We start from the raw sequence: 467,247 nt of genomic DNA, 5'->3' as shown, positions 1-467,247 counted from the left end.
TGTGTCAGCTCTGTGGAACAGCAGCCCCACGCTCTGAGGTGGGAGTGGACTGCCCAGCTCAGTGTGGCTGGCCAAGGACGCACCAGCATCGGAGAACTCTTCAGCAGAAACTTAACCAAACTACTAGTTGGTCCATGTGTTGCAAGTCCGTGGGCACACTCCGACGACCAGCTTCATCATTATAGTACTGGGCAATTACTAGGACATGACGAATGGGTTGCAAGAGAAGACTCACAGTTCGGTGTCTAACTGGTGGGCCTCTAATGCAGGCGATGGGCACTGCGCAGTGCCAAAACAAAACACACATGACTATAAAAACACATCCGTCTGGTCCTTGCTTTTATATCCGGGACTAAACAAACGCATGTTCTGTATGTATATCATTGTGCATTAACTGTTTGGAAGTTATTCTAAGTATCGAAAAATTAGACTACCATGTTTGGCAAAGCGACAACGTATTTAATTCTTTAGACAGGTATTCTTCCTAGAGTTGTTTTTCTTAGACTGAATGATTAATAAACTCCACGAAAGGTACCTAATGCGAAACCGAATTAAATTTTATTTTAAGCTTTAGTCGCCTTTATCACTAGATGAGAATCAAACCAAGGATGGAAATCTGTCACACCAATAATTATTTTAATAAGGTTTTATTTATGATTTTCGAATTTTTCCGAATTTATAGGCCACTAAATACAAATTTTTGAGACAGAGGCCATATCGGCTTACTGGAAGCTGGTATGAGGAACTTAAACTTCTTTTAGGACTTTCCACAATATTTTGTTAATGAGTTTTTTTACCTCAAGTTATTATTATTATTTTTGCATTAACCAAAGATCCCAGCAAGGACAGGAATCCATCGATTCAATCGGTAAGTTAATGATTGAATTTTGATGAATTTAGAAATTTTCCCGAATATCTAGGTTAATTATTACGAATTTCCTAGATTGTGGTCTTATTTGCTTACATGAGACTGGTACTATATGAGAAACTTAAGCTGCTTTTAGGACTTTCCATCATATATATTGAAATTGTTATTTTTTATATAAAATATATTTTGCATCAAGTATCGAACAAAAGACAGGAATCGATCAAATAAATAATTTTATTAATTGCATTTATTTAATGAATTTTGGAATTTTCCTCGAATTTCTATATAAATAATAACGAAATTCCAAGCTGGCATCCAAATTTCAAGATGGCGGGGGCCATAGTTATAATAAAAAATTACTTCACTCTAGCAAGTAAAAATAAAACTAACATGGTGGCAGAACACTCTTGCAGATGAAAACAAGATGGTGTCCTCCTGAGGACAAAAACAAGATGGCGGACATGACGACATACTAGCTGGTGATGTACCTATATACCCTGGCATTAGTGGCGGGAGGTCAGTGTGTCGGCGGCTTCAGTAGAAGAAGGATCCATCGCCATTTTAATTTTAATTTTTGCCCTCAGTGGGTTTGAACCAAGAACATAAGTATGTTTGTAAATAGTATTTTATTAAAAATTGATCAATATTTTTTTTAATTAAAAATTTTTCCCCAATTTCTAGCATAATAATTATGGATTTTCAAAATGGCATTCGTAACGAAACTTGCAAATATCTAGAACACAATATGGCGGTCGTAACGAAATGCTCAATGATGACATCATATAAATCCAAGATGGCAGGTGTAACAAAACATTCAACATTTGTAGAATCCAAGATGGTGACCATAACGATATGTGCAAAGATTTTTTTAAAATAATAATTTATTAAAATTTAATTAATTTTTTATATATATTTTTTTTAAAAAATCCAAAATTTTTGGATAATAATTATGGAATTACAAAATGGCGGCCGCAACGTTTTTTAAGTTATAATTTTTAAATTTTAATTAATTAGTTATTTATACATTTTTTCCCTGATATTACAGTATAAAAATTACAGATTTTCAAGATGGTGGTCGTTAAGAAAATTATAACATTCGGGAATTGGGTGTTGGATGATGGAAAGGCAAAATTTAAAACAGCAGAAACTTCTAGAAGACAAGATGGCGGATCCAATATGGCTGCTGAGGTCAAGGTCAAACGTCAAGGTCAAAGTTATCCAAGATGGCCACCGTGACAACACAATCCAAGAATGCGGTCTTCACCTCAGCCTGGCTCCTGTCTCGTCAGCCTGACGTCTGGCGCAGGAGCCCCTTTTCTATACTACTGCCCGGACCTCAGTTTCCCCTGGTGAACTGACAGCTCTCTCAGGATTGCTCAGTCCCGTCAGCTGTCACTGATGCCACGCCGCCAACAACAGAGAGAACTGTCAACAGGGCCGGCGCGTCCATATAGGCGAACTAGGCAACCGCCTAGGGCGCCAAGTAGCTGGGGGCGGCGCAGCACGACACATAACAGCTGATATAGCATGTTTAACGATTATTGTAACTAGATGAAAATGGATTTTTGTAACAGTTTGGAATGTTTATATTGATATAAGTAATTATTTAAAGTCCACGGTGACCTGTTTATGATTTGTAATAAGTAAAAAAGTAAAGAAAAACACAAGCCTGCTTACATTTGATTGTTGACAAAATCTTAGGCTTACGTGATGTATTTTGAGGCAAGGAATTTTTTTTTGGGGTGTCCGGCCGTGAGGGGGGGGGGGGAATTAATGTTTTTCGCCTAGGGCGCCAATTTACCTTGCACCGGCCCTGACTGTCACAACTGATGGAAGAACTGGAGCAGTGACGTAGCCAGCGGACCCTTCTAGGATGTAATGGAAAAAAAAAAAAAAAAAGGAGGAACACAGAATACGAAAATTACAGCAATTTAGCTACACGAGTTTACAGAAGGATTATTCTGTGACTATATTGTTCTCATTAGTGGGCTACTAGTACTAGTACTAAGCAATATTAGGAAATGACGAATGGGTTGCAAGAGAAGACTCACAGTTCGGTGTCTAACTGGCGGGCCTCTAATGCAGGAGAGGGCCACTGCGCAGTGCCACAACAAAACACACATGACTATAAAAACACATGCGCCTGGTCCTTGCTTTTAGATCCGGGACTAAACAAACGCTTGGTCGAAATGTATATCATTGTACACGAACTATTTGGAAGGTACGTATTCTAAGTGTCGAAAAATTATACTACCATGTCAGACAAAGCGACAACGTATTTAATTCGTTGGACAGGTATCCTTATAGTACTAGGCAATTACTAGGACATGACGAATGGGTTGCAATTATAAACAGATATGACACATACACAGAAGCCACACGAATTGTGTACCCGCGTAGTCTATATTTAATGCCGGTTTGCATAGGTGTTAACGTAAGCATGTTTTTCATACATACCAGATATGAGTTGTTTTTTTATGTATTTAATAACAATAAAATACGTATTTAATATTTGTATTAGCAAAATCATCAAATATGTGTTTAAGAACACTTTTAAAAAATAAGTAAATAAAAAACCCAAATATAAAAAGTTCAGTATTATTTTTTTCGAGCAAATTAATAAATAAATTTATATGTGTAAACGTTGGAGTGTTAAAAGTATATTTTTTCCTTTAATTTTAGTTTGATGATAAACGTTCTTTAAAATTCAATTTCAAATAACACTGAAATCATTAAAAAAAAAAAAAAAAAAAAAAAAAAAATGACGGAGCCACTCCTTCAGAAATCCTGGCTCCAACACCGACTGGAGAAACTAGACGAAAAACTAAGCTGTGGCTACAAACGTTTAGCTCTATTGTTCGTTTATGTTTGTTCCTCTGAGCTGGACTCAGAACTGACAGATAAACTTAGCGGGTATAAACAGAGGCGTAACAACTAAATTTCCAAAAGGGGGTGGCGGGGGGGGGGGGCAATATACCTTTTTATAAAGAATCATCGATCCCCCCTATTGACGCGGGGGGTCCGAAAATTTGTATTTCAAGGTGGAAAATGGTGCTATTTAAGCAGTTTTATTATCTAAAAATTGATTGCACTGCACTTTCTTTGCCCCCGTTTGCCCCCACTTCAAGGTTTCAGAGGGGGGGGGGGGGGCAAAATACCCTTGCCCCCCCCCTCCCCTTTGGTGTTGCGCCCCTGGGTATAAAGACCTTAAAATGTGATCGCTCAGAATTTGGCTCCTGCTTACGTGTCTCACGTAGTCGACAGCTCACGTCTAGGGTTCGTGCACCGTCATGTCGAGGCGTGGAGGGGGAAGAGCACTAGTAGTTACGTAAAGGCGAGAGGCGCTGTCGGTCAGAGGCGCGGTGACGGTGAAGGACAGACGCGGTTAGCGCTGACGGCTTCCTCCTCTACTCTGGCCTTGTGGTCCCGGCTCCACTTGCAGCAGGTGAGTGCTGATGCTGGCGGTGTCTTCTATTCTAGTCTTGTGGTCGCGGTCCGACGGGCAGCAGGTGGCCAGAGGTAGCCACAGGTGGCCATAGGTAGTCAACTGTTGGCTACAGGTAGCCAACAGGCGGCCAAAGGTAGCCAACAGGTAGCCATAGTTAGCCAACTATTGGCCAAAGGCTGCCAACTAGTGGCCAGAGGTAGTCCACTGGTGGCCATAAGTGGTCATCTAGTGGCCAGATGTGGCCAACTAGTAGCCAGAGGTAGGCAAGTGGTGGCAATAAGCATGTACATTAGGTTCACACCTCAAAATTTGCATCAATACTCCCCCAGGCAGGTAATCCCGTTAGAACATAATCCTGGTTAGGAGAAAGATGGGTATTTTACATGCCAGAGCCTAACATGGGTTCCTAGAACCGGGAAATAGATTCGCCATTTCAAATCGCGGCATGTTACTGGAGAGCGCCCGGCTAGGTCGAGAGGTTGAGGAGACCCATCCCAACTTCAGCTCCACCGTAAACCCCCAGACCACCTGCAGAGCTAGCCCCCTCTAAGGGATCTGAGTAGCAACGACACGGAACCATACCTCTCACATCCCTGGTCAATTGGTGGCCAAAGGTAGGCAACTGGAGGCCAGTGGTAGCCAATTGGTGGTCAGAGGTGGTCAACATTTTGGCCAGAGGTAGCCAACTGGTGGGTAGAGGTATCCCAATGTTGGCTAGAGGTTGACGACTGATGGCCAAAGGTTTCCAACCGTTGGCCAGAGGTAGCCATCTGGTGGGCAGAGGTAGCCATCTGGTGGTCATAAGTAGCTTACTGTTGGCCAGATGTGACCAACTGTTGACCATAGGTAGCTACTGTTGGCCAGATGTGGCCATTTGGCCACCTCAGGACCACGACGACGTTAATTACGGTACAAACAAAGGAATATTATTAAACTACTCTGTCGTGCATTCGTCGCACACATGTAGAATACCTTGTGAGCGGACGGTGTTTGCACGCCACACTGTTCTAATATAAAAGCATAGAAAATATGCTTATTAAATTATCTATATCTATTTTTTGTATCATGACTCATTCTTACATTTCGTGGTTTTATATTTATTGAAAATACAATATAATATTTTTTAAGATTATTACTCTTTGCTTCATTTTCCTATGTACTTACTGGGTTTTGTTCAGAACAATAGTTAAAAGCTATGTAATAAAACATTCGCACATGGCAGACCCTCAGATTAATTTCGAAAATAATATCTTGTCCTCGAAAACAGCAAGGCTCTGACATTAGCTTTCATGTGTTTACTTCCCTAATGAACTACGTACCAGTCTAGTAAGGGAAAAAAATAATTACTTACGTTTACTGCAACTATTTGATGAAACTCGTTTAAATGTTCTTCAATACTTCTTAAATACAATACAGAAAAAAAAATCATTACCAAATTGATACTGAAGATATGTTACGATTTTTTCATCCGTAATCTCTCATTTTCATTGCAGTTTTTTTGCTGTATTTAGTTTTAATTTTGATTTTTAAAAGGTTTCCGAGTATTCTGTATACTGAAATTAAGTTAGATAATTGAATTTGGGAATTTTTTTCTCATATTTCTTGAAATAAACGTAACTGTAAAAATTAATTTGCCAGGGGGCTCAGAATTATTGCTTAATGAAATGAAACAACCCCATGCGGTCATTTCTGACTGTCTAACATGGATATCATAATCGCCATGGCGGACTTAACGAGCCGATTACCCAAACTTGGCATCGAACCACTATGCCAGCGAGGAGTCCCAGGTCGATTAATGCGACCCCTAACCTCCTGGTTGGTTCCTATAAAATAGTGTTTTGGCGTTTTTGTAAATGAACAGACGTTGAAAAATTTTGCTGCGAAACACCGATGATTGAAAATGGTCGATTAAATTAAATTAAATTTCGTAATTAATCGGCCAAATGCGATGTCACTTAAATAACAAAATCCACACTGTCACCGACAGGTACGACAATAAGCCAGTATATAAAAATATGAGCATAAAGAAATTTTGCCTCAATATATAATTGTTGGCATTGCTGATTTTTAGTTATTGCTCTGTATTACCAAAATGAATATAGAAAAGATTATGAAATCAAGTTGCCAAAATAGTGTACGTAGAATGTAAAGATAATTTGTAAGTGCTTCCGTTGCAAACAGGGGCGCAACAAATAAATTTCCAAGGGGGGGGGGGGGGCGATATAACTTTTTATAAAGAATCATCGATCCCCCCTATTGAAGTGGGGGGTCCGGGGGTACTCCCCCGGGAAAATTTGTATTTGAAAGTGAAAAATGGTGCTATTTAAGCAGTTTTATTATCTAAAAATTGATTACACAGCGCTTTCTTTGCCCCCGTTTGCCCCCACTTCAAGGTTTCAGAAGGGGGAGGGGGGAAATATACCCTTGCCCCCCCCCCTTGTTGTTGCGCCCTAGAACGTGATTATAAGTGATTTTAAAGGAAACATTATCAAAACAATTTAACTTATTTAAATGAACATTTGTAAATCGGCTATTTTCATGGTAGGAACAAAGGATTACACACAAAATTACTATTGACAAAATACGTAACTTTTAAAAACACCCAAATAAAACTGTACAAAATATGTAAAGCAAACAAGAATTCATTGTCACAAATATTTATAATGACTTCAAGTATAGATTCTACTAAATTCTCCTTGGGCTGTTTATATTTTACCGATAGAGCAAAAATCACATTATTTGATACAACACATGGTGATCGCATTTAAATCATACAACGTGAAATTCTAAACATAGCTGTTAAAATTTTATTACTCCGTTGATCATTCTCAAGAATAATTAATCACAAGTTATCTTCAGTTAAATGACAAATTATTTCATGTTTGTCTTTGTGTGCAAGAAACTTTAAAAGAGGCCACGACAGTTGTTTGGAAACTGGAAAAAATTTAATTTTTAAAACAAAAATATAGGTATTTTGGGTTAAAAAATTCCAAGGGAAAAGGAACAAACGTAATCTTAAGTATTGTTTTCAAACGAATTATGAAGAGTAAATTGGGAAATTAATAAAAAAAACAATAAGCTCAATTGACATATATTTAACAATACATTCTCAAATACAGTTGATTATCTTTTATCTTTCACAACCTCAGACAACAAGTTAAGGAATAAAAAATTACGTAGATTAACACTCTCGCTTTACACGCAATCCATATCAAAACCAAATTTAAGTACAACAAAAATTTAACTATAAAATTTGCAATATAAAATTAACATTAACATAAAAATGTTAAACACAACAGGCGAATTTAATGAAAGTTCTTCAAGTTTCACGGTAAATTAGTCATCGTGGCAATTTCAGGCGGTGGGCTGGCATTCCTGTTGCACAGGTGTTAATTGCGTGTCCCCGTTACTACTAGTGTTGCCACTGTTCCAGAGCAAAAGATGTATGTGGTGTTTGCACCAGCAGAAGGGACCAGAAGCCAGACTCTTGCTACCTCCGAGGTGTCAGAGTCTCACCGCGGTGCTATGAGTACTGTCACTGTTGCAGAGTGGAAGACGTGTGTGGTTGACTCTGTTGATCGCCACAGCAGGGTCAGCCTACTTCTCAGGTTCCAGAGCGCTTCCACAGTGTCACAAGCAGGGACGTTGGAACAGGGGGGGGGGGGGGCAACAGGGGCGAGTCGCCCCCGTGCTGTTATGCATGGGGAGGGGGGGGGGGGGGCGAGAGTATCATCTCGCCCCCCTCCTTTTCCCAGAATAAATGTTTGGTCCTAGTAGTATTTTTATCAACCAGTAGTTACAAACGTTGCATTGGTGATCACACTGATTAGAAAATCAAATTTATGATTGTCAATACATTGTAAAATGATTGCAAATTCCTGGATGGTGTTTTATTTAAATTGTACTACATCTACTGTCTAGAGTAGTATTTAATACATACTACGTTCATCAAATTCTTGGAATGGTGTATTTAATATTTTGGTTCGGAAACTCATGAAATAGCACAATTTTGCATCTAAAATTCCAAATTTTACCGGGGGAGGGACCCCGCACCCCCCGCTCTGGGACTGAGGTAAGTGTGATACATCTTTTCGCCCCCCTTCCCCCCTCTATCATGAAAACGTTCCGACGTCCCTGGTCACAAGCGCTGTTCACTGTTCCAGGAGGGAAGATGTGCTTGCTGCTTGTGTGTCTGGTGGCTGCCACAGCAGCGGGGGCCAGCGCCCAGACTTTCCTCCCTCACAGGTGTCAGAGCGCTACCCCCGTGCAAGGCTTCGACGTGGCCAAGGTAACTTGCACGGAGTTCCACCTAGGAGTTCTTTAACTTCCAACCTTTACTGAGCAAAATTATGAGAGGACAGCTAACAGAGAAAATGTTATTAAAATATTAATTATTTAAAAGCTGCCCAATGGTACTACATTACCAGGGGCACAACAACTAAATTTCCAAAGGAAGGGGGGCCATATACATTTTTATAAAGAATCATCGATCCCCCCTATTGAAGCGGGGGGTCCGGAGGTCCTCTCCCGGGAAAATTTGTATTTCAAGGTGGAAAATTGTGCTATTTAAAGCAGTTTTATTATCTAAAAATTGATTACACAGCACTTTCTTTGCCCCCGTTTGCCCCCACTTCAAGGTTTCAGAAGGGGGGGGGGGGCAAAATACCATTTCCCCTCCCTGTTGTTGCGCCCCTGAACATGACCATACATGTTAATTTAAAGCAAAAGTTATAACATTTCCATGTTGTAGCATTTTATGAATGTTTCATGTTACCAGTCAAGATAGGTAGGTTTTTTGATACTGTTATTTCGGTTTTAACAATTATCATTTTCAATGTATGGCTCGTCGATAAAGATGTCTTAATAGAATATATCTATAATGAGATAATTTTGGTTTGTTGGAAAAGGAATTGGTTGGGTTCTATCGTAAGGAACCATTCCAGAATTTTCCTAGAGTGATTCATGGAAAATGTAAACCCGAAATGAAAATGGCTGATTGTGACTAGAACACCACGTAATTTGATTAATGCTGTGCCACCTCTGTTCATTAATCGCCAATTATTTCTGTAAGGGAAGAGGACGATAATGAATGTTTTATATAAATTTTCCTGGTTTATAGCCTACTCTTTTCATAATAATGTGTTACTTTTTGACGTGACAACGTCTCATAAATCGATGAACACCGGCTGCACGCACGAAAAAGCATGACTCATTGTCACGTTCCGCCTGAGCCGAGCGTGCAAGAACCGGCCAACCACCGTGCGAGAAAATCTTCTATAATATCGAACAGGTTAAGGCGGGCTTTTTAAAGGCAGCAATTTAAACCATTTGATTTATTTGTCCAATTTCGTCATTTCAAATAAACAATTTATTGACATTGATTTGATTTCAGTCTAATTCTATAAGTAATTGTTCGTGATTATATTTAAACAAATTATTTAAATTAAATTAGCAAAAACTGTAAATAATATTTGAAAATTAAAAAGTATGCAATTTTTTATCAATGTTTTCATATGACATTATCACGTAAAACTATCGTCCGTAAACCGACTTTACAGACTTTTGTATTGCTGGTGTTAATATGTACTCGGACTTATATCAGACACAGTAATAGTAAGGTTTAAAAAAAAATTGGTTGTCTGTAAAGTCGGTTTACGGACGATAGTTTAACGTGACAACGTCATAGCAAAACATTGATGAAATTATTGCATACTTTTATAAATAAAATTGAATCATTTTTATTGAATTATCACTATTTTGTATGTATACAAAGAAGGAGTGAATCTACAATTTAATTGATAAATTTACTTTTATATGCACTCATTAATTCAAATATGTTTATTACTTTAACGAAGAGATTATTTTAACCATAACTTTTATACATGTTTGCTATTTAACTTCTTCCAATCTGTGTTACCATTCTGTTAAGGATAGGACGATGATAGGAAAAGTAGGAAACGAACGGGAGTTTTTGCAATTTTAATGTGCCTCGAAAAAGTCAAATCGATGGTTGTTCCGATCGAGTGGAAGAGAGATAGATGCGGTAGCAAGCGTACAATGAGCGTAACGGGACAATGTACGTAACGGGAAACTTTTTCGTGCGTGCAGCCGGCGTTCGTCGATTTATTAGACGTTGTCACGTCAAAAAAATACTGTACTTGTTGATTGTTGTCAGCAGCCTCGCGAGATCACGCGATGCTCGTGCTGCTCTGTTGCAGTACATGGGCTTGTGGTACGAGTACGAGAAGGTAGCCGCGGTGTTCGAGGCGGGGGGAGTGTGTGTGACGGCCAACTACTCACTCCAGAGCGACGGCACGGTGAAGGTGCGCAACAGGCAGGTGGACTCGAGGTGGGTCACACTGATTGCCGTAGACTGAACGGTGTCCCGTTGAGGTTTCCTCCAAGGCCCAGGATTCTGATTGGTTTTGGACTCTTACTTCCGTGTAGTGGTGCTCCGATCGCTTGGAGCAGACTCCAAGGGTTCCCTAGCCCTGTGCGAAGTCAACGTGGTGAGCGACGGCACAGCTCTGGTACTAGTCTGGACAGCCAGGCCTCCACCGGACCACGGGTTCACTGGGTGTTTTGAGAGGTCCCAGTGTGATGTGGGAGATCGGGGAAGGCGCCAGCAGTACTGATAACGTCTAAGGGCCAAGGACACAGCCAACTGTCTGGTCAGCTTGGTGAGGCAGGGGGCCGAGGTGGTGACTATGCTGGGTTGGTGGCCCTAGCCTCTGGTCATAGCTGAAGCTCTAACACCATCCTGATCAAAGGGGGGGGAGTAATCCTTTGACATCTTTGTCTGAATATTACTTGCTCTGGAATGTTTCAAAAATTGATCTGTAAGCCGACTCCCAACCTAACCTTACGGATGCATATTCGGGAGGACAGATGGAAGGGGCCGACCATAGGTTGGAGCACAGCTGCCATAGAGACAGCCCCTTGGGAGGGAAGGAATGTACACCCCCAGGGTTCGTTAGAACTGCCATATGGGGAATTAATATGCACAATAAATAATAATGTTGCGAAATTACAGGTGATCAGTTACATATGTCACGTGCCCCTTTTGCAGGAATTGTGGTTGGTACGTTTCTGGAGGCTAAACCACTGCCTGGTGTCCTTTTGGACCATTTGAGTAACGAATGATTAAAATCTTGTTGACTTACTTTCAGTCGTAAGAACTTCTGGTAACTGACGATAAGCCGTTAACTCTGGCCTCACCAATCGTTGTGGTTGACTTCGTATGTGGTTTCAACTTCGGGCTTAAGGTGAGCTCAGGGTGTCTTTGAACTTGCGAAGGGACCGTGGTGTGTTTAACAGAAAAAATGATCTACTTCTAGGTTTTGAAAACAAACATCTTTGCCTGAGATCAAGATGGGCTCTCAGGCGAAATCGAATGATTGCGATGGTCCAGGGCTTTCAGCTTGTATTGGATGTAATATTAAGTACTTCAGAGGTTTTTTTTTTAGGGAACTGTACGATGGGCATGTCTAATTTGAGAAGCTGGCAGAGTCTTACTTGACCTTGAAAATATGATTCCAGTGCTAAGTTCCGAAATCGCATGAACTATCCCTCTCTCTATCTCTCTCTCTCTCTCTCTCTCTGAAATGCCTTAAGAACTGATAAGTGCAGGAATTGAAGGGGTATACTATTCGGGGTCAGATACCAGGATGGAATAATCTGGATACAAATGCATTACAAGGCTAGAGCACAAAATAGACAAAGAAGAATCGCAACCAGATTTCATTGATGATATTCTTCTGTAATATTCACACCTTTTGGGTCAGTGGCTAGAGAGTGGGGCTGATGAGCCAAAGCTACTTGGTTCGATTCAAGGTCAGGTCACTGATGTTCCCATGGGAAAAATCTTTCCCGGACTCTAGGCTCGGTGTTGTGTGGTCCTTACACCTTCTTAATATTGAAGGCAAATAGTGAACCACCGAAGAATCACATCACATTGTCTGCACTGGCCATGTTGTATTCATCTCTCTGCAGTGATGGTTGGCAATCCAGGTTCGATTTCCAAAGGGGTAAAACCCAAAATTTTGACAAACCAATGGGAAATGTGGTGCACGTTGCCATGTGCTTTTTGTCTTTTCCCTGAGTGCCTCATGTTTTCCCTGCCAAACTATCCTGTCGCTGCCTCATTCACATCACTTCATCACCCATCATCACATTACCCATCATCTCTAAAGACATCGGTGTCAACGAATCGTTAAGGGCTCCGCCTACCCGGGCACACATACGGTGCGCAGAGCTTCAGGAAAAACAACGCGATTTCAAACATTCTCGAGATGTCCGACTGGGGTCTGCTTACGAAAAGCATTTAAGATTTCGCTGAGGGCCAAAAAGTACTTTTGATTTCGGATTAAGTTTTTAAACCGTTTTTTTAGAAGAGTTAAAGTGGCTAAAACGCATGTTTTCACAGTAATTTTTAGGCGTAAAACAACCGGCACAGATTCTTGAAAGCACTTAAGGAACTTGCATTACATCTTTATCTTCTTTACTCGGCCATATAATATTACGGTCACCACTCAAATTTCACAGTTGTCCTGCGCCGACTAGAAGACTGCGCGCCAGTCCAGAGGAGACACCGCGCTAGAAGCAACAGCGAGCGTCGCGCTTATCATCCTGCCTCACTCACACACACACACACACACACACCTGACGATGCGGGGCCCTTAACTCAATTGGCATGTATGTTGCAGCACCGGAAAGCCAAAGGAGATCCTCGGATCAGCCTTCTTGGACAACAAGCTGGGAGAGGCCAAGCTCAAGGTCATCTTCCCAACTGAAGGTAAGAAGCATCAGTTCTGAGATAGCAAGGGAAGTAAAGTGAAACATTTGCTCATCTACGATCAGTGTATAACCCGTCAACAAATCAAAAATAATTGGCAAGATGGCTGATGGTGTGAACTGCCATTAACTTATTTTTTTCTCACAATTAGTAGTAAAATTCTCATTTTATTTCATGTTCTTTACTTACCCTGAAAATAATAATATGCAAGGGATTTGTAATTGATTATTTTAAAACACTGTCGGTGGTTATTTTCATCTAAGGTTAAAATTATTCGAAGACAAATTTCTGTATCTTCATCTGCAATTTCTCAAAATACATAATAAGGGAAATTAAGTTTAACTTTATGTACCGACATGTCATGGAAATTTAGTGCAGTGTTCAGAATTTAAAATGTAATAATGCTTAAATACTTATGGAATCTTTTAAAATCAACGGTTCCTTCGCCAGTTGAGCAGTGACGTATTAGAAAACAAAATTTTATTTTCCTTTATGAATTTACAGCCTTATACTATGCTTTGACTCTGTTGAAGCTAAATTTGCATTTTACAAAAGAAACACTTACATTTGCCTACACTGAACCATTTTGATTATATTTGAAAATATTTAGTTATATTAATAAAATCTGTAAGTGGCCTTACAATGCATTGAAGCCAAATAACGTCCGAATCGGACGTTTATGCATATCTGAATTACATATGCCCCTATTACTTTGTAAAACATTTTTATCCTTTACATTTGTCAGACGTCTCCATTTGGATTGAGGGTTGTGTTAAATCTATGTATGCTGTGTGATTATAAATGTTTTTGTAATTTTTTTTAAATCTAACTTTCCATAGTTATGTTGAAGAACTAAGAGAGCAATTTTTTAAAGTAACTTAATATAAAAAAATTAATCATTTTGGAATGGAACCTATGACAAACCAGTCATTTGTCAGAATATTGACTGCTTTACTAAATTGGGCAGTTGTTTATATTATAACTTTGTTTATATGTTTGGGAGGAAATTTTTCCAGTTATAAAAATACAACTGCAATTGAATTACCAAGTCCCATTGTAATCTAAGCAATAGGCAAGAGCTAATAAATCCATGGAAATTGCACTGTTATGAGTAGGGAGAGCGTGCCGACTCTGGAACATAGGCGAGGGGGGAGCGGGGTAATCCGGGGATTATCCCATTTTTTATGGTTTTTTACGCATTTTTTATGGTTTTTTATGTGCAAATCCAGTTTTTTATGCGCTAATCCAGTGGCTAATCCGCTAATCCAGTGGCTAATCCGCAAATCCGCAAATTCGCAAATCCGCAAATCCGCAAATTCGTAAATTCGCAAATCTGCTAATCCGGAGATCCAAAAATCCGCAAATTCACAAATCCGCAAATCCGCAAATCGCAAATCCGCAAATCCGCCATTTTATATTTCTAGAAATTTCCACCAACTTCGAATCGTGACGTCATGATTTTGTGTCGTCTGCTGGAGGCCGTTATCTTGATTTTTCCTGGTCGCCATCTTGTTTCGTCTGCTGGAGGCTGCCACCTTGATTTCTTCTGGCCGCCATCTTGTTTCGTCTGCTGGAGGCCGCCATCTTGATTTTTCCTGGTCGCCATCTTGTTTCGGCTGCTGGAGGCCGCCATCTTGTGTGACGTCATATAGTTCTGTTGGTCGCCACCAGGTAGCAGCAGGTATTATTTTATTTTAACTAAAATATTTTCAGTGCCGAGGCTGGCAGTGGCTAATCCGCTAATCCGCAAATCCGCAAATCTGCAAATCTCAAATTCGCAAATCCGCAAATCCGCAAATCTCAAATTTGCAAATCCGCAAATCCGCAAATCGCAAATACGCAAATCCGCCATTTTGTATTTCTAGAAATTTCCACCAACTTCGAATCGTGACGTCATGATTCTGTGTCGTCTGCTGGAGGCCGCCATCTTGATTTCTTCTGGCCGCCATCTTGTTTCGTCTGCTGGAGGCCGCCATCTTGATTTTTCCTGGTCGCCATCTTGTTTCGTCTGCTGGAGGCCGCCATCTTGATTTTTCCTGGTCGCCATCTTGTTTCGGCTGCTGGAGGCCGCCATCTTGTGTGACGTCATATAGTTCTGTTGGTCGCCACCAGGTAGCAGCAGGTATTATTTTATTTTAACTAAAATATTTTCAGTGCCGAGGCTGGGATTCGATCCATGGGACGTGAAAACGTCCAGGATGTCGTGGTTACGAGGCGGACGCCTTGACCACTAGACCACGAGACCAATTGGAATATGGTGGAATAAATAATCTATATATGCTACGTACTGACGGCAAGTTTATGATAAATGGGGGAGGGTGTTTTTGCCTTCCTTAATGCATACCTAAGGCGCCACATTTGAAATTAAAATTATTATACAGCCGCCATCTTTAATTCCAGCACAGACTACCAGATGGCGCCAAATTCAAAAATTAGTTGCCAGAGGCGCCGCCATCTTGGTTCTCAAGTTGGCTGGTAGATGTCGCTAGTATCGCGCGCCAAATTCAAAAATTAGTTGTCAGAGGCGCCGCCATCTTGGTTCTCAAGTTGGCTGGTAGATGTCGCTAGTATCGCGCGGCAAATTCAAAAATTAGTTGTCAGAGGCGCCGCCATCTTGGTTCTCAAGTTGGCTGGTAGATGTCGCTAGTATCGCGCGCCAAATTCAAAAATTAGTTGTCAGAGGCGCCGCCATCTTGGTTCTCTGGTCGCCATCTTGTTTCGGCTGCTGGAGGCCGCCATCTTGTGTGACGTCATATAGTTCTGTTGGTCGCCACCAGGTAGCAGCAGGTATTATTTTATTTTAACTAAAATATTTTCAGTGCCGAGGCTGGGATTCGATCCATGGGACGTGAAAACGTCCAGGATGTCGTGGTTACGAGGCGGACGCCTTGACCACTAGACCACGAGACCAATTGGAATATGGTGGAATAAATAATCTATATATGCTATGTACTGACGGCAAGTTTATGATAAATGGGGGGAGGGTGTTTTTGCCTTCCTTAATGCATACCTGCGCCACATTTGAAATTAAAAATTATTATACAGCCGCCATCTTTAATTCCAGCACAGACTACCAGATGGCGCTAAATTCAAAAAATTAGTTGTCAGAGGCGCCGCCATCTTGGTTCTCAAGTTGGCTGGTAGATGTCGCTAGTATCGCGCGGCAAATTCAAAAATTAGTTGCCAGAGGCGCCGCCATCTTGATTCTCAAGTTGGCTACCAGAGTGTGCCACCGTCGCCATCTTTATTTCATATTTCAGCTGCCAGGGCACAGCACCATTCGATAGTTCGAATGCTAATCGATATATTTACTTTTATTTCATATTTCAGCTGCCAGGGCGCAGCACCATTCGATAGGTCGAATGCTAATCGATATATTTACTTTTATTTCATATTTCAGCTGCCAGGGCGCAGCACCATTCGATAGGTCGAATGCTAATCGATATATTTACTTTTATTTCATATTTCAGCTGCCATGGTGCAGCGCCATTCGATAGGTCGAATGCTAATCGATATATTTACTTTTATTTCATATTTTAGCTGCCAGGGCGCAGCACCATTCGATAGGTCGAATGCTAATCGATATATTTAGTAACAAGTGTTGCTACCAGAGGGCGCGATATTTAAATTTAAAAAATATTACAACCTTTAAACAATTCTCCGCCATCTTGGATTCAACAGCCCCACCATCTTGGAAGCACATGATACACCCAAGGACTCGTTCCAATACATGCACAGAGTGCACCGAAAAGATTGTTCCCTTACATGCACAGAGTGCACCATATTGAATGATCATGATATGTGTTCCTTTATATGCATCAGAAGCAGGCATAAGAAATTTTTTCTTATAGGCATACTTTAGTGTTAGCTTTCCTGTAATGCATTTAATAATAGTGTAAGCTCATTATTATTATTTAGTGATAGTGAATTTATAACTATGATGTGTAGTCTCATTCTCTTCATCTCGACGTGGCGGAAGATTCTCTGGAGTGTAAGCTGAAAAAAAAAATAAATAAATAAAAACTTGTGTTTGAATTTATAGTGGTATGCTGCTTTCCACATCACCTTAGAGACTATGTCTCAGGAGGTACAGCATTAGATGCGTTAACTCCTTTTTTTTATACATGGCGAGTTTCCCCGAGAGGCCTATTTTCCATGTTTAACAAGGGCGCAAGCATTATGCTTCACCGTCACTCTCTCCCAAGCCGCTGTCCACTCCATCATCTGGCTCCACTTGCTCTTGAGCCTCCATTACAGCTTCAAAGCATGCTATAATACCGTTGTAAAGGTATGTTAGAAACTCGTATTCCTCTGGAAATGCAGCGAACAAATTGATCGCGGAGACCTCTAGATGGTGTACTATCGCATCTATATTCATGCCGATGCAAGCATGAAGCGCATATTCAATGCAATCGCGCATTTCCTCAAAAGCAGCCATGTTCATTATGGAATTGTCAGAGACAGAATGAAGACTATAGTTGACCTGGTCTTGACGGAAAGATGACATGCAACCCCGATGTCGCGCTACACATTCCAATGAGGCGCCCAGCGCGGGCTGACGTCACAGCTTGTTGATCCCAAGCTGCAGAGTGCTGGGTCGTGTTCAGGAAGTAGTCCACACATTATAAATACATTGCAGGAATAGAATCTCAACAACAGCCCACACAAACGATTCCATAGAATATGCTTCGATTGAGAACAAGCAATAAGGTAAAATAAAATGTGTATATGTAATCTTAAACTCCCATATCCTTTCTCTTTACCCATGTCCTCACGGTATCGGGAAACCCCTTCCAAGACACCTGGAATCTTTCACCACACTTTCGATGAATTTTATTTACCAAGTATGTATCGGGGTATTTTGTAATTTGAATTTCTGAAGCATAAAAAACACCTTGTATTTCATTTCCATCCATATCACTCAAGTTATACACACGCGGAAAGCTGGACCTCATAGCTGTTACTTTAAACACTTCGTGAGACCAATTCGGTGTAAACCCCTTTTCAAAAACTTTCTTGTTTCGTGACACGCGTACATGATCCCCCACACGAGCCTTAGGTTTTCTAGGGTCAATTGTCTTTACATATTTGTAAACACTTTGTAGCAAAGAGTCATCCTTCACTTGATTCGGAGCCATGCCAATGGTGCGGTGGAATCTGTTATTGTAGACACGTAGAACTTGTGGTAAAATTTTAAGCCACTTATAATTTCCTTGAGCTGAAAACTCGCGAAAAAGCAGCGATTTTAGAGATCTATTAAACCGCTCTACCACACTTGCTTTAATCTCACTGTGAGTGGAATAATGATTAATATTTTTTCTTTTCATAAGAGCTCTGAAAGTTGAGTTATAAAATTCTGTTCCCGCATCACTTTGAAAACTTTTAAAACTTCCTGCTTCTTTCAAAATACTTCTCATGGCAGCAGTAACCATCACACCTGTCTTTTGTTTAACTGGAACTGCATAAGCACGTTTGCTGTACACATCTATGGCAGTCAGGATGTACTTGTAACCACTGTTCACTTTACTGTATGGTATCATTTCTACCAAATCAATCTGTAGTAAATCATGGAGTCCATATGTTAAAACCCTTCTGCGAGGAAATATAATACGTTTGCCTCGGTGAAGCTCGTATGCAATCCCACGCTGTGCGTCGCTCATTTTGCAATGTATCCTGATTCTTGTAACTCTTCAAGTATCGAAAGGATTTCGTTATTGTGTCCGGTGTGGCCAGAAGCCTGCGAGGCCATTAACAACCTGAGTCGATCTACTATCTCATTCGGATCATTCCAATAAATGAACTCTCGTTTACGACCTAAATCCAATGTTTTATGTAACAATCCACTTCCTCGTTGCTGCGAACCAATATGTGGAAACAGTTGCTTAATGATATCAAATTTCGCATGTGACGTGCTTTTATAGAGATTTGTTGCAGGATCATTCTTTTTAAAATAAGCATTTGTAAGCTCTAGTAGATTACCATATTGTTTAAGGGCCGATTCCGAGTACGTATGCGGCTCTCTGCGAAATAAAAGTTCAAATAAACCAGGAGCAGGTTGTATTAGTTCATCTTTAACGCGAATCATATTGTTATCGTGAAAAAATACTTCCGTGTCCCCTAAAAACCAGCGGTTATGTCGTTTAGATACACCATAGGTTCCATCACCAGAGCGAAGGTTGTAGCTCTGCAAATAAGACTGCACTCCACCTAAAGAATCATCATATGGAACACCGTGATGTTTTAAAGGAATAGCATTCGAGTCATCACTGTCGCTTGATTCTAAATATTGTTTCACAGTAGCTTCTTCCGCAGAATCCTGCTTCACAGTATCGATAGACTGTGCGAGCGATGTAGTAGGTCCAAGTTTATCCAAACGCGAATTAACAGACTTGAATATTTCTTCATTAATTGCATCCCTCTCCAAACGAGCTCGTTTGGCAAGTAGATACTTTGCACGAACATTTTCTATGACGCGCTCCAACTTACTAGCCTCAAGAGACATGACTGCAGAGTTAGCGATAGCATATCACCCTTTTATATACAACTAGCATCAATACGTGAGTGATCTAGGCATGTCTAGAGCTTGATGGTTTTGGAGGTGCTGGTTTTGGAGGTGCTGGTTTTGGAGGTGCTGGTTTTGGAGGTGTTGGTTTTGGAGGTGCTGGTTTTGAAGATGCTGTTTTTTGCAGGTGCTGGTTTTGGAGGTGAAGGTTTCTTAGACAACACACCGCGAGAATATTCATCAGGAGTAATCGTCAAAACACCAACAGTGCGATTCATTTGTGAAAGCTGTTGTACAATTCCAGCATTAATTTTCAATACCATCTCAACCATGTTAGCATTTAGTGCATCATTTAGTTCCTCTATAAATGTTTGTGCGAATAAATCTAACCTGCTCTCCAACGAGGTGCACATATCACCCAACTTTGTCGACACAGCTGAAAGACTTTCATTTAATTGAGCAATTAAATGCTGTTCTTTAGCCTCCATATTGCGCAAGAACTCCATAATCCCCACTTGCACATCTCTTGTTACAGTAAGTGATCTGTTGATATCTGTAACTTGTCGTGTCATACCATCAGTCATCGAATGCAAAGCATGTGTAAAAGCCCCGCTTACTGCGTCAACATACTTCTTATTAGCAGCATCACCATCTTGTTTAGGATCACCAACTCTCTTCAAATGTTTCCAGCTTAAGTCGCAGTCCCCTTCACGAGTAAACGTCATGCATGAGTCGTGCGATCGTTTAAGTCCACCACCACCGAACTTTGACATCATGATTCATGAACCTATCACAATAAACTGATCAAAACCACATCTGTAACGCCCTTTATGTAGAGGAAAATCTTTAGCTATCACAATGAAACCATGCTCATTAGGACTGTTCCAACAGTGACCGCAAAGAGTTTTAAATCTCTCAAAGCTCATATCTGTACCGACATGGTCGGAAAACACATGTTTTAGATTAAGATCGTCCATTTTAAACAAAATTATTAGATTACAATTATCTCGCACTAATTGCTTTCGGGTTTGGGTATAAGTTTGTACCAAGTAGAAACAGTCGATCTTGTGGTGTCGCCCCATAGAATAATACTTTTGAACAATGCTTTGTTTATCACAAGCAACATCATCGAAGATTAGCACAGAGTTGGGGAGGGCTTGACTGGGGTCTAAAACATCAGCATTTTCTCGAAATTTAAAAAATTTCACTCCCCCGACATTTTCCAGCACATGGGCTAAACGTTGATATTTTGGTTGTTCTAGGGACTTGCTATATAAATACACATTCTCAAAACGTATCCCATTGGGGTGTTCTAGAAGTGAAAGAATAAGACAAGTTTTGCCAGAATTCGAAGGACCTGACACTATACACCGTATGGTATTTGGTAACAGAGATCCATGACGTTCTTCAGTTTTACTAAACACATCATCATCAATTAGTGAAATTGGTAAAGCGAGCTGTTGTTGAACAACCTCCATTCTTAATACTAAACCTAAACACTATAAAACAGTCATCCTTATAGTGAAACCACTCAGTGTCTTGATATGTCTTGTATGAGATGGAAGAGAGGTTCAGGCTTAGTTAATTCTGTTATAAATAAGCTACCATTCGAGGCACATCTTCCGGGCTACAATTTCTGTGGACCTGGCACGAGACTAGCCGAGAGACTAGCAAGAGGTGATCGTGGTGTGAATGCACTAGACGAGGCGTGTCGTCTTCACGATATTGCGTATGCGAATAGTAATAACTTGGCTGAAAGACATAAAGCGGATAAAATATTAGCTGACACGGCCGAGAAGATTAGAAAGTCTCCCGAAACTAAATTTGGACAGAGAGTATCCGCGTGGACCGTTAACAAGATTATGAGAGTGAAACGTAAGCTTGGTGCAGGTTTAAGATTTTCATCATCAAAGAAGAGAAACCGTAAATCTGTCAGGAAAGCCCTGGGGAAGAAGGGTGGTCTATTACCATTTATATTTCCAGCACTCGCTGCATTAGGCAGCTTAATTGGTGGAGCTGCGGGTGTTGCTAAAACTGTTTCCGATGTCCGGAGTCAGGCACGTATGCAAGCGATAGCACGTGCAGCAAAAAACGGTTCAGGACTTTATCTACGCCCCTATCCACAGTCGGGTGGTGGGGGAAAGCGAAGAGGAAGAAGAAGAAAGAAAAATCGCGGGAGCAGGAATCGATAATCAAAAACTTACCAAAGCGAGCTCTTACAAACCTCGAGTTAATGAAGGCGATAAAAGAATTGAAAATACCATACTTTAGACAAATATACATGCGCGATTCGCTACCTAAGAAACCATTGCGTAATGAAAGTGCTATTTTGAATCTAGACTCATCCAAAGGACCGGGAACGCATTGGACTGCTTATGTCAAGACCGGTCCTAACGTTGAATATTACGATAGCTTCGGAGACTTGCCTCCACCAGTGGAACTGATACGATATTTAAACAAGTGCAACATAACCTATAATTATGACAGGCAACAAAAGTTGCATTCATGGAATTGCGGTCACTTATGCTTAAGATTTTTAGTATCAATATATAAGAAGCATTAGTGTTATCATAAGCCACATATGCGACAGAGTGTTTATAGAGAGACCACACACAACGCGAGACGCAGTGTAAACTAGACAAAATGTCAATAACATTAATTTTAACTGGGAAGAGCTCGATTATGAGAACCTACTACTTCCCTCCCTTGCAATTGGATGGAGAGTGGACAATGGCATTGATCGATCTGACAATATATAACTCGATACCGAACATTGATGAAAATAATCAAGTTTTTCGATACATCGCAAACAATGAACATCATGAAATGAAATTACCAACAGGTGCATATGAAATAAGTGACATGGAAGCTTACATAAAACAGAACCTACCTGCAGATTCAACATTTCTATTACGAGGCAACCCCAACACCTTACAGTGCATAATGTTCAGCAACAATATACATGTGGATTTTAGTGGAAAAAATACATTAGGTGAAATGCTTGGATTTTCTTCTCAAGTATACAAAGCAGGTGAGCTGCATGAATCGACAAATCCTGTAAATATATTCCCCGTGAATGTTATACGAATTACAAGCAATGCTGTGGGACACACATACTTGAATGGTAAATTAAACAATACTATTCATGAATTTTCCCCCATAGTACCTCCGGGATATAAGATAAATGAACGACCTACCACGCTCATTTATGTCCCAGTTACCGTTCAATCGATATCGGAGCTCGACATTCAAATAGTCGATCAGGAAGGACGCTTAGTTAACCTAAGAAAGGAAGAAATAACTCTAAGACTGCATTTGAAAAAACAATGGGAGTGAAATATTTTTCTAAGCATAAATGGAGCGGTTCAGGTGTGTCCTTATCCAGTAGACGACGAGACATCAAGCGGCTAACATCTGTTAACGTGAGATTCCTTAAAAAACTTGGATTTAGAGTTTATCCTCATGGAGAACACCGTTCTTGAAGTCGAGCAAGCACCACAATTTGAGGATTCTATTTCAAAAACTGAACTGCATATTTACAAACCATACTTAAATGGACCCTATGCCCCCAACTCTGAAATCCGTATAGTGATTCAAAATCATGATGCATACACAAACATCTCAAAATCCTTTTTGCGTATACGTGGAAAACTCGTAAAGGCAGACGGACGGAAACCGGACCATGCAAAGATTATAAACAATGGTGTATTACATATGATCAATCGGATAGGATTTGAACTGAACGGCGTTCTTATAGATCAGACCAGATCACTAGGAGTGGTATCTACAGTGAAGAATTATCTTTCACGAACTCGTGATGAATACGCCATCAGCAAAATGGAGGGATGGTGTCTCGAGGAAAAATATAGCTTGCCTCTAACAGCCGATGGTGTTTTCGAAATCTGTGTTCCGCTAAGCCATCTCCTCGGCTTTGCTGAGGATTATCACCGTATACTTCTAAACTCCAAACAAGAGTTAATTATAGTTTTAGAAAATACGTACATTAACTCGATCGTAGATGCGAGTGCGCAGCCTCAAGCAGTTAATTTAACCATAAACTCTATCGATTGGGCCGTACCACACATCCAAGTGTCTCCAGCGGAACGCACGCGACTGCTTAAGCTTGTGGAGAAAGGCAGAAATATAGATATAGCATTTAGATCTTGGTCTGTTGAAACATATCCCAGCATGCCACAAGCACAAAATGTCAGCTGGTCAGTAAAGACAAGCTTCTCGATGGAAAAACCACGATACATAATAGTCGGCTTTCAATCGGCTAAACATAATGTAATGGCTGCCGATAAATCGAGGTTTGACCACTGCAACATAAAGAATATAAAACTATTCTTGAATTCAGAAAGTTATCCATACACGGATTTGGACATAAACTTCGACAATGGATTTTACTTAATCGCATATGATATGTATTCAAATTTTCAAGAGTCTTACTATGGAAAGCAGAATGCACCTTTGCTTGACCCTCATCAGTTTAAGGAACTGGCTACGTTATTCATGTTTGATGTAAGCCATACTGAGAGAAAAATCCTTGCAGATTAACATACTTCATGGTGGCTGAGACACGACTGAGCCTCTACTATGCTTAACCCAGTATTTTAACAGCTTTGTCTCGTGGATTATAGGAGACAAGTCTGTCGTGCAATATTATTGCAAATGCTTGTGTTAAGATCGGTAGGTTGTCTGAGCTTGTGATCTCCAACTTGCAATCTATGATATTCGAAGGTATTTTCTCAGCTTGACGGCTTACATCAAACATGAATAACGTAGCCAGTTCCTTAAACTGATGAGGGTCAAGCAAAGGTGCATTCTGCTTTCCATAGTAAGACTCTTGAAAATTTGAATACATATCATATGCGATTAAGTAAAATCCATTGTCGAAGTTTATGTCCAAATCCGTGTATGGATAACTTTCTGAATTCAAGAATAGTTTTATATTCTTTATGTTGCAGTGGTCAAACCTCGATTTATCGGCAGCCATTACATTATGTTTAGCCGATTGAAAGCCGACTATTATGTATCGTGGTTTTTCCATCGAGAAGCTTGTCTTTACTGACCAGCTGACATTTTGTGCTTGTGGCATGCTGGGATATGTTTCAACAGACCAAGATCTAAATGCTATATCTATATTTCTGCCTTTCTCCACAAGCTTAAGCAGTCGCGTGCGTTCCGCTGGAGACACTTGGATGTGTGGTACGGCCCAATCGATAGAGTTTATGGTTAAATTAACTGCTTGAGGCTGCGCACTCGCATCTACGATCGAGTTAATGTACGTATTTTCTAAAACTATAATTAACTCTTGTTTGGAGTTTAGAAGTATACGGTGATAATCCTCAGCAAAGCCGAGGAGATGGCTTAGCGGAACACAGATTTCGAAAACACCATCGGCTGTTAGAGGCAAGCTATAGTTTTCCTCGAGACACCATCCCTCCATTTTGCTGATGGCGTATTCATCACGAGTTCGTGAAAGATAATTCTTCACTGTAGATACCACTCCTAGTGATCTGGTCTGATCTATAAGAACGCCGTTCAGTTCAAATCCTATCCGATTGATCATATGTAATACACCATTGTTTATAATCTTTGCATGGTCCGGTTTCCGTCCGTCTGCCTTTACGAGTTTTCCACGTATACGCAAAAAGGATTTTGAGATGTTTGTGTATGCATCATGATTTTGAATCACTATACGGATTTCAGAGTTGGGGGCATAGGGTCCATTTAAGTATGGTTTGTAAATATGCAGTTCAGTTTTTGAAATAGAATCCTCAAATTGTGGTGCTTGCTCGACTTCAAGAACGGTGTTCTCCATGAGGATAAACTCTAAATCCAAGTTTTTTAAGGAATCTCACGTTAACAGATGTTAGCCGCTTGATGTCTCGTCGTCTACTGGATAAGGACACACCTGAACCGCTCCATTTATGCTTAGAAAAATATTTCACTCCCATTGTTTTTTCAAATGCAGTCTTAGAGTTATTTCTTCCTTTCTTAGGTTAACTAAGCGTCCTTCCTGATCGACTATTTGAATGTCGAGCTCCGATATCGATTGAACGGTAACTGGGACATAAATGAGCGTGGTAGGTCGTTCATTTATCTTATATCCCGGAGGTACTATGGGGGAAAATTCATGAATAGTATTGTTTAATTTACCATTCAAGTATGTGTGTCCCACAGCATTGCTTGTAATTCGTATAACATTCACGGGGAATATATTTACAGGATTTGTCGATTCATGCAGCTCACCTGCTTTGTATACTTGAGAAGAAAATCCAAGCATTTCACCTAATGTATTTTTTCCACTAAAATCCACATGTATATTGTTGCTGAACATTATGCACTGTAAGGTGTTGGGGTTGCCTCGTAATAGAAATGTTGAATCTGCAGGTAGGTTCTGTTTTATGTAAGCTTCCATGTCACTTATTTCATATGCACCTGTTGGTAATTTCATTTCATGATGTTCATTGTTTGCGATGTATCGAAAAACTTGATTATTTTCATCAATGTTCGGTATCGAGTTATATATTGTCAGATCGATCAATGCCATTGTCCACTCTCCATCCAATTGCAAGGGAGGGAAGTAGTAGGTTCTCATAATCGAGCTCTTCCCAGTTAAAATTAATGTTATTGACATTTTGTCTAGTTTACACTGCGTCTCGCGTTGTGTGTGGTCTCTCTATAAACACTCTGTCGCATATGTGGCTTATGATAACACTAATGCTTCTTATATATTGATACTAAAAATCTTAAGCATAAGTGACCGCAATTCCATGAATGCAACTTTTGTTGCCTGTCATAATTATAGGTTATGTTGCACTTGTTTAAATATCGTATCAGTTCCACTGGTGGAGGCAAGTCTCCGAAGCTATCGTAATATTCAACGTTAGGACCGGTCTTGACATAAGCAGTCCAATGCGTTCCCGGTCCTTTGGATGAGTCTAGATTCAAAATAGCACTTTCATTACGCAATGGTTTCTTAGGTAGCGAATCGCGCATGTATATTTGTCTAAAGTATGGTATTTTCAATTCTTTTATCGCCTTCATTAACTCGAGGTTTGTAAGAGCTCGCTTTGGTAAGTTTTTGATTATCGATTCCTGCTCCCGCGATTTTTCTTTCTTCTTCTTCCTCTTCGCTTTCCCCCACCACCCGACTGTGGATAGGGGCGTAGATAAAGTCCTGAACCGTTTTTTGCTGCACGTGCTATCGCTTGCATACGTGCCTGACTCCGGACATCGGAAACAGTTTTAGCAACACCCGCAGCTCCACCAATTAAGCTGCCTAATGCAGCGAGTGCTGGAAATATAAATGGTAATAGACCACCCTTCTTCCCCAGGGCTTTCCTGACAGATTTACGGTTTCTCTTCTTTGATGATGAAAATCTTAAACCTGCACCAAGCTTACGTTTCACTCTCATAATCTTGTTAACGGTCCACGCGGATACTCTCTGTCCAAATTTAGTTTCGGGAGACTTTCTAATCTTCTCGGCCGTGTCAGCTAATATTTTATCCGCTTTATGTCTTTCAGCCAAGTTATTACTATTCGCATACGCAATATCGTGAAGACGACACGCCTCGTCTAGTGCATTCACACCACGATCACCTCTTGCTAGTCTCTCGGCTAGTCTCGTGCCAGGTCCACAGAAATTGTAGCCCGGAAGATGTGCCTCGAATGGTAGCTTATTTATAACAGAATTAACTAAGCCTGAACCTCTCTTCCATCTCATACAAGACATATCAAGACACTGAGTGGTTTCACTATAAGGATGACTGTTTTATAGTGTTTAGGTTTAGTATTAAGAATGGAGGTTGTTCAACAACAGCTCGCTTTACCAATTTCACTAATTGATGATGATGTGTTTAGTAAAACTGAAGAACGTCATGGATCTCTGTTACCAAATACCATACGGTGTATAGTGTCAGGTCCTTCGAATTCTGGCAAAACTTGTCTTATTCTTTCACTTCTAGAACACCCCAATGGGATACGTTTTGAGAATGTGTATTTATATAGCAAGTCCCTAGAACAACCAAAATATCAACGTTTAGCCCATGTGCTGGAAAATGTCGGGGGAGTGAAATTTTTTAAATTTCGAGAAAATGCTGATGTTTTAGACCCCAGTCAAGCCCTCCCCAACTCTGTGCTAATCTTCGATGATGTTGCTTGTGATAAACAAAGCATTGTTCAAAAGTATTATTCTATGGGGCGACACCACAAGATCGACTGTTTCTACTTGGTACAAACTTATACCCAAACCCGAAAGCAATTAGTGCGAGATAATTGTAATCTAATAATTTTGTTTAAAATGGACGATCTTAATCTAAAACATGTGTTTTCCGACCATGTCGGTACAGATATGAGCTTTGAGAGATTTAAAACTCTTTGCGGTCACTGTTGGAACAGTCCTAATGAGCATGGTTTCATTGTGATAGCTAAAGATTTTCCTCTACATAAAGGGCGTTACAGATGTGGTTTTGATCAGTTTATTGTGATAGGTTCATGAATCATGATGTCAAAGTTCGGTGGTGGTGGACTTAAACGATCGCACGACTCATGCATGACGTTTACTCGTGAAGGGGACTGCGACTTAAGCTGGAAACATTTGAAGAGAGTTGGTGATCCTAAACAAGATGGTGATGCTGCTAATAAGAAGTATGTTGACGCAGTAAGCGGGGCTTTTACACATGCTTTGCATTCGATGACTGATGGTATGACACGACAAGTTACAGATATCAACAGATCACTTACTGTAACAAGAGATGTGCAAGTGGGGATTATGGAGTTCTTGCGCAATATGGAGGCTAAAGAACAGCATTTAATTGCTCAATTAAATGAAAGTCTTTCAGCTGTGTCGACAAAGTTGGGTGATATGTGCACCTCGTTGGAGAGCAGGTTAGATTTATTCGCACAAACATTTATAGAGGAACTAAATGATGCACTAAATGCTAACATGGTTGAGATGGTATTGAAAATTAATGCTGGAATTGTACAACAGCTTTCACAAATGAATCGCACTGTTGGTGTTTTGACGATTACTCCTGATGAATATTCTCGCGGTGTGTTGTCTAAGAAACCTTCACCTCCAAAACCAGCACCTGCAAAAAACAGCATCTTCAAAACCAGCACCTCCAAAACCAACACCTCCAAAACCAGCACCTCCAAAACCAGCACCTCCAAAACCAGCACCTCCAAAACCATCAAGCTCTAGACATGCCTAGATCACTCACGTATTGATGCTAGTTGTATATAAAAGGGTGATATGCTATCGCTAACTCTGCAGTCATGTCTCTTGAGGCTAGTAAGTTGGAGCGCGTCATAGAAAATGTTCGTGCAAAGTATCTACTTGCCAAACGAGCTCGTTTGGAGAGGGATGCAATTAATGAAGAAATATTCAAGTCTGTTAATTCGCGTTTGGATAAACTTGGACCTACTACATCGCTCGCACAGTCTATCGATACTGTGAAGCAGGATTCTGCGGAAGAAGCTACTGTGAAACAATATTTAGAATCAAGCGACAGTGATGACTCGAATGCTATTCCTTTAAAACATCACGGTGTTCCATATGATGATTCTTTAGGTGGAGTGCAGTCTTATTTGCAGAGCTACAACCTTCGCTCTGGTGATGGAACCTATGGTGTATCTAAACGACATAACCGCTGGTTTTTAGGGGACACGGAAGTATTTTTTCACGATAACAATATGATTCGCGTTAAAGATGAACTAATACAACCTGCTCCTGGTTTATTTGAACTTTTATTTCGCAGAGAGCCGCATACGTACTCGGAATCGGCCCTTAAACAATATGGTAATCTACTAGAGCTTACAAATGCTTATTTTAAAAAGAATGATCCTGCAACAAATCTCTATAAAAGCACGTCACATGCGAAATTTGATATCATTAAGCAACTGTTTCCACATATTGGTTCGCAGCAACGAGGAAGTGGATTGTTACATAAAACATTGGATTTAGGTCGTAAACGAGAGTTCATTTATTGGAATGATCCGAATGAGATAGTAGATCGACTCAGGTTGTTAATGGCCTCGCAGGCTTCTGGCCACACCGGACACAATAACGAAATCCTTTCGATACTTGAAGAGTTACAAGAATCAGGATACATTGCAAAATGAGCGACGCACAGCGTGGGATTGCATACGAGCTTCACCGAGGCAAACGTATTATATTTCCTCGCAGAAGGGTTTTAACATATGGACTCCATGATTTACTACAGATTGATTTGGTAGAAATGATACCATACAGTAAAGTGAACAGTGGTTACAAGTACATCCTGACTGCCATAGATGTGTACAGCAAACGTGCTTATGCAGTTCCAGTTAAACAAAAGACAGGTGTGATGGTTACTGCTGCCATGAGAAGTATTTTGAAAGAAGCAGGAAGTTTTAAAAGTTTTCAAAGTGATGCGGGAACAGAATTTTATAACTCAACTTTCAGAGCTCTTATGAAAAGAAAAAATATTAATCATTATTCCACTCACAGTGAGATTAAAGCAAGTGTGGTAGAGCGGTTTAATAGATCTCTAAAATCGCTGCTTTTTCGCGAGTTTTCAGCTCAAGGAAATTATAAGTGGCTTAAAATTTTACCACAAGTTCTACGTGTCTACAATAACAGATTCCACCGCACCATTGGCATGGCTCCGAATCAAGTGAAGGATGACTCTTTGCTACAAAGTGTTTACAAATATGTAAAGACAATTGACCCTAGAAAACCTAAGGCTCGTGTGGGGGATCATGTACGCGTGTCACGAAACAAGAAAGTTTTTGAAAAGGGGTTTACACCGAATTGGTCTCACGAAGTGTTTAAAGTAACAGCTATGAGGTCCAGCTTTCCGCGTGTGTATAACTTGAGTGATATGGATGGAAATGAAATACAAGGTGTTTTTTATGCTTCAGAAATTCAAATTACAAAATACCCCGATACATACTTGGTAAATAAAATTCATCGAAAGTGTGGTGAAAGATTCCAGGTGTCTTGGAAGGGGTTTCCCGATACCGTGAGGACATGGGTAAAGAGAAAGGATATGGGAGTTTAAGATTACATATACACATTTTATTTTACCTTATTGCTTGTTCTCAATCGAAGCATATTCTATGGAATCGTTTGTGTGGGCTGTTGTTGAGATTCTATTCCTGCAATGTATTTATAATGTGTGGACTACTTCCTGAACACGACCCAGCACTCTGCAGCTTGGGATCAACAAGCTGTGACGTCAGCCCGCGCTGGGCGCCTCATTGGAATGTGTAGCGCGACATCGGGGTTGCATGTCATCTTTCCGTCAAGACCAGGTCAACTATAGTCTTCATTCTGTCTCTGACAATTCCATAATGAACATGGCTGCTTTTGAGGAAATGCGCGATTGCATTGAATATGCGCTTCATGCTTGCATCGGCATGAATATAGATGCGATAGTACACCATCTAGAGGTCTCCGCGATCAATTTGTTCGCTGCATTTCCAGAGGAATACGAGTTTCTAACATACCTTTACAACGGTATTATAGCATGCTTTGAAGCTGTAATGGAGGCTCAAGAGCAAGTGGAGCCAGATGATGGAGTGGACAGCGGCTTGGGAGAGAGTGACGGTGAAGCATAATGCTTGCGCCCTTGTTAAACATGGAAAATAGGCCTCTCGGGGAAACTCGCCATGTATAAAAAAAAGGAGTTAACGCATCTAATGCTGTACCTCCTGAGACATAGTCTCTAAGGTGATGTGGAAAGCAGCATACCACTATAAATTCAAACACAAGTTTTTATTTATTTATTTTTTTTTCAGCTTACACTCCAGAGAATCTTCCGCCACGTCGAGATGAAGAGAATGAGACTACACATCATAGTTATAAATTCACTATCACTAAATAATAATAATGAGCTTACACTATTATTAAATGCATTACAGGAAAGCTAACACTAAAGTATGCCTATAAGAAAAAATTTCTTATGCCTGCTTCTGATGCATATAAAGGAACACATATCATGATCATTCAATATGGTGCACTCTGTGCATGTAAGGGAACAATCTTTTCGGTGCACTCTGTGCATGTATTGGAACGAGTCCTTGGGTGTATCATGTGCTTCCAAGATGGTGGGGCTGTTGAATCCAAGATGGCGGAGAATTGTTTAAAGGTTGTAATATTTTTTAAATTTAAATATCGCGCCCTCTGGTAGCAACACTTGTTACTAAATATATCGATTAGCATTCGACCTATCGAATGGTGCTGCGCCCTGGCAGCTAAAATATGAAATAAAAGTAAATATATCGATTAGCATTCGACCTATCGAATGGCGCTGCACCATGGCAGCTGAAATATGAAATAAAAGTAAATATATCGATTAGCATTCGACCTATCGAATGGTGCTGCGCCCTGGCAGCTGAAATATGAAATAAAAGTAAATATATCGATTAGCATTCGACCTATCGAATGGTGCTGCGCCCTGGCAGCTGAAATATGAAATAAAAGTAAATATATCGATTAGCATTCGAACTATCGAATGGTGCTGTGCCCTGGCAGCTGAAATATGAAATAAAGATGGCGACGGTGGCACACTCTGGTAGCCAACTTGAGAATCAAGATGGCGGCGCCTCTGGCAACTAATTTTTGAATTTGCCGCGCGATACTAGCGACATCTACCAGCCAACTTGAGAACCAAGATGGCGGCGCCTCTGACAACTAATTTTTTGAATTTAGCGCCATCTGGTAGTCTGTGCTGGAATTAAAGATGGCGGCTGTATAATAATTTTTAATTTCAAATGTGGCGCAGGTATGCATTAAGGAAGGCAAAAACACCCTCCCCCCATTTATCATAAACTTGCCGTCAGTACATAGCATATATAGATTATTTATTCCACCATATTCCAATTGGTCTCGTGGTCTAGTGGTCAAGGCGTCCGCCTCGTAACCACGACATCCTGGACGTTTTCACGTCCCATGGATCGAATCCCAGCCTCGGCACTGAAAATATTTTAGTTAAAATAAAATAATACCTGCTGCTACCTGGTGGCGACCAACAGAACTATATGACGTCACACAAGATGGCGGCCTCCAGCAGCCGAAACAAGATGGCGACCAGAGAACCAAGATGGCGGCGCCTCTGACAACTAATTTTTGAATTTGGCGCGCGATACTAGCGACATCTACCAGCCAACTTGAGAACCAAGATGGCGGCGCCTCTGACAACTAATTTTTGAATTTGCCGCGCGATACTAGCGACATCTACCAGCCAACTTGAGAACCAAGATGGCGGCGCCTCTGACAACTAATTTTTGAATTTGGCGCGCGATACTAGCGACATCTACCAGCCAACTTGAGAACCAAGATGGCGGCGCCTCTGGCAACTAATTTTTGAATTTGGCGCCATCTGGTAGTCTGTGCTGGAATTAAAGATGGCGGCTGTATAATAATTTTAATTTCAAATGTGGCGCCTTAGGTATGCATTAAGGAAGGCAAAAACACCCTCCCCCATTTATCATAAACTTGCCGTCAGTACGTAGCATATATAGATTATTTATTCCACCATATTCCAATTGGTCTCGTGGTCTAGTGGTCAAGGCGTCCGCCTCGTAACCACGACATCCTGGACGTTTTCACGTCCCATGGATCGAATCCCAGCCTCGGCACTGAAAATATTTTAGTTAAAATAAAATAATACCTGCTGCTACCTGGTGGCGACCAACAGAACTATATGACGTCACACAAGATGGCGGCCTCCAGCAGCCGAAACAAGATGGCGACCAGGAAAAATCAAGATGGCGGCCTCCAGCAGACGAAACAAGATGGCGACCAGGAAAAATCAAGATGGCGGCCTCCAGCAGACGAAACAAGATGGCGGCCAGAAGAAATCAAGATGGCGGCCTCCAGCAGACGACACAGAATCATGACGTCACGATTCGAAGTTGGTGGAAATTTCTAGAAATACAAAATGGCGGATTTGCGTATTTGCGATTTGCGGATTTGCGGATTTGCAAATTTGAGATTTGCGGATTTGCGGATTTGCGAATTTGAGATTTGCAGATTTGCGGATTTGCGGATTAGCGGATTAGCCACTGCCAGCCTCGGCACTGAAAATATTTTAGTTAAAATAAAATAATACCTGCTGCTACCTGGTGGCGACCAACAGAACTATATGACGTCACACAAGATGGCGGCCTCCAGCAGCCGAAACAAGATGGCGACCAGGAAAAATCAAGATGGCGGCCTCCAGCAGACGAAACAAGATGGCGGCCAGAAGAAATCAAGGTGGCAGCCTCCAGCAGACGAAACAAGATGGCGACCAGGAAAAATCAAGATAACGGCCTCCAGCAGACGACACAAAATCATGACGTCACGATTCGAAGTTGGTGGAAATTTCTAGAAATATAAAATGGCGGATTTGCGGATTTGCGATTTGCGGATTTGCGGATTTGTGAATTTGCGGATTTGCGGATCTCCGGATTAGCAGATTTGCGAATTTACGAATTTGCGGATTTGCGGATTTGCGAATTTGCGGATTTGCGGATTAGCCACTGGATTAGCGGATTAGCCACTGGATTAGCGCATAAAAAACTGGATTTGCACATAAAAAACCATAAAAAATGCGTAAAAAACCATAAAAAATGGGATAATCCCCGGATTACCCCGCTCCCCCCTCGCCTATGTTCCAGAGTCGGCACGCTCTCCCTACTGTTATGGTATGGAAGTCATGATCATTGGTCGATTGCTAACCCACAACTATACTTTGAAAGACGAAAGAGGGGTGAAACGAAAATGAGCCTTATATATTAAAAATTTATACAAACAATAAATTAGACAGTAGAAAAGGTAATCTACAACAACGTAAACGAGCGGCTCCATGCAGGTTCCCGTGCATTTCACTCCTCTATAGCATAGGACAGGCCTGCACAAACTAAACATATGATTAAGCAAACAAATAAAAACAGAAATGGCTGAACCAGCATACTCTGACCGACAGCTGATGACATTCAATTCGGTCATCTATTAGGTGACAAGACCAACTCGAAACTCGTCACAACTGGTCTGAAATAAACTTACCCAATTTTCATGAATAGCCTCAACAAATACCAACGCACATATTAATGCCCTTATCCATTTGAACGAAAATCCTTGAGGTGACACAACATAATACTTAACTACTACTACTAACACATCTCACGCTTAACTATAATATTTAAACGCGTTCCTTAGAGACACAAGTCTCCAGAAACTACCTAATACGCCACAGATGAGTCATATTCTAGTTAAATTTCGAAAGTCCTCCCTGAACTAGCTGTTACTCGCCTTGTTCCTCGATTTCTGGCGACCTGGAGTCCTCGGGCGCAAGTGAGACAACCGGGGTGATGGTGTTCCAACTCCGACGCACCGAGTACGGAAGAGTTCTTGTCATTTTTCCTAGAATACTTCCGTTATTACTAAAGTTTTGACATCCAAATTATTCTTAGTTATATGTATATGAGACTGAGTTAGTTTTTGACGTGACGTCTAATAAATCGATGAACGCCGGCTGCACGCACGAAAAAGTGTCTCGTTACGCACATTGTTCCATTACGCTGTGTCCCGTTACGCTCATTGTACGCTTGCGCCGCATCTATCTCTCTTCCACTATATTGGCCTATGCGTCCGAGGAGAAGAAAGACAGCGGCAGCACACAACTTACATCCACACGTGAACTGTTTCGTCGACTGTTTATAAAGTGAAGTGAGGTTTTCATTGCTTATTACAACAACAATTTTCGGCAATAAAGGTTAATTATTCTTGCATTTTAAAAATCTGATTACTAGTATAATTTCAAGTATTTATTCTTTTATTATTGAAATAAAAATTATTCAATTTTATTCATAAAGTATGCAATCATTTCATCAATGTTTTGTTATGACGTTGTCACGTTAAACTACTGTCCGTAAACCGACTTTACAGACAAACAATTTTTTTTATAAATTATCTTCGGTTAAAAGTCAAATAATTAGTTAGTTAACTCATATTAATGTTATTATTTCATTGCTTTCTTTAATTATATCACAATTTATTGGTCCCATATTCCCAAAAAGGTATTCGAAAATTCTCTGGGTCCGTTTGAAATTGTAAATTTGAAGAATGTTGGAAGAGTACGAGGAAGTGTAGTGTGTCTGCAAGAGTCTCTGAAAGTGTTCAACTGTAACGCAAGTGCAGCTGCAGCCAACTCGCTTGTTGCAGGAGTCTTCAAGGTGCTGCTGCTCGCACTGCAGTCCGCAGCCTCCGTGGTCCGGCCCATCCCTGTGAACGGTGAGCCTTGCACGAGACCTGAATCGCCTTTCGGTTTGCCAACAGACAGAATAAGCTGATGCACAGAAAGCCATAATGTGCGTTTGTAGACAAATTTATTACTATTCTTCAACCGAAATATTTTTCTTATTTTCCAATGGCCTGGTAGCAGGATTTTCGTGTGACTTCGGGTTAGTTCGGGCGCATTTGCGCCGTTTGGTGCCTATGACCCGGAGCTCGCCAAACATGGTGGGTCTCCTACGGTTTTGACTCCAAATACTAATCCTGCCTTATAGTTATAGGTATACTTGTTGTGTGCCACATAGCATTGCTGCAGGTTGTAAATAGTACATGTGTATCACAGAACCTGGAATTCTCGTAAGTAATGGACTTTGCCATTGGCTGGTGCATTTTCTTGGAGTACGTTATCTCCCCCCAAAAAATAATTTATTTATTGATCCCTCTCATAGTTTCACCCTCAAAATCGACTAAATGTAAAAACCTAATAATAAGTTCATTATTTTATAAGCTTAGAATATTCTACAGTATATTGATTTAGAAACCTTAGCAAAGCTAGTATGAGTGAAATATTCCTTTTTTGTTCACAGGTAACATAGCAGCGCCTTACTGGGTACTTTCCACGGACTACAGGAGCTACTCAGTTGTGTGGTCATGCGTCAATCTGGGTGCTTCGAGCATTCGTAAGTAGGGTACATCTCTGCTTTGCGGCCAGGCGTTAGTGATGGATCCTCCTTGCTTGACTCCGAGTGCGATGACTCCCCCAAACAGCCATATCACTCCTGAGGTTTTCATATCAGTTAGATTCTGCTGTGGCTTACCATTGCCTACAGCCTTTACCAATTCAATGGAAAACACAACACCCGGTCCTGAAACCACGAAAGGCAATGCTCTTAAAGTGGAATATATGCAACTTGGCCAAGAATCGAACCCAGGAAGTCCCGAATACCAGCCCAACTGTCTGATGTCCAGACATTACGGAAAACTTTCAAGATCAATCACTTAAAATGTTCCCTGCTTGCAGCTGCAAGCGATGTCCTCACATCCTACTACAACTGCATTGTTCCTCTCTGGAATAAATGAATGAATTAGAGCTTGAAACTTAATCGATTTTGGATTATTTAAAAATGTTGAGGTTAGTTGTTTTGAGGATGGAGTATTGACATCATGAGTGGGGGTATGGGAGTATTCCGAGTACACCTGTTGTTCACAGCAAAGTTAGTCACGTCTCCCAGTTGCAAAAAAAAAATTATTCTGGGTCTGACCTCGCCAAAAAAAAAAACCGGAATTGCCTTGGTAAGAGACGAGTGATCAATACATTCGACAACTGCAGTCCCTTCAACACTTGCAATCGCCAGTAACCACCGGATATTCAATATTTATTATAGTTCATAAAGGTGTTTGTTTTGGTTCAGAGCAATTTAAAATGGATGAACAATTCAAACACATAAACAAAAAATTGTTTTGTTTCTCAAACATTCTTTAGGATCATTTACCGGTAATGTACACGTTGCAGTGCAGGAGACAAGAATAAGTCTGTATAATTATCGGGCATTGGGATATTGAACTCGTGGGCTCTGACCTAGCATCTGGGAACCTTCACCACCTAACATTCCTGCTCGGGTCAGGTCTACCAGGTGGTTTATTGTTGCAGAATCCAGGCGGGAGCTGACCAAAGACTAGTCTCCAGGCAGCCAACACTGCGATTTGTCAATAAGGTTAAAAATGAGAAATAATGGGCTCTGACACAGCAGCCGGGCACATGGACGACCTAACATGCCTTCTCGGGCAAGGCCTGCTAAGTAGTTGACTGTTACAGGAATTACGCAAAATCTGATTAGGTACCAGTCAACCAACAGTCAATTCTGCGGTCCATCAAACAGGTATAAATATAACACTCTGATATCTGATCCAGCAGCTAGGCAATTGAACCACCTAATACGCGTTCTTGAGCAAGGCCTACAGAGTGGTTGACTGTTGCAGAATTTTGGAGGGAGCTGACCAGAGACCAGTATCCTTGCAGTATACACTACGATGGTTATAGACGATAACCGTTGGGTATGACCCAGCATCTGGGCACCTGGACCACCTAACATTCCTGTTTTGCAAGGCATACTATGGGATTGACAGTTTCAGAGTTTGCATGTGTGCTGACCAGAGACCAGTCTCCTTGCAGTATACACTACGATGGTTATAGACGATAACCGTTGGGTATGACCCAGCATCTGGGCACCTGGACCACCTAACATTCCTTCTTGGCAAGGCCTTCTATGTGGTTGACTGTTGCAGAGTTTGCGTGGGTGCTGACCAGAGACCAGTATCCTTGCAGTATACACTACGATGGTTATAGACGATAACCGTTGGGTATGACCCAGTATCTGGGCATCTGTACCACCTAACATTCCTTCTTGGCAAGGCCTTCTATGTGGTTGACTGTTGCAGAATTTTGGAGGGAGCTGACCAGAGACCAGTCTCCTTGCAGTAGACACTACGATGGTTATAGACGATAACCGTTGGGTATGATCCAGCATCTGGGCACCTGGACCACCTAACATTCCTGCTTGGCAAAGCTTACTATGTGGTTGACTGTTGCAGAGTTTGCGTGGGTGCTGACCAGAGACCAGTCTCCTTGCAGTAGACACTACGATGGTTATAGACGATAACCGTTGGGTATGACCCAGTATCTGGGCATCTGGACCACCTAACATTCCTGCTTGGCAAGGCCTACTATGTGGTTGACTGTTGCAGAGTTTGCGTGGGTGCTGACCAGAGACCAGTATCCTTGCAGTAGACACTACGATGGTTATAGACGATAACCGTTGGGTATGACCCAGTATCTGGGCACCTGGACCACCTAACATTCCTGCTTGGCAAGGCCTACTATGTGGTTGACTGTTGCAGAGTTTGCGTGGGTGCTGACCAGAGACCAGTCTCCTTGCAGTAGACACTACGATGGTTATAGACGATAACCGTTGGGTATGACCCAGTATCTGGGCACCTGGACCACCTAACATTCCTTCTTGGCAAGGCCTTCTATGTGGTTGACTGTTGCAGAGTTTGCGTGGGTGCTGACCAGAGACCAGTATCCTTGCAGTATACACTACGATGGTTATAGACGATAACCGTTGGGTATGACCCAGTATCTGGGCATCTGGACCACCTAACATTCCTGCTTGGCAAGGCCTACTATGTGGTTGACTGTTGCAGAGTTTGCGTGGGTGCTGACCAGAGACCAGTATCCTTGCAGTAGACACTACGATGGTTATAGACGATAACCGTTGGGTATGACCCAGTATCTGGGCACCTGGACCACCTAACATTCCTTCTTGGCAAGGCCTTCTATGTGGTTGACTGTTGCAGAGTTTGCGTGGGTGCTGACCAGAGACCAGTATCCTTGCAGTATACACTACGATGGTTATAGACGATAACCGTTGGGTATGACCCAGTATCTGGGCATCTGGACCACCTAACATTCCTGCTTGGCAAGGCCTACTATGTGGTTGACTGTTGCAGAGTTTGCGTGGGTGCTGACCAGAGACCAGTATCCTTGCAGTAGACACTACGATGGTTATAGACGATAACCGTTGGGTATGACCCAGTATCTGGGCACCTGGACCACCTAACATTCCTTCTTGGCAAGGCCTTCTATGTGGTTGACTGTTGCAGAGTTTGCGTGGGTGCTGACCAGAGACCAGTATCCTTGCAGTATACACTACGATGGTTATAGACGATAACCGTTGGGTATGACCCAGTATCTGGGCATCTGGACCACCTAACATTCCTGCTTGGCAAGGCCTACTATGTGGTTGACTGTTGCAGAGTTTGCGTGGGTGCTGACCAGAGACCCGTCCCCTGGTGAGTCAGTGCTGCAGACCATCAACCAGGTTTTAAAGGAGAACGGCCTTCAAGATTTGCCACTGAAGCTCACTCCTCAGACCTGCAGTTAGTCAGCAAGTTGTGATAAAAATAACCTATTCTCGCTGCATACATAAAGCACTGATTTGCTTGGAGCAGTAATGATGTTGGATGGTTAACAAGAATGATAATGAAAATTTTTGTCCTGTACAAGTGTGTTTTAAAGAAATAATTTAAAAGAATTTCTGAACCAATATCGTATATCTTATCTAATTCCATGAGAAATGTTTGCAATCATATTTTTTGTGCCAAGTTCTTGGATATAATTATCAGGAAACTTTTAATGCTAGAGTTTGCAGTTATTTGCGCATTAACAAAAAACGATAAAGATAAACCAGGTTTTGGAATAAAAGCATACATTCGGGAAACTAAGTAGAATGACGTTAAAATTTTTATGGAAATTATTATTTTATAATTCAAGTTTATTTAGCAATAACAAATAAATTGATAAAAGTAAAAGACAGTAGTGTAAAATGTTAATTTATACTGAATTGTGATCATAAGCCGATAAAAATAAATTGCTTATTCAATGCCTCGTGCATATTTCTCTACTTAGTGTGTACCAATGAGTGTTGTTCATTTACGTCACACACAATTAATAGATCTATGAGAACAAAGATCAACAGGTAACATTGTCTAAATTTGGCACTTGTGTGTGCTTAGAATGAATTGCACATAAAATTGAGTCTTCATGAGATGAATGTTTCACAATTCGAAATTTTTGTAATGACTAATACACGTGTTTTTTTTGTAAGTTTTTTGATTGGTTTGTAATCCATCAGCGATTTTCAAGTTATGCCTGATTCAATATCATGGAATATTATAATATGTAATTGTTTACATTTATAACACGAATTTTGCAGGTCCCTAATAATTACTAAATATTTACTTATACTTTCTCTGCACTAACTAAATTAAGACAATATTTTATTACAGTGTTGAAGTACCACAATCATAAGATATTTTATGCACAAATGTACACTGTTAAACTATGTTTCAAACCTAAATAAGGTACAACAGTTCTTTGAATAATTCTTGCAATGGAGTAGATTGAATTAAAATATTTTTAGGGACATATTATTTGCTGATTTACAACATATGTCATGGAGAACACTTAAGAATGGAATACAAAGATAAAAACATAAAACACACGGAGTGCAAGCCACAATTAGCTAATTTCCAATGCTAAAAACCCTGACTCAGCACAGATAATTCCGTGCAAGTAATACATTCCAAAAAAAAAATATATATATATTTCATCACAGACGAGCATGGTAGGCTCACAAGACTGTTGCAACGGAAACAGTAAATGCAGGCAAACAACAACAACAACAACAACAACAACAACAACAACAACAACTTTAGACAACACAGCGACAAACAGACAAATCCATCGATGATGCTAATGGATAGTTTGTCCAAAAGAACGACGATATCACAGACAAATATAGTAGTCTTCATAAGACAAAGTAGTTGCCAAATAGATCGGGAAGTGTCTGGCTAGAATTATGGTGCCCATATTCTTGATTGCGGTTTCGATGGTTCCTTGAAATCAATCCAAGCAAATACTGGGATAGTTTTGCATATTAGGCATTTTTATGAGTCCACTGCTCTTTTCCTTATAAATAAAATCACCGCAGCAAAACCGAAGCGATATTTATGTAATGCCACAAACCTTCGTTGAGAATGAAGCAAGACTACGGGTAGTGAGTTAAAGCAGGAAGAAAAGGCTAAAGAGTTTAGGGCCAGCTTGTGTGGCTGGAAAGATAATGACATGCACCAGCTCACAGCCAAGCATGGGAGCAAGTACGGTCGGGAGTGGAACGACCCATGTGGCTAAGAACTCTTGCATGTGTCAGACTTACTTGAATGGGCAAGAGTCCAGATAAAGGCCACTGGAAAGCCTCAACATCGAGAACACTGGATAAACCTGATGGTGTGTCACCAGGCAGGCCTTCAAGTAAATCACGACACTGAAGAGGTGAGGTCGTTTATTGACGAGAAGTAATCGTTAAAGTGGCTGCGTCGCGGGTTGAAATTTTCCATGGTTCTTGAAATCAAGTTTTGGGGCCTTTACTGATGGGACTCTGGGCTGGCTGCTCTGTTCACTCGCCGCGTGGGTGACATGACCGGGTAATTGGGGCTCAGGTCTGCTGGCTTGCAGTTTGCACAAATTATTTTGTAGTTTGTTTGATCAGTCATGTGCCTTATGCAGTCTCTGGCCGCGGTTACTGAAGTGCGCTGGCTTAAGAGGCCGCACGGTGTTGCCTCACGTGCGGGTGGAGGGCGTAGCCTGCTCAGCTGTCCTGATTAGTTGTTTGTAAACTTGGTTCTAACAAGAATAGATTGTTCTGTAAGACGCAGTGGTGCGCAGATGATGTTTTAGGCGACCACAAGTGGGTAATCGGGGCTCACTCAGGTTAAGGCTATACCCTCAGTGGCAACGAGTTGGTAAAAATAGGCTCACACTAGGGATGCTGCCTGTCCTGGTACTGAGTCGGCAGAGTAAGAGATTGAAAATGTGAAATTACAGGGCAGGCTCCAAAGGTTCTCTAGCCCGATGCGGAGTCGACATTGTGAGCGACGTCACAGCTCCGATACAAGCCTGGAAAGCTAGGAGAGGTTTGGACAGAACCTCCACCGGACCACGGGTTGACTGGGTGATTGAGGGGTCCCAGTGTGATGTGGGAGAACGGGGTAGGCACCAGCAACGCCGATAACGTCTAAGAGCTTAGGACCCAGCCAATTGTCCGGTTAGCTGAGCGAGGCAGGGGGTGAAGGTGGTGTCTATGATGAGATGGGTAGCCTCAGCCTCTGGGCATAGCTGGATCTCTAAAACCTCTGCCATTTCACGTGTACGGCGTATCCGTATCCATGCCCGTGGGGGCCCCATGCCAGTAGGGCTTATGCTAAGAGGGCTGGGTTACAAAACCAAAAGGAGGAGCAATCCGTTATGCAGTTTACTTTACAACAGGCCACGTGGTGTGGCCGTGCGAGTGTGTGGAGGGGGTAGCCTGCTCAGCTGTCCTGGTTAGTTGTTTGTAAACTTGGTTCTAACAAACATGGATTGTTCTGTTAAGTGCATTGGTGCAAGGATGATGTTTTAATCGACCGCGAGTGGTTAATCAGGGCTCACTCAGGGTAAGGCTATGCTCTCAGTGGCAACGAGTTGGTAAAAATAGGCTCATGCTAGGGATGCTGCCATGTTACAATATTAATACCCTAGAATAATTGGCCCGATGAAAGAAAGCTCTGTTAGTCTTGAGTGACCCCAACACTGCAGTGACCATCTACAGGTATCCGATGTCCCACGTAACAACAAACCCCTGTGACAGCAACGTCTGGCAAAGACTTTGCCAGGGAGTCAGCTTTATGGTAACAGACTCACACTCGGGGATAATGAGCTCCAACAAATCATGGCCGATACCCAAAGGAACATTATGGAAGTGAATGGTACAGTGTAGTGATTTTAGCATTTTCCTGGAGAGCTTTCCGGAAAATATGGAAAATCAAAATCCGGATGGCTGGCCTGAATCAGGATAACTAATGCTATTTTAATGTTTTATCCATCTCACTGAATTCCTTTTAACTTTCAACTAAGCAAAAGGAAATGCAGAGTCTTTTTTACAAGAGGTGTCACATTTTTAAGTAAAACTTCTTTGCTGAAGGGGCAAAAATTTTCGAGCGTTAAAAAAATCCTGATCGTACGAGGGAAACCGTTGGTACGTGGTGGGGGAACCGGTAGATTGGAGAAGCAACCCATTGTTCTAAAATGAATCACTTGGCATTTCGTCTGCAAACTAAAGGAAATAATTATTAAAATTATTATTTATTAATAATATTTAATTTTCTAAATTTTAAAATGCTAAATGACTAGAAATAGAAAATGTTATGAAACAGAATAATTTTGTTGGTAGGTACTTCCATTGTTATTACCAATTTAAATGTAATACAATTTTTTTTTAAAAAGTAATTTTATCTATTTCAGTTTAACAGGTTCTAGACACATATTTATGTATCCTCATATATATCTCCGATATAAGGTGCGAATATAGGTAAACAGTGGGGGATACCGGAATTGTTTTTGGTGGAGGGAAGGAGAGAAACTAAAAAAATTGAAACAAATTATAATGCATATTAAAAAAACACCTAATTGTTTTAGACACTAACACACTGAAATTGGGACCTAAAATATTAACCGTATGTGACGTGGTTTCTTACACAGTTACATACTATCTTCACTGATATTTTGAAAAAATTTTATAACTTCAAGGGATGTATCCCTCCTATCCACCCACTATGCCCCCACTGTAGGTAAAGGGTATTGCAACAGTTAGATTATGAAGAAGTAAAAATAGGTGTAACCAAATCATGAAAGTAACTAAACTCATCCTAAGCAAGATAATGCTATAGTCTTTCCAAAAATCAAATGATAGTTCTGGTATATTTCAGTCGTAAAGGCGCACATCTTTGGACTGTTAAAAATATCAGGAAAATAAAACATACCACATATTTCATAAACAATAATCATTTCTTAAAATTTATTTCACAGAAATGCAAACTGGAACGTTAAGTATATTATTTCTCTTTTCTGTTTTATTTACAATGTCACATATGCAAATAGCCTATACTTCACAAAAATACAACCAACTGGCACAAACACTTCTAGAATCATAACTGCAATATAACAAACCTTCATTCACACATCTTTCAAAACATGCATCTGTTTGGAATTATCACATAGAGAGGACTCATTGTCATTAAATATAAATATGATTCATGTCAGTATGAAAGATCACATTTAATAAACACGAAAATATCTGCACATATCTGAATGCTAATCACAAATTCTATAATAAATTATTGTACTGAGTGTAGAATGCGACATTCTGTGGTCCTTCCCATACAGCACACAGTGTCTCCGCCACATGTCTGAAAGCTACTGGACAGTGCAGTGTCGCTGCGACACCTCAGCCACGTGCAAGGAGACTGCTGGGGGATCTCCCGTCACATGTCTGAAAGCTACTGGACAGTGCAGTGTCGCTGCGACACCTCAGCCACGTGCAAGGAGACTGCTGGGGGATCTCCCGTCACATGTCTGAAAGCTACTGGACAGTGCAGTGTCGCTGCGACACCTCAGCCACGTGCAAGGAGACTGCTGGGGGATCTCCCGTCACATGTCTGAAAGCTACTGGACAGTGCAGTGTCGCTGCGACACCTCAGCCACGTGCAAGGAGACTGCTGGGGGATCTCCCGCCACATGTCTGAAAGCTACTGGACAGTGCAGTGTCGCTGCGACACCTCAGCCACGTGCAAGGAGACTGCTGGGGGATCTCCCGCCACATGTCTGAAAGCTACTGGACAGTGCAGTGTCGCTGCGACACCTCAGCCACGTGCAAGGAGACTGCTGGGGGATCTCCCGCCACATGTCTGAAAGCTACTGGACAGTGCAGTGTCGCTGCGACACCTCAGCCACGTGCAAGGAGACTGCTGGGGGATCTCCCGTCACATGTCTGAAAGCTACTGGACAGTGCAGTGTCGCTGCGACACCTCAGCCACGTGCAAGGAGACTGCTGGGGGATCTCCCGTCACATGTCTGAAAGCTACTGGACAGTGCAGTGTCGCTGCGACACCTCAGCCACGTGCAAGGAGACTGCTGGGGGATCTCCCGTCACATGTCTGAAAGCTACTGGACAGTGCAGTGTCGCTGCGACACCTCAGCCACGTGCAAGGAGACTGCTGGGGGATCTCCCGTCACATGTCTGAAAGCTACTGGACAGTGCAGTGTCGCTGCTACACCTCAGCCACGTGCAAGGAGACTGCTGGGGGATCTCCCGCCACATGTCTGAAAGCTACTGGACAGTGCAGTGTCGCTGCGACACCTCAGCCACGTGCAAGGAGACTGCTGGGGGATCTCCCGCCACATGTCTGAAAGCTACTGGACAGTGCAGTGTCGCTGCGACACCTCAGCCACGTGCAAGGAGACTGCTGGGGGATCTCCCGCCACATGTCTGAAAGCTACTGGACAGTGCAGTGTCGCTGCGACACCTCAGCCACGTGCAAGGAGACTGCTGGGGGATCTCCCGCCACATGTCTGAAAGCTACTGGACAGTGCAGTGTCGCTGCGACACCTCAGCCACGTGCAAGGAGACTGCTGGGGGATCTCCCGTCACATGTCTGAAAGCTACTGGACAGTGCAGTGTCGCTGCGACACCTCAGCCACGTGCAAGGAGACTGCTGGGGGATCTCCCGTCACATGTCTGAAAGCTACTGGACAGTGCAGTGTCGCTGCGACACCTCAGCCACGTGCAAGGAGACTGCTGGGGGATCTCCCGCCACATGTCTGAAAGCTACTGGACAGTGCAGTGTCGCTGCGACACCTCAGCCACGTGCAAGGAGACTGCTGGGGGATCTCCCGCCACATGTCTGAAAGCTACTGGACAGTGCAGTGTCGCTGCGACACCTCAGCCATGTGCAAGGAGACTGCTGGGGGATCTCCCGCCACATGTCTGAAAGCTACTGGACAGAGCAGTGTCGCTGCGACACCTCAGCCACGTGTAAGGAGACTGCTGGGGGATCTCCCGTCACATGTCTGAAAGCTACTGGACAGAGCAGTGTCGCTGCGACACCTCAGCCACGTGCAAGGAGACTGCTGGGGGATCTCCCGCCACATGTCTGAAAGCTACTGGACAGTGCAGTGTCGCTGCGACACCTCAGCCACGTGCAAGGAGACTGCTGGGGGATCTCCCGTCACATGTCTGAAAGCTACTGGACAGTGCAGTGTCGCTGCGACACCTCAGCCACGTGCAAGGAGACTGCTGGGGGATCTCCCGCCACATGTCTGAAAGCTACTGGACAGTGCAGTGTCGCTGCGACACCTCAGCCACGTGCAAGGAGACTGCTGGGGGATCTCCCGCCACATGTCTGAAAGCTACTGGACAGAGCAGTGTCGCTGCGACACCTCAGCCACGTGCAAGGAGACTGCTGGGGGATCTCCCGCCACATGTCTGAAAGCTACTGGACAGTGCAGTGTCGCTGCGACACCTCAGCCACGTGCAAGGAGACTGCTGGGGGATCTCCCGCCACATGTCTGAAAGCTACTGGACAGTGCAGTGTCGCTGCGACACCTCAGCCACGTGCAAGGAGACTGCTGGGGGATCTCCCGCCACATGTCTGAAAGCTACTGGACAGAGCAGTGTCGCTGCGACACCTCAGCCACGTGCAAGGAGACTGCTGGGGGATCTCCCGCCACATGTCTGAAAGCTACTGGACAGTGCAGTGTCGCTGCGACACCTCAGCCACGTGCAAGGAGACTGCTGGGGGATCTCCCGTCACATGTCTGAAAGCTACTGGACAGTGCAGTGTCGCTGCGACACCTCAGCCACGTGCAAGGAGACTGCTGGGGGATCTCCCGCCACATGTCTGAAAGCTACTGGACAGTGCAGTGTCGCGGCGACACCTCAGCCACGTGCAAGGAGACTGCTGGGGGATCTCCCGCCAAATGTCTGAAAGCTACTGGACAGTGCAGTGTCGCTGCGACACCTCAGCCATGTGCAAGGAGACTGCTGGGGGATCTCCCGCCACATGTCTGAAAGCTACTGGACAGTGCAGTGTCGCTGCGACACCTCAGCCACGTGCAAGGAGACTGCTGGGGGATCTCCCGTCACATGTCTGAAAGCTACTGGACAGTGCAGTGTCGCTGCGACACCTCAGCCACGTGCAAGGAGACTGCTGGGGGATCTCCCGCCACATGTCTGAAAGCTACTGGACAGTGCAGTGTCGCTGCGACACCTCAGCCACGTGCAAGGAGACTGCTGGGGGATCTCCCGCCACATGTCTGAAAGCTACTGGACAGTGCAGTGTCGCTGCGACACCTCAGCCACGTGCAAGGAGACTGCTGGGGGATCTCCCGCCACATGTCTGAAAGCTACTGGACAGTGCAGTGTCGCTGCGACACCTCAGCCACGTGCAAGGAGACTGCTGGGGGATCTCCCGCCACATGTCTGAAAGCTACTGGACAGTGCAGTGTCGCTGCGACACCTCAGCCACGTGCAAGGAGACTGCTGGGGGATCTCCCGCCACATGTCTGAAAGCTACTGGACAGTGCAGTGTCGCTGCGACACCTCAGCCACGTGCAAGGAGACTGCTGGGGGATCTCCCGCCACATGTCTGAAAGCTACTGGACAGAGCAGTGTCGCTGCGACACCTCAGCCACGTGCAAGGAGACTGCTGGGGGATCTCCCGCCACATGTCTGAAAGCTACTGGACAGTGCAGTGTCGCTGCGACACCTCAGCCACGTGCAAGGAGACTGCTGGGGGATCTCCCGTCACATGTCTGAAAGCTACTGGACAGTGCAGTGTCGCTGCGACACCTCAGCCACGTGCAAGGAGACTGCTGGGGGATCTCCCGCCACATGTCTGAAAGCTACTGGACAGTGCAGTGTCGCGGCGACACCTCAGCCACGTGCAAGGAGACTGCTGGGGGATCTCCCGCCAAATGTCTGAAAGCTACTGGACAGTGCAGTGTCGCTGCGACACCTCAGCCATGTGCAAGGAGACTGCTGGGGGATCTCCCGCCACATGTCTGAAAGCTACTGGACAGTGCAGTGTCGCTGCGACACCTCAGCCACGTGCAAGGAGACTGCTGGGGGATCTCCCGTCACATGTCTGAAAGCTACTGGACAGTGCAGTGTCGCTGCGACACCTCAGCCACGTGCAAGGAGACTGCTGGGGGATCTCCCGCCACATGTCTGAAAGCTACTGGACAGTGCAGTGTCGCTGCGACACCTCAGCCACGTGCAAGGAGACTGCTGGGGGATCTCCCGCCACATGTCTGAAAGCTACTGGACAGTGCAGTGTCGCTGCGACACCTCAGCCACGTGCAAGGAGACTGCTGGGGGATCTCCCGCCACATGTCTGAAAGCTACTGGACAGTGCAGTGTCGCTGCGACACCTCAGCCACGTGCAAGGAGACTGCTGGGGGATCTCCCGCCACATGTCTGAAAGCTACTGGACAGTGCAGTGTCGCTGCGACACCTCAGCCACGTGCAAGGAGACTGCTGGGGGATCTCCCGCCACATGTCTGAAAGCTACTGGACAGTGCAGTGTCGCTGCGACACCTCAGCCACGTGCAAGGAGACTGCTGGGGGATCTCCCGCCACATGTCTGAAAGCTACTGGACAGTGCAGTGTCGCTGCGACACCTCAGCCATGTGCAAGGAGACTGCTGGGGGATCTCCCGTCACATGTCTGAAAGCTACTGGACAGTGCAGTGTCGCTGCGACACCTCAGCCACGTGCAAGGAGACTGCTGGGGGATCTCCCGCCACATGTCTGAAAGCTACTGGACAGTGCAGTGTCGCTGCGACACCTCAGCCACGTGTAAGGAGACTGCTGGGGGATCTCCCGTCACATGTCTGAAAGCTACTGGACAGTGCAGTGTCGCTGCGACACCTCAGCCACCGGCACGGGGACTCCCGGGAGCGCTGGACCCACGCGCCTCGGGCGGACGGCCGCGGAGAACGGCTGGCGGGCAGCCGGAGGAACTGGTAACCGCGAGGGGCCGAGAGGCTCGCTCATGTGTTGTCCGGGTCGTGCTGGCCAGCCGAGGCCTCGTGGTGCAACACCACGGCGCCGTCGCGCAGCGGGCTGGCGTGCAGCACGGCCGTGTGCGAGCCGGCCTCCTCGTCCAGCTGCACGCTCGTCTCCGCCGCGGACGGGATGGTGGTGAGGAACCTGACGGTGAGGCGCGACGGGGACCCGGGGGGGTCCGGGGCGTCGTCCTGGATGGCCGCCTGGCGTATGAGGCGCGGCTTGGCGCGCGCCCGGGGCAGCGTCTCCGCGGCGCCGACGGCGACCCCGCTGGACGCGCTCGACCGCGACATCCTCCACGTGCCCGTGCTCGCCGTCGTCGCCGACCCAGAGGAGTCGTTCCTCGAGCTGGACAGGTTCGAGTCCTGCGACGTCTTGCGGGCCACCAGCCACGAGGAGGCGCGCCGCTTGGGCTCGAGCAGGCGCAGCGGGATGCCGCAGCGGTGGTGGTGGCCCTGGCGCCACGAGTCGGAGCGCGACGAGCTGAAGTTCTCGCTCGACGACACGGACGAGGCCCTCTTGTGCTGCTTCTGCTGGATCTCGGCGATCTGGTAGGCGTACTGGTCGGAGCGGCCCCGGTGGCGCGGCTCGCGGGCGCCGTCGCGGCAGGGCAGCAGGAGCCGGCGCGCCTTGGCCGCGAGCCAGCGGCGCGGGTCGGTCCTCGCCCGGGGCTCCGCCATGGGCCCGTCTCCCGGCAGCAGCTTGGCCCCGCACGCGCACTGCGCCTGGTTCTCGCGCGAGGACCGGTCCACCAGGCTGTTGGTGTTGGCCGGGGTCTGGCGGTTGCTGAAGTTTGAGCTGTGCCGGCAGCGGCCGATGCCTCTGGTCACCCGCGACTCCTCGATGGCCTTGCAGATCAGCACGCAGTCCTTCTTGAACTGCTTCGTGAGGATGGCGTAGAGGAAGGGGTTGCAGCACGAGTTGAGCGGCAGCACGAACACCGTGAACACCTTGGCCTGCTCCAGGGACACCAGCTGCAGGCCGAACGCCGCCGTCAGCGAGAAGAAGGCGATGGGCGACCAGCAGATGAAGTCGGTGAACACGAGCAGGGCCATCCTCTTGGCGATGCGCGAGTCGTTGGAGTTCCAGGCCTGCGAGCCTCGGATGGCGCAGTACATCTTGAGGTAGCAGCCCATGAGGATGAGGAAGGCCACGCCATTGACGAACATGAGGAAGACGACATAGGCGAGGCTGGCGGGGCCCGTGGTCGTCTCGAAGGGCAGGCACACCGCGAACTTGCGGTACTCGCTGACCCCCAGGAGCGGCAGCACGGCCATCACGACGGAGAACCCCCAGCCGCACGCCATGATGTAGCCGGCGTGCTTCAGCGACAGCCTCTTGTTGAGGTGCATGGCGTGCGTGATGGCGTAGTTGCGCTCCAGCGTGATCACGGCGAGCGTGTACACGGACAGCTCGGAGCTGAGCACGCCCAGGAAGCCAGCCAGCTGGCAGCCGGCCGACATCTGCCACGGGATGGCGTACATGCGGAACTCTCCCAGCGTCGAGGCGTCCACCACGGCCAGAAACCCTGCGCACAGGAGTTGTTTCGTCTTCCTTCCCCCACAGCACACTCCGTGGCCCCCACAAGGGTGGGGCTGGGTGGACCCCTGGATCCAGGGCCTAGCCCCCGTTTAGTTTTAAATGTTTAACTATTATAATTTTTGTACCGCAGCTGTTGGTAGAAGAAGCCCACAAAGACACAAAAATTAACTCAGTAGTCGTTCAGGAGGGATTTGAAATTGAGCTGTGAGCGACAGCGGTAACTGTCTTCGTACATCGCAACTGTTTTTTTTCTCTCCATTTTCAGATACATCGAACTAATATGTTTCAAGCAGCGAATATTCACTCTATGTTTTTCGTGAGGAAGAGTCTGGAACTGTCTCTCGGCAATGTGCATTCTATTCGAAGAATAATAAAACTACACATTTCATTTCCAAACTCTGTTATCTATTAAAAAATTAATTTTCAAATCAAATTAAAAATATCTACGTTAAAATTTCAGCGCCTTCCCAGAATTTCCAAGTTTTCATTTGCGGGCAAAAGTATTGGATTGTTGTCTCAGCCAAGCACGGTCTGTACTTACAGTGTTACAAGTACTAAATTACGACTCTACCAGAGAGTTCAGAAACTTACTATAAGAATTAAATTAAACTTCTTATGTGTCAAAATACTAAGCAACTGGTGAAAACAAAAGCTATGAATTGTAGGTATTTTAAGCTGATCACTGCCACCATTAAACAAGATTAAATTTTGGTTGTAAATTTAGGCCTTGATAAAAAATAACACATAGAGCCTTTATATTTATTATAATTTTTAATGTGCTACAAATATACTTTTTATAATTACAATTTCTTTTTATTTTAAATATTTAATGTTTCTTATTTAAAGAGATAAATACTGAATCATATATTATTTTATATAATATGTTAGCGATATTTATTGCTCTTGATAGTTAAACAGTGACTTTTCAGTAGGTTCTGGTTCAATTTATTTGTCATACAATTATCAGGAATTCAGACTCCGCAAGATTTAGTTTAAAAATTGTCCTTTTTTAGCCAACATGTTTAATTTTATCTTGACAACAGAGCTTTTCGCCTTCTTCAAAATGTATCTCAAGACTATAAAAACATTTGGAGGGATTTTTACGCCAGAGATATTTTACTAAACGAAGAAATAATAAATGGCATAACTGATGACATTACGTACCAAATTGTTATCATGACTCGGAAAAAAAAACTAACTAAATCATGAAATGAGTGCGTTCTTACAGGCAGAGTATGATTTGTAAAGTGAATTAATCATTTAATTAAATACTTTTAAAATCACTATCATACTGTACATCTTTGGGCCTGAATTGAGAATTACAAAACAATAAAAAGCCATTATTTCAAAAAAAAATCTTATGGTTTAAGTCTTATTTATTAAAGACTTCGAAAATTAAATTATAATTTTAATTTTTTTTAATAATACTATCATTAAACTATAATTTTTCTAGCGAAAATCAGATAGTAACCTGCAAAAAAAAAAAAAAAATCCAAACTCAACAAAAAAAAAAAGGTATTGATTTCTAAATGAAAAGGTTTTAAAAACTTTTTAATTTGACTGATTAATATAATAATAATATTTCAGGTAACATTTTCCAATAGGTTCACATAAATAAAATTAATGGTTTGAGATAACATATATAAAAATTGGCTTTGTCGCTACATTACGTCAACATGCAAAGATAAAGAATTCATTATTAATATTCTCATTTAAGAAAACCATAAACAGTAAAGTTCAAAATGAACATAAAAGATGGTCGAAAGGTCATGGCTCACCCAAGTAGACGCCCATGAAGAAGTCGGCGGCGGCGAGGTTGCAGACGAGGAAACGAGGCACGTCCATCTTACTGCGCGAGAAGATCAGCACAAAGACCACCGTGCCATTTCCCAGCATGGCGAGCAGGAACACTATCCACACTCCACAGCGCAGAGTCCACCAGTCGAACAGGTCCTGGCAGGGCAGGAACGGTCCTGGAACACCACAGTGTTGCTGGTCATAACTGTGCCATTGCCCAGCATGGCTAGCAGGAACACTATCCACACTCCACAGCGCAGAGTCCACCAGTCGAACAGGTCCTGGCAGGGCAGGAACGGTCCTGGAACACCACAGTGTTGCTGGTCACTGTGCCATTGCCCAGCATGGCGAGCAGGAACACTATCCACACTCCACAGCGCAGAGTCCACCAGTCGAACAGGTCCTGGCAGGGCAGGAACGGTCCTGGAACACCACAGTGTTGCTGGTCATAACTGTGCCATTGCCCAGCATGGCTAGCAGGAACACTATCCACACGCCGCAGCGCAGAGTCCACCAGTCGAACAGGTCCTGGCAGGGCAGGAACGGTCCTGGAACACCACAGTGTTGCTGGTCATAACTGTGCCATTGCCCAGCATGGCAAGAAGGAACACTATCCACACTCCACAGCGCAGAGTCCACCAGTCGAACAGGTCCTGGCAGGGCAGGAACGGTCCTGGAACACCACAGTGTTGCTGGTCATAACTGTGCCATTGCCCAGCATGGCTAGCAGGAACACTATCCACACTCCACAGCGCAGAGTCCACCAGTCGAACAGGTCCTGGCAGGGCAGGAACGGTCCTGGAACACCACAGTGTTGCTGGTCATAACTGTGCCATTGCCCAGCATGGCAAGAAGGAACACTATCCACACTCCACAGCGCAGAGTCCACCAGTCGAACAGGTCCTGGCAGGGCAGGAACGGTCCTGGAACACCACAGTGTTGCTGGTCACTGTGCCATTGCCCAGCATGGCGAGCAGGAACACTATCCACACTCCACAGCGCAGAGTCCACCAGTCGAACAGGTCCTGGCAGGGCAGGAACGGTCCTGGAACACCACAGTGTTGCTGGTCACTGTGCCATTGCCCAGCATGGCGAGCAGGAACACTATCCACACTCCACAGCGCAGAGTCCACCAGTCGAACAGGTCCTGGCAGGGCAGGAACGGTCCTGGAACACCACAGTGTTGCTGGTCATAACTGTGCCATTGCCCAGCATGGCTAGCAGGAACACTATCCACACTCCACAGCGCAGAGTCCACCAGTCGAACAGGTCCTGGCAGGGCAGGAACGGTCCTGGAACACCACAGTGTTGCTGGTCATAACTGTGTCATTGCCCAGCATGGCAAGAAGGAACACTATCCACACTCCACAGCGCAGAGTCCACCAGTCGAACAGGTCCTGGCAGGGCAGGAACGGTCCTGGAACACCACAGTGTTGCTGGTCATAACTGTGCCATTGCCCAGCATGGCTAGCAGGAACACTATCCACACTCCACAGCGCAGAGTCCACCAGTCGAACAGGTCCTGGCAGGGCAGGAACGGTCCTGGAACACCACAGTGTTGCTGGTCATAACTGTGCCATTGCCCAGCATGGCAAGAAGGAACACTATCCACACTCCACAGCGCAGAGTCCACCAGTCGAACAGGTCCTGGCAGGGCAGGAACGGTCCTGGAACACCACAGTGTTGCTGGTCACTGTGCCATTGCCCAGCATGGCGAGCAGGAACACTATCCACACTCCACAGCGCAGAGTCCACCAGTCGAACAGGTCCTGGCAGGGCAGGAACGGTCCTGGAACACCACAGTGTTGCTGGTCATAACTGTGCCATTGCCCAGCATGGCAAGAAGGAACACTATCCACACGCCACAGCGCAGAGTCCACCAGTCGAACAGGTCCTGGCAGGGCAGGAACGGTCCTGGAACACCACAGTGTTGCTGGTCATAACTGTGCCATTGCCCAGCATGGCGAGCAGGAACACTATCCAGACGCCGCAGCGCAGAGTCCACCAGTCGAACAGGTCCTGGCACGGCAGGAATGGTCCTGGAACACCACAGTGTTGCTGGTCATAACTGTGCCGTTGCCCAGCATGGCGAGCAGGAACACTATCCACACTCCGCAGCGCAGAGTCCACCAGTCGAACAGGTCCTGGCACGGCAGGAACGGTCCTGAAACACCAGTGTTGCTGGTCATAACTGTGCCGTTGCCCAGCATGGCGAGCAGGAACACTATCCACACTCCGCAGCGCAGAGTCCACCAGTCGAACAGGTCCTGGCACGGTAGGAACGGTCCTGAAACACCAGTGTTGCTGGTCATAACTGTGCCGTTGCCCAGCATGGCGAGCAGGAACACTATCCACACGCCACAGCGCAGAGTCCACCAGTCGAACAGGTCCTGGCACGGCAGGAACGGTCCTGAAACACCACAGTGTTGCTGGTCATAACTGTGCCATTGCCCAGCATGACAAGAAGGAACATACACAATATCCTGCAGTTCAATGTCCACTAGTTAAAAAGGCCCTGGTACAGCAGGAATGGACCTGTAACACCACATGGCTTTTGAACATTAACGGTCCATTGACCGTAATGAAAAGTAGAAACCTTTCTCCACACCCCATAGTGCACGATCAACCAGTCAAATTGGTAGGTACTGGCACGGCAGCAATGACTCTGCAAAAGACACAATTCTGCTAACGGTAACTGTGCCAATGAACAGTGACAAGTTTAATGCTATCCACTCTCTGCAGCTCAGTCCAACAAGTCCTGGCACGGCAGGAAATGTGTTAAAACACTACAGGTCTGCTGTCCATAATTGTGCTAATGCCCAGTAGAGCATGCAGGAAAACTAATTACATCCTTAACTAAGCGTCCAACAGTTTAACAGGTCCTGGAACAAATGAAACAGTTCTGAAATATCAACAGTGTAGCTGGGTATGCCACTGCACCACAGTTTGTGAGACATGCCAGCACTACTGGTTGTAATACAAGCAACTATATATATATATATATATATATATATATATATATATATATATATATATATATATATAATTACGGAAAGAACTCAATATGAGAAAAGATATTATTTTGTGCAATTAAAAAAAAACTATTAATTTTCAACAGAGATATTGTCTAAGATAACATAAAGAAACATGTTAGTTTTTATTGCCCATTTGAAGGTATAAAGCTTTTAAGAACCGGACTAAGGATAAACCATGAAAAATAATTAATCTTTCAATGATTATTGAACATTTAATAAATTAGTTCGAAAGAACTTCCCGTGAATTAGATTATGCATTTTAAATATAAAGCATTAAAACATAGTAGTACATACGTATATTTTGGTTCATTTATATAATATTGCAGGACTATTACACTGTTCCAGCTTGACAATGTAATTTTTTTGAAATGTTTCAGGCATATATTGCTTTATTTGACATCATAATTTACACTACAATTTTTGAAGAACACATCTGCAATGTTGCAGAATGTTACACTGTTTCAATAAGTTAATCTTATATGTTTGAACTGTATTCGTCACATATTGTTTTCTCTGGCAGCAATATACAACCTATATAATTGAAGAATCATGCAAGAAATCTTGCAAAAACTTAACAATACTACAATGTGATAATGTTACATTTCTGAAATGTTAAAAAAGGTCGCAGGCTTTCGTGGCAATGGGCTGGAGTTGGTTCGCTTCAATGTTGTAGCCGCATCAAAGGCAATGATATCACCGACGTTTCAGTCGAAGTTGCATTCGCCATCATCAGGGAGAAGTGAAAGTACTTCTGCCTTTTAATACTCTCGCCTGAGAGGGGAGTTTTCCCGAATGTGTGCAGCTGTGGGCCAATCAGAGCCTTCCTTTCCTCTGGTTGGCCTGTTGATTTGGCCAATTGAAGCTGGGTTTATGTGATTGGGTGGGAGTACTGGCCAATCAGTAGCCTCTTCACATCTGGTTGGCTCGGCTGTCTGTTTTTGGATGCACAACTAGGTTATGAGGATTTCCACAGAGCAGGTTCCATATTCTGCTTAATTTATATACATCCTCTCTATTTATGTTCGATGGGTGTTTTAATATTGCTACTGATTCTAGAATGTATCTATTATTGTACTGTGGCATTTTGGCAATGGCGTGAAACTGGTCGAATTCATTGGTGTGCCTGGTTTCCAAAGAATTTTCAGCTGTGGCTGATGGTAGGTTTTCAAGTTTATAGTTGCTGCTATGTTCCTCAATCCTTGTGATAATTCGTTATTATTATTACTGTCAGTTTGATGAAAGTATACTTAGCCACATCAAAACGGAACCTTGTACACACCAGATGGATTTTTTTGCAAACAGACCAGTCAACCAGAAGAGAAGTCAGCCAATCACAGAAGCCCAGATCCGATTGGCCAAACCAACCCCGAGGGAAAGAAGGCACCGATTGGACCCACAGCTTTAGCCAATCGGAAAGCAAATCCAATGTCAGGCGAGAGTATTGAAAGGCAGGAGAACTTGATGAAGGCAACTGCAACGCTGACCCAGGGCCGGTGCAAGGTAAATTGGCGCCCTAGACGAAAAACCTTAATGCCCCCCCCCCCCCCCCCCCCTCCGCCGCCACCACGGCCGGACACCCCAAAAAATATTTTCCTTGCCTCAAAATACAACACGTAAGCCTAAGATTTTGTCAACAATCAAATGTAAACACGCTTGTGTTTTTTTTTAACTTTTTTTACTTATTACAAATAATAAACAGGTCACCGTGGACTTTAAATAATTACTTATATCAATATAAACATTCCAAACTGTTACAAAAATCCATTTACATCTAGTTTCAATAATCGTTAAACATGTTATATCAGCTGTTGTGTGTCGTGCTGCGCCACCCCCAGCTACTTGGCACCCTGGGCGGTCGCCTAGTTCGCCTGTATGGACGCGCCGGCCCTGCGCTGACCTAGACCTTTGAATATAAATACTGTATAGAAGTCGCGAGTGGATAGGATTCACTCTACGTTTTTTCAGAAGCATATGAAGAGCAGCTTGGGAACTTCACTGCTGCAGTGCGCTGCCGTAACGCCCTGTATCGTCTTAGTTGTTATTTACACGTTAGAGCGCAGCCCTGTCGCCCGCTGTCATTCCCCGCACCCCCCATCTATCATTCACAGCAGCTCAAGTTCGTTCAAGGGGAGGGGGAAGGGGTGTTTGAAGAGTTAGACACTTGTCCGCTAGGGACCACCACAAGTCGATGCCCTAGAGATGGTGGCGTGCGGCGGTGAATTAACCAACTACCTCAAAACCGTATTAGAAATTTTTTAACCTGGGCTGGCGACTTCTATACAGTATATATATTCAAAGCCTGGACGTGTATGCGGTGTGTTCGCCTTCGACGCGGGCAGAAACGCGAAGTGAAGCGACGTGCGAGGCGGCCACCCACCGGGCAGCGGCAGACACTTGATCCTGGAGGGCGGCAGGTCGCTGGCCAGCGAGCGGCTGCTGTCCTGCTCCTCGAAGTACTCCTCCACGTAGGACGGCATGTTGCCCGGGTACGTGAAGTCCGAGCCGAAGTTGTCCCACAGCTCGTTGATCTGCGTGCCGAACTTGCTGCTCAGGTTCTCTGCACCACCACCACCAGCGACACTGGGCTCAGTCACCCACACAGCCTCAGTCAGCCCACACATGCAGCACAGAGCCTGGTTCGTGGGACTGGGCTCAGCCCCCACTCAGCCGTAGCGAGCCCACACGAGCGGCACAGAGCCTGGTTCGTGGCGTAAGGCCTGGCTCCTTTTTATGAATGTCGGTCATACTTGTTTGAGCATGGATAATAGAACAAAAATTAAGTTTTTTTAAAATTTTTTATCCAAAATATTATTATTTATTTCCAGTCAACAAACATAACACCAAAATGATTATTTGCTTTTACTTCTTCTTAGGCCGGTGTAGCACAAACCTATATGTATATTATATATATAAAAGTAGTGTACAAATATCGGTCTAGCGGGTAAAAATTAAACTATTATGGCGGTAATGCACTTTAGCAGACAACATGTGCGACACAAACGCTCCTAGTAACAAGTATTGAAAACAAGATGCCGGCAGCACTCTCTAGCAGACGCCATGTGTACTATGTGACACTATCCTGGTAGCGAGAACTGAAATTAAGAAAGTGGTTCTGTCTAGAATAGACGTTGCTATTATTCCTTCAAATTAAAAAAAAATCAAGTCCGAATATGTGTGTTATTATTTATATATCTTATTTAATTCTCAATCTGGTAAATGTCTTGATGGCCAAGTGGTAAAAGGCATATGTTTTCCAAACCAGAGGTCAGAGCTGTGTTGGTTCAAATCACAATGCTTCCAATGTATTTTTCTAAAAGAATTTAAATTTATATGTTGATAAGGACCATAACAGCTCTGGTAGGTAATAGAATATCAACCTTATGTGATGAGACACAGTGATGCTGGCACTCTCTATGAGTAAACAGCAGAAACAAAGATGTCGGTATCAAAGATGGCGGCCTCCAGCAAAACAGCGTATCACAATATGGCAGCAATGACATCATTCAATTTGGCAGCCTACAGCAGACAAAAACAAAATGGCGGTATGAAGTCAGTATCGAAAAATGTGGCTGTGACATCAGATCCAAGATGGTGGACATGTTATTAGAATTCAAGATGGTGGCCGTAACGAAAATTTAAAAGTTCTATAATCCAAGATGGCGGCCATAAAGAAACGTGCAACGATGACATCATACATATCCAATATGGTGTGCATAAAGAAAATGGAGCAGGGCTCTCATTTTCAAGATGGCGGATCAAAGATGGCGGCCGGGGTCAAGGTAAAAGGTCAAGGTCATCCAAGATGGGCACCGAGACGTCATAATAAAAGATGGCGGTTGGCACCAGGCACAACACTCTTGAATCCAGGGCTCGGACCACAGTTGTACACTACTTATATATATTAATAACAAAATATCGAAATGTCGCAATACGAGAAAATTCATATTCCTAAATGCTGTATGCCCGAGAAATGTTTCTGTTAAGGAAAAAACACATATAAAACTTTGATTAACAAGGTTTTTTTTTGTACAGCCAATACCAGCTAAACAAAATTTAGTTTTTAACTTAAAACCATACGAGTAAAACAAAAAGAAAATTATTCTTAAATTTTTAATTTGAAGGGTCGGTTTCTCCCTCCTATCTGACTGATCCTCAAACATCACACACCATAACTGAGAATTATGGAAATTGCCACCCTCGCACCAAGTTACTTTTCAGCACCGAAATTGTGTCAATGCTATAAGGAAACAATAAAAAAAAATTTGGAGTACTTCTCTAAATCTTTCAAGTTTATCGAAGGAGAATTATTTACCTTAAACCACGTCACCCCAACTTTATTTGAACCAGTCCTTCGAACAAACCATCCAACTGGGGAGAATGAGTCGAAACATGGAATTATTAAAATTTATATGAGCGCAACTAAATATTGAAAGAAGGAAAAAAAAACTGTGTCAACTGCCTATGTTTTAACATTAAATTGGATTACTGGTTTTTAATGCCAGTCACTTACTTGGCTATTTAAATTCCAAGGAAAGTACACCCAGTGCTAGCCCAAAACAGATGACCGGAAAAATTTGCGAATTCATTTCGCGATAGGTTAAAATACAAATAGTTATTCCTCAGTGCTGTCTCTGCTATTGGCTCACAACTCACCTGGATGACTCTGGGCCAATGAGAAACGCCCAACCAAAGCTTTATCGAATCACAGGCTGCTACGTTGGGACGTCTCACAAGACAGCAGCCAATGAGTTGGTGACATTTGACCGAGTGTACGTGGAACTATGAAGTTCATCCTGGAGGATATTAAATCCGCGAATTTTTCCGCTCCCTACTCATAACGTTGCCAAATAACGCAACTTTTGTACAGTCATGCCAACAGAAATTAAATTTTCCTGCAGCACAAATAAAATTATAAAATAGTAGATTTTAACAAAACTATCGAAACAATTTCAAATGTCAGTTGGGCCCACATCAGAATATTTTTGTTATCTCTCGAGTTGTGTTGGTTGTGCAGGTATACCAACCCACCACGCCGCCTCCACGCAAGGAAGGATTCTGCCAGGCATGAGGGCGGAAGGCAGAATCACGTGGTGGTGGAAGCAGCGACAAACACAAGAAAATCGCAGGGCCAAGTCACCGCGACTTATTCGCTTACAGCGACATAGTAATCTCGAAACTTCTCAACTGGCATATTATGGAGGGACATCAAAACAGAACCTTGTTTTTAACGTAAGTTTTGTGAGAGATTTTAAAAACAAATGGAGGAACTAAAGTATTTAAATAAATAAAAAGTGTTATAATGTATATTTTATATTGCTATTCAAGTATTATTAGTTTTTAATGTGTTTCTTTAATTAATATTTTTTTTTTTAAATTTAAATAACGTATGCTCATAGACACCAAATTTAACTAATAAATATTTGCAAAGATTCAGTATACAGTCATCTAAATATGAAATGTGTCTTCTGTAATATTTCAGTAATTTATAAAAATTAAATATTTATCATAGATTTTTTAAAAATATATTCTATTAATTACTATAATAATGTTGAAAACACAGAAACTGGCCTTACTTCAGTAAAATAACATAGTGGCTTCTTTTTTGAATTGAAACTTCTTTGCTGAGGAGCTTTAATTTCCGGTCCTTAAGAAAATTCCGATCACGTGAAGGGAACAGCTAGGCACGTGGTGGGGGAACCGGTAGAGGAAGAGAGTGCGTCATCGGCGATGCCACCCTAACGCATGCGCTAGCGGTCGAATGGGGGATAGGTACGTAGCGGAGCATGCTGAATGCTGGTTGTAACGGCCGGAAGGGGAGACGGCAGGGGAGAGGTAGAACTGACGCAGCAGTGATGCTCGAGGAGAGGGCTACAACTGCAGCGCCGGGCGTGTCGTGTGTCGCCGCTCGAGCAGACGGCGACCTGCCACGTCACCGGAGGCGACACGCGACTCCAGGAGAGGGCTACAACTGCAGCGCCGGGCGAGTCGCGTGTCGCCGCTCGAGCAGACGGCGACCTGCCACGTCACCGGAGGCGACACGCGACTCCAGGAGAGGGCTACAACTGCAGCGCCGGGCGTGTCGTGTGTCGCCGCTCGAGCAGACGGCGACCTGCCACGTCACCGGAGGCGACACGCGACTCCAGGAGAGGGCTACAACTGCAGCGCCGGGCGAGTCGCGTGTCGCCGCTCGAGCAGACGGCGACCTGCCACGTCACCGGAGGCGACACGGGACTCCAGGAGAGGGCTACAACTGCAGCGCCGGGCGAGTCGCGTGTCGCCGCTCGAGCAGACGGCGACCTGCCACGTCACCGGCGGCGACACGCGACTCGAGGAGAGGGAGGGCGACAACTGCAGTGCCGGGCGAGTCGCGTGTCGCCGCTCGAGCAGACGGCGACCTGCCACGTCACCGGCGGCGACACGCGACTCCAGGAGAGGGCTACAACTGCACCGCCGGGCGAGTCGCGTGTCGCCGCTCGAGCAGACGGCGACCTGCCACGTCACCGGCGGCGACACGCGACTCCAGGAGAGGGCTACAACTGCAGCGCCGGGCGAGTCGCGTGTCGCCGCTCGAGCAGACGGCGACCTGCCACGTCACCGGCGGCGACACGCGACTCGAGGAGAGGGAGGGCGACAACTGCAGTGCCGGGCGAGTCGCGTGTCGCCGCTCGAGCAGACGGCGACCTGCCACGTCACCGGAGGCGACACGCGACTCCAGGAGAGGGCTACAACTGCAGCGCCGGGCGAGTCGCGTGTCGCCGCTCGAGCAGACGGCGACCTGCCACGTCACCGGCGGCGACACGCGACTCCAGGAGAGGGCTACAACTGCAGCGCCGGGCGAGTCGCGTGTCGCCGCTCGAGCAGACGGCGACCTGCCACGTCACCGGCGGCGACACGCGACTCGAGGAGAGGGAGGGCGACAACTGCAGTGCCGGGCGAGTCGCGTGTCGCCGCTCGAGCAGACGGCGACCTGCCACGTCACCGGCGGCGACACGCGACTCCAGGAGAGGGCTACAACTGCAGCGCCGGGCGAGTCGCGTGTCGCCGCTCGAGCAGACGGCGACCTGCCACGTCACCGGCGGCGACACGCGACTCGAGGAGAGGGCTACAACTGCAGCGCCGGGCGTGTCGCGTGTCGCCGCTCGAGCAGACGGCGACCTGCCACGTCACCGGCGGCGACACGCGACTCGAGGAGAGGGCTACACGCTACGCGCGACACGGGCTGTCGCCGGTACGGGGCCCCCAAGACTCACGCAGCTGCGGCCAGATGTCGGCGAGGCCGCTGGAGTTCCACAGGCTGAGGTCGAACTCGTTGTCGGTGGGGAAGAAGACGGTCTCGTGCAGCGCCTGGCGCGGCGGCGGCTCGGCCGGGATGAGCGGCAGGAAGGCGCAGCAGTGGTAGGCGTAGGACAGCACCAGGCTCTGGATGCGCGGGAAGCTCTCGGGCGGCGGGAACTCGCGCAGGTTCGGGTTGTTGAAGGTCTTCACGTGCAGCAGGCGGTCCAGCCCGGCCGGCGGCAGCGACGGGAACAGGTTGTTGCCCAGGTTCCTGCGCGCAGACAACAACAACACGGTCCCCCGTCACTGGGGACACCACTTGTACCTTCATCGTCTCTCACATACGGGAAGCCTTCTTTTCACAGACGAGGGAGTCAAACACTCAATCGTGCATCTTCGGGTTTTTGTTTGTTCATTGTAAAAGGTTAGTTTAGCTACATTATAAATACTTTAAAACATTGTGGACGGTTGATTTGAGTTAGGATAGCTGCATTAAAGACACCGTGAAATCATGTAAACGTTTTCCTAGCGCTGGATAGCTTCACATTAAAAAGTTATTTGCTACGGAACCATAAAATTATTTTTACAGTATTTTTAATGTGGCTATACTTACCTAATATAACCAACCATCCACAATGTTTTAAATTATTTATAATGTAGCTAACCTATCCTAATCAACAGCAAAATTTAATGTCACACCGGTTTATACAATGAGATAGAACGGAAAAAAAAAGCGAGCATGAACTTCGGCGAACTTTGGGTGTGTCTCTCTCGTCTGTGAAATGATGGCTTCCCCACACATACCTACACAAACAACACATCCTCCTACACCTCCATGGACTGTTGCACACACAAAGAGCACACTATCCTCCACATATATGGTCTGACGCACACACAAACACAACAAACACACACAAATTCTTCACTCTAACAGCTTGAATCATACTCAAACAACACATCCTCCTGCACTTCCATGGACTGATGCACACTCAAACAAACAACACATCCTTCTGCAATTCCACGGACTGTTGCACACACAAACAACACATTCTTCTGCACTTTTTATGACCGATGCACACACGAAGAACACACTATCCTCCACATCTATGGTCTGACGCACACACGAACACAACAAACAAACACAAATTCTTCACACTTACAGCTTGAATTATACACAAACAACACATCCTCCTGCAAATTCCATGGCCTGATGCACACTCAAACAAACAACACATCCTCCTGCACTTCCATGGACTGATGCACGCACAAACAACACATTCTTCTGAACTTTTGTGTCTGATGCACACATGAAGAACACACTATCCTCCACATCTATGGCCTGATGCACACTCAAACAAACAACACATCCTTCTGCACTTTCATGGACTGTTGCACACACAAACAACACATTCTTCTGCACTTTTATGTCTGATGCACACACGAAGAACACGCTATCCTCCACATCCATGGTCTGACGCACACACAAACATGAACTCCTCACTCTTAAAAGTTTGAACCACGCACAAACAAAACACATATTCTAATGCATTCAATAAGTTCTGCAGCAACTTAGAAAAACATTTTTTTCTTGAACTTCCTCAATTCAGTGTTTTGAATTAAATCGATTAGATATGACAGCCTTTTAAAACGAAAGTATCATTTATCCTTATTCTTTGCCTATGTGCAGTTATGATATATATATATATATATATATATATATATATATATATATATATTTGGTAATTAAAATTTTTTAAGATTATACAACAGTCGGGTTTGGGGATCTAGTAAAGATCACTTACCTACAGCATTCAACCAAAAAGAAACATCGAATGCTGTCTTCAATATTTATGCACCTATCTAAGATTGTTACACTGGACTAGTGCTCAGATCAACTGCTTAACGAAGCGACCCCAAGCAGCCACTGCCTACTGACCAACAGGGATACCATCATCGCCAGTAGCGGGCCCAGGGGCGGAGCACCCAGACTTGGGCCCGCGAGGAGTCCCAGGTCGCTGAATGCGGCCCCTAACCTCCTGATTGGTTCCTATAAAATATTGTTTTGGCATTTTTGTAAATGAACAGACTTTGAAAAATTTTGCTGCCAAGCAGTGATGACTGCAAATGGCCAATTGAATTAAATTTAATTTCGTGGGAGGTGAGTTTATTTTGATGTTAATCTCGTGTGCTGTCCAGCCCTTCATTTAATTGAAGAAGAAAAAAGGGGGGTTGTCTGCAAAGTCGGTTTACGGACGATAATTTTACGTGATAACGTCATAAGAAAAACATTGATGAAAAATTGAATACTTTTTAATTTTCAAATTTATATTTACAGTTTTTTGCAAATTTAATTTAAATAAATTTGTTTAAATATAATCACGAACAATTAGTTTAAAAGCCCGCCTCAACCTGTTTGATATCATAGAAGATTTTTCCCGCACGGTGGTTGTTCCGGTCCTTGCACGCTCGGCTCAGGCGCGGAACGTGACAATTTTTCGTGCCGTGCAGCCGGCGATCATCGATTTATGAGACGTTATCACGTGAAAACAGGGGGAGGGGGGGGGGGTGACGTTGGAACTCACAGGTCTTCGAGCTGGGCGAAGGGCAGGAACACCTCCGGATGAACCACCTGGATGGCGTTCGCCTCCAGATCCCTGCGCACACGAGCACAGACTCACCACCTGCCCTGCACACACGCCCACAGAGCCAGTGGCGGATCCAGAGGTTCACCTCGGAGGGGACACTCTAGGATTTCAGAACAGCCGGAGAAAAAAAAAGTCTTAAAATTACTAAATTTGTATTTAATCTACTCACACTACACATAACATCCAACCACCAGATTTTATGATTCTAAAATAAATTCATTAAAATATTTTATTGGTTTCAGAAACAATCATTTTTGTCGGCAATATTAATGTAGCAGACAACTGGTTTTTCGGGAGGGGGGGGGAAGGGCACATGCCCCTGGTGCCCCCTCCCCTTGGATCCGCCACTGGCACAGACTCACCACCTGCTCTGCAGGTACACTGCAGGCACACTTGGTAAGATCCTCACTCATTGGCGGGTTTGGCTCAGCGACGTACACACAGTCCTCTTCATTTTGTACGATTATTTAGTTAATTGTTGGATTGAAGGGGCAGTGGCTGCGCTTTCATTTTCCCATTTCGAAACAGCGGCCTTGTTCCCTTATTTTTCTCAACGCTGTGATTATTTTGTTGCGCTTTTTCGCACTGCGTAACTTTGATGAATTTCAAGACTGCGCCCCTGCCTGTCGCCTGGATACCAACCGCAGCACAGGGGCGCGCACTGTTCGAATTCTGCGCGCCTGACAGCAAGCCATCGGGCCCGCTCGGGTCTTTTCGACTCAGATCGGCTTCGCGGGCTTGTCGCCGGAACTAACGACGAGCCGAACTTCCGACGCGGGCTTCCAGACTGTTCTTCGGTGTGATCTGTCGGGGCCCATATATTAAATATAAGTTAATGTTCTACGATGGATGTCCGTACAGTAAGTACCGTTTGGTCATTAAAAAAAATAAACTCGTTAGATAAAGTTTTTATCGACAGTTTTTAGCTTGCTACATATTATCTACTTCACATTTTCACATATTCACCAATTAGTTCCAAGCACTTTTCGTAACGCTGCACCAGTTTCTCTAAGCCCTCCGCATGGCCACGTTCTTTAAATGATTCGTGCAATGGGGAATTTTGATTTAATGCAGAATTTTTGGACATGCGCCGATAGTGCAATGGCGTATATCCGAAATTAAACCAATTATTATGACCAAACGGTACTTATGTACGCACATCCATCGTAGAACATTAAGTTATATTTAATATATATTTTTAATACTAAAATAATTACAGCCTTGAGAAAATAAGTGAACGACGCCGCTGTTTGGAAATGGGAAAACGTAAGCGCTGCCACCGCCCTTTCGAACTACCACACAAATGTTTCTGTATCCTCGAATGCCTTGAGGGCTAAATATATTTAAACTAAGGAGATTTTGGTGATTTTTTGGTGTAATGGTTATTTCCAAGACAGTTCTTGTTGTATAAAAATATTTTTATAATAAAAATTCTACAAATAATTCATACTCAAAAATTACTCAAACGTGCAAAACATTTAATATATTGTAGCATGGTTACTAGGATTTAAAAACATTTTACACACTCAATTATAGTTAGTACAAATGTTTATTCACATAAAAAATTACATGATTTATTAGAATAACACGCATTTAATTTAAGGATATATGGGGTAGATTGAAATTAATTTAGGTTTTTAAATTTAAAATAATTATGTTTAAATTACGAAAAAAAAACTTGCGTTGTATAGAAAATTTATGAAATTTTAAACTTTATCCTTGTATATTTTCTTGGCAGCATGCCAATGAAAACCAATGCAAAAATGGCGTAAAATCTCTGCTCATAGAAAACTCATCTGTTTTACGTATTATCCTAAAAAAATAATGTTCTTGAAAGGGCATAAATACATATAAAAAGCCATAAATGATACTATGTTGGAATAATAATGAGGGCAGTGAAATATTGCCTTGTTTGAAGGAAATATGTGTTACTTAGAATGTGAGTGATAACTCGCAGTCAACGCCAGCTGGAATTTTCCGTTTTAAAACGAGTCATTAATCAATTATTTGACCAAACATTAAGAGTCTGTAGCGATACGTGAATAGACAAAGTGTGAAATTATATTTGGAAACAATTTCCTGATGAATAGAGCCAGGCGAGGTCTGAGGTACTCACAGGACCTGGAGCCGCTGCAGGCCGCGGAAGGCATCTCCCGGGAGCTCCGTGATGGCGTTGTGCGCCAGTAGCAGGTCGTGCAGCAGCGCCAGGCTGTGGAAGGGCTGTCCGTGCAGGTCCGAGATGTGGTTGCTGGTCAGGTCCCTGTGAACAACAACACGACCACAGCTCTCTGGTCAGGTCTCTACGGACAACAAAATGACCACGTCTCTCTGGTCAGATTTCTTTGTTCAACAACACGACCACAGCTCTTTGGTCAAGTCCCTATGGACAACCTAATGACCACGGCTCTCTAGTCAGGTTTCCGTGTACAACAGCACGACCACTGCTCTAGCATTTCAATGGTTCTAGCAGTTCCCACTATCCTTGGTGGAGGGCTTAAAGTCTTGACTACATTGGGCTCATCTCTCGGTGTGAAGTTTACTGCATTTGACTATGTTATTGTGTGCGTGCCATTTGGAGATTGTTTTTAGCTTCTCTTTATTTGGTTTTCCTGCATATTCTCCCATCAGTTTTTTTTATAAATGTATAAAATTGGTAACGGCTGTATTCTTGGAGAACTTGAGTGGTTGGGATGTCAGAATGGAGGGTCATCAGAATTTATAGATGATAAGGGATGACAAATACATCCACCAGGTTTTTTACTTGCCAAAAACCTAGATTTTACCTAGCATGGAATTGAATATGGATCGCAAACTAATTTCACAACTCTATTAATGTTGCCTTCTGATAAAAAAGACTGTCAGAACATCTATCAGAGTGGAGCATTATTGACCGCACGGACAATGTCCGAAGTATTGCAACCACAATATAATTTCAGCACGATTGTACTGCAGCCTTTCACGATGATTAGTGAACGTTTTCAGTTTAGAGTATCTCCATGGAATGCAACAATCGATTGGGTTGGCTTTTCCAAGAGAATTGTACCCTTCGAAATGCATTCTAAAGGCAGGGAAACATGCAATAATTTCTCCAACCAGCATGTCGGGGTTCTGCAATCTTTCAGCAAACCGCGAACTAACTACCTTCCAGATGTTCCCAATTAAATTTCATACTTTATTGCATACTGATTTGCAATGTTTCTAACAGAAAATAAAATAATTAAATAGCAAATAATCAATAGGTTGTACCTATTATTCGAATAAACACATTTCGACACGGGCCAGTGCTCACAAGAGCGCCCGCGTTGTGGTCTGAGCAGCACAAGGCCTACTACCTCATGCTTCTCTGGAGCTTAGGGCTTTAAGGACGTTGCCTAATGGCCTTTAAGGACTTCAAGGGCGCTGAATAATGACCTTTAAGGACTTTAAGGGCACTGCCAAATGACCTTTAAGAACTTGTAGGGTGCTGCCTAATGACCTTTAAGGACTTTAAGGGCACTGCCTAATGACATTGAAGAACTTTAAGGACTTTAAGGGCACTGCCTAATGGCCTTTAAGGACTTCAAGGGCGCTGTCTAATGACATTTAAGGACTTTAAGGGCACTGCCTAATGAACTTTAAGGAATTTAAGGGCACTGCCTCTTGACCTAAGAACTTTAAGGACATTGCCTAATGGCCTTTAAGGACTTAAAGGGCGCTGTCTAATGACCTTTAAGGACTTTAAGGATACTGCCTAATGACCTTTAAGGACTTTAAGGGCACTGCCTAATGACCTTTAAGAACTTGTAGGGTGCTGCCTAATGACCTTTAAGGACTTTAAGGGCACTGCCTAATGACCTTTAAGAACTTGTAGGGTGCTGCCTAATGACCTTTAAGGACTTTAAGGGCACTGCCTAATGACCTTTAAGAACTTGTAGGGCGCTGCCTAATGACCTTTAAGGACTTTAAGGGCAAAGCCTAATAGCCTTTAAGGACTTCAAGGGCGCTGCCTAATGACCTTTTAGGACTTTAAGGGCACTGCCTAATGTCTTTAGGGACTTAAAGGGCACTGCCTAATTGCTTTAAGGACTTCAAGGGCCCTGCCTAATGGCCTTTAAGGACTTAGAGGGCGCTGCCTAATGGCCTTTAAAGACTTCAAGGGCGCTGCCTAATGGCTTTTAAGGACTTCAAGGGCGCTGCCTAATGACCTTTAAGGACTTCAAGGGCGCTGCCTAATGACCTTAAGGACATTAAGGACAATGCCTTTGGGCGTAGAAGAGACGTCTGCAAAGTGCGGTGTCACGCAAATCGCTCTGTCCGCAGTACTACTTCTCATCTCGTATACAATTAACAATTCATGTCCTCATAAATACTAAAAATAGTTCATATACGTAATTAATATTTCATATATGTAATTTTTACAAATTTCATTTAAATGCCCGTTTCAAAATATATGACCTCAAAAAAAACATGTGTTTGTAGTTGTGGCTATAGGTTTTTTTTTGGTTGTTGTTGTTTTTTAATTATTCTGTCGTGATTAAGTCCTACGACCGTGTGTGCTTGCACGGATAAAAATAAAAGTTGAAGCATATGGTTTGCGTAAAAATCTGAGTTTAGCAAATAAACACTGCCGTTTGGTTTGCTTTTAACATTCGTGAAAGTGTTAGCAGTCACGCTACTGGGCGAGGACATCCAACAGTGGTACTTACAGGACTCTCAGCTCCTTGCAGCTCGTCAGGTCCGGGATGTGGGTCAGTTTGTTCAGCTTCAGGTCCCTGAAATGTAAAAAAAAAATAAATTGGTTGTCTGTAAAGTCGGTTTACGGACAATATTTTAACATGACGTCCTAACAAAACATTGATGAAGTGATTGCATAATTTTATGAATAAAATGGAATCATTTTTATTGCATTATCACTATTTTGTATGGATACAAAGAAGGAGTGAAATTATTATCTACAATTTAATTGATAAATTTACTTTTATTTGCACTTATTAATTCAAATATGTTTATTACTTTAACGAACAGATTATTTTAACTATAACTTTTATACATGTTTGCTATTTAACTTCTTCCAGTCTGTGTTATTCTGTTAAGGATAGGACGATGATAGGAAAAGTAGGAAACGAATGGGAGTGTTTCAACTTTAATGTGCCTCGAAAAAGTCAAATCGATGGTTGTTCCAATCGAGTGGAAGAGATATAGATGCAGCGCAAGCATACAATGAGTGTAACAGGATACAGCGTAATGGGATAATGTGCATAACGGGACACTTTTTTGTGCGTGCAGCCAGCGTTCATCGATTTATTAGACGTTGTCACGTCAAAAAAGTACTTTCAGCACCTCACATAGTGCAGATACTCTCACGACAGCTTGGAAAATTTACCGTGAATTACAGTACATAGCCACAGTATCGTTAAATCCATGTTAATATATATTTTGACGACTAACACTGGTATTCTTGGATCACTGCCTTTGCTCTTTCGTGACCAGTTGAAATGTATGTATAATCTGGTAAGGGATTCTGGAAATGTAGCATTTAGTGTTGTATTGTTTACGGACAGATACCTATATAAAATATCACACGGACTTAAATGGAGTAGTTTAGCGACGTGAAATCAGAGTAGCCAGCAGGGTGGGGGCTACCTAATCGGAAGAAAATTTGAAATCAGCCGAAGGAGAGTCCTAGTCGGACTTTGTTGAAGACGAGGCACGGTTTGAAGACATTATGGACGGAATAATTTAGTTTGAAGCCGGTTGGGAAGCTGTTTTGGTTGGAATCATTCTAGATGTAGCGGGAACATAATAAAATTTTATGTCAGAGGTGAATCCGAAAGTTATTTCGAAAGAAAAATAAGAATTATTGAACCTTTATTTTTGTGAGTGTTCATAGAGTCACGGTACAATTTTAGTGTTTCCAAAGTCCGATTCATATAAAACATTTAAAATATATAATCGGGCTTGGCTGACTACTAATTCAAATTTTAGGATGCCCTTACTCTAAGCACAGTATTTAATTAATAAAAAAATTAATAATCAAAAATTAAAACAAAACTAAAAAAACATCACAATTCAGATATTATTCTTTATTGAATTACACAACCATGAACTTTTTTTCCCTCATTTCCACACATATATCATAAATGAAAGTTGCAGCTAAAGATTCGGGCCCATGTAAATCAAACATGAGTGGAAATATCATCAGAATATTCTGATCTGAAGTGCAGTAAAATCTCGTTTATCCGGCCTTAGTTCATCCTGATCCCCGGGTAGTCCGGATCAGATTTCTAGACATTTTACTTAATATTCCCATTAAATTGACAATAATTGTATTCTTCACGTATGAAAAACAAAGACGGTCAGCAGACGATAATGTTTCCAACCGTGCTCCATTCAAAACGCAATACACGCTTGAAAGAGAAAAAGAAATTGACGAAATATTCGCGAAGAAATTAAAGTAAAAGAAATACTTATATACATATATAATGACGTGGAGAAATGATGTGAAAAGTAATATATATAATGACGTGGAGAAATTATGTGAAAAGTAATGTATATAATGACATGGAGAAATGATGTGAAAAGTAATATATATATAATGGCATGGAGAAATGATGTGAAAACTAATATACATATATAATGACATGGAGAAATGATGGGAAAAGTAATAAATATATAATGACATGGAGAAATGATGTGAAAAGTAATACATATATGACGTGGAGAAATGATGTGAAAATTAATGTTTTTATATATATATAAAAAGATGTGGAGAAATGATGTGAAAAGTAATATACATATATAATGACGTGGAGAAATGATGTGAAAAGTAATATATATAATGATGTGGAAAAATAATGTGAAAAGTAAAATATTTTATTTTGAATGACGTGTAAAGAATTCAGGGCGTGGGGGTGAACACGGCAGCAGACGGCAGGTCTGCTACTGGCGGCAGGCACTCACAGGGTCTTGAGGCGCGGGCAGGAGCGACACAGCGAGGCCGGCACGTGCGAGATGCTGGAGCGGTCCAGGCGCAGCAGCTCCAGTGAGTACGTGCCGTTCAGGTTCGGGAAGTCCTCCAGCTCGCGCGCGTCCGACAGGATCCTGCGAGCCACAGCCACGCGCCATGGAGCAGCCACACGCCACAGAGCAGCCACACGCCATAGAGCAACAAAGCGCCATAGAGCAGCCACACGCCATAGGGCAGCCACACTTCTCACACTATCTCTCTACCATCTAGCAGCTATGCCTTAAATATAAAATTTTGAACTACTTCAAATTGTCCTTATTTACAACGACATGTATTAAGTATGATAGAATAAAATATATGCATTAAATGTTAGGTAAAATAAAACCTATAAACAGTCCAATGACAAACATGATTTGTTTTAAATATCATTATAGTATTTGAAAACTTTTTTATTGTATAGCTTAATTTAAAAAAAAATAATATTATTTTTATGTTCATAGTCTAATCCCACTTACTATTCTGCTAATAATAAATTTGTTTGGCATGAGATGTTTCAAATAGCGTGTTGTAGACGCGTCCAAGGTGAGTATGTAACCAGCCTTTCAGTCGAAATTGCAATCGCCATCGTCAGGATAGAGCAACCTACTGAGGTTATTACAAGTTATTCTCCCTTCAGTACTCTCCCGTGAGAGAGTGTCTCCCGATTGGTTGCAGCCGTGGTAAAGATAAGCTGCAAGACTACCTGACACACCTGAACAGCATCCACCCGAACATAAAATTCACCACGAAGGTGTACGTCGCAGGAAAATTGCCTTTTCTGGATGTCCTGGTAGCAAGAGGAGAGGATAACCACATCGGCCGCAGTGTTCACAGAAAGCCAAACCACACAGACAGGTATCTTCATGGCGAGTTGGTGGCAGGAATAATCAGGTAGGAAAGTGGGCATCTTCCAGTTGGTGCTGGCTAGAAGGTAGTCGGAATGTGATCATCTTCTGCTTGGTGTTGGAAAGTATCAGGTAGGAAAGTGGGGGTCTCCTGGTTGATGTTGGCTAGAAGGTAGTCGGAATGTGATCATCTTCTGCTTGGAGTTGGAAAGTATCAGGTAGGAAAGTGGGGGTCTCCTGGTTGATGTTGGCTAGAAGGTAGTCGGAATGTGATCATCTTCTGCTTGGAGTTGGAAAGTATCAGGTAGGAAAGTGGGGGTCTCCTGGTTGATGTTGGCTAGAAGGTAGTCGGAATGTGATCATCTTCTGCTTGGTGTTGGAAAGTATCAGGTAGAAAAGTGGGCGTCTTCTGGTTGATGTTGGCTAGAAGGTAGTCGGAATGTGATCATCTTCTGCTTGGTGTTGGGAAGTATCAGGTAGGAAAGTGGGGGTCTCCTGGTTGATGTTGGCTAGAAGGTAGTCGGAATGTGATCATCTTCTGCTTGGTGTTGGGAAGTATCAGGTAGAAAAGTGGGCGTCTTCTGGTTGATGTTGGCTAGAAGGTAGTCGGAATGTGATCATCTTCTGCTTGGTGTTGAGAAGTATCAGGTAGGAAAGTGGGGGTCTCCTGGTTGATGTTGGCTAGAAGGTAGTCGGAATGTGATCATCTTCTGCTTGGAGTTGGAAAGTATCAGGTAGAAAAGTGGGCGTCTTCTGGTTGATGTTGGCTAGAAGGTAGTCGGAATGTGATCATCTTCTGCTTGGTGTTGGGAAGTATCAGGTAGGAAAGTGGGGGTCTCCTGGTTGATGTTGGCTAGAAGGTAGTCGGAATTTGATCATCTTCTGCTTGGTGTTGGGAAGTATCAGGTAGGAAAGTGGGGGTCTCCTGGTTGATGTTGGCTAGAAGGTAGTCGGAATGTGATCATCTTCTGCTTGGTGTTGGGAAGTATCAGGTAGGAAAGTGGGGGTCTCCTGGTTGATGTTGGCTAGAAGGTAGTCGGAATGTGAGCATCTTCTGCTTGGAGTTGGAAAGTATCAGGTAGGAAAGTGGGGGTCTCCTGGTTGATGTTGGCTAGAAGGTAGTCGGAATGTGATCATCTTCTGCTTGGAGTTGGAAAGTATCAGGTAGGAAAGTGGGGGTCTCCTGGTTGATGTTGGCTAGAAGGTAGTCGGAATGTGATCATCTTCTGCTTGGAGTTGGAAAGTATCAGGTAGGAAAGTGGGGGTCTCCTGGTTGATGTTGGCTAGAAGGTAGTCGGAATGTGATCATCTTCTGCTTGGAGTTGGAAAGTATCAGGTAGAAAAGTGGGCGTCTTCTGGTTGATGTTGGCTAGAAGGTAGTCGGAATGTGATCATCTTCTGCTTGGAGTTGGAAAGTATCAGGTAGGAAAGTGGGGGGTCTCCAGGTTGGTGCTGGCTAGAAGGTAGTCGGAATGTGATCATCTTCTGCTTGGTGTTGGAAACTATCAGGTAGGAAAGTGGGCGACTTCCAGTTGGTGTTGGCTAGAAGGTAGTCGGAATGTGATCATCTTCTGCTTGGTGTTAGAAAGTATCAGGTAGGAAAGTGGGTGTGTCTTGGTTGGTAGGAGGCACAATGAGGTAGGAGAGTGTGTATCTCCTGGTTGGTGGGAGGTACAATGAGGTAGGAGAGTGTGTGTCTCCTGGTTGGTGCAGGGAGGAGCACTCACAGCTTCTTGAGGCGCGGCAGGCCGGCGAAGGCGCGCGGCTCCACGGCCGCCAGGGGGTTGCCCCTCAGCTCCAGCAGCACGAGGCCCGGGAAGCGCTGCAGCACTCCGGCCGGGATGCTGCGGATCCTGTTGCCCGAGACCGACCTGCACTCACACACACACACACACACTCCCTCACAGGAGCAGCCGGGGAGACACAGCATCGCCTGCCCATCCCGTCCGCACTAGTAGTAATGTGTCAGTGTCGTGTGGATTCGTCCCATCATCACATGTTCTTAGGGGCAGGGGCGTAACCATGGGGGGGGGGTTAGGGGTTCAATCCACCCCCTTAGCAACAAATCTTTAATTAATTTCTTATTCATCACTCAAACAAATTTCATATTAAAAATAATAAAAATTTTACCATTACAATATTTAAATTTAAGTACCGGAAACTGCTAAAATAGCAGTATCATACACCTTAAAATCCAAATTTTCCCTGGGGGAGGACCCCCGGACCCCCGCTTTAATACGGGGGGGGGGGCATGCTTCTTAACACCCCCCATACACAAATTCTGGCTACGCCACTGCCTAGGGGCATGCATGTTTCGCGAAAAGATTCAGAGACTAGCTGAAAAGTTAAAACACTGTAGCATCGTCTGTGTTTCGTGACTGGGTGAATTTCTTTCAGGTCCACGTCGAATTTTACATCACCAAACACAGTTATTAGGTGCGGAAGTAAATACGTCCTGAGTGGCCCAGACAAATAAGGCAACGACTTCTCTCACAGACTGCCTCCAATCACAAAGAAGGAACCACTGGTGCGAGTATACCTTGTTGCAGTCTAATAAGCGTTCAGATCCTTTCGCGAAAAAATGCCTGCCCCTACTTTTTCTTAATTAACTCTCGCAAGAATCAAAGTAAAGTAATTTCCTTCTGATACAGCCCACAAAAGAATGTGCACCGTGAAACATGTGTGTGTTTGGCCCTTTTAAGGGCTCCGTGAGTAACGAACACCCTTAATTCTCTGTGCGGCGGCCTTGGGCATGTTTTCATTCAAAGTGCAGACTGATTTTATTTACTACTCTTTCTAGAAATACTCTAATAGCTACACGTGCGTTTGCATTTGTATTTACAATATTTTTAATGCAAACGTATTCTATCATACTCTGCATGGGAATTTTTACACGTGTGTACATTATATTATTTTCAATCAACATTGCTTGAACTTGCAGTTTTTCCTTGATAGATTTTTTAAAATAGGCTCTGAGATCGGAATTATTATTATTATTATTATTTATAAACCCTTTACCAGTACAATGACTACGGTTTTTCACGGTTTACAACACAATTATTTGAACACGGTAGCGGTTTAATTTCACAACATGGCCGATACCTCCATGAAAAGTCTTTATTTGGGCGGTGTGTTTCCTCAGCTACAGCTGGACTCGCTATGATCCGTCACTTGTCCGCCCGTCAAACACTTCTCCAGTCCGATGCTGCCAACAGACTAGAAAGATTAAATGCAGGCCAAAATTTACCTTTTACAAGTATATTATATTGACGTTCATAAAGTTAAGCACTTAATAAACCATTAAAATCAATTAATTTTTTTTCGCTCCGATATTTTAACTTGTTAAGAATGTGTCCAAACGTAAGTAAAAAATAAAATTTAATGAAAGCAGTCGAACAAATGAACGCACTTAAAAAGTTTTAAATACAGTAAAGGTTGCCAACAATGGGTGTGTTGCCAAGGGGACGCACCACAACGCCGAACGTACAATAACGCCGAAAACCATAACGCCGAATGCCAAATTGACTACAACGCCGACAGCTAGAAAACTGCTGTGTACCACAACGCCGAATTACCACAACGCCGAAATACATTACGCCGAAAAATGTCATTGCAGGACTGTCACAAAGGTTAGGTTAGGTAAGGTTAGCACACAAATTCATTCAGTTGTTTTTCATTTTGCTCCTGTGGCCCCCCCCTCCCCGCAGCAACATTTTTCGGCGTTACTATATTTCGGCGTTGTGGTACACAGCAGTTTTCTAGCTGTCGGCGTTGCGGTCAATTTGGCATTCGGCGTTACGGCATTCGGCGTTATTGTACGTTCGGCGTTGTGGTATTTCGGCGTCGTGGTAACGACCCTGTTGCCAACAATCTGGAGGTTACTTCATCCGTGCGTCGGTCCGTCGCAAGTTAGAGCTTGGGCAAGGTTTGGACGGACGGACGGACGGACGGAATGTCCAGGGCCATCTGATTGGCCGATGGTGAGTCCAGCTGAAGCGACGCGCGGCTAGGGTTACCAGACATCCGGCAAAAGGAGGACATGTCCTCCTTTTTATGTAATTTTTTTGCGTCCGGCCGGATTTTCCTTAATGCTCCAAAATGTCCGGCTTTTTTTATAAAGTGATCTAATTCCTGCAGTTATACTCTGAGTAAAGCGCGCGCTGTCCGCAGAGTCACCCCACTAGTAAGTAGTTCTGTGACATCTTGACAGGTAGCAGCACATGCAGAAGCACGTGTTATTAATATGCTGTATATGCGTAGTTTGTTTGATTCTTTATACTGAAACTGTATTAAATGCCAAAACATTGTAAAATATCGTACTCCATGTTAATTAATTCATGTTTTTTTTTTTTTTTTTAAATATATATTGTCCTCCTTTTTAGTGAAATGTCCTCCTTTTGCGAGGTGAATGTCCTCCTTTTCTGTTATCAGTGTCTGGTAACCCTACGCGCGGCTGAGAAGACGCGGCGCACTCACAGCTCCTTGAGCGCGGTGAGGCTGGTCAGCGCCGCGGGCAGACTCGTCAGCAGGTTCATATCCAGCTCCCTGCAACAGCGACACATGCGCCGTCTGTCGGCGACCCCTCGTACCAGCTGCACAGTCTCTCCCCCCCACGTACCTGGTGATTGGCAAGCCTTCTTTCAACAGACGAGACAGCCAGACGCCCGATCGTGCATCTTCGGGTTTTTTTTCTTCCTGTTCATTGTAACTCATGATAACTAATGGTTAGAGACATGCAAAATTCGCGGATTCATTGACCTCTAGGATAGACTCATCAGTCCTTTAAATACTCGCGGAAATGACACCTGTCCATTGGCTACTGACGCGTGAGACGTCTCAGCTAGGCTGTCCGTAATTCGGCACTTTCTTGGTTTAGTGTTTCCCATTGGCTCACAGTTCCCCGGATAAAATGTGGGCCAATCGCAGAAGCGGTACGAAGGTATAGTTGTTTTGATGCTAGCCTATCGCGAAATGAATCCGCGAAGTTTGCATGTCTCTACTAATGGTCAATTAGGTTAGGTTAGCTACATTATAAATACTTTAAAACATCGTGGACGGTTGATTTGGTTAGGATAGCTGCATTAAAGATACTGTGAAATCATGTATGTAAACGGTTTCCTGGCGCTGGATAGCTACATATTAAAAAAGTTATTTGCTAAGTAACCATTAAATGATTTTTACAGTATTTTTTAATGTAGCTGTACTTACCTAATATAACCAACCATCCGCAATGTTTTAAAGTATTTATAATGTAGCTAACCTATCCTAATCGACCGCAAAATTTAATGCCACACCGGTTTATACAATGAGATAGAACGGAAAAAAAAAGTGAGCATGAACTTCGGGGAACTTCGGGTGTGGCTCTCTCGTCTGTGAAATGAAGGCTTCCCCCGGTGATTACCACTGAAGTTTAGTCACACAGCAAGAACAGTACATACGTGAAATGGAACCAAATGAAATGACTTAATACCTAATGTATTAATCATAATTAATTGAAACCAAATAAATGTAACAAAACAGTTACAAAATATATTCAAATAAATGAAATGAAGTGAAAAAAAAATTGCAACAGAATCAAAATAAACGAATGGTAAAGAAATTAAACTATTTGAATTGAAACGAAAATAAACGAATTGAATGATCTGAATTAAAACGAATAGAATCAAAAGTAAATAATTGAAATGGGTTCGCAACAATGTCTCACAAAGACGTTGCATTAAAATTCGGCCTTGAAACTTTACTCCCATCGCGCCAAAAAAAGTTTTGAATTAAAAAAGATGCAGTTTTAGAGTTTTATTCACAGATAAACAATTTGTAATTTATTCTTAGTATAAGTAATGTTATAAAAAATTTACAGAAAGTTTATATTTTCAACTGTACTAAGTTACAATTGGGAAAATGAAAAACAATATATTTCATCGTTATTTTAATATGAAATATACTTCACCAATAAGATAAAAAGTGGCATTACGTAGGTTTAAAAAGTACAAAATAATGAATTGATTATGTAAAATAAAACACTGCTCCTCTGGTAATATACCTATGATATACAATGTAACCAGCAATAGCGTATGTCCAAAAAAAACCTTTTTAAATAAGTATAACCTTTTCTGTACATATGTTCATTGAACTAAATATTGGTCACTACAGCTTTTGTTTCATGACAGGAAGTGCTTGACACTGTACAGAATTGTGGACAGTCAGAGAGTGTATAAATGAGTGAAGCGAACTCACAATGCACGAAGTGAAGTCAGGTTGGCGAAAGCTTCGTCATCGATGCTGGCTATGGAGTTACCCTTGAGCAATCTGAAAAAAAAAAAAAAAAACATATTTATATATTGTACGTCGATCGTTACATATTTGTACAGATACACATCATATTTTTGTACTGATCCCCCTACTCCACAAAATGCGGGCTACTGCCTTGCTTAAGTACACTGCCTTGTAAAGTACCAGCTAATGTGACTGATAATAATGGGACAATTCTTTCGAACTATATATATTTTTAAATTAAGCAAAACCCACAAGTGGATCTTGCCAGTAGTCATATGCTTGTCTCAAAAATTACGCCATGCTCGTGTCTTAGCACGCGCCTTGGAACTTGGCACACATACACTATCGGGTATCGGATATAAGAAAATAGCTAATCCTGTGATAACGTGTTATAAATCGATGACCGCCGGCTGCACGCACGAAAAAGCATGACTCGTTGTCACGTTCCGCCTGAGCCGAGCGTGCACGAACCGGAACAACCACCGTGCGAGAAAATCTTCTATCATATCAAACAGGTTAAGGCGGGCTTTTAAACTAATTGTTTGTGATTATCTTTAAACAAATTGTTTAAATTAAATTTGCAAAAACTGTAAATAATATTTGGAAAATTAAAAAAGTATGCAATTTTTCATCAATGTTATCTTATGACGTTATCACGAAAAATTATCGTCCGTAAACCGACTTTACAGACAACACCCCCCCCCCCCCTTTTTTTTAAATGTCTGAATGTTTTTTGTCATTAAATTTATTTTTTAAAAACTCTTGGGGTGTAAAATATATATTTAAAAATAATAAACAGCTTGGCTCGGAATAAGGTGAAGTATATATTTTTTTATCCCCCAGTTGGCCAGTGCTTCAGTACGAACATTGAATATATATATATAATACTAGCTGCCCGACCCGGCTTCACACGGATGTATTAATGGGGGAAAAAATGAGACCAAATCTCTTATTTACAGTTATAATAAATGGAATAAAATGAAAATTAATTAATTTTGACAAAAAAAACTTAATACAATGCTTTGTAATGTACCGAAGAAAAAACGAATAGCACCGATGGTTTCTCGACTCTCGAGCACGCAACGTTGTCATGGAGACGAAGTACCCACTGTTTCCCGGGCTTAAACACCAATCAACATTGATAATCAGTTTATTATTAATTATTAAGACCATTAAACGAAATAAAAAAAAAAACTATCCTATCTCTCGAGTTGGAAAAAAATGCCACATAAATGCCAATTTTCATCGAAATCGGTTGACTTGGTGAAGAGTTCACTGGAAACAAACATCAGGACACTGGATTTATATATATATATATTAAGATATATTATATAAGATATATTATATAATATATATCATATATTATATAATATATATTAAATAATATATATCATATAATATATATATACATAATACATTAAATATACAAAATATATTACATTATTTAGTACATAATATATACAATATATAATGATATATATTCGATGGATCGAATGAGAAAGGAAAGCAGGAACAAAGCGAGCGAGGAACTACAGGCTGTTACCAGCCTGGGAGCCCGGCTGCCCACAGCTACACCGCTACACAGCTACACAGCAGCTTGATAAGAGGAAGGAGAAGGGATTTACGATTCGCTGATAAGGGCCGGGCGTGCGAGTGGTCCACCCCCCCCCCCCCAAGGACATGACCCCTTGAGTCGTGGACCAGACCAGCGGCACGCACGTGACAAGCCTGGTTCACTCAGGGTGTCCACAGTTAGTACTTTCCTACTAGATCTAGTACTTGTAGTGGTCAAGTACATTCACGCTCAGGTCTAGTACTTTTTTTCTTTAATATAACCATATTACAGTAACTCCAATATGTTGCATTATTACAGTAGCGGATCCAGAGGGGGGGCTAAGGGGCTCAAGCCCCCTCCAAAAGCATCTGGGTCCACTATTGTTTTAGTGTTTGCCTTGATAAAGCCTAGCCTCAGCTGGGTCAAGCCCCTCCCAAACCAAAATCCTAGATCCGCCACTGCATTATTAAGCGTAATTATTTTTAAAAACTATGGAATGTATGTGTGTGTGTGTGGTATGATATTAACGTTAGAGCATTTCAATGTCATAATAACTTTCTAAATTGTTAAAGCCATTACAAATTATAATTTAGTACTTTTTTTTTCTTTTCAAATCTAGTACTTTTTTCTCACCTACGTTGGTACGAAATCTTTTTTCCTTGTGGATACCCTGGGTTCACTCGTTCGCCGAGCTCACCGCACGGCCCGTTGCACATCGGCGCGGAAAACGTAAACGGAAAACGGAAAGACGTAAACGGAGACGGATCTCACGGAACGCTTCACCGTCGCGTCTGCGCGGAACCGCAACAGACGGCAAACCAATCAGACCGCATCTCAAGGTTACGAAATATTAGTTTCATTCAAAATATATATATATAATATGCTTGCGTATTTTATCCCGTTCAGGATTTACACACGCTATAAAAATTAACAACTAATTAAATTTCTTGTAATTGAAAAAAAATTGGTTGTCTGTAAAGTCGTTTTACGGACGATAGTTTAACGTGACAACGTCATAACAAAACAATGATGAAATTATTGCATACTTTTATGGATATAATTGAATCATTTTTATTGACTTAGGTATCACTATTTTGTATGGATACGAAGGAGTGAAATGAAATCTACAATTTAATTGATAAATTTACTTTTATTTGCACACATTAATTCATATATGTTTATTACTTTAACGAAGAGATTATTTTAACTATAACTTTTATACGTGTTTGCTATTTAACTTCTTCCAATCTGTGTTATTCTGTTAAGGATAGGGTGATGATAGTAAAAGTAGGAAACGAATGGGAGTGTTTGAAGTTTAATGTGCCTCGAAAAAAAGTCAAATCGACGGTTGTTCCAATCGAGTGGAAGAGAGATAGATGCGGCGCAAGCGTACAATGAGCGTAACGGGACAATGTGCGTAACGGGACACTTTATCGTGCGTGCATCGGTTTATTAAAAGTTGTCACGTCAATATGCTAATAATTTATCTCTGTCTGTACCCGGCGAGAGAGAAGTATTCACTTCCGTCGCTCTTCGAAATCCACGCACGTGTTTTATATTTCCTTCCCCTTCAGATCGTAACCCCGCCTCGAGCGAGCCTTATCGCGCGACCGCCCGCTCGTGAATATTCACGGGCGAGTCTCGCATGTCGCGAGCCCACGAGCCCACGAGCCCGGTACGAGCTTCAGGACACGCACCCGAGCCGGGGTCGCTGAACCTGCCCAGTCACACGGGACATATATAGCAGGACCAGCATTAAGTGATTGACAGGAACTGGAAAAATTCGCGCTTTCGATGACCTCTAGTATAGACTCCACAACCCTCTACATACTCAGGCAAATGCCACTTGCTCATTGGCTATTTGACTCGTGACACTTGTCAACTGGGACGCTTGCGATTCGATGCTTTTTTGGTTGAAGGTTTCCCATTGGCTGAAAGTCCTTAAGATAAACTGTAAGCCAATCACAGAAGCAATATAAATGAACAGTTGTTTGGATTCTAGCATATCGTGAAATGAATCCGCGAATTTTTCCGGTCTCTAGTGATTGATAGGGACCGGAAAAATTCGCGGGTTCAATGACCTGTAGGATGAACTCCATAGTTCTACGTACACTCGGTCAAATACCACCCACTCATTGGCTGCTGTCTTGTGAGACGTTCCAGCGTAGCAGTCTGTGATTCGACAAAGCTTTGGTTGGGTGTTTCTCATTGGCCCAGAGCAATCCAGGTGAGTTGTGAACCAATAACAGAGGCAGCACTGAGGTATAACGATATGTATTTTAGCCTATCGCGAAATGAATTCGCGAATTTTTCCGGTCTCTAGTGATTGATAACTAGAGACCGGAAAAATTCGCGGATTCATTTCGTGATAGGCTAGAATCCCAAAAACGTTTGCCTTTTTACTGCATCATTGATTGGGCCACAGTTTATCTGAATGATACTCGGCCAATGAAGAACCTTTAACAAAATAAGTATCGAATCACTAGCGTCCCAGTTAACAGGTGACACGAGTCAGTAGCCAATGAGCAGCTGCAATTTTCCCGCGTGCATAGAGGATCATGGAGTATATCCTACAGGTCATTGAAATCGCGAATTCTTCCGGTCTCTATCGATAGCATGTCAAGGGAAGGTCCCAACACATTGTTCGATAGTCTGAGACTGCTGATGGCATCGATCAGTGGAGGAACAACTCGTACCTCGAGATGTAGCCTTCATACTTGAAGAACTCAGGGAAGCTGGATACATAAAATAACGACTTGATTTAATTGTATGCGTACAAAAATATAAAAAATTAATAATGATTAGAATTTCAAGAGTGATAATTTTTTGATTTCTCGAAATCTTATTTCTAACTTACACTGACCAGGGAAGTTACATTAAGACACCCTGAAGGTCTTCAACTGTAAATAAGTTCAACCAAACAAGTTTGCATATATTTAAAATTGTCCAGGCCGCGTAAGCATTTCTTTAATAAACTGTTTTATTCCCCTGGAAAATATTTATAATTCTAAAAAAGCAAAAGATAAGCCGTTAAATTATATATATGTTTCAAAAGTGGTTTCAAACATTAAGAAAGGGGAAAAAAAAAAGCTGTCATCGGGACTGTCGACAGAAGTGGAAAACTTAATAATGTGTTTTTAAATGTGTAATATGACATCATTTCTACGTCAAATGTACGTAAGAAAATAACTAGCATGTCGGTGACGCGAGCCCATGAGTTTTGTCCCTCCCAAAAGTCTCTCTACGCGGCTAAAAAAGTTTTAACTTCAATAAATTTTCGTAATCTTCTATTAAATTAATTTGTAGGATGCGTGTTTACATATTTGTGTTAAAATATTGTCTTTCAAAATTATTAGTTCGTAACGAATGCACAAAATTTATTTTTTCTACCAAATAATTTATAAAGAAAATATAGCAGAGAGAAAAACTAAGCTAGATATTATCCTGTCTAAAGATTATTTTAAATGGTTCAGGAATGAAATAATTGAAGTAAATGTACACCCTGTAATTTTTTAAGTAATAATTAATAAGCATCCAGTATGATGATGAGCAAGAATTAAAAAATATATATATTTAGGTGTTGCGGTGAAAACCTCATTTAACAAAATACGCTCCTTAAACGCATGTAAAATACGTAAAGAAAAAAACTTAAAAGTGATTGGCATTGCAATGTCACATTACTTTCGAACTTGGATATATAAATGGCTTGTCTTCAGAGTGACTCTCAAATCTTCTTTGAACGCAGAAGAGCGAGGATGGACTCTTCTAGCAGTTATTCTACGTAGTTATACCTTTAACAGTCTTTATAGCTACATTATGGAGGGAGAAAGAGATAGGTGGGATAGGCAAATCATGTTTCGTTGCGAATGAAAACAGTGCCAAGTCGGTGCTTCACTTGCAGCAAATCACGGAGTGTACCCCGGCTGCAGCTTCAAGCCGCTGCTCCACTTGAAAAAAGTCACGGAGTGTATTTCGGCCACAGTTTCAGTCGGTGCTCCATTTGCAACAAGCCCCGGAGTGTATCCCAGCCACAGTTTCAAGCCGGTGCTCCACTTGCAACAAGTCACGGAGTGTATTTCGGCCACAGTTTCAGTCGGTGCTCCACTTGCAACAAGCCCCGGAGCGTACCCCGGCCGCAGCTTCAAGCCGGTGCTCCACTTGAAACAAGCCACGGAGCGTACCCCGGCCGCAGCTTCAAGCCGGTGCTCCACTTGCAACAAGCCCCGAAGCGTACCCCGGCCGCAGCTTCAAGCCGGTGCTCCACTTGCAACAAGCCACGGAGCGTACCCCGGCCGCAGCTTCAAGCCGGTGCTCCACTTGCAACAAGCCCCGGAGCGTACCCAGGCCGCAGCTTCAAGCCGGTGCTCCACTTGCAACAAGCCACGGAGCGTACCCCGGCCGCAGCTTCAAGCCGGTGCTCCACTTGCAACAAGCCACGGAGCGTACCCCGGCCGCAGCTTCAAGCCGGTGCTCCACTTGCAACAAGCCCCGAAGCGTACCCCGGCCGCAGCTTCAAGCCGGTGCTCCACTTGCAACAAGCCACGGAGCGTACCCCGGCCGCAGCTTCAAGCCGGTGCTCCACTTGCAACAAGCCACGGAGCGTACCCCGGCCGCAGCTTCAAGCCGGTGCTCCACTTGCAACAAGCCCCGGAGCGTACCCCGGCCGCAGCTTCAAGCCGGTGCTCCACTTGCAACAAGCCACGGAGCGTACCCCGGCCGCAGCTTCAAGCCGGTGCTCCACTTGCAACAAGCCACGGAGCGTACCCCGGCCGCAGCTTCAAGCCGGTGCTCCACTTGCAACAAGCCCCGGAGCGTACCCCGGCCGCAGTTTCAAGCCGGTGCTCCACTTGCAACAAGCCCCGGAGAGTACCCAGGCCGCAGCTTCAAGCCGGTGCTCCACTTGCAACAAGCCACGGAGCGTACCCCGGCCACAGCTTCAAGCCGGTGCTCCACTTGCAACAAGCCCCGGAGCTTACCCCGGCCGCAGCTTCAAGCCGGTGTTCCACTTGCAACAAGCCCCGGAGCGTACCCAGGCCGCAGCTTCAAGCCGGTGCTCCACTTGCAACAAGCCACGGAGCGTACGCCGGCCGCAGCTTCAAGCCGGTGCTCCACTTGCAACAAGCCACGGAGCGTACCCCGGCCGCAGCTTCAAGCCGGTGCTTCACTTGCAACAAGCCCCGGAGCGTACCCCGGCCGCAGCTTCAAGCCGGTGCTCCACTTGCAACAAGCCACGGAGCGTACCCCGGCCGCAGCTTCAAGCCGGTGCTCCACTTGCAACAAGCCACGGAGCGTACCCCGGCCGCAGCTTCAAGCCGGTGCTCCACTTGCAACAAGCCACGGAGCGTACCCCGGCCGCAGCTTCAAGCCGGTGCTCCACTTGCAACAAGCCACGGAGCGTACCCCGGCCGCAGCTTCAAGCCGGTGCTCCACTTGCAACAAGCCCCGGAGCGTACCCCGGCCGCAGCTTCAAGCCGGTGCTCCACTTGCAACAAGCCACGGAGCGTACCCCGGCCGCAGCTTCAAGCCGGTGCTCCACTTGCAAAAAGCCCCGGAGCGTACACCGGCCGCAGCTTCAAGCCGGTGCTCCACTTGCAACAAGCCACGGAGCGTACCCCGGCCGCAGCTTCAAGCCGGTGCTCCACTTGCAACAAGCCCCGGAGCGTACCCCGGCCGCAGCTTCAAGCCGGTGCTCCACTTGCAACAAGCCCCGGAGCGTACCCCGGCCGCAGCTTCAAGCCGGTGCTCCACTTGCAACAAGCCACGGAGCGTACCCCGGCCGCAGCTTCAAGCCGGTGCTCCACTTGCAACAAGCCCCGGAGCGTACCCCGGCCGCAGCTTCAAGCCGGTGCTCCACTTGCAACAAGCCCCGGAGCGTACCCCGGCCGCAGCTTCAAGCCGGTGCTCCACTTGCAACAAGCCCCGGAGCGTACCCCGGCCGCAGCTTCAAGCCGGTGCTCCACTTGCAACAAGCCCCGGAGCGTACCCCGGCCGCAGCTTCAAGCCGGTGCTCCACTTGCAACAAGCCCCGGAGCGTACCCCGGCCGCAGTTTCAAGCCGGTGCTCCACTTGCAACAAGCCCCGGAGCGTACCCCGGCCGCAGTTTCAAGCCGGTGCTCCACTTGCAACAAGCCCCGGAGCGTACCCCGGCCGCAGCTTCAAGCCGGTGCTCCACTTGCAACAAGCCACGGAGCGTACCCCGGCCGCAGCTTCAAGCCGGTGCTTCACTTGCAACAAGCCACGGAGCGTACCCCGGCCGCAGCTTCAAGCCGGTGTTCCACTTGTAACAAGCCACGGAGCGTACCCCGGCCACAGCTTCAAGCCGGTGCTCCACTTGCAACAAGCCCCGGAGCGTACCCCGGCTGCAGCTTCAAGCCGGTGTTCCACTTGCAACAAGCCACGGAGCGTACCCCGGCCGCAGCTTCAAGCCGGTGCTCCACTTGCAACAAGCCACGGAGCGTACCCCGGCCACAGCTTCAAGCCGGTGCTCCACTTGCAACAAGCCCCGGAGTGTACCCCGGCCGCAGCTTCAAGCCGGTGTTCCACTTGCAACAAGCCACGGAGTGTACCCCGGCCGCTGCTTCAAGCCGGTGCTCCACTTGCAGCAAATCCCGGAGTTTACGCTGGCAAGGCGCAGGGTAAATAAATCAGCGGCGGCGTGTAAGCGACGCTGTATTCTAAATGGCCCTCTCTGCTGGAGTAAAGGACGAGGCAGGGGCGGCTGGTGTGTCTCCGGGCTGCGTTTAGAGAGTGCTTACCTTTTTAAACTGCGAGCTTTATCAACCTGAATACCGAGAATAATTCACAACTTCTTGCAGTGATAATAATCACCCATATCTAGAGACCTGCAAAATTCGCGGATTCATTCGGTGATAGGCTAGAATTCAAACACATATACCTCTTAGCTAATTTTGCTATTGGCTTACTGTTCATCTGGACGAATCTCAACCAGTTATATACCCTCAACCAAAGAAGGATCGAATCACAGACAAACCAGCTGAGACGACTTACAAGTCGGCAGCCAATGAACTTGCGTTATTTGCCCGAGTGTACAGGGGTAGGTGCAGTCTATCCTGAAGGCCATCGAAACCGCGAATTTTGCAGGTCCCTACCCATATCTTACAATCCCGCGACGTAATTAAAAAAAATCCCTTTTGTTGCTGTACATTTATAAAAAGAACTTAAATATAAAGTTAATACGAAATGAATATTTGTACCTTAAATTAAACCTTGGCAGCTTTGCGTCTCTTCATTTACACAATTAATTTAAAGATCGCCAATTTACATAAAACATATATTAGACCTAATTTACAAAAAATATACTATTTTTTTCCCTTAAATACTAAATTTATAGTATGATTATTGATAAAAATATGTAGCATGATGTGTTCCTAAATCTGGTGGTGATAGATACAACTAATTGAGTTATTCTTTACGCCTATGGAAAATACATCTTGCCAATGAATCGAAAATAAGAGAAAATATGATTACCTTGTCAGTGTTTTCTAAGTTATTAAATCCTTAAAATTACAAAAAAGTAATTCTTGACAGCCAGCACGTAACTAACTGCTATGGCAGCCATACCTTGCGCCCAGGAAGATAGCCGCTTTACTTAATCATTTATGTGGAACAAGTTCTAAAGCCTTTTCAAAAATACAAAGTCACACGTCTGACTATGGTTTCATTGCAAAATTACTGTAAAAAATCTAGATGCGGTCATCACAATTTGCTACGGAAACTCAACTGTCATGTTCACTGACAAAACATGCAGGTTACAAAGTTTATCCAACCCATCGTTTATGAATATAGCGTTTATTATTTAAGTTACACTAAGTCACTGGGACCGTAATGAATAAAGAAGGTAACATAAGACAATGAAATTGCTAACAACACATCTTGCGACGACCTGAACGTATTATTAAGGTAGCCATTAAAACTTTTAATCTATTCGCCAAGAGCTCAAACTTTTAACATGCCTCGAAGGAATCACATTAATAAAGTTAAATGAAGAGACGAATTATGTGTAGCTCTCTTTTATATCATGTAAACTGCACGTATAGGTATGTAATGGTAAAAAAATATATAAACAATACTTTACAATAAAATTAATAACAGTTTATTTAGTCATTTTGTGATATTAAGGTGGCCCCTACTGTGCGGGCAAGCTCCGAATGTGCAAGGTTGGTAAGGGCGACATTGGCTCTTGCATTACACGCCTTATAGCCTTTACGCGCTAGGAACCGTACTGGCGTGCAGTATTCGCGTCAATTTTTCGCCTCAATCGGACTTTAAAAAAAAACCCTACAGTTTTATGCTAAGCACCAAAGATAAGGGCTACCTGCAATCACCTTTATTATTTAAAATACGGCATGTGTAATTTTTCATGCTTAAAATGTCTGTAAAAACACCTTTTTTCAGCGTTTTCCACTGTGCAAAAAAGTAAAAGTTTTATGCGAATCAATGGAGTTAGAATTACATCAACAAGCAAAGGCTCTTTAAAGCTTTTCGTAATCAGACACTTTTAATAAAATATTAGCGGTTTATAATTGGTCTGTCAACACCCGTAGCTTCAAGGTTGACAGCAAAGCAGGCGGCCATCTTTATCTGGCGAGATGGAAGGCCACAAAGTTAAATCCTTCCTGAATTTGTTGGGTGACTTTCAATGTAAGCAAACAAGTACACTCTAAACCTCGATCCTTGGCAAAAAAAAGTATGGAAACGACCGTAACTGAAAATTCTTCTAACATGTTGTAAATGAGTAAGTGTTTAATATGGTGTAATTCACCGCGAAATTATTGAAAAAATTATATAACGTAGTAGTTTAACTACTACGTCTTACTGCAGGAATAAACAAAGAACAATGGACTAACAGAACGAAAAAAAAAAAACCACAAATGATGACAGTACAAAAATATGAATAATGTGAAAATATGAATAATATGAATAATGTGAATATTGTGTGGCGTTAAATCCTGACAACAGCAATTTTTGCTTAATTTGTGTTTTTTGTCATTTGTGTTTTTTTGTAGTTTTCTTCTGCAGACATACATGTGTGCTAAGCAATGGCGTATGTCCAAAAGCCTACATCAAGTCATGCACTCCCATTGCACAAATCTTTCAAAGATAATATGTAGGAATAAAATTTTTCGCAATCACACTCAAAATATCTCTATACTCGAGCTGTTTCTATTGTTACAGAATAATACTATTGCTTATATATTTTCAGCAAAAATATAAATTTTATATACTTACAATATTACAAGATTCGGCATTTCCGGAAACGCTCCAACGGGAATCGATGTTAGTTGATTGTTTCCTAGATTCCTAAAAACAAAATAATAACAATATGAGCATGAACTAAAATTTATTCTATGACAGTACTGAAAACAAATGTAATATTATTGAAACCTTTGCATCCTTTGCTGATAAATTTTCAAAAACTATTTATTCAGTTGGTAAGAATTTTATGATGGATATATTATCTTAATATTGTCTTTAAAGGAATAGCCCACAGGTTTAATATTATTTATTACAGGCAGCAGTGTCTTGAAATGAGGCTCTACAAACCACACTTCATGGCAAACAAGCTTGAATAGTTTTATTACCAATGTTTATCACACAACAGACGTCAATGCTATAAATATTAGTTTTACAGACAGAGTAAACAAATAGTATATAAATATGTTTTTTTTGTTGTCAGAACATTTTTGTTTTTGATAAAACTGCTACCGTACTGATTTTTTAAGAAAATCTGGAAAAGCACAGCATGAATAAGGGTGTTTTATCCCTTTCAATTAAGTTTGGATTTTATGTCATCTTTATGTAGTAAGAAAGCCAGCATAATGCTAAATCATACATCGCATTAGAAACAACTGGCTTACCGTCAGCTTATTTGATACCAAGAAACATCACGATTCCTTGCTAACTTTGTTTTTATTATATATATATATATATATATATATATATATATATATATATATCACACGTAATTAAAAACCATCACGATGAGGATACATTTAAGACTTAGGATACATTACCTGATATAAATTTATTCATATATAAACACCAAATGTAATATATTTTTAAAATTTTTTGCAATTACATTTTACGTTTATTAAAGATAATCCACATGCTATAATTGTGCGGAATTTCTAAGAGCAAGAAATAACGAAATAAATTTAATTTCTTTAAAATCCATTATAAAATTTATAATTTTTTATAACGCACTGAAGAAATATTCAAACACTAAAGTCATAACGTATTTAACTGTAGTTTTATAGCAAAATTGAATATGGGTGAAAGATAATATATATATATTATATATATAATATATATATTTCATTTGATCCATAAGAACCTAAACCCTCCCATGGGTGGTTGTAATAAAGGTAAGAAGACGCTTCATGTGATCACATTAAAGATATGCAACTTGCGGTACAAACATGTACTTGCAGCTGCGTAATCCTTGCGTCGCTGTTCCCAACTATATCTTTAATAATATAGTAGAAGTACTTGCAAGATATAAGTAATGTGGCCTCTTCTGTTTATTTAAGCCAACAATAGAAGTGGTGTGAGGTTTAAAGACATTTCCTTTACGATCTTTATAATCCTGCCTAAACTTACAACAATACAAACCATCATGAAATTGCTTAAAAAAAAAGGGTGGTTGTCTGTAAAGTCGGTTTAAGGACGATAATTTTACGTCTTAACGTCATAAGAAAACATTTATGAAAAATTGCATACTTTTAAATTTTCAAATATTATTTACAGTTTTTGCAAATTCAATTTAAATAATTTGTTTAAATATAATCACGAATAATTAGTTTAAAAGCCCGCCTTAACCTGTTTGATATTATAGAAGATTTTCTCGCACGGTGGTTGGCCGGTTCTTGCACGCTCGGCTCAGGCGGAACGTGAGAATTTTTCGTGCGTGCAGCCGGCGTTCATCGATTTATAAGACGTTATCACGTCAAAAAAATCTTATTGCAAAAATAAAGTCCTTTCTGTTTACTATTTTCCACCGTTCAAGGGCCTTGAACTTGAAACGTTACTTAACACAGTATTTTTTTAATATTACGCTATTAATGTGGCGATGCACAGCTAGCTAGCAACTGAATGTAAAACTTTGCGGTGTTTCGTCATCTTTGCCTGCTCCACTCGACGATGTAATACGAAGCGCATTGCCGTATCTACTCGGTTATCTTAGACGCGGCCACTCCAAAGAGCTACGTTGTTGTTCGATTATCATTCGTTGCGCTCCTTTCTAGACCACCTTCCTTCGGACGGCGTATTTCTTTGCGAACACAGTTTCGGTTCGACTCCTGTTTGGATAAACGACGACCTATGCGTCATCATTACTACCGTTTGTTTGTCCAGACGACGCTGGTTCGACGACCGCACCACGGTGACAGTTGGAAGAAGTGATGTGGTTGCGGACATGCCAGTTATCTGGCGTTGCAGCTTCGAATCCCGATGCGGTCAAACAGATTCAGTTTTTTTTTTGACGTGATAACGTCTTAAAAATCTATGAACGCCGGCTGCACGCATGTAAAAGTGTCCCGTTACGCACATTGTCCCGTTACTCTGTGTCCCGTTACGCTCACTGTAGGCTTGCGCCGCATCTATCTCTCTTCCACTCGATCGGAACAACCATCGATTTGACTTTTTCGAGGCACATTAAAATTGCAAAAACTCCCGTTCGTTTCCTACTTTTCCTATCATCGTCCTATCCTTAACAGAATGGTAACACAGATTGGAAGAAGTTAAATAGCAAACATGTATAAAAGTTATGGTTAAAATAATCTCTTCGTTAAAGTAATAAACATATTTGAATTAATGAGTGCAAATAAAAGTAAATTTATCAATTAAATTGTAGATTTCATTTCACTCCTTTACTGTATCCATACAAAATAGTGATAATTCAATAAAAATGATTCAATTTTATTCATAAAAATATGCAATCATTTCATCAATGTTTTATTATGACGTTGTCACGTTAAACTATCGTCCGTAAACCGACTTTACAGACAACCAATTTTTTTGATATTTCCCGAAATCACTTCAGGAAAATTTCGGGTAATGATCTATTACTTTAAATCCACCACTGAGGCTACCGTCTTTAATATCACTGATACGAAAAATGTTTTATTAACAATTCGTGATGTCCACCATGACGTCATACTGGTTGACGTAATATCTGCCTTGGCATTAGTTGTAGGTGGTCAGTCTGGCGGTGGCTTCCGTGGAGGAAGGACCAGTAGCAATTTTTTAATCGAACGACTCACCGAGTTCGGACCTAGTACTTTTTTTATTAAATATATTATCAGAATTTTATTAAATAAATCTTTCTATAATTTTCTAAGCATTTTTTTCTCTGAATTTATAAATTAAAAAACGCGGATATTTAATTCGGCAGACATATTTTAAAATGACTGAATTTTTTAAAAATAAAATTTTATTTATTATTTTTTTATCGATTTTTTAAATCTTTTCCGGATTTATAGCTTAATATTCACGGAATTTTAAGATGTTGTGCAACAGTGACATAGTTTCAAGATAGAGACCATAGCCAAATTTGCAAAGTTTTGTGATTGGGGCGCTCTATTACAAGATGGTGGCCGAGGTCTAGATCATCCAATACGACCGCCGTCAAATCTTCATTAAATATGGCGACCGTAACGAAAAGTGCAACGCGGACGTCATCGTTCATGTTGGCCGCCGTTACGTCACAATCCAAGATTGTGGTCGGCATCTCGACTCAACCCTGCCGTCTCACGAGAAACCCTGTACCCGGAGAGACCAATGTATACTACTCGGTTGTTTTCTGATCTCCGTTCTGTTCTGCTTCACGGACGTACTTGAGTCACGGTGCAAGCGAGTGTTGCAACGTGTTCACAGAAGTGTTGGAAACGGAACATTTAACACCTTGGATCCTGGAGGGAAGCCTTATTTTCACAGACGAGAGAGCCAAACGCCCGATCGTGCATCTTCGGTTTTTTTTTGTTCCATTGTAAATAAATATGGCGGTGTTGATAAAAGGAAAGACCATAAACAAGGCAACGGTATTTATTTGTAATTGTTTTTAGAGGAAAATACCTAATTGAAGAAACGTACTTCGTGGATTTGTATATCTTTCATACCGTAAAAAATCTAGGAAGTCTTTGTCTTCCACAAATATTCTCGGGACGCCCCATATTCCGTGAATGTTTATTTTGGACAACTCATGATAACTAATTGTCAATTAGGTTAGGTTAGCTACATTATAAATACTTTAAAACATTGTGAACGGTTGATTTGGTTATGATAGCTACATTAAAGATAACTGTGAAATCATGTATACGGTTTCCTAGCCCTGGATAGCTACATATTAAAAAGTTATTTGCTAAGAACCATAAAATGATTTTACAGTATTTTTTTTAATGTAGCTACACTAACCTAATATAACCAACCATCCACGATGTTTTAAAGTATTTATAATGTAGCTAACATATCCTAATCGACAGCAAAATTTAATGTCACACCGGTTTATACAATGAGATAGAACGGAATAAAAAGCGAGCATGAACTTCGGGGAACTTCGGGTGTGGCTCTCTCGTCTGTGAAATGAATGCTTCCCGCTCCTGGAAGCCACACGTGCGGGAGGAAACAGTGGGGCCAACTAACGTCGTTCCGCCCTGTTTCTCGCCTCAGGCCTGCCAACTGAGTTAGTTACACACACACACACACACACTGCGGCAGGCCTGGCCCTGCCTTGCTCGTTCAGCCGCTAAAGTGCTCCAGTGTGTCTCGGCTGAACAACAAAACATTTTGAAGTAGCTTGGCTTCTGGTTTGTAGCCGTGTCCTTGGCAAAGGATCCACCTCAGTAGGTAACTGCTCCCTGATGATGGCGACTGCAATGTAGACCGAAACGTTGGTGAATTATTTGCCAAGGACGCGCGGCTACAACCCAGAAGCCGAGCTACTTCAGACAATGGCCGCGAAAGCCTGCGAACATTATTAATAAAACATTTTCCTCGCCAGCTTTGCGAAGTGGAGACCAGCTGTTTTTTTCAATCACTGTTAACGTCCTAGTCATATAAAGATATGGAAGTTTGGATGTTTGTATATAAATCACGTATTTAACATTAAACCGATTTAAATAGGATTTTAAAACAGAGGTACGTTAGACAGCAATACCCAATAGTATTAAAAATTTTAAAATATTTGCTTCCCAAGAGAGTGTAGAGATGGCGAGTGCGATATGATTAAGTTTTAAAATATCTTATAATACATTCAAAACGGAAAAGAGTAACTGGCACGCGTAATTTACATCGATAATATTTTCATATTATTGGGAGTTACAGCGATTTTTCCGTTTTTCAAAAATCCTTCCCCATTTCTACTTCTCTGGTCAGTCAGATATTATTGTCCATTAACGAACTCGACCGAGATTTTTCACTACTATATTAATTTAATCTATCAGTTTGGAAGTGATTTGTATTAAATTGCGACAGTTATCGTGTCCACAAAATTGTTTTATATATAAATTTATATACACTTTTGAGTTGACGATTGTTTTAGTGTTTATAGACCATGAAACGAAAAACTATATTAAAATTTTCTGAAAGTCGCACAATGGTAACGGCTACAATAGGTAGTATTTATTTGAAATATAGCTAAAAAAAAGAAGGGAAAACGAATGATTGAACTATTCACAAAATTTAATCTTCAAACTTTATTGCCCCCGTAGTCAATTATTTTCTTGCTGACTTACTTTATTTATAAAACGATGTAAAATAAAACACTAAACTTTATAAAATAGGATATTGGTATATATGTATTTATGTATGACGTTGATAAACTCAAACACCGTTTGATCGATCTCCATGTCGTCATGGAGGATTTTAGGCTATCAAGTTTTTTGTTAACTCGCCGCTAAATGGCGCTGCAGCACATCAACTTCTAAACCGTTCAACCAATTTTAACCGTGAAATGTTTCAGCCGTTTGGAGTAGTGACTGTTGGATTACTGGCTGGGTCGAATGTTTGACATGTGACATTTATTTGAAGAATTGAGTGTTGTGTTGTCAATTTGCCTCAATGCCGCGGCGAGCTATGTCCGAGATCCGCAAATCACTTCACCCGCCTGTTATGGTCAACACGGTGGTCGCCTTGACGATGGTAGGTGTTACAAGTGTTCTGGCCCATCTAACTTTCATTATTATTATCATGATAATAATCAATCATTTATCATATATCCAATGCCACCATCAGCAAAATCGTCATTGTAATATTAATATTCACCATCGTCACGGTTGCCACACTAAATTTTGTCAAAAATATTCATTACTTTCGCCATCGTCCCTACTATCATCGCTGTGTTCATCTAGAAGACTAGAATTAATATAATCAGCATCATCATAATCTTAATATACACAATGATTATCAATATCAATACCACCACCAACATCATGACATTTTAAATAAAATATTCTACCGCAGGCATAATTATCACAATTTCCAGCTTTACGACTATCACCACAATCCTTTGGTGTAATATCATCATCACCAACATAAACATAAATACTGTCACCACTCATGCACACCATAACCACTGTCATGAGTACCACCATCAAGAGCGACCACAGGCGATGCAACAGAAACGCTAGGAGAGTGTGGCGCCAGGAGAGGGTAAAGGTGTGAGAGTGTGGCGCCAGGAGAGGGTACAGGTGTGAGAGTGTGGCGCCAGGAGAGGGTAAAGGTGTGAGAGAGGGTAAAGGTGTGAGAGTGTGGCGCCAGGAGAGGGTAAAGGTGTGAGAGTGTGGCGCCAGGAGAGGGTAAAGGTGTGAGAGTGTGGCGCCAGGAGAGGGTAAAGGTGTGAGAGAGGGTAAAGGTGTGAGAGTGTGGCGCCAGGAGAGGGTACAGGTGTGAGAGTGCGGCGCCAGGAGAGGGTAAAGGTGTGAGAGTGCGGCGCCAGGAAAAGGTAAAGGTGTGAGAGTGTAGCGCCAGGAGAGGGTAAAGGTGTGGGAGTGTGGCGCCAGGAGAGGGTAAAGGTGTGAGAGAGGGTAAAGGTGTGAGAGTGTGGCGCCAGGAGAGGGTACAGGTGTGAGAGAGGGTAAAGGTGTGAGAGTGTGGCGCCAGGAAAGGTAAAGGTGTGAGAGAGGGTAAAGGTGTGAGAGTGTGGCGCCAGGTGAGGGTAAAGATGTTGGAGTGTGGCGCCAGGAGAGGGTAAAGGTGTGAGAGAGGGTAAAGGTATGAGAGTGTGGCGCCAGGAGAGGGTACAGGTGTGAGAAAGGGTAAAGGTGTGAGAGTGTGGCGCAAGGAGAGGGTAAAGGTGTGAGAGAGGGTAAAGGTGTGAGAGTGTGGCGCCAGGAGAGGGTACAGGTGTGAGAGTGTGGCGCCAGGAGAGGGTAAAGGTGTGAGAGAGGGTAAAGGTGTGAGAGTGTGGCGCCAGGAGAGGGTAAAGGTGTGAGAGTGTGGCGCCAGGAGAGGGTAAAGGTGTGAGAGTGTGGCGCCAGGAGAGGGTAAAGGTGTGAGAGAGGGTAAAGGTGTGAGAGTGTGGCGCCAGGAGAGGGTACAGGTGTGAGAGTGCGGCGCCAGGAGAGGGTAAAGGTGTGAGAGTGCGGCGCCAGGAAAGGGTAAAGGTGTGAGAGTGTGGCGCCAGAAGAGGGTAAAGGTGTGAGAGTGTAGCGCCAGGAGAGGGTAAAGGTGTGGGAGTGTGGCGCCAGGAGAGGGTAAAGGTGTGAGAGAGGGTAAAGGTGTGAGAGTGTGGCGACAGGAGAGGGTACAGGTGTGAGAGAGGGTAAAGGTGTGAGAGTGTGGCGCCAGGAGAGGGTAAAGGTGTGAGAGAGGGTAAAGGTGTGAGAGTGTGGCGCCAGGTGAGGGTAAAGATGTTGGAGTGTGACGCCAGGAGAGGGTAAAGGTGTGAGAGAGGGTAAAGATATGAGAGTGTGGCGCCAGGAGAGGGTACAGGTGTGAGAAAGGGTAAAGGTGTGAGAGTGTGGCGCAAGGAGAGGGTAAAGGTGTGAGAGAGGGTAAAGGTGCGAGAGTGTGGCGCCAGGAGAGGGTACAGGTGTGAGAGTGCGGCGCCAGGAGAGGGTAAAGGTGTGAGAGTGTGGCGCCAGGAGAGGGTAAAGGTGTGAGAGTGCGGCGCCAGGAGAGGGTAAAGGTGTGAGAGTGGCGTCAGGATAGGGTAAAGGTGTGAGAGTGTGGCGCCATGAGAGGGTAAATGTGTGAGAGTGTGGCGCCAGGAAAGGGTAAAGTTGTGAGTGTTGCCAGGAGAGGGTACAGGTGTGAGAGTGCCGCGCCAGGAAAGGGTAAAGGTGTGAGAGTGGCGCCAGGAGAGGGTAAAGGTGTAAGAGAGGGTAAAGGTGTGAGAGTGTGGCGCCAGGAGAGGGTAAAGGTGTAAGAGTGGCGCCAGGAGAGGGTAAAGGTGTGAGAGTGAGGCGCCAGGAGAGGGTAAAGGTGTGAGAGAGGGTAAAGGTGTGGGAGTGTGGCGCCAGGAGAGGGTACAGGTGTGAGAGTGTGGCGCCAGGAGAGGGTAAAGGTGTGAGTGTTGCCAGGAGAGGGTAAAGGTGTGAGAGTGCAGCGCCAGGAGAGGGTAAAGGTGTGAGAGTGTGGCGCCAGGAGAGGGTAAAGGTGTGAGAGTGTGGCGCCAGGAGAGGGTACAGGTGTGAGAGTGCGGCGCCAGGAGAGGGTAAAGGTGTGAGAGTGTGGCGCCAGGATAGGGAAAAGGTGTGAGAGAGGGTAAAGGTGTGAGAGTGCGGCGCCAGGAGAGGGTACAAGTGTGAGAGTGCGGCGCCAGGAGAGGGTAAAAGTGTGAGAGTGGCGCCAGGAGAGGGTAAAGGTGTGAGAGATGGTAAAGGTGTAAGAGTGTGGCGCCAGGAGAGGGTAAAGATGTGGGAGTGTGGCGCCAGGAGAGGGTAAAGGTGTGAGAGAGGGTAAAGGTGTGAGAGTGCGGCGCCAGGAGAGGGTAAAGGTGTGAGAGTGGCGCCAGGAGAGGGTAAAGGTGTGAGAGTGAGGCGCCAGGAGAGGGTAAAGGTGTGAGAGAGGGTAAAGGTGTGGGAGTGTGGCGCCAGGAGAGGGTACAGGTGTGAGAGTGTGGCGCCAGGAGAGGGCAAAGGTGTGAGTGTTGCCAGGAGAGGGTAAAGGTGTGAGAGTGTGGCGCCAGGACTGGGTAAAGGTGTGAGAGAGGGTAAAGGTGTGAGAGTGTGGCGCCAGGAGAGGGTACAGGTGTGAGAGAGGGTAAAGGTGTGAGAGTGTGGCGCCAGGAGAGGGAAAAGGTGTGAGAGAGGGTAAAGGTGTGAGAGTGTGGCGCCAGGAGAGGGTACAGGTGTGAGAGTGCGGCGCCAGGAGAGGGTAAAGGTGTGAGAGTGTGGCGCCAGGATAGGGAAAAGGTGTGAGAAAGGGTAAAGGTGTAAGAGTGCGGTGCCAGGAGAGGGTAAAGGTGTGAGAGTGCGGCGCCAGGAGAGGGTAAAGGTGTGAGAGTGTGGCGCCAGGAGAGGGTAAAGGTGTGAGAGTGTAGCGCCAGGAGAGGGTAAAGGTGTGGGAGTGTGGCGCCAGGACTGGGTAAAGGTGTGAGAGAGGGTAAAGGTGTGAGAGTGTGGCGCCAGGAGAGGGTACAGGTGTGAGAGAGGGTAAAGGTGTGAGAGTGTGGCGCCAGGAGAGGGTAAAGGTGTGAGAGAGGGTAAAGGTGTGAGAGTGTGGCGCCAGGAGAGGGTAAAGATGTTGGAGTGTGGCGCCAGAAGAGGGTAAAGGTGTGAGAGAGGGTAAAGGTGTGAGAGTGTGGCGCCAGGAGAGGGTACAGGTGTAAGAGTGTGGCGCCAGGAGAGGGTAAAGGTGTGAGAGAGGGTAAAGGTGTGAGAGTGTGGCGCCAGGAGAGGGTACAGGTGTGAGAGTGCGGCGCCAGGAGAGGGTAAAGGTGTGAGAGTGTGGCGCCAGGAGAGGGTAAAGGTGTGAATGTGCGGCGCCAGGAGAGGGTAAAGGTGTGAGAGAGGCGTCAGGAGAGGGTAAAGGTGTGAGAGTGTGGCGCCAGGAGAGGGCAAATGTGTGAGAGTGTGGCGCCAGGAGAGGGTAAAGGTGTGAGTGTTGCCAGGAGAGGGTACAGGTGTGAGAGTGCGGCGCCAGGAGAGGGTAAAGGTGTGAGAGTGCGGCGCCAGGAGAGGGTAAAGGTGTGAGAGTGTGGCGCCAGGTGAGGGTAAAGGTGTGAGAGAGGGTAAAGGTGTGAGAGTGTGGCGCCAGGAGAGGGTACAGGTGTGAGAGTGCGGCGTTAGGAGAGGGTAAAGGTGTGAGAGTGGCGCCAGGAGAGGGTAAAGGTGTGAGAGAGGGTAAAGGTGTGAGAGTGTGGCGCCAGGAGAGGGTAAAGATGTGGGAGTGTGGCGCCATGAGAGGGTAAAGGTGTGAGATAGGGTAAAGGTGTGAGAGTGCGGCGCCAGGAGAGGGTAAAGGTGTGAGAGTTGCGCCAGGAGAGGGTAAAGGTGTGAGAGTGAGGCGCCAGGAGAGGGTAAAGGTGTGAGTGTTGCCAGGAGAGGGTAAAGGTGTGAGAGTGCAGCGCCAGGAGAGGGTAAAGGTGTGTGAGAGGGTAAAGGTGTGAGAGTGTGGCGCCAGGAGAGGGTACAGGTGTGAGAGTGCGGCGCCAGGAGAGGGTAAAGGTGTGAGAGTGTGGCGCCAGGAGAGGGTAAAGGTGTGAGAGTGTGGCGCCAGGAGAAGGTAAAGGTGTGAGAGTGCGGCGCCAGGAGAGGGTAAAGGTGTGAGAGTGGCGCCAGGAGAGGGTAAAGGTGTGAGAGAGGGTAAAGGTGTGACAGAGTGGCGCCAGGAGAGGGTAAAGGGATGAGAGTGTGGCGCCAGGAGAGGGTACAGGTGTGAGAGTGTGGCGCCAGGAGAGGGTAAAGGTGTGAGTGTTGCCAGGAGAGGGTAAAGGTGTGAGAGTGCAGCGCCAGGAGAGGGTAAAGGTGTGTGAGAGGGTAAAGGTGTGAGAGTGTGGCGCCAGGAGAGGGTACAGGTGTGAGAGTGCGGCGCCAGGAGAGGGTAAAAGTGTGAGAGTGTGGCGCCAGGAGAGGGTAAAGGTGTAAGAGTGTGGCGCCAGGAGAAGGTAAAGGTGTGAGAGTGCGGCGCCAGGAGAGGGTAAAGGTGTGAGAGTGGCGCCAGGAGAGGGTAAAGGTGTGAGAGAGGGTAAAGGTGTGACAGAGTGGCGCCAGGAGAGGGTAAAGGGATGAGAGTGTGGCGCCAGGAGAGGGTACAGGTGTGAGAGTGTGGCGCCAGGAGAGGGTACAGGTGTGAGTGAGGCGCCAGGAGAGGGTAAAGGTGTGAGAGTGCGGCGCCAGGAGAGGGTAAAGGTGTAAGAGTGCGGCGCCAGGAGAGTGTAAAAGTGTGAGAGCGCGGCGCCAGGAGAGGGTAAAGGTGTGAGAGTGGCGCCAGGGGAGGGTAAAGGTGTGAGAGTGTGGCACCAGGAGAGGATAAAGGTGTAAGAGTGTGGCGCCAGGAGAGGGTAAAGGTGTGAGTGTTGCCAGGAGAGGGTACAGGTGTGAGAGTGCGGCGCCAGGAGAGGGTAAAGGTGTGAGAGTGCGGCGCCAGGAGAGGGTAAAGGTGTGAGAGTGTGGCGCCAGGAGAGGGTACAGGTGTGAGAGTGCGGCGCCAGGAGAGGGTAAAGGTGTGAGAGTGGCGCCAGGAGAGGGTAAAGGTGTGAGAGAGGGTAAAGGTGTGAGAGTGTGGCGCCAGGAGAGGGTAAAGATGTGGGAGTGTGGCGCCAGGAGAGGGTAAAGGTGTGAGAGTGTGGCGCCAGAAGAGGGTACAGGTGTGAGAGTGCGGCGCCAGGAGAGGGTAAAGGTGTGAGAGTGTGGCGCCAGGAGATGGTAAAGGTGTGAGAGTGTGGCGCCAGGAGAGGGTAAAGGTGTGAGAGTGTGGCGCCAGGAGAGGGTACAGGTGTGAGAGTGTGGCGCCAGGAGAAGGTAAAGGAGTGAGAGAGTGTCGCCAGGAGAGGGTACAGGTGTGAGAGTGTGGCGCCAGGAGAGGGTACAGGTGTGAGAGTGCGGCGCCAGGAGAGGGTACAGGTGTGTGAGTGTGGCGCCAGGAGAGGGTACAGGTGTGAGAGTGTGGCGCCAGGAGAGGGTACAGTTGTGAGTAAGCGGCGCCAGGAGAGGGTAAAGGTGTGAGAGTGTGGCGCCAGGAGAGGGTAAAGGTGTGAGAGTGCGGCGCCAGGAGAGGGTAAAGGTGTGAGAGTGTGGCGCCAGAAGAGGGTAAAGGTGTGAGAGTGTGGCGCCAGGAGAGGGTACAGGTGTGAGAGCATGGCGCCAGGAGAGGGTACAGGTGTGAGAGTGCGGCACCAGGAAAGGGTACAGGTGTGAGAGTGCGGCGCCAGGAGAGCGTACAGGTGTGAGAGTGTGGCGCCAGGAGAGGGTACAGGTGTGAGAGTGCGGCGCCAGGAGAGGGTACAGGTGTGAGAGTGCGGCACCAGGAAAGTGTACAGGTGTGAGAGTGCGGCGCCAGGAGAGGGTACAGGTGTGAGAGAGGGTACAGGTGTGAGAGAGGGTACAGGTGTGAGAGTGTGGCGCCAGGAGAGGGTACAGGTGTGAGAGTGCGGCGACAGGAGAGGGTACAGGTGTGAGAGTGCGGCGCCAGGAGAGGGTACGGGTGTGAGAGTGCGGCACCAGGAAAGGGTACAAGTGTGAGAGTGCGGCGCCAGGAGAGGGTACAGGTGTGAGAGTGTGGCGCCAGGAGAGGGTACAGGTGTGAGAGTGCGGCGCCAGAAGAGGGTACAGGTGTGAGAGTGCGGCGCCAGGAGAGGGTACAGGTGTGAGAGTGCGGCGCCAGGAGAGGGTACAGGTGTGAGAGTGCGGCACCAGGAAAGGGTACAGGTGTGAGAGTGCGGCGCCAGGAGAGGGTACAGGTGTGAGAGAGGGTACAGGTGTGAGAGAGGGTACAGGTGTGAGAGTGTGGCGCCAGGAGAGGGTACAGGTGTGAGAGTGCGGCGCCAGGAGAGGGTACAGGTGTGAGAGTGCGGCGCCAGGAGAGGGTACAGGTGTGAGAGTGCGGCGCCAGGAGAGGGTACAGGTGTGAGAGTGCGGCGCCAGGAGAGGGTAAAGGTGTGAGAGTGCGGCACCAGGAAATGGTACAGGTGTGAGAGTGCGGCGCCAGGAGAGGGTACAGGTGTGAGAGAGGGTACAGGTGTGAGAGAGGGTACAGGTGTGAGAGTGCGGCGCCAGGAGAGGGTACGGGTGTGAGAGTGCGGCACCAGGAAAGGGTACAGGTGTGAGAGTGCGGCGCCAGGAGAGGGTACAGGTGTGAGAGTGCGGCGCCAGGAGAGGGTACGGGTGTGAGAGTGCGGCACCAGGAAAGGGTACAGGTGTGAGAGTGCGGCGCCAGGAGAGGGTACAGGTGTGAGAGTGTGGCGCCAGGAGAGGGTACAGGTGTGAGAGTGCGGCGCCAGGAGAGGGTACAGGTGTGAGAGTGCGGCACCAGGAAAGGGTACAGGTGTGAGAGTGCGGCGCCAGGAGAGGGTACAGGTGTGAGAGAGGGTACAGGTGTGAGAGAGGGTACAGGTGTGAGAGTGTGGCGCCAGGAGAGGGTACAGGTGTGAGAGAGGGTACAGGTGTGAGAGAGGGTACAGGTGTAAGAGTGCGGCGCCAGGAGAGGGTACGGGTGTGAGAGTGCGGCACCAGGAAAGGGTACAGGTGTGAGAGTGCGGCGCCAGGAGAGGGTACAGGTGTGAGAGAGGGTACAGGTGTGAGAGAGGGTACAGGTGTGAGAGTGTGGCGCCAGGAGAGGGTACAGGTGTGAGAGTGCGGCGCCAGGAGAGGGTACAGGTGTGAGAGTGCGGCGCCAGGAGAGGGTACAGGTGTGAGAGTGCGGCGCCAGGAGAGGGTACAGGTGTGAGAGTGTGGCGCCAGGAGAGGGTACAGGTGTGAGTGTGTGGCGCCAGGAGAGGGTAAAGGTGTGAGAGTGCGGCGCCAGGAGAGGGTACAGGTGTGAGAGTGCGGCGCCAGGAGAGGGTACAGGTGTGAGAGTGCGGCGCCAGGAGAGGGTACAGGCGTGAGAGTGTGGCGCCAGGAGAGGGTACAGGTGTGAGAGTGCGGCGCCAGGAGAGGGTACAGGTGTGAGAGTGCGGCGCCAGGAGAGGGTACAGGTGTGAGAGTGCGGCGCCAGGAGAGGGTACGGGTGTGAGAGTGCGGCACCAGGAAAGGGTACAGGTGTGAGAGTGCGGCACCAGGAAAGGGTACAGGTGTGAGAGTGCGGCGCCAGGAGAGGGTACAGGTGTGAGATTGCGGCGCCAGGAAAGGGTACAGGTGTGAGAGTGCGGCGCCAGGAGAGGGTACAGGTGTGAGAGTGCGGCACCAGGAAAGGGTACAGGTGTGAGAGTGCGGCGCCAGGAGAGGGTACAGGTGTGAGAGTGCGGCACCAGGAAAGGGTACAGGTGTGAGAGTGCGGCGCCAGGAGAGGGTACAGGTGTGAGAGTGCGGCACCAGGAAAGGGTACAGGTGTGAGAGTGCGGCGCCAGGAGAGGGTACAGGTGTGAGAGTGCGGCGCCAGGAGAGGGTACAGGTGTGAGAGAGGGTAAAGGTGTGAGAGGGTAGTACTCACAGGGCCTCGAGCGCGCCGAGCGGCCGGAGCGCCTCAGAGGGCACTGCGGTCAGCTGGTTGCCGTCCAGCCGCAGGTTGCGCAGCCTCGCCACGTGGCTGAACGCCTCGGCCGGCAGTGTCTGGATCTCATTCTGGTCCAACTGTCTGGAACAAGCAGCGCACGTGGCAGTCCAACACCACTTCACTTCACCCATCTCTACCGTTCATCCTGCTTTTTACTATATAATTGTAAATAAAAATTAAATATACGAGAACGGTTTTTTTATAACTTTCGATTGCCTGTAAAAAAATAGTCAAATTTACATAACATGATAGTTTGATCACCAAACGTACAGCAGGGTCATACTTATTTTTCTACTATATCGCCAAAATGATAAAGGTATTAACCATATTGTAACACGAGGTTCTCTATGTCTTCTTCGAAGAACTTAGACGCAAGTGTTTAGAGGTACAGGTGTAGCGCCTGGACTACCTCTCTCCCTCACGACACTGCTGTGAGGCGGGTGGACTAATCTCGCGGCGCAACTCTTGCGGAAGTCTCGACGCGGGAGCCAGTGCTCCGCGCTATTAGTCAACCCGCCACACAGCCGCGTCGTGAACGAGAGGGAGTCCAGGCGCTGGATCTGTATCTCTCTTCACTGGCGGCTGACTTCTTGGGAAGAAGGCATCGAGAAGCTTATGTTATGCTTTGCTAGTGTTTGTGATTATGTAAAATAAATATGTAAGACGCTGCTGAACTAGTGGTGATAAAATTATTGTTATTAAATCGGAGTTCGAAAAAAAGTAGCCCTCATATATTAAACAATTTGATAATATTGAAAAGTATCTGACAGTTACATGTGGTTTGAACAATGACTGGCTTGGATACATATTTACTCAATGGAATGAGTTATTAAAATAGTAGGAATGATGAAATTCCCTCAGAAATTTTTTGGAAAAATAAATTGCTTTTTAAGTCGTATGTATACCTTTACAGATTTTAAAAAAAAACTATTTATAAACAATACAGTAATTTATTATGACATTAAGATATCATCGGAACGTTTTCTGCAAATCCATGTGCACATTATTGTATAAATATCATTTAAATAATAATTGCTACACAGCCAATAAAACTAAATTTAGACACATCTTTTAGTTGTATATATTTTTTTAACACATCAAGAATTTCAATGAGTGTCACCAAAGATACATGATCAGGGTGTAAATGCGGTAAAGCTATCTTGTTTAATTTCTCTCCAGTCACTGTGATTCTTATGTAAGTTCTACGGCAAATTTGTAGTATGAAAAAGCATTTTAGTGCACTGTGTATGTGTATTTTCACATTCAATCAATCTGCTGCCAGTTTGAATGATTGGGCATGATGTTTTAGCATATCGTCGGTCTCGGATGACCATAAGTGTTTACAAAAATACAGCAGAATATCAATGTTTGATCATCCCGGTATAGCACATCTCCACGCAAAACCGAATCTTCGAAGCTGTGTCCAAAACCTAGTGACATAATTTCATGGAACTTATGTGTGTGTGAGTGATATGTATCGGTTCCACCGGGAACTGGACGCCGGCGCCGGCGGCCATCTTGAATTATTACGTCCCGGTCGCCATCTTGGATTGCGACGTCGCGACCGCCATATTGGATTGTGACGGCACGGCTACCATCTTGGAATTCGAATGCTCGTAACCCGAACGTAGCTATTTTCACAGTGGTGACATAGCCATCGAAGCGCCCCCCTCCCGAACGCTGCTTTTTTTCCGTTGCAGTTTGATCACGACCTTTTGTTATATTTATCGGATATATATATATATATATATATATATATATATACACTCAGTATAGGTTAAGTGCTAAATAAATATTAAAGATGAAATCCTCCACGTAGAAGTCCCGGTAATTTTTGACGACAGCATTACGAAAAAAATTGGTTGTCTGTAAAGTCGGTTTACGGACGATAGTTTAACGTGACAACGTCATAACAAAACATTGATGAAATTATTGCATACATAATGAATAAAATTGAATAATTTTTATTTTAATAATAAAAGAATTTAATACTTTAAATTATACTAGTAATCAGATTTTTAAAATGCAAGAATTATTAACCTTTATTGACGAAATTGTTGTTGTAATAAGCAATGAAAACCAAATTTACTTTTCACTTCACTTTATAAACAGTCGACGAAACAGTTCACGTGAAGATGACTTGTAATTCATTTTAAATACTGGCGTTCAGCTATAAAGTTTAAATATAATCATGAACAAGTTTTCACATGAATAAACTTTAATCAAATATCTATCATCAATTATAAGAATCACCATAATTTTTTTTTAGTCAATTGTAACATAACCTATTATTACTGCACTCGCCGACGGCGTAACGGAACAATGAGCGTAACGGAGCAATGTGCGTAACGGGACACTTTTTCCGTGCGTGCAGCCGGCGTTCATCGATTTATTAGACGTTGTCACGTAAAAAAAAAAAAATCAATGTCGATATTCAAGAAGGAGGAGAGTAGAGGGATTGGGTTCGGAGGAAACCACGGCGCCTGAGCGAGCGGCAGCACGCAGCCCGCAGCGCACCGACGCGCCGCGGGAAAAGCAGTCAGGGGGGAAATGGGGCTGCGCCTGAGAGTGCGGCCACCCGGCCGGCGGCAGCCGAGGCGCCGCACGCATCCCGCCACACACGAGGGATCGATGCGGCGGCGACGACTCCTCGCAGCGGCCCTGCGGGATGCTGGCCCAGTTATCGGCGGGATGCTGGCCTAGTTATCGGCGGGATGCTGGCCTAGTTATCGGCGGGATGACTGACATGCTCGGCGCGGCAGGTGAGGACCCCGGCTCCACACGTGGACCGGAAACTGGGTCAGCCTTCCTCTCCCCTCCCCCATCCCCCTACAAAGCGAAGACTTCTCAACAACACTCCTGACAGCTCCATTTTCTCCCATCTCCTGGCGCTTTATCTACCAAGGACGTGTTTTCCGAACAAACTCCACCGCGGAGCTCTTCGCTGTGCTTCAGAGAAGCTACTTTTAGGGGTTCTTTTTTGTTTAAGGAAATACTTTGTTTAAATTGTTTTATATTCTTTTACCACCATTATTATAATCTATTGCGTGTGAATGATTTTATCTCTTTTCTATAAAAAAAATCAAATGGTTTCAGTTGCATAGTTAGATAATTAACTTTTTAATAAATATATTTCAATAACATGTGTTTTAATAACAGTATTAAAGAGTGAGATAGGATTTATGTTTAATACATTTTTTGCGAAATATTTAGTTTTAAAACTTTGTGTTTGAATTTTTAATTTTTTCTATATTGGATGGGGAAAAAAACCAATTAATTTAAGTTACAAATTAACAATCATATACAAAAAATAAAGCTCTTTGGTACTTTCAATTATGTAGGAGAAAACATAGCAATTCTCTACAACTCGTGACAACACTGCAAAATGAAAAAAATTGGTTGTCTGTAAAGTCGGTTTACGGACGATAGTTCAACGTGACGTCATAACAAAACATTGATGAAATGATTGCATACTTTTATGAATAAAATTGAATCATTTTTATTTTAATACTAAAAGAATAAATACTTGAAATTATACTAGTAATCAGATTTTTAAAATGCAAGAATAATTAACCTGTATTGCCGAAATTGTTGTAATAAGCAATGAAAACCACATTAACTTTTCACTTCACTATATTAAACAGTCGACGAAACAGTTCACGTGTAGATGTAAGTTGTGTGCTGCCGCTGTCTTTCTTCTCCCCGGACGCATAGGCCAATCGAGTGGAAGAGAGATAGATGCGGCGCAAGCGTACAATGTGCGTAACGGAAAAATGTGCGTAACGGAACAATGTGCGTTATGGGACACTTTTTCGTGCGTGCAGTCGGCGTTCATCGATTAATTAGACGTTGTCACGTCAAAAAATATTCTATGCTTTTTGCACGAAAAAAGTACCGTATAAAGGGGTAAGAAAATAAAATATTCTTCGAAAATCTTTATCTGAGCTATGCTATGATTAAAATTTGTAAATTTATTAAATTATAATTTTGTACCTACATAATTAATATAAATACAAAAATTTTTTGACGTGACAACGTATAATAAATCTATGAACGCCGGCTGCACGCACGAAAAAGTGTCCCGTCACGCACATTGTTCCGTTACGCGGTGTCCCGTCACGCACATTGTTCCGTTACGCTCATTGTACGCTTGCGCCGCATCTATCTCTCTTCCGCTCGGACGGCCGCCAATCACAAGGAAACAATCGCTAGAGCGGGGAAACCTTACTGCATTCTACCGAGAGATCCGATTATTTCGTGAAAAAAAAAAAAAAAAAAAAAAAACATGACTCTACGTACAAGTGATTTAGGTAAGACATTTAAAGTTTTACAAGCAGTATAATAAGGTAATGAATTCACCATACTCAGAAATGCTTGATTCGGGGTTACCACGGTTTTTGTTGGCCGGAAACCACACGATAACGCCTCGTCGAGTTCAAGGTCATTGAAAAACAAGCGACGAGTAGCATGTGCGTGGTGGAGCAAGGAATAAATTTTGTTAGGGAAACGGAAATACCCGGAGAAAACCCACCCGACTTATGACGCAAGACCGTAGAAACACCGCGTTTGGCCTTGCAAGGAGTTAAAACCTTGTTAGCACTCAACTTCCTTAAATTCCCCCACCCCCCTTTTCCAATACACACACACACATATATATATAATCCCACACATACACACACATTCACATACATACACACACATTCACATACATACACACACATTCACATACTTACACACACATTCACATAAATACACACACATTCACATACACACACTAGCAGACCAGAATGTTCTAGACGCAAAACACATGAGGTCACCAAATCTATGACAGGCTGCCATGCCTTCATGTGGTTTGAGGTAAGGTCGATTTAATGACACCAATCATAATAAAAGGAGGACACGCAATACCTTAACGACCTGGAGCAATAAGTAAATGGGATTCTACTGTCTCTCCAGGCGCACAATAAGGAAAATTTGCGAATGATTTATTCAGTTCCCGCTGAAATAACGCCCAACCGCTTACAGGCCAAGAAAATACAAGGCGAAGGCATGCACGTTCTATACAGCTACAATTACTCTTCCCAGGAATTCATTTATAATATTGAAACTAATGTTACCTCGTTCATCAACAAAAAAATCACTTTTGTTCGTTAAGTTCTTCGGTTCATAACGGAATATAATATAAAAGAAAATGAAGTACGTACCGCATTTGCAAAAGCGATTAAAGAAAATACAGCCCCCGTTATTATTCGTAGCAGTCAAAATAGACACACAGACTCTTTATGTCCTTATAACGTTGTCAAACACGTCGGTGTACGTAAAATATTATGAATTATTAAATCGCATTCAGTTATATATATTGGGTTTTAACAACTTGGTTTCCCTTTGTTGAATCTGCATTAAGTTTTGTATAAATACATATCGTACAGGCGTTTAATTTCTCCTTCGCTTCTGAGAAATAAATTTCTGTACAAATAAATATTTTTATACAGCATCTCTCAGTTTTTTATGGCGAAACTTTTGAAATCAATTCTACATTGTACTAGCAACCAAAATGATCTAAAATCCTTCGTTCAGGAGATATTTCACATTCTGTTTTCCCAACCTTTCAATACCGTATCATAAAAAACGCTAATATTTTCAGATATACTATGGATACAACAAATTCAATGAAATCACTTTAAATTTTGTAAGATTGACTATCAGAAGATGTTATCGTTTATTTTATTAGTCACTTAAAGGTTGGCCAATATCAGTTCAAAAATTGGAAGATTTCAAACACAAAAAGTGTGAATTATCTTGTACCATTATTGAACTATTAAAAAAACACATGTTTCGTAAATTTCACAAAAAAAAATTCTTCATCTCATGGACGTTAGCTTGGTATATCCAGATATTAAAATAGCGTTGTAGTAGGGTAATAAATTAATGATTGAAAGTTAGAAAACATAATTCAGAATGAAATTGTTTGGAATGGAAGGAAATGAAAAACCACTCAGTAGTCGAAATTAACTTTTCTTTCACTTGAAAATCCTAGCCCACTTACGAGATAGAGGACAACGATAAAGCCACTACACTAAGGGAGTGTGTGCTGCATGATGTAACAAATTTTCCTTGTCTTGAACGTGATTATGTTCATAGCTCTCCTGATCTCTAAAAAAACACTTAAATTGAAGGATACTGACAGTTTAAAGAAGACTGAAACAAATCATCACCGTGAAAAGTGAAAATACATTCAAGCCCATATCAAGTAGATCCTCCATACTTAGGAAAAATGAATGATGGACACTTAAAAAGAAAGCTTGTAGACGATGAAGAAGATCCGACATCAACAATTTCGAATTCTTACAGTACGCTGACTTCTACGATGATGACGACAGTGACTCTGAAGCTGGTGACAAGGACAATTACTGTGATGAAACATCTAAAGCTGACAATATCGAAAACTGTGCAGAAGCTCCGAGACCAAAACAATGGAAATGTCGTGATAAAAATATTTTTTTCTAATAAAGCTTACAGTGATCGGTGGGTCAATGACGAAAGTGACCCTGAGGCTGGTGTTGTAACGGAAGACTCCAAATATATTATTAATATTTATTATAAACTTGCAAAGAAGATGATAGGAGAAGAGAATGATTACGCATCATGGGAGGATCCTAACATAGTGTCTGACAGGTTAACACTTTTCTACATGTTTCGATTTGTGCAGGAAAATATTCGACAATCAAAGAAATAGCTTCCGTACTCAAAGAACTGAGGGAAGCTGGCTACATACAATAATGGCTTATATTACTTGCATGTGCATAAAATTGAATTTTGAATTTTTTTAAAATTATTGTTTTATTTCTCGAAATCTGATTACTGATTTCTTGCGACTACGTGTTCAATATGTGAATTGCTTGCTCATTGCATGTTCGGTGTGTTCATTGCATGCTTTTCATGTGTTCGGTTTGTGTATTGCGTGTCCATTGCATGTCCAGTGTGTTTACTGTGTGTCCACTACGTGTACAATGTGTAATGTGTGTCTATTGTGATACCAGTGTGTGTGTACTGTGTGTCCATTGTGTGTAGTGTGTGTTATTTTCGTTTGTTTAATGTGTGTCATTTCGTTAAATGTGTGTAGTCATATCTGTAGTGGATCTGAATATTTACTGGTTCAAAAACTCTTGGTCTTGATAAAACATTTTTTCAGGGATTCATGGTCCTTTATTAAGCGTAATTTATGTTATGTTGGTATAATTGTTTGTAACTGATTTTATCGATAATTTAGGTATAAAATAGTTCATTAAAGTTAAAGGTCAAGATCAAAGTCATCCAAGATGGCCGCCGTGACGTCACAATCCAAGATGGCTGACATCGGCTCCGGCTCTACACCCAGAACCCAGGCGCCGGACATACTTTTACATACTACTAACACATTTTCCGTTTCAGAATCGTTGTAATAATTATTATCTGTGTGAGATCAATTATTTTAATAACGAAGGTTTTTTTTTGACGTGATAACGTCTTATAAATCGATGAACGCCGGCTGCACGCACGAAAAAGCATGACTCATTGTCACGTTCCGCCTGAGCGAGCGTGCAAGAACCGGCCAACCACCGTGCGAGAAAATCTTCTATAATATCAAAAAGGTTAATGCGGGCTTTTTAAAAGCAGCAATTTAAAAAAAATTACTTATTTGTCCAATTTCGTCATTTCAAATAAACTATTTATTGATATTGATTTGATTTCAGTTTATTTATATAACTAATTGTTCGTGATTATATTGAAACAAATTATTTAAATTAAATTTTACAAAAAACTGTAAATAATATTTGAAAATTAAAAAGTATGCAAATTTTTCATCAACGTTTTCTTATGACGTTATCACGTAAAATTATCGTCCGTAAACCAGACTTTACAGACAACTACCCCCCCCCCCCCAATTTTTTTTTAAAATCTTTCCAAGTTTTATCTCATTAGGTAGGTGTTGTAAGAGGAATGGATTTGAAATAAAAAAAAAACAGCTGCAGTTTGATTCGGTAACGTGTGCGTGCTCGTGTAAGTCACACAGCTTCCTGAGCTACATCTGCCCCCGTGGTGGGGTGGAAGGGGTGGGGGGGGGGAACATGCGCTCAGGGCGAGGAAATGCTTCTAGAAGTGCTTTCCAATGTTCTGCGCTTAATGTCTCGGAAAGCTCTCAGCGCACGCTTAACCGCTTGACGTATCCACCGCGGAGGTCGCTGTTCTCATAACCGCTCCGCCGCGACTCTGCTCCGAAATATAATATCAGTCGATTGCAAACTAATTCATATACAATCTTTGCTACTTAAAAATTTAGTCGATTATTGTAGTTAACATATTCTTGGAAAGATTTAGAGGATCATTTTTTTTGGACGTGACAACGTCTAATAAATCGATCAACGCCGGCTGCACGCACGAAAAAGTGTCCCGTTACGCTGTGTCCCGTTACGCTCATTGTACGCTTGCGCCGCATCTATCTCTCTTCCACTCGATTGGCCTATGCGTCCGAGGAGAAGAAAGACAGCGGCAGCACACAACTTACATCTACACGTGAACTGTTTCGTCGACTGTTTAATATAGTGAAGTGAAAAGTTAATGTAGTTTTCATTGCTTATTACAACAACAATTTCGGCAATACAGGTTAATTATTCTGCATTTTAAAAATCTGATTACTAGTATAATTTCAAGTATTTATTCTTTTATTATTAAAATAGAAATGATTCAATTTTATTCATAAAAGTATGAAATCATTTCATCAATGTTTTGTTATGACGTAGTCACGTTAAACTATCAACCGTAAACCGACTTTACAGACAACCAATTTTTTTGAAGTGAAAACTTCTATGGGAAGGTTCGGATAGGGAGTAAATTCATGTAAGTCGTCATCGACATGGTCACGTGACGTGTTAACGGTAACACTATATCTGTTCCTATTAGTGTTCAAATTGTGTTTAAGTTCAATTTTAATTTTAAATCTTTAGTATACGATTACTGTGCAGTAAAAAAGTGAGTATAAAATATATTAATATTCTCATATAGATATATAGTTTGAATAACGAAGAAAATGGAGTCTTTGTACCAATATAACCTAAAAATTAATAACATCATTATTTATTTTTTAAATACCTACAATTACTATGAAATGCGTATTTTATAGTAATTTAGGAGTTATTTTACTAGCGTGATAAAACAAATTTGTTGTGTGATAATATTTTTTCGTAAAAATTGCGAAAAAGTCTCTGATTTTTATCAAAAAATATTTTCTTATGTTACATAATTATATTTTACAAAGATAGTATTTCTTATTTCAAATTATATGTATTTTCTTAATTCTATTTATTATTAATATTAATAATAGTTACTTTGATTTACAAGTTTTATTTTAAGATCAAACAATTAATTTGTATATCCAAAAATAACAACTGTTTGTTTATAGTTTTAAGTTGTTACTTCTGTCAGCAGTCCTCATGACTGCTTTGAATTTTTTTTAAAACTAACAATGCATATGACTTGTAAGAACATATAACTTCCGGAAAATCAATTTATCGTTACGTCATTATGAGGATGTTTTAACAAATAGCTTGACTACTAACAAATTTTTCACAATATGTTACACAATAGGTTTAAATAAAAAAAATCGTGAAGGCAAAAATATTTAGAAAAAAAATCAAAATTATATGCTTTCTTTAACGAAAGATTCGTTTTATATTCTTCCGAGTCCCGTCTAGTCATTGTTCAACCATCACTTAACCATTATAAGTGTTAAACTTTTTTTCAGCGTCGTTTGGTGAGCGTTTGATTATGGTTTATGCGTAGAAGTAAATATATCTATTCCAATAGAAATTTCGTGTTAATTTAGGTGTTTAAATACCCTCAACGAATATACTTAAAGTGGGTTTGGAATCATGCAAGCCATCAGTACGTCTTATGTTCAGGAAACCCTGAATTATTTTCCAAGCAAACTACTTTTTGATTAGCTGTCGGAGTGGCGTTTTATATGTAATAAATCTTGTAACGTAACGAGGAGTAGTAACTCTTAGGAGTGAGACAGACATTGGTTCTATAGTTGGTGGGAAGCATGGTGAATTATCTTATTGCTGGGAAATGTAGCGTAGACTGCTAGTGATTCGCTGCAAGAATGTGTCAGTTCGCAACCATACTAAGCTCTACACAGAGGATCTTTTTGTCGTAGAAACTGATGAAGATTTTTTTTGTAATTAGAAGAGAGAAAAGCTCGAGCGAGAACGAGAGAGAGAGAGAGTAGTATAGGATAGCCGGAACTGGCACTGGCGCTGGCGCGTGGAGCCTGAGCCGGTGTCCGCCATATTGGATTGTGACGTCACGGCGGCCATCTTGGATGGTTGTGACCTTGACCTTTGACCTTGACCTTGAATTTGATCCTCAAAATGTGTCAAAATCCGCCAAAATTGGGCCAAATTTGCCCAAAATTCCTCAAAATTTCCATTTCTGTGGAAAAACATTCCGCCAAAAAATCTCAAAAAATTCCACAATTCAAAAATTCCCGTTTTCGAGAGAAAAATTCCCGTTTCGAGGGAAAATTTCCCGTTTTTAGTCCTTAAAAATCCCAGCGGCTAGAAATGTCCATATGTAGGCTTAAGCATCCATGTCTACAGCCTACGATAAGCCTCTGACGTCATCATGGATTATGACGTCACCGTTGCAATTTCCGTTACGGCCGCCATCTTTAACTTTTTTATTTATTATCCGATTTTAATGAAATTTTTTTTAAAAATTAATAAAAAATTTACTTAATAAAATTTTAATAAAATACTTATAAAAAACAAACATATACGACACGGAGTTCGAAGTCCTCGGTTCGAACCCGACGAGTGCAAAAAAATTAAAAATGGCGACCGATCCTTCCCCCGTGGTGGGTGCTAGCAGACTGACTCCCACCACTTTTTTTCAAAGCATATATATCGTCACCTAGTATGACGTCATGTCCGCCATCTTGTCTTCGATGCTGGAAGCCATCATCAATGTATCGTCGGCTAGAGTGCGCCGATAACATGTTAGTTTAATTCGTATCCGCTAGAGTGCAGTAATCATTTATTACTGTGACACCCGCCATCTTGTCATTTGGCCGCCATCTAGAAAATCCGTAATTATTTAGCTAGAAATTCGGGAAAAGTTTCAAAATTCATTAAATAAATCACTCATTAATTTACATATTGATTCGATCGATTCCTGTCCTCGGTTCGATACCCGATCGATGCAAATAATCTTAATTTTTATGTAAAAATACCTAAAAAATGACAGGTTCGAAAATAAAAACACTGCAAGTTCTTTTACAAACATAATATTTATTACATAATTTCTATTTTACTACAGGATCACCTGCGAAGGTTAGCAATCTTACAAACATTTAGGTCCGCATAGTCGTGAAATGACTAATTCTTAGCTCCAATCGGTTTATACAAGACAGAGTCCAGCCAGATCCTTTACAGACATAGTCCTCCTCTTCTTGACAGAGTTTCTGGATACCTTGTTTAACAGTTTGCTCGATATCGTTAGAACTGTAAATTACTGCAGCCGATGTCTTGAATGCACACTTCTTCACTTTGTCATCGAACGGATAAGGCTTTCCATATATACAGTCCAACCACAAGTTATATTTCAAAGGTCCGTTTGTTGCTACGTCATCAGTAAGCTGATTGATTATGTCCTGTCTGATATCATCAAGAAAATTACAAATGTCCTTTGACTCACTTAACGTACTTGGATAATAGTAGTCTTTCAATGTTCCACGAAATGCAGACTGCGCCAAGTAGAAGCCATTATCGTTCACTTGTAATGCTCCGATCACAGTCTTATGTTTATTTTCATGTTCAGATGCCACAGCAATCGGTTGCTGCACATCAGTTTTTTTACTTGTACGCTCACGAGTCACCAATCTAAACTCAGGAGTCGTAATTGCTGCAGGTAGTTCAGCAGTAGGCGCACGGACTTCACCTTTACAGTTTATCGAATGTTGGCGCAAATTATCAATTCGAGTAAACCATTTATGACACTCGTCACAGCGAAACTTCATGCGAGAAGGACTCTTCGTACATTTACTCCTCTCATGTCTCCGTACATCATGTGCAAATGCAAACGTCATGTCGCAGTAGCCACAAGGATGCCTAGTTGAAGACAAACCCGAACCAGATGTCGCTGTTACTGCAACTGAATCATTTCCAGGCATACTCTTATGCACATCAATGCATCGTTGTTGTATAGAAACCTTTACTTTCTGCCGCACTGCAGGTCCTTTACATGTCTCCAAGTGATGCTTCAAATTAGCATTTCTTGTAAATTGCTTGCGACACTTAATACAACCAAACATTTTACGATAAGGGTTCTTGGCACATTCTCTCTTCTCGTGACGACGAGCATTGCTGATGTTTGAGAAAATCTTGTCACAGTAACGACATCGATGTTCGTTAGTTGACGATTCGCCATCCATTGAAGTCTCCATCGAGGGCGAAACAGCGTTCGTCGAGGTTTCCTGTACAGTCAGCACTACCGGCATTAAAGTCTCTTCTGCTGGTGGTATCACATCTGTTGAAATCCCCTCCAATGTTGACGTCATCGTTACCAACGGGATCTGCTCCTTCTCCGTCGTAGCTGTCGATAAGGTTCCCGTAGTCGATGGTACAACCTCCGAGTTCAACGTTAAAGACGGTAAAGATGCCATCGAGTTCGCAAGAACAGGTAATTACGCGATTTATGCACCAGATTAAACAATCTAGGTGATCCTTACACCGCCGTCGTCAGAAACAAACTGAGCGTCCTGCTGTCTAGGACTCGCTTATATACATGCACCGGATGGAATAATACGCTAGTCAAATCAAGAACAATTTATTATAATACTAGAGTCAAAACAACATTAAAAAAATAGAAGCACCATCAAAAAAATAAAGGAAGCACACTTGGAAGCACCGACAACGAAAAGGCAGCACATTTGGAAGCACCGACAACGAAAAAGGCAGCACCATCATCGAAAAGACCGCACATTTGTCATTGGCTCCAATATTCATTGGTTCCATCAGTCTATTGATTCTATCAGTCTAGTGACTCCAACAGTCATTGACACCAACGGCCTTTTTCTTCATCAGCTCCAATGATATTTGGCTAGAATGCTACGAGTCTAAGAGACCATGAGGCTACAATTCTACGAGTGTACAAGACTCCTCCAACTACCTTCAAGTGTATAAAGCTCCAAATGCTCCAACAGCTCCAACACGCAATGTACGCGCAATACATGTAATTTACACACAATAAATGTAATGATTACACAGTACACACACACAGGAAACGGAACGTACACACAGTACACACAGGAAACGGAACGTACACACAGTACACACAGGAAACGGAACGTACACACAGTACACACAGGAAACGGAACGTACACACAGTACACACAGGAAACGGAACGTACACACAGTACACACAGGGAACGGAACGTACACACAGTACACACAGGAAACGGAACGTACACACAGTACACACAGGGAACGGAACGTACACACAGTACACACAGGAAACGGAACGTACACACAGTACACACAGGAAACGGAACGTACACACAGTACACACAGGAAACGGAACGAACACGTAATATTCACGCAATTGACACACAGTACACGCAGAGTACACGCAATTTACGCAAAGTACACCCAATGTACGCAATGTACGCAATATATATATGTAATGTACACACAATGACTACGCTTCGTTCGCGCAGGACAAACATTTAATGAAAACGAAGCACGTTTGGACGGAAATTCTATAAAACGAAAGCTCATTTAACGAAAAGGAGGCGCATTCTCTCGTTCATTCAACTTGGTAGGATACGATCTTCAATGATAAGTTAGGATATAATCTCTCCATCAGTCTATGAATCAAACAGTTTATATTTCCATTAGCCATCGACTCCAACAGTCATTGACTCCAACAGTCATTGGCTCCAACAGTCATTGCCTCCAACAGTCATTGTCTCCAACGTCCTTTTGGTTCATCAGCTCCAATGATATTTGGTTAGAATGCTACGACTCTAAGAGACTATGAGACTACAATTCTACGAGGGTACAAGACTCCTCCAACTACCTTCAAGCGTACAAAGCTCCAACTACTTCAGCAGCATTATGTTATAATAGTACAAGGCTACTTGACTACGAAGCTACAAGTCTACATGGCTCCAATTGCGGCATCTGTCTTCGTCTGAATTTTCTCTTTGACTCCAACTCCGCCCGCCAGCATCTCTTCGATCTGCACCTCGATTATGTTATAATAGTACAAGGCTACTTGACTACGAAGCTACAAGTCTACATGGCTCCAATTACGGCATCTGTCTTCGGCTGAATTTTCTCTTTGGCTCCAACTGCTACAGCAGCATTATGTTATAATAGTACAAGGCTACTTGACTACGAAGCTACACATCTACAAGGCTCCAATTATCACATCTGTCTTCGTCAGCATTTTCTCTTTTGCTCCCACTGTGAAGTGGTCGGTGCGCGTCACTTGAACTTCGCGCCGCGCGGCGGGCTTCGGCGCTCCTACCCTTCCTACCTTCCCCCCCCCCCCCCTCTCTGCGTCCAGTGCTGTGTTTGTCTTCCCCTCGTGAGGTGTCCGCGCATGCGCGTGGCGCCCTCTTGCTTAATTAAAACTAGGTGTAATGCCTTGAAGGCTCTTCTTGTTCGTTAGCAGTCAGTCGGTGCTGGTCGTGAATTAAGCATGTAGTCTGATACTTGCTTTAGAGAGAGTGTGTGACAGCGGGGAGAATGCACGTAAGTGTTGTAAGGTGGTGACCCTTACAGTAATGTAAACGGTACTTGGTAATAGCTGTATTATAAATTCCATTTCGGCCGTCACCGTCTAAATTCAATTTGGCATTTATTGTTTTCCTTGATCGTTTTTGTATTAATACCATGCATAGTTTGTTTGACGTCTCTCCCCGTCTGGTCTACAGTCTTCGTTAGGACTTGTTTTTTCGTAATGAATTTAATGTATTAATTTGTAAATTTTCCTTTTATATCATGCCTTATCATGCTTTACAGTAAGCTTATACCGCCTAGTGTAGGTTAGGCCGCGGTCGCCTGCATGTTCATTTGACGTTTTTGTATTCTCTAATGAGGCATGTTAGTGTTCATTATCCTTGTGTGTAAGCGTTAATACTTAATTGTAAAATTTCTTTCAAGTATTTATCAAGTTAATATTATGTATTCAATCAAGCATTTAATCCTAAAGAAAACATGGATATGTGTTCACGTATTTTGCCGTAGCATTTGTACCGCTAATTTTTCTTGCTATCAGTATTATTAAAAACCCAGTATTACTCTTGTATGTGAAAGAATGTTTTACGTGAGGCTTTTGCCCAGGATTAAACGACATGTATGTAAATTCATTCTTACTAATTCAACCTTTGCATCCATCCTTGGCTATAATTGTTAGATTACCTCTTTGAAAACCTTTTATTCAGCATAATTTATTCAGTATTTTTAGGATAGTGTTACACGCAGTTGAAGGTTCACGTGAATGTACTTCACCTGTTTACACTGTCCCATGAAGCTCATGGAAGCCTTCAACTGCGCAACTCTGCTTTGTTATGCTGACTATTAAAGTTTTTGTTTGTCTCTTTTGTCTTGCATGCACCATGGGGTCACCGGTCACGGGATGGGTGTATCGTCTACGCCGTGACGAGCTGGTTCAAATCCTCTCCGAGGAGGGCGTTTCCTTCGAGGAGGGCGCTACTGTTGCTGTTTTGAGGAGCCTACTCGTCCAGCATGTTCGTAACTCCTGGGAATCAGCTGATGAGGTACCGTCTCGGCAGTTCCCACCCCCTTCTGGCCCCGCCTTGAACTCAAAATTTAATACAAAAATATTTTTTTCTAACCTTAAGCTTCTTCCTCGGCTTGATAGCTGCGAGCCACGAGCTGTTTTGGATTTTTTAAGTGCGGCATCACGTCTTGAAGGGCTGAAATTAGTTAGTGAGGCAGAATTGTTAAAGGCCCTGCTGAGTCTCTGTGGAGCCGCATCTTTGCAATTGCTTACTGATGCAATTACTCAGAATCTTTCTTTTGCTCAGTTCAAAAGCTCAGTTTTGCAATTTGCCTGTCCTCCACGTGTGCTTGAGAGCTGTAAACGGGACTTAGTATTTAGGTTTCAATTGCCTAACGAGCCCACTCTTCAGTTCATTAATTCCGTGGCCAATTATGCGGCCGTTCTTAATTTAAACCTCACAGAAACGGAGTTAGTACAAACTATATTAGGGAATGTCTCTCCGCTTGTGCTTCAACATAGCGCCATGCTTAGTCCTCCCACAACTTTGAATGCTTTACGCAAGTGGAGCTCTGAAGTGGAGAATCGCTTGCTCGCTGTTAGAAAATATAAGGAGGAATTCCCCATTGCATCTACATCGCGGTTTTATAAGCCCAAAAACTTAGAATTTCAGCCTGCTGTGAATGTTTATTCTCAGTCTGCTCGTGCTACGCGCGCGCCGCAGCTCGTTGATTGTGCGGCTAGTGTAACCGAGCCCCTTGTCGGCTCCGGCCGCGCTACCGACAGGCGCCCCCCTCCCACTAATGCGCCCGGCCTTAAGGCCAGCCGGTCTAGGTGTGCCAACTGCGGAAAGTTAGGTCACGCGGTGTCTGAGTGCACGCAGCCCGCTGTGAGCCGTGATTTACGCAAATGCTTTAGGTGCAACCGCGCAGGGCACTATAGGGACCAGTGTCCGGGAAACGGGCCCCGATCAGGGCGTATGAGCGGTCGCCGCGATCGTCGTCAGAGAAAAGCCGCCTTTCATAAATTTCACAATTTTGTTCATGTTAATTTGTTTAGTGATATTGTTCCGGCTCTAGTGGATTCCGGAGCCACTCGTTCTTTGTTGAGTGCTGATTTTTTTGATTCCTTATGTAATAAATTTCCTGCATTGCAGAGCCGTGTGACTACGTGCCCTGACGTCATTATTTGTGTAGCTAACGGAGAAGTAGTACGCGCTAACAGAACAGTTGAGCTTCACATTAAAATTGCCGGATTTTCCTGGAACTGGCATTTTTACATTATTCCTGGTTTGTGTCATTCACTTATCCTTGGTCTGGATTTTCTGGGGAAAACTCGTTGTTTGATTGACGTGGCTAATCAGCATCTTGTTTTTGGCTTTCGCCCTTCATTAAAAATTAAATTAATTCCGCAGAATGCCGCCCCTGAAGTCATGTCTTGTCCTGACATGAGTGACATGACCTTCAGAGACTCTCTGATTTCGGACGTTTTCAGTCGTTATCCTGACGTAATAAACAGTCGTATAGGTAGGTGTGATGTATTGCCCTACAAGTTTTATTTAAAGGATCGCACGCCTGTTAAGGCCAAAGGCCACAGAGTATCACCCCCTAAACTACAAAAAATGAAGATTATTGTCGATCGCCTCATGGAAGCTGGGGTCATTGCCCCATCTATTTCTGATTTTAGCTCGCCTACTTTTCTAGTTCCTAAAAAGGAGGCTGGAGAATTTCGCTTGGTTCACAACTTCAAATCTCTAAATGATAAGGTCATTCAGGACTCTTACGAATTACCGACGGTAGAGAGCGCTCTACAACACCTAGGAGAGGCAGCCATTTTTTCCGTCATCGATTTGAACGCCAGTTTCCATCAAATCCTCTTGCATCCTGATTGCCGTAAATACACCGCATTTTCTACCCCTTGGGGACAATTTCAGTTCAATAGGGTGCCCATGGGCGTTTCATTTGGTAGTCAGGCCATGAGTCACGTGCTGGACCATATTCTTTTTGATTTAAAGTATAAATTTGTCTTTAACTATATTGATGATATTATTGTTTATAGCGCTAGCTTAGAAGAGCACAAACAACATCTAACTCAGGTGTTTGACCGTCTTCGAGCGGCTGGGTTAACTGTTAATCCTGACAAACTTCGTTTGGCCCAGGACCATGTTAAGTTCCTTGGTTACATTATTTCCAAGGGAAAGCTCATTATGGACCCTGACAAGGTTTTACCCATAGTTAATTTTCCGCCCCCTAAAAACGTCAAGGGAATTCAGAGATTCCTAGGCATGACAGGTTACTATGCACGCTTTATACCGGACTATGCTGCGGTTTGTGGTCCGTTGAATAAGCTGCGCAAGAAAAACACAGCCTTTGAATGGGGTGACGCGCAACAGAAAGCCTTTGATAATCTTAAGGCCCTTGTGTCTTCTCCTCCCGTTTTGATCCTTCCGGATTTTCAGCGTAGGTTCGCACTTCAGGTCGATGCGTCTAGTATTGCTCTAGGAGCCGTCTTAGGTCACCTCGAAAATGATAGATTACGCCCCATAGCTTATGCTAGCCGATCGTTGACAGACGGAGAAAGGCGTCTCGGCGTGTATGAGAAGGAGGCGCTTGCATGCTTGTTCGGCGTTGAGAAGTTCGCCTCGTACCTGGACTGTCAGGAATTTGACCTGTACACTGACAATCAGGCACTTAGCTGGTTATTTAACCACCCTAACCAGCTAGGGAAATTAGGGCGCTGGGTGTTATGGCTGTCCCGTTTTAACTTTAAGCTTCACCATCTTAAGGGTAGTGACAATGTGGTCGCTGACACGTTGTCACGGATGTTTACCCCTGAGGAGTTTGACACCAGTGCCTTGCCAGTATCTTGTTCTGAGTGTGCAAGGTCTTCCCAGAGTCTTTTCTTAGTATCCGTGATTGTCAGAAGGATGACCCGCTGTGCGTTCGCATACGCAGGGATTTGCATCATGGCACTGTTACGCCCTACGTAGAGGAACAAGGTGTAATTTATTACACAGGGAAGTCTGGCAAGCAGAGGAAGGCAGTGGTTCCTGCCTCCCTTCGTCCGATGGTTCTTAAGTACTTTCATGACTCATTGTTGGGTGCTCACTTGGGTATCAAAAAAACATTCCGCCGCATCAGCGCGCATCTGGCATGGCCCGAACTACGTGCAGACGTGCGTCATCACGTGAGGTCCTGTGTTGACTGCCAGGTTTCTAAACCCCCGCAATGTGCCAAGGTTGGCCTGTATTGTGCGGATCCCCCGGTTGCTCCATGGCACGTTCTGCATATGGATATTTTTGGCCCCCTTACACGCTCCAAAAAGGGAAATATTTGCATTCTAGTGGTTCTGGACATCTTTTCCAAATTTGTGTTACTACTCCCCTTAAAAAATATGAAGGCCACTAGTATTGTTAAAGCCTTAAGAGAGCAAGTGTGGAAATTTTTTGGTGCTCCTGCTATGATAACCTGTGATAATGCCCGTTACTTCCGGTCTGTATTATTTAAGGATATGTGTTTTGAATGGGCTATTAAACCCATTTACAGTAGTCCCTATTGCCCCCAGGTTAATCAGTCTGAACGTGTAAACAAGGTGCTTAAAGCCACTCTAACTGCTTATTACAGGGATGACCAGTCATTGTGGGACAGTGACCTTGAATTCATCAACGTGGCGTTTAATTCTGCTGTCCATATGGCGACAGGGTTTCCCTCTTCCATCCCCTTCATGGGCCGTGAGTTGACCCATCCCTTGCTTAACTCCTGGGGACTGCCGCCTCTGGAACTCGCCTCTGACAGTGATTCCCTGGAGGCCATGCTTGACGATGTGAGTTGTAATCTTAAGAAGGCCCGCGAGGCTGTAGCCGCCTCTTATAATGCTACGCGGAGACCACATGGTTTTGCTGTTAATGACTTGGTACTCTTAAAGAATTTTAAATTGCCAAAACTGGCTGATAATGTTAATTCAAAATTGATTTCTGCTTTTGTTGGGCCATTTGTGATTGATAAATTTTTGGGAGACAACACGGTCCTATTGCGTAACCCTTCTGGTTCTAGAAAATATAAAAAGGCCCATGTGGGTCAATTAAAGAAATTTCATCAATAATTTTTTTTTCCTTTTTTTGGACTTAGTTTTTTTTGTTGTTGTTTGGGTGTTCGTGTTTCCTTCTCTTTTTTTTTTCCTTTCCTCCCACCGATGCTCCCGCCACGCCCAGAAGAGGACTTCACGCCGCAGCGCACCCGACGCTCCTCGCCCTGCCCGAGATAGCGTGACCGCAGCCGCCCGCCGGGTTCGTCGTGTCTGCAAGGTCACTTGCTTGCTGGGACGTTGGTCGCCGTCACGTCGCCGATGAGGAGCGGTGGCATGGAGTCGCCGCCGTCTCCTGCCCGTGTGGGGCCGTGACGCGTGCGGAGACTGACTCTCCTGCAGCGGCCGCTTCGGATGGCCCTGCCTGCCAGGCGCCGAGCGTGGGCAGGCGGTGGGGACGCCCGCCGTTCTCGCCCTGGTGTCGCGCTGGGTGAAGGCTTGCTGTTCCTGCTACTCTGGGATGAAGAAGATGTTGTCCGATATTGAATTTATTAGGGACGTCCCGTACTCTAAACTTTCTCTTCAGCGCTGAAGAGTCTTTATTTCAGTGGAAACGCTGAAGAGTTTTTATTTCAGTGGAAACGCTGAAGACTCTTTATTTCTGTGGATACACTGAGAATCCTTACTAGGTGTCCTACATGGAAAATTATGCCAGTCATGAACTCACTTCAAGAAATTGTTATTTAGAAACATTGTTTGTATTTGTATACACATAGAAATGTGTTGAACTCACTTCAAGAAATTGTTATTTAGAAACATTGGTTGTATTTGTATACACATAGACATGTGTTGAACCCACTTCAAGAAATTGTTATTTAGAAACATTGGTTGTATTTGTATACACATAGACATGTGTTGAACTCACTTCAAGAAATTGTTATTTAGAAACATTGTTTGTTTGTATTTGTACACACATAGAATTGTGTTGACTTGACATTTGAGTTACTTCAAGAGTTGTGACCGGACCTGCAGTTCCTCGTGTCCTTGTGACTTGGTTGGCGAGGCTCGCGGTTGCGTTCGTCAAGGGTGGGGGAGTTGAAGTGGTCGGTGCGCGTCACTTGAACTTCGCGCCGCGCGGCGGGCTTCGGCGCTCCTACCCTTCCTACCTTCCCCCCCCCCCCCTCTCTGCGTCCAGTGCTGTGTTTGTCTTCCCCTCGTGAGGTGTCCGCGCATGCGCGTGGCGCCCTCTTGCTTAATTAAAACTAGGTGTAATGCCTTGAAGGCTCTTCTTGTTCGTTAGCAGTCAGTCGGTGCTGGTCGTGAATTAAGCATGTAGTCTGATACTTGCTTTAGAGAGAGTGTGTGACAGCGGGGAGAATGCACGTAAGTGTTGTAAGGTGGTGACCCTTACAGTAATGTAAACGGTACTTGGTAATAGCTGTATTATAAATTCCATTTCGGCCGTCACCGTCTAAATTCAATTTGGCATTTATTGTTTTCCTTGATCGTTTTTGTATTAATACCATGCATAGTTTGTTTGACGTCTCTCCCCGTCTGGTCTACAGTCTTCGTTAGGACTTGTTTTTTCGTAATGAATTTAATGTATTAATTTGTAAATTTTCCTTTTATATCATGCCTTATCATGCTTTACAGTAAGCTTATACCGCCTAGTGTAGGTTAGGCCGCGGTCGCCTGCATGTTCATTTGACGTTTTTGTATTCTCTAATGAGGCATGTTAGTGTTCATTATCCTTGTGTGTAAGCGTTAATACTTAATTGTAAAATTTCTTTCAAGTATTTATCAAGTTAATATTATGTATTCAATCAAGCATTTAATCCTAAAGAAAACATGGATATGTGTTCACGTATTTTGCCGTAGCATTTGTACCGCTAATTTTTCTTGCTATCAGTATTATTAAAAACCCAGTATTACTCTTGTATGTGAAAGAATGTTTTACGTGAGGCTTTTGCCCAGGATTAAACGACATGTATGTAAATTCATTCTTACTAATTCAACCTTTGCATCCATCCTTGGCTATAATTGTAAGATTACCTCTTTGAAAACCTTTTATTCAGCATAATTTATTCAGTATTTTTAGGATAGTGTTACACGCAGTTGAAGGTTCACGTGAATGTACTTCACCTGTTTACACTGTCCCATGAAGCTCATGGAAGCCTTCAACTGCTCCAACAGCATTATGTTATATGATTCCATGGATACTTTGTTACGTAGCTACAGGTCTACGAGGTTCCAATGCATCATGTTTACGAAGCTTCCAGAACACAGGGTTACGAGACTGCGAGGCTACAGGACTACGAAGCTTCCAGGACACGAGGCTACATGGCTACGAGACTACATGACTCTAACTGATTACAATAGCACCACTCAGTGGTGAGAGTTAGGTTATCTAATGCAAAAGTACTTTATGCATGTAGTTCTGCTTTTCAACAACAGATGTCGCCACATGTTGCTTGCAGGTAAATAATATTTAGTTCTTTTATGCGGGATGCGGGATGCTCACTAACGATCGCAAAAGAAGGATGGCTTCGCTAGACTCCAAGGAAAAGGAAGTTCGTCTTGCATGTTGGTGCTCCACAGATGTCTCATGGCGTAATATTAATTTGACTGAGTAATGATATTTGTCAATTCCACCTGATAAAAATATTGCAAGTTTTGATTTAGTAGCAGAAATTATCGAATTAAATGTAACTCCAATTAAAATGACATGTCTCAATAGACAAAAAAAAATCCATGCAGAGAGTGGTTCCTCAGAATAGTCAGAAACACTTGAAGAAACCACAGGAATGATTGCAAGAACACGGGAAAAACCATCAAATTATTGACATTAATAATCAGGAGCACACGGAGAAAACCATCATAATATTGGCAAGAATAATGAGGAGCACACGGAGAAAACCATCATAATATTGACCAGATTAATCAGAAGTACTCGGAGAAAACCACCACATGTTTTCCTTGATATAAAATTACAGGAAAAAAATATTTAAAAACAAAAATAAATTAATAAAAAAATAAAAAAATAAAAAAATTGCATAAACAGTTTCTTTGCTCAACAATGATAAGTTTAAAAGCTAGCAGAAACTGTTTATGCAATTTTTTTATTTTTTTATTTTTTTATTAATTTATTTTTGTTTTTAAATATTTTTTTCCTGTAATTTTATGATATCAAGGAAAACATGTGGTGGTTTTCTCCGAGTACTTCTGATTAATCTGGTCAATATTATGATGGTTTTCTCCGTGTGCTCCTGATTATTCTTGCCAATATTATGATGGTTTTCTCCGTGTGCTCCTGATTATTAATGTCAATAATTTGATGGTTTTTCCCGTGTTCTTGCAATCATTCCTGTGGTTTCTTCAAGTGTTTCTGACTATTCTGAGGAACCACTCTCTGCATGGATTTTTTTTTTGTCTATTGAGACATGTCATTTTAATTGGAGTTACATTTAATTCGATAATTTCTGCTACTAAATCAAAACTTGCAATATTTTTATCAGGTGGAATTGACAAATATCATTACTCAGTCAAATTAATATTACGCCATGAGACATCTGTGGAGCACCAACATGCAAGACGAACTTCCTTTTCCTTGGAGTCTAGCGAAGCCATCCTTCTTTTGCGATCGTTAGTGAGCATCCCGCATCCCGCATAAAAGAACTAAATATTATTTACCTGCAAGCAACATGTGGCGACATCTGTTGTTGAAAAGCAGAACTACATGCATAAAGTACTTTTGCATTAGATAACCTAACTCTCACCACTGAGTGGTGCTATTGTAATCAGTTAGAGTCATGTAGTCTCGTAGCCATGTAGCCTCGTGTCCTGGAAGCTTCGTAGTCCTGTAGCCTCGCAGTCACGTAACCCTGTGTTCTGGAAGCTTCGTAAACATGATGCATTGGAACCTCGTAGACCTGTAGCTACGTAACAAAGTATCCATGGAATCATATAACATAATGCTGTTGGAGCAGTGGGAGCAAAAGAGAAAATGCTGACGAAGACAGATGTAATAATTGGAGCCTTGTAGATGTGTAGCTTCGTAGTCAAGTAGCTTTGTACTATTATAACATAATGCTGCTGTAGCAGTTGGAGCCAAAGAGAAAATTCAGCCGAAGACAGATGCCGTAATTGGAGCCATGTAGACTTGTAGCTTCGTAGTCAAGTAGCCTTGTACTATTAAAAACATAATCGAGGTGCAGATCGAAGAGATGCTGGCGGGCGGAGTTGGAGTCAAAGAGAAAATTCAGACGAAGACAGATGCCGCAATTGGAGCCATGTAGACTTGTAGCTTCGTAGTCAAGTAGCCTTGTACTATTATAACATAATGCTGCTGAAGTTGTTGGAGCTTTGTACGCTTGAAGGTAGTTGGAGGAGTCTTGTACACTCGTAGAATTGTAGTCTCATAGTCTCTTAGAGTCGTAGCATTCTAACCAAATATCATTGGAGCTGATGAACCAAAAGGACGTTGGAGACAATGACTGTTGGAGGCAATGACTGTTGGAGTCGATGGCTAATGGAAATATAAACTGTTGGATTCATAGACTGATGGAGAGATTATATCCTAACTTATCATTGAAGATCGTATCCTACCAAGTTGAATGAACGAGAGAATGCGCCTCCTTTTCGTTAAATGAGCTTTCGTTTTATAGAATTTCCGTCCAAACGTGCTTCGTTTTCATTAAATGTTTGTCCTGCGCGAACGAAGCGTAGTCATTGTGTGTACATTACATATATATATTGCGTACATTGCGTACATTGGGTGTACTTTGCGTAAATTGCGTGTACTCTGCGTGTACTGTGTGTCAATTGCGTGAATATTACGTGTTCGTTCCGTTTCCTGTGTGTACTGTGTGTACGTTCCGTTTCCTGTGTGTACTGTGTGTACGTTCCGTTTCCTGTGTGTACTGTGTGTACGTTCCGTTTCCTGTGTGTACTGTGTGTACGTTCCGTTTCCTGTGTGTACTGTGTGTACGTTCCGTTTCCTGTGTGTACTGTGTGTACGTTCCGTTTCCTGTGTGTACTGTGTGTACGTTCCGTTCCCTGTGTGTACGTTCCGTTTCCTGTGTGTACTGTGTGTACGTTCCGTTTCCTGTGTGTACTGTGTGTACGTTCCGTTTCCTGTGTGTACTGTGTGTACGTTCCGTTTCCTGTGTGTACTGTGTGTACGTTCCGTTTCCTGTGTGTGTGTACTGTGTAATCATTACATTTATTGTGTGTAAATTACATGTATTGCGCGTACATTGCGTGTTGGAGCTGTTGGAGCATTTGGAGCTTTATACACTTGAAGGTAGTTGGAGGAGTCTTGTACACTCGTAGAATTGTAGCCTCATGGTCTCTTAGACTCGTAGCATTCTAGCCAAATATCATTGGAGCTGATGAAGAAAAAGGCCGTTGGTGTCAATGACTGTTGGAGTCACTAGACTGATAGAATCAATAGACTGATGGAACCAATGAATATTGGAGCCAATGACAAATGTGCGGTCTTTTCGATGATGGTGCTGCCTTTTTCGTTGTCGGTGCTTCCAAATGTGCTGCCTTTTCGTTGTCGGTGCTTCCAAGTGTGCTTCCTTTATTTTTTTGATGGTGCTTCTATTTTTTTAATGTTGTTTTGACTCTAGTATTATAATAAATTGTTCTTGATTTGACTAGCGTATTATTCCATCCGGTGCATGTATATAAGCGAGTCCTAGACAGCAGGACGCTCAGTTTGTTTCTGACGACGGCGGTGTAAGGATCACCTAGATTGTTTAATCTGGTGCATAAATCGCGTAATTACCTGTTCTTGCGAACTCGATGGCATCTTTACCGTCTTTAACGTTGAACTCGGAGGTTGTACCATCGACTACGGGAACCTTATCGACAGCTACGACGGAGAAGGAGCAGATCCCGTTGGTAACGATGACGTCAACATTGGAGGGGATTTCAACAGATGTGATACCACCAGCAGAAGAGACTTTAATGCCGGTAGTGCTGACTGTACAGGAAACCTCGACGAACGCTGTTTGGCCCTCGATGGTGACTTCAATGGATGGCGAATCGTCAACTAACGAACATCGATGTCGTTACTGTGACAAGATTTTCTCAAACATCAGCAATGCTCGTCGTCACGAGAAGAGAGAATGTGCCAAGAACCCTTATCGTAAAATGTTTGGTTGTATTAAGTGTCGCAAGCAATTTACAAGAAATGCTAATTTGAAGCATCACTTGGAGACATGTAAAGGACCTGCAGTGCGGCAGAAAGTAAAGGTTTCTATACAACAACGATGCATTGATGTGCATAAGAGTATGCCTGGAAATGATTCAGTTGCAGTAACAGCGACATCTGGTTCGGGTTTGTCTTCAACTAGGCATCCTTGTGGCTACTGCGACATGACGTTTGCATTTGCACATGATGTACGGAGACATGAGAGGAGTAAATGTACGAAGAGTCCTTCTCGCATGAAGTTTCGCTGTGACGAGTGTCATAAATGGTTTACTCGAATTGATAATTTGCGCCAACATTCGATAAACTGTAAAGGTGAAGTCCGTGCGCCTACTGCTGAACTACCTGCAGCAATTACGACTCCTGAGTTTAGATTGGTGACTCGTGAGCGTACAAGTAAAAAAACTGATGTGCAGCAACCGATTGCTGTGGCATCTGAACATGAAAATAAACATAAGACTGTGATCGGAGCATTACAAGTGAACGATAATGGCTTCTACTTGGCGCAGTCTGCATTTCGTGGAACATTGAAAGACTACTATTATCCAAGTACGTTAAGTGAGTCAAAGGACATTTGTAATTTTCTTGATGATATCAGACAGGACATAATCAATCAGCTTACTGATGACGTAGCAACAAACGGACCTTTGAAATATAACTTGTGGTTGGACTGTATATATGGAAAGCCTTATCCGTTCGATGACAAAGTGAAGAAGTGTGCATTCAAGACATCGGCTGCAGTAATTTACAGTTCTAACGATATCGAGCAAACTGTTAAACAAGGTATCCAGAAACTCTGTCAAGAAGAGGAGGACTATGTCTGTAAAGGATCTGGCTGGACTCTGTCTTGTATAAACCGATTGGAGCTAAGAATTAGTCATTTCACGACTATGCGGACCTAAATGTTTGTAAGATTGCTAACCTTCGCAGGTGATCCTGTAGTAAAATAGAAATTATGTAATAAATATTATGTTTGTAAAAGAACTTGCAGTGTTTTTATTTTCGAACCTGTCATTTTTTAGGTATTTTTACATAAAAATTAAGATTATTTGCATCGATCGGGTATCGAACCGAGGACAGGAATCGATCGAATCAATATGTAAATTAATGAGTGATTTATTTAATGAATTTTGAAACTTTTCCCGAATTTCTAGCTAAATAATTACGGATTTTCAAGATGGCGGCCAAATGACAAGATGGCGGGTGTCACAGTAATAAATGATTACTGCACTCTAGCGGATACGAATTAAACTAACATGTTATCGGCGCACTCTAGCCGACGATACATTGATGATGGCTTCCAGCATCGAAGACAAGATGGCGGACATGACGTCATACTAGGTGACGATATATATGCTTTGAAAAAAAGTGGTGGGAGTCAGTCTGCTAGCACCCACCACGGGGGAAGGATCGGTCGCCATTTTTAATTTTTTTTGCACTCGTCGGGTTCGAACCGAGGACTTCGAACTCCGTGTCGTAAATGTTTGTTTTTTATAAGTATTTTATTAAAATTTTATTAAGTAAATTTTTTATTAATTTTTAAAAAAAAAATTCATTAAAATCGGATAATAAATAAAAAAGTTAAAGATGGCGGCCGTAACGGAAATTGCAACGGTGACGTCATAATCCATGATGACGTCAGAGGCTTATCGTAGGCTGTAGACATGGATGCTTAAGCCTACATATGGACATTTCTAGCCGCTGGGATTTTTAAGGACTAAAAACGGGAAATTTTCCCTCGAAACGGGAATTTTTCTCTCGAAAACGGGAATTTTTGAATTGTGGAATTTTTTGAGATTTTTTGGCGGAATGTTTTTCCACAGAAATGGAAATTTTGAGGAATTTTGGGCAAATTTGGCCCAATTTTGGCGGATTTTGACACATTTTGAGGATCAAATTCAAGGTCAAGGTCAAAGGTCAAGGTCACAACCATCCAAGATGGCCGCCGTGACGTCACAATCCAATATGGCGGACACCGGCTCAGGCTCCACGCGCCAGCGCCAGTGCCAGTTCCGGCTATCCTATACTACTAGAGAGAGAGAGAGAGGAGAAATGGAAAAAAATTCTAATAATGTTTAAAACAGTATTGTAACTTTATTTATTTTAAATTAATTTTTGATTACTTCTCTCTCGGATTGCAATTTGGATTGTTTTCATTTGGTTTTAAACACTGGATTGAAGAAGATAAAGAAAATGTTTTGTTAGAGATGCTATTTATCTGTGGTTTGGCCGGGTGCCAGATAGTCAGAAGTAGCAGTGGTGGTGGCAGTAGAGTGCATTGCGAACTGCAAACAATTATCTGTTTAAGTGATAATTAACTAGAAGTCAATATTTTCCGCTCAACTGAGCTGAACTTGGGTGTTGACCCGTACCCAAGTGTTGTGAACTCCTGCGCACCGTATCTTTGGAAAATATATTAGTTTAGCTATCAATAAAATTAGAACATATCGTGGTGTTACTAAAAAAACGTAAGAAACAAAAACAAGTACGATTTATTTACTATCAATAACATTAAAAAAATGACCAAATATGTTTAGGTCTGGAACAGCCATAAAATATATTTGTGATCAGCACAAATATTCTTTTTCTTAGATATGATAACACACCAATTTTAAGGAAAATTATCTTAACCATCGTAATAGAGTGTTCGTTTTGTGCATCACAATATTCGCGGAAGTTGATAAGTAAGTAAAACATGAACTTTACCAAAGTAGATCTGAGGTAAAACAAAAATTTACCAAGGAACCTGGCATTGTTCAAATATTTGTATTGTCTGGAGTACAATAGAATTCGCAAAGGGTAGTTCGTTCAATTGACGAAAAACGCATTTAAAGAAATCTAACAAAAATATGTAAGACTCTGTTATTCTGAAACTTACAAATGGTACCCTTTCAAGCCATTTAAGTTTATAATTCTTTAACAAAATAGTTAGGATTTAAAATATGATGTTTTACATTTATTTATAGTATTTATTTTTTAACTTTATCAAGGACTAGCTGCCCGACCCGGCTTCGCACGGCTATACTAATGGAAAAAAATTAAGCCACATCTCCCATTTACAGTAATGGTAAATAAAAAAAAATTCAGTGAAAATGTATTACAATGCTGTATAATGTACCGGAGAGAAAATGAATAGCACCGATGGTTTCCCGACTCGTGCACGCAACGTACAACTGATGTACTCGTACTTCGCTACGGCAGTCTACAGGCAGATCACTCTTGCGCCGCTCATTATACATGCCCCTCCTTGTGGGTACGCCACTGCCGCGCGATGGCCTTTGCCATGGAGACGCAGAAGGCATGAACAATGCAAAATCCTGTTCTCATGCAGACAACGTACCCACTGTTGCCTGGTTTTAACCACCCATTGGAACTAATTTTCGGAAAATGTCATCCTGCGTAACATAAGGAACATTACTGTGAAGTTTCAAGTCTGTAAAATATATATACCTACTTGAAAAAAAGGGCAATTTTTGATATTTAAAGTACCCGCAAAATTTCCACGGTGATGAGGACTGTACTAACAATGAAATAGTCGTTGCCATAGAGACGAATGAAGCATCAACAAAGCAACAGCTGTTGCTATGGTGATTTCCTACCAAAAACTGGAAATTTTGATATATTACGCCCCGGAAACTCCCCTTGGGATCGGATTTCCGCAGAATCCGTTCTTAGCGGATGCCTACGTCATAACATCTACCTGCATGCCAAATTTCAGCCCGATCCGTCCAGTGGTTTGGGCTGTGCGTTGATAGATCACTATGTCAGTCAGTCACCTTTGAGTTATATATATTTAGATTCCAACACACTGAGCCAATGTAAGTGATATTTGTAGATATTTTTATCCCGTTACATTCTGTCTCTACTTTTTACGATACCCACAACAAATTTGGAATAATTTATTAAATATTTTGCTAAACCGCAACGGCTTAGCTAATAAAATTTTTAGAATATTGCTGAAATTGTAAAAAAAAATTGATCGATTTTACGCATAGTTAACAATTACAGATATGCAGAAAAATGCATTATAATTTATAAACCAACCGGGATTTAAATTTGGAAAGTGATTTTTCGTAAGACGCGTTAATTTTACTATGAATTACGTGTAATGACTTCATATCTTCGGTTTTAGTGGATTTGAAGATATATTAAAAATTGATCGAGTCACACATAATTAACTCCTCAATTACACCATTAGGAAGAAAATTTTAAAATAATTGTAAAACATGTGTCTATTTTATTATAGATTATGCCAACTATCACATTACCTCTTTAATTATACATGACTGTATTCGGAAGAACGATAATTATAATTACCTTACTTGGAAAACATTTGTTTTAAAATTAATTTTGAAACGATTACATAAAATACTTGCACTGTAGAATACAGTTTTAAATTTATTCTTTTAAGTATTATTCGACTGGTATTAAAAAACCGTACAAATAATTTTGACGTATTCTTGTTATAAATAACAGTAAGACAGACAAAAACTTAAAAAAAAAAAAAAAAAATTGTTTGGTTTTTGTTTAGTTTACTGTCACCAAAAATGCTACTGTTTAAAACATATGTTTAGTTTACAGACACAAGTGAATTTCAGACGTATATGTATAAAAAAAACTTTATTTTTCCAACCAACGAATGGGTTCTGGATGCGAAATATTGTCACGTGGTGGTGCGAGGCTGCAACTAACACTGTCAGGGAAGAGCAGGAGAGAGAGAGAGAAATAGAGAGGGAAAGAGAGAAAGAGAAAGTGAGAGAAAGTGTGAGAAAGAGAGAAAGAGAGAAAGAAAGAGAAAGAGAAAGCGAGAGAAAAGAGAGAAAGAGAGAAAGGAAGAAAGAAAGAGATAAAGGAGAGAGAGAAAAGAGAGAGAAAGAGAAAGAGAGAAAAATAGAAAGCGAGAGAAAGAGAGAGAAAGCCAGAGAAAGAGAGAAAGAGAGGAGAGAGAGAAAATAGAGAGAGAGAGAACGAGAGAGGGAGAGAGAAAGAGAGAAAGCCAGAGAAAGAGAGGAGAGAGGGAAAATAGAGAGAAAGAGAGAGAACGAGAGACGGAGAGAGAAAGAGAAAGCGAGATAAAGTGAGAGAAAGAGATAAAGAGAGAAGGAAGAGAGAGAAAAGAGAGAAAAGAGAGAAAAGAGAGAGAAAGAGAGAGAGGGAGAGAGAGAGCCTAAATCAACACCGCAGACATAATCCGGAAGAGCTGGGATGTCACAATCATGCAGCTTCACGTGTTGAAAGCCTCCACAGACACACGCCTGAGAACACTTCTGTTTACTTAGCTGATGGAAGCTCCTGTACTAAAACGCAGGCCTAAAGCTCCGATATCATGCCGCAGAATATAATCACGTAGTTTGCATTTTGATTCGGGAAGTGGACTCGGGTTGACACCACTATGACATGGCGTCTCTCGGGCAGCTTCAAACAAAATTAAAGCTTCGCACAGCTTTTGAAGCAGTTCATGCTTTACCCTCCGGACATGCCCAGTTCCGTTTGGCTGGAAATAATTCTAACTCACAACTGATAAAATAAATTCGCGTTTCAAACGCGCTTTAAAAGATAATATTGATAATGACAATACAGTACCAATTTTGTGACATTGTAAACAACAATTCAACAAAGTAATGTTATTGTAAATGTTTTAATTAAGATCATATAAACAAATAGAAATACTTACAGAATAGTCAGGGTTCGAATCCCGGGCAATACATGGATGTAATTTGTGTTGTTCTTATAGTCTCTATGGCGCTTACATATACACAAACAACTTGAACAACCACAGTTACACAAAGACTCGGGATTGCCTAAATAAATACAACATTAACAAGGGGGGTGGTGAATGTCAAACTTGCCTGTGAATCACTCAAATATAATAATAGCTGGTCATAGTGCACGGTTAATAAGCTACAGTAACGTGGTTCAAAAAAATTACTTTTTTACTTTTTTAATTTACAGATTACTGTATTTTAAAATTTTTCTTTAAGTCATTATGTATGAATACATTTTATTTGTTTATAGTATTTATATAATATTATTTAAAACATAGCTCAGTCCATTATATTGATTATTTACTTTTTGGTATTTTTACTTAAAAAGAAATTTAAATTGATTGCGTTAGCAAATGAATTTTCATATGAATTCGTATAAGTATTAAAAATTAAATAGTACAACTACTTAATAATTAAAAGTACTTAATAATTAAAAGCCATCTAATGTGTGCAAAAACTATATAGCATAAACTGTTTAATGAATTTCAAAAATGTTTGCTGTAATATAATAAAATTCCCTGTCAAAAATCAGGTCCAAGTCGTAGTTAAGTATAGTTTTATAGTCTTTTTAGTTTTTATCGGAGAAGTTCCATTACATAGTTTAACCTTTCGCTCAGAAAATCAAATGATTCGATAGTCCAGGTAGCTTCCCCGGTAGCGAAATCCAGCGCCGGATGCGAAACTACGTGAGAGTCAGAAATTCAGTGCCTGACATTAAATATTGGAGCATACAACTAAAAAAAAAGTGCATATAAGTGATAAAAATTGTGTTGATAAATTTTATCAGTGAGGTTATTTTCCCGATTGTATGATTAGAAATGATTACATTAATGTCTGTTAAATTAACTAAAATTAAATAAAAATTGATTTTATACACATTATTGAATATTAATTTTTATATACGATAGATTTCAAAAATCAAGTATAACAACGCGCGTGCACAAGGCCCCACACCTCTCCTGCCGAGCAGCAGTTGTCGCAGAATGAGGGACTGGAGGAGTAACAGGCGATTTGCCTAAAGACGTTTTGCCTAAAGGCGATTTTCCTAACGGCGTTTTCCCTAACTCCGATTTGCCAAACGGCGTTTTGCCAAACGACGTTTTGCCTAACGGCGATTTTCCTAACAGCGTTTTGCCTAACGGCGTTTTCCCTAACGGAGTTCTGCCTGACGGCGATTTTCCTAACGGCGTTTTGCCTAACTCCGAATTGCCAAACGGCGTTTTGCCTAATGGTGATTTTCCTAACGGCGATTTTCCTAACGGCGTTTTACCTAACGGCGTTTTCCCTAACGGAGTTCTGCCTGACGGCGATTTGCCTAACAGCGTTTTCCCTAACTCCGATTTGCCAAACGGCGTTTTGCCTAACGGCGATTTTCCTAACAGCGTTTTGCCTAACGGCGTTTTCCCTAACGGAGTTCTGCCTGACGGCGATTTTCCTAACGGCGTTTTGCCTAACTCCGATTTGCCGAACGGCGTTTTGCCTAACGGTGATTTTCCTAACGGCGTTTTGCCTAAAGGCGTTTTGCCTAAAATTAGGCAGAACACCACATGCCCGACCGGAGTGCTGACCGTGGCCGGGACTAAAGGCGGGCGCGGCGGGCGATAGCTCTGCAGATAAGCCCGCCGTGTGTCGCCGCCGCTAATGACCTCGGCGAGGAACGGGACTGTCGCATGATGGATGTCGGCGGCACACCGCGGCGACGGGGCCAGGCGGCCGGACTCCGGCGATATCCGCCCAGGAGCATAACGAGGCCGCGCGGCGCCGTCGGGGCGGGTGATGGATGAGGACCTGTCCCGCGGCCTGTCCCGGGTGCAGCCCGTCCCTGGACCTCGCCCCCTTCCACCCGGGTCCAGCTGAGACTACCAGCTTGCAGCTACGAGGCGCGCCTCTTCCTAAGACTGCGCGGTGCGTCAGTATGTAGTGAAGTCTCGAACATCCAGCTCAGTGAATGTTACAGTCACATTATTTACTTAAGAATAGAATGCCCTGCATATTAATATTTCGGGCATATATATATATATATATATATATATATATATATATATATATATCTGTTACAAATATGCATAAGCATAATTATGTACACAGCTATGTTAGCTAACGTGAGCAGGGCCGCGGCGCGCGCAGGTTCGGAGCTGGCTGGCGGCCCAGCACGGCCACTGTCACGTGGCCGCCGCAACGTGAGACGTGCAGCGTGCGCCTGGTGGATTACAAGGGTCGTCACTTACCCCCCCCCCTCTCCACTTCTGTCTCGGCGCCGTTATCTGACACCCGGCAGCTGGGGAGTTCCGCGGGTCACCACGCGAGCCGCCGACGCCCGTCTCGATACTTCTGGCGTCGGGTCGGCGCGGAATGACGCGACTGGCCCCATCCGCGCTCGTGAATTCTAGAAGTGGCGCCTGGGCCAATATAAGCCCAGGACACCGGCCTCCGAGAGTTGAGTTGAGTTCAGTTCCGGGACGATAGTCTTGGTGATAGTGCCACGGGTGCGGCGGAGTTCCTCGGCGAGAGAGTTCAGTTCCGGGGCGATAGTCCGGACGATAGTGCCACGAATACGGCGGAGTTCCGGTGCGATAGTCCGGGTGATAGTGCCAGGGATACGGCGGAGTTCCGGTGCGAAAGTCCGGGCGATAAAGCCACGAATACGGCGGAGTTCCGGTGCGATAGTCCGGGCGATAGTGTCGCGGGTGCGGCGGAGTTCCTGAGCGAAGAGTTCCTCGGCGAGCGAGTTTCCCGGCGATAGTTGGTGGCGAGAGTGCCGCGGGTGCGGTGAGAGTTCCGAGCGAAGTTCCGAGCGAGGCGTCGAGAGGATCCTCGGCGAAGGGAAGTGCGACGGCGGCGACGGAGTCCTGCGACGGAGGTCCACGAGGGGTGCTGTGGCGAGAGGTGCGGCCCAGCGAGGTGTGTGGATTGTAAGAAACGAGTGACTGGGGAATAAACATTTTTAAGTGTAATTGATTATTAGGCATTTTTAGAAGATTATTTGTTAGTGATGTAAATATTGGCAATGAATAAAATTGTGGAGTAAGATCTTTAATTGGGCTTTATATTTACGAAACCAGTAGTTTTCCCACGACGATTATTTATTGTGTTTAATAATCCATAACAATATACATAAATGTATTCACCATGTGCTGCTGAATATTCCTGTAAATATTTTATTGGTTTTTCTAAGTGTGTTTCTGGTTATTTCTGAGAAAACAATCCCTGCATTATATTTTTTTTTCGTAATGAGACAAGCAATGTAATTCAGAGTTTCGCTTATTTGGCGAATTCCTGTTACCAAATAAGCACTTACAATATGTATATATTTATTATGTGGAATTCAAACAAAAGAGATTCATTTTTGAGCCGAGTACTATGTCTTGAGATGCCTGAAAAATACTATATTATGCAATACGAACGTCCTTCTCTTTGATGTCTAGTGAGGCCCTTCTCCTCTTGCGACCGTGAGAGAGCATCCCGCATCCCACATACAAAATAAATAATATTTACCTCAAAACACCACGTGGCGCCATCTGTTGGCAAGGAATAGAAACTACATGGCCATGAGTTTTTCATAATTTTAAATTAACTCTAGCTTTTGAAATCTTAAAAATTATATTTAAGTAAATGTTCCAATTAAAAATTCTCAATTTGCATCTGGTGTTAGTCGCAGAAGCTAACATGGATCACATGTTCATTGCCTGTAGCTGTATCAATAGTACACCGCTGTAGATACTGCAGCAAGGAGTTTACCTTGAGAAAACATGCTATATGTCATGAGAGAAGTGAGTGTAATTTGGGTCCTTGCCAAAAACCATTAAGTTGCAGTCGGTATCAGATATCCTTTGGTCGAAGATATTTCTTGAATAAACATTGCAAAACCTGTACAACTAATCTGACTAAAGATAACAAGGACTGGTATACAACACCGAGGAAGTGGAACGAAGGCAAAATCTTAGACGACTATAATGATTATAAAGAATGTAAGAATGCTAATACTAAAAATACTATCCCTGATCTTGCCAATAATTTAAAATTGAAAACTTACGAAGTAATTGTAGCATCTTCATGGGAACTCAAAATATATTTACACCAAATTCTAGTCGGCTCCACGAATCTTTGAACAACAGAGAACGACCTGAAAACATAAAGATCGAAGTCTAGATTGAAACATCGTGATAAAATTAATTATTCTGATAAAGCTTACGATTATCACTGGGACGGTTGTAATATTAAAAATATTTATAACAAACATACAAGGAAGATTACAGCAGCAGTAGAGATTGATTACGCATCATTGGCACGACAATAATAATTTATATTATAAATAAACAAAATACAAATTTTTTGAAGAAAAAAAAACGGTTAACTTGCGTTGTATTTGGGTTGAAAACTTAATATTTATTATAGATAAAGTATAACACTAACAGTTGAATGGTATGAGTAATCATATTATTTCTCGATTGCATGAGCATGATCAAAAAAAAAAACACTCGCATACACACATTATTTAACACTTCATTGCATGAATACATAAATATATTTCTTTAATAATACCAATCAATAAATATATTTTAAGACAATAGACGTCTCAAACGCACATACATCCTCAAATAAGTGTTATTACTGTACTAGCGTTGCTTGCAAGAGTCAGACACAACTCCTACCGATGTTTATGAATTTGTTATGTATGAGTATTCACAATAAAGGTCTCAGGCATAACATTAATTAAAATTCTCCGGCTGGTATCAGTGGTATAGCAAAGAAGAAAATGTCACTCTGGACCGCTGAACTTATGATACTAAGCTTCACTGATTTCAATAAAGTCAATATTATCAAAAATACTAATCAAATCGTAATGTAAATCACGGAAAACAATTTTTAACGAGATAACGTCTTATAAATCGATGAACGCGGGCTGCACGCACGAAAAACTGTCACGTTCTGCCTGAGCGAAGTGTGCAAGAACCGGCCAACCTGCGAGAAAATCTTCTATAATATCAAACAGGTTAAGGCGGGCTTTTTAACTAGTTGTTCGTGATTATATTTAAACAAATTAATTTAAATTAAATTTGCAAGAACTGTAAATAATATTTGAAAATTAAAAAGTGTGCAATTTTTCATCAACGTTTTCTTATGACGTTATCACGTAAAATTATCGTCCGTAAACCGACTTTACAGACAACCCCCCCCCCCCCTTTTTTTTTGTAGTATTTACTTGTCAATTGAATGATTCACAAAATAACTGAGGTGTTTCTGATACCAAATGACTTTTGGCGACAGTCGGAATTTTAGAGTCCTACTGACCTAGTAGCTACTATAGCACAAGATGGCTTAAGTTTTGCGCAGCAAAGCAAACAATCACAAAAATACGGATGATTAATATATTCATGTTGTGATCTACTCACAAACACTTCCAGTGAATTGTATAACCATCTGCAACAGATCTGCTGTACTCATTAGCAGATACACAGTACACCATTCAGGCCTTACACAGTAAAACGATGCTAAAAGTCGGTAATTTTTACACCACTGTTTACACTGCCAAACAGCCGAGCTTTCGAAGAATGCTTGGTTCAAACTCACGCCTGATAGAACAAGCCAATCAACACACTGCATCCTCACGCTAACAGTAACAGCTCTAAAATATTATTTACAAAAAATTCTTGAAATTGATTGTACCAGTAAACATGAATTTATAATAATCAAACTTAGTTATAATATAAACATTGATATTAACAAATTTAGTTTAAATTTAAAATTCAAGTAAACAAACAATAAATATGTCAGCAGTAAATACCAAATAAACCAAATTCTAACGTTCACAGATAAATAATGTAAGATCAAATAATTATGTATGCTGACACATAAGTACATGTATACATATTATAGATTTTTTTTGCGGGGATTTGAAGTGGTCGCACGAAGGCAAAGTGAAAGAAATTCACACCTGTCAGCTAACGACTGGTAAGAGAGACGCACTGTCGGAAAGGCGTGTCAACTGCCAACGAGGTGAAAGCCGTATTTTATTTTAATTAAGCACTCACTAGTGTCGCCGCACAAAGCAATTAAGGCTGTGGAAGGTTGAGAGGTAATCAACAGCTGGCTCAGGTGTTGTCTGAGGGGGGGAAGCATTCGTCCGACGCGCCAGATGGCGCAACACGCGAAAGATTGATGAGGCGGTTTCGGTCGCACAGTTCAGCGGTCATCCAATACGCTTCGGTTATCAAGAGGAGCGACCACTGAGACATGTGGTGGATACTCACACACCGGTTTACAACGGGCGAGTCCTCTTGGCAGCTTCCTGTTTAACTTTTCGACTTCCTTCGCATTATTCAATTAGCCGTGAATACAACCACGCCAGCTTACACGGGATTAATTCCATAACTATATCTGATCGGGCTCAATGAAATATTACTGGCAGTGTCAGGCGGAACAGAGAAAAAAAAAATTGAATTTTAAATAACAATTCAATCTGTTGATGTCCATTGGGTTCAAGATGATATCATTCTCCATTTAAAAAAAGAAACGCTGAAAGCACGCAATCTGTGTTGAACGGAATCTGTGATTGTCACTGGAATGCTTGCACAGAAACAAAAAAGTTTATTTCATGACTATGTATGAAGTTATTAAATGTTGTAGGCTCAAAATGATAACTATGACATCGAAGATGTTGTTGGTTAGTTTGTGGCAGGGTTCTTTTAAAATCGTACAAATAAATTTTATATTAAAATTGTAGGTGTACTGATGAACACTGAAAAAAATTGCTAAAACTGTCTTTCAACAAGTGAACATCTGGAGATCAGAAAGTAGGTTTACGACAATGACCCAACAAATAATGCTCGATTTTTTACTATGGTGGACATCACATAATGCGAGGTAAAAATGTTGCGAAGTCAAGACAATGCTGTGTGAGTTATTTTCACAATAATGTTCTAGTTATATGTTCAATCCTCCGGCCCAGAAAATAACGAATGATTAACACCATAAAAAATGATATTTTGATAATGTTAGTACAGTTGTAGATATGCATTCTTAAAAAATAAAATATCAATTTAAAAAAAAAACAACTAATTATTTACAGGAGAAACTATTATTGGCGTTCGGTCACTATAGGATGTACACGTTATATCTCTGCCTTGACGAATTTCTGCCTTGATGAAGGCCAATTTTATGTATTAAACGCTAAATATTGTCATAAAAATGGTTGACACCAATATGGTTTCTTACAGTTCCTGTCTCTCACTCTTAAGGAATTCTGAGAGGTAACATGATAACCGTCAGCCGACTCACTGTATTGCATTCCGTGTTTTACAGTTATCTTTCTAAATTTATTTATATCAACAACTGCATGTATTTATACAGGAAAATGTCTTGCATTAGAACCACAACAAAGACAAAATATAAGGAAATATTGTTCTATGCTTTAGTGCTTGTTTATTTAAAAGAAACTCTTTGCAAAATACTAGAGTGTGCATTTTATCTGGAACGCGCTGTATTATAAGTATTCAAGCTCATTATAGCACATGTTAATTTCAAAAATGTAATATATATTTATGTAACCTAAATCCATGCGTTCCTGGCAAAACGTTTTATACAATAGAAATAAATAACTGTTTTTTGTACACCGCAGAATATATTCTGTATTTATTTCCGTTGCCAAATATTTGGAGGAGTAGTAAAAAATATTAAAATGGCGCAAAAAATTAGGTATTTGGAGAAAAAAAATAGCGTGTTGGTTTGAAATATTTTTTTTTGTCACAGCAAAATATTAAATATACTTAAAAAATTGTATTGACAAATGATTGTCTTTATTGTTTCTTTTTACAATGAGTTGTGTTAGAAGTCAGTTAAAAAGAGTTGTTAAATATTTAAACTTAACGATAAAAATTTATTTTTTCGTTACATTAAGGATATTTTGTTTTATAAATTACTGTTATGGCCAATAATGAAACAGGGGACATGAGAACCATCAGCCAAGCTCCTACTAAAGAATTACAGAAAAATATTTTTGATTTGTTTTGATAACAAAGGTTATATCAACAGCCAATATACGCAGTTTTTAATAAAATAAATAATTTTAAGTTATATCTTAATATCTTCCTTCCTTAATAAGTATTTTTACAGTACAGAAAAGTCAGATTTTTTCCTTATATGCAAATGTTTTGAAAATAAAGACGCTAGATACATATATAGCATTTATTATTTCGGATAATTACATTAAAACTTTGTTTTAAATGTGTTCTTCATCACATCTGACATTCGAAAGTCTATGTTTATAAAAGAAGACAAAAACCGCACAATCACAATTATAAATACAGCAGCAATTAGCCAAGTTCTAAGTGGTATTTTTTTTTTCTGTATGCAAAAGGCCGTTCGTCAAGATTTATTGAGAGCTAATAACTTTCAACGAACAATATTCGTGGCGAAGCTGAAATATCGGTAATTAAAGTTCTTTCTGGTTCCTGATTTATGGCCTATCAGAACGGCTCGCTTTCCGACGACAGTCATAAATAGGTAGCGGCGAAAGTTACTCCAATCGTCATCCAGAAAATCGCCTTAAAGAAGTCGGTAGTTAAGTGGAAAACCAAGAAAACAGACTGTGCGACGGATTAGTTGTTTGAATCCCGGGTCTGGTTTCATAAACCCGGAATAACTTAAAGTCGTTTGTTTGTATTCAGTTAGACTCTAACTATATATTCAATACTTCACTCCAAAACAATTTTCTGGGCTTTAAGATCGGGAATCAAAACTTGTACAATTAAATTATTTCAATTTACACTAAAAAAAACTAGTCACCACATGCAATAAATAAAAATTGTTAAGATAATTCTTTTTTTTAAACTTTAATGTTACTCATATTTTATTTTTAAAAACATGCGATTTTAATAAAATCTTTAGTAATGTTTTTTTAAAGCTGGTTTTAAAGTTGGTTTTAAAGTATCCCTAAAATCTTAAAATATCATTCGAAAGTGTAAATTGATATTTGTTCCGGAATATGACTTGCACAGGTTAAACATTCAAGACAATCAAACAAACGTCCTGAAGTACCTATGTTTTAGTTTTTACATTTTGTCTTTAAAAGCACGTGCAAATGACTTCTCACTAAACTTCCAATATAGGTTCTAATTCCACGAATCTACTTTGTATCGTTTTATATAAAAAAAATATGTGTAATCACTAAGTGGTATAGCAAATGGGATACTGGGACTAGAGACCAAGTGTGCCGATATCCGCCATCTTGGATTGTGACGTCAAGGTGGACATCTTAGATGAACTTGACCTTCAAAATTCCTAAAAAATTCTTACAATTTTCTAAAAATTTCCTTATTTCGAGGGAAAAATTCCCGTTTTTAGGGAAAATAATCCTAAAATTAAAAAAATAAATTGTAGGGTAAATGCGGGATAGACGCCACAGCGGGAGTGATGCCACACTCAACGTAGCTCTCAGTTCACTTACTAGATGGTGCGGTCATTGCTTCCATAGTATCCCGACAGATGACACAGTAATCCTCTAGCAGTCAGAGGCGCTTCTGTGAACGAGTAAGAACTACGCTGGCGTTTATTGACTCGTAAGTATTGTTTCTAGCTTTGAAATATTTTATATCTGTTCGTTATTTTTCGTTTATTAAACAAAAATTAAAATATATCTCAATATTATAATTGTAAGTGTTTGTTCCGTTGTTGGAACATACTATGGTAGTATATTTTGATATATCATCACTGTTAACACACTTTGGTGTAGTATGGCGTCTTTCCTTAGATTTCGGGAGAGATGCCACAGCTTGTTATGGGGAGAGATGCCACATCGGCTATATAAAATCACGCCTAGGGAGGGATGCCACATTTTTTATATGACTTAATATTCTATGGAAATAAGTCATGGTGGGTCAAAATTTGATGAATAAGCCTCAAAATATTTTCAACGTGGATGAAAGTGGTATCCACTTGACAAACAAACAAGGGAAGGTTTTGACAATGAAAGGTACCAAGGATGTCCACATTTTGACTCCTGGTGAGAGAGGCGAAAACATAACTGTAATTGCATGTTGCAATGCAGAAGGAGTATTTCTACCACCAGTTCTTTTGATGAAAAAAGTGAATAAGAAAAAATAATTAGTAGATGGACTCCCTCATGGATCAGATGTTTACATGAACCCAAAGTTGTCGTTCATAACCACAGAATTGTTTTTCAAATGGTTTGAGGAGCATTTCGTACCCCGGAAACCTCCTGGTAAGACTGTTTTGATTTTGGATGGCCATGCATCACATTACAACGCATTCGACATGTTGAGTCTGGCTGACAAGAATGATGTGATCATAGTATGTTTTCCTAGTCACACAACACAGGCTCTACAGCCACTGGATCGTTCATTTTTTGGTCCGCTTAAGGTCTATTACAACAACGAGGCCAAAGTGTGGATGCAACATCATAAGGACAGAAATATCACTAGATATCAGGCTGGATATCTCATTGGCAAAGCCTGGGAGAAGGCAGCATCAGTTGGTAATGCAGTTGCGGGGTTCAAAGCAACAGGAATATATCCCCTTAATCCCGACATTGTAGCAGAGCACTTTCATGCAATATCTGATGCATCTGTTTCCACATTGACAACTATCAACACGCCACTTACTTCTAGCAGCCCAATTTCATCAGCTTTCACAACTCATTCTACAGCACTTTCAGCTGCCATTCCATCAACATTTCGAGCCTCAAATCCAACCCCATCGGGATCTTCCACATTTGTTTCGACAACTTCAACCCCTGAAAGTGAATCTATCCATACACCAACGAAATATCTTCAAGAGGTTAGTCCCGCGCCAACTGCTCCAGTTTCTCTCAGCAAGAAAATAAAACAATCTTCAGCAGTTTTGACATCGCCAGAAAACATTCAGAAATGCAAAGATTCCAAAGAGAAGCAAAATAAATTAGAAAGACAGCTCAATACCAATAAATGTAAGAAGAAGGTACCAAAGAAGAAAAGTAAACATGCGAAGGTCGAAGAAGCAAGTGATGTTTACAAATTTGTTATCAACGAGACACTTGCTACAAGTGAAGATGATGTGAGTACCAACAATTGTGTAGAATGCTGGGAAAATTATTACACCACCAAAGAGAAGGCAGACTGCATTCGGTGCGAGGTGTGCCACAAGTGACTCCACGAGTCATATACGATGTATGGGCCCATGTGCAACACTAGCGGAAGAGAAGTGAAGAGACAGGACATGAATAAAGTAAAAAAAATCACGTGAGGCATCTCTCCCGATTTCCGTGGCATCTCTACCTTAGCCTGTGGGAGAGATGCCCAAACATAACTTTAATTGTTTTTTTTTTTTTGGGGGGTTTTTAAATTATGTTATTATCTTTTAAATTTTTACCACAGTGAGTACACTTCTCTGACATTATTTAAGAATTTTTTTAATGTATTCAAAATTATTTTATAGAATTTGTAATTTTTTTTCAAAATGTGTGGCATCTCTCCCGGAATTACCCTAAATACGGAATGTGAAGATAGCACTCGTACGCCTGTCCAAGACTTCACCGAACTGAGGGATACGTCAATGTCTCGTTTCCATTTCAATCCTTTACACTTTTTTTAATTTTTTAAAATGTTTTAAAGGCTTGGTTGGCTGGTGGTATTCATCACCAACCAGCCAAGCATCCCCCCTTTATTTACTTATTGTTACTTATAGTTCGACAGTTTTGTGCAAACGTTTTATTGACTTTGACAAATCGATGACGAGTTTTCAAATGTACGCCCATGTGTTACCCGGGAATCGAACCCAGAACCCCTCGCACCGCATGCCAATGTGCACCCGACTACGCTACGGAGGTCGGCCGCTGAGAGCTATTCGCTGACACGGACGTTTCACGCTGTACCAACAACCTTGTGTCCTGACACAGCCCCACCTCATTTGTTTTCTAAACGTGCCTGCCCCTAATTGGATGGTGTCATGCACAAATGAGTTAACCAACAAAAGGAAAAAAAAAGTTATTGAAATAATTGTGTAGGTAAAATGACACTTTTAATTGAGCTAAGTTTTTTTTTAACCTACATTACTTGCTTCTATGCCACATCTTGCGAACATTCAACACACTGCCACAATACCGGTTATTGTGCGATCAACTTTGAGCTCAATTTACTCAGTTGAAAATGTTTGTGGGTTGAACCATTTTTACATAACACCGTCCAATTATTATTTTTGACGTTACAAGGTCTAATAAATCGATGAACGCCAGCTGCATGCACTAAAAAATGTCCAGTTACGCACATTGTCCCGTTACGCACATTGTCCCGTTACGCACATTTTAAGCTTGCGCCGCATCTATCTCTCTTCCACTCGATTGGAACAACCATCGATTTGACTTTTTCAAGGCACATTAAACTTGAAACACTCCCATTCGTTTCCTACTTTTCCTATCATCGTCCTGTCCTTCAGATTGGAAGAAGTTAAGTAGCAAACATGTATAAAAGTTATAGTTAAAATAATCTCTTCGTTAAAGTAATAAACATATTTGAATTAATGAGTGCAAATAAAAGTAAATTTATCAATTAAATTGTATATTTAATTTCACTTCTTTGTATCCATACAAAAGAGTGATAATTCAATAATATGATTCAATTTTATTCATAAAATTATGCAATAATTTCATCAATGTTTTGTTATGACGTTGTCACGTTAAACTATCGTCCGTAAACCGACTTTACAGACAACCAATTTTTTTCCTTTGGGACTTTATAAAAGATCGTGTCTACGTTCCGCCGCTACCTAATAATTTTCCAGATTTGAGGCACACAATTGAAGAGGCTATTGCTTCTATTACTCCGGACGTGTTAACCAAAGTGTCGTAAGAAGGTTTAAGGCTTAAGGTTGGATGCGTGCCGTGTTAACTGAAGGTGTATACATTAAATATTTGTAAAAAAAAAAAAAAAAACTAGGCTAGTTTACTTTTAGTTGTAAGTAGTCTAAATTTAACTGTTATAACATAAAACAATTGAAACTGGGACATTATATTATGAACATCAGCACTGGCCCAAACGATTCTGAATAAATTATTTATTTTAAAAATACCTATGGTTATTAAGAGCAATCTATTGCTAAAAATCAGCTCTCTCTTTAATGGATTGCGTCGAAGTGATTGAATTCATTCCGAATATTTTTGTGTGTTTGGTGCTTTTGTATTTCTCCTGTTCAAAAAAAAAGAGACCAGTAAAAAATATTTTACTTCATAAACTGAAAAAAAAAAATAATATGTGCCGAATTTATAAATGGAACGTGTTCAAGATGAGGTGATGGGTTACTTGGCTAAAATGGGCTATTTCTGTTGGTGGAGCAGACTGTGAAATATTTTTGTGGTCTTTGAGGTGAACAACAGGCTGACCTCGTTAGAACGGATGCTGGTGACAGTTTCGTTCAAACTATATCTAATAAACCAACATGCCTCTCGCACCTGATTGGCCACTACACACTAGGAGATGCAAGGCGGCGCGCGACGCAAGAAGCTTATGGTTAGTGCGGTCGTGTCTAGTTAGTGCTCAGCCAAAACCACACATCTGCGTCTGTGGCAGGGTTTGCGCGTGGACCATCAAAACAAGCAGTTGTCAGCAGCTCGGTAAGTGTCAACTTGGTGAATCTAAGGCGGGAAGATCAAGCCAGCTAGGCCATCCCAGAAACCTTTAAGGGTGTAATTGGCAAATAACTACTCAACAGCGTGGCATACACAGGTAAGCAACAGGTGTGAATAACAGTACCACAGTACCACATATCTCTTATCGATCTATGCCGTACAAGATGAATATAGATACATGAATTTATCTAAATCTAAATTTTAGCAAAAAAAAATGAAAAGCACGTTATGTTACCATTTTCATGTTGGGTCCGAAATATTGGTTAGAAATCCATGACAGAGAGCGGTTACAACGCATGGACAGTCACGTGACGAGTATTGTTTGGATGACTGCAGCGGTTACTGTCTCTCAGGTTTCCCTCAGACATTCACACGTGACTAAGAGTCACCGTGAAACGCTGTTAGAAATAAAATAAAATTGTTTACAAATATGATTACAGTAATGGCGATGCTTTTTTTTTACGGAAACAAGTATAGTTTACTTTGAAATCCATACGTTAACATGTCACAAAAATTTTCAGCTACAGTACATTACATACGTACTGAATATGAGTGTTAAAATTTTTGAAGACATGTACAGCAGTATCCAAAAAAAGAGTAATATTTATGGTTTACTCATCTTTAAAAATCTTTATAGAGCATGTGCTTGAATAAAAAAAAAGTTTGTTTCCTTATATTTCAAGCTGATTAATAACCCATATATTTTATTTATATGGATACACGAAATAATATAACATACCTAGTATTAAATCCTTTAGTCATAATTCTAAAAGCCCGACTGCTTGACTTCAAAATAATTGAAGTAATTCCAAAGAAAAAAAATAAACTTTTTAATTTGAGTGATTGTTATCGATGAATGATATTTTTGAACTAAGTCATGATCAAAAATTGTGCCAGTGAACAGAAAGTAAACATCCGGCTTTATATTTTGTAAGCAACTTACAATAAGTAAATATTAATTTATGTGTAGGTTATACAACCCGTTAAGTTTCAGAAGTCTCAGAACTTTGCTTTCCGCTGAACTAAGCTATCAGAGGTGCATAATTTGACTAGGAAACCCATAAATGTTTTGCTGTTGTATAATGATAAATATAAATGCGGAAAAAAATCTGAAGAAGATAGAGAAAAAGTTAAACAATAGTTGCTAGTAAAATAAACATTTTACTACCAACAAACCCAAAATATATTCCAAAATTTATTTTACCACACAGTTAGAAAGAAGTTAAAGTTTTTCAAACTGTTATCTTACAAATGGGAGTCAACAAATTTGGCGGACCACATGTGAAATAACAAGTCATTACGTAACCCATTTCTGGGAAACATTCCCCATTATCGCCTTAGCTAAAAGTTGGCCATAAACATTGTTTTTACACTTGCTTGTTCGTGTTAAGAATTAACTTCGTATAGTCCTCTGTACCGCATAAAAATGTTGGAAAAGATTTATGCTTCGGTTTTTGTAACGGTATAATCGACCAGTTTACAGTTTATATTACTATATTCGCGCGGAAAATTTTATAGCTTGGGTGAGCAAATTTTAATCGGAAATGCTTGTACGCTTGAGTTCAAGAGGGCCCAAATACAAAATCTAAGTAACTTCAAACCTTCAGGTGCTACTATGCCAAGCCTACACGCTCAGTTGCCAAGCTTACAAGCTGTGTTGCCAAGCTGTAATGAGCTACTTGCCAAGCTGAGGCCGTGTTGCCAAGAGCACAGTCTGTGTTTTCAAGCATACACGCTGTGTTGCCAAGTTGTACCGCGCTTTTGCCAAGCCGAGGCTGTGTTGCCAAGTGTACCAGCTGTGTTGCAAAGCTGTAACGCGCTATTCCCAAGCTGTAGCTGTGTTGCCAAGTGTAAAGGCTTTTTTGCCAAGCTTACACACTATTTTTCCAAGCCTACACGCTTTGTTGCCAAGCTTACACGCTGTGTACCTAGCTGTAGCACGCTAGTGCCAAGCTGAGGCCGTGTTGCCAAGTGTACAGGCGGTGTTGCCAATCTGTAGCGCGCTAATGCCAAGCTGAGGCTATGTTGCCAAGTTAACAGTCTATGTTGCCAAGCTTACACGCTGCGTTGCCAAACTTACACGCTGTGTACCAAGCTGTAATGAGCTACTGCCAAGCTGCATCGCATTATTGCCAAGCTGAGGTTGTGTTGCCAAATGCACAGGCCGTGTTGCCAAGTGTACAAGCCGTGTTGCCAAGCCTACACGCTCTGTTGCCAAGCTTACACGCTGTGTACCTAGCTGTAGCACGCTATTACCACCTGAGGCCGTGTTGCCAAGTGTACAGGCGGTGTTGCCAAGTGTACAGGCGGTGTGGCCAAGCTGCAGCGCGCTGTTGCCAAGTGTACAGGCGGTGTTGCCGAGCATGCGAGCGCTAAGCCGAGCCCGAGATGCGGCGAGGTGGGGCGCATGCGAGGCTACTTACAGAGACGTGAGCTGCGCGAGCGACTGCAGCGCGCCCCACGGCAGGTCGCGCAGACCGCAGTTCTGCAGGGACCTGCGGGCAAGGGCAACAGTCAGCCCGGCAGGCCTGCACTCCCCTCTCTGCACCCTTGTGCCTTGTTCGTCTGCGGTCATCGCACAGGCAAGTGCTGGTTGAAACCCTTACAAACAACACGATTCTTCCTATCGTAGGTATTTGTAAAAACATTTACATCAAATGTAAGAATTTATGGGCAATCCTATCCATAGAAAACAAAAAAAGGGGGGGGGGTTGTCTGCAAAGTCAGTTTACGGACGATAATTTTACGTGATAACATCATAAGAAAACATTGATGAAAAATTGCATACTTTTTAATTTTCAAATATTACAGTTTTTGCAAATTAAATTTAAATATTTTTTTTAAAAATATAATCACGAACGATTAGTTATAGAAATAAACTGAAATCAAATGTATGTCAATAAATTGTTAATTTGAAATGACGAAATTGGACAAATAAATCTAATATTTTTTTTTTAAATTGCTGCTTTTAAAAAGCCCGCCTTAAACTGTTTGATATTACAGAATATTTTCTCGCACGGTGGTTGGCCGGTTCTTGCACGCTCGGCTCAGGCGGAACGTGACAATGAGTCATGCGTTTTCGTGCGTGCAGCCGGCGTTCATCGATTTATAAGACGTTATCACGTCAAAAACCTTTCGTAAATATCATCAAATGGTTGATAACGACACCAACAGAGTATGTTTCAACTCTGCGCATTAAGTATCGAAGTGTAATGATTTTTGTTTGACACCAGATTTAACTTTCGTTCTCCTAGCAATCCTCTATAGTTAACACCTCCCTGAGAAGTTTTTGCTTTTACTTTTCTGATGATTTTCATGAGGACGACATGCAACGGATAGTTGACATTCTCGAATATAAAAATTGTATGAAAATCATTAGACTGTAAGCTCAATAGCAATATAATCTTCATGGTATGAATCAAGAAGATACTTGAATTAGTTTAATTTATTTGAAAGAAGAAAACTTAAATGTTTAAAATTGAAGACAGTGTGATTCTCAAAAGAGGCCCTTTTCACTGAGGATTAAACGTGTAAAGTGTATGCACTCCATTTAACTAGTTCTTCGCCAAGCAAGATAAGTAAACGTAATCTTTAAACTTAAGGCTGGGTCTCACATGAACTAATGTGTTTTTCTTTTCCTTGGAATTACTTTTATGTAATGGCTATTATTTTAAAAAATATCTCATTAACTCTTTTGAAATTTACGTGATGTTCCAGACTTAGCCACTAAATATTCACTCAGTTTTAACCAAAAGTGATACAACGTTAATAAATTCTCATTTTTCATGAGCAGCATATATTATTTTATAATTTTTATGGTTAAATATTTGTAGTTATTTTACAACTTATTTTTGGTTAAACATAAGTAAAAATTTTATTCAAACTTAAACTGTTAGGTTTACAAGCACAATGTTTTCAGATCATACAATAATGAAATTTACATTAATTTGTAAACAAATTTGTCGTTCAATGAACTGTTAACAATTAAAAATTTGCCCAATTAAAGGTAAAAAAAATCTCAGTTGATACTGCATGTTGTTTTATAATACAAGCAGGTTATGTATTATGCGATGCATGAAGATGGTCCCTACACTGAGGTTGTCCAAGTCTAACTTTCTCTATTATCCCGCAGTGACGGCTTGTCTGGTGCGCGGGAAACCTCCAGAGAGGTTCTTGATTTCTTGGGATAAAAAACACGAAGATTAAATCTCAGCAACTTGGCACATTCCTTTACCACTAATGGATGGAACGCAGTGAGAATAATTATTTTCCAATATCAACAATGATAACTTTGAGAGTTTGATTAATGTCCCCATTGGGTAACCGGTTCGCTGTGTGGATGTGAGTGTCCTTTCTCTCTACGTCTATAGTTATTTTATTTAAAAATATAAATTATGATATATTATCTTTGAACGATTTGTGCAATGGGAGTGCATGCCTTGATGTAGGCTTTTGGACATACGCCATTGCTAAGCACAGGTATGTCTGTTTTTTTTTTTTTTAACTATTGTGTTTGTTTTCGTCTTTTCGTTTTGCTGTGTTTTTGTCTCGTTTCAACTGTCGTGCTGAATTTTTTGGGTTCGGTATTTTTGTGCTGTCATCATTTGTGGTTTTTTTTTCGTTCTATTAGTCCATTTTTCTTTGTTTTTTTTCTTTGTTTGTTGACCATATTTCTGTTGTGGAGTATTGTGTGGTGTTTATATCCTGACAACAGCAATTTTTTGCTTAATTTGTGTTTTTGTCATTTGTGTTTTTTTGTAGTTTTCTTCTACAGACATACCTGTGCTTAGCAATGGCATATGTCCAAAAGCCTACATCAAGTCAAATTATGATATAATTGATGCTGGGTCTCAAACAACGTGTTGGTAATTTATTTTACTGTAATTTTATGAATAATGGATACTGTTGTAATTTATTCCTACAGATTTCTTACATTTTTTCTGTTAAACAGCTATTTTTCTCACCAGAAAACAAAATATAGCATTTGATATGTTTAAAGTCACCCAAGCAAAACAAGAGCATGAACTTTATTGAACTAATTATTTACCTTTAATTGATAAAATTTAAAAAAATATATGTTGAGAAATTTTGAGATGAAAAATGCAAGAGCGTTGACGTAGTAAATACAACAGGAAATAGCTCTCATATTATAGTAACGACAATAAAATCAAACGACCAAAATTGCATTTCAGTATGAGCCTTAAGTAATTTGGTAGACAGTGATCTACTTACACTGGTAGCAATACTTAGTTAAGAAATTGCCCATGTGTACAAGATTGGCCAAGAATCTTGCGTGACTGTCAATTGTCAAGATACAAAAAAAAACTTACATACAGTCAATCATAAACTTAGGTTACTTGAATTCTGGCTGAACACTGTGCAGTGTTCAATTATCCTGTTCATGTTAAAGTGAAGTTGTGGAAGGGGGAGAGAACGCTATCCGCAAGCAAGCGTGAACTATTGTTTCTCATGTCGTTACCAGTGCGTTTGAACGTCCTCCGCGCACACGCAGGACTTACCGCAATGGAATGAAGAGCACAGAAAGTGACTGGCCACTCCACGCACTCCGCGTCTGGCCGAACATGTGTATCGTCCTCAAGTGATCTGAACCAACCCATGACGTAATGACGTCGGAGAGCTAAAAATCAGTCAGTCAAGCGTATTTCCAAACAAGAGTAAGAGTGAAGCCAGCTTATACGGAAAAGAAAGTGTACTTTTAGATCCATCCTAATATAAATTGGTTGTCTGTAAAGTCGGTTTACGGACGATAGTTTAACGTGACGTCATAACAAAACATTGATGAAATGATTGCATACTTTTATGAATAAAATTGAATCATTTTTATTGGATTATCACTATTTTGTATGGATACAAAGAAGGAGTGAAATGAAATGTACAATTTAATTGATAAATTTACTTTTATTTGCACTCATTAATTCAAATATGTTTATTACTTAACGAAGAGATTATGTTAACTATAACTTTTATACATGTTTGCTATTTAACTTCTTCCAATCTGTGTTATTCTGTTAAGGATAGGACGATGATAGGAAAAGTAGGAAACGAATGGGAGTGTTTCAAGTTTAATGTGCCTCGAAAAAGTCAAATCGATGGTTGTTCCAATCGAGTGGAAGAGAGATAAATGCGGCGCAAGCGTACAATGAGCGTAACGGGACAAAGCGTAACGGGACACTTTTTCGTGCGTGCAGCCGGCGTTCATCGATTTATTAGACGTCACGTAAAAAAATTTCACGTGAAGCTGGGGCAATCCAATGGAAGAGATGATGGACGTTGACAAATAGTAACTTAAAAACTGTAGAGATAATAACATTTAATCTGCTCCGTGGGTTTCACGAAATTTTTTAGACTTTTCGGAAATGCGTGAAAAAATCATTCAAAAGAGATGTTATTTTTCGAAATTGTTGACTGCCCGGTTTAACTGGTAGATGTAACGTTCCATCCAAAACCAACTGGTCAATCGCCTTCCACTTAATTAGAAACAAGGTTTTCCCCTGCACCATAGCGTGGAAACTGCACACACAGCTAAGAGCTTGCAAGAGTGTGCAACTTTCATTTGGATAACAACACAACGTATAAACGAGCCTTTTGAAATCAAACGCAACATATTTTTTGCCGAGGGGGGGGGGGGGGAGAGGGGTAAGTCGAGGGCTCGTTTGCGCTTTAAAGCAAATAACGGACGCTATCTTTAGCAGTATGACAGTGAACGAAGTTCAATGTTATTTAAAATGAACTAAATTCTGTATGAAAATGTAAAACGATAATTTTATGTATATTAATAAAATTAATAGACTGTAATTACGTTTTGACGCGAATTTTCATTCACCTGAAAAAATAATTGAAACCAACAAGAAAACACGTTAAATAACCGCTCGAGATGACATAGCGAGAGTTATTTAATAAGTAGAAACATGATTATTTTACTCTTTTATTGGGTAGCAAAGTAGACTGAATGCACACAGGAATCTGCTTCACGTTGGTGATTGGACTGCAGTGCTATTGACACGCCCCTTGACGACCCTTAGTGAGTTGTAAACCAGAAGAAGGAGTGGTTACCTAACAAAGTATAACTCGCTCTAGAATTTAAACTTGTCATCAGCCAAAGAGTGCTCTTAAAAGACTTTACTATTTGCAGGCGAGTTGAATCCAGCCTAGAGTTAAGTGAATCCGCACTATATCCGTGGCTCTTTATTTTTTTTGTGCCTGAAGTAGATCTTCTTTTTGGACCTTGGGAACTCAAAGGCTAGCAAGACTTCAAGTGTGAGCTAGAAAGGTCTACTCGTTTACCTTCTACTTAGGCACTGCAGGCTGGTAAGGCCAAATGCTTACGAGTCCTGAGTTACTTTACATCAGCAGATAAATAACATGTTTTAGCGTGTAGTGGATTTACATAAGCTGGGCCGCGTCAAGTGAAGCGGAGTGATACATCGCGTGTGTGGATTATCGCGACGTTATAATCGCGAGGATGGAAGAATACGAGAGCTCGCTAGCAGGTTTAACAATCTGGTTTCGACTTCTGCTTTTTTTTTTTAGGATTGGGTGCGGATGAGTTCTGTATGCGTCGCTAACTGCCTACATTACAGACATCGTATCTTCGACAGACATACAGAGCTCTGTCTCCCAGATGAATTTTTTTTTCTCCTTCCATCTTAAAACCCATAAATCATAAATGTTTGAAGAAATCACACGGAAACATAACACAAAGTGGTCTCATAATCTGTTTCAGTTAAATATCTAAAATTACTGTTTTAATATTAGTAAGTTACCATATAATTACTCTTGCATTTTAACCTGATTTAAAGTTTACAATTTAAAATAAATGTGGCCATTTTTATTGCAAACACTACGGTTGTGTCACTGGGTCATTAAGACTGGAGGAATTGGAGATTTAATAACCAGTAGAATGGACTTAACAATTCTCATAGTTCTCGGGAAAATTCCACCTGTTCATTGGCTACTGAATTGTGAGGCCTGTTATCTGGGTTGCTTGTGAATAAAAACTTATTTTTTTTTAGGGATTTTCACTGGCTTAGAAGCATTTTAATAATCCGTGATAACTACACAGGACCAGCAAAATTGTATACATGTTTTTATTCTAGTCTATTATGAAATGAAACCGTGTATTTTTGGGTCTCTAAGGATTATTGCTAAAATAAATATTGCTATACATCTACTCCCTTAACCACGCGTGACTTTCAGTCCAAAAGTTGACATTTTTTATTATGTTAACTGGTCCATTTGTATGGAACACACCAGTTACCAATAAGACTAATGGCGAAACACTTCTGAAGCCAAAACCTATATCATCCATGCCTGAAGTTTATAACCTTTCAGACCCTATAGCCACCAATTACATACTTTTATACGTCTCCTTACATTACTGGGAAGATCACAAGAATTATGCAGAGCTCCCCAGACGGCAGTAAATGTTCATCCGTGTTCAGCTGTCTTACGTGACAACCTGTCCCTTTCCCAGCGACGAGCTAGTCGGGTGGTTTCCGAAACAGCTCACTCAATCACTCACATTTTCTGATGGACGTATTACAATATTCTGTGGCAAAATTTTCACTTGTGTCAAACGTACACTAGAAGTTGTAACCATACGATTATTACATCCGTACTACGCCAAATAAACGATTTATCAGCAATATACCAAGCAATTTTTTATATCAGTATAGTACAACCTTCATTATTTTTATATAATTTGTAGCAATTATAGTTACACATAGCATTTTAAAGTATAAGAAAAAAATTAAATAACTGATTTAAATTACATAACATAAAAATTATTAGTAAACATAATGAGGAAATTTTTATAATTGGTTGTTTGTGTTTCCACTGCTTTGAATGCAGTGCAGATAAAATTATTTTTTGTATACTTCACTAAAGGATAATGTAGACAATGATATGTTGACGTTTCTTCCAGAATTATAGAAATGCTAGCAGAAAATTACGGACCATTTTCGAAAAGCGATACTTGCACGAAACTTAACGAAACTTAACGAAACTTGCACAAACTTGACGTTTGTTCCAGAATTATAGGAATGCTAGCAAGAAAATTGCGGACCATTTTCGAAAAGCGATACTTGCACTAAACTTATATTTTACAAGAACTGTTCTCATCCTATTTCAGCAGCCCTGCAAAGTAACAACTTACAACTCTATTAATTTCAGTGAAACATGTTAAACAGGCCAATATACTTAAGGTGCATGAAATTCATAAGTAAAATGCCAAAACTCATTAGAGGAATTATAGTTTCAAACGATTTTCAACAACTACTGTTAGAGTCTATATCCATATAATGACGTTTCTCGTTTGAAATAGTTACATTATTACTGCATTTTTCGATATCTGATAGCTTTACCGCGTTATATCTGACTTAGGAAAAAAAGTTGTTTAGGGACGTCATTTGGAACAGGTTTTAGGATAAGAAAATATATTTAAGTGTCAATTTTGGAGGATTTGTCATGGTACACTGGATTTTTAATTAGGTATTTTAGAATACACACAAAATACGTAACCGAACATGTGATATTTTCGAGTAGTAATTAACTACTTTATCTTTAACCGTTACGAATTTATATTGCTGTAATGGAATCGTTTTATACTGAGAGAAAACAAAGATACCGGCATTTATTCACTATTTAATATCTTTCAACCATCTAACACTATCAAGAAAGAAGCACTAAAAGTATTATTTTATTTTATGCAAAACGTTTTACATTATAAAAAAGCACACGAATGAAATGATTTGACACATTTAAAAATTACTTTTTATTTTTATTCTACCCGAACTGTTGAAAATTCCTCAACTGTTCCAAAGTTAGTTCTTTTTAAAACCCATTTATTGAAAACACTAGCGTTTGTCTTATGAAATTTAAAGAAAAAGAAAATAATAACTATGAAAAACCGTTTTCTGGCCAAAAAAAATATTTATACTCTGTCCAAGAAAATATTTAAATAAAGTAATTATTTAATTTTGTTTATGTTTTGATTTGTTTTTTTTTTGTTAACACCATAAATATCACAAGCTATTATATGAATTTCTGAGAAACGAAATAAGTACTAACCGGCACTTCGAAGAAAAAGATTTGTTTTTTTTTTTCTAAATAAATCTTTTCACTTCTGCTTTAACGGATTTTCAACGCTCTGACGTTCTCCGCTTCCCTGCTTCGGGAAACACGTCGCTTCACGTCTCGGCTGAGACATGGCCGAGAGTCGAGAGTCGAGAGTCGAGAGTCGAGAGTCGAGAGTCGAGAGTCGAGAGTCGAGAGTCGAGAGTCGAGAGTCGAGAGTCGAGAGTCGAGAGTCGAGAGTCGAGAGTCGAGAGTCGAGAGTCGAGAGTCGAGAGTCGAGAGTCGAGAGTCGAGAGTCGAGAGTCGAGAGTCGAGAGTCGAGAGTCGAGAGTCGAGAGTCGAGAGTCGAGAGTCGAGAGTCGAGAGTCGAGAGTCGAGAGTCGAGAGTCGAGAGTCGAGAGTCGAGAGTCGAGAGTCGAGAGTCGAGAGTCGAGAGTCGAGAGTCGAGAGTCGAGAGTCGAGAGTCGAGAGTCGAGAGTCGAGAGTCGAGAGTCGAGAGTCGAGAGTCGAGAGTCGAGAGTCGAGAGTCGAGAGTCGAGAGTCGAGAGTCGAGAGTCGAGAGTCGAGAGTCGAGAGTCGAGAGTCGAGAGTCGAGAGTCGAGAGTCGAGAGTCGAGAGTCGAGAGTCGAGAGTCGAGAGTCGAGAGTCGAGAGTCGAGAGTCGAGAGTCGAGAGTCGAGAGTCGAGAGTCGAGAGTCGAGAGTCGAGAGTCGAGAGTCGAGAGTCGAGAGTCGAGAGTCGAGAGTCGAGAGTCGAGAGTCGAGAGTCGAGAGTCGAGAGTCGAGAGTCGAGAAAGACACAGCGTGACTCTCGACTCGCGAGCAGGAGTCACAGAGAATAAGAATGCGCCTCTCTTCGCGGACGAGTCAGAGAACACTCGAACCAAACTAGAGCAATAAAACACACACGACAGCGGGGTTCGCACAGACCGTCGCGGCATTTGGGCGCGCCCCCTTTCGCCCGCGAGAATAAACGGAGAAATCATCTTTTACAACCTCGCACTTGCGAATGTTGACGGTGACAAATAACTACTGTCCAGAGCAGGTCAGGATGAACTTATATTCTCTCGCCGAGCGATTTATCTTTGCTTCAACGTCGTAAATGCTCCGTAAAGAATAAGTAACGTTTGAAAATAAATAAACTTTTTTATGAATGTCATAAAAAAGATTGTAACATGAATTTTTTTTTGTAGCACAGTGATACGGGCCCAGGAACATTATAAATAGTACATAATTTAATACATAATATGCAATTTAAAATAGTTTTTACAAACATATCTCGAAGTATCAATTTTTTTTAAATGTTAAGGGAAAAGCAAAATGCATATTAGTAATACAGGAAATATGTACATTTTTAGGGCATGAATGACTTCACTTAATTATAAATACTTAAGGTATAAAAACAGATTTTCAAAGAAAATAACTTATCGACAGCTGCTGGCGCGTTTGATGCTGTAGCTTCCTTTGAGCTGTGCACGCGGGAAGTGCAGTAGGAGGAAATATTGGATGTCGGGGAATAACTAGGCAGATCTGTGTTAAGGCCTCCGCCCACCCGGGCACACACACGGTTTGCAGAGCTTCAGGTAAAACAACCACGCGATTTCAAAACTACTCAAGATATCCGAGTGGGGTCTGCTTACGAAAAGAATTTAAGAGTTCGCTGAGGGCCGAAATGTATACAATATAAGAATATAATAAAAAGAATATACGCCATCTAGTGTCCAAAGGCGTATTAGTTGAATAAGGAAGCGGTCAATATTTAACGCCCCACAAAGAACTATAATGAAAAAAAGGCAAAATACGATTTTGGAAAAGGTCTCTTCTATAATTAAAATTTAAACTAAATTAAAATTTTCACCGACAATGAGAGAGCAGTTATCACACATACGGAACAAACTAGAAACAGTTTAGTCATACATGATAACATCATATAATCTCATTATTAAAAAAATAATTTAAACCTTCTGATTTGTTTATGTATAAACATACTTAAAATTATTTACAAACGTTGAGGTTTAAACATTCAAGATAGTGGCTAAACACTTTAATCTGTGTTTTTTTATTAATAACTAGCAAACGCCTGGCATGCGTTGCGATGCCTCAATATTTTTTTTTTTTTTGTAATTGGTTTGTAGTAAGTACACATATACAAAGCATCGTGTATCTCTCTCTCTAATTCTCTATCTCTCTCTAATTCTCTATCTCTCTCTAATTCTCTATCTCTCGATGTAAATTACTTTTATCAGTGAAATTAAGCTCATGGATTGATGTTTAAATAAGCTACAACAACGTTTATAAGCTAATGAGTGGTGCACTGATATTGTCAACGCAACGTTAACAAAACAAAGTACAAATACCTTTGGAATAAATCATAATGTGTCATGAAATTAAACTAATAAATTTATATTATACTTTTTACTTTTCACGAGTCAGTAGCGCAACAAGAAAGTTTTGGAGGAAAATGTGATAAGAGCACGAATGATAAACCTAGATATTTTTTAGTAAATAAATAATTATCATTTCAAATTAATTACAAATTACAACTAAATTGTTTAATATAACGACTTTTACCAAATTTTAAGTTTGCTCCTGCAATCCAAGAGTTATTCTGATTCCCGTTGCTAGTTTAAAAAAAAAAAAAAACTTAAAAATCAACAAGTCGGTCTATAGGCTAAACTAAATAAAACAACTATAAATAAATAAATAAATATATTTTCAATAAAGATTTTGATTAGATAAAAATTATTTTTTAGTAAATGTATAATTGTATTTTGTTATTTATAGCGGTGGCGTTATGGTGAGATGAATCAAATTCCACCAAAGTAGCAAGGGCTTAAATCCTTGCGACTTAAAAACATGTTTTCTTGAAACTGACATAAAGTAGTGGACATTTTCATGAACCAGTGGATTTTCTCGGGGTAGTACTTTTTTTCTTTTCATTCAGGCGTTTTGCGATTGCTCCATGCGATTGCTCCATTTTATGCCTTTACATATAAATTCTCTTAAATGTCTTCGATGTCAAGGAATCTTTTAACACAGCTTTATTCAGTAATCTGGTATTTTATTCCCTACGGCAAATTTGTGGCCTTTCAAATCCCTAACGTTCGAAGAAATTGCGGTAATTTATTAAGTAGAGACAGAAATCCTAAAATGTATTAAATAAGTAAATAGTTTACTAGCCCGTTAGCATTTAGCCTTATATGTACTAAGTACGCGTTGGTGCCTGCTAGAGTTGTATATGATTAATACGGTAATCGAAGAGCTAAACGTTTAACACTGGCTTGAGTCAAACTGTGGCCGTCAAAACCTTGACGGACCAAAGGTGACTGGTTTGAAATGCAGCTTGAAGGTACTTTTTTTTATGACAACCCATAGCCATAACATTTCGTTGAAAACTAAAGATAAAAGACTCTCATATGGGGCGTTTTGCAGGAACCATCCAGCATTTGCTGCAGTGTTTGGGGAAACCATTGAGAGCTGAAATGAGGATACTCCGGCATGTAAGTGCAGTGTGTTACCACTGCTTTACCTGCAGTCTCGAACATAACACGAACTGAGGGCAAAAATTTAACTGCCCGCGAGACCTGCGAAGAATATCACTTTCAGTCCAACACTGAACTTCAGTTTCCCAAAAGAACGACAAAATTACGTACCTTTGGTGGTACACACACGCTCATTCTGAATTAAAGTGATAAATTTCCGCTGAAGTTACATAACGAATACATTGAAAACCTAGAGTTCGGCTTCTGGTCTAAAGTGTTTCAATGGATCTCACATGTCCTTTAAGTTGCAGTTGAATAACTCGTTTATTACAAATAATTTAACAAGTATTTTAAGTGTAGCACTAAGCTTCTAGAAAATTAAAAATTAAAATTAAAATTGATCACTTTTTTATTATTACCATGAAACGTACTGTTTTCGTAAAACGACTATAAGAAGTCTTGGAAAAAAAATGAAATGCCTAAAAAATGACACAAGCTTCACGCCCAGTATGCCTGCGCTGCTACAAATCAGACGAACTGATTGTTAAATGAGGTACAAACCCATCAAATAATTTTTCAAAATAACATTTCATCCATAACAAATAATGGTAATTTAAGCGAGTCGATTAAAATTACGGGTTTAAAAATCACACATTTCAAGGTCACATATTACAAAAAAAAACGTATTTCACAAAGGCGACAAGTTAATGTAAAACTTGAAAACATTTTTTAACTAAACAGTTATTGAGCCATAGGCCGGTCAGCACAGTCGCGACTTGAGGCATGGTGGAGTATTTCTCCATTTGATTAATCTGCAAGTTTTTGTTTAGATTTTACATCCGAATATTCACCTTCGGCGAACCTCGGGTTTATTTATACATATTTATATTTCTCTGTTTATTTTAATGTAGCTATACTAACCTAAGTAACAGTCCGTAGTGTTTTAAAGTCTTTTAATGTAGCTAACCTAACTGACCACTTTTAATATTGGAATTAATTTTTCCTGCGCAAAAAAAAAACGAATCCCGAAGAATTGGCCGAAGGTGAATTGTTCGGGTGTAATCGGGAATGGCAGAAATGTATGTGCATCTTGGGTCTCGCCGTTATCTACAAAAGGGGGGGGGGGGGTCAATAGACGGGAGGGGGGCGTGGTTATGCACTTACAGCCTCTTCAGCAGGCGGTTGCGGGCGAACGCCTCGGGGTGAACAGCGACCAGTCTGTTCTTGGCCAGGATCCTGCAAGCAGAACAACCCCCCACCCCCTGTTAGTCCGGCCAACGAACCCCCTTCACTGCATGGGAGAGCTGAATTGTTGCCCCTTGGAAGGGCAGCCCTTCAGGATTTTTCTGACAGTGGTTAGGTTAAGTTAGGTTTGGTTAGGTTAGGTTAGGTTAGGTTAGGTCACTTTACAAACTAACCACTGTCAGAAAAATCCTGAAGGGCTGCCCTTCCAAGGGGCAGCATTCCAGTCGCCCCCACTGCACAACTGCCCTCTGCTGCTCCTTCATCGGCCACGTCCTCCGACAGAACACAGACAGTGACTCGTCCGTGAACATCACCCATACCAGACCCATAAAGTTTAACAAATGGGCCGGAAAAAAAAAAGAAATCAAGTTGATTTTACTGTCAACACTGAAATTTAATTTTTTTTTTGACGTGACAACGTCTGATAAATCGATGAACGCCGGCTGCACGCACGAAAAAAGTGTCCCGTTACGCATGTTGTCCCGTTACGCCGTGTCCCGTTACGCTCATTGTACGCTTGCGCCGCATCTACCTCTCTTCCACTCGATTGGAACAACCATCGATTTGAATTTTTCGAGGCACGTTAAACTTGAAACACTCCCTTTCGTTTCTTACTTTTCCTATCATCGTCCTATCCTTAACAGAGTAACACAGATTGGAAGAAGTTAAATAGCAAACATGTATAAAAGTTATAGTTGAAATGTTCTCTTCGTTAAAGTAATAAACATATTTGAATTAATAAGTGCAAATAAAAGTAAATTTATCAATTAAAATTGTATATTTCATTTCACTCCTTTTTGTATCCATACAAAATAGTGATAATTCAATAAAAATGATTCAATTTCATTCATAAAAGTATGCAATCATTTCGTCAATATTTTGTTATGACGTTGTCACGTTAAACTATTGTCCGTAAACTGACTTTACAGACAACCAATTTTTTTCTTCACAACTTCACGTATACAGAACTAAATTTATTTGACACAACACCCGCGTGGACTTAAAATAAGCGAGTCAAGCGTTGTGTACTAGCAATTGAAAAAAAAATTATTTTCGCTGTAATCTAACCAGCGTACACACAACTTTTTAATGATATATATATAATTTTTTTTCCTCCACTGCAACAAACTGGCCATAATGCATTATCCTGAAACGAGTCCGCTATTTTTACAAAGTTTTATTTGTGATGTCGTGTCTTTGGCATTGCTATTGCGAAGTCGTTTTACGTCGTTTAAATAATTTTGGCGTCCAGATCCCTAAAAATGTGTCATGTTAAATTACTGATATTAGACAATAGCAAGGTGAGTAATCAGTGATTTTTAAAAATGAAATGAAATTATATAAAAAATAAAAATATTTTGTATATTATACAAACAAAAATTTAAACTGAACTACAGTGAAATAAATACAATTTATTATTATTAGAGACCGGAAAAATTCGCGGATTCGTTTCGCGCTATGCTAGGATCCAAACAGCTGTACCTTCATATTACTTCTGTGATTGGCTCACAGTTTATGTTAAGGACTTTGAGCCAGTTAAAAACCTTCAACCAAAGAAGTATCGAATCGGAAGCATTCTCTTTGACAGGTCTCAGAAGTTAATTAGCCAATGCGCATGTGGCATTTGCCCGAATACGTAGGGAATCGTGGAGTCTATCCAAGAGGTCATTGAACTCGCGAATTTTTCCAGTCCCTAATTAAAATTAATATAAAAATTGAAACTATGTTTTAAAAAGTAATGTTATAGGTTACGTTTCAAATAGTGCATGGAAAAATTAAAATGTGCATGATGTAAAGAAGTTATATGATTGCAACATTTAATGCTTTTAAAAAATATATACATATATGTACAAATATATGTTTTAAAAAGCATTTTTGTAAATATTTAAATCGTAAATTTCTACAGTAGGTGCTCTTATAAAAATATGATAAAAAATTATGAAAATAAATTTTTTTGAGTTCCTCTCATTCTATTTGATTACTGATAAACAGCATCGCGATATTTCAAGTAGTTCACCATGCACTATTTGAAACGTAACCTATAACATTAATTATATATTACTTTTTTTAAACATAGTTTCCAATTTTTTGACGTGATAACGTCTTATAAATCGATGAACGTCGGCTGCACGCACGAAAAATTGTCACATTCCGCCTGAGCCGAGAGTGCAAGAACCGGCCAACCACCGTGCGAGGAAATCTTCTATAATATTAAACAGGTTAAGGCACGCTTTTTAACTAATTGTTCATGATTATATTTTAAAAAAATATTTCAATTAAATTTGAAAAAAACTGTAAATAATATTTGAAAATTTAAAAAGTATGGAATTTATTCATCAATGTTTTCTTATGACGTTATCACGTAAAATTATCGTCTGTAAACCGACTTTACAGACAACCCCCCCTTTTTTAAACATAGTTTCTAATTTTTTTAATATAAATATATTGCAAAATTCTGAAGGTTAGATTGCCAAGATAGGCCTACGTAGAGACCTGCAAAATTCGTGGTATCGATTGCCTTCAGGATAGACTGCACATACCCCTGTACACTCGGGAAAATAACGCAAGTTCATTGGCTGCCGACTTGTAAGTCGTCTCAGCTGGTTTGTCTGTGATTCGATCCTTCTTTGGTTGTGGGCTTATAACTGGTTGAGATTCGTCCAGATGAACAGTAAGCCAATAGCAAAATTATCTAAGAGGTATATGTGTTTGAATTCTAGCCTATCTCCGAATGAATCCGCGAAAATTGCAGGTCTCTAACTATAAGTAATGCACTGATGCAGTAATACGTCCCGTGAGCGGACTCGCTATACACTGCGGCGAGAGGCGGTGTTGATGGCAACTCGACTGCACGCGCCTGCACGTGCCTGCACGTGCCTGCACGTGCCGCAGTTAGCAGTCTGCTGGAGTCACGTGCGGGCAGAGAGCCGGAGCTGCTACGAGCTCGGCATTAACGAAGGTCTGCCCCAAGGCGCACGCAGGCAGGGGAGTTGGGGAAAGTCATCTTTCCACAGACGAGAGAGCCAAAACCCGAAGTTCCCCGATGTTCATGTTTTTTTTTCCGTATCTTTAATGTAGCTATCCTAACCAAATCAACCGTCAACAATGTTTTAAAGTATTTATAATGTAGCTAACCTAACCTAATTAACCATTAGTATCCTTTTATCAACACCGCCATATTTATTTACAATGAACCAAAAAAAAAAAACCGAAGATGCACGATCGGGCGTTTGGCTCTCTCGTCTGTGAAAAGAAGGCTGCCCGGTGAGTTGCGCAGCCTGCGTCCCCGTGTGTTCCAGAACTACCAACACCTGCAGACTACCCCTGGCCAGGTTACTGAGCCAACACCACACAGCTAGCCTCCAAGGAATAGAGAGCTCCGTTCTTTAAACGATTCACGTAAATGGGGAATTGTGATTTTAATAAAATTTCTTGGACATACGCCATTGCAGTTTTGCACTGTTCATCATGGGGAAAAAAAAAATCCACGAGCGCAAAATAAGAATCAAAAGAAGAAGCCCAAATCAGCTTATGTCAAACAGTTAAGCCCAACGATGAAACCTCAACTGATATTTTTGGAGAACACAACGACGATAACACATAGAAACACATTCAAACTTTAAGTACCACAAAGCACAAGAATTCCGTGACAATTTTAGTCATGAAAAAAAATTAATAACAGCACTGACGAACAAAATGTGCTAACAAGGACGAAACAGTTTCAACAAAAACAGTAAATGAAGACAAACAACAATCATTTAGTGCCTGATGACGGGAACAAAATAATAATATTATTAAATATATAAAAATATATTAAAAAATAACAATATATTAAAGATTCCTATACAAATTTAATCCTAAACTGCCGGCAGTTAAACATTCTTAAACTACGAGCTCGCATTAATAAAACTTTACACTTAAAGAATTACTCAGAAAAACATTATGCAATTCAGTTAATAATTTAAATAAAGCTAATGTTAAAAAAAAGTCCTTCGCAAATTTGAGGAGTGCGCGAACCGATTAGAAAAACGTATTTTTAAAGTCCAGTTTTAATCTTGGGTATGTTCCACAACCAATTCACTTTATGCCACGAGCCAAAACAATTCACACACCTATCATTTAGGTGTAAAATAAATAATAGTTTAAAGAAAACTAAAAAACACGCTTTTATAGAAAATTGAACAAAAAAATAGAAAATAAATTTTAATAAATTTGTAAAATAATAATTTTAATAAGTGTAAAATTAAAAATAAAATATTTTATTTAAAAAAAGCTTGGGGTGCATGGTGTCAATAGTTATAATTATTTTATTGACAGATATGAGTAGAAGGATTATCATTTTGATAATATCTTAAAAAGCACCCCACGCTTTTTTTAAATAAAATTCCTTTTTTTTACACTTATTAAAATTACTATTTTACACATTTAATAAAATTTATTTTCTATTTTTTTTTTCAATTTTCTATAAAAGCGTATTTTTTAGTTTTTTTAAACTATTATTTATTTTCTACTTTTTAGTTTGGTTTATTTATAATTTAAAGTGATACTTCTTTATCGACGTATGAAAGAAATTTTATAACAATGTAAAAAAACTTGATAGTTATTACATCAATTTACTATTAAAGTAGATTTTGAATAGATATTGGCTGCAGTTAAAATAAAATCGGTAAATATTTTTTATCTCAGAAGTGTCTCTAGATGTAGCTCAATTTTTTATTTATTACATGACTTTACTATTAAAGTGAATTTGAGTAGATATTGGCTGCTTCTAAAATATATATCCAATATAGCGTGTTGAAGAACTATAGTACTCAATAATTACAATATCATGCTATGAAAATCAATCTATTCGGGAAGTCATTGATGTTTATTCTAAGTCAGCATATCTGATGGGTTACCATCCTTTGTTTGCAAATGTCTCACAAAAAATTTTCTCCCATTTGTTTCAGTCCGATTCCACTGTCAGTTTCATTTGCATGCAGTTGTACCAAACTACACTGGAGTATTCTAAGAAATGTTTTAAAATTTCCAGTTTTTTTGTCTTCTTTGATTAGGAAACGTTCACATTCTTTTTTGAAATCTTTAATCCACTGGTAAGCATTTGAGTTTCTGCCCGTGAATTTCTCAATCATGAAATCTTTTGCAATTTTCCCTAAATTTTGAGTTTCAGATATAGTTTTTTTTTTTTTTCAAGAAAATGTTCTAACAGTTTTGCCAATTTTTTATTTGATCCACCAGGTTTGAGTTTCAGACATAGATTTTTTTTCTTCAAGAAATTTTTCTAACAGTGTTTTCAATTTTTATTTGATCCACTAGGTATAGATTCAGCACTTTTTGTTTTTTCCTCAATTTCTTCCAGGTAAAAATCCTTAAACTGTAAGTTTTGCTCTCTATCCAAATATGTTTTTGATATATCATCTGTCAAACATATCCATATTTTCCGTGTTTGATGTCTTTTATTTTATTTTATTTTATTTAATGATTTACTGACCTTGGCATAGTTTGGAGTAATTGTAACTGCTTGGTGTAGATTTGCAGGTTGGTGTTTGAGTAAAATTTAAAAAATCTGCCCATCAGGTGTAGCTATTGAGGTATATTATGGTGCTTGATTTCCCATCTGCTGTTCGTTTCACAGAAAAATCAAACCTCAATTTTTCCATGTTTCGTGAAATATATGCAGAAAATGTTGTTTTATAATAATGTTTCACTCTAGGTTAATTGATAAAATGAAACAAAGACGTAATTGTGATTCTCTATTTAACGAAAGAAACAACATTTAAAGCCCTTATTTCAGGTTTTTTTTTCATATTTTTACAAATATAGATAATATTCTCAAGAAAGTATATTGTTTACAATAATCATAACCCACTCTCACTTTTCATTTAATTAAATGTCACAATATTTAGTAGGCTTTGTTTATATCGTGCCAAAGACAAACTGAAAGAATAGAGTTCGCACATGAGCGAAATGGTTTTCTTTACAATGTGCGAACTCTTTTCTTTCAGTTTGTCTTTGGCGCGATATAAACAAAGCCTACTAAATATAGTGAAATTATATAAATTGACAAAAATCTTATTTTGCAAATTGACTAATGGAATAATCTTATCAAATTAGTGTATTGTCATCGGTCCTCGATAAATCTACAAAGTTTGAATGAAATCTGGCTGTTTAAAGTGGGTCAAAATCGCACCCAAAGGAGTCGGTTACAAACATACAAACAAACATACAAACATACAGGTGAAGCTAATATAAAGCGTGCAAAAATAGGTAACCACGTGTTCCAAGGTATTGAAGTACACGTGAATGGCTTCTAAAATTAATCCCCACAACCAGTCTATTATGATTGCAAACCAAGAAGAAAAAAAAGGACTCGTAAAATTTGCCCAACTTTAATTCTTCCAAAATGCAAGAGCATCCAGCAGCCCTTATACTTGCAAAAGGCGTAATTAAAAGCAACACTCCTTTCAGGATGTAAAAGAAGTTTACACCAGATCACGAGTACTTACAGTTCTCGTCGATGTCGTACGAATCACTCGTTAGCTATAGCAAAAAAGCATTGAAAATTAAAAAAAAATGGTTGTCTGTAAAGTCGGTTTACGGACGATAGTTTAACGTGACGTCATACCAAAAATTTTGAAATGATTGCATACTTTTATGAATAAAATTGAATCATTTTTATTGAATTATTACTATTTTGTATGGATACAAAGGAGGAGTGAAATGAAATCTACAATTTAATTGATCGATTTACTTTTATTTGCACTCATTCATTCAAATATGTTTATTTCTTTAACGAGGAGATTATTTTAACTATAACTTTTATACATGTTTGCTATTTAACTTCTTCCAATCTGTGTTATTCTGTTAAGGATAGGACGATGATAAGAAAAGTAGGAAACGAATGGGAGTGTTTCAAGTTTAATGTGCCTCGAAAAAGTCAAATCGATGGTTGTTCCAATCGAGTGGAAGAGAGATAGATGCGGCGCAAGGGTACAATGAGCGTAACGGAACACAGCGTAAAGGGACAATGTGCGTTACGGGACACTTTTTCGTGCGTGCAGCCGGCGTTCATCGATTTATTAGACATTCTCACGTCCAAAGGAATACACAGCAACCAAGCGAATAGCAAAATATAAATAACGAATACAAAAATAATGTCTGTAACGCAAGAGTGGAGACCGCAACGCGCGCCAGGTGCACCGAGAGAAAGGTTTGTTTTGCATCAACAAAATATTTGTTTGTATTTGGCGAAATAAATATATTTTGTTCATTCAAACAAATATTTTGTAGTAGGAAATAAACTGTTGACCCCAAAAAAAATTATTTTGTCAACTCAAATGTATATTTGGTTAGGTGTAACAAATTATTTTTGTTAGGTAGGTACTTACCGAGTTTGGTTAAACTAAAAAAAAAAAAAAAAAAAAAAAAAAAATTGGTTGTCTGTAAAGTTGGTTTACGGACGAGATAGATGAGGCGCAAGCGTACAAAAAGCGTAACGGGACACAGCGTAAAGGGACAATGTGCGTTACGGGACACTTTTTCGTGCGTGCAGCCGGCGTTCATCGATTTATTAGACGTTGTCACGTCAAAAAAATATTTTGTTCCACTAGGTAAATATTTGTTTCGCCATATATAAACAAATATGTTTGATTCAAACAAACCTTTTTCCCCTCTGTGTGTCTGGCCTGACGGCCCTGCGCGGTATCTGACGTCACGCAGTAGTTGGCGTGGCTCGTCCTCTTCCTCTTACCCTCGCGCTGTTATCTATCCCTTAGTGACTTGGGAGTTCTGCGGGCTTCCCGAGGCCGCCCCGTGGAGTGGCGGGAATGAACGCCGCATTTCTGGGTGTTTCGGACGTCGGGTCGGCCCGGGATGGCGCGACACTTCACAGCCGGCCTCCGCGGGTGTTCCGAGAGTTGAGTGTGAGATCGGCCAACAGGGTGAGAGACGTCCTCGAGAGTGGCACGACGCGGAGTGCGACTGAGTGGCACGAGACTGAATGTAAATTAATAATTTCGACATAAACTGACGTACAAAACTAAGATTGTTTCTCAATGTTCACTTATAATTACTCGTACGTGTTCTACAGGTGATCTAGTTAATAATGTAGAGTATACTTTTAAAGAACGAAATCGAGGAATTATTGGTGTATGTTGTATGGTAATGTAATATGTAGTATGTGCTATCTCTGCTCTCGTGACAAAACGTCCAAAACGAATGTCCGTTAACTGTTCCCACATCCACGGCCCGGTGTGACAGGAGTGTTGTTCGAAGCAGACGAGTCCGAGTTGCAAACTCCACACTGCCGTCCCGACTTCACACAAGAGCTGTACGCATGGCAAAAATAGCAGGCAGCGCGAGATCAATAACGCGGTAGCGACAAATACGAGGAAGTGAAACATCTGAACTGGAGTAGGACGGACGTGTAGAGAAAAAAGTTTCAAATATTCACAAAGTTGTTGCTTCCGAAGTTAGTTACCAGGAAACACGACAAGAACCAGAAGAAACACAGCTGCCAGACGGAACAGGGTCCAAAAAAAAAAAAAGGAGGAAACCATAATTTAGTTAGTTCCAAAGTCTTTTGAGTAGTTATAGAAAAAATACGTAAATAAAACCTGCCGCATATGTTTTATTTGAAAAACGTCTGAAAACTACAAACATATATCCACATTATAAAATTTTATCATTTTTTAAAGATTTATTCAAAGTCCTTAAACATATCAATATACTAAGCATTTTCATTTTTTTTTAAACAGAATGATAGTTCACGCACTGCAACTTTGCTTCCTGTAATCCTAATTCAAATAGTTAAAAATAAAATTTACATTATTTAGCAATGACATACCTATGTTTTTTTTTTGCTTCCAGTGTAGAGTTTTGGAAAACTTTCATGAGCATCTTGTTCTTATGTTTTAAATAATTTACATAATGACATTATCGTTGCCGTAATAACATGTGTAAAAAATATCCATAACGGTCACTTTAACACAGCCCCTCTGAGTTCTTCGATTCTTGGTTTGTCACGCAAATGTGTCTTCTAAGTGGTGTATGGTTCCAGAAAAGCCCCAATTACCCTCCATTAATATATTTCTTACTATCTGGAAGAAAGTGTTTTAAAACCCACTATAAACTTCCACTGGTATTTTTTTTGTGCAAAACCTTGTAAAATGAAATTTATAAATTCTTATATGGTCATAAAAATAGCTGAGAGTAAGATTATTTAGAAATATTTTATATTAAAATAGTTTGAAATATGTTAGTCAGCTTGTCTTAATGCGATAAAACTATATATACCTACACAAGCCGTCTAAGTCACTGCACGCCAGACAGTTTAGTTTTCACGGGAAAAACCAAAACTGTTAGTTAAAAAACAATGTAGGAATAAAATGCTAGGACGTTTTCATAAAATTTATAGAGCTATGAAAATTACTACTAACACAGCCAACATTAATTTCGAAAGGAAAGCATGTCTTGCAAAAATAATTTAACAACGTTAAAAAAAATTCTGTAAATATTTTACTACGGAAACATCCAGTTAATTCAGTTTTTAGAATACACTTGTATAGCTGGTTGTTCTAAAAGACTCAAAAACTCTTGGCTGCAAACGGTAGCCTCAAAAAAATTACATTTTTGATCATGTTTCCACTGACAAAATTAAAATTATAAAAAAATATTCCTGCATGCAAAGTGAACACGGAACACGTAGCAAAACCAATAAAAATTAAGGATTCAACGAATTTGAAAAAAAAAAAAAAATTATTTAATGGTGTAATGTGATAAAATCTACGTGTCATTTCAACACGTATAAATAAAAGTTAAGGTATAGATAAATATTATTATAAGATCGGAAAAAAGTGGTTGTAATTACTAGATTCATAAAAATGTAATACATTTAACATTACCCGAAAAGAATTGTGATTATCATCTTGGCGCCACGGAGTTTCAAAGCATGCGACTCGAATAAGTTTGACAACGGTCTGATGGCTAAACTGGACAATATTTCGAACATTAGCAGCCCCATTCGTCAAGCAGACACGTCGAGCGCAGATCGGGACAAGCCCACAGAGATCTCGCAGCCGCGTGTAGGCTCTCTGCTGTGACCCCCGCCTCCAGATGTCTGTTCCTGCGCCGTCTCTGCTGCTGTCTTGCCTGTGCTGTTGGGACGTGGTCGGTCACATCTGTCTGTTCCCGTCACCTTATCCGTCCGAGCTGTCGTCACTGTGTCGCCGGCAGCTTGTTTCTCCACTTGTTTCACTTCTTGTAGCCCGTCCGTCCCGAGACAGCTTCCGTGTCTTTTTAGCCTTTCAGCCTCTTTCCTCAGCGGCCGGGACAGGTTTACCCGACTTCTTCCACCTGCAGCGTTTGGCGAAGAGATTTTGGAAAAAAAAACTAATTTTTGACGTGATAACGTCTTAGAAATAGAGACCGGACAAATACGCGGTTTCATTTCGCGATATGCTAGAATCCAAATGTGTTTGACCTTTTGCTGCTTCAGTGATTGGACCACAGGTTGTCTGAAGGACTCTGAGCCAATGAATAGTCCTCAACGAAAGAAGTATCGAATCAAAAAAGCGTTCTAGTTATCGGTGTCACGAGTCAGTAGCCAATGAGCAGATGTAATTTGTCCGAGTGCATAGAGGATCTTGGAGTCTATCCTGTAGGTAATTAAATTCGCGAATTTTTCCTGTCCCTACTTATAAATCTATGAACGCCGGTTGCACGCACGAAAAAGCATGACTCATTGTCACGTTCCGCCTGAGCCGAGCGTGCAAGAACCGGCACAACCACCGTGCGAGAAAATCTTCTATAATATCAAACAGGTTAAGGCGGGCTTTTTAAGCAGCAATTTAAAAAAAAAATTGATATGACGTTATCACGTAAAATTATCGTCCGTAAACCAACTTTACAGACAAACCCCCCTTTTCTTTTAAGTGAAAACTTCTATAGGAAGGTTTGGATAGGGAGTAAATTCATGTAAGTCGTCATCGACATGGTCACGTGACGTGTTAATTTTTTTTATATTTCAAGGATAAAACTTAATTTATTCTACTTTTAAAGATACAAATTTTTAATTTTATCTTTATTTTCCGAGGCAATTTTAAGGTTATTGTGTGGTACAAGTTGCGAGTATTGGCAAATTTTTCAGTAGGTAGTTAAGTTGAGGTTATGTTTTTTCTTTTGTTTATTTATTTACGATGTGAATTTCTTCAAATGTCAGGTTATTGATTTATTAGAGATAATGTTGATTATTTGTATATTTTAGTTAATAATTTTTTTTAATTTTTTTAATGAAAAAATTTCATTTCTTCTAGTTGTAAAGTTATTGGTAGGGGCAAAACTTATGAGTCGCGTCACCGACATGCTATTCATATAATACCAAAATCATTTTCTTGCGTACATTTGACGTAGAAATGATTTCATATTACACATTTAAAAACAAAATTTTAAGTTTTCACTTCTGTCGACAGTCCCCATGACTGACTTTTAGTTTTTTTTTATAATAAATAAACCACGAAAAAAAAATCACAGGAAAAATTGTTCCGAAAATCACTTGCCATAAATATTTCTTGGTGTTTTGTAAAATATTTGCAACGCACGGTTAGCGCTTTTGTATTTAATTCACTGGAAAATATTTACCCTAAATATTCCACTGCGCGCTGTGTAACAAACCGCTCGAAAGTATGTTTTGGGAGAGAAACACTTCTGAAGTTTTCAAAAGTTGGAATATTCTGTCGCTAAGATGGCAAACAATTAATGAACTAACTTGGATACAAATAATGATTTTGCCGAAAGGACCTTCCCGAAATTTGTCGCGAGCTCTCCTACTTGGAGGTTTTTATGGCTGCAAGCAAAAAAGTACTAAGTGACGCCTTGTAACGCAAACGCCGTGATTCAGTGGAGGTGTTGCGGGCGCATTTTTAATCATTTAGTTTCTTACAATGTTAAAATGGTTGTAAAAAAAATTGGTTGTCTGTAAAGTCGGTTTACGGACGATAGTTTAACTTGACAGCGTCATAACAAAACATTGATGAAATGATTGCATACTTTTATGAATAAAATTGAACCATTTTATTTTAATATTAAAAGAATAAATACTTGAAATTATACTAGTAATCAGATTTTTAAAATGCAAGAATAATTAACATTTATTGCCGAAATTGTTGTTGTAATAAGCAATGAAAACCACATTAACTTTTCACTTCACTTTATAAACAGTCAAGTGGAAGAGAGATAGATGCGGCGCAAGCGTACATGAGCGTAACGGGACACAGCGTAACGGAAATATTTGCGTAACGGGACACTTTTTCGTGCGTGCAGCCGACGTTCATCGATTTATTAGACGTCACGTCAAAAAAATCGGGTTTAAAGTAGAAAGATTGATCACGGGGAAAACTAGGACAAGCACATAAAATTGATTCTCTGAAATTTAAGATCAACACTTTATTTATCAAAATCACCATTCGCACGGAGTTCCATACGTACTTATTTGCCCGCGTGAATATCATCCAACCATATAAGGGTGCGATTTTCGTTGCTTTTATATTTAGTGCAGGATGAAAATGCTGGAATACGGTGTGAGTTTGAACAGGCGAGGACTGCAAAGTTGACCTTAAAATTTTCATTGACCGTGTATTCGTCTTTATAACATGGGTGTTGAGGCCTTTTACATCTGTATGACTTTTAAGTGAAAGAACTGTGGCTGTGAAAGGATTTCAAGAGTTTATATTTTCAAAAACCTAACATTAAAAAAAATTATTTGTTTGCGCTCGTTCAGTTACTTTCAGTACTTTTGACTCCGATGTAAAAATAAACTCACGGCGATTACTTTATAAAATGGGGTACATCAGTACTAGTTTGGAAATAAATCGTTTGGTTTGAGTGAACATCCATTACATTGTTTTTTTTTAGCACACCAATGAAAGGAAAGTATTAATAAATTTGTCTTTCTTGTAACTGTGACGACACCATTTGCAAGGAGGGCGTTCTTGTTTATCTGACACCACCAGGGTTTCCTCTGGAAGATAAAGGGATAGGGGTGGTGTTGGGATTTGGTAGGGGAGGGGTTTTGGTGTTGGATTGAGCTGTTGTATCCGTGATTATCGCACTCGCCACTGAATCAATGCAGGTTATTCTCTGTGCAGGGGCGGGTTGCTGGGTGCTCCTGCTCCAGCAGAGACTCGAACACAGGACCGCGGCTGGTCTCCTGGCGACAGAGCGTAGCTACTAGCTACTGGCCACAGAACAAGGGGGGAGATAAAGAAGTGCGACTCTTACAGTGGAAACTGAAACCATGTGTCGCTATCTGTTTGGCGGGCCCGTAACTACCAGCAAATAAAATAATGGGAATAGAGGTTCTCATAAAAGGTTTTTTTAGTTAATACGTTTTTTTGTTTATATTAAGTTATCTCCTTGGCGGCGCAAAACTAATTTAATCGATGCGAAAATACTTAATGCTGTTTTTTTATAAATAAAGGAGTAGGAGGTGCAAAAACTCATTGTATTACACACCACAAAATTAGTGGCTACCTAAATAGAGTGAATTTCCACTGGTTTGTTTGCCTAATAATAGCTTGTACATTACTTCTCCTAATAAATTAATGTAGTTGTGTCAGCAATGTGTTATGGAAACTACTATCTAGCGGACGGGCCCATAACTACTTCAAAAAACTAGGTCTCAGTCTCGGTGATTAGAGTTCCTCCCCCGTGCTACTGGCCTAGCATGGGCCAGGACACTGGAGCTCGCTAGTCCCACTGTGAACTCAAATGAAACTGTGGCACCACAACTATAGCAGCTCGACGCAGAAGCGAGGCGTGTGGCGTGAGACGGGAAGCCTTCTTTTCACAGACGAGAGAGCCAAACGTCCGATCGTGCATCTTCGGTTTTTTTATTTTATTCATTGTAAATAAATATGGCGGTGTTGATAAAAGGAAAGACCATAAACAAGACAACAGTATTTATTTGCACGCCGCCATATTTTTCGCGTTTGCCGTGTGTCCGTGAATGTTTATTTTTGGACAACTCGTGATAACTAATGGTCGATTAGGTTAGGTTAGCTACATTATAAATACTTAAAATATTGTAGACGGTTGATTTGTTTAGGATGGCTACATTAAAGATACTGTGAAATCATGTAAACGGTTTCCTAGCGCTGGACGGCTACATATTAAGAAGTCATTTGCTAAGCAACAATAAAATGATATCACAGTATTTTTTAATGTAGCTATACTTACCTAATATAATCAACCATCCACAATGTTTTAAAAGTATTTATAATGTAGCTAACCTACCCTAATCGACCGCAAAAATTAATGCCACGCCGGTTGTTTATACAATGAGATAGAACGGCGTATGACGTATGAGTAAGCTACATCCCAAATAAATACATCTGTTGTGGTACGGGAAAAAAAGCGAGCATGAACTTCGGGGAACTTCGGGTGTGGCTCTCTCGTCTGTGGTTCACTGTGGCGCTTCCTTGGCCGGGTGTGAAGGGGGCGGGGGGAGGGGGGGGAAGTGCAATGACCTGGGTGCTGCGTCGACCATCACACACACTCCCGCGCCTCCACGGGGTTGCTGCTAGACGAACCATCCCTTCCTAGGCGCTCTTACGAAACCATTGAGAATACTACAGCAAGCGATGCAACGGACCACATGAACACTTTGGAATGCGAGAAGATACAGCCAAATACTTTTTTTTTTTGACGTGACAACGTCTAATAAATCGATGAACGCCGGCTGCACGCACGAAAAAGTGTCCCGTTACGCACATTGTCCCGTTACGCTCATTGTACGCTTGCGCCGCATCTATCTCTCTTACACTCTATTGGAACAACCATCGATTTGACTTTTTCGAGGCACATTAAACTTGAAACACTCCCATTCGTTTCCTACTTTTCCTATCATCGTCCCCTCCTTAACAGAATAACACAGATTGGAAGAAGTTAAATAGCAAACATGTATAAAAGTTATAATTAAAATAATCTCTTCGTTAAAGTAATAAACATATTTGAATTAATGAGTGCAAATAAAAGTAAATTTGTCAATTAAATTGTAGATTTCATTTCACTCCTTCTTTGTATCCATACAAATAGTGATGATTCAATAAAAAATATTCAATTTTATTCATAAAAGTATGCAATAATTTCATCAATGTTTTGTTATGACGTCACGTTAAACTATCGTCCGTAAACCGACTTTACAGACAACAAATTTTTTTTTACGTTATTTGACGTTTCCATAATATATGATCGATAAATAAAGATACCTTGAAAATTTAAAATTTCTCTATGTGATACATTTATTTAATTACTATTAAAAATAAAGAGATCTTTTTTTTTTTGTGAATCCCGCAAGGAAGATATGACTTTCATCCGATTCAATAAATAAAAAAAAGTTTAAAAATATATATTTAATATTTTTAAAATCTCTTTTAGAAGAATAAAATTAAGTATAAGGAAAAAAAGACAATAAAATATCAATCAGTTTTTATACTTGCATCAAATATGTCCACAAAACATCAAAAATCAATATCTTTTATTTCTTGTACATAATTTTATGTTTGACCCTTAATACCTAGATTCAGATTCATCAGGTACATTAGAGGTAATCGTTGTGATTCAAATTTTGAGATTCGGATCCCAGAATCAACTTAATTAACTTAACAGCAATCTTCAAACCGCCAGCCCTCCAGTTTTAAAACCTTTTTTCGGACTAGCATCCAACGACGTTTCTCAGATCAGACAGCCAGAAGTTTCCTACGACTCTTTAACATGTTTATTGTCAGAAACTTTATTTAAATTGTATAAATTATCTATATAATTGTCTAATAAGGGCCGGCCCATTCTTTTAATAATGCGATCTTAAATCCATGTTGTATATGTTTTTTTCTTAATCAACTTATATTATATAGGTAATCATTACCTATCATTAGTCACTAATGGAAAGTCATCAAAAGTAAAAAAGAATTGGTTCTCTGTAAAGTCGGTTTACGGACGATAGTTTAACATGACAACGTCGTAACAAAACATTGATTGAAATGATTGCATACTTTTATGAATAAAATTGAATCATTTTTATTGAATTATCACTGTTTGTATGGATACAAAGAAGGAGTAAAATGAAATCTACAATTTAATTGATAAATTTACTTTTATTTGCAATCATTAATTCCAATATGTTTATTACTTTACCGAAGAGATTATTTTAACTATAACTTTTATACATGTTTGCTATTTAACTTCTTCCAATCTGTGTTATTCTGTTAAGGATAGGACGATGATAGGAAAAGTAGGAAACTAATGGGAGTGTTTCAAGTTTAATGTGCCTCGAAAAAGTCAAATCGATGGTTGTTCCAATCGAGTGGAAGAGAGATAGTTGCGGCGCAAGCGTACAATGAGCGTAACGGGACACAGCGTAACGGGACAATGTGCGTAACGGGACACTTTTTTCGTGCGTGCAGCCGGCGTTCATCGATTTATTAGACGTTGTCACGTCAAAAACAGAGGTACTAAGATCTAGACGAAATCATTATTTTGCGATCTGAAGCCGAAAGATCCACTAGTTACCCCTCAGTCATGAGGAGAGTGAATTGTAACAAAGTTGTCACATAACTTGGGTTTACTCTGTTATGACTGAGGAGTATGACAGTTTGAGGAAGGGTTAATCCGCGTGCTGGCTTCAGGCGATGCAACGACCGTGTGACAGGGTCGCCGACTGCGCGCGAGTGCAGCACCGCCCACAGCTCGGCGCTGTTATGGGATAATGCACGCACGGGCGCACATTATTCCCGCGCCAGCGCAGTCACGGGGGCTAATGCGCCGCAAGCGCCGCCCTCACGGTGCATTAGCCCCAGCTGCGCCCGCAGTCTCTGCTGGTCTCTGCTGGTCCCTGCTGGTCTCTGCTGGTCTCTGCTGGTCTCTGCTAGTCACTGCTAGTCTCTGCTAGTCTCTGCTGGTCTCTGCTGGTCTGTGGTCTGTACTAGTCTCTGCTAGTCTCTGCTGGTCCCTGCTGGTCCCTGCTAGTCTCTGCTTGTCTCTGCTTGTCTCTGCTAGTCTCTGCTAGTCTCTGCTAGTCTCTGCTAGTCTCAGCTAGTCTCTGCTGGTCCCTGCTGGTCTCTGCTGGTCTCTGCTTGTCTCTGCTAGTCTCTGCTAGTCTCAGCTAGTCTCTGCTTGTCTCTGCTAGTCTCTGCTAGTCTCAGCTAGTCTCTGCTAGTCTCAGCTAGTCTCTGCTTGTCTCTGCTAGTCTCTGCTTGTCTCTGCTAGTCTCTGCTAGTCTCTGCTAGTATCTGCTAGTCTCTGCTAGTCTCAGCTAGTCTCTGCTGGTCTCTGCTGGTCTCTGCTTGTCTCTGCTAGTCTCTGCTAGTCTCTGCTAGTCTCAGCTAGTCTCTGCTTGTCTCTGCTAGTCTCTGCTAGTCTCTGCTAGTCTCTGCTAGTCTCAGCTAGTCTCTGCTTGTCTCTGCTAGTCTCTGCTAGTCTCAGCTAGTCTCTGCTAGTCTCAGCTAGTCTCTGCTAGTCTCTGCTAGTCTCTGATGTCTCTGCTAGTCTCTGCTAGTCTCTGCTAGTCTCTGCTAGTCTCGCCCAAGTTCGTGTGGGCCGGCAGACTTCCTCCCAGACTGGCAGTTAGTCACCTCGGCCCTGTCTGCTCACCGCGGTAATGAGCGAGTGGATCTGTAACTGTGGAACTGGCGGGTCCTGGCGAGGATGTGCCCTAAGCGATCAGGAACTCATTGTGAAGATATTGATCACCATAGAGAGATCGCCACATAAAAAAAAAGTAATGAAAAACCAGCGACAAGATTCTTTTTTTTTGACGTGATAACGTCTAATAAATCGATGAACGCCGGCTGCACGCACGAAAAATTGTCACGTTCCGACTGAGCCGAGAGTGCAAGAACCGGCCAACCACCGTGCGAGAAAATCTTCTATAATACCAAACAGGTTAGGGCGGGCTTTTTAACTAATTGTTCGTGATTATATTTAAACAAATTATTTAACTTAAATATGCAAAAAAACTGTAAATAATATTTGAAAATGAAAAAGTATGCAATTTTTGATCATGACACTTTTCACGTAAAATTATCGTCCGTAAGCCGAATTTACAGACAACCCCCATTTTTTTGAAGATAAAATATCGGGGAAAAAAAATCAAAACGCGAGAATAAAACTTAATGAACATCTATTTGAAAGTATTCTGTACAAACATTACATAGAGATCAATATTTGTATCTGACATGTAACTCCCAAGGTTGATGTGTATTAGATCAAAGAACCTCTCAATTATTCTGTATTGTGTTGGTGAGACTCACTGAGAAATGAGTGCAAATGTTTGATGATTCATTAAAAATTCATAACCAATGCATAAAACGAACGATATGTACCAAGCAAAGCAAAATAATTTAGTCATAATTTTACGTATAATTTACTGAAACCCAACCGTTTCATTAATTTTAAGTTCAGGGTGCACATAGCTCATAGCTCGATTAAGCTTATCAAGAGAAAGTAAATCACGAGTGTCTGTCTGCCTTTTAAAAGAGATGCCTGAGTATCCACCATGTCTGGCGGTGTTGGAAAATCGGACCACAAGACGTGGGGTACCGAAGCACTGCAAGCAAAAAAGAAAATGGGATAGCTCCGAGAAAATCCCCCAGCTGGCCACCGCATAGGCATCATTATCTGGAATCGCGTGATACCAACAAAGCTGTAAGAAATACGTTAAGTATTTTTCCTGTGTGCTGAAGGCAGGCCAAGTGTTGTGATTTCTAAGACGTCGTCAAGGTGATTGAAGTTATATCATACTCTTCAGTAATGAAGAACGTGTGGGATGGAAGCAGCTTGGCTTCTGGGTTGTAGTCGCGTGTCCTTAGCGAATAATTCTCCGACGTTTCGGTCGACATTGCAGTCGCCCTTCATCAGGGAGCAGTTACCTACTGTAGGTGATTCTAACCTGATGATGGCGACTGCAATATCGACCGAAACGTCGGTGGATTATTCGCCAAGGACACGCGGCTACAACCCAGAAGCCAAGCTACTTCAACATTATTAGTGAATTATGGAAGTTACTAACCAACCCGGAGGTTGTCTCGAGTCGTTTCGGAGGTAAAAAAGGTTCGTGCTGACTCATGACTAGAGACCCGGAAAATTCGCGGGTTCAATGTCCTCCAGGATAGACTCCAATGTCCTCTACACACTCGGGCAAATGCCAACTGTTCATTGGCTGCTGACTTGTGAATCGTCTCGACTGGGTGGCCTGTGATTCGACACTTCTATGAGTGAGGGTCTCTAATTGGCCCTCAGTCCTCCAGATTAACAGTGAACCAATGACAGAAGCAGCACTAAGGTATAATTATTTGAATTTTAGCATAACACGAAATGAACCCGCGAATTTTCCGGGTCTCTACTCATGACACAAGAGTAGCGCACAAGAGCCTAAACACCGACGGACCTCCGAGTTGGCGGTTGGCTCGCGGCTGCTCGGGTACTGTGACTCGAGTACTGTGACTCGGGTACTGTGACTCGGGTACTGTGACTCGGGTACTGAGACTCGGGTACTGAGACTCGGGTACTGAGACTCGGGTACTGTGACTCGGGTACTGTGACTCGGGTACTGTGACTCGGGTACTGTGACTCGGGTACTGTGACTCGGGTACTGTGACTCGGGTACTGTGACTCGGGTACTGTGACTCGGGTACTGTGACTCGGGTACTGTGACTCGGGTACTGAGACTCGGGTACTGTGACTCGGGTACTGTGACTCGGGTACTGTGACTCGGGTACTGTGACTCGGGTACTGAGACTCGGGTACTGTGACTCGGGTACTGTGACTCGGGTACTGTGACTCGGGTACTGTGACTCGGGTACTGTGACTCGGGTACTGTGACTCGGGTACTGTGACTCGGGTACTGAGACTCGGGTACTGTGACTCGGGTACTGTGACTCGGGTACTGTGACTCGGGTACTGTGACTCGGGTACTGTGACTCGGGTACTGTGACTCGGGTACTGTGACTCGGGTACTGTGACTCGGGTACTGTGACTCGGGTACTGTGACTCGGGTACTGTGACTCGGGTACTGTGACTCGGGTACTGTGACTCGGGTACTGTGACTCGGGTACTGTGACTCGGGTACTGTGACTCGGGTACTGTGACTCGGGTACTATGACTCGGGTACTGTGACTCGGGTACTGTGACTCGGGAGTGGGAGTTGGTCAGCGAACCGAACAACCAGACACTCTCGACTCGTGAGCTCCGGGAAGCCTTCATTTCACAGACGAGAGAGCCACACCCGAAGTTCCCCGAGTTCATGCTCGCTTTTTTTTTCCGAACCAAAACAGGTGTATTTATTTGGGATGTAGCTTACTCATACGTCATACGCCGTTATATCTCATTGTACAAACCGGCGTGGCATTAAATTTTGCGGTCGATTAGTATAGGTTAGCTACATTATAAATACTTTAAAACATTGTGGATGGTTGGTTATATTAGGTAAGTATAGCTAAATTAAAATACTGTAAAATCATTTTATGGTTGCTTAGCAAATAACTTTTTAATATGTAGCTATCCAGGGCTAGGAAACTGTTTAGGCCCTACATTATTTCACAGTATCTTTAATGTAGCTATTCTAACCAAATCAACCGTCCACAATGTTTTAAAGTATTTATAATGAAGCTAACCTAACCTAATTGACCATTCGTTATCATGAGTTGTCCAAAATAAAACATTCACGGACACACGGCAAACGAAAAAATATGTCGGCGTACAAATAAATACCGTTGCCTTGTTTATGGTCTTTCCTTTTATCAACAACTCCATATTTATTTAGAATGAACAAAAAAAAAAAACCGAAGATGCACGATCGGGCGTTTGGCTCTCTCGTCTGTGAAAAGGAGTCTTCCCCTTGAGCTGCAGCGAGCTCGTACACGGTTGACGATACAATTGTATCCCCTCGGAAAGGGCACCTTTCATACTTTTGGTGGCGGTAGTGTAGCTGGGTAGACACTGGAAAAGGTACCCTTTCCGATTTCTTAAAATGTTTCGGTTTTAATGCAAATATGCACTCGAAAAGTGGGTATCACATGATTACATAGTATTTTTAATGTAGCTACACTAACCCAACTAACCGTACACAATATTCTAAAGTATTTTTTTATGACGTGATAACGTATTATAAATCGATGAACGCCGGCTGCACGCACGAAAAAATTGTCACGTTCCGCCTGAGTCGAGCTTGCAAGAACCGGCCAACCACCGTGCGAGAAAATCTTTTATAATATCAAACAGTTTAGGGCGGGCGTTTTAACTAAGTGTTCGTGATTATATTTAAACAAATTATTTAAATTAAATTTGCAATAACTGAAAATAATATTTGAAAATTAAAAATTATGCGATTTTTCATCAATGTTTTCTTATGAAGTTATCACGTAAAATTATCGTCCGTAAACCGACTTTACAGACAACCCCTTATTGCTTATGATCTTAACCTATGAATCGTTACTTACGACATGATTCAAAACTACTTCAAATGAAATGCAAAAGAAAAAAAAATTGGTTGTCTGTAAAGTCGGTTTACGGACGACAGTTTAACGTGACAACGTCATAACAAAATATTGATGAAATGATTGCATACTTTATGAATAAAATTGAATCATTTTTATTTTAATATTAAAAGAAAGAAAATACTTAAAATTATACTAGTAATCTGATTTTTAAAATGCAAGAATAATTAACCTTTATTGCCGAAATTGGTGTTGTAATAAGCAATGAAAACCATATTAACTTTTCACTTCACTTTATAAACAGTCGAGTGAACGAGAGATAGATGCGTCGCAAGCGAACAATGTGCGTAACGGTACAGCAGCCGGCGTTCATCGATTTATTAGACGTTGTCACGTCAAAAAAACAAAGTCATGATTATGAAGTTTGTAAATGCTATAGACTGTTATCAAGAAGTTACAAAAAAATATCGTTTTAATTTAAGCTAACAGCTAATATGAACAATTTCAAGGTGTCGCATGTGCAAAATGGTTAAATCAAACCATGTTGGATTTAATGTCAATATGTCTCATCTGACAGCTTAGGTCATCTCAAAATGTAGAATAAACATTACTTGATATATTTTTTTCATCGCAACACAGTTCAGAAGATGAGACATGACTGTACAGTACTTGTCCGAATTTTTCAAAATATTTCAATCGGTCTAAGAATTACACGCAACTTACTTTTATTAATGCTATAACTTAGCACTATGAACACGTAAAGAAATATATAAGACTAAATTAGCTTGTCTTAAATAGTTGAGAAACTTTTCGTAGAAATATTTCAGGTTATAGCATGAACAGAAAATAAAAACATTATATTACACAAACATCAATTTAATACCATTTTGTATACGTTTTAATTAAAAACTTTATATTATAGTTGTTTACGAAACATTGCTATGTATAAAGATATATTATTTTTTTGCTTCCTGTACTCTCAAACTGAAAACGAGAAAAGATCACTAATATTAGCATTAAAAGTATTAGCACAACACCAGAATAGCTTTGTGGAGACATCTCAAAGCTAGTATATGAGAAAGTATTGCGTTAAAGAAAGAAATATGATTGGTTTAATAACAGCAACATGCTAGGACTAAATAAGATTATCAATTGTTAACTTCTTACGATACTAATATGTAGTTCAGGAATCATTCCCTTACATAAACACAAAAAAGTTAACTTAATAATTATTAAAAATAGGCACTGTGTTTATGTTATGACATTTTGACTAAGCGTTCGATACTTTTTTATTTCGTGAAAATATCATACCTCAAATTATCTGACAAGGAACCTTTCCTTTTCTGCTAGCTTCAATGAGGTAGTAAATAGACTAACACATAATATAGTGCTTATTTTAGTAAAATTAATGCAATAGTTTGATAAAATAGTTTTGCTAGCATGATATACAGGTTATTATAAATTGCATTCAATAAATTTAGTTTAGTTGAAAACATTCATTCTTCAATTATTTGAAGGTTCTTAAAATGTTTAATCGAACACTCTATAACAACGTATGTGACTTACTTCCTCTTAATAATGTACCGAACTTTGTCGGGTTCATTCGAAAAGATTTTGTAAATAAACTCAAAACATATTTTACTTCTATGGCTTCCCTAACGGTGAAACCGAATTTAAATCGTTTGAATAAAATTATTTCCTAGTAAATGCTACAATACATGATTCAGAGTACATGAAAGTATATTCGTGTACAGAATATGTCAAAGTGCGGGGGAGCTGAATTTTTGCCCCTTGGAAGAGCAGCCCTTCAGGAGTTTTCTTACTGTGGTTAGTTGTAAAGCTTAGGTTATGTTAGGGTAGGAGAGGTTAGGTTAGGTTAGGTTAGGTTAGGTAAGGGGCAACAATTCAGGATTATAAAATTACGAAATTAGACGCATTTTAAGATACTGGAAGGGCTGCCCTTCCAGTCACTTTACAAACTAACCACTGTCAGAAAAATCCTGAAGGACTGCCCATCCAAGGGGCAACAATTCAGACAACCTTTCAAAAACACTACTGTTCAGAAAAATCCTGAAGGGCTGCCCTTCCAAGGGGCAGAATTTCAGTCGCCCCTCAAGAGCTAGTAACTTCTAAGGAACTGCACTGGACGCTTAGGTAAATTTAAGAACACCTAAAGCGTGTGTGTATATATGTATGCGAGGAAGCTCCAATGCTGAGGAATGTACAGATGTGAGTTACCTCGCGACAGGGCCAGAGGGTGCTGGACTACGCCAGAGGGGTTTAAAGAGGGCGAATGCAGCTGCTAATTAAAATGTAAATGTTGTACGCACTCGAGTGTGTTTTGCCTGCCCCCTGAGGTCCCGGTCCTACACACTTCACGGCGGGGAAGACGTAGGGCGCCGTATCTCTCCCGCTAATTACTACATGCGTAGCAGCCACGTGCAGAAGCAAGCATACCCTCGCAGATTACACAGTGGGAAAAACAGGCACAACACAGAGGACAAGGTTTTGTTCGATAACACAAATTATTGTTTGTACAATGGTATTGAAAACATTTGTAACAAAGTGCTCTTAAAACTAGGTTTCAGATACCATGTTGATTTTCTTTTAAATTTCTCATCATTAATATTGGTTAAGGGTTATTTCTGTTAATTTAACACTATATACCTCTCTTGCATTTGTGTTCTGACACAAATAATTTTAACAGATATTCACTAACAAGGGAAAGCTATGAAGTTCGGATCACGGATTTTATTCAAAGTTTGTACACTTTTAGTAGTCCATTAGACAATATAATGTGCAAGTAGTAAGGCCACTACTACGGCATATTCGAGAAAATTGCAAGACAAGTTTTACGTGTCAAATATGTGCCGGTGCTTGGAAACCATGAGCGCGAGATGGCGGTGGTAAAGTTCTTTTACGTACTGTACCATAATATTACGTTTTGCCTGACTAAATTTCACGTGAAATAAAAATTATCTTGAAAACCTAGCAAAATGTACAGTTGAGCTGAAGAAACCATATTGTTGGTTCTACAAAAACTTTCCTACTACAAAACTGTAGATATTTGTTACGCCATAAACATGCAAAGAAACTGTTCAAGCAAGCAAACTTTACTCTCGCTCGTCACACTACGTTTTTACCATTAGTAATCGGAACAATTTTTTTTTTAAAAGCACGTTCAACTGTTTTTTGATCGTGGCGTGAATGCTGCCAACTTACAGTTCTTCCAGCAGAGGCAGATCTCGAAAGGAGTCTTCGTTGATTTCCGTTATGTTGTTGTTCGCCAGGTCTCTGAAACAAAGGACAGAGTCGGGATCACTCTTGAGAACACAGTCACTCGAAAACCTCTCAATTCCATGAACTTATCCTGAAATATCCACGATCCTCTTATTCCATGAACTTATCCTGAAATTAAATAATTCATTGGAGATGCATTGTCACAAACAAACAAGAGCGAATATTGTCTTAGTCTTCCTTTGATCACTGCTGTCATTTTCGATTAGATACAAAAATTAAAAAAAAACATATATTATTATTAAAATATTTGTTGTGATCGCTATGATAATTATTATAAGTTCAAGAAAATATTTCACTTTTACAAAAATAATAAAAATTGGAAAAAAGAGATTAATTATTTTTTTATTTTGAAAAAAAAAAGCTGTAGATGGAAATAAAAAAAAACGAATGGCAGAAAAATAAACTTCCTGCCGAAGACTTAGCTTCCCCGACATTACACATTCATAAGCGGCGACGCCACTCCAACGCATGCGCTAGCGGTCGAATGGGGGGATAGGCACGTAGCGGAGCATGCTGTATGCCAGTTGTAGTAACGGCCGGAAGGGGAGACGGCAGGGGAGAGGTGGAACTGACGCAGCAGAGATGCTACGGAATATTCCTAACGCTGCTTGTGTTTGTCTACTCCTCAGTTTTCGTAACGGGGTAACGATTGACACTACCACATTTCTTTTATTTCATTTAAAGTATTCGGGTGAAAAAGATTTATTCATTTTTACAATTAACATTAATTTTTATGTGACTAGTGTGATTTAATATATATATATATATATATATATATATATATATATATATATATATATATATATATATACCTAATAAGTAGAGACCGGAAAAATTCACGAATTCATTTCACGATAGGCTAAAATACAAATCGTTGTACCTCAGTGCTGCCTCTGTTTATTGGTTCACAACTCACCTGGATGACTCTGGGCCAATGAGAAACACCCAACCAAAGCTGTATCGAATCACAGGTTGCTACGCTGGAAAGTCTCACAAGACAGCAGCCAATGAGTGGGTGACATTTAACCGAGTTTACGTAGAACTATTGAGTTCATCCTGCAGGTCATTGAACCCGCGAATTTTTCCGGTCCCTACTAATAAGGAATAAGTTGCACTTCTGACACGCGTGGACTCCATGTACAAGCTTTTTCTGACGTGACAACGTCTAATAAATCGATGAACGCCAGCTGCACGCACGAAGAAGTGTCCCGTTACGCTGTGTCCCGTTATGCTCACTGTACGCTTGCGCCGCATCTATCTCTCTTCCACTCGACTGTTTATAAGTGAAGTTAAAAGTTAATGTGGTTTTCATTGCTTATTACAGCAACAATTTCGGCAATAAAGGTTCATTATTCTTGCATTTTAAAATCTGATTACTAGTATAATTCCAAGTATTTATTTTTTGACGTGACAATGTCTAATAAATCGATGAACGCCGGCTGCATGCACGAAAAAGTGTCACACTACGGATATCCCACAACGGATGTGACGTGTTTGCTCATTGTACGCATGCGTGGCATCTCTCTTCCACTCGATTGGAATAACCATCGATTTGACTTTTCAATCATATTTTCGTCGTTTGAATTATTAACATTATGTAATTTAACGATCGTCCACCGATTTTCAGCACAATCGGTAGGGTTATTTAAAAGTAATGTTGAAAATTCAAATACGTTTTGAACCAACAATGGTGTTTTACAGTTACACATAATAATTCAAATTACACCCAGGATCTTTTGCACAACGTTTTAAAAAATATTGTAACACATTATAAATAAGTTTGGTGTATTTGGGATGCGTATTTGTTATCAAATCGTGTTATAAAAACGAAATAATATAATTACCCTATCATGAACAAAATTTTTATAAATATATATAAGTGTATGTCATTTGAAGCTACACATTATCATTTATGGCCTAGTGGTCTTGCGGTCAGCGTCGCAAGCTGTTAATCCAAAGGATGTCGGTTCAAATCCTGGCAATTGTAAAACATTTTTTTGTACTTCTAAAAATAAATACGGCGCACGCAACATTTCAATAGTAATAAATATATTTGAATTAATGAATGAATGCAACTAAAAGTAAATTTATTAATTAAATTGTACATTTCATTTCACTCCTTTGTATCCATACAAAATAGTGATAATTCAATAAAAATGATTCAAATTAAAAAAAAAATATTCCTCAAAGAATATAATATTTTTAATGCCTAAATGGTTTGGTTGCAAAAACCTATTACGGCTCAGTCTCAGGCCGAATATGGTATTTCCTTTTCTTCTGGATCAATCATTTCATCAATGTTTTGTTATGACGTCACGTTAAACTATCGTCCGTAAACCGACTTTACAGACAACCAATGTTTATTATTGAAATAAAAAATGATTCAATTTTATTCATAAAAGTATGCAATCATTTCATCAATGGTTTGTTATGACGTTGTCACGTTAAACTATCGTCCGTAAACCGACTTTACAGACAACCAATTTTTTTCTTTTCATTTTTTGGACAGAAGAATTAAAAATTTTATTTTTCCCCACTATTGATGGATTGGTAATTTAGGCTAGGGTGGTGATTAAAAACCACTGATTATTGGAGTCGCTGCGAACTCCGAACGCCGGCGAAAGGCGACGGCTAGTCCGAGCGACTGACTGCGTGACAAACGCGAGCGACGTGACTTGACTGCAGACGCGTGACTGCTCGTCCCAGCGGTGCGTGACTCCGATAGCAGGGCAGTGGTGGGGGGGGGGGGGGCACAGCTGCGCCGCTGTATTGAAACTAACCTCGTCCCAAAATATAACATGTAGTGGATGTCGAGACGGCCGTATTGGGAAGAGGAAACGTCTGGTCGTTGTTTCTGGTTTGCTTGGTTTCGCTTTTGCTAGACCGTGCAACGTTGGACTACTAAACAAAAAAAAAACCACGGGGACTGTCAACAGAAGTGAAAACTTAAAACTTTGTTTTTAAACAACGTATTGGCAACAGTTTTTATGTAATGTTTATTAGTTCAAGCGATTTCGTTGCGGGTAGCCACGGTCACTCCAAAATAGGGTAGCTGCGGACACACCATTTGATTGATATGTAAAACATAAAATATTCTTTGTTTAGCAGGTTACTTATTTTTATTAATATATTGGGGTCGTGTGTTACAGTTGGTTGACGCAACAATCATGCCGAAATTCAAAGTAAGAACTACCAATAGCGGATCGTGGAGTGAAGTTACAATGAAAATTGCTGTAGAACATGCGTAGAGTGGTAAAATGAGTGTACGAGATGCAGCAACACATTTTAATGTAATATGACATCATTTATAGGTCAAATGTACGTAAGGAAATGATTTTGGTATTATATCATTACGATGTCAGCATGATATCATTTCCCCTTGCATCATTTTTTAACCACAACAGATGTCAGTGGTACGTAAAATAACGTGAAAATTTATTACCTAGCTATGACTTACCAGTGATGTCAGACCTTAGGTCATGTATTCACGTGGTCAAATTAACTTCACTTACTGCTGCTACAGCATGTCGGTGATGCGAAAAAAGAGTCCAACACGTACATGATACAGTCGAGTATATGCAATGTATTAGTGTATATATGCGTATACATGTGCACAGGCCGCTGCGATTCGCCAGTCTGGCGCAACACGTCACTAGCATGTCGGTGACGCGAACCCATAAGTTTTGCCCCTACCAAAAATCGCTCCACGCGGCTAAAGAAGTTTTCACTTCAAAAATTTGATTGCAACAAGCTGACCTATGGAGCAGTGGTATGTTATGAAATAATATTTTCGCTACAAATAATAATTTTTATTTGGGAAATCCGCCATTTAGATGGTAGCGGGAAACATGGTCTGTTTTCTGAACGAACAGGGCCCGCATATCTTGTGTCAGTGAGGCGTGATGTTTGCCATTTTGAAAAACTTTAATTTTTATTCGATTTTTACGGGGAACATTTAAAAAATAAAAACTTAATTAATAAAATTTTAATAAAAAGAACTTCTGCCATTTTGAAATTTGTCCGCCATCTTGAAAATACGTAAGTTATTTTATTGATAGAAATTCAAGCATAATTTTAAAAATCATAAATAATTTAACCAATATATAGTTTAATCATAAACCTCCACCATTTTGAAAACTGTCCGCCATATTTAAAATACATAGTTACTATCCGATTTTAAAATAAAAAATTACTAAATAAAATATTAATATAAAAACTTCAGCCATTTTCCAAACTAACCACCATCTATTGTCGAAGTTCTAAATTAAACTATTATAAGCGCCTTTAGTTCCTTAGCAGCCGCGGACTTCAATAAGCTGACGTATTTCACTAAGTAGACTAGACCTTACTATATGACCGTGTGGTGGTCATGAGATAAATGACACAAACTCACTGTTTGTTCGTCTATGACCTACCTCCTATGATTTTCTTTAATAGAACTGAATTTGCCCCCTTTTTCACCCCATTTATGGCTGGAATTTCATAAGTATATATAGTCTATGTCACTCTCCAGCCAATAACCTATTTTTATGCAAAAAAATCAGGTCGATCCGTTGCTCCTTTGTTGAGTGAAAGAAGGACAGACAAACACTCTTTCACATTTATAATTTTAGTAGCGATACTATCGTGTACCAGCTAACTTTGCTTGTTTTTAAACTGAATTATTTGTCAGCAGACAATTTTATCACAGAAATACGGAAAAATATAATTTCTAACTCGGTATTATATATATATTTTATGGTATTTCTTCTTGAACTTAATTTTTTTTTTATCAAGTATCATTTTTAAGAAGATTATTTTCCGTTTCTTCATAACATGCCACATATCGTACTTATTGTTAATGCTACAGAATAATACGACAGTTAACATATTTTGTAATTTATTCCCGGTTACTCGGGTTAGTTTCAAATGTGATACTTGGCTGTCGGACTGAGTGACGCAGGCCACCACTGATGTAAATGACGGACTGTGGTTATGAATGTCGGTGTGTCCAAGATGGCGACCGGAAGCCCGCAGGAGGGGCGCACCACGCCCTGTGCCGCGAGAACAAGTCCTCGGCGCCCTGATTAATGAGAGCAGCGAGGAGACAGGAGACAGGAGATACGAGATTCGAGATAGGAGATAGAGGATAGCCGTGCCCTGGGATTGGTCCGCGCTGACAGTTCTGTGTCCGGCCCACGCGGCCGTACACCGCCACCACCAAGCGCAATTTGTGTCGTACACCACCACTAACAAGCGCACTCCGTGTCGTACACTGCCACCACCAAGCGCAATTGTACACACACTCGTCAAAAAGGTTACACATTTTGAAGCACACTCAAAGAAGGAAGCACACTGGTAGCACATTTACGCAAAGGAAGCACATTTGTAAGAACATTCAACTCGGTGGGATACATTCTCATCAGAGTAATACGATCCCAACAGTATGATACGATACTACAGTCTTATTTGCACACATTAAACGAGAAGGGCGTACCATTACAGGAACATTCATCTCAGTAGGATACGATTTCACCAGTTGGATACGATCGCCAATTTATGGTAGGTCTCAACTGGTCCAATTGACTTTGGCTCCATCTGCCTATGGCTCCAACTGTCTTTGGCTCCAACTTGTCCTAAATCATTTGGCTACATGGCTGCAAGGCTACTTGGCTACAAAGCTACAAGTCTATGAGGCTACAAGTCTACATGGCTATGAGGCAACATGGCTATGAAGTTACAAGACTGCAAGGCTGCAAGGCTACACGATTATATTGCTATAAGACCACGAGGTTAAAAACCACAAATATACAAGGATATGAGCTTACAAGTCTTCAACTGGCTACAATGGTACTGGCTACATGGCCACGAGGATACAAGGGTACGAGACTACATTACTACAAGGCTAAAAGACTACGATGCTACGAGGCAACATGACGAGACTACGAGTCTATGAGACTATGAGGCTACGAGGCAACATGACTAAGAGACTACGAGGCTAAGAAACTACAACGCTACATGGCTACGAGGCCGTAGCCAAATGACAATGAAGTAGTTGGAGCCAAAGATAGGTGGAGCTTAAGACAGTTGGAGAAGTTGAGGCCTACCTTTAATTGGAGATCCTATTCTACTGATGAAATCGTATTCTACTGAATAAATGTTCGTGTAAAAGTAGGCCCTTTTCGTAAAATTCTCGTAAACAAGACTGTAGTAAAGTATTCTCCTGATGGGATTGTATTACTCTGATGAGATCGTATCTTTCTGATGATATCAGCTCTAGAAAAAAACTCGGGAAACATAGAGTACTTTGGAATTTTTGCTTAAGTATAACAATGTATATTTCGTCAAAGAATTTAAATGGAAAGGTTAAAAAAAATATACCGAACCGAATCTTGGATCCATTTAATGTGTCGTGCATTTTGTGTTCTCTTTTGGCTATGTTGTTTCTGCTGCAATTCTGTTGTTCCAAGTTTTTTTAGAGCATATTTGTTGTTTTTAGCGCACGAAGCTGAAGTCCATCTGTGATGTGTCACGCCAGACATTGAGTAAACTGTAAATGCGGTAATGACGCTATGCCAATGTTAGGAAGAAGTGCAATAAATTCACATATTCCTGTCAGTAAAAAAATTTTAAAATTCCAATAAATCTGGAATTCCGTTTGAATGTTTTTACCGGTTACCTCGAAATTCAAAAACGTGCTGTTAAACTAAAGTATTTTTACCACGTTGCTATTGACTCTGTTTCTTGTCAGCTTGTTGTTCTGTAAAAATTTTGCCATCGATTTTAGACTAACTAACCGTTGAGCTAGAGAATTCAAAATCTGAACATAGCTCAGAACTGAATGACTAGCTTTTTTTGTCTGTTTGTCTGATTAGTAATTTTTTCTTTTTTGTTTGGTTCAACAATGCCCCCGGGTTCGTGGCGCTAGGCTATGAGCCAAACAGCACAGTGTTGCGGGTTGCATAACACAGCCTGGAGCAGGCGGTTCTTGCGTTAAAGACTCCTGTCTGCTCGGGCACACTTGGTGACTTGGGGATACAAATTTTTAAGTGCGGGTAATTAGTGATTACGTATATTTAAGTAAGATTATTTATTATTGATGTAAATATTATTAATCAATACAACTGTAATAAAACTTAATTGAGCTATCCCTTACGAACCCAGTTATCTCCCCACATTATTATAAAATCGTAACAATATCTTTGTTTTCTGGTGGAGATGCTACACCTTGGCGTTGTCTGTAGCCAGACTACCTATCTTTCGGAGGTGATAGTTTGGAAAGGACAGCTCTGTATTGAATACCAATATATTTTTATAGTCAAATGATTGAAATAGTCATAAAAATATATACTTAGCTAAAAGTTAAACAAAATCCAGCTCGGCGGGTAAAATAATATTAAGATCTACTTTCATTAACGAGGCTGAATATCTGTTCACGCGTAACTGATTAGAAAACTATTATTTAACGTATTTTTATTTTATCTAGTAAGTTTAATTGTTTTGTGAGATTTAATCATAAGGATTACTTCGATACGCCCCACACAAAACCCATAAAACGAAAAAAATATTATTTTTGGTGACTTTTTACGTAACGGTACTTGATTGAAACATTGAAGTCTTTTCTCTTCACTGTAAATTAATAAACATTCATTTCTCAGGTTCAATGTATTTTGTACTTAATAAAATTTTACTTATGACTCAATATCAGAACCAAATGGATCTATGTCACAATTTGGCAATTGTAAATGGGACTAAAAAAACCTCCTTTAATGATACGTGTATTTCGTGCGACACAAATGCAACTTAAGTGGTGACATTAAAGCAATGCTGGTGAGTGTGGGTGCTATGATCGATGCAAGGCCCTCCAATTAGCTAACAGAAAGATGACGCCAATTATTTGGTCCTTCTATTGGTTCAGAGTGATATTTTATGCCTTACACCTCCGCTAATTATTTCATTGATGTTTATTTATAATAATTTGAGACATAAAAGAGTGAATATGTCCTGTTTGGCTACACGTTTTCTAATAGTTTAATTTTGTGAGTCTAACTAGTTAAAAATTATAATTGCAATACAAAAATTGCCAACAAATTAAGCTCGACAAAAACAAAACTTTGCAAGCAGTCATGTCTGCAGTAATGGTCTGGAATGGAGGTGAAATAAAATCAATGAAAAATTAATTGCTGGTTTTACCGAACATACATATTATTGTTTTTAATTTAGCTTTAACAAATGATTTTAAGTTAATAGTTTTTTTTCTTTTTAATAAACGGATATTGTAAAACAAATATTCAGAAAACAACAAAGTTCATATCAAATGTATAATTTTTTTCACAACCTCATGTTTGGCAGATAAAATTGTCACAAAATATAGTATTTCATCCAAATAACTACAAAATTAGTGTTCTTGTTGGCCTGATGCTAGGCGGTTATGTATGTAATTATTATTTCATACAACTTTCTTACATATTAATTTATACAATTATAGCTAACCTTTCAATCGCAGGGTTAGAATTACAATAACCAATTGCAGTTTTCCAAGAATTTAAAAGGTTTTATGAACTACTGGGTAAAGTAAAACATATTTTAAGTAATAAAAATTTCACGTCATTCGTGGTTTGAATTAAAATTTAGTTTAAGGCATACTTATGCACTTATCCACTTGTACAATCTTCTTGAATTATATACTATAGCTAGTTAAAAATGTAATAAATAAAAATAAAATATTTTTTATAACAACGGTAAGCTTTAGAATTTGAAAAACCGGAAAAATTTATTAATTAAAAATTTTCACTCGAGTGAAAACATTCATTGATTAAAACCTGACTCGGCTGTCTTTTTTTTATGAGGCATATTAACAAATCAGAATAACAAGTAAAGAAATCACATTATTTGCATTAAAAAGGGCGAAGTTCGGAAGAGCGGCTTTCTGAATGAAACAGCTATATTTTCGTTCAAAATGCAAGTTTCCCGAGGTCTGAATGCAGTCACAGATAGACGAGAAGCAATTCAGAGGAGTTTGAAAGTGCTGACGACGAGTGAACTCGGGTTGGAAGTTGGCAGCTACGTATTCAGAAAGCGCGTGGCTGTCGGAAGAAATGAGATGTTCCAAAATGTTCCTGCAGAAGCGAAAGTTCTACCCGAATGTTTAGAAAAATTAAACAAATAATGAAGGTAGGTAATTAATTCAGTCACAGACAGCTTCGCTGCTTATGTAATGTTAGATGCAAATTTAAATCCACAGGTTACCCCTTTTTTGTTACCTTTTTGTTGGGGGTTACACAAATTAACACTAAATACACAAAACGCCGGCCAACCATTACAATTACGTTTAATATTTTTAAAATATATATAAATTGGTTACTTCTATTTGAATTATAATTTCTTCCCGCAAGCGTTATCTAGCCTTTACGAATGCAAAAAGTGAATACCTCCATAAAACACTCAGGTTGTAACTTTTGATTTTAAAATGATCGTATAGCAAATAAAAAATTTAATATGACATTTGTGGTAAAAACATAAATTGTTTAAAAGTTCGTTTGAAACTGAGAAAGTAACTACGTCACAAACTTTTGAAATGTTGGTAAAAAAAACGGGTGCGTGTACTTATGTACGCGCGTGAGAAATCATACTTCTTTGGCATCATTAAAAAATAGTTTTTAATTGCATGCAAATTATTAATTACAATAAAATAATAAAAGAGCTTGAAAAAGATAGTCAACACAGTCAATAAAGTTCAGTTTAAATTTGAAAAATAAAATAAATAAAATTTAGAGAATAATAAATATATGACATAATTTGTACTAAATATTATAAGATTCTTAATTTTAAATATTTATTATCGATTCTATATTTTAAAAGAAAAAAATTAATAATAAATTTTAAAAATTTAATTTAAGTTAATTCATTTTTAATATTAATTATTTTCTTAATTTAATAGTCACTTTTCATTTTAATCAAAAAGTTTTCATTAATTTTGTTTATTTTTTTATAAATATTTATTATTTAATCAATTTATAATAAATATTAAAAATTAATATTTTAATTTGATTTTAGATTTTAATTTTTATCACAACTTTTTTTAAAAATATTTATTAAATTTATTTATTTATTTTGTAAATATTAAATAACCAATAATAAATATTTAACATTAATAATTTAATGTTATTTAGTATTAATTATATTAAACAATATTTTAATTTATATCAATCAATAATACATACGGATAATTAACCTCAATTATATTGGAGCACTTGAAAAAGTATAAAGGCACAATTTTTTTTACTAATATTTACGAATTGTAAATAATATTATCAAAATATTCAATTTAAATCACTCCTGAATATAATCTATTAGAACATATATAATTCGCACTTGTATGAAACTAAAACACGTGTTGTGAATGTAGAAACTAGAAACATGTGGATAAATAGTATAAATATGAAAACAGAGATCAGAGGCGACGAGCGTGCCAACATGCGCGACTAATTGTTGGTAGCTTTTTTTCGAGACTTAATGAGCGGTTTAGCGAGCATCTTCAACCTGTTAATTTTGTGTTACAGTGATGCGCGCGCATCTTAAAATTTCACTCTCATAATTTTTTTCATAACGCGCCTATAGAAGTATAAATTCGAAAAATACTTCATATTGCCTGATTTAAATATGAATCGGATGAATTCGTATTATTAGTTTTAAAAAAACCTCTTGAATACACTTTAAATCAAAGAAGGTTTACCGATTTATATAATTGTCTTTTAAAGTTAATTTTATTGGCAACCTGCTATTAAATAAATGGATTAGTGTTTAACATATTTTTAAATATTATAAACAGGTCTTTACATTTTTATATAAAGTTGAAAAACTCTATTTAATTTCTTAAATGCTTAATGGATACCAAGTTACAAACGCTTCAAATAATTTTTTTGAATAATAAAGGAGGTTAAAATAAAAATTTAGAAATTTAAATGATTACGTTACTTAGATATATGCTTAAATTTTTTCCTCATTCAATCTGAATCAACTGTATAGACGTTCTTACAACAATTCAAACTATAAAAAATAAAGATTACGATCTATGTTTCGAATGAAAGCAATCACATTCGGATACACTCATACAAACCTTCACAACAGAGAATCAGGCACGTATAAAAAAATAAATAAATAAATAAATAAAAAACAGGAATATCTTTTGGAAGTTTCCGAACACACACGAGTATGTGTGCCGCTGAAAGTTATAAGATTGAAATGCCGACGATTTCGAAATTTGCGAGTTGCTGTGCTGTGGTGAATGTAACGACAATACCCACCCACGCCCACGTGATTTTGTATGCGCACGCCGACCGAGAGGGAAATGAAATTTTTTTCACGGGCCGCATCGACAGATCTCGTTCCCAAAGGGCCGAGCTGCGGAATTTAACGTCCCTCCTTCCCTCTCACACACTCTCTCTCTCTCTCTCTCTCTCTCTCTCTCTCTGTTTTGGTGGCGAGAGGAAGTCAGAGGGAAGAGATCAGAGCTCCCGTGTCCCTGCGGGCCGCTCAGCCCCTGCGAGGCGGGCAACCCGCCGTGCGTAGCGGCGCGCCGGGTTGTCGGACAGATTATCTTGTAGCTTTATAGAAAATAATCATATTATAGATTATGTATGTTTACTTAAAGACTACTCTGGATATAATCCTTTTTATAAGGTTTGCAAGAGTAGTTTATTTATATTTATTGCACACATGATTATATTTTTAACACACATATATATATATATTATATAATATAATACAGTTTATATTATATAATAATTCATATCCTTTTAGCTTGCTTATACAGGTTTCCAGGGCGTTATTCTGTCATAATTCTTATTCTTATTTTCAAAGAGAGATCTGGTGTATATTTTTAATTCTCTTATTCTTAATTAATTCTTTTCAGTTCATTTATCTAATTTGATATAATATTCCGGCTGTTCGATTACACTATACACAAGAAGAACAGCCAAAGAAACTTGTGTAGGAGATTCAAAGAGTTATTTTATTTTTCTGTAGTAAGTTATTCCGTATCGGAAAGCAGATCTTCCATCAGAGATTGTTCGTGCATCCAACTATCGAAACGCTCCAGTCTCTTGGATACTTCAAAGGTGTAATTTCTCCATATGTCATAAGTCTTCTTATCTCTCACAATTTGATTAATATCCTTAATATCAACATCCTCCATAGCCATCTTCCTTGTGTACTTGTTTCGTATGTCTTCTATTTTAACGCAATCATTTAGAACATGCTCTACTGTGTCTTCTTCCATGCACACAGGGCACATAGGGCTTTCCACTAAGTTAAAAGAGTTTAATTTGTGTTTAAAATTCCCGTGACCTGTTAGGAATTGTGAAGTGTAGTGGTCAGTACTTATCCATGAAAATTTCATCCGTTCTTCTATTGAAGGGAATATATTGTGTGTATGCCTTCCCTTGTCAGAGTTTCGCCACCTTTCTTGCCAGATTTCAATATTTTCTATGTGAATTCTGCGATATTTTGAAGCAGTGTATTCCTTGTTCATCTTTAATATCACAACTTTTGCTCTTTCTTGTATTAGTAGGTCTATAGGTAAGGCTCCAGCGATAACCTGCAGTGCTTCTAAAGACGTAGTTCTGTAGCTTTTTGTTACAGCAATTAGAGCTGTTCGTTGGGATGAGTTTAACCTTCTTCTTACATGTGAATTGCGTAGTAGTTCATACCAGACTGAGCAAGCATAGGTAAGTATGCCCAGGTATACTCCATTGTACAGTGTTGTCATAGTATTAGTGCTCAATCCTACATTTGTAGGTTTATGACTCCTTATTTTTTGCATTAACAGTAGGGCCTTTTGTGATGCTTCTTGTATGTGTTCTTGGTATCCTGTTCCCGTTGTGATTTGTACCCCTAGATACTTAACTTTTTGTTTTATCTTCACTATTCGTTCTTGAAATCTTATTAAAGGTGGTCTGTCTTTATGTAATTTTCCCTTTAGTAATACGCCTTCAGTTTTTTCAGATGATATAAGAAGTCGGACACTGCTTGCCCAGGTGTTGATAGAGCGTAGAATAATTTCTGCTGTCTGCTCTAATTCGTAGCGTGAAGTAGCGGGTATAATGAGCAAGCCATCATCTGCATAGCCATATATAATGTTATTTACTGGTAACTCAATTTTCAGAAGCTCATCAAATATTATATTCCATAGTAGCGGACCAAGGACTGAACCCTGAGGACAGCCCATGGAGAGCTTCTTTTCCACAACTATGTGGCCCAATCGACATTCACACTTTCTATCTTGCAGAAAGCCCCTTATGGCGGCATACAGGTTCTTAGGTGTGTTAAGATTCTTTAAGCGCCATAATACTTGAGGCCACCAAGCGTGGTCGAATGCTCCTGCTATATCTATCGTCACTCCAAGCACATATTTTTCTTGTAGGTTTTTAATATATTGATTTACATCGTATAGCGCTTTTTCTGTACTATACCCTCTTCTGAAGCCATACTGCTGTTTATCTATTCCCTGTATTACTTCCAAATAAGCTGTTAGTCTTGCATTAATGAGCCGCTCATAAATTTTTCCCATGTTAGGCAGCATAGTTAAAGGCCGGTATGACTTAGTTAATTTCGGGTCCTTAGCATTTCCCTTGTATATGATTTTGAGAACTCCTTCCTTCCATATTTTTGGAAATGTTCCTGAAGATAAGCATAAATTATACAGATGTAACAGTACTTCCTTAATTCGAGGGTAAGCTCGCCAAATTAACTCAGTTGTTATATTATCTTTACCTGGTGCTTTTCGTGGTTTTAACTCTTTAATGATCTTGTCAAGCTCTTGGATGGTGAAAGAAACTGTGTCTTCTGTATCAGGCAGTTCTTTCATCGCTTCTCTCTTCATCTTTTGAATATTCGTATCTTCATCTGGGTTGTCATTAGGTAGTAAATCATGTAGAATAGTTTCCAAATTTTCTGTAATGTCAGTAATTTGTCTATTTGCCATCATCATCCCAGGGATTTCAAAAGAACTTCGTACTTTGCCAGCCATCACCTTGTACACATATCCCCAAGGGTCCATATTCCCCTTGTTAAGGACAAGTTTTTCCCAGTATACCTTCTTCTTTAATAAAATATCTTTCTTATATTTCTTTCTCCTTATTCTGTACTGTTGTAAAATTAAAAGTTTATAAAATCCATTTGCCGCTCTCTTCATGATTCTTCTTAGTCTTTCCAGATCTCTTCTAGTTTCTTCTAATTCAACATCCCACCAGGGATTTCCAGGAATAATTTTCGTTTGTTTCCTAAAGCATTTCTCACAGATATTCTGTAATATAATTGTTAATCTCATGGCGAGTGCTTCTGCGGAGTTATATACATCTTCTTCATGTGATAATTCATTTATTTTGCTTGTTATTAATTCATCAAACTTCTTCCAATCCGCGTTCTTATGTATGTACCGTGGACTTATTATTATGGGAGGCATCTCAGTTCTTTGCAATTGGATTTCATAAGTCATCAATCTGTGGTCACTTGAACTGTCCAGATGAATCTTCCATTCATTGACTCTTTCTTTCATGTTGTTATCAGTCAATGTCACATCAATGAAAGTCTCAGTATTAGTTGCTGGTGATAGATATGTTCCTGTTAATGGATCATCATTAATAACATATAGATCTCTTTCCATGATAAAATCGTTCATGATCTCACCTTTTTCGTCATTCACTGGTGAATTCCAAAAAGAAGATTTTGCATTTGTGTCTGCACCAATTATTATATTTTCATGTCCAATTGTATCCAATATTGAATTAAGCTTATCAATATGTACTTCAATAGGATCTGAGAATTGAAAATAGGATGAGATAACGTATATTTTCATCATCCTCATCTGCATGATCATGCAAACATGATGTTCATTAGAAATGCCGGAGAGTAACATCGTAGTTAGAGTTTCATTTCTAATCCAAATTGCCGATTTCGGATTATCTCCTATTGCATATATTAAACCATGGATTCCTGCAACTTGCCCACGTAATACATAGGGTTCTTGTAATAAGATCACATCAAGCTTCATTTTTTCTGCAATCTTATTTAATTCAGCACTGACAACAGCTGAACGTTGTGCGTTTAGTTGCCCTATTTTTATGTTATTTTCATATTTCACCATAATTAGTTCTTTCTATTTCTCTTTCGTAAGCTCTCTTATAGGCAGGGCAATCAGTGCTATCTACCCTATGCTCGTGTGGTTTATTCTCTCGTCTGCAATTTGCACACTTATTTCCTTCATTTTTCTTACTACATTCTGTATACTTATGCCCATCAAGTCCACATATAGAGCAGATAGTTTTGCTTTTACATTTATGTGCGGGGTGTCCGTAATTCTGACAGTTGAAACATCTAGTTATTGACACAAAATCCCTAATTTTACATGCAGAAAAACCAATATACATATGTGTTCTGCTTAGCAAGATATTCCTTATTTTAGGTGTGCATTCAATGACAAGGTGCACTGTTTCTTTATTATCCTTTCTGCCGCGTCTTGTTCGCACCATGAAACCAGCTCTGAACTCCTCCAGTGAGACTTCATCTGCGCTCAGATTCTGAGCAAATATTGTGCCAGCTATATCAGGGTTATCGAACTCCCTAGGCACGTCGTACATAATAACTTTCGGGCCCTGCTTTGTAGGGCGCTCAGTACGTAGTCCTAGTTTAGATATTTTCTCATCTTTTTGCAGTTTTTCAATCGTGCTGGAGCCTTGTGCTTCGATTATAATTCCTCCTTTCGAAATTTTCCTTATTCCTTTGAATTTCAGCCCATTCTTAATTGGATCAATGTTCTTTAAGATCTCTCTTTTGGTGGTTGTCGGACAATCAGGCGCCAGGCGACGGGGCGCTTCAAAGCGATCTCGTGCTCGAGTTAGCAACGCAAGACGCCCCAGACACCAATAACGCGCCGCTGCTCTTCTGTACTCGGATCGACACAATACACGCCACGCGCGTTCAAAGCGAAACTTCACATATAAGGATATCAAATATATTTACGGTATTATTACTTTCGAAACACGAGTAATCACGTTTTTTTTCTCAAAACAAATCTTTATTTACTAGCGTCTTTCTATGTCTCCGATGGTGGTGTTCATGATAGTTCACATGTGGTACAAAACACAATTGGAAATTTCTAAAATAATTACGGTTCCAACACCGAATGCAACCTCAGATTTGAGTGTTTAAATTATGCAGAATTTCGAGATGCGAAAAAAAGTAAGCAAACGTATGCCAAAAAATAAACGTTTACAGAAGTATTAGGAACTCTACGAAATCATGCCCTGCTGCTGCCATCTGTAACAGGCTGTCAATAGGTTTGAATTTTACAATTAACAAAAACCCTGTGCTATTGAGCGATATTTGTTTCACACGTTACACGTTAATTCCGTTTCCTAATGTCTTCCCTTACTCTGTGATTTTGATATTACACCATTTTCATAAACATTTCTATAAACAATTTTAAAAAAAATACTTGATGCTGCTAAACTTTTATAATATTTTCGTAAGACCACAATAATTGGTTGTTCTAATATTAAATTTTTTGTGAATTTCACACAAATATATCAGCTGATTTGGATTGTTTACGTGTAAATTCGCAAGGAAATATATATCTTTTTTTTTTGTAAAATTATAATATTTTTACTGTGCAAGCACGCCAATTAATGCCACACTGTAAGTGCCCCATCAACTCTCAAAGCCGAACAGTGAACTGAAGTGCAGCCTCTCTTAGACCCGCGAGACACTACGGGGATACAAGCAAAAAGCATTAAAGTTTATAGCACGTGACAAACGATGGAGGCTTGTTAATAATCCTTTTAAACTGCCACTCAAACCGTTTAACGTTCGCATAAACACTCTTTGGTTTGTGGCGGAGAGACGAACACAACATGTTTTTAAGTGTGCGTAAAGTTTCTGAAATGCTGATGTTGAGGTAGTTTCCCTTGAACGGCTGACAACTCAAACTCTGTTCCTCAGTGAAGCCTTTTAAAAAAACGCTCAACACTGTCAGGAGATATCAATATACTAGAAGAATTTTAGAAATATGCGCGTTGGTATGTTTATTTGTGGCATCTGTGTATTATTTTGTGTGTAATTTACCTTGAAATCGTGAACACGTTCATTTGTAACTTACGACTTAAAAACATCAGTTGCTTTTTAAGGTGGTTTAGATTACTAGATGAAAAAATGGAACTAGATGTTATTTTGCATATTGTTTTTTTGTCAAAATCTTATATTTTTTTTCTGTTTAAAAAAATATGAAAAAGTAAAATTTTACTTAGTCTTTTTAAAAATTTATATGTACGTAAATTTATCTCGCGTACCACATCATCATGAAGCAAACATGTTATTTCTCAATTGATTTTAGAGTTCCAAATTTAAAAAAAAAAAAACTTTTAAAAGAATATTCTGCGAGATAGTTCAAAGCATCAGGCGTAGAGGCTACAAGTGTTTCAGTCTGTGATATAGTTTCACCCTTACTGTTTCCGCACGGGATATTTTACTCTTCATTGATGATGATGAGTCGTTTTGCGTATCACCGTGTGCGGTGACGTCAGCCGTCAAGCCCTACCCTTGTCAGGGCAGGACGATTACGCGATGGTTTTGCACTGCCTTCCTACGCTTCATTAGGAATGCCAAATAATATTATTTGACTTATTTACCATTAAATAACATACCACCAAATTAGGCGTGCGGTTAAGACGACAGACAGTAAACTAATTTCACTGTCTTGCGTGAAAAGACACTACGGCATCTAATGCGTGAGCTTATGCCATCTTGCACTAAAAAAAAAAAAATCCTTGGCCCGCAGCAAAATATTTTGTGAAACCTGTGTGAAAAGGTTAAAGTTAAAAAAAAAAAACAGTGCAATTCTCAATAAGGAACTTGCATATGCAATCCTTATTTTGCTGGCATTAAGAAATGTTTATCTTGTCAGGATGACAACTTTCTATAATTCCGTTGAACACAAATTAAGCCTTTTCCTTTACGAAAGTTAAGGGGGGTATGGAGAGAGATACATAACCTCTTGGCTTGCTCTGTGGACGCTATATCTCAGAACGGTCCTGATGAATGCTAAAATAATAATGAGGTGAAGAATCTTAGGATTTATAGACCAGTTACGCAACAAAGTTACTTAAAGACAGTCGCAGATTCTTTATTTAAAAACTGGCAGAGGGCTTGCAACTTCGAAGTTTCCTCTGCGGAACCAACTGCAAGAACCCGACAGTGTAGAGCTTCGTGACTTTTGTGTGATAAGTCTCCTCGCGTGTTCGGCGAAACTTGAAGGGCGTTGGATCGGGTGATACGGGCCCGTTCTACCGCACACGAGCCGCTGACGTCACAGATCTCGATCTACAAGGCACACGGACCTTCGTACATGAGCAAGCGCGTTGTGGGTCGAAGGAAACAGTTTTTTGACGTTACATCTAATAAATCGATGAACGCCGGCTGCACGCACGAAAAAGGATGACTCATTGTCCCGTTACGCACATTTTCCCGTTACGTTTTGTCCCGTTACGCTCATTGTACGCTTGCGCCGCATCTATCTCTCTTCCACTCGATTGCAACAACCATCGATTTGACTTTTTCGAGGCACATTAAACTTCAAACACTCCCATTCGTTTCCTACCATCGTCCCATCATTAACAGAATAACACAGATTGGAAGAAGTTAAATAAAAGTATAAAAGTTCTAGTTAAAACAATCTCTTCGTTAAAGTAATAAACATATTTGAATTAATGAGTGCAAATAAAAGTAAATTTATCAATTAAATTGTAGATTTCATTTCACTCCTTCTTTGTATCCCTACAACATAGTGATAATTCAATAAAAATGATTTAATTTTATTCATAAAAGTATGCAATCATTTCATCAATGTTTTGATATGACGTCACGTTAAACTATCGTCCGTAAACCGAATTTACAGACAACCAATTTTTTTGTTTTCGTTCGTGTGCTTCTCGTGAAAAAAAAAGGTTTTAACGATAGTATAAATTATTGAAATGAAGACAATTCAACGAAATAACATTGTGCTTTTTTTAACCCCTATATGAAATAGCATTTACGAAAAATACATTCAATAAATTTTTAAATTATTATTATATCTAGTGATTGCAAAAAAAAAGTTTACGTTCATGTTTGAAGAAATTATTTTAAAGATTCGAACAACCTAGGAATGAAACTTTCTCTTGCAAACATCTAACTCATTCACCTTATTCGAAGCTTGTATTTGGACTCTACCGCCGTTGGGAGAGATTTCGTTAAAGGTAAGCGCATGCCACAGGCGCCATCCAGGTCGAGTGAAGAGAAACCATATTCTTTAAGTGGCAGTGGAGACTGGCATTGTATAGCTTAGGCAGTCATCAGACCACCACTTCTAGACTGCTGAATACATTCAAATCTAACCACATTCAACTTTATCGCAAAATTTGAGTTTAAAATTGATAAAAACCGTAAGAATGTTCTTTTTTAATATTCCTAAACGTGTATGTGATACTTTAACATCTAAAACTAAACGGAAAATTTACCATACTAATAAGTTAAATTTATTGTGCACTCGACATTTTACCAAACAAGTTAAGGAATAACAAATTGGATGCGTGGAAAAGTTTTCCCTACAATTGCATATCATAGCTCGTATAATGAGGTTTGTAAACGATATAAAATGTAATTTACTTCACAACTGATAGGAAAATATTATTATATTTGCTCAAATTTGTCGTACTATAGTTATATAATAAACCAAAATCAGGGAAAAGAGGAGACGGAAAGGAAGAATGTGCCAGTTACCTACACACTGGCCTGATAATATATTAAAAATCTGGAAACGGTATCTATATTGTTACGAAGGCAGACAGGACAGCGACGCGCGCCAGGTTCGGAGCTGGCTGGAGGCCCTACACGGCCACTGACGTCTCGCACCGTCCACTGACGTAAGACATGCCACGCATGCCTGGCCGGATTACAAGGGTCCTCGCTACCCCCTTCCCCCCGCTCCCCGCGCACCGGCAGCTTCAGGCCATTGCCAACAACCCTTTCAGCCGAGGCCGCCGCGCGGAGTGGCGAGAATAAACGCCGCCTTTCTGGACTTTTCGGGCCGTCGGGTCGGCCCAAGGTGACGCGACACTTCCAACTCTCCCAGTAGGTTCCAGAAGGTCTGCCGAGAGTATAAAAGCAGTTCCGAGCGAAGAGCGGAGCAGCGGAAAGAGTCTCCCCCTCGGGGAGTGATACTGGCGACACCCGTGCGACCAGCGAGAGGTGAGGAGGGCAAGTGGTCCTTGCTGAGCGAACCAAGTCTATCGGGAGGCGGTACCTCCGAGTGAAGGCCTGGCGAGCGATAGTAGGGAACTGCACTGTTGCATGGTGTGGGTGAGTGAGCGAAGGAAGCGGACAGAGGCGGACAGAGGCGGACAGAAGAGCGAACCACTGTCGAGGCAAGCTCTAGAGGAAACTGTTGATGTTTCAATTACCAGTGAAAGACTAATTGTTGTGGACATGGATATTAAGTAAAGTTATCAAATTTTTGGAGTAGACATTAGTAATAATAAAACTGAAAAAAATAATTGGGCTATCCCTTACGCACCCAGTTTTGTCCCCACTGTTACACTAGTAACAATATATGTATTTATTTCAAAAGTTTGGCCAACCCCATGGTCCATGGTGGGTTGTAGGTATTTCAAACCCGTATCATCCCGAACACGAACTGAAGCTTAAAAAGCGGTGTCTCAGTAGTTGGTAGTCGTCGACGTGGAATCACTTGCGGTCGCGCGTGAAAGGATTCCTCCCTCGGGCAGGGTAGCTTGGAAGTCGATGGATCGAAGCAGTCTTCGCTTCGACCCTGGATACCCGGCCCTCAACCCCCCGGAGAGCACGGGCGAAGCGGCGCATGATTAATCGAGTATCGATACCTCGCGGCGCCGAGGATGAGAAATGCTTCGCTCCGTCAGGTGCAGGGCCAGTCTCGCCCGAAAGGAAATCCATAAGCCGAGGCGTGGCTCTCGGACCGCCGCGTATCGTCGCCGGATGCCGTGGATGCTATGGATGCGGGACAGCGGGACAGAAGGACGTGGCGACCATCCATCACAGCCGCCAGCCGCCGATACAGCACAATGCGCGCGCGTCAGCGCTGACTTCCGCGCCGACGCCCCGAGGGAAAATACAACAGCTAACATCCTTCAGTAGTTTCACAACGAAGGACCTGGCACACTTCAGCGCTGGCAAGAAAATTATGTGTTGAGGAAAATACAACAGCACGCATCCTTAGTAGTTTCACAGCGAAGGACCTGGACCACTTCAGCGCTGGCAAGAAAATTATGTGTTGAGGAAAATACAACAGCACGCATCCTTAGTAGTTTCACAGCGAAGGACCTGGCACACTTCAGCGCTGGCAAGAAAATTATGTGTTGAGGAAAATACAACAGCACCTATCCTTGGTAGTTTCACAGCGAAGGACCTGGCACACTTCAGCGCTGGCAAGAAAATTATGTGTTGAGGAAAATACAACAGCACGCATCCTTTAGTAGTTTCACAGCGAAGGACCTGGCACACTTCAGCGCTGGCAAGAAAATTATGTGTTGAGGAAAATACAACAGCACGCATCCTTAGTAGTTTCACAGCGAAGGACCTGGCACACTTCAGCGCTGGAAAGAAAATTATGTGTTGAAGAAAATACAACAGCACGCATCCTTAGTAGTTTCACAGCGAAGGACCTGGCACACTTCAGCGCTGGCAAGAAAATTATGTGTTGAGGAAAATACAACAGCACGCATCCTTAGTAGTTTCACAGCGAAGGACCTGGCACACTTCAGCGCTGGCAAGAAAATTATGTGTTGAGGAAAATACAACAGCACGCATCCTTTAGTAGTTTCACAGCGAAGGACCTGGCACACTTCAGCGCTGGCAAGAAAATTATGTGTTGAGGAAAATACAACAGTACGCATCCTTAGTAGTTTCACAACGAAGGACCTGGCACACTTCAGCGCCGGCAAGAAAATTATGTGTTGAGGAAAATACAACAGCACGCATCCTTTAGTAGTTTCACAGCGAAGGACCTGACACACTTCAGCGCTGGCAAGAAAATTATGTGTTGAGGAAAATACAACAGCACGCATCCTTAGTAGTTTCACAACGAAGGACCTGGCACACTTCAGCGCTGGCAAGAAAATTATGTGTTGAGGAAAATACAACAGCACGCATCCTTTAGTAGTTTCACAACGAAGGACCTGGCACACTTCAGCGCTGGCAAGAAAATTATGTGTTGAGGAAAATACAACAGCACGCATCCTTTAGTAGTTTCACAGCGAAGGACCTGGCACACTTCAGAACCGGCCAGAAAATTATGTGTTGAGGAAAATAAAACAGCACGCATCCTTTAGTAGTTTCACAGCGAAGGACCTGGCACACTTCAGCGCTGGCAAGAAAATTATGTGTTGAGGAAAATACAACAGCACGCATCCTTTAGTAGTTTCACAGCGAAGGACCTGGCACACTTCAGCGCTGGCAAGAAAATTATGTGTTGAGGAAAATACAACAGTACGCATCCTTAGTAGTTTCACAACGAAGGACCTGGCACACTTCAGCGCCGGCAAGAAAATTATGTGTTGAGGAAAATACAACAGCACGCATCCTTTAGTAGTTTCACAGCGAAGGACCTGGCACACTTCAGCGCCGGCAAGAAAATTATGTGTTGAGGAAAATACAACAGCACGCATCCTTTAGTAGTTTCACAACGAAGGACCTGGCACACTTCAGCGCTGGCAAGAAAATTATGTGTTGAGGAAAATACAACAGCACGCATCCTTTAGTAGTTTCACAGCGAAGGACCTGGCACACTTCAGCGCTGGCAAGAAAATTATGTGTTGAGGAAAATACAACAGCACGCATCCTTTAGTAGTTTCACAGCGAAGGACCTGGCACACTTCAGCGCTGGCAAGAAAATTATGTGTTGAGGAAAATACAACAGCACGCATCCTTTAGTAGGTTCACAAAGAAGGACCTGGCACTCTTCAGCGCTGGCAAAAAAGTTATGTGTTGCAGAGGCACGTACATCTAATTACAATAGTGTAGCCACTTAACTAAGAAAATACGGCAGGAAGGGTTTATTTAGTATAAAGACATAATTCACACATTATTATTATTATGAATGAACGCGCCGAATCTGTTCTCTCGCGGAAAAATGACGCCGACTCACTTTTTTTGTAGCTATACCGAGCTGTAAACTTCACCCTGCATTGTAGGGAGCGCAAAAAATAAACTCCACAAGATACTAAGATTCTTTATCTCAGGGTATATTGCCCGCAGGAGAAATAACAAAATTAAACCAGGCAAGGAATAAAGTAGCTTTGGCGAAAAAAAATAGGCTTACAATTAATTGTTTTTGATAGCTATACAATAAAACCTTAGAAAAAATCACGGACATTATAAATATATATATATACTTTTTATTTTAAATATAAAATTTTTGTATTGCCGTTGTATGTATTCATATGTTTTTCCATCGAAATATCAACACTGTTACAAATAATGCCTTTAAAGTAAGTCATTATTTAATTTCCGTAAAATAAATTATAATTAAATTTCATTCCATGACCGTAAAATGGCCGATATGGGAATTTCAGGCGAGTGATAGTCTAAATCACGTATACAGGAGAGTTCTAGCCTTACTTACGTACGTATACAGGCGAAGTTAGCCTCACACACGTATTAAGACGAATGCTAGCCTTTCTTACGTACGTATACAGGCGAGGGCAGCCTAACACACGTGGTAAGACGAAGGCTATTAAACAAAGATATTTTTTCGATTACTTTTTTAAACCAAAGGTTTGGTTTTAAGTGGAGCCTATTTACAGCTGGTAGAGTGACTCATCATACCGTAATTAAAAATGGAAAGTTCAGCATTCAGGAGTGGGGCGCTAGACGGATAATGAGGATGACGAATTACGAATAATGCAGAGAGTCAGAAAACTGTAAGACTCTCTTTTTTTATGTTTGTTAAAATTATAAAAAGCTAGGTAGTGTGAATCCCGAAATTTAATTTTAATGAAAGGCGAATACGGTGTGTCTTGTTTTAGCTTTCGAAAAAGTCACTGAAAACGAGACGGCATGAGCATAGCTCGATGGCGTGATTGCTTTATTGCACTCTTGCATACTCGGACATTTTTCTTCATGGCGCACGCATATGCTTGTGCAAATGCTGAGTTACTCTTTAATTGTGATTTTAAAGCAACACTCTACAACGCTTACAGTTGACTATTCAATTTCATAACCGGAAAATTATTTAAGGACATAATTAAATATGTCAGTCATGTACGTGTTAATTTAAGTTAAAAGTCCATTAAATTTTATTTAGAAAAAAAAAACTAATTTAATTCCAAATAAAATAACCTTAATTTTTAAATATTTTTTTATCTGTAATAATAACATAAAATCGTGGTTGATTTTTAAAATAATTTTCCAATTATTTGTAATATCCTACCATTTAGTTGAATAGTTTTCAAACGAACGCCTAAGAATTTTTACTTATTTTGTGAGTAAATATTATGTTTTTTTTAATCAATGATTTCATTTACACTTGTGTTTCATTAATTCCCAAACATTTCAGGCCGAGTCTATCGTAAAGCTGTCTTCTCGTCTACCGAACCGGACACGAATGCTCGATATCTCATGGCCAGTGAACGCGCACTCTTGCTTGTCTTTAACTGTTAAGCCCTGTATCCAAACTGGAATAAAATTTTTTCGAAGTTATCGTGTCTTGCACGCTGGGGTGGTTTCTGTCCAGCCTGATGAAGCCTTAATATTATTCATATCATGCTGATTCCTCAGTTTGTATTCACAGCTGCCAGGCAATTTTACATACATCTGCATCGTGAATTGAAGCGTGTTTTTGCCGTGAAATTACAGAGGAAGATTCTAATTAAAAAGCACTTGGATGATTAGTTATTCGTTACAGCGGTTCAGCCTTCAGCAAGGCGGTCATTAAAGTACTGGTTCCCTAAAACATTTTTTTTTTGTATATTTGACTGCTCCTATTTTTTTGCAATGATCGTAAATAAATTCTTTAAGGCTAAAAGCTGAAATAAATTTGTTCAAAATCGTGTGACTAATGTTCAGTATTCTAAACGTCCAGCAATGCATGACTGCAATTCGGTGTGAGTAAACAGCAAAAAAAAAAAAAAAAAAAAATGAACAAATTTAAATAATAATCTGCAATTTCATTCAATTCAGGTATCATTTAATTGCGTTTTAATATTATTTATTATTTTTGCTTTTTATTGTGTGTCTTTACACTTAAAACAGTGCTCTGATAGAAAGCATGGTACTGAATACATTACGTGAAACAAGAAAAACGAAAATGTATAAGTAATTTTTAGTTAAAAAATTATTATTTTTAATTTTATAATAAGGATAAAAATGGTTTCTAATTTTCTTGAAAGAAAACAAATACGAAATATTAAAATAAAAAAATGTGCGACACCCATTCAGTAAATACCTATGACAATAAATAACTAGTTGTTGTAAGGCTACAAACACTAACAAAATTATTTTGCCAAGAAAGAGTTTGTTTTAAATAGAGTTTATGAAACAAAAAAACTGTACTTTTCAACAAACTATATTTTGCACCTGCAGTGAATTGTAATACTTTTAACTAAGCTACAGTTTTATGATTTCAATAGCGTAATTCTTGGTTTTTGTCACAAAAAACAATTCGTTGTTGTAAATGTTAAAGTCTTAATCACTAAATACAAAGTAATGATAGCAGCAGATGTCAGTCACGCAAGATTCAAGGAAATAATTGATATTAAGGCAATTTAAAAAAGAGAATAAATTATCATTTTAAAATGATTTTCTATTGTCCGTTTGTGCCTAATGACAGGGGCAAATGTACGTTACCGAAACATCGAAGCTGTTTGGTATTAGGAACTCTGTCCTGTCCATATGTGCTGTCTTCATGTTGTACAGAATATATATTTATGTGTCATCCTTGGTTTGGTTTGTTTCTCGCTGTGTGGTTCGAGGTGGTATTTGTCTGTATTTACTGTTCTTGTTGCAAATGACTTATCGTTACCAGCCCAGTGACTTCATCTGTTCTACGATAATTTTCTGCCTAATTTTTTAACGGAATTCTCTGTGCCGTTCAGACATTAAAATGTTATAATAGATTATTTTGCCTCATTCTCCGCGTGCTTAATTAATCAGTAGGGACAGGAAAAATTCGCGTGTTCAATGACCTCTAGGATGAACTCCATAGTTCTACGTACACTCGGTCAAATGCCACCCACTCATTGGCTGCTGTCTTGTGAGACGTCCCAACGTAGCAGCCTGTGATTCGATAATGCTTTGGTCGGGTGTTTCTCATTGGCCCAGAGTCATCCAGGTGAGTTGTGAGCCAATGGCAGAGGCAGCACTGAGGTATAACTATATGTATTTTAGCCTATCGCGAAATGAATTCGCGAATTTTTCCGGTCTCTATTAATAATATTTACGTTCCGTTCTTGAGGTTTTTCTGTGTCATGCAGCAATAGCGTTTGTCCATAAAAATGTTTTAAGCCATTACACAAATCGTGTGATCTTATCTTAGAGCCCAATCAGGAGGTAAAGCGTGGCAGCAGTCAAATAATAATAATAAAACACTAATTTTCCTATGTTTAATAGTGATTGGTTCAGTATTGAGATGTTCAGTTGTGGTGTGTTTAGTTGTGAGATGTTCAGTTGTGATGTGTTCAGTTGTGAGATGTTCAGTTGTGAAATGTCCCACTGAAATGTTTTCAAATATGACGTGTTCATTGTGATATGTTCAATTGAGAGATGTTCAATTGTAAAGGTGTTTAACTGGGTGTTCAAATGTGATGTGTTCAATTGAGAGGTGTTCAATTGTGATATATTCAAATGTGATATGTTCAATAGTGATGTGTCCAATAGTGATGTGTTAAATTGTGATGTGTTAAATTGTGAGTTGTCCAAGTGTTTGACCAAGGAGTTGGAGGGGAAGTATTTGACTATAGATTTGGGGGGAAGTATTGAACAGAAAATTGTTTCTAATTTTCTGTATCAAATATATTGACATACAAATTCGATTTTTTTAAAATTATGTTTCACTATCAAAGTTTTTTCTGAGCTATCTTAAACGTTTCAATATTTTTTTCTCGATTTTGAAAATACGTAATGGACCACAGTGCTTGCCGGAATTTTTTTTAACTTGTTTTAATAAGGTTTTAGTATTAAAAAATTTCAAATTGAATAAATTTAAATTTCAATAATATGCGTTATAAAATAAAATAAATTTTCCGAGTTTTTAAAAGCTATACAAACATAATTTCATTTTTATACATTAAATTTTTTCGCATACGACATTAATATTAACATTTACTTTTTTTTTATAAACTTTCTTTAACCTCTTTAATCGTACATCTTAAAGAACCGCTGAGACGGAATCGGATGTCATTTTCCGTTTTCGCGAGGCACGATTTTTGATTGGCCTACCGCCAACTTTGATTGGCCAACTTATTTGAGAACCCGTCCTATAAATAATGCAAAATATTTTTTATGTGAAACTCAAGTCATCCAACTTATCAAACAAACATGGCTGCACTTGTGAGGTTTGCGTTGACGTCATAACATTCCGACTCTAATTGACACAACATATTGAAAGGTGTTGACAGTCTGACAAAGCGTTTAGCTTTAGTAGCGCTGAGGAGTTTGGCTATGGCCAGAGGTTCCTGGTAGGAACACACTGCGCCCATCACACCAGGCCATCCAGGAACTAACCTGGTTGCGTCTGCTGCGGGTAATGCTACAAGAAGTGGTACGGTGAGTGGTTCAGGAAGTTTGTGTGCTGAGCACAGCGGAGCCGCAACTGTACAAGTGGATTATAGCCGCTAAGAAAACCTGCGCGGTTGAGAAATGCCAACATCAAAAAGTAAGTTTTAAATGTATAAAAAATTACATACAAAATTTCCTAAACATAATTATTTAAAAAAAAATTGGTTGTCTGTAAAGTTTGTTTACGGACGATAGTTTAACGTGACAACGTCATAACAAAACATTGATGAAATGATTGCGTACTTTTATGAATAAAATTGAATAATTGTTATTGAATTATCACTATTTTGTATGGATAAAAAGGAGTGAAATGAAATCTACAATTTAATCCATAAATTTACTTTTATTTGCACTCATTAATTCAAAAATGTTTATTACTTTAACGAACAGATTATTTTAACTATAACTTTTATACATGTTCGCTATTTAACTTCTTCCAATCTGTGTTATTCTGTGAAGGATAGGACGAAAAGTAGGAAAAGTAGGAAACGAATGGGAGTGTTTCAAGTTTAATGTGCCTCGAAAAAGTCAAATCGATGGTTACAATCGAGTGGAAGAGAAATAGATGCGGCGCAAGCGTACAATGAGCGTAACGGGACAATGTGCGTAACGGGACACTTTTTTGTGCGTGCAGCCGGCGTTCATCGATTTATTAGACGTTGTCACGTCAAAAAACGTAAATTTACAAACATTCTGAGTTCAGAATTTATAAAACGTTGCGTTAACGGAGTGGCGTGTTGAGTATAATTGCAAAATACTTAACTTTGGAAATATTTTTGGCAATGTTAGGTTATCTCGGTAGCAATTAAATACGCATGGCTGCCACATTAATATGTGTAATTTTTTTTTCAATTTGAAACTAAAGTTATGATTTTCAACACTCGTTCTTTGCGGCTATGCATTTTTTTTTATTTGAAATAAAAAGATAAAGCACTTTAAAGTAATGTTTCGGTTGTTCCGTATTGGGAAACAGATGTTCTGAATATTGCAAGCAACGACAAAAAATAACTAAAAAATAAATGGGTTGTCTGAAGTCGGTTTACGGACGATAATTTTACGTGATAAAGTCATAATAAAACATTGATGAAAAACTGCATACTTTTTAATTTTTAAATATTATTTACAGTTTTTGCACATTTAATTTAAATAATTTGTTTAAATACAATCATGAACAATTAGTTAAAAAGCCCGCCTTAACCTGTTTGATATTACAGAAGATTTTCTCGCACGGTTGTTGGCCGGTTCTTGCACGCTCGGCTCAGGCGGAACGTGACAATTTTTCGTGCGTGCAGCCGGCGTTCATCGATTTATAAGACGTCATCACGTCAAAAAAATAATAATAAATAAAAATAAAGGTAGCCAACATTTTCTTCCGAAAAGTTAACGTTAGGTTGCCGATAAATACCGCACAGTTCTCGGATTTCAAAATAATGATATTATTAGAGACCGGAAAAATTCGCGGTTACTATGACCTTCAGGATAGACTGCAAATTCCCCTGTACACTCGGGAAAATAACGCAAGTTCACTGGCTGCAGACTTGTGAGTCGTCTCGGCTGGTTCGTCTGTGATTCGATCCTTCTTTGGTTGAGGGTTTATAATTGGTTGAGATGCGTCCAGATGAACATTAAGCCAATATAAAAATCATCTAAGAGGCATATGTATTTGAATTCTAGCCTATCGCCTAATGAATCCGCGAATTTTTCGGTCTCTACATATTATTATTAATGATGATGATAGGAGCGTCAGTTCCAGCATTGAGTCGCGACCCGGTGTTTGCGGTGCAGCGACCAGCCACGGGCCGTAGGAGCGCCTCGCCGACCTCAGAGGCCAAGGACACGACCCCCACTGCTGCGCTGGCCGCCTGCCACCACTCCTCAGGTGCTCGCTCGCGCGTAGTCACACGGCACAGCCACACGGCACAGCCACACGGCACAGCCACACGGCACAGACACTTAGCACAGCCACATAGCACAGCAGTACTCGCGCACAGTCACACACGGCACAGTCACTTAGCACAGCCACATAGCACAGCAGTACTCGCGCACAGTCACACACGGCACAGTCACTTAGCACAGCCACATAGCACAGCAGTACTCGCGCACAGTCACACACGGCACAGTCACTTAGCACAGCCACATAGCACAGCAGTACTCGCGCACAGTCACACACGGCACAGTCACTTAGCACAGCCACATAGCACAGCAGTACTCGCGCACAGTCACACACGGCACAGTCACTTAGCACAGCCACATAGCACAGCAGTACTCGCGCACAGTCACACACGGCACAGTCACTTAGCACAGCCACATAGCACAGCAGTATTCGCGCACAGACCCACAGCACAGCACCACAGCACAGCCACATAGCACAGCAGTACTCGCGCACAGTCACACACGGCACAGTCACTTAGCACAGCCACATAGCACAGCAGTACTCGCGCACGCACTTATCTAAAACATTTCGAGTTACTCTTTAAATTTTGACCTCGAACCAAAACTCTACAATGTTTACAGTTGATAGTATTAAAATTTACAACTGGGGCATTATTTTTATGGACATACAGCACATTAACGTTGTTTTAACAAGTTTCTTACTGTTAATGGTCGAACCAATAATTTTTTTTTGACGTGATAAAGTCTTATAAATCGATGAACGCCGGCTGCACGCACGAAAAATTGTCACGTTCCGACCTGAGCCGAGCGTGCAAGAACCGGCCAACCACCGTGCGAGAAAAAACCTTCTATAGTATCAAACAGGTTAAGGCGGTTTTTTTTTAAACTAATTGTTCGTGATTAAATTTAAACAAATTATATAAATTAAATTTTCAAAAAAAAAACTGTAAATAATATTTGAAAATTAAAAAGTATGAAATTTTTCATCAATGTTTTATTATGACGTTATCACGTAAAATTATAGTCCATTAACCGACTTTACAGACAACCCCCCCCCCCCCTTTTTTTTTGTTTTTGGGCTTATTTCCACGATTTGAAACAGAATTTATATTTTGTTAAAAATTTTATTTCCCATTTTAAAATCATTCACTGAATACTGGAAGACGTTTCATCGTCAAGAGGGTGCAAATGACAGCAGATTGTGTTATCCGAGCAGATTCCGCCCGCGGAACTGTGTCGTGTGTTTGTCGACCAGAAGCAGGACTGGCATTCCGCCGCGCACTGCGTCACCACGCATAGCTGTGCGCTCCGCGGGCGACGAGGCAATAACAACGGTCCGGCGTCCCTCCCGCCGTTAAGGCTGTGCGCCACCCGCAGCTCTGCCTTATGAGGCGGCCAAGTCCTCTTAAGGCCCTCGCCCACCCGGGCACACACGCGGTGCGCACAGCTTCAGCGAAAACAACAGCGATTTCAAAACTACTCGAGATATCCGAGTGGGTTCTGCTTGCGAAAAGCGTTTAAGAGTTCGCTGAGGCCCGAAAAGTACTTTTGATTTCGTATCAAGTTTTTAAACTGTATTTTTAGAAGATTTAAAATGGCTAAAACGCATGCTTTCAGAGTAATTTTTAGGCGTGAAACAACCGGTACAGATTCTTGAAAGCATTTAAGGGACTTGCATTACTCCTTTATCTTCATTTCCCCGCCGTGTAATGTCACGGTCGCCGCTCATATGCACTGGGAGAAGACTGCGCGCCAGTCCAGAGGAGACACCGCGCTAGAAGCACCAGCATCCCGCCTCGCCGACACAGATACGCCCCTGACGAGGCGGGGCCTTGAGGCTCAGTCAAACAACAAGCTTCCCCTTTAATAAAACATTTCTGTACTTTTTCAAAAGGTTCATTTGGAAACCAGTTACCAAGAAACAGTTTGTAATACTACAATAAATATATTATAAATTTGTGCATTTATTGAATAAGTTTTTCGAGATACCTAATACTGAATATTTCTTACGAAAATTGGCACATAATTTTTTATATTTTAATTTATGTATCACTCACGCATACATTTTTTAAAACCATATAAAAATTAATGATATATTCATAAATTTTTTTGTTTTGTTGCATCGTGCTTATAATGCGCGCAGTTAATACTGGAAGCTATTCAGGGAACGGATTACAAATAAACTAAACCATTTGAGGTGCTGGACCCAAACAAAACATTAATGCCCGGGTGAAAATCCGAACCCAGTATCACTGAGAATTTTATTTTGTAGTTTTACAGACTTTTTTTTTTTAGTGTAAATGTACAAATTTACGAATATTTGCAATATCGTGTGAATATTTCTGTTCCATTTACAAAAGAATTCACAGTGTGGTTACTTCATTATTTGACATAAATATTATTTAAGGTGAATTATCGTAATTCTCGTAAGAGCGCGGGACAAGCGACAAAGAGGCACGATAGGCCTAAGCGTTCGGCTTGCGCTATTTAAATTAAATTTGCAAAAACTGTAAATGATATTTGAAAATTTAAAAAGTATGCAATTTTTCATTAATGTTTTCTTATGACGTTATCACATAAAATTAGCGTCCGTAAACCGGCTTTACAGACAAACCCCCCCCCCTTTTTTTTTTAACAAAAATGTTCCGAACGACTAGTTTTCAAATTACTATTTTTTCCCCGTAAGAACGTGTTTGCGAGGTTACAAACACAGAGAGAACGCAGGGACAGACTATTGACTAGAGACCGGAAAAATTCGCGGGTTCAATGACCTCCAGGATAGACTCCACTATCCTCTACAAACTCGGGCAAATGCCAACTGTTCATTGGCTGTTGACTTGTGAGTCGTCTCGAATGGGTAGCCTGTGATTCGACACTTCTACGAGGGAGGGTCTTCCAATTGGCCCTCATAACTCCAGATTAAAAAAGAACCAATGGCAGAAGCAGCACCAAGGTATAGTTGTTTCAATTGCAGCATTTCACGAAACGAATCCGCGAATTTTTCATGTCTCTTAACTATGACACAGTGTGTGACCGGTCTGGCTGCTGTGAAGAATGTGGAGAAAATGCGCGCGGACCTCCATATGGCGACGTGCTCCTAACGGCCAATCCCCTCGCAGCGTCCCGAGCATAGCAGCAGGGGGGTGGGGGGTGGGGACACTTCGTCCTCGGGTTTAATCTCGCCGCTTCTGCTTAACGCGTCTGGCGCCAAGTACCGGGAGACACCCGGCTGACGAGGAGTCATCCAGTTGGAGAGGGGGGGGGGGTTAGGGGAACAAGAATAAGGAAACAGAGGAGACAGGAAGCTCAGAGAAACATAACTGAGAGGAAGACATTTGAACAGAGCGGTACATACGATAGAGAAACGAAACAAAACAAAACAAAAAAAAAAAGGACAAGAAGGACACACCGATGTAGTAGAAGGAAGTGGAGATGAAGGGAATTGCGCGAAGTGGAGGACGAAAATATTATATATGGAAACGAAGAGATGTGTGAAGATAATGAAGTGTGCAAGGAAAAAAGAAAAACAAACCAAGCGGAAAGGGCGCTATTTGAACCGAAAGTATGTGAGCGAGTCCTTCAGTAGTCGTCAGAGATGCGACAACATCTAACCTCGGTAACGAGCGAAGTCGCATTCGCGAAGTCACTTCTACCAAATACCGTCTACCGACAGCAAGGATGTTACACATCAAAAAAGGGAAGGAGGGTAAGGAAGCAAAAGGACAAAAAGGATAACAATCTGTATAAGGAAGGAGAATGAACAAACAAATGGACAAAAAGGAATCTATATATTTAGGAGGAAGAAGGATGTGAGTGCTGAAACGACAGCTAATTCAATTAGCGTGTTCAAAAGAACTTTATAGATCTCCTGACACAAATTTAATTAATTACAATATTATATTTCAGTTAAACGGGGAATAATAATTTCAAAAAATTAAAAAAAAAAAATTAATTTTGTGATTTTATATTTTAATGAATAAAATATACGTCTTTATTTTATATACCAACAAGTTGTTATTAATTTCTTTTTCCTTCTAAGAAAAATTTAAACCACCCGTAAAACAATCAATAATCTTTTGGAGACAATGACTTTTGGAGCCAATGAATGTTGGACTTAATGACATTTGGAGCCAAAGGATTGCTGGAGCCAAAGCCTGTTGGATGCATTATATATTATTCGTAAAATTAACGATCGCATCCTACTGAGTTGAATGCTCGTGAAAATGTACGAGTCAAGCCTGTATAATCGTATCTCACAGATGAGAACGTATCACACAAAGTTGGATTTTTCGTCCATGTGTGCTTCCTTTTAGTCAAATTTGTGTTCTGTGTGTTTGTGTATGTGTATGTTGTGTTATTCTTTGCGTGTACTGTGTTTATTGCGTGTCCTTTGCATGCCCATTGCGTGTACTATGTGTGTATTACATGTTCATTGCGTGTATTGTGTGTACTTTGCATGTCCTGTGTGTAATTTATAGAAGTTCCCAAAATATTTATAAACTAAATTGATAGTTTAAAATCTACCAATGCATGTAGGCTGTGCCGAAAGGGATTTTTGTTTTATTTTATAATGCTTATTAATTTACACATTTAATAATTGAAAACTATTCAGGTACTGTTTACAAATAAACTTTAACTAATGAAGCTACTGGGACAACACAAAGAATTGTTTTATGTTAATAAACAAATTTGCATATATCTGTAATTTTAAATGATAGTTTGCGTTCCACTTATAAAATATTTTTACAGCGTAATATACAAAACTCGTTTAGTGTTCAAGTGAATAGCTTGATATTTTTTGAAGCTTTTAGTTTTTGTTATGGTATTTTATTAGTGACTTACAAATTACTCTTTTTATTGGTAATGATTTGACGTACAATTTTAAAAATGCAGTGGCACAAATAAATATTTTTGCTAAAAGTATGTAAAGAATTGACCCCAAGCAGTGCGATTTGTATTCTGTGCAGTTGGCACTAGGCTGCCTGACACGTTAAGCGTTTCAAAGATCACGTAGAGACAGCGGCAGGAGAAAACTTGAGTGCCGTAAACATCATCCGGCTCTTTTTTACGGTCCTCACACAACCCCCGCTTGGTTCTTATGTTTCAACGACCACCTCACGTATCTGAGAAAAACATCGCGAGCATTTTCCGTCGTCTGTATGCTCCACCCTTCTTCGCTGCTAATAGATTTCTTGCGCGGTACAAAAAAGAAAGATCTCGCCGTACAGTTATTTACACAGATATGAATGGTCGCTTACAAAAACTGTTATCCTTTCAGGTTTTTATTTCTCGGTATGAAAACAAATAACGCGATTTTTTAAAAGCTTCCTCTAGACGCGAGCAGAAGCACAGCGAACAGCCTGATGTTTTCGCTTCATTGCTGCAAAGTGGTTCGAACACACTTAACCTTCTCTTAATTCCAGGTTTCATTAAGGCGCCGATAAATACGTCAGCGTATCATAAAACATGCTTTTGTTACGTTGTTCAAACTTTCGATATACCTTTATTTTTGTTATTTAAAACCAAAAACGATACTATACTACCAGACCTCTCATCGACGGTAAACTTATAAGTGACCGAGTTTAAGTCGTAAATTCACACTAAACACGTACATGCGTTTATATATACCTGCTTTGCAAAACAAACGTGTCACCAAACATTTGATGCATAAAACTGAGAAATTTCAATTTTTATAGCAACCCCGCAGAGGATTAAGGTAGTTTTATGGGCAACTTAGGGGATCTTTATTTGCATAACGAGTTATTTATTCTGTTTATTTCTGTAACATGGTCGAAACGAGTTAAATACTGGTCTGAAGGTGACAGTAAATCTTCTCACTGGTATCTCGTCAAAAGTGGCAGCTTTTTGATCCACAGTCGCTCCGTTGTTTTTAAGCCGCTATCAGAATAGTTCTAAACAATTAGTTGACTATCAAGTGGAACAATGTTTCAGCTAGAAGCTATTTATCCTTCAGACTGACAGATCGTGCACTTCTGAACCAAAAACACAATCAGTTTTCGCCTATTATTTGGCAGGAATGAAAGGAAACAAAACGTATGTTTAAAATATTCACACGCACCATTCCATTGCACAACTTTGTTTCACTCATATCATAGAAGGCCCGATGCTGTAGTTCCACTAGCTACTATCAACCAATATATGGTTTTGTCTAAACAGAAACCTACAGATTTGTGTTTAACCATAAAACAACAAACACACATTTATATACATATTCCTACACACAACAGAGTCACTTACAAGGATGTCAAACATCAAAGTCAACAACCCAACGTTGCCAGACTCGGTGATGAAGAGGTATACGTGAGTCACTCTTGTAAGCTTGGGTTTATGTAATCCAGCCTCACATAGAACACGCGTTACTTATAGATTGTTTGTTCTTTGGTCATCTGCAAACAGTCTCTATGTCATCCATATCTAAAAAATTTTTAAAAACTATGGATTTCTCTAACCACCCATTCTGTTTCCGGGTAATTATCTTGATAATTTCGTTTATAACGTACTTATTTTGCCTTTGTTTTGTATATTTCCTTTAGGAATGTAAATATGAGCAAAATTCTTTTTTTGCATATTCGTGCGGTATTTAATTAAATAAAGTTAGGTTTTGACTTCAAACAGTTATTGTCAAAGGCTGAATGCGACAGGCCATTCGAGATTGTAGTTGCTCCAAATAGCTACGATACAAATCCAAATACCAAAATCTGAATTTAAAGTCGAACTCTGACCCTCGCAACGTGAACAAGAAGTGGTTGTAGTCTAGGTTTCAAATGACTAAGGGTTTCCATTTTCCTTTCCAGGAGATCCGAGCTGTAATGGTGTTAACCACCTCGCTTCCAACGAATTTTTTATAAAACATTAAAATGAATATGTCGAAAAGGGCCACAAAAAAACACAGGCAGGTAATGGAACATCGAATCACGTGCATGAGAGAGGGCTATTTTGACACTCTCCAGGAAACATACGCATTTAACCGCACGGCCATCAAGACATTTACCACTTACAATTAATTAAGGGAAATTAATAACCCAAAACATATTTGCACTTAAATTTTTTTAATATTAAGGAATAATGGAATCATCATCTAGATGGTGGTGTCGCCATCTTTATTTTTCTTTTATTGCTACTAGGAGCGCTAGTGTTTAAATTTAAGTAATTTGTTCAACTCTGTATTACTTAATTGTTCAATAAGCTTAAATAAGATTCAAGATATAAACGAAACAATTAATTTTCATGGGAAAAAAAATTGTGGAGTTTTATCTTGATTCATTTTCGTGATGACTCTGTCCCAAAAGAGGAGTCATTAGCGGTAGAAAATTGAAGACAGCATACACCAAGCGTGCGTTGCCCTCTTCTTTCGTTCTCATACTGTCTCCGTCCTGAAGAATAAACATCAGTGACAGCACTCACGCTTTTCTCGTTTAAATTGTTTTGTTTATTGCTCGTGCCGCAACACTTGGCCACAGTCGCAGGAAGCAGCCTGCCTCCCGAACAGCACAGAGAGCACAAACTACATATGTGATGTTCTGCCAAGCCTCCTTCGTTATTCAAAATGGTTTTCTTTAATGATAATATATAATAATTATACGAAAAAAATATTAAACGAAATTACCTAGCTGGATCAAAAATATCGTCAATAATAGCAGAGGTAGGAAAAGTGTTACTGAAGTTCGAAAAATTTTAATATTAGCCAACTTACCTATCGCACAAAAAAAAACCAAACTTACTTTTTATTCCGTTTCAATTCTTAACTGCACGGGCAGTACAGAATGACCAAAAAAAATGATATGCATACATTTTACCAAGTAATGTCGTAAGTGAAATTTCTTGAGTTAAGGGTGTGTTCATGTTAACTGTACCGCAAGTAAATGACAGGGTCAGCTCTCAAGGTCCCACTGTGGCATGCTAGCCACGAGAACTGTACCTCGTGCTGTGCCGTGCGCTTAGGGGCGAGTCACCATGCACTGTGCGAGCCAGGGTCGTCTCTAGCGTCCAGACCTGGTGCGCACAGACGGTCCTGTCAGTCCCCCCTCCAGCCCCGCCTCGAGTAGCAGCAGTTGGCCGACAATCATTCAGCCGAGAGCCACTAGCCCGAGAGACATTTAGCCGAAAATCACTAGGCCGAACGTCATTTAGCCGAAAGGCACTAGGGCAAAAGTAATTTAGCCGAAAGGCACTAGGCCAAAAGTAATTTAGCCGAAAGGCATTAGACCAAAAAACACTAGGACAAAAGGCACTAGTCCGATAAGCACTAGCCAAAAGGCACTAGGCCGAAAGTAATTTAGCCAAAATGCACTAGACCAAAAAACACCAGGCCAAAAGGCACTAGTCCGAAAATCACTGGCCGAAAATCACTAGCCGAAAAGCACTAGCCGAAATGCACTGGGCCAAAATTAATTTAGCCTAAATGCACTAGACCGAAAAACACTAAGGCCAAAAGGCACTAGACCAAAAATCACTGGCCGAAAAGCACTAGCCGAAAAGCACTTGGCCGAAAGGCACTAGGCTGAAAAGCACTACGCGACAGTCATTTATACAAAAGGCACTAGGCCGAAACTCACTGGGCCGAAAATCACTAAAGCCGATAGATAGTAGGTGATAGTGGGTGATAGCAGGTGGTGATAGCACCATCTGCCTGGTGATACTGGACCACTGCTCTGCGTTCTGCTCACTGCTGGGGCTGCTTTGTTTTGCGACGAACCGAACCTGGCGCTGTCTCAAGGTCGTAGCCAGGACTTTGTGAAGGAGGGGTCCTGTTTAACCATTATAACATTTTCTATGAGTAAGTTTTCCTTATAATTGAATTTTTAAAAGAAAATTGAATTTCACTAGAATGAAAGGCACTAGGCCTAAGTTTCGGTGAAATGACTTTCGGCTCAGGGCCTGCTCCTGCTCCTAAACGGGAGCTGCCCAGGGCGACAATGACCTCCCAGGAAGCAGGTCGCCTCTCCCAGACGACTGTTCTCCTGTTATCTCGACGGAACAGTCTGCGCTACGAGTCGGGCTGAATCCCGCGAGGCGCTCTGATGCGCCGCTGTGAAGTGTCCGCCTTCCAGGAAAAATTTAAACCCGGCTGATACCAGTCCAAAATAAATCGTCTGCAAAAGTGAAGATTCTACGAACTGAATTCTCAACAAATGTTGTTAAATATAAAATACGTTTCTAAGAATCCTGTGCAACACTTAAACGTAAAAACCTACATACTTGGATGATATCTAAAATTTACTCACGCTGGAGAAATCATGTTTTTGTAAAAACAAAAAAAAAACATTCTTTAGCATGTCTAAGATAAAGTTTATCTTAAATTGCAAATATTTCTTGACATTTATTCTTGGAATATATAAATTTCTAGTTAACTTTTTATGTTAAATAAAATATTTGGAACTAACTATTCGAGGAAAGGGCATTTATAAATTGTTTTTAAATTTAATAGTATAAAAAAATCTTTGTGAACCTAAACTAGTTCTCCTCTGTCTGAAGTTAAGTATGGCCATGGAAGAGAACGCTCTTTGATGCTGTATGGTATGGAAAAAAAATAGCTAGTCAAACACAGGTAATACCGTTGGAAAAAATTTCTGTTACGTGTAACACACTCAAAATTACAGAAATAAATCAATAACCAAGGGTTTGAAAACAACCTAACTATGAAATTATTTGCTGAACATTACTTTATGTGAGTAAAAAATAATACTTTTCCCTATTATACATGCATTCTGCAAAAATAAACGTTAATTACGATCGTAGTATAGGAATATATGTCCGGCTACAGGTTCTAGGTTGTGGTGACTGGTGTCAGCCACCATTTTTGATTGTGACGTCACGTTGGCCATCTTGGATGTCTTGACCTTTGACTTGATACTTCACTTTGACCTTTTACCTCGACCTTTGGCATTTGACTTGGAATTTGAACCTTGAGCTTGATTTTGAAATTTGACCTTGACAGTTGACCTCGTTCATCATTTTGAATTCCGCCATCTTGAATTCTGACATCATGAAATAAAGTCCCCCACTCCTCAACGTTGCAGCTTTCGTTACGGTAGAACCTTCCGCCATATTGAATTCTAACCTCACGTCCGCTATCTTTGATCTGACATAGCCACTGTTCTCAATTGTGATGTCACCCACATGATGTAACCGGCAGCACTCTCTAGCAGACGTTGTGTGTACTAGAGATTCTAGTGAAAAGTATTGAAAACAAGATGGCGGTAGTGCTCTCTAGCAGATTATGTGTGTGCTATCTGGTACTAGCGATCCTAGTTGCACGTACTGAAAATAAAAAAACAATGGCGACAGCACCCTCTAGAAGACAATGCTATTATTCCTTAAAAAAAAGTCCAAATATATGTATTTTTTTATTTACCTTAATTAATTCTAAGTGCCAAATGTCTTGGCCATGCGGCTAAAGGCGTATGTTTTCCAACCCAGAGGTCCGAGCTGTCGTGGTGTGAATCACCTCGCTTCCAATGAATCTTGCATAAAAAATTTTTTAACTAATATGTCGATAAGGGCCACAAAAACCCCGGCAGGTAATAATGGAACATCGAATTACGTGCATAAGACAGTTCGATGCTGACACTCTCTAGGAACAAAAAAAAAAAAAAACAGCAGAAACGAATAAAGCTGTTGGTATCCAAGATGACGATCTCCAGCAGACCAAAACAAACAATATGGTGGCTGTGACGTCATCAAAAATGGCGGCCTCCAGCTGACCAAAACAAACAATATGGTGGCTGTGACTTCATCAAAAATGGCGGCCTCCAGGTGACCAAAACAAACAATATGGTGGCTGTGACGTCATCAAAAATGGCGGCCTCCAGCAGACCAAAACAAACAATATGGTGGCTGTGACGTCATCAAAAATGGCGGCCTCCAACAGAAACGAGATGTCTCGAGTCAGTAAGCACATTACACAGGAGTCAGGAGGAAGCGTGGTGCGGGTCGTATAAGACCCGGGCGCAGCGCGCGGCCTAGCCGGCTCGGAGACAGCTACAGCAGCGCGCCTTGCGGCTGATGAAGGGATCACCGCCGCCAGAGACTGGTGGAGCCCCCCCCCCCTCCGCCCTCAAGGGGCCTAGAGAGCGTGGATTAGGGCGAGATGGGGAGCCACGCAGGCTGCCTCAGCCCCTAACGGCGCATCTCTGACAGTCTAGTGTGCAGTTCCAAGACAAAACAAAATGCCAATGAAAATCTTAATGAAAAATACTGTCTTCAGGAGGTAGTCCATTTCGTATTTTTTTTACTTTACTTTACTTTACTTGCTTACCGTATAAAAACGGTAACAACTATACATATACTAAAGCTCGTACATAGAATCAAATTGCACCAGTTTTTTTCCCCCTATAAGTTTTAGATCGATGCTTACAATTGACGAAATACCAATTCAAACATTCTCAAACAAAAAAAAATATTTATTAAAAAAATTAATACTCGAAATCAAAATAACCTTGTTTTATAAATATAATTGGAATTACATTGCTATAGCCAAATATGAAAGAAGAAAAAGCTGCAGTCGGGTTGTACAAATTATGACGGTACGCAAAAAACATATACCAAAATTATTTGTTTAAATTAAGAACATACAAATCCATTTAAAATACAATATCACATACATTCCAAAGATTTGGGCAAAGTAATTTACTGTAGTGTGATATAAAAAACAACTTTGCTAAGATCAAAAACATTATTTTAATGTCTTGACTGAAGTTGACAACGATGTGCTGCAAATTATATATTTTTTCCCTTGCTAAAAACAACTGGGCCAAATGTTCAATTGATTTATACAAATAATTTCAATAATAAAAATATTGTTACGAACGCAGGAGACAAGCCTGCGACGCGCGCTAGGTTCGGAGCTGGCTGGAACTGCCACTGACGTCACGCGCCGTCCACTGACGTGAGGCATGCCCGTGCGTGCCTGGCCGGATTACAAGGGTCATCGCTACCCACCCCCCTACACTCCTTGCGCACCCTCCAGCCTCGGGCTATTGTCGCCTTTTAGCGGCCTGGGAATTTCCGGGCTTGCAGAGGCCGCCGCGAGAAGTGGCGTGAATAGGCGTCGCTGTTCTAGATGTTTCTGGGCGTCGGGTCGGCCCGGGATGACGTGACACGTCACAGCCGCTCTCGTCGGTTCGAGAAGGATGGCCCGCGGGAGTTTCGAGAGTTCGGGGAGTTCGGAGAGTGAAGTGCGAGATCGGTGAAAAGGGTGAGTTACGCCCCCCCCCCCCTTTTTTTCCCTCAAGAGCGGCGCGAGACCGTGTGACTTGTGATCTGACATATTAAGAGCGATTTTTATAATTAATTAATAAAATTGTATAAAACTTAATCGGGTTATGCCTTACGAACCCATTTTACTCCTCACATAATTCATAACAGTATAATTAAATGTCCCTTTTAAAAGTTTTTAATAGTTAATATGCATGAATTTGGCTCTTACAAAGGCAAAGTTTTGACTAAAATGATAATAAAATTATATTTAAAAACTAAAAAAAAAAAACATGTTTGAAGTGTTTTATGAACAAAAAAGGAAAAATAATCTATAAATTTAAGTAGTTTGTTCAACAGCGTCGGAATTATCTACAACTCTATACAACAATATTTTTAAGAAGTTAAATATGGTTCAGTAATAAACAAGACAATTTATTTGAATTGAAAAAGCTTGGGGCGCTCGCTTCTTTCATTTTCAAAACTACCCTGTCCGAACGAATAGACATTGGTGGTAGAAAATGTAAGATGACTGATATCATGCACCCCACGCTTTTTTTTCTCATTAAAATTAATTGTTTTGTGTTTTACTTGATTCATATTCTTAGCTTATTTAAAAATTGTCGTTGTACAGAGTTTAATAAATTATGTAGCTGTTGAAAAAAATTACTTAATTTTAAAGTTTTTTTTTATATTTTTAGTTCATACAACTATTAAAACGTGTTTTATTATTTTTTTTTTACTTTTTAGTACATATTGAATTATTATTTTTTGTAAATTTCTCGAAAAGCACTACACAATCAATTTTCAAAGTCCCGAGAATTTCAGGGGCACCTGACCCCAACCCCCAAGGAGGATACCAAAGGCCCCGGAAGCACGTCAAAAATTAACTTATTTTAATAGCCCCAATTGAAAAAAGTTTTAGGAAACACATCTCTTCCTTCAAAAAGGTAAGGGGGTGGAGGGGGGAAGTTTGATGAACCCGAAACGCTCGGAAACACTCCAATTCGAAAAAGAATCTATTTTTGAAATTTTTCAAAATTTTGTGTTTTTGATCTCCCCCCCCCCCTTCCCATACAAAACTTTTTGAGGGGTAATCGACTGCAGAAAAATTTCCCACCATGATCCGGACTCATGGATACACTACAATCATGGTTGTTGCACTTAGCTCGAAAGTAATAGTTTTTTGCCTTTATTATGCCCCTCCCTCCTCTTCTCTCTTCTGGTCATAGTCATTTAATTATTGTGTTGTGATCGGGATTACATATGGTTTCAAAATGGCGGAAATTTTGTTTATTAAAAATATATTTATTACTTTTTATTAATTTTAAAATTTTTCCCGATTTCTAGTGTGAAAAATACGGATTTTCAATATGGCGGCTATAACGAAAATTGCAACGGTCATGTAATAAATTCAAAATGGTGGAGATCATGACCTCGGCGGCTCAGGGCGTGGCGGCTTGTATATGCGGACTTAAAGCCGTTTTGCGGACTTTTCAAGCCACTGGAGTTTTTGAGGACTGAAACGGGAAATTTTCCCTCCAAAAAAAGGAATTTCGCCCTCCAAAAAGGAAATTTTTATTTTTCCGATTTTTTTTTTAGTTTTTTTGGCGGAATTGTTTTTCATAAATAAACAAAGTCTAGTAATATAAAAACATAAAGAAGTTAAAGGCATTTGATTAAATTAATTACCTATATAACAACTGTGAATTTTAGCAATTTTGGCGAATTTTTGGCCAATTTTGAAGAATTTTAAGTTTTTTTTGGCAATTATTGGCAAATTTGGAAGTAATGTAAGACTATGACAGCACTAATAATCTTTTTTGCATAATACTTTTTTTTCAGTTGTTAAAAGATATTGTTCTATTGAGAAAAAAAAAATTTATATCTTGGATCGCTGCTCGATTAACTGCGCATGAATAATGCTCTATGGTTTGCACATTAACTTATTTCCAGAACCAATCAGGCGTGTGTAAGTGAAGGCCGAGAACATAAAATTTTATATTGTTTAATTTGACGGCAAGCGTTGCCATAAGCGCTTATAGGCACTGCAGTTGGTCTTTATTGGCGTGGTCGCTGGTCACCTGCAATACAGTTCTCCGCCACTTTTATGCTTGTAAATGTTAAGGCAGTTATCAAATTAGGTGCTGTTTGGTAAAAACACGCGTATCAAACGACACCAAATACTCTAGCGTACCTCATGATTACCATATGAAATGATAACGTTTAGTCAGATAATAAGCACAGTTTGTCTATAAAAAGTCCTTGTTTACTTTGGCCTGCCGTTAGTAGGTGATTTAATGATCGTGCACTTAAACATGATGGACAGGCGAGTATTTGCAAGCAGCTACACTTCTTCAGATGTGCAATAACCTCTAACTAGATGGTTATAAAAATATATCGGCAGCTATAATTCTATCATATTTAGCCTACCTATATGTAAAATCGCGCAGCGTTATTTTAAACATTATACTTGTTTTGTTTTTTTTGTTTACCTAGATTAACTTAACTACGCCTCCATTTTACGGAGGATAGATTTTTATGCAAAAACGCTGGGTGTGTTGGTGCTTGGATCCATGCATCGGCTTCCATCAGACATATTCGGTTTGGTACTTCATCTTCATAATTCCCTTCCCCTGCCCTTTACCGCTTCTACCTCTACACGGAAATACTTTACCACTTCACCCTCTACACGGAAACACTTTACCACTTCACCCTCTACACGGAAACACTTTACCACTTCACCCTCTACACGGAAATACTTTACCACTTCACCCTCTACACGGAAACACTTTACCTCTTTTACCTCTACACGGAAATACTATACCACCCCTCCATCTACACGGAAATACTTTACCACTTCACCCTCTACACGGAAACACTTTACCACTTCACCCTCTACACGGAAATACTTTACCACTTCACCCTCTACCCAGAAACACTTTACCACTTCACCCTCTACACGGAAATACTTTACCTCTTTTACCTCTACACGGAAACACTTTACCACTTTTACCTCTACACGGAAACACTTTACCACTTCACCCTCTACACGGAAACACTTTACCACTTCACCCTCTACACGGAAATACTTTACCACTTCACCCTCTACACGAAAACACTTTACCACTTCACCCTCTACACGGAAATACTTTACCACTTCACCCTCTACACGGAAACACTTTATCAATTCTCCCTCTACACGGAAACACTTTATCAATTCTCCCTCTACACGGAAACACTTTACCGCTTCTACCTCTACACGGAAATACTTTACCACTTCACCCTCTACACGGAAACACTTTACCACTTCACCCTCTACACGGAAACACTTTACCACTTCACCCTCTACACGGAAATACTTTACCACTTCACCCTCTACACGGAAACACTTTACCACTTCACCCTCTACACGGAAATACTTTACCACTTCACCCTCTACACGGAAACACTTTACCACTTCACCCTCTACACGGAAACACTTTACCACTTCACCCTCTACACGGAAATACTTTACCACTTCACCCTCTACACGGAAACACTTTACCACTTCACCCTCTACACGGAAATACTTTACCACTTCACCCTCTACACGGAAACACTTTATCAATTCTCCCTCTACACGGAAACACTTTATCAATTCTCCCTCTACACGGAAACACTTTACCACTTCACCCTCTACACGGAAACACTTTATCAATTCTCCCTCTACACGGAAACACTTTATCAATTCTCCCTCTACACGGAAACACTTTACCACTTCACCCTCTACACGGAAACACTTTACCACTTCACCCTCTACACGGAAATACTCTACCACTTCACCCTCTACCCAGAAACACTTTACCACTTCACCCTCTACACGGAAATACTTTACCTCTTTTACCTCTACACGGAAACACTTTACCACTTTTACCTCTACACGGAAATACTTTACCACTTTTACCTCTACACGGAAATACTTTACCACTTTTACCTAGACACGGAAACACTTTACCTCTTTTACCTCTACACGGAAATACTTTACCACCCCTCCATCTACACGGAAATACTTTACCACCCCTCCATCTACACGGATATACTTTTCCACCCCTACCTCTATACGGAAATACTTTACCACCCCTCTATCTACACGGATATACTTTACCACCCCTCCATCTACACGTATATACTTTAACACTCCTCCCTCCACACGGAAATACCTTGTGCGCTCGCATTAGTAATACTTTGCAATGCCTTTTTAATCTCGATCTCCGTGTGACTCTTAACGATTGTTACAGGAGTGGATGACCGCTGCAAGTCCAATCATGGGTTTGCAACAATCGTCTAACGTTGTCGTAGTTCATGGTTTACAGTGGCACTGTAGGAATTTTCCAGTCTCGTAATTTTCTACCTTATTTAAAATTCAGTTTTGGCCAGCAAAATCAATATTTTTTTTCTACTCAATCATTATATGTCTTCATTAAACAGACAGTGCTGCCATGCACCGCGGGTTTTTGACACCATGATCAGTACGTACCCTGTCCGGCAACTGTCGATTCCTTATATCTGCCTTCTAGGGCTGTACACAATTGCATAGGTTTCGTGGGCTGTAAGGGGCCCGTTACTCTTTACTTTCCCAAGTTTGATAACGTAATGAAAGTGTATTATCTCTTGAATTTAATCTTTTCTTAACGACATATTCAGCACACTTCCTATGCTTGTAAGTTTCTCTAAAAAATGTTATTGATTTTTTTTCATCTTCGATGATGTCTATTTTTATCCTCGTAGCAGGCTGAAACCACCACCCCCCCCCCCCCCCCCCCTTTTTCCTTCTGACGGCATAACGCGATTGTACGCTTCGATTATGGAAATGAGTCGGAGATTAATTAGGCTGTCCTCCGAGATCACACACACGCTTGGGTGGTTGACCGAGAGTCCTGTCCTGACCTGTGACCATGGACCATGCCGGACACGGCTCGTGGGTAGCTTCAGGAGGACATCAAGGGTGTGACAACATATAGGTAGGGACCGGAAAATTTCGCGGGTTCAATGACCGCTAGGATGAACTCCATAGTTCTACGTACACTCGGTCAAATGCCACCCACTCATTGGCTGCTGTCTTGTGAGGCGTCCCAGCGTAGCAGCCTGTGATTCGATAAAGCTTTGGTCGGGTGTTTCTCATTGGCCTAGAGTCATCCAGGTGAGTTGTGAGCCAATAGCAGACGCATCACTGGGGTGCAACTATTTGTATTTTAGCCTATCGCGAAATGAATTCGCGAATTTTTCCGGTCTCTACCTATAGGTGTGCACGCCACTCACTTGGGTCGACGCAATGCATCAAGATACTGTCGTACACACAAAAACACTTATTATTTTTTTAAAAAAAAGGGGGGTTGTCTGTAAATTCGGTTTACGGACGATAATTTGACGTGAAAACGTCATATCAATTTTTTTTTTTAATTGCTGCTTTTAAAAAGCCCGCCTTAACCTGTTTGATATTATAGAATATTTTCTCGTACGGTGGTTGGCCGGTTCTTGCACGCTCGTCTCAGGCGGAACGTGACAATGAGTCATGCTTTTTCCGTGAGTGCAGCCGGCGTTCATCGAATTATAAGACGTTATCACGTCATAAAAAAAAATATAGTAATTCCATCACAACTTGTCATCCGAGCCAAATAACACAGAGAAATAAAATACAAGGGGGGAAAAAAATGAATTTAATCACGTGAAGAGTTAAAAATTATTCCTCACAAGATTACAGGTCAGTGACGAAGTCGACGCAAATGTGCGGAATTTTATTTTGCCGCGTGAAAAAAATGCAGTGGCGCGCGTCAAGCTCGCTGATACGTGGATTTGTTAAAATAGCTTCTTACTCGTGGCATTGTTAGAGCCCCGAAAAATTCGCGTACTCAAATCCCTAAAGGATAGACTCCATGATCCTCTATGCACTCGAGCAAATTACATCTGCTGATTGGTTACCGACTCGTAACACCTGTTGACTGGAATGATCGTGATTCGCTAATTCTTCTGTTAAAGATTTTTTCATTGGCCCAGAGTCCTTCAGATGAACTGTGGGCCAATCACTGAAGCAAAATAATGTCAAAAGTATCTGGACTCTATCCTATCGCGAAATGAATCCGCGAATTTTACAGGTCTCTAGGCATTGTGCATGTTTGACCGAACAATGGCAATGTTGTTTCGTGCGTTCGGCCCGTTGTTGTCGGGGTCTGGGAACATCTTGGCGGTGTGTGTGGAGGAGGGGAGTTGGGGGGGGGGAGGGAGGTGACCTTGGAGCAGGCCGGCGTGCTGACCTCAAGGTCACCCAGAGGAGCTGCCGGGTCGTTCACCCCCGCGCCCGCAGCTCGGCGCCACGAGAACCATCTCCCGTCGGCAAGAAAACACAGCGACTCCTACCTTTCAATATATACACTGTATAGAAGTCGCGAGTGGATAGGATTTACTCTACGTCTTTCAGAAGCGTATGATGAGCAGCTTGGGAACTTCACCGCTGCAGTGCGCTGCCGTAACGCCCTGTATCGTCTTAGTTGTTATTTACACGTTAGAGCGCAGCACTGTCGCCCGCTGTCATTCCCCCCGCACCCCTCATCCATCATTCACTGCAGCTCAAGGTCGTTCAACAGGAGGGGGAAGGGGTACTGTCTGAAGAGTTCGACACTTGTCCGCTAGGGACCACCACAAGTCGATGCCCTAGAGATGGTGGCGATTGCGGCGGTGAAATTAACCGACTACCTCAAAACCGTATTAGAAATTGTAACCTGGGCTGGCGACTTCTATACAGTATATATATTCAAAGCTCCAACACTGCCGGCGTAGAGACCGGAAAAATTCGCGGGTTCAATGACCTCCAGGATAGACTCCAATATCCTCTACACACTCGGGCAAATGCCAACTGTTCATAGGCTGCTGACTTGTGAATCATCTCGACTGGGCGGCCTGTGATTCGACACTTCTATGAGTGAGTATTTCTAATTGGTAGATACCTGCAAAATTCGCGGATTCATTCGGTGATAGGCTAGAATTCAAGCACATATACCTCTTAGACAGTTTTGCTATTGGCTTACTGTTCATCTGGACGAATCTCAACCAGTTATAAACCCTCAACCAAAGAAGGATCGACTCACAGAGAAACCAGCTGAGACGACTTACAAGTCGGCAGCCAATGAACTTGCGTTATTTGCCCGAGTGTACAGGGGTATGTGCAGTTTATCCTGAAGTCAATCGAAACTGCGAATTTTGCAGGTCTCTACTAATTGGCCCTCATTCATCCAGATTAACTGTGAACCAATGGCAGAAGCAAGCACTAAAGTATAATTATTTGTATTTTAGCATAACACGAAATGAATCTGCGAATTTTTTAGGTCTCTACTGCGGGGACACTCGTTCAAACACATTCTTCCAACGGTCAGTGAACCGAGTTGCGTGGTCACTTCCCGAAGTGAGCTAGCCTTAGTAAGTGAACCAAGCGACCGGAAAGGGTTTAGTGAACCAAACGAATTATATATATATATATATATATATATATATACATGGGGTGTGGCTGTATCATGGACACGGCCGTGTGTTGTACGTGAATACGTGTACGTAACAGGTAATATTTTCTACACAAAATATAAAATACCCTATAACACCATATAATATACTCACTGTAACTATTTTTACACAAATGTTTCATGTATGCAATCGATATATTTTGACGAGAGCTGACGATTGAAACCCAAACGAACGTCGTGGCTTCTCAGAGAAATGGAAATCTCGAAACGCAGCAAAAATGACCTCAAAATGGCGGCGCTTCCACCGCACGCGAATGCGTCACAGTCCTCACTTAGCGTAACGGATTCTTTGATTCTTTAGCTATCCAGTGGTGTAATTAAATTTTGGATGGAGATGATAGATATGTAGCTGCAACACCAAACTGTATCCCCCGATTTTGTTGATATTCATTTTTTTGAATTGCCTCCCACTATGGAAGCAATTTCGAAGAAATATTCACGTCCAAACACTTTGTGTTTTCACCAATTTACCTGCCATTTTGAAGAAATGCTGGCATCACAAATAAAGAACTAAAAAGAAACGGTAACGCCTGGTAGTCACGCAACACGCCCAGCACCTAGCACGCAAGGGGCTGCTACGAAAGCAGGGGCACATGTTGTTAAGTGAGATGCACTCCTACATATTTTGGAGAAAATATAAAAAATAATAGCAAAAGCTAGTTTTGAAAATACACTTTCTAAAATCATCGTACGGTCAACTAGTTTTGAATGATTTCAAAGATCATCGGGGAATAATTTTTAATGACGAAGGTGTAGTAAAATTTCAGAGTATCTGTAGCGGCGAAAACAAAAAAAATCAACATATCATGCATTATTAAAATTTTGGGTTAGTAACAACTAATAAGCAATTTTTTATTCGACCTAAATATTAGTTAAAGTCTTTAAGTACCTTAACAGATAAAGTAAAACTCAATAAATAATAACATAATAATAATAATTTAATGTAACTATTCATTTTTATAAAGACTATATGATGCAGCAGGTAATTTTTTTTGTGATACCTATAATAATAATATTTCAAAGAAAATTGTGTTAGGTTGGAACTTATATTAATTATAGGAATAATAACAAAAATAATTTAATTAATCAGCACATTAAGTTTCGGGGGATAATTTGTATTTTTTTTTTACGTGACGTCTAATAAATCGATGAACGCCGGCTGGACGCACAAAAAAGTGTCCCGTTATCCCGTTGCGCTGTGTCCCGTTACGCTCATTGTTCCGTTACGCTGTGTCCCGTTACGCTCATTGCTCCGTTACGTTGTGTTCCGTTACGCTGTCGGCGAGTTCAGTAATAATAGGTTATGATACAATTGACTAAAAAATTATGGTGATACGTATAATTGATGATACATATTTGATAACACTTTATTTATATGAAAACTTGTTCATAATTATATTTAAACTTTATAGCTAAACGCCAGTTTTTAAAATTAATGACAAGTCATCTACACGTGAACTGTTTCGTCGACTGTTTATAAAGTGAAGTGAAAAGTTAATGTGGTTTTCATTGCTTATTACAACAACAATTTCAGCAAATAAGGTTGATTATTCTTGCATTTTAAAAAATCTGATTACTAGTATAAATTCAAGTATTTATTCTTTTATTATTAAAATAAAAATGATTCAATTTTATTCATAAAAGTATGCAATCAAGTCATCAATGTTTTGTAATGACGTTGTCACGTTAAACTATCGTCCGTAAACCGACTTTACAGACAACCAATTTTTTTTTTTGTATTTTCTATGCAAGATGGTTTAACCTTGGTACTTAGTGGATGCAGTCCACGCGGCATGTACCCACTAGTCAGCGAGCGGCCGGCAGTCATAAGGGCCAAGTCATCCCGCGGAAAGCAGGGGCAGTGGGCTTTACGCGCGTCGGAAGCCAGCTCGCGGAACTGTACCTCGCGACGTGACCCTCCCCCCCCCCCCCTTTTTCACCCGCCGGGCCGTGACGTCAGAGGGGCCGGTCACTCCCCCCCGGCCCGCAGCCAATCAGAGCGCGCCTTACTTGGCGCGGCGGCGCACGTCTGATAGCGGGTCGGACATCCTGCCTCTGTCCGCCTGTCTGATTGCCGCAATTAGCTCCTGGCCTGCCGTAACACAGTAGTTGTGGCACTGGTACCCTAACTGTGGCACTGGTACCGTAACTGGGCCTGGGGTACCATGTGCCGTGACAGAAACGTCAGGATGCGTTCCTTGTCTTCGGCTAGAACCCCGCTGTCAGAAGTCAAGAAGCGGGTGTGTGCCATAGTTGTCATGTCAATAACTGAGATCAAAATAATAATGACCCACTCTCCCCTTCCCCTTTAACTATCTGACCAGCCCAACCTATGGTTTTTATTTACGTTCTTCAAACGATTCATGCTATTGTGTAATTTGTTTTGGTAAAAAAAAAAAAAATTGGTTGTCTGTAAAGTCGGTTTTGCGGACGATATTTTAACGTGACGTCATAACAAAGCATTGATGAAATAATTGCATACTTTTATGAATAAAATTGAATCGTTTTTATTGAATTATCACTATTTTGTATGGATACAAAGAAGGAGTGAAATGAAATCTACAATTTTATTGATAAATTTACTTTTATTTGCACTCATTAATTCAAATATATTTATTACTTTAACGAAGAGATTATTTTAACTATAACTTTTATTCATGTTTGCTATTTAACTTCTTCCAATCTGTGTTATTCTGTTAAGGATAGGACGATGATAGGAAAAGTAGGAAACGAATGGGAGTGTTTAAAGTTTATTGTGCCTCGAAAAAGTCAAATCGATGGTTGTTTTAATCGAGTGGAAGAGAGATATTTGCGCCACGGACTCTGCAGCAATGCTAGGAGGTTCAGGTTAGCAAAGAGCAGTATAAAATGAGTGTAACGGGACACAGCGAAACGGGACAATGTGCGTAACTGGACACTTTTTCGTAAATAAGGAACACAAATGAAAACATAAATACAGTGAGAAAGCCTGAATCAGCTGATGTCGAACAGATGAACCCAACAATGAAACCAAACAGGTATTATTAAAACAACACAATGACAGTAACACAAGTTCAGATAAACACAAGTACAGATAAACACATTCAAATTTTAAATTTTAGACAGCACAAGAAATTCCGTGAAAGGGATTTAGTCATGAGGAATTAACACCACAGACGAGCACAGTAAAAGCCTATTATCAGGAGGTCGGCAGCCATTTTAGATGACACCACGTCCGCCATCTTGGAAACTGCTATTTTGAAAATCCGTAATTATTCAGCTAGTAATTCGGAAAACATTCCAAAATTCTTTAATAAAAAAATACATTTATTTCTCTACGGATTGATTAAATGGATTTCCGTTCTTGTTTAGATACTTGCTCGATGCAAAAATAAATGTATCTTAGACAAAAAAATACTTATTTAATAAAATATGGTGCAAAATCCTAATAGTGACATAAATTCCTCATCTACCAACCTCCTATTTATTTGATCGATTCCTGTGGTTCGATCCTTGGAAAATGTAAATAAAATGTTTATTATAGGTAAAACACTTATTTAATAAAACATTGAGGCGTTTGCCACGCCTCCTTTTAATTTGGTAATTAATTATATCATATGTTATGATAGATTGTTTGGCACTTGGTTCATTTTCGTCCTGAAGATTGATTAAAACATAAGCATTACGGACATTCACGGCGCTGCGCTTGTGTGTGTTTCCGCGAGCCAACACCGCGCGGCGCGCGAAGCCTTATGACGTCATGGTGACGCGTTAACCTGCGACGGTCTGCGGCTGGCGAGCGGGGAGACGGTGCTGGCGGCTGGTGGAGTCGACTTCGGCTCGTCGGGTGCAGGCGTGTTGCGCCGCTGCTAAAATGGAAAAGGCTGTTCCATTCACCTACACATCGACCAGTGCCCAGCCCGGGTTATCGTCCACCATGCTGCGCAACTACAAGTAAGCCTCGACGCAACCGCTATTAACAACCGGAGATCGGGTTGGTTTTTTAAGGAAAAACAATGAGCAGAGAGACTTGACTGATCATAAACTCAAATTCATTATCTTGCTAGTTTCTTGAATCGTAATGTGGCGAAATAAACTCTACTTCTCCTTTTTACGCTACGTGAGAATTTACGTAAACTGCAAGCCAGACTTATCACGTTGCTGTGGTGCGGGATGTGAGACTCGCATAATTACGTCGAAACGAGAGTCCGGTTAGACCAAAATATTGGGAATTGTGCCTAAATAACTTTTATAGACTATTACGTCATCCAGGAGTGTAATCAACGGACCTGTTAGGGAAAAACTTAACCTTTCTAAATGTTTGTAAAATTACCCGTAATATAGTGTTTATAATATGTGATTACATTAGATGTCCTTTTCTTTAATGCGAGATCTAGATCTTCTGCAGTTTTGTGTAAATGGTTCTGTATTTTAATGTACCAAGCCGATGCCAAGCAGGAATATTAAATAGTAAACAGGCAGTGATGTTTTCAATTATTATCCAGGTCATTCTTTTTTGCCTAGGGACCGTACTTCTCACTGCATTTAGTTGGTATACCCTTCTGCGGCTCCCGACTTTAAATTCGAGCGCCTTAAGTAAGGCCTCAAAACTGCGCCACTCTGCTAGTCAGAGTCGCAGACGCGGTAGTTTTCGGTGTTTAAGATACTTTTTGATTTTTTATATCACCAGTATGGCATTGGCTTGGATATATAAATTACATAAAGAGGAGATTATGACTAATTTAAAAGCTGCGTCAGTCGAGCACAGTGCGGACGAAAGCTTAGATGTTTTAAGACAAAAGTTTGTGGCGCATTTGAAAGGAGAAAGAGTTTCGTGGCAAATGGAACAGGCTGAAGCGAGTGGGTCTGGCTCGCTTAGTACAAATTTTCTAAAAAATAAGTTTGCTTTGCGATCACTAGAAAACGTTCCGAAACTGCAGTCAGCAAATGTAGAGGATATATTAGAGTTTTGCATGGCCGTGGACAAGCTAGCTAACGCAAATTATTTTTCCAATGAGAGCGATTTAATATTAGCTGTTGCTTCGCGTTGCACAGGCTTAGCTTACGATATACTCATTGCGCGTTATAAGAGTCATATGTCCTGGGTTGATTGCAAGGAGGCGTTATGGGAAAATTTATGTCCTTGTAGAGTTAGAGAGGAACTTATAATAGAGAAAACCCGTCGTTTTCAAAGAAAAGGGGAAAAAACTTTGAGTTATGTACATGACATTTTGGACCATGGTTCGGCCCTTAATGTCCAAATGAGGGAAATGGAGTGGATACGGTTAGTCTTAGAAAACTTGCATCCCCACATTAGGAGGGAGTGTAGCTTTGTGGAGAGGCCCACCAACTTGTTCGATATTAGTAATTGGGCGGTGGAGGTGGATAATGTGTGTTGGGTTTCCGATTTATGCGAAGAGGAGGAAAAATCAAACATTTTAAAAGAGGGTGAAAGTAGCGTGGGGATAAATGGGGAAGCGGACTTGAATGTCACGAGAGTGGATAGGTGCAGTGAAGTTGATAAGGTGGGTGTAAAGTCCGAAATTTCAGCATATGATCAAAGTAATAAATATAAAATTAGAAAGAAGTGCTATGCATGTGGCAGTGAGAGCCATCTCATCGCTAAATGCGCAGAGAAGAAGCAGAGTAAAGGTCAGGGGAATAACGTTAGACGAGTGTGTGGGTTTTGTGGCAAGTGGGGGCATTTGTCTCGCAATTGTTTACAAAAAAAAAGGGTTAGCTGGTTTCGTTTTGAAAATAAGCATCGTCTGGCGGTATTGAAAGCTAGAAGTAATATGTGTGTCAGGGTAAGTTTTTATGAGGAGATAGTCTCGGGTTTAATTGATACCGGGGCTAGCAATTCATTTGTACAGCAGGCGTTTTTGAGTAGGTTAATAACGAGACATCCCGAACTAAAAAAAAATTTAAAAACGGAGCCAGGGTTTGAGGTACATTTGGCTGACGGGAAAAGCCGGAAAATCTCCTTGAAAGTACGTTTGCACTTTAAAATAGGAAATTTTGCCTGGACACGTGATTTTTGGGTAATGCCTGGACTACTCGAAGAATTGATTTTAGGATGGGATTTCTTAAAGGGCACGGGAGCTATAGTGGATTGTAAGAATAGGAGGTTATGCTTCGCGTTTGATAAAAAAGTCAAAATTAGTCTTGAGGCACCCAAGAATAAATTTGAAGTTTGTTGCGGAGGTTTAAAGGGGGTGGAGGAACACTTAACAGAAAAACAGAAGGACGAAATCAGGGATATTTGTTTTCGTTATCCCGATGTAATTACGGAAAAGGTGGGAAAATGTGAATTGATGCCGTACCGGATTGAATTAATTGATCAACGTCCGGTGAGGTGTGTGCCCTATCAATGTGCTCCTCCCAAAATGCTAGTTTTTCGGGAAATCATAGATGATTTACTTAAGCAAAATGTTATAGAAGAAGCGAGTTCAGAGTACGCTTCACCCGCCTTTTTAGTAAAAAAAAAAACACCGGGGAAGTATCGCTTAGTCTTGGACTACCGAATCTTGAATGATCGCATAAAACTAGATGGTTTCCCGCTGCCCAAGGTGGAAACTGTGCTGCAATATTTGGGGCAAGCGAAATATTTTACGGTGTTAGACCTTAATGCTGCTTTTCACCAATGCATGTTGGAGGAGAGTAGCAAGAAGTTCACGGCTTTTGTTACCCCGTGGGGACAGTACCAATGGAAAAGAGTGCCTTTCGGGGTAAATTTTGGCTCACAATGCTTATCGCGTATCTTATCTTACATTCTGAAAGAATATCAATTTAAAAATGTCATTAGTTTTCTGGATGACATTTGTATATTTTCTAATTCTTTCGAGGAACACTTGGAACATGTGGAAGGGGTTTTGCAAAAATTACGAGGTGCAGGGTTAACAGTCAATCCTGAAAAAGTTTGTTGGGCCAGAAAGAAAATTCGGTTCCTGGGTTTCATTGTTGGGGAAGGAAAAATTGTAATGGACCCTGACAAAATTGAGGCCATTGTAAATTTCGCGAGACCTCGTAATGTAAAAGGCACCATGAGATTTTTGGGCATGATGGGCTATTTTAGCCGCTTTATTGAGAACTATGCGGATTTGTGCTACCCTTTAAATAATTTAAGAAAAAAAGGGGTTATTTTTAATTGGGGTGAGGTAGAGGAGGCCGCTTTTCTCGGTTTGAAAAAAGCCATTTCCCACCCACCGGTGTTAGCGTTACCAGATTTCCAGAGGCGATTTGTAGTGCAGGTTGACGCTTCGAGTGTCGCGTTAGGCGCGGTTCTCTTGCAAGATTTTGGCAAGGGTCTACAACCCATTATGTTTGCTGGAAGAACACTTAATAGACATGAAATGGTTATAGCACATATGAAAAGGAAGCCCTTGCTTGCGTGTATGCTTTGGAACGTTTTGACACTTATCTAGAGCATGACGAATTTGACCTTTACACGGATAATCAGGCTTTGACCTGGTTGTTTTCGCATCCGAGACAACTAGGGAAAATAGGGCGGTGGGTAATGAGGCTCACTAGGTTTAGGTTCAAAATAATTCATGTAAAGGGAAAGGACAATGTGGTCGCGGATGCCCTTTCGCGGATGTTTGAGGAGGAAGGCGGTGAACAGGATTTGGAAGACGAGAGTGAAGTAATCAGGTGTGGGCGTTTTACTGTGGAGCCAGAACTATTCAACAAAGTAGAGGAGGTGTTAGAACAAGATTTGGAAGGGCAAAATATAATGCGGGATTTACTGCAGGGCAAAAATAAGAATTTCGTGTTAGTGAAGCATAGATTATATTATCAACAAAGTGGGAAAGAGAAAAGACTTTATATTCCTAAGCTCTTACGGCCTATGGTGCTAAAATATTATCACGATAGTGCGTTTGGGGGTCATGGAGGAGTGGACAAGACATATCATAAATTGAGAGATGAAGTCTATTGGGCGGATATGAAAAGAGATGTGCAAAATCATGTTAACACGTGTGAAAGTTGCCTGTTAAGTAAACAAACCGTAAATTCGAAATTGGGTAAATACTCCGTTTCTCTGCCCACGCGTCCCTGGGAGAAGGTTTTCATAGATATTTTTGGTCCTTTGCCTCGATCTCGAGAGGGAAATAATTGTCTTTTGATTATTGTGGATGGTTTCACTAAATTTAATTTTTTTTTACCTTTATCTGACATGAAAGCGGCGAGAATTGTCAAGGCTCTTACGCAAAGAATATGGCAAATTTTTGGAGCACCTGAGAATGTGGTTTCTGACAATGCGGCCTATTTCAATAGTCAAATATTTGGGAACATGTGTTTTCGTTGGGGAATTTGCCACATTAACACCAGCCCGCATTATCCTTGCCCAAACCTGGTAGAAAGAGTGAATAAAAATATCAAGATTGCACTTACTATTTATCATCATCAAGACCATCGCCAGTGGGATGAAAATTTGGATATGCTGAGTTTAGGATTTAACATGGCTAAACATGACGCCACTCATTTCACTCCCGCCGAATTATTTCTGGGGCGGAAAATACCACACCCTCTTTTAAATGTTTGGGGTATAGGAGAGGAATTATGGGCGATCAGTAGTCCACGTTTATTAGAAAGTAAATAGGTAGAAGCTATAAAAAATCTCCAGAATGCTCAGAATAAGGTTGCGAAACAATATAATAAGGGGCGCTTGGAAAATCCTTTTAAGGTGGGAGACTGGGTGCTCTGCAAAAGTTTTCCCATCAGTAACAAAGCGCTGCACAAAACCGCTAAATTAGAGTTTTCTTACCAGGGGCCTTACAAGGTGATAAGGCATTTAGGGGGAGTAACCGTTCTTTTGCAGCGTGTGGACAAAAGTTTTGAGACACGTAAGGCGCATATTAGTCATCTTAAGAGGTTCACACCCGATCAAAGTAAATGATTGTTTTTGCCCTTTTTAGTCATGTGAATAGAGATTTTTTTTTGAAGTATGTTGTTGTATGTTAACGAGTAAACGGGAAAGTGGCACAAAGCATTGTTTGGTCTTAATCATTGTTTTTTTTGTCTCTCTCATGTGTTTTTCTTCGCGTGTTTTTTCCCACTGTGTGCTTTTTCTTCTTGCTTTTCTTTGAGGTCGTTTGTTTGAATGGCGTGTTTTGAGTGCTTCCCCGTTTTCTCGCCTTATAGTGGCTCGAAGCTACCTAAATTTCTTTGGTTTTTGGTGTTAATTTTGTTTTTTTTTTAAGGGGGGGATATTGAGGCGTTTGCCACGCCTCCTTTTAATTTGGTAATTAATTATATCATATGTTATGATAGATTGTTTGGCACTTGGTTCATTTTCGTCCTGAAGATTGATTAAAACATAAGCATTACGGACATTCACGGCGCTGCGCTTGTGTGTGTTTCCGCGAGCCAACACCGCGCGGCGCGCGAAGCCTTATGACGTCATGGTGACGCGTTAACCTGCGACGGTCTGCGGCTGGCGAGCGTGGAGACGGTGCTGGCGGCTGGTGGAGTCGACTTCGGCTCGTCGGGTGCAGGCGTGTTGCGCCGCTGCTAAAATGGAAAAGGCTGTTCCATTCACCTACACATCGACCAGTGCCCAGCCCGGGTTATCGTCCACCATGCTGCGCAACTACAAGTAAGCCTCGACGCAACCGCTATTAACAACCGGAGATCGGGTTGGTTTTTTAAGGAAAAACAATGAGCAGAGAGACTTGACTGATCATAAACTCAAATTCATTATCTTGCTAGTTTCTTGAATCGTAATGTGGCGAAATAAACTCTACTTCTCCTTTTTACGCTACGTGAGAATTTACGTAAACTGCAAGCCAGACTTATCACGTTGCTGTGGTGCGGGATGTGAGACTCGCATAATTACGTCGAAACGAGAGTCCGGTTAGACCAAAATATTGGGAATTGTGCCTAAATAACTTTTATAGACTATTACGTCATCCAGGAGTGTAATCAACGGACCTGTTAGGGAAAAACTTAACCTTTCTAAATGTTTGTAAAATTACCCGTAATATAGTGTTTATAATATGTGATTACATTAGATGTCCTTTTCTTTAATGCGAGATCTAGATCTTCTGCAGTTTTGTGTAAATGGTTCTGTATTTTAATGTACCAAGCCGATGCCAAGCAGGAATATTAAATAGTAAACAGGCAGTGATGTTTTCAATTATTATCCAGGTCATTCTTTTTTGCCTAGGGACCGTACTTCTCACTGCATTTAGTTGGTATACCCTTCTGCGGCTCCCGACTTTAAATTCGAGCGCCTTAAGTAAGGCCTCAACATGGTGAAAAAACGGCTTAAATTCCTCATCCACCAGCCGCCTGTGAGCTGCCGAGGCCATCTTGAAAGTCGTTATTATTAACCTATTAATTCGGAAAATAATCTAGAATAGCTCCAAAAAAACAGAAATTAATTTACTGATTGATTCGATAGATTCATGTCCTTGATTAGTTCCTTACTCGATGCAAAATATATATATATAATTTCAGGAAAAAAAAATACAATTATATTAATTTTAATTGAAGTGACATGTTCAGGGGGGAAAAGTGACAAAACTACAAATAAAATATTTATTACATCAATTTTACACGTACAAACAAGGAAATTACTACCGTTTCTCGAATACTAATGTCTTCTTAGAAGGCAAATGAGTCTTTTGCATGTGTTAACATATGTTTCAGGGCATTTATACGTGACATTCGATGTACCAAGCATGTCCAATCAGTAGCCAGGTTCATCCAGTTGGTTGTCAAGGAACGTCTTATAGGCTGGTCAGACACGCGCGTACAATAGGTGGCAAGGTACGCCCAATCAGTGACCAGGTAAGCAATCGGCACCCAGGCGCATTCAGTTTGTGGCCAGACAGGTCTACTCAGTAGCCAGGCACATAATCAGCGCCCAGGAACATTCATTTTGCAGGCAGACATGTCGAATCAGCGACCAGGCACGTCCAGTTGTTGGCTAGTCAAGTTGGTGGTTTAGCAATTCCAGTCAGTGGCCAGATACATCCAGTCTGTAACCAGCTACGTCTTGATATTAGCTATTGGGTCGTTACCACAACGCCGAATACCATAACGCCGAATGCCAAACAGACCGCAACGCCGACAGCTAGATAACTGCTGTGTACCACAAAGCCGAAATACAGTAACGCCGAAAAAAGAGGAGGAGGCAACCACCTGATATACAAACTAAAACGTAAAAATTCTTGGATTTTAGTTTCGTATGAACCAGTTCCTCCTTTAAATAACACCGATTTTCTTAAACACTCAATAAGTAGACCGAAATTGACTCTTATTTTATGGAGAACAGATTATTTTAAGAAAAGTGATAAACAGAGTCTATATATATATATATATATATATATATATATATATATTAGTAGTTTAAAACTTTCGTTTCATGTTTTATTTTAATGTCAATTGCATTCATTGCTTTGAACACAAGATTCCCAGATGCAGCACTTAATATGCAACATTCAGTTTTTACAGCTTAAATATTTTACTTTTTTTCTCGCGTGAAAATTGTCTCCAGTAGCCTTATTAAGAAACAGCCTTTTCTGCTCCGTTTTTTATAAATTTTCGACAGAGCCCCGAAATTCTTTCGTCGGTTTGCCCATGGCAGTTAAGTCTACAATGATCGCTCGAACCCAGTTGGACGGTGTTATGTAAAAATGGTTCAACCCATAAACATTTTCAACTGAGTAAATTGAGCTCAAAGTTGAACACACAATAACCGGTATTGTGGCAGTGCTTTGAATGTTTGATCGCAAGATGGCATAGTAGCAAGGAATTTCGGTTAAAAAAATTTAGCTCAATTAAAAGTGTCATTTTACCTACACAATTATTTCAATAACTTTTTTTTTTCCTTTTGTTGGTTAACTCATTTGTGCATGACACCATCCAGTTCAGGGGTTGGATTCATTGGCCACTGCTCGGATGTTTCAGCCGTCTTTGTTTCTGTCCTCCGGACATTCCCATTCGGGTATGTCACACCGCTGGCCCGCCGTGCGGAGACGTGACGGGGATTCGAACCAGCGCATTGGCGCGACGAGAGACATCGCCCTTTCGGCGCTCCCTGTGCGCCGCTCTCGGGACTAAAGTGGCCGTTACCAGTTCTCTTCGCCCGTCTTCCTCCTTTATCTGTCTTAAAGTGGAGGGGGTGCGTTCTGGCAAGGCGCGGGTACACTTTTGGAAACAGCGGTCTGTCATTTTTATTTTCCCGCGGCCGTGGAATGTGTCTGTGTGTCTGTGTGTCTGTGTGTCTGTGTGTGTGTGTGTGAGTGGTGATGCGCCATTAGCGGGGTGCAGTGAAGTCTTCAGAGATAGCTCTCCGATAGATCACCGTTTTGTTACGAACATGTCCCATCGATACATTTAAAGATATCTTTGGCCTTCTTAATAGACATATAGAACATGTTTTCGAAAGTATTACATTATAAATTAAGAAGTTATGTATTCTTTTTTCAAATTATATGAACTGCTTGACTCATTACTATTTTGAAGTTCTAGCTGACGTGTTGAAATTCAAATAAGTATTTCACAAAAAAACCTTAAAATATGGATAAACTACAGCGTGAAAAGTTAAATAACCCTTTGTTACTATAGTGTGAATAAATCTCTTTTGGCGCCGTTTAAATAAAATGTGTATACAAGATTTAATTCAGACTCCAAACATGAATTTCACTTAACATCATTTCAATTAAATATATTAACATAAAGGTCAATGTTCCCGGTACACATTCAAAAACATTATGTTTTACATAAATTCTCTCTTCTACATGCACAGACTAACAAATTAAAAAATGTCTTTCGCAATTTATATATATATATAAGTTTTCCTCGAGTGCAAAGAAAGTTCTTTGCATATCTCGATATATCTTTTCAGGGTAGTTCCACGTGACAGCTAATCACCACACGAGTCACATAGCTTAGAGTTCTCTGTTTCGTTAAAAGAGCATAATTATATTACGTGATGACTTGCATTTTTCATGTGTGCAAATTTCTTGCCACAGAAGATACATTTTTGGTCCTGACGAACGGGCAACCAGTCCTTTACACAACCTAAAGAGCCATTTTAAATTTTCCGTAGTGTATAAAAATTATTATAACACCTGCTGCACTGATATCTAGCACGTGCAGAAGTGTTATTATAACTGTGTACTGCACACTCACGAAGCTTAAAGTTTACATTGTCGCCGAATTTTACAATTTGGTTCTTGCTTGAGCATAACTGGTCCGTTGCGGATTTCATCATGACAGCCATATACATAGTTTATTACATTTGACGTTCTGATACAATGTTCTTTGTTCACTATTCAGGCATCCGCATTTTTCTAGTCTGCGGAAATTACATTGTTTGATAAAATTTATTTCCACAGTGACCACACAGGTGCTTGTAAAACGTTGCTGTTCCTCCAATGGTCGCCGCGGATGGATTCGCCCAAGCGGATGTAACTGGAGGGGGTCGTTACCACAACGCCGAAATACCATAACGCCGAATGTCAAAATTGACCACAACGCCGACACAGCTAGAAAACTGCTGTGTACCACAACGCCGAAATAACAACTGAATGAATTTGTGTGTGTTTCTTAAATGTACCTTAACCCCGAAATAACCACAATCAAACCTAACCTAACCTTACCTAACCTAACCTAACCTAACCCAGCGTAATATAACCTAACCTAACTTAACCTAGCCTATCCTAGCCTAGCCTAACATAGCCTAACCTAGTCTAACCTAACATAGTCAAACCTAGTCTAACCTAACCTAGTTTAACCGAACCTAACCTTTGTGGCAGTCCTGCAATGACATTTTTCGGCGTTAGTGTATTTCGGCGTTGTGGTACACAGCAGTTTTCTAGCTGTCGGCGTTGTGGTCAATTTGGCATTTCGGCGTCGTGGTGCGTTCCCAACTGGAAGCATCGAAGTCTCCTCAGCTGAAGACACTGCAGAAGGACGTAACCGCGTCTGCTGGTGTCTCCTTCTAGTGCAGCCTCTAGTGCAGGATTTCCGGGGGTCGTGCTCTCAAAACACCTTCCATCGAGACTTTAGCGGTCGTTGGCTTGACAATCTTGATTCTAAAACTAACTTCCTGTGCGTGCACTAAAGATAGCTTATGAACACACAGTACCAAAGCCACAAGCGAACTGAAGACCTTTCTTCTGGGACTCACTTATACACTCATGGTCGCTGTTGTGATACGTGAATCAAAAACAACAATCATTTCCATTTATTTCATTATAATATTTTGATTGTGCATGATTTTTTAGACTGACCAATCAACTTATAACACTGTTATAACAGGTCACATTTAGCACCAACTCTAACATTAATACAATGTGATGTAGTATAGCCATCCGAAGTTATCAAGAATGTGTCATGCTGTGAATATGTTGAGTGATTTTTGAATTTTTTTTTAGTGTAAACTCTTTTGTTTCGAGACAGCTTACACACGTTCATGGGCCATATGGTTGGACACCACTTAACATCATTGTTTGTTGAAACTTAAATTTGCGTCAAAAAGGGGTTGGAACCCCGCACTTTGGTTTCGTGTTAATGCTTTTTTTTGGCAGATAGCTCCGGTTCCTACTCCCTTTGGCAGCGCACAGGCAGTTATAAACTTTGACGTATGCTACTTAGGACTTAAATATTTACTTTAATATATATCCGTAACTCTGAGGCACTTGTCCATTTTTTAGAAAACTGCACGTTTAGCCATAAAACTGACCCCCATTTGACGTTCTTTCTAGTGGCACACAACATTACGATCTACGATATGTTAAAAATGCAGGTATTTTGGGTTATAAATAGTTGAGTACATATGTGAAGCACAATTTCAAAATAATTTAAACTTCTCTCATGAAAAAATTTGGCTTTGTGATATAGGGACTTATGCTTCCAAAGTACAGATGTATTAATGTTTGACATTCTGCTTGTAAATTGAGATTTTTAAACAAAACAACAATACTATAAAAACTATAATAATTAGAGACCCGGGAATTTCGCCGATTCGTCCGCCCTCAGGATAGAATTCAAACTCATGTGTGTGCTCAAACATTTTTTCCTATCCCACTGATTGATTTGTTAGCGAATATTTTTTTAATTGGCACTACTTTATTCGCTTATTTCTCTCCTACTTGAGAATCAATGGCTCACGGTCCCTAGAGTAGTTACGTTCGTGGGATTAGGTTCTTGATTTATTTCTGTGAATCGCCTAGAATATATTTACAACATATATGTTTTTCATAGAATTCGGTCCAGTAGATCCTGAGGGAAAAAAAAGGGGGGTTGTCTGTAAAAACTGTTTACGGACGATACTTTTACGTGATAACCTCACAAGAAAACATTGACGAAAAATTGCATAATTTTTAATTTTCGAATATTATTTACAGTGTTTGCAAATTTAATTGAAATCATTTGCTTAAATATAATCACGAACAATTAGTTAAAAAACCCGCCTTAACCTGTTTGATATTACAGAAGAGGTATTTTTATCTTTGTTCCCTAGTGCAGATACAAGGTTGAAATTTGGGGTGAGTTTTTAACCCATCAGACACAAGTATTTGGCCAAAATGTGGAGCGAATGCGCGTGGGGGGCCGCTCACGCATACTTGGCCGGCTGTCTGTGGCTGTGGTGAAGTTTGCAACGCTGCGATCTTTGAATATATATACTGTATAGAAGTCGCGAGTGGATAGGATTTACTCTACGTTTTTCAGAAGCGTATGATGAGCAGCTTGGGAACTTCGCCGCTGCAGTGCGCTGCCGTAACGCCCTGTATCGTCTTAGGTTGTTATTTGCACGTTAGAGCGCAGCACTGTCGCCCGCTGTCATTCCCCGCACCCCCCCCCCCCTTTTTCATTCACTGCAGCTCAAGGTCGTTCAAGGGGAGGGGGAAGGGGTGTTTAAAGAGTTCGACACTTGTCCGCTAGGGACCACCACAAGTCGATGCCCTAGAGATGGTGGCGATTGCGGACGGTGAATTAACCAACTACCTCAAACCGTATTAGAAATTGTAACCAGGGCTGGCGACTTCTATACAGTATATATATTGAAAGCTGCGATGCGCAGGAGGGAACCGGAAATGAAGGGTCGCGCCGGTGGCGGGCGGGGATTACTTCTCGAGTCTCCGGGGAACTGGCTTATCACTGGCCGCCAGATACCGCCTGTTTACGAGTACAGCCGCGCCGGAGGGAGATACCGCGTGCCGTACAGCGTGGGAGGGCAGGCTTCTGCACACCGCGCTCCTGTCTGCTCGCCTCTGCTCGCCTCTGCTTGCCTCTGCTCGCCTCTGCTCGCCTCTGCTCTCTGCCGCTAGCGCCGCCGTCTGCTGCCGCGTAGGCACGCAGCTTCCTGAAGTCAGGCAGGTTCCTCAAGGCACGCAGGTTCCTGAAGGCACGCAGGTTCCTGAAGGCACGCAGCTTCCTGAAGGCACGCAGCTTCCTGAAGTCAGGCAGGTTCCTCAAGGCACGCAGGTTCATGAAGGCACGCAGGTTCATGAAGGCACGCAGCTTCCTGAAGGCACGCAGGTTCCTGAAGGCACGCAGCTTCCTCAAGGCACGCAGGTTCCTCAAGGCAGGCAGGTTCCTCAAGGCACGCAGGTTCATGAAGGCACGCAGCTTCCTGAAGGCACGCAGGTTCATGAAGGCACGCAGCTTCCTGAAGGCACGCAGCTTCCTGAAGTCAGGCAGGTTCCTCAAGGCACGCAGGTTCATGAAGGCACGCAGGCTCATGAAGGCACGCAGCTTCCTAAAGGCACGCAGGTTCCTGAAGTCACGCAGCTTCCTGAAGTCAGGCAGGTTCCTCAAGGCACGCAGGTTCCTGAAGGCACGCAGGTTCCTCAAGGCACGCAGGTTCATGAAGGCACGCATGTTCCTGAAGGCACGCAGCTTCCTGAAGGCACGCAGCTCCCTGAAGTCAGGCAGGTTCATGAAGGCACGCAGCTTCCTGAAGTCAGGCAGCTTCCTGAAGTCAGGCAGGTTCCTGAAGTCAGGCAGGTTCCTCAAGGCACGCAGGTTCATAAAGGCACGCAGCTTCCTGAAGGCACGCAGGTTCCTGAAGTCACGCAGCTTCCTGAAGTCAGGCAGGTTCCTCAAGGCACGCAGGTTCCTGAAGGCACGCAGGTTCCTGAAGGCACGCAGGTTCATGAAAGCACGCAGGTTCATGAAGGCACGCATGTTCCTGAAGGCACGCAGCTTCCTGAAGTCACGCAGCTTCCTGAAGGCACGCAGCTCCCTGAAGTCAGGCAGGTTCATGAAGGCACGCAGCTTCCTGAAGTCAGGCAGCTTCCTGAAGTCAGGCAGGTTCCTGAAGTCAGGCAGGTTCCTCAAGGCACGCAGGTTCATGAAGGCACGCAGCTTCCTGAAGTCAGGCAGGTTCCTGAAGTCAGGCAGCTTCCTCAAGGCACGCAGGTTCATGAAGGCACGCAGCTTCCTGAAGTCACGCAGCTTCCTGAAGTCAGGCAGCTTCCTGAAGTCAGGCAGGTTCCTGAAGGCACGCAGCTTCCTGAAGTCACGCAGCTTCCTGAAGTCAGGCAGCTTCCTGAAGTCAGGCAGGTTCCTGAAGGCACGCAGCTTCCTGAAGTCACGCAGCTTCCTGAAGGCACGCAGCTCCCTGAAGTCAGGCAGGTTCATGAAGGCACGCAGCTTCCTGAAGTCAGGCAGCTTCCTGAAGTCAGGCAGGTTCCAAGAAGGCACGCAGCTTCCTGAAGTCAGGCAGGTTCCTCAAGGCACGCAGCTTCCTGAAGTCAGGCAGCTTCCTGAAGTCAGGCAGGTTCCTCAAGGCACGCAGGTTCCTGAAGGCACGCAGGTTCATGAAGGCACGCAGCTTACTGAAGGCACGCAGCTTCCTGAAGTCAGGCAGCTTCCTCAAGGCACACAAGTTCCTGAAGTCACGCAGCTTACTGAAGTCACGCAGCTTCCTGAAGGCACGCAGCTTCCTGAAGTCAGGCAGGTTCCTCAAGGCACGCAGGTTCCTCAAGGCACGCAGGTTCCTGAAGGAACGCAGCTTCCTGAAGTCAGGCAGCTTCCTCAAGGCACGCAGGTTCCTGAAGGCACGCAGGTTCCTGAAGGCACGCAGCTTCCTGAAGTCAGGCAGCTTCCTCAAGGCACGCAGGTTCCTGAAGGCATGCAGCTTCCTGAAGTCAGGCAGGTTCCTGAAGGCAAGCAGCTTCCTGAACGAGGCAGTGGCGTTCTGCACGACACTTCGGCTGCTTGATGAGCTTCAACAACCTGTGCTCATGTTTGCAACGCTTTTTCTTCTCTCTCTTCTTCTTTTCCTCGATCAGATGAAATCGTTGAGGACAGCTCCATAATGCTAGTGATTACAGCCATGAAAATTGTGACATAAGGAATTTAAAACGTTTGTGTTTCGCTACGTCGAACATTATTCTACCAAGAAGGCATGCAACATGATGTTCATACCCACATTTGCAAACTAGCAACTGTAGTAAATAATAGCTTAAAATTAAATATAATTCAACGTTTGATCCTTGTGATTTGATATTTTTTGTGGTGCTCGAGAATTTAAATCAAATAATTGTAGATAAGTACTTTCTTGGTGAACTAGTAGGTAATCAATACAGTACTAGTATTTGTATATAATGATTCGCGTTTTATTTTTGTCGTGAATTTAAGTAGATGGCCCATTATTTTTTTTCACTAGTGTCCTACTTAGTGATTTTAAAAAATATATATAATGTAAACTGCATTATGGACACAAGGATTTAATGTTAATACCATAACTGAACACAGTACAAAAGTAGGGACTTGACATTTTGAAATGTTTTTCATCATAAACGTAACTAAAACAATGCATTTTCATTTATTAAAGGGTTAAGCTTCGAGTTAGTTTGGTACTGGGTCTGCATTTGGTAATCTTACATCTTACTGCTTACCATGACCACTTCGCTGCTACCCTATACTGCTTGATTCTGTGTGTGAATGAGCGAGTTACTGGTTTTAATGTAGTAGCGCCTAATGTTTTTTTCCCTCGGTTTTAATACTAGTGGCTGTATGTTTAATTACTTTCCTTTTTATGAATGTCTATGCTTAGTTTTTAATTACTTTATAATTAGTTATGGTTGAATCTTTTGTAATAGTTAATATTTGAACATTAAGTTAAAATTTTAATTTGTTCTCTTAATATTTTGTCTATATCATGCTTAGTTTTTAATATTCAAATCTTTGATGTAATTGCAGAAAAGTGGTTAAGTGTAATAGAAGGCGTACCGCCTTAACTTCGCCACCAATAAAGACAATAAATAAATAAATAAAATATTTCAGTTTACTTAAATTGTTTCAGCCATAAACCAAACCTTGAGTCCTGATGCTCGAGAGAGCCGAAGTATAAGCCAGACTATCGTACTTTTAAACGCCCATGGAAAAGGAAAATTCCTTCGTTGTGTTTTTCCCGTCTCCTTCGTCTAATGGTCTTGTTTTTTCTTTTTCTTCTTCTCCCCGTCTCGCAGTTTCTCCCGGGCGAGCGGACATCCGCGGGACAGCTTGTAAACCGCCGCCTCTTCGGGGGAGAGTCGGGACTTGACAGCCAGCCAAGTTCGTTACACGTCGGACCAACCGCCGCAGGGTCTTTTGTGCGCCCGGAGACAAAGTTCCCAGGAGATGACTCTGCCTCGCTCCAGATTACTCCCATCATTCCCCCTACACATCCAGCACAGAGACACACAGCGCGCCAACCTCTCGAGACAAACACCACAAACCTCCGCCGACCTGGGTTCAGTCACAGCTGTGGGTCGGCTTCGAGAAATAAACTCAATCACCAGGCATACTGCTACCACTGAGAAGAAGGTTTGTTTGCCTCGACAAAACATTTGTTTGTATATGGCGAAATAAATATATTTTGTTAATTCAAAACAAATATTTTGTAGTTGACCCAACAAAATTATTTTGTCAACTCAGATGTATATTTGGTTAGGTGTAACAAATCATTTTTGTTACTTACCGAGTAGTTTGGTTAGGCTAACAAGATATTTTTGTTCCGCCAAGTAAATATTTTGTTTCGCCAATTATAAACAAAATATTTGTTTGATTCAAACAAACCTTTTTCTCTGTGATACAGTTTCGAAAAAGAGAAAATTTTGTTAGTGTGTACTTAACGTGTTCTAAATCTGCGTGTTGCATGTTTTCACGTCTGTGCGATGATTAAAACAAAGCATTTTAATGAGTAGATGAAAAAAAAAGAATTCCGCTAACGTAAGCATAATAAAACAAATTCTACTTTTCGAATAAAATATTTATTGCTGATCAGATTAAAGTCTTTGCATTTTTTTTAATTATTTGTGGTTATGGGAATCTTTTCCTGGTATTGCAGTTACGTGAATTCTTTTCTTTTTTAAACAATTATTTTTTTTAACTGCAAAGATAAAATTTATTTACCAGTCGTTGAGTATTAAGTAATTTTTTTGTAAAAAGATTGTTATAATGACATAACGAATTTTCCCTCGGACTGTTTAAATATTAACAGTTTCTGATGAAGAAGATATACTTGTGACCTAATCCAGTGAAGAAGTACGCATATTCACACTGACAGGACATTTGGACCTGTTGCCCCGTCAGGGGTAACAGAAACAGGACATTCTCCAATAAACATTGCAAGGTAAATCGTGGTCCGGTTGCGGGAAAACAAAACGTTCATATTGTTACGATCGCGCTTGGCGTCGCCGCGCTCGTTCTATTTGTCTGCGCCCCCTTCCACCCGCATCCTCTCCCTGGTATCTCGTGTCATACTATCTCGCGACATCCTGACCGTCGCAGCGCGCACCTGCCTCAGATCGAGTTACTTAAAAGAGGCCGCACTGCGGAATAAAAGGACTCAGACATGTTTATCGGCGCGTTTTGTGGGAACCCGATGCTTGTTGCATTTATCGGCGTTCTTTGAGCAGCCGCCGCGTCCTTCGACAGGACTCACGACGCGTTTCTGGACATTTCGCCGGCGAAGGTCGCGCGATATCTCGGAGACATGCCCGATTGTTCTGGATGGGAACCCAAGGGCTATATAAGGAGGTTGGGCCGACCTTCGAGTCAGTCAGAGTCTGAGTGGGGAGTTCTCCCGCGGCGGAGTTCCGGGCGATAGTGCCGCGGGTGCGGCAGAGTGGCGAAGTCCTTGGACGAAGGTTCCAGGGCAGGGAGTGAGTGAGTTCAGTGGAGTCGGGAGTTTCCGGGCGATAGAGTCGCGGGCGCGGCGGAGTCCCGAGTGAAGCTGCGAGCGAGTCGTCGAGTGGGATCTCGGCGAAGGGTGTGACGGCGGCGGCGGAGTGCGGAGACCCACGAGGGGTGCTGCGGCGAGAGTTGCGCCGGAAGTGCGGCCCAGCGAGGTTTGTGAAACGAGTGACTAGGGAATAGACATTTCTTTAAGTGTAGTTAATTATTTGCCATCTTAGAAGATTAATTGTAAGTGACAAGTAGTGGTAATAAATAAAACTGTGTGTGTGATAAAAATCTTTAATTGGGCTATCCTTTACGAACCCGCAGGTAAATCATAACAATATTTTAAAAGTTAAGTATTAGGTAAGAGCATACATCTAAGAGAAGTGACATGAAGTCCTAAAGTATTTCTTTTTGGTACATTGTTAAAAGTTCTTACCTTAATTTAACAAAAAACCACGTTTAAAAATTATACAGGAGAAAAAAAGGTTATTTTCTGATGTTTCGTAGATTCACGGAAACGGAGATAACTTAAATTGAACTTGAACAAGCGGTAATCGTGTGTGGGTGTCAATAAGCCCTCGAAACCTTCCAGGCGCGTGCTCCCGCTACTGACCACAGAACAGCAAACTGGTGGGTGGGGGTAGGGCGTGGTTTCTAGAGCTGTAGCAAACCGCATGTATTCGGTACTGAGTAACGGGCGCGACATCTAGTAACGAGTAACGAAACGTTACACACGAATGCATTTCGTTACTCGCATTTTTCGTATGTTTTACGCATGCGCGCGCTTATTCGATGAATTTAAAAACGTACGTTACAAACAACGATGTTTGTTTATTAAGTAAAGTATAATTTGGAAATTCGTCGTCCAAGTTTTTTTACTGTTTATTAAAGGTATTGCGTGTGTAGACAAAGTTTGAGATTGGAACATAAACAACGTAAGAAAGTATTTTTTACAAATTAAAAATATGTATACTTTTGTTTTTTATAATCGCGTATTTTCACGGTTTTTTTGGTTCTTATCTTAAAAGAGATAATGTAATAAATCCGCTTTAATGAGATTTCATTGTTTCTTGGTTAACAAGAACTGTTAATCATCAAATATTGTTAATTGTTTATATTCGATTCATTATTATTTACGCGACGTCATACTGTACGCGTACGCAATACGACTCGATTCGTTCCTGTAACATAACATAGCATGTTATGCGGTATCAGAAGTAACGAGTAACGTAACGATACGATAGTAACGAGTACTAATTGTTATAGTAACGAATACACACGGGTACGCTTTTTTACGTTACTTTTACACCTCTAGTGGTTTCCAGCAATATGCCACTGCGAAGAACCCCTCATTTGTTACAGACATATGCTTAATTTAAAACGCATGTCAATTTACTGTCATTTTGAGCCGTGTATGGGCCCTGAAGAGAGAAACGATGGTGAAATTGATCGTGATAATGTTCGCAGGCTTTCGCGGTCATTGTATGAAGTAGCTTGGCTTCTGGGTTGTAGCCGCGTGTCCTTGGCGAATAATTCACCGACGTTTCGGTCGACATTGCAGTCGCCATCATCAGGGAGCTGTTACAGTTAACAGTAGGTAACTGCTCCCTGATGATGGCGACTGCAATGTCGACCAAAACGTCGGTGAATTATTCGCCAAGGACACGCGGCTACAACCCAGAAGCCAAGCTACTTCAGAAATTGATGGTGATTATGATGATGGCGGTGATAATGAATGTAATGCTGATGATGGTAATTATGGTGATTACTTGGGTGATTATGTTGTGGTTGTTGTGTCAAACTAGCCGGAGGCAGTACCATGGCGTGACTAAAGTGGATCAGGTAAGTGACAATGCAGGCTCGGTATGACCTTCCATATTACGGATGATATACTTAGGCATAATTTCTGCAATTTTGAGCTCATCATATATTTACAGTGGGGGTCAATGTAGACACTCTAGCATACTCCCCTTTCAACAACAATAATGATTGCAGTACCAACACGAATTAAGTTATTTAGTTAAATTTCAACAATTTATGGATCAAAATTAACATTTAACCAATCATGTGTATCAGCCCATAGGTTTTGTATTCTTATACACTTTAGGAGTTTTGACAGGAATCTTTTTATCCTATTCATCTATTGATATTACTCTACATGAAAACCTATTATGTAGTAGCACATTTCCATTAAGTATTATTATCTAGCCTATAGGATCAATATTTTCCATCATAGCAGGTTTCATCCAAATGAATTCCATTATTTACAGGATTATCTATAAATCCGTTATGATTGAAAATTCATTACAATATTCACTGAGGTAAATTTAACATTTTTTCCCCACAACACGTGTTAGGTCTATCAGGAATACCACGACACCAAACATCCAGTCCCGAACCAATGAGAGGAATCCCTTGGAAGAGTGAAAGCCCAGAGTGGCAGGGAATATACCACGGGACCTCTGACTCAACAGCCAAGCACTGCAATCACTCAACCGATACATCGGTATAATTAACGGCAAATATCCTTTCATTTGATACAATATTCTGAAGCTTGTTGAACTCTAGTAAATGGAAAAAAATCGCAAGAGAACATAAATTTACAAACATTACCGAAAAAACATTTTGCAGTGATTTCTGCCGTTTCGCGATTGCAGATTGCTTCCTGAAAGCATTCTACGCACTTTGTTCTTCCAGAGAGAGATAGTTGAGAGTGTGAGAAAGTGAGAAGGAGTACGAGAGCAAGAATAAGTGTTTGAGAGAAAGAGACAGAGTGAGGGTGCGTGTGTAGCAAACAACAGTCGCTTCTAGATGCAGAGGAAGTCTCGCTGTGGGCGGAACAGACTTCACAAAAAGTTTTGAGAAATATTTTGACCTCTGAGACTGATAGGGCTGAAGGAAAGAAATTTATTTCATTCTTGTTCTATCACTTTCGTATTTTTTCAACCCGATATCCGCCTCTCTCCACTACATAAATCCTTCAAGAATCATGTCTGGTACAAGTTCAGAATGAAATATTTTGTCTTCAACATTACTTTATTTACGAATCTCATTTTATCGTTTTATAAGAATCTTTGATTTTTTTCCCCTTGAAAATGGAATACAGAAAATCCTCATTAATAAAACACACTTTGTGCTAATAACTCTTAATACAAAGTATTTTTACAGTCTCCATTAATTACAAAGCAGATACAGAGCGAATTACATTGTTTAATACAAAATTATGGTTATTATGTAACACAATGTTGATTTTGTTCTATGGATAAACAAATAAGATAAAAAATGGTTAACACAAATAACCTATAAAAATATAATAAAGTTTTAACTAAAATAATACGGATGCTATTATTTTTACTCATTGTAAGTTGGGGAAAAAAAGCTTGAAAAATGAATTCTTCTTATAATTGATGGTAGCATATATTTTTGTAGTTAATTTCTAAACCTTCGCTTAGTTCTTCTCTGTTAAATACTTTTAAGTGTGATAAAATATAATTTTTTTGGGGGGCCACAGGTATAGCAATCATTCATTATTTTACAATAACTAAAAAAAAAATACATTTGTTGCGTTATAAAATTTTGTGCAAGTTTTAACCTTTTTTTAATGAATATTTGGAAATTACAAAATTGTAGTTAATTAATTTGGTTAGGTAATACAAAGCTGGTTATTTGAATGAGACAAAATTATGGTCCGTGCAGGTTTATATATTCTAGAATGTAGTGTGTGTCCTATTGGCTAAATAAAACACCTACAGAACCTATAAGCCTAATTAGATATTGTTAAAGAAAATGTGATAAACTTTTGATATTTTACGCTCTTCCATCTCAAAATGAAATGATTGTGAAGCGCATGGCCATTCAGCCTGTTGTGTCCACAAATAACCCTTTCACCAAAACTAATATTTTATTGAGCTTCGCTCCTTGGTGGCATTCCCTACTAGCTCACTCACTTCTGGTGAATTCTTTATGAGTAAGAGAAAGCGGTATAAATGAACAACTTTAAATTTTTTTACAAAGTTTGTTCTTTTTATTTCTTCTTGAATTATTTATTATAGAACAGATTATATGTATGGTAATTGATTAATTTTTTATAGTTATGATGATTATTAGCCATAATTTATTTAAATTTTTTATTATGTACGAGATTTCTTGGGATTGGATTTTTTATAGTTTATTTAATTATTATCAAAATGTTAAGAAAATTAATTCTGATATAACTACTGCTTCATCTAATCGTGTGGGTGAACAGAATAATTATTATTTCTATTGCTTTAATATTTTATTATGGTAGATTAGTGTTATATATGTTTATTTTTTCATTTAATTGATGTTAAATTAATTGTAATGTTGACTGTCGCGTCTGCGCCCTTCTCTGTGACGTCATGTCCGCGAGCCGCGAGTGAAGGCTTGCTGGTGCGAGCAACGGTCTGTAAACACCGTTCTTGAAATTATAGTTTCCATGCACGATAAACAACATCGTCTTTAATCGGCGATGACATAACTTCAGGGTAACAAAGAGGACATATTCGTCAGAACAATTTTGTTGTGGGTACTCAACAAACTTTCTCCTACCCATAAATTGCAACTGTAAAATTTCTAATTCAAAATAAAAGCATCTTTCTGTAAATTTTGTTTATATTGGCTAAATAAAATAAAAAAACTTACCTTTAACTTTAGTGGTACGTTTTAAATAATTAAATAAAACGTGTTCCTCGCACGACCCTCCCCTAACATCCCTCGGAGAGGGGTGGAAAAGTGGTGGGGGTTGACCGACTTGACTCTCGGGTTCAGAGACCTACAGGATGGACTTCACAATCCTGTACTAGTGTCTTATTGGCTGCTGACTGAGTGACGGCACAATTCTCCCGCTGCCGAGTCCGCGCGAACCTAGCATATGTCCAAACACCAGCCTGTCGCTCATTGGCGGACTTCTTCCACTAACACAGGCCTCTGAACATTGTTGCTGTGAAACCACTTTTGTGTTAGCCACGTAGCATTTTTTGAGGTTTATCATCCTGCTGAATGTTTTGAGTTAGAAACAGCATACATTCGTAACGACCAAAATGATGTTTTTGACGTGACAACGTCTAATAAATCGATGAAAGCCGGCTGCACGCACGAAAAATTGTCCCGTTACGCACATTGTTCCGCTACGCTGTGTCCCGTTACGCTCATTGTACGCTTGCGCCGCACCGACAGAAGTGAAAACTTAAAACTTTGTTTATAAATGTGTAATCTGAAATAATTTCTACGTCAAAATTACGTAAGAAAATGAATCTGATTACTAGTATAATTTCAAGAATTTATTCTTTTATTATTAAAAAAAAAGTAGCATCTATCGGCGAGAGCAGTAATAATAGGTTATGTTAGATATTTGATTACAATTTATTTATATGAAAACTTGTTCATAATTATATTTAAACTTTATAGCTAAAAGCCAGTTTTTTAAAATTAATTACAAGTCATCTACACGTGAACTGTTTCGTCGACTGTTTATAAAGTGAAGTGAAAAGTTAATGTGGTTTTCATTGCTTATTACAACAAGAATTTCGGCAATAAAGGTTAATTATTCTTGCATTTTAAAAATCTGATTACTAGTATAATTTCAAGTATTTATTCTTTTATTATTAAAATAAAAATGATTTAATTTTATTCATAAAAGTATGCAATCATTTCATCAATGGTTTGTTATGACGTTGTCACGTTAAACTATCGTCCGTTAACCGACTTTACAGACAACCAATTTTTTTTTATGTTAGTGAGCTCGATAGTTGGCTATCTCTAAGATAAAAATTTTATTCAGTTTTATTTTGGAATGCGGTCGTAGAAACAAATACGTTTTTAGCTGAGTGAACAGTCAAACAAAACATGTTTTCATCCACATTAATATTTTTTTTTTTTAATAATCCTTACACAGTCAGATGCAAAAACGTAGTCGATCAGAGCACTAGTACGTACGTTTATAACCTACACAATGGTACTGTAGTACTCATTTGTCCACAAACGGACCTTTATAACAGTCAATTGTTTATTATGAGCGTTTAGCAATTGGCTGTGCGTAGGATGAAATCGAACGCCCAAAAAACTATAAAAATGAAAGAAATATAGCAGATGAAATATTGAATTTTTTTTATTGCAAGCACATTTTAGTCAGTGACTCCACCAAACTTCAAACAAAGATGTAGCGATCCTTTCAGTTCTTTCGAAGTTGCTGAAACTTGCTTTCGAAAAATACGAAACTACGTGCATTAAGAACAACAAAGTTTTAGTAATGTACTAATGTTCTTTCGTTTGAATATTCCAAACAGACTTTTCAAAGCGCTAACAAACATAAACTACCTTTATTATGTTTAAATATGTCTTGTGATGGTTGAGAAACCTATAAAAATACATATAGAAGCAGTATGTTATTTTAACAGCTAATATAACTCAAATAAAAGAAGATATATTATTAATAAGGCGAGAGAAACATAGGGCGTAGTAAAAATGTCAAAGCTACCATGGATATTAAAAAGTATAAATTCCAAGAAACGATAAAGTAATATTTCGTATTTTTAGACAACTGGATATCCTTTTCATGAATAAATATATTTGTGAAATGTTAATTATTGCAAATATAATCTTAAATATCATTCAACTTAAGTGTAAATATACCATTAAGTTTAAACATGTATAACACGGCAGATTTCTTATAAAGCTTTTATATTTTCATACATATATATATATTTCTTTTAAAATTGGGATTGTATAACACAGCAATAAGGCGATTTCACACCAAAGATTTACCTTTTCCCTGTAAAACGTTAAAAGAAAACTTAATTATTCCAGTAAAAACTTAATATTTTGTATAACTAAAACAAAACCGTAAACTTGTTAATAGATAAATTTTGTAATTTGGGAGGAGTACTAAAAATAAAACATCATACCTAATTATGAATATTTTTAGCTATCAATAAAAAAACTTAAAAATAACTATTACGTTTTGTTAATTTCTCTTCTAATTCCTTATCATAGTTTATCAAACTTACTTAGGAATTGTTTTCCTGCAGTGCTATAAATAACTGGACGTTTCTGAACCACAAATGGAATGTACTACACTGAGAGAAAGGTCTGTTTGCCTCAACAAAATATTTGTTTGCACATGGCGAAATAAATAAGATTTGTCAATTCAAACAAATATTTTGTAGTAGGAAAGATTCTGTTGACCCGACAAAATGATTTTGTCAACTCAAACGTATATTTGGTTGGGCGTAACAAATCATTTTTGTTACTTACCGAGTTTGGCTAAGATAACAAAATATTTTGTTCCGCCAAGTAAATGTTTGTTTTGCCATTGTATAAAAAAAAATATTTGTTTGATTCAAACAAACCTTTTTCTCTGTGTAAGATTGTATTGTGATATTTGATTAGGCCCACCCCTGCCCCTCGCCCTGGGTCCGCCCTTGGGCTGACGTCACGTCTTCCGGGGCCGGGGAGGAGGGGGAGGAGGGGGAGAAAGGTCTGGTGGCGAGCAGTAGAGAGTGTTTCCCCGACGCTAGAAGAGGGAGAGAGAGAGAGAGAGAGAGAGAGAGAGAGAGGACGCCATTACGGGGACAAGCGGCGGGCCGGACTGGCGCCGCGGTCTCCGCCCCACACTGGAGCAGACTCCAAGGACTCCTCCCTGGCCCGACGCGGAGTCGACGTGGTGAGCGACGACACAGCTAGCACAGGCTTGGATAGAGCCTCCTCCGGACCACGGGTTCACTGGGTCCCAGTGTGATCTGTGTAGGCAGGCGCCAGCAGTGCTGATAAGTCTTAGGGCACAGTGACACAGCCAACTGTCTGGTCAGCTGAGGCGGCGACTATGCTGGGTTGGTGGCCCCAGCCGCTGGTCTAATACCCTCCCGATCAAACAACAAGGAGCGATCCCTCACAGTTCTGTATATTAAAAGCTCTGGAATGTTTTAAAAGAGAACTGGAAGATACTCCCACACTACCCTTAAAGGGCGCATGTGTGGGAGGGGAACGTTGAGAAATGCCGGCCTCAAGGTCAGGAAATATCTGTCTGTCCGCTGATTGGCAGGTCGCCGCCAGCCCTGGCATTGCCTCGTGCCCTTCTCAACCACACAGAGGCCGGTGCACCCACGGACATGACCTTCGAACCTTAGATCTCGTTTGTCGACGAACAGACCGACCGCCATCTTACATCACAGCGGTTTGTTTGAATTGTGACCTGTTTTGATATAAGCTTTTGGACATACGCCATTGCTAAGCACATGTATGTCTGTAGACGAAAACTACAAACAACCCAAAAGACCATAACACAAATTAAGCAAAAAATTTCTGTTGTCAACAGGATATAAACACCACATAATATTCCATAACAGGTATATGGTCAACAAACAAAGAAAAACAAAGAAAAATGGACTAAGAGAAATAAAAAAAACACAAATGATGACAGCACAAAAATATTAAACCCAAAAAAAAATAAATTCTGCACAACAGTTGAAACGAGAAAAAACACGACGACAAATCGAAAAGACGAAACAAACACAATAGTTTTCCAAAACAGAAGAAACTCGAGAGAAAAAACCCACAAATGATAACAGCACAAAAATAATGAACCAAAAAAAAATCAGCACAACAGTTGAAACGAGACAAAAACACGACAAAACCTAAAGACGAAACAAACACAATATTTTTCCAAAACAGAAACAAGCGACATGAATTATGACATCACCGTTGCACTTTTCTCACGGTCGCTATTTTTTACTTTCACTTTGACCTCTGACCTTGAATTTGACCTTGAAATTGTCCTTCGACCATGCCATTTGACCTTGACTTGACCTTGGAGGCTATTTTGGATCCGCCATCTTGAGCTCCTCCATCTTCATATCGAGTGCCCCACTCCTTATCGTTGCACTCTTCGTTACTGTAACATCACGACCTTGGCTGACGTCTGCCAACTTTGACTTTTGAAGTCACGTCCGCCATATTGGTCTATGATTTCACGTCCGCAAATTTGTTGTCGTCTGCTGGAGGCCGCCATCATGGATACTGCCATATTTGTTTCTGCTGTTTGTTCTTAGAGAGATAATGGGAAACAAAAAAAAAATATTTTAAGCTTTAGTTACTCTTATCACTGGTCGAGAATCAAACCAAGGATGGATATCGAACGAATAAATCTATTTTTATAAGTTTTTGGGTTGATTTTGGAGTGTTTGCCGAATTTCTAGTTCAATAAATATGAATTTTTAAGATTGTGGCTTACTGAAGGCTGGTAAATTAGGAACTTTTACTGCCGTTACTATTTTATACCATAATTTATTGAATAAATAATTTTTACTTGAATTAAGTACCTTTTTTGCATTGACCAGGAATTAAATAATGGGCAGGAATCGAGTGAATCAATCAGTATATTAATAGGCAATTTTTTTATGAATATTGGCAATTTTTTTGGGAATTTCCAGCTTAATAATTACAGATTTATAAGATGGTGCCTAAATGTCAGGATGTAGGATACCGTGACAGTTGACTGTCTTTGAATAAATTATTCCTGCACTCTAGCGGTTAAAAATTAAACTCTGGCAGGCGTTGTGTACACTAGCGCTCCTGGTATAGATTACTGAAAACAAGATGGTGGGCGCGCTCTCTAGCAGATAATGGGTGTTAACTGGCGCTCCTGGTAGCATGTATTTAAAATAGATGTAGCGTCAAGGTCCTTTAGCAAGTGATGATATTATTCCTTCAAATTAAAAAAAAAATTACAAGTCCGAATATGTAGGTTATTTTTATATATATCATAGTATCTTAATGCCTGTGCGATCAAATGCGTATGTTTTCCAACCTAGAGTTTCAAGGCTGTGATGGTTCGAATCACAGCGCTTCCAATGTATTTTATGTAAATTTAAATTAATCGCGTCGATAATGACCACAACAACATTAGCAAGTAATGGAACATCGACCTTATGTGCATGAGACAGAGCGATGGTGGGGCTCTCTAGGAACAAATAGCAGAAACAATTATTGCGGAATATAAGATGGCGGCCTCCAGCAGAACAGAAAAACCAAGATGGTGGCCTCCAGCAGACGAGAACAAGATGGCGACTGTGTCTTCGGAATCAAAAAAAGTGGCTGTGAAATCAGATCCAAAATGGCTGGTATGTTACAAGAATTCTTGATGGTGGCCTTAACGAAAATTTCAACGTTCAGGGATTGATGCGCTCGATGACAAGATAGAGGAATTCAAGGTTAATGTCAAATAATATGTCAAGGTCAAGTTTATCTAATATGGCCGCCGTGACGTCATGGCAGTCGGTCATTGACCCGATCCTTTCAATCCTGAACCGGTACCAGCGCTCGAACCAGTTATCCTATACTACTATTTTATATAACGTGATGCTTAATGGGACACATAATTGTATGAGAAAACGGGTGCTGTTAGAAGTGACTTCAATTATAATTTACAAGAAGTTCTGACAAATTTTGTGCATTTTGAGAAAAAAAATTATACATATTTGGAAAAGAATTATTTTATAATACATTATTACTATAACATAACAAAACCAAAAAATTGTATGACTGTATAAATAAATTATAATTAGCTACAAATATGCAGAGTCCTTTATAGCGGAAGTTTTCTAGGTATTTTCCGGCGAGAGTTTAACCATTCAATTCAAAGCCATTCGTCATGCTTGCTGTCACAGCGCGCATAAAACACAGCCATTATTCCAAGCTGAGCTTCGATACTGCAATTTCGCCATCATTGATGACATCGTAAAATGAGTTGTAACGACATGTGAACCACCGGCTATTCATAAGTTGGCTCTTTAATGAAAACTGTTATTGTGGACTTAATTAATTTTTCACGACTGGAATTAACGTTACTCTTTCAAAATGAGCTAACACCTTTAAAGTCGCGGATGATTTATGAAGGGTATTTCGAGGTAATTATTAGGTGTGCAATAACAATTACAAGCAGAAAATGCTCATTTATCTTCGTCACACTTCATAAACCATTACAAACGTACTAAAACTAACATAATCCTACACATAAAAACATTTGTATGTATGAGTTTACATATACACATATATATGCGTGTCTGTCTATTTGTGTAGTGTAACTAAATAACTAAGAGATTATCCTACTAATATTATAAACGCGAAAGTTTGTAAGTATGGATGGATGGATGTTTGTTACTCTTTCACGTAAAAACTACTGAATGGATTTGAATGAAATTTGGCCTACAGCTAGCTTATATGCTGGATTAACACATAGACCCCATATTAATATGAAATTCCATCCCTAAGGGAGTGAAAAAGTGATAATTTCATTTTATAACACACGATCATAGACATAGTAAGGTCTGGCAAATTCATATTTTTCTCCTTGGTGAGACCAGCCCGCTTAGTGGAGCTCGCAGCGGCTAGCAAAATAAAGGCGCTCATAACAGTTTTGTTCTTAACTTCGTCAATGGATAGAGTTGCCTTGAATTTTAAACGCACCATCGTTTGATACGTTTGTAATGTCTTTAATTTTCGTTTGTTTGTGAGGTATGCGTTCCTATACCATTCATCCGATTGCGATGAAATTTTGGTGATTTGTTATGAGCATGCCCATGAAGGTTACTGAGACGGTATAACTATTTTTCAATAGTTGAAGCACGAATCGTGTCCAAAAATGTGTTTATTTCATTTTATATAGCGGCACTTCGTTTGTTTTAGTTGTATAAGTGTGCACGCATGACACAATTTATTTAAATATAAAAGAGAGACAGAGATAGAGTGATATATATAAAGATAGAGAGAGAGAGAATGAGATAGAGACAGAGAGATAAGTTGAGATAGATCGAGGTATAGAGAATGAAATGGGTTAGATAAATAGATATACCTATAGATGTATAGAGCTATATAGAGACTTATATATAGAAGATATAGAGATAGTGGGAAGTATTTATGCATATATAAAGAGATAAATAAGATAGAGAGATACATAGATGTATATAGATGTAGATAGAGATAAATATACATAGAGGGATGGATAGATGATTTGTATATGTGGAACTACTTCAAACATATTACAAAACAAAACTAAATGAGGCATTGCAATGCAGGCCGAGCATTAGCTAGATAATGGAATCTTTTCAATATTAGTAATCTCTTATTTTTCAGCTTTTTTCTATATTGCTTTATAAAGTTTAAATTACATAAAGACCAGGTAATTAACTATAAACTGGCAAAACAACGTCTGTCGGGATCTGAAAGTTATATAAATTAATTTTCACACTTGACATTCAAATTAAGAAGACAATTACCGACTACACCCTGTGTTCAGCCCGGGCAACGCCGGGTATTGTAGCTAGTCTAATATAAATGTGAGTTAAATAGCTTCAGTTAAACAAGGCTATATACCAAAATTGTAAAATCAGCCATTTAAGAAAAAATCTCCCACGTGTTTACTATCTGGTATATACAGTCAGCTAGAAGAAATATTGTTTTATTAATTTTTAATTTAACACGACAGCCCCCGTGTACTTAAAGACGTGGAATGATGTTGTAACTCTCTCCCCAAATCAGGTTTCTTAATTCTAGGTCTCAAATAATGAAATCACTTTTCCAAAATGTATGGATTTACTTCACGCAGTTCCCGCTTAATTTTAAACAAAACGATAGTTTTAACACTTTTATTTAAATTTCGGTCTCACGCGTTGTTAAGCTTAGACATATAGGCCTATGTCTTTAACGAATTCGGTTTGAAAATTTCTAACATAAACACTGGTGGTTCATTTTGAAAAATAAAATTCAAAAACCTACAATGTCAAATATCACTTTATCAATCATTAATAACAAAAACTTTGCCGTTTCGAATTTTTATTCACAAAAATTCCACGAAATGGAACAAACCACACTATTTGGCAACATAAATTTTATATTTAGTCATTCTAAGAACATTTAGTGTTCAATGAAAACATTTTTTTAAAACTAGTTACTAAAATAAATATTGTTTTTGTAAATCTAAACATTTTGCATTAAATTTTACAAAATTTCCATAATTAATATGTAAAACTGATAAGTTGTCTGATAAAAGCAATTTTTGTAGTGTTTTAAAAATTATAATTATAATGGCATTACAAAACCACTTTTCTGTATGCCACAGGAATGTGTTAGATACATGATTATATTATTTTTCTTATTTCATTACGAAAACCTAATTTTCTATCCTTGTTTCCAATGAGTTTTCCTAAAAATCTTTGATAAATGTTCGTTTTATATTTACAGGATAGCACGGCTTTTAAATAATATTTCAATTCAAGATCATCAGAAGCTTTGTTTCGCCTCAAAGTTGTCAAAGCTCACTTATCTTCCATCATCTTGTAAGCCAACTGAATAACCTGTTAGCCTTACGTGTAGGTAAATTACTCCACGACCTGAACTGATAACGTCAACGCTGACCACTTATTAACTCGCAAACTTAAAAGCCAAATGTGACGTCAAATGGGCCTTTGTGACGTCAGCGATGCGTAGCTCGCTCAGGCCACATCCTGCTAACCACGAGGTTGAGAGGTTAGTATCCGAGATTATTTTTCTTTCATAACTTCGTGTTTTGCTTATATTTTAATAAGCCTAGTAATATAAAAAATAGTTATTGTTTATAAAATATTTTATTAATTTTATAAGTATTTTTAATGGTTTATATATAGCTGAAAGGCCAAATTTTCATGTCAACCCAGACATGAACCATTGAATATATATAACTTATAGAAGTCGCGAGGGGATAGGATTTATTATTCCAATTTTCGGATCCAAAACTGAGGTAGTTGTTAGCTCCGCCGCTAGACAGCTCTTCTTTCCACAAGAGGGTACTCGTAGTTACCAGCTTCCACGCCAGAGCGCTGTAGCGTCGCTTTTTTCAAGGTCGTGCGCGTAATTCTCTGTTTCACTCTATCGAGAGGCGGTGCCTTTTGTTGAAATCCGAGCGCTTAGATACCGGCGGGCGCAACTGAATTGGAGGAGTACGGCCACCGAAAAAAAAAAAAAAAAAAGTGCGGTTAAAAGATGCCAACATCAAAAATTAAGTTTTAATAATAAGAAAACTACAGAAATTTCTTAAAGCGTATCAGATTGGAATGTACAGTATAGTGTACATTCCCACTGACATTCGTAGTTCAGAATTTATAAAATGTTGTGTTAACGGAGTGGCGCATTGAGTAAAATGGCAAAACATAATTTGGAATAATTCTTGACAACGTTGAATGATTTTGGTAGCTATGAAACAACTATGGCTGCGATGACTGTTCAAACGCGTGCACGTGTTGTTATTAGTAACAGAAACTAATGGTATGATGTCATACTTTGTGGCTATGCAGTTTATAATTTTTTTAACATAAGATGAAGCATTTTTACATAATGTTTTGGTTGTTTCGTTATTCAAAATAAATAATCTTAAACGTTATATGGTTAATATTCCCATTAGCGAATGACCACAAAAAAAATCAATTTTGCCAACATAGATCTGAAAAGTTAACGATTTACTATGTTAAGTTTGCTTATAAATAACGCACATTTCCCGGATCTCCAAAGAAAATAAGAGTGTTTGTTATAGCATTGAGTTCCCACTCTTTATATTCCTTGCTTTGAGGTTAGATACACAAGTTAAGCCCGGGCTACATTCGCAATAGCAAGCAAACAGCACAGACGCACAGAAGTTCAACATACACTATTAGATATGAGCTGCCACATTGGCAAATAGCACGCGCACAGAAAAATAGCACAGGATCGGCGCACAGAAAGTTCATCAACTTTTAACTTTTAGGTTATTTTCTGTGCGCGACCATGGTGGTAGCCAATCAGCAAACAGTTTAAGTACTACTCGAGTGGGCTTATAAAAGAACAATTGTCACGAAAGTATTGGTGCTCTTGACTTGAGTAGTTTGTTATTGTTTTCAAACACGCGATAACATAAAAATGGAAGGCACATTTGATAGCTTTTTGATAGCTGTAATAGAAAGTAAAAATATTTTGTATGACAGGGGATCCGCAGGATACAAAAATGAAGAAGCTAAATTAAATGCTTGGAAGTCTGTGTCTGAATGTGTTAAAGAAGCCGGATTTGAAATAAACAGTGATATATATAATTTTGAATGCTCATTGTGTTTTGTACGTAAACTTTGAAATATTTAAAATATTTCTGGGTTTAACGAAAACCGTACCACAATAACAACACACGAATCTAAACAAACGTCACGTATGCCAACTTCAGTGACCAAAATTGTGAACGGGAGTTTTACATTTAAAAAACTTTTTTGAATGCTTCCGGTATTATTTTGTGTTGTGTTGTGCGTGAATGTAGCATCAAGCTCTGTGCTATCTCTGTGCGTGTGTGCTATCTGTGTGCTGTTTGCGTGCTATTGCGAATGTATCCCGGCCTTTATGCTCGTAAAAACGATGCGCAAGTATTTTGAATACAAATATATTTTCTTTTAATAACCGAAAGGTAAATATTATTTCCATGAAATATAATACAATTCTTTAAACAGACAACATATAAGAGCTATTTTTTGTTTTGTTTATTATTCCATCTGGCGTGATAAATATTATATTTTAAAAACTGTTTGTGGATTTTTAATATAAAATAAATATTTATTTATGACATCAATTTAAGTTGTTCAAAAAATTCACTTTGGTATGAATTAAACCAAATTCATGTTATCCAGGGCACAAAATTAGAAACTACCAAAAAAGATTATTTACATTGCTGTTTTGTGTAAATCTGTGCACGGACTTAGTAAGTGACATATTTATAATTCCTCATTTTAGCAACCCATTTTAACACAAGAGAAAAATGATTTTATATTAAAAAATTATTATTTTAAACCATTAATTAGCAGGAAACATGTATGAATAATCTATTTAAATTTGCATTTGAACAGTGAATATTATTTTGCAATAATAAATATTTTTATCATCGTATATTACTGATGAAAAGTTTGTATTTCCATCTAATCAGAAGTATTATGACACAGTTAATTAAATTGCTTTACAAGTTTTTATTCACATGAAAATCATTAAAAATTGGTTGGAAAGTTATATAAATATACAAAAACAAATCATTATACATACAATTTTATTATCTTAGTGGATTTAAATTAATGGTGTCCCAGTGACTACTGCGAAGAAAAAATGTCTTGCGAAAGGTTTCCTCGTAATTGAAATTCCTCAAAAATATCTATCTCTCATTTTTGGTGACATTTCTGACAAGTGGTACAATGAAATTTGAGACTGGCAAATGAATGTTGTGAAGCAATAAACAAAATATCACATTCGTGAACTACAAATGCATAATTGTTTTTATTTTATAATAAAAGTGTATCTAATTACCCGTGGCTTTGCTCACGTAATTTCCGGGTATTGCTGATATTCTACCATTTTAAGAAAATATGTATTACATTTCAAAGATTTTTGAAGAATTATACATAAAGAACTGTCAAGTATAGAACATATTTAATAAATAAAAATATTTTTATGACTTATTTTTAATTGGTTTAGCGTAAGTCTATTTTAACTTTTATTTAAAATTAAGTACCTACCTTATTTTCTATCTCCCGGTTTAGTGACTTTGAGAATATATTTTTCCTTGATGAAATCTTAACTCTTTTCCATCTGACGAAGAAGCCAATTAAAAAATAAACTAAGACTCGCGCACTTATTGTATGTTAAGACTGCCATCGTTTTAAATTACTGTAATTTTTTTAGTTATAGTCATGTTTAGTATAATAACATAATATGCCTTATTACGCATACATTTCAGTATTCATGAAACCAGTGCATTTTTATTTGAAATGTAGAGCAGTTACCAAATTTCTTATCTCGCATATTGATCTTTTGGTATGGCTAGTATTACTTAAACTAAATTTTTGAATTTTCACTGATGCACTGTTTTCCCTTTTCTCTGCGATTTAGAAAATATAGCAATATACGTAAACCAATTAAACCAAAATCATCCTGAATTTTTATTACCGAAAAAAGTTAATTACAAAAAATTTTAATGTGCGTATTTTAATATTGAATTTATATATATCTTGCCAATACTGATTTAGTGGGTTACATTTTTTTTATTTTTAAAAATAATATCTACCCCTTTTACTACTTAATAGATAACGTTGAATAAGAGAAGGTTGTTTAAGGTATGTTGATTTTCCTTGCCAATATCTAAAAGTAAATTTGTACAAACGCGAAATATAGTTTAAATAAGTATTTTACTTTTAAAATAAAACCATATTTTGAACGTAACACTGACTATTGGCCCAATACAAAGTTTTAATAGCTAATTTTCACTTCACTCGGGTACAGAATCCCATCATTCAGTGATTTCCGTGGCTAGCTTCTTTTGGGATTTCATCATTCTCAAACGACGGTAAGGGAAGCTCCTCTTCAAGGTCGCCTAACGATGTTGATAAGACCTGCCGGGTAATTTGAATCGTTGGTCTGGGATTTTCGAGGGGGGGGGGGGGGGGTGAAGGATGATGTCACGACTGGGCTGGTTAACCTAGTTCTGCCAAATACCGCCAGGGGCGTATACAGCCGATACCCTGCGATGAAAGCGATCGCAGCGGCGGAGCTTGGAACTACAACAATTCTTCTAAGAAACCGGACAGAAAATTTAACCTGGGCTCGCGACTTCTATACATTATATATATTCAATGCATGAACTAAGATCATGCAATCTTGTTGTATAACATTCAAAGGCCACCCACAAGCGCTTAATTTAAAACTGTATAAAGCATAATTACGCGTTCTTAGTTCATTCTAGGGTTGACACAACAATTGGTTATTATGTTTCTAAAATAATTTAAATACTTACGTAAAAAAAATTTTCAAAACACTATGTAAACCACTCACGATAGGAATATAATGAATTCATTAAAAATATCGAGCAAAAACCCAACAATTATGGAAACAAAAAAAATTAGAATACCGCCCCTAACAGAAGTATCACGATGCAGCACAAACATGCGAGTCTTCGCCTGAGTTACGGAACGCCTGCTGCAGTGCGCGCTTCAGCTGTGCACTCGTTGCGTCCTTTGCAGGCTGACTTTCCAACGGGTGTATACCATTTGTCCGAGTGTCCACTTGTCCGAGCTCCTTTTGTTCGAATGACCACTTGTCCGAGTGACCGAGAGGTTTTAGTTTCGGTATCCACCTCCCAGTGTGAAAACTGTTATTGCTGATTGGCGGCCTGTCGGCCGTGCTGGGATTGGCTGTCAAGGAGGAGGCGGGGCGGACCAAGGTCGAGCGGGTGGGGAGTCACCATCCGCCCCTCAGAGCTCGGAGAGTTGGCCGCTCGGACAAGTGGTCACTCGGACAAGTGGTCCTTCGGAGAAGTGGACACTCGGACAAGTGGTCACTCGGACAAGTGGTCCTTCGAACAAAAGGAGCTCGGACAAGTGGTCATTCGGAGAAGTGGTCCTTCGGAGAAGTGGACACTCGGACAAGTGGTCACTCGGACAAGTGGTCACTCGGACAAGTGGTCCTTCGAACAAAAGGAGCTCGGACAAGTGGTCATTCGGAGAAGTGGTCCTTCGGAGAAGTGGACACTCGGACAAGTGGTCACTCGGACAAGTGGTCCTTCGAACAAAAGGAGCTCGGACAAGTGGTCATTCGGAGAAGTGGTCCTTCGGAGAAGTGGACACTCGGACAAGTGGTCACTCGGACAAGTGGTCACTCGGACAAGTGGTCCTTCGAACAAAAGGAGCTCGGACAAGTGGTCATTCGGAGAAGTGGTCCTTCGGAGAAGTGGACACTCGGACAAGTGGTCACTCGGACAAGTGGTCCTTCGAACAAAAGGAGCTCGGACAAGTGGTCATTCGGAGAAGTGGTCCTTCGGAGAAGTGGACACTCGGACAAGTGGTCACTCGGACAAGTGGTCACTCGGACAAGTGGTCCTTCGAACAAAAGGAGCTCGGACAAGTGGTAATTCGGACAAGTGGACACTCGGACAAATGGTAACCCCCCCCCTCTTTCCTACCACGGACGCGGGCAGGGAGGTCCTGGATTCGAACCCCTACCTTCCAGGTCTGACAAGGGACTACCGAGAGTAGACAGAATAAGATAAATTACAGCAACTTAGCTACATGAGGTTACAGGAAAAAAAAACAATATTCTCGCAGGATTATGGTAATCCTCAGTGAGCTACAATAATGCATTCTCTCCCCAATAAAGCCCGGCATGCCCCGTGCACAGAAGCAGCGGGAATTATGCTTCCAAGACAAGTGGTCTATGTTTAATGCCGGTTTGCATACGCGTTACTCTAAACATGTTTTTAATAAAACCTTGACGTGTATATTTCATTTATTTTATAACATTAATAAGTTCAATTTTTATGACTTTAAATAAATCGTCAAACAATTGACTTAATAAGAAAGTAAAAAAAATTATACATAATTATATATAATGTTCATTTCTCTTTCCTCAAGCAAAATCATTAATTTAATTTATACCTATATTTATACCTATATTTATACCTATATTTATACCTATGTTTATACATATGTATGTTGGAGTTATAAAAGTCTATTACGCCTTAAGATTTTAGTGTGACAATCAATATTTTCTTTTATAATTTAGTCATGAAGAAAACTTACAAAAAATATGTAGTAGTTATGCTGGAAACACTCCTTCAGAAACACCCGGCTACGGCCTCGTGCCAACGGCGCGGAACGAGCTCCTGATTGGCTGGGGCCAACAGCCAATCCCGTTCCGCATCGCCGGCGTCTTCAAACGCTCCTTTCCTCCAATTACGTGCTCCGCTACCTGGCGCGGGCCAATGATAATTAGTACTGCCACGGCCCGGCGAATACTTTCGCACGAACTCCCGCAGTAGCCCTCTACCAACTGTTATGACTAGGGGCAGGCATTTTTCGCGAATAAAGCGGAACGCCTATTAGACTGCAACAAGGTATGCGCGCACCGGTGGTTTCTTCCTTGTGATTGGCGGCCGTCTCTGTGAGAGAAGTAGTTGCCTTGTTTGGCTGAGCCACTCAGGACGCGTTTGCTTCCGCGACGAATTACTGTGATTGGTGTTTTGACAATCGTCACGAACCTGAAAGAAACTCACCCAATCACGAAACACAGACGATGTTACAGTGTTTTGGCTTTCAGCTGGTCTCGGAATCTTTTCGCGAAATATGCATGGCCCTAGTTATGACTTCTCCAAGCTCTGCATCGGAGCAGGGGTGACCAAACTGAACACTGTGGGTCTTCGTTAAGACCTTTGGCTTCAACAATCCCTCCCTTAAATCTAACACGTTTCCAACACCTTACAGTTATCTGCTAGAAATTTAATATATATATATATATATATATATATATATATACAATCGGCTTAGCTTGTGGATATTAGAAGCTGATACATCTAAATATGGCGAATGTTTCAAATCGTTGGTAAATATTTAGGTTATCCTGGCAAGGAATCATTATTTATACTTTCTGTTTTATAAAATTTTCATGCTACTCTTATTTTTGGATATAATGGTAATTAGGATATTATGTCTAAAGCACAACGCTAGTACTTAATACTCCAGTTCTAGCACTAATATTCGTATTTTCATGTGATTTAGCAAAATGTAACCTAAACGGTTGTCTAGATAGGCTCCATACCATTTTTTTAATATCCTGCAAAAGAACAATATTTTTTCATAAGTTATACACCTATTCGTTTTTTAAAGGTACAAAAAATCTAATTTTTTTTTGTAGCGTAAGTTTTTCAATAAAATAATATTTTAGAAGACTTTGTGATGAAATTATAAATTGTTAAGTAATGCACAAGAATTTATTAACTGGCCTTCTTATTTATTAATGATAATTGTAAACTTATAAAATAATACATACAAGTATTCTACGAAATTGCTCAAATAGAATTGTCAAAATAATATATTTTTTAAAAGATTCTTAAATCATTAAAAAATTTGCTCAACCATATGGAAAATATTTACAGACGTCTGAATATATTATTAAAACACATTGAAAATTTTTGTTTTAAAAGAGTTTTGGAGACAACTCAGGTTACTTACTTTTGAGTAATAAGCAAAATTTGTCAACCAAAGTTTACATTTGTATTAATTTTTATTAGAACACATTAAAGTATTACCAAATAATAAATGTAATTAAAATAAGGAAACTAAAAGTGTTAAGATACCACATTATCTTTAAAAGGTGTAGTTTGTAGTTAATAAGAGGATAAAGTATTTGATATTAAGATATTTTTATTCTATTATTCAATAAAATTTTTAACTACTATAGTAAACTTTATTTTATGCTATGTTTCTTGTGGCATGAGTAAAACAAATAAATTTTGGACGAAATACATAAAAGTAAATTCTTCAAATAAAATAGGGGAAGAGGAAAAAAACTGCTGTACACATAAAAACACTGAAAGGAAGGTGATCTGTGAACCTTTACTCCGTTTCGGAACAAAAAAAGCTAAGATGTTCTGATGAAGTATAACATTCATTGACTTTGTACGCACAGGCAAGACAACTAAATCATGAATAACAACAGGCAATGTTTCCTGATGCTAAACTTTTTTCGTTTGTCTTAACTTTACAGCAAATCACAAACATTCATTATATTGTTGTTTAATAGACACTCTGCCATATCTATTTTAAAACAACAGTTTTGTTCATGTGAATTTAAAAAGAGCATAAAAAATATTTAACAACCTTATTCAAACTCGGTTACTGTTATTAACTTTTTTACACTAGTTTTTTTATATTTCTATTTCCCAGATGCGACTCTATATACTTGCAACGTTGAAGCGATATTGTTTACTGGAAGCTTTCAGACCTACGAGACACTGGGTTAGACATAAACGGACAGCTTTTCTTATTATAACAATTATTACAGGCTATTTCTAGTTTCAACAAAACACATGTTGTTAAATCTTGCATTTACTCAAAACAATGATACCAGGTGTATATCCTGTTACGAAAAAATATTGGTTGTCTGTAAAGTCGATTTACGGACGATAGATTAACGTGACAATGTCATAACAAAATATTGATGAAATGATGTATACATTTATGAATAAAATTGAATCATTTTTATTGAATTATCACTATTTTGTATTGACACAAAGAAGCAGTGAAATGAAATCTACAATTTAAATAAATTGTTAAGTTTACTTTTATTTGCACTCATTAATTCAAATATGTTTATTACTTTAACGAAGAGATTATTTTAACTATAACTTTTATACATGTTTGCTATTTAACTTCTTCCAATCTGTGTTATTCTGTTAAGGATAGGACGATGATAGGAAAAGTAGGAAACGAATGGGAGTGTTTCAAGTTTAATGCGCCTCGAAAAAGTCAAATCGATGGTTGTTCAGATCGAGTGGAAGAGAGATAGATGCGGCGCAAGCGTACAATGAGCGTAAAGGGACACAGCGTAACGGGACAATGTGCTTTACGGAACACTTTTTCTTGCGTGCAGCCGGCGTTCATCGATTTATTAGACGTTGTCACGTCAAAAAAAAAATTCCGATAAAATTAGATCTCGACAGATCCTGTATTTACTTAAAAGAAGAGCTCAGAAACAGGATATATTTTTTTGTGTGTTTATTCGTACGATGGGAGAGATCTGTTATGGCCGTGTGTGCAGTGAGGATGAATGATCGACGGGGGAATGCCGCCAGCGCGGCAGTCAAATGTACCCGGAACGGGCGAATCCTACTACTCGCCGGAGCGCGACGTCAGAACCCATCAGCGCGTGCTTCGCGGGCTGCGGGCTCGTGAAATATTCGCCGCTCGCCTTTTGTTGTCCGCCGAACTATTCACAGAGGCCCGGTCCTCCTGGCGCCAGGTGCCGAGAAGCAGAGCGGCACAACCGCCTTCCCCCGCTGTCCGCCTCGCTCGTAGCGCCAATACTTATGTTTAGAGACCTGAAAAATTCGCGGGTTCATTTCGTGTTATGCAAAATTCAAATAATTATACCTTAGTGCTGCTTTTGCCATTGTTTCACTGTTAATCTGGAGGACTGAGGGCCAATTAGAGACCCTCACTCAATAGAAGTGTCAAATCACAGGCCAACCAGTCGAGACGACTCACAAGTCAGCAGCCAATGTACAGTTGGCATTTGCCCGAGTGTTTAGAGGATATTGGAGTCTATATTGGAGGTCATCTAACCCGCGAATTTTACCGGTCTCTACTTATGTTTAGAGACCGGAAAATTTCGCGGTTTCATTTCGCGATATGCTAGAATCCAAATGTGTTCAAACCTTTTGCTGCTTCAGTGATTGGACCACAGGTTGTCTGAAGGAATCAAAGCCAATGAATAATCCTCAATGAAAGAAGTATTGAATCAAAATTATCCTAGTTAATAGTTGTCACGAGTCAGTAGCCAATGAGTAGATGTAATTTGTCCGAGTGCATAGAGGATCTTTGGAGTCTATCCTGTAGGTCATTGATTTCGCGAGATTTTTCTGGTCCCTACTTATGTTTAGGGGCAAGCATTTATTGCGAATAAATCTGAAACGCCTGTTAGATTGCAACAATGTATACCCGCACCAGCGGTTTCTTCTTTGTGATTGGCGGCCGTCTGCGAGAGAGGTCGTTGCCTTGTTTCGACCGAGCCACTCGGGACGTGTTGGATTACTCTGATTGGTGTTGTATCAATCGACGCGCACCTGATTGAAATTCACCCCAATCCACATAAACACAGACGGTGCTACAGCGTTTTAACTTAAAAACTAGTGTCGGAATATTTTCGCGAAATATGCATGGCCCCTACTGATGTTCTCGATTTCATGGAGTTGCACCCGATTTTACTAACCCAGAAGCCATGCTACTTCAAACCATTAAGATTAAACGTTAAAATTAAAATATATATATATATACATCCCAAAGATTTCCTTCAAGTTCCTTGAGTTTCCATTTGTTTGTTTTTTTCTCATACAAATCTACGGTCTTGGCTTGATCTAGATGAAATTTTAGACACTTGACTTTCGAGAAAAAAAAAGAAGAGCAAGGTCACCGTCTAGACGAGATTTAGAGAAAAAATCACCCCTCAAGCATAATTTAAATTTTTCTCGATTAAATTTCGCTTTTTCATTGTTGTTTGCTTTCTTAGTTTCCGTGGCGACGGAATTTTGAATCGTTGATGCCTATTGCGTATCCATGGCAACGGCTTTTGCAACAACAGTGGCGTAACCGCGAGGAAGAGCCGTGCCATTGAGTTGTGCCTGCAGACTGCCGAAGCGAAGCACAGACACTCAAGCTTCTTTAAATAAAGCCAATATTTAAAAAAAAAAAAAAATTGGAAATAAAATTAAAAATCTTACGCAAGCGCGTTCTACAAAGAAACATTCACCAAGTACTGTGACTTCTAAATTTAAAAAAAATGTGAGCCCCAAACCACGTATTAATAATGTTCGCAGTCTTTCACGGCCATTGTCTGAAGTATCTTGGCTTCTGGGTTGTAGCTGTGTCCTAGGCGAATAATCCACCGATGTTTCGGTCGGCATTGCAGTCGCCATCATCATGGAGCAGTTACCTACAGTAGGTAACTGCTCCCTGGTGAATTATTCACCTAGGACACGGCTACAACCCAGACACTAAAATTTATAACATAAATTCATACTCTTAATAAATAGCAGAGATAAGCTAGATCATTTTTTTTTTTGATAGTTAAACTTCCAAGAGCGATATTTTTTTCAAGCCGTGAGTGACTCTCAAATTATTTAATTCCAGTTTTGCACACTGACCAAGGTATTTCGAGTGTTCTTTGCGTGAGCTGCCCTCTAAGAGCGGGAACACCAATAGCGAGAGAGATTTCGTGTCGGCGCCACTCTTGACTTCTTGCTGCGGCATTTCTGGCTGACCTTCTTGCAAATAATAAACAAAGACATCCGCGAAGTCTTCCAAGAAAACTATGTATATATTCAATTTCTTCAGAAAATAGCACCTTAACGTATGGCAGCTATTCCTATCTCATGCTCTGTGCCAGTGGATGAGTCAACAGAAACGTGTAGATGTCATCGCATTCGAAATTAAGAGTCTCGAAGAAAGTAATTATTGCTTCCGGCGCTATCTACGTAAATAACGTGTGCGTTAGTGTCACGCGCGGTATATCCACGGGTCGTAAACTGCGATTCGTGGAGATGTTTCCGGCACATTTCTGTCTGTACGCCTGGGCGGACTGCCAGCAGACAGCTCCTGCAACAGTGCTGCCACCTCCCAGTACGCTCCGCAACTATTAAGGTGCTGCTCCTTCTTCCTGCGATCACCGGGACTGCAGCTTGTTAACCACATCATCGTGCCTTGTAGAGCCATGTGTCGGTGACCGCATGCCTTGTAGATCCATGTGTCGGTGACGGCATGCCTTGTAGACCTATGTGTCGGTGACCGCGTTCCTTGTAGAGCCACGTGTCGGTAACCGCATGCCTTGTAGAGCCATGTGTTGGTGACTGCAAGCCTTGTAGAGCCATGTGTTGGTGCCCGCGTTCCTTGTAGAGCCACATGTCGGTGACCGCATGCCTTGTAGAGCCATGTGTTGGTGACTGCATGCCTTGTAGAGCCATGTGTTGGTGACTGCATGCCTTGTAGACCCATGTGTCGGTGACCGCGTTCCTTGTAGAGCCACGTGTCGGTGACCGCATGCCTTGTAGAGCCACGTGTCGGTGACCGCATGCCTTGTAGAGCCACGTGTTGGTGACCGCATGCCTTGTAGAGCCATGTGTTGGTGACCGCATGCCTTGTAGAGCCACGTGTAGGTGACCGCATGCCTTGTAGAGCCACGTGTCGGTGACCGCATGCCTTGTAGAGCCACGTGTCGGTGACCGCATGCCTTGTAGAGCCACGTGTTGGTGACCGCATGCCTTGTAGAGCCATGTGTTGGTGACCGCATGCCTTGTAGAGCCACGTGTAGGTGACCGCATGCCTTGTACAGCCACGTGTCGGTGACCGCATGCCTTGTAGAGCCACGTGTCGGTGCCCAGTGCCTTGTAGAGCCACGTGTCGGTGACCGCGTTCCTTGTAGAGCCACGTGTCGGTGACCGCATGCCGTGTAGAGCCATGTGTTGGTGACTGCATGTCTTGTAGAGGTCCGAGTTAGTGACCGCATGCCGTGTAGAGCCATGTGTTGGTGACCGCATGCCTTTAGAGCCATGTGTCGGTGACGGCATGCCTCGTAGAGCCACGTGTCGGTGACCGCATGCCGTGTAGAGCCATGTGTTGGTGACTGCATGTCTTGTAGAGGTCCGAGTTAGTGACCGCATGCCATGTAGAGCCATGTGTTGGTGACTGCATGCCTTGTAGAGCCAAGTGTCGGTGACCGCATGCCTTGTAGAGCCACGTGTTGGTGACCGCATGCCTTGTAGAGCCATGTGTCGGTGACGGCATGCCTTGTAGAGCCACGTGTCGGTGACCGCATGCCGTGTAGAGCCATGTGTTGGTGACTGCATGTCTTGTAGAGGTCCGAGTTAGTGACCGCATGCCATGTAGAGCCATGTGTTGGTGACTGCATGCCTTGTAGAGCCACGTGTCGGTGACCGCATGCCTTGTAGAGCCATGTGTTGGTGACTGCATGCCTTGTAGAGCCATGTGTTGGTGACTGCATGTCTTGTAGACCCATGTGTCGGTAAACGCATTCCTTGTAGAGCCATGTGTTGGTGACTGCATGCCTTGTAGAGCCATGTGTTGGTGACTGCATGCCTTGTAGACCCATGTGTCGGTGACTGCATGCCTTGTAGACCCATGTGTTGGTGACTGCATGCCTTGTAGAGCCACGTGTCGGTGACCGCATGCCTTGTAGAGCCACGTGTTGGTGACCGCATGCCTTGTAGAGCCATGTGTAGGTGACCGCATGCCTTGTAGAGCCATGTGTTGGTGACTGCATGCCTTGTAGAGCCATGTGTTGGTGACTGCATGCCTTGTAGAGCCACGTGTCGGTGACCGCATGCCTTGTAGAGCCACGTGTCGGTGACCGCATGCCTTGTAGAGCCACGTGTCGGTGACCGCATGCCTTGTAGAGCCACGTGTCGGTGACCGCGTTCCTTGTAGAGCAACGTGTCGGTGACCGCATGCCTTGTAGAGCCACGTGTCAGTGACCGCATGCCTTGTAGAGCCACGTGTTGGTGACCGCATGCCTTGTAGACCCATGTGTCGGTGACAGCGTTCCTTGTAGAGCCACGTGTCGGTGACCGCATGCCTTGTAGAGCCACGTGTTGGTGACCGCATGCCTTGTAGAGCCATGTGTTGGTGACCGCATGCCTTGTAGAGCCATGTGTCGGTGACCGCATGCCTTGTAGAGCCACGTGTTGGTGACCGCATGCCTTGTAGAGCCATGTGTTGGTGACCGCATGCCTTGTAGAGCCATGTGTTGGTGACCACATGCCTTGTAGAGCCACGTGTCGGTGACCGCATGCCTTGTAGAGCCACGTGTCGGTGACCGCATGCCTTGTAGAGCCACGTGTTGGTGACCGCATGCCTTGTAGAGCCACGTGTCGGTGACCGCATGCCTTGTAGAGCCACGTGTCGGTGACCGCATGCCTTGTAGAGCCACGTGTCGGTGACCGCATGCCGTGTAGAGCCATGTGTTGGTGACTGCATGTCTTGTAGAGGTCCGAGTTAGTGACCGCATGCCGTGTAGAGCCATGTGTTTGTGACTGCATGCCTTGTAGAGCCACGTGTCGGTGACCGCATGCCTTGTAGAGCCACGTGTCGGTGACCGCATGCCGTGTAGAGCCATGTGTTGGTGACTGCATGTCTTGTAGAGGTCCGAGTTAGTGACCGCATGCCGTGTAGAGCCATGTGTTGGTGACGGCATGCCATGTAGAGCCATGTGTTGGTGACGGCATGCCTTGTAGAGCCACGTGTCGGTGACCGCATGCCTTGTAGAGCCACGTGTTGGTGACCGCATGCCTTGTAGACCCATGTGTCGGTGACCGCGTTCCTTGTAGAGCCACGTGTCGGTGAACGCATGCCTTGTAGAGCCACGTGTTGGTGACCGCATGCCTTGTAGAGCCATGTGTTGGTGACCGCATGCCTTGTAGAGCCACGTGTCGGTGACCGCATGCCTTGTAGAGCCACGTGTTGGTGACCGCATGCCTTGTAGAGCCACGTGTCGGTGACCGCATGCCTTGTAGAGCCATGTGTCGGTGACCGCATGCCTTGTAGAGCCACGTGTCGGTGACCGCATGCCTTGTAGAGCCATGTGTTGGTGACTGCATGCCTTGTAGAGCCATGTGTTGGTGACCGAATGCCTTGTAGAGCCACGTGTCGGGGACCGCATGCCTTGTAGAGCCATGTGTTGGTGACGGCATGCCTTGTAGAGCCATGTGTTGGTGACCGCATGCCTTGTAGAGCCATGTGTTGGTGACCGCATGCCTTGTAGAGCCATGTGTTGGTGACCGCATGCCTTGTAGAGCCATGTGTTGGTGACCGAATGCCTTGTAGAGCCACGTGTCGGGGACCGCATGCCTTGTAGAGCCATGTGTTGGTGACGGCATGCCTTGTAGAGCCATGTGTTGGTGACCGCATGCCTTGTAGAGCCACGTGTCGGTGAACGCATGCCTTGTAGAGCCACGTGTTGGTGACCGCATGCCTTGTAGAGCCACGTGTCGGGGACCGCATGCCTTGTAGAGCCATGTGTTGGTGACCGAATGCCTTGTAGAGCCACGTGTCGGGGACCGCATGCCTTGTAGAGCCATGTGTTGGTGACGGCATGCCTTGTAGAGCCATGTGTTGGTGACCGCATGCCTTGTAGAGCCATGTGTTGGTGACCGCATGCCTTGTAGAGCCATGTGTTGGTGACGGCATGCCTTGTAGAGCCATGTGTTGGTGACCGCATGCCTTGTAGAGCCACGTGTCGGTGAACGCATGCCTTGTAGAGCCACGTGTCGGGGACCGCATGCCTTGTAGAGCCATGTGTTGGTGACGGCATGCCTTGTAGAGCCATGTGTCGGGGACCGAATGCCTTGTAGAGCCACGTGTTGGTGACCGCATGCCTTGTAGAGCCATGTGTTGGTGACCGCATGCCTTGTAGAGCCATGTGTTGGTGACCGCATGCCTTGTAGAGCCATGTGTTGGTGACGGCATGCCTTGTAGAGGCATCCAGACTGAAGGACCAGCAGCACGAGGGCCGATGCCGGCGGGAAGGGCCGGCTGGAGGGAGAGGACCCGGCTGGAGGATCGATACCTCCGAGGACATCGCCTCGACACGACCCCCCTCACTGCAGTGCTGCTTGCTCCTTGTCCTGGCCGCAGGACACCCCTCTGTCCTCTGCCCGCCACGCCGCGCACAGCAAGTGTTCACGCCGGCTCGGCTGCTGCGGTCCGAACCAAGGCGAACAGGACTCCAGTGTGAGGCCATTGCTCGAATACAACCGTCACTCCTTCACACACTAATTCAAGAGTCAGTTCAGTCTCGCTTCGAATATTGTGCTTGGACTAAACTGTGCGCTTCATCTTATACAAATATAATATTTTTCACTGATGATTGCAATTATAAAAATGCTAATTTTTTTATTAAACACAGAAAATTTACTAGAATATTTACATCCATTTTGCATGAAGTCATTTCTCGAATACAATCGTCACTCGTTCACATTTATTGAAGAGTCAGTCTAGTCTCGCTTCGACATTTTGTTCTTGGACTAAACTGTTCGTTTCATCTTGTCCAAATATAATATTTTTCACTGATAATTGTATTTATAAAAATGCTAATTTTTTTTTATTAAACGCAGAAAATTTACAAGAATATTTACATCCATTTTGCATTAATTTGGTGGGGGGGGGAGGGTGTATAGCTAACGTCCCAACTACGTGCTCAAATTCCAGGTGGTTTGGTGGACAATTGAAAAAAAAAAAAATGATAACAGTAACAAAAGGTCGTGCGTGCAAGATTTGTCCGCCATGTTCTCCAACTACTGATTCACAGCAGCGCATATGACGGTCGTGCGCATGGGAGAGAAATGAATATGTTTTATTTCTGATACGGACGCATGGTGCAACAACCAATGAGAGTAGAGCAGGAAGCCATCTTGGCGATATTAGATAACTGTTTTTATTTATCAATTATATTGTGGCAATAAATAGTTGAGATATTACACAATGCTCAGGTGTAATTCCTGCTCAAAAAATTAATTAATGATACTACTTACGAGTCACTAGCAAAAATTGTGAATAAAAATAATTGTGTTTTGGTTATAATGGTTAACTAAAATTTTTTTAATAACCCTTATTCATTTACATGTGGAAAATCTGCTCACAAATTGCTGGTCAGATGTCACGGGATAATAATTTTGTGATTCATTTAATTACTTACTGAGACCGCCAACAGATGTCGGATGAATCGGTAAATTTCATTGGATGAAATCAACAGTAACATTTCAATTGTGAACAGACTCCGCAGAGGTCTGCTATGTCTGATTGTTAGAGACCTGCAACATTCCCGGGTTCAATGACCTCCAGGATAGACTCCAATATCCTCTACATACTCGGGCAAATGCCACCCGTTCATTGGCTGCTGACTTGTGAGTCGTCTCGACTGGGTGGCCTGTGATTCGACACTTCTATGAGTGAGGGTCTCTAATTGGCCCTCAGTCCTCCAGATTAACAGTGAAACAATGTCAGAAGCAGCACTAAGGTATTATTAGGGACACCTGTATTTCGCGATTTCATTTCGTGTCAAGGTAATTCACAAAACACTGTAGCTTTTTCTAAGAGTCATGGCACATTGAGAGGGTGCAGCAGTACGGTGACCACATTCTCATTGGCCCCGTCAAGAGCGGGACGACACCTCTCACCGACCTCAGCCAATAACCGCAGTAGAAAAGCTACAGTATTTTGTGAAATACCTTGACCCGAAATGTATTCGCGAAATACAGGTGTCCCTAGGTATTATTATTTGAATTTTAGCGTAACACGAAATAAACCCGCGAATTTTTCAGGTCTCTAACAGTGAACCAATTGCAGGGGAAGCAGCGCTAAGGTATAATTATTTGAATTGTAGCATATCACGAAATGAACCCGCGAATTTTGCAGGTCTCTACTGATTGTGACCCCAGCCCTATACGCCACCAGCACATGCCACGCCGTCTGTTCGTCCAGCCTCGAGTCGGACCGGGGGAAAAAAGAAGTGGGTTACCGACAAAGTGTAAAAATAACCACGTCAAATAAAACAACAGCTGCGATATGTAGAGGGCCGGCACTGGCCCGCCACCAAGCAATAACACGAGACTGCAGGCTCCCGACGGAGAGCTGAGAGCGCCCATGTTGTGACGTGGCTCGCTACTTCTGGTCCTGAGGGACAACGCTCGGATTTGTATGTATAGAGACATGTAAAATTCGCGATTTCAAATCCTTAAAGGATAGACTCAATGATCATCTACGCACTCGTGCAAATTACATCTGCTGATTGGTTACCGACTCGTAACACCTGTTGACTGGAATGATCGTGATTCGCTAATTCTTCTGTTAAATATTTTTCATTGGCCCAGGGTCCTTCAGATAAACTGTGACCCAATCACTGAAGCAAAATAATGTCAAAAGTATTTGGACTCTATCCTATCGCGAAATGAATCCGCGAATTTTACAGGTCTCTAGTGAGGTAGTATCCGAACACTAAGCATTTTTTTTCAACGTTCTTAAATCCTCACCAAGCACAAAATTATTATACACTGTGACAAAAAAACTTTTGCCAAGCAATCACACCTAGTTCTACTTCTGATACCAAATCAAAATAAAATTAAACTGGTCATACTTTTAAGTAAAAAAAAAAAAAAGGTCAAACTTATGCAAAATAAGTTTTAAACGTGTAAATTTTACTGGTCATAAACGTAAAACAAATATATATATATATATATATATATATATATATATAATTTTTGCTAAATCATCAAATACCTTGTTAAGTTAGCAAAGTATTTTTTTTTTTTTACAGTTTGAGTACTTATAGAATATTTATGACTGAGTAGCAAAATTGATCCTAACATTTTGGTGCTGGGCGATAAATTTTTAATTTTGGTTTTTGATTGAGAAACCTGATAAATAGACGTATCAACAGTTCCCAGCTAGACGCTGAGTTTCGGGACAATCTGTATACTGGCCGCTTCTTCTCCTGAGAGTGCATTTTTTACAGCTTTTTCTGATGAGCCATAAACAATGGATTATTGCCGTTTCTTTGACCATTCGGTACAGTGGTTCCTCTGTTCTTAAACCACAGCTAAGGATGGAGTTCCCTGTTTGTTTAAGTCCAGGCTACAGTTTACTGAACCTGCTTACAATTCGAGTCTCTTCCCGTCATTCCTTTGTTAGCAACTAACTGTATCAGTGGGAAGTTATCCTAGATTGTGACAACTTCTAGAGTTTCTCCATTGAATTGATGTAAGTTTTTGTACATACGCCATTGCTAAGAACGTTTTCTGTTGAAGAAAACTAAAAACTAAAATTAAAAAAAAAATAACCCAAAAGACAAAAAACACAAATTAAGCAAAAAAATTGGTGTTGTCAACAGGATATAAACACCATTGGGTATTTTTATTTATTTATTTTTTTATTTTATTTTTTAGTTTTCTTCAACAGAAAAAGTTCTTAGCAATGGCGTATGTCCAAAAACTTACATCAAGTCATGCACTCCCATTGCACAAATCTTTCAAAGATAATTTCTCCATTGAAACCACGTCAGTGAAAAGATTATGTCCCCGGCATTTCAACATGCCTGGGCGCAGTCATCTTCAATGGAGAATAATTTGAAGATGGCTGCTAAAAGATTTGCTAAAACGTCGGGCAAACAGCCATTCCTAGAATCTAAGAAGTTGTTTGTGTCTCTGACCAGAAAACAACGATTGGACAAGGTGAAACCACACTGCCTATGTTTGTCACTAGCTGATTTTCATCATCCAGTTAAAGTCATGATAGGTTTACAGATGTAAAATAAATTTACATGTAAAGATATGTGTAATATGCTTCCTAGCGCCAACTTAACTAACAGAAGTTAAGAGTATTTCCGAATAGCACATCATTAGAAACCCTAATTTTACAATATCATTGAGGATGATAGAACTTAAACACAAAACTTAATCATATATTATTTATACCTTCGTATAAAAAAACTCTAGATGCCTAACCGAATCTTCTGCAATAATTCTTCTTCGCAGAAAAATAAGTTTAGAATTTTTAACACAACCAAGGGAAATTAAATTATGTTATAGATATCAATGACTAACTTTTAATGAAAATTTATATTTTACAGCCTTTTTTAACAACAATAAAACATTAAAGGAAAAATAATAAAACACCAAAAGAAACAGGCTATGTTCCAATAATGCAAGCACACAAGGATCCAATATAATATGCCTCTCACAACGACATAATACCGTGAACAAACTATCTTGGATCGATTATGTAAACCGCCTTCCTAAAATACACCCGTCTCCACACGGCGTAATGGTGACGTGTGTAAACACGCGCATTTGCGACAGGTGAGTGTTTCCAGCAGCCAGCCCCGCCGTGGCCAGATATAGTCCTGTGCGGGTTGTCGGAGTGCCGAGGGGGCGCATAAATAACCCCACTTGGCCTGACACTCTCGTAGCAGCCTCCGTCAGGTAATCGGCGTGTTTGCCTTCAGACGAGCGGGCTCGCTGGACGCTGTTTTATGGCAAGGACCGGTTACACTGGCCGCCCGAGTGGCCGAACCTCGCCAGAGTGGCCGATCCTCGCCGGAGTGGCCGATCCTCGCCGGAGTGACCTGATCCTCTCCGGAGTGGCCTGATCCTCGCCGGAGTGGCCGATCCTCGCCGGAGTGGCCAATCCTCGCCGGAGTGGCCTGATCCTCTCCGGAGTGGCCTGATCCTCGCCGGAGTGGCAGATCCTCGCCGGAATGGCCGATCCTCGCCGGAGTGGCCTGATCCTCTCCGGAGTGGCCTGATCCTCTCCGGAGTGACAGATCCTTGCCGGAGTGGCCTGATCCTTGCCGGAGTGGCCTGATCCTAACCGGAGTGGCCTGATCCTCTCCGGAGTGGCAGATCCTCGCCGGAGTGGCCTGATCCTCGCCAGAGTGGCCGATCCTCTTAGGAGTGGCCTGATCCTCTGAGGAGTGGCCTGATCCTCTCCGGAGTGGCCTGATCCTCGCCGGAGTACCCTTATCCTCTCCGGAGTGGGCAGATCCTTGCCGGAGTGGCCTGATCCTCGCCGGAGTGGCCTGATCCTCTAAGGAGTGGCTGATCCTCTCCGGAGTGGCCTGATCCTCTCCGGAGTGGCCTGATCCTCTCCGGAGTGGCCTGATCCTCTCCGGAGTGGCCTGATCCTCGCCGGAGTGGCCTGATCCTCTCCGGAGTGGCCTGATCCTCGCCGGAGTGGCCTGATCCTCTCCGGAGTGGCCTGATCCTCGCCGGAGTGGCCTGATCCTCTCCGGAGTGGCCTGATCCTCTCCGGAGTGGCCTGATCCTCTCCGGAGTGGCCTGATCCTCTCCGGAGTGGCCTGATCCTCTCCGGAGTGGCCTGATCCTCACCGGAGTGGCCTGATCCTCGCCGGAGTGGCCTGATTCTCGCCGGAGTGGCCTGATCCTCGCCGGAGTGGCCTGATTCTCGCCGGAGAGGCCTGATCCTCTCCGGAGTGGCAGATCCTCGCCGGAGTGGCCTGATCCTCGCCGGAGTGGCCTGATCCTCGCCGGAGTGGCCTGATCCTCTAAGGAGTGGCCTGATCCTCTAAGGAGTGGCCTGATCCTCTAAGGAGTGGCCTGATCCTCTCCGGAGTGGCCTGATCCTCTCCGAAGTGGCCTGATCCTCTCCGGAGTGGCAGATCCTCGCCGGAGTGGCCTGATCTTCGCCGGAGTGGCCTGATCCTCGCCGGAGTGGCCTGATCCTCTCCGGAGTGGCCTGATCCTCGCCGGAGTGGCCTGATCCTCGCCGGAGTGGCCTGATCCTCTCCGGTGTGGCAGATCATCGCCAAAGTGGCCTGATACTCTCCGGAGTGGCAGATCCTCGCCGGAGTGGCCTGATCTTCGCCGGAGTGGCCTGATCCTCGCCGGAGTGGCCTGATCCTCTCCGGAGTGGCCTGATCCTCTCCGGAGTGGCCTGATCCTCTCCGGAGTGGCCTGATCCTCTCCGGAGTGGCCGAACCTCGCCCGAGTGGCCTGATCCTCGCCGGAGTGGCCTGATCCTCTGAGTGGCCTGATCCTCTCCGGAGTGGCCTGATCCTCTCCGGAGTGGCCTGATCCTCTCCGGAGTGGCCTGATCCTCTCCGGAGTGGCCTGATCCTCTCCGGAGTGGCCTGATCCTCTCCGGAGTGGCCTGATCCTCTCCGGAGTGGCCTGATCCTCTCCGGAGTGGCCTGATCCTCGCCGGAGTGGCCTGATCCTCTCTGGAGTGGCAGATCCTTGCCGGAGTGGCCTGATCCTCGCCGGAGTGGCCTGATTCTCGCCGGAGAGGCCTGATCCTCTCCGGAGTGGCAGATCCTTGCCGGAGTGGCCTGATCCTCGCCGGAGTGGCCTGATCCTCTCCGGTGTGGCCTGATACTCTCCGGAGTGGCCTGATCCTCTCCGGAGTGGCCTGATCCTCGACGGAGTGGCCTGATCCTCGACGGAGTGGCCGAACCTCGCTGTTGTGGCCGAACCTCGCCCGAGTGGCCTGATCCTCGCCGGAGTGGCCTGATCCTCTCCGGAGTGGCCTGATCCTCTCCGGAGTGGCCTGATCCTCTCCGGAGTGGCCTGGTCCTCGACGGAGTGGCCGAACCTCGCCCGAGTGGCCTGATCCTCGCCGGAGTGGCCTGATCCTCTAAGGAGTGGCCTGATCCTCTAAGGAGTGGCCTGATCCTCTCCGGAGTGGCCTGATCCTCTCCGGAGTGGCCTGATCCTCTCCGGAGTGGCCTGATCCTCTCCGGAGTGGCCTGATCCTCTCCGGAGTGGCCTGATCCTCTCCGGAGTGGCCTGATCCTCGCCGGAGTGGCCTGATCCTCTCCGGAGTGGCAGATCCTTGCCAGAGAGGCCTGATCCTCGCCGGAGTGGCCTGATTCTCGCCGGAGAGGCCTGATCCTCTCCGGAGTGGCAGATCCTTGCCGGAGTGGCCTGATCCTCGCCGGAGTGGCCTGATCCTCGCCGGAGTGGCCTGATCCTCTAAGGAGTGGCCTGATCCTCTCCGGAGTGGCCTGATCCTCTCCGGAGTGGCCTGATCCTCTCCGGAGTGGCCTGATCCTCTCCGGAGTGGCCTGATCCTCTCCGGAGTGGCAGATCCTCGCCGGAGTGGCCTGATCTTCGCCGGAGTGGCCTGATCCTCGCCGGAGTGGCCTGATCCTCTCCGGAGTGGCAGATCCTTGCCGGAGTGGCCTGATCCTAGCCGGAGTGGCCTGATCCTCGCCGGAGTGGCCTGATCCTCTCCGGTGTGGCAGATCATCGCCGGAGTGGCCTGATACTCTCCGGAGTGGCAGATCCTCGCCGGAGTGGCCTCATCTTCGCCGGAGTGGCCTGATCCTCGCCGGAGTGGCCTGATCCTCTCCGGAGTGGCAGATCCTTGCCGGAGTGGCCTGATCCTCGCCGGAGTGGCCTGATTCTCGCCGGAGAGGCCTGATCCTCTCCGGAGTGGCAGATCCTTGCCGGAGTGGCCTGATCCTCGCCGGAGTGGCCTGATCCTCGCCGGAGTGGCCTGATCCTCTAAGGAGTGGCCTGATCCTCTCCGGAGTGGCCTGATCCTCTCCGGAGTGGCCTGATCCTCTCCGGAGTGGCCTGATCCTCTCCGGAGTGGCCTGATCCTCTCCGGAGTGGCAGATCCTCGCCGGAGTGGCCTGATACTCTCCGGAGTGGCAGATCCTCGCCGTAGTGGCCTGATTCTTGCCGGAATGGCCTGATCCTCGCCGGAGTGGCCTGATCCTCTCCGGAGTGTCCTGATCCTCTCCGGAGTGGCCTGATCCTCGACGGAGTGGCCGAACCTCGCTGGAGTGGCCGAACCTCGCCCGAGTGGCCTGATCCTCGCCGGAGTGGCCTGATCCTCTCCGGAGTGTCCTGATCCTCGCCGGAGTGGCCTGATCCTCGCCGGAGTGGCCTGATCCTCGCCGGAGTGGCCTGATCCTCTCCGGAGTGGCCAGATCCTCGCCGGAGTGGATTGATCCTCTCCGGAGTGGCCTGATCCTCGCTGGAGTGGGCGATCCTCGCTGGAGTGGCCGTACCTGGCTGGAGTGGCAGATTCTCGCCGGAATGGCCGATCCTCGCCCGAGTGGCCTGATCCTCGCTGGAGGGGCCGATCCTCGCCACTAGAGCCGCGTTCCATTAAAATATCTTATCCATGTTTTCTCAGGATTGTAAAGGATTATCATATATTTAGAAATTTCCCAAAAATTCAGGAGTTTGATAATATATATTTATTTCATCTTGAAAAAGAAGAGGTAATGATTTATTGTAGTTATCAGTAAAAAAAATGAAACCATTAGAATTCTCTAGTTTGTTTCATTTAGTTTTAAAATGTACACGAATTGATCGTTAAATATTTTTAATAAGTTGGATTTTAAATGTACACAAAATAGAAAAGTGTAAGTCTGAAATTTTCAATTTTTAATGTCGTGATTATGTGGGAGTTTTGAAATTTTATAAAGGCTAGTAACCAATTCCAATGTCACTTTAAATATGGGAGCTAAGCTATCTACGTATAAGAAGAAAGTACGGTGTGTGTTGTTATTTGTAATGTAGCGGCGCCCCACAACACAACCTGCGGACGAATGGGTCCCCTTCTGAAGTGGACTGATCGTCACTTCAGTAAAAAATTTCGAGGAGTTAAATAGAAGGACGAGGTGATTTTAACTTGCTGAAATTGTTTTCATTTAGTGAAATGGATTAATTTTTTACACTTTTGAAATTGCAAACTGGTTTGCTTTTTGTTTTGTGGATTAAATCTTTCAAAGACCTGACATTTTATGGTTTGTATTGGATTACTTTCGAAATTTATCGCAAACCTTTCTTACAAAGTTACAATATTGGTTTCATCTTTAAATATGCGCTAGCTTAGGCTCGGGTGGTTAGCTAGTATTCTACCTAAAATATGTGACATTCATGACAATGTAAATGATGGTTTACTTCATATATTAAGGTTCTGACAATACGCTGAAATCACTGGAAAGAATAATTACCAGATTATCATCAAATGTCACGCAATTTTAGTTTGAAATCCTATGTAAGAACCTATTTTATGTTGATGTAGGCTAAGTACTACATGGCTTCACGTGTTTTGCTTGCATACCTTGAGGGGAATTACTCTTTATATTGTTATGATTCATGTCCAGAGTATTATCTTAAAATATTTTTTTCTATGCTAATCCAGTATTTTGGTTAACTCTGGTTTAAATTTTATCGATATCAATTTAATTTATAGGACATGATAGAGTAACATATGTCAAAATATCTAAATTTTCACATTTTTATAATAACATTATTCAGCAATGATGTAATGTAGTGCCATTAAATTATGCATTTTAGGTTTTTGCTTATTTAACATTTATAAATAAACTTTAAATGTGTATTTTGAATTCAAAATGCACGTACGTAAAAATCCTAAAACGTTAGTATTACCCAGACAGTGGCCTGAAATACTATTATTGAATAGGTACTTTTTAATTTTTTTTGAAGAAAATTTTTAGTTTTAATTTAAAATACGTACTTTTGTAGTATAAGATATTTGTTGATTCAACGTAGAATGTACGCCCATTTTCAACTCCGCTTTTTACTTGCCATCCCAAACCGGATTAACAGCCGCGTGGCAAAGAAAAATAGTGTTTCTGCTGTGTATTTAGCAAGTTCTGGACCCTCTGTTGCTCTACTATAAGATTCTTGTGAAATAATACTCAGAGTAAAAGTAATCATAAGAAGATAGTTTGTTGATTTGTAATCAGCGTTTGTCGTCTATCTAGTGTAAAAATATTTTTTAACAGTTTATCAACCAATGCAAGGTTTGCAGTTTTCAGTTTTAGTAAAGATGGTTTTTCGATGTCAGTGTAATCGATAAAGCATCATTAATTGTTTCAATTTTTTAACATTAATATATCACAGTTACATCCCTATGGTTTCCTCGTATAGAAAATATTTTGAAAGCGAAACGTACTCTTAGCAACGAATGAAAACACAGATTGTTGTGACGAGCTCTGAGGATTGTGGTTATTTGCCGCGGAATGTACTCTTGGCACGAGAGACAGCGTAATGCCAGAAAGGGAAGGGGGAGAGGGAGAGAGAGAGAGAGAGAGAGAGATGTTCGCGCGACTAGACGCGACGACAGCTGTAGCGCCTGTGAAACCGGGGAATACCACCCGCACGACACGTGCCACGCAAATCCTCCAAGCAACGCCTGCCTCACATCACATCATCCGAGCCGAAAATACAAAACCACTTTTTAGAATTGACGTGGTAAATTAAAAGTTTATTTTAAAGAAGATCTTACTACATCAATTATATATTTATTTTTGACGTGACAACGTCTAATAAATCGATGAACGCCCGCTGCACGCACGAATAAGTGTCCCTTTACGCACATGGTCCCGTTACGCTGCGTCCCGTTACGCGCATTTTACTATTGCGCCGCATCTATCTCTCTTCCACTCGATTGGAACAACCATTGATTTGACTTTTTCGAGGCACATTAAACTTGAAACACTCCCATTCGTTTCCTACTTTTCCTATCATCGTCCTATCCTTAACAGAATAACACAGATTGGAAGAAGTTAAATAGCAAACATGTATAAAAGTTATAGTTAAAATAATCTCTTCGTTAAAGTAATAAACATATTTGAATTAATGAGTGCAAATAAAAGTAAATTTATCAATTAAATTGTAGATTTCATTTCACTCCTTCTTTGTATCCATACAAAATAGTGATAATTCAATAAAAATGATTCGATTTTATTCATAAAAGTATGCAATCATTTCATAAATGTTTTGTTATGACGTTGTCACGTTAAACTATCGTCCGTAAACCGACTTTACAGACAACCAATTTTTTTTTTTTAAGTTTTAAATTATATTTTATTTGAAGCCCTTGCGCGTAAATAAACAAAACGTATTCTACAGGATGTGAAGAAGCCCTGAGAGGGATGCTTATGTATGTTTGGAAACACCGTGTGGTGTCATGCTGGACTACGAAGGAGACCAGGGCAAGGGGCGGTGAAGGAGTGACGGAGTGACGGAGTGGTGGTACTGGGAGCACCCCGAGGACACCGCAGCTACACACACACACGACCGCCAGTATATAGATATATATGTCCTGGAACAGGCTTAGCCAGGAGGAGCCGGTCGCCATTTTAGATTGTCACGTCACGGCGGCCATTTTGATGTCAAAATTCCTACAAATTTTCCTATTTTGAGGGGGAAAATAACTCCCGTTTTGAGGGTAAATTTCCCACCCACCCCCCCCCTCAAAAAAAATCCAAAGACACCAAATTTTATCAGAGAGGGGCAGTTTTCCTTAGAGTGGGACCATTTTCCTCAATAGACCTAGCAGAGGCCATGACCTTGACCTTTAACTTGACCTTAAACTTGAAATTCTTCAATTATAAACTTAAATATTCCGAAAAATTCCACAAAATATATTTTTAAAAAATTGTTTACTTCAAAAAGTTTCTTTACTTCATCCATTTCGGTTCTCGTTTCGATTCCCGGCGTGAGTGAACACGTAATTTATTAATGATGTTCGCAGGCTTTCACGGCCATTGTCTGAAGTAGCTTGGCTTCTGGGCTGTGTAAGGTAACTGCTCCCTGATGATGGCGACAGCAATGTCGACCGAAACGTAGGTGAATTATTCGCCAAGGACAAGGCTAACCCATAAGCCAAGCTACTACGTAATTTATTAGTAAAAAAAATTTAAATAAAATGTTAATTACAATATAAATAAAGCATAAAATAAGAAAACTGCTTCGTGCGTGCAGCCGGCCGGCGTTCATCGATTTATAAGACGTTATCACGTCAGGAAAAAAAAATCAATAAAGTATTATTTTTACCGTAAGTTATCTACTTCAAAAATAAGAACTACGAAAGTTTCAAGTCATTTAACCGCGGAACCTGAGGTCTCCAAGCGGGAAGAAAAGTGTGTGACTGATGCCGAGACCGTTAGGGCGGGGGGGGAGGGGGGGGGGAGAGAGAGAGAAAAACGCAAACTAAAAACCTCGGAAGTGTGGTTTCTAAAAAAAGGGGGGAAATGTCCGCGCACCGCGGGCGAAATCAGCGCGCGTTTAAACTTCAGCTACATTAGAGCTGGCGAATAGTGGTTGCTATCGCCGCTGCGAGTGGCTGAAACTAAGGCATTACTTCCAGCGGGTTAGCGCGCTGCGAGGGGAAATGTAACATAACTAAAGCATCTCTCTCAACCCTCCCCCTCTACACCCCTCCCTAGAGCCGCGAGCGAGGTAACGAGTCAACTTTAATGGCGCGCGAACTGGGGAAGGGGAAAAAAAAAAGGAAAAAAAAAATGCGCGTGTTCCCACCGCGCGGGGTTGCCGGCTCGGAACATTTCACACGTGACGTCGTTTTCACGTCGTAATTAACGCGTCGCGGCGCGCGCCAGAGTTTACGACGCGGTCGCGTGGTCAAGCGACGCAGACGACGAGGATGCTCGCATGTTTATGAACACGGATGTGCATATTTTGTACTTTTTTTTCACAAAACATTCCTTTCGTAACTAGCTGCCAAATAAATAGTTTGTAATGCAACAAGGAAAAAAAACTGCACACTATTTATTCTGTTTACTTTTGCATACATAAAAACAATACTGAATATTTATTGCCACGCTTACAACAATTCGGCACATAATTCTAATTTTTTTTATTGCTCTGTTAAACAAACTTGATTTTTTTTTAAATCTTTTGAATCATATCCAAATATTCAACAATTTGACTTTATTGAAGTTATGCCTACAAAGGATATATATATATATATACTCAAATATATGTATAAACACCTATATACGTGTGTGCTTTTAAATTAAATACTTTATTGAGTGATATTGAATACTGGTCAAAATAATCAAAAACGTTTTTATTCTTTATATTAGTGGTAGAAATTGTGTTTATAAATTTTTTCAATTATATTTTCAAGTGTGTGTGTGTGTATGTATATGTGTATGTATATATATATATATATATATATATATATATATATATATATGTGTGTGTGTGTGTTTGTGTGTGTATAGAGCAAGGTTATGTTCCCGTATGTATAATTTATTTTAATTTTAAAGTATATTTATTACACTGTTATTACTAACTAATTATAAATAATTAATTTGAATAAAATGTCAACATATTTATTAATTTTAATTTAAAACTAAAATTTGTCTAAATGTTATAAATTTATGCATAGTTAATTTATACACATGTTTATATTCATTTTGAATACTGACTATTAATTTAATTAATAAATTTTATAAAAATTATACTTTACCAACCATATTTATAGTATCACTCCTGTTATTTTATTTTTATTTTTTTAATTGTTTGCTTGTAAAATGAAATTTAGTTTATTATTACGCTAATTATAATTCTTGCGCTCATTTAATTCACAGTTAATACTGGAAAGGTATTCAGGAAAAGGTTTACAAACAACTTTAATTAATTTGGCCACTGGGACAACACAAACATGCCCCGGACAGAATGTGATAATAGTATTAGGACTACGAAAAAAAAATTTGTAGCGGTACAGTTAAGATTTCAATTAAATGTACAGATTTACACATATCTGTAATTTTACATAATTATTTAATTCGTTATTTGAATTATTCATCCAATAGGTACTTTTATATATATATATTTTTTAACAATACGGCATTTCATTTTTGCACTATTTGTCATGGGAAAAAAAACTCAAGAACTACATTAACGTTTGTCCAAAATATTGCATTAAATAATTATTTGAATTCAATTAACAAACAATTTAAGTGTGTTATTTTGGTTTTTACGTCTCCCTGATTAGCTATATGCCTACATAAACATGTATAATACTTATTTTGGTTTTTACGTCTCCCTGATTTGTGATATATATGTATTACATATATAAACATGTATATATACTTATTTTGGTTTTTACGTCTCCCTGATTATATAGAATCATGTATATATACTTATTTTGGTTGTTACGTCTCCCTGATTATATATAATCATGTATATATACTTATTTTGGTTTTTACGTCTCCCATATATATATATATAATATATATATATACACACACACACACGGCCACCCTGCTGACCTAAGTAGCGCGATGTGAGACACGCCTGCTTCCCTTTAAGGTTCCTGGGTTCAGATCCAGGGTAGGACACCGGTGTCGATTGGCAACTGTCTTAATACGTCACAAGTTGGTCGCCCAGTCAATAGACTATCAAACTAAAAGCCGTTGTCTAGTTGTTTGAGAAATATTACCAAAATTTCATCGGATCACTGGCCCCCAACAAGTGGAGTCGAACAAGGATCATTCGCAATTACGAAACGTGGCGGACGTCGCTGTGAGTGTGTGCTGCCATTTCCCCTGTACTTTTATCTATTCTTTGCTCTGTCCCTTCAAGAATCTATTTTTGTTAATAAAAAATTTATGTCACGGGCGTGATTCGTAAGTAATCAGTCACAATTACAAACGTAGAAGCATTTACGCAATTATTAAGATTATTATTTTTATTTTGTGGTTTTTAATATAAATTCCTAGTCTGGCATTTAATTAAAAAGAAAATATTTTAACAAGCCGCTAATATAAATGAATAAAATACGTCAAATATATTTTTTTCTTTATTTTATATTAAATTAAAGAGAAAATTTAATTTACTTTAATATAATTCGTTTTCATCTGCGAAGTCTTATTAACTTTTTCCACATAATTTAAAATTTTAAAGAAAAAATTTTTATGACTTCATTATATAAAAATCCATCTTGCCTAGTGTCTAAGACTGTCGAGAGTAAAGTGTTCCAAATCTAAAATGTACTCGTTGTTTTATTGTTAACTTTTGAAAAAATATGCTTACAAACGTTACAAATTTTTTTTGACGTATTATAAATCGATTAACGCCGGCTGCACGCACGAAAAAAGCATGACTCATTGTCACGTTCCGCCTGAGCAGAGCGTGCAAGAACCGGCCAACCACCGTGCGAGAAAATCTTCTATAATATCAAACAGGTCAAGGGCGTTTTTTTTTTTTTAACTAATTGTTCGTGATTATTTTTAAACAAATAATTTAAATTAAATTTGCAAAAACTGTAAATAATATTTGAAAATTAAAAAGTATGCAATTTTTCATCAATGTTTTTCTTATGACGTTATCACGTAAAATTATCGTCCGTAAACCAACTTTACAGACAACCCCCCGCTTTTTTTTTTTTTTTTTTTTTACATTTATCAGTTAAGAATTAAATAATTCCGTGCCTGCCTAGAATAACGCGGTGAGATCCTCGTGCCTGAAATCTGGCAAAGCCTGAACTCGGAGAAATCGTGTTAGCAGTTGATTGGGTTAGATGAGTTTGAAAGGACTTCCCAAGCCACTCTCTGTGTCAAGAGACGAGGGAGTCTATTAACTCTTATTAAACGAATAAATACTTCCAAGCTGCCACCTCCTCTTTTATTCATTTATAAGCTGTTTTCCTTTCCATCGCTACCAGATAGCTCCTTCAGACTTAGGTCTCTGTAAATATTTACTTCGTTTGAATAAAATCTGAGGAGGTAAGATTTAAATAAATACAAATAAAGCTACTTCCTGACAAAAATAATACTATTTAAACAGAAAAGCATTTTTTTTCCACAAGGTAAACATTTGAAATAAAAAATCAAGCTTACGACGTTTACCTTTATGGCAAAGCGGTAATAGGTTAAATGACGATGCGTGCTCAGGAAATACAAAAAAAAAAAATAAAAAATCAACTTTAACAAACCAAAATTATTAATTTTTTTTTTTGAAACCACAATATTTTTCATATCTACCACTTTCAAAATTATGTATCTTAAACATATTTTGTATGATTCCTTTTAGATGTAAGTTTGTTGAAATAACATGTTATATTTAACGAAATAAATGAAAATTGCATTAAAATTTTTTTTATTAATCTGCCTTATAACTTATTAACATTAAAAGAAAAAAAGTATTGTTTTAAGGAAGAAACACTGGTCCTCGTATTGTAATACATTCTGCTGAAATTAGACTTTAAGGGGCCCGCCTACCTGGGCACACATACGGTGTGCAGAGCTTCAGGAAAAACAACGCGATTTCAAAACTACTCAAGATATCCGAGTGGGGCCTATTTACGAATAGCATTTAAGAGTTCGCTGAGGCCCGAAAAGTACTTTTAAGTTCGGATTAAGTTTTTAAACTGTATTTTTAGAAGCGTTAAAATGCCTAAAACGCGTGTTTTCAGAGTAATTTTTAGGCATAAAACAATCAGTACAAATTCTTGAAAGCACTTAAGGGGCTTGCATAACACCTTTATCTTCATTTCTCCGCCATATAATGTTACGGTCACCGCTCAAATTTCACAGTTATCCTGTGACGACGAGACGAATGCGCGCCAGTCCAGAGGAGACACCGCGCTAGAAGCACCATCGAGCGTCGCGCTTATCATCCCGCCTCACTAACACACACACACACCCCTGACGAGACGGGGCCCTTAACGAAAACTATTTCAATCCCGCTTCAGAATCGCTCAGTTGGTACTGGCAACGTATCAGTATTTAATTTTCCAGTGCAGTGAAGCTTTGATATATATATATATATATATATATATATATATATAATGCTGTGAATAGAGGATGCACATTTGTCTGCACATTGGGTGTTTATGAGAAAAATTTATTTTCGCGTCGGAACGTTTCACAACAATGTTTCACGAAATCGTTTCATTAAAATTCCGCCTTAACATTTTATTCTCGTCGTGCCCAAAGATATTTCACTTGGAAAAAAAACTAATAGTAGATAAATATTTATCTTTGAAAGATTTGTGCAAAGGGAGTGCATGACTTTATATAAGCTTTTGGACATACGCCATTGCTAAGCACTTTTTCTGTAGAAGAAAACTAAAAAAATACCCAAAAGACAAAAAAAAACACAAATTGAGCAAAAAATTGCTGTTGTCGACAGGATATAAACACCACATAATATTCCGTAACAGGAATATGGTCAACAAACAAAGAAAAACAAAGAAAAGTGGACTAAGAGAACGAAAAAAAAAAAACACCACGGATGACAGCACAAAAATATGGAACCCAAAAAAATTCAGCAGAGACAAAACGAGCAGAAACGAGACAAAAACACGACAAAACGAAAAGACAAAACAAACACAATAGTTTTCCAAAACAGAAGAGAACGAAACAAAAAAAAAACACAAATGATGACAGCACAAAAAAAATTATTGAATAAATATATAATTCTGGGAACACACCGATGCCATCTCCAGCTAGTCCTTGCATGGACCTCATCTATGATCACTGAGCAACCAATTACATTGTGCTCACTGTCACTTGTGAGGTCCTATCTACTGAAGTCTATGTGCCCAAGCAATATAAAACACTACTTGTTTCATTTTCCAGCAGAGGAGACTTTAATTCCTGAAACTGTAATACCTGCAGTTCCGGCTGCAGAGTAAAACCACGAAGGAGACTTTAATGTCAGCAGTACCACTAGCATCAATGATGTCCACTGGAAGTGCATATGCGTCTTCCCAGCATCGGTGTCGTTACTGTGACAACATTTCCTCGAACAAGAGTAATGCTCGTCGACACAAAAGGCTATTTTTAATTTTTCCTTTTATTTTTAGTGTAATGTTTTTTTGAAATGTAAATTAATTTATACAACCACTTTTATTTTTTGGCAAAGGAGCAATGACTGCTGGAATGCCCATGTAACCAAACAAAACTGTGTAGTACAAACACGTATAATAAAAAAAAGCTTTGAAATTTGAATTTTTGTAGGCACGAGAAGAGAGAATGTGCTGATAATCTTCATAGCACAAAATTTAACTGCGAGAAATGTCATTAGCAGTCCGCAAGAAAAAAATAATAATATGAAAACACACTTGAAGACATGCAAAGGTCGTGCTGCATGGCAGAAAGCAAAGATTTCGCTTCAGCAACGATGCATAGATGTGCATAAGAATACACCTGGAATCGGCACATCTGCAGTTAAAATCAGTATCTGGTTCGGTCTTTAAAGGTTCGTCTTCATTGCTTAGACATTATTGAGGCTACCGCGATATGACGTTCTCATTGTCCCACGGTGCATGAAGACACGAGATAAGTAAATTGTACGAAGAATCCTTCCCGTATGAAGTTTCGCTGCGATAAGTGTTCACATGTATTAACAGTTCGAGACGACATTAGAAAAAATTGTAAAGGGAAGAAGTCCATGTGCCTACTGTGGAACTACATGCAGATATTTCGACTTCTAGGTTTAGGTTGGAGATTCGTATGCAAACAAGCATACAGGCAGATGGGCAGCCAACCATTGCGATGATTTCTGGACATGAAACAAAACCCAAGACTGTGCTCGGTGCATTACAGGTAAATGATAATGGATTCCCCTTGGTGGATTCCGGATTTCGTGGAATTTTGAAAGACTGCTGTTATCTTAGTACTTAGTGAGTCAAGATACATTTGTAATTTTACATTTGTACTTGTACAATATCGAGCAGAACATTATAAATCAGCTTACTGATGAAGCAGCAGCGTGCGGACCTTTTGATACAACTTACAGCTGGACTGTGTATATGGTAAACTGTAATCGTTCGAGGACCAAAAGAATAAGCACGCTTTCAAGACTATGGACACTCTCACTAACAGTTATGACGATGTTAAAGCAGTCTGTTAAGCCCAGTATCGAGAAACTCTTGTCAGGGAAGAGGAAGACTATGTCAGTAAAGGATCTCGCTGGTTGCTTGTCTTCAAAAACTGATTGGAGCTGAGAATTATTCAGTTCAAGCCAAAGCAGAAGTAAAGTTTGTTGGATTGCTAACTTTTGCAATTTTTCCTGTAGTGAAGTAGAATTTACATAATACATTTTTTTATTTTTTATTTTGTTGTGTTTTGTCTCTAACCTTTCCCTTTTATAGTAATTTTTATTAAAAAAATATTTTTTACATTAGTTAAGGATCTAACAAAGCACTTTGTGGGATCGAATCAATCATTATTTTAAAGAGTGTTTTTTTTTTAATTGAATTTTGTTATTTTTTTTATATTTCTAGCAAAAAATTATTGGTTTTTTAGATGGCAGCCATGACGGCCGATAAGATGACGGATATTGCGACAGTTGATTGTTAGTAAATAATACTGTCCTCTAGCAGGTAAAAATTAAACTAATATGGTGGCATCGAACTCTAGCAGATTATGTGTGTGCTATGTGGCACTAGCGCTCCTTTTATCGATTACTAGAAATAAGATGGCCGCCATGGAAAATAGTTAACAGAGTGATTTAATTTGTTTTATCCGCGACGGTCATTAATGTTAATTAATAATTCCATCATAAATGTAATTAGATTTCATAAGAATGTCTGTAGTAATAATGCATGCCAACAAATCTGTCTTGACTGGCGTAATTAAAAGAGAAATGTCACACTTGCCCCCATTTTTTTTTGTATTAGATTGACTTTCTTTTACTTTGTTCATAATCTGCATGGTCCAAGTCCATGTAAACTTGTAACGACCACTGAATTTCTAGGACGAATCAATATTTCTCGCGTCTGCTTGGAGTAACTGGGACGTTAGCACACTGCCTTCTCTTGCGCCATGCAGACTATACGTAAATATTTGTCGGTGTAAAGGACATCTCGCCGGTGTGACACGGTTCAGCAATGGCCTTGAGCATTGGGTTCCTGTTCGGCTTTCCTGCTCTGGGTGATAACAGCGACATGCTTAAGTGGAGGTTGTGCCCATTCCGTCACATGACGCTTTCAAACAAATTATGACTGGCAGTTCTCCCAACGTGTTTTTACCGGCAGGCTTCACTAAAACATCACATTTCCTGGAAAATACACAAAATTATTGACCAATGTAATGGGTTTCTCTTATAAATTAAGAAGCAATGTGAAAGTAATTTCCTAAGAGAAAGAAATACTAGCTCTACACATGCTTGAACTATAGTCCTTTTTTTTAATATCTAGATAATATATTTCTAGGAAAATTATTAAATATGTTATCATAAAGTTAGTATTGGTAAACAAAGATATTAAAAATACATCTCTTATGAGTTAAGCGTTTAGTTTCATTACTACCAAAAAAACTTTTTTTTTTTGCTAGCAAAATACTAATTGATATTTGTTCGCTGAAGTAAACTGAGGGAATCCCAAACATATTTTCTGTAGTTAAATGGACTTAAATGCATTAGTTATGGTTTTTTAGGAAAAACTTTGTAGCGTAAAACCAGTCAGTGATTATTGTAGCCAAGTATTTAAAACTATTTATTTTAGAATTCAATGGGAAATGGGTAAAAATCGGGAAGCCTTCATTTCACAGCCGAGAGAGCCAAACTTCCGATCGTGCATCTTCGGTTTTTTTTGTTCATTGTAACTCATGATAACTAATGGTCAATTAGGTTAGGTTAGCTACATTATAAATACTTTAAAACATTTGTGGACGGTTGATTTGGTTAGGATAGCTACATTAAAGATTCTGTGAAATCCAGGGGCGCAACAACTAGATTTCCAAAAGGGGGGGGCAATATACCTTTTTATAAAGAATCATCGATCCCCCCTATTGAAGCGGGGGTCCAGGGGCCCTCCCCCGGGAAAATTTGTATTTAAAGGTGGAAAATGGTACTATTTAAGCAGTTTTACTATCTAAAAATTGATTAAACAGCACTTTATTTAGCCACCGTTTGCCCCCACTTCAAGGTTTCAGAAGGGGGGGGGGGGGCAAAATACACTTGCCCCCCCCCCCTTGTTGTTGCACCCCTGGTGAAATCATGCAAACAAAAAAGTCGAGCATGAACTTGGGAGAACTTCGGGTTTTGGCTCTCTCGTCTGTGAAATGAAGGCTTCCCGTAAAAGTCGCTCGAGTAAAGATTGAGCTTGTGTGAATTTGGACCGCACTGCCGTGTTTTTTTTTTTTTTTTTTTTTTTTTTTTTTTTTTTTTTTTTCAGAAAATAAGGAGTCATAAACCAACATCAGTGGGTTTGAACACCAATACTATGATTACCTTGTACAATGGAGTATACTTGGGTATACTTACCTATGCGTGCATTGTATGGTATGATCTATTACGCAATCAACATGTAAGAAGAAAACTATGTGCATCTCAACGAACAGCCCTAATAGCAATTACCAAAAGCTACAGAACGACATCATTAGAAGCATTGCAAGTTATTTCGGGAACTTTACCTATAGACCTATCAATTCAAGAAAGTAGCAAATGTAGCAATTCTGAAGATGAATAAGGAATATACTGCCTCGAAAAATCGTAGAATCCACACGGAAAATATTGCAATTCGGCAAGAAAGGTGGCGAAACTCAAACAAGGGAAGGTATACATACAACATATTCCCCTCAATAGAAGAAAGGATGACGTGGAGGGGGGAGTGTTGGAGGCAGCGGCGCCCCAGAGAGCAGACGGCAGGGTCGTGATGGATGCCTGCAGCTGGCTCTGATCGCCTCTGATTGGCGCGATGCTTCCAGGAGCGCGGACGGTTTCCAATCGCGCCGCCATGAGCGCCGGCAGCTGACGGCCGCTCATTACCATGCCGGCCCTGCCGCCATTTCACTTGCTAATCGGCCCTTCTTCCTTCCCGGCCCCCCCCCCCCCCCCAAGGGACCTCCACTCGGGACGGGAGACCTGAGATGCACATACAGTCCTGCCATTCCCGATTACACCCGAACAATTCACCATCGGCCAACCTCAGGATTTGTTTTATTTTTTGCGCAGGAAAAATTAATTCAAATATTGAAAATGATCGGTTAGGTTAGTTACATTAAAATACTTTAAAACACTATGGACGGTTAGTATAGCAACATTAAAATAAACAGATAAATATAAAAATATATATATGAACCCGAGGTTGGCCGAAGGTGAATTGTTCGGATGTAATCGGTAATGGCAGAACTTTATGTGCATCTTAGGCTTCCCACTCGGGACGCGCAGTGGTAACACTACTGGACAACTAGAAAAGCGGACCACGAGTCCAAGTGCCCAACCCCCGCATGGTAGACTCTTTTCTACTCTGTCCAACACTTCATCCAGACCATCCTCTGTCTCCTGAAAATTCCTACACGTAATGCATGCCAATTTGCATCCCGCATGAATGTGCCCAGGGTTTTCCCTGTGTCTATGCAGGTTTTACCTGGGCCCAACCTATCTCTAGTTATAGTCTAGATTTAAGAGTGAGGGGAGTTAGTCATGGCGCCAATCGCTGCCATGGCTGGCCAATCCCCCTCCTAGCACATGATGCATGCGACCCACTCCTTGCATGGCTAATCCCAGCATGACTAGGCGTATAGGCTTCGGCCTGAGACGCACCTAGGTCCCTCCCTAACCCGGACCCCTCCAAAATACACTTAGTTTTAGTTAGGTTAGGGAAAAAAAATAAAAAAATAAAACGCTTGATACCCGCACCTGGTCCAGCCAACCTGGTCATGGCTTGTTATGTCTTATGCTGGGACAGTCAGCTCCCACCTCTGTACCCGTCAATTTCATTCTTCTGTGTTTCCGTGTACACAAATTGTTCATTTACAATTTGAAACAGGAAAATTCGAGATATTCTTGGTCTTGTGGCATTCCAAAATAACAAGTACGCTAAATGTTAGTTACTTCAGAAGTTTTTTTATAGCTATACGTCTGAAATACAGCATAAAGCAGAATGGCCCACGTTAAAGGGGCCCGCCTCGTCAGGGGTGTATGTGTGTCAGTGAGGCGGAATGATAAGCGCGACGCTCGCTGGTGCTTCTAGCGCGGTGTCTCCTCTGGACTGGCGCGCAGTCTTCTCGTCGTCACAGGACAACTGTGAAATTTGAGCGGTGACCGTAACGTTATATGGCCGAGAAATGAATATAAAGGTGTCATGCAAGTCCCTCAAGAGCTTTCAAGAATCTGTACCGGTTGTTTTACGCCTAAAAATTACTCTAAAAACATGCGTTTTAGCCATTTTAACTCTTCTAAAAATACAGTTTTAAAAACTTAATCCGAAATCAAGAAGTACTTTTCGGCCCTCGGCGAACTCTTAAATACTTTTCGTAAGCAGACCCCACTCGGATGTGTTGAGTAGTTTTGAAATCGCTGTTGTTTCTCCTGAAGCTCTGCGCACCGCGTGTGTGCCCGGGTGGGCAGGGGCCTTATTTCTCACATGGGCAGAGGCTACAGAGAGAAGCGGAAAAGGGGGGGGGGGTGGGGGGGAGTCACTTCCCGCACATGCCTAACCGAGGCTCGTGACCGGTCCTGACCTCACACAGGGATCCATCACTCGACGTGAAGTGTGCGCGGACTGACGGCGTGTTTGTTGCTATGGGTCGGAGGTGGTCCTTTGGACCCTTCTTGCGCGGAGCCGCCTCGCGCTGTCGATCCGATTTATTGCAGCCAGCGGCCGCATTCAGAGCCTCCCCCCCCCCCCCTCCTCCACCCCAACACCACCACCGGGAGTCAGGCAGGTCCTCTGGCGCCTCGTCCTGCCTCGTCCTGGAGCCGGAGTCCTGCCCTGGAGGCTGTAAGGACCTCCGAACCAAGAAAACCAGCTACATTTTGAGATTAACATACTCTGTGCCATCTCTCAAAACTAACATAGCGTCTGTTAGGTGTGTTCAATTACTAGAGACCCGGAAATGTCGCGGATTCATTTAGTCGCAAGCTAGAATGCAAACCTCCACACTGTCGCACTGTGTTCATGATTGGACCGCAGTTATCTGGACACGCCCCTTCTACGACCGTGAGCCAACGATGTCCAGCTAGGAGAGAAGTAAGCGAATCAGGTAGTGCCAAATAACAAGGATAAAAATGTTCTCGCTAAGAAATAAACCAATGGGAAAGTAAACATGGGTCGAGCACACCTATAACTTTGAATTCTATCCTGAGGCCAGAAGAATCCGCGAAATTTCCGGGTGTCTATCAATTACTTTGATTCCAAACAGCCTTATGAAACAAAGCTGTTTCACAGATTAAATTATTAAGTAATTGGCACATTATGCGACATTTAGATCTTGTTTCAATATTGCCATTCCAATGTTTCACAAACGGCTATACTTTTTTTGTTGTTGTGCTGTAACCTGTTTGCATTGTAAGTAAGTAAGAGTATAAAATAAATGCGTTTTACTTACGATGTAGTAAGTTTTAGGAACTCTTTCCTCTGAAATATATATTTTTTTCACGCGGTTTGTTGATGTTACGACGAAGTCCCTAGAATTGAGACCCGGAAAAAAAAAATTTTCGCAGTCGCTTGGAGACTAGTTTCGCTCCTGACACACGCATGTTCCTGCGGGTCTTTGATTGGACCACAGTTGACTCGACACGCCCAAGGTCAGATAAACCAATCACACAGTGTGTCCATTAAATAATATACAAGTTAAACATTTTTTTTAAGTATCTATCAAAATGTAAGCGTTGTAGATTGTTGTTCCAAGGTCACAATTAAACTCAAACAATTTAAGATAAACGCATGCGCGAGTACTGCTTCGTTTTTTTCTCGCTTGCAGCGCCACATGCGCAAAATGGCCACTCCTGAGCGTAATTTCCCCAACTAGTAGAGGATAACCTGTAATAAACTTTATTTTGCAACAAAATGGAGACCCTGCCCATTGGAATCTCTTTGCACGAGAGTGGTTGAACGTCCAAGTCCCTAACCGTTGGATTGGTCGTAGTGGTCGAGACGACAGAGCTCTTTTTCGCTGGCCTCCACGTTCACCTAACATAACAGCATGCGATTATTTTTTTTTCCTTTGGGGCTTTAAACAAGATCGTGACTACGTTCCACCGCTACCTAATGATTTGCCAGAGTTGAGACACGGAATTGAAGAGGGTTATATAACTAGGACTTGTTAACTAAAGTGTGGGAAGAATTGGACTTTAGGTTGGGTGTGTGCCGTATAACTAAAGGTGCGCATTTTAAACATTTGTAAGAAAAACGTAGGTCGATTTATTTTCGATTTGATGTGTGTTCTTATTGTAAATAGTCTCAATCCGTTATAATATACCATTAAAAATGTGACATTTCTTTTATGGACAGCCTGTACACTTACTTAGCTGTCGTATCAAATCCAGATCTTTCGGTACGTGACAGTCTTCTTGTTGATTGCAGCAGCCAGTGAACACACGACTAAGGTATTGCAACCCACATAAAAGCATACGCAAAGAAGTTAAGCCTGAATGGTGCTCAACTCGGGACTGGAAGAGATCCCGGGTTGAACGACCTCATCGAGAGCCCCACATTCTTCTACAAGGTCGAGGCTGCGCGCGAGAGACGTGTGCTGATTGGATGCCGGTTAGTCGAGCCCTTCTCGTTTGCCAGTCGGTCCGAGTCCTAGAGACTGGAAAAAATTCGCGCTTTCGATGACCTCTAGGATAGACTCCACAACCCCCTACATACTCAGGCAAATGCCGCCTGCCCATTGGCTACTGACTCGTGAGACCTGTCGACTGGGACGCTTGCGATTCGATACTTTTTTTGGTTGAAGGTTTTCCATTGGCTCAAAGTCCTTCAGATAAACTGTAAGCCAATCAGAGAAGCAATATAAAGGTACAGTTGTTTGGATTCTAGCGTATCGTGAAATGAATACGCGAATTTTTCCGGTCTCTACTGAGTCCTCTACATGGCGTGGGTCAGTATATGAAATCCTTCAAAAATACAATATGTATTAATATATAAATATATATATTTAAATTTAAAGCCTAACGTGAATTGAAATAACAAACTTTTCGTTCCCTATATTGTAATTTTTGAAATAGTTGTCCTGTGTTAGGTGATTTATACACTACAAACAATAAAAATAATAATCAGGGCAGAACATTGTACAGCTCATGGAGGTTTATAGAAACGGATTTTTACGTTACTCTGAGCTTATATGTATATATATATATATGTGTGTGTGTGTGTGTGTATATATATATGTTCATCTGTCTGTTCCGTCATCTCTCATAAACGACAAAACGGACTTTTTTTTTAAATTAATTTTGGTAACTTTTAAATTACATTCCAGAGAGGTTGAAAAAGTTATAAATATGGTTTCACGATAAAAAAAAACCTACATATCTGAAGTTAACTGAGCAGTAGTTAAGAAATCATACAAGCTACGAATAGTAAACAAGCCAAATTCTCAACTTTCTTATTATTGTCTTTGATTTTGACGTGACGTCTAATAAATCGATGAACGTCGGCTGCACGCACGAACAAGTGTCCCGTTACGCACATTGTCCCGTTTCGCTGTGTCCCGTTACGCTCATTTTATATTGCTCTTTGTTAACCTGAACCTCCTAGCATTGCGACAGAGTCCGTGGCGTAATTCTGTTTTCATGCATTTCAATGTAACATTTTCATTGCTCTTTGCTAACCCGTTCCTCCTAGCATTGCTGCAGAGTCCGTGGCGCAAATATATTATTTTTGACTGCATTTTGGTGTTGGGCAAGCCATTTTACTTCACATAATCCTTGAAACACTCCCATTCGTTTCCTACTTTTCCTATCATCGTCCTATCCTTAACAGAATAACATAGATTGGAAGAAGTTAAATAGCAAACATGTATAAAAGTTAGTTAAAATAATCTCTTCGTTAAAGTAATAAACATATTTGAATTAATGAGTGCAAATAAAAGTAAATTTATCAATTAAATTGTAGATTTCATTTCACTCCTTCTTTGTATCCATACAAAATAGTGATAATTCAATAAAATTGATTCAATTTTATTCATAAAAGTATGCAATCATTTCATCAATGTTTTGTTATGACGTTGTCACGTTAAACTATCCTCCGTAAACAGACTTTAAAGACAACCAATTTTTTTAAATCAAACTCGTTAGGAAATTGGGATGTGATTGGTTTTATTAAGAATATTTGGATCTTTATCTTTTACAGAGTGGGACATAAGAAAAATAGTAAAAATTACTTCAAGTTTTATCTAGTGTAAATTATTCCATTTCTCGGATTTTGACCACTAGGACTTCCCCTGTGTGCATACTATACCAGGACTTCCCCTATGTGTACTATACCAGGACTTCCCCTATGTGTACTATACCAGGACTTCGAGTTTCTTTGCATCATAGTCAAACAATTCACAACTAAGGGTTGTAAAAGAAGAAAACTTTGGTTGAACAAGAAAAATCATACATTAAAACCTGCTTAAGCGAGCATTAAGAACATTTACTTTAATTATAAATAACGAGATAATAAATGTAATTAATATGAATATAAAAGAAAAGTATTTATAATTTTTTTAAGTCCACACACATATCCCCCTTTTATGGATTCAGTGATACAATCAGCTGTTTTGAACCTTTCAGGGGTAAAATTTCCAAAACTTAATTATATTTCATACATAACCAAATTATCAAATAATTATTTAAATATATTTTTTAAGAAAAATATAAAAAAACTGTTTTTGATTGATTCTGGCAGTGGAAAAAAATTATTGAAATAAGTTTTATGGATATACCCTACTAAAAATCATGGTTTAAGATTTGATATGAACCAGAAATGGCGCATGTCAATAAAAATTGTTTTAAATGAAAAATAAAACATAATTTTAGATTAACACTTTTATTTTTCATTATTTTCTAAATATATTTATTTAATAATTTTACTTTATTAGATATTAGTTTGTAGTTACTTATTAGCTATTAAATAAATGTAAATGACATTATTTTCTTTCTTCTTCGCTGTTAAATATTCACTTTCTTTGTATATGCCTTCCGAAGCTGTAATTAAGTAAAATAAATTAATTATTGCGTAAAATAACTCAATAATAAAATTTTATATTATATATTTGAACGTTTTGAAATGTGCAAATGTTCCAAACCCCCCCCCCCTTGTTTATAAGCTTATTTTAAAACAAGGAAATCATACGTAAGGATAAGATGAAGATTACATTTTTGCTTAGTAAATGTTCGAGACAAAGGAAAGTAATTTAAACCAAAAGTTTTGCTTTAAGGAGATCAGTTGTAAATTGGAACGTAACCGTGTCTAGAAAGCTTTGGAGTAAATAAAACCTTAAATGAAGTGCTTGGCTTCTGGGTTGTAGCCGCATCCTCGGCGAATAATTGACCGACGTTTAGGTCGATGATGGCGACTGCAATGTCGACCAAAACGTCGGTTGAATTATTCGCCAAGGAGACGACGCGGGGCTACAACCCAGAAGCCAAGCTACTTCACACGGCTACAACCCAGAAGCCAAGCTACTTCACACGGCTACAACCCAGAAGCCAAGCTACTTCACACGGCTACAACCCAGAAGCCAAGCTACTTCACACGGCTACAACCCAGAAGCCAAGCTACTTCACACGGCTACAACCCAGAAGCCAAGCCACTTCACACGGCTACAACCCAGAAGCCAACCTACTTCACACGGCTACAACCCAGAAGCCAAGCTAAATCACACGGCTACAACCCAGAAGCCAAGCTACTCCACACGGCTACAACCCAGAAGCCAAGCTACTTCACACGGCTACAACCCAGAAGCCAAGCTACTTCACACGGCTACAACCCAGAAGCCAAGCTACTTCACACGGCTACAACCCAGAAGCCAAGCTACTTCACACGGCTACAACCCAGAAGCCAAGCTAAATCACACGGCTACAACCCAGAAGCCAACCTACTTTACACGGCTACAACCCAGAAGCCAACCTACTTCACACTGCTACAACCCAGAAGCCAAGCTACCTCACACGGCTACAACCCAGAAGCCAAGCTACTTCACACGGCTACAACCCAGAAGCCAAGCTACTTCACACGGCTACAACCCAGAAGCCAAGCTAAATCACACGGCTACAACCCAGAAGCCAAGCTACCTCACACGGCTACAACCCAGAAGCCAAGCTACTTCACACGGCTACAACCCAGAAGCCAAGCTAAATCACACGGCTACAACCCAGAAGCCAAGCTACTTCACACGGCTACAACCCAGAAGCCAAGCCACTTCACACGGCTACAACCCAGAAGCCAACCTACTTCACACGGCTACAACCCAGAAGCCAAGCTACCTCACACGGCTACAACCCAGAAGCCAAGCTACTTCAGACAATGGCGGTGAAAGCCTGCGAACATTATTAAAACCTTAAATGTTAACGGTTTTTCAAATTTCCAGCCCAGTGAAAACATCCGAGCGACCACAGCGAAACTTGTTTTCCGGCCCGAATGCCGGCTCACCCGCCACCTCCCCTCCTATGTCTGCGCCATTTTAGGGTAGAACAGGAGTCATCTTACAGATATTACTGATCCAGAGCCCAGCACATGAGCTAGACTTGGAAGACAGGTCCCCTCCGCTCTGTCTGACATGCGGACCACCAACTGCCTGCGCAAGTCAGTGGACAGATTTTCACAGGAAGTTAGCCTCAGGTTTCCGACAGACCCGACCAGCACGTACTGACTCCGGAAACTGGTGACCACCGAGGTCTGCCACCAGACAGGCTTCAACCAACTGACTTGTCGATCCGGGTTAGGAAAACCAGAACCTTGCCCGAGAGATGAATGACACTAAACACCCCTTCCAAGTACACAATTTAAAGCGGAGGACAAGGTTGGTTTTTCAACCACGACTTGTTATTCCGGGCAAAGCCCGGCCTCGCCTCACCACTTCCTCCTCCTAGAGCTGAGCCCGTGAGGTTGTATTAGGAGCACTACTTTGTTCTTGAACTTTCCAAGCGTCTATCGGCATGATATATGACCTTGGAGAGTGTTTGGCCTCAGGTGTTCCCTTCTGCCTTATGAATGGTTAGAAACCATTCTATGGGCCATCACCGAGAATAACATATCCATTCTGAATCACCGTCGTGCCAGCAGCCAGAATAAAGCTTTTGTCAGTTTTGTCAAAATTCCATTCCTTTTGTGTCCACACATTAAAACGGCGGTGGGTGATTTTTACCTTTGCTAAACAATCCGTGTGGAATCTCTCACATGCCCACTGTGTCAGGACGGTCTTTCGACCGCGACAGTTGGAGCGCATACACGCTTCTTCGTTGTGCTGCGAACACCAAGTTTCCCTCGCAAGCGGAATATTCACTTTCCTCGGGCGTCCGCGGGCTTCCGACAGCGTTTTATTGGGTAAGTGGCTGTGTTTGCCATGGCCGGGAGCCAACACAGCATCTCCGAGGAACAGCTTCAGTCGCGGGGGTGGCATGGACCGCAGTCTGGGCCGGACTGCAGAAGGCGGACAGGAATATAGAGCCCCGGGAACTTCCTCATTGCCGTTATTTATCGCGGGTTATTCGTTAGTCCCCCGGTCCGTGCCAGGGAAGCTTAATGTTTCGGGCTTGTCCGGACACTGCGCTGCTCTGAAACAAGCTCATTTTTTTTTCTCTCTTCGCAGGCAGTTCCCACGCCGCGACAGACACCCGGGCATTGTTACCCTTCAGAGCGGCAATCTGTAGCGAAGTTGTTGGTGTTAAATGGTTCATTTGACGAAGAGCTATACTGCCAGGGAATTCGCGTTATTTCGCAGCGGGCAAAACTATGAAACCTTGCACATCTACAAATACACGTTATTGAACGCTAGAAACTTAATACATATTTAAACTCATAACAAACAATAATAAAACATAAAATGTTAACTGACAATAGCTCACAGAAATTATCCGTTATGTATTTGAGAAATAAAGAGACAACATCTCTCTAAGCTTTATTGTCGAAAAGCACCTTCTGATGATGATAATAAATCAAAACATACGTTTTACCATATAACTCAACAATAAGTAAATGATATTCCACAAACTAATTTAATATATTTGTCGTATTTACATACTACAAAAAGTTTAAAGAAGTGATAAAGAATAAATTTTTCATCGTTATTTATAATGTCTATTTAACCATTAAGATAAATAAATTATTTTTAATCCAGATCCAAATTTGTCCTTAAAAATATTTTTTTTAACGTACTTAATAACGTCTTATAAATCGATGAACGCCGGCTGCACGCACGAAAAAGCATGACTCATTGTCACGTTTCACCTGAGCCGAGCGTACAAGAACCGGCCAACCACTGTGTGAAAAAAATCTTCTATAATATCAAACAGGTTAAGGCTGGCTTTTTAACTAATTGTTCGTGATTATATTTAAACAAATTATTTAAATTAAATTTGCAAAAACTGTAAATAATATTTGAAAATTTAAAAGTATGATATTTTTAATCAATGTTTTCTTATGACGTTATCAAGTAAAATTATCGTCCGTAAACCGACTTTACAGACAACCCCCCTTTTTTAAGTGTTTGGTTAAAATACCTATCTTAATTTTATCAATTTCCTGTAAAAGACTGGCTCTTCTAGCAAAAAGTTATTTTGCACAGACAAACTACGTAGCACAGTGAAGGTCACTGGCGGGACCAGACATTGTACTGGCTACAAACAAGTTTTAATGACCTCATAATATACTTTATTTTCGTTTGCATAAACTTTACCAATTTCTTCCATACATGAATCATCACATTCTTCATGTGCTTAGGAAGAGCTGTTTCCGTTTCCAAGTGTTGATTACCTTTGAAGATGGCTGCAGCAAAGTTTGCTGAAACGCCCAGTAGATCATCATTCACAAGAACGTGACCTTAACCAAGGGGCAAAAGTAGATAATTTTTTTCCAAACACTTAACTATTTGTATGAAACTCTTACAAAATTCGACGTGTATTGAAGGAATATTGTTTTTCTAGCTACTCAAATATTTCTCCTGTTTGAATGAAAATGTTGTTGAGCTCTTGTTCAGTTTATTATCTTTGAAAGATTTGTGCAATGGGAGTGCATGACTTGATGTAAGCATTTGGACATACGCCATTGCTAAGCAGGTTATGGTAGGTTGAGTATTGGCTATTGTTTTGTGCTGCAGGGATGTTTCTCTCTTAATGAAATGGATCCACATATTTTTTTTAATTCAATACTCTGCTGGCTGAAAATATTTTTTATTGCTAATAATGAAGGCTGGTTCTTTGATATTCCTTTTTTATTTTATCGAATTCCTGCATGAGTGGTGTGGAGTCTTCCCAGAGAATTTTTAGCAATGGCGTACGTCCAAAAGCTTACATCAAGTCTTGTTGAGCTCGTTGAAATCCTCGCAAGCTTCGACTGCGAGACGATGGGAGCGCTGCCGCTGAAACACGGCTCTCAGTGACATTCGGGAACAAGGCGCGACGCTTTCTCCCGCTAGCCGAGATGTTATCATGTCCCGGGCACACGGCTGCGAGGCTGCGAGGAAAACTCGCGAGGCACCACAAGACGGCGAAACGATAGCTCGATCTGTCACAATCGATATAGAGCGTTAGCTATAGATGAAGCGACCCAGATTTCTGTCGTTATCGCGAAATGGCTGGGCCATCCCTCCAGTCGAGGCGGGGACGTCATAAGCCGGGGAACGAAATTATAGCAGGAAAGGAAGAGAGAGAGAGAGGAAACTGAAAGAATAAAAGATATTTCGGTCCGCTTCTTCACGAATAACCAAATCTCTCCGCGTCAAAAGTCTGTTCATTTCCTATATTTATTAAAAGACTCTAGTGAAGTGTTATTGACACTATATACACCTCAAATTATTATTTTTTATTAAATATTTACCTCTTCCCTTGTTGTTATTTTTTAACGTGACAACGTCTAATAAATCGATGAACGCCGGCTGCACGCACGAAAAAGTGTCCCGTTACGCAAATTTTATATTGCTCTTTGCTAACCTGAACCTCCTAGCATTGCGACCGAGTCCGTGGCGTAGTTCTGTTTTCATGCATTTCAATGTAACATTTTCATTGCTCTTTGCTAACCCGTTCCTCCTAGCATTGCTGCAGAGTCCGTGGCGCAAATATATTATTTTTGACTGCATTTTGGTGTTGGGTAAGCCATTTTCCTTCACATCATCCTTGAAACACTCCCATTAGTTTCCTACTTTTCCTATCATCGTCCTATCCTTAACAGAATAACACAGATTGGAAGAAGTTAAATAGCAAACATGTATAAAAGTTATAGTTATAATAATCTCTTCGTTAAAGTATAAACATATTTGAATTAATGAGTGCAAATAAAAGTAAATTTATCAATAAAATTGTAGATTTCATTTCACTCCTTCTTTGTATCCATACAAAATAGTGATAATTCAATAAAAATGATTCAATTTTATTCATAAAAGTATGCAATCATTTAATCAATGTTTTGTTATGACGTTGTCACGTTAAACTATCGTCCATAAACCGACTTTACAGACAACCAATTTTTTTACTTAATATTAAAGGTTTGAGACATTTTTCTTTCATCTAATTGCTTCCTTTAAAATTCAATAGGGTTTAGAGTACATCTAAGAAATATCTTGTGATTTTTTTATTTATCTGTGATTATATGACTGACTGCGCAAGTCTCATGACAGGGTTGCCACGTGTCGTACAGGGCATACGTGGCTGACTCGACAAGCACAGTTGCTTGTGTGTTGTCAGGTCGAAGTCGAGGGACAGTGTTGCCAGATATGTCGAGCGACACTGTTGCTCCGGTGTGGATGCGGCATTGAACGTGTCTTGGCAACAACGCTTATGCGACAGCTCTCTCCAGCTTCGAGCTGGGCACACAATCAACCAATTCATCCGTCCGTCAATCACGTGACATTCAGCCAATCAGATGGCCCGAAAAAAATTTCCATCTGTCCGTCCGTCGAAACCTTGCCAAGCTTTAACTTAAACTTTCGACGGACCGATGAAATTGTAACTTCAAAAATGCCTGGAAGCCATTGTCTTTATTTTAAAAGTTTTTTTTTGTTAAGATTCTTACGTATTATTTTTTTTAACTACCTTATGAACAATTTTTAAGTTTGTTATTTGAAACGATTTTTGTCTAAGACACAAAAGTAATTTATAATGCACGGTTACTCGAAAATATATTATATAAATATTTTAGAGTAGTTTTTATCATTTATAAGTGCTTAGCGTACGTGATTGTCAAACTGGTAAACCTTTTCAAGAATATTTTCCTCAGAGTTCAGTCGGGAGTTCTTCCGCGGCGGATTTTCCGGGCGATAGTGTCGTGGGCGCGGCGGAGTGGCGAAGTCCCTGGACGAAGGTTCCAGGCAGAGAGTTCAGTTCCGGGCGATAGTGTCGCGGGCGCGGCGGAGTCCCGAGCGAAGTTCCGAGCGAGGCGTCGAGCGGATCCTCGGCGAAGGCAAGTGCGTCGGCGGCGACGGAGTCCCGCGGCGGAGACCCACGAGGAGCGCTGCGGCGAGAGTTGCGCCAGAGGTGCGGCCCAGCGAGGCGTGTGGATTGTGAGAAACGAGTGACTGGAGAAAGCAACCTTTTTTTAAGTACAATTGATTAATTGGCATTTTTAGATTATTAGCTAGTAATGTAAATAGTGGCAATAAATAAAACTGTGTGTGATAAAAATCTTTAATTGGGCTATCCTTTACGAACCCGCGGTAAACCGTAACAATATTTTTCGGCAGCATCCAAATAAAAAATTACTATGACGGACGTGCGGACAGGTATGATGGACGAATGTGACGGATCACTGTCCAGTTTTATTTGCCTGATAACACTGTCCAAGCGGTGTTAGGTGGATCTCTTATTTAGTACGCACGGATCTCTGCTCGACGAGAGCGAACAAGCACACTGCAGGCGGACACACGACACCAGCACAGACCAGGAGTCGACCACTGCCCAAGGCACAGAACTACTCCCGGCTTCACAGCGAATATAATCATCCAAATTCTGGATGGATTGGCCGAAATTCAAACCCCACGACTTTCCAAACGACGCCAACTTTACTCGGCAACATTTATATATGTATTTATTTATATAAGAATATAAGAGAAAGGAGCAGTTCGGGTCAGCACCGAGTTTTTTTTTTTTTTTTTTTTTTTGCTAAAACTTCTCTGACTTGCGTTTTCTGTGATTCCGAGTATATTAAATGGTCACATGAGATGACATCTTTAATTATTTCGTAATTTTCAACGTAATACCACCAATTCGCCCACTTATATTCCGTTGAATATTCTCACAGTCTCTCTTCGGGTCCTAGTAGTGTTTCACATCACCCGGACCAATGTCCACGCGACACCAGATTATAAGCTGATTCGTAACAGTAGCGCGCCTGCGCCTGCACTGGTTCGATGACGTCACAGGAAAAAAAACAAATACCACGCGACAAACATGCACAGAGATGATGCATCCGTTTTGGGCTCAGTGATATTCGCGATTCAAATCTGACGGTGTTGCGTCACACGACAGCATCCGACCGCATATCACTGTAGCGAGCGAAGAGACGTTTTCGCGTACAAATAAAACGGGTACAGTGAATCGTTGTTTGTTGCAACGGTGCGTAACGCGCATGGGACAGTAACACGTTGCTGTAGTAAAATTATTTTAATTTATTTGGAATTTTTAATCTGTCACATGCCCACCAACAGTCATAGACTTCAGTGGTGGGCACTGCATGTAATAACAGGAACACAGTTATCACTACCAGTGTATGGACTCCCACCTCCGTCGGTACCATAGGAGGAAAACATCTACAGATGGCCAGCAAACGAGAGCAAGAGTACCACACACTAGCAGTGATAATAACAAAACAGACAAAACACTAACAAAGGTTAAAGAACCATTACACATAACTAGAGACCGGAAAAATTCGCGGTTTCATTTCGCGATATGCTAGAATCCAAATGTGTTTAACCCTTCGCTGATTCAGTGATTGGACCACAGGTTGTCTGAAGGAATCACAACCGAAGAATAATCCTCAACGAAAGAAGTATCGAATCAAAAGCATCCTAGTTAACAGTTGTCACGAGTCAGTAGCCAATGAGCAGATGTAATTTGTCCGAGTGCATAGAGGATCTTGGAGTCTATCCTGTAGGTCATTGAATTCGCGAATTTTTCCGGTCCCTACACATAACACATAAAAATATTTAATAAAATGTTTAAATAATTGGGAATAACACTTGTTATGTAAGGGAAATACATTGAATCAAAATACATCTATTTGAGAACCTTGCTGAGTTCAAACGACTACGAAAGAGGCTATGGGTTGGAAGGTATGCCTTCTCGTGCAACGAGAGACGGAACATTATACTATCTGGAGCAGCGGTTCCCAACCAGGGGGTCGCGACCCACCAGTGGGATCCGCGGAAGGTTTACAGGTGGGTCGCGACCCGATCCTAAAACTATCAGAAACCATCGAATAAACCATCAGAAAAGATAAGAAAAATTGAAACATATCGAATGTTCTGACTTTTCTTGGTTCTTGATTTTTTGGCATATGGGGCAAACAACAGAACCACTACATCCATCCCAGATGACTCACACAGTCACACAGGTGGCGCCTGAAAAAATTAAAGTGATTTTTGTATACTTTTATAATAATAATTGTAGATTTTATCTTCGCCTAGGAACGCTTGTTAGTGAGTATGAAACCACTTGTTTCATATATTGCAAACACACATATATTGTTAAATAAATAGGGTAAACCTGGGTAATTTCGGGGCAGTGGTTAGTTCGTGACATATTTTGAACATTCTCTCACGGAAAAACAAAACGCTCTTTCAGTTAGAAATTTCGTTGGTTGATAGCGCGGCATGTCTGTGTCCGGACTAACTCACGTAGGATTCCCCATAATAGTTCATTTGTTCTCTGTGAGTTGTTTTGTTATTTGATGTTGAATTTTTGTAATGTTTTGCGGAAGGCTATCTAAGCGTGTTCTTGAAAAATATTTGAAAAACTAACAAAACAGGTAAGTAATTGAAATTTGGTGAAATTATAGCAAATATATTAAGCTATTTTTAGCACCTTAAACGTATTTGTTCTTTCTAACCTAAAACCTATATAGCCTTAGCAACACAAAGAATAATTTAAGGTTTTAGGAGAAGATAATTTGGAGTGTCTTGCAGTGTATTGTTTAATAATTTGTGACGATTATGTAAACACTAATTCTAATTATTTAAATAATTGTACCGAAACTAATGCATGTGAGTTACACTTTGAAAATATTTTCACATTAATTTAGGATATCACGAAATAACCAAGGTTTCACGAAATTACCTATTGTAATTTTTGTATAGTGTAAACACAAACGTATAAATGACTAGTAAATGTATTATTTGTTATTTTTTGCGATAATATTCTGTCGCCAGTTTCTTCCAGTTATCTAATTCTAAACACTAACTGAATTAGAACCTAAAAATTAATCAAATTATCATCGGAGTGACTTTGAATCTTAAAAAAATATATATTGTTATTTAGGAGCCTAGATGTTTGGATTTTATGACACCTGTATAACTAGTCAATTACCAACAATTTGTTTTGTTATTGTCTGCCAGATGGCTACAAAATATCCACAGTATTACCAGAAAGACCTTATCAAGGCTGCACAAATGGTACGAAATGGTTACTCTGTGTTCAAGTCATCGAGAGAATTCAATGTTCTTGGTCCACTCTTAAAGATTTTATTACAAGGAGCAAGGATGAAGAAAACTTGGGAAAAGGTTTACCAAAACTTGGGAAACCTTTCACTTTGTCAATAGAATTAGAACAAAGAATTTACAAATATCTAATCGCAATGCATGAACTTGGTTTTGGGTTGACAGTCATTCAAATTCTTCGCCTTACTTACAAACTTGCAGTGATTTCTGGTAAGAAACACCCTTTCAACAGTGATGATGAAGCAGCAAGCGAATGATGGTGGAAGGACTTCAAGAATCGATATGGCTTGACACTTCGGGTCCCAGAAAACATTGCTGCATACAGATCATCAATGGCAAACAGATCAATCAATCATCAATGACTTCTTCGCAAGCCTGGATGAACTTGTAAAAAAGTTGCAAATCAAAGACTGTCCTGATAAAATTTGGAACTGCGACGAAACAGGTTTGTCGTACGTTTTTAAACCTTCTAAAGTTGTAACGGCGATTGGAAAAAAAATGTCTACAAGAGAACATATGTCGATCGTGGTGAAAACCACACCATACTGGTATGTGTGAATGCCAGTGGTCATTGGGTACCACCCATGACCATTTTTTAAAGGTGTTAGGATGAATGATGATCTGCTAAAGGATGCCATCCCAGGAAGCTTAATAAGGCTCACACCAAAGGGTTGGATCAATAGTGATCTCTTTCTTGAGTGGTTCCAGCACTTCATCAACTGCATCCCACCAAAGAGGCCAGTTGTCCTTCTAATGGATTCCCATGCTTCACATATTTTGAAGATGTCATTTCACTTGCGAAAGAGAATAGGATTTTCATATTCACATTCCCGCCTCACACGACTCATCTTTTACAGCCACTGAATGTTGGAGTTTACCGGCCATTGAAACAAGCTTGGCGGAAGAGTCTCAGTAGCCACATGAGAGAAAATCGTACTCACTAACCAAGACGTGCTGATTTTAACAGACTATTTAGACCAGCATTTTTAAGTGCTTTTAGCTCTGAAACAATCATTTCAGTTTTCAAGAAGACAGGTGTTTGCCCACTACTCCCCAATGCTTTCTCAGAAGACGCCAAAAACAACATCAAAATTGACAGAAACATCTCCTGGACAGCAACTCAACCAGTTGAAGATGTTGACTTTCAAGTTTCTTTGCCAACAGCGGCAACTGTAAGGAAGATCCGAGAAACAAACAGAGCTAAGAGAGATCCCAGAGCAAAATGCTTAAATCCACCTGAGGGAGAACCATGGGCAAAGAAAAGACAAAAAGGTAATTTTGTATAAAACGAAACTAAGCATTATGATTTATTGTTATTCACTAAATGTGTTAATTCTTTTGCTACAGGCAGACCAAATAAGCAGAACAATAACAGTGCAACTGCCATCACTTCTGGAGAGCAGGAGAGAGATGATGACTGCATCTGTGAAGTTTGTGGCAAGAGTTACAATGACGATGCAAGGAATAAAACTGGAGCCACATGGGTTCAGTGTAGTTTCTGTTTGGTCTAGTATCACATTAAATGCCAAACATTGTATGATGCTGAGGAAGACATCTTCATGTGTGAAGAATATCAGGGCAATTCTAAAGAAGATTAATGTGTTTTATTGTTAAAATCCCTATTTAATTTGTTTTGAAATTATTTTCCATTTATTTTCGGTGGAAGAATTTTTTTTAATTTTTACTATTCAATTTAAGTAAATGTTAAATATTATTTTAGTGTACTTTGGAGACAATTAACATGTAAAACTGTAAAAATAACATAATGAAATTAATTGTCACATTGTTGGAATTTTTTCTATGTATTTAACAGAGTAGTAAACTATCACGAAATTATCAAGGTATAGTCACGAAATTACCAAGGTAATCACGAAATAACCTAGTATACACACATATAGACAAAATATTAATTATAATTAACAAAAATTATATAATATAATTTAAAACACAATAAAAGTATTAACATTAAGTGTGTACTAAATGCTAACATACTAAACAAAGACTTGCAATTATTGGTATCATTGAAATGATCATAAAATGACATTTTATCACGAAATTACCCAGGTTTACCCTAACTGTTTTGCTAAAAAGTGCTTATATTTTGTCAACCATTTTCAAATCAGAACACAAATTGTTTATCAATAATCAATCTGTATCTTCTAAAAAACCATATATGTGTATATATATTTTTTTCATAACTTGATGGTAAATTAAAGAGATACGATACAAATAAGGTTTTTTTGCTCCACCATGGACCGATGGACCGTGGAGGTATTCCGATAAGGGAAGGTGGGTCGCCAGCTACAAAAGGTAGGGAACCACTGATCTGGAGGGTTGAAACAGAAGCGTTCGCTACGTCTCCTGCTTGCAGAACATCCACAGTTGAAGCTTCGCTCTGGGGAAATACGGACTGTCACAACCTGATCCAGTGTAGATCCAGGCAATGTGCGAACAAATACTTCAAAGTTATTCGAATGGTTAAATTCTAGCTACAGAACTGTAAAGATGCAGTTTTCGGTAACTCTAAAATTCAGAACAAAAATGGTACGGACACGTCTGGAAAGTTGCGTTTTCAAAAAATGTTTGTAATACTTTATCATCTGGGCTAAAGGAATTGTGAATAAGTTATGGTCCACTTCATGGCGATTTGCATGCCGGGATGTTGCCAAGAGATCTGTCTTTTAACGTTATTGTTTTTTTTTTTAACGCAACAATCGATAGTGCTGTAAAACATTCATTGTTCATAAAAATCCTATACTTCCCTCGTAAACCACTTTTACGTGTAACATCGCTGATTTTAAATAACACGAGCAGAGAAATTCCACTACGGGGGTTTGTGTTTTATTCTGCTGCATCATTAACAGTTAAGATCAGCTGCAATAAAGTAAGTTCCTGATTGCCATCAATCCAGCCCTGCCATGCAGAGCGATAAAGTTATTTTATGGTGGCAGCTATAAAATACTGGCTGTAAAGGAAATGATTTTAATGTCCCGTTGGACACATAAACAGTCTTTTTCGTCATTTCTCCCCATTATGGGGTGGCTGTTCACTGGACCGTGGTCACCCAACGACTGCAGGAAATGTTCATGTCTGTGGGTAATGATTCCTTAAGAAATCATAGCGTCAAACTTCTTGTTTTCATTGCTTAAAACATAACGTAAACAGCCTAAGGATTTGCCATTAACACAAAATAATAACATAAAATCTTACCAGAAACGGTTGGCAACTGATGCACAATAGAAATACAAATACGAAAACGTTGTTTCGAGTGTTTACCAGTTGACAGTCAAATCTTCGTATGCACTTATTCAAAGCAAGCTTTAAAACGTAGTCAGTTAGTTATACACATTGATCACGTGTGTTTCAAACAAAAAAAAAATAATTAATTTTTTTTCGTGAGCGTACGTAACATGACACATCGATGACACAAAAATAAAATCTGGTGTTAACGAACTCTTGATAAAGCGATTTCTTAAATTTTTAAACTGGTTACCCAAAGATGCAAATATGCACGGGTTGAAGCCACACTGACTCGGAAGAGGAAGAACTGAGGAACATTTCTGTGACAACCTGGCCTCACCCAGACTTCACAATGCCCCATGTGCATGCATGCCCAAGTCTCAAGTCTATAACCACAGACTGGAAATATTTGCGGGCTGATTTCCCGATAGGCTAGATTTAAAAAAAAAATTGTTACGTCTGTACTGCCTCTGTGATTCGACAACAGTTTATCAGTGTGTTGCATGCAAAGAAAATAAGTTTCGAATCACAAGAATACCTTTTAAAAGGTCTCACAAGCGAGACGCGTTATTCACCTTTAGTGTACAGACGAGAGCGAAGTTTATCTATGAGATAACTTAATACGCGAATTTTTTCCAGTCCATTCCCATAACAGTTTAATATCTTGCAGGAGCAGTTGCATAGTAATCTACAACAGAACACAGCTTACTGCTGTTCCTATATTGGCGGGGTTTTGTTCCCAGACATAGACTAATCTTTAAAATAGATTTATCTTTAAAATAGATTTATCTTTGAAACATTCAAAGATATTTCAAAAATCTTGCTACGACAGAAATTTTTGACGTGACGTCTAATAAATCGATGAACGCCGGCTGCACGCACGAAAGTGTCCCGTTACGCACATTGTCCCGTTTCGCTGTGTCCCATACGCTCATTTTGTATTGCTCTTTGCTTACCTGAACCTCCTAGCATTGCGACCGAGTCCGTGGCGTAATTCTGTTTTCATGCATTTCAATGTAACATTTTCATTGCTCTTTGCTAACCCGTTCCTCCTAGCATTGCTGCAGAGTCCGTGGCGCAAATATATTATTTTTGACTGCATCTTGGTGTTGGGTAAGCCATTTTCCTTCACATCATCTCTTCGTTAAAGTAATAAACATATTTGGATTAACGAGTGCAAATAAAAGTAAAATTATCAATTAAATTGTAGATTTCATTTCACTCCTTCTTTGTATCCATACAAAATAGTGATAATTCAATAAAAATGATTCAATTTTATTCATAAAATTATGCAATCATTTCATCAATGTGTTGTTATGATGATGTCACGTTAAACTATCGTCCGTAAACCGACTTTACAGACAACTAATATTTTTTTATGATCAAACATCTCAGCCCTCGGTACACGTAATTTGGCACGAATCATTTCGTGAATGGAACGGAAGTCGTTTGGAAAGGAAATGCGTAAACACGGTGCTGCCATCTGTGGAAGTCCACAAATCTAGAAAATATGGTGGACCCGCATGATTCATCCGTACATATTAATTTTCGCGAACATCTGAGGATGTACTACGGCCCCATGGTGTGTCAAACTAAACTTAAAGGTACAACTATCCTTTAATATTTTATGTGATAATGTACAGTCATAAAATAACATAATGACAACTTTAAAATATGCTTTCAGTTTTGACAAGCTTTAATTAACATTGAAATGTAGAGATAGCACATATTTTGTAATTCTATAGAGACAAAACAAAATTGCTAGGCTGCATAATTTCGACCCCATGTTGAATCAAATAAATGCTTGACGAAATTTTTAATATTAAATCTTAAATGTTGTTTCAGCTGAGTAATGTTAAGGTTTGTTTGTAGAAAGTATTTACAGACCAATTTCTGTCGCTTAAAAATAAACAAATTTACACACATAGATATACTTATTGTTATGTAGTTGTTTTTTTTTTAGTTTTTCAGGTTAATTTTGTTTAAATGTATCTATTGGACTGCAAATATTTAGTTTGAAAAATACTTAAGAGGTAGCGCCGCCTCGTAATTTTTTGTAGAACCAAAAAAGTGTTAAATATCTTTTGACGCCATGTTTGTCCAAAACAATTTTCCTGACTGATAAAATACAGGTATTTTTTAAGTTGCAATTATATATTTTTATGACTATTCCAGTTTACAAAATTTATTCCAGAGTAGTTTTACTACCGTTGAGTTTACTTTGGCTTACAAATACTCTTTGTACCTCGCGAAAGTTAATATATACGGGTGCATGTTGTCCCGCGTGGGTCCACCATCTTAAAGACTTCGGTTCGTCGCTATAGCAATTTTTGCATATATGCGTGTTAAATTTCCGGTGTGCAACGGATTTAACAGAGTAGGCTACTTTGTGCGGAAATCACGAAATTTGTTTTCCAACCCCTGTTTTTTTTTTCCTTGCCGCAATGGTTTGTTTTATCGAAAATTGTTTCAAACAGAAGTTTTAGATAAAAATTATAGTTTTACAAACAATTTGAACGGATTAGATAATGTGTCTACTAAGAGAGTTAAGAAATGTTGTGCCCTTCTAAATTCTCTCCACCCCTTTATATAATGGTTGGTCGTATAAAAAATGATTTTAACGATAGTTGTAGAAAATATTCTACGGTTTTACAATAAATAAGAACGGATTTAATACTGCAAGTAGTAAAAAAAATTTTTTTTTTAATCCTACCCATTTTTATCATCCCATTGCTGCAATGGTTCGTTTTATCAAAATTTGTTTCAGACAAAACTTTTAGATAAAAAATATACGATTGAGAATTTTTTTTTGTCCTCCAACCCTTGTTTTTTCCAGTCCTTGCAGTTATGGTTAGTCGTATCAAAAATGTATTCAGACAAAAGACTTTTGTATTTCTCCTACGAGTTATAATACGTTAAAAACCCCTTTGGTGAATTTTGCCCATTAAAGAACTCAGCCGAGATTTTCTGTTAGTATATTTTAAGTATCAGTTTAAAAGTGTTTTGTGAAAAATTTCGGTCGTTATAGTGTCCATAAAATGTTTTATATATAATTATATATATATATAAATTTGAGTTTACATTGGTTTTGGGGTCTATGAACCATGAAACTGAAAACTGTTTAAAATTTTTCCGGAAGTCACACCACAGTAAGGACTACAAAAGGTGGTCTTTCATTGAAATCCACCTAAACCATTAACAGCTTTCTTTAACGGTGAAAGTTTGTTACTGTCGCTGCTTAATCAGTTGCTGCCTAAACTACAGCGTTTATTTTAAGGTGCCCAATACTTTTAAAACAAAACAAAAAAATTGGCGGGAATATTAGTTTTTTTTTCTTTGCTGAGAATAAAAAAAAGTTTGTTCTGGTGCGGTCCCGGTGTTGACTACCTCAACTGCAGGAAAAAAACGGCCGTTGTTTTACAAGACATTTTTTTCTTGGGAGAGGAGAATGAACCAGGAGGAGGGGTGGGGGAAAGGGGGTGGCGAGAGACAGCCCCCAGCTAGCTGCAGGAGACACACACTTCCTGCCCAGTCGCAGCCAATCCACGAGACATGAGCAGGGGAGGCCCCAGAGGGAGACAGTGTGTTTGGCTCGCTCTCTCGCACGCCGCTGCAAATAGCCGCCACATGTGCAGTGAATGGACTGCTCGGAGTAAACATTCGGGTACCCCAACCCCCTCCACACAACCAACAACCCTGACTTTCCACCAGCAGACACGCGCGCGCCCGTGGGAAACTTCGTAGCCGCGAACCGCTCTGATTCGCGTCTAGTCTTGTCTAGTCTCGTCTAGTCTCGTCTAGTCGTCTAGTCGTCTAGTCGTCTAGTCGTCTAGTCCTGTCTAGTCTTGTCTAGTCTTGTCCAGTCCTGTCTAGTCTAGTCCATCCTTGTCTATCCTTGTCTAGTCATGTCCATTCTTGTCCATTCTTGTCCATTCTTGTCCAGTCTTGTCTAGTCTTGTCTAGTATTGTCTAGTCTTGTCTAGTCCTGTCTAGTCTTGTCTAGTCTAGTCCATCCTTGTCTAGTCATGTCTAGTCTTGTCTAGTCTAGTCCATCCTTGTCTATCCTTGTCTAGTCATGTCTATTCTTGTCTATTCTTGTCCATTCTTGTCCAGTTTTGTCCAGTCTTGTCTAGTCTTGTCTAGTCTTGCCTAGTACTGTATAGTCCTGTCTAGTCTTGTCTAGTCCGGTCTAGTCTTGTCTATCCTTGTCTAGGAATGTTTCCCGCTGTTCGGTGAAGGGTGCGGCGCGCTTAGCTCGGCTCCCGGCTGGCACGGGGTGTTTTTTAACTCGGAAAACATTCTTCTCGGGTTCCGAAGGACTGGTTCTCGTGCTGTCTCTTCATCGTATCGCTGCAGAAGGTAATGGGAATCATCTGCAGTTACCCCCTGCCGCGCTGTTAGAAATTACAGTAAATTCACGGATTTCTCCAAGAAGAATTTTAACCCAAATGAACGAAGAGATCTTCGTTGAAACTACGCCGTAATTTGACTTCCCCGTAATATATATTCGTTCTAAGCAAAGTCCATGTAAAACAGTGCAAAACTGTAAATGGTGTGTGTCCAAAAAGCTGCATTAAATCAAGATTCCCCAATTCACGAATCATTTTAAGAACGCGGGGTCCAATCATGAACACAGCGCGAGAGTGTGAAGGTTTTCATTCTAACTTGCCACTAAAAATAATAAGCGAAATTTCAGTATATCTACTAATAATTAGGGACCGGAAAAATACGCGGGTTCAATGACCTGTAGGATGAACTTCATAGTTATACGTACACTCGGTCAAATGCCACCCACTCAATGGCTGCTGTCTTGTGAGACGTCCCAACGTAGCAGCCTGTGATTCGATAAAGCTTTGGTTGGGTGTTTCTCATTGGCCCAGAGTAATCCAGGTGAGTTGTGAGCCAATAGCAGAGGCAGGCAATGAGGTATAACTATTTGTGTTTTAGCCTATCGCGAAATGAATTCGCGAATTTTTTCCGGTGTCTACTAATAATATCCATTTAATTGTTGAAGCATTTATAGAACATAGGGAATTCCTGTTAGAGACAGATAATCAGGCATTAGCCTGGCTTTTGGCACACCCGAAACAATTAGGGAAACTCGGGCGATGGATTGCAAAAATTGCATCTTTGAAGTTCAAAATCCAACACATTCGTGGCACACAGAACATAGTAGCGGACACACTGTCTCGCATGTTCGAAAACCCAACTCAGACTCCGCCCGAAGGAACACCACTCTTATTTCAAGTCCTATTGACAGATTTTCCGTTGGCATTTCAGGATTTACAGAGCCAGCAGGAAGCTGATCCCCACATTTCCAGTATTATTACCTTTTTAGTTCAGGAACTGCGCCAAAATACTTTAGGATGTCTAAGGGGCTGTTACAAAAACGCACTCCCCAATCAAAAACATACAAAATTGCCCTCCACCAGGGTGAGGAACCAGGCCCTCCGCGGTGTGTGACCTCTGACCCCGCGACCCCGGTGGTCTGGAAGCTCGCAGCTGGGACTGGAGTGTAGGACCTTTGAATATATATACTGTATAGAAGTCGCGAGTGGATAGGATTTACTCTACGTTTTTCAGAAGCCTATGAAGAGCAGCTTGGGAACTTCACCGCTGCAGTGCGCTGCCGCAACGCCCTGTATCGTCTTAGTTGTTATTTACACGTTAGAGCGCAGCACTGTCGCCCGCTGTCATTCCCCGCACCCCCCCACCCATCATTCACTGCAGCTCAAGGTCGTTCAACAGGAGGGGGAAGGGGTGTGTGAAGAGTTCGACACTTGTCCGCTAGGGACCACCACAAGTCGATGCCCTAGAGATGGTGGCGATTGCGGCGGTGAATTAACCAACTACCTCAAAACCGTACTAGAAATTTTAACCTGGACTGGCGACTTCTATACAGTATATATATTCAAAGGTAGGACTGCTGCGGCCCAGCTCGGGGACACAGACACAGACACAGACAGAGGCGGAGTTCGCCGTAATTGCCGCGAGCTGCCGGTCGCCGCAGCCAACTGAACCAACCACAACACGCCGCAGTGCTGCCAACCCCGGCCGGCGACTGGTGTCAGCGACCTCTCAGTCGCGCCGCGAAACACCTCTCCGCGTGATTTTTTTTATTTTGACGTGAACACGTCTTTAAAATTGCTTCCATAGTGGGAGGCAATTAAAAAAAAACGAATTATAACAAAATTCTTGGGATTCATCTCCATCACAAAATTTAATTACCACCACTGGATAGCTAACGGATCAAAGAATTCGTTACGCTACGTGAGGACTGTGACGCATCGCGCGCGGTGGAGGGGGAAGCGCATTTTTGCTGCGTTTCGAGATTTCCATTCAGTGTCACTTTCGACTCGGAGAAGCTACGACGTTCGTTTGGGTTTCAATCGTCAGCTCTCGTCAAAATCTATCGATTGCGTATACAAAACATTAGTGTAAAATAGTTACATTGAATACATGTGTTAAAATAAAAAATATATATAATAAAAAATATATAATGTCGGCCTATACGCGACATCTTAGTGTTCAAGCATGATTATAACATACATAAAATAGCGTATTTTATGTTTTGTATAGGAAATATTACCTGTTACGTACACGTATTCACGTACAACACACGGCCGTGTCCATGATACAGCCGCACCCCCATTGTTTTTATCAACAACGAGCGATGATCGGTGTATAGGCATAGCGCTCAACGCCCAGACAGTTTGTTCTACCTTTCGAAAGCAAAATTCAGTACAGACCGTAGACATTTCGTTGGGATCACGTGAGAATTTTATAAGCGTGAAAATGCCGATTTTTACATTTAAATTGATCGTAATAAATGTTTGTCACACGTTTAAGTCTTTATAAAATTTAAGCATCACGCGTAACCTTGATATCTGTTTGTGCGAATACGTTCCAGAAGTTTCCCGTAAAGATGTTTATTTCAAACGCATTACAGTTCAGATTCGCACAAGTTGTGGACCACCTAATGGATGTCGTCGTTTTTACACTGCAAGAAATATTTGAGGAAAATTGACGAATCTTATACATTTGTCTAAAAAAAGATGAAATATTACAAATTATCTCTATAGTTAAAAAATGTAAATGTTCGTTCGTTCTTAAATATCGGTAAGTTCTACACCCATTCTTTGACATGTTTACACAACATTGCAATCAAATACGCTCGTGTTTTTATTTACCTATGTCACACATATGACAGGTAAAAAGACGTAAAACTATAGATAGGTATAAATTTATATGTAACTAAATGTTTGCGTGTTCGTCTTCTGTTTTGTAATATATATATATATATATATATATATTAGTTATAGAAGTAGTATACAAATGCGCATTCGGGGACAGGTTCCAGGCTGTGGAGCGTAGAGCCGACGGACCATCACGTCACGGCGGCCATCTTGGATTGTGACGTCACGGCGTCCATCTTGGTTTTACTTTTACATTGAATTTTGACCTTGACATTACATATTTCCCAAAAATTGCATAAAAAGACGAAAATACCAAAACATTCGCCAAACATTCGATCAAATGCACCAATATTTCCAGTTTTTGGGAAAACATTTCCGCCAAAAAATATAACAATTCAAAAATTCAATTTTTTTTTTTAGGAAAAACACTATAAAAAATTAAATTCTACACGCCTTAAAAAAGATTTTGCCTTTAAAAAACGAAAATTCCTAAAAACAGCTTAAACTCCTTATCAGCAAGCCTCCCTAAGCCACTGAGGTCATAACTATGACAATTAAGTGTCATTGTAGCCATTTTGAAAATTAAGACGTCACCATTGCACCATTAAGTTACGGACGCCATTTAGAAAATCAATAATTATTAAGCTAGAAAAACGGAAAATTTCTTAAAACAAATTTAAAAAATTCATTAATACCATTTTAATAAAAGAACTTCCATCATTTTGAAATTTGTCCGCCATATTGAAAATTCGTAATTTTCATGCTAGAAATAAGGAAAAAAATTTAAAATTCATAAAAAAATTAATATAATAAAATTCAAATAAAAAAGTAATGATGTCATTGAGTCCTCGGTTGGACCCCACCGAGGTCATTCAATTGAAAATTTAATCCTTCCTCCTCGACAGGCACCGACATACTGACTTCCCACCACTAATCCAAGGCAGATAATACATCAGCTATTATGATTTCATGGCGGTTATCTTGTTTTCATCTGCTGGAGGCCGCCATCTTGTATTCGACAAATCGTTTTCGTCTGCTAGAGGCTGCTGCCGTTGTATTAGTTTAATTTTTACCTGCTAGATTGCAGTAGTTATTTATTGACAGGGCGCCCGCCACACTGTCAGCCATCTTGGCAGCCATCTTTAAAATCTGTAATTATTTAGCTAGTAATTCGTTAAAAATTCCAAATTACATCCAATAAACATACATTAAAATAATTATTGATTCGATTAATTTCTGTCCTCGGTTCAATCCCTGGAACACGAAAAATATATAATTTAATTTAAATTCCTATAATAGTGACCGGTTTAAGAAATAAATCAACGCAATTACAAATACAAATTTATTAAATATATTATACTAAAAATAAATTACTAGAATTTTTTCTAATCTGCAGTCTTCTTAGAAGGTGAGGTGAGTTCTTTTAAATGTCCAGGCATGTGTTTTCAGGGAATTTACACATTACAGTTGATTATTTGTAGAAATAATATATAATTTTTCAAAGCTTGTTATGAAGCATACGGACTTTAGAAAAGTTTCAACATGTGCATGATAATGATAAGGCATGTTAAAGTATCTCACACGAGCCGTGGTCGGTTTTACGATTGTAATCGAGTTTAATAAACTGCAGAAAGTTAGCTTGAAGTTTAACTGGCTTGTTTCCTTTTTATAACCACCAACCATTAGATGATTTCTATAATATTTGATGATGATAACGTGTTCGATAAATTTCTGTAATCTCACATTGCATGCTCAAGTGGGTGGGGACCCAGGCTTCAGGGAAGCGAGTGTAGACAGCATGTTTCGGGCAGCTGTGTGATTGACCCTCCTGGTAGCGTGCGTGTGGGGAATTTTTTGTCGGTCTTGACCTTGGAAGTAGGTCAAGGTCGTGACAACGCACGCCCAGTGGGAAGCCTTCAGAGAGCCAAACGCCCGATCGTGCATCTGCGGTTTTTTTTTTGTTCATTGTAAATAATTATGGCGGTGTTGAGAAAAGGAAAGACCATAAACAAGGCAACGGTATTTATTTGTAATTGTTTTTAGAGGAAAATACCTAATTGAAGAAACGTACTTCGTGGGTTTGTATATTTTTCATACCGTATAAAATCTAGGAAGTCTTTGTCTTCCACAAGTATTCTCGGGACGCCCCATATTCCGTGAATGTTTATTTTGGACAACTCATGACAACTAATGGTCAATTAGGTTAAGTTAGCTACATTATAAATACTTTAAAACATTGTGGAAGGTTGGTTTGGTTAGGATAGTTACATTAAAGATACTGTGAAATCATGTAAACGGTTTCCTAGCCCTGGATAGCTACATATTATAAAGTTATTTGCTAAGCAACCATAAAATGATTTTACAGTATTATTAATGTAGCTACACTTACCTAATATAACCAACCATCCACAATGTTTTAAAGTATTTATAATGTAGCTAACCTATCCTAATCGACCGCAAAATTTAATGCCACACCGTTTTATACAATGAGATAGAACGGAAAAAAAGCGAGCATGAACTTCGGGGAACTTCGGGTGTGGCTCTCTCGTCTGTGAAATGAAGGCTTCCCCACGTCCTGTTGTTGGCTAGACACAGCCAGTAGGTGGTCAGACACAGCCAGTCAGTAGCCAAAAGGTCTAATTTTTCCATACTAGGAATATATTTCGAACAGGTCATGTACAAAGTCAGGCCAAGCGTCTCCGAACCACGGGGCCAGTCAAGTCTTGACTACAGAGTTAATGGTCCACAACCAACGGAAAGGAACCACATTTGGAAACACCATCTTCAAAAAGGAAGCAGAATAAAAAAAAATTAACCACATGTGAAAGTATATTCGTCAAAATGTAGGGACATTCGAATAAAAAAGGAAGCACCGTTGGAAGCATAATCAAAAAAGGAAGCACATTTAGAATCACAATCGACAAAAAAGGAAAAACGTTTCGAAGCACATTTAAAAAGAAAGCACATTCGGCACAAAAAAGTACGCACATTTGGAAGCACATTTGGAAGTTTATACAAACAAGGAAGCACATTTGGAAGTACAATCAAAAATGTAAGCACATATAGAAACACAATCGACAAAATGGAAGCACTTTTGAAAGCAGATTTGGAAACACACTCGATAATAATAAAACGTAAATTTAAAATTAAAAAAACCGCCGACTTTGCGATTCTCACTTGCATTAAACACTATCATCGTATTTTAACATTTTTTTTGTAGTTTGTAACGTACTACACTATCCACACCACACTGCATCCGGTCAAGGTTGCCATGTTCTTGCACTAAGTATCATTGAAGTAACAGGATACCAAATTTTGAATCTATCAGACTTGTGGAAGTTGTTCACATCCCTTCATCAACTATTAAAGAACTGATAGTTTTCAAACGGCTGAACAGATTTTCTTGAATCTTAGCTAAGAACAGTCTCGATCAGGTCACTTTTCAAACAAAAAAAAAACTAAATCGGTTCGTTTGGAAGCTACGATGTCACAGACAGATACACAGATACACAAGTTAAACTTATAACACGCCTCTGTTTGCGTCGGGGGTTAAAAAGTAAGCACATTTGGAAGTATATTCCAAAAAAAAAGGAAGCTCATTTGAAAGTAAATTAAAAAAGAAAGCATATTTGGAAGCACAACAAAAAATAATTTTTGGAAGCAACACAAAAAAAAAAGCACATTCGAGAACAAGGAAACACATTTAGTAGCACATTCACAAAAATGAAGCTGTATTAGGAGATTTTGGCATTAGTTAGAAAACAGATTTCGAGAAATAAAACAATCACATTTGAAATCCAATATAATATATATTTTATTTTATACACATGCAAGTAAAACAAGTCATTATTGTATGTAGCTAGTTTCCTCATTTCTTGTAAAATGGATGCTACTTCGTCGATGTGCGAGTGGTTTACTCCACTAATCGATGACATCAGTAATCTCATGCGATCGACGAATATGAAGGATCTTAGCATGATGCGTAATCATTCTCTTCTGCTGCTGTCATCTTTTCCTGCATGTTTATTCTATTATTTTTTTAAGAACACTATCGTCCCAGTGATCATCATAAGCTTGATCGGAATAAATTATTTTATTACATCGATTCCATCGTTTTGGTTTCAGGGCTTCATCACAGCTTTCAATCTCGCCAGCTTCAGGTGTTTCATCACAGTCTCTCGTTTTGTCACCAGCTTCAGATGCACTGTCGTCATCATCGTAGAAGTCAGCGTCTTCACTCAGGATACTGTCAGAATTTGAAATCGTTGACGTCGAAGCTTCTTCATCGTCTACAAGCTTCCTTCTGAAGTGTCCATCATTTGTCCAAAATACGGAAGAGCTACTTGTGAATGGGCTTGAATGTATTCTCACTTTTCATGGTAATGATACTTCTATTGCCTCAAGTCTTCCTTAAACCATCAACGTCCTTCAATTTAAGTTCTTTGAGATCAGAAGAGTTATGAACATCATCACGTTCAAGACAGAACACAATACTTTAGAATAACAGCTCCATCTTTGTCCTCTTATCTTGTAAGTGGGCTTAACTTTATAAGTCCTGCCGTGTCTCCCAAGCTTTCTCTTCGCGTAAACTAATTACTACACCGAACACAATTTATAATTTTACCTAGTTGGTTTTTAACACAGTCATTCTTCTCAAATGTCTTCTTCAACAAATGCCGCCACGTGTTGCGTGGAGGTAAACATTATTTATTTTTCATGTGGAACGCGGGATGATCAGTCACGATCGCAAGAGAAGGAAGGCTTCGCTAAATATCAAGGAGAAGGACACGTCTGGCATGATAGTGTTCTCTGCTAATTTACGGCATATTAATCGACTGAGTAATGAATATTTTCGTTTGAATTCCTCTTGATTAAACCATTGTAAGTGCAATTAAGTAACAGAAATTCAACGATTAAAGGAAACTGCAGGAATTGTTTTTTTTTTTCAAGAATAAACGGAAACACTCTAATAATATATTACCAGGAATAACAAGGAGTACACGGAGAAACCCAACAAAACATTGACATAAGTCTTGAAAATCCACCTCAGTGAATGATACATTAAGCCGATGAATAAATGTATATAATATGCCTTGCATAATAATATGCTTAGCATATATCTGTTACAAATATGCATATGCATAAAATGTATATAGCTTTGGTAACATATTTTCATGTAAGGCAAGGATCTTAACTTTCGTGCAGTTTTATCATCGTCTTCTTGCCTATTTGAAACATTAAATTGTAAATTACAAAGAAAGTAATGATACAATAGATGTAACTCTACTGAATTCACCATTAGTTGCAGGAACTTTCAGGGTCACTAAGTGAATTACAGTATATACACTAAGGAATATTTCTGTGATATGATATACGCTATGCACATACAAATACCTCGAAGAAAATCTTGAGCATGTTACCTACGAATACGCATTCTACTAACAATGTTCATCGACACTATTCCACAGCCAAGCCAAACGACAGCATTAAGATGCTGTTGTCATGAAACGATTCTATATCTGGCACCAACATTTTCCCTTCCAAGGAAACGTTTAGAAAAGTTGAACGAACCCTCGAGGGAGCAGAGATAACTATCGGTTTCCTGGGGCCGGCCGAAGCTGGGAAACATAAAAAAGAAAAAAGCGACTCACGGCAAAAGAGAAGCCGAGGCGCGAATGTCGGTTCATTAAGTCGAGGCTGTTTACGAGCTCGCCGCACGCGAGCGGCCGCTAACTCCCGCTCCGCCCACTGCGCGGCGCTGATTTACGAGCCCGCCAAGATGGCGGCCGGCGACACCGCTGCGCGCCACCTCGCGGCTTCGAGCGCGCTTGGGGCGCGACACAGGCGTTCGTCGCGCGACATGTTGGTCGCGTGGTTCTCGTCGCGAGCTGCAGAAGGCGATACGTGGTCGCAGCGCGCTGCACGCAGCTCTGGTGTCTGTGCAACGCTGCAGGACACATTGGCCTCAACTAGGCATTTCATCACACCGGCTTATGGTGAATAAACGGAGTTAGTAATTGTTAACAGATGTATATGAAGTCACTTTTTAACCTCAAAATCACCATAATGTTCCGACAAAAAAAATTGTGTAAATAGTGCTTCACCACGCCTGATGATGGTTAGAAAGTATGAATTAGAATCTCTGTTGTTAAAAACAGAAATTTTTATTTTAAAAAAATAATTTTAAACTGTTTCTACACTACAAACGCTACACTTGATCCAATGCTTTGGGCGTCCAACCAATATGAAGCAATAATTAACAGAATAAAAAATGGCTACATACACTAAACATGTTATCATGCTCACATGGCCATCCCCTGAGTGAATTACACACTAATTAATGAATGGCAACTTTTAAGTAGTAAACACTTTGCATTAACACACAAGGAGGAAAAATTAACTAGTCACATTTAGTATAAAATCACTAAACATGGTGCATGACCATTGTAGCAAAAAAAAAACACAGTAGAAATATAAGGCAGTAAATGAATTTAGCCATATGTAAGTGTAGAAGCTTGGAACAGTAATTTAAGACATATAGTGAAGAGAGTTCAACACTTAAGATAGAATGAGGAAGAAATCCCTAAGTTCAAAATCCACTTGGAATACTTACATACGCATTGTAAGGCCAAGTAATATCCAGAAGAATGAAGCAGTTTAGACAGTGCACAAGACTAAATGAACGCCATATGAAATGCTGGCGAAACTAAATTATTTTTTATCAAACGTGGTCTTAAGTAAAGGAGTAAATAATACCATCATTACAGGCAATTTACCTTTTAAAAGGTATAAAATACCAAATTAGTAATTGACGTGAAATTAATTAGTATAAGTAAAATGGTGGTTTTATAAAAAATGAAGATATTTTTAAAATATGTGAGTAGCGAAGGAAATTTCTGCCAGGAAAACAAAACAAATTTAAAACATTTTCTGTTAAAAAATGCATGAAGTAAGCGAAACACATATGTGCCTCTCCTCATATTTTCAATGTTTCGAGAAAAAAATATTTAACTATACTGATATTTCTTGTAAATATTTATAAGAGAATGAAAGTTGCATCTTACCAGCCATTTTGTTTACTGGCACAGCATTTTGGAAAGCACCGACAACTAAGTAGATAGCAGTGGACTTACCTGAAACAAAGGAAATAAATACATAGTGAAAAGGATCAAATTCACACATTTAAATCATCCAAAACATCAATGAATGAGCAAGGAGGAAATAATTATTGCATTTAAGATTTGCGGTAAATAAAAGGAAATTATTTCAAATCAATTACAAATATTATTAAAAAATAACAATCTTCACGCAATAAATAAATAACAAATACATATATTCAAACAACCAATAAAAATATGGCATCATACTTTTTTATACACAACTTTTTCTACAAAGATTTTAAACGAAACGAATAGCATATGTTTATAAACGGTGGTGTGTTAGTCAATTATTTTGTAATATGACATTATGGGAGATACTTGAAACTACTGAGTATTTTATTACTAGTTTTTATTGTTTTTATTTGAACGTCGATATTTTGACACTCGCAACACAACTCTGAGAAAACAGTTAATATTCAGGTTCTAAATGACGAACTCATCGTGTCTCTGAACAAGGAAAACACGCAACAGAAACCCGACTATTACTCTGTATATTTCTCCACCAAACATATGTTCACTTCTTCCAGACGAAACCCAGGTTCGAGTGCTAGCCCAGTGCCCAGGTAACACCCAGGTGAGTAGCCTGGATAGACCTGGGATCTCGAAGGCTCCTGGTGAATTCGAAATAACTCTAAATCGGAAAGAATATAACTTCTGATATTTTCAAAATTTAGGGGCATCATCCGTCATTACCCGAGCACATTTTCTACCATAACACAACCTTTTGGATCGGAAACACTCCAAATCGAAAAAGCATTGAGTTATAAAATTTTCTAAATTTTGGATATTTAAACAACCCCCCCCCCCCCCACCCAACAAAAGTAACAGTCATCCCCGGGGCAAATATCCCACCATTCCCCGACCTAATGGATAATTAAACCTGGTTATTTCCCATAACTCAAAATTAAGTATTTTGACCCTATGACCCCCCCCCCCTCTTCCCATTAAACTCTTAGCACTAAGGTCTAAAGTTATTAAAATATTGTATTGACAGGGGTTCTTTACCTGTATGAAAAATTTCAACGCATTCGGACGTCGAAAAGTAGGTAAAAATGAATGGAAAGATTTTATTACATAGTCCATTCATTCATACATACATATAAATAAGCAAATAAAAGCGTGGTAATAAATAAGAAATGTTAAAATGAGGATTATTATGTGCCGAAAGTATATACATATATATTTTTTTTTTGCTAAATACCACAGCCCATACCGAAAGACCCTTTTTTTTAGTCTAAAGAAAAGAGAAATAAAGGACGCATAATACGTGGCATAGTTATGCACTAAAGCTTAACGGGAACTAGGAACAAAGTCGTTACGAATTGGCGGTCACAGCAAACAAAGATGTAAATTTAGACAAAAATACTTAATATTTTCAGTAGATTAACCACAATACGCTTATATATTTAATTCCCTAATATATATTTTTAATTATCACATAAATTAATCTGTTCGAATTTTTAATGAATTTAAAGTTGTACATACATAAATGTTTTGCTAAGTTTCTCATTTTCTTAGTTTTTTTTCCAAATCATAAATACCACGTGTAGTCATTGAATAGCCTATAGGCATTATTTATCTAATGTAGATTCATTTATGCCTTTTAATGTTTTTTTTTATATTTGATACTGGTAGATAAATAGTGAACGGAAAATTAATTAAATAAGTATTCCGTATTGTTAGAGACCGGAAAAATTCGCGAATTCATTTGGCGATTTGCTAAAATACAAATAGTTATACCTCATTGCTGCCTCTGCTATTGGCTCATGACTCACCTGGATGACTCTGGCCCAATGAGAAACACCAAACCAAAGCTTTATCGAATCACAGGCTGCTACAATGGGACGTCTCGCAAGACAGCAGCCAATGCGTGGATTACATTTGACCGAGTGTACGTAGAACAGTGGAGTTCATCCTAGAGGCCATTGAACACGCGAATTTTTCCTGTCCCTACGTGTTGTGTGTTGGTCCCACGTGCCCGGGGCAGGCAGTAAGTGGCTGGCAGCTCGCGGCGGTGCAACTGGCGCACCGACCAATCAGCGCGCAGGAGGGCGATGCGCGCCTGCTTCCTGCACCGCGCGGCTCGTGCGACCCGCTCACCCGGCCAGCAACACTCTGTCACTCTGTCACTCTGTCACTCTGTCACCGTGCGATCCTGCACTCGGGGCGGTCCTGCACTCGGGGCGATCCTGCACTCGGGGCGGTCCTGCACTCGGGGCGATCCTGCACTCGGGGTGATCCTGCACTCGGGGCGGTCCTGCACTCGGGGCGATCCTGCACTCGGGGTGATCCTGCACTCGGGGCGATCCTGCACTCGGGGTGATCCTGCACTCGGGGCGATCCTGCACTCGGGGCGGTCCTGCACTCGGGGCGGTCCTGCACTCGGGGTGATCCTGCACTCGGGGTGATCCTGCACTCGGGGCGATCCTGCACTCGGGGTGATCCTGCACTCGGGGTGATCCTGCACTCGGGGCGATCCTGCACTCGGGGTGATCCTGCACTCGGGGTGATCCTGCACTCGGGGCGATCCTGCACTCGGGGTGATCCTGCACTCGGGGCGATCCTGCACTCGGGGTGATCCTGCACTCGGGGTGATCCTGCACTCGGGGTGATCCTGCACTCGGGGCGGTCCTGCACTCGGGGCGGTCCTGCACTCGGGGTGATCCTGCACTCGGGGCGATCCTGCACTCGGGGCGATCCTGCACTCGGGGTGATCCTGCACTCGGGGCGATCCTGCACTCGGGGGGATCCTGCACTCGGGGCGATCCTGCACTCGGGGCGGTCCTGCACTCGGGGCGATCCTGCACTCGGGGTGATCCTGCACTCGGGGCGATCCTGCACTCGGGGCGATCCTGCACTCGGGGTGATCCTGCACTCGGGGCGATCCTGCACTCGGGGCGATCCTGCACTCGGGGTGATCCTGCACTCCGGACATTGTCGTAAACGTCAGTGCTTGTAATGAGTTTGACGAAATTAGTGGCAGTTTCAGTTATCTTCCTAGACGAACGTGGTTTTTACGCGAGTAAATAAATAAATAAATGATTATTCGAAAGATATGTTTAAGGAATTTTCATTAACAGACAGTAATTCAGGAGTAGTAGGTACAGATGTCTTGTTAAAGTGTTGAAACACCTGTACCATCAAGGCTGTTGGGAGATGCGTGTGTTTTATTTATAAGTCTCCTCAACAACGAAGTATCTGCAGATACTTCGTTGCTGAGGAGACTTATATTGGAGCTATAAATTCTCCAGTAGTTGAAGTGAAACACCTGTACTATCTGCAGATATTTGGTTGTTGAGCCGACTTATATTGGAACTATAAATTCTCCAGTAGTTGAAGTGTTGAAACACCTGTACCATCTGCAGATAGTTCGTTGTTGAGGAGACTTATAAATAAAACACACGAGTCTCCCAGCAGCCAGCTGGTCCAGGATGCGGTCTGCACGGACATCTCCCGGGGAGGGTCTCCGACACGCCGCGTCCACGCACAAAGGTGGGTTTACAAGCGGCCCTTGTTGGTGTTGGCGCGAGCCACAGAGGGCCCTGGTGTCGCGCCTCTGATCAGGGTCTATTTATACCGCCAGGTGCGGCGTGTTTGACCGCCCAGCTTGCGGTCCTGGGTCATCCAGGGAGATCCTGGCGGTGGGAGCGAGGTCAAGTCCCCTGCCTGTCCCCATTCTGCCACCTTAATGTCACCTTTCTGTCACCTTTCTGTCACCTTTCTGTCCCCTGCCTGTCTTCTACCTGTCCACTGCCTGCCCCCTGCCTGTCCACTGCCTTATTCCTGCCTGTCCCCTGTCTGTCCACTGCCTGTCCACTGCCTGTCCCCTGCCTGTCCACTGCCTGTCCCCTGCCTGTCCACTGCCTGTCCCCTGCCTGTCCCCTGCCTGTCACCTGCATGTCCACTACCTGTCCACTGCCTGTCTTCTACCTGTCCACTGCCTGCCCCCTGCCTATCACCTGCCTGTCCACTGCTTGTCCCCTGCCTGTCCACTGCCTGTCCCCTGCCTGTCCCCTGCCTGTCCACTGCCTGTCCCCTGCCTGTCCACTGCCTGTCCCCTGCCTGTCCACTGCCTGTCCCCTGCCTGTCACCTGCATGTCCACTACCTGTCCACTGCCTGTCCACTGCCTGTCTTCTACCTGTCCACTGCCTGCCCCCTGCCTGTCCACTGCCTTTCTCCTGCCTGTCCACTGCCTGTCCCCTGCCTGTCCACTGCCTGTCCCCTGCCTGTCCACTGCCTGTCCCCTGCCTGTCACCTGCATGTCCACTACCTGTCCACTGCCTGTCCACTGCCTTTCTCCTGCCTGTCCACTGCCTTTCTCCTGCCTGTCCACTGCCTGTCCCCTGCCTGTCCACTGCCTGTCCCCTGCCTGTCCACTGCCTGTCCCCTGCCTGTCACCTGCATGTCCACTGCCTGTCCACTGCCTGTCTTCTACCTGTCCACTGCCTGCCCCCTGCCTGTCCACTGCCTTTCTCCTGCCTGTCCACTGCCTGTCCCCTGCCTGTCCACTGCCTGTCCACTGCCTGTCCCCTGCCTGTCCACTGCCTGTCCCCTGCCTGTCACCTGCATGTCCACTACCTGTCCACTGCCTGTCCACTGCCTGTCTTCTACCTGTCCACTGCCTGCCCCCTGCCTGTCCACTGCCTTTCTCCTGCCTGTCCACTGCCTGTCCCCTGCCTGTCCACTGCCTGTCCACTGCCTGTCCCCTGCCTGTCCACTGCCTGTCCCCTGCCTGTCACCTGCATGTCCACTACCTGTCCACTGCCTGTCTTCTACCTGTCCACTGCCTGTCTTCTACCTGTCCACTGCCTGTCTTCTACCTGTCCACTGCCTGCCCCCTGCCTATCACCTGCCTGTCCACTGCTTGTCCCCTGCCTGTCCACTGCCTGTCCACTGCCTGTACCCTGCCTGTCCACTGCCTGTCCCCTGCCTGTCCACTGCCTGTCCCCTGCCTGTCACCTGCATGTCCACTACCTGTCCACTGCCTGTCTTCTACCTGTCCACTGCCTGCCCCCTGCCTATCACCTGCCTGTCCACTACTTGTCCCCTGCCTGTCCACTGCTTGTCCCCTGCCTGTCCACTGCCTGTCCCCTGCCTGTCCCCTGCCTGTCACCTGCCTGTCACCTGCCTTCCCCTGCCTGTCCACTGCCTGTCCCCTGTTGAATAGGAAATTGGAGTCTAGCTCAGTGTTCAGGCATATAACGCGTGGAGATAGCGTCACTAAAGATCAACAGAAACAGAAATTTTTATAGGTAAATGAATTACGTGTATAACTTCAGAAACCTGTTACATATTTACGTCAGTAAAAAAACTGTTATCATACTTGACGGTAAAACTCAATCGAAGCTATAGATTTTGTTTATTTATTCGTATTAAAAATGAGGCTCAAACGCAATTAAATAATTTTAATGTAAACATTTATATTACAGTCATTTTAATACGCAGGGAAAAAATTACGATAGAGCCATTAGTCATTAGCGAGACTTGTGCAATAAATTCCAATGAAATAAGCTTCTTATATTGGTATCGGCTAATGAACAGTCTATTTCGATCCTCTTCAGTAATTAAAGGACAACTGTTTCAAGCCAAGATCGTAGAAATAAACCTGAAATAACAGTGGCTCTATTTATAATATAATTCATTTATAAATTAATTTCACCAAGGAAAAAGCCAGGTAGTCTGTATAATCACTTGAATACTTGATAACACGCTTGATATAATACAGTTTTTTTTATATATGCCATTGTAGTTTTCCACTGTTTGTCATGGAAAAGTTCCGAAAAAAAAATTTAATTGAAGATAAAAGAATTTATAGAAAACAAGACTGAATAAGCTGATGTCAGACAAACTGAACCAACATCAGCTGATTCAGTATTGTTTTCTGTGAATTTTTTATCTTCATATTTTTTTTTTTTTTTCGGATTTCTTTCATGACAAATAGTGCAAAACTGCAATGGCGTATGTCCAAAAAAAAATTACATGAAATCAAAATTCCCCATTGCATGAATCATTTAAAAAACAGGCCTTATATTCAATGGCCACGAGTCATGTTTGATGTCACTTTCTTTCTTCAGATGTCCACCTGAAAATATTTATCTAGTTGCTCCATTGGCTGAGGAATTTAATTTGTCGACACTGAAAAAAGTATTTGTTCTATCGAAGTGCTACTGGTGAATTGACAACTGAGTTCATTAGATGAAGTCTCCAAATTTTTAATTAAAACTGATTGTTTCTGAAGTTTATTTAAAACTGGAGAGTTAAAAATAAGTAATTTCGTGACACAGGTAATTTCGTGACATTTTTTATGACGTTTGTAACGAAAATACCAGCGGTTTTTTGGAGCTGCATTTTGGTCTGGTAGTTTCAGCGTTCTCCATTAGATAATGTGGTATGTATCGTTCGTGTCTTGGAATGCGTCAACGTCACAAAACAAAAGTTTTCGTAAAAGTGAGCAAAGTGTCGTTAAATTTGAGTACTCTTTTGCAGGTTTAACTTCGAATATTCATAAAAGGATCCATGTACATGGTATGTTAGCATTTAATACACAGTTTTGTAGAGAATCTAAACCTCTTACAGTGTGAATAATTTTATGATTTTCCACGTCTGTATACAGTTGTTATTGCTTATGTTGTTCATGGCGTTTCTTAGCATTTTTGTCCTTGTTAAAGATACATTTTCAAAGCCTTTAATATGAATTGATCTTGTAAGTTTTCTAAGCTTGTTAGAACAAAATTATTATGAGAGTTTGTGTTGTAAATTAAGTTTACAATAACTTAGTTTCACTTAGAAAGCTAATTATAGTGTGTCACGAAATTACCTATATCACGAAATTACCTATATCACGAAATTACTTATTGGCTACCACAAAAATATATTGGCTCTTATTTTATTTTTCAGTTGAATGATGAATAAAACAAGAAGTAAATACAGAAAATATGACTCAAGACAGTTAATTGCAGCTGCTGAATTCGTTAAACAACAAAATTGTTCACTTTATAAAGCCTCCAAGGAAATGGGTGTGCCATGGAGTACACTAAGAGACTGTCTAAAAAATAGCACCTGTGAAAACAGAAATGAACCTCTGCCAAAACTAGGAAGACCATTCGCTCTCACTTCAAACCTATAAATTAGTCTGTATAATTACATCATAGAGATGCAAGAGTTAGGATTTGGTTTAACTGTTTCTACAGTAAGAATTAGCACATGAACTCGCAAAAAATGCCGGCCGTGAAAATTTATTAAATTCCGACAGTGAAAGTGCAAGCAAATGGTGGTGGACATATTTCAAGAGTAGGTACAATCACTCATTAAGATCTCCAGAAAAACCTTGCAGCATACAGGGCTTCTATGGCAAATGAAGAAAACATTGGGGATTTTTATATTAAATTAGAGGAATTACTGGACAGATTGGATATCAAAGAAGCACCTGATAGGCTATGGAACTGTGACGAAACAGGTCTTTCGTATGTCGTGAAAGCAAACAAAGTTGTAACAGCAGTGGGAAAGCGATATGTTTATAAGAGAGTTTATGCAGACAGGGGAGAATAACATACACTTTTGGGATGTGTGTGCACAAATGGGACATGTATTCCGCCTATGATTATTTTCAAAGGTGTCAGGTGGAACGATAACCTAAAGAGAGATTGTTTGCCTAATGCAATAGGGAAGTTGTCTCCAAAAGGGTGGATTAACAGTGATCTGTACTTTGAATGGTTCCAGTTCTTTGTAGCCTCCATTCCTCCTGCTCGACCAGCCATCCTCTTCATGGATTCACACGCATCGCATATTAACCCTGAAGTTATTTCGTTTGCGAAAGAAAATCATATTTTCTTATTTACTTTCCCAGCCCATACAACTCATTTGTTGCAACCGTTAGTTGTAGGAGTTTACAAATCCCTAAAATCACATTGGGGTCAACATTTAACTCCTACATGAAGGGAAATCCAACGGAAAAACCAAATAGAACAAATTTTCATACTATTATGAATACTGCCTTTATTGAGAGCTTCTGCACTAAGAACATTACAAATTCTTTCAAGAAAACGGGAATTCATCCATTCAACAAGTGTGCTATTCCTAAGGAAGCTTTTGAACCCTCCAAACTAACAAACAAGCCTCTACCTCAAGAACAGCCGGAAAAGGATCAGATATTGGTAGCTGACAAGATCTTGGTCCTGCAATCAATGTCAAGAGACACCCTCATTAACAAAGGAAAGAGAAAGCGAGACTCAAGTGCAAGATGCCTTACTCCAGTAGGAGAAATTACCACCTTGGGGTCAATAAAATACGCATCATTGAGACCTGCCACTTCAACTTTAAATGCTGCCCTACCAACATCGAATCCTGTAATGTCATCATCGAAGGATATCTTATCAACATCCAAGGCTACCCCATCAACATCCAAGGCTGTCCCATCAACTACTAAGGCTACCCCATCAACTTCCAAGATTGTCCCATCAATTTCCAAGGCTACCCCATCAACTTCCAAGACTGTCCCATCAACTTCCAAGACTGTGCCATCAACTACTAAGGCTACCCCATCAACTTCCAAGGCTGTCCCATCAACTACTAAGGTTACCCCATCAACTTCCAAGGCTGTCCCATCAACTTCAAAGATTGTCCCATCAACTTCCAAGATTGTCCCATCAACTTCCAAGGCTGTCCCATCAACTACTAAGGCTACCCCATCAACTTCCAAGGCTGTCCCATCAACTTCCAAGATTGTCCCATCAACTTCCAAGGCTGTCCCATCAACTTCCAAGGCTGTCCCATCAACTTCCAAGGCTGTCCCATCAACTTCCAAGATTGTCCCATCAACTTCCAAGGCTGTCCCATCAACTTCCAAGGCTGTCCCATCAACTTCCAAGGCTGTCCCATCAACTTCAAAAGCTTCGACACCAACATTAGAACCGTTCATATCTGGTCCAGAACTTCGCGAATGCAAGACAAAATCAAAGGAAGTCCAAATTCTTTATGAAGATTGGATCTGTGGTATGTGCGGGAACAGTTACTTCAGAGACGTTCAAATAAGAAATGGCGCTTAATGGGTGCAATGCTGTTATTGCTTGATGCCTTATCATGAAGAGTGCCAACCTGCTGATTCTGAGGAACTAGTTTTCATGTGTGATAATTGTGCTAATGCTGAAAGTGAGTTGAGCGAGGTAAGCATCTAAAAAAAACTAGACTAAACCTAATTTTTCGAAGGTTATTTGAACATTTTTTTGAAGAAATGAAGAAAACAGCAATTAGAATGCATGTTACAAGTTAAAATTATATTATTTGTTATTATAGTTGGTATTTGTTTGAAAATATTTGTATTGTTATTGTATCACGAAATTGCCTAACCCCTATCACGAAATTAGATACCCATATCACGAAATTACCTGTCAAACCATTTAAAATTTGAAATTAAATTTTGTGTTGAAAATATGTATATAATTGCAAGTTTATTACTTATAATGTTAGTATTACACAGAAGTTAAACAATTTTGGCCAAATACGACAGTAATGGTTGAATAAAACAATATTTATTAGCGAAAAATTAATTTTATCACGAAATTACCTTACTTTACCCTATATAAGTTGTAGGGTATTCTGAAAAACATAATATTATCAATATGTTTATGTTTCTTGAGCTAGTAAAATTTAAGACAAGCATCCCTAAAATCAAACGTCAAAGAGAGAAGAAGACTTCACTTTGACCTCTACCAGCAGGGGCTACCAGTACAAGAGACAAAACGGGGTGTGGCTGTGTCATGGACATGGCCGTGTTTTACGTGAATACGTGTACATAACAGGTAATATTTTCTATACAAAATATAAAATACGCTATTTTTTTTAAATTTAACACCATATATATTCACTGTAACTATTTTATACTAATGTTTTATAAATGCAATCGATAGATTTTAACGAGAGCTGACGATTGAAACTCAAGCGAACGTCGTAGCTTCTCCGAAGTCAAAAGTTACAGTAATTGGAAATCTCGAAACGCAGCAAAATGACCTCAAAATGGCGGCGCTTCCCCCTCCACCGCGCGCGATGCGTCACAGTCCTCACTTGGCGTGACGAATTCTTTGATCCTTTAGCCATCCAGTGGTGTAATTAAATTTTGGATGGAGATGGTAGATATGTAGCTGCAACACCAAACTGTATCCCCCGATTTTGTTATCATTCGTTTTTTGAATTGCCTCCCACCATGGAAGCAATTTTAAAGACGTGTTCACGTCAAAAGAACTGCCCGCCACAACGGATAAGAGTCGAACCCGAGACCCACAATCCACCGGCCCGACGTCCTACCTACATCGCCTTTTACGGCAACAGAAGAATCAACATTAACCTCTATCCGAGAGGGCGTTCGAACAACTGGTGAGAGAACCTCTTACTTACTTTTTTATTTGTACTGGGTTGCACATGCTTCGTCCACGCCACTTTCACACTGTTACTGCCACCTCAGGGTAAACCCAAGTGTGTGACTAACAGCGGCTCGCTCGTGAATGAAAATGGCGCATTAAACCATAGCCTCAAGCCTGCTACGTCGCGTAATAAAAAAAAATTGCTAGAGACTGGAAAAATTCGCGCTTTCGATGACCTCTAGAATAGACTCCACAACCCTCTACATACTCAGGCAAATGCCACTTGCTCATTGGCTATTGGCTCGTGACACTTGTCAACTGGGACGCTTGCGATTCGATACTTTTTTGGTTGAAGGTTTCCCATTGGTAGAGACCTGCAAAATTCGCGGATTCATTCGGTGATAGGCTAGAATTCAAACACATATACCTCTTAGATAATTTTGCTATTGGCTTACTGTTCATTTGGACGAATCTCAACCAGTTATAAACCCTCAACCAAAGAAGGATCGAATCACAGACAAACCAGCTGAGACGACTCACAAGTCGGCAGGCAATGAAGTTGCGTTGTTTTCCCGAGTGTACAGGGGTATGTGCAGTCTATCCTGAAGGCCATCGAAACCGCGAATTTTGCAGGTCTCTACCCATTGGCTGAAAGTCCTTCAGATAAACTGTAAGCCAATCACAGAAGCAATATAAATGTACAGTTGTCTGGATTATAGCATATCGTGAAATGAATCCACGAATTTTTCCGGTCTCCAATAATTGCGCATTTTAGACACGTTATGGTGCACATGCTACAAACGTCATCAAACGGGGGCCTAAAGTTTAGGATTTAACACCGTCCTGATTTTGTGGAACTTAATTTACTGTCGAAGGTGAAGACGTTGAAAACAACCCGGGTAAATCAGACAATGGTCTGGTGTTGAAATACGCGTGTCTGCTCGAAAATTTTGACTTTTTGTTGTGGCTTACTCACGCACGCTGATTCTAATTTCTCCACAAGTTGCATTCGGAGAGAGGTACTTTCACGCGCTTGACCGAGCTAATAAGTATGCAGTCACTATGCCAATGAAAATAGTTGATTCGCTAAAGCAGTAGGGAACATAAGTATTTTAGGAAATATCTTGACCTGAAAATTTTAACTTCTTATAGGAAGCAACAATTTCAGCAATATCCTGGAGTGATACCGAAAAGTTGTGTAAAAAAGTACCAGGAGAACGGGCAGGGTTAGAACCTGTGTACTTCAAGCGGCAAACACTGCGTCTCACTCCTCGCCACTTGTTATGTGTTGAAGGCAAAACTGTTAGCTATTTTTGACGTGACAACGTCTAATAAATCGATGAACGCCTGCTGCACGCACGAAAAAGTGTCCCGTAAAGCACATTGTCCCGTTACGCTGTGTCCCGTTACGCTCATTATTGGCTTGCGCCGCATTTACATCTCTTCCACTCGATAGGAACAACCATCGATTTGACTTTTTCGAGGCACATTAAACTTGAAACACTCCCATTCGTTTCCTACTTTTCCTATCATCGTCCTATCCTTAACAGAATAACACAGATTGGAAGAAGTTAAATAGCTAACATGTATAAAATTTATAGTTAAAATAATCTCTTCGTTAAAGTAATAAACATATTTGAATTAATGAGTGCAAATAAAAGTAAATTTATCAATTAAATTGTAGATTTCATTTCACTCCTCCTTTGTATCCATACAAAATAGTGATAATTCAATAAAAATGATTCAATTTTATTCATAAAAGTATGCAATCATTTCATAAATGTTTTGTTATGACGTTGTCACGTTAAACTATCGTCCGTAAACCGACTTTACAGACAACCAATTTTTTTAAACTAAAATATACATTGTCTTTATTTAAAACAACGAGGCGTCCTCTGTGTTTCGTCAATAATTGAGTTTCTTTAATATAAATGTCTGTGGTCAGCACACGAATCACAGAAATTGTGTGTGAAAAAATGCGTTCTGGGTGTCTTTATTTGCAGATGGCCGCCAATTAGGTTTACTGTGTGTACTGCGTGTGTACTGAGTATGTATTTGGTGTCCAGTCTGTGTACTAAGTGTATACTGAGTGTGTACTGTGTGTCCAGTGTATGTATTGTGTGTGTCTTCAGTGCGTGTTCTGTGTGTACTGTATGTCCAGTGTGTGTAATGTGTGTGTACTGTGTGTCCAGTGTGTGTAATGTGTGAGTACTATGTGTCCAGTGGGTGTAATGTGTGTTATTTTCTTTTGTTGAACGTGTGTCGTTTCGTTAAATCTGTAGGTCTGAATATTTACTGGTTCAAAACATCTTGATCTTGATAAAACATTTTTTTCAGAGATTCGTGGTCCTTTAGTAAGCGTAATACATGTTCCGTTGGTCTTATTGCTTGTTATTGATTTTATCGATACTTTAGGTCTGACAGTTTGAAGGCTGTCTTACCTGTTTTAAATGTTATATTAGCTATCAGCGAAGAAGGTCTTGAGGTTCGGAAACGTCTGTCCTATACTTCTGACATTGTTCATGACCTGGACTCGTGGTCCGAAGACACTTGCTCTATTCGTATAGCATTTTACATGAACTGGCTGGAATGTGTTCTATGTATCGGAAAAAAATAGACTTCCGTGTTAGGCAGCACAGCAACATATTTAATTCGTTGGACAGGTATCTTGTCTAGAGTTGTTTTTCATAGAAAGACTTATTAATAATCTCCACGAATTTATTTCCGTATTTATACGACAGTAAATACAATATTCCAAGATGGTGGTTATATCGGCCTACTGGAGGCACGTATATGATAAACTTATGCCGCTTTTAGGATTTTGAACATGATTTGTTAAATAAGTATTTTTTTGTCTAAAATATTTTTTTGCATTGATCAAGAATCGAACAAAGGACAGTAATCATTAAAATCAATCAGTAAAATTAAACAGTGATTGTTTTGATGACATTTGGAATTATTCACGTATTTCTAGGTTAATTATTAAGAATTTTCTAGATGGCGGTCAGTATGTCGTCGTCGGCTTAAAAGAGTCTGGTAGTAGAGGATTTTAAGCTTCTTTTAGGACTTTCCCCCAATATTTTTTGAAACTACTATTTTTTTTTTAATTATATTAAAAAGTTTGCATGGATCAAAAATCGAGCAAAGGAAAGGAATCGATCGAATCAATAAGTATATTAATTGCAGATATTTTTTTATGAATTTTTGAATTTTTCCCGAATTTATAGCTAAAAAAATTAGAATTTCCAATATGGCGGGTGCCACAGTAATAATAAATTATTACTGCACTCTAATGGGTGCAAATTAATCTAATATGGCGGCAGCGCACTCTAGCAGACAAAAAAACAAGAAGGCGGCCTCCAGCAGACGAAAACAAGATGGCGGACATGACATCGTACTAGCTGGCGATATATATAAATACCTTAGCATTAGTGACAGGAAGTCAGTCAGCCAGTGGCTTACGTGTAGGAGGGATCCGTCACCATTTTCAATCGAATGACCTCGCCGGGTTCGAACCGAGGACTCCATGATGTAAGTGCGTTTTTAAAATAATATTTTACAAAAATTTTACTAATAAAATTTTTTTTATAAATCTTAAAATTTATTCCTAATTTTTTTTATGATATTTAACAGATTTTCCAGATGGCGGCCATAATGAAAATTGCAACATTCTAGAATCCAAGATGGTTGCCGTAACTAAATGTGTTACGATGACATCATACACATCCAAGATGGCAACCATACGAAATGAGCAACGGTGATGTCTTACTTGAATATGGCGGATTGTTTTTTTATTAAGGTGTTTAATTCATTTTTTTATTTATTTTAAATATTTTTTCCGAATTTCTAGCCTAATATTTACGGATTTTCAAGATGGTGGCCGTAACGAAAATTGCAACGGTTACGTAACAATTAAAAATAGCGGGTGTGACGTAAATTATGCTTAAGCATTTTTTTTTTTAAATTTTCAGTATGGTACGAGTATCTTTATATTTGTGTTCTTAACTTATGCTTAGGGATAAGGATTGAAGGTATGAAATTTGTTTACACTTTTATTGACTGTAAAACGTTTTCTTCGTATCTGAAAATGTATTAACTTTTTGACTTTAAAAAATTCTTAATTGTCTTTGGAATGACCTATGAAAATTCAACTGATGCATAACATAACTTTCGTTGTTCAAGTCAAAGATATTTACTTCAACAAAATATGCAAAATATCAAAATAAAATTATACACTATTTTCCTTAAAATTATTTCTTCACAAATCATAATATATAATTATGTTAAAATATCTTTACCGCAATTAATGTGAACGATTCAAAGTATATAAAAATATATTAGTTTAAATAAAAGAAGCAGTTTCAATAGCATTGTTTAAAATAACTATATATATTTACAATGAAATAAGATGTATAAATATAAACGTGTCAAACCTCCAAATTATCTGGCAACATGGTAAAATCCACATTATTGTTATTTACCAGGGCGGTGTCGTTTGCTGATTGGCTGATGTTACACTGTACTCTCTGCCCTGGTTTTTAATGACTGAGTCTTATGTTTTTTATAATGTTTTGATTAGTTCCAAGTATTTTCGGGTGTGCCTCTACTGTTAATAGATATTAAAATACATGAGAGATTGCAGCCTTTTCTGTTGCTTAATTGTAACGCCAATTTTGCAGGTTCCTTAACATAAGGTAGTCCATAAAAGTATAGGCCTATTTATTTAATGTCGAATAGTATCACAATACATCAAAAGGTTTTCTAAATTTATTTTGTAGTATTCCTTATAATATATAACAATTTGACTTTGTATATATTTTTATCATAAAAATGTCTCCCATTAATTTTTTATTTGCCTTAATCATTTACGTTATAATTCATTTCTTTTTGATTTGGCTACAGCTGTATGGCCAAATTACTGTATTTACGCAAGAATTACCGAGCGAATAAATTATTTTAATTGCTCGATTTATACCGAAAACTACCCGCTACGTAGCTTAAAAATTAAAGCTCTTGGAGCAGAATATTACCTCTATACGACATTTACCATAATTAGTTCTCTTTAGGTAGTCCAAATGAAAATTTTAATACCTGCCCCGTAATAAAACAGAACATTTAAAATACAACATTGTTGTTTTAACTAAATCATTTTATTTTATAAAACAAAAATAAATTTCTTTGGTGGCCATAACTTAAAAAAAAACATCCTTTTAATAAGACGTTAAATCATTGAACTTCGTGTGTGATCTGTGACCAACTTGACTGGGTGTATAATATTCCAATTAAACGCAGTTACGAACGTTAATTTTTTTGCCCCCGACGGTTGATTTCAAAGAAGCTGAGCTAACCAGAGAAGGCTGTAATCAGCACCAAATAAGGCCAACACTGCCGCCAGCCAATTACACGCAACACCGGCGCCAGGCCTCGCTGCGTGGCCAATCAGGAGCGGAGATGCATCTCAGGGCCTCAGTAAACACTTAATAGAATTTAAGCACGATCGGTACGTCAGAAGAGACCCGTGTGAAATAAACGTCCAAGACACGTTGCTATGGTTCAACCTGTTTAATTCTGCCGATGCAGACCTGCCAAACCACATCCTTTGGTCATGCATAGAGACCGGAAAAATTCGCGGATTCATTTCGCGATAGGCTAGAATTCAAATAGTTATACCTCAGTGCTGCCTCTGCTATTGGCTCACAACTCACCTGGATGACTCTGGGCCAGTGAGAAAATCTCAACTTAAGCAGCATCAAATCACAGACTGCTACATTGGGACGTCTCACAAGACAGCAGCCAATGAGTGGGTGACATTTGAATGAGTGTACGTAGAACTATGGAGTTCATCCTACAGGTCATTGAACCCGCGAATTTTTTAGGTCCCTAGCTCATGCATATAATGTTGAACATATATTTGCAGTTTGTAAATATATCGCCAAGTGTGCGTCCATTTGGTAGCGTTCAAAACAATTTCTCATTTCATACAATACAAAAATGTATTTTACGTCATGCAACCTGTCGGAGAAGTTTCATAAAGCAAATTTAACAAAGTTATCTGCAACATGAGTGGGTTCCTTTGATCCACAGTATGTTTGAATTTACACATTTGATTAAAATTACTCAGAAATTTACTCGCATAGAAAGCACGAATTTACTCGTCATTATTAGGGACCGGAAAAATTCGCGGTTTCGACGGCCTTCAGGATAGACTGCACATTCCCCTGTACACTCGGGCAAAAAACGCCAGTTCATTGGCTGCTGACTTGTAAGTCGTCTTAGCTGGTTTGTCTGTGATTCGATCCTTCTTTGGTTGGAGGTTTATAATTGGTTGAGATTCGTCCAGATAAACAGCAAGCCAACAGCAAAATCATCTAAAAGGTATTTGTATTTGACTTATAGCCTATCGCCGAATGAATCCGCGAATTTTTCCGGTCTCAAGTCATTAAAAAAAAACGATATTCTGTGAATTCATCAAGCGTTATTCTAGATTGTACCTTTCTAACAGAACTGTGAGATCTACCCTTAATGAACTGTCTGCGGCGATTGTCAGAGACATTTATTTTATTTTCAGGTTGGGTTGCATATAACTTGATGCCAATATTTATCTCTAACTCAAACATAAATGTATGCTTTGATTGTCTTCCTGCAACTTAATATAGGTGAATACGTTTCAAGCTCTTTCTTAAGGCAGTTCAGCAGTAAGACCGCCAATACTATGATGTGTTACATGCATCGTTGCATCAAAATGTTTGCTCGAAATATATATTTACGGGTAATGCAAACTTTCTGTGTCATTAAAACGGTGTGAAAACTGTCTTAATGACGAAGTAAGCTATTATTGTTTTCAACAAATTATTGTGTCATAAAACTAAAAGAAAAAAAAACAGAAATATTTGACGCAAATGCAACACTGCTTGTGTTGTTAGTTATTTTTTTTAAAGGAATTTCATCAAGAGCCAAGACGAGTTACATTTGTGAAAATTAGTAAAAACACATGTACTCAAAATATTTTCAGTTTTTAGCTGGGCAAACCAGATTTGTCTGGTTCCCATTTAAAGTTCGTTAAAATATTATTTTATTTTGAAAAAAAAATTAATTTGCCACTTAAATGAATTTTTATCTAATATCACCTTAGTATAATTCTTAGCAATGTGTACAATGAGTTTGTATGTTAAGGATAAAAGACCATGGTTAGTAGGATTAATTAGTTTAAAACAAAAGAAGCCATAAAAAGCTAAAAAAAAAATTATTTGTCTTCAATTATGTGTTTGTACTGCAAACAATTACACCCCAGGCATCGGATATTTTTTATAGCTAAGTGAACTGACAAGCAACACAGCATGTAACTAACAGGTTGAAAACGTTTGGTTATTAAAGGAAAAATAGATATACAGCCCGTTAAACCTGAAATAAAATGTGAATCTTCACGTGGCGTGATAAAAAAAAAATATATTTTCATTTAAATTTTCCTTTACACTGTATACTACAGGAATCCTTCATTAGCACAGAAGTGCCCTTTAAATCCGCACTACTTTTACAGATAGTATTACGTAAGTATAAAAAAATATGCTGAATATTGATTTGTTTCACACACTTTGAAAAGCACACCAAATCCACACCACACGTAACTAACGAAATTAGGGCCTAATGAATTAGTTAGGTTCCTTAGCTGGAAACACGATTTTTTTTGTGTTGATAATGTTTGTAAAGCAGAGGACACTTCAGACGCCTGCTCTGATCCCACTGAACGTGACACAGACGAACGTGTGTCTTGTCAGGTGTTCGCGCGGCGCTTCACGACCCGGCAAGCCTTCTGTCCACAGACGAGAGAGCCAAACACCCGATCGTGCATCTTCGGTTTTTTTTTTTGTTCATTGTAAATAAATATGGCGGTGTTGTTAAAGGAAAGACCATAAACAAGGCAACGGTATTTATTTGCACGCCGCCATGTTTTTCGTTTGCCGTGTGTCCGTGAATGTTTTATTTTGGACAACTCATGATAACTAATGGTTAGAGACCGGCAAAAATTCGCGGGTTCATTTCGCGATAGGCTAGACTCCAAACTCGTACACCTTAATGCTGAGTCAGCTATTGGACCACCGTTTATCTTAAGAACTCTAAGCCAATGAAAAACCTTCAACAAAAGACGTATCAAATCACAAGCATCCCAGTTAAGGTGTGTCACGAGTCAGTATCCAATGAGCAGGTGCAATTTGTCCCAGTACATAGAGTATCATGGAGTCTATCCTAGAGGTCATTGAAACCGCGAATTTTTCCGGTCTCTACTAATGGTCAATTAGGTTAGGTTAGCTACATTATAAATACTTTAAAACATTGTGGACGGTTGATTTGGTTAGGACAGCTACATTAAAGATAACTGTGAAATCATGTAAACGGTTTCCTAGCGCTGGATAGCTACACATTAAAAAGTTATTAGCTAAGCAACCATAAAATGATTTTACAGTATTTTTAATCTGGCTATACTTACCTAATATAAACCAACCATCCACAATGTTTTCAAGTATTTATAATGTAGCTAACCTATACTAATCGACAGCAAAATTTAATGCCACACCTGTTTATAAAATGAGATAGAAGGGCGTATGACTAGGAACTGGAAAAATTCGCGGTTTCAATGACCACTAGGATAGACTCCTCGATTCTCTATGTACTCGGGCAACTATCACCTGGTCATTTGGCTACCGACTCGGGACACCTGTTTACTGCGATTCTTATGATTCGATACTTCTTTTGTTGAGTGTTTGCCATTGGCTCAGAGTCCTTCAGGTAAATTTCGGTCCAATCACTGACGCAGCATTAAGCTAAACGAGTTTGGATTCCATCCTGTCTCGAAAGGAATCCGCGAATTTTTCCGGTCTCTACGTATGACGTACGAGTAGAGACCCGGAGAATTCGCGGGTTCAATGACCTACAGGATAGACTCCAATATCCTCTACACACTCGGGCAAATGCCAACTGTTCATTGGCTGTTGACTTGTGAGTCGTCTCTTACTGGGTGGTCTGTGATTCGACATTTCTATGAGTTAGGGGTCTCTAATTGGCCCTCAGTCCTCCAGATTAACAGTGAACCAATGACAGAAGCAGCACTAAGGTATAATTATTTGAATTTTAGCATAACACGAAATGAACCCGCGAATTTTCCAGGTCTCTACGTATGAGTAAGCTACATCCCAAATAAATACACCTGTTGTGGTACGGGGGAAAAAAGCGAGCATGAACTTCGTGTGTATCTGTCTCTCGTCTGTGAAGAGAATGCTTCCCTCACGACCCGCTCTGCAGGCGGTGCGCCGGGACTGCCCCGATAAGATCGCGACTGCGCCGGACTGCCCCGATAAGATCGCGACTGCGCCGGGACTGCTCCGATAAGATCGCGACTGCGCCGGACTGCTCCGATAAGATCGCGACTGCGCCGGGACTGCTCCGATAAGATCGCGACTGCGCCGGACTGCCCCGATAAGATCGCGACTGCGCCGGGACTGCTCCGATAAGATCGCGACTGCGCCGGACTGCTCCGATAAGATCGCGACTGCGCCGAGCTGCGGCCGAGTGGTTCGAGTCCCGCCGCAGGCGAGGCGCGAGGTTTGCGAGCTGGGCGCAGCTGCAGCTGCCGGGCGACAGCTCGCATGCATGCAGCTGCAGCTACAGTGGGCTGCGAGTCTCGGACTCTCCCGGCAGACAGCACGCGCGTCACTCACTCTACTTAGATACTCATTTTTATTTAATTATATTTTCATTTATTCATGCAACAATGTTATAATTAGAGACCTGAAAAATTCGCGGGTTCATTTCGTGTTATGCTAAAATTCAAATAATTATACCTTAGTGCTGCTTCTGTCATTGGTTCACTGTTAATCTGGAGGACTGAGGGCCAATTAGAGACCCTCACTCATAGAAGTGTCGAATCACAGGCCACCCAGTCGAGACGACTCACAAGTCAGCAGCCAATGAACATTTGGCATTTGCCCGAGTGTATAGAGGATATTGGAGTATATCCTGGAGGTCATTGAACACGCGAATTTTTCCGGTCTCTAGTTATAATTTATACGTTTTTTGTTTAAACATAATATTGAATTTTAATACATTGTTTTTTAACTTTCATCTTTATATAACAAATGTAATATATTTCCTTAGGTTATATTTTATATATTTATTTCTCCATTATTATACATTTACAAATGTTTACAATCGACAAAATACCGCATGTAATTTGAAGTGACTAGATGCACTTACATACAAGCTTGCTTTCGTGAGTGCTACATTTCCTGGTTAGTTAAGTGAACATTGTTAACAAAGTGTATTAAAATGGGAAATAAATTATTATTAAGTGACTTTGCAGTCGCCACTTACGAGGACCTTGAAAATTAACCTCACTTGAGAGATAGGTGTTTCCCGATTGGCTGCAGCTTCGAACTAATCAGAGCCTTCCTTTACTCAGCACATCTGGTTTGTTTTGGCCGATTGGAGCTGGGCTTCTGTGATTTGGCTGTATCTTCTGGTCAATTAGTAGAGACCTGTAAAATTCGCGATTTCAAATCCCTGAAGGATAGACTCCATGATTCTCTATGCACTCGTGCAAATTACATCTGCTGATTGGTTGCCGACTCGTAACAGCTGTTGACTGGAATGATCGTGATTCGCTAATTCTTCTGTTAAATATTTGTCATTGGCCCAGAGTCCTTCAGATAAACTGTGGCCCAACCACTGAATCAAAAAAATGTCAAAAGTATTTGGACTCTATCCTATCGCGAAATGAATCCGTGAATTTTACAGGTCTCTATCAATTAGTGGTCTCTTCGGTTCTGGTTGGCGGGGCTGTCTGGCCAATCAGAGGCACCCGTGTTTCAGCTGCCGTGGCAACTCGAGGCAGTGACGTCATCAGGAGGCGCTGGTGGGCCTACTCTTACATCTGCACACCTGCTCTTTCGCGTACTTCTGTACGAATTCTTACACACTGGGCTTTATATCGTGCATATGTTCGCCCAAGAACTGCGAAAGCTGTGCAGGAAATCAACACCCGACCATTTTTGACATGACAACGTCTAATAAATCGATGAACGCCGGCTGTACGCACGAAAAAGTGTCCCGTAACGCACATTGTCCCGTTACACTGTGTCCCGTTACGCTCATTGTACGCTTGCGCCGCATCTATCTCTCTTCCACTCGATTGGAACTACCATTGATTTGACTTTTTCGAGGCTCATTAAACTTGAAACACTCCCATTCGTTTCCTACTTTTCCTATCATCGTCCTATCCTTAACAGAATAACACAGATTGTAAGAAGTTAAATAGAAAACATATATAAAAGTTATAGTTAAAATAATCTCTTCGTTAAAGTAATAAACATATTTGAATTAATGAGTGCAAATAAAAGTACATTTATCAATTAAATTGTAGATTTCATTTCACTCCTTCTTTGCATCCATACAAAATAGTGATAATTCAATAAAAATGATTCAATTTTATTCATAGAAGTATGCAATCATTTCATCAATGTTTTGTTATGACGTTGTCACGTTAAACTATCGTCCGTAAACCGACTTTACAGACTACCAATTTTTTTTTTAACTATATATAGTTGGAACTTTTAACATCGGCCTAACCTGCTAGGGGCGCTGAATAGAAGTACGTATATTTTCGTTGGTTGTAACCGATATGCGGGCTGTGCAGTTGAACACACTTCGGCTCAAGTAAACTGTAATGACGTCGGGTAAACTTTTAAGGGATTTATTTCCAAATTTGCGAAATGGTACCACCACGGCTTTCACACAATTTCAAAATTGTTGCGTGTAGTGTTTGATGTTTGATTTAATTTTCTTTAAAGATACTTTTACGGGGTCCTTGGTGCAGGAGCATTTATTGTCGGTATACCAAACTTTATAAGGAACTTTAATAATAGTTACAGCTTAATTTTAGGCGATATTACAAATATTAAAACGGTATTTTTATATTTTATTCATAGTGTTAATTTTTTTTATATATATTGCTAATAGTCTACATCGTTATTTATATTCTGATACTATATAGCTAGGATATGTGCACACTTACCATCACTTACGAATGGCTAGAGACCGGAAAAATTCGCGGGTTCATTTCGTGATATGTTAAAATTCAAATAATTATACCGTTGTGCTGTTTCTGCTATTGGTTCACTGTTAATATGTAGGACTCTTGGCCAATTAGAGACAATCAATCAAAGAAGTATCCAAATACAAGTTACCCAATTGAGACGCCTCAAAATTCAGCACCCAATGAACGGGCGCCGTTTGCCCAAGTAGGCAGAGGATCGTGTAATCTATCCTGGAAGTCATTGAACTCGCGAATTATTCCAGTCTCTACGAATGGCTAGGCGGGTTACTTTTTTTTTTTTTTTTTGCAAAATGTGTTTTGTCATATTTAGTTTTTCAATCAGTATATAGTTTTACGTCTGTCGGTATATGACTCAGGCAGTAATTGCACAGTTTAGAGGAAAGTAGGGAAAATACACTTAACTGTTTTTCTCCATTAGACGATTCGGTGTATTTATCGAATGAGCAGTGGTTTATAGGTGGAAGGTGGGGGGGGGGGGGGATACGGACTGAAGTGAAAGTTCTGTCACGATGTCAAAGAGGTGACAGACCACAAGCCTTCAGCACTCGCGGTCCAGGGGAATGGTGTCACTCAGCAACTGCTCCCAACACGGCCAGGCCTACTTCTCGACCACTAACTGCCTGACAGGCATCGCTCACAGCCAATCACGACACAGACCAGTGCCACGTGCACTGACGTCAATTACAGCAAATTCACGGAGGTTACAACTAAGACAGCGCGTGAAATACTTGGAGCATTCTGCGTGGTCACAGGTTGATAGCTCCTTCGTGAAAATGACTCCCCTCTCGCCAGCCCAAACACAGCGACGGGAAACCACTACTCATTCGTAGAGACCTGTAAAATTCGCAATTTGATATCCCTAAAGGATAGACTTCATAACCCTCTATGCTCTCGTGCAAATTACATCTGCTGATTGGTTACCGACTCGTAACACCTGTTGACTGGAATGATCGTGATTCGCTAATTCTTCTGTTAAAGATGTTTCGTTGGCCCAGATTCCTTCAGATAAACTGTGGCCCAATCACTGAAGCAAAATAATGTCAAAAGTATTTGGACTCTATCCTAACGCGAAATGAATCCGCGAATTTTACAAGTCTCTACTCATTCGATAAATAAACTGAATCGTCAAATGGAGAAAAAAAAACAGTTAAGTAAATTTTCTATATTCTTCCGAAGAAGGGGAAAAAAATACTTTCATCCGAATTGATCTAGTACTGTCAATGCCATCCACCGACGATTGCAAAGGGATAGACTGGTTGAAAACTAAATACGTCAAACACGTACGTCATATTTCCCGTTGGGTAAACAGGATAGTGAAAGGAAGGTAAGTATTACTGCCGCAGATTTTAATCATTAAATCGTTTCTTAATGCGCCACTCTAGTTCTTGGTAGTTCGTTTTCAAAGCAAGTACACTCAATACCCGTAACTTTATTAACATACCTGTTGTTCTGCGAAGAACCCTCAATAATTGTTATCACTGTTACTCCTAAATTTAAGGTGTAAATTTTTAACAGTGCACGCCCGCTGTTTGAAATTAATCTTGTTTCTCAAAAGCAAATAAACAAAATTAAACCATCCTTACCGTGAATAAAGAGTGCTTGCATAAAAAGCAGTATACACACAGTTACTTATAAGAATCTACCAGTTATCATATAAAAAGCCTTTTTTTTTCGCAGACCGAAATTTTCTTTAAACCGGGGAAAATTTTAATCATAAGACGAATGATTTCATAAAAAAATCTTATGGTGCACGGTATAACCACACACTAATACTCTACATGACACTAATTAAAATTAAATGCTAATGAAAATATATAAAATAATCTACAAATAACTTCTGCAGACTGAGAGGACGTGGGCCCAAAATAAAAGTATAAAGACATAACGAGTCGCTGTAAAAATTTATTATTAGAATAAGAAAATGAATCGCATGAACTTATAAAAAGGGGTGCAGAAGGGTATGTTTTGCGTACTACCGCTGTAGTTTCACTTCACACCAGTATTCACACGGGCTAAAGGTCAGTCAGGTGATGCCAAAATGCATTCTTTTTGTGGGCCAGACATCATTTTTGAAACTTTTCCAAAGGCCTGAAAAAAATTAATTAAAATTACATTTTTACCAAATATTTAATAAATATTTATTCCCTAGGATAACAATAGGGAAACAAATACTATTTAAGAAAAATTAAAATCCTTAAAAGTCTAGACAGAATTGCCACTCCACAATATATAGATGACAAACTTTAAAAAAACATTTTCCGACAGGTATGTGAGCATGCTGTTGCTCCTGAACTCTGACGATGACATTATAAACACCCTGGGACACTATTGGCCACTCGACGGTCCCAAGTGCGCCAGTTGGCACCACTGCAAGTGTCGGCCCCGCCTGGCGTCCGCAAGGACCAATCCTGTGTTAAGACAAAATATTTGCTGAGAAACATGGTCATATTAAAAATACATATTTACTAGTCAGTCCCTGGCATGCGTTGCAATGCCTCTTTTTTTTTTGTAATTTATTTGAAGTATGTGCACATATAAAAAGAATCTCTCAGTTTTTCTATTTAATTCTATATAGTTCTATGTCTCTCTATGTATATATCCATCTCTCTGTCTCTCTAAGGCTCTATCTACTTTCTCTCTTTCTATATCTCTCTATATCTCTCCTCTATATTCATACATCTATACATCTCTATCTCTATATGTCACTCTATAGCAATAATGAAAATATTAAAAATCTATGTCCTTTTTACCCGTCACAGGTGAGGCACAGATGTATAAAAACACGTGTGTATTCTTCTAATGCAACCTCGTGTAAAAAAAAATTTCAAAGCAATCGGTGAAGAACGTTCGAAGGTTTAAGATGTTGAGCGAACGACCATCCAGTGCAATATTATACCACGCGTGACGTCACAAGGACGTCAGGGCTGCCTCTCACTGAGCCACACGCGGACGTTACTCGAAATGCTCTTTCCTCGGTCCACCTCAGCCACGTCCCGCGATTTCCCCCCTCACCAGCTCCTGAGGGGGAAGCCTGAGATGTACATCGAGTTCTGTCCCTGCCCGAACACGCCCGAATATTCACCTCCGGCCAACCTCGGGTTCATTTATATTTCTCCAGGGGTGCCCACAAGGGGGGGTAACGACGCAGACTGCGTCATTAAAATTTCAGGGGGGGGGGGGGTTAAAAGACGAGAAAAATGTATATATTATTTACATAATTATAGCTTCTAATGTGAAAATACGTTTCTGGTGCTTTGATAATTGAAAGGGATCTTGTAAATCAAATTGGCAACCCCACACTTTCCTCAACAAAAGCAGTTTGGCATCTGTCGGTTCAGGATGGAAATATTATTACCTGATATGACCAAAATTATTATTAGAAAATCAGTTTAAATTAATGCAAAATGTTATAATATATAATACTAAAAAAGTATAATATTATAAAATAATTGAGTAAATCATTGAGAAAATAGCATAAAAAATTTCGGGGAGGGGGGGGGCTCATTAGGTTGGGGGGGGGGGTGGGCACCTCTGATTTCTCTGTTTATTTTAATGTAGCTATACTAACCTAACTAACCGTCCGTAGCGTTTTAAAGTGTTTTAATGTAGCTAACCTAACCGACCACTTTTAATATATTTGAATTCATTTTGCCTGCGCAAAAATAAAACAAACCCCGAGGTTGGCCGAAGGTGAATATTCGGGCGCGTTCGGGCAGGGACAGAGCTTGATGTACATCTTAGGCTTCTCGCTCCTGAGTGCCCGTGTGGTGATGGCTGGAGCATTTACTTATTCACTTACCCCGGCGCAGATGAACATACATAGTCCCACGTTATAACTCCCAACGTCTCATTTGAAGCTGCCTGAACCGTACCAAAATAGCCGCACGTAACAGCTTATAAACGAGAAAGAAAAAAAAATCAAATTCATGGGTACTGTAAGAGATACCGTTTGAAGCAATAATCGCTTTTTAATTGCTAAATAACCAGTCGGGGAACAAGCACCCGTGTTCTGTTACACTTCCTGGAAGAAGTGGCCGGCGCTGCAGTGTTCGAGATACAACCCCGCAATTACGAGCGCCGGGCAGGAATTCCCGACGCCGCGATTATTTTCGGAGCAAGTTTTCCGCAGCGGTGCCTGAGCCGTCTCGGCGACTGGGGCATCGTCACTCCGTGTAGCCTAAGATGTACATCAAGCTCTGTCCCTGCCCGAACACGCCCGAATATTCACCTTCGGCCAACCTCGGGGTTTATTTTATTTTTGCGCAGGAAATCCTGTAAATTCCTACACGTAATGCATGCCAATTTGCATCCCGCATGAATGTGCCCAGGGTTTTCCCTGTGTCTATGCAGGTTTTAACTGGGCCCAACCTATCTCTAGTTGTAGTCTAGATTTAAGAGTGAGGGGAGTTAGTCATGGCGCCAATCGCTGCCATGGCTGGCCAATCCCCTCCTAGCACATGATGCATGCGACCCTCTCCTTGCATGGCTAATCCCAGCATGACTAGGCGTATAGGCTTCGGCCTGAGACGCACCTAGGTCCCTCCCTAACCCGGACCCCTCCAAAATACACTTAGTTTTAGTTAGGTTAGGGGAAAAAAATATAAAATCGCGCAGGAAAAATGAATTCAAATATTAAAAGTGGTCGGTTAGGTTAGCTACATTAAAACACTTTAAAACACCATGGACGGTTAGTTAGGTTAGTACAGCTACATTAAAATAAATAGAGAAATATAAATATATATATAAATAAACCCGAGGTTGGCCGAAGGTGAATATTCGGGCGTGTTCGGGCAGGGACAGAAATTGATGTACATCTTAGGCTTCCCCCTCCCCTACATTCTTTCCCTTCTTTATCCCTTATTCGTCGTGCCGCTCCCTCCCCTTTCACAAGCTCCGCCCAAGTGACCGTCATTTGCGATCGGGTTCTGCGCACATTGGCCGTGGTGTTGTTCCAGGCGAATTCTAAACTGATACTAAAGTACTTGATACTTGAATAGTGTACTCGTTTGCAGTACCTGATACAGGCGTGTATCAGTTACAAAGTAGCAGATTGATACTCTACAACCCACCTCTAGCTGAGCTTAGTGGTCGTCTCAGCTAGCAGTGCGCTGAGATGCGGAAAAGAATATGTTCCAATGCTCGCGAGAGAACCGAAAAATACCTAAACTATTTAACGGGCAAGTTCGTGTGTTCTCGTGTTGCAAATAAATAGAGACCTGAAAAAAATTCGCGGATTCATTTCGCGATAGGATAGAGTCCAAATACTTTTGACATTATTTTGCTTCAGTAGAGACCTGAAAAATTCGCGGATTCATTTCGTGAAATGCTACAGTTGAAATAATTATACCTTAGTGTTGCTTCTGCCATCGGTTCTTTGTTAATCTGGAGTTATGAGGGCCAATTAGAGACCCTCCTTCATAGAAGTGTCCAATTCAGGCTACCCATTCGAGACGACACACAAGTCAACAGCCAATGAACAGTTGGCATTTGTCCGAGTTTGTAGAGGATAGTGGAGTCTATCCTGGAGGTCATTGAACCCGCGAATTATTCCGGTCTCTATGCTTCAGTGATTGGGCCACAGTTTATCTGAAGGACTCTGGGCCAATAAAAAATCTTTAACAGAAGAATTAGTGAATCACGATCATTCCAGTCAACAGGTGTTACGAGTCGGTAACCAATCAGCAGATTTAATTTGCACGAATGCATATAGGATCATGGAGTCTATCCTTTAGGGATTTGATATCGCGAATTTTACAGGTCTCTACAAATAAACATACAATACTAAACTCGAACATGAAATTTAACGTACTTCTCTGAAAAAAATGCCGACCGTGATAAATATACACGAAGTATTCTTTTTAAGGGAAGGCGGTAAAACTTTTTTTTTTTTCCTTTTTGAACCTAACTTTATTTTTCTTTAAAAAGATGGTAATAAACTAACCTAACTGAACCCAACCAGGTTAACTAGTTTTTATTTCCTAAAGTTGATGCGTTACAGATGATTTCGGAACATCTATGATGCTTTGGTACGCGTGGCTTGGGCAAGTTGTGTAAGCAAAGTTGGCTTCATTCTGTTTTTTTCATGCGATGAGACACTTTACTCATATATGTCCCAATGGTCGGAGAAAACATATTATATTTGTATAGCGAAAATTATGAACCCACAATATTTTCCATACAAAACGATTGACAATTAAAAACGAAATAATAAATAAAAACAATGCAAATTGATGCCAGACTCGTGACACGAAAACAGGTTAAAGGAAGAATATGTTTGAATGCAAGTTAGGCGTACCTTTGTGTAAACACAAAACAGCATTGTTGGTATCTACTTTTTAACAATACACGAGTTAAAACTACAACACGCAATTATTATAAATGTATTCTAGGATGGTTGAACTAACACTAATACGTTTGGTATGTACCCTAATTTTTTAGAAAGTATCTAAACATGGGCTTATGTTGCTGCACGCGGGTCCGCCATATTTATTCCACATTTACGTTCATTGACTTCTGTTCCCTTTTAACGAAATTACTCTATCAAATGCCGTACATGCATAAAAATATTCCACGTCTTAAATCAAGGAAATGTTAATTTTTTTATGTTGTGTTAGACTCCATCTGATTATTAAAAACTATAGTCATATTATTTCATTGAATTCTGTTTTGAGGATATGGGGTTAAATGATTCCCGTGTGACTAGGTCTCTATTTTGTACCAGGTTGACTATTGGATCGTAGCCAGCGGAGTATTACATACAAAGTCGTACGAGGTACAACTTTAGAGGTGGTTTTTTGTTTAAACTGTTGCTCAATCTATTTCAAGGATAAGTGTTATTCTGATTCTACGAACACAGCATTATCAGAAGTACACTGATTTTTCTGAAATAGAATAAAAACAATAATTGTAAAAATTAATTTTTGTGAAAAACGTTAAACATTGATCTGTGCGATCAACTAAAGTAACACTAGTAAAATGACTCATGGCTAGAGACCCGGAAAATTCGCGGGTTTAATGACCTCCAGGATAGACTCCAATATCCTCTACACACTCGGGCAAATGCCAACTGTTCATTGGCTGCTGACTTGTGAGTCGTCTCGACTGGGTGGCCTGTGATTCGACACTTCTATGAGTGAGGGTCTCTAATGGCCCTCAGTCTTCCAGATTAACAGTGAACCAATGACAGAAGCAGCACTAAGATATAATTATTTGAATTTTAGCATAACACGAAATGAACCCGCGAATTTTCCGGGTCTCTACTCATGGCTAGGGACGAGAAAATTAGCGGGTTCAATGACCTCTAGGATGAACTCCATAGTTCTATATACACTCGGTCAAATGTTACCCACTCATTGGCTGCTGTCTTGTGAGACGTACCAACGTAGCAGCCAGTGATTCGATAAAGGTTTGGTCGGGCGTTTCTCATTGGCCCAGAGACATCCAGGTGAGTTGTGAGCCAACAGCAGAGGCAGCACTGAGGTATAACTATTTGTATTTTAGCCTATCGAGAAATAAATTCGCGAATTTTTCCGGTCTCTACTCATGGCATAGTTACGAAACAGAGTCCAAAGTATATCTTCAACGGACGTGCCAACCATTTAGTTTAACGTGAAACAACTCACTGTTTAAAAAAAATGTAAATTATTAATAATTGTTTTGTAAATTAAATTTCCAAGTATATTTCATAATACTGAATGTAAAACAGTACATTAGTAACGACAATTCTGTATTGAAAATGCAAAGCCAATGAACAAACAGTCGCTCAAACTAAATTACTTTTGTAATAAACATAATGATGAAGAATAGCATTTCGTGTCCGTAACCAATGTGTTGCGAAACGTGCGCACATTACAATATTTTATTATATTTTTAACTTGTGTTCCCGGATGTGTCCGTGAAATGTGCACAGGTGTAGCATGCATGCCTGAATGCTAGGCCACTCATATGTGCATGCCGGACTGCTGGGCCGCTCAGGTGTGCATGCCGGACTGCTGGGCCGCCCAGGTACCGCAGCAACCAGTAGCTCGAGGCGTCGCGCCTAACCGCCACTTTATTTAAACTGCGCTCTCGTCAAGACATAATGACACGCTGGCGTGCCGTAATTACGGTACGGGCGCGAAAAAGCCGCTAGCCACCATGCAGCACGTGCCGCCTTGCGGAGCTCGCATTTCCATAACAATTATCCATGATCATTAAGGATGCGGTGCGGGAAGACGTAAAAATTAACCTTCAAGTGCGAAACTTTGATCATCTGAGGCTCTGCAGGTCCACTTGTAGATATAGTTTTTAAATATGTGCGAAATCACGTACAAAAAAAATGCATTTTGCATCGCGTCAATGACGAACATAAAAAATTATACCCGTAAACGTCTGCCATTTTTCTCCAGATTTAGCAAAGGGCCTTTTTTTTTTCCAGAAATGTCCACTTTCTATTTTACCTGTAGAGTTGTAAAAAAAACATATTCGAACTCAAGAAGTTACTTTTCTATGTTTCTTTAAAGGCAAAATCAACATTTTGAAGGCGAATACTTAAAAGTCATTCTGTCGACAATGGCCTGTGCTCACTACCTACAACATACCAGGTATGTGTTGGCACAACGTTTACAGGAATGATCCTCGGACCATTCTGGGGCCTGGATCATTCCATCGCGGATCGAAGTGCAGAATGTTCCGACTGGCCATTAGTTTCACACAAGCCGTGAGCCAGAGAATTATCCGTGCCTTTTCATCCCCCCCCCCCCACCAACCATAAGAACACTGACTGTATTATTTACTGGTCCTTAAGTACGACCATATTGGACATTGGGAAGATTTATTTGCTATGGAAAAAGTTTAAAAAATCGAGTAATAATCTCCGCACGCCATCCAGAGTGCACAGTATTCAACTGTCGCAGGAAACAGAACGAAAAATAAAACATCAAAATATGTTAGAAATATAGGAAACAATGGAAAGAAAGTTTGTGCCAAAAATAAATAATAAAACATACAGAATGTAAAAATAAAGTTCGCATCACAATACAACAAAACATTAATAAAAAACTGCTAAATGTGAAACGAATTGTACGAAACAACTAGGAAAATGTTACTGACTGGATGCAAACAACTCTGAACCACACAAGGAAGACATAGAAGATGAACACAGCTGTGATAACGCACACAAATGAGCACAACACAACAAAGATAACTGAGGCGAATGAAGCAGCCTCATCTCCAGTGAACAAAACTCTCGTGAAAGACTACAAACAGTGAACAAAACTCTCGTGAAAGACTACAAACAGTGAACAAAACTCTCGTGAAAGACTACAAACAGTGAACAAAACTCTCGTGAAAGACTACAAAGTGCTGACTTTAACTTGTGTTGGATGTTGATATTTGTAATGTTTCGATATTTATGTATTTTTATAAGGCCAAAAATACAACGTACTTTTGTTAATGTGTTAACGATTCTTTGTCGAGGAAAATAATCATAGCCCGGTTACCTCAATCATGTAAAGTTCACACATGAGGAGAAAATTTTGAGCACCATTTTTTTATTCTATGTTCTAGTCACCAAAGAACACTAAATTAAATACCGCCAAAGCACAGAGACAGCATTCACCCTCACTCGAACTCAAAGAGTTGAACAACACACGGACTGGTTCAATCAAGACGTTCCTCCGCGAGATGTCACACGGCGGAGTACAGAGGGGCACGGAATCCAAGATGGCGGCCTCCAGCAGGTGACAACAAGATGGTCGACATGACATCATAATCTAAAAAAAGGTTGTTGTGACATCAGATTCAAGATGGCGGACATGTTATTAGAATTCAAGATGGCGATCGTTACGAAAAGTGCAACTATGATGTCAAACACATCCAATATGCCGGGCGTAGTGAAAACTGCAACGTTCGGGGAGTGGGGCGCGCTCGATTTCAAGATGGGCGGATACAAGATGGCCGCCGGGGCCCAAGGTCGAAGATCAATGTCATCAATATGGCCGCCGTGACGTCAGATGTTGGTCGGTCATTTCCCAGTCCACAATCCACAACCAGGAACCAGCACTCGGACCGGCCAATACTTACTACTGACGTTCTCGGTAGTCGAGTATAGATCTGTCTATAAATGGTATGGTGGGTAGTGAAAAATCAATGAGTCCTAGTGAAGCAATATCAGTACTGAGTAGATTATTCACGGAGTCAGGATGGAAATTTTTCCTGAAATTTTTCTGTGCAGCCAGCGGGGGTAACGACGCAGACTGCGTCATTAAAATTTCAGGGGGTGGGGGGGAGTGGTTAAAAGACGAGAAAAATGTATATATTATTTACATAATTATAGCTTCTAATGTGAAAATACGTTTCTGGTGCTTTGATAATTGAAAGGGATCTTGTAAATCAAATTGGCAACCCCGCACTTTCCTCAACAAAAGCAGTTTGGCATCTGTCGGTTCAGGATGGAAATATTACCTGATATAACCAAAATTATTATTAGAAAATCAGTTTTAATTAATGCAAAATGTGATAAAATATAATACTAAAAAAGTATAATATTATAAAATAATTGAGTAAATCATTGAGAAAATGGCATTAAAAATTTCGGGGGGGGGGGGGGCGCATCATTAGGTTAGGGGGGTGAGTCATGTGTTTGGGAAGGGGGGGGCATCTCTGATTAAAGTCTCTTCTGCTGGTGGTACCGCGACTGTTGAAGTCTCCTCCAATGTTGACGTCGTCGTTGCCAACGGGATCTGCACCTTCGTCGCCGCTGACGTCAGGGTTCCCGTAGACGATGGTACAACCTCCATCGAGTTCGTCGTTAAAAACGGTTGAAGATGCCATCGAGTTCACAAGAACAGGTAATTACGCGACTTATGCACCAGAAGAAACGAACTAGGTGATCCATACACCGTCGACGTCAGTAACAAACTGAGCGACCTGCTGTATAGGACTCGCTTATATACATGGGGATTTTTCGCGGATTCCCCAACGCGAACAGGAATCGAACCAGACATCTTCGACACGCCAGCGAAGGGGAAAATGGATCATACTGCGAGCACGTGAACTGCGGTGGGATTATTTTAAGGTCGACCTGCAGTTTTTTACGAGCTACCCTTGACGACCCGCGGACACAAATAAACGAGGGAAAGTCTCGCTGCACCAACGCGCAACTCAACTTCAAAGTGAAATCTGTGTCTGGTTGTAGCAGCAGAAGAGTAAACAACCATAAAACCTTGCCTCCAACGAGTTGACGCAATATGACGAAATAACACTATTCCGTACTCTTAGAAGAAAAATAAAAATTTCAAACAGAAAACATATTTGCCAAGATCCATCCCACCTATAGTTTATTTCTTTTTTTTATAATAAGACTTAAATTCATACTAAATTTACCATATTTATTATTTTTTTCCTCATAAAACTTTGGTTTGGGAATAAACTCTAAATATTGCTTACAGTGATTAAATGTGATTTACAGTCTCGCTGCACTGGTACTCCGCAATGCGCGCAAGTGTTAGTCCCACCAGCTCTCACGGAAGATGAGGCTGGTAGCTCATGTAGGTTCGGGTGGGTATACGGGGGAGCTGAATTGTTGCCCCTTGGAAGGGCAGCCCTTCAGGATTTTTCTGACAGAAGTGTTTTTGAAAGTTTGTCTGAATTGTTGCCCCTTGGATGGGCAGCCCTTCAAGATTTTTCTGACAGTGGTTAGTTTAGGTTAGGTTAGGTTAGGTTAGGTTAGGTTAGGTTAGGTTAGGTCACTTTACAAACTAACCACAGTCAGAAAAATCCTGAAGGGCTGCCCATCCAAGGGGCAACAATTCAGACAAACTTTCAGAAACACTACTGTCAGAAAAATCCTGAAGGGCTGCCCTTCCAAGGGGCAACAATTCAGACAACCTTTCAAAAAAACCACTGTCAGAAAAATCCTGAAGGGCTGCCCTTCCAAGGGGCAACAATTCAGACATACTTTTAAAAAAACTACTGTCAAAAATCCTGAAAGGCTGCCCATCCAAGGGGCAACAATTCAGACAACCTTTCAGAAACACTACTGTCAGAAAAATCCTGAAGGGCTGCCCTTCCAAGGGGCAACAATTTAGACAACCTTTCAAAAACACCACTGTCAGAAAAATCCTGAAGGGCTGCCCTTCCAAGGGGCAACAATTCAGACATACTTTTAAAAACACTACTGTCAGAAAAATCCTGAAGGGCTGCCCTTCCAAGGGGCAACAATTCAATCGCCCCGGGTATACGAAGTCAGGTTTTAGGCTGGCGGCGGCAGAGAAGCCTTTCTCTCCGTATTTTTAGCTGCCTTAACGAGAAGGCTTTGCCTTATTTGACTGGGTCATTTGGAAGCCGGTTACCTGCTTCAACACTGGATGGCTATTATTCGCGTGGAACCAGTTGCCACAAACCAAACAGTGTATTGCCAATTAAAAGAACATGAGCGAGGCATCGCTGTTTTCGGACATGTCTAGTCACGAAATGTTCCTACGAAAACTCATTAATTTTAATAAGTGGTTCCACAATGTGACTGCACCTCGTCGCTGATTGGTGGAGATGATGACTTGGTGTCACGCTTCAAGCGGTACTGACTTGTGAAATAACATATATTCCATATAACATATATTCCAGTCAGCATACATTTCAGGAATTCATTGGATTACTTTAAGAAAGTTATTTTGAAAAAAAAAAATGTTTTTCTTCAGTTTCTTTAGTCTATCTGATGGAATAAAAATTGTCTTAATTTGTTGACTTTAGCGTAAGAAATTTATAGTGATGAGTTTGCTGTGGTAAATGTTATATGTTGTTATTTCCTTGTTAAAAATAACGAGGATACAGTTTGCTCTAAACCAATATCAATGTGATAGGCTAGGCATAGTTGAAAATTTTGGAAAATGTTATTTGTTTATTCGACATGAAAATACTTTGGTAAAATATGCAATACTTTTAAATTACTTGTAAGATGCTGTAAAATGTTGAAAATATATCGGGCAGCATGTAAAGTCGTAAACCTATATTTGTTTTTACTGCACCTACCAAAGAAGACCGATTGTCTTTGAGATAACAGCTTAAATACCTTAAACATGTTCAAAACTTGATAGAGATTCCAAAGCCCAAGATCAAACTATATCTCTTCTAGCGTGCAATATGGCGACTATCATGAGGTCATATAATTTTGTCTAAAGAATGGTAAGAGTATTTTATTTTTATTTTAACAACAGGACGTACACAAACCACCTCAAAATAACAAAACATCAATAAATTTATTCTAAGCAAGGCGTAAGATTGAGCAACAATATTTTCGAAAATATCCTGGCACAGTTATTTCCGTGAAATAAAACTATATTTTAATATGCTGGGTCTCTAATTCATATAATTCTAGTTTTAACACCTCAGCGTTCTCGATGGTCTTTCAAAAGAATTAAAGTCATTTGTGGGAAGATTAAAGACATAGACGCGTCTGAAATCCACACATTTCTAATTAAGTCGCTAAACCTTATAATCTTCTATTAGCAATTAGAGAGACCCTAGTTTTTTTTTGAGACATTTTAAAGGCAATGTAAAATCTAATATGTTGTGCTGCCTTTTTTTTTTAATATGCTTCCAAATGTGCTTCCTTTTTATGAATATGCTTCTAATATGCTTCCTTTTAGTGAATGTGCTTCCAAATGCACTTTTTGTTTGTGAATGCGCCGAACCTGGCGTACGTCGCGGTCTTATCTCTTGCGTTAGTAACAATATCTTATTTAATCCTCAGGCTGGTAAAATTCTCGATGGTCGAGTGGTCAAAAGGGTATGTTTTCTATTCGAGATGTCTGAGCTGTCAAGTTTCGTACCACATCGCTTTCAATGTATTTTGAATAAAAAGCTTAATTTTTATATGTCGATAGGTGTCACAAAAACATTGGTAGGTGATGGAAAATCGACCTTAAGTGCGTGACACACAGAGTTGCTGGCGCACTTTAGGAACAAACATCAAAAACAAAGCTGGGGGACATGACATCATCTAACATGGTGACAAAAATCAAAATGGCTGTGATTATTTCATCCAAGATGGCGGCCCCTAGAATACGGATACAGAATGGTAGATTTTAAATCAAAATCGATAAATTTACTGTGACATCATCAAGATGGCGGCTTTGAAGTCAGAGTTCAAGATGAACACTTACAGCAAACGTAAACAATATGGCAGCTTTGATGTCAGAATCAAATATGGCGGAAGGTTCTACCGTAACGAAGAGTACAATGTAGGAGAGTGTGGTACTTGATTTTAAGATGGCGGAATTCAAGATGGGAGTATTCCGAGTTGGTGGCCGAAGTCAAGTTCAGGGTTAAGGTCAGGGTCAGAGGTCTAAATCATCCAAGATGGCCGCCGTGAAGTCACAATCAAAGATGGCGGACGCCGGCTTCAGCTCTTCACACTGGCATCAGCGCCAGCTGCAACTGTTACATAAAACTCTATTTCATTGTAGTAACCATAGATGTGGCGTAAGTAGGTAACTGCTCCCTGATGATGGCGACTGCAATGTTGACCGAAACGTCGGTTGAATTATCCGCCAAGGACGCGACTACAACACAGAAGCCAAGCTACTTCAGACAATGGCCGTGAAAGCCTGCGAACATTATTATTTGCTACGTTCTTGTACTTCACTCGGAATGATTATGTGCGTAGCATAGCGGCTCCGCTGCGGTCGTCAATCACCCGAGGATACCAACACAACGGCTCAAATCTGTTTACTGCGCTCCTCTCCCGGCTCGTTAAATGTTCCTTTTCTCTCACATCGTCCACTACTGCGAAGCCTTCATTTCACAGACGAGAGAGCCACATCCGAAGTTCCCCCAAGTTCATGCTCGCTTTTTTTTTCGTTCTATCTCATTGTATAAACCGGTGTGGCATTAAATTTTGTGGTCGATTAGGATAGGTTAGCTACATTATAAATACTTTAAAACATTGTGGATGGTTGGTTATATTAGTTAAGTATAGCTATAGTAAAAATACTGTAAAATCATTTTATGGTTGCGTAGAAAATAACTTTTTAATAGGGCTAGGAAACCGTCCACAATGTTTTAAAGTATTTGTAATGTAGCTAACCTTTTACAATGAACAAAAAAAAAATACCCGATGATGCACGATCGGGCGTTTGGCTCTCGTCTGTGAAAAGAAGGCTTCCCTCAACTCCTTGCTCGACTCGACTCCTGAGGCATGGAGAGTGCGTGCAGATATTGTGGAGACGATTCAAGGTGACAGAGTGACACAAATTGGGCGAAGACTCCAGCTACCCTTATAAATATTTTTTTCCAAAACAATTATTAACCCTTAAATATTTAAGGGTTAATATTCCAGAATAAAAAAAAACAATCGTTTTAACAAGTAAAGTGATTAAAATAATTCGTTACCCTTACAATATCTGTGTCTTAGGCACAATTCGATAGTCCGCATCATAATTTAGCAGGAAGTTAGGAAATGTTTCAGATGCTCTCTCTCCTTCCTGCAGGTGTTTTAAATACGGTTTTGACGTGACGTCTAATAAATCGGTGAACGCCGGCTGCACGCACGAAAAAGTGTTCCGTTACGCACATTGTTCCGTTACGCTGTGTCCCGTTACGCTAATTGTTCCGTTACGCTGTGTTCCGTTACACTGTCGGCGAGTGCAGTAATAATAGGTTATGTTACAATTGACTAAAAAATTATGGTGATTCATATAATTGATGATAGATATTTGATTACAATTTATTTATATGAAAACTTGTTCATAATTATATTTAAACTTTATAGCTAAACGCCAGTTTTTAAAATTAATTACAAGTCACCTACACGTGAACTGTTTCGTCGACTGTTTATAAAGTGAATTGAAAAGTTAATGTGGTTTTCATTGCTTATTACAACAACAATTTCGGCAATAAAGGTAAATTATTCTTGCATTTTAAAAATCTGATTACTAGTATAATTTCAAGTATTTGTTCTTTTATTATTAAAATAAAAATGATTCAATTTTATTAATAAAAGTAAGCAATAATTTCATCAATGTTTTGTTATGACGTTGTCACGTTAAACTATCGTCCGTAAACCGACTTTACAGACAACCAATTTTTTTTTTTTTTTTTTTTTTTACAATTGAGCACTTGCTGTTTTCGAAAAACGTTTTAGACAAGCTTGGAGTCTGTCCTTTGAAAATATCTTATACGTTATCAACGAAACCAAGGAAGTGTTTCTCATGGAGATTAGACAAAAGTTTTTTTCCCAGTAGTGTAACTTAATTTTGGTCGCTGCTCGAGAATATTCCAGGGTCCTCGTTCGCCTGAGTATTACTTGGTGAGGGTCGCGTGCTGGATTCGAACCCAGGCATGATTATCGTTTATAAGCACAGAGACGGCACGCCGAGGTGATGCGCGGTATAAAACACTATACAACCAACTAGAAGTCTGCGCCCCAGTTTAGGATCGTGTTGAGTGGTGACGCACTATAGTGTTGGTTATGCTTCACTGTCTTTTTTTTTAGCAGCAAATGCATATTTGATGGGCATAATTTAAACTATGAGGACACCAGTCGGATCATATGCGGGTGAACTACTCTCTTTACTTGTGCATGACTTTTGCATTCGTGCAACGAAACTGCAGTTTCGTGTTAGCCACAAAATATTTTCGTCGATACAGACCATAATATATTTTGTGTTAGCAAAAAAAAAAATTCTTTCATTTTAACTAAGTGACTTATTGGTATCATTAATATTTTGTGTTCACCAAATGTTTGGTCGTCACTAAAAATTATTCAGTAGGCCTACAGCTCATAATGACATAATAATTTACAGCACTAAAAATAAGTTTTATGTTTAGTATGACTGGAAACCGCAGGCTTAACATACTGAAGAACAAAAAACTGAGAAAGCTTTTTTTTGACAATGTGTTTTTAAACGTTCATTGTTTTACTTAAAACAAGATCCATTGCGTGTTAATAGGTAATTAGCTAATTTTGTTTTCCTACATTGAGAAATAATTAGGAGCGAAATAACAATAGTAAACAACAAAAATTTTGTTTACAAGGTAGAATTGTCAAAACTCGAGTTCCTGAAACAGTGACCAGTGAACAGGACACGTGACAACACAGTTTAAAACAGTCTGCACCACGTGTTACAGCAACACTTACATGACACTGACCTTGGCTATTGCTGGTTCTTTATTAGCAGCTGTGTAGTGTCGAGTGTTCAATTACGCATAGCTTTGAAAACGGCAGACCGCAAATTTTAAGCGTTTTATAAAAACCAATTTAAAACATGTATGTAAAGTTTCTCTTCTTCCCGGACAAACATGAACGGAATACTAAAATAGAATTTTCAGTTGTTTTTTTTTTTTTGTCATAGCTAAGCCATGCAGCGAATATATTCATGGAGTCTGTAAAACCCGTTAAAATGTAAATTGAGGCCAGCGTTTAGCAAGCTTGCGACCAGTGTCAAGTGGATGAAAAATGGCCGTCCCGCATTATCCCTTTTAGAGGACAGACTAAGCGGCCTATATTCGTCCTGTGAGTAGAGATAATGGCGCCTCAATGAAACAAAGGAATATCTTCCAAAACCTTGCATCCCGTGCTCATTCAGTGGTTTTCCGCTTTATAAGCGTGGTACATCCGCTATCGTAAAACTTCCCAGAGCTCACTTGGCGAGAAGCTAACATTATTCAGACACTACTTTTACCTGCCGCTTCTGCTATTGAGCAGTAGTTTATTTGAATGTATTCAGCTAACGAGAAACTCTCAACTTAAGTAGAATTCTTTGATCCAATACCGTCTTCACCATAAGGGCACATGGGGCACATGACCAGGGTCCCGAACAACCGACCATTTATGCTCAAAACATTTTTGTCGAGCACAGTACCTAACAGCGCCACCGTCAAAAATTTTGCTTGTCGGGTTGCACTAATTAATAATATTTCATAACGCATCCTAATTTAACAAGTACACCATCTAGCGATCAAACACGTAAACCACTCCAATTCCAAAGTCAAGCTGCAACAGTCTAAACGAGGCCTAATATAGATGTTGACATTGTCTATGGAAGATTTTGCTCAACAGAAATCCCGAAAGAAACCATTATCTTAATCGTAACCAAGAAACCAGCAAGCATACTAAGTAACATCATTAATGACATATTAGATTGTTTATTTGATTACTCATAATAAATAGATCATAATAGAAAAATGTTAGTACCTATAATTCGCTATCTTTACTTTCCAAAAGGGCCCCAAATTCTTGTGTGCCCAAGGGCCCCAGCATAGTTTAAGACGGCCTTGCTTTTATCACTACTAGAGCTGATGGTTTGAATGCCACTGAGTTCTCTAGAATGGTCACCGAACTTGAATGCCAGACTAGTGAAACCAGACGACACACACTCCACCAATGATACACGAGGGAACTATAGGGTCGCCGCCCCCTGGACCCCGCTTACATACTCGCAGCGGCTGGCGTAATACGTGAGTAATAATACAACCATTTTCATTAATACGCATGTCAAAACAACTCCCATTTTCATTCATTTATTTAAAAGTAATATTTTTTATTGTATATGAGTTTTAGGTTGATGAACCAGATTCTAACAGTGATCCCAACAGTGATCAACACTCAAAACACTTTTGTGCATGCTATAGGACCAAACGCCCCTAAAATATGTTATTTTTATGCTAACCACAGGACCTAAAGTCCTTGAATAAGAAAATATTCGGTCCCGACTTAAGGCTTGACATTGTTCAACCATCCCACAATCTTCAAAATGGACATACTATCAACAGAAAGGTAGAACATTTGCAGGCACATTCACAAAAAAAAAAGGACGCACGGTCGTCGAAAAGCAGTCACTGCAAACGGAAAGGCTCTCCATTGAGAAAAAAAAACATATATGCTTTTAAAATTTTTAAAAATCAATTATTTTAATATCTTCTAACAAATTTATTATTTTTTGGAGTTTTTAGATGAAAATGGAATCGAGGTGTCATATGTCATTTTTGTCATAAGGGTCAAAAGCTCACGATTCATGCTTAGCGGATTCTTTTTAAAACTTGTAATGCGTCTTAAGGCGCTTTTAGGACTTTTCAAGCTTTCGACATTTTCGTGGATTAAAACGAGAAATTTTCCCCCAAAACGGGAATTTTTCTCTCAGAATAGGAAATTTTAGTGATTTTTTTTTTTTTTTTTTTTTAAGGATTTTGAGTCTTTTTAGGGAATTGTTGTTGAACGTCTTCTTTAAAAATCCATGAGGGCTGACGCTAATTGAAGCGCACCACAGTACTATGCCCTAGGATACCCCGTGCCTGAGCCCCTAGTATACCCTAGTATACCCCGTGCCCGTAATACTGTTCATACACTTCTTATTGGAGAACACCGAGAAATCCCTTCCACCACGGCAACATCCGCTACGTTTCTTACCTGACAACTATTATTGTTTGATCCAGCTACTGATCTGACCTTTTAATCACCATTGCTGCTAAGGGCGATTGAAGGCTTGATAAAAAAAAATACAAACCGGAGATAGCTTGTTAAGGACTAAAGTCGTTAACCATTGCGCGGTCCATTCTACCAGCAGACTGCCCAACAAACACCTGCGTGTGTCTTCGTATCGCTGTACCGGACCACTGCTGGCCATAGATTAATAACGGACACAGTTCTCAACACCTGTCGATGGTTATCATTCAGGCATTCGTCGCGGTAATCCCATGAAGGTAGGTGAAAGGCATGGCGAAAGCCGGCCAGGTCTCCGACAGACGACCGACTGTCGCGATGCAACAACTGAATACAGGGCCGGATAGAGGTCTGGAGGCCTCGGGGCAACAGAGGAGCGGAGGCCCCCTGGCCCCAAATTATTTTACAAATAAAATGAACAATTTTTTTCAGTCGAGTTTTCCAATAAATAATTTATTGTGAAATCAAGTAGATTCTCTTAGTATTTAAAAAAACATACATAAATATAATCGGAGACAAGAATTATATGAAATTAAATTTTAAAGTTAATGAATATTTCTGTTAATATTTAACAATAATATAATCATGTATGTACAAAGTACTGTAGGTAAAGGTAAAACAGCGAAAAAAGACTATCAAAGGAAAATATGTTTACTAGTGTTTACTTATCGGAATTTGAAAGATTTTTTTCCGAAGTCTCTATTGTGGTTTGTGGGGGCCCCGGTTGCAATCCCCTAAATCCGGCCTGACTGAATAAAGAATTGATGCGACTGCAGGTTAGTACGGTGCTCTACTTCGCGAGGTACCTTCCTGTCTCCAGACAGCCTGGCCTCCCTCGGTGCCACACGCCAAGTTAGCAGTTTCATTCCCGTGTCATTACTTGTGTTACCTTATTATTCCTGCACTCGTTTTGAAGTTATACTTCTAATGCGACTTCCAACAAGGTTGCGTTAAACGTTTAACGCTACCATGGATAATTATTTGCATGCAATTAAAAACTATTTTTTAATGATGCCAAAGAAGTATAACTTCTCACGCGCGTACCAAATTACCCGCACCCATTTTTTAACAATAAATTTCTTGCAATTATTATTTTTTTGACATGAAACGTCTTTAAAATCAAATCTAAAAATATGGGTACCAGAACATAAATTTGTACAAGGGGGAAAAAAAAGACCATTCCGTCTTGTCTAAATAATTCTCTAACTATTAGTCTCAGAGACTTTAAGTGCGGTGTCATTATCTGACGTGTACTTACAGTCAGTTCGCTGACACGACCTTGAGTTAGCGTCACGGGTGGGTGTGGTGGCGGGGGAAGGGGAACCGCGCGGATTGGTCACAACCGCTGCTCTCTCGCTCCTTTCTACTCAGCTCAGCTCGCAACTCTTGACGTGATAGCAGCGTGATTCGTGTGTTTGAGTATAGAGATTATTTAGTTCGATCGAGTTAAGCCAAAAAAACAGTGTATTTTGGACAATGTATATGTAACAATGTAAAGAGAGCCTATGGAAAGGTGTTACAATACAACATGCCAGCAAGCTGTCCCTGGCGAGAGGAGGCTGTGGTCCGAACAGCCAGACTGTCTCTGGAGCGGCACAGACACTCCCAGAGCACAGCCACCTCTGCTGTGCCTGCTCCAGTGGAGACACAGAGTGGAGACAGTGGAGACAGCACCCACACGTCTCCGTCTGGCTTCCATTCCAACCCACCACACTATGACTCGCCGACACAGACGTGTCACGTGAAACCAACGGCCGTGTGTCCCGACACAGACCCGCCCAAATTTATTTTCTTTAAATTTGGTCACCAATAACTTACTAAACATTTCTGACGTGCTGTGAATCTTCACGCATTTCAGCCCGGTTCAGAACACTTGGGTGCTTTAATACACACAGAAAATAAATTCTGTACTTATGAAACATATTCCTTTGAAAGCAATTGTCAAGAAATAGTTTGTATTACTACAAGAAACATATTCTTGGTTGTTATTTTCGCATATATGAAATAGGAGTTTGAAGATAATACTGACTTGACTTGATGTAAGTTTTTGGACATACGCCATTGCTAAGAATTCTTAGCAATGGCGTATGTCCAAAAACTTACATCAAGTCATGCACTCCCATTGCACAAATCTTTTAAACATAACATAATACTGACTTACTCGTACAAAACGTGGCGCCTAATTTTATATGTTAACTGATGTTTCATTCAAGCATAACATTTGTATAGTATCGAAAAGATAATTAAATATTAAAAAATTTGACTATTTTGTTGTTTCATTTCAATCATGTGCGCAGTCAATACCGGAAAGATATTCAGGGAACGGTTTAAAAGAATTTTTTTTGTGGTACTGGAACAACACAAAGCATAAATTCCTGGGAAAGAATCCGAACCCAGTATAACTCTCAATACTATTTTGTAGTAATACAACTGTTTTCATGTAAATGTATAAGTTTACAAATATTTGAAATCATACTTGAATAATTCCAATTACACACACACACACACACACATACATATATATATATATATATATATATATAGTGTACCAGTTTTGGATAACACTTAGAAATATTCTAGTGATAAAATTCGTAACGTACATAACAAAATTCAACATAATTAGTGTCATTAATATTAGAGTTACACATTAAATAAAAGTAATAAGGAAACACTAAATAACCTATAAGACGGTGAGATAGAGCCTCTAATAAAATTATCTGTATTTGGCGTATAAAATATTTACCAAGAGGACTACAGCCTTACTGGTGGAAAAGTAGCTGGCTGCTTATCGCATTACAAAATGGTCTGGTAGTGCTTGGGGGTATATCAGTCCATAAGATATATCTGTGTCTACTCACAACCAGGTAACAAGAGGCTATAACTTGCATCTCCCAGACATCAAGTATAGAGGTAATGACGTAGTCACAACACCGGGCAGGGAGTGGTGCCACACCTTTGCGACATCGGTCCACCAGCAGCGAGTGGTAAAGGTGTTTATGGCACGTAACACTAACAGCGGGGAGTCTTTATGGCATTTCACCGATAGCGAAGGAGAGTAATTTTTGACCTTCCACTCGAAGTAGCCGAATATATGTGTGATGTCTTGCCAGTCGCTACCGCCACATTTGTTTCAGAAGTAGTTCGTTAGAGCGCGCTAGAGGCGGCCGCCATCTTTGTTTCACAATAAGATAGAAGAGGCACATCATCAAAAATAAATTGTTTTGAACTAGTTTTCGAATTGGCAGTTTCCTATCCCGGTTTTCCTTCCTGCTTACTTACTGCTTCATTACTGACGCAAATATAATGTTTGTATTATTTACTTAAGTTTTTATGTTTCATCAACACACACAGTTAACAAGCTCAAAAAAAAAAGGGAAACAGGAAGAACACAGGGAAGAACACAGTAAGAAAATGTTCCAGTATTTGCCTATGTAAACCTTAAATCAACATTTCTTAACGATGTTTTGCAAATAAAAGAATTCAAATGTGAATAAAATTTTCAACCGTGACAGTAGGCTTAACACCGTCTTTGAGAAGGCCCAGGGCAACCAAAAGTTAAAAATATGAAATAATTCTGTAATAACACTCGGCTAGAATGGAACCAGGTTATGTTACATATTTGTACACTTTCTTGGTTAAAATTTGGATACATGAATTTGAAGAAACGAAACAAAAAGAAAATAATTTTGAAGTTTTACTATCCCATCGTAGTCTAAAATTCAAAAAACAAATATTTACTTTTCACGCCTTTATAAGAAATGCACTCATTTCTGTACCATTGACAAAGTTTATGTTTTTGCATTCATTTTCCAATAAAGTTGTAAACGACTCAAAAATTATTTTAAGTCTATTTTATAGTAACGTAGCAAAACAAACAGATATTTTTATGAGCATGTCGGAAAAAGTCGATAGTAAAGGCCTGAAAAAATAAAATTTATCTACACGAGGAACATTCTAACGTCCTTCAAGCCACGCTCAAAGTTTATATTGTGCTATGCTCATTTAAAAGCTCATTTAATGCCTATGTACGCCCAAGGAGAAACCGCGCTTGAAGGGAGTAACAGCGTGGCATTGAGCGTGTCAAGTATATTGAGATGTAAGTCCAGGGCTCTCACGGAGATTTATGGTGATAATTCCTGGCCAAATATGGGAGCCGTTTGAGACGTGTTAATATAATGACGCCTATTAATTTTCTTGCACAGTGCCGGGGCGGCTATTGAAAGGAAGGTTTAAATGTGAGTCAACCAGTTAAAAATATAAGCCTAACAATTACTTAAACAATGCGTTTACAACACAAAAACTACCATAATTTGGACATAACCTTTTATGACTGGTGTTCAGGCAGTTTTTGTTTGGATCAGTATCAGTTCAAAAATTAAGATATTTGGGAAAATTTACGCAGGCAGTTATCAGCTTCTTGGCAGTATTTACCTAGTAGGATATATGAGCGTTGATAAAATAAACACATATCGGTGAGTAGCCACCACGCACGTCAAAAGTGAAACTTTGGAAAAATATTTTACTCGTTCTTTTTTAATTTGTAATGTTGATCCGCTGCCTGGTTTTTTTATATCAGTTAAAACGTAAAAAAAACTTTTGTAATTAATAGTGTACGATATGTCTTCTACCGTCTGAGCGACTGTGCTGCAATCTATGGGCGTATGTTACAACCAAATCTATCATGGCGAGCGAAACGTGTTCAGGAAGAGTCTTCATCGAATTTTACCAAGTGCGAGAGTATTTTTATTGGATTCTTTGACGAAAAGAATGTGGAATTGCCTAGCCTCGTGTTTTTGCGTGCCGTATTTGATGAGAAACGAGTTAAAAATCAATTACATGAAACCTTTTCATTATCAATCCTTCGCTTATTTCTCTGTCCGGGTTTTCATTTACAGTCTTGACATCAGTATGTTCAAGTGAAAGATGCTTCCATTTTTCGTAATAGATTGTATTTTTATACTAACTGATGTAAGTGGTATCCCCGCCCCCTTCGCCCCCTGCCCCCCCTAAATGACAGCCCTTTGCTAATTCGCATACTCCTCACTCCTATGCCTGTGCTTGAACCGATATTTTCCATCTACTTAAACCTTAAATGTAGTGCAATTAAGAAGGTTCTGTTAAGTCTTGAAGCTTGCCTTTCGTGATCCCTCGGCCATGTTCGGGCGTGACCGCCGCACGATGTCAACGGCTTATGGCTTCGGTCACATTCTGTTTCCACTTCGACTGCGATATTTTCCTGTACTTCACTGTTTGTGAACTAGAGTGCACTTTGTTGCCTAGCAGCGGCAGTCATATATCACATTTTGGCCTTTGACCCATGACCCTCATCGTCGAAGCGTAATGCACTACTACCCACTGCTACCGAGAAACTCGCTGTCAACGTACCTACTCTAATATATGGGTGTATGTGTGTTAGGTACTCGAAAGAAAACTGAATAAGTCAAAATCGAGGAGATAATTATAATAATTCTGCTATCTGAATTGGTATTTTAGGAAACATGTTGTTAGGAGCGGGAGGAAACAGGTTCGTAAGGTTAGAGCAAATAATTTTTATAAGGTTTTATTAATTGCTAATAACTCCAGCTTTGAGTTTTATTTCTGTCCGTAAAATCAGTCTCACGCCGATCAACCACACATTAGTCTGCACGCTGGGGCCAGGCTCAACAGTGGCTCGCTCTTCCCCTGGTCACTGTCCGCTCACCGCAGTCTTTGAATATATATACTGTATGAAGTCGCCAGCCCAGGTTACAATTTCTAATACGGTTTTGAGGTAGTTGGTTAATTCACCGCCGCAATCGCCACCATCTCTAGGGCATCGACTTGTGGTGGTCCCTAACGGACAAGTGTCAAACTCTTCAAACACCCCTTCCCCCTCCCGTTGAACGACCTTCAGATGCAGTGAATGATAGGTGGGGGGTGCGGGGAATGACAGCGGGCGACAGTTCTGCACCCTAACTGGTAAATAACAACTAAGACGATACAGGGCGTTACGGCAGCGCACTGCAGTGGTGAAGTTCCCAAGCTGCTCATCATGCGCTTCTGAAAAACGTAGAGTAAATCCTATCCACTCGCGACTTCCATACAGTATATATATTCAAAGCCGCAGTCCTCGTAGAGCTACGTCATACCGGCCACACACGCCGCGCCGCCACTCCGTCCCGGACTGTCGCTACTGTCGCCCCGACTCGCTACCGCAGAGGCTCTCGAGCGGGTATAGCTACCAGAGACTCTCCCTCGGTGGCCAGGCCTTCAGCCGTCGAACAGCGGCTCCGATGTCGCACGCGCGGGTGTCGCCAGTGTCGCTCTCCCCTCCATTCCCACTTCTCCTGAAGGCGAGGCACTTATATACCCGCGTGGAAGCTCCAAGAAGCCGCGCGTTAGCGGCCCTGGTCGGGCGTGGAAGCTTCCAGACGCCGCGTGTGACGTCACGAGTGCCTCGCCCGCCCCCTGACCCGAGAACTCTCCAGACGTCTCGCTCTCCAGACCGGCCGGGCTCCGTGACTGACGCAGTGGTGCGTGGAGGGGGAAGGCCGTGACTGACAGGCCGCTAATGGCCAGGCGACACACACACCACCCCCTGGTCGGGGCGGGGGGGGGGGAAGGGGGAAGGGACCGTGGCCTCACGAGACTCCACAGCAGCTGGTGGCCAGCATAGCAATATTAAATATAATCAAATGCCTTTTTTATAAAATTACTGCATACAGAAAATGTAAAAAAAAAATTATTTAATCAAAAATTCGTTTCAAATAATTCGTTAGAATATCTGCGTGCGCATGGCATCTAAGTATTCAATTAAAAAGAAAATTAGGAACAAATTTAGCAATATTTTTATTAAATGAAATTTGTACTAATGTGTAGGCATGTGTGCGGTTGAAATCATAATATCACATACGTGGGTACAAAGTGTGCTGAAGGCTCCGTGGCTTTGAAAGACTTCATCATTTAGTAACTGTTTAATGTGTTGGTATGACCATAGTAGGACCCGTTATTTTAACACCTAGTAGACAGTCAAATGCCTAAATGTGAGCGAATTGTAGTGATCAAATAGCTTATGATTTGGCATAATTTGATGGCTTGCGGGGTGTGGGTAAACAATCATGTTGAAGATGAATGATATTTACTAATAGTCGTTGCTGGCTTAAGTTGTCTGTGTGTAGCCGACAAATGGGGACCTACGCGTGTGTTGGCGAAAGTTGGTCTAATTGTGCGAAGATTTGCGGGAATAGTGCCAAGATTCTCGTCAGCGGCTTCAATGAGTACGAGGATTTTTGTCGAAGGGCAACGTTCATTTAGAAGATTTTTGTTGACGTGCAAATGTGAGACATCTTCGTGACTGTGTGCGTCTAATTATGCGTCAGTGTTGGTGAATGTACGTCAATAATGTTCGCAGGCTTTCACGGCCATTGTCTGAAGTAGCTTGGCTTCTGGGTTGTAGCCGCGTCCTTAGCGAATAATTTACCGACGTTTCGGTCGACATTGCAGTCGCCATCATCAGGGAGCAGTTACTTACTTGCAGTCGCCATCATCAAGTAGCAGTTACCTAAAGTAGTAACTACTCCCTGATGATGGCGACTGCAATATCGACCGAAAAGTCGGTGAATTATTCGCCAAGGACGCGGCTACAACCCAGAAACCAAGCTACTTCGAATGTACATCAAATTTTGCGCGTCTCTGGTGGTGAATGTGCGTTTAATTGTGCGTGAAGATAGGGGCGGAAATGAGCACAGTATAGGAGTATGAAGATAAGTGCGAAGATTTAAGCCGATGTGAGTCGATTGGTGCCAATATGAGTGTGAAGTTGGATGCGAGTTAGAGTACTCGAAGATGTGCGTTGTAATCAAATGATTTGTGTGTTGCTTAGAAGGCAGCTCAATTGACATTAATTGGTTGTGAGGGCATGATAGTGATCTAGAGTCTGCTCATAGCCATGATGATGGCATAATGTTTGTTACTTATTACTGTTCTAGGTTTTGTGTTTTGAAAGAACCTCAGTCTACGTACGTACAATTAATTTTTACAGCAATGGTGTACAATGGTTACAATTCATGCATTTAATCATTGTTATTCGAATCTATTAAAAACACTTATTTCGTTATAAATGGAATCTATTGATGCTTTTTTGTATTATTATAATTCATTTTACTTATTTAGAGTAACTAATTTAGAGTAACTAATTTTTCTCTAGGTATGTCTTCCCGGATAACAATTCTTTAATGTCTTAAAAATATTTGTATGTTAGACCTGAAAATTTCTGAGAATTACTTTTAAATAATATGTATAATTAAGGTATCGAAATTTTATTTCATTCTATTCAAAATTTGTTAAATTCCACTGTCAAAGAATCATAGTAATGATTTATTTTTACATTTGAATTTACTTAATTTTTAAAACAAATTACTTTTGGGTAATTTTACCATTAAAAGGTTTGTGGAATAGCAAATCGAACGAAAATGCTTGGTTTGGATTGCAGGAATGAACATATTAAATTAAAATAACTAAATAGTAAATTAAAACTTAAAAGTATATGTTTAGTATTAATATATAGCAAATCTAATATAGTTATATCTATTTTTTATAAATATTCCATAGTATTTTAGCACATTTACGTTATTATAAAAGTGCATTATTTTCGCTGCAGTAAATTTGCAAAGACGAATTAGCCGCACAAATGCATACTGACAAAATTGATTAAATGTACAAATTCTTACACTTTAAATTGCATAACTGGAACTTATCGTAATGCTAGTACTGTCTCCAGTGTTTTATAATATATTATATGTTCGATTGTCAAGAATTCAAGACAGACTAGCCATTAATTAGTGAGATCACTCAGTTCGAAAGAAGTTTATATTTATGGATTAAAAAAAGGAAGGATTAAAAAATTTTAAATTGTATATTTACTTAAAAGGATGTATTATCAGGGTAACAATACAAAAAAAATTGTTTTTATGGAAAAATTACAGTGTGGATAGATTTACTCAAAATATTGCAGTATAATAAACTTATTTTGTCAAAAATCAACATACCACTGAGCAAAATGCACCAACCTATGTGGAAAATTGACTTAACAATAGACATTGTACCCTTGATTATTTACAGTTTTTTTTACTAGGGGATAAGAAAAAAATTCACTAACATGTATGTCTGTAAAATTGTACTCAACTCTACCATCGCAAATATTTTGTGTGGATTAATACAAACTTTACATCGTAGATTCAGGTAATACAAGATTTAGGAGATTATTAACCCTTAACCTTATTTGCGTACTTGTAAAAACAAAATGAAATCGTTAGAAGGAAATATTTCATTTTAAAAATATACATATTTCTGCCTGCATGGTTGGTGAGAGCAAAACACGCACTCTCATCAATTTTGTTTTAAATGTTGTGGTCAATTGTCTCTTTATGGATAAAATTAATTAAAACTGTAGACAGTCAAGCAGAGTTTTTACATGTTTTGACACCTAAACAGATTAAGCGAGGAAATAACAACCATTATTACACACAGTTATCTCTTCAGTTCAATCTGTAACATTCGTGCGATGTCAGTTTGATCATCTGTCCATCGAGCTGCACCCGGGCGCAAGCAATCAAGAACAAATTCAGCCAGCGATCTCGCGTGTGGAAATTCCGAAGTGAATAACGACATCGAGACAGGGTTTCGAAATGCCAACAGTGGTATTCGTCGTCTACAAAGCCTCGCGACAGCCGGGGAGTCAAGGCCGACGTCTCTGGAGCATTAACATGCGCAGCTAGTGTGCTACCAGCCGCCCAGCTGGGAGGGTCTACCACCGCCTGATCACGACTGTCCCAGCTCGCTGTTGGCAAGCCTGGGTCCACAGCCGCCTGAGATATATGGTCAACACTGTTTTCCGGCCCGAACGCCGGCTCACCTTCCACCTACCCTCCCGAATCTGCACCCTTTTAGGGTAGTTTAGGAGTCAACTTACAGATCTGCATAATCCATAGCCCATCACCTGGAACCTAGCAGGCTTGTAAAACAGGTCCCCTCCACTCTGTCCAACTCACAGACCACCAACTGCCTACGCGAATCAGGGACAGAGCTTCACAGGAAGTCAACATCAGGTCTCGCCCAACCGGATGGCACAGACCAAAACCAGAACGTACTAGAGGCTTCCACCAACCAACTAAAGTCCCCAGATTGAGCTACATCTGGGTGGGAAACCAACACTCCAGCCCCCAGAAATGATAGGCACAACACACCCTCTCCAAGTACACAATTTAAGCGAAGGACAAGGATAGTTCTTCAACCAGGGTCATCGGCACCAGCACTCCAGACACCACAGCCCGATTCCCAATGACAGTCCTATAAGAGCAAAACTGGACAGATCCCTGCCCGAAGGCCGGCTCGACCTCCACCACCCCTCCCAAATCTGCACCCTTATAGGGTAGGAGGATGATCGACAAGTTATTTCCAGGCAAAGCCCGGCCTAGCCTCACCACCTCCTCCTCCTAGGTACGAACACTTTAGGGTGTACTAGGAGCACTACTATGAACTTCAGTTCTATCCAGGCATACCCCGACTTGGAATATGCTCTGGGTAGAAATTGGCCTTAGATAGTTTTCGTCATAAGTAAGGAGTGGAGGATGGTCGAAAAGTTTTTTCTCTGTCTACTTGAGGCTGTGCGGCGTCAAACTCACGGTACATGCTCCCAAAATGGGCGGAATCCAATGAGACAATGACGGATATTTTACATGGCAGGCGGAGGTACCTACCGTGGAACCCGAGGACCGGAATGATACGCTATTCAAACGCGGCGTGGTACTAATGACTGGACGGCTAAGCAGATAGGTTGTGGAGAACCCGTCTCAACACGCAACACCACCGAACAGCCACCAGCCGCCGTATACTCCCAGGTTACTTTCAGTGCCAGCCCCCACTGAAGGCCCGAGTAGTACCTCACGGACCCAAGGATGATCGACAGTGTTTGCTCCTAGGAGCGGCTTCTGTAGTGAACATGCGCAGTTAGTGTGCTACCAGCCGCCCAGCTGAGAGGGTCTACCACCGCCTGAACACGACTGTCCCAGCTCGCTGTTGGCAAGCCTGGGTCCACAACCGCCTGAGAGATGGTCGACAGTGTTTGCTCTCAGGAGCGTCTTGTGTAGTCAACATGCGCTCGTACAACAGCACTCGGCCAGGCGGGTCATGACTGGGCTAACACGGGCTCAACGAGGCATTACAGCTGGAAACATTTATTAATTATGCTCGTGACGCCTCTTGGTCCTTTGGCTCACAGTAAATTTCACTGTAGGCCTGTAATGTGAAAACATTTTCTTTGAAAGAAAAAAAATTTGATTAATCGCTCTATCACTCCAATCAAATATGAATAGACGATAGGATTTAAAAACAAAATTTTTAATGTTTTTTTATTTTTTATTTTTTGTGGTGACAATTATTTTGAATTATAGCACAAACTTTACTTTAGAGCACTGGTAAATAAATAATTTCACCACTAAGAAAGTTCTAACTCTTCTTGACGAGAATACAAAATTTATTTTAATGCAAATATGTGTTTTTAAAGCACATAAATATTTTTTGCAGTAACAAAATATTGAAATGAATAATTACAAACCATTTTATTTCTTGGTAGTAACAAACAATTTGCTGTTGAAAAAATGAACCTGTTTCTATTTTCATTCCCTTGAAAGAGAATGCCTTCCAATTTTACCATTTCCAGCACCTGCCCCCAAAACCCCTTCCTTAATACGACAAGGGCATTCTGAGGGGCCATCTGAAGGTATGACTGAGGGATAGTTTCAGAAAACACCAGCTTATCCCAGTCACCGGTAGTACCACATGCAGCTTTGATGTGAACAGAGACCCTGTCTGTCACAGAGCTCCAGGCGTCAGCGCAGACTACTTGGATGCGTCCATTGCCATATCCAATACAGTATTTGCTGCTTTCTGAGTGGATTTGCCGAGACAAAATATATTTTGTTTTCAAATCAACCTAAAAATAAGTAGGTAAAGTAAAATTGTCGCATGTGTCCTTTTTCCAGTTTGCCACGCGATTGTTAGAAATGTGAGATAACCAGTCCTCGGACCGGTTTTGACGCAACTTTCCATAACCTCATATCTTCTCATCTCATAACTGGCACATGCTTCGCCGTTATGATCCGCTTACCATACTTCTCTGCCTATCTGTACGAACATTGTCTGCAACTCCATTTTTTTATTTTATAAGTTATTAGAACCTGAACACTTGATAATGTGTCAACAAGGTCATTAATTTTTTTGCCTGACGTTGCCATGAGCTTCTGTTCGACTCGTGGATTTACGTGTGTTCATTTCTACCGGACGCGTTCTGTGGGAAAGGGGTTTGAGGGCGTGGCACTTGGTGAAGCCCCGCCCACTACGGGGGGGAGGGGGTGGCAGGAGCGATACAGTCGGTACAACCAATCCGCGCACGCGCACCTCGTGGTTTGGCCGGTGGGCGTCCCGCCTAGGTCTCTTCCCAGGCAGCATGTTCTATACATCTGAGTGAGACCCCGCTTCATCTCAAGCCTGTGTCACACGAGGGAAGGTTTCATACTAGCTCTGCTACAAGCCTCCAGCGAAACTGCTAGCCAAGCCACCATTGCAGCACATATGGATGTTTCTATGAAAGAAAAAATTGCATGTACAATTATGACTCGTGTAGGTCGAGCTTGTTCGAATGGTTTTATAGTTCTTTAAATCTGTAAATCTTCCATGTTCGTCAGTGCTATCGTCTCTGTGTTGTCCATAGTACTTGTTTATCTTCCTCGTTGGTTCCGTTTGTCTGACATCAGCTGATTCAATGCTGTTTTCTGTGAAATTTTTGTCTTCATATATATATATTTTTTCCGAATTTTCCATGACAAACAGTGCAAAACTGTAATGGCGTATGTCCAAAAAACTGCATTAAATGGTTTTATTGTGATAGTATTTTTTGTATTGTATAAACATGGATGTTTCTCGTAATTGTCGCATAATGCTGAAACTAATTCAACAGACCACATGTTCACAATGTTTCAAATCAATACTCAAGATAACTTCAATCTCGCCAGAAGAGACACTTCCATGTTTGACACTAGAGGTACACCACTATCTCATTCTCATTGGATATAATTTCCACCTCCTACGAAACCTTCCACAGAAATTCAAACACGGCCGATTACAAAAACTTCCATGAAAACGGCCAGCGCTCGAATAGTCCCTCCACAGAACCATCCATACCTGCTGCCATAGAAGACCTTACAAGGAAACTTCCATCGTGTGATGGAGCATTTCACGACGAGCTGGTAAAACAATATGCTAGTAAGGTTTGCGTGCATTTGTTTACTAAATTTGACTGGCTTCTTGACTCCAGCCACACAGCAGTTAAAGAATAATTCGCCAATTTTTGGTCTTCGGGCTAGTCGTCATCATCACCAAGGAAGCAGTTCCCGCCTTAGGTTCCGTACACATCTGTCGCATTTAGTTCTGGAACATTCCAGAGATGGAGTGAGAACTGGACAGTCGGACGCCATCTTAAATGCAATCTTGTCCGTCGTGTCCTTAATTCCTGGCACGCATTGCACACAGCACACATCGTGAATGTGCTCGGTGATTACATTCCACTATTTCACTAACATACCTGTAGTTGTCTTTCTTTGAGGTATCATCTGAAAAGTATGAATATTTTCTCTGTGGTAAATTTAACAAAAAAAGTTCCTCATTAATTTGTTGCCAGTTTAAAAAAAACATTTTATATTTATAATAAAGATTCTCTAAGTATTTTATAAGACCCACACAATATAACTGTAGAAATATAAAGATTTTATTAAAATGCATTTAAGAAATATACTTCAGCTCTGATTGGCTAGTACGAGCTAACACGATCGTTGGAGAAAGTGACCAATCACGAGATCTCCGAAGAATTTTTTTTGCAACGACAATTAGTCGGTCTGAGTTTTCAAATGTGTTATCGCTCTATGATTTTACAGTTTATTTTATCACAAATAATTACTTCTCACGCAATTTTTTACAAAAATAGGAAAACTGAACTAAATCTTACTTGGCAACTACTGCCATTTATATGGTAACTGCCATGCCAAACCAAAAAGTCTGTCAGCAATGTTGTAAATTCCATGCGAACACAACTCATTAGCCAAGCAACTGAACATGTCAACTCGTAACATTGTTTTTCCAGGATTGTTGCCAACATGAAAAGTCCCTACACAGCGAAGAGCTACGATAATAAAGTTTCGCTTGAAGTATTGTTACACTATATATATATATATATATATATATATATATATATATATATATTCCTTGTACGAATTAAAATCCCCCACACCTATAAATAGTTTAAACGTTCATCAAATTATAATCAAAAAGATTATTAAAATAATTTTTAAGTTCTATTTAAGTTCTTGAAATAATTTAGTTGACATATTATAATGAAATAAAACTAACATTTTTATTTGGTTTATACTAATTATTTTAAAATAAATTTTTCCCCAACAAATTTTGTTACTTAAGGGAATGAATATAAATGGGTAATTGTAAAATAATTTCAAAATATAATTTGGTTTCCTTAAGCTATATTTAAATTAAAAGCATTAAAAAATAATGTAGGTAGCTTTTTACACACAGTTAATTGACGCAAAATCCTTATTAAAATTAAAACTTCAATATATTTCCCTAAACAAGTACTTTTAAATATCATTTTTGGCACTAGCCTACTTTTTTGTGTTACACCCTGAAAATAATCAGCTATATATAAGTAATAATATACATTAGTATTATACATTTGTATGTCCCAGACCAGGAGTTTGGTGTGTGTGTGTGTCGGTGTCCGCCATCTTGGACTGTGATGTAACAGCAGTCATCTTGGATGAGCTTGATCTTTGACCTTCGATGGTACATTATAAACAGTTTAATTTAGACTGTTTACGAAAAATCATGCATATATTTAAGGTATATTAATTATCCAGGTTTTTCTTTAAAATGTGATATATGTGCACTTTTAGCTATACGGCACACATCCAACATAAAGTCAAATTATTTCCACACCTTGGTTAAAACGTCCGGAGTTCTGGAAGCAATAGCCTCATTATTTCTGTTCCTCAACTCTGGCAAATTATTAGGTAGCGGCGGAACGTAGTCATGATCTTTAATAAAGCCTCAAAGGAATAAATTCGCATGGCGTTATGTCAGGTGAACGTGTAGTTCAGCGAAAAAGAGCTCTGACGTATTGACCATTACGACCAATCCAAATGTCAGGGACTTCTTCGACGTTCAACCACTCCCGTACAAAGAAATTCCAACGGGGAGGGGCTGAATCCTGTTGCCAAATAAAGTTGACATGTTGACACACTACTAACTGGTGAAAGACCCAATATTTCACGCTGTAAGCGAGAAAACAATAAATCAATATTCGCGCATGCACTTATATACAATTAATTGCTTGAGTTACTCTTTATTTGTGACCTTGAACCAACACTCTAGAGCGCTTACAGTTTCAACACTATTCAAATTATCAACTGGGACATTCTTTTAAGGACAGACTGTAGATTCCAGTTCTGGACATACGCCAAAGCTGGTTTAAACTGCATGTCATAGAGAAGATTCGAAAAACCGGACAAAGGGATGGTTACACAAACACTTAGAAAACAAGCCAAATTCAGTCTGTGTTGAAATTAAAATACACAGACAGCACAGAGAATCTCTGGGAAGGAATTAGAAGAATATCACCGCGCAGACGACCACGGTATCCTTGCCACGACTGAAACAGGAACATTGTGGTTTAGTGCAGGTTTTGACAGGAATTGCTAACAGAGGTCAATTCCAAAATGTGCACATTCCCTGGGATGCACAAGTCTTACTTTCCGTTGAGGTATACGTATAAGTATAATACCAAAATGTGTTGATGCTGCAAGTATTGGTCGAAATTTTTAAACATACAAAATTGCTAAGGTAATATATATCAGACGTTTATATATTAAACACTCAATAAAGAGGGATCTCACAAAAGTTTTAGGACACAATAAACTATCAAGATAATTCATCTAGTAGCGAGTTTTCGCAAGAAAAAATTGAGGATTTTCAACAAAAAAAATTAACCATACAAATATAAAAACAGTTTTTTTTAAAAAAATGGTTGTCTGTAAAGTCGGTTTACGGACAATAGTTTAACGTGACAACATCATAACAAAACATTGATGAAATGATTGCATACTTTTATGAATATAATTGAATCAATTTTATTGAATTATCAATATTTTGTATGGATACAAAGAAGGAGTGAAATGAAATCTACAATTAAATTGATAAATTTACTTTTATTTGCACTCATTAATCCAAATATGTTTATTACTTTAACGAACAGATTATTTTAACTATAAGTTTTATACATGTTTGCTATTTAACTTCTTCCAATCTGCGTTATTCTGTTGAGGATAGGACGATGATAGGAAAAGTATGGAACGGATGGGAGTGTTTCAAGTTTAACGTGCCTCGAATAAGTCAAATCGGTGGTTGTTCCAATCGAGTGGAAGAGAGATAGATGCGGCGCAAGCGTACAATGGGCGTAACGGGACACAGCGTAACGGGACAATGTGCGTTACGGGTCACTTTTTCGTGCGTGCAGCCGGCGTTCATAGATTTATTAGACGTCGTCACGTCAAAAAACAGAAGAGATCTGCTTTATATGACCTACGGTAAAAGAAGTGGCCCAGAGTAACCTCAAAGCTCTGCTGCTGGTACGAGTAGTTTGGTAGCCGCGAAGCGACGAGAGAGATGATGGTTAGTTGCTTTGCGGGCCGGCGGAGTGCGCGATCCAGCAGCTGCAACGACAACCAAGTCCAACAAACACCATCTCTCTCTCTCTCTCTCTCTCTCTCTCTCTCTCTCTCTCTCTCTCTCTCTCTCTCTCTCTCTCTCTCTCTCTCTCTCTCTCTCTCAGAGAGCGCGCGAGTGGCTTCAGCCGCATTCCTCGCCCCGGGCTGAATCCCGCCCGGGGTCCCGTTGAAGGCGCGACTGCGATCAGGCCGGCTCCCAGTCAGCACTGCTCAGCACGAACGGGGACGCACAACAACGCCGAAATACCGCAACGCCGAACGTACAATAACGCCGAAAACCATAACGCCGAAATGCCGAATTGACTACAACACGCCGACAGCTAGAAAAACTGCTGTGTACCACAACGCCGAATTACCACAACGCCGAAATAACACAACGCCGAAATACCACAACGCCGAAATACCAAAACGCCGAAATACCACAACGCCGAAATACCACAACGCCGAACGTACAATAACGTCGAATGCCAAATTGACTACAGCGCCGACAGCTAGAAAACTGCTGTGTACCACAACGCCGAATTACCACAACGCCGAAAAATGTCATTGCAGGACTGCCACAAAGGTTACGTTAGGTTAGGTTAGGTTGTGGTATTTCGGCGTTAAAGATACATTTAAGAAACACACACAAATTCATTCAGTTGTTTTTCATTTTGCTCCTGCGAGGCCCCCCTCCCCCAGGCAACATTTTTCGGCGTTACTGTATTTCGGCGTTGTGGTACACAGCAGTTTTATAGCTGTCGGCGTTGCGGTCAATTTGGCATTCGGCGTTATGGTATTCGGCGTTATGGTATTCGGCGTTATTGTACGTTCGGCGTTGTGGTAACGACCCAGCGCGAACTATCAGCTCGGACAGTCTGCACGCACGAACAGGCCGGCTCCCAGTCAGCACTGCTCAGCTGACAGCTCGGTCTAAACTGAAGCCTTCTTCCCCTCACGATCAGTCCAGTGGTTGCTGCTGGATGTGTTGTTCCATCGTGGAACACGGGACGGATCTTCGGGTGTTGCAGTTTCAGTTCCACTTTCAATTTGAAAAAAAAAAAAATAGCCCAGACACGGGGACTGTCAACAGAAGTGACAACTTAAACTTTGTTTTTTAATGTGTAATATGGCATCATTTCTACGTCAAATGTACGTAAGAAAATGATTTTGGTATTATATCAGTACGATGTCAGCATGATATAATTTATCTTAACATCATTTTTTAGTCACAACAGATGTCAGTGGTATGTAAAAAATCATTACCTAGCTATGACTTGCCAGTGATGTCAGACCTAGGTCATGTATTCACGTAGTCAAATTAACTTCACTTACTGCTACTACAGCATGTCGGTGACGCGAACTCACAAGATTTTACCTATCCAAAAAAAAAAGAGTGCAACACGCACATGATACAGTCGAGTATATACAATGTATTAGTGTATATATGCGTATACATGTACACAGGCCGCTGCGATTCGCCAGTCTGACGCAACACGTCACTAGCATGTCGGTGACGCGAACCCATTAAGTTTTGCCCCTGCCAAAAATCGCTCAACGCGGCTAAAGAAGTTTTCACTTCAAAAACGTGATAGCATTTATTGCAATGGAACTTAAATGATTGCGAACGCAGATGTCTGTCCACGACACTCAGTCGAGGGACTGGCGAGACGCTGTCCCCACAACACGGCAGTTCCGACTGGTCATTCCTAGAGACCGGAAAAATTCGCGAGTTCGAAGATTTCCAATATAGACTCCAATATCCTCTACACACTCGGGCAAATGCCAACTGTACATTGTCTGCTGACTTGTGAGTCGTCTCGACTGGGTGGCCTGTGATTTGACACTTCTATTGAGTGAGGGTCTCTAATTGGCCCTCAGTCCTCCAGATTAACAGTGAACCAATGGCAGAAGCAGCACTAAGGTATAATTATTTGAATTTTAGCATAACACGAAATGAACCCGCGAATTTTTCAGGCCTCTAGCTCCGAACTGTGAGTCCGAACTGACAGTTCGCTTGCACCGCGAGCAAAGGCGAGCTAGCTACGAGGTCAAACTACCAACAAGACCAGTAGACACCAGTCACTGGAGAGAAACCTTTACAGCCGAGATGTTTTTTTTCTTCAAATACTGTGGGATTTAATCATGATCGCAGGCTTTCACGGCCATTGTCTGAAGTAGCTTGGATTCTGGGTTGTAGCCGCGTCCTAGGCGAATAATTCACCGACGTTTCGGTGGACATTGCAGTAGCCACCATCAGGGAGCAGTAGGTAACTGATCACTGACTGCAATGTCGACCGAAACGTCGGTGCTACAACCCAGAAGCCAAGCTACTTCACTGTGGGATTTGTTGCTAATATAGTTGGTACGATGCTGGTTTCAACACGTCATACAAACCCCCAGGCGAAGAATCAACGACACTCAGAAGTGTAGTAAGCGCGTTCTCATTAGCCGAGTAAAATGTCGTAAAGCACATCTCTCCAACACATCTACACCGATCATCTGAGCAGAAAAAGTAAAATTTCTCGGCTAATTTAATTGTCTCTAATTATGATTTTTTACGAAAATAAATGTTTGATAACTCGTTAACACACGGTTTGTTGATTTTATTTATTCATTTTTATTTTTACGGAAGTGAACGTGATAATAGATTTATTTATTTCATTTAGCAAAGATTATTCAACACAAATTTTCTACAGTCCTAAAATTATTTTGTATAATCTCTTTACCGAATCACAAAACATAAAATATATTTAAAGTTTAAAATGATACAACGAACGTAGATTAAGAATATAAAAAAATATATATATACATTTCTGTGACACACAATGTGCGTACTGTTTCGCAATTTTTATTGTATACTTGAAAACGACAATACTTGCTTGTGTTGGATTTATAATGTTACAAAGCAACATATCTTTAAACTCACACTTCCTCCTGCTCTTAAAAAAGTTAAAATGCTAAGCAAAAGTATCCACAGGAATCTTGTGTAATAATGAACTCTATTTACCGAAGGCAGTTCGCTTCCAGATAGCAATGTGCACCACTATGCACATCTAATGCGAATGATGTAAAAGACTACTCACAAAAAACAATGCAGAGCCCAGACTGATCGCTTTGATATGGAACGATTTATTTACAGTCAAAATCGTCAGAAACACGTTTTCTGGCTTGCACAGATAGTGCATTATTGAGGTTGCATAACATCATAGCACTTTCAAACCGCCTAATCTGATATTTCATGACCAATACATTGAAAACTCCACCGAGTCATTTCATTTTCATAGTTAAAAAAAAAAATACTTGTATGTTGGTCTACCATTTATGAACAAATGCACGTGTCGTTTGTAACATCAGCTGTTTTTTTTTTCCAGTTCTCATCACAAAACAAGTTTTATAACGGGGTCATAGACCCAGTGTGCATCTGCACTTTGGAAAATGTAAAATATCCGGCACTGGTGACTTGAGTACGGACTGGAACTACTAATTGTACAGACCTATAGGTACAGACTCTGCAACTGAGGCTGATAAAGTTTGTCCACCGGTTTCTGACTTGTGGAAGTCTTGACCGGCTTGGAAGCAAGGCGAATTACATTTTAAAAAAAAGACAAAAACACAAATTAAGCAAAAAATCGCTGTTGTCAACAGGATATAAACACCACATAATATTCCATAACAGAAATATGGTCAACAAACAAAGAAGAAAAAAAGAAAAATGAACTAAGAGGACGAAAAAATGGGCGCGTGTACTTAGGTACGCGCTTGAGAAGTTATACTTCATTGGCAACATTAATAAATAGTTTTTAATTGCATGCAAATAATTCTCCATGGTAGCGTTAAACGTTTAACGCAACTTTGTTGGAAGTCGCATTAGAAGTATAACTTCAAAAATGATTCCCAAAGAGAGTCGACTAGTTGACGGCTCACTAATTAATCCAATGTGGTTATACTTTAGTAGGGATTGAGATTTATAACCACCAATCAAAATACAATATAGCTTGGCATTGTTATTTACTACATCCCCGAGGCTGGCAATCAAGGTTCCTGTGAGGTTCTTTAAACAGAGAAAAGTTTAATTAGATAGAAACAGACATGTGTAAAGAAATAGATTTAAGTACCTAACAAAGTAACCTGAGGTCGATATCATTAGTTTTGTGAACTAATGAATTTCTACTAATTAATAATTGTTTGAAACAACCTTTTTTTTTTTTTTTTGGCTTCTACTGCTAGAAGAAATTTCCTTCTCTGGCTTTCGTACACAGAATAACTGCGAGCAGTTGATAAAAAATTAACGTTTATCCAATCAGGTAGAGTTACATAATTTGACATATTATCGCTGCATATCAGACTTCACATTTCTTTACATAATCAAAAGAGAGACGTGTGCTCCTTGGCAGATATGAAGGTCAGGGGCATTTAATTATTTTGACTGGCTTGTTCATTTTTTGGTCAACAATTGTCCCTCTTCGTTATTTACCCAGGGTTGCCAGACCGAGACAGACAGACAGACAGACGGATAAAGCAGATATATAAATGTTTAACCAAATGAATACTTGAAATCTACACGCTCTAATAATATCACTAAAGAGAGGAAATATTTAGCCTTTTTTTCATTTCGCGATTGGCTAGATTTGGAACAAGTTAACTGTGGGGGTGCATACATGTCATGACTGTCCAACAGCTTGTGCGATGGACTCTCTCAGAGAACGAGAATATGTCGCCGGGGCAAACAAGCCAACTCTCTCTCTACACACGTGGAAAGGGAAGCGCTCGAGGTCATCGTCCTGTCGCATCCGGAACACTGTTTCTGCAGCATCTCGCAGCTTCCGCAGTGAGATAGTGACGTCATGTCCGCTACTGTTACTGCGGAAGCCCCGCCGCGACGCAAGCGGTGCCCATCCCTCCCCCTTTTCCACCCAAAACCTGTGCCTTGCTGTCTCGCCTGGAACGTTCTAGAGAAGTAGCGTAACTGGGACGCCACTGTTCTTGTAGTCGGAGCGTCACAGTCGACCTTCACGTCGCGACACTCCTGAGGGCTACAGACCTCTCCGGGGCGGGGCTGAGAGGTGTGCAGGCGAAGAGACCGGTGCCTGCGAGTGACGTGAAGAGGCGAGTGACTCTTTTTGGCGAGCGATAGCGGTCGACGAGCGGGTTCCGCGAGCGAGGATTGGTGTATCTGGGAAGTGGTCGCAGCGCAGATTAGTGAGTGGTGCAAGTCGTTGTGGTGGGGCAGAGGTGCGCGGTAAGGGACGAGCAGTCGTGTCGGACAAACTCCAGTGGGAACAATTTTTTTTAATATTCGTTTACTTTAAATTAAAAGTTTAAAGAGTAGCTGATAATTACTACTGTGTTTAATTTATTTGGCTATTGTTCCACGTTTACTTCCCACCCGCGTGATACAGAGCCACCAGGCATCGAGACTCGCCGTCGACAGACTGGGCGAGTTAGAGTTCCAGCGGTCTTGGGGTGTGTTTGCCTCTAAAGATAGACTCTTAAGTTTGGTACATGCTCGGGGAATCACTTTAGTATTTACTGTGGTTGCCCCTACTGCTAGAAGACATTTCCTTCTCTGACTTTCGTACACAGAATAACTGCAAGCAGTTGATAAAAATTAACGTTTATCCAATCAGGTAGAGCCACTTTATTTGACATATTATCGCTGCATATTAGTCTTTACATTTATTTACATAGTCAAAAGAGTGAAGTGTGCTCCTTGGCAGATATAAAAGTCAGGGGCATTTAATTATTTTAACTGGCTTGTTCGTTATTTGGTCAACAATTGTCCCTCTTCGTTATGTGCCCAGGGTTGCCAGACCGAGACAGACAGACAGACAGACGGATAAAGCAGATATATAAATGTTTAACCAAATGAATACTTGAAATCTACACGCTCTAATAATATCACTAAAGAGAGGATATATTAAGCCATTTTTTTCATTTCGCGATTGGCTAGAATTTGAACAAATTAACTGTGGGGTTGCATACATGACTGTCCGACAGCTTGTGCCAAGAGACCCTTGACAAGTGACCAACCAATGAGGATGGGACATTTTCCTGTGAATTTAGAGGACTTTATCATTCATCTGAGAGCTCACTGAATACGCGAATTCTCCCGATGCGAGGGTAAGCAACAGAGCTAAGTTTCCTTTCGCGATTTTTTTTTTCAGCTCAACTTCTCAACTACTGTATTTTTTTTATTATATATAATTTAGAAACATTCATAACATCACTCTCATTGCGTGTGCTTTGAAGCTACAAATGAATGAAGACTCATTAACTCATTGAAAATCGCAAATAGCTAGAGACACGGGAAACAAATTCGCAGATTCATTTCGCGCGTTTTTGGAGTGTGTGTTTGGCCGACACCACAACCAAGAGTTCGGGGATTTTTTTTTTCATTCTCTTCAGTCTCGGGATCTGTGGAGAAGCGTCAGCAAGACTGGAGTAGATGAGGAGGCAGTAGTCTCTGCCACGACTGGACCAGAGATAACTTGGAAGATAAAACGGTGCCCAAAGACCGACTGACATGACTTCGTTCCTGTTGTTCCTCGTGGAACTTGTGGCATCAACAAAGCATCTCCATCTGGTCCGTTTTATTGTTTGTTCGTGTTTGTTTGATAGGTTATTAGAGATGTATTAGCTTGCAGCACCCGAGCCTGGTGGTGGGGAATGCCACCTAAGACCCCGTGGGAATCGCCGTCTCGCGCAGCGACCAGGCAGTCCGAGGGTCTTCTCGCCAGAGCCAGCTCTCACCTCGCAGACAGCCTCGCGTGGGCTCTCCCGGACGGACGGGGACCGGTTTGTCCGTCAGTCCGGGAGGTCGACACGCGCCCAAGGACGCTCTGTACTCCTGGTGGGCTGGACCAGCGTGCCTGATGACCCGGAGGGGGCAGGACCGGCGCAGATGTTGTCGGCGTCCGACGACAATGGCGAGTAGGTTCCCGTCGGACCGCTGGTGGGTGGCAGCTATGGCTCGTCAGGGGCGTATCTGTGTCGGCGAGGCGGGACTGGATGGTGCTTCTAGCGCGGTGTCTCCTCTGGACTGGCGCGCAGTCTTCTCCCAGTGCATATGAGCGGTGACCGTGACATTACATGGCCGAGAAATGAAGATAAAGGTGTAATGCAAGTCCCTTGAGTGCTTTCAAAGAATCTGTACCGGTTGTTTCACGCCTAAAAATTACTCTGAAAACATGCGTTTTAGCGGTTTTAAACTCTTCTAAGAGTACAGTTAATAAAAAGTACTTTTCGACCCTCGACGAACTCTTAAATGCTTTTCGTAAGCAGACCCCACTCGGATATCTTGAGTAGTTTTGAAATCGCTGTTGTTTTTCCCTGAAGCTCTGCGCACCGTGTGTGTGCCCGGATGGGCGGGGGCCTTGATTGTTTGTCGCGGGTCACGTTGACCTCAGCGGCAGACCCCACACATCTCCACACACACACACACACACACACAGTGTCCGCTCACTTGCCTGTGATCCGGTATTACTTTTCAAGGGTTACTTTATGCTTGGAGCAGTCACGGGACCAGAACGAAGCTAAAATTGTTTGAATTTTATCCTTACAGTTCATATCTCTGGCTCCTGGTTATATTTCCAGCTGGACCAAGTACCCTTGTTCACTAGACTGAGCCTTGTAAAAATGACTTGAATGTATAGAAAATGTTTGAAGGTGTACTGACATTAGCATGGACTCCAAAGTCCTCTAAAAACGATAGCAAATGGTCACATGTTTATTGGCTGCTAACGTGAGATATGATTCGTTAACTTCTTCGATCCTCAGCCTCCTGTTCCAAGTGGGGGCTGACCACCGATGCAGCACAATGGTAAAGTTGTTAGAATATTTAGCTTTTTTGGCGGGATAGCTAACTTTTCCAGACCCTAGATACCAGTTATTCTAGAAGACACAAGTATCCAGTTGTGATCACGAACAACTAAAGACACACCGGACCAAGCTATGACCAGCCGGGACAGACGCTATAGGCGCTCCGCTCTCAGACTGCAGGGTGGAAGCCGACTGCAGTAAGGGCTGTCCTCTTTTCTGTGCGCGCTGTTGCCAAATATAACAAGTACTTGAAATTGAAGGTTTTGGATGCTGTTTATTTATCTATAGGGACCGGAAAAATTCGCGGGTTCAATGACCTGTAGGATGAACTCCATAGTTCTACGTACACTCGGTCAAATGTCACCCACTCATTGGCTGCTGTCTTGTGGGACGTTCGAGCGTTGCAGCCTGTGATTCGATAAAGCTTTGGTTGGGTGTTTCTCATTGGCCCAGAGTAATCCAGGTGAGTTGTGAACCAATAACAGAGGCAGCACTGAGGTATAACGATTTGTATTTTAGCCTATCGCCACCAAAAGTATGAAAGGTATTGTTGTACGAAGAGATGCGGAATGAAATAATAAGCGGATGCAACATTTGAAAGCAACTATAGTTCGAATTGAAACAAGTGACGATAGTAACCAACGTCCACCCACCACCATGTTGATTATCAGACTGTCCTCTTCCTGTGCGCAGGTGCACCAACCTACTTCCTGGCCACTCCAGAGTGACCAACCACAAGTGCCCTGCAGGGTGGGAAGTTTAAAAATGTTCCAAGTCTAAACACTACATCAAACATGCTCAAACTATATGCACAGAAAGTCGGAACATGTACCCTCTCCTTTGTACATTGCTATTGCTACTGTACTCACTCGTTATTTTCGCTGTCAGTTTCATAGTTGCATGTTACTGGTTTTGAACAAATAAATTTGATGAACGAAATTGTGTAAATCATTTTGTAAGAGTTCGCGTGTTCTTCATTAGGCACCTTGCTAATACTAATGTTCTATTGCAGTTACAATTAAGTTAATTGGTAGATACTTGCACTGATACCCGAGGTTGGTACAGGGATACAATTCTATCGTCCCGTGAGGCCAAATGTGCAAGTCCCGCAGGCGAGGCACTCACCTCGCTCGCCTCGCTTCCAGCCGACCCGGGCTAGGTTCCCAGCGTGCTCCTTCCACTCGGGCGAAACGTGACGGACGTTGCTGTGAGCCCCTTTTTTCACCCGCCCATCGATTCTACTTCTTCCTCGCCTAGCCTTTCCGAAGTGTCCAATGACTTGCATGGCACGGAAATTTCCCGAGCCAAGAAACTCCGTAATCTTCTCTAGCTTCTTTTTAATCTTACAGCTGGGAGAAAAAATGTTCACGAGCCATAGTTATTTTACGTAATGTGAAGATTTATAATGCAAATAAATTATACACACGGGAACAATACCTCACTCGTATAAATACACCTGAAAATACACCTGATAAAGTTCATAAATACATTTTATATCACTATACTTCACAAAAAAATAAACGTTTTTAATTATGTGTACCAATATTAAATATCAATCATTAAAGTATAATATTTAAAAGTACATATATAAGTTTTTTGTGTGTAATCCTGTTTTCATCCTGTGATGGTGCACGCGGATCGTAAAAATTCACTCTCATTTTATTCATAACGTGCCTAAATAAGTACCTACACCTTCAAAAAAAAACTAAAAGACAGTCATGGCGACTGTCGACAGAAGAGAAAACTTAAAACTTGGTTTTAAAATGTGTAATATGACATAATTTCTACGTCAAATGCACATAAGAAAATGATTTTTGGTATTATATCAGTATGATATAATTTATCCTTACATAATTTTTTAGTCACAACAGATGTCAGCGGTATATCAAAATTACGTAAAAATTCATCACCTAGCTATGACTTACCAGTGATGTCAGAGCTAGGCCATGTATTCACGTGGTCAATTTAACTTCACTTACTGCTACTACAGCATGTCGGTGATGCGAACCCAGAAGTTTGGCCCCAACCAATAATAACTTTAAAATTAGAAGAAATGAAGTTTTATCATTGAAAAATAAAAAATATGTATTAACTTAAATCCACAAATAATCAACATTACCTCGAATGTATCAATAACCTGACATTTCAAGAAAATCACTACGTAAATAAATAAACAAAATAAAAACATAAAATCAACTTAACTACCTACAAAAAATAGCCAATACTAGCAATATGTACCACACAATAACGTTAAAATTTCCTTGAGAAATAAAAATGTAATGAAAAACTTATAACTTTAAAACTATAATAACTTAAATTAAGTTTTAACCTTGAAAAATAAAAAAAAATTGAACTTAAATCCACAAATAATCAACATTCACTACGTAAATAAGTACCTACACAAAAGAAAATCGCTCAACGCGGTAAATTGAACTTCAGTTACTGCTACTGCAAAATGTCGGTGACGCGAACTCACAAGATTTTTACCCATTCAAAATGAGTTCACGACACGCACATGATACAGTCGAGTATGTACAGTGTATTAGTGTATGTATGCGTATACATGTACGTCACTAGCATGTCGGTGACGTGAACCCACGAGGTGGTTCGTCATCGCTTCTCTCCGCCCTCTTATACTGTTACACACTGTTACACACTGTTACACACTGTTACACACTGTTACACACTGTTACACACTGTTACACACTGTTACACACTGTTACCAGATAAAAGGCCATAGAGCACAACTTTGTAATGTTTAAGGAAAAAACTATTGTGTGCTATGAAGGAAAATTTAAATTATGATTAGTGAAATATGGCATTTTCTTGTTGTATTTTGTAAAAAGAGTACCTAGCATAATTTTTATTTCTACATAAGGAGATGGAACCGAAAGCTGCCACCTTGGTTTCAAATGTCTTTGTCAATCACCTTTATTGTGTTTTCAGAAAGACTACAAATCTAAATACCGTGTTTTATCGCATAATCGTCGCACATTTTATACTACAATCAAGCTTGAAAAGTAAGGGTGCGACCCTACCAAACGAATCGCTCGGCGCGGCTACAGAAGTCCAGGGAGGCAGTAGCGGATCCAGAGGGGGGGCTAAGGGGCTCAAGCCCCCTCCAAAAGCATCTGGCTCCACTATTGTTTTAGTGTTTGCCTTGATAAAGCCTAGCCTCAGCTGGATCAAGCCCCTCCCAAACCAAAATCCTGGATCCGCCACTGCAGGGAGGTACATAGCGCAGAGACGCCTGTGCCTCGGTGCACTCGCGTGTTTAACTGCCGACTGTTATGCCCCGCGGAGCGACAGACTGGTTTACGACCCACCCAGGGTCGCACCAGGCGGGCGATACCGCACCTGAAGCAAGCCTCGAGCAGGCTATACGTGCGCCTTGTGTACGCCTCGCCCGAGCCGCCTGCATCTCTGCGATCAGCAGCACTTTCCGGGCGGGGAAAACTCGCGTTGTGCCTTCATGCTGCTTCTGTCGTCGACTCGCACAGTTCATCTGAAGGACTTTCGAGCCGAACGAAAAAAAGGGGGTTGTCTGTAAAGTCGGTTTACGGACGATAATTTTACGTGATAAAGTCATAAGAAAACAGTGATGAAAAATTGCATACTTTATAATTTTCAAATATTATTTACAGTTTTTTGAAAATTTAATTTAAAATAATTTGTTTGGATGAAATCTCGAACAATTAGTTATAGAAATAAACTGAAATCATATCAATGTCAATAAATTGTTAATTTGAAAAAACGAAATTGGACAAATAAATCAAATTTTTTAAATTTCTGCTTTTAAAAAGCCCGCCTTAACTTGGTTCATATTACAAGAGATTTTCTCGCACGGTGGTTGCCCCGGTTCTTGCACGCTCGGCTCAGGCGGAACGTGACAATTTTTCGTGCGTGCAGCCGGCGTTCATCGATTTATAAGACGTTACCACGTCAAAAACCCTTCAACATGGCCCCCACATTCGATTACGGGCCCTGGACCCAGAATTGGAGACGCCCCCCCCCCCTCACAATTTTACAGTCACGAGCTTCATTATAATTGCATGGTTATTATTTCTTACCTACACTCTTTTTAGACTGTTATTTAATCTGAAAATACAGGGTATAATTATGGTCACTAGTTTACAAGTCCATACTAAGCTTTATTTATAAAATATTCAATGTGTTTTTCTAGTTTGTAAAACGTTACAATAGTTAAACTTTTAAAAATAAATAGGGCTAGGCCTTGGACCCAGGGGTGCACCTAGCCGCACCCTTGTGGAGGCAATGCCCTTCAACCAAGGAAGTATAGAATTGGAAGCATCCAAAGTCAATAGCCATTGTTAGAGTCCCGGAAATTTCGTGGATTCCTCTGGCCTCAGGATAGAATTCAAAGTTATAGGTGTGCTCGACCCATGTTTACTTCCCATTGGTTTATTTCTTAGCGAGAACATTTGTATCCTTGTTATTTGGCACTACCTGATTCGCTTACTTTTCTCCTAGCTGGACATCGTTGGCTCACGGTCGTAGAGGGGCGTGTCCAGATAACTGCGATCCAATCATGAACACAGTGTGACAGTGTGGAGGTTTGCATTCTAGCTGGCGACTAAATGAATGCGCGAAAATTCCGTGGCTCTAGCCATTGTGCGTGTGGCGTATAGGGGATTGTGAAGTGTATCCTGGAGATCAATGAAACCGCGATTTTTTTCCAGCCCCTAGCATGAAAGTAACAAGCAACTGATAGATAGCCCATTAATGTGACTGCTAAAGTTTCATTCGTGTAAGAAAAACAAACATAGCTTCCAGCACACAACGTCCAGACGAGAACATTTGATAGGCCATATATCACGGTTATAAATATGAAAACCAAAATTCAAAAGGTGACGTAGATTTGGAGTTACGGGCAATTTTTATAAAGTTTTTAAATCCTTACCCTGCGCCAATTTGTTTCTAAATGTGTTTGCAAACCAATCATAAATAACCCTACTATTGATAACAATCTAAAATAAAATCAACATTCATAACTTTAAGGGGGGCGGGGGTGATTTTCTTTGCACAACTTACACGGCAAGAATGTTTGAGTAACTTGTACTATTCACACTGTAAAAAACTTTGCTAATTTAAGAAGTTTTGCTTTAAAACTCCATCTTTTCAAATAACTTGCTAAGTAGGCAATATTTTTTTTTTACAATAAGACTAGTCAATTTTATTGGATAGAAATTTTCTGTCAGAAAAGTCATCTATATTCTCTAAAAGTATAATATGTTTGATTTTTTTTCAACTGTTAGGATATTTATGATTGCGTTCCAGACATTTTTAGTCATAGTATCTAATAATTGGGACAGTGTAGAGATTTAAAACTTTTGAAAAAATTACCTGTAACTCGAAAGCTGCATCAATTACCGCAGGCAGAGAGTGTCTGTGGAAGGTTTAGTAGACTCCTGGCTGGGAGTGTTTGCGAGGGAATGTTCCCGTATGTATAATTTTTAAATTATATATATATTGTAAATTATTACATTTTTATTTAATAAATAGTTAAAATTAATCAATTAGATTTAACATTCAGCATTTTAAATTATTTTCATTAATAATTAAAATTCATCTTGGTTATTTAACTAAATTAAATGAAATTTAATACATGTCTTCATAATAATATCGAATACTGGGTATTTATTAAAAAAAAACATTTATTGAGTTTATACTTTACCAAACGTATTTATAATTAGTCCTGACCTTTTATTATTAATATAATTTTTATTAATTATTTGCATGCAAGATTAAAGTTAGTTTATTAATACGCCAAGTACGTATGAGTTCTAGAGCGCGTACGTAAGTACATGCACCCATTATTATTTTTTGTTTTTACTTCTTTTCTCTTATCAATGCCGCTTATCTGTGAATCACAGCCGCCCGATATTACAGTAGATTGATACGGATCGCTGAAATATTAGAGGAAAGCGCATACAAGCAAACTATATCAAGATAAAAGTCAGCTAGATTTCCTACTGTACACAGTTATGATGAATCCCAATATAACCTAACCTACATTCGTATCTGTGTATCCAGCAATCGATCACTGCCTCGAATGATAAGTTTTGCAACATTAAAAATTTTAAAATGTTACAAATATACAGTTTGATTTTAATTTTGTTTATCTTCAGTATTCTTCTTCCGTGAAAAGAAAATTATTTTTGGCACATAAAACTGGTTTTTTTATGCGGTAAAATAAGCAATAATTCATACAGAGTAAAAATATGTTATAAAAATTTACTTCAATTTACTCCCTAAAAATATATGTTTTTAGTGTGACAAAATAATTTGAATATTAACATTTTAAAGATAGGCCACAAGATTGTTTTGGTTATTTTATCTTGCATGTAGATAAAACCCTTACAAATTATTATAAACTCAATATATTTTAAAGGAATGACATGAAAACGAGCTATACGTTCACCTTAAAATTGATTTTTTTAAGTGAAAACTTCTTTAGCTGCGTTGAGCGATTTTTGGTAGAAGCAAAACTTATGGGTTCGCGTCACCGACATGCTAGTGACGTGTTGCGCCAGACTGGCGAATCGCAGCGGCCTGTGTACATTTACACGCATATATACACTAATACATTGTATATATTCGACTGTATCATGTGCGTGTTGGACTCTTTTTTTTTTTTTGGATGGGTTTAAATCTTGTGAGTTCGCGTCACCGACATGCTGTAGTAGCAGTAAGTGAAGTTAGTTTGACCACGTGAATACATGACCTAGGTCTGACATCACTGGTAAGTCATAGCTAGGTAATGAATTTTCACGTAATTTTTTACATACCACTGACATCTGTTGTGACTAAAAAAATGATGCAAGGATAAATAATATCATGCTGACATCGTACTGATATAATACCAAAATCATTTTCTTACGTGCATTTGACGTAGAAGTGCTGTCATATTACACATTTAAAAAGAAAGTTTTTAGTTTTCACTTCTGCTGACAGTCCCCAAGACTAGCTGTATATATGGAGCGTAGTTTATCGGGAACGCCACTGAATGTGAGAGTGAAGGCCTTGTGTTCAGACCCCGGCTGGGCGGGGGGGTGCCAGAGTGTCCTGACGAAGCCCGCTGGTTCTCGCAACGTCCGCCACGTTTCGCTCCAGTGAGAGATCTGCGTGGGCTTGGAGCAGTGCTATGACGTCACACTCCTGCCCTAAGTTGTTGGGGGGGGGGGGAGTCAGTGGGTCCGGACACCTCCCTTCCAGGATTAAAAAAAATGGCTGTCTGAAAAGTCGGTTTACGGACGATAGTTTAACGTGACAACGTCATAACAAAACATCCATGAAATGATTGCATACTTTTATGAATAAAATTGAATCATTTTTATTGAATTATCAATATTTTGTATGGATACAAAGAAGGAGTGAAATGAAATCTACAATTTAATTGATAAATTTACTTTCATTTGCACTCATTAATTCAAATATGTTTATTACTTTAACGAAGAGATTATTTTAACTATAACTTTTATACATGTTTGCTATTTAACTTGTTCCAATCTGTGTTATTCTGTTGAAGATAGGACGATGATAGGAAAAGCAGGAAACGAATGGGAGTGTATCAAGTTTGATGTGCCTCGAAAAAGTCAAATCGATGGTTGTTCCAATCGAGTTGAAGAGAGATAGATGCGGCGCAAGCGTACAACGAGCGTAACGGGACACAGCGTAACGGGACAATGTGCGAAACGGGACACTTTTTCGTGCGTGCAGCCGGCTTTCATAGATTTTTTAGACGTTGTCACGTCAAAAAATATATATAAACAAGCGTAGACAGAATAAGAAAATCATAGCAAATTAGCTACTTTAAGATTATATTCAATGCCGATTATTGTAACAGTGAGCTACAACAACGTATGTCGTCTCCACTATAGCCAGACCTAACCTCATACACGGAAGCGGTAGGAATTGTTATTTCATGTAGTATTATATTTCATTCCGGTTCAGCACACTTGTAACTGCAAGCACGCCTCGCATACAAACTTGACGTGCGTGATTTCGTGTATTTAATACTTATTTAAATAAATCAAAGAATAGACTCAAGAACAAAGTATTGAAAACAATGCAATACGAAAAAGTTCAGTTTCTTTAAAGCCCAAATCATTACTTAAATTTGTAAGGTTGAAGTTCTAAAGGTTTGCTGTTTCTTGAGACATGTATTAAGTGTGACAATAAATTTTCTTTTAAAATTCAATTATAGAGAAAAATAATTATTATATATATATAATGGTTAGAGACCTGTAAAATTCGCGATTTCAAATCCCTAAAGGATAGACTCCATGATCCTATATGCACTCGTACAAATTACATCTGCTGATTGGTTACCGACTCGTAACACCTGTTGACTGGAATGATCGTGATTCGCTAATTCTTCTGTTAAAAATTTTTCATTGGCCCAGAGTCCTTCAGATAAACTGTGGCCCAATCACTGAAGCAAAATAATGTCAAAAGTATTTGGACTCTATCCTATCGCGAAATGAATCCGTGAATTTTACAGGTCTCTAATTAATGGTTCTTCTGGAGCCTCCTTCACAAAATCCTGGGTTCGCCCTGGATCGCAGCGTCCAATAACAACACAGCAGTGGACCAATGAGAGTAACATACCAGCCGACTAATGATAGCTCCAGTCCCCACTTACTGCAAGACAGCCTTACTAGTATGTAGATCACTGTTTAACAGTCCTACTAACTTCCCTCCCTTCCAATTAACACGCGCGCCACTGGTCTCCGAAACCGATCCTAATCACCCACCAGTCCACGCGCGTCAGCCTACAGTCATAAATATTTTATTCTACTCGTTAACAACCCCAATTTTGTGACGTCGTTCGTTAAGAAGCCAGCTCGCAGACTAATCAAAACCTAAAATTATTTTCGCGACCAAGCAAATCCCCGAAAAATTGTGTTTGCCTTACATCGTAAAAATTATTTTAAATCGTTGGATAAGGAAATCTATTGAAAACCCAAGTAGGTAAGTTTTCACGCACACTTTTACGGGACTTACAAAATTTGTGGTTTCATTTATTTTTCATCACATCTTGGTAAAACTAAAATATTAGCATCTTCAATGAAAAATTAGTTTTAAATAACCTGCAGAAAAAATGTTTTATTTGTTACACTGTTAATATGACAGATTTACAATTATAACATTCAGGCATGTAGTTTCCGTATACTTCCTATGTATAATTTCACTGCGCAGACGAAATCGTTATTTAAACGTAGTAGTCCTCAACTCACGGAAAGCAACTGAAACTTGTTTGTTCAAAGATGTTACGGAACGAGACAATGCGAGGGAAATGTTACTGCATTTTTTGTAAATGTTGAAAAAGTGTCTTATCCTGAAATTAACGGAGTGCGTTAAATATCTTACAAAATCAGCCCTGAAGAACAACGCCTTTAAAAAAGTGAGACTGTATTAAATATTTTGGTAATTTTAAAAAAGCTATTTTATATTTTATTGCTATCTAATGTCCGGCATGTTACTAGCCTCTTTCAATTTTTTTTTAATAGGTACACATATATACTAAACATTTCTCTCTGTCCCTATAACGCTACATAAGTTCGTCTATAAATTTCACTAAATTACTCTCTATATATAGATGAATATATAGAAATATATGTATACCCTATCTTTCTATCTCTACGTATCTTTGTTTCTCTCTGTATCACAATCCATCACCCCATCTATACATCTTTATATATTCTCTCTCTCTCTCTCTCTCTCTCTCTCTCTCTCTCTCTCTCTCTCTATGTGTATATCTCCCTCTGTCTATCACTCTTTGCCTCTCTCTATATCTCTATCTCTCTGTGTCTATATATTCCTATTTATAACTTTATCTTCTTCACAAAAAACAAGACGAACACACAAACATTCATTTATATGTATGTACCAATATATATATATATATATATATATATATAGCTATCTTTTTACCGGTCACAGGTGCGTCACAGGTATATATTCGAATGCAACGCTGTGTCGAAATTTTCAAGCAATCGCTTTAACATTGCGAACGAACGAACATATATTTTTTTCTTTCATTCATGCGGAATGCCGTAGAGACCTGCAAAATTCGCGGGTTCAATGACCTCCAGGATAGACTCCAATATCCTCTACACACTCGGGCAAATGCCACCTGTTCATTGGCTGCTGACTTGTGAGTCGTCTCGACCGAGTGTCTGTGATTCGACACTTCTTTGAGCGAGGGTCTCTAATTGGCCCTCGTCAATCCAGATCAACAGCGAACCAGTGGTAGAAGCAGCGCTAAGGTATAATTATTTGAATTGCAGCACATCACGAAATGATTCCGCGAAGTTTGCAGGTCTCTAGGAACGCGTGCCACAGCAGGACGGCAGACGGCACCGGCAGTGGCTCCGTGTCGGAGTCGGGAGGGCGCCGGTGAAAGGAACACGCAGCGACCAGACCGAAGTCTCGTTCACCGGAGTCAAAGCGCGCCGACCCGCCTGGGAACCGAATGCGTGACCTTTGACCCGGCAGACGGGCGGCCGTGCGCGCCGCCCGCGGACCGGTCAGACCTGTGTGACGTGTCTCTGCCGTGACGGGAAGCCTTCATTTCACGGACGAGAGATAAACTCCCGATCGTGCATCTTCGGGTTGCAACCGCCCTGCTGCTTAACTGCCGCAACAGTGCGATTAGCAACTTTTCCCCACACTCATGCCCCAAGGGCAACCAAAGGTAAATAGCTTATTCCCCGGGCAATGTGTGAGTACCATTATAAAAAACACAAAAATTAAGTGCAGTCATTATTTACTATCATGGCTACCAAGGATTACAGGTTTTTTTTTTTTGGTTCATTGTATCTCATGATAACTGACGGTCAATTAGGTTAGGTTAGCTACATTATAAATACTTTAAAACACTGTGGACGGTTGATTTGGTTAGGATAGCTACATGAAAGATACCGTGAAATCATGTAAACTGTTTCCTAGCCCTGGATAGCTACATATTCAAAATTTATTTGCTAAGCAAACCATAAAATGATTTTACAGTATATTTTTAATGTAGCTACACTTACCTAATATAACCAACCATCCACAATGTTTTATTTTTGGGCAGGAAAAATGAATTCAAATATTGAAAGTGGTTCGGTTAGGTTAGCTACATTAAAACACTTTAAGACACTGTGGACGGTTAGTTAGGTTAGTATAGCTACATTAAAATAAACAGAGAAATATAAATATAGGTATATAAATGAACCCGAGGTGGGCCGAAGGTGAATATTCGGGCGTGTTCGGGCAGGGACAGAGCTGGATGTACATCTTAGGCTTCCCGTCTTCCTTTGAATATATACACTGTATAGAAGTCGCGAGTGGATAGGATTTACTCTACGTTTTTCAGAAGCGTATGATGAGCAGCTTGGGAACTTCACCGCTGCAGTGCGCTGCCGTAACGCCCTGTATCGTCTTAGTTGTTATTTACACGTTAGAGCGCAGCTCTGTCGCCCGCTGTCATTCCCCGCACCCCCCCCCCCAACCTATCATTCGCTGCAGCTCAAGGTCGTTCAAGGGGAGGTGGAAGGGGTGTTTGAAGAGTTCGACACTTGTCCGCTAGGGACCACCACAAGTCGATGCCCTAGAGATGGTGGAGATTGCGGCGGTGAATTAACCAACTACATCAAAACCGTATTAGAAATTTTAACCTGGGCTGGCGACTTCTATACAGTATATATATTCAAAGCGTCTACTGACTCGCTCCTGCTCACACGCCCGGCTGGGCTGCGACTCCTGAGACACTGTGGCCCTGACACGCGCCACGCAGTCCACACCGAGAAAGTCCCCTCCACCCCCCCCCCCCACACACACACACACACAAACCACACATCTATCTCCCTCTCTCCGCTGGAGCAGCCCGCGAGCGAGCCACGGCCAGGGGGAGTGTTGTTTCGAAACACTGGGTGGCTTCGTCTTGCGTGTCGTGATCGGTCGAGTTCCTTCCAGGGACACACGCAGTGGCGTAGCCAGGATTTGTGCATGGGGGGGTGTTAAGAAGCATGCCCCCACCCCCACCCCCCCATGCGGGGGGGTCCGGGGGTCCTCCCCCGGGAAAATTAGGATATCAAGGTGTAAAATAGTGATATTTTAACAGTTTCCGGTACTTATATTTAAATATTGTAATGGTGAAAATTTTTATTAATTTTAATATGAAATTTGTTTGAGTGATGAATAAGAAATTAATTAAAGATTTGGTGCTAAAGCAGGGGGTGGGGGGGTTTGAACCCCTAAACCCCCCCCCCCTGGCTAAGCCCCTGGACACACGTGACCAGGATTAGCCGCGGCCGGTACATGGCAGTGCACGGCTGCTCCTGCTAGTGGTCGGTAAGAACTGGCCGGGGGAACATCTCGCTGCAGTCTGACGCCCACGTTGTTGACCCGTCGGCAGTCAGAACAGCAGTCCCGCCCTCAACTCTCGCGCGATTGTCGGCTGTTTCCATTCGGCCGGTCGGCCCGCATCGTCGCCCCAGTCCGGAAACACCCGAGCCAGCACCGACAGCACTCGCACGTAAAAGGACGGATTTAAAAAAATCGGTTGTCTGTAAAGTCGGTTTACGGACGATAGTTTAACGTGACAACGTCATAACAAAACATTGATGAGATGATCGCATACTTTTATGTATAAAATTGAATCATTTTTATTGAATTATCACTATTTTGTATATGGATACAAAGAAGGAGTGAAATGAAATCTACAATTTAATTGATAAATTTTACTTTTATTTGCACTCATTAATTAAAATATGTTTATTACTTTAACGAACAGATTATTTTAACTATTTGCTATTGAACTTTTTCCAATCTGTGTTATTCTGTAAAGAATAGGACGATGATAGGAAAAGTAGGAAACGAATGGGAGTGTTTCAAGTTTAATGTGCCTCGAAAAAGTCAAATCGATGGTTGTTCCAATCGAGTGGAAGAGAAATAGATGCGGCGCCAGCGTACAATGAAAGTAACGGGACAATGTGCGTAACGGGATAACGAGTCATCCTTTTTCGTGCGTGCAGCCGGCGTTCATCGATTTATTAGACGTCACGTCAAAAAAATAACCTTCCTAAAATATTTATAAAATTATTATTCCTTAACATAAAGAAATAATTAAAATGACGTAGCAATAAATAAATCAATCAAAGGAAAATAATTACCAACTTAACAAACTAAACCCTAACTAAAGCGAGACAGTTACCAATTCGCGCCACGTTCGCATGAGACGGTAACAACGTGTTCTCGCGACCGAGTGCCTGGCCCTTTCGACAGTTGGTTGACTGCGTGGCCCGGTGACAGGACTTGCCTTACAACACGCCGTGAAATAAAATTGCAATTCTGAAAGAGTAGTCCTTTTGGAAACTCAGTTGCCATCAATATCACTTGTAAAATTTCTAGGCAGATTGGATTCTTAAGAGGCCACTCCAGTGTTTCAGGGGCACTACGCAACCCGCGTTAACCTCATAAGATTCAATGCTATTATCATTTTGCTTATAACTAATTAACTAATATAGATTTCGAAATGATGCTTGCTTGATATGTAAGACAACAATGCTCTTATCAAAGCCCCTTTCTTCAAAAACGTGCATAAATTATGGTTTTATACTAATCTTTACTAATATGAATAAGTGTATTGTCTAGGTTTGAACCATAATTTATGCACGTTTTTGAAGAAAGGGGCTTTGATAAGAGCATCGTTGTCTTACATATTAAGCAAGCATCATTTCGAAATCTATATTAGTTAATTAGTTATAAGCAAAATGAAAATAGCATTGAATCTTATGAGGTTAACGCGGGTTGCGTAGTGCCCCTGAAACACTGGAGTGGCCTTTTAAGTGCTTATTGCTCCAGTAATGTAAGATGTCCTAATGCAAGTGGCTAAATAAATACAAGTTAAGAGCAAACAATATGTTTCAACAAATACAACTTAGATAAATTTAAGATATAACTGTTATCACGTTGCTTATAAACACGTGTTTCAATTAACACGCAATAACAAATAAAATTGTAGCGTTTCCATTCTTAAACCCTATAAACCAGTTTAGGTAACTTAAGATTTTTCAAACAATTTAACTTTCTTATATGTTAATAGAGGTTGAGCTCTGAGCCAATCTGGTAAAATTTCTATACCATACATCACATCAAACAACTTGTCTGCACCGCGCAAAACATAACAATTTCAACTCAGATCATTTATATTCAATTAGAACATGTATGTAAATCATCCAACAGAAAAAAAAAATTTTGGTTTGTTGTTTTTAATCAATATCTGTTTATATGTAAGAAAATCATTATGCGTGTTCTAGTGTTTTTTTTTTAAATAATAAACACCTGCAAATTGCACACGGATAGCCTATGTGGCTTGATCAGTAAACATTAGCAATTACCTGGAAACATGATAACTTTAACAAACGGCTCTGTACTGTTGTCTAGACACAAGCGAGCCACATACTGCCATTGCTTCATCTAATTCATCGTGGAAATAAATACGTGTATTTCTTCTGTTCGTTCCTGTTGAGGCGTACGGTACGTCTTTGTGTTTCTATTGCAGCATTTTCTAGTTTTTTTGACGTGACAACGTGTAATAAATCGATGAACGCCGGCTGCACGCACGAAAAAAGTCCCGTTACGCATATGGTCCCGTTACACTGTGTTCCGTTACGCTCATTGAACGCTTGCGCCGCATCTATCTCTCTTCCACTCGATTGGAACAACCATCGATTTGACTTTTTCGAGGCACATTAAACTTGAATCACTCCCATTCGTTTCCTACTTTTCCTATCATAGTCCTATCCTTAACAGAATAACACAGATTGGAAGAAGTTTAATAGCAAACATGTATAAAAGTTATAGTTAAAATAATCTCTTCGTTAAAGTAATAAACATTTTAACTAATGAGTGCAAATAAAATCAATTTATCAATTAAATTGTAGATTTCATTTCACTCCTTCTTTGTATCCATACAAAATAGTGATAATTCAATAAAATGATTCAATTTTATTCATAAAAGTATGCAATCATTTAATCAATGTTTTGTTATGACGTTGTCACGTTTAACTATCGTCCGTAAACCGACTTTACAGACAACCTATTTTTTTTTTAATTAATTAATTTTACTCTGTGGTGGGACTATGTTCGCGTGGGTGAGCGTACCGCAAACTGTGTCGCTCAGTACTCTTGCGTACCGGAACTATCGGCCCACGCGTGTGTTTTCCACGCAACCTGGGTTGTCCTGACCGCGATGGTTCGCTCTTCGAAGAAACAGGACGCTGTCAGGACGAGTTGAAGACACCTGGGCCACACGCAGCTGTGACGCGCGGCTATAGCTGGAAAGAAATCCCTTTGCGTTTTGGGTCTTTTTCCTGGTTTTTATGGGGGAATAACTGCAGTTTGGGGTTCCTACCATCACGCCCCTTGCTGAATCCGACGTTTCGAAGAATCTTTCTGCTCGTGTGATCTTCTGGAGCAGTCAGAATCCCAGTTACAGACTTGAGGTTCGGTATAGATGTTTGGTCGCGCTATACCTCGGCCCTGCTACAGTCCTGTCACACGTGTCAGCGCCGACATCCGGTGGCGTGCTGGCCGAATACCGCGGCTGACATCGTGTGCGCTGGCTCGTTCCCGTTTCAACACACACGACTTCATCCTGCACAATCAAGACGCAGCTTCTTACCACACTCCACGTGAGCTTTCTGCCGCTTGAATGCACTTGGGGTCGAAGCAGTACTTTGATTATTTGAATGGTTTTCTAAATAATTGTAAATTTGTTTACTTATTTTATTTTACATAAATCAATGAACGCTAAATAATTGGAACTTGAACTTTGAACTTTATTCAGAGATTTTTATGGGAGTTTTGTGTATCACAGATTAATACTAAATTATTATATTATCATCTTTTTTTTTGTTGTAATTTCTAAACTTGTTAAGCGTGGCGGTAACGCGATGGAAAGCCACATGTTTCAGGTAATCATTTAAGGCAAAAATGTTAATTATACGAATATTTTCATATCTTTTAGTGTGCTGCACCACGTAGGGACATTCCTTTGTAACATTTTGCATCCATGCACAAGCCAACTTACATACTGGTGGGCTTAGTTTCTTAGCATTAAATGTCAGTGTCAACTTGTTCAGCCTTTTTTCTTTCAGATGACAGTACACTCGCATATTTTTTGCTGCGCTAATTTTTATTTTGGTTTTGACTGCTCGATGCGGCTCTGAAGCCCCATTGAACGCCTCACTGTGCATATCAGCTCTTGATATGGAGACACGCTAAACTATACAATAAATGCTAAATTAATAAATCTGTAATTTAAAACGCAAATAATTTGTTTATTAAACAGCAGGCTTCACGCAGACGAAAAGGAAGACAGTACTGTCGTTAGACAACACGCGGTGTTGAAACCGAGTCTTGAATGCTGTTATGGCAGCCATGGTAAAACTATCATTTGGTATCAAAATGAGTAAACTGTTTTGTGAGTGACACGGGACCTACTTCTTGAAAGGTGTGATAAAGTCAATGTATATGTAACTTGGAGACATATGTTACAATGTCACGAAAACAATTTATTTTTTTCTAGAGAAGAGTGTACCGGTTTCTTTATCTCGGCACTTTTTTATCGGCAGTATTACCATTTCGGATATAATTTTTTTTAATTTTTTTTTCATTTTATTCATAAAAAATCGACATGGTATTCTATGGCTCTACTTAGTAAATTACGTAAATATTGGCTCTGTGTGGTAGGTGATGTAAGTCACTAGAAAGATTGCAACACATTAATTTAAATGATTGTCAAAATAAAGTTTTAACAAAAAAAATTGACAAAAGATTTTTTGGTGGTTTACCGGCAGGAAAGTGAGTCTGGCCAATGCGACTCAATGTCTTTCCCACAGCCAATAGACGACCGAGATCGCGCGTGGTTAATAAGCTTGAACTCCGTTTCGCTTCTGTATGCCTCTGTATCTCTCACAATTCTGCCCTAATAGTAGGACGACAATTACAAGGATTTTGTTAATATAATTCATAGGTAACCTCACAAGTAATGTGATACACATAGATTATATTTATATTTAAGGCCAAAGCAATAAGCACAGTTCATAGAATTTCTTTCAACTGTGTGGTATGTAAAATTGTGCATAAAACAATCAGACGGGGGAACAACATAAACAATATGCCCCCAGGCAATTACACGGTAAATAACTGTTTGTACTTTACAACGGAAGTCCTTGGAAACTCAGTTGCCAACCATATCACTTGTAAAACTGCAAGACATAACTTTGTTAACTATACAAAATTATACATTTTAATTCTACAAGCGATATCAGCGGCAAATGTGTTTCCAGGGATTTTCCTATAAAAAGTTTAAAAAAATTGATTCACAGTGTAAGTTACTCCCACGGTCCTGGACGTAACTTAGAAAGAGCTAGCTGCAAGTGCCAGAGGGTGAGCTAGCTGCTCGTGCCAGAGGGTGAGCTAGCTGCTCGTGCCAGAGGGTGAGCTAGCTGCAAGTGCCAGAGGGTGAGCTAGCTGCAAGTGCCAGAGGGTGAGCTAGCTGCTCGTGCCAGAGGGTGAGCTAGCTGCTCGTGCCAGAGGGTGAGCTAGCTGCTCGTGCCAGAGGGTGAGCTAGCTGCTCGTGCCAGAGGGTGAGCTAGCTGCTCGTGCCAGAGGGTGAGCTAGCTGCTCGTGCCAGAGGGTGAGCTAGCTGCTCGTGCCAGAGGGTGAGCTAGCTGCTCGTGCCAGAGGGTGAGCTAGCTGCTCGTGCCAGAGGGTGAGCTAGCTGCTCGTGCCAGAGGGTGAGCTAGCTGCTCGTGCCAGAGGGTGAGCTAGCTGCTCGTGCCAAAGGGTGAGCTAGCTGCTCGTGCCAGAGGGTGAGCTAGCTGCTCGTTCCTTTGAATGGGATAGCTGCTCGTGCCAGAGGGTGAGCTAGCTGCTCGTGCCAGAGGGTGAGCTAGCTGCTCGTTCCTTTGAGTGGGATAGCTGCTCGTTCCTTTGAGTGGGATAGCTGCTCGTTCCTTTGAGTGGGATAGCTGCTCGTGCCAGAGGGTGAGCTAGCTGCTCGTGCCAGATGGTGAGTTAGCTGCTCGTTCCTTTGAGTGGGATAGCTGCTCGTGCCAGAAGGTGAGCTAGCTGCTCGTGCCAGAGGGTGAGCTAGCTGCTCGTTCCTTTGAGTGGGATAGCTGCTCGTGCCAGAGGGTGAGCTAGCTGCTCGTGCCAGACGGTGAGCCAGCTGCTCGTGCCAGAGCTGCTCGTGCCAGAGGGTGAGCTAGCTGCTCGTGCCAAAGGGTGAGCTAGCTGCTCGTGCCAGAGGGTGAGCTAGCTGCTCGTTCCTTTGAATGGGATAGCTGCTCGTGCCAGAGGGTGAGCTAGCTGCTCGTGCCAGAGGGTGAGCTAGCTGCTCGTTCCTTTGAGTGGGATAGCTGCTTGTGCCAGAGGGTGAGCTAGCTGCTCGTGCCAGATGGTGAGTTAGCTGCTCGTTCCTTTGAGTGGGATAGCTGCTCGTGCCAGAGGGTGAGCTAGCTGCTCGTGCCAGAGGGTGAGCTAGCTGCTCGTGCCAGAGGGTGAGCTAGCTGCTCGTGCCAGAGGGTGAGCTAGCTGCTCGTGCCAAAGGGTGAGCTAGCTGCTCGTGCCAGAGGGTGAGCTAGCTGCTCGTTCCTTTGAATGGGATAGCTGCTCGTGCCAGAGGGTGAGCTAGCTGCTCGTGCCAGAGGGTGAGCTAGCTGCTCGTTCCTTTGAGTGGGATAGCTGCTCGTTCCTTTGAGTGGGATAGCTGCTCGTTCCTTTGAGTGGGATAGCTGCTCGTGCCAGAGGGTGAGCTAGCTGCTCGTGCCAGATGGTGAGTTAGCTGCTCGTTCCTTTGAGTGGGATAGCTGCTCGTGCCAGAAGGTGAGCTAGCTGCTCGTGCCAGAGGGTGAGCTAGCTGCTCGTTCCTTTGAGTGGGATAGCTGCTCGTGCCAGAGGGTGAGCTAGCTGCTCGTGCCAGACGGTGAGCCAGCTGCTCGTGCCAGAGCTGCTCGTGCCAGAGGGTGAGCTAGCTGCTCGTGCTAAAGGGTGAGCTAGCTGCTCGTGCCAGAGGGTGAGCTAGCTGCTCGTTCCTTTGAATGGGATAGCTGCTCGTGCCAGAGGGTGAGCTAGCTGCTCGTGCCAGAGGGTGAGCTAGCTGCTCGTTCCTTTGAGTGGGATAGCTGCTTGTGCCAGAGGGTGAGCTAGCTGCTCGTGCCAGATGGTGAGTTAGCTGCTCGTTCCTTTGAGTGGGATAGCTGCTCGTGCCAGAGGGTGAGCTAGCTGCTCGTGCCAGAGGGTGAGCTAGCTGCTCGTTCCTTTGAGTGGGATAGCTGCTCGTGCCAGAGGGTGAGCTAGCTTCTCGTTCCTTTGAGTGGGATAGCTGCTCGTGCCAGAGGGTGAGCTAGCTGCTCGTGCCAGAAGGTGAGCTAGCTGCTCGTTCCTTTGAGTGGGATAGCTGCTCGTGCCAGAGGGTGAGCTAGCTGCTCGTGCCAGAGGGTGAGCTAGCTGCAAGTGCCAGCGGGTGAGCTAGCTTCTCGTGCCAGAGAGTGAGCTAGCTGCTCGTTCCTTTGAGTGGGATAGCTGCTCGTGCCAGAGGGTGAGCTAGCTGCTCGTGCCAGAAGGTGAGCTAGCTGCTCGTTCCTTTGAGTGGGATAGCTGCTCGTGCCAGAGGGTGAGCTAGCTGCTCGTTCCTTTGAGTGGGATAGCTGCTCGTGCCAGAGGGTGAGCTAGCTGCTCGTGCCAGAAGGTGAGCTAGCTGCTCGTTCCTTTGAGTGGGATAGCTGCTCGTGCCAGAGGGTGAGCTAGCTGCTCGTGCCAGAGGGTGAGCTAGCTGCTCGTGCCAGAGGGTGAGCTAGCTGCTCGTGCCAGAAGGTGAGCTAGCTGCTCGTTCCTTTGAGTGGGATAGCTGCTCGTGCCAGAGGGTGAGCTAGCTGCTCGTGCCAGAGGGTGAGCTAGCTGCTCGTGCCAGAAGGTGAGCTAGCTGCTCGTTCCTTTGAGTGGGATAGCTGCTCGTGCCAGAGGGTGAGCTAGCTGCTCGTTCCTTTGAGTGGGATAGCTGCTCGTGCCAGAGGGTGAGCTAGCTGCTCGTGCCAGAGGGTGAGCTAGCTGCTCGTGCCAGAGGGTGAGCCAGCTGCTCGTGCCAGAGGGTGAGCTAGCTGCTCGTGCCAGAGGGTGAGCTAGCTGCTCGTGCCAGATGGTGAGCTAGCTGCTCGTGCCAGATGGTGAGCTAGCTGCTCGTGCCAGATGGTGACCTAGCTGCTCGTGCCAGAGGGTGAGCTAGCTGCTCGTGCCAGATGGTGAGCTAGCTGCTCGTTCCTTTGAGTAGGATAGCTGCTCGTGCCAGAGGGTGAGCTAGCTGCTCGTGCCAAAGGGTGAGCTAGCTGCTCGTGCCAGAGGGTGAGCTAGCTGCTCGTTCCTTTGAGTGGGATAGCTGCTCGTGCCAGAGGGTGAGCTAGCTGCTCGTGCCAGATGGTGAGCTAGCTGCTCGTTCCTTTGAGTGGGATAGCTGCTCGTGCCAGAGGGTGAGCTAGCTGCTCGTGCCAGATGCTGAGCTAGCTGCTCGTGCCAGAGGGTGAGCCAGCTGCTCGTGCCAGAGGGTGAGCTAGCTGCTCGTGCCAGAGGGTGAGCTAGCTGCTCGTTCCTTTGAGTGGGATAGCTGCTCGTGCCAGAGGGTGAGCTAGCTGCTCTTTCCTTTGAGTGGGATAGCTGCTCGTGCCAGAGGGTGAGCTAGCTGCTCGTGCCAGAGGGTGAGCTAGCTGCTCGTGCCAGAGGGTGAGCTAGCTGCTCGTGCCAGATGGTGAGCTAGCTGCTCGTGCCAGATGGTGAGCTAGCTGCTCGTGCCAGATGGTGAGCTAGCTGCTCGTGCCAGAGGGTGAGCTAGCTGCTCGTGCCAGATGGTGAGCTAGCTGCTCGTGCCAGAGGGTGAGCTAGCTGCTCGTGCCAGAGGGTGAGCTAACTGCTCGTGCCAGAGGGTGAGCTAGCTGCTCTTTCCTTTGAGTGGGATAGCTGCTCGTGCCAGAGGGTGAGCTAGCTGCTCGTGCCAGAGGGTGAGCTAGCTGCTCGTGCCAGATGGTGAGCTAGCTGCGTATTTTAAAATAACTCACTTTCGAACACGGACGGCAGCGCGCTAACAGGCTTTTTATCTCCGTGATAACATTTCCTGCTCTTCCGTGCCAGGAAGTGAGGCACCCGTGTCTAATCGGCCCACCGCGCTGACTACGTCACGCTACGTCACCTCAAGCTCGTCCCAGCTACGAGTGTCGACACTACGAGCAACACCGTAGCTCGATACAACTCCATTTTATTAGTCACGGCAACATTCTGCTGTTAGTAATACGCAACTTCGTGGATATTTAAAAATTAAATTAAAGTATTTTATCACGTCAAGTAAGTATAACTTTTAAATGCGTACATAAGTACAAGCACCCATTATGTATGGTTTTTTTTGACGTTATAACGTCTTATAAATCGATGAACGCCGTCTGCACGCACGAAATTCATGACTCATTGTCACGTTCCGCCTGAGCCTAGCGTGCAAGAACCGGCCAACCAGCGTGCGAGAAAATCTTCTATAATATCAAACAGGTTAAGGCGGGCCTTTCTAAAAGCAGCATTTTAAAAAAATTTTATATGAATTTATCACGTAAAATTATCGTCCTTGAACCGACTTAACAGACCACCCCCCCCCCTTTTTTTATTCATCATGAAAAATTATTTCTAGCTTCAATTCAACTGATGTTTTGTAGTAAATTGTAAACATAAATTAGGAAACAATTTGGGGGTAATTATTGTCAAATAAATATACACAACGTAAAATGCCAAACAGCAAGTAACAAAATGTTCAATTGAACAGTAGTACAACGAAGTGTAGAATCTAACTAACAACTTTGGATGGGGGGTAAAAAAACTATCACATGTCTACAGTAGCAAAGACAACAAAAGCAATCAACCAACCACAACCAAAAGTCCGGGATTCTCTAAGACTTTGAACAAAACACTGCAATTACGTGCGTTGTGTTCAACTGCAGCAGGGTTGCCAACCAGGGTGAAGGTTTGGCTTCCAACAATAACAACATTAACTCTGTGTATTTAAACTATGATTTTAAATTACAAACTAATTCAGCAAACAGAAACTTGGTTAGATGATGCGTAATGTTAAAATTTTCACCCTATAAAATATATATCCTTACACACTTGAAATAATATGTTAAACAAATAATTAATTATATGCACAACATCCAAATCCTTAAATTCAATCCAACAGACTGGTCATTTTTAATACTGGCTTGCACCAATATTGGGATAGCTGAAGGGTAGAAACAGCCTAAATTATTTGACTGGAACTCAAATCTAGCTCTGTGTTAGTTTTATTCCAACCTTGCAGTAGAATACTGCCTATCAACAAAGACTGTTCCTAAAATACCTTTCACGAAGCCACCTGGGTTCTATTCTCGGCATAAACAAGCCCGGCCATCTTCAAGATTGAGAAACGTGGCTCACGTTGCTGTAAGCTTGTGTGTTTTCCTTTGGGAACTATCGTTTTCTTCACCCTTTCATTCTGTCTTTTCTTGCTCTATTCCTTATCCATCTCTAATGATACGAAGTCGACAAAACAATAAAACTTCTTTAGTAGCTCGCGACAAAATGCAAAGGACATAAGAGTCTACCCTGGAGTTCTCCAATTGCGTCTCACATGCTGGGAGTACTTCATCGTGCACATATTATAACATGAAAAGCGGTACCAAAACTATTTTGATAAACACGATTATTTTCTTAGTTGTCTTCGCCCCCAGGGAAGAATTTTTTTTTAAAAACTAAAGAATGAAGTCTTTGTTTGCGGGTTCATGACATATCAAGGCCAGAGACACCTCGCTCTTATGACTGCGACGCCATTCCTTCTTCTCCCTGTTCATTACTGGCTCAGCCGGTTCCCACGTGGGTCAACAGAACTGATGTCCCGATGTTAAAGAACAGAAGAGGTACTGCTGCTACATGATTCTGTGAATTCTTCTTCGATACAGACATGGAAATCATGTGAATATATTGATCCGCCAATAGCTGGACATGATTTCGCTATTTTTGAGTAGGTTTTGTAGAGTCAGAATGTAATTCAAGAGTTTGTTGCTGTTGATTTAAATTGGTGGGAGATAATTCAAATAGCAGTATAAATGAAACCACATTCCTTTACACTCCTGGGCAGTCCACAGGAAATTAACTACTCACTTGAGAGACGTCTCGCTGAACACTGGCTGCGAGTGTAGAGCCGGCTGCAGGCGCGGCGGTGTGCGAGTGTAGAGCCGGCTGCGGGCGCGGCGGTGTGCGAGTGTAGAGCCGGCTGCGGGCGCGGCCGTGTGCGAGTGTAGAGCCGGCTGCGGGCGCGGCGGTGTGCGAGTGTAGAGCCGGCTGCGGGCGCGGCCGTGTGCGAGTGTAGAGCCGGCTGCGGGCGCGGCGGTGTGCGAGTGTAGAGCCGGCTGCGGGCGCGGCGCTGTGCGAGTGTAGAGCCGGCTGCAGGCGCGGCCGTGTGCGAGTGTAGAGCCGGCTGCGGGCGCGGCGGTGTGCGAGTGTAGAGCCGGCTGCAGGCGCGGCGGTGTGCGAGTGTAGAGCCGGCTGCAGCCGCGGCGGTGTGCGAGTGTAGAGCCGGCTGCGAGCGCGGCGGTGTGCGAGTGTAGAGCCGGCTGCGGGCGCGGCGGTGTGCGAGTGTAGAGCCGGCTGCGGGCGCGGCGGTGTGCGAGTGTAGAGCCGGCTGCAGGCGCGGCGGTGTGCGAGTGTAGAGCCGGCTGCAGGCGCGGCCTTGTGCGAGTGTAGAGCCGGCTGCGGGCGCGGCGTTGTGCGAGTGTAGAGCCGGCTGCGGGCGCGGTGATGTGCGAGTGTAGAGCCGGCTGCGGGCGCGGCGGTGTGCGAGTGTAGAGCCGGCTGCGGGCGCGGCGGTGTGCGAGTGTAGAGCCGGCTGCGGGCGCGGCGGTGTGCGAGTGTAGAGCCGGCTGCAGGCGCGGCCGTGTGCGAGTGTAGAGCCGGCTGCGGGCGCGGCGGTGTGCGAGTGTAGAGCCGGCTGCGGGCGCGGCCGTGTGCAAGTGTAGAGCCGGCTGCGGGCGCGGCGGTGTGCGAGTGTAGAGCCGGCTGTGGGCGCGGCGGTGTGCGAGTGTAGAGCCGGCAATAGGCGCGGCCGTGTGCGAGTGTAGAGCCGGCTGCAGGCGCGGCGGTGTGCGAGTGTAGAGCCGGCTGCAGGCGCGGCGGTGTGCGAGTGTAGAGCCGGCTGCAGGCGCGGCGGTGTGTGCGAGTGTAGAGCCGGCTGCAGGCGCGGCGGTGTGCGAGTGTAGAGCCGGCTGCAGGCGCGGCCGTGTGCGAGTGTAGAGCCAGCTGCGGGCGCGGCGGTGTGCGAGTGTAGAGCCGGCTGCAGGCGCGGCGGTGTGCGAGTGTAGAGCCGGCTGCAGGCGCGGCCGTGTGCGAGTGTAGAGCCGGCTGCGGGCGCGGCGTTGTGCGAGTGTAGAGCCGGCAGCAGGCGCGGCGGTGTGCGAGTGTAGAGCCGGCTGCAGGCGCGGCCGTGTGCGAGTGTAGAGCCGGCTGCGGGCGCGGCGTTGTGCGAGTGTAGAGCCGGCAGCAGGCGCGGCCGTGTGCGAGTGTAGAGCCGGCTGCAGGCGCGGCGGTGTGCGAGTGTAGAGCCAGCTGCAGGCGCGGCGGTGTGCGAGTGTAGAGCCGGCTGCAGGCGCGGCGGTGTGTGCGAGTGTAGAGCCGGCTGCAGGCGCGGCGGTGTGCGAGTGTAGAGCCGGCTGCAGGCGCGGCCGTGTGCGAGTGTAGAGCCGGCTGCGGACGCGGCGTTGTGCGAGTGTAGAGCCGGCAGCAGGCGCGGCCGTGTGCGAGTGTAGAGCCGGCTGCAGGCGCGGCCGTGTGCGAGTGTAGAGCCGCCTGCGGGCGCGGCGGTGTGTGCGAGTGTAGAGCCGGCTGCAGGCGCGGCGGTGTGCGAGTGTAGAGCCGGCTGCAGGCGCGGCGGTGTGTGCGAGTGTAGAGCCGGCTGCAGGCGCGGCGGTGTGCGAGTGTAGAGCCGGCTGCAGGCGCGGCGGTGTGTGCGAGTGTAGAGCCGGCTGCAGGCGCGGCGGTGTGCGCGAGTGTAGAGCCGGCTGCCGGCGCGGCCGTGTGCGAGTGTAGAGTCGGCTGCGGGCGCGGCGGTGTGCGAGTGTAGAGCCGGCTGCGGCGCGGCGGTGTGTGCGAGTGTAGAGCCGGCTGCAGGCGCGGCGGTGTGCGAGTGTAGAGCCGGCTGCAGGCGCGGGGGTGCGTGCGTGTGTAGAGCCGGCTGCAGGCGCGGCGGTGCGTGCGAGTGTAGAGCCGGCTGCAGGCGCGGCGGTGTGTGCGAGTGTAGAGCCGGCTGCAGGCGCGGCGGTGTGTGCGTGTGCAGAGCCGGCTGCAGGCGCGGCGGTGTGTGCGAGTGTAGAGCCGGCTGCTGGCGCGGCGGTGTGTGCGAGTGTAGAGCCGGCTGCGGGCGCGGCGGTGTGTGCGAGTGTAGAGCCGGCTGCGGGCGCGGCGGTGTGTGCGAGTGTAGAGCCGGCTGCGGGCGCGGCGGTGTGCGAGTGTAGAGCCGGCTGCGGGCGCGGCGGTGTGTGCGAGTGTAGAGCCGGCTGCAGGCGCGGCGGTGTGTGCGTGTGCAGAGCCGGCTGCAGGCGCGGCGGTGTGTGCGAGTGTAGAGCCGGCTGCTGGCGCGGCGGTGTGTGCGAGTGTAGAGCCGGCTGCGGGCGCGGCGGTGTGTGCGAGTGTAGAGCCGGCTGCGGGCGCGGCGGTGTGCGAGTGTAGAGCCGGCTGAGGGCGCGGCGGTGTGCGAGTGTAGAGCCGGCTGCGGGCGCGGCGGTGTGCGAGTGTAGAGCCGGCTGCAGGCGCGGTGGTGTGTGCGAGTGTAGAGCCGGCTGCAGGCGCGGCGGTGTGTGCGAGTGTAGAGCCGGCTGCGGGCGCGGCGGTGTGTGCGAGTGTAGAGCCGGCTGCGGGCGCGGCGGTGTGCGAGTGTAGAGCCGGCTGCGGGCGCGGCGGTGTGTGCGAGTGTAGAGCCGGCTGCGGGCGCGGCGGTGTGTGCGAGTGTAGAGCCGGCTGCAGGCGCGGCGGTGTGTGCGTGTGCAGAGCCGGCTGCAGGCGCGGCGGTGTGTGCGAGTGTAGAGCAGGCTGCTGGCGCGGCGGTGTGTGCGAGTGTAGAGCCGGCTGCGGGCGCGGCGGTGTGCGAGTGTAGAGCCGGCTGCGGGCGCGGCGGTGTGTGCGAGTGTAGAGCCGGCTGCGGGCGCGGTGGTGTGTGCGAGTGTAGAGCCGGCTGCGGGCGCGGCGGTGTGCGAGTGTAGAGCCGGCTGCGGGCGCGGCGGTGTGTGCGAGTGTAGAGCCGGCTGCAGGCGCGGCGGTGTGTGCGTGTGCAGAGCCGGCTGCAGGCGCGGCGGTGTGTGCGAGTGTAGAGCCGGCTGCTGGCGCGGCGGTGTGTGCGAGTGTAGAGCCGGCTGCGGGCGCGGCGGTGTGTGCGAGTGTAGAGCCGGCTGCGGGCGCGGCGGTGTGCGAGTGTAGAGCCGGCTGAGGGCGCGGCGGTGTGCGAGTGTAGAGCCGGCTGCGGGCGCGGCGGTGTGCGAGTGTAGAGCCGGCTGCAGGCGCGGTGGTGTGTGCGAGTGTAGAGCCGGCTGCAGGCGCGGCGGTGTGTGCGAGTGTAGAGCCGGCTGCAGGCGCGGCGGTGTGCGAGTGTAGAGCCGGCTGCAGGCGCGGCCGTGTGTGAGTGTAGAGCCGGCTGCAGGCGCGGTGGTGTGTGCGAGTGTAGAGCCGGCTGCAGGCGCGGCGGTGTGTGCGAGTGTAGAGCCGGCTGCAGGCGCGGCGGTGTGCGAGTGTAGAGCCGGCTGCGGGCGCGGCGGTGTGCGAGTGTAGAGCCGGCTGCAGGCGCGGTGGTGTGTGCGAGTGTAGAGCCGGCTGCAGGCGCGGCGGTGTGTGTGAGTGTAGAGCCGGCTGCAGGCGCGGCCGTGTGCGAGTGTAGAGCCGGCTGCAGGCGCGGCCGTGTGTGAGTGTAGAGCCGGCTGCAGGCGCGGCGGTGTGCGAGTGTAGAGCCGGCTGCAGGCGCGGCGGTGTGTGCGAGTGTAGAGCCGGCTGCAGGCGCGGCCGTGTGCGAGTGTAGAGCCGGCTGCAGGCGCGGCGCTGTGACGGCGGCCTGTGCTAGTCTGCCTGGGGCGGTGGCCTGGCCTATATGCGCTCCCCGCGCTCTTGCGACACTCGCTCCAGTCCGGGCGGGGGGGGGGGGGGGTCTAGGCTGCCCGCGCCTCGCCACAGCCTCCACAGCAGTACGGGTGCTCGTGACGTCAGCGCTACACGGCTCCGCTCGCTTCCAGACTAGCGCGTCTCTACACTTTGCTTGTGGAGGTAGTCGCCGAATACGAGAACGTCAGATACATTAAATTGTTCATTTTCTTTTCCCTTTTATCTCGTCATCACTATTAGTTACTGGCTATTTCTGTAAATTTAACACTTTACCTCCCTTTGCATTTGTTTTTGTTCTACCACAAAATTATTTCAACAGACATTCATCGAGTGTAATTTAATAACTGTGATATGTTACGCAAGTGATTCGCAAGTCGTGTAAATATTCGTGAAAGAACATCAAAAGCAAGAGCCTTGTAATGTTTAATTTAAAGTAATAACCGTTAACTAATAGTAAAGACGGGAAAAGAGAAAACTAATTCAAAACTTTTCTGCGTGAGACTTCATCTTAACTGTACAATAAAAAATTTGAATGTAATAATCATTATTGGGATGAGTAGTTAGCCACGCCCTGAAAGGAAAAGAAGCCAATAAAAAGAATTCAAAATGTAACTCAAGCCAGTTGCGTGTGATGGGTAGAGACCGGAAAAATTACCGGGTTCAGTGACCTCCAGGATAGACTCCACTATCCTCTACACACTCGGGAAAATGCCAACTGTTCATTGGCTGCTGACTTGTGAGTCGTCTCGACTGGGTGGCCTGTGATTCGACACTTCTATGAGTGAGTATCTTTGATTGGCCCTCAGTCCTCCAGATTAACAGTGAACCAATGACAGAAGCAGCACTAAGGTATAATATTTGAATTTTAGCGTAACACGAAATGAACCCGCGAATTTTTCCGGTCTCTATACATTCGCGGATTTAGCACTTCTAGAGCGCAGCACTGCATATAACAAAATGGAGGGCAAAGACGGCATTGAGATTGTTGATTTGTAATGGATATTTGTGTTATCGTGTGTCTGTAGGTGATAATTATAAAATGTTTGAACCCGTAGTTGAAATGCACGAAATCATGAACTATGTACTTAAGCTGGGTTTATAATTGAAAATTAAGAATTATGAATTATGAATCGTAATTAGTTGTGTACTTAATATGACTCAATGCATGGTAGTGGAATAGTTTATGATTTTTGTGTAGGAATTTTGACGGGCCGTGTGCAAACCACATGATGACTTAAGATTTAACAGAAATGGTTATATTTTATATTTTTCCTTAAGACTTATGATAAGTGCTAATAGAGCACAGTAGAAGGTGGTGTTGGTGTGAAAAATGATTTGCTGGGAAAACAGGTTACAATGTAGTGCAAAAGGAGTTCAAAATACAGAATTATTAGTATCCTGTGAGAAATGAGAAGATACTTGAGAATAAAACATGTTCCTACAAAAAATTAAAATAATTAAAAATAAATAAACATATTTAGTATTAAATTTCCTATATAGATTATTCTTAAGTGTTTTAAGTTCGCTTTTATACGAGTCTTTAAAAAAATATATTTAAAATGTCATGAATGCTTACAGTTTTTAAATGTATAGCCATTTTATGGTGGCCTGGATTAGATGATATTATCATTTAAAAACTACTTTCTATTTTATATATGTACCTATATTCAAGTTAAACATCTCATTTTTATGATTTGAGTATGAATTATAGGTTACGAGCTGTAGCATGGTAATTATTTAGTTTTGCCCCTCTTCTTTAAAACAAAAGTAAAAAATTCTGTAAAAATTTTAGTTATTAATATAAACCTTTCTGAATTTATTTCAAAAGGCGGAGATAAGGAATTCCTTACCATTTTGGTGAAATTGCTGTTTATAGTACCCACTATTGATAAGAGCCTAGTAAGTAAGAAGAAAAACAACAATTACCTACCTCTATAAAAGATATCCTCTTTCGTAAAATGATGTTGACATACATACATATAGTTGGTTACTGGTTTGCCTATTCTTAAAACATGCGCCCTTAGGAAAACGATGCATTGAAACATTTTTTCCTGAATAAACTCTACAGTCCGGAACTGAGCAATACATTACACAAATTTCTTGTATCTTCCGAACTTAAAACATATCTCATACACTGCTTAATTCAAAAAAATTTACTCAAACCACGAATCCAAAACATCTTGCCATCCTTTAACGCTCCTTGAAACCAAGCATACGCTCCCTTTGTTTATACCGTCTTCGGTGATTCAAAATCAAACCACCAGATGTCAGCCACTTTGCCTGAATGTGCGAATACTGTATTGCTCGAGTCACTGAGAGCTCGTGAGTTAATTTCCGGTCAGTTGAAAAATTAAACACCCGTGAAACCTTTGTCCCTCCGTTCACAATGGTCGACAGAAGGCGAAGCAAACTCTGCGCCAATCACAGTCCGAAATATAAAAAAAGAAAAATGAAGCACCGAATTGTTACTCTCTGAAAGCCAACAGCTAAAAGTGGCTGGTTTATACGCAATGCTATGTAGTCCATCCTGCAAGTCATTAAGCATATTAACATAGGCTAATTTTTAGAGTGTGCAAAAATTTGCGTGATAAGTGACCTTTAGGATGGATTCCACATTTCTCCTACACATTCAGGCAAAGTGCATTCTCATTAGTAACTCACTTCTTCGCTCAGATTTCTTCACAAAAAAATAGCTAATTGCAAGTGCGGGCCGGAAGTAAGAATTGTTTTAATCATAGCAGATTTATAAATGGAAAAAAAAATTAACAGTCTTCATGCATGCATGACCTCTGTGTTTCAGTTTGTTTGCCTTAAACTCTACTTTCAATACCCCTTCGTCATATGGCGCATTCAACAAACCTACGAAATGATAACGTTGAACTGTCAAATCGTGACACACATACAAAATGCTATTTTGACACAAAATTTTACTTTCAAGTTAATGAACGAAAATTAACAATTTATTTTTCAGTGGCAATCCCTATGATAAGTCATGCCATTCTCTACTCGGCATGATGTCAAATTGACAGCACGTAGAGGTGGCTTTGTTGGGGTTGTTTTAGTTGCAGTTACGGGCATCTACTTCTCCAATAGTTGAAGTTCGAATTTGTCAGGAAATTCCTGGAATGTCGTTAAGTCCCGCTGCGTTTAGAAGCCGAGTCACGTGCGAGAAAAAATAACATCGTAGAAACACAGACACACAAACAATTTATAAATTCACATTACAAGACAATTATAAGTAATTATATTTAATGCAGGTATTGTAACACACATAATATTACTTATAATACAACTTTACAAATGTGAAGAAACTAATTAAAAATGAATATATATATATATATATATATATATATATGCATCCATTTGTATTCTGTCTGAAACAGAAAAGATTGTTTTGTTGTTTCTAAAAAAATTCTCGTTTTGTTTCAAGTGACTTCTTTGACGTGACAACGTCTAATAAATGGATGAACGCCGGCTGTACGCACGAAAAAGTGTCCCGTTACGCACATTGTCCCGTTACGCTGTGTCCCGTTACGCTCATTGTACGCTTGCGCCGCATCTATCTCTCTTCCACTCGATTGGAACAACCATCGATTTGACTTTTTCGAGGCACATTAAACTTGAAACACTCCCATTCGTTTCCTACTTTTCCTATCATCGTCCTATCCTTAACGGAATAACACAGATTGGAAGAAGTTAAATAGCAAACATGTATAAAAGTTATAGTTAAAATAATCTCTTCGTTAAAGTAATAAACATATTTGAATTAATGAGTGCAAATAAAAGTAAATTTATCAATTAAATTGTAGATTTCATTTCACTCCCTCTTTGTATCCATACAAAATAGTGATAATTCAATAAAAATGTTTCAATTTTATTCATAAAAGTATGCAATCATTTCATCAATGTTTCGTTATGACGTTGTCACGTTAAACTATCGTCCGTAAACCGACTTTACAGACAACCAAATTTTTTTGTGTGATTTCGGATATGATTTTTTTAATGTCAGTTGCGACATAACTGCTCGTCGAAGCGAGGCCAGGACACGCCAGGGTGTCGGGAAGGAGTGAGACATGTCCTGAGGCAAGGATCCATCCAGGATTCCCTCCTGGAGTCAAGGCGGGGGGTGCGGGGGGGAAGCAGCAATCAGGATTATCCTGGGGAGAGGTTAGAGTGTCTCTTCTGTCTCTTCTGCAAGGCCTCGCTCTATGCACGTGGCCTGATAGCGCGTGTTACGGCCGTGTACACGGCAAGAGGTTATTACTAGGGACAGGAAAAATTCGCGGGTTCAATGACCAAGTATTATGGACAACAAAATTCAAGGCACTCACAGCTGACTGTACAGGATACCTATATCTATTTTCTGAAACAAGCGCATGCGCAAACTCTCTATCTTATTCTTTAATTCATATATCTCTCTCGGTTCCATTTTTTTTTTCTTTTGGGTGGAGGACGAATCATCGCACAAAGAGGAGAACGAAATCGAACCCAGAAACGTAGATGGTCTAGTGTTCTCCTTATATCTCTTTGGCCAAGTCCTACCTACCTATTGTATGTCTTTTTCGCGTCAGGAACGTTTCACGATAGTGTTTAACGAAAAAAGGTTGCATTAAAATTCGGCCTTGAAATTTTACTTTCATCGCGACCAAAGAAGTTTCACATCAAAAATTTTCCGTCATAATAACTTACTAGATGAAAATTTTCCGTGCTCACACAGAATGGTAGCGCATACAATCTTACTTTTATAATAACATTTTCGAAATATCTCTTATACGTGTGTGTATGTGTGTGTGTATATATGTATAGTATCAACAAAAACAAACACAACACGGCGTGTTATTCGAACCTCCAGGCCTTTTGGAAGGACCTCAGCCCACAGAAGACTTCGTGGAGAGAGTATTTGTATCTTGACCTCATTGCTGCATCTCTTCTCTCAGTGCAGCGTCACACAGTCATACAGCACATCTCAAAGAGCGCGCCTGCCCGGACTTACTGCCATTTTCTGGTCCTCACACAAAACTGGGAAGCGCTTAAGGACGACACCGGCAGATGTTTCGAGTGACCAGCCACCTCTATGCGCCTTGCAGTGCAGTCCCTCAGTCGAGATGACGTGTCATGTTGGTTAGTTAGTTTCCTACATGTTCAACATTTATCTAAATTTCACATGATAGCTCTCTTGTACTTAACGTCGTGTCTCAAATTTTCTCAGCAGATATTCGGTAAATATTATCTCATAAATATAAAAAATTCACTCGTACAGCACGAAAATAACTTTTAAGAAAGATCTGGTGGGGAAAAAAATATATGTGACCGAACAAAGGCAGAATAGCCATCAGAATAAAGTAAGAGCTAAAAATCCCTTTATTAACAGCAATGACGAGTTAGCGAAGTAACCGTTTTGGCCCACCAGAGGGGTCTCTTCCACTGCGTGGTCGGTACAGGGTGTGTCGGAGTTCGATGCCGTGCACACGTGTGCCGTGTGTTTTCTAAGGTATTCACTTGGGAGGTTTTTAGATACAGCAGTGTGACCATGGTGAGTGGGGTAGAAATAAAAAAATATTTATTTATGTAACGTTGAATTTATTGAAAGAAGGTAACGTGCTAAGTATAAAGATTTTTTTTTTCTCGGCGAAAGAAAACGGATTGTAAATGCGTTCAGCAGTTTCGTATAGAAGCATGTGTTCTGCACACTCCACAGGTATGACCGCACACTGCAACTACACTTGCTCCCTGGAGGAGCCGGTAACACGTGCTGTGGCACGTCAAATATATATATATATATATATATATATATATATATATATATATATATATATATATATATATATAAAAGTAGTGTAGGATAACCGGTCCGGAAACAGGGTCCAGGGTGTGGTGTCAGTGGTGTCGACCGCCATCTTGGATTGTGACGTCACGGCGGCCATCTTGGATGGTTGTGACCTTGACCTTTGACCTTGACCTTTAACCTTCAAAAATTGCCCAAATTTACCAAAATTGGGCAAAATTTGCCCAAAATTCCTCAAAATTCGCCAAAATTTCCATTTCTGTGGAAAAAAAATTCCGTCAAAAATTCTCAAAAAATTCCACAATTCAAAAATTAGGATTTCCAAAATCCTCAAAAGTCGTTTTGCCCTAGAAAGAACCCAAATTCCTAAAAGCGGCTTAAAACTCCTAAGAGCTGGCCGCTTTAAGCCGCCGAGGTAATGACCTTGAAAATAAGGATACCATGGCAGCCATTTTGAAGTATGACGTCACCGTTGCAATTTCCGTCACGTCTGCCATCTTTAAAATCTATATTTATTACCCGATTTTATTGATAAAAAAATTTAAAATTTATAAAAAAATTCACTTAATAAATTTTAATAATTTTTTTATAAAAAAAACATACATTTACGACACTGAGCTCGGAGTCCTCGGTCCGAACCCGGCGAGGGCCAAAAAAATTAAAAAAAAAATGGCGACCGATCCTTTCCTCGCAGTGGCTGCAGGCAGACTGACCCCCACCACTTATGTCAAAGTATATATATTCACCTAGTATGAAGTAATGTCCGCCATCTTGAAAATCCGTAATTTTCATGTTAGAAAATCGGGAAAAATTTTAAAAATCATTAAAAAAATTAATTAATCGAATTAAATAATAAAAATTTAATAAAATATTACTTATAAACCACTGTTGCACACATCGTTATGGTGACCATCTTGGATTATATAAATGTTACATGTTCCGTTACGCCCACCATCATGGTTGAGTACGATGTCAACGTTACACTTTATGTTACGACCACCATATTGGATCCTATTACTGTTGCATGTTTCGTTATGGCAGCCATCTTGAAATCGTGTAATTATTTAGCTAGAAATTCGAGAAAAAATCCAAAATTCATCGATAAAATCAACCATTAATTTACCTATTGAGTAGTTACTTAGTTCGATCCTAGACGAAGCTAAAAATAAATTTAAATACCAAATATGCTTCACATCGTTAGAACTGTAAATTACTGCAGCCGATGTCTTGAATGCACACTTTTTCACTTTGTCATCGAACGGATACGGCTTTCCATATATACAGTCCAACCACAAGTTATATTTCAAAGGTCCGTTTGTTGCTACGTCATCAGTAAGTTGATTGATTATGTTCTGTCTGATATCGTCAAGAAAAGTACAAATGTCTTTTGACTTACCTAATGTATTTAGATAATAGTAGTCCTTCAATGTTCCACGAAATGCAGTCTGCGCCAAGTAGAAGCCATTATCGTTCACTTGTAATGCTCCGAACACAGTCTTAGGTTTAGTTCCATGTTCAGACGCCATACCAGTCGGTTGCTGCTCATCTGTTTTTTTTTTTTTTTTTTTTTTTTTTTTTGCCTGTACGCTCACGAGCCTTCAACCTAAACCGAGGAGTCGAAATTTCTGCAGGTAGTTCAGCAGTAGGCGCACGGACTCTACCGTTGCATTTTTTCGCATGTCGACGCAAACTATCAATTCGAGTAAACCATTCATAACACTCATCGCAGCGAAACTTCATGCGAGATGGGTTCTTCTTGCATTTACTCCGTTCATGTCTCCGTGCATCATGGGAAAATGCAAACGTCGTATCACAGTAGCTGCAAGGATACTGGGGTGATGAAGACGAGACTTCCAGACCCGATCCAGATACTGACGTTGCCGCAGTTTCACCATCTCCAGGCATACTCTTATGAACATCGATGCAGCGTTGCTGCACCGAAACCTTTACTTTCTGCCGAACAGTAGGACCTTTGCATGTCTTCATGTGCGTTTTCATACTATCTTTTCTAGCAAACTGCTTATAACATTTCTCACAAACAATCATTTTACGATATAGGTTCTTGGCACATTCGCTCCTCTCGTGTCGTCGAGCATTGCTGTTGTTTGAGAAAATCTTGTCACAGTAACAACACCGATGTTCTTTAGTTGTGAAATCAGCAACCATTGAAGCCTCCATCGAGGGCGAAACAGCGTTCGTCGAGGTTTCCTGTACAGCCAGCACTACCGGCATTAAAGTCTCTTCTGCTGGTGGTATCTCGACTGTTGAAGTCTCCTCCAGTGTTGATGTCGTCGTTGCCAACGGGATCTGCTCCACCATCGTCGTCGCTGACGTCATGGTTCCCGTAGTCGATGGTACAACGTCCATCAAGTTCGTCGTTAAAGTCCGTAAAGATGCCATCGAGTTCGCTCGAACAAGTAATTACGCGACTTATGCACCAGAAGAAACAAACTAGGTGATCCTTACACCGTTGTCGACAGTAACAAACTGAGCGACCTGCTGTCTAGGACTCGCTTATATACATGCACCGGATGGAATAATACGCTAGTCAAATCAAGAACAATTTACTATAATACTAGAGTCATAACAACATTAAAAATAGAAGCACTATCAACAAAAAGGAAGCACCGACAACGAAAAGGCAGCAAATTTAGAAGCACCTTCAACAAAAAGGAAGCACCGACAACGAAAAGGCAGCTCATTTGGAAGCACCGTCAACGAAAATGCAGCAAATTTGGAAGGACCGTCAACAAAAAGGAAGCACTGACAACGAAAAGGCAGCTCATTTGGAAACACCGTCAACGAAACGGCAGCACATTTGGAAGCACCGACAACGAAACGGGAGCACATTTGGAAGCACCGACAACGAAAAGGCAGCACATTTATAAGCACCGACAACGAAAAGGCAGCACATTTGGAAGCACCGACAACGAAAAGGCAGCACCATCATCGAAAAGGCAGCACATTTGTCATTGGCTCCAATAATCATTGGCTCAAATATTCAATGGCTCCAATATTCATTGGTTCCATCAGTCTATTGATTCCATCAGTCTAGTGACTCTATATGTCATTGGCTCCTACAGTCATTGGCTCCAACTGTCTTTTTGTCTCATCAACTCCAAATATATTTGGCTAGATTTCTACGAGTCTAAGAGACTATGAGGCCACATGGCTACGAGTCTAAAAGGATCTAACTGGTTACGAGTTATACATGGCTACGAGACTGCATGGCTAAAAGACCGCATGGCTACGAAACTACATGTCTTTGAAGCTACAAGAATACATATCTACTCGGCTCCAACTACTCCAGCAGCATTATGTTATTAGATTGCATGAATACTTGTTTACGTAGCTACAAGTCTACGAGGCTACTTGGCTACATAGCTACAATCCTACGAGGTCCCAAGACATCATAACTACGCGACTACGAGCCATGAGGTTACGAGACTACGCGACTACGAATCTTCAAGTTTACGAGACTGCAAGGCTACAGAGCTACGAAGCTTCTAGAACACAAATTTACGTGACTGCGAGGATACAGGACTTCAAGTCTGCATGAGTTCTTGACTACGAAGCTACTCGTCTACAAGGCTCCAATTGCCGTATCTTTCTTCGGCGGAATTTTCTCTTTTGCTCCAACTGCACCATCAGCTTTATGTTATAAGATTACAAGGCTACTTGCTTACGTAGCTTCATGTCTACGAGGCTCCAATGCATCAAGACTACGAGACTACGAGCCACGAGGTTACGAGACTATGCGATTACAAATCTTTAAGGTTACATGATCGCATGGTACGAGACTGCTTGACTAATTGACCGCGTGGCTACGAAACTTCATGTCTCTAACTGACTAAAATAGCACCATTCAGTGGTGAGAGTTAATTTATCTCATGCAAAGATACTTGATGCAAATAGCTCCGCTTTTCAACAACAGATGACGCCATGTGTTGCTCGCAGGTAAATATTATTTATTTCTTTTATGCGGGATGCGGGATGCTCACTATCGATCGCATAAGAAGGATGGCTTCGCTAGTTTCCAAGGAGAAGGAAGTTCGTCCTTCCTGTTAGTCCTTCTCAGATTTCTCACGGTCCGCCATCTTGGATTGTGACGTGACGGATATCATTTTGGATGGGTGTGACCTTGACCTTTGACCGAAACCGCAGGAATGATCGCAAGCACACGGAAAAAACCATCAAAATATTGATAAGAATAATCAGGAGCACTCGGAGGAAACCATCAGAAGTCTAGCCAGGAATAATCAGAAGCATTTGGAGAAAACTATAAAAATATTAACAAGAATAATCGGGAGCACACGGAGAAAACCACCATAATATTGACCAGGTTAATCAGAAGCACTCGTTTTCTTTGATATCATAAAATTAAAAAAAATTAAAAATAAAAATAAATTAATAAAAAATTTAAAACAAAAAATTACAAAAAATACTTAATTAGATTCTGCTAGCTTGTGAACTTCTCATTGTTGAGCAAAGATAGAGTTCTAGTACAAGCGGGTTGGAGAACATGGCGGTCAAATCTTGTACGTAACACCTTTTTGTTACCATTAATTACTGGGTTTTTTTTTTTAATTATGCACCCAGCTTAAGACGCTAAAGTCGCTCGGGTTAAGTTCGGGTTTTTCGATTATCTCTCCTCCCCCGAGACTTAGAGAGTGGGCATGATATCACAGCGTGGCTCGTTACCACAACGCCGAAATACCATAACGCCGAATGTCAAAATTGACCACACCGCCGACAGCTAGAAAACTGCTGTGTAACACAACGCCGAAATAACAACTGAATGAATTTGTGTGTGTTTCTTAAATGTACCTTAACGCCGAAATACCACAATCAAACCAAGAACAGGCGTAGTTATAAACTGTGTAGGTCACACACTCCCGTGATTAAGCATATAAGTTTCCAACTGTCGTGACGCTTCAAAAGATTGTATTGCAGAAGATAAGCAAAAAAAAATTTTTTTTCGCACATACGATACTTAAAGTACTAACAGAAAAACAGCAGTTGCCAAACAAAAGAACTGCATATCTATGTAAACATAAACATGTTACTTTCAAATAACCCATATTCTAAATAAAAATCATGAAAATTTCAGGTCTTTATTCTAAAATTATATTATTCGAAAATGGATTTTCGATACTTTATAAACCATACTTCAATTGCAAGAAAATGTAATTAAGTGACTTAGTAGGTATTAAATAATATTCTGTGCAATTTTCGACTAAACGAGATTATATTTTCTTTGTCATGGAAGTTTGGAAATGTAATCATTTATAATAGAAACAGGTTATAAAATAATTGGTGTCTGTTTTCATGTACGTAAGTTATTTATGATAAAATCTTATAATTACATGTAGTTAGTCAGCTCATGGAGATAATTCAGAGTAATAACGGTGTTCATTTAATCTAAAGAGTTCAAAATATCCATGCGAGCCATTATTTATATATGTTCTTGGAGAAACTGTAACTAACAAGCGAGATAAAGAAACAAGCAGAATGTAAGATGAACTAGAATTCTAAGTGAAAGTAAACCATCTCGTCATTTCATTCGCCAGGTGTGCTGTTCTTACAAATGCTTTATTTTTTCATAATTTATTTATGAATATACGTTTCTTAATGTAAGTAGGCGATTTATGTAGATATTTTATTAAGTTACTTGTGTTCAGATATTTATTTTTATTATTAGTTAAAAAGTTAAAGGCAACCTGTAGGCCTAACCAGCATGAAATAACTGAACCAATGGACTGAGTTATTATAGCAATTACATAAATAATTTCATTTTTACATGAAGTACAGATTGTTTAATGCAATAAGCAGTCCAAATTTTTGTTTTTTCAGCGACGGGGTTTGAACCACATCAAAACTTCAGCTGGTAACACGGGATCTCACGCTTTGACGATGCGTCACAGTCCGCAATTATAAATGCGATAATTTTTTTGTGTATTATTGAAGTGTTATTATATCTTGCCATGACTATTAAAGTTTAAAAAAATGATTCCAGTATAGTTTCACTATCACAAAGTATCATTTGGCACAGCAACACGATTGGTTCGTGCTCTGATGTTAACGAAAGGTAATATGTACGGGGGTGTGACATCACACGCGGGTCCGGCTCGTGAGAATGACAGGCAAACAGAACACGTCCCGGTGTGGTTTCAGGCGAGACTTCGGGCATGAATAGCCCAGAGCCAGACCCTCCTGGAAGCTGAACTGTGATCTACACGGGTGCAGAGGAGCGCAAACAGAAAATAAACTTGAAAACAGCCAAGGAAATGGACATCGTGTGGGGCTTTCGATATCCTGTGCCCTCTCGTGACGAAACTATAGTTTGTAACGATTTTATACATCGAGGATGACGTCACAGAAAAACTTAAAAAGACTACGAAACTGTCGAGAACGAACGATAATCGATAGGCAACGCCAAATGTTATCGAAATGATCATTTAGAATAAGCACCCTGGTGGATCACTCGGTAAGAACAGACTGCGAGGCGGCAGAGTTCTACCTCGACAAGTTTCTTGTCATTCCAAAGCTTTGCAAGCGAGACCATCCATATGTGACTGAATTATATGTTCAAATTGTATAAGAACATTACGATAAATTTTATATCAGTGATATACTAAAGTGGAACTTTTCAAACTGCATTAATCTACAGTGTTTATTCTCACAATTCAGCTTAGTATAAAATACCAATAATTTATCAGGGAATTTTCAGGAAGGGGAGGTCAATGATAAAAACTGACGTATCTTATCAATAACAACGCAATGTGCATTCTGAAAAGTAATTATTGTTCTCAGTTACTCTCATTGGCACAAAGGCTTTTGGGTTATACTTCACCCCACAGGTTTGGTAATTGCATTGAATTTTCTATGGATATTTCACTTGAAGCACGTGTATTACGTCTTGATACAACATCTGCATCGACATACAAACGCTACTATCTATCTGCTACTTATAAAAAGGTCAGAAATTTAATACTTTTTTTTGTTTGTCGCGTCACGGCCAAATTTTTAAAACTTGCCATCTTAAGGGCCCCCCGCCCACCCGTGCACACACGCGGTGCGCAGGGCTTCAGGGAAAAACAACAACGCGATTTCTAAACTACTCGAGTTATCCGAGTGGGGTCTGCTTACGAAAATCATTTAAAAGTTCGCTGAGGGCCGAAAAGTACTTTTTGATTTCGTATCAAGTTTTTATACTGTATTTTTAGAGGAGTTAAAATGGCAAAAATGCATGTTTTCAGAGTAATTTTTAGGCGTAAAACAACCGGTACAGATTCTTGAAGGCACTTAAGGGACTTGCATTACACCTTTATCTTCATTTCTCGGCCATATAATGTTACGTTCACCGCTCAGATCTCGCAGTTATCCTGTGACGACGAGAAGACTGCGCGCCAGTCCAGAGGCGACACCGCGCTAGAAGCACCAGCGAGCGTCGCGCCTATCATCCCGCCTCACTGACACACATACACCCCTGACGAGGCGGGCCCCTTAAATATTTGGAAATACAGTAAACTCCCTATTATCCGCAGGCGGATGATCCACGGTGCGGATTATCCGCGCATGCTACGAAAAAATACAGCACATATGTAAATCTGTATTATATTACAAGTGAGCAAATTTGAACTCTACCGACGAGTGTATTGTGTGCAGTATACAGTAAAACGCCACAGGCCTTCTCGGAACTCACTCAGTGTCTAATGAAGTCTCTGAGTACGTACAGTAATGTATCCTTGTTACGAAGCAAGTACCGAGCACTTTTATGTTTACATTACTCAAATGTATTGTATGTTAATTATTCAGTAAAATACTAAAATTTTAGCATCATTTAACTATTTTTACTGTTAATTGTAACTTTTACTCCACATACATTTTTTTTTAGATTTTTAAGTTGAAATTAATGTTTCCTTTTTTGTTTCCCATTTTCAGCTCTTTTAAGGATTATCCGCGATTTTCACTATCCGCGGTGGCCCTGCCACTTAATTTCGCGGATAATCGGGAGTGTACCGTACGGAAAATCCGACGACTGCGTGGCGGCGGTCGACGGAGACTGGAGTGCTCCAGGGGACACCGACTCGAGTCGTGGGCCGGGGTCGACCCAGAGCACCGAGCGCCAGTCGATCCGCCTGCGTGTCTGAACCTGCGCCGTTTGTTCCCGCCGCTCGCGTCCACCGGCTGGTTTCCTCTGCACTTGAGCTGACCCCGCGCGAGTTCCCCGGCGAACCAGACACGACACGTGTCCCCGTCGGCGTGTGTCGCGGTCCCTTCGCGAGATCATGAGCACGCCCCCACAAGGTCGACCCGCAAGCTCTAACCCGGCGCGTCTTCGACCCTGCGGCCACGGGGCCTGTGCAGGTTACCGCTCAACACCGTGCAACAAATAAAGGTTGCGAGATTTCCGACTCCGTGGTCGACTAACTATACAGGACGAGTCATAGAGACTCAGTAAACCAAAAATTACATTTCGTTTGTCATTCCACTGCCAACAAACGAACTCCCCCACTCTTAACCTTCCCAATTATTTAGACCGTTAAGCAGTAGCGGATCCAGAAGGGAGGGGGGGGGCTAAGGGGCTCAAGCCCCCTCCAAAAGCATCTGGGTCCACTATTGTTTTAGTGTTTGCCTTGATAAAGCCTAGCCTCAGCTGGGTCGAGCCCCTCCCAAACCAAAATCCTGGATCCGCCACTGCCGTTAAGTACCTACCATCACCCGAGTGAAATAGGATAAAGATGACATCTCCTCGTACGGAGCAAATACAATTTTCCAATTTTGAATGTTACGTTGATGTTTTGGTGCGTTGTGTTTCTTACTTATCTGATACTGGATCATGTCCAGTTGCTGCGGCACGTGTCTGTCGAAACCTTGACGCATAGACAATGAGCTGGTAGCCAAATTCATGGCTTTTCTTTCGTAACAATGTTGTGAAGACTTGAAAACAGAAGCGTGTTTGTTGTGAAGGCAGAGCGAGGGTACTCACAGCTTGACGAGCGAGGCGGGCAGGCGCGCGGGCACCGCCAGCAGGCCTGCGCCTCTGCAGGCCAGCTCCGCCCCCTCGCGGGAGCACTGGCAGCCCGCGGCCAGGGGGTGTGTGTCCTCTTCGGGGCACAAGGCGCGCGCACCGGCACCGCAGACCCACCACCAGCACACCAGCACCGCGGACACCGCGCGCCCTCGCACCGGCATGACCGAGCCGAGCTCCGGCCACTGACTGCCTGCCTGCCTGCCTCTCCGCCTTCCCACACTCTCTCATTCCCCTCCACACCCACCTCATTCTCCCCTCCACAACCTCCCCTCCTGCCCCTCCGGCGTGACGTCATCGATCTGCGCGCCATGCCCCGCCACGTCACCGCACGTGCGCCTCTCACCGGACACAGGACACTTCCAGACTCCATAGGCATGGTCTGTACACTCCTTACTTATTATCTTTGAAAGATTTGTGCAACGGGAGTGCATGACTTGAAGTAAGCTTTTTGGACATACGCCATTGCTAAGCACATGTATGTCTGTAGACGAAAACAACAAAAAAAAAACACAAATTAAGCAAAAATTGCTGTTGTCAACGGGATATATACACCACATAATATTCCATAACAGGAATATGGTCAAAAAAACAAAGAAAAATGGACTAAGAGAACGAAAAAAAAAAAAAAAAACACAAATGATGAATTGAACCCCAACCCTTTAACTTCCCGTGGCACCTTTCAATTAGAGAAACAGAGCACAAGAAATTTCACTTCCAGATCCCTAGTACGGACTGTACTTCCTTTAATTCCAGTGGCACCTTCCTCATTGGACAGAGGACACGCGCAATCTCACTTCCAGATTCCCTGGCGTGGTCTGTAAAACTCCTTACTTCCAATGGCATTTTCCTAACAGGACACAAGACACGCGCAATCTCACTTCCAGTTTCCCAAGCACGTACTTCCATTACTTCCAATGGCTCCTTCCCCATTGGACACAAGCGACGCGCAATTTCACTTCCAGTTTTCCAGCGCGGTCTGTACATACTTGCTTTACTTCTAATGACACCTCCCGCATAGTAAACAGGGCACAATCAATCTTACTTCCACATCCCTAGCATGGACTGTACTTCCTTTACTTCCGATTACACCTTCCACTTATGTGGGAATCAGGGCAAAAGAAACTTCACTTTTAATCTTCCTAGAATGGTCTGTACATTCTTAACATCCATATTACTCCTTCCACATAGGAAGCAGGACACAATCAATTTCACTTCCAGTCTTCTTAGAACGGTCTGTACTTGCATGACTTCCAATGGCACCTTCCACATACTTAAAAAGACACAAGCTATCATCTGACTTCTAGTCTCTCTAGCATGCTCTTCACTCGTCTAAGAGGACTACATACCAGGTCTGCTCCTACTTTAGTTGTGATCTTACCTTCTTAAGGAAAGCAACCCAGACCACGAAATTTATCTTCGTTAAGCCATACAAAGTTGTCATTTGCCATCTCGTTGTCAATAGAGTGCACATGTTTTACCAAATTGAGTTATATGCACCCCTGTAACCCGAGCAGTGGTATGACATCCAAGTCCACTACCATAACATTTATTATAATCTTCAGTCCTTGATAGCTTGGCACTGCATTTTGTTACTTTACCTACTTGTGTAACGACATCATCCAATTTATTTAATTGACTTAGCAAACATAGAGTCATATATAAAAATACTACCGTAACAGTTCCTAACCTCAAATATTGTTTACGTTATACTTCATTGTAAATATATTTGGCTACTAAACGATCCCAACTATGATAAAAAGATAATCGTGCCACTAAAATTTAACATTATTTAAAATTTATTATATATAAATTTCATCGCTAACATCTAATTCGTGCCATACCACCAACTGATACACACGTGGTGTATAACTGAGCACCGGTGCGATGAATACCGTCCGAAATGTGTGTTTGTACTCAAAGCAAATCAAATATCGATAACGTCATAAAGAGTCGGAGTTTTAAGGAAAAATGTTGTGTTGGTAAACACGCAGCTTCTTCCCACGGGTATGTCCATGACCTTGGATGTCGACCAACTGCTACCAGAATAGTGGCCACCAATCCTATGGCTTTGAAGGTGCGACGGAAGACTGCCATATCGGAAGACTACCATAATGGCAGTATTCCGCCTGGCCTCTTCGAAAAAGGCGGAAACAGAATTCTGCCATATTTTCTTGCACCCTCCGTGGAATGAGTACAGCGGCATTGCCCTCGAAGTAGTGTATAGAATACTCGGTAGGTAGCGCTGTCAACCCTCTAGCTGTTTTTTAGGTTAACTTTAAAAATTACAGTTAGCGCTTCTGACGGTGATAGTTGCAATATCAAACCGCTTCCAGATCGCGGACGAGAAGAAATTTTTCCAAAAATGTACTATAGGTAGCACACTATTCTTATTACGACGATATAAAAAAAAAATACATGTGGTACCTAGTATTCCATTCTGCAAAAATGTCTTAATACATTCTACGGAATGAGGAGAACGGCCTTACTCGTAAAAGTGTAATCTAACTAGCTTCACACTGGAATAATTGAAGTTTGGTAGATCATTATTTAATGAGTGCAAATCCAACGCAAATATTCAAGGATTTTCTTATGTAATGTTTTCATTATTAGGGTGACTGAACAAAAAACTCATATATTAAGGTTTTTAATGTCTATAATAAATTATTTAAAGTCTATAAAATGTGTTTTTAAGATGCTGAAATGCGAGGGAAATATTTTTGTGTAGTGTAGTTTGTCGACACAGGGCAAGCAGCACAGGCGCTCTAGGGGAGACATAAGCTCGTACATCGAATGTTGATGGGCTTTGCACAGGCTTGCAGTGTTTCAAAAATAAACTCTGCTAAAATTTAAGTATTTTTTATATTAGTAAATAAAAATATATTACTATGCGTAGCATATTATCCTGCTTCATTAAAACTGTCAGATCAAATTGAAATTAACACAAGACATACACTGATACACATCAATGCGACAAAACACGAAACAACACAACACACAGATAGATAAAGTTCATGTTAACCAATTGGTTACTTTGGTTTTCACAAAAATCTTAAACCGAAACTAAAATGGTGTATACAAAATAAATATGTAGATTACAAAAGTTTTACCAATGAATATTTGTAAATTATTCAAAAGGAGTTATAATTGTTTACACATTTTATAGTTACTAAGTGTCACTAATTCTGTAATTGCAATTTGGAATTCTTAATCCAAACTGAGTCACTATGTCTGAACCAACAGAAATGGTAATAAAATGTATATAATAAAAAGTGCATCACTGATCGAACGCCTAATAAATAGTAAATGCAAATAGGTTATATAGGAATATAGCATATTCAAAATAATTTAAATGCCTGAAATATTTAAATATTAATTTAAGAACTTTTTCTGCATACTTTCAACTCTTTTCTAATTAAAATCATTTGATGCAGAGAAAGTTTTTAATTTAATAAGACCTAAATATCTTCATGTGTTGCTAATAGTATTAACTACATGATGGTGGAAAAAAGCTTGGCATCAATATACCTCAACGGTCTTAAAAGAGGACACCACGTTTAATGTCACTACTTACTATGTGATAATTATGATTAATTAAATTAGTTTTTTGACTAAAGGTTATACAATAAATGCTATCGTAATTCAGAGACGTTTGCTAACTTGAAAATTAGATCTGGATAGCTGAAATATCTTGCTGAATAGTTTCACAAACACATTTCCCAATTATTTGTTTTTTCCATCAGCATATTTTCTTGATCAATTCTGATTACAGTTGGAATATCATTTATTAAATATTAAAGAGTAGTTGAGATAAACTACTACTTTGCGGAACACCTAATACCATGAAATTGCATTTGCATATTTGACTGAAAATCGTATATTTTTTTGTAAGATAATTAAAACATATATACCACGCATTGCTTGACGAGGCCTAAAACTGATAATTTTTTTAATCATAATATTATGTTGGAAAGTATCAAAGGCTTTGCTCATGTTGAAATAAATAGAATATTTTATTTACATCTGGATCTATACTGGTACACACACATATATAAAAAGCGTGTGTTAAAGACGATATTCCTGATTGAAAACTATGTGGTTTTACAGAAATATTTTTAGTAATAAAATGCATGGGCCTATAAATATTTGTTCGTCAAAAACTTCTAAAATACTACAAAACAAAGGTTTCTGACTAAAATTTAACCGTCAATAATACTTCAAGAAAATATATACCGATATACAACCCCTCACTGATACAAACTTAATTCAAATATTTTTTGTACAAAAGCAAAAAATTTGTAATGTTTTAAATTTTTGTTTAAGCTTTATTTATAACATGTTGGAATGATAATGCTAACTAAATAAAACTAAAACGCTACAAAACTATATATATATATATATATATATATATATATATATATATATACACACATTTAAAAACTCCGTTCCCCCGGACAAACCCCCGGAATGGCCACCGCATGGGGAGCCCAAGAAAAGAAGCGGGCTCCCCATTTGGAAACCACCTGGAAGGTTTTTTTCTGTTCCACCCACCGTTTCTTTGGTAGCCTGACTTGTTACAAGGGATTGTATTCCTACCAAAGAAAATGCCACCATTTTGTCTGGGCAATCCGCCTTGGAGGAGCCGGGGCGCGAACCCGGGTCCTACAAGTCACAAGGCAGGCGCTCTACCCCAGAACCAGAGTGGTACAGCGGATAGTTGCAGTCTTCTTAACACTGACATGATGTTATTCCACGAGTTTACTGTAGTTTCGTGTTTCATTAACACGTGCAGTAACATCTAACTTCGGGAACGAACAAATTTATGTGTTCTTATGTTATTCGTTCAGCACGAATTATGTAATTTCATAACAGTGAAATATAATTTGTAGCTATAACTAGTCTGGCAATTTTTTTAGTTGATTTCCTGCAAACAAACTTGCAGTCCCGCTGTACAATAATTATATAGAAATATAGACTAGTAAAAACATACGTAAGAGCTTGCACTGTTGACGGTAAAGTTATTTTGAAATAAATGTTAGATATTAAAAGAGTGTGTTTAGTTAAAATATGTGTGTGCTTGCAAGCATGAAGTTATTGCATAAACATGTTATTTATTTGGTTTTAAAGTCACAGAAAAGTTAACTTTTTGAAGTTATACTTCTTTAGGTGCGTTATGAAAACGTGAAATTTTAAGATGCGCGCGCATCACTGTAACACAAAATTAACAGATTGAAGCTGGCCGCTAAATCGCTCATTAAGTCTCGAAAAATAGCTACCAACAAAATAGAAATAGAACCTCTATTCGTCGCGCATGTTGGCACGCTCGTCGCCTCTGATCACTGTTTTTATATTTATAATATTTATCCACATGTTTCTAGTTTCTACATTCACAACACGTGTTTTAGTTTCATACAAGTGCGAATTATATATGTGCTAATAAATTATATTCAGTAGTGATTTAAATTGAATATTTTGATTAATATTATTTACTATTCGTAAATATTAGTAAAAAAAATTGTGCTTATATACTTTTTCAAGTGCTCCAATATAATTGAGGTTAACTATCCGTATGTATTATTTATTGATATAAATTAAAATATTATTATTTAATATAATTAATACTAAATATTACTAATTATTAATGTTAAATATTTATTATTAGTAGTATGTAAATGGGCGTCCAAGCACAGGGTTCAGGGTGAGGTGCCGAGGTGCCGACCGCCATATTGGATTGTGACGTCACGGCCGCCATCTTGCATGGTTGTTACCTTGACCTCGGCGGCCATTTTGGATCCGCCATCTTGAATCCGCCATTTTGGATGACGTCATTTTGTTTTCTCGAACATTCCGGCGTTGTGATTCCCGCCATATTGAATGATGACGTCACCGTTGCAATTTTCGTTACGGCCGCGATCTTTAACTTTTTATTTACTATCCGATTTTAAAGAGAAAAATTTAAAATTTATAAAAAAATTCAATTAATAAAATTATAATAAATTATTTATAAAAAAAAACTGCATTTACGACACGGAGTTCGGAGTCCTCGGTTCGAACCCGGTGAGGGCAAAAAAATAAAAATGGCGACCGAACCTTCCCCTGTGGCGGCTGCTGGCAGAATGACTCCCACCACTTTTTTTCAAAGCATATATATCGCCAGTGAGCATGACGTCATGTACGCCATCTTGAAAATCCGTAATTTTAATGCTAGAGATTCGGCAAAAAAATTAAAAATCATTAAAAAAATTAATCAACCTAATTAAATAATAAAAAAATCCTTAAAACCACCGTTGCACTTTTCGTGACGGCCGCCATCTTGAAATCACCCGCTGGAGATCACCATCTTGTTTTCGTCTGCTAGAGTGTGCTGATACCATGTTAGTATAATTATCTGGTCACAACACCTTTAACCTTGACCTTGAAATTTGACCTTGAACTTTGACCTTGACCTTGAACTTTAACCTTGACCATGGAATTTGATCTTAACCTTGAACTTTGACCTTGACCAAGACCTTTGACCTTGACCTTGAATTTTGACCTTGGCCTTGAAATTTGACCTTGACCTTGAAATTTGAACTTGACATTTGACCTTGTCCTTGAAATTTGACCTTGACCTTGAAATTTGACTTTGTCCTTGTCGGCCATCATGGATCCGACATTTTATGTTCAGTACATGCTACCAGGAGCTACCACCTGCTGGAGTACACCATCTTGTGTGTGTACTCGTATTATAGAGTACATTTCCATCTAGATAATTTTATTCTAACCCACTACAGTGCAGTAATCATTTATTACCGAGGTGCCCCCGTCATCTTGAAATTTGGGCGCCATCTTGAAATCATGTAATAATGTAGCTACAAGCGGGAAAAAATCCAAAATTCATCAAAAAAATCACTCATTAACTTACATATTGATTCGATCCGCTCCAGTACTTGGTTCGATACTCGATCGATGCAATAATGTTTAATTTTATGAAAAAAATAATTTCAATAAACCACATTCAACATTCTTAAAGAGAATTTAAATCCTCTACTACCATCATCCTATCAGACATCAAGACCAACATCTTGGAATATTCGTAATAATTAACCTAGAAATTCAGGAAAAAGTTATAAATTCATTAAATAAATTTGCAAACAATATACTGCTTAATTAGGTCGACTAAGGTCCTTGGCACGATCCTGGACGAAGCTAAAATAAATTTAATTTAAATACCAGAAAAGTGTAAGGTTCGAGAAATAAAACCCCACAAAGTCTTTTACAAACATAATATTTATTACACAATTACTATCCTACTACAGGATCACTTGCGAAAGCCAGCAATCTTATAAACATTTAGCCCTGCATAGACGTGCAACGACTACTTCTTAGCTCCAACAGCTCCAAATGCTCCAACAGCTCCAACAGCTCCAAATGCTCCAAATGCCTTTTCTTTCAACAGCTCCAATGATATTGGGCTACAATGCTACGAGTCTAAGAGACTACGAGGCTACAAGGCTACGAGTCTAAAAGGATCTAGCTGGTTCCGAGTTATACATGGCTGCGAGACTGCATGACTTAAAACCGCATGGCTACGAAACTACATGTCTATGAAGCTACATGGATACAAGTATACTCGGCTCCAACACGCAATGTACACACAGTACACACAGGAAACTGAACGTACACACAGTACACACAGGAACGGAACGTATACACACAGTACACACAGGAAACGGAACGTATACACACAGTACACACAGGAAACGGAACGTACACACAGGAAACGGAACGTACACACAGTACACGCAGGAAACGGAACGAACACACAGTACACACAGGAAACGGAACGTACACACAGTACACACAGGAAACGGATTGATCACACATACAGTAGCGGAAACACACAGGCTTAGTTGGAAATTAGAATACAAGAAATAAAAACATTAAATTTTTACTTTCAATATTTAATTACTTCTCAACATTACACAAATACAATTAAAGAAGCCATTATTGTATGTAGCCAGCTTTCCTCAGTTCTTTGAGTATGAAGGATATTTCTTTGATGCACGAATAGTTTCCTGCACAAAGCGAGCCACGTAGAAGTCTTAGCCAGTCAATCAATATGTTGGGATCTTTCTATGATGTGTAATCAATCTCTTCTACCACCATCTTACTTGCTTGTTTATTATAAATACTTTTGATATCACAATCGTCCCAGTGATCATAATAAGCATTATCAGATTTATTTATTATAACACGACGTTTCCATCGTTTGGTCTCAGGACATCGCCACATTCTTCGATCTTGTCAGCTCTAGGTGCTTCATCACAGTCTATGCCTTTGTCAACAGCCTCAGAGTCACTGTAACAATCACTGTAGAAGACATCCTCTTCACCCAGATTACCGTATGAATTCGATATCGATGATGTCGAAGTGTCTTCATCGTCTTCGTGCTTCCTTTTTAGGATTCCATCATTTTTACAAAGAATGGAGGATCTACTGAATATAGGCTTGAATGTAAGAACATAAATTGAAGGATGCTAATGGCTTCGGGAAGACTGAAACTAATGGAAGTATCAACACCGTGAAAAGTGAGAATACATTCAAGCCTATATTCAGTAGATCTTCCATTCTTTGTAAAAATGATGGACTCCTAAAAAGGAAGCATGAAGACGATGAAGACACTTCGACATCATCGATATCGAATTCATACGGTAATCTGGGTGAAGAGGATGTCTATTCAGTGATTGTTACAGTGACTCTGAGGCTGTTGACAAAGGCATAGACTGTGATGAAGCACCTAGAGCTGACAAGATCGAAGAATGTGGCGATGTCCTGAGACCAAACGATGGAAACGTCGTGTTATAATAAATAAATCTGATAATGCTTATTATGATCACTGGGACGATTGTGATATTAAAAGTATTTATAATAAACAAGCAAGTAAGATGGTGGTAGAAGAGATTGATTACACATCATAGAAAGATCCAAACATATTGATTGACCGGCTAAGACTTCTACGTGGCTCGCTTTGTGCAGGAAACTATTCGTGCATCAAAGAAATATCCTTCATACTCAAAGAACTGAGGAAAGCTGGCTACATACAATAATGGCTTCTTTAATTGTATTTGTGTAATGTTGAGAAGTAATTAAATATTGAAAGTAAAAATTTAATGTTTTTATTTCTTGTATTCTAATTTCCAACTAAGCCTGTGTGTTTCCGCTACTGTATGTGTGATCAATCCGTTTCCTGTGTGTACTGTGTGTACGTTCCGTTTCCTGTGTGTACTGTGTGTTCGTTCCGTTTCCTGTGTGTACTGTGTGTACGTTCAGTTTCCTGTGTGTACTGTGTGTACATTGCGTGTTGGAGCCGAGTATACTTGTATCCATGTAGCTTCATAGACATGTAGTTTCGTAGCCATGCGGTTTTTAGTCATGCAGTCTCGCAGCCATGTATAACTCGGAACCAGCTAGATCCTTTTAGACTCGTAGCCTTGTAGCCTCGTAGTCTCTTAGACTCGTAGCATTGTAGACCAATATCATTGGAGCTGTTGAAAGAAAAGGCAGTTGGAGCATTTGGAGCTGTTGGTGATGTTGGAGCATTTGGAGCTGTTGGAGCTAAGAAGTAGTCGTTGCACGTCTATGCAAGGCTAAATGTTTATAAGATTGCTGGCTTTCGCAAGTGATCCTGTAGTAGGATAGTAATTGTGTAATAAATATTATGTTTGTAAAAGACTTTGTGGGGTTTTATTTCTCGAACCTTACACTTTTCTGGTATTTAAATTAAATTTATTTTAGCTTCGTCCAGGATCGTGCCAAGGACCTTAGTCGACCTAATTAAGCAGTATATTGTTTGCAAATTTATTTAATGAATTTATAATTTTTTCCTGAATTTCTAGGTTAATTATTACGAATATTCCAAGATGTTGGTCTTGATGTCTGATAGGATGATGGTAGTAGAGGATTTAAATTCTCTTTAAGAATGTTGAACGTGGTTTATTGAAATTATTATTTTTTCATAAAATTAAACATTATTGCATCGATCGAGTATCGAACCAAGTACTGTAGCGGATCGAATCAATATGTAAGTTAATGAGTGTTTTTTTGATGAATTTTGGATTTTTTTCCCGTTTTTCTAGCTACATTATTACATGATTTCAAGATGGCGCCCAAATTTCAAGATGGCGGGGGCACCTCGGTAATAAATGATTACTGCACTGTAGCGGGTTAGAATAAAATTATCCAGATGAAAATGTACTCTATAATACGAGTACACACACAAGATGGTGTACTCCAGCAGGTGGTAGCTCCTGGTAGCATGTACTGAACATAAAATGTCGGATCCATTATGGTCGACAAGGACAAAGTCAAATGTCAAGGTCAAGGTCAAAATTCAAGGTCAAGGTCAAAGGTCTTGGTCAAGGTCAAAGTTCAAGGTTAAGATCAAATTCCATGGTCAAGGTTAAAGTTCAAGGTCAAGGTCAAAGTTCAAGGTCAAATTTCAAGGTCAAGGTTAAAGGTGTTGTGACCAGATAATTATACTAACATGGTATCAGCACACTCTAGCAGACGAAAACAAGATGGTGATCTCCAGCGGGTGATTTCAAGATGGCGGCCGTCACGAAAAGTGCAACGGTGGTTTTAAGGATTGTTTTATTATTTAATTAGGTTGATATATTTATTTTAATGTTTTTTAAATTTTTTCCCGAATCTCTAGCATTAAAACTACGGATTTTCAAGATGGCGGACATTACGTCATGCTCACTGGCGATATATATGCTTTGAAAAAAAGTGGTGGGAGTCAGTCTGCCAGCAGCCGCCACGGGGGGAAGGTTCGGTCGCCATTTTTATTTTTTTGCCCTCACCGGGTTCGAACCGAGGACTCCGAACTCCGTGTCGTAAATGTAGGTTTTTTTATAAATAATTTATTAAAATTTTATAAATAATTTTTTTTATAAATTTTAAATTTTTTTTCATTAAAATCGGATAGTAAATAAAAAAGTTAAAGATCGCGGCCGTAACGAAAATTGCAACGGTGACGTCATCATTCAAAATGGCGGGAAGCACAATGCCAGAATGTTCGAGAAAACAAAATGACGTCATCCAAAATGGCGGATCCAAGATGGCGGATCCATAATGGCCGCCGGGGTCAAGGTCCTGGGTCAAGGTCACAACCATTCAAGATGGCGGCCGTGACGTCACAATCCAATATGGCGGTCGGCACCTCGGCACCTCACCCTGAACCCTGTGCCCAGATGCCCATTTACATACTACTATTATTGGTTATTTATTATTTACGAAATAAAGAGATAAATTTAATAAAACATTTAATTAAAAAAATGTGTGATAAAAATTAAAATCGAACATCAAATTAAAATATTAATTTTTAATATTAAATTGAATAAATAATAAATATTTATAAAAATAAATGAATAAATTTAATGAAAACTTTTTGATAAAAATGAAAAGTGAATATTAAATAAGAAAAATAAAAAAAATAAACAAACTTAAATACAAATTATGTCATATATATTTATTATTATCCAAATTTTATTTATTTAGTTTTTCAAATTTAACAGAACTTTATTGACTGTGTTGACTATCTTTTTCAGCCCTTTTATTATTTTCTTGTAAATAATTATTTGTATGCAATTTAAACTATTTTTTAATGATGCCAAAGAAGTATTACTTATCACACGCGTACATAAGTACACGCACACATTTTTTATATTACTTTTGGTTTTCTTTTGTTTTACTGTGCTTAACTTGCACAGCTAATACTTACTGGAAAGCTATTCAAACAACTGTTTGCAAATAACTAAATATTGGAGGTACTGGGGCAACACGAAGCATAAATGATAACACTATTTTGTAGTGATACAGTTATTTTCATGTACAAATGTGTAAGTTTACGTGAATGTTTCTGTTCCATTTACAAAGAAAATTTACGGTGCACAACGGCAAAAAGAATAACTCAACGATGAAACTTAACAGATAAAAATTGAAAAAAAAAAAAAAAAAACCAACGGCTATACAGAGACGCACAGGTGAACCCAGCGATGTGAATAAACAGTGATGACATCACAGTTGAACAGTTGAACGAAAAAAAAAAAAGATATTTTGAAAACCACAACGATGATAGCGCAGACTAACACAGAGAACAGTTGCGGCGTTTCGGGAAAGAGATAAATTCCCTTCTTAAGGCACAAACGGACTGAGGTTTGTTATGACATACAGATTAATGAGTAATGGCGTATGTCCGAAACCACATCTTGAATTAATTTGCCTATTATTTAAAATTTTGTTTGTCAGTGGAAATTTTATTTAATGAACTACACTGAATTTGTTGATATTCACATATATACTGACTTTCTTTAGACAGATTAGTGTTTTGTTTGTTTTATGTGTATATTTGTTTACACTTCTGTTAACAAGGCACAGTTATTAGTGCAGATAAGATTATTCAAAAGAGGAACCAGTTTCTGTAACAATAAGAGTCAAGAGCGTAGTAAAAAAAAAAAAGGAGGGGGGGAAGTAGAGTTGCCAGATTTATTTAGACAAAGAATTTTATTTTACAAAAATTACAATGGCAGGAATTTCAAAAAGTACTCGTCAACTACCCTAAAAATGTATTTTCAAGCATTATCTTTGTAAAATTATTTTTGTAAAAGAGTTTCCGGAGGAGGAACTGGCTTCTGCCCTCCTCTTCCACAAATACTGTCTACACCCATGGTAAATGTGTAAACAAAATCACATGTAGTTACACGCACTAGTACACGGTATACTCAAAAGAGGTGAATTAAAATTTTGGAGACTGTAATTTTTTATAGTTGTACTTATAATATTAGATGTCAATAATTTTCAAGACATGTGATGATAGCCTGCATGGAGTACTATAGTCTGAAACTATGTATTTGTACTGTTATGCAATAATCGTACACTCACGCCTGTAGCATAAGGAATCATTACAAGGCAATCTGAATATGAGAAAAGATACACTATCGAATCTGGTAACTGTCACATCATTTTGACGTGAAACGTCTTAAAAATCACAGCGAAACATATGGGTACCAGAAAGTCTGACGAAAAGATCTGTATCATCTTGCTTTAACATTTTATAGGCTTCGGCCTGAGACGCACTTAAGTCTTCCTTACCTAGACCTCCCAAATACACTTAGTTTTAATTTAGGTTCGGAAAAAAAATTCTGTTCAGTGTAGCTCACGACTCAGATGTGATAGCGCAGTGATTCGTGTGATTGTGTTTAGAGAAATGACAACACTGGACAATACAGATTGTACGTTCACAAAAAACATTAATTTTTATATTATGCCTTCGGTATCTCATTTATCATATCACAGGCCAATGTTAAATAGAATTTTCGTCGAATATTAATATAAATGAATAGTAAGCTACCATTTAGTGTCTGTTTCGAATTAAAATTTTTAGTACGTAGTCAATGTCTCGTTTTTATTGTTTTTATTTTAAACCATTACACTAAAAGCGACTCGCTGACACAGAAGTTTCACGTGAAACCAACTACTGTGAGTTTCGACACAACCCCACCGATTTTTTCTAAAAAATTGGTAGGATGGTTCCGTACAGTAGGTCATGGCTAATTCTTTTCACATTGTCGCTCTACTGTGGTGTTGTGTTTAGCCGTCTGCAATGACATCGCTATTAATATATTTACGGACAAGCACGCATTTCAGAATAATAAGAAAAATAATATCGGAAATTGGCTATTCCCCTTGTAAAAATACTTAAAAATGATTTCAAGGCTTTCATAAATTAATAATTTGAAATGTTTTCACTTAACCAGCTCATTACAGTATTTCTAAATTATTACTTAGTCATTGAGGCAATGAAAGGTAAATATGTAGTTTAGCGGTATTTGCGAAATAAAAATTTTAAAAATCCGAAAATACTTTTATTATATGCTCTTTAACTTCCTCTTTTCATTAAACCCAGCGGAGATAAGAAATTCCAAATACTTTAGGAGATATCGAATTTTTTTAATTTCCATCACAATACCTGTGCATTCATACAGCATTCAACATTGTTTCTTGTTTACGAGTATGAATTTTTTTTTTTTCGCGACTGGGTGAACGACTACATCATGTTCTACTAATAGCAAAGGAATTGTA

General features: G+C 40.8%; 2 protein-coding genes across 2 annotated transcripts; one reads left to right on the top strand and one right to left on the bottom strand.

Moving 5' to 3' along the window:
• The first annotated feature begins 4,201 nt into the window (after nucleotides 1–4,201).
• Nucleotides 4,202–40,553, top strand: LOC134540542 (apolipoprotein D-like). Its single transcript, XM_063383347.1, has 7 exons — nucleotides 4,202–4,313; nucleotides 8,480–8,604; nucleotides 10,535–10,665; nucleotides 13,022–13,110; nucleotides 35,815–35,883; nucleotides 36,471–36,563; nucleotides 39,700–40,553. Exons 2-7 carry the CDS (start codon nucleotides 8,488–8,490, stop codon nucleotides 39,825–39,827), a joined length of 627 nt encoding a protein of 208 aa, XP_063239417.1. The 5' UTR covers nucleotides 4,202–4,313; nucleotides 8,480–8,487; the 3' UTR covers nucleotides 39,828–40,553.
• An 8,752-nt stretch (nucleotides 40,554–49,305) lies between these two features.
• Nucleotides 49,306–453,290, bottom strand: LOC134540674 (leucine-rich repeat-containing G-protein coupled receptor 5). The gene is made up of 17 exons (XM_063383546.1): nucleotides 453,082–453,290; nucleotides 189,883–189,954; nucleotides 165,095–165,166; nucleotides 152,779–152,850; nucleotides 104,887–105,030; nucleotides 90,586–90,657; nucleotides 79,743–79,814; nucleotides 77,985–78,053; nucleotides 75,236–75,379; nucleotides 72,618–72,758; nucleotides 70,364–70,429; nucleotides 67,795–67,938; nucleotides 65,616–65,687; nucleotides 63,009–63,304; nucleotides 58,136–58,315; nucleotides 52,705–52,899; nucleotides 49,306–50,912 (listed from the first exon to the last, which is right to left on the bottom strand). Exons 1-17 carry the CDS (start codon nucleotides 453,285–453,287, stop codon nucleotides 49,369–49,371), a joined length of 3,561 nt encoding a protein of 1,186 aa, XP_063239616.1. The 5' UTR covers nucleotides 453,288–453,290; the 3' UTR covers nucleotides 49,306–49,368.
• Nucleotides 453,291–467,247: the final 13,957 nt, after the last annotated feature.

The sequence above is a fragment of the Bacillus rossius genome, chromosome 17 (genome assembly GCF_032445375.1).
Source record: "Bacillus rossius redtenbacheri isolate Brsri chromosome 17, Brsri_v3, whole genome shotgun sequence".
Taxonomy (NCBI): Eukaryota; Metazoa; Arthropoda; class Insecta; order Phasmatodea; family Bacillidae; genus Bacillus; species Bacillus rossius.
Note: the sequence above shows the minus strand (reverse complement) of the source record. Positions and strands in the feature narration are given on the sequence as shown.

Excerpts from the sequence above, each read along its gene's own strand:
- LOC134540542 (XM_063383347.1), top strand. The coding sequence starts at position 8,488 with ATGTGCTTGCTGCTTGTGTGTCTGGTGGCTGCCACAGCAGCGGGGGCC. Across the intron at positions 13,111-35,814 it reads GGTCATCTTCCCAACTGAAG|GAGTCTTCAAGGTGCTGCTG; the intron begins GTAAGAAGCATC and ends CGCTTGTTGCAG. Across the intron at positions 35,884-36,470 it reads CCGGCCCATCCCTGTGAACG|GTAACATAGCAGCGCCTTAC; the intron begins GTGAGCCTTGCA and ends TTTTGTTCACAG.
- LOC134540674 (XM_063383546.1), bottom strand. The coding sequence starts at position 453,287 with ATGCCGGTGCGAGGGCGCGCGGTGTCCGCGGTGCTGGTGTGCTGGTGG. Across the intron at positions 72,759-75,235 it reads CTGCCGCGCCTCAAGAAGCT|GATCCTGTCGGACGCGCGCG; the intron begins GTGAGTGCTCCT and ends TGTGGCTCGCAG. Across the intron at positions 63,305-65,615 it reads TTCGCCCAGCTCGAAGACCT|GAACCTGGGCAACAACCTGT; the intron begins GTGAGTTCCAAC and ends GTCTGCGCGCAG.